Genomic DNA, 576,716 nt, shown 5'->3' with positions numbered 1-576,716 from the left:
GATTAACATGTATAATACATTTATATAAGACTAGAAAGCTAGTCTTAAATTTTGGTATTGATTTCTAGTAAATTAATATTTACTGTATTTTAATAAAACTAGGAAGCCATTAATTGCAAGCATGCTATTATTTTAAGTATCATTAAGAAAAGCATCACCAATTGATCTATGACACAATGCTAAGATGCCATCTATTGTAAAGTGAATTCCAATTTCAGTGATGTTAAAATGTGAGGAAAAAAAGTGTGCATCTTTGATCCAATAAAGTGCAACTTAAATGACCTTGGAATTTTCCTGGTCTCAGAATACTTTTATGTTTCTAATACCTGAAGCAGACATTAATAAAGGAAGCGACTCCAACTCCTGAGTTGTTTCTGTGTGACATGTGACTATTCTCAATTAAATAGGTAAATATTTAAGTTGTTAATAACCAAATATTGGATAATAAGTGATTTTTTAAAAGCTTCAAGCTTAATAGGCATATAAAAGTGGGTTTACATTATGAATGTGGTATATAATAGAATATTTAACATTTAATGCAACAGGGTTTTTTTTTTTTAATTCAGAAATCTGAACATTAATTAAATCCCCCTTCTGACACATAAGGTATACTTTTTCTAATATTGAAACTGGAGTAGAATTAAGATATCATTGAATCTAGTCCCTTCTGTTTTCTGAAAATCACCATGAAGCCCAGGGGCTCTCTTACAGATGGTTAACGACACAACAGAAGCAGAGCCTTCTGCCCAGGGCTCTCTCCACCACCTCACCAAGCCAGACCTCAGACTGTCGCACTAGTGCTGGACAAGCCCTCCTAAGGCTACTCAGAGAGAGAGAATCTTCCTCCTTTTGCACAGAGAAGAGATGGTCTCTTCATTGCCTTAAATAACGTAGAAGTGAACAAATCCAGTAGGCCCAGATCTTCAAAAACGAAAAAGAATTCCTTCTTCTTTTTTCTTTTTCTTCTTAAACCATGACCCTCATAGGAGATTACTGGGATCTACCAGTTCTGGGAGGGAGACGGGACTGTTAGAGATGGTAAATTTGTGGATTGACTTTATGTGGTAGCCTTCCCTCTTCCTCAGCACATTCCCAGGAGGACAACTTGACAGAGCCATTGTGAAGTAGGAAAGATGATGAAGAGCCAGGGAACCAGCTGCAGCTCCCACCTTCTATCCCCAGAGCCTAGGGTTCATGAGCACTTGCAAACCGAAATTTTGGTCGTTCCACAGGAATATCAAAGAAACTAAAAAAGTTTTGGTGAAACTTGTTTCATCTTCCAGACAGAAAGAAAAATTTGAGGTTGTCTTGAAACATTTCTGCCTCTGGTTTTGTGCCTCAAACTCAGTTTTGACTAGTCTGACAACATAAGCCAAGCCTCCTTCCAGCCTTCCCACCCTGTCGCCTCTGCCCAGGGTCAGTTTGGATGTCACCAAGAGACCTACCTGGCAGCAGACTTCTGAATTTCTCTCTTTCTTAAGGCAATATCAACAATTTTTAAAGGAAATCCCATCTATTAGAAACATCAAGAACTAGCTCTTACGGGATCAAAATGTCATGGGTTGAATTAAAAATGAGAAGATACATTTAGAGAATAGACAGAAGGGAAAAATATGAGGTCGCCAGTAAGAGAATGATTTCTCATTCTCTCTTTTTAAATGGTTCTATCTTGGACAGCAAAATGGTGGGTCCCTGAGTTCACTGACTCATAAAGAATAGTTTTTTATGACACCAATATTTAATAAACACACTACAGGTGTTTATTAAATATTTATCGAATGCCTATGATGGGCCAGGTACTAAACTGTTTCTCATATACATTTTTTTCATTTAATTTAATCCTCTCCACAATTTTGTGAATTACTATCATCCCTATATCACAGATAAGGAAACAGGCAGAGAAAATTTTAAGGAACGGATTGAAGTACCTGCACCTGGTAATTTCAGGTTACTGCTCACAATGCTCTCTTTAAGAATCAGGTCAGGGACTTCCTAGGTGGCGCAGTGGTAAAGAATCCGCCTGCCAATGCAGGGGACACGGGTTCGAGCCCTGCCCTGGGAAGATTCCACATGCCACGGAGCAACTAAGCCCGTGCGCCACAAAAAAAAAAAAAAAAAAATAAGAATCAGGTCAGTACGGCTTTTCTCATGTTTGTGGGAGCAAGAAAAAACAAGGATGTCCAGTCATATCTAAATTATTAACCTTGCACCTAAAATCAGAATTTCAAATTCACAGGCTTCTCACCAAATACAGTCCACTCTCAACAGGTTTTACTCTGAGCTTCTCCAAAACAAGCAGCTAAATAATGTCATCCAAATTTGTAATGACTAAAAAGGAGCCTATTTTGTTGGGTGTATGAGAAGGTGAGTAAATTATGCTGTTTTTCCTCTCCCAGTTTCTATAACTGAAATAGGCAGAAGAGTACAGCAATTCAGAGATAAAAAAAATATCACCCTTATGATGGATGTGGAATGGATGTATGGCAACCATAGTCTTCCTAACGCTCAGCCTCAGAAGAGCATCGTCTCTCTGAGCTTCGGCCCCGCCCCCCCTCAACCCCTGAGCTGGGCAGGGAGAGGGGAGGGGAGCAGAGTCAGCCCCTGTCACCTGGTGATACAGAGGGCAGAATGAAGAGCTCTCCGCTGGCAGGCAAGTCCCAAGACAAAGAAAAGGAGGAAAGAGATGAGGTATGCATTCCCAGTTCCTAATCCCAAACTCAGCATTAAACAAAGGCACTCCTCCTCTGAGGGGATGGAGGGAGGGCAGGAGTGACATGCTATTTCTTGTCCCTACTTGTGGAACCACCAAGTCTGAGAAGGGGGTAACACCACCACCACGCTCACATGTTTGGGCATGCACCCATGCCCACACACGTGTACACACACACACACACACAGATACATGCCATGTGGCTGGACTGTGATCTAGTCCACTGTCTTCATTATGGACATGTTGGACCTCAGGCACTTCAGTTCACGATCATCTTCTTCATAACAGTCAGGAAGGAATATGAAGTGAAAAGACACAGTGGTGTTGCAGGTAAAGTTAAGGATTTAAAAAGGGGAAATTTCATTGGCGCTGTATTATATGTGTAAGGTAGACTAATGTGAAATAAAATTCATATTTTATGGCAAGACAAGAAAAATTTAAGCATAAAAAACTTTTTCTCCCCTTTGGCCTCCTCTCCTCCTCCTACTGTTCACTTGCATCTGCAGTAAGCATCAACCAAACCTCCCCCATGGGCAGAAATACCTGCTCAACCATACAGAGCAACGTTCTCCTAGCATCAACACGACAACTCTTAAAAGATAACACTCCTTCCAGATCTTGTACGGGGCCACTGTGACGCTTAGATCTGGATTGTGTAAATCAATAATATGCCATTTATTGTACAGCCTTCTGTCTCAAAAAACTTATGTAACTGTGTCTTGACATCTAATGGGAGGAACAGTTCTTGGAGCATTCTGAGATGCTGTTTCCAGGTTACAATCCTCAATCTGGCTCGAATAACATTTTCCATTTTTTCTTAAATCAACTGATTAATTTTTTTGACATTAATATATGTATAGATATGGAAATTACACAGAAAGGAAAACAAAAATGCCCATCGGTCACTTGGGATGAAATTAAATAACAGCGAATGGTTAATTTACTTCTTGGAATAAAGGAAAGTCACAAACGGACTCACCACCCTGCGGCAATGACTCAGCAGGTAGGGAGCCCACATGTGTACAGGTGGGAAGAGCAGGCCAGAAAAGGGCTCTGGGTGGGAATGAAGTAGGTTCTGGGTTTGATGATAACACCTCCTTTTAAAATGGTACTGAAAGAGGAGGGAAAGTCAAAATGAAAAACGACTCAGTTGTCCCACAAAGCCTTCCCTTCTTTCCTCCTGTCTGCGAAATGAGGTGCAGTGCTCAGGTGAAAACTGCAAGCTGGAGAAACCACAATAAACACAGAAACTCCTCCACTGCTACGGGGGATCTAGGTCTAGGAGTTAGTTCTCAGATTTGGAATCACCACTACAAGTTCTAGTCCTAAGGGCTATCAGAATTTCATAGTAAAATATTGGATATATCACATCTGCTGATTCTTAGTTCCATAGCAATAAAATGAAGACATTTAATTCTGCAGCTTTGACCTCCCAAGAACTGTTACAAAACAATTCCATGCTTCCAGCTGATCACCAGAGATGTCTAGACCAGACAACAACATTTATCTCAGTCACTCTGCACCAGAGGCACAGACAGAACTTTTACCAGCAAAGACCATTAACAATTCCCAGGGAATAAAAATAGAATCTGGGTGATAAACTCTAACCATTTTTTTTTCCTTTGTGCTTATTCTGGTTTCACCTGTTCATAGAGTGCCACATTCAGAGGCCTTACACCCAAAACTCCAGATCAGAATTCCCAGTGTGAAATGGCTGCACCCAACACTTCAGCTTAGCGGGCGGTGTGCAGAGATGCTGCACCCAGCACTGCTGTCTGTAGAGCCCGGAGCAGCACAGCTGCACTTGACCTGCAAGAACTCTGCCTCTCCTCCCTGCTGACAAGTTCCTGTAAAGTAGCCCCACCTATGGCCCTTCAGGGAGAATGTATACTCTAGAGCACAAGCTCCCACCTCTCCATTCTCTGATCAAAGAATAAAGCTTTCCTTTGCTTCTGAACAAAACTCAGTCTTGTTCTATTGGGTCAAATGACACCGGGCAGGAGGACCTTTGTCGTGGCCCAATTTGAAAGGGTCAGTAACAAAATTTTGGCAACCACAAAGGGACAGACCATGGCCTTTTTGCCTGCATCTATCCACTAGGCTCTGGGCTCATCCTGGCTCCAGTGGGAAGACAGCAGAGGCTTTGGGAGGTTTGTGTGAGGATGACTGACTCTGATTTCTGAGTAACTCTGACAGGATAGAACGGTGGCAGCATTCAGCCAAATTCAGAGCAACGCTGCCCAGCAACCCAATACCCAGGTGTGGTGCCCACAGAGCCTGGACCCTAGAGACATCTGGACTGTGCCCCCTTGAGGGAATCATACTGTTGGCATTGTTGGGGATCTGAGACTGAAATTCACTGCCATTGTCTCTGGCTGGCCTTCCTGCGGTACCAGATGCCTGGGAACAGTGGGGACCTGTGGACCAGAGGGAGGGACGGCAGACTTGCCCTCTGTCTCACCAGTAGTACTGCCTCTACAAGGCAGTAGCAGCTGCACCAAGGCTTTATGCTCTCCTTGGCAACCTCCAGGGGTCAACAGTAGCATTCTCCATAGTCACTTTTGATTTGGTGAAAGGAAGTGGCCAGCCCCATGAGCCTATAGGTGAGATTGGGAAAAGGCCCAGGTAATAAGGACCATCTGACAAAATGGAAGAAGGACACTTGATCCAAGTGCAGGGAAAGTCACCAGGGATGCCTGAGTGTGAAAGGGTCTCAAGGTAGGTATGCAACTGGTGACTTAACCTCTTCCATTTTTTTTTTTTTTTTAATTTTTTAGGCCATGCCTCGCAGTATGTGGGATCTTAGTTCCCTGACCAGGGATGGAACCCATGTCCCCTGCATTGAGATCACAGAGTCTTAACCACTGGACCACCAGGGACGTCCCCTGACCTCTTCCAGTCAGCACTAGTTTCTCCGAAGTGGGCAGGGGAGCCCTGTGAGCCACTCACAAGACCAGGAACCCCGTTACCAGGAGGCCCTGTGAGCTGCTGGCAAGCACAGGAAACACCCACTTCCGGACCTCTCCTCCACACTGCTTGTCAGATGAGCCTTGGGTGACTCTCTAACAACAGAGCTTCCACAGGCTCTCCTCTCCAGCAATCTGGGGAGTATCCCATGGAAATCCCTCGTGTTTTTAGCTCTCCTCTGGAGGGAAGTTTGAAAACTCCTCCTCTTTAGCTGAAAGAAGAGAAGAACCCCTCGTCAGACAGCTGTGCCACTCCCTAATGGACCACACTGATCAGGAACTAACGTGGTGAAGCTGCTCCAGCCCAGAGGCAGTCCCACCTAACCTGCTGTGGGATATTCTGACTGAAGAGGGACTAACTATCCCAAGCACAGGCAGTTACAAATTCAAGGGAGACCCCTAGTTATATCAGAGTCCATGACGTTTCAATGCCTCCTATTTTGGTCTTTTAAGAAATCCATTAAGAACTTCCCTGGTGGTGCAGTGGTTAAGAATCCACCTGTCAATGCAGGGGACACGGGTTCGAGCCCTGGTCCAGGAAGATCCCACATGCCGCGGAGCAACTAAGCCTGTGTGCCACAACTACTGAGTCTGCACTTTTGAGCCCATGTGCCACAACTACTGAAGCCTAAGCACCTAGAGCCTGTGCCCCACAACAAGAGAAGCCACTGCAATGAGAAGCCTGTGCACCTGCACTAGAGAAAGCCCACACGCAGCAACGAACACCCAACACAGCCAATAAATAAATAAATAAATACATTTATTTAAAAAAAAAAAGAAATCCATTAATATTTTGGTGGTGGTTCCAAATTTCCTGAACCAGAAATCTTATTAGGAACAAATCTTGTGGCATTTGCATGTCAACAAATCACTCCAACTACCCTCTTCGGTGGTTGAACAGCCCGGCCCCAATCTGGCTAGGAGATGGGGAAAGTTGTCCCATTGATGGGTCTCTAAATTACAACACCATTTTACAATTGGACCTGCTATGCCAGAGACAAAATAAGTCAGATAAAATTCCCTGTATCCAGTTTTTTATAGTCTTCTACTAGAACAAAGGCCTTCAAAAGGGATGTGGACTTTCCTCCACTGAGGTAAAATACTTGATTGGGGCCACAGGCCCAAAGAGCCCTCTACACTAAGCAGGACTAATTGCCAGCCAGGGTCTGACAACACATCAGGAAAAGTACTCCCTTTGAGGCAGGTCCCTGAAGGAGAAGGAGTGCTCAGCCAGGTATACAACCTTTTACTGTTCTGATCTGTATAACTGGAAGACTCATAGTAAGGGGTTGAGGGAAGATCCAGAGGCGTTCCTGAATCTGATTAGGGGAATCTTTCAAACCCATGAGCCCACCTGGAATGACACCCAGGACCTCCTCAAAGCACCCCCTAATGGGGGAAGAAAAGACCAGACAAAGTAGAAACAATGCAGGTCATGCTATTTTCAGACCAGGGAAAGTAGTCCCAGATAATGAACCCTACTGGGACTACCCAGACAATGGAGAACAAGGTGGAAGACAGAGGCTGACCCATTATAAAAATAACATCCTAAAGGGAGCCCAGGCAGCAGGACAGAAACCTGACAACTGGAATAAGATAAAGGAAATTAATCAGGAGCCCACAGAAAACCCTCCAGGATTCCTAAAGCACCTCAGGGAATGCCTCCGAATCTACTGCCACTGGCCATGAGTCACTGGAAGTCACTCGCAATCCTGAGGTCATATCTCATTTCCTAAAGTGCCCCCAACAACATTTAGGTGTAAACTTCAGGAGCTGAAATTAGAACCAGAAACCCCGACCTCTCGCCTGGTCGAGGTTGCCTGCTGGGTGTTTAATAACCAAGATAGAGAGGAGGAAAAGTCAGAGGATAAAAAAGCCTGGAGACAAGCACACCTACTGGCTGTTGCCCTCCACTGTCAACCAGTCAGCGTGGGAATCTGGACTAACCACCCACAGAGACTCTCAGCTCTGATGAGTTAGCCCCAGCCCCCACTGAGGGACAGCAAACCAAGCAAACTAGGACCCAATCATTGCACCACATGTAAACGAGAGGGACACTGAAAAGGAGAATGCCCTCGCCCCCCCCAAAGGAGGATGGAAATGGCAGATCCTGGCCACTACCCTCAAAGGCAGATGGTTCAAATAGATGAACAATGATGGCGCCGTGGGGCTCCTAAGCCAGCACTCCAAATGACCCCCAAGAGCCCCAGCCAACATTGAACATAGGTGGAAAGCCTGTTGAATTCTGAGTCGACACCAGTGCCACTTATTCAGTTCTGAACACCAGATCCAGGCAAACTCTGCCACGAGAGTTGCAAAATTATGGGGGTATCAGGGAAGCTCAAGAACAGGCATTCACAGGGCCATCAGAATGCAAGCTGGATGAACAACTCTTACCCATTCCTTCCCATGTGTCCCCAGATGCCTTATACCCCGGTGAGGAGGAGATGTCTAACATAAACTGGGGACCACCTAACGGGAGACAAACTGGAGACTGGTGTCCCCTTAGACAAGGGCACAAAATGATAATGTTAAAGGCTGAGGACAAACCTCCCGGGACAGAGCAAGTCCACCTCCTGGGAGTAAATCCTGAAGTCTGGGCCCAGGGACAGGTGGGAATAGCTGCAGGAGCCAGTCCTGTGATAGTCCATCTAAAACCTGGACATACCTGGTCCAATAGAAAATAGTCACCTCTCTGTCAGGGGGCCTTGTTGGGCACTGCGCCTGTTATACAGAGCCTAACTGACCCAGGCCTTATTAGTCCATGCCAATCAGCCTATCATACCCCTTGCTCCCTGTAAAGAAACCCAGTGGAGAATGCTGGAGAGTGCAGGACCTCAGGGCAGTCAGTGAAGCCACCTGGGATACTCCCAGTTGTCCCTAACCTCAAACCCTGCTGGCTACTCTGCTATCCACTAGGACCTGGTATTCTGTATTAGATTTAAAAGATGACTTCTTCTGTATTCCGTCAGTCCCGGAGTCACAAGAAATCTTTGCTTTTGAGTGGCAGGACCCACACAACAAAAACAATTCTGCTGGTCAGTTCTGTCCCACATGTTCAAAAATTTCTCCACCAGCTTTGAGGAAACTCTAGCTAAAGACCTTAAAGATCTATATCTGGAGGAGGGAACCTTCCTCCAGGATGTAGACGCCATTCTGAATCTTTCTCTGACCTGAAGCTTTCTTTTCTGAAAAACAACAAAAGTGTGACCCAGGATATATTCAGGCCACAGCTGGGCACACTTCTGCCTACAAGCAAAAGACCTAGAGACCTGCATTTTTAGGAAAAATTTGTCATGTGACCATTATTCTCTTGCTAATATTTGAGGCGTGTATCTTAAATTGTCTGGTGTTCTTTGTCTCCAAAAGGTTAGACAAATGGTGGCACTCAGGGGTATGAACAGTTGGGCTAAGGCCTGGTGACAATCAAACATTTCTAAAGGCAGCTGGGGAAAAGTTCTTCTACTCTAACCAGGGTTATGACCACTGACACCCAAAAGTAGCAGGACACAGTTACAGAAGACAGACATTCTCCCCTCAGCGCCCCTCAAGAATTAGGAGCAGGACAAAAGACAGAGGAGAGATGGGTCACTGGCAAAGCCCACTAACAATTCCTGGGGTGGACTTCTCTGGTGGTGCAGTGGTTGAGAATCCACCTGCCAATGCAGGGGACACAGGTTCCATCCCTGGTATGGGAAGGTCCCACAAGCCGTGGAGCAACTAAGCCTGTGTGCCACAACTACTAAGCCCATGTGCTGCAACTACTAAAGCCAGCATGCCTAGAGCCCATGCTCCACAGCAAGAGAAGCCCGAGCACCACAAAGAAGAGTAGCCCCTGCTCTCCACAGCTAAAGAAAGGCTGCGTGCAGCAACGAAGACCCAACACAGCCAAAAAATTAATAAAATAATAAAGTTTCCTTTAAAAAAATAAAATAAGATAAAATATTTCTGGGGAATAAAAATAGAATCTGGGTAGTACAATAAAGTCGAACCTTTTTCTTTTCCTTTGTGCTTCGTCTTGTTTCACTTGCTCACAGGCTGCAGCGTGCAGAGGCCTTGCACCCGGAGCTTCAGATCAAAGTTCCTCACGCAAAAGGCCTGCGCCCGACATGTCAGCTCAGCACGCTGTGTGCAGAAACGCTGCACAGGACACTGCAATTCAAGATGGCGGCGGCGGGCCGCGTGCAGACACACTGCACAGCCCCGTGCGTGATCTGGGGCGAGAGCGCCACAGCTCCGCGAGAACTCTGTTCCCGCCCCTCTCCCGCTCCCGCTGACAAGATCCCTGCAAAGCATCCCTGCCCACGGCCTTTCCTCTGGTGGGGGGGCAGGGCGTGTACTCTAGAGCGCTAGCTCGCACCTCTCCATTCTCTGATGAAAGGATAAAGCTTTCTTTTGCTTCTGAACCAAACTTGGTCTCACTCTATTGGCTTGAAGGACACCAGGCAGGAGGACATTTATGGGGGACCATCTCGGGAGGGTTGGTAACAGAACTCCAGCCCTGAGTTGATACCATTTCCCCTGACTCACGCTCCTCAGTAGAAGTGAGGCACAGAGCACTAGGTGAATATTTATTGAAAGCCTAGGGGCATATAGGAGGCACCAGGTGAGGCACAGTGAAGAACAAACCAGAGACCCTGACTTCATGGTACATACAGCCTGGAAGACTCTTCTAACTTCCATCTACCCAGATCTCACGCGTTCTTAAAGGTTCACGCTGGAACCGCTCCCAAGTCACTGCATTCCACGGGCCTCTCCCTCCTTTGATCCCCAATAATCAACGGCCTTCACTCTTAGCACTTCACGTGGTTCACGTTCTGGAAACAAACTGCCTTAAAGCTCCCAGACCCCTTAGAAACAAAACACCCACAAACAGGTATTGGAGCCAGGAGAATCCTTCTTCTCTTACAATCAGGAATTTTAACCTGGGGTACCATTTATGCTGCCGGTAAATGCCTATGGGGGCAGCGGAGAGGACGGAGGTCTGTGAATCACTTAAAATTACACGCAAAATTGTATGTATATGCTGTTTCCCAAGGAAGTAAGCAAAGCTTTCACAGCATTATTAAAGGAATCCTGGAGCCAAAAGAGTTAAGATCTTTTGTTTTACTAGGTTTTAAGCAGTTATGTCACTTTCTCAATCATTACAGTGAGCCTGGGCATCCGTTTTACTTTCCTCTACTTTCTAATAACAAAGAATGTGATTTCCAGAAATATCTTTTTGCTTTTGAAGTGCCATTGAAAAATTTAAATGTAAAGTCCAATGGAGGTTATGATAAAGATTTTTACCTATTTAAATTTTTACCCAAGGGCTTAAACCAGCTTGCTATCATTTTATACTACATCATGGAGGAGCAACTTGGGCACATAAATAGAATCAGTGGTAATTAATTCTCACAAGTTACAGTGAGAATCACAGCCATTAGTGCCAAAAGCTGAAGTCGAAAATTACTGAAATATGTCTAATAGAATTGCCTTATCACTCTCCATTTCTGTCATCTGATACTTACATTACATTCAGACCGCCAGAAAGAGACCTCAAATTTCCAGAAAGAAATGGCCTAAAAAAAAAAAACAAACCCAAAACAAATGTTCAATCTTATAGTTAAGCATTCCTAAATACTTTTATAATCTAGCTGGCTTTTGGCATACAGACACAGCTGCAGCAGCAATACATACTTCTTGGGGTGGGGTGGGGTGGGCAAGGGAGGGAACCTCCAATAAATATTGAAAACAATGACTACATACTTTTCCCCTTAGATCAGAGTTGTAAAAGCCTAGGTAGAAAAGGAAGAGAAAAAACCTGCAGTTCTATGATTGCCTTCTGGTAGCTCTAAACAGAAAGAGGAAATGATTCTACACATCGAACTCCTGAAGAAAAAAACACTGCAGAAACGGTGCGTAATAATAATAGTTTACAGTTCTTAAATAAGAGATAACATATAAGGTTAAACATTAGATTAATAAAAATGTTCCTGTTGACCCTTACGACACTCCTTTAGTATCAGCACACGGCATTATGCTGTTCTTAGTGCACAGATGAAACACAATGGAACGTAATAGGCCCAAGATAGGCAGAGAACAGACTAATAACAGAAGGAAAACTAGAGCCAAGGGATAAATACACATTTACTTCACAGATAGTGTTGCAAATTCCCTCAGAGACATCAAATGCCATAATAACAGATGTCTTTCAAGGTGAGTACTATTAAGGAAAGCCAGTACAATCTTTCACAATTACAATCTTTAAAACTTTAAAGAAGATAGCTCCTTGGATCTGGTAGTAAAAAGAACTATAAAGCATCATTACAACTGAAAACCCAAACATTAAAACAGAGGTTTTCTTAAATAAGGCTCTACTAATATGTAAAGAGACCTAAATAAGACAAGGCTGCAAACTATAGAGTATTCATAATTAGCAGCGAGAAGATTAACATTCTTCAATTTTTACACTTTATGATTTCTGGATTTCTTTACATTTTAAATCCTTGTTTCCTATGTGATCACTATGTATTGCATACCTTTTAATTCTCAGGGTGGACAAGATAGAAAGTTAACACTGGGCAGCACTCATCACATAATGATTTTCAAAATGATCTGCTAAAGGATATAAATGCAGTGCAACAGAGGTGTTTAAAGACTTAACTCACTGGATTTATTCACTGGTTCCATTAAAGGAAGGTGAATGATTAAGCAAAAACACTTCTCTTTCGCTTTCTCTTCCTTTTCAAGCCATTTATTTTAATGGCTACATCAGTTGTGCACATCAGGGCTTATAAAGCACTATAAAAAGAGTGTCAGTCATAAGCTAAAGGGAGCAGAGGTTTAAAGGTAATATCAGAGAAGGGAAACCAAGAGGTGACGTTAAGAATTACAGAAACCAAGCAACCTTATATAATATATTACCAGGGAGAGCCAAGCATAACAGGAAGAACTGGAGGAAGATGACAGGGAGGAGAGATTACATAAAATACTAATGTGCCCCCAGGGTTCTGGAACTAAATGGTGAAGAGCACATCTAGATAAGCTGGAAAGAGTTCACTGTAAATATGGAGTTCAGAGTATAAGATGACATGAATAAAGAGATAAGTGCTGTGTACCCAACTTGATGACGAATGCATTCATAGGCATTCCTGCAGAGGCTTGAAGAATACACTGATTACCTTTGGTTCCCTGGAGGCCTAAAAAACTTCATATGTTGCAGAGCGGAAGTATGCTGGGTACCTTAGTCACCTCTAGGATCAGTGCCATTACTACCAGTGCTGTTACCATCATTTACTGGGCTCTCTCTTTTATCCACGCCATAGCTGTTTCCAGGTTCATAATTACCTCCACCTACCTGATCTCAGTTTACATCTCCTGCCACTTAACTGCTTCAGGTCTTCAGGGAAGCAATTATTAAATCCCTGTCCCAAAATGCTAAATGATCCCTCAGGAACTGAAAAAAGTTATCATAGATTCCCTTTATGAAGCAAGCAATATGTTCCCTAGCCGCCCATAGAAATAGGCACAGGAGAGACCCAATGTCGACCCTGACAATCATTCACAAGTGCATGCATTCACTCATTCATTCATTCATTGAATAAAGATGTACTGAGCACCAACTATATGCCAGGCTTTGTGACACTGGAGATAAAGAGTTGAAAAGCAAGTCTCCCCCCTCAAGGAGCTCCTGGTCTAGAGCGGAGATAGGCACACCAACAATAACAATACACTATGTTGATGGCTGCTGGGTGGAAACCAGAACAGGTCGGCCGCACTGGTGAGATTACAGGGAGAATCAGGACAGCACAGGACAGGGAAAGTATCACCGTGATGTCTCCTAAAGAATGGGTAGAAGTTTGACTGGAGAATAAATATAGGGAGGGCATTCCAGAAAGAGACCACACAATTTTAGTTATAGTGAAAAATTAAATTATCATCAATTATCAAAATTATTATTCCATCTTTTCTTCAGAGGTGTTCATCATATTCTTTTGGCATTGGTTTCATATGATTTTAAAGTGTTATCATAAACATTTATTGACACCACAGAGTGGAAGTGGCCCCTTCACCCCATGTGTCACTCTAACCAGTTTGCTTTATCAGTGTCACTTGGCTTTATCACTTCATGCAGGTGACCGTGTGGCATCACTGTGTGGGGCTCTGCCTATCTCATAAACAATACGTCTTTGCTTTCCCCTCCATCCCTGTCGTGATCTAGCACAACAGCTGATTTCAATCTCATTCTCTTCTACGCCTCATGGCTAAAAAGAAAGGAAAGTAGAAGAAAATACCTTTGTTACTTTGTGTAACATTGGATTAGAGCTCTCTCATTAATACATTCTAATCCCCTTGGGTCAGCCACCCTGATCAAATCTGAAAGACCTTCAAGCAATCTTTTATCTCACTCTGCCCATAACAAGTGATATTCAGGTGGGGGGGGGAGGCAGGGTCTGGTAAATGTGGTCCTCAAATTTTGTGGACCTTCAAAAGACCTTCAATAATTTTTCACAAGCACTAAGGGTACATGAGTAATAGTAGATGACTGTAGCTGTAACATAAAGGGTACAAATAATGCCCAGTTGCTAGCAGGATAACTATAATTCTATCCCATTCTCTCCTAACTTGAAAAAGCATATTAAAAAAGAAGTAAATTGGGGTGATTTTATATAGATAATTATGACTCTACCATAATTAATTTATAGTTAACTTAAAATCACCAGCATTTTAAACATTAATAGTATTATCTATGGTTGCAGCCATCTCTCCAGCGGTTATCACACGCCAGGCTGTCTGACACCGTAGTTGGCTGTGCTAGCTGTACTAGCTGTGTTGGGAGACAGAGTGCCAGTTGTTTGTCCTTGTTTGCTGCATTCTGGTGTCCTTCTGATTCAAATGCTTTATCTGCATTTGTAAATTTTGAACAGTGAGGAGCACATGTTTTATGTCTTGGTCATATGATGGTAGAGTGGCCCCTTTACTGAAGGAGAGGAACAGAACACAGAGTAAAAGACAGGGAGAGCGGAGCTAAAGTTTAAAACTCTTCACCATTTCCTCTTTCACTCAAAAGGAGACTAAGAAGAAGATGGTCAGAGAGGAGCAGGAAAAGAGTTTACAAAGATTGAGCACTTTAATCCTCAAAACCACTCTATGAAATAGGTGGTGTTGTTACCCGTTTCACAGTCTCCTGAGAAGTTAGTAACCTAAGAGCACAGAGTTAATAAATGGAGAGCCTTGAACTTCTGGCTCCATGTACCACTCCTTTAAAAGCAAAGCCTGCCTCCTGGAGGACATTTTTCCCTGGTAAGCATCAGTAACTTGGCTCCAGTTGGCCATGCTGTTTTACTCCTAAATGGCTTCCCATCCCTGGCAGGAACCTGAAGAGAGGGAGTCAGCTCATTCCCCGTTATTCATTCACAAGTTGACCATTCTTCTCAGCTTGACCCTAATCAATAGGCTCGTATTTTCCCACTACAGCTTTTCGCTGTTCAACCAGCCCCTGAGGCTCCTTTCATTCACATTAATAGGTAAGTAATTAGAAACCCAGACAGGCTTATGTTTTTATCAAACCTACTAGATAAATTTTTGTTTTATAAAAATAATCAGTATACATGAATATTTTTAGTTAAAAATTTTTGTCTACTGTTTTTTATTACAGTTGTTATACTTTTACTACAATAAGGCAAGAATAGCCTATAAATGTTCATGTTTACTTACTTGAATTAGAGATGGTTCAGTTTCTAAAGTTTTTACTAAGTTCTGCCTCAAATAGCTTTGATAAATAAGCAAAAGCTAGTTTTTCATATTTATAAAAATGTAATCAAAATGAGTTTTTTATAAAAATATATAGTGTATTTTTTCTAAAAAGTGAAATGTCTATCTTTTTCTGAGTTGACAAATACATACTTTTATCCTATTTGTTCATGTGGCAGTAGAGGAAAAACACACAAACCCTGGAGTCAGAATGTAAAGATTCGAAATTCGACTCTGCCCATTTTTTAGCAGAAAGGAAAACTGACTTCTCTGAATTTCAGTTAAAGAAGCTAATATATACAACAATCTCAGGTATGCACCCAATAAGACTTAACTTCTATTAACCCAAAGGGAGTAATTGCTACAAGCAATCCCTCTAATTTAATTGAGAATTCCTGTAAAGCAAGAATACCCAATCTACAAATTGCCTCCAAAGGTAATGAAATTTTAAGACTAATTTAACAATTAATGAAGATGATAAAATAGTACACTTTGGAGATATTTAATTAAACATTTATTGTTTCAATCTTGCAGCTTTTAGTATTCTGAGCCCAGTTTTTGTTTGTTTGTTTTTTCCTTTCTGGCTCTCAAATATTTATTTTTATTGGCCCTTGAAATTTCATAGGTCTTAAGCACTGTGTCTATAGTTCTTGACGGATAAAATAGCCTTGGCCAAGGTAAATGGGACAGCTTTGAACACTACCTTTTCTGGCTCCAAATATCTTTCTGTGATAATCTGCCTCCCGGAGAACATTTTTTCTCAGCAAGAGTTTGGAAAGGTTTCTAGAAGTTTTGGAAAGGTTACTAAGCAGGGATTCAAAGATAGGACAGTAAAGCAAAATCCCAGATATCACTGATGACCCAAAATTCTTAAATTACTTTTGCCTAAATTCAGAGTTTATTCCAAAACCTAGACTGAAGCTGGCCCTGCATTTAATCATAAGTAGGAGAAAGAGTGATTTAGTAGAGGGTTGGAATGGGCACTGATCCAAGAAGGAATACCTTCTTTAATAAAGTGGGACTACACCTTGACAGACATGATTATGGTGGGTAAAACTGATACCTTAGCACAAGCCAATGCAATGACACTAAACTACCAACAGGGATTGTATTTTTCACCTCCACTCAATCAGAGGAAAAAAAAAGAGAATACACACAATTTAGCTCTAGAATGTCCTTAATGAAGCAGTAAAAATTTTATATTTTGCTAAATCTCAAACTTCAGTATGTCTTTTTAACATTAAGTGTGATGTAATGAGAAGTACACATAAAGCACCTCTGCTGCTTGCAGAAATACAATGGTTGTCTCCAGGAAAAGTACTTATTTGAGTTACAAACTGAAGTAGCTGCTTTTTTCATGGAACATCATTTTGAAACAAAAACTGACAGCAAACTATGGTATTCATATTTGGGTATTTGGCAAGGATTTTTGCAAAAAAAAAAAAAAAGAAGGAAAAGAAAATGGATGTAGAAAGCCTGTCATGTCAAGAAAAACAGCTAACAAGCTTAATAAACTTCAAGCTTTTCAAGCTAAAACGAGAATTTTGGAAAATTTTATCTGCCACCACAAGCTCAGCCTCTTGCCAATACTCAAAGACTTTTCTGGTGAGATTGGTGGTGATATTAGTGAATGTGATATTTTGCTTTTATATAATAAAATGAGTTACCATTTGAAAGATCTGCAAAATCAGTTAATCTTTACTTTCTGAATGACCAATGCATGATATTACACACCTATTAAAAATGGAACATAGACCTGTGAATTTTAATGTAACAGTATTATTCTCGCCTAAGATTACACATTGCACTTAACTTCTAATCAATTATCATTCGTTAAATTTTGGTGGAGTAGCAAAGAATAAAAGCCTCGATTATCTGAAAAGGCCATTAAAATACCTTCTCGATTTATATATCTCTGTGAGGCAATATTTTCTTCATATACTTCAACCAAAACAACATATCACAACAGATATAATGCAGAAACAGATATGAGAATCGAGGTGTCTTCTATTAATCCAGGCATTTAAAACATTTGCAAATATATAAACAACGCCACCTTTTTCACTATTTTTTTCTTTTGGAAGATATAGTTATTCTTTCATAAAAATGTCATTATGTTAACATGTAATGGGTTGATTTTTTAAATAAATTAATATCTTATTTTCTTAGTTTTAATCTCTAATATGGAATATCAATTGATATAACTCACATAAACAAAAGTTCTACAGTGCTCAAATTTTATGAGTGAAGAAAGAGTCCTGTGACCAGAAATTTTGAGAATTGCTGCCCTAGGTTAAATACATTCTAAGCCAGCAGCCATTGTGACACCAGCATCAGGTCAGCCTATGAAGGACTCCATGCAATCGCCCATTATTTCACAGAGCTCTCCAGCTGGACTGCCCTATAAGAAGCTAACCATCAAAGAGTGCCTACTATTGCGTTTGATGTTCTCCATAAGGTGTTGTAGGATGTTACCAGAAAAGACACCCAACAAATAGTAAGAGAAAGACCATTTCATTCTAACATTGCTTCTTTCTTTGATTTTGATCAGGTTTCCCAACACCTTGCCTCTTGTTTCATCATGAAAGATGTACAAACTTCAAACCAAAAGGGTAAAAGCTGCTTCTGGGCAGATGTGGAATTCAAACTTCTCCAGGATCAGACAATCTCTTAAAAATGCTTACCATAAATGTAAGAAGTGGCACCCAAATTCAACTAGATACCCAACTATGACTTCCTATGACTGTGACCAAGATGACACGAATGCTGATGAAGAAATGAATCTTATAGTAATGCTCCAAGACATTAAAACCGCCCAGATTGAACTCCTCAGCCAAAAGACCGACATTGTTGGTACAGTATCAAAAGTCCAGGAAAGGACTGACTTTTATCAGAAACAGATGGAGGTACTGGAAACCAGAATGAATGTTAATGAAGACAGACAGTGCGCCATAACTAAAGATATCTTCTCTATGAAAGAAGATATTGATACTTTAAAGAAGAAGGTGACAGAACTGGAAAACCAGAATTCTTGCTCCAATATACACTGTTTAGAGGTTCTGGATGGAGAAAAGGGTAAAGAGCTCATAGAACTTCTTCATAAACTCATACAACCAGAAACGTTGAAGAACACATTGGCCTGTACAGATTCTGAAATCTCTTCCGCAGAACCAGAGAAAGTGCCCAGTTGTTCCAAGCCCACAGATCACCTTGAGGAAAAAGCAATTTCTCCCCAAATGAAAGCTCTGAAGAAAAGCTGCCATCAAAATGCATTAAGAGGCTTTCGAAAAGCAAAGTCAAATATTTGTATTTACCCAGACTTTAACACATGGATCAAGCTAACTTTTGTCCATGGAGGAAAGTGGAGATTTTTCCTCAGTGCAACCAAGTTAGAGGAATTCATCCAGTGGCTTCTTTCCAGGCCAACGATCCCTCCTGAGGAACCACAAGTCATAACCCAGAGATACTGTCCATTCTCTGGGCCTATTGCAAGCTTGACCGCAACCTGTCTTTCTGTTTTCAACTATATTTACTGTCTTTTTGGTTCCTCAAAAGAGGAAGTAACTCGACTATAGAGTAATTTCCTGCTTTGCTTGGTACAGAATAAATGTAACCTGGCCATTCCAAACATTCACACGTCTTTGTGGTTGCTGTGAACTCCTTGGTAGTTGGCTCACTGTGGGTTGGCTGTCTGCAGAGTTTCTTTTTGTCTACAAGTTGAGGCATATCACCCTACTGGACAATTGTGATGCCTCTTCTGTTAAGTTTCTTGTCTTCTCAAAGCAATTCGTGAGGACTTGGAAGCAAAGGATAAAGGGATCAGAGGAATGAGAAACACATTTAGTAGCCCCCATGTCAGTTTCCTATACACTCTTGTTTTAGTGGCCTTTGCAGATAAGATTTGTGATACCAGAGACAGATCTACTAACAAAATTTTAAACAGCATAAAATTAAAAAGATGCCCACTGTCAAGGCTACTAAAGTTAGAGCTATAAAAATGAAAGGCACTGAAAGGACAAGTTATTGCTAGGAAAATATTTATTCCAAAAATGGGATTTTTCATTCAACTTCATCTCCATCAAACAACTGGAGAAGAGGGAAAAGCTGAATATAATATTAGGTTTTTTGGGTTTTTTTTTTACATTTTCATGAAATGAGACAAATACCATATCTTATAGGTTTGATACAGAGGGAAAGGGGACATCTGAGCCGGGATTTGTGAACTAAGTGAAATCTCAACACTATACCACCAGAGATTCTTATACGACAAAGTCTTTTTTTTTTTTCTGGATGAACGACATACTACGTATCCAAGGTGGGCTTCATTTTTGGACATAATAGGTGGTTGCCATTATAATGTAATTTTCCTAAATATCATTCAAATTAACTGCAAAAAAAAAGTTTTCTTCACCACTAACTTGGTAAATGAATTCTCCCAACAGAGAGTCATATGCTGTTAAACTACAAATATTCTTGACAAATGTGCTATTTTAAACTGTTCTCAGTTAATCATTTGAAAGAGGGCTTTGGCAGTTAGCTAACAACAATGCAGTTTTCAAATGAAAAAGGAGCTAAGGTGAGTATAGAGGAAACTAAGAGAGAAGACACATCATCTGGTGCCAGTCTCGTAATAATTATACATTACAACTTTTTCATTTACAGATGCATTTTAGTTAATTCCCCTTTATAAATTTACACATAAGATGTGTACAGAAATAACTTTTTAAATATGTCAATATGTGATGGAGGTAGCATGGATGATGCTATCATATACCTACTTAAAGCAAGGCTATCTATTAAATGGGTCTGTTTTCAATGGGTTAACAGTGCTAACAAAGTATAGTATGGTTCTGGTAAAGGCACGAGCAATCTCCATGTATATACTGACCATCAGAGATATCTGTAAAGAACAGCCAAGCTCTAGCTCGGCACATTGGCTGTGACCCTCAGATCAGAGTGACTAGGGAAGGTTGGCCATGACACAGGCAAATGACATCACAAGTGGCTACTGGGAGAGTAAAACGTGACCCACTGGTACTTGCCGGGGTCATCTGAGCCCCTATATGAATGCATGCTTTCAGTTTTTCTCCCCTATATGCCCCCTTAGCTCTCACTTACTGTTTCTAGAGAGGCAAAGCATTTAGGAAAAGAGCCTGGAATCAGAAGACCTTAGTTCTGAACAGTCTTAAATTCTACACTTACAAGCTTTATTATTTCATCTCATCTACCTTTGTTCTGTCATCTATAAAAAGGGAATCATTATATTCATTTAGTAAATATTTCTTCAGTGTTTGCTAATAGCAAGAAATAGTGGGGGGTAAAAGAAAAAGTAGAAGACACTCCCTGTACTGTAGATACAGAACATCAGATGGGACAAGCGAAACGTGTGCACTCAACTCTGAGGTAAGATAGATGGGGATGGGCAGCAAAGACAATACAAAAAGTGCTCCGGGCATCAGAGGAGAAAGGGCTGGATGAGCCCTGTAGAGGTAAAGGGAGGAGCAGGTGGGGAGAGCCATGTACCAGGCAGAAGGAAAAACAAACAAGAGCACAGAAGTGGGGCCGGTAGGGCACGTGGGAAATAGAAGCACCGAGCACTTGACAAGTGTACAGTACTGGCAGGCTAGCATTTCAACTCTTTTATGCATCTCGTTTTTCTCTTCAGGGATCCCCACCATGTTCATTTGAACCTGTTTTTACCTACATAAGAACGTTAGAAAAGGAGAAAGTGAGAGGGACACCACGATTTTCTCAAGATCTCAAACTTTCCCTAAAAATGACTGTTTGTCCTATTAACTCACGTAAGTTCCCTGTGAGGAAGGAGGATTTCGATCTTGAGTCCATGATTATAATCACCTAGATGAGATCTCACATGACTCGTTAAAATCATAACTCAGTTTGAAACTGCATGTGAGCAAATAATTTTTCCCCAGTGCTTGCTTTCCAAGTCACCTGCCTCCCAGCCTCCTCACCTCCATCCCACCTGGCTCAGAGGAAGTGACGCTTCTCTTGTCTACCCGCCTCCTCCAGTGGTTCACAGGGTCTTCACCAGTGAGTCCTGTTCTTTCTCCCTGTCAGTCACCACCTCCCAGTTCTTTGCGTTCAGCTTTCACAAGTACGTGTTTGCCTTGTCCCTGCGTTCCCCTCATCTTCTGCTGACCTCTCATCATCCTCTCTGAATGAGAGGCCCACCCTCCTGCCTCCACTCTTTCCACAGCTCTTAGAATTATGTCTTCCCTGCTCTCCCTTCTGATCCTCTTCCCATCACTCTGGAAGATACTTCTCAGTTTCTTAGATGATTCCTCCGCCACTAATCACTCCCTTAAGATACTGATGCTTCACTTTAATCACTCCCAAATCCAAGGACTGCTAACCCAGCCTCTCCTGGGACCTCTTGAGCTTTAGTTCCAGGTGACTACTTATCTTCTCCACTTGGATGAGTCTTAAACTCTTTACTTCCTAAAATTAACCTTAAGAGCTCCTCCTTCTTCTGACTCAAACTCATTTCTCTTCCAGTATCCTTTGTGTTAATGGCATCACAATGCAAGCTATCCACATCAGCAAATTGGAAATTACTCTCATCTTCTCCCTTACTTGATGTATTAATCATCAAATCTTTCCCTGTTTTATCTTCCAACAATTCATGAAATCCATCCTCTATCTCTGTCCCCACTTCTCTTTTGGTTCAAGCCATAATATTTCTCTGTGAATGAAAAGTTTTCCTGCTTGGTATCCCAGCCTCCACAATGTCCACAGTCCAATCCTAATAGAGTAATTTTTTATGAAACAAGGATAATTTTTTTTTCTTTTTGGCTGCATTGGGTCTTCAATGCTGTGCACTAGCTTTCTCTAGTTGTGGCCAGCGGGGGCTGCTCTTCACTGCAGTGAGCAGGCTTCTCCGTGTGGTGGCTTCGCTCATTGTGGAGCTCTGGGATCTAGGTGAGCAGGCTCAGTAGTTGTGGTGCACAGGCTTAGTTGCTCTGTGGCATGTGGCATCTTCCTGGACCAGAGATAAAACTCGTGTCCCCTGCATTGGCAGGTGGGTTCTTAACCACTGCATCACCAGGGAAGTCCCTAGTTTATTTTTTATTGAGGTAACACTGATTTATGACATTATGTAAGTTTCATGTGTACAACATTATACTTCTACTTCTGCATACCCTACAGCATGCCCACCACCAAAAATTTAGTCTCCATCCATCACCATACAGTTGATCCCCTTTACCCATCCTGCCCACTCTCCTACCCATTCCCCTCTGGTAACCACTACTCTGTTCTCATATCTGTGTGTTTATTTTTGTTTGGTTTGGTTTGTTCATTTATTCTGTTTGTTTGTGATTCCACAGGAAAACGCCAACTAGAAAGTTTTATTTTTTTCCTTCCAGTTCTACTGACATAGAGCATTGTTTAAGGTGTGCAACATACATCACGAAATGATTACTATAAATTTAGTGAACATCCATCATCTCGTACAGGTCAAAATTAAAGAAAAAGAAAAAATATCTTTTTGCTGTGATGAGAACTCTTAGGCTTTACTCACTTAACAACTTTCATATATAATATACAGCAGTGTCAGTTATATTAATCATGTTATACCACATCCCTAGTACTTTTTTTTAATCTTATATAACTGGAATTTTATACCTTTTGACCACCTTCATCCAATTCCCCCTCCTCCTATCCCCTGCCTCTGGTAACCATAAATCTTTTTCTATAAGTTTGCTCGTTTGTTGAAGTACAATTGACCTACAACACTATGTTAGTTCCTGGTGTAAAACATAGTGATTCGATATTTCTATACATTACAAAATGATCACCATGATAAGTCTAGTTGCCACCTGTTCACCATAAAAAGATATTACATTGTCACTGACTATATATTGAACCATACTCCCCATTCTGTACATTTCACACCCATGACTCATTTATTTTGTAACTGAAAGTTTGCACCTCTTAATTTCCCTCACCTATTTCACTCATCCTTCATGCTCCTTTTTTCTCTGTATCTATGACTCTGTTTCTACTTAGTTATGTTTGTCCATTTGTTGTGTGTTTTAGATTCCATGTAAAAGTGAATTTCTCTGTATGACTTATTTGACTTAGCATAATGGACCTTCTAGGTCCATCCATGCTGTCACAAACGGCAAGGTCTCATCTTTTTACGGCTGAGTAGTACTCCATGTGTATATGTATACCACATCTTCTTTACCCATTCATCCACTGATGGGCACTCTGATCACTTCCACATATTGGCTATTGTAAATAATGCTGCAATGAACATAAAGGATGCATATATCTTTTCAAATTAATGTTTTCATATTCTTCGGATAAATATCCAGAATTGGGATAGCTGGATCATATGGTAGATCTATTCTTAATTTTTTGGGGAATCTCCATACTGGTTTCCACAGAGGCTGCACCAGTTTATATTACCATCAACAGTGATGAGAGTTCCCTTTCCTCTGCATCTTTGCTAACATTTGTTATTTCTTGCCTTTTTGATAATAGTCATTATAATAGGTGTGAAGCAATATCTCATTGTAGTTTTGATTTGCGTTTCCCTAATAATTGGTGATGTTGACCTTTTCATATGACTGTTGCGCATCTGTGTGTTTTCTTTGGAAAAATGTCTATTCAGGTTCTCTGCCCATTTTTTAATCAGGTTTGTGGCGGGTGATTGTTATTGAGTTGCATGAGTTCTTTATATATTTTGGATATTAACCCTTTATCAGATATACGATTTACATATATCTTTTCCCATTCAGCAGGTTGTCTTTTCATTTTATTGATGGTTTCCTTTGCTGTGCAGAAGCTTTTTAGTTTGATATAGCCCCATTTGTTCATATTTGCTTTTCCCTTGCCTAAGAAAGTACATCCAGAAATATACTGCCAAGACTACTGTCAAAGAGAGGATTTCTTTTTAAACAGTTCTAAAATATTTTTATTGTTTCTCATAGTGAGGAGAATAAAATCCAACTTTCTTAGCAGAGCCTATGCTCTTTCCATTCTGAATTTATACCTTCGGAAGGCAGTGTTCCATAGCGATAAAGCACAACAGCTTTGGGGGTCAGACTCACCTGGTTCAAGAGCTGGCTCTGTCACTCACTAGCTGTGTGACTTTGGAATTAAGTCAAAGCTTAAATTCCCTAAGCTTTAGTATCCTTATTTCTAAAATAAGAATAATAATCATAGATTGTTGCTAGGAATAATGGTGATTATTATATGAAGCTTTTAGCAAACTAATGGACATACAGTTAGTATGAAATAAATGGTATTTATTAATAAATTACTTCTTCATCCTCATCCTCCCGTGATAACTTTACATGCAAACCACCATCCATCCACATGAAATGTCTCGCAGATTTTTTCAAATCTTGTATCTTTGTACTTGCTGCCCCTACTGCCTTGGATGCCTTTTTTTTACCTAGCTGATGAGCAATAACTCATCATCTGAGTCTCAACTCAAATATTTTTTTCTCTAAGACACCTTCCCTGACTCTTATCTTCTACCTCAGTCTCTCTGTGGCAGAAATTGGGTCTCTAACAAAATCCCTGCCAGTGTTGCCATTGATTTTATACACATATGATATACACTGTCCTTTTGTGTTCACATGTGCCTCCATCATAAAACTGAGCTTTTTTGAAATTTCATTTTAATTTTATTATTATTATTATTTTAAATTTTGGGCTGCATTGGGTCTTTGTTGCTGTGCGTGGGCTTTCTCTAGCTGTGGCAAGCGGGGGCTACTCTTCATTGTGGTGCGCAGGCTTCTCAATGCAGTGGCTTCTCTTGTTGCAGAGCATGGGCTCCAGGCACATGGGCTTCAGTAGTTGCAGCATGTGGGCTCAGTAGTTGTGGCACACGGGCTTAGCTGCTCCGTGGCATGTAGGATCTTCCCGGACCAGGGATGGAACCTGGGTCCCTACATTGGCAGGTGGATTCTTAACCACTGCACCACCAGAGAAGTCCCAAACTTTGAGCTTTTTATGTTAGAGATAGAAACTTAACTGTTTATCTTGACCACCATAATCAGTTTTACTGATAGGTTCTCAGTAAATATTTTTTAATTAAAAAAAGACAAAGCATCACTCTTCTCTACAAAAATAGTGGGTATGAGTATAACTAGATGAATGGTTATAATGTACATGTCAAACATGAAAACCATTGCACATTCACCAAAATGTCTCAAGCCATTCTTGTGGCTATCAAATGAAGCACAATTATTGGATAGACAGCACTTGACAGTGAAAAGAGCAAGAACATTCCACCCAGAACAATCTTTATTTACTCAACATTTACTATGTATCAGGCACTGTGCTAGGAGTTGAGTACACAATGGTGAATTTCATAACTGTGATTTTGGCAAATTCTTTAAGCCTTGTATTCTTCAGCTTTCTCAACTCTAAATTTGAATCAGAAGACTGTTGTGTTAATTAAATGAGACCATGTGTATAACCTGCCCAGAGCAGTGCCCGACTCAGTAGGTACTTAATAAATGGTAGTCACTTCCTTCCTAAGCTAGATGTTAAAAGGGGGCATGAAGGTGAGCAGGCGTGGACCCTGCCTCAGTGAGCTCCCATTCAGAACTCTGCCTCCCTTCCTCAGCCATAAAGGACTCCAGACGAGCAATGAGCCAAGTGACAGGCTGAATACAAAAGCTCCAAACCAACTCTTCACTCCCTCATCCAAAGATAGTGGGATAAGAATAAGATAGGGTGTGACGCTCTCCTCCTGGTCTGGGCATTGAACCAATATGCCATCATCTGTAACAGCCATTCACCAACATTTAATTGCGCACTATAAAAATAAACATCAGAGAAAAGTATTGGGGCGGCAGTGGGGGGTGGGGGAAGAGACTCCGTTTAAGATAAATAATTTAGTTCAGTTTGAAATACTTGCTAGCAGCGACCCAGACACTGAGCATCCTATTCATTCAAAAACAACATTCACCAACATTTACTGAAATGTGACTCTATGCCAGGAACTAGCTGAGCTAGATGTGAAGCAATAGAGATGAAAATGACACATACTTTCTTTTCCTTTCATGAAAAAGGAACATACTTTCCAATAGTTTTCTCTCCAGTTGCCAATTACTTTGGCCCATTGCTTCTATTTGGAGTAGATAATCACATACTTCATTTAAAACTTAATTTAGTTTTGTCACAGGACATAATTCAAGTCTCATTTAGAAAAAAACATTGCTGTTCCTAAAAGTAATGTTTTAAGGTTAATTCTTCAAGCCACAAAAATGCAACTTTTTCTATATGCATCCAAATGTAGACCGTCCCTAACATATCAATAGATTATACTTCAAAACTTCATTTGTAAATCCACTGAATACAATTCAAAATGCGTATTACAAAGAAACAGTATTAGAGCTGGATTCGGCGCCAACCTGTAAAAGCCAACTGAACTACAATACACCTGACATATTGGTACGCATTAAACTATAGAGCCAAGCTTGTGTGTGTTCTCATGCCAACGTGTATTCAGGAAAATAACAACAAGAGCAGTATCCTGACAGCTGGATCAGGGTCCCCACTTCTGATAGTAGAGTGAAAATTTCACAGATTTATGGTACTAGGAGGACACCTTGGGGAACTGGGAGACAAAGGGCAGGATCCAAATGGGGACCAAGGCAGGAACTCTAAGGATGAAAAGCTAAGATGGGGAGTGCTTGGACAGGGGAGACAAGGGCTCCATGTGGTTTCTGAAAATCTAATCCAGGGAATAAGGGTTGAAATGGGGCCAGGGTCATCTTTTACAGTGATGATGGACTGAAAGCTGAGATAGAAGGAGGAAGGTTTTTACATGTAAAGCACTTGGCATGATTCTTGGTACATAGTGGTGTTTGATAAATGGTGATGGAGATATTGGAGATGCTGAGGTAGAGGCAAAGCTTGCAGGCTTTGCTCCCTCATTTGTCTTTGGAATACAATCTACTTGGAAAACAACTGTATTTGTGAGAAACATGGAACTCCAAGCCCTCTGAACTATGAAATATTAGTGGCCAATAGAGTTAGTGTAACAGGGCAGTGGCTGGACCAGTGGAGGTAGGAATGTTGCTCTTGTGACAAAGATAGGATACGTTTGCACAGCCCCTCATCTTTCCCCTTCCCCAGACCATGCTTTTCACCAAAAATTTTGGTGGAAGAGTGTCGGGTGTGGGGACATGCACCCCAGATAGAGGCAGAGTCAAGAAGGAGGGGAAGGACAAGTAAAGAAATCTCCCAATAGGAGTGGGAAACAGCTGAGGTTCTGGTGCAGCCCTTCATACAATAAGGATATTCCTACTGGGCAGAAGTAAGGCAGTACACCATGTGTTCTGAAAATACTTAAAAAAAAAAAAATGCAGTGCCTCCACAGGCAGTTAAATCAAATGTGATGGTCATCCTTCTTCTACTTTGGGTTACATTTTAGCTTTAAAGAATCTGCAAAAGCTGCCAGGAACAGCTCTCCACAGGACTCTTCCAATCTTTTCCCTTAGTCAAGGATCCTACCTATTTTTAGACATTTCTCCTCTCCCCAACTCTTATCGCGGATAGGAAAAGAAAGGCATGAAAATGTGCCCAGGTGGCAGTCTGATTCTGACGACATATTCTTTCTACCAGTCCTTTCAGAAGGGGTGCTCTCATGAGATAATCCTGATGGAAGGTGTGACACATCTTTTAGATATCAGCAAATTGAAATGTGGGTGCCACTCTCATTTATACTGCCCCTTAGTCAACTTATCTTTGCCAACGATAAAGATAATAATTGCTCGATGTACAGGTTGTAATTGGATCACAGCCATCAGTGACATGGTTATTTTTTGTTATAGCAATATTAACAAAATTATGCCGAAGGCAGTCTAATTAGAAGAGCACCATAGGTGACCCAACTGGCATTTTCAATATGTTATCTAAGAATTATGATCAGAAGACAAGTCAGAGCTGACGTAATGAAGTTTCTGATCAGAGGCTCCTCCGAAGACAGTGAGTTACTGAAGGAGAAAAAGAGGAACTGATTCATGCAGGCTATTTGAGGACAGCACAAAGCAATGGAATTTACTAGATTCAATCTTGTTGCAAAGGATAACAATAAAAGTTCCCTTCCTTCCCAGCATCAGGATCACAAGTCATAAAAAGTTATCTATGAAAACAAGCCTAAAGATTATCTAGTGCAGTGATATTCAAGTGGGTTTTAAAAAATCTCCTGGCAGACCAATATCATGATATATGCGTGGGTTGGGGGGCATAAACGTATCGCTACCACATTTGAAAGTCATGACTGTAAAAAGCAGTATAATATAGGCGCCAAGAACAAACACCTAGATATTAGATAGGCCTGAATTAATAAGGGATATGTTACTCACTAGCTGTGTGACCTTGCTAGTTTCTTAGATTTTCTGAGCCAATGTCTTTGTCTCTAAATTGGGGATAATAATAAAATATAAGGCAAAATCATGCTAAGAACAAAATGAGGAAAAGTGCTTAACTCAGCATCTGACACATAGTAAGAACTCAATAAATATAACTTGTGATGGTCAATTTTGTGTGTCACCTTGACTAGGCTAAGGGATGTCCAGATAGCTGGTAAAAACATTTCTGGGTGTGTCCGTGAAGATATTTCCAGAGGAGCTTAGCATTTGAATCTGTAGACGAGGTGAAAAAGATTTCCCTCCCCAACGCAGTGGGCATCATCCAACCTGGTGACAGCCTAAGTAAAACAGAAAGGTGGAAGAAGGGTGAATGTGCTCTCTGCTGGAGCTAGGGCATTCATCTTTTCCTGGTTTTGGGGCCTTTAGCCTTGGACCAGGACTTACACCATCAGTCCTCCAGTTCTTGGGCCTTCGGACTCAGACTGGGACTTATTCCACTGGCTCCCCTGGGTTCTCAGGTCTTCAGGTTTGGACTCTGAAGTACACCATCGGCTTTCCTGGGCCTCTAGCTTGAAGGTGGCAGATCATGGGACTTCTCGGCCTCCATAATTGCATGAGCCAATTCCTTACAATAAATCTCTTCCTATGTATCTATCCTACTCATTCTGATTCTCTGCAGAACCCACATACATACTTTACTACTATTACTATTGAATTTGCTGGGCTGCAACTATCCAGTGTGTTGAGGCAGAAAAAGACTGAGGACCAAAACGTTAGTCCAACTCACTTGAGAGGAACCTGAGATCCAGAGGTGGAGGTGACTTGCCTAAAGTTACCCAGCTTAGAAGGGTATGGACCAGATTCCAGATGGTGGGTCTGGTGCTCTCTAGGCCACAGTGAATTCTTGCATTCTGACAGATAAAAGAATAGCAAGATGTAGGGGGAAATGCATTGGGTTAGTGGTCAAAGACACATTTAACTATGTCTTTCACCATCTGTGTGGGCTTCCCGATGTTCTCTAAGTGGGGCAGCTCATTGATCAAGGATAAGAAATCTACCATTATTGCCACCCAACCAAAGCCTCTTTCCCCAGATCATTAGTCCTTGTTCCATTACCTTTAAACCTTTAATCTTTCTCACACTAGAATTTGCCACATGGGTCTTCTATTATCTGAGCATTTCATCAGGGATCAGGCACTACTATCATATGGCAGTGTGCTTGTGTATACATACATACACACATAAACATACATACATGTATTTGGTATCAAATATATATTCATACATATATATCTATATCAAATATATATGTAAACCTTTTGATTAATTTCTTTGCCTATTGTCAGTGATATTGTTCTAGTTACTATAGTCATAACTTGTTTAAAAGTAATAGTAATAGGGACCTCCCTGGTGGTGCAGTGGTTAAGAATCTGCCTGCCAACGCAGGAGACACAGGTTCGAGCCCTGGTCCGGGAAGATCCCACATGCCACGGAGCAACTAAGCCCATGTGCCACAACTACTGAGCTCGCATGCTACAACTACTGAAACCCATGCACCTAGAGCCCATGCTGCACAACAAGGGAAGCCACCGCAACGAGAAGCCCAAGCACTGCAACAAAGAGTAGCTCCCACTCATCGCAACTAGAGAAAGCCCGTGCACAGCAACGAAGACCCAACGTAGCCAATAAATAAATAAATAAATAAATAAATTTTAAAAAATAAATAAATAAAAGTAATAATAATAAACACACACTCATACTTCTGGTAGGACCCTCAGATGTACTTCTAAATGTTAAAGTATTTTTTAAAAAGTTGAAGAACTGTGAACAGTGTTTAAGGAGCTTATATGAGTTTTAAAGGACAGTGATAACTTACTGTAAAATCTGTCCTTCAAAGGAACAGCAGAGTTTGATGGAAACACGTATTAATGTACTTAATGTGAAACCTAGTGAACCACACTCTTAGCCTGTCTTCCTTCTCATCATCTTTAAAACATAGTTTTTCCTCTTTCCCTCTTTTCCTGTGTTTTGGTTTTTTTAAATTTTATTTTTGGCTGCGTTGGGTCTTATTGCTGTGCGGGAGCTTTCTCTAGTTGCAGCAAGCGGGGGCTACTCTTCATTGCAGTGCGTGGGCTTCTCATTGCAGTGGCTTCTCTTGTTGCAGAGCATGGGCTTCTAGGAGCACAAGCTTCAGTAGTTGCAGCACATGGGCTCAGTAGTTGCAGCTTGCAGGCTCTAGAGTACAGGCTCAGTAGTTGTGGTGCTTGGGCTTAGTAGCTCCATGGCATGTGGGATCTTCCCAGACCAGGGCTTGAACCTGTGTCCCTGCATTGGAGGCGGATTCTTAACCACTGTGCCACCAGGGAAGTCCCTGTTCCTGTGTTTTTTTTGTTTGTTTGTTTCTTTGTTTTTTTTAATTTATTTTATTGGCTGTTGGGTTTTTTTTTTTTTGCTGTACGCAGGCTTTCTTTAGTTGTGGTGAGTGGGGGCTCCTCTTTGTTGTGGTGCGCGGGCTCCACGTTGCCGTGGCTTCTCTTGCTGCAGAGCACGGGCTCTAGGCACGTGGGCTTCAGTAGTTGCAGCACAGGGGCTCAACAGTTGTGGCTCACGGCTCGAGAGCACAGGCTCAGTAGTTGTGGTGCACAGGCTTAGTTGCCCCACGGCATGTGGGATCTTCCTGGAGCAGGGATTGAACCCATGTCCCCTGCATTGGCAGGCGGATTCGCAACCACTGCACCACCTAGGAAGCCCCCCTTTTCCTGTGTTTTTGATAATGTGTTACTATTTCCATCCATGGGTTTCCTCCCTCCTCTTTGCCTCTCTCTTCTATCCATGTGTCTGTGTTCCTTCCTCTTTCCTCCCTCTATCTCAGTTTTTCTCAGACATATATTCACTTGCCAGCCAAGGTCATGTGCACTCACTTGTCCTTCCTCTTCTCCCCTGCTAGTGTCAGCCTGTGAACCTTTATGTTGACCTTTTCCTCGTCTTCCTGATTCTGCTTCCAGGCATCCCTGGTATATTAGTCAGGATTCTCCAGAAACAGAACAAATGAATTCATTCATTAATTAAAATAAACAAACAGATAAATAAATAAAATTTAAATACATAAATATATAAAAAGAGATTTATTATAAAGTGCTGGCTCATGGAGGCTAAGAAGTCTCTCAATCCGCCACCAACACTCGGAGGCCCCGGAGAGCCAATCATGTGGTTCAAAAGCCAGAGAGCCAGAAAGTCGATGGTGCATATCTCAGTCCAAGTCTGAAGGCCTGAGAACGAGGAACACCAAGGGCAGGAGAGGATCCATGTTCCAGCCCCTTCAGTCAGGAAGAGAGTGAATTCAACCTTCCTGCACCTTTTTGTTCTCTTCAGGCCCTCAGCTTAGATGCACTCAGGTACACTGGAGGAGGCCATCTGCTTTACTCAGGTCACCCACTCTTCCAGAAACATTATCACAAACACACCCAGAAATAATATTTAACCAGTTATCTGGGCACATGGCCATATACGTCTATTCCCCAAACGTTCCTACCCAGGTCCTGACTGCTGTATCCAATTCGCGCCAGCAACCACACTTCACCCTCTGGTTGCCCCTTTGGATGCCTGCTTCAATTTACATAACGCATCCTGGACTGTATCTCCACTGTGATGATTGTTTTAAGGGAACCTCCTAAGATGCTTCCCCCCAAAGTTACTACTTCCTGCATTTTGGGTCAGTCTCCCTCTCTTACTCTCCTCACATGCAACTTTCTTTTTCCCCTCCAACCCTCATTTCCCACCCCCCACCCCAAACTAATCATAATACAGGATAAAGTTTTACCGTAGAACTTACTATATACGAGGAAGACAATTGAATGTTCCTTATTCTGAATTTCAAACACAGGTGTGTGAAGCAAGTTATAATTTAACTAGGGAAATAACATTAATTGTAGTTTTTACTTACTTAGTATTTTCCTATAGTCTCTCAATTGAGAAAAGAAGTCTCTACCCTGAGAAAATATATAAAAAAGATCTTAATCTAGTTTTCTTCTCTTTACTTCCTCTAATATTCTGGTCTCTTTATAGCTTCCAACAAATTTTTTTTTTTTTAATTTCTAAGGAGGGGTAGGTGGTATTTTGGGTGTTCTTTTTTTTTCAGTTCACTGAAAATGACTTTCAGAATAAGCATGTTTTGCAGAACTCTGATCATAACTGTCATCTAAAATAATGAAAAGAAGGTCCAGAATAAAATGGGCAGGGAATTCCCTGGTGGTCCAGTGGTTAGGATTCCACACTTCCACTGCAGGGGGCATGGGGTTCCATCTCTGGTTGGGGAACTAAGATCCCGCATGCCTCGAGACATGGCCAAAAAGTAAATAAATAAATAAGAATAAAAATGCTTTTAAAAAAAAGAATAAAATGGGCAAAATAATTACATTAAAGTGTTAGATTTTTGGAAATTACTGAATCTGAGACAAGATAGCTTTCACAGCTCCCCCTTTTCTCTATTTTAAAAAGAAAAATCATAGATTTTGAACTTTTACAATTATAAAATCAATTTCAATGTATTTATAACTTTGGGAACACTGTATGACTGAGCAGCCTAAAGAAGACTGAAAAAATTGGAAAGATTCAATTCACTATGACTCATTTAAATGGGACAAAGAACTAGCGGCCTCAGATTCATTTCTCTGTCACTTTATTAAAACAAGCTCAGCTAACAGGCAAATGGAATTTTTAATCAGGAGTGAAATTTCCCCAGCCAACTCTCCTGGTCTCTTATTAATTGAATGCACAGAATATGCTTTAAGGACAAGAAAGACTTGCGTGGACATGATGGGGCTCAGCTACACCAGATCCCTCTTCCCCAGGATATTCTCCTGCAGTCCCTACAGTGGGTAAGAAGGCCTGAACCTTATCTCAATCCCTAACTCCTCAATTCTGTGTGATTTTTTAAACAGTCCCCTTTCCAGGACATACACTGGAAAGGAAAATGAAGAGGATATGTCCTCCTCCAAGTCTGTGAAAATTAATGATTTCAATCTTCCAAATCAGCCCCAACTCCATTGAAATAAGTCCCGAATTGAGTGAGGCAGCACCAGGTTCCTCCTACTCTTGTCTTGGGTTTATCTCACCATGGTCATAGATGATTCACTCATGCAGTAATTGACTTAACAATCACTGAGAGCCTACTATATACCAGACACCATGCTAAGTACTTGGTAATGTGGTGGTGAGTTAAACAGATACAGTACTATCCTGAAGCTCCCAGGGAATGGTCTATCAAATGATAGACACTATTGATTGGGCTACCCAAGAGCCATTTCCCACCCTCTTCTACCATGATGCCTCCACCAAAGAGGCTACATCGTCAAGAATATGCTTTTTCAGCTTCCTTTATCCTCTGCCTCCAGATGTAAGCAGAGATCTGCTGGAGGGAATTTTGGGGAATTGTTCTTCCACGATAAAGAGGGACACATGCAACTGGTAAGCACTTCCAAGTTTCTACTTCTTTCTGCTTTGAAAGCAGAAATAATGGCTGAAACGTCAGCACTTATATTGTGCACATGAGGAAAGATCAAGGAATACAAAGATGCCAGCCGCGATGTTGTTGAGCCCCTGAAACAACACCCGCAACCTGTATTGAAGGACTGATTCTTATATGAGAAATAAACCCATATTACTTAAGCCAATGTAGTTGGATTTTTTTGTCACTTGCAGTCAAATGCAATTCTTACTGACACACTGACATTGCCACTATCACAGCCAAAAATGCCCCTGCCTTTTAGGAGTTTAGCAAATCTTTCTATTCCTATGCTGTCCAGAACAAGGGTGAAAAATGAACCCCAAAGTGTTATTCAATCCTGATGAAGTCTACAAGCACACCAGGATTCTCATGGTTGTTTGGTGCCCATCAACTTTTATTTTGGTTGCTTGCCTGGGGGTACTTATCAAATCATCTTGTGGGACTGGGTGTGAGAAGTGAGACCTGCGCTGTGTGTATGAACGTAACGTCCATGCCAGTGGAGTGACGTAGCTATCAGCTCACTTCAAATGAGAGTATGGCACCTTACCTCTTAAATACCCTCCAGGTAGAAAGGCATCACAAATGCACTCCTACATCTTAATCTCCCAGTAATTTGGTTACTAATTTCAAGCTCTGGAGATATATATGCAAATAACCTCAGATCACTAAGAGGATTTAACTCATATTTCAGTCTAAAGGAGAGTCATATTTAAGTATTTTAAACTTCACATTCATTATCTCTCTCCTCCTGCTACTAAATAGAAAGTATTTTCTATCATAGGAAAATCTCTTGATCTGTGCTACGAATCCCATCTCCTCCCACTTTCTCAGGAACTCACCCCTCTGGATTATACCCACTGTCTCTTACATAACTTCAAACTTTCTTTACTGGACTCTCTTCACTGTCATTTAAACCCATGGTTGTCTCTCCTGTCTTAAAAAACAAAACAAAAACAAAGTTTTACCAGACTACAAATTTCCAACTAAAAACTTATCTATTCTCCTAGTTACAAAATACATAGCTACAGCGTCAATGTCTACTTTTTCTTACTAGAATGGGTTGATTTCTCAATGGATTGATTTCTCAGTCCATTCTAGTCTGGCTTCTGTTCTTCCCATCCAAGTACTAACCAGGTTCGACCCTGCTTAGTTTTCCAGATCAAACGACATCGGGCGTGTTCAAGGTGGTATGGCCATATACCCGGCTTCCGTTCTTACCTCTTAAATTCTAGCACTAAGCCACCCATGACCTACATGTTGCCAAGTCAATGAAAATGGTCACGTCTTTCCTATTTAAACTCCCAGCTTCCTCTGTAGTACACAGGTTTCCACTCCGCTCTCTAGTAACAGTCTCTCTACTTGCCTTTCATCCTTCCATGTCCCTGTAGTTCCTTTGTTTTTCTTCTCACTTATTATCAGCCTGCTTTGCTGACATCTCCTCCTCTACCCACCTTTTTGTGTAGAACTTCCTCAGGGCTCAGTCTTGGGTCCTCTTCAATTCTCTCCCAAAGTGATCTCATCTATTTCCGTATCTTCAAACACCACCTATAGGCAATGGTTTTAAAATCATACCTCTAGCCCAGACTGCTCTTCTGAGTTACAGACTCATTGGTCCAAATGTTTATATTATCTCCAGTTGAGACACTTGAACATGTTATAAGAATCTCAAATACAACATGCCCCCAAATAAATTTATCATCTCTAACTAGGTTATTCCCAAACTGCTTCTCCTCTAGCGTTACCTATCATGGTAAATGGTACCCACATCCTCCCAGACTCTCCAGTCAGAAGTCTGTGAGCCATATTAACACTTCCCTCTCCTTCAGTGATTCTCCCCCAACCTCTCTACACCCTCCTCCTCCCCCAAGAAATCAATCACAAATTCAGTTGACTCTGCCTCCTAAATCCATCTGCTTTCCAATTTGAGTCACCATCACCTCCCACCTGGGCTACTCAAATGACCCGCCCACAAATTTCTGCTAACCCACTTTTCCTTGCCCCAAGCCCATTTTTTACATAGCAGTGAGAGCAATCATTTCAAATGTAAATCTGATTAAATCATTCCTCTACTAAAACCATTTCATAGGTTCTAAGAATTAAATCCAAAATCCTTCTTTGTGTTTCCTGAACAAACTCTTTTTTGCCTCGAGACATTATATAAGCCTCGCCAGGAATGCTGTTTCTTCCAGACTGTGCATAGCTAACCCTTACTCATCTTCCAGGTATGAGCTTAATCACTCTTTTCTTAAGGAACTCTCTCTCGATTAAGTTAGTGTCAGATTCCCTATTTACTTTCATACCACCTGGTGATTTTTAATTATAGGACCGTCACCATAGCAATTAAATCCTACTTGCGTGATTATCTAGTAGAGAAGCCCTAACTAAAAGGTAAGCTCCATGAGGGCAGGGACTGGATATAATATGCTCACTAATGTGTTCTCAATGGCAAGCAGAGGGGACTAGAAAGTGCTCAATAAGAGCTGGGTGCATACGCTGAGTCACGTGTAAGTCTGGCTTTAAGACCTACATTGATTTCCTCTTCTGCTCACAGACATATATGACTTTAATTATGACCAAATACTTATGTTTTAATTATAAGATTTAATTACACTAATTATCTAATTGTGATATATTTACACTTTTAGAAGTATTTAATTATGAAAAGGGATATATTTCTATAAACTAAGAGTACTGAATTTTTCTAGGAGCAAAATTTCATTGTTCTTAAAGACTACTGGACAGATAATTGTAAAAAGAGGAAAGAAAAAAAGTAAAAAATCAGCTAATTCAGGGGACTTCCCTGGTGGCAAAGTGGTTAAGAATCTGCCTGCCATTGCAGGGGACACGGGTTCGAGCCCTGGTCTGGGAAGATCCCACATGCTGCGGAGCACCTAAGCCCGTGTGCCACAACTACTGAGCCTGTGCTCTAGAGCTCTCGAGCCACAACTATTGAGCGCCTGTGCCACAACTACTGAGCCCCTGTGCCACAACTACTGAAGCCCATGCACCTAGAGCCTGTGCTGTGCAACAAGAGAAGCCACGGCAATGAGAAGCCCATGTACCGAAAAGAAGAGTAGCCCCTGCTCACCACAACTAGAGGGAGAGAAAGCCTGTGCGCGGCAATGAAGACCCAACACAGCCAAAAATAAATAAATAAATAAATAATAAAATAAATCTTTTAAAAAATCAACTAACTCAATAAAATTGGTATATTGATCATCAAGTTTCTAAATATGTTAGGATAAAATCTCCCACTTTTTAAAGACATTTTCTAAGTTGAGTGAAATTTTAATTCCAAATCTAGAGCTGTGAGATTAAGAAGTTGAAGAGTGACACTCCAAAAATTTCCTCTATTAACATTCTAATATAAGAGCTTAGAGACCAGTCTGTGTTTCTAAAGTCCATTAAGTAATACATGTGGGGACAGAAAGATTAACATCAGATGAGAGATGACGGGGGAAACCCCTGCCAAAGAGGAAAAAGACAGATGAAGATTTGAGTTCTGAGAAAGTCCAAATTCTCAAGGGCTCTGATCTATTGACATAAGAATATCATGGCAGACAGAGTGAGAAAAAGTAATGAGAGCAGATTTTTCAACCTTGGCACTACTGACATTTTGTACTGAATAATCCTTTGTTTCAGGGGTCTGTCCTATTCATTATAAGATATTTAGCAGCCAGCCTGCTCTCTACTCAATAGCACACTCCCTCCTGAAAACAGTCACACTCAAAAATGTCTCTAGGCATCTCCAAATGTCCCCTGGGGAGGCAAAATTGCCCCTGATTGAGAACCACTGAATTAGAAAAAGTCAAAGGATTAGCTGAAATAAAAAAGGACAAAGGGACACAGGGTTTGTTTTTTGTTTTTGTTTTTTATCATTCACCAATTTATTGATTCATACATTCCTTCATTCATTTGACAAGTCACAGTGCTAGAGAGTGCATTCCAAAGATGAGTAGAGCACAGTCTCTATTCAGAGCTGAAAGAGACCACTGTCTTAGAATAGATCATGGATTTGCAGTTATGTGAGATGTTGGTTTTAACGCATAAACAAAGTTACCCAAGAAAGGTCTCAACCTTGCTCAAGATGCCCAGCACACTTGGTCATGGTGGATGCGGGGAATTAGCATTCAGCATTCAATTCAGCTTCCTAGAGCATCCTCCTGGCCTGCACCAGTTGGAGAGATAAAACTACTTGGTTCCGAATCTCTTGCCACCAGGTTTCCCAGTGCAGACTAGACTCAGTCCTTCAATTCTTTGCATGAGATTGAATCCGCAAGTGAAGACCAGCTTATCTTCCTTCTGCTGGCTGCTCAGAGGCATAGTCCTGAAGTAGCTGGGTTTTCCACAGCCATGTTCCAGTGTCCACATCAAGCTCTGTGGGGCTCCAGAGGTAGGTGCAGTGGGGACAATGCTGGCTTCCTGACCCCGAACAGCAGCTCTAGCACTGTGTTCTTGAACTCAACAGGTCAGCAGTGCACTCCTAATTCCACATGCCTGCTCTGAGAGAAGCAGCAGCACTCAGGTAGCAACATTATTCTGGAATTTTTTTCTGAAAGATTCAACCATAGTCTGTAGCACTCTGATGAATATGTATGAGTCTGATTCTTTGAATTATAGTTTATCCTGCTTAAAATATGTAGAATGAGTTCTGCTTTTTGCAAATTGAGCCCAGCAACTCTATACAACAAACTGCAATAACTCAGTAAACCCATCACACTGTGTGATCACACACCCCCAGTACGAAAACAGATCAGAGATTCTTTAGCTAAGCACCAGATGAAGAATTTGGCTTCCATTTAGGGGCCATGCTGCATGAAAAATATGTTTGCTTTTGTTTGTGTGTTGTTAAATTGATATGAGTAAAAATATAAGATTTGCACTGTAAGTGCAGTGCCAGAGATAAGCGCAGGGTGCATTCTGCAGGCGGTTATAGTCAGGGAAAAGTTTTCAGAGAAGTGACGCTGGAGCTGAGTCTTAAAGTACAAGTAGTAATGTGCCAGGAAAATTGCGTTCAAGGCTGGAAGAAAGGACAAAGCACGCCAAGCAGAGGATGTGCCACAGGTATAAAGAGTTGAGAAAGCATGGTGTATTTACACAGCCGGAAACTGTACAGGGTAGCTGGATTTTATAATGAGAGGTAGGGAGTGTTCAGAGATCAGCTGGACAGCAGAGACAAGATCATGAAAGAGTGGGAGCGAGATAACTTCCTCATTTTCTTGAGTCTAAGTGGCCACTGATTATAAGACATTGTCTGTAAGAGGTTTCAAGTTAAAAATGTAAACACTACACTAAATGTACTCATTTGTTTTAAAACTAAAAATACCATTCACTTATCAATCTGAACTCTCTCTCTTTTCGATACCTAAACCAGAATTCCACCTAAACCTTCTTGATGATAGTTGCCTATAAGAGTCTAGAGGATCTGGAGTTCCTTCTAAATCACCTTCAGTCCTTTTGAGGTTAAAGTTAGCTTTTCACCGGTGCCTGTGGTCTTGCCTTTTTTTTAAGATTGTCAGTAAATTTCAAGCCATATCAAATTATATTAGGACTTCCTCTTCTGCCTTTCCTATTCAGTTAAACTCGGCATTTTGTTTTTACCGTTATTACCTTACATGTTACTATAGGTCAAATAGCTTCTCTTAAAAGCCAGAAACTTTTCACAGATTGATATTCCAATAATGAACAATAGTCCTGTGTGAAAAAGAAATTAGCCACACAAACTTCTCCCTGTTTTGGAAAGCCTGTGATCTGTTGTAAGAGATCTAGCAAGTTCAATACCCTTTAATTCCATCTCCTGGAGTACATGACAGGCAACCTTCTATGTACAGAATTTATTTTTATTTCAGAGCTGCTTCATAAAGATATACTTTTGCAGACATTCTAAGCAAAGAATTAGGGATCCAAATTTAGGTTAAATTCAACCACTTATTATCAATGCAGAAAAACTCAACTGGGAGAGAGAATAAAATGAAGAGGTAGCACAATACATTGCTTGGTTCACAGATGCTCAAGAAATGACTACTGTCAAAACTCTCCTCTGCCTGGAAACTTGTAAGACATTTTGACTGTAAGAGTTTTTCTGTCTTCAGAAATGGCAAAAGGTAAAGAAAAAAACATATCTCAGGCAAATTGGGGTCTGGAAAAAAGTCTAGTGTGGACCCTGCGTATAACAGAAAAACTTCTTTCTCCTTCAGACCAGGAGATATGGGGTGCGGGCCAGACCAAGAAAGAAAGATAATTTTGGATGAGAAGTGAGTGGAGCAAGAGGACAAGTAAATAGAAAGAAAACCTTTGCTTTGGGGTAAGAAATGATTTTATTAAAACAAAACAAAACAAAACAATAGCGGGCAGACGACACTATCACACCTGAGGGACACTCACACATGCAAATAACACTTGGTACCTTTAATCTCTGAAACATGCCTAATCTTCCTTTTGAAGTCTTGCTAAGTAGTGGCAGAGGTTTAAAATTATTGATTTATAATACTCTAATTTTTTTTTGTTTTACACTATCTCCATTCATTTTAAACATTCAGTCTATCAGAATTTCATTTCCCTATCCAACTGTTTTTTTAAAAATCTCCTTTGGATAATTCCTTCTCATGTCTTTCAGATGTCTGCTCTTCCCCTTCTTATCCCTCAAGCGATATCTAGAACACAGAATATGGGGAGGTGTGTGGCTCATGTAATCTCCAGACAGCTGGGGCAGAAAGGGCTTCTGATCCTCGCTCTGTCTCCACAGCAGAATCCTTTATCCACCACTGACTGAGTACCCTCTTGACATTTAAGGATGACACTGGGACATTAATGTAACCTCTGGGCTGGTCTGTATGGTGGGAAGGGTTCAATATCCCTCCTTGACTGATTCAGTTCCATCTCTGCTCTCTCTAGTGCTACAGACCACACACACACACACACACACACACACACACACACACACACACACAGGTCTACCTCTGTCTGTAGCCCTTTTCTCAAGCCACTTCACCCCCTCCTCCATAGCGAAACCCCTCCAACACACTGGCCTGCTTTCCAGGCAGAGGAATTCTGGGTTCTTCTTCAAGGGGATGAGAGAATATCTGGATCCCAGTCACAATTTAGGAATGGTGAGTGGCTTAGGAAAGTTAAATTCTGGAATTTCTTCAGCCCACCCAACTGTGTTGAGCTTTTGAGTGCATTTTGATGCAGTTGCTCCCAGCTGGCTGTGGGATGGTCTGTGAGGCATCCTTTTCCTGAGTTCCCCATGTTAAGAAAACAAAAGCCCTTAGGTAGCTGGGGTTTCCTCAGCTTCTCTAGCACATCACGCCTCTATGTCTAAGCCAAAGCCTGGAGAGAGATGAGGGGAACTCACTGCCTGCCAGTTTCACGCTGTATCTACTTCTTTGTCCTCCCTCTCTTCCTCCTTTTCACAGCTTCTTGGACCCAGTAAGAGTTTTTCCTGTCTTCTGAATCATATATTTGTAGTAGCTAGGAGAACACTAGCTACTGTAACAATATGCCTTGTAATATTTATGACTTATAACGAAAAGTTTACATCTCCCTTATATTGTCACAGTTGAATGCATATGTTTCTGGTAAGATGCCTTTCCATGTGGTCATACAAGGACAAAATTTCTTCCACCCCATCAGGTGGTTTTTTGGTTTTTTGGTGTTTTTGTGTGTGTGTGTGTGTGTGTGTGTGTGTTTTGTTTTGTTTTTGGCTGCATTGGGTCTTCATTGCTGCGCACCGGCTTTCTTCAGTTGCGGCAAACAGGGATTACTCTTTGTTGCGGTGCGGCAGCTTCTCATTGCTGTGACTTCTCTTGTTGCAGAGCACGGGCTCTAGGTGCGCAGGCTCAATAGTTGCGACATAGGGGCTCAGTTGCTCCATGGCATGTGGGATCTGAGATCTTCCAGGACCAGGGATTGAACCCATGTCCCCTGCATTGACAGGCAGATTCTCAACCACTGCGCCACCAGGGAAGTCCCCATCATGTAGTTCTGATTTTCCCTTAGCCCTTAAAGAATCCTACCTATAAAGATTGCTAGGAAACACATAAGGTTGTGGCAATGACACAAATCACTTCCAGTCACGTTCCATTGACCAAAACTCAGTAGCACAGCTATGCCTAAACGCCAGGGAGGCTGAGAACTGTAATCTAGGTTGCGTCTTGGAGGAAAACTAAACTCTGAGGGATCAAGTTTCATGATATAAGTCATAGGCAAAGGGAAATATTTTTTACACTATGGAAGAAACACTAAATTCTGAGTTCCTAGGCTCAGTTTTTAATATTCTGAGGTATTTTTTTTTCCTCTGAGGTATTTTTATAATCCTTTTCTACAAAGCCTGATCTACTATATTGTCTTGCTTAAGGTCTTATTTTGAATTTTAGAAGCTGATAGTAAGCCTTTTTTTTTGCACTTTTGATGCATATAATCCAACACAATAAGCATCCCTTGAAGCAAAAGAATATTTCCAAGTACACCAAATTATAAAAGATTAAAGCATATTAATGCTTTGAAAATAGTATCTTTTACATAAAATTATTGTAGCACTGAATGCTGTTTCTGATATTTCCAAGGATGCCCAAGGAAGCTGAAGAATTGAACCTATGCCTAAATGAAGCCAGCAATCTACTCTCATATACCACACACTGAGGTCCAGAGATTGAAATCCTGAGCTCCTAGGCTAACTCATTGCTGAACAAATCTATCCTCCTTGTCTCAGCAAGACCATCCTAACCTCTGACCTCAAAGTGGTCCTTGCAGGACTTGTTAGATTTCATATTTTATCCCAAAGACTTTATGGACAGGTAGCATAAACAGATTTGCATTTTTGAGAATCTAGGAGAATAGAGGCAGAGAGTCCTTTACAGAGCTTATGGCAGTGATCCGTACATGAAAATGAGGGTCAGAATTCTATACATTCAGGAGGATCTGAATTGCAAGGTCAGTTGGATGGGGAGAAGACCACACAGATGACTGCCAGATTTCTAACCTGTAAGAGAGGAGAATGGTGGTGATACTCTTTAAGATATAGGAGGAGAAAGTTGGGAGTGGGGAGCTATAATGAGTTCAATTGTAGATATTCTGAGTTTGAAATGTCTGTGGTACATCAAATAGGATGTTCATTGGGCACCTTGATATGTAAATCTGAAGCTCAGAAAGGAGTCTAAGTTGGTGGAACAGATTTGAGAATCTCTGCAATGTTAATGGCAGTTAGGGGACTTCCCTGGCAGTCCAGTGGCTGGGACTTCGCCTTCCAATGCAGGGGATGCGGGTTCGATCCCTGGTCAGGGAGCTAAGATCTCACATGCCTCCTGGCCAAAAAACCAAAACAGAAAACAGGAGCAATATTGTAACAATATTTCAATAACAACTTTAAAAAAAATGGTCCAATCAAAAAAAAAAAGGTAGTTAATGTCATGAGAGTGGATGAGCTCAGCCTTTAAACGTTGTGTAGGGACTTCCCTGGCGGTCCAGTGGTTAAGACTTTGTGCTTGGGACTTCCCTGGTGGTGCAGTGGTTAAGAATCCGCCTGCCAATGCAGGGCACACAGGTTCGATCTCTGGTCCAGGAAGATCCCACATGCCTCGGAGCAACTAAGCCTGTGCACCAAGACTACTGAGCCTGCGCTCTAGAGCCACAACTACAGAGCTCTTGTGCCACAACTACTGAGCCCACGTGCTGCAACTACTGAAGCCCGCACGCCTAGAACCTGTGTCCTGCAACAAGAGAAGCCACTGCACTGAGAAGCCCATACACCACAATGCAGAGTAGCCCGTGCTCACCACAACTAGAGAAAAGCGTACACACAGCAACAAAAAACAACTCTGTGCTTCCACTGCAGAGGGCACGAGTTTGATCACTGGTCAGGGAACTAAGATCCTGCATGCCGTGTGGCAGAGCCAAAAATAAATAAATGAATAAATGAACAAAAGAACCATTAATTAGAAGGGGAAAAAAAAAAAGCTTTAAAAAAAAGTCGTGTTAATAAATAAATAAATAAATAAATAGCTGTGTAAAATGAAAAGAGAAGAGGAATGACCTAAAAATACCAACACTTTAAAATGTGTAGAGAAAAGGGAGGACAAAAAGATTGAAAAAAAAAAAAACATCCAAAGTGAGGGAATAGAGGGGAGAGAAGGATAAAGGGTAATCAAATGTCACAGAATTTTCAAGTATGCTACCTACCTTAATTTAAAAAGTGAATAAGAGTAGAGGCTTTACATGGTCCCTGCTTATGGGATGTAGGGGACCTTGAACTAGTGGCAGTCAGGGTTTCCACTCCCCTACCTGATTTAAGTCTTCAAGGACCCACTCTTCTCCTATGGATGAAAACTGGGTGAAAGAGAGAATTATTTACACCATGTAGCTGGACACAGGCTGGCTTTGAACAAAGGCTTGCACGAGGATGGGCAGTAACACTCCTGCTAGACATCACCAGGCAAAATCCAGGCCTGGACCAGGAAAATCCCCAGTAGGTTCCAGTGGGAAAGGCATCTAGGAGAGTCCCTGGATGACAAGGACACAAACTCCAAGCTCAGTGAGCCCTTGGACATTTGACAATACCTCCCACAGGGGTTCTGCTCTGAGACAGCCCTCATTCTTGGCTGCATGAGCTGTTTCAGGTCCAGTCATCTTCTCTGCTCCTTTCCCTGGTCTCTCTCTATCTTCAACACAGGTTTGGGGAGGGATGTCTTTCCTTTGGGGAGTCATAGGAAGGAAGTCTTGCTTTCACTTATGATGTTTCCCCAAGGTACCACAGGGTGTTTTAGATCAAAAACAGGAAGACACTTCTGGTTTCTCTTTCCCACCTTATGACATTCTTCCAATGAGGCAATGAGCTCAAAGAAACTAGCTGCTTGAATTGGGGTGGGAGGAGGTGTCAAAGGAGAAGGAAGAGAAGGAAAATATTCTATCAGTGAGAAAACATCATTTACTAGTAATATACAATATTAGACTGACACATACACACACACCCACACACAAAGGTGGTGCTATGGTCTGAATGTTTGTATTTCCCCAAAACTCACATGTTGAAATCCTAACACCCAATATAGCGGTGAGGCCTTTGGAAGGAGCTGAGGTCACGCAGTGGAACTTTTACAAATGAGGTGAACACTTGTGTAAAAAAGATCCCACAGAGTTCCCTAGCCCTTTCCACCACGTGAGGATATAAGGAAAAGTCTGCCCCTGGAGGAGGGCCCTCGCCCAGCCATGCAGGCAACCCTACATGGACATTCTGGCCCCCAGAACTGTGAGCAATACATGCCTGTTGTTTATAAGCCACCCAGTCTATGGTATTTTGTTACAGCCAAACGGACCAAGACAACTGGATAGTGATAAAAAAAAATGACTTTTAGACATACTGGACAAGAACACCATTTATCTAAAAAGATAAAACTGCAATGGCCAATAGACACTAGTGTAAAACAGGCCCCTCTTCCTTCGTAGGAGCAGTCACGAGAAATAGGCAGGAGTGGTAAGTATTACGTTCTTACTGAGGTCAATTTTTCCAGGGCCTAAATCCCCCTTGCATCCCAAGAAAAACTGTGAATGGATAAAGAAGATGCAGTACATATGTACAGTGGAATATTACTCAGTCATAAAAAAGAATGAAATAATGCCACCTGCAGCAACATGGATGAACCTAGAGATTATCTAAGTGAAGTCAGCCAGACAAAGACAAATATGTGATACTACTCATATGTGGGATCTAATTTTTAAAATGATACAAACTTATTTACAAAACAGAAACAGACGCACAGATTTCAAAAATGAACTTACGGTTACCAAAGGGGAAACGTCGAGGTGGGGGGGGAGCGATAAATTAGGAGTTTGGGATTAACATAGACACACTACTCGATATTCTGTAATAACCTATATGGATAAAGAATCTGAAAAAGAATGAATATATGTATACATATAACTGAATCACTTGACTGTACACCTGAAACTAACACAACACCATAAATCAACTATACTCCAATAAAATAAAAAATAAAAAAAAATAAATTTGTTACTTTGGGCTGGACAATGACGCTGAGCTTCATGATACCACTAAGAATGCAAAAGATTTATAAGATAATCGAGTTAGTTCATAGATGTAAATATTTTATCAGCCAGTATCGACCTGTTTCATATTAGTTCCAAAAAATGTGGCTGTCAGTTAGGCCACTGCACCTTTTCCAACCTCAGGTTCAGGTAGAACCATTAGCCAAGCCATAGGCCTCAAAATTTAAAAAGTGAAGTGGCATCTAAGACCAACATCTTTTGCTCTGACATCATCCCTCACCATATCCAAACATGTTAGACTTCTTCTTATGAGCACAGACTGGGAGGTGATCTAATTCCTCCTCCTTATATATCACTAACTACATATCTTTAAAATCTTGCCTTTCTACCTTAATCATAGGTTTTTGGCTAATGTGCCTTTTTCCATTGCATTCCTTGATATTTCAAGAAAAAAATCAGAAGTAATAATTTATATCACAGTGAAAATATTAAAAAATACAGAAATGGGGGGAGCAAATATAATCTTTCTAATATAAATCTCTTAATTAGAAGTAACAGTGGTGTAATGGCTAAGAACATTTACTCCAGAACCAGGCTGTCTGGACTAAAATCACGTCTTTGGGCATATCTTGTCTTTGCCTGGATTTCATTTGAAAAATTCAGAGATAATCCCTGCCTCATACTATTGTTAAAATACTAAAGCTCTTAGGACATTGCCTGCCACATATTAAGTGCTCAGTAAATGTTATCTATTGACCGCTATTTTACACACTTCATTTGCAAGCTCATTTTCAGCTGTTACTTTATCTTATCATTTTCTTTATGGCCCATCATTATGCCAGAGATGATAATTAGTCATTGATAATGAAGATACAGCAAGTGGTAAGAATGAAGTCACAAGATGTCAAAAGAGAGAACTCAGGTTTTTGGTCCATAGTGGCTTGGATGCCTTGTGAAAATATTATTGAAGAATCTGACCCCTACCCTGAGAAGTTACCAGAGAAAAAACCTCAATGTTTGTGAAGAAAAACACCAGCTCTCAATAACCATCTTGCCTCACATCACAATCAGTTCAAACATTATTGTATAATATAGTTTGCCCCCAAAACGTCCATTTCAACTGACTGAAGTAAGATAATTTGTCATAATATAGGATGTATTATGTTAATGTGTTTCATACCAAGATATGACATTTAACCAATTAATCCAATTAATTTGGTAACAAATTCACTCCAATAACAAAAAAGGAATTAGTATTAGTCTGGTATCATCAAAAAATCTTTAAAAAAGTTTTTTGACAGTGTCAGCTAGGAGTAAAAATGGACTAAACAATTCGAGTCCAAAGTTAGTGATTATGATCAGGGTGCTACTGTAATGGAATTTCTTATTATAAATTAAAATAGCATTTTTAACACAGAGGAATAACCACTCTGATTTAGGCCCAAAAGGCTAAAGAGAAATCTCCTTAATATTAACCTGACATGGTGACCTCATTACGCCTTTCTCAGTGTAATCCTCAGCCATTAGCTGAGATAGAGATTTTTGTACATGAGGGTGTTGTTCTCTCAGTGAAAGAAATGCCTTCAGAAACATTTCAAATAATTTATTATAAAAGCTTTCTGATGAAGCTCTGGGGCAGCGGTGAGAATGCAGAGATGGGGAGAAAGCTATTTTTAGACTCTAAAATGACTTTTTGATACTGAGTAAAAGCTAACCTGATTTGAACTTGTAATTTGCAGAAGGACTTCTTGTTGAAACAGGACTAACTTCTCTCTTGTGAAATTCTGTATTTAAATAAAAAGATCAAGGTAGTTGTCGGGTGAGGTCAAGAAACTATGATAAGCAGCACTAGAGCTGTATGTGTATACGTATGTGTGTGTACATGTATACTTGTGTATATATGTATATGTGTGTATGCACGTGTATATGCGTATTGTACATGTGTATAGTGGTATAAATGTTATGTATATGTATGTACACACTATGGGGGGCCCTCCACATCCACCCTTCAGAAATCAAGCCCACATTTTGTCAGCTGTGAGGGAGATTGGTTTTGGCCTGCTCACAACTCCGCTCAGGTCTCTCTAGCAACTGCCCTCAGGGGAAGAGATGACTCATTGTCAAGTTCACCCCCGATGCCCCGGGGGGGGGGCAGTCCACACACAGTGACTCATCAGAGTGGGTGTACAAAGGCTAGGCCTCTTTGTCTCAATTCAGAACAAGTATAAAAGACCATCCCAGCTCCAGAGATGCCTGTGGTATTATACTAGCTGAAGCCTTTGTTCTATCTGCATTGCTCCCCTCACTCCCTCAGAGGGGTTGTTCTGGAGCACGTGCCCCAATAAACTTCCTGAACACAAATCTACATCTCAAAGTGTGTTTCCCAGAGAACCCACACTAAGAAAATAAGCATTTATTATTTAGTATCACTTTTAGGAAAAGGTTAGTTTGCTGATTTATAAATATTGAAGGAAGATGAAAGTAGGATGAATTCCTGAATTTAGCCAGATAAAGAACCAGTAAAGAACGAAGATGGTGGTTTATTATTCTGCTACTCTGGGTACCCTTGCGTGTTTTCTCTCATGCAGACTCTCAGACAATTGTCTAAATCATTTTTAAAAATGGGGGCAGGAGGACTTTGAATCCAGCTCTCCCATCACGCCCCCAACCACCTCTACTACAACCACCTCTGCCTTTCAAAGACAGCAGTGTCGGTGTTGGGTGGCCCTTTGACATTAGAAGAGTTTAAATCAAGACCAAGCAAATAACATTGCAAGGAAGGACAGTGGAGATAGCAAATTAGTGTATCTTTCCAGTATAGTAATGGATAATATGTGGTACTTTAGATAAACAGTGGGTAACAGAGAACTTAGCAAGAGATTGCAACAAAAAAAGATTTAGAAGCAACACGGTCGGGGAACTGAGGTTCAAAGCCAAGTTCCAGTGGTGCATGTGGGGAGGGCCTGGGCCCATATTTAGTGAGAGAATACAGATCTAAAAAGGAGGCACCAGGCTTCCCTGGCAGTCCAGTGGTTAAGACTCCGAGCTTCCAACGCAGGGGGCGCAGGTTCAATCCCTGGTCAGAGAACTAAGATCCCACAGGCTACACAGCCGAAAAAATTTAAAAATTAACAATTAAAAGGAGCCACCATTGGACTCTCTGCCACATTCCTCAGTAGTTTGGTTTCCCACTACTTCCTCAACATGTCTGCATCATAGTAATAATCGACGTTTTCAAAACTTATTTGGCATTCTTTAATTGTTGGAGAATACTCTTCTGGGTTGAAACTTGCTCCCATTGCTGCAGATCCAGTTTCTCAGAGGCAAGAACTGGGGCACAAGCTGGCAGCCAGGACTCCAGCAAGGCAGAGCCTGGCTGCCAAAACTCAGACACAAATATAAATCGAAAGATTGAATAGATCCTTGGTCAAATTCTTTTGTCTAAGAACAGGGTCAATTGGTTGATTTCAGAGCCTTGGGTGAAGTTCTTCTAAGAACAGGATTGATTGGTTGATTTCAGAGCCTTGGCTGGGGCTAAACCTACAGGTGGGGATCAGGAAATTCCAGCTATGGACAGAGGAAGCCTGGGAGGAGAGCGTGCCAGGAAAATTATTGCAATAGGACAGGGGCAAGACCTGGGATAGTCAAGCAGTTGTCAAATACTAAGGGGAAAGTAGTATTTGGAGAAAATCACTATTGCAGAAAAAACTTGAAAAACCTTTTGGGAAGAAAGAAACTGTAGGTACAGGAGGAAATAATGTATACATTCCACTTATTGCTTGTGAAAAATAACTTTGCCCACAAGCATACAAAGTAGGCACACCTTCTCTCATATGAGAACCTCTGAAGGCTTTCCCTAAAGGGCTACGGTATGTTATAAACACTTACTCTCCAGCCCAAGCAGAATTAAGCTCATTAGTTTTTTTTCCCCCAGTGGTCTGAGAAAACCAAAATTCTACTGAACCTAATAAACATTGGCCTAAAAATATCTAAAGAGATTAACTTAGAAGATAATGATGATGGTATCTCATATGTGTTTTATGGTTGATGAAACTTGATCACACATAATCTCACTTGAAGAATGTTATATTCTATTATATACTATAATCATTATTTTATAGATGGGAAAGTTGTAAGAGGCGTCTTGCCAGGAGGCATCAGAGCCAGGACAGAAACTAAGGTATCTGGGCTCCTAGCTCAGTTCACATCACATCATTCCATAGAACCTCTCTAAACCTATAACACTTAGAATCAGATATGCTGTGAATACTCAATAAATGCTAATTAAACAAACATTCTGTGATTAGCACTGTTTACCTGTGACATGACATTTTCTGCCACCTAGTGGTTTTCTAGACCTAATAAGGATGCAAAGATACCTTTTTGGCACTCAGGTTCCAATTGTAAAATAAAGACTTTGAAATAGATATTTTAAAAGATACCTTCCAGGACTTCCCTGGTGGCGCAGTGGTTAAGAATCCACCTGCCAATTCAGCGGACATGGGTTCAATCCCTGCTCCAGCAAGATTCCACATACCAAAGAGCAACTAAGCCCATGTGCCACAACTACTGAAGCCCTCAGGCCTAGAGCCTGTGCTCTGCAGCAACAGAAACCACCGCAATGAGAAGCCCGCACACCACAATGAAGAGTACCCCCCACTTGCCACAACTAGAGAAAGCCCGCGCACAGCAGTGAAGACCCAATGCAGCTGAAAATTATAAATAAATAAATAAATATTCCTTCCAGATATAAAAATCTAACAGATTTCTTCTCCAGTAAATGATGCACAAATCTTCACTATCTGGTAACCTGTAGAGGGGTGTGTGTGTGTGTGTGTGTCTGTGTGTATATGTGTTTGTGTGTGTGTGTATACGTGTGCATATCTGCATTGGCACAAAAGATTTTCCTATTCACTACACCCAAAGGGTTGCAACTGATGTTCATTAGGGGATATTCGATGGTTCAAACTTGCCTATATTTCTTATATTCATAGAGTTTGTTCCTTCCTTTGAATCTTCTCATGTATGTTTATGGGTATACCTACTTAAGTGATAGCTTTCTAGTCCTAGTTAATTGAAGTTTAACTTACATGACTCTATTAGTAATCAATCATTGACTAATACTGATGTAAACTGTGAGACAGAGCTTAAGGAAACTTATTAAAGTATACCTAGATTAGCATTTATAAGTCAGTTGTGTCATAAATATAACTGGTCTTCATAATTATAATTTATATACTTATAAATATACACAAATATTTTAAATATAAAAATTTATAAATATATATAAATATTTAAAATATAAAACACTTGGTTCGTGTGGCTTTACCATTTACAGCCTTCCTTCACATACACCCACAGAGTTTTTTGTGCAATATTTATGTGACCTTTGAGTCACCCCACTTATTTCTTTGCCTAGGCTATTGAGTGACTCTGACTCTCCTAAATTCTTCCCTCTGGTATGTTACAAATACAGCCCACAAACTTTAGAAATATGCCTACTACCCAAAAGATCCAGCTTGATGTTTTACAAAAGCTATAAATGGAGACTAATAAGTGACCTCAGTAATGTGAAGTATCTAACGTTCCAAAATAATTCAGCACTATACACAGATTGGAACATTTGTCTTCATTAAGAAGCAGATGTACACTGGGAATCACTGACTGGATCTCCTTATCTGTGATAGAGTATCCTGTGTAGCAACCATGAAGCCTTAGTTTTGGAAGAGATTTCAGAATATTGCTGAAAACATGGATTAGGACATCCTGTGTTATTTTGGTTTAATTTGTTGCTCTTTGTTTCTTTTGATGAACTGTTTGTTCATTTTAACAACTTATTTCAGACAGTCAAGGATGAAAATGTTTAACAAAAGGAGATGGTTCTGTGAGACTGAGTTCCTATTTGCCCAGGAATTAGGACTTTTTCAGTCTACTAATTACTGCATATGTGAGGCTGTACTACTCAAACTGATTTTTATATGTCATTGCATTTGCATGTGCTTTATTAGCCTTGATGTACACATACTTGTTTTCACCATCATGTTTTTTCTGCTTTTGATGTGCTCTTTTCCAGCTGTCACCTAGCATTATTTTACCTTATTACTTTCACAGACTCTTAGATATAATATTTTTATTTCTAAATTCTTGGATATTTAAAAGGAAAAATTTATAAGAATAATACATTAATCCACGATATGAATTTTTCTTTTATAAATTATACTTCTTTTATTGTTTACTTTACCTGAGTTTGCTCACAAATTGCTATAGTGCTAACTAGATTTCTACTTTAATTTATGCTAATTGTTATTTCGTAAGCTAATTTTTACTTTGCTTCTATATAGCTGTCTTTGTTTTTTCTGTTGACTTTTTCCTAGTTTCTTTAATTAATAAAGAATGTCTAAAATTTAGAATAGAATAAACTAAGTAAAAGCAAGTTAAATAATCACATAGCCTTCCGTAGAATAATTAGAAAGTAATATTCTGTCAATACAATGGATAAAAATAGTCAATGTATAAGTCCAAGTGATAATTTTCCTAGGACTTATAAGGTCTTAAAATATAAAAATAAATCTTTTAATATCTTTCAGAAAACTAAAATTAGTATATAATTTAATCACTCATTTATATAGGCATTTGAACAAATCTAAAAGCTCAAGTAATAATGAGACAGAAATAGATTGCTTTTAGAATGTCACAAAGAGAGAAGTATTTTGCTGCTTTACTCAGTACTACTGAAATGAACTTCTCTATTATACCATAAACTGGGCCAAGACACCATATGGCACACATATGAATGAGTGGCCATCTTAAATTAATTCGCCTACAAAGAACGCCTCAGACATGTGTGGGAAATACTTGAAGAATCAAAACATTTTACAAATAAAAAACAATTGACTAAAGATTTAATCCCTCAAGCCATGTAGACGTTACAGAAATTGGCATAGGAGGGGTTTTCTCTGACTAAAACATTTCGAGACTTCTTAATTGAAGAAACCATGGTATTAGAAGTTACTGCATTTATTTTAAAATAGATAATAGATATGACTAAGACATTTACCTAGAAGAAAATACCGTTTCCATATAGTTCTGGGAAATGAACTGAGATGCTGCTGGGCCAATGAACTTCTTAAGAGTTTATATGAATCTAAAAGGCAAATAATACTCCCAACTGTTCTGGAAATATGGTTCTGAAAATGTTGCACCATAATTTTTATTTCCTGTCTATGTCAGAGTCCAGCAAACAGAACACGAAGACATGATCGAAGCCAAGCTAAGCCTCTGATTAAGATCCCAGGGAAATCTGAACATACAAGGTTGTTGAAGCAAAGGAGTCAGAATGACATCCCATCTCCCCGTTTGCTCCCTCTGGATTCTCACCTCATTTAATCTGGTTGCTTGGTAATCTAACCCCCCTCAGCCCCCACCCTCTGGGAGATGATCCTCTTTCAGACCTCCAAGGTCTAATCCCTGATAATCAGAGTAGATGGACCTAAATTTTACTTCCAAAAGTTACTTTCAACAGAACCAAGGATTTATAAACTTCTGCGGCCTAGGCAGAGAATAAGGATATAATTTACCACCAAACCAGGTTATTTGTGAAGGAATAAAAGGAGTCAATATAGTTACTATATTAGCTTCCTATCGCTCCTGTGACAAATCATTACAAACTTAGTGACTTAAAACAACAAATGTATTTTCTTACAGTTCTAGAGGTCAGAAGTTTAAAACTGGTCTCACTGGTTAAATTCAAGAGGTTGGCTTTTGGTAGATGCTCTGAGGACGGGATCTGTTTCCTTGCCTTTTTCAGTTTCTGGAAGCTGCCTGCACTCCTTGGCTCATGACCCCTTCTAGCATCACTCCAACCTCATGCTTCATTACCACATCTCCTACTGCTAGCTCTGATCCTCCTGCCTCCCTTCCAAAAGTACTCTTGTGGTTACGTTGGGCCCATCCAGCTAATTCAAAATATCTCCATCTCAAAATCCCTAATGTAATCATATCTTTAAAGTCCCTCTTACCATGTAAGGTAACAAATTCATGGGTCCTGAAAATTAGGACACAGACATCTATGGAAAATATTATTCAGTTTACCGAAGTTACCATAGGTCAGAAGGTATGAAATGGGACTATACCGACAAAACTGAGGCACTGGTCACCTTTTCCTAATAGAAAAGACAGGACTGCACACGTACTGCCATCTTTTCTCTTGTAATTGCCATTGCCAAGTCCTGGAACGCTCTCCATTTCCCACCCACAATTCTTTCCATCTCTGCTGTTTGAAATAATTCCTCTTGTTCAAGGAAAACCACCTCCACCATGAAAAGCACCCAGCTCAGAGTAATCTCACCTATCCCTACTCCCTTTTTAGTGTGGATCTGTCATCTCCTATCGCACTTGCCACCATCTACCCAATTTAACATAAATATATTTTTAAATGTGTCTTTTCTCCCCTACTCGAAGTAAGTTCTTGATGGTATGGCCCAAAGATAGCCATAAGCATTCAGCACATGAAATGAAACCAAGTCCTCAACCACTTCCAGACCCAGGTCTGTTAGTGCAGCCTCTCCAAGCCTAATTCCCATCAGCTTACATAGGCAACCAACCAAGTGTACAAGTCACCTGACACTCAAGTGCTTTCTACACATGACGGAGATGAACATTTCACCAGAAACTTCCTTCAGACTGGGTTAAAGCCAACATTTTGATGGAACTATGTCTACTAGTCAATGGGAATTTTTATCAAGAAGAGTCTACCACCCATACCTGCTTATCCTGGTTACTCACTGCAGAAACAAAAATCACTTTGATAGTGTTTAATTATAAACTAAGTGCCTTCAGATGTTCACTGACAATCAAAACTCATTAGCACTGGGGGTTTTTTATTCATATTTTATTTTACTTTATTTTATTTTATTTTGGGGGGTTTGTTTTTTCATTTTAAATGGTAGAAGATGATAATATTGAAATCTTTTTTACCAAGGGAAAAGAAACAAGCTGCTAGAATTCCATTTAGTCATTATGGCTCTGGACACTATGTGCAATAGTAGAGGTATATAAGTGGAAGCCACAAGAAGTCATGTTTATCTGGTGGACCCCAATTCAGGAAATTTAAATACTAAACCAAAAATAGCCTTTCGTATATTCGCTTCACCGGGTGCCTCCAGAGCATAAACTCCCAATATTTTAACCAGATTTTAGTGTATCAGAAACTGAGAGAGAAATAAACATTGCAGAATGACTTGTTAGGAAAAGATGTTGGAAGTCATTCAGCCACTTTTTTCCTCTCCACTATTAGTCATTCCCAGGTTCATTCACAACCCTGAGAAAGGAAAGCCAAAAATAGCCACCACACCAAGCCTATTATGAAGCAGCTGTCTCTGGTGCACGAAGGCAAGCAGACAGTTGGAAGTCCAAGCACAGAGAGTAAACAGAGGCTATATCGAAACAGCAATCATGCTAATCACCAATTTGTTAGCAAATGTGCTGCACTTTGTATTTTCAAAGCATTGTATCATCATTAATTAATTAACAAGTGATAATTACTATTGCCACAGCATACAAAATTGTGTACAAGATTTGGAAAGAAATTGTTTTATATGGAGTAGCACTGAAAAAAAGAGGATTTTTTTCCTTTCTGTTCTTGTTTTTCAGTTTATCTGTTTTCCAGCAAACAGGCTGTGTCATGTTCTCTCTCACTATTCTGTTTTAGCTTATGCTGTCCCTGCTACCAGGAGCATTCCTCCCCAGATAACCCCTGTGCATTTATTAGACAGATATCAGCTTAAACATCACTTTCTCCCAGAGACAGCTCCCCAGCCCTGCTAAGCTATTTCAGGGACTCCTTCATAGAACTTTTCACCCTCTATTAAATTTCCTATTTAATTGTCTGAAACCCTTGCTAGACTGCTGGCTCTGTGAGGGCAGAGGCCTCGTGTGTCTGTTCACCTAGCACAGTGACCCATACGTGGCAATCACCCAATAAGTGTTTCCTAACTGAATAAAAGAATCCCCCATGAGGGAGAACCAAAAAGAGGCTATTATTGCTAGCATGAGTTTCTACTCTATAAGAACGAAACTGCTAGCATTCTAGATGCTTTATCTCATTGAATGCTCACCATGTTCCTCGGAGGTAGGTCCTAGGTAAGAAACTGAAGTGACAGAGAATAAGTCACTTGCCCTTGATCACACTGCTGGCAAGTGGTGAAACGGGTTGAAGCACAGGTTTCCTGATTCCAAACCTATGTATTTCCAAAAGTGGCAGAGAAGAAAAGAGTGGTTCCTGAATTCCAGGAACTGGTCTAACACTCCCAGCCAGGTCTCAGTGTTATCACAATCTGAAGACTGACCTCAAAGGCTGGACCGTGATTTCCTCCTGTTGACAAAAACAATCTCACAGAACATCAACATCAGACAAGGCCACTCTGAGACCATGACAAAGTGAGACAATACACTCCACTTTACAAATTTGTCTAACCACAGACCAAAATATGGTCACTGTGAAAAACTCATAAAACACCGAACACCCGCCTCCCCTAAGAGGAATTTCTGCTGCTTCTCTACCAGGTATATAGCTTTATCCTTACCTCTGTATAGATAAGATGTATTGAAATACCCAGTCATAGAATTGCCCTCACTTCCTAACAGCTCCCACCTAGTGTGAGTCTGTCTCCTTAGACCTTCCTCAAAATCACCCAAATCCCACAATAAGCCTTTTTAGACATCCTCTTACTGAAACGCACCACTGTTCTCACGGTGTGTGTTTTCTCTTGCTCAACAACCAATAAACCCAACCTATTCAATCACAGGTATGTTCCCAGTGGTCTTTGGCTGGAGGTCACTGATAGTGAGTTATACAAGACTATCTTTGGGGCTGGAGAAAGAAAATGTTAGAACTTTCACTTATAATAAGAAAATAACCCAACCAATATGAACATAGTATGGAAACATGGCTCTCTTCTTTGATCCCTCCCTTTGTGAGATGGTCACATAACAAATAAGGTACACAAGGGAGTAACATCAGGTAAATAGAGGACCACAAAGAGGCAAATACTGAGTGATTCCACTTGTATAAGATACCTAAAGTAGTCAAAATCATGGAAACAGAAAATTGAATGGTGGTTGCCGGAGGCTGGGGGAAGGGGAAAATGTGGAGTTGTTCGATGGGTATGAAGTTTCGGTTTTGCAAGTCAGAAAAGTTTTAGATACTTGTTGAACAATAGTGTAAATCTAGTCAAAACCACTGAACTGTATACTTTAAAATGATTAAGACAGTAAATTTTATATTATGTGCTTTAAATTTTTTAATTAAAACTGTTTAATTAAATTTTTTAATTTAAACAAATAAATTTTAAATTTTAATTGAAAAAAAACAAAGCTAGAGGGAAGGGTGAGAGTTTTATCAAACAGAGGATTTGACATAGTAATCACAGCCTTTCTTCTCCTGGATACTGGGACATACTGTTCTTGACCTGTGCCCAGTTAAGTGAATTTATGGGTTATACATAGAATATATACAGTACATATAATATACTGTATATATTATACATAGAGAATATTCTATTTATATATACATAGAATAGCTTAAATAGAATATATATAGTACTTTGTAATATACTGTATATATCATATATATACATATTATATACTATATTCTATACAGCACAGTATAGAGAGTATCCAAGGAAATCTTTACTACACATACCAATGGTTCTTAATCTTCACTGCATGTGAGAATGACCTGGGATGTTTTTCAAAAATACCACTAACTGATCCCACTCCATAGCAATTAAATAAGGATCTCCAGCGGTGAAGCCTGAGAACTGTTTCTTGTTTTTTCTTTTTTGTTTTTTTTTTTATGTCCCAAGTGATTCTAATAGGTAGCCAACAGTTGAATACCATTGAAAATGGATGTTCACTAGTTATCTCCTGACAAAATACTTGAGTTCTTAAAGTTAAGGACATGTTACACATTGTTCTTTTACAACTGAAAAGTATTTCTAATTTGTTGACCTTTTCTATAATGAAAAATTGTTATGAATAGTGGGCTACCTAGCAGATTTTTTAAAAATACATAAACTGTATCCTTCCTTTTGAGGATAAAGCAGTACTTTGATAATGAGTGAAACAATAATTGCTTTTCAAAAGAAAATTGTACTATAGAGAAAGGAGTTTGAAAATGTGTCTTTGGAGATGTTTCCATCATTTCACTGCTGAAAAGTGATGTCATCATAGTTGTACAATCAAAACCTTGAAAACAAGTTTTCTATCGGTTTAAAAAGAGTTTGCTTGGGACTTCCCTGGTGGTCCAGTGGGTAAGACTCTTCGCTCCCAAGACAGGGGGCTCGGGTTCAATTCCTGGTCAGGGAACTAGACCCCACATGCATGATACAACTAAGAGCCCGCATACCACAACTAAAAAAAGAGCTTGCACACCACAACTAAGACCCGGTGCTGCCAAAGTGTAATAAATAAATTAATTTAAAAATTTGAAAAAGTTCTTTTTTAAAAAAAGAGTGAATTTGGGTCCCAGTATTAAGAATATAAAAACTTCATGTTAATTTGGAAGAAGTATTGGTTGTCATGAAAGAAGATGGTAACTTACTATACAAATTTCAACTGAAACTTTGCATAACTAGTGGGTAGAGTTGAAAAATTATTGTCACAATTAAAATTTATTTAGCCAATAATACATTTCTTTCCTTTTAATCTACATATCTTTGTGAGATTTCTTTTCCAGGAATATAGGATTAAAATTAAATATAGAACCAGAATTTTGAATTGCTGCATAAGAAAGTACCCAAATTTTTTTCAAAACTAACAAAGCATATTTAATAATAGTGCTCTTATTAAATATATTGATAACTATCAAAAGTAAAATAAAATAAAACAAATTATATTTAAATATTATTTAATGTGTTTTGAGTCTATTTTTGAATGTTCTTTATAACACACAATACGCTTATTGAAGTAATTTATAAATACATAAAAGGACATATATTGAAACCACACTCAAAAATGTTGGTATAGGAAGTATGTGGTCAAAAACAGTTTGGAAAACGCAGCACTGTGCTACACTTCCTCCTCCCCAAAAGTTTAGTGCCCCCAAACTATTATACTTTCACAACATTAGCTATTTATTCCTAGCAAATATGGTTAAATATTATTTACACTGATTAAGGCTCCAAGAGTATTGGAAGCAGAAGGGAGTATTTGTTTTGTTACATGATAAAATTCAAAGCTGGCGCTTGAGAAAAATCTCAGTCTTTATTGGATATCAGTAGAGTCGATTGGTCTAAAACAGCATTGCTAGTAAGATAACAAAAAGACAACAGCAAAGGATTTAAAATTTAAAAGTCTAGGAGACTACTCAATGAAGTGCATTTTGTTATTTTAATCATAGGTAAAATTCAAAAAATATCCATCCTTTTCCTGGAGTTCCAAAACTGCTCTCCTGAAAGACTCTTCTATACAAATTGTTACTTAATTCTCTTTTTTTGTCCTTGTGATATATATTTTCTTAAACACAAGGTACAAAGGCTACATTTATACGATTTTGTAGTAGAACTGGGTTTCTATTGAGATTCTTCTATTAGGTGAATTTATTGTGAACAGAAGAATCTTAGAAAACAGAACAAAAAAAACCCAAAATGGCAGTTTATTAAAGTAAACACCATCTACAGTGCAGCTCACAGGAAAGTAACTATTGTTAGTGTGTGTTTGAAAGTCTCATGACACATGAAACACCAGATGTGACTATTTAAAAAACATATCACTGTCATTCATCCCCAGGTATACTGCCTAAATTTCAGTCTTGCAACTACTGAAACACGGGTTTCTGACTAGCCTTATAATATCCCCAGCTTTGCTTCTCTTGTCACTGATTTTGAAGAAACCCACACTGACTGTGTCCTGTCCTCTGTATCTGCCAGACCACGTAGGTGGAAATCAGAGACAGTAAACTTTCCGCCTCCATGTGGTAAAATCTGAGTTTAAAAAACACTTTTGAGTGTGCTTTATTAAGGTTAGGTTCAAAGAAGAAAAGACAGGCCTTTAAAGGGAATCTTAAAATGATAGGAAACCTTGAGTAGACAGGTGAAGAGTAATTGGCAAGTTGAGCCAGAGATGTTGCGACTGTGCTCTGAGAGCTGAGGTTTGCAGGCAGAGGACCCAGAGGTCCCTCTTGAAACCAAATCAGATGGGTCTCCAGGCTCCTCCACTGAGCTTTTCATCTGACTCTTACATTCAGCTTCCATTTAAGAATTCTTTTGAAAAACACATTCCACTAACTTTAAAAAAATAAGTATAAACATGACGACGTAAGGCAATATTATGATATTGTCTAATCCTGATTATCAGTGGATGAGAAACTGAACTGTAAAAGGAGTTAAATGAAGGTAAAGGACCTATTTCTTGATAGACCCACTGAGTAAGAAAATCAAGGAGCAGCCAAGAGTGGGCCCCACAGAAGAATTCCAATTTCTGTTCTTTTCTAAGAGATGGAAAGAGGCTCAGACGTTCAGGAATGTCGAGCACAGGCCACAAAGACAGTAGATTAGAGGAGGAAGGTGAAGCAATGATGTGGGTTTTTCACCTGACTATGAGAGCAAATGCTATGTATACAGTTAAAGTTTTCTGTTTTCTGAAGTAAAGAATGAAATTTTACTTTGAATATTTTCCATCTTAGCTTCTTATCCTTTCTATTTTATTAACTTTTAACTACAAAAGTATTATATTTTCATAACCAAAGAGATGGGGGGTAATTTTTTTTAATTATATAATTATTATGGGACTATTAGCATGCTTATGTTGCTTATTTTTTTTAACTCAGTGTAATCTTAGTGAGCACCTTATATAGTTTACTTTATACTCTTACCATTATATGCAGAATAATGCAAGTTATTTAACCTAATTTTGGTGACAGAATCAAAATTAGCATAAACACTGTTAAAAGTTAAAAGCCTGGTGAGAGCTGCATTTCCTATTTTTATTAAAATATTAAAAACTCTTATTGTCAGTTATAATCACATAGAGAAATGAAAAAAGAGTTAAGCTAGTATTTACTTAAGGCACAATAATTTGAAACACTATAATAATTTGAAAAGTAAAGTGCCTTATTTCTTTGTGAAAAAACTTACCAAGAATGGATAAAGAAGATGTGGTACATATACACAATGGAATATTACTCAGCTGTAAAAAGGAGTGAAATTGGGACATTTGTAGAGACATGGATGGACCTAGAGATGGTCATACAAAGTGAAATGAGTCAGAAAGAGAAAAACAAATATCTTATATTAACACATATATGCGGAATATAGAAAAATGGTACAAATCAACTGGTTTGCAAGGCAGAAATAGAGACACAGATGTGGAGAACAAACATATGGACACCAAGTGGGAAAAGCGGGGAGGGTTGGGGGGGAATGAACTGGGAGATTGGGATTGCCATATATACATTACTAATAAGAAGAAAAATACCAAATTGTACACTCTAAATATATGCAGTTTATTGTATGTCAACTGTATCTCAATAAAAGTTCTTAAAAAAACAGATAGTTTTGAAGTAGAAGAGCAATAGCAATACGACTAAAGAAAAATACAAATCTAAAAAAACAAACAAAACAACAACAACAAAAAACTTATCAAGATAAATTTGAACAGTGCTTGTCTTCTCGTCCCATTAACTTACAATAAGAAGCAAATAGTGTTTTTACACTTTGGTGAACCTCAGTGCTCCTAAGTTTGGATCAGCTTCCAACATTTTATCCTTCACACTTTTTTCTTCCATTGGTGATTAACTCCCTGGAGGTAGGTGGCAGGGAGAAGTAGGATTGGAGGTTTTTTTTTTTTCTTTGGCTACGTCAGGTCTTAGTTGCAGCACACAGGATCTTCATTGTGGCATGCAGGATCTTTCTTTGTGACATGTGGACTCTTCATTGCAGCACATGGGCTTCTATCTAGTTGTGGCATGCAGGTTTTCTCTCTCTAGTTGAGGCACCCAGGCTCAGTAGTTGCAGCACGCGGGCTTAGCTGCTCCTCGGCATGTGGGATCTTAGTTCCCCAACCAGGGATCAAACCCACGTCCTCTGCATTGGAAGGCAGATTCTTTACCACTGGACCACCAAGGAAGTCCCCCTTTGTACTTTTAACATCATGAAATATTTCCAAAAGTTCCTTTAATGTGAAGTTTTTTTGCCAGTGTCACTTCCTTTGAGACATCTTCTTCCTTTTCCTCATAACCAAGTGCCTTACAGACGTCCACAAGTTCATTTTTCCTATTTTCCTCTGGCTGCACACCTAGACTCTCTTGAACAGCACTCGTGTCCACATTCCCACAGTCAGCTCTTTCTTCAATGACTCTATTCACATTTGATTCAAAGTTCCCTTTCTAGTGTTACCACTTTTGTTGTTTTGCCTCACATTCATTTTTATTAGCCAATTTCCTTTCAATTATCCTTTTGTAAAAATGTCATGTGGGTTTATCATTGGTAGACAAAGAAGCAACATAACTACATGCTTTGCTGTTTGTGCATAAACTGAATAACAGATGTCCAATGACCAATCACCAACTGTTTTTGTTTTTGTTTATTTATTTATTTACTTTATTGGCTGTGTTGGGTCGTTTTTTGCGGTGCATGGGCTTTCTTTAGTTGCGGTGAGTGGGGGCTACTCTTTGTTGTGGTGTGGGGGCTCCTCATTGCCATGGCTTCTCTTGTTGCGGAGCACGGGCTCTAGGCGTGTGGGTTTCAGTAGTTGCAGTACATGGGCTCTATAGTTGTGGCTCATGGGCTCTAAAGCGCAGGCTCAATAGTTGTGGTGCACGGGCTTAGCTGTTACGCAGCATGTGGGATTTTCCTGGAGCAGGGATTGAACCCGTGTCCTCTGCATTGGCAGGCAGATTCTTAACCACTGAGCCATCTAGGAAGCCCCCCCACCAACTATCTTTGAAAGCAGTGATGTGACTTGGCCACTAATCACGATATGCCTCTACTAGGAAGTGATCTAGGAAGCGAGTTATAGACTGAAGAGCGAGCAGCAACATTTGTACTTTCTGTAATTAGTCACTATTACCATATCATATTAACTGCAATTTGAATCATGTTTTAGTGGGGGGGGGGTTATTTAATTAAATCATGGTAATTGAAATTCCTTTGAGGGACTTAGTCTTTTTTTAATCTGTATTTTTCTTAAAAATCTAGTAACATGTACCATGTTCAAGAAAAACACAAATGAGAAAGGCCAAGTCCCTCACTTCAACAAGTTTACAGTTTAACGGACAGCAGTAAGATAACTACATACTTTCTGTAACCTGATGAATGTGACGTGCAAAATGATGTAAAAAGTAGATGAGTGGAATTACCCCTGGTCAAGGGACTGAAAAAGAGATAAAGATAATGGCATGGATGACAAACATTTTCAAAGTTATGCCAATGGCTGCTTGGATTTCCATCAAAAGGATAAAAAAAATTATCTTTGGTTTTTCCTCTTCCCCTAATGTTAGTTGTCTTGCTATTATAAATGATGTTATGATGAATAACTTTGTAACTGGAATCACTTTAAAGTGGAATAACTAGACAAAACGGCATGAACATCTCTAAGGCTGCTGGTACACACTGCTGGCCTGAAACACTGAAAGGGTTTGTCTTTGATGCCATTAGCTTGTGAGCTCTGTTTTGATCTCTCAAACAAAGGTAATTTCACTCAGCTATGAATTCTTATATCATTTTTGAATCTTAGGTTCATCAGGTTATATTATTCTATGCAGAAATATATAAAAACAATACCTACAAAGTATTAGGGACCCATTTTTCTGGACAGCCAAAGTTGGGAAAATAGCATGGATTCCTTATTGAATATCAAGCATAATAGTTGTCAACAGAGGACAAGAATCTCCAAAAAACTTATTTTATGAGCTTTCCAGGATAATAATCCATGTGGAAAAATTAACCACACTGGTGAAATATTTAAGAGCTCAGGAACATTTTGTATTTTGAGAGCTTAAAAAAATTATTTGTGACACTTCAAAGAAAGAACATAAAAAAAGGAATGCAGTCAACTTGTGCTTCTCGTGTCCCTTCTAAGTGAGTTCCACTGCTTATAGTGAGAAGTCAGGGTACAGAAGGGGCAAGGGTGCATTTTCTTTACGTTTGAGGTTGCATCTACATTAACATCTCATAATGCCAAAACAGTGATTTAAAAAATGAAATTTTACATACCTCAGGTTTTACTTACCAATGTGAATACAGAATGATTCTGTGCTTCTTTTGCTCTTATTCTGCTACATCGCAGGAGAATATAAAGATTATACCATGTTAATCTTTTTCTCCAAAAGCTTTCCAAAGCATTAGGTACAAAAATTAAGTGAATATATGGCTATGACTTCAATTTCCCTGCATCATGGACTCACATTTGTGATTACAAAGTAAAGAACTGGAGACTTCCAGTCCATCAAGAAAGGAGTTCAGAAGTGGTCACTGCATCTTAACAAGTTAAAAGCTGAGCAAACTGAAAAATCAACAACTCTTCCTAGATCCAAAAGAGAAGAGAGGTCACAGAGCACAATGCTGCACCCTAAATTGGAAAGACAGACAGGCAATACAGAGAATCACAATTTACAGAAAAGAAACCCCACAGCAGAAACCTCCATAGGAATTGCTGTCAGGGTATAAAAACTTAAATTGCAATTGATGAACTGCTGGAGGCTCAGTGTGGACAAGTCTGAGAGTTTAATACTCCAGAGAGATCCAGTCTTGGCAGAGGTGGGTGGAGTAGGAGGCGGGGCAAGCTGCTGTGAGTCTCACCTCCAGGAGTTCTACCAGGCCCTCAGTGAAGATCAGAGAAAATTCCCCTTACGCTTCTGGCAGGCAGAGAGGAAAATAACCATTTTGAAATATGGCAGCGATTTCTGTTCTTCTTAATAAGGCCTGCTCTCAGGAGAAACTATTTTACCAAAGCCTAACCTGCTGGGGTTTTACCAGGGCCTATCCCACCTGGGGAAGGTAAACACTGAATTTTAGCTTCCTCTAGCTTTCCACATGCACAAAGGGAAATACACAATTCCAGCCCCCTCTGGCTATGCTGTCCCATAAAAGAGAGGGAAAATTAAGAAGCACTGGTGAGGACTTCCCCAGCGGTCCACTGGTTAAGACTCTAGGCTTCCACTGCAGCGGGAGCATATTCAATCCCTGGTCAGAGAACTGAGATCCCGCATGCCTCACGGTGAAGTCAAAAAAAAAAAAGAGTTTAAAAAGAAGCACTGGGGGGACTTCCCTGGTGGTGCAGTGGTTAAGAATACGCCTGCCAATGCAGGGTATGTGGGTTCGACCCCTGGTCCGGGAAGATCCCACATGCTGCAGAGCAACTAAGCCAGTGACCACAACTACTGGGCCTATGCTCTAGAGCCCAGAGATCACAACTACTGAGCCGTATGCCACAACTACTGAAGCCCGCGCACCTAGAGTTCATGCTCCATGACAAGAGAAGCCACAGTAAGGAGAAGCCTCTGCACTGCAACAGAGAGTATCCTCCGCTTGCCGCAACCAGAGAAAGCCCACGTGCATCTACGAAGACTCAATGCAGCCAATTAATTAATTAATTAATTAAAAATGAAAATTAATTAATTAAAAGAAGCACTGGGGACTTCCCTAGTGGCGCAGTAGTTAAGAATCCATCTGCCAGGACTTCCTAGGTGGCACAGTGGTTAAGAATACACCTACCAATGCAGGGGACACGGGTTCAAGCCCTGCTCTGGGAAGATCCCACATGCCACAGAGCAACTAAGCCAGTGTGCTAGAACTACTGACCCCTAGCATGACTCATCAAGAAAAAGAGGGAGAGGACTCAAATCAATAAAATTAGAAATGAAACAGGAGAAGTTACAACGGACACCGCAGAAATAAGAAGCACCATAAGAGATTACTATAAGCAACTATATGCCAATAAAATGGGCAACTTGGAGGAAATGGACAGATTCTTAGAAAGGTATAATCTTCCAAGACTGAATCAGGAAGAAATAGAGAATATGAACAGACCAATCACAAGTAATGAAATTGAAACTGTGATTAAAAATCTCCCAACAAACAAAAGTCCAGGACCAGATGGATTCACATGTGAATTTTATCAAACATTTAGAGAAGAGCTAACACCCATCCTTCTCAAACTCTTCCAAAACATTGCAGAGGAAGGAACACTCCCAAACTCATTTTATGAGGCCGCCATCACCCTGATACCAAAACCAGACAAAGATACTACAAAAAAAAGAAAACTACAGACCAATATCACTGATGAATTTAGATGCAAAAATCCTCAACAAAATACTAGCCAACAGAATCCAACAACACATTAAAAGGATCATACACCATGATCAAGTGGGGTTTATCCCTGGAATGCAAGGATTCTTCAATATATGCAAATCAATCAATGTGATACACCATATTAATAAATTGAAGGATACAAGCCACATGATCATCTCAATAGATGCAGAAAAAGCTTTTGACAAAATTCAACACCCATTTATGATAAAACCTCTCCAGAAGGTGGGCATAGAGGGAACCTACCTCAACATAATAAAGGCCATATACAACAAACCCACAGCAAACATCATTCTCAATGGTGAAAAACTGGAAGCATTCCTTCTAAGATCAGGAACAAGACAAAGATGTCCACTCTCGCCACTACTATTCAACATAGTTTTGGAAGTCGCTGCCACAGCAATCAGAGAAGAAAAAGAAATAAAAGAATTCCAAACTGGAAAAGAACTAAAACTGTCACTGTTTGCAGATGACATGATATTATACATAGAAAATCCTAAAGAGGCCACCAGAAAACTACTTGAGCTAATCAATGAATTTGGTAAAGTTGCAGCATACAAAATTAACACACAGAAATCTCTTGCATTTCTATACACTAACAATGAAAGATCAGAAAGAGAAATTAAGGAAACAATCCCATTCACCACTGCAAGAAAAAGAATAAAATACCTAGGAATAAACCTAACCAAGGAGGTAAAAGACCTGTACGCAGAAAACTATAAGACACTAATGAAAGAAATCAAAGACAACACAAACAGATGGAGGGACATACCATGTTCTTGTATTGGAAGAATCAACATTGTGAAATTGACTATACTACCCAAAGCAATTTACAGATTCAATGCAATCCCCAACAAATTACCAATGGCATTTTTCACAGAACTAGAACAAAAAATTTTACGATTTGTATGGAAACTCAAAAGATCCCGAATAGCCAAAACAATCTTGAGAAAGAAAGACAGAGTTGGTGGAATCAGGCTTCCTGACTTCAGACTTCAGGCTATACTACAAGGCTACAGTGATCAAGACAGTATGGTACTGGCACAAAAACAGAAATATAGATCAATGGAACAGAATAGAAAACCCAGAGATAAACTATGGTCAACTAATCTATGACAAAGGAGGCAAGGATATACAATGGACAAAAGGCAGCCTCTTCAGTAAGTGGTGCTGGGAAAATTGGACAGCTACATGTAAAAGAATGAGATTAGAACACTCCCTAATGCCATACACAAAAATAAACTCCAAATGGATTAAAGACCTAAATGTAAGGCCAGACACTATAAAACTGCTAGAGGAAAACATAGGAAGAACACTCTTTGACGTAAATAACAGCAAGATCTTTTTTGATCCACCCCCTAGAGTCATGGAAATAAAAACAAAAATAAGTGGGACCTAATGAAACTTCAAAGCTTCTGCACAGCAAAGGAAACTATAAGCAAGACGAAAAGACAACCCTCAGAATGGGAGAAAATATTTGCAAACGAATCAACAGACAAAGGATTAATCTCCAAAATATATAAACAGTTCATCCAGCTCAATATCAAAAAAACAAGCAACCCAATCAAAAATTGGGCAGAAAACCTAAATAGGCGTTTCTCCAAAGAAGACATACGGATGGCCAAGAGGCACATGAAAAGCTGCTCAGCATCACTAATTATTAAAGAAATGCAAATCAAAATGACAATGCGGTATCACCTCACACCAGTCAGAATGGGCATCATCAGACAATCTACAAACAGTAAATGCTGGAGACGGTGTGGAGAAAAGGGAATGCTCTTACACTGTTGGTTGGAATGTATATTGATACAGCCACTGTGGAGAACAGTATGGAGGTTCCTTGCAAAACTAAAAATAGAGTTACCATATGACCCAGCAATCCCACTACTGGGCATATACCCAGAGAACACCATAATTCAAAAAGACACATGCACTCCAGTGTTCATTGCAGCAGTATTTACAATAGCCAGGACATGGAAGCAACCTAAATGTCCATCAACAGATGAATGGATAAAAAAGATGTGATACATATATACAATGAAATATTACTCAGCTGTAAAAAGCAAGGAAACTGGGACATTTCTAGAGACATGAATGGACTTGGAGACTGTTATACAGAGTGAATTGAGTCAGAAAGAGAAAAACAAATATCGTATATTAACACATATATGCAGACTACAGAAAAATGGTACAAATCAACCAGCTTGCAAGGCAGAAATAGAGACACAGATGTAGAGAACAAACATATGGACACCAAGTGGGGAAAGTGGGGAGGGTTGGGGGGGAATGAACTGGGAGATTGGGATACCAAATAGTACACTCTAAATATATGAAGTTTATTGTATGTTAACTGTATCTCAATTAAAAAAAAACCAATATACATTAAAAAATGTTTTAAAATTTTGTAAAAAAAAAAGAATCCGCCTGCCGGGACTTCCTAGGTGGCGCAGTGGTTAAGAATCCGCCTGCCAATGCAGGGGACATGGGTTCAAGCCCTGCTCTGGGAAGATCCCACATGCCACGGAGCAACTAAGCCAGTGTGCTACAACTACTGAGCCTATGCTCTAGAGCCCGTGAGCCACAACTATTGAGCCCATGTGCCGCAACTATTGAAGCTCACACGTCTAGAGCCTGTGCTCCACAACAAGAGAAGCCACTACTATGAGGAGCCCATGCACCACAATGAAGAGTAACCCCCACTTGCATCAACTAGAGAAAGCCCATGTGCAGCAACGAAGACCCAAAGCAGCCAATAAATAAAATTAATTAATTAATTAATTAAAAAAAAAGAATCCACCTGCCATGTCATACAGAGTGAAGTAAGTGAGAAAGAGAAGAACAAATACTGTATACTAACATATATATATGGAATCTAAAAAAATGGTATTGATGAACTCAGTGGCAGAGGAAGAATAAAGACGCAGAAGTAGAGAACAGACTTGAGGACATGGGAAGGTGGGGGAGGAGAAGCTGGGACAAAGTGAAAGAGTAGTGTTGACATTTATACACTACCAAATGTAAAATAGATAGCTAGTGGGAAGCAACTGCCTAACACAGGGAGATGATTGCTGATGACCTAGAGGGGTGGGATAGGGAGGGTGTGAGTGATGCTTTCGAGGGAGACTCAAGAGGGACAGGATATGGGGATATATGTATAAATACAGCTGATTCGCTTTGTTGTACAGCGGAAACTGGCACAACAGTGTAAAGCTATTATATTCCAATAAAGATATAAAAAAAAAAAGAGAGAATCCACCTGCCAAGGCAGGGGACACAGATTCAAGCTCTGGTCTGGGAAGATTCCACGTGCCGCGGAGCAACTAAGCCTGTACACCACAACTACTGAACCTGCACTCTAGAGCCCACGAGCCACAACTACTGTGCCCATATGCCACAACTACTGAAGCCAGTGCGCCTAGAGCCCGTGGTCCACAACAAGAGAAGCCACCAAAATGAGAAGCCCGCACACTGCAGTGAAGAGTAGCCCCCAATTGCTACAACAAGAGAAAGCCTGCGTGCAGCAACGAGGACCCAACACAGCCAATAAATAAATTAAAAAATAAAAATTAAAAAAAAATTTTAAAAAAGAAGCATTGGTGGGATTTGCCTGAAGGTCCAGTGGTTAAGACTGCCCATTCCAATGCAGGGGGTGTGGGTTTGAGCCCTGGTCGGGGAGCTACAATCCCCCATGACTCCTGGCCAAAAAAACAAAACATAAAACAGAAGTAATTGGGCTCCCCTGGTGGCGCAGTGATTAAGAGTCTGCCTGCCAATGTAGGGGACACGGGTTCGATCCCTGCTCCAGGAGGATCCCACATGCCACGGAGCAACTAAACCCATGCACCACAACTATTGAGCCTGTGCTCTAGAGCCCGTGAGCCATGGCTGTTGAGCCCATGTGCTGAAGCTATTGAAGCCCATGCACCTAGAGCCCATGCTCTGCAACAAGAGAAGCCACGGCAGTGAGAAGCCTGCGCACTGCAACAAAGAGTAGCCCCCGCTCACCACAACTAAAGCAACTAAAGAAACCCCGCGCACAGCAGCAAAGACCCAACACAGCCAACAAAAAAATAAATAAATAAATAAATTTATATTAAAAAAGTAATATTGTAACAAATGCAATAAAGACTTTTACAAAAATGGTCCACATGGAAAAAAAATCTTTAAAAAAAAGTAAGAAAAGAAGCAGCACAGGTGAGGGTCACTATCAAGGAGCACATGCTCATCAAAAGACTGAGCCCTAATCATAGGACTACAGAAGCCTTCCCCTCCCCTGATACCTTACCACCGTACCACTAAAGGCCTATTTACTGCAGTTCCTTTCAGTCAGTATACCATGTTCAGATTGCAGCAAACAACTACCAGGCAAAAATTATAGTTTGAAGAGACTGAATAAATATCAGAACCAGAGTCAGATATGGCAGATATGTTGGAATTATCACATGAAGAATGTAAAACTATGATTAATATGCTAAGAGCTCTAATGGTAAAAGTAGACAACATGCAAGAAAAGATGGATAATGGAAGCAGAGATGGAAATTCTATGAACTAAAAAGAAATACTAGAGATCAAAAACAGTGCCAATGAATAACAAAGGTCTCTGATGGGCTCCTAAGTAGACTGGATATTGTAGAGAAGAGAATCTCCGAGCTTGGGGACATGCAATAGAAACTTCCAACATTTAAAAGCAAAGAGAAAAAAGACAGAAAAAAAAAAAAGAACTGAATATCCAAGGACTGTGGGACAACTATAGAAGGTCTAACATACATGTAATGGGAATACCAGAAGGAGAAGAAAGAGACAAAAAGAACTGAAGCAATATTTGAAGAAATAATGACGAACAATTTCCCCCAAAATAATGTCAGACACCAGATCACAAATCCAGGAAGCTCAGAAAACACCAAGCAAGATACTTGCCCTGCAAAACCACACCTGGGCATATCATTTTCAAACTATAGAAAATCAAAAATAAAGAAAAATCTTGAAAGAATCCAGAGGGAAAAAAACACCTTACCTATAGAAAAGCAAAGATAAGAATTACATCCTATTTCTCCTCAGGAACCACACAAGCAAGAAGTGAGTACAGTCAAGTAATTAAAGCGCTGAGAGAAAATTCAATCACCAATCTAAAATTCTGTAGCCTATAAAATTATCCTTCAGTAGTGAAGGAGAAATACTTTCTCAGACAAACAAAAATCGAGAGAATTTGTTGCCATAGACCTGCCTTGCAAGAAACATTCAAAAGAAGTTTTTCATAGAGAAGGAAAATAATAGAGATCATAAACTTGGATCTGCACAAAGAAAGGAAGGACATCAAAAAATGAATAAGGTCAAAAAAAACCTTTTATTTTTCTTATTCTTAATCTAACAGATTAATTGGTTCAAAATAATAAGAGCAACAATGTTGCTATTGTGATTGTGTATGCTTATGTATGTGTGTATATATGTATATATATGCATAAACATACACATATATATGCTTATGTGTAAGTGAAATGAACAACGGCAATGATACAAGGAACAGGAAGGGAGGAATTACACATTCCTCCAAACCCCAGACTGTACAACACCAAGAGGGAGCCCTAGTGTAAATAACAGACTGGTGATAAGGATGTGTCAGTGTGTGTTCATTCACTGTAACAAATCTACCCCTCTGGTGCAGGAGTTGATGGTGGGGGAGGCTGTAGGTGTATCTGGGCAGAGGAAATATGGGGACCTGTACTTTCTACTCAATTTTGCTATGAACCTAAACTGCTCTTAAAAAACAAAAAAGCAAATAATTGAATAAGATATTTTCTGATTTGAAAAGTAGGCATCATTCTAGTAGAAATTGGTTGTATAGAGTAGAAAAGAAGAGAGAAAAAATAAAGAGGCCAGTAAACATCTATGATTCAAGAAAAGAGAGTATTAATTCACTAGAGATTGGGATGTTTGAGAAAATATGCCTAAAGTGTCTATAAATGTAGAAACTGAGATATTCAAAAACTAGCAAAAATTTTGTGGAACTATACCCATAAATGGAATATCAACATAAATTGGCACAGCTTATATGGTTAGGACAGAAAGAAGAGGAAAGTTAAAATTAGTATAATTATACATATACATTTACAGTTCTACAGAGGTATATTTTGACACCGAATTGATGAAAAATATAAAGGAGAAATATTTTATCCTCAAAGAATTTTTTTTAAATATCATAAACTGAATAAAATATCATTCTGCTGCTACTCCAGAATCAGTTTCTATTCCTGATGACAACCTTCAGAGGACTACAATTCCCAGTATCCCTTGGGGCTTTGTTATTTCAAATTCCTTTGTAAGAACTATGATCAAGATATTTTAAGTATCAGACAATACTACAAATCAGCCACTCCATTTTAAGTTTAATGTGACCTTGACCAATCAAAATAAATGATGAATTAACCCCTAAACATCAATCAATACTGTTAATGTTTATTGATTATTTAAAATATCATAATGAAATATCACAGTAAAATTAATACTACCAGTTTGACACACTTTTTAGATCAACTTGCTCATCAGTTTTTACTTTCATTGCTTATGTATATTCACCTCTCCATATGTTAGTTAATTAATACATATAACATATATATATACATGTTCTCAGAATTTGCTGCTCGAAATGTATAAAATTCATTTTTTCTGATTGTTAGTGTATTTATTCCAAAATCTGTTAATGCTCTTAATACTTTTGGCAATGTGATAATTACTGACAAAAATAAAGCTGTGTTTATATAGTCATTATATCCACCAAACACTTGGAAAATGTTGTTTCTTAGGAAAATAACAGTATGAATTAAATTGCCACTTACCCATTAAAGATGGTAGCTGACAATCATAAAACATATCATTCTGTTTCTTGTCTCTCTACATTTTCTACTTGGCACTAAATTCTAAATTTAACAACATATTTCTATTCTCTCTCTCTCTCTCTCCCTCTCAAATGCCAACAAAAAAATTTCCCTAGTATCTGAGCAACTAAAATGCTACCCTACCCTCCTGAGTCCTCATTCTAAGGAGTCATTGGTTAGCAGACAAGCAGCATGTGTCCCTACAGGCATATGATTCAAACCAAGAAACAGAAAAGTCTTGCTGAAGGGACTTTCTAGTCACAGAATGACACCTCCATAGATCTCTGAGAGTTCCTGGTTTGTTGTCAGTTTTTAGTCACTGAAATACTGCCACCTTCAGGAAGAAATGTGGGAATCTGAGATTGCATTCTCATTGGTTTCCCTTTAAATCCAAACTTTATACTTCCCTTTCTTTAAACACAGCTGTAAATTATCCTGCTATTTTTCCCATATATCTAAATGTTAGTAATCTGTTTCTGTATACCTTTTTAACTTACTAGTTTTTTTTTCCAAAACGAAATATTACACTAAAAAGCTGCCCATAAATAATAAATGAAGAGAATTCACAATTATCCATCAAATAAAAACTACTTTAATAAAACCAAGGCTTTCCAGGTATTAAATTATGCAGCATGAAGAACAGGCTGTCAAATATTTTCTGTGCTCAAATAATAAAATATATATATAAAAACATGTAGGTACATGATTTTAAAATATAATTCCAAAACAATTTGTACATATTATTAAAAAAATTTCCGTAAACATATATACTGAGGCTTCTAAAACAGAAGCGTTTTTTTTCCCTTTAAATTTTAGTTCCTCTTTCATTTACGGGTTAACATAAAAATTATAAGCAGTTTCGTACCAACTTTTCTCTCCCTCTCTCCCTCTCCCTCTCTCTCTCTCTGCTCTTATTTTCTTTTACAAATTCAGCTTTCTTTTTCATAATCTACTCGATCTAATTTTTATTACTATTATTATTAAAATTACTTTTCCTTTTGCTTATACTTTTCCCTCTCTTTTTTCCCATCTTCCTCCTTTCCTCATTGGTTTACTTTTTCTTCACTTAGTCCATTATGGGACTTCCCTGGTGGTCCAGTGGGTAAGAGTCTGTGCTCCCAATGCAAGGGGCCTGGGTTCAATCCCTGGTCAAGGAACTAGATCCCGAATGCATGCCACAACAAAGATCCTGTGTGCCACAACTAAGACTGGCACAGCCAAAATAAATAAATATTTTTAAAATAAATAAATAAATAAATAAATAAATAAATAAATCTCCCTTTAAAAAAAAGTCCATTGTAAAAAAGCCAAAAAAAAAAAAAAAGGCAATTACTTTTATGTTCTATTAGCAATATCTACAGTGTCCCCTTTCAACTTTCTCTTTATTCAAAATCCATTCCCTATTATCAATGTCATCAAGTACTTTTCCAAAACAAGGTTGTTTTTTAAGTATAATTACTGTGAAATGTCACAAATAGTCTACAAAACATGAATTACATAGACCAATTGGAAAGGACACATACACAAAACCTGTTATTTTTTATCTTCTCAAGTAATTTGACAGTTACAAAGATGTCATTTCCCCAGATTAATTTAAAATTGTATAAATCAAAATCTTAATGTGAAAAGAAGACTAGATGAATGCAGCAGAAATGGATGGTAGGATAGATGAGAATTTAGCATGTGTTAAAGTTTTTTTTAAGTGGAGAAAATTGCTTATTTAATAAATGATGATAGAACAATTGGTTAACTATTTGAAAAAACAATAAAATTGTATCTCCTACCTCATAATACACAAAAATAAAACCCAAATAGAGTGAACTATTTTTTTAAATAAAGGTCTATTTAAGAAATAAGTGAATACTTATTGAATTATAATGTAGATAAGGAAGAAACAATGAAGAAAAAAGATTGATATGTGGGTGAACAAAAATGTAAAGCATCTCTGTTAAAAATATCATGGGGCGGGGGGGTGAAGGGGAAGCTGGGATGAAGAGAGAGAGTAACATTGACATAAATACACTCCCAAATGTAAAATAGATGGCAAGTGGGAAGCTGCTGCATAACACAGGGAGATCAACTCAATGATGGGTGACGACTTAGAGGGGTGGGATAGGGAATGTGGGAAGGAGTCTCGGGAGGGAGGGGATATGGGGATATATGTATAAATACAGCTGATTCACTTTGGTGTACAGCAGAAACTGGCACGACAGTGTAAAACAATTATACTCCAATAAAGAGCTAAGAAAAAAAATCATAAATACAATTAAAAAGCAAACAGCAAACTTGGAAAAATAATTTTCAACATTAATAGCAAGTAAAGGTTTAATATCTTTATATCTAAAGATACCTTTCAAATAGGATTAATATCTATACAGCAAAAAATTAGCAAAGGTCATGAATAGACAATTCAAAAGAAATATTCTTGTTCAATATAGAATTTGAAATGTTCAATCTCATTAGGAATCAAAAACACTGATTAAAACAGCACGTTTTTTGCCTCTAAAATCAATGTCTATTTTAAAAACTGTAATACCTGACTTCATAAAGGGTGTTGCAAAATGGGCACTCTCATATATAACCGTTTTTGGATGACAGTTTGACAATATATATCCAAAGTCTTAAGGCTCTTGCCCTTTGACCCAGTTAATTCCTTAGGCCATAGTCCTGTATGTCCAAAAAAAAAATAATCAATATACAAAAGAAATTTATATATAAGAATAATCATGGTAGGGATTGGTAAAATAAATAATTAATACTATTCAGTTATTTTTTTAGTTTCAAAAATTATTACATTGGAAAATGCTCAAGTATTTACCAAAAGATTAAAGAGAGTTATTAAGCTATAGTACAGAATAATCATAAGGTATACTTATATACAGAGAGTAAAGAGACTGACAACATAGTGTTAACTGATTTTTTTTTTTTTTGAGGAGTAAGACCATGGTTAATTTCCTTTTTTTTTTTTAAATACCTGTTTGTATTTTCAAATTTTCTATAACAATATGACATTTTAAAAAGAGTTGTGGGACTTCCCTGGTGGTGCAGTGCTTAAGAATCCACCTGCCAATGCAAGGCATATGAGATCGATCCCTGGTCTGGGAAGATCCCACATGCCACAGAGCAACTAAGCCAGTGCACCACAACTATTGAGCCTGCACTCTAGAGCCCATGAGCCACAACTACTGTGCCCATGTGCTGCAACTACTGAAGCCTGCATGCCTAGAACCTGTGCTCTGCAACAAGAGAAACCACCGCAATGAGAAGCCCACACACCACAATGAAGACCCAACACAGCCAAAATAAATAAACTTAAAAAAAAAGAGCTGTTTTTAAACCATCAAAATCCCTTATTTCAATTCCATGTTTAAATCATGTATACTAGTGGGAAAATAGTAACATACATTTCAAAAAAATGATTCCTTAATTGAAGATGAGTCAAAGAAATGGAAAGATATCCCATGCTCTTGGATTGGAAGAATTAATATTGTTAAAATGGCCATAACATCCAAAGCAATCTACAGATTTAATGCAATCTCTATCAAGTTACCCATGACATTTTTCACAGAATTAGACAAAATAATCCTAAAATTTATATGGAATCATAAAAGTCTCAGAATTGCCAAAGCAATCCTGAAGAAAAAGAACAAAGCAGGAGGCATAACCCTTCCAGACTTCAGACAATACTACAAAACTACAGTAAACAAAACAGCATGGTATTGGCACAAAAACTGACATATGGCTCAGTGGAACGGAATAGAGAGCCCAGAAATAAACCCAAACACCTTTGACAAAGGAGGCAAGAATATACAATAGGCACAGACAGTCTGTTCAGCAAGTGGTACTGGGAAAGTTGGACAGCCACATGTAAATCATGAAGTTAGAACACTTCCTCATACCATACACAAAAATAAATTCAAAATGGCTTAAAGACTTAAATATAAGACATGACACCATAAAACTCCTAAAAGAGAACACAGGCAAACATTCTCTGATATAAATCATACCATTGTCTTCTTAGGTCAGTCTCCCAAGGCAAAAGAAATAAAAGCAAAAATAAATAAATGGGACCTAATCAAACTCATAAGCTTATGCACAGCAAAGGAAACCATCAACAAAACAAAAAGACACCCTATGGACTGGGAGAAAATATTTGCAAATGATGGGACTGACAAGGCCTTAATTTCCAAAATATACAAACAACTCATACAACCCAATAACAAAAAATCAAACAACTCAATCAAAAAATGGGTAAAAGACCTAAATAGACATTTCTCCAAAGAAGACATACAGGTGGCCAACACGCACATGAAAAGACACTCATCAGCGCTAATTATTAGTGAAATGCAAATCAAAACTACAATGAGGTACCACCATATTAACTCACTGAAATCTGATGTGAATTTTACATTTGCAGCATACCTTAATTTAGTTGATAAATTTTCATTGGAAATACTCAACTTGTGTTTAAATTTCATGTACTTACTGTTGAAAGAGTAGTTTAACATACATCAATTTTTCCAAACATAATTAAATTTTCCTATAACTGAACTGAGAATTTGTTTTCAAATTTGAATTTAAGTGAATTAAAAGAAAATAAAATTGAAAATCAGGTTCCTCAGTTGCACTAGCCACATTTCATGTGTGGCTAGAGGCCACTTTTTTGGATATTTCTCCTGGAAGGGATTAATAGTGAAGTGTTGACAATGGATATACTACTTTATGGGGAACTTTGTGTGAATACGCCTACTACTCAGCAAGTTCAAATCTAAATCTTAATCACGTTAAAAGAAATGTAAATTGTGGATCCTTACCTACTTTCTTGGCCTCTCTTTAATATTATTGAATCACACATGTGATGAGTTATTCTCAGCAAATTTAACTACAAAAACAGAAGTAATATGAAAATGAGGTATTGGTTCCCGTAATAAATCCCCTACACAATTTCACTTCCCTTCGCTGGATTAGGGAAGACTCTGACACTGTACAATTTCTAATAGTAAAGACAGAGGGTGTGAAGAGTGTGAAATACAGGCATTGTGCTATTTACAGTAGATGGATTTATGATCACCGAGGCAACATAACTTCCCCACATGTTTAAGAAGTCTTGCATGACCCAAAGGAATGGAACTAGTGAACTGTCCAAAGCTCAGCTGTGTTTTTCAGCTTGTTCATACAAATTGTACACGCTCTTTACTGTCAGAAGCCATTCCTCTGGTGGTGCTAGTGATTGCAATATTCTGAATACACCACAAACTGGACTTGAATTCTTACACACTGGTTATGAGAGGTCATGTCCTAAGTACTAGCAATGCAATAGCTAAAATACAACGCATACATGAACATGGCTGCCAACTGATGTTAATTGTTTGGAAAAATGATAATATATCACGACATAAGCTTCTTTCCTTTCTCTGAATACATGTATTCCCCCAAATCATCATCCTCAGTTAGTAAAATAAGTAAAAAGCAAAACCAACTAGACTGTGGTATGTAATAACATGAGAATGTACATGAACCACTAATTACAGTGTGTCAGTCAATCAAACATGAACAAACTTTAATTGTACTGAGTTCCAGGCACCTCAACAGTCATCAAGATACAACTACATAAAGGATACAGTTCCTAATCAGGGAGATTAGGTTTATAGATGATAGAAGATCATTAATAACATAAGGCAGCATACAGTAAAACTGCAAGTGAGCGATCCAAATAAAAACTGATCTAAGACTAGAGCGGTCGTTCTCAAAGTGGGGTCCACAGAACCCTGGAGGTCCCCAAGACTCTTTCAGGGGTTCTATGAGGTTACAACCTGTTTCATAATAATATTAAGATGGTATTTACCTTTTTCACAGGGTAAAAGCAAGGCCGTGACATCAAGCTATAGTGATAGTCAATATTCTTCACCACCACACATTTGCAGTTAAAAAAAAAGGAGAAGGAAAAGGAGAAGTCATCTTCACTTACAAATGTCTTTGAGAAAGCAGTGAAAACTATTAATTTAATTAAATCTGGACCCTTCAGGGCATGTCTTTTCACACTGTGGGACAAAATGGGAGGGACACAAAAAGTGCTTCTGTCACATACAGAAGAGCAATGGTTGTCTTGAGGAAAAGCACTGGCACAATTGAGTTTCAAGCTGAACTAGCCACTTTTTTCACAGAGTAGCATTTTTATTTGAAAGAGCAACTGACAAACTATGGTTTTTCAGACAAGTGTCTGATAGATATTTTCTCAGAAATAAACAAAGGGAGCCTGTCCTTCAAGGAAAGTAACCAACAGTATTTCTTGCCAATGATAAAATTTGAATTTTCAAACAAAAATTAGAATTTTGGAAAACTTGCATCCTAATATGTAAAATGTTTCCTGATGAAACAGTGATAAGACTAAGGAATATGACATTTTTGATACTGTATGATGAAATGAGTCAGCATTTGGAAGACCTGCGTAATTCAGTGAACCAACAGTCTCCAAATGACCAGTGTATAATACTACAAATCATGCATGAGTAAAAAGTCCATCTGAAAGACCGACAGGTGTTAAGGCCACAGAGTACGAAAAGTCTATTGAGAGACTTCCCTGGTGGCACAGTGGTTAAGAATCCGCCTACCAATGCAGGGGACAGGGGTTCAATCCTTAGTCTGGGAATATCCTACATGCCGCAAAGCAACTAAGCCCGTGTGCCACAACTACTGAACCTGTGCTCTAGAGCCTGCAAATCACAGCTACTGAGTCCATGTGCCACAACTACTGAAGCCTGCACACCTAGAGCCCGTGCTCTGCAACAAGAGAAGCTACCACAATGAGAAGCCCACGCACCGCAACAAAGGGTAGCCCCTGCTCTCTGCAACTAGAGAAAGCCCTCACGCAGCAACGAAGACCCAATACAGCCAAGAAATAGATAAATAAATAAATTTATTTATTTTAAAAAAGTCAATGACAAAGATAAAAAACGTTTTTAAAGTCTATTGACATGGATTTTTATTCTACATTGCAACTAACTTTTAAAAAATTACCACTTGAAGAATTTTGGAGCAGTATTAAAGAATATCCATAATTATCCCAAAAGTTATTTAAATACATTTCCCTTTTCCAATTATATATCTCTTTGAAGCCACATTTTCTTCATATACTTCAAACTATACATTGTATCACAATAGATGGACTACAGAAGCAAATGTGAGAATCCAGTTGCTTAGATTCAGCTAAATATTAATTCCATGTAGATATTAAAGAGCTTTACAAAATGTAAAACATTTTTCTCAATTATTTTTTGCTTTGGGAAATCTTGCTATTTTTCATTAAAAATATGTCATTTATGTCAACATGTAATGGGCAGATTATTATTATAACTTAAGTAATAAATAAATATTTTAAACATTTTTCCAATTTTAATTTCTAATACGATGAATATCAACAGATGCAACCCACGTAAGCAAAAGTTTTGAGGGTTCCTGAGACTAAATTATTTGAGAATTGTTGGACTGGAGGAAAGGGAGCAATCAGAAGGAGTTAGGGAAACTGTTCTGTGTGACTAGTTATGACATCATATCCAAACATATTCCTTCCCAGAAATCTTTTAAGGCCCCAAATGAATGGTGTTGATTATTTACATATAACCAATTTACACTAGTGTTCTTTACATACCAATGCATTGTACTTGTGGAAATGCAATATACAATCCCCAATGCAGCAAAACTCCTTCATAATCAGAGAAGTGGCAGAACTATTAACTAACACAGAATAAGTAACTGTATTATATGAGATTTTACCATGTATTAGCGGTTCCTTTTTACGTCCAAAGTCTCCTTTTCAATATTTATTATCATTTACAACCCTCTATGAATCTAATGTAATTAAAGATATTGTCTAGCAAATAAACTACATTTATTGAGTAACAATTCATTTTCCTCTTTTAGAATGAAAAATAAATAAAAAATTTATTTGGATACAGCCATGGAAATTTACATATATACAGCTCTGTATCCAAGTAATAATGTCAGGCAAAACAAAAACAATGGAATTTTAGTTATTCTATCTATAGTAATCATGAAATTTGTTTAGATTTTTGAAATTTTAAAATAGGTTGTGGATTCCTCCCTATACATTATTACCTCCATAAATGATTTGGAGGCTGAGATCTTCTGTGGCATGTAGGGTGTTTTTGTTTTTAACTTAGTTTTGGGGTTTTGGTCACTCAAATTGTGATGGTAATGAGTTTGGCCATGTTTGCTCAGTCACTGGACATCTGGGAGCCCAAAAGTTTGTCCCTTACAGGGATATGCTGTAGTCATAGGGTTTGTAGCAAAATAGTGTTAAAAAGCCTAAGCTCTAGAATCAGAAAGTAGCCTTCTAGTTTATAGCTTTGTGAATTTAGGCAAATAGTGTAGGCTCTTTGAACCTCAGTTTCCTTATATGTGAAATGGAACTAATGACATCTGCCTCGTAAAGCTGTGTGGCACACTAAATGATAGCCATCATTATAAAGCAAATAAGCCAAGTTGTGTTACACACCAATACACTGTTTTAAAAGTTCATATTATCAATATTTCATAGTATTGATAATTTATGATCAAAAAAATTTTTTAAAGAAACCTTTTGTGGTCAGCTGGCCTTGGGTGAAATTTTTGCCACCTTTAAAACATGGAATAAAACATGTTTTCATGCTTAGTGTGCAACTGTTTAATGCATACATTTGAAGGTAAATAGTGTTGCTCCTTGGCAAATTTAAAATTGTTCAGGTTTATCTTCAGACACAAAGACCCTATCTGCATTCTCAGACCCCACAGTGAGCCAGATCCCCTGGTTCAATAGCTATAAGACTGACTATCCACAGGAGCAGTGGGGCCTCTGATTTGTGTTAGGATTTTTGAACCCACTTTGGAAATTTCCTACCCGAATTTACTTTCTCTTCCTCACCTGGACAAAGTTAGTCCTTTCCTTCTCTTCTTAATTCTCTCTCATCCTTCTCAAATACAAATTTAATATTTTCCTACAAATATTATAGTACCTTAATTAATATTCATCATTATTTGGGGAAGATTCTATAGTCTTACAACATGATATGGACTTTCCACATTAATGAAATTTCTGACAATTAAGTGTGCTGTTGAAATTCTTCCCTTCTTTAGCAGTTATGGCTGCATTTCTAGAATCTATTACAGTATTGGTAAAATATTTAAACTCCATACGACCAATATGTTTTGTTCATAATTAAAATTAACATTTTAGCCCCGTGTTGTGATAAAGTCTACAATTAAACACTGTAATTCTTCCCTACCTTCCAAAAGTATTTGAGGGATTAATTCGAGTTTTTAATTGCGGATGAGATTTATAGAGTAAGGGCACAACCTTGCTACCATTACATACTTTGTCACTTGGAAAACCTAGAAGCTATCACTTGCCGAAAGTTATTTAGGGATGACTGTACTAGCCAGTCTTTAATTTTTTTTTAACTTTTATTGGATTTTCCTTTTCTTCGAAAACAAATTACTGCTCCACTAATGCATTTTTTAATTTAGAAAAAAAAAAAAGGTGCTCATTTCTGAGGGAGCACGGCTTTGAAGAAGATACATAACGCCTCCTCTGACAATTCTGAAAACTCCAGGGCTGGAGTTACCAAGCGAGGCAGGTTTTCAGGAAAATCCGGCCGCCAGCGAAGCCCTCTGGGTGCGGACCAATCGGCGCCGCCGCAGCTCCGCGCCCTCGGAGCAGGGCTCCGCCGCAGCCGCCTCGCCGCGCCCGCGGACACACACCCCGGCCGAGCCCGCCGAGTGCACCCAGTTTCCCTTCCGAGATGCCTCCGAACCTTCACCACACTCATGTGACGACCCCACGGCTAAACAGCAGTTCCCAACGTCCGAGAGAAACCCTTTTAAAATTCAAAGTAATTGAACAGCCTCTCCCACCACCACCATCCAGACTGTGGTAGCCGTACTTTCCAATTCTCTGCTTAGTGAGAGAACCGAAAATAACGATCAAGAGCTTCAATCGATTCTGGAACGCTTTCGAACATAGCGTATTAACCATGACGTCTGCATACATCCCGATGTATTTATTTATGCTGTCTGCTAAGTTTACAGGCACAGCTTGGGACACAGATGGCGTCGCCCACTCCTCACACAGGGAAGCCCCAAGGGCCCCCAGGAGGCGCCCAGGGTCGCACACCCGAGACCCGGGAGCTGCGGCGACGGACGTAGAGGCGGTAGGTCCCACCTTCCACCCCGTACGTTCCCTGAAGCTGGATTCCCAGAGACCACACAACGCTCTTCCTGCGAGTCGCCGAGGCATCGCAGGACATCTGCCGCCCCCTGTCGGTGGTGACGGGCAACAGTAACCCGGGCCCGGTTAGAATCAACTAGAAGGGCCTCTTGAATAAAAGAATATTCCATGACTACGCAGGAGGGAGAGGACTCTTAGTGAGCCTGCCTTTCACAGACACTCCCCTCCGACTGCGGCGTTTTAATGCAGGTGTTAGCAAGTGAGGGAGAAGTGTCGGGTTGTGAAGAGGATCTGTCGCTGCTTCAGTGAAGGCTGGGGAGGAGCGGGAGTGGGGCCGGAGGGAGGGCGTCCAAGACACAACCCCAGGTTCAGTTTATGGTTTCCACCCTCCACCCATCCACCTCACCCTCGTGAAAAGCATTTGCCCTCGGTCAGGATGGGGTTAGGGTTCGGGTCAGAGCACAGTGTGGTCTTCCCAAGCACCTGTCCCCTCATGTAACACCTTGAGCAGAGCCCAGTGACCTCTGCTGCAGAGGTGACAAAGGCCACCCTCCCTGAGAAGCTGCCTCAATGGTGTCCAGGAGTAGCCTCCCAATAGCGTGCCACTTCTCTGCTGGAGATGCTACTTATTTGGTAGGAATATGAATACGCTTCAGAAAAATAAATACTGAGAAGCAAGCTCTCGGATACCCCCAGCTAATCTTCTCCTGTGTCTGAATGTATAAAATTTGCCTCCACTTGGCTGGGGACGTGTTATTGCTGCATACTCAGATCTTTCTAATTTTATTTTCATTATTTTCTCCCACCCCATTACCACTTCCCTACACCACACACACACACACACACACACACACACACACACACTTTGCAGTATCCTAACTTGTTCACTCTATGGCCATATTTGCCTTGGCCCTTTTGGGAAGAAGGCAAGAGACAGATGAACGAAGGTAAGTGGGGGAAGGGAGGGTGGGAGGAGGGGGGAGAACCGTCTTCCACACCAGACTTTGTTTAAGCGGGAAGACACTCCCGGCGGAGGGTCTAGAGGACGACAACGGAAAAGTCCCACTACACGTTCACAGCGCTAGGACTGGCGCCCCCGACCTGCCGGTGGCAGCAGGAGATCCGGGATCCAGTTGGTCCCCTCCGAGGTCCCCACCCGTCCGCGCTGGGAGTCGGGCCCTCCAGTGTCGCTGCGAGTCTGGGAGAGGAAGGAAGCTCCGCTGGCTCCGTTCTCCCTCCCATCTCGCCGCGGCGGCACCCGCCCATCACTGCCACACCAAGTCCCCGCTCCCGAGAGGCCGCAGGTGCCGAGTGGCCCATCCCCGGCAGGAGCGAAACGGGGAGCTACCCGAGCCCTCCCAGCGTCCGGTTCCGAGCGAGTCCCCGGCGCGTGGCGGTGGCCCCTGAGCCCGGACGCTCTCCCTTCCCGCTGCCTGTGGGCGCGGCGCGCAGGGGCGCGGGAGGGCGGCAGCAGCTCCCAGGCGCAGGCGGAAGGCGCGGCACGGCCACGGTCACGGCCGCCGCCGGGTCTCGGGCGGAAGCGCGGGCTTGGGAGGGGAGGGGAGGGGCTGCCGAGCGACGCGAGGCCCGGGGCTCGCGGCCCCCAGCGGCGCCCGACGGGGCAGGAGTAGGTCCCAGGCTGCCGTTGCGCCCGCCAGGCGAGAATGGCCCCTGGTCGGTTGCAGCCCCGTGCCCGCGCGTGGTGGGATGAGGCCGGAGCTCACGCGTGTCCGTCCGGCTGTGCGTCTTTCACTCGCACACATCGTGCCCCCTCCAGCCGCGCAGGCCACAGCGCCGAGGTTGGCGGCTACCGCATGTGCCACCACCAGGACCCAAAGCCGCCAACCCCAGCCTCCCGGCGCGCCGTGACTTCCCGGATGGGGCCATGCTTTTCTTCCAGGACCATCAGGACTCCTCCCCTCCCGGCGATCTTTCTAGGAGGCCACCTCCAGAGACTCGAGGCGGTTTCCTCTCTGCTAGTACTAAACTGGTAACTCCTCTCACTAAAAACACCAGGGAGACTCACAAGCTAAGTATTAAGCGAGGGGCCACTACCACTGAAAGAGCACACAGTTCAACGTACGTGGAATGTTTTGATCAGTAGGTTAACAGGGGATAGAAGTTCGCGCTCTATTTTTGATAGCCCTGATTTTCAAGCTTTTTTTAAAGTTACGTTGCCCTGTTTTCTGCTCGGTCAACAACACAGAACATGGAATCTTGCCTTTTTTTTTTAAATAATTGAGTCAGTTGTAATAACAGTGACTTTAAGAATTTCACGGCATCTTGTGAGGTAAAATGGAGATGCACACCTAGGTGAGAGTCATTATATTATGCAGTGGCAGCCTGGATCCAGCCGACAAAGTCCTTGAGACTCATTCTCTGCCTCTCTCAGCCTACCCACTTTAGTGGGACTTTTATCATTTAATTATGTTTTTAATTATCATGAGGCTCTCATGAGTCTCATAAGACAAAGATTAAACACAATACTTAGACTTCCCTCAAACCACCTTTCTTGGGGAGGTAATTCCTGGGGCTAATGAAGAATTTCAGATCTGAGGTCAAAAACTGTTGCTGAAAAAAAAAAAACCCTTCAGTTATACTTCCCTTATTTATTCAACAGATGTTTATGGAGCACCTACCTGGCATCACACACACACACACACACACAGATACCCCCACACATAATACTGTGGGCTATACAAATGATAACATCTGTTGAATGCTTAGTATGAGCAGGCAACATAATTGATGTTTTCAAAGCATTATATCATTTTACCCTTCCAGAGACAATATGGAGTAGATACTGTTATTATTATCCCTGCTTTACAGATGAGAAAAATGAGATACTGCAGGCTTTAAATAACTTGCTCAAGGTCACCTAGTTAGTAAGTGGCACCGCAGGGGGTTAAGCCCAGCCCCATGCAGAGTCCACAGGCTCAACCACTACACTACATCCTCCAGTGAGATCTGGGAATCTTTATATTTTGGAACCACCTCAGGTGAATCTGATGGAAAGTACTTGAGAACTTGAACTTGAGAACAGTTGATATAATCACACTCCCTTTTTCTCCTGATCAGAAAACAGACCCAAAGAAATGATTTATCCGAAGACACAGTCAATTGCAGAATGAGATCCAGAGAACCCCCTCCTGGTTCCTTGCCCAATGTCCTTTCTACCATCCAAACCACATCAGTTCAGTCCGAGTCAAAGAACGTAAATAATTCAACGATTACAATGAATGTACAGTCAAATCTTGATTATCCTTAGCTTCCTCTTCTAATTGCTTCCCTTCTGGATATTTTACTGTTGTAGTTTCTCTCCCAGAGGGAGTGAGAAACCGGGTGAAACTCAATTATTTCCTTTCTGCTAATGTTAACTGGTAAGAACTCTTAATATTAAAAAGGAAAAAGAAAAGCCAGAGAGGTTTGATAGCAGAAAAGGCTAGAACAAGTTCCTAAAACAAGACTTGCAGATGATGCCTAGATTTAGGTTTTCCACGCTACCCATAACTCCTATTGCTGTAGTGAGGTGGGGAAAGAAGCAATATGGAGGCCCCACCCAACACAGCCATTCCTCCACTCTTCCTCTTCCTGTGGCCCCAGGCCTACCCAATGGTGATATTTGAGAAGTTGGAAAAAGGAAAGGAAATTATAAAGGGAGTGTGATGAATTATTGGAGAAAAAAAGTTTACTTTTGTTTTGGTGAGTAGAAGAGTTACAGTGCAAAAAAGAAATAACTAGGCCACTGTTCCTCCATCTTCAGTCTCAAGCCCTGAGCACAGACAGTCATACAATGTCATTAAACAAATAGATTTAGCCAGCTTATAACATCCCAATTTCTATTTTTTTGCTTTTAATCTCTTTCATTTTTTAATTAATGTATTTATTTATTTATTGGCTGCGTCGGATCTTCGTTGCTGCACCTGGGCTGTCTCTAGTTGCGGTGAGTGGGGGCTACACTTGATTGTGGTGCGCGGGCTTATTGCAGTGCTTCTCTTGTTGCGGAGCACAGGCTCTAGGCGCACAGGCTTCAGTACTTGTGTCACTCGGGCCTAGTTGCTCCGCGGCATGTGGGATCTTCCTGGACCAGGGCTCGAATCCATGTCCCCTGCGTTGGCAGGCAGACTCTTAACCACTGTGCCACCAGGGAAGTCCCTTAATCTCTTTCTTTTTAACTGACTCTCAGGTCATAGGGATGTTGAGAGGCTGTGCAAGAACCATGGGGACTGCTGCCTTTTCTCAACAATTCTGACCAAATTATTTACTTACTTAAAATCATTTGCTGATTCCCCGTGAGCTCTATGGAATAAAATTTGACTCATTAACATGGCAAGCAATATGTTACATGACTAGCCCCTAACTACTTCTCACCACCCTCACCTCTGCCTCTCATTGAAACTTTGAGCAATAATAAACTAGCTGTGGTCTTCTGAAAACATAATGCTGTCTCCTCCCTTTGTGTTCTTGCATTGTGCCCGTCCTCTCCCTGGAATTCCTTCCCGGCGTTGTCCTCTTGGTAAATGCCTACTTATTGCCCCAAACTCTGCTCAGACAGTGCCACACCTGTGAATTCTTTCCTGACTCTCTGCTACATCTCCCCAAAGCAATAGTCTCTTGTTCATGTGGGAAGCCACTTCTGTTCTTTTTATATTCTCTGTGATGGCTCTTAGTCTGTGTAATGATTTTTTTCCCATGTCCTTCTCTTCTATTAGACCAGAGCTTCTTGAAAATCTGTCTATATAACCTTTGTTCAGTGTATCAGAAAAATTAGGAAACATAGGATTAATTCATTTTTAAGTAGAATATTATTTATGTTTTAAAATAATATGCTCAGTATGTTTAAAGCAATAGGCCCATTTGTTATCTACAGAATGTCCCAAAAAAGTCTGGAAATAGAGGAAAACATAGTGTATGTATTATACTTTTTACGGATGAACCCATCACTTTACATTTAGAGAAACTTAACTAAAAAGATTTCTGGAGATTGAAGAAAAAATACTGAGCATATTACTTGAAACTGTAACTAAAATACTGTTTAAATATAAGAATATCCTGTTTCCTGAAGTTCAGACTCCTGGTGGTCCCAGTGCCTAACACTGTATCTAGTGCCTGATACATAATTTGTGTCTGCTGTACCATTCTAAACTGAACAGAGCAACCAGCTGAAATATCCATTGGCCCAGGGGCTTCCGGTTCTAGCTCATCACAACTTCTGTCTCTCCTTTTGGTGAGCTCATCAGCTTCAGTCACTTTGTCAGTCACACTCCTCCATTTGTTCTCTCTTTCAGCTAGAATTAATGCTTTGGGCTAAATTGCAATTTTTTACAAGCTTTGGACACTTGTTATGGAAAGGAGTCCCCAAATTCTTCCCCACTGATGACAGTACAAGTTGATGGAGCAGTAGAGCAGATAAGGCCTCCAAATCAGCCACTAGATGATTCATTAATGTATTCAACAAATATTTTTCCAGCATGTGCTGTCTGCTAGGCTATGGGCCAGGCAATGGCCCCCCAAACCTGTAGAGGAGCTCTGTTCTATCCAACATCACCAGTTGCAGAATTTCCTATGGCCGGAAGCTTCCCAGTGGGCAAGAACTTTCTATACCTTCCAAGACCACGAGGGCGTGACAAAACCCAAGCACTTAAAGTAAGGGCTTTGTATGGATAAATTTTCCATGTCAGGTTAACTCTTTAGTAACTAAAGAATTTTGTGAATATTGATGCAGAATTTAAGAAATAATTGATAGATATTTAATAGCACCTCTGGAGCACAAATAAATATGTACCTATAGTCCACATCCCTGAAAAATGGTTTCACATTAACAAACTGATCTCATATGATAAGAGATCTGAACCTCTAGAAGGTTCACGTCACATTTAATAATACCAACTACCTTATATGTTTGTCTATTTAGGTATATTAGTAATGTTCATATTTTCACCTCAGATAACTAATGAGGAAGAAAACCTGTGATATAGTAGGTATGGTTGAATATAATTTTTAATATTACTAAAATACACCTTGTATATCACTAAGAAGCAGAATCTAGAACTTTAGATTCTTTAGTCCTGAGGAAAATAATGTGAAATATACCAAGATATGAAGAATTAATGAGGCCTCTATATTCGAGGACTGATTATATTCCCTAACAAAAATCATTTTGGGAACTCTTGGCTCAAGAAACATTCCTTAGATTACAGATTTGAGAAATGGGGTGAGTGTTGGTACCCCCAATAAGGGGCATTTTTAGAAATACAACTTTTTATGTTTTTTTTCTAACACTCAGGTTATGTCTCAATTTGCAAAGCAACCAAAAATATCCAGTCAGTTACCTGAGTAATTTAGGCCCCCAGATAAACTATCTTTGTTTCAATTACCTCAGCAGTATCACCATTGTAATCATATTAGCTTAAAGTAGGAGAGGCAACATAATGTATTGGACATATTTGGAGCCAAATGATTTGTATTCAAATCCTGATTCCCCCATTTATCAGCTCTGTGACCTTGGCCTTTCTTAGCTTCTTTCCTCTTTTGGTTAACTCTTTTGTGAAACAGGTATATTTCACTTGCCCTGTCTACCGTTAGGGAGGTATTGTGAGAGTCAAATAAGGTACCGGATATGAAAACTGCACTTTGAACTGCAGAACAATTAAATATATGTTTCTGATATAATCTTATCATTTTTAATTAAGAGAAATATTCCTTAAAATGAACTAAGGAAATATCCACGTTGATTCTTAAAATTACTCACATAATAGAATTCTCTGAATTAGGTACCAAGAAACCACGTTCTCAGACATTTGTCCATTTTTTTGTTTTGTTTTGTATTTGATCAGTAAAACGAGTCCTGATACTACTGAAGCTACCAACCAATTTCGACCCTAAACCAGTGAAGAAAGCATCAATGCAGTGACAAAAAGTATCATTGACTTCTCTTGTCATTTTACATAATTTGTTTTACTATGAGTTCATTGGATTCATTATCTGTGCCAATAGCCTTAAACAAAACATTTATAAATTCTGTAGCCACTGATTAAGATATTTGTGAGTTTATATGCAAGGTAGTTGAGAAAACTGAAAGACACAAAACATTCTTTTCTATTGTAGATCCTCACATTTGATTATGAAACCATTTTTTTTTCCTAAGCAAAATAATGCTACGAATTCATAATTCTAAACTAGTGCTGTTCAAACTGGAAGTAAGAGGAAAATGCACTAATAAAAACAGCTGTATAAGAAGCAACAAGGGGCATCATATCTCAAAACAACACCCATTTCTTCCAGGCAGGTTTTCTTAAATAAGACATGTCTGCTTCACTTCTCACCTCTATCTTCCCTAGTAGTTGGCAATTAATGACCAAAATGTACATCCTTTTCATAACAATTGTATTAACATACCCCCACTTTCAGCCTAAATCCCAACTACTAGAAAAAAAAAAGAAAGAAAGAAAAATTATTGCAAAATGAAAATACAAAAAAAAAAAAGCCTCACTCAAAACACTTTATTTTGCAGAAGGAAAGGCAAAATTTTAGCACCACTGTCCTTCATAAATTACATAAAAATTGTACGTAGAATTAAGTTCCTTACAGTGTTAAATCCTATAAGGTTATAACCATCCTGAGTGACTTAACTGAATTGAGCTCCTTTCTAGCAGGTAAAATAACCAGATTTGAGATGATTCTGGATGTCTCTGCAGTGGGGAGGGCAGTGGTTGGCAACTCCCATCTCTATGCAAATGAGAACTGATGTTCTGTGGAGATTCCCCTGGAAAGGCCAAGAAGTGAGTAACGTTCAGATGCAGGGTTGCAAAGGTGTTCAGGGGGTTATGATATGAGTATCTGTATGTGTGGCCATGTTAAAGAGATTCCTCAGAGGCTAATGTTCAAAAACACTAGAAAACACCTACTAGAATTATCAATGACTTCAGTTTTATGATTGCATTTTCCTGATTACCTTGGTAAATGAAACTGTTCTTAAGCAGACAGAATAAGATAGGTCCATGTCTACATAAGAGTATCATAGATGACAAAAGAAGGGGTTTCATGATACACTGTGCCAATTAGTGGATTTTATGAGGACCATTAGTCTAAGTATCACGTAAAACAAAAGTTGGAAAACCCTCACAGCATATCCATGGCTCTAGGTCATTTTTAACTTTCTTCTGTTTCCAATCTTCCTTGAAGAATAGAGGGTCTGATTTCTTGCTTTTCCTTAGTTCGGTTTTCAATGTTATTTGAGCGGGCTGGCTTTGCCAGCAAGAGTTCTCTAGCCACTGTGTGATACTGAATTCAGCAGTGTGACCAGAGACTGGTGTAGATGGACTTGACTGCATGACTGGCTTGGAACACTGAGTCCCTGGCCTCTGCGCTTTGGCTTCTCTCTGACTCTAGGTGTGTAAGTCTGCACAATGTATCTTTTAGTATATAAACTTCCAAAGAATATACAAAAATTTATATTTTACTACCTCTATATAAAAGTTCTAGAACAATCAAAACTACAATGAGGTATCACCTCACACCGGTCAGAATGGGCATCATCAGACAATCTACAAACAGTAAATGCTGGAGACGGTGTGGAGAAAAGGGAACGCTCTTGCACTGCTGATGGGAATGTAAATTGATACAGCCACTATGGAGAACAGTATGGAGGTTCCTTGCAAAACTAAAAATAGAGTTACCATATGACCCAGCAATCCCACTACTGGGCATATACCCAGAGAACACCGTAATTCAAAAAGACACATGCACTCCAATCTTCATTGCAGCACTATTTACAATACCCAGGACATGGAAGCAACCTAAATGTCCATCAATAGATGAATGGATAAAGAAGATGTGGTACATACATACAATGGAATATTACTCAGCTGTGAAAAGCAATGAAACTGGGACATTTTTAGAGACATGGATGGACCTAGAGACTGTCATACAGAGTGAAGTGAGTCAGAAAGAGAAAAATAAATATTGTATATTAACACATATACGTGGACTATAGAAAAATGGTACAAATCAACCTGTTTGCAAGGCAGAAATAGAGACACAGATGTAGAGAACAAACATATGGACACCAAGTGGGGAAAGTGGGGAGGGTTGGGAGGGGGAATGATTTGGGAGATTGGGATATCAAATTGCACACTCTAAATATACGTAGTTTATTGTAAAAAATAAAAAAAAAAAATTTTTTTTAAAAGTTCTAGAACAGGGCTGTGAAAAACCAGCTACTCTGTTTTTGGAGACTTTCCCTATAGCATATTAATTAATAGTGAGTAAAATTTAATAGTAATAAAACTTTCTGAGGAATTAAAAAATTAGTAAGTAATATTCAACATTATTTTCTTTTTTCCTGATACTATTTTCTAATTATGAATTCATGTAACAATTAATTCCCAAGTACCCACTATGTACCAGGCACTCTTCTAGGCCCTGAGGTTACATCAAATGTTAATGACAGAATTGTGCCCCCCCCAAAATTCAAATGTTGAAGCCCTAACCCCAGTGTGATGGTACTTGGAGATGGGGCCTTTGGAAAATAATTAGGATTAGATAAGGACATGAAGGGGAACCCTCTGATGGGATTAGTGTCCTTACAAAAGGAGACACCAGAGAGCTTGTTCCTCCCCTCCCTTGGGCACCTGCACAGAAAGTCATTTGAGCACACAGCAAGATGTGGCCTCCTGCAAGTCAAGAGAAGAGGCCTCAGAATGAAAATTATTTGCCAGCACCTTGATCTCAGACTTCCAGCCTCCAGAAGACTGAAAAATAAATGTGTGTTGCTTAAGCCACTCAGGCTATAGTATTTTGTTATGGCAGCCCAAGTTGACTAAGACAGCATGGAACAAAACTGACAACATAGAAGTAAACTCTACAATGGGTCATGTGGTTATACGTATTATGGACAAAAATAAAGCAGGAAAGGGCAATGGGTAGGGGTTATAATTTGTTAAAGGAAGACTTCACTGAGAAGGTGGCCTTTGATTAATAACCTGAAGGAGGTGAAAAGCCAGCTGTGTGCAGCATGGGGAAAGAACAGGCCAGGCAGGTGGGGATAGCAAGTGCCAAGGCGCTGATGCAAGGATATGTCCAGCGGGGAAGTGCCTGCAGGCTAGTGTGGCTGGTGTGGTTGGAGGATGGGGAGAGGAGTAAGAGTTGGGGTCAGAGGTAATAAGTGGGTGGTGTGGAGCAGGCACATAGGACCTTTAGGCCATTATAAGGGTTTGGCCTTTAAATAAGTGAGATGGGAGGATTCTGACATGAGCTGTCTTCTGTTTTATAAGGAGCATTCTGTCTGTTGAGGTGAAAATAACTAGAAATGGCATTGGTGGAAACAGAGAGACAGGAGATACTGTAGTGGTCAAGGTGAGAGACAGTGGTGGAAAGTAGCGGCTGTGGAGGTAGTGGAAAATGGGATATGTAGTTGAAGGTCGAGCGAACAGCATTTGCTGATAGCTTGGATGTGGGGTGTGAAAGAGAGGAGTTAAACAAACAAACCAGGACTTGGGACCAGAGCAAATGAAAGGATAAAGTTGCCATTGCCTGGACTGGGGAAGACTGTATGAGCAGATTTGGAGGGAAAAATTGGGATATTTTAAGTTCAAAATACCGCTTATGTATTCAAGTTGAGATACTGGCTTAGGCAACTGGATATACAAGTCTTGGGGTTCAGGTGAAATGTTTCAGTCTGAGCTGGAGGTATAAATGTAGGCGTTCATTTAAAACCCGGTAAATGAGTGCTAGGATGGTATTCAAAATATTTAACAACCAGTATGGTAATCATGCTAACCAATCAGAAGGTGCTGGGGCACAGTTCTAAAGGGTCAGGTGTTAACATTTTAGAAACTAGATCATGGGTAGGTGTGAGGCTCCCAGAGTGAGGCTGGAATGGTGGGGCGGGGAAGTTTGAGAGCAGCTCTTTACTAATTTGAAAGGAAATATTTCGGCATTTCATCAAGCAGCATAGCATACCAGTGTGCAACAGCTGGAAAATAGCCCCAAAGCAGTGTAGAGAGGGAAGAGAACAAGCGAAGAAGAACAAGAAGTCCAAAGATGCCCTGGGCAGTCCAATATTTAGAGGTTGGAGAGAAGAGGAAGACAGCAAAGGAGACTGAGTAGGAAGAGCCAGGCATGTGTGGTGTCCTAGAAGAAAAGTGACTCTGTGATCCAGTTTGTTTGAGATGGTCCCAGTTGGCATCTGTATTAGTGTAATCAGTATTATACCCAACTTTCACTCTCAAAAATGGCTTTATTCTGATCAAAAACTATGTGGTCTCCCTACAAAGAAGCCAAGTGGAGAAAATAGTCTAAGTGGAAGGAAGATCAACTATTTAAAATGCTGCTGCCAAGTGAAGCAAGAGGACGGCTGAGAACTGGCACTGGATTTAGTCTCATGAAGGCCACTGGGACCTTGTCAGGAAAGCAGTTTCAGTGGTGCAGTGGGCATGAAAACCAGAAGTCATAGGAGAATGGGAGGAGAGTGACAGATGACAGTAAATGCAGGCAAATCTCTGAAGAAGTTTTGTTGTTAAAAAAAGATGCAGAGGGACTTCTTAGGTGGTGCAGTGGCTAAGAATTTGCCTGGCACAGGTTCGATCCCTGCTCCAGGAAGATCCCACATGCCGCAGAGCAACTAAGCCCTTGTGCCACAACTATTGAGCCTATGCTCTAGAACCCGTGAGCCACAACTATTGAGCCCATGTGCTGCAACTACTGAAGCCCACATGCCTAGAGCCCATGCTCCACAACAAGAGAAGCCATTGCAGTGAGGAGCCCATGCACCACAATAAAGAGTAGCCCCTCCCCTCCACTTGCCGCAACTAGAGAAAGCCCATGTGCAACAACGAAGACCCAACACAGCCAATAAATAAATAAATAAATAAATAATTTTTTCTTAAAGATGCAGAAAATTGATGGGGAGGGAGTGGCTGGAAAGGAAGGTGAGTCAAGGCAGGGTTTAGATAATGCTATGGACTGAACATTTGTGTCCCTCCAGATTCACATGTGAAAGCCTAATCCCCAGGGTGATGGTATTTGGATATGGGGCCTTTCTGAGTGATTAGGTCATGAGGATGGAGCCCTCATGAATGGGATTATTAGCGCCCTTATAAAGACACCCCAGAGAGTCCGATTTAGCTCTACATGGTAACATGATGAGGGATTGAACCTACAGCTCGTGCATGGGAAGGCGAAGTCTTAACCGCTGGACGGCCAGGGAAGTCCCAGGAATCACGCACTTTTGAGGAAGAATCAAGATGGTGGAGTAGGAGGATGTGCGCTCACTCCCTCTTGCAAGAGCACTGGAATTACAACTAACTGCTGAACAACCATCAACAGAAAGACACTGGAACTCACCAAAAAAAAACCACCCCACATCCAGAGACAAAGAAGAAGCTGCAATGAGATGGCAGGAGGGGCGCAATCGCGTTAAAATCAAATCCCATAAATGCTGGGTGGGTGACTCACAAGCTGGAGAACAGTTATACCACAGAAGTCCTGAGGGTTCTGAGCCCCACGTCAGTCTTCCTAACCTGGCGGTCCAGCAACGGGAGGAGGAATCCCCAGAGAATCAGACTTTGAAAGCCAGCAGGATTTGATTGCAGGACCTCCACAGGACTGGGGGAAATGGAGACTCCACTCTTGGAGGGCACACAAAAAAGTGTGCTCACCAGGACCCAGGGAGAAGGAGCAGTGACCTCATAGGAGACTGAACCAGACCTACCTGCTGGTGTTGGAGGGTTGCCCACAGAGGTGGGGGGCAGGTGTGGCTCACTGAGGAGACAGGGGCACTGGCAGCAGGGGTTCTGGGAAGTGCTCATTGGCATGAGCCCTTCCAGAGTCCATCATTAGCTCCACCAAAGAGCCTGTAAGCTCTAGGCCTGGGTCGCCTCAGGCCAAACGACCACCAGGGTGGGAACACAGCTCCACCCACTGGCAGACAAGCAGATTAAAGTGTCACTGAGCTCCACCCACCAAATCGGATTAAAGTTTTACTGAGCTCCACCCACCCAGCCCAACCCACCATCAGTCCCTCCCATCAGGAAGCACCCACCAGCCTCCTAGACAGCTTCCTCCACAAGAGGGCAAACAGCAGAATCAAGCAGTATCAGCACTATTTCATCTTGTGGAACTGAAAATCACAGCCACAGAAAGACAGAGAAAAAGAAAAGGCAAAAGACTTTGTACCAGATGAAGGGATAAGATAAAACACCAGAAAAACAACTAAATGAAGAGGAGATAGGCACTCTTCCAGAAAAAGAATTCAGAATAATGATGGTGAAGATGATCCAGGACTTTGAAAAAAGATTGGATGCAAAGATCGAAAAGTTGCAAGAAAAGTTTACCAAAGACCCAGAAGAATTAAAGAACAAACAAACAGAGATATGCAACACAATAACTGAAATGAAAAATACACTGGAAGGAACCAATAGCAGATTAACTGAGGCAGAAGGACGAATAAGTGACCTGGAAGACAGAATGGTGATCATCACGGATGCGGAAAAGAATAAAGAAAAAAGAATGAAAAGAACTGAAGACAGCCTAAGAGACCTCTGGGACAATGTTAAATGCACCAACATTCGCATTATATGGGTCCCAGGAGGAGAAGAGAGGGAGAAAGGACCTGAGAAAATACTGGAAGAGATTATAGTTGAAAACTTCCCTAACATGGGAAAGGAAATAGCTACCCAAGTCCAGGAAGTGCAGAGAGTCCCAGGCAGGATAAACCCAAGGAGAAACATGCCAAGACATATAGTAGTCAAACTGACAAAAATTAAACACAGAGAAAAGTTATTAAAAGCAACAAGGGAAAAATGACAAATAACATACAAGGGAACTCCCATCAGGTTAACAGCTGACTTCTCAGCAGAAACTCTACAAGCCAGAAGGGAGTGGCATGATATATTTAAAGTGATGACCGAGAAGAACCTCCAACCAAGAATACTCTACCCAGCAAGGATCGCATTCAGATTCGATGGAGAAATCAAAAGCTTTACAGACAAGCAACAGCTAAGAGAATTCAGCACCACCAAACCAGCCTTACAACAAATGCTAAAGGAACTTCTCTAAGTGGGAAACATAAGAGAAGAAAAGGACCTACAAAAACAAACCCAAAACAATTAAGAAAATGGTAATAGGAACATACATATCGATAATCACCTTGAAAGTAAATGGACTAAATGCACCAACCAAAAGACACAGACTGGCTGAATGGATACAAAAACAAGACCCATATATATGCTGTCTACAAGAGACCCACTTCAGACCTAGGGACACACACAGACTGAAAGTGAGGGGATGGAAAAAGATATTCCATGCAAATGGAAATCAAAAGAAAGCTGGAGTAGCGATACTCACATCAGATGAAATAGACTTTAAAATAAAAAATATTACAAGAGACAAGAAAGGATATTACATAAAGATTGAGGGATCAATCCATGAAGAAGAGATAACAATTATAAATATATATGCACACAATATAGGAGCACCTCAATACATAAGGCAAATGCTAACAACTATGAAGGAGGAAATCGACAGTAACACAATCATAGTGGGGGACTTTAACACCCCACTTACACCAATGGACAGATCATCCACACAGAAAATGAATAAGGAAACACAAGCTTTAAATGACACAATAAATCAGCTGGATTTAATAGATATCTATAGGACATTACATCCAAAAACAGCAGATTACACATTCTTCTCAAGTGCACATGGGACATTCTCCAGGATAGATCACATTTTGGGTCATAAATCAAGCCTTGGTAAATTCAAGAAAATTGAAATTGTATCAAGCATCTTTTCTGACCACAATGCTATGAGATTAGAAATCAATTACAGGAAAAAAACTGTAAAAAACACAAACATATGGAGGCTAAACAATACACTACTAAATAACCAACAGATCACTGAAGAAATCAAAGAGGAAATCAAAAAATGGCTAGAGACAAATGACAATGAAAACACAACGATCCAAAACCTATGGGATGCAGCAAAGGCAGTTCTAAGAGGGAAGTTTATAGCGATACAATCCTACCTCAAGAAACAAGAGAAATCCCAAATAAACAATCTAACCTTACACCTAAAGAAACTAGAGAAAGAAGAGCAAACAAAACCCCAAGTTAGCAGATGGAGAGAAATCATAAAGATCAGAGCAGAAATAAATGAAATAGAGACAAAGAAAACAATAGCAAAAATCAATAAAACTAAAAGCTGGTTCTTTGAGAAGATAAATAAAATCGATAAACCTCTAGCAAGACTCATCAAGAAAAAGAGGGAAAGGACTCAAATCAATAAAATTAGAAATGAAACAGGAGACGTTACAACGGACACCGCAGAAATAAGAAGCACCATAAGAGATTACTACAAGCAACTATATGCCAATAAAATGGACAACCTGGATGAAATGGACAGATTCTTAGAAAGGTATAACCTTCCAAGACTGAATCAGGAAGAAATAGAAAATATGAACAGACCAATCAAGAGTAATGAAATTGAAACTGTGATTAAAAATCTCCCAACAAACAAAAGTCCAGGACCACATGGATTCACAGGTGAATTTTATCAAACATTTAGAGAAGAGCTAACACCCATCCTTCTCAAACTCTTCCAAAACATTGCAGAGGAAGGAACAATCCCAAACTCATTTTATGAAGCCACCATCACGCTGATACCAAAACCAGACAAAGATACTACAAAAAAAGAAAACTACAGACCAATATCACTGATGAATTTAGATGCAAAAATCCTCAACAAAATACTAGCCAACAGAATCCAACAACACATTAAAAGGATCATACACCATGATCAAGTGGGGTTTATCCCTGGAACGCAAGGATTCTTCAATATATGCAAATCAATCAATGTGATATACCACATTAAGACACCCCAGAGATCAAGAGCTGCACTGTATAAGAATGAATATATTAACACTACACATTAAAACATTTTTTGACCTAAAAGTTCTTATTTTTTCTTCTGATTTTGAAAGGAATTAAACATTTTCATGGCCTCCTAAAAGTAAGGTGTGCCCTACGCACTGTGCCTACTGTACCTGTAGGTCCACGGCCCTGGATGTTGTTAAATACATGAGAAAGGGATGGGGTTAGTGCACAATAGAGGGCTGGACTGAGAAGAAAGCCCGAGTTTTTCATCCACACGAACAGGAAAGACGGCAGACAATAGAGGCTAGATACAGTGCTGGGAGTTTGTGCAGGGTAGGTATTTGGTATTTTTTCCCTGTTTCATTTTCTCAATGAAACATGGTAAGCATGGTCATAAGCTAAGAGTGAGGATGGTGGAGGAGGTATGGAGGTTTGAGGAGAGAGGAAACGAGGAGTGTGGGAGTGTGAATGGACCAGGGAAAATGTAGTAGGATTCCAGGGCAGCACTAAAAGCTCCCCTGAGGTTAGGTTAGGAATGGAAAATGAGACCAGGCGGCATGAGTTGTGTGGTTTTTCTCCAGCCACATTCAGCTGCCAAGATGCAGGGGCAGAGTAGGAGAGTTGGATTCAAGCAGGGATGGAGTTTACCAAGTATGACAAAGTGAGAGGTAGCAGGGCAGTAAAGATGTATGCAAATGAGTGATTATAATAATGGACCACAAAATTTAAGCTGGATAAGGATGAAAGTGGGGATATGAAGGGACTGAGGAGGCTGGATGATAGGAAGCCTGATTAGAGACCCTGGTGGGTCAAAGATAGATAGAGACTCTAGAGGAAGTGAACTGGAAAAGTAGCCAATGATGGTGTGAGAATGGGATGCTTGAAAGAGATTATGGAAGGATGTGCAGTTATTATTGAGGAGGCCTACATGTAACACATGAATATCTGTTCTGCAAAATTTGAATAACAGCCCACAACCCCATACACTCTCCCAAAGTAACCACTGTTAAGGATCTGATACATAGGAAATGTATAGCACATATACATATATACATGCAATATACACATTGCTTCAGTGTTGGTTTATTTGGGGTTTTTTTTTTTTTTTACATAAATGGAATTATGCTATGTTATTCCATTCCTTATTTTTTCATTTAACAATATAGTCTGGAACCTTCATGATTGCTTACATAGATCTTTCTCCTTTTTTCAATGGCTTCATTTTTTTCTTTTCAGTTAGATGAACTTCCAATCGAACTATCTATTGGACTAGACTACATATGTTTCATGTTTATAATGGTTGATAATATGTGAAACTAATAACGCCTAGGCTTCTGGGTTCCTCACTCTCACAGACCCTTTCTGGGACCGGGGTGGGGGTTAGCAACATGTTCACATGGCCATAAAAATTTATAACATTTGCAAGAGTAAGATATCTGAAACATGATTGGTTAAGATGGACGCTTCTGTCCAGACTTCCTCCATGGCACTTTCTATTTTGGATGGTAGTGGAGAGGCTATGGGTATTCAAATAAATATTCACTTCCAAGTGAATTCACTGCTGAATAAATATACATTTTCATACTTAATTCTGAATTCTTTCTCTTAAGGGAGGCCTTTAAGATTGAAGAAACTGTAGGCTCTACAAAGCCTGGATCTGCCCCTCCAGGTTTAGCAATTCTCCCTTAACAGCCTATTTCCTCAGTGATGTCTAGATTCCTGGCAACCTCCTGCTGCCCCAAACATGTGTTGCAGAACCACAAAGCAAAAGTTCTCTCCCCCTCCCTCTCTTTCTCCTTTTCCCTCTTCCTCTTCTGTCTCCCTCTCAGAAAGTCAATACTGAGGTAGCCAGAGGATTTTCACTTTTCCTGTATCAAGTTATTGACCCTCAAACTGATTTTAGGAAATTAAGAAAATATCCAAATAAGTCAGATTATCTCAAATGCTCTAATTTGGGGTATTTGCTTCTGTCGTTTTTGCCTTAATCTCTGTATCAAAGCAGATAATCGTTAACTGAGAATTTTAGATATACAAGATAATTTAGAGATCCTCTAATCCTATGCTCTCATTCCATAGCTTTGAGAGCTGAGGCACAGAATAGAAGGATCTATGACTGTTTATAATTCTACAATGAAGGCTAATCATTTCTTAAGTCAGGCCCGGTCCTGTGCTAAGTGTGAGGTGAGAAGATCAAGTGAGTCAGGTCCCAGCTCAGAGACAGAAAACTGCTAACCACATACCCTTGTAAAATTCAAGCACAGTCTTCCTTGCTAACAGACACTAATGACTATAATAAATTAAGGAAGGTTTAGTTAGGCAATAAACAATTACTGCTGACAACAGGGTGTAAACTTGATGACTTAATTAATGTATTGACCAATAGCTCTTTCTAGGTTAAGAGCCCTGGTCCTAATTCAACCATAATATCTATGTCTGCTCTTCTTTTTATGTACTAGAACTAAACCATATTTAATATTCAAGTAATAGTTACACAGAGCAAAGTATTGGAAAAATAGAGGGACTCAAAATAAACCCAAGTTTGGCCACACATGCCTCTAAGAGTGATGATACTTTGACTTACCTCACAGTATTATGAAGATTAAACAAGATTATGCCTATAAGTATTCTAAGCTCTTTGGATTTAAAAACTGCAATTGGCTGGCAGCAACATTTTCTTTATGTCTAGTCTGTGTGGTTTATTTGGTAATGGGATACGACTTTCAAGCACAGAGACTAATCTTGGACAAGCATATCCCACCAAGATTCATGCATCCAACCCTGCTTTGTCCTGCCATGTGGTCACCATAGGAAACTCGGTAGTTATTTTGTTGAGGCTGCCTTTGCTTAAAACATTTTCTGAACTGCTCTTTAGGAACTGCTTTGGAGCCAGCTTAGGAGACATAGGAGAAAAGCAGTCTCTTTATGGTTTAGGGAAATTGTGGGAATACAGAAAGATCTTTAAAAACAACAACAACGATTCATGTGGCAGACAACTAGCACCTTGCAGAGACAAAGTTCTATATGTATAGCAAAGAAGCAGTTGCATAAGAAGACAAATGTCAGGTTAAAATTCCCATGGAGCTGTTACAAGGCCTGTTAAAAGCATTTTTAAGTACATGTACGCATGTGACAGTCTCCTGGAAGATAGGAAGAGGAGCTTTTTAATATGAAAAGTAAGACATCTAGTGTTCAGTGACTTGACAGGCCATATGCTGGCCACTGATTTTAGTAAGAGTGAACATCTGAGTAGTACGTTATAATTATTTAAGCATTTTTATGTACATTGGTTCATTTTACCTTCACAACAAACCTGAGACTGTAAAGATTAATAGTATTATCTTCATTTTACTTATGTAAAAATTAAAGCTCAAAAAGTTCAGAGATAAGCCCAAGTTATCTCAATAACCAAGCTATTGGTTAATAAGACACACTTAACCAGTGAGGTGGAATTCAGACTCGCCTCTTGTAACTTCTCACCCTGAGTTCTCTCAACATTATAACTAAAGTTTTCTAAAGTGTGTTATGAAGAATTCTGAACCCCCCAAATAGTCCTTACAGTGATTTAAAATATGCCTGCAAATTCTTTGACATTGCTCCCTTCAAAGATTGAAGCTAAAAAAGGGTTGGAACTTAATTCACCTTCTCTTGAATGTGGGGTGGATTTACTGACTCATTGGTAGATGTGATGGTGTGTGACTTCTGAGAGTAGATCATAAAAGACATTACAGCTTTCTCCTTGCTCTCTTGTAGATAGTTCACTCTGGGGGAAGCCAGATGCAGGGCATGAGGATATTCATACAGCCCTATGAAGAGGTCCACGGGGTGAGGAACTGAGGCCTCCTGCTAACAGCCATGTGGATGAGCCACCTTGAAAGCAGACCATTCAGGCCCAGTCAAGCTTTCCCATGACTGCAGCCCTAGCTATCATCTTTACTACAACCTGAGGAAAGACTCTGACCCAGAACCACATAGAAAAACCACTTCCTGATTCCTGATTCTCAGAAACTGTTTATGACAATAAATGCTTACTGCTTTAAGTCTGTAAGTTTGGGGCCATTTGTTATTCAGCAATGGATAACTAATACAGCCCTCAAACAAAGTGTTCAATGATCAATTAAGTTTGGGAAACTCTCTTAAAGATTCATAAAGTCTATTAGTATATAAAGGTTCTAGAAAAGTCCAGCAAAGGAACTTGTTTTTACTTTTTTTTATAATGCAGTTCCAAGTGCCCCTTAACAAAATCTCTTTTCACATGCCACAGAACTGGTGTGGGATACTGTGAACTGCAATTGCGTGGGTTGCTAGTCATTTCAGTTAGTCTTAAATTTCTAAATGAGCATTTAGAGCAAATACGAAAAACTGCTACAAATCTAGTATATGTTTGGGCCTCTACTGGACACTCTACAAAGCAATGGCTTGGATACTTTAAAAATGTCAAGGCATAAAAGACAAAATAGTCTGGTCAACTATTCTAGATTAAAGGATACTAAAAAGACATGTCAACTAAACGCAATCCTTGATTCTTCATTAGATTTTGGATCAGAAAAAAAGAAAATAGTCATAAAAGATGTTATTGAGACAATCAGAAGAATTTAAATTATGGACTCTGTATTAGATAATAGTACAGTAGGGGAAGAGTAAGGAGGGGCACAGGCAAATGTGAGGAGAAAAATATCAAGGCCTCTATCTGGAAGTACAACTACATATTAAGCTGTGGGATAGGATATGAAGGCCCTCATCTAGATTGCCAAGTTTTGGGATCTCTGCTCATAGGCAGCCTTGAAAAATTGATGAAAGAAGTGAAACACCTACTCTTGAATCCTCCTCAACTTTCCAGTTACAGCATAAATGTTTCTTCCTAACCATACTATCTGAAGAGGTTCTTCTCGGTTATTCTCTATCACAAAGCACTCAGTAAATCTCACAATGCTTCTTAGTTTTTAAATTTAAAATGCATTTATTCTATATGTCTCTACTGCTTATCTTGTCCTCCTAGACGACATGAATAATGTCCTTCCATTTACCACTCTCCTTCTAGGGCCTTACCCAAAGTCCATAATATGTACTCACAATATTTTTTTAAATTGATTAATTAATTAATTTATTTATTTATTTTGGCCACGTGGCATGCAGGATCTTAGTTCCCTGACCTGGGATCAAACCCGTGCCCCCTGCAGTGGAAGCTCAGAGTATTAACCACTGGACTGCCAGGGAAGTCCCTGTACTAACAATATGGTTTAGAGTAACTTACCGCCCTTTTCACTCTTTCTCTCCTACTGCATGGCAATCCCACGTGACCTCTCACATTCAATAGGTGCTAAGTGCCTTTATATTTGGAAACAATGGAAACACACACACACACACACACACACACACACACACACACACACACGAGTCAGTGCCCCATATCATATCATGATTATTTGTCTCTACAGCCAAATTTGCTCCAGGTTAGCTGAGTGTCTAGACTTAATAAACAGCTGGTTGAAGAGTGTCCCCCAGAAATTCATGTCTACCCAGACCTCAGAATGCAACCTTATTTGCAAACAGGGTATTTGCAGATATAATTAGTTAAGTTAAAAGGAGGTCATACTGGATTAGGGTGTGCCCTAATTCAATGACCAGTGTCCTTGTAAGAAGAGAAAACGGATGCACACAGACACATAGACACAGAGGGAAGAATGCCATGTGAAGATGAGGGTAGAGATTGGAGTGCTACATCTAGAAGACAAGGAACACCAAGGATTCCTGACGACCACCACTGGCTAGGAAGAGGCAATGAAGGATTCTCCCCTAGAGCCTTCAGTGGCCGCATAGCCCTGCTGACACCTTAATTTCAGACTTCCAACCTCCAGAACTGTGAGCCAATAAATTTCTGTTATTCTAAGGCACCTGGTTTGTAGTATATAATTTGCTATGGCAGCCTAGGAAATGAAAACAGATGGTTTGTATGGACAGTTGTAAAACTGAACTAATGTGCTCAGATATTCCCTTGCCAGGTAAGCCTCCACTCTAGGCCTATAAACCAACCCCAATAACTGGCCCTGTGAGTCAATTGCACAGAGACTGACCGTAGTGGGAAGCGTTTTGATAACAAATCTCAAGCCCACCACCTTGTTAAATAGGGGTTGACAATTTATTTGTCATCCCTCTCAGAGTATTTGCATTTTAATAGGATACTTAGTCATTCAATATTACATATGGAATAAATGCATCCATTTACTCAAGAGGGTTTACAGAGCTCACAGGATGTCAGGCACTGCTCCGGGTCAGCCAGAGAACTATTTCAGGAGACAGGAGCAGCTTTCCCTGAATGCTACAAATCACACCCTAGAGATCCCCACCTACTCATTCAATGCACTCAAAGAACTTACTGGATATTCCACATGGAGAATACAACAACGCGTATATCTCCTATGGAAGAAGAATCTGTCTGGAAAAGATTCTCTCTGAGCACAGTTTGGGGAGATATAAACAATGAGTGAAGAGGAAGAAAAGTCAGCAGTCATATAACCAGTCAAGCAGGGTCAGTCGAATCAATGCTTGAGAATCTCACAACACGTTCTCTCCGGGCTTTGCTCCTAGCTCGTCGGCCTCCTGTTTTCCACCTTTTTTAAATGCCCATCTTCCTCCGTCGATTCTGCAAGTGTTTATGTTCTTCCCCATTTTGTCCTGGGCCCTCTTCTCTTCTCATTCTACATACTCTCCCTGGATTTTTGCCTCCAGTTCCATTGGTCTCAATTACCACGCAATATATGCTGATTTCTCCCCAATCTTTAACTCTAAACCAGAACTTCCTCCTAAGCCACACACCATTAAATTCAACAGCTTACTAGATAGCTCCCCTTGGATATTCTACAAAGATCTCAAATTAAACATCAAAACCCAACCAATTGCTTTCACCACCAAATCTGCTCTTCTATCACTATCCACCATGTTGCTTAAGTGAGAAACCTCAGTGCCATGAGCGCAATAATGTTTAGCATTGTACTTCCTTTATTTGTCCTAAATTTAGTTCTTTTGACATTAAAGTGCAACCCAAATTCTAGTTCTCTATGATTTTGTGAATACATTTTTATTTACCCTTTCATCGATCCATCATTTTTCCGTTCAGACAACAATCTTATTTCCCAAAGCTCACCTCCTTTTTTTTTTGGAGGGCTTTCATAAGCACGTTGGTCTTCTCCAACTCTTTTGTAAAAGACTAACAACGACCTAAATTTCTAACAATAGAGTCTGGTTATCTAAATTATGACACATCAATATAATGTATGAAAAAATCATGTTCTAGATGAATGTTTAATACTCTAAGAAGGGTTTGTGATTTAACATTATAAAAAGCAGGTTTTAAATCCACGCAGAGCACAGCGATAACTTTTGTTCCCCAAAAGGGTATGACTACAATAGCCAGGTAAATATTGCAGACTGAACAACACTTACCTTTACTCCTTCCTGAAAGCACATTAAAATGACAGTTCCATGTAGGAAATAAAGAGGATAATAAGAGAATAACTGCAGGTGGCAACCTAAGAGATGAGGTTGGGGAAGACAGCAATATGAGATCTGTTATTGAAAGGATGAGAATGAGATATCTGTGTGAAGAACTGGAAAGAAGCATGTCAGAACTAGGGAACAAGTGCAAAGGCCCAGAGTTGGGCCTTTTTGTTTCTGAAAAATAAAAACTAGAGGAAGCCTTTGAAGGATTTTAATTTGGGGAGTGACATGATCTGATTTCTGTTTTTATCTCTTGCTGTGGCAAGGACATCTACTGGGGTATGGCAAGAATGGCAACAGGTGAATGTAAGGAAGTCATTCATGTTGTCCAAGATGAAGTAGTTTGCACTAAGGGGTGACTGTTGAGATGGAGAAATTTGTGATATATTTGGATGGTATATTTTGATGATATATTAAAATATTTGATGCTATCTTTATTTTTTTTCTTTAATCTTTATTTATTTATTTTATTTTTGGCTGTGTTGGGTCTTCTCTAGTTGCGGCAAACAGGATGCACCCGCCTCTTTTTGAATGACTAGGTTGGCAAATGGTTTAATTCTGTTGCTGGGTTTGTGGGGGTATTTTCCCAAAAGAACCAACTGTTTTCCATTCTTCTTATATGCTTTTAATATAATTCTCTTGTCCTGGAAAAGTTTGTAATTCTAAAGATTCTGTGTTTTTATACTTCTAAGATCCCAAATATGTTTTGTACATTGCTACTACAATATAGAAATAATTTGTTCTTATATTGGTCTCATATCCAGCAAAATTACTCATTGATGCTATCTTTAGATACATTTTGGTGGGGGGTAGTTCCCGGCCAGTTCAGTGTTTAGGACTCGGTGCTTCACTGCCATGGACCTGGGCTTAACCCCTGGTTGGGGAACTAAGATCCCATAAGTCACAGAGCATAGCCAAAAAAAAAACCCAAAAAGCTATATTTTGGTGGTATATCCTATTTAGTCAATAAGACTTGGATTTGGATGTTGAAGTAAGAGCATGTCTTTAGCTTAAACCAGGTGGTAAAAGCTGTGCCATTTACTGGGATGATATTTGTATATTCAGGATATCTATTATGATTGAGCATAAATAGGGCGCCCCTTGGAGGGGAAAAAGAAGTACTTAAAAATTACATCACTCACTCTTACATTTAGATGTAGAGACTACAAATTACCCGTCAAAAATCTCAGAGAAGAGTTATTCTAAAGAAAATTCTTAGTTATTTAAATAACTAAGTATCCATGATTTTAAAAGCAGGGTGTAATAATATCTTTTTAAAAGTTTTTGTGTTTTTTTTTTTTAACACAGCATACCTCATTACTTCATAAAGAGGACTTGTCCTTGGAAGGTGATGGTTCATTTTGCAAAAGGAGCCTATGCCTTCTGAGGCAAAGGGTCCAAATCACTGACTTCTTCTCCTTGAGACTCAAAGTAAGACAGACTTGGAAGGGTGGACAGGGTGGTCCTGCCCAGGGCTTAGGAGTTGGAGCTGTTAAGGATGCCCCTGAAATAATGTTGAGGGAAGGGCAAGTCTAGGGTGGTATCCCCAGTCTACACTTGCAGAGTGGTCTCCATGGTGTGTGACGAAGGCTACCTGTGATGATATAGTGACACACAGAAGGTTTTGTTATGATGAACAATGTCAGAATATCTGAGTATGCACTAAGAGAGCTATAAGTTCAAAGCCCAATTTCAGAGGTCCACTGTGAAGCTGGCAGGAATCCAGACCAGAAAGGGCATCACACAGAGTAGGTAGGCATCTGTTGGACTTTGGGCACAGACCTCACAGTAACAGTAGGAACCAGCCAGAAGCAATGACAATTCTGAGCTGATTAGTCATTCCAGAATTCTTTATACCCAGTCCTGGGAGCAAGTATGGCCTTGCTCATCAAACCATCTTCTGCACTGAATAACTTTACTCCTGGATTTCTTGGGAATCTGGCCAGAAGAAAGAAGAGGAATGTTGGCCAGGTAGGTGGAGAAGACTTCAAAAGGCTTAGATTCACTCTCAAATGCAATGTGCTATCCAGATAAACTCATGTCGAACTGATTCCAACCCTACATAAACCACAGACCAGCCTCTTTTCACTTGGGTACATGACTCTGAGTCAGCATTTCTAGAAGAATCATTGGAAATCATCATAATATCAGTGCTCATATTCCACCAAAATAGAAGTCTTTGGTTTCTAAGATCTTAGTTGTGTCTTAGTGACAAGCTTTTAATTCACTTTTTAAATGTTAATAACCATTTATTATTATTAGCAAAATCTCTTCCTCAAAAGTTTCCAAATGTCTAACATTTTTCATAAGAAAAACAGGCCTTTTTTTTCCAGGAGAGAGGGAAAATTTTACTTTGCCATAATACATGGCATGAGTCATGAAAAGGGCTTGAATAATTTGTAGACACGTTGCTATTGAGTCATCACGAATGATACAAGACCACTTGAATATTGATGAAGTTAAACTCTTTACAACCTGTAAGAAATAAGAATACTATTACTTTTTTTTTTTTTTTTTTTTTTAATTTCACAAAACTCAATTTTGGTTTTACCCTAGAAGATACACTGGGGCTAGACAGCAGCAATTCCCATTCACAGATGAGGCCACGTGTTCCCTAAGAAGCCAAGCAAGATCTTCAGCAAAGTGAAAGAATCAAAGGTATAACATGGGGTTTAATACAAGTGATATCTCTCCTTGTCCAAGAGATTCCTTTTTTTTTACAACAATAGATAAAATAATGTATTAAAAAGCAAACTAGTCCATTTGTGACTAAAATACTCAAGGATCTTGTGATTCTAAAGGTTTTAAGCAATGTGACTGATGAGGCTTGATGGGTATGTTGGAATGCTGGTGATTTATTATATAATTTAAGGGCCCATCTGTGCAGCTGGGCAAAGACATAGCTGATGAAAATATCAGCTGTCCAGCTGTTTTCTCGGCTCAATAGAGGTCATGCAGATTGCTTCCCTGGCTGCCACCACCACTCCAACAACCTCATCTCTGTCAGAAGAACTCTTCATTTCCATACTCTCCTGAAAAAGCAAGGGCAGCAACAGTGGTCCTTAATCCTGAAGAAGATCCCAGCTATTTTCTAAGCTAGCTGCAACTTAATGAGCCTTGACATTGATTAAAGAAGTCATTCTCTCAAGCTTTGTGTCACTTTGCCTTACCTCCCACCTAGCTAGCTTGGGATATGGAGCGACTGTGATCTGGCCTTGTCTCCTGGGTTGAATTTCTGGCTCTTTGCATTTACCTTTCAACCCTTAAAAGAAGATTAATTATGTAAAAACAGGCCATATAGCATTACCTCCCACCTTTCAAGTGTTACTTGTCTACTTTATTCATTCTCCACAGCTCTGGACCATTGACAAATTTGGTGACTGTTTAAGAAGTGGAGCAGAAAACTTAGAGATGGGTCCTGAGCAAACCTCCAATGTGTCCTGCTTTGTTTTTAACATGATTTACTTGAGTCATATGGGTTTTAGCAATCCTCCTTACTCTCTTTTCCATTGAGATTGTTACTCACTAAGGGACAGGTATCATATTGTAGTAGATACTCAGTTTATAGGTATGAGTAAGAGAGAGGTGGGACTTCCCTCATGGCTCAGAGGTTAAGAATCCACCACCAATGAGGATTCAATCCCTGGTCCGAGAAGATTCCCCACGCTGTGGAGCAACTAAGCCTGTGCACTACAACTAGGGAGCCTGCACTCTAGAGCCCGGGAGTCACAACTACTGAAGCCCACGCATAGAGCCTGCGCTCCGCAACAAGAGAAGCCCCCGCTATCCGCAACTAGAGAAAGCCTGCTGGCAGCAACGAAGACCCAACACAGCCAATAAATTAATTAATTAATTTTTTAAAAAAAGAGGGAAAGGTTAAGAAGATGGTAAGTTGCTGTTGACTAGTAGCAGGACCAGAAGAAAGGATCAAATCTATTTACAATGTTATAGATCCAGTAGGTATTCAAACGTCTCACTACATTTACTGCCTTTAACCATGAGGAGCTATGATCAGGCAGGCATTTATTTCGAAGCTGTTGACACTTTTACATGTCTTTAAGAGCCATAAGCAGCAATTCTGACCCAAGGTGCAAAGTACAACAGTACTCTTACATCAGTAGTGTGGGGAAGAAAAGAGATAAGGGGGAGAGATCTGAAGGCACAAATAGGCTCCCTAACTTTGATCTTTGGCTTCCTACTCCATCACCTCAGCTGGTGTCAAGGGAGCTGGTCCAGGGCCCAAGGCTAATTTGCCACCTTGACTAGAGATTCAGGGGAGGCCAAGTAGGGAGTGGCTTAAAAATCTGTACAACCTTTAAAAAGCATCATTTAAAAATACAGGAGTCCTTGCAATGTCAGGGACTTGCGAAAAGGCCTTGTTATCCTACTCTAGTTTTGGGTTCTGACTTTTTCTGTAGTAACAACAGATAACATGAGATCTACCTTCTTACCTAATTTGTTAAGTGTACAATCAAGTATTGCTAACTATAATCACAGTGTTGTACCGCACATCTCTAGAACTGATTCATCTTACATGACCGAAACTTTATAGCCACTGAACAGCAACTCCACACTTCCCCCTCCCCTCAGCCCCTGGCATCCATTGCTCTACTCTCTGTTTCTGAGTTTGACTAAAGATGCCTCATCTAAATGGAAGCACAAAGTATTTGCCCTTCTCTAACTGGCTTATTTCACTTAGCTTAATGTCTGGCATTTATCCATGTTTCATACATGGTTGGTGGATTCTGCTGGGGAGAATTTAGTCAAGAAAAGCAACAGAAGACAGCTAGCTTTTATTTGGAGCAATTTACTCGCAGTTCCTCTGAGCTGCTGTTAACTACTTATTTGGTGGGGAATGATATCATTTTAGGGACTTCTCTCTAAATTTCTTCCTGGGCCATCACAATATGTTGAGTAACATTTGAATGATGTTTCACAACTTGCAAAGGATTTTAACATTCAGAAATAAACCAGAGATAAAGCAGCTAACATCCCATTCATAGATGAGACAAAGGCTCAGAAAAGTAGTGATTTACCCAAGGTCAACCTACAAATCCCAGCCTCTTTCAACTATATCCTAAAGCCTTCTATGTTCTTTAATTTTAACTTCAGGTATGCCTATTGCTTGAAAAGTAAACTCTTGTGTGGGCAATTATGAGTGAAGACTTTATAAAATCAATAAAATTAAAATTAAGTTCATAATTGCTTATCTTTTCTTACCTTCAGAGTCTTATGCATAGAATTGTCATTCAGTACAAAATTATTAGCATGATCACAAAACACAGGTGCAGTTCTAACTAGGTATCTCTTTGCTTGTTTGTTTTCAGTGTGCTAAGATTTACATACATCCTGACCTATAATATGTGTCAGTAATGTAGCAAGATAGCTGCTGTGGGCTGAATTATGTCCCACCAAATTTCATATGTTGAAGTCCTAACTCCCCAGCACCTTGGAATGTGACTATTTGGACATAGGGTCTTTAAAGAGGTAATTAAGTTAAATAAGGTCATTGGAGTGAGTCATAATCCAACATGACTTGTGTCCTTATAAGAGGAGGAAATGTGGACACTGACACCTTCAGAAGGAGGACCATGTGAAGACAGAGAGAAGACAGCCATCTACCAGCCAAAGAGCGAGGCCTCAGAAGAAAGCAAACCTAAGGACACCTTGATCTCAGACTTCCGGTCTACAGAACCATAAGAAAATATGTTCCTGTTGAGAAGCCCCCCAGTCTATGGTATTTTGTTATGGCAGCCCTGACGAACTAATACAGTAGCTAAGACTTACTTGCTTGTACAGGTTAGTAACATAACTATTAATACAATATATAGGTATTGAAATGCGATTGCCCTCAATTTTCAAAAAAATTCAAGTACATATGTTAATCATGTATACATGTTTATTACATTTGAACAGAAACATTACTCATCAGGCAATCATAATCCCATGCAAGTTAAAGGGACACCACAGTGACAATGTTATAGACTGGATGGGCCTTCAGATTTTCACGAGATCAATTCTAGAGGAGATGTAAGAGAAGTTTTCCCGAAAGTGGTGTGATTTATGCAGCGAATTAAGAATGGATATGGTTTTGATGTAAGTAGCTAAGGAACAGGATAACAAAGAGGCTGTGAAAGAGAAAAATCATAAAGAACACCAGATAGGCCAGTTCGGCTAGAGGAGAAGAAGCGAGGAAACTAAGTAAATTTGGTTTCTGGAAAGAAAGAACTGAAAACGAGTGAGGGATAGTCTCGTGGTGAGGGAGGGTGTGAGGATGAGCTCGGCATACCCACGGCAGGACTCAGAAGCTGGTCTGTTACCGTGTCTACGGGAACAACCTGTTGTTGACCTAATGCTCCATCCTGTGGCTGCCTTATACATTTATTGAGTCCTTTTCCAGAACTACCCAGGGAAACAGATGCTTCTATCTATGGCAATGACTCCCAGAATCACATGCGAGGCTTTATTCTTTGTCCCCATCCTAGATATGTATAGCTGAACAGAACCTCTAGGGAAGAACCTCATGAAAAACATTTGATCCTTAGCACTGAGGCAACTATTTTCTATTCCTTAGTCAGCTTTCTCTAATCTCCTAAGAACAAACAAACAAACCTCTTTTCTCTCCTCTCTTTTTTTTTAACCAAGAATCTCATCCTTATTTAGCGAACCTTACTTTCCAATTTGCAAAATAAAAAGGAGGTATTACACACAGAACATACAACACAGGGATGGGGTTCCATATTTCACTTGACATTAAGGCCCCTTGGTAGCTATATTGTGAAGCAGTGAGTTTAAGAAACAGTTTTGAAAAATAAGATAGATATGGACCAGATTGAAGAGGTACCATTTTTTCAGCTACAAGGCCAATGGCCTTGAAAAAAAATAATTCAGCAGGAGACTGACAAGATCAATACTAGATTTTAAGGAAATTATAAAGAAGAGAGCAATGAAACAGAAAAATATGAAAGACAGTGTAAAGGTGGAACAATTGAACTTGACTGATAGATTAGGTATGTGAGAAGTTGGGAACTGAAGATGTAATTCTCAGGTTGTAAGCCTGGGTAACAGAAAGAAATTACAGCAATGGGGAAATGAAGAGAAGAGGTTAAATTTTCTTGGGGGAAAAGCAGAGAAGGGAAGAGGATTGAATTGGGTTTTAGACTTTTCTGAGATAATGTGACGTTTAGAAAGTGAGGCCAGTCTAGAGACAGATTTGGAATCTTCTACCAAGAAATCTCAGTTGCAGCCAAAAGAGAATATTGGGAAAGATGAGATGAGAACCAAAGACAGAAACTTGGAAAATATCATTGTGGAGATAATAAAACCCAAACGGTAGCACCTCTTAGATAGGCAGGAGGAGAACCTGAATAGGGCCATGAAAAAAGAAAGGGGAATTAAGAAGTCCTCACTGGTATTAAATGGTCAAAGAGGAGGCCTGAGATAACAGATCCCATACCTGCTCATTTCACGGTAGCACCTAAAAGCCATCATTGGCTTTCTATTACCTATAGAATAATATTAGCCTGCCCCCCCCACCAAAAAAAGCCTTTATAAATTGGCTCTAATATATAATCCATCCCAAACTGAACTACATACTGTTCTCCATGAAAATATGCTCCTTTAAGCTTCTTTATGTTTACATATGCTACTTTCTTTGCCTGACAAAATTCTACTCAAAATTCCAGCTCATTATGTCAGTTCTTCTGTGAATCCTTGTATATCCCTAGTTCCTAGGCAAATACTGCACAGTCAGTGCTTCCTCAATGCTACCACTTCAGTTTGTACACACCTCAATGACAGTATTTACCACATGCATCACAATCTTTTTTCACCCATCTGTTTCAGTTATCTATTGCTATGCAATCATCGACTCCAAAACAGTGGTTTAAACAAAAACTAATTTATTATCCCTGTAAAGGCTATAGATTGCCTAGAATCAGCTGTGTGATTCTTCTGCTCCATGTGATATCAGCTGGGGCTACAGTCAACTGCCGGGCTCAAAGAGGCTGAAATTTCCAAGATGGAAATTGGAGTTCACTTATCTATCTGGTACCTTGAATGAGAAAGCTGGAAGACTGGGCTCAGGCTCGGGTGCTGGGAAAAGTGGGCTCCTTTCTCTCGGTGAGTTCTTTACACATGGTCTTTCCACCAAGGTAGCCCAACTTCTTACACAGCAGTTCAGAGCTCCCAAAGAAGAGCATTCTAAAAAGAAGAAATCAAAAGCTGCAGGTCCTCTTAAATGCTACTCCCACACTGTGTCACTTCCCCTGCTTTCAACACAAGTCATGGGGCTTAGGGCTTGAGGCTATTCAAAGGCATGAATACCAGAAGGCATGGTTCCTTGGGGACTATCTTTGGGGCTATCTTCCTCATTAGTCTTCCATTTGCCTGAGGGGAAAAGAAAGATTGCCCTTTTCATCTTGGTGATCTCAGTACCTAGCATGGAACTTAACACTTAGCGGACATTCATTAAATGATGGCTGAATGAGTGTAGAAGTAGATCTGGAGGACTGAGAAACAGGCCAGGTTAAGAAAAGTCAGAGCCAGTGGAAAATCGGGGGTGGGAGTAAAGTGCCTCAGAGTTAACTCCTGATGTGATGTCAAAAGGAGGCCACACAGGCTGCCATCAACTTTGTATCTGAGTTAAAAGTGTTAGCCTGATATGTGTAAACCTTTAAAATATATCATAATTTGTGCAATCCTGTTTAGCATTTCCATATTTTTTTAATATGGAAGTGGCCTGAGCCTCTCTTGACATTTGAGAGTTCCCAGGAATAACCGTTGTTAAGTGTAGGTGTTAGGAAGTAGCTTTTAAATTGTTTTGCTGAGAGATGCCCTAAGAGTTCAGTGGAGCTCCCTTAGGGACCACTTTAGAAGGGATGGGAGAGAAGGGCTGAGCTGAGTCCACTGGCCTATGGGCCCATAACCCCATTCCTACTCCAACCAGAGAAGCTTTGATTGGTTTCATTTACTGGCACAAGTAAGGCTTTATTTGGAGAAATAAATAAAGGCAGAGTTTTTTTTCTCTCCCTCTACTAAATAAATTGTGAAACTTACATACTAAGAAAAAACGAGAAAATGAATAACAAGATTAACCATGAACACTTAGCTGAAGCCAGACAACCTGAAGTGGCAGCAGGCCACATAAGCATGGTCCTACTGGCAGAGCAAGTATAAGGGAGATTAAGGTGACCAGGGAGTCTGGAGAGACCTTATGGAGGAGGGAGAGTGATATACCTTGAGTGTGGAGTCCAGATTTTTCTATCTTTGTCACTAACTGGCCCTAGAGCTTGGGTGGGACACTTAACCTCTTTGGGCCTCAGTTCCCTTATTTGCAAAATAAGGTCACTGGTCTAAATGACTTTGGAAGTCTGGGGTTCCTGCTCTTAGACTCTGTGATTCCAGGGAGTTAACGAAGCACCGTGGGTGACTGACAGTGATTTCCAGACTACACATACTGTTCATAATGACCAGAGAAAGCTCATTATTTGCAGGGGTGAAAGGTTTAGGAGTTTGATATTGGTGTATAGAGTACTTAGCTCAAATAATGCCTGTTAAATTAAATAAAGAGGCTATTAGACTGAGGTAGTTCTAATGCAGTGGTGCCCACATAAGCAAACCAAACTCTAGGCCTGTAAATGCCTCAGGGTCACAAAATTAAAACCTAAGGACAACCAATCACAGCCAACTAGGCTTTAAACTATAGCCAATCAATAATGTCCTTGCTTTGCTTGTGCCTTTTCTCTACAAAAGTCTCTCCCTGGGCTCTTGTTGGAGGAGTGCTCCTAAACATTGCTCGTCTGGTGCTGCTGATTGGAATCAATTTTTGGTCAAATTCTTAAAATGTTTAACATGTCTCAGTTTCTCTTTTAACAAAAGCTAATATTGTCAGTGCATTAAGTACTGATATTATACTAAGGACTTTACCCATAATACAGCACTTCATCCTCACATCTCTATCAGGTATGTACAATTGTCACCCCCATTTTAAAGATGAAGAAATTGAAGTGTAAGAGATGGTCCTTTGCTTAAAGTCACACAACTAATAAGGGATATAGCAGGGATTCAAATGAAGGCATTTAGGTGCATATCTTTATTTTTCCCTATTCATATAAAGTCTGTCTGTATTACATTATAAAGCCCTAAAGAGCTGGAATTGTTACCAGATTAACTCACTTTGTATAACCACAGCACATGCCTTCAGGCAGACAGACACCTAGTGAGTGTCCTTTTATAATGAAGATACTAGTATACAGACAGTGTTGTTTAAAGAGCATTTATCTTTGAAATGCAAGTTAGCAAACCAAAGCTAGTATTTCAATATCAGTTCTTCCACACTGTTCTTATATAACTCTATCAGAAGCTCTACAGTTAAAAAGAAACTGTGAAAGAATGTAGCATTTTCAGAAAAAGCTCAAAAACTTCGAATTCTGTTCTATCAATTAAGTAGATGTGTAGGTGGCAGAAATGTCCAAAATATTTCACATTTTCTCTTCTTGATGGCAACTTGTAAAATAGGTAAGTATCAAAAGTATAATAATAATATCTTTATAAAACATTTAAAACAGAGTGCCTTCCTTCATAGATGTTATAGTAGTTAATTCTTACTACCCCATTTTAGAGATCTTAATACTGAGGTTTATAAAAGCTAAACTTTTTGCCCCACGTGATATAACTAGCAAGTAAAACCAAATTTTAATCTTCAGACTCCAAGTCCAGTGCACTTTCCATTATACTACAATCTACTTTATTAAAATATACATTTTATATCATATAAAATATAGTAGGTACCTACTATAGTAGGATTGGCTAGCTCCACCCCCTAGAGGAAGAAATTATATCCTTTCCAAAGATCTGTTTGCTGGAGGCAACAACTTGCAATCACAATATTAATATTGTGATAAATATTGATTAAACTATGTAGCTAACACTTTAAAAGAGGCAAATGAAAATAAACTCAAATGTAAGATTTTTTTTAAAACTTAAGACTGTGAGTACAGTTAGATGTATTTCTTAATGTACATAGGATTGGGGCATCTATTGATATTTTAATGTTTTGGGGATCGTAAACTTATTATAAATCAGCCCAAGAGAATCAATAGTTATGTTTAAGCTGCTGGTAGTTATGATATTTAAAGAGCTTAATTTTCTCAGAGTTTGGGATTAAAAGATATAAACTAGTATATATAAAATAAACAATAGGGTCCTCCTATATAGCACAGGGAACTATATTCAATATCCTGTAATAAAACATAATGGAAAATAATATGAAAAAAAAGTATATATATATATGTATAACTGAGTCACTGCTGTAGACCAGACACACAACATTGTAAATCAACTATACTTCAATTTTAAAAATAAAATAAAATAAGAGCTTAATTTTCTTGATCTCAGGGAGAAAGCCTACATACAGCATGTCCTTTAAACCCATACAAATCTGGGATTTCCTCTAGTTCTGCTAACTACCTGTGTGACCTTGAGGAAATGCATTAACCTGCAAGTTTCTTCAATTATAAATGGGGTAATCATCCCTATATCATTGAATTGGCTTGAAAATTAAATATGAAAATGTAAACGAAGCATATAGCGAAGCATCTGGTACTTAAAAAATATTAGTTCTCTTCCTTGAGAGACTTGCAAGCGTTGGTGTATTGGGCTTCACATGTCAAAAAACCCTGAAAACCTCTTTATCTCTACCTATATCTGACCTTAAAGGCAGCAAGATTTTGGAATCTCTCCTGTACCTTGTTCACAATCAGGAACTTGGTAAGTGCCCAATAAATGCTAGGAGAATTAAATTGAAATCAAATGACCACTCTTCCTGGGTCTCAAGAGTTTAACTAGAAGCCCATCGTAGCCCGAATCTCAAGGGCCAGTATCCAGCCGATCAGGCGACACATAAAAGGACGTTGTCCTTACAGCACCCCTCCCCCATCTCCAGGCCCTGCTTTTTGTCATGGTTCATTTCAGCTGAACTAAAATTTCCCCAAACATGACTGGAGCGATGGGCCGAATCTAACAAGATTAAGTTTAATAGGGATAAATGTAAAGACTTATACTTCAGTCCAAAAAGAATCCTGTACAAGTACTAGATGGGGAATACGGGGATTAGCAGCAACATGTGTGAAAAAGACTTAGGGGTTTTACTTGATATTAAGCTTAATTAGTCAACAGTGTGCTTTTGCTAACAAGAAAGTCGATATGAACTGAGCCTCCATTAACTCCTGCCCAAGCCTGGTGATTACCCTACTGCTCTAGTTCTTTAGCTTTAGCAGAATCCCTGGGAAGTCTTGTTAAAACACCCACCCCCAAAGTTTCTGATTAGTCTAGCATGGAGCTTGAGAATTTGCACTTCTAACAAGTTCCCAGCTTGATGCTAAAGTTACTCTCCCTACATCATACTTTGGGAACCACTGCCCTCCTCTGTTCTACCTGGTCAGGTAACAATGAGATTACTAGTAACTAGGACAGTGGAGAGACTGAAAACATAAGAGGGATGAGGAAAGAAAGCGAATGAATAGTTGTTTGGAAAATTACTAATAATAGCTAACATCTGTCGAGGGTTTATTGTAGGCTAGAAGTTCCACCAAATGTCATATGGAATTTATAGTAACAATAACAATAGTAATAATAATAACCATCACTCAAATAGCACTTAATGTGTCAACTTTTGTTCTATGTGCTTTACATGGGTTATACATGTGTTCATATACAACCCTTATGACAATCCTACATATTACTATGTTTATTTTTCAGACAAGGAAACTACAACTCTGAAAAGAAACCCACGCAGGTCACATTCACCCAGCTCACTAGAGATGTGGCTGGGATTTAGATCTAGATGTGCTAACAACAAAACTCCTGTGGTACTGTGAGGCCTCCCCGGAGGCATCTCTGAAGCAAAGTTTAGTCTAAAGAAGAGATTACAGTGAGGAAGATAAGACATTTAATGGTGAATGAATAAATAGAATATGGTATCTAAGTATGTTAAAATTTATCAAACTGTATACTTTAAATATGCCCAGTTTCTTATATGCTGATTATAGTGCAATAAAGCTCTAAAAAACAGGGAATTCCCTGGCAGTTCAAGTGGTTAGGACTCCGTGCTTCTACTGCAGGGCGCATGGGTTCAATCCTTGGTCACAGAACTAAGATCCCGCATGCCTCGAGGCGAGGCCAAAAAAAATCCAAAACTAAACAAACAATAAAACACACTTGTGTTTAAATAAGTAAAATCCACAAATCCTGTGAAGTAGCCAGTATCATTAGTCTACTAGTAACTGATTGAAAATTGTGTTTAGTATAGACTCATACCTATAGAACTGGTAATTTTGATAAACCAACCCCTTCAGCACGTCTAATCTATACTCAATATGTCTTACCAATTTCCAAGTAGAAATATCAATTAAACAATAACTTAGGGCTTCCCTGGTGGCGCAGTGGTTAAGAATCTGCTTGCCGATGCAGGGGACATGGGTTCGAGCCCTGGTCCAGGAAGATCCCACATGCCGCAGAGCAATTAAGCCCAAGTGCCACAACTACTGACCCAGCGCTCTAGAGCCCATGAGCCACAACTATTGAGCCCACGTGCTGCAACTACTGAAGCCCACGTGCCTAGAGCCCGTGCTCCGGGAAAGAGAAGCCACTGCAGTAAGACGCCTGCGCACTGCAATGAAGAGTAGCCCCTGCTCTCAGCTACTACAGAACGCCTGTGCACAGCAATGAAGACCCAATGCAGCCAATAAATAAAAAATAAAATAAATAAATTTATAAAACAAAACAAAACAATAACTTAGGTTCTATGAAAATCTAACAATAGAAACTTCTAGTTCATTAAAAAACAATGAGGTAGGGACTTCCCTGGTGGTCCAGTGGTTAAGACTCCAAGCTCCCAATGCATGGGGCCTGGGTTCCATCCCTGGTCAGGGAACTAGATCCCGCATGCGGCAACTAAAATCCCACACTCAGTAATGAAGATCCCGTGTGCTATATCTAACACCTGGCGCAGCCAAATAAATAAATATTTTAAAAATAATAATAATAAAATAAAAAACAATGAGATATATGTGAATCTAAACAAATGATACAAATGAACTTATTTGTAAAACCGAAATAAACACACAGACATAGAAAAAAAAGTATGGTTAGCAAAGAGGAAAGGTGGTGGTGGTGGGGATAAATTAGGGGCTTGGGATTAAAACACATGCCCTACTATATAGAAAAAAATAACCAGCAAGGGCCTACCGTATAGCACAGGGAACTATATTCAATATCTTCTAATAACCTAAAGTGGAAAAGAATCTGAAAAGAATATGTATACATATATACAAAACTGAATCACTTTGCTGTACACCTGCAGCAAAATCAACACAACATTTTAAATCAATTATATTTCAATAAAAATTTACAAATAAACAAAAACAATGGGTCTTAAGAGGTCATGAATTTTAAAAACCAGAATAATATTTAAGTAGAATTACAATAGTTGTAATAATATCAGTTGAAGTAATATAATTTTCTTATTAAATTCCACATTTAAAAAATTTTTTTAAATTCTCATTTTCCTCTTTAAATAAATAAGAGGATAGGATTCTTCCCATTTAACAAATAATAAAATTTAAGTTGACCCCAAAATGCCATTTTTATAACTTTTTCCTTAACTGCTTTTGATAACATGAATCACAATATTTTTGGAAGTTTGCTTTGCTCAGAGTCACAAATTGGTTTAAAGTTCAGCTGAAGGTGCTGGTTTGTCACAGGAGTTCACCAATAAGCATAAAAGCCAATGCTTTTTAAAGACATTAATTAGAACAATTACAATAATGTTAACTCACCTGGCACGTGTGTTTTTAGGACTTGGAAGAAATGTGATGTCAGTGAGCAACGAACTCCAATCAATTTGGAGACACTCCTGTAGAACTATTCTTGGAATTTTTCAGGATTACTAATACGTGTTGTTCCCAGATTATTTCTGGCTTAGCAGATATATGAAATCCACTGGTTTAGGAACGCAAAACTGAATATACTAGAGGTGGGTCATGCACCCACTATATCTTTATTCTAACTTCAAAGGAAAACATAAGTTGTTCTATTCTACTACTCTGTTCCCAGGGAGAACAATGCATACAAGTCAAAAACACAATGATACACGTGGCCTCCAAGATAAGGAGAGGAGTAGAGTTTGGGGCAGAAGGAGTGAAGAATACCAAGTTCCCCAACTCACTGCCTAGGGAGTGAGATGGGGAAGGGAGAGAAGGCCTAGAGGAAACTGCTCAGACCTGCCTGGCGGGGTGGTCCTGAAACAAACAGATGTACGGACTCAGTTCCAGCAAGGGAGATCTGGGAGGGATTTGTTGGCAAGAACTTAGTGAAACAATAACATGGGTGCATTTACCATTTCTCTCATATTCCCAAGCACCCTGGTGGTAGACGGTTGCATAAAATCTCAGGATTCCAAGATTGAGGTCTTGGCTTTTAACAGCTGAAGAAGGAATGAGAGAATATCCTTCTAGGATTAATTAGTAAAGTTCCATTAAGAGCCAGCCCTACCCAACAAATCTCTGATGTTTCCTACTGTGGTGTGCATAGGTATTCTAGTATATTAAGAAATTACAGGGACTTCCCTGGTGGCCCAGTGGTTAAGAATCCACCTGTATCCAAAAAAAAAAAAAAGAATCCACCTGCCAATGCAGGAGACACAGGTCCAGGAAGATCCCACATGCTGCGGAGCAACTAAGCCCATGCACCACAACTACTGAGCCTGTGCTCTAGAGCCTGCGAGCCACAACTACTGAGCCCGCGTGCTGCAACTACTGAAGCCTGCTCTCCTAGAGCCCATGCTCTGCAACAAGACAAGCCACCGCAATGAGAAGCCCACACACCATAATGAAGAGTAGCCTCCACTCGTCACAAGGCTGTGCACAGCAACGAAGACCCAACAGAGACAAAAATGTAAATAAACAGATTAATTAATTAATTAATTAATTAAAAAATCTTTAAAAATACTAGCTAACAGAATCCAACAGCACATTAAAAAAATCATACACCATGATCAAGTGGGGTTTATCCCTGGGATGCAAGGATTCTTCAATATATGCAAATCAATCAACGTGATACATCATATCAACAAATTGAAGGATAAAAACCATATGATAATCTCAATAGATGCAGAAAAAGCTTTTGACAAAGTTCAACATCCATTTATGATAAAAGCTCTCCAGAAAATGGGCATAGAAGGAAATTACCTCAACATAATCAAAGCCCTATATGAGAAACCAAAAGCCAACATCGTTCTAAATGGGGAAAAACTGAAAGAATTCCCTCTAAGAACAGGAACAAGACAAGGGTGTCCACTCTCACCATTATTTTTTTTTTAATTTATTATTTTTTGGGGGGTACACCAAGTTCAATCATCTGTTTTTATACACATATCCCCGTATTCCCTCCCTCCCTCGACTCCCCCCCACCCTCCCCGTCCCAGTCCTCTAAGGCATCTTCCATCCTTGAGTTGAACTCCCTTTGTTATACAACAGCTTCCCACTGGCTATCTATTTTACACTTGGTAGTATATATATGTCTGTGCTACTCTCTCACTTTGTCTCAGCTTCCCCTTCACCCCCCGCCCCCCCCAAACCTCGAGTTCTCCAGTCCATTCTCTGCATCTGCGTCCTTGTTCTTGTCTTGTCACTGAGTTCATCAGTCCCATTTTTAGATTCCGTATATGTGAGTTAGCATACAATATTTGTCTTTCTCTTTCTGACTTACTTCACTCTGTATGACAGACTCTAGGTCTATCCACCTCATGACATATAGCTCCATCTCATCCCTTTTTATAGCTGAGTAATATTCCATTGTATATATATGCCACATCTTCTTTATCCATTCATTTGTTGATGGGCATTTAGGTTGCTTCCATGTCCTGGCTATTGTAAATAGTGCTGCAATAAACATTATGGTACATGTTTCTTTTCACTCTCACCATTATTATTCAACATAGTTTTGGAAGTTTTAGCCACAGCAATCAGAGAAGAAAAAGAAATAAAAGGAATCCAAATTGGAAAAGAAGAAGGAAAATTGTCACTCTTTGCAGATGGCATGATATTATATATAGAAAACCCTAAAGACTCTACCAGAAAACTGCTAGCACTCATTGATGAGTTTAGTAAAGTAGCAGGATACAAAATTAATGCACAGAAATCTCTTGCATTCCTATACACTAACAACGGAAGAGCAGAAAGAGAAATGAAGGAAACTCTCCCATTCACCATTGCAACAAAAAGAATAAAATACCTAGGAATAAACCCGCCTAAGGAGGCAAAAGATCTGTATGCAGAAAACTTTAAGACATTGATGAAAGAAATCAAAGACGACACAAACAGATGGAGGGACATACCGTGTTCCTGGATTGGAAGAATCAACATAGTGAAAATGACTGTACTACCCAAAGCAATTTACAGATTCAATGCAATCCCCATCAAATTACCAATGGCATTTTTCATAGAACTAGAGCAAGAAATCTTACGATTTGTATGGAAACGCAAAAGACCCCGAATAGCCAAAGCAATCTTGTGAAGGAAAAATGGAGTTGGTGGAATCAGGCTTCCTGACTTCAAACTATACTACAAGGCCATAGTGATCAAGACAGTATGGTACTGGCACAAAAATAGAAAGGAAGACCAATGGAACAGAATAGAGAACTCAGAAGTAAGCCCAAACACATATGGGCACCTTATCTTTGACAAAGGAGGCACAAATATACAATGGAGAAAAGGCAGCCTCTTCAGTAAGTGGTGCTGGGAAAATTGGACAGCAACATGTAGAAGAATGAAATTAGAACACTTCCTAACACCATACACAAAAATAAACTCAAAATGGATTAAAGACCTACATGGAAGGCCAGACACTATAAAACTCCTAGAGGAAAACATAGGCAGAACACTATGACATACATCAAAGCAAGATCCTTTTTGACCCACCTCCTAGAATCATGGAAACAAAATCAAGAATAAACAAATGGGACCTCATGAAACTTAAAAGCTTTTGCACAGCAAAAGAAACCATAAACAAGACTAGAAGGCAACCCTCAGAATGGGAAAAAATAGTTCCCTACGAAACAACGGACAAAGGATTAACCTCCAAAATATACAAGCAGCTCATGCAGCTTAATACCAAAAAAGCAAAGAACCCAATCCACAAATGGGCGGAAGACCTCAATAGACATTTTTCCAAAGAAGACATACAGATGGCCAACAAACACATGAAAAGATGCTCAACATCACTAATCATCAGAGAAATGCAAGTCAAAGCTACAATGAGGTATCACCTCACACCAATCAGAATGGCCATCATCACAAAATCTGGAAACAACAAATGTTGGAGAGGGTGTGGAGAAACGGGAACTCTCCTGCACTGTTGGTGGGAATGTAAGTTGGTACAGCCACTATGGAAAACAGTTTGGAGGTTCTTTAAAAAACTAAAATTAGAACTACCATATGATCCAGTAATCCCACTCCTGGGCATATACCCAAAGAAAACCATAATCCCAAAAGAAACATGTACCATAATGTTTATTGCAGCACTATTTACAATAGCCAGGACACGGAAGCAACCTAAATGCCCATCAACAAATGAATGGATAAAGAAGATGTGGCATATATATACAATGGAATATTACTCAGCTATAAAAAGGGATGAGATGGAGCTAAATGTCATGAGGTGGATAGACCTAGAGTCTGTCATACAGAGTGAAGTAAGTCAGAAAGAGAAAGACAAATATTGTATGCTAACTCACATATACGGAATCTAAAAATGGGACTGATGAACTCAGTGACAAGACAAGAACAAGGACGCAGATGCAGAGAATGGACTAGAGAACTCGAGGTTTGGGGGGAGCGGGGGGTGAAGGGGAAGCTGAGACAAAGTGAGAGAGTAGCACAGACATATATATACTACCAAGTGTAAAATAGATAGCCAGTGGGAAGCTGTTGTATAACAAAGGGAGTTCAACTCAAGGATGGAAGATGCCTTAGAGGACTGGGACGGGGAGGGTGGGGGGGACTCGAGGGAGGGTGGGGAGGGAGTCAAGGGAGGGAGGGAATACGGGGAAGTGTATATAAAAACAGATGATTGAACTTGGTGTACCCCCCAAAAAATAAAAATAAAAATAAAATAAAATCTGAAAAAAATAAAATAAATAAAATAAAATAAAATAAATGACAAACATCATGCTGTTTTACCTATAAATACCTCAATATGCATCTGGAAAAATAAAGACATTGTCCTTATTAAAAAAAAAAAAATCTTTAAAAAGTAAATAAAAATAAAATAAAAACCAAGGAAACTAACAGGTTGTTAATAAAAAGAAAGAAAGAAAGAGAGAAAGAAAGAAAGAGAGAAAAAGAAAGAAAGAGAGAAAGAAAGAAAGAGTGAAAGAAAGAAAGAAAGAGAGAGAATGAAAGAAAGAAAGAAAAAGAGAAAGAAAGGAAGAAAAAGAAAGAAAGAAAGAAAGAAGGAAGGAAAGAAAGAAAGAAAAAGAAAGAAAGAAGAAAGAAAGAAAAAGAAAGAAAGAAAGAAGGAAAGAAAGAAAGAAAGAAAGAAAGAGAAAGAAAGAAAGAAAGAAAGAAAGAAAGAAAGAAAGAAAGAAAGAAAGAAAGAAAAAGAAAAAGAAAGAAAGAAAGAAAAAGAAAAAGAAAGAAAGAAAGAAAAAGAAAAAGAAAGAAAGAAAAAGAAATTACAGAACCATGTTTACATAGCCCCTATTTAGGCTCAGTCGTGCTTTAGATTTCTAAGTGTGCCCAGGGACACTTTCATTTGGTCAAGAACCATTAAGAACGAGGCCTTACAGAATCTCAGTAAATGGAGGGTAACCAGGACCAGGTTCATGGGCATGGCACCTGTGCAATCACACAGGCCCTCCTCCCCCAACTTGGTTTAAAGTTCTTCAGTCTCTGTCTTGAAATTTTTAATAAATTTTGAACAAAGGGTTCTGAATTTTCAGTTGGCATCAGGCTTCAGATTTCCTAGGCAGTCTTGAGTGTAATAATGTCATATGTGGATGGCAGTTCCCTCCCTATTGGCACATCTCTTCTGCCTGGGCACCCTACTCCTGCTCACAATACTTTTCCAAAAGAGATGGTCATTCAAAGCAACTGCTACAGCCTGAAAAACTATATTTTCTATTGTTCCTTAACAAGAATTTTTAAATCTTGCAAAGTGCAAATTTATTTAATCCAAAATTTATTTTACATTAAAAAAGAATTCCAGAACGGTAATCTTATGAGTAGGGTTTCATGCAGAATGTTTTTCCTTTATATACATCTGCATTGTATCTGCATTCCTTTTCACAGAGTAACTGCTTCTGAAGGACAACTACATCCACAAGCCTTCCACCCACATCCATAAGAACAATCTATTCAAAAGTGTTTGACTTTTATCTTCATATGTAAAATCATGCAGATTTGTGGATCATCCAAGGAAGTGAAGTGAGTACTGACTGATCCCTAATTTGTCCCTTCTTGGCTACGAATGCCACTGGCAGAGAAATGTCTAACACTATTTTCTAAGGGACGAGGCCCAAGTGAAATTATGACCTACTAGGACTTGCTAACGATTAAAATAAAGCTGAAATACCAGAGTCACTTTATAAGAAAGATATGACTAGGTCCAGGCCATACAACGCTGAATATCCCCCTATTGTTTTGTGTTATATTATTTTCTTTAACCAAGCTAACTTTTCAAGGGTTATGTCTACAGCAGCCTAGGGAACACACACAGCTGTGTCTGTTATGGTGAATTAGATTTTCTGGCTGCAGGAAAAATTACAGGAAAAGAGAGAGCTAAATGTGAATAAATGCTGCATTAGAGGTGATGGCAAAAAGAGAAACTGGTGGGTGAAGCCCACAAAATTTGTATCACAACATTCTATCTACATTTGTATCACAACATTCTATCTACAAGATTCTGATTTCAATAATTGTTCAAGTAATTTCACATAGAGTAAAACCTCATTAATTTGGATGCTTTCAACTTAAAATTTGTGTAAGTAATATGATAGAACATTGCTAGTTTCCTTTTTTATATAGTAGGCATAAAAATAGCTAGTATAAATGAAATTACACAACTTAGATGGGACTTGAACCCAGGGGCTGAGACTTGAACCCAGCCAGAACCCAGGTTGGGACTTGAACCCCCATCTTTTCATTGAGATCACACACCTGGTCTCAGGACTTAAGCTCAGGTTCTTGATGTCTCATCACAGAAAGAATTCAGTGAGAGACAAAGCTATAGGTAAGAAGTGGATTTATTTAGAGAGATACATATTCCTAGACAGAATGTCTCAAAAGGCAAGAGCAGCCCCAGGGCATGGGCTTGTCTTGAACAGTGAGAACAGCCATGCGAGAAACATACTCCATAGACAGAATGTGGACCATCTCAGAAGGTGAGAGGCCTGGAAATATGGGGTGGTTAGTTTTTATGGGCTAGGTAATTTCATAGGCTAATGAGTGGGAGGATTATTCCAAGTATTTTGGGGAAGAGGTGGAGATTTCCAGGAATTTGGCCACTGCCTACTTTTTGGTCTTTTATGGTTGGCCTCAGAACTGTCATGTGGGTGGGTCACTTATCATATGCCAATGTATTACAATGAGCATATAATGAGGCTCAAGGTCTACTGGAGGTTGAATTTTCCGCCATCTTGGACCTAGTTGGTTCTAACCAGTTTATGTTGTATCTTCGAGGGCTATGTCATTGTTTTAGAGATTATGCCCTGCCCCCTTCCCTCCTGTTTCATAGAGATTATTATTAAAAAGTAAACTATGTTAAACAACAAACCATTTTAAAGCACCCTTAGGTGCTTTATAATTTATAGCCTTATTTACCTATTTATTTATAAATTTATTTATTTAATTTATTTATTGGCTGCGTTGGGTCTTGGTTGCTGCACACGGGCTTTCTCTAGTTGCTGACAGTGGGGGCTACTCTTCATTGTGGTGTGTGGGCTCCTCATTGTAGTGGCTTCTCTTGTTATGGAGCATGGGCTTTAGGTGTGTGGGCTTCAATAGTTACGGCACACGGGCTCAACAGTCATGGCTCATGGGCTATAGAGCACAGGCTCAACAGTTGTGGCACACAGGCTTAGTTGCTCTGTGGCATGTGGAATCTTCCTGGAGCAGGGATTGGACCTGTGTCCCCTGCATTGGCAGGCAAATTCTTTACCACTGTGCCACCTAGGAAGTCTCAAAAACACTTTTAAATAAGGCTATAGGACTTCCTAGGTGGCACAGTGGTTAAGAATCCCTGCTCTGGGAAGATTCCACATGCCATGGAGCAACTAAGCCTGTGTGCCACAACTATTGAACCTGTGCTCTAGAGCCTGTGAGCCACGACTATTGAGCCCGTGTGCCACAACTATTGAAGCCCACGTGCCTAAAGCCCACGCTCCACAACAAGAGAAACCACTACAATGAGGAGCCCGCATACTACAATGGAGAGTAGCCCCCACTGTCAGCAACTAGAGAAAGCCCGTGTGCAGCAACCAAGACCCAACGCAGCCAATAAATAAATACATAAAATAAAATTTTTTAAAAAGTTTTTGGAGTTGAGTACATACTAAGGATGTCAAGAGGGTATGGCTGGTACTATAAAAAAGCATAAATCAAAGGCCTGTCTTCACAAAGTTTAGAGGCCAGAGGGTGAAACAGGACAGATACAAGGAAACATGATTCTCAGTACCCGATAACTTGAACAGTATAGAATGAGGACTACAAATAATTTGTTCTGTTTTTTAGGGCAAAGCTCCTAAAGCATGAAGTGGTCGTGGCTCTGCTATATAAAGTTACTGTTAAGTACTTGAAATTTTAACTTCTTCTTTCTTTTAAGTTCTGTAATGCAGATTTAATGCTTTCACTCAACCTTTAGTTGTTGAGTGCCTACTTCAAGTAAGAAATGGTGCCAGGTGTTAAAAGGAACACAGGAAGGAAATTCTGTTCCTGACCTCAAGGATTGGGATAGATTCCTGAATGAATATTTCGCAAGCTAAGCGAAGTTATAATAGGAGCTGCCTAAACAGTCTGCTATGAGAGCATAGACACAGAGTATCACACTGGGTTCCACCAAAAGCCAGCCCTGAGACTAGAATGTGCACTCAAAGGGTTTAGCTGGGAGGTCACAAAAAGCACCAGCAGGGCAGCAGGGAAGTTAGGCAAGGAAGCAAGGCAGCCAGCAATAAAAGGTGCATTACCGAGCAGATTCCTGCTGTGAGCAACTGAGATTCAATCCTGCTGGGGAACTCTGTGAGACATCCTGAGGGCCGAAGATACCTGGGTTTTTATCCTCCAGCTTGCTTCAATTCATTGGTTGAGAGCTACTTTTGGGAAATGGAAACTCCTGGCTCGCTCAGCCTGCCCTGGTTTCAGGTGCAAAAAGAAGGTCCTCGGGCACTGCTCACAGCTGGAAGTCCATTTGGTTGGGGTGCATAGGAGTGATGTTCCTGGAGGCGGATGGGCAGGGTACTCATAGTAGCTGCTCCACAAGGGGAAAATATAATTCTAGATATGGTTATGAAAGAAGGCTGCTGGAAGTGTGGTATTTTAGTAAGGCACACAAGAGGAAGATGGTGATGGAGTAAAAGCCACACCAGCAGCAGTAACTTTAAGACTATACACACAGAGATGGAGAGAGGCATGTAGTAGTCACTCAAGACAAGCAGCCCTGGGTAAACAAGGTTTAGGGGTCACAAGGAAGTCGGGATGGAGGGAAATATGGCTGAAAGACAAACAGTAATCAGAATGAGAAGGCCTCTTTATTTTATTTTATTTTTGCCACACCATGCAGCTTGTGGGATCTTAGTTCCCCAACCAGGGATGGAACCCTGGGCCCCAGCTGTGAAAGCGCTCAGTCTTAACCACTGGACCACCAGGGGATTCCCAAGAAGCCCTCTTTAAATGTCCCATCTAGCAACTCTAAACTCTCTCCTATAGGTCTTGAGGACACTGAACATGTTTGTTTACTGGAATGACATGATTAAATTTTTATTTTAGCAAGATTACTCTGAACATTTTGTCATTATGTTCGGGATGGCGTGGAGGAGTCAGACAGGAGGCCGTTGTTATAGCCAGGGTGAGGCATAAGCAGTGGTGGTACCAGGAGATTGACAGTAAGAACAGAGAAGGAGTATAGGGAGAAAGCACTTTGAGAGAAGCTCTCAGGGCTGGGTACCAGAAAGGAAGATTGATGAGCAGATACGGATCCCACAAATGAAGCCTGGTAACTCATGGGATTGATGTTTTTAACTGAGGTAACAAATCATAGCAGGAAGAGGAGGTTTTGTGGTTGGAATTTGGATCTGTTGAATTCAAGGTAGGCTGTTAACCTGGAGAGGTCCAGCAAGCATTTAGAAAGATGTGTGTCCAGAGCCTCAACAGAGAGCTGGAGCCAGAGGTATACATTTAAGATGCGTCCAAAAGAACTTACCAAGGAAGAGGATAAGTAAGATAATTCCAGGTTGGTCTCCCTCCAAATACTCAGAATTAGTGATATTTTCCTATATATATAATTTGGAACAATCATTTCAGGATACTCACTAATTAGGATATAGAATTTCCCTTTCTAATTTGTCTTTTAAATATGAGAGTAAAAGGCTTATGAGCCATAAATTATGAAACATTTCCTTCTCTTACTGAATATAATTTATTCCTATGAATTAGAATATAGGAATTAGAAGTGTAAATTGAGGATAAACTACAAATGCATTATTCAGATCTTTGGGTAACGGCTAAAAGTACCTGAACCACTATATCCTGACAGCAGTGATTGACTGATTCCAGAAATACTCCAATTGTGTTCCAGGAGGGGAGCTACTAATTTTAAAGTATAAAATAAAGCAGTCACTCAATTCACATTTGCTAAGCTGTTCTAATATTCTAAACTGGCCACTTGATTTCCTTTTCCAAAGGATGTGTACCTGGTAATCTACATCTCCAAAGGCTCTGCAAAACATTTCTTGAGCAACTTTAGGCCACCTCTCTATTGTTTTCCTTACTAAAGTTCATCAGACAATTAGTGATGAAGACACAGGTTGAAGTTTGTGAAGGTCCAATAAATAACATATTGTTTTCCTTATTTGAATTTTGAATCAAAAGACATCAGGTCAATGAAGAACAACATGTCACCTTTATCACTATCACAATCAACACCATCACCATCACTACTGTCATGACCATCACCACTGATAAAGACTAGGTTAGAAGCTGTGGCCTAGATGAGGAACAAGGGACTTCCTAATGATGAGCCCCTGAATTAGACAGGTTTACTGAAGAAATCATGTGCAAAAGTGGAGAACCACAGGACTCCCTCTGTGGGAACCTACCTTGTAAAACAAACTTCAGGCATGGAAAAGCAATAAGAAATGATGCTCCCAGCATCAAAAGTAAAAGAGATGAAAAGGGGTAGAACCATGCATGCCCAGTTCCTTATCCCACATCACCAACACGTGAAGTCGTTTATTTTTCAGTCACTTATTTACTTGGATGACCTATAACCTGAAAACATGAAGCCATCTGAAAAAGACTCCTCTCTTCTTTGTTCCCTCCCTTCCTTCTCCATCACTCACAAACTCATAGTCCAAGGACTTAATAAGAGATGGAAAACAGAATCCAGAGTTAGAAAAATCCTCTGAGATCACTTAGCCTGCCCTGTCAGTGCAGGGAAGTGAAGTGACTTGCCCAAAGTCTCACAGTTCATTAGCAGAAGATATTAGGCTAGTTATCTCTTAAGTTTAAAGAAGAGATCTGAAAAAACACACTGTTACTTGATTGCACAATTTTGTGTACCACTCAAAGGTGCCTTTGAGCAGAAACATCAGCCAGATGGTGATTACTTTTTCAAAGGATCTCTAAGCCAGAGAGGGAACTTAATGAAGCAGCAGACTTTCACATGGTCCTTATTTATCCTGATCTGGACAATATTTTCTGAGGCCATCAGCTGTGTTCCTTCTTCTACTCTGAAAAGATTCAATCTTTTCTACCCAGGAAATGACAAAAGACTTATTCCATCCATTTGTTTCTATGGTAGCACTTCTCAACTAGCACCAAGCATAGCAGATAGCAAGTACTCGATAAATGAGAAATGATGAATGAATGACTAAATGAACATGTGACTGAAGTTTCCCTCTTATTCAAAAAGAGTACAAGATGAAAAAAAAATTGATGCCATTTCAGTTAAGGCAATAAAAAACTCAATTTTTATTGAGAAATGCATCAATTTACTTTCTCAAAGTTTTTGTGTGAAATATTAACAAATATTAATAATTATTATTCAAATCAACTTAAGTAGAGAGAATGGAAAGGAAGACTAAGAGTAAAGAAACAGCCAGAGAAACATCAAACTGATAAAAAAAAGGTAGTTAGGAGAGCCTCAATATTTATGAGCGACAGCCTTGACAACTCCAATGACTCCCCAGATCAACAAGGAAACAGTAAATACTAAGCCAACTTTACTCCTGAGCAAAATGCTTCCCTTCTGAATATAGGCCCTATAGCATCTGAAGTTTATGTGTATGCCAGGAACTCTACATATGCTATTCTATTTCAACCTTTACTACCACTCTGTGAGGTAGACATTATAAACTCTGTCATAAACCACACATGACACGGACCTTCACAAATGTTAAACTGAAATATTAAGCTTATGCTGTATAAATCTATCTTTAACCTCACATCTTTCTCTTTCCTTTGGCTAAAAATTTTCTCTTGCTCATTCATGTCAATCCATTAATTTAAAAAGTATTTATGAAGCAATAGGTGGGATAATACATTTGTACATATGGAAATTAACCACTCAGTAATGAAACTAAGAAAATAATTCTAATCAAAATAGCATCAAAAGGAAAAAGTACTTGGGAATGAATTTAACAAAAGAAATGTAAGATTTGTACACCAAAAATTTTGAAACTTTGCTGAAGAAAATCAAAATAAATGGAGAGCTAGTCCATGTTCATGGAAAGAAAGACTCAAAATTGCTAAGATGATTATTTTCCTCAAATTGATCTATAGAGTCAATGCAATTCTTATGAAAGTTCCAGCAGACTTTTTTTTTTTGAAGAAATTGATAAGCAGATCCAGAAATTTACATGAAAATACAAAACATCTAGAATAACCAAAATTATTTTGAAAAAAATAATCTGTAAGATTTTCACTTCCCAATTTAAAAACTTACCATAGGCATCAAGACAGTGTGATATTGGCCTAAAGATAGACATAGATCAGTGGAACAGAACTGAAAGTCCAGAAATAAATCCTTATATTTATAGTCAACTGAGTTTTGACAAAAGCACCAAGGCAATTCACTGGGAAAAGGATTCTGTTCAACAAGTGTTGCTGGGACAAATGAATATCCACATGCAAAAAATTAACTTAGATCCTCACATCACACCATATACAAAAAGTAACTTAAAATGGGTCAGAGATTTAAATGTGAAAGCGAAAACAATAATGCTTTTAGAAGAAAGTACAGAAGAAAATCTTCAAGATCTCAGGTTAGGCAATGACTTTTTAGATATGACACCAAAAGCATAATGCATACAAGAAAAAATAATAATAAATTATACCTCATCAAATTTTAAACTTTTGTACTTCAAAGTACATCATTAAGAAAGTGGAAAGACAAGCAATAGACTAGAAGAAAATATTTGCAAACCTTATATCAGATTAAGGACTTGAGATATATAGAGAGCTTTCACATCTCAATAAGAAGACAAAAAACTCAATCAACAAATGGGCAAAGACAGTTCACCAAAGAAGATATATGAACAGCTAATAGGTACATGAAAAGATGCTCAACATAATTACTCATTAGGGAAATGCAAATTAAAGCCACAATGAATACCATTTTATACCCACTGGAATGGCTAGAAGACAGACAATAAAAAATGTTGACCAGGATGTGGAGAAATGGGAACCCTCACCTAATGCTGATAGGAATGTAAATGGGAACTTCCCTGGGGGTGCAGTGGTTAAGAATCTGCCTTCCAATGCAGAGGACAAGGATTCGATGCCTCGTCCAGGAAGATCCCACAGACCGCAGAACTACTGAGCCGCTTGCCACAACTACTGAAGCCCATATGCCTACAGCTCATGCTCTGCAACAAGAGAAGCCACCACACTGAGAAGCCAGAGCACCACAACGAAGACCCAATGCAGCCAAAAATAAAAAAAAATTAAAAAAAGATTATGACAAAAATAATGTAAATGGTACAGCCACTTTGGAAAACAACTTGTCAGTTTCTTAAAAAGTTAAACATAAAATTCCCACCAACCCAACAATTCTACTCCTAGGTATCTACTCAGGAGAAATAAACACATGTCCACACAAAGACTTGCACCAGAATGTTCATACCAGCACGTACTGGAAACAGCCCAAATGTCTATCAACTGGTGAATGGATACACAAAACATAGTCTATCCATACAATGGAATGCTATTCAGCAATAAAAAGAAACCATGTGATTCAACTTCAAAAATGTTACATGAAATGAAATAAGCCAGATAGGCCACATATTGTGGAATTCCATTTTTATAAAATTTCCAAAAAAGGGCAAATTTGTAGAGAATGAAAGTAGAATAAGGGGTTGCCTGTCGCTAGAGGTACTAGCTAGGATTAACTGTAAATGAGTATGAGGGATCTTATTAGGGGGATGAAAATGTTCTAAAACTGATTTATGGTGATAGTTGCATCACTTGGTGAAGTTACTAAAAATCACTGAATTGTATATTTGAAATAGGTAAAGTTTGTATGTAAAATATACCTCAATGAAGTTGTTAAATAAAAAAAATTTTTTTTAATAAATTAGTAAAAGCCAATGTATCGTTTGATTCTAGATGGTATATACATCATTAACTCAAACTCAAATACTGGGACTTCCCTGGTGGGGCAGCGGTTAGGAATCTGCCTGCCAATTCAGGGGTCATGGGTTCAATCCCTGGTCCAGGAAGATCCGACATGCCACAGAGCAACCAAGCCCATGAGCCACAACTGTTGAGCCTGTGCTCTAGAGTCTATGAGCCAACAACTACTGAGCCCACGTGCCACAACCACTGAAGCCCACAAGCCTAGAGCCTGTGCTCCGCAACAAGAGAAACCACCGCAATGAGAAGCCCACGCACCACAACGAAGAGTAGCCCCCACTTGTAGCAACGAAGACCCAATGTAGCCACATAAATAAATAAATATTAAACAAACAAATTAAAAAACCCTCAAATCTTAAAGTCATTTTTGAAACATTCCTCTACATGGTCATACAGACCAGATATTAAAGCCATGTTTGTTCTTCCTGTGAACTTTACTGCATGAAGCATTTCTTTATTTTTCTTTCTGCAGCCATTTTACTAATCCAGTTCTTTATTTCCTTACTTCCTTACTTAATGTTGTTATAATTGTAAGTGTTTTCCCTAACTCTATTTACTCCCTGTAGGTTAAACTGCACTAATTACTAGATTAATTCTCTAGTAACATTGGTTTTATCAGGTTGCTTTTTCTATCTCCAGACCTCTAATTGTTCTCATTGCAGGCAGTATACTGTGCAAACAATGGCTTTCCTGTTTGGACCCACCCTATATTTCCAATTTTATTTTCCACTCTTATTACAATTCCTTTACTCTATCAGATTGGTTTCCTCATTGTCCCCTGTATTAGTTTCCTAGGGCTGCCATGACAAACTGCTGCAAACTAGGTGGCTGAAAACAACAGAAATTTGTTCTCTTGCAATTCTAGAGGACAGAAGTCTCAAATCAAAGTTTCAGCAGGGCTGTGTTTCCTACTAAAGAGTTTACTGGAGAAACCTTCATTGCTTCTTCCAGCTTGCAGTGTTGCCAGCAATCCCTTGTGTTCTTTGGCTTGTATACATATCCCTTTCCAACTTCTGCCTTCTCTGGTTGCTCTCCTCTTCTAAGAACACTTGCCATTAGGCCCACCCTAGTCCAGGATGATCTCATTTTGAGATCCTAAACTCAGTTACATCTGCAAAGACTCCTTATGCAAATAAGATCACGTTCAAAGATTCCAGGTGAATATCTTTTGGGACACCACCATTAAATCCACTACATCACCTGAACACCCTACGTCCTTTTTATACCTTTGGCCATGTTATTTCCACATTTGAAATTTCTCTTCCATTCCTTTTTCCAGATCCTGCTCAGATTCCAAATTTAGCTCACAAAAGCTTCTCCTAATCAGAACAGCCTGTATTAGTTTCTCCTTTTCCTGAACTCCTATAGCACTCATTGGTCCCTTCGTTTTTGCGTTGTTTATGTTCATGTTTGTAGCTCCTGTTTGCCGACCAGATTTTAACCTCCTGTAAGGAGACCTCAAACTCTAAAGCAGTGGATCTCAGCTTTGGCTGCATATTGGAATTACCTGGGGGTCTTTAAAAAGACATTCTTACTTGGACTGGAGAACTCGAGGTTTGGGAGGGGGCAGTGGGTGAAGGGGAAGCTGAGACGAAGCGAAAGAGTAGCACAGACATATATATACTACCAACTGTAAAATAGTCAGTGGGAAGTTGTATAACAAAGGGAGTCCAACTCGAGGATGGAAGATGCCTTAGAGGACTGGGGCGGGGAGGGTGGGGGGGACTTGAGGGAGGGTGGGGGGGAGTCGAGGGAGGGAGGGAATACGGGGATATGTGTATAAAAACATGATTGAACTTGGTATACCCCCCCAAAAAATAATAAATAAATAAATAAAATTAAAAAAAAAAAAAAAAAGACATTCTTACTTGTGCCCCACCCACAGAGGTTCTAATTTAACTGGTCTGGGGGTGTGTCCTAGGCATAGGTATTTTTTATAAGCTTCCTAATTTCATTATAACATGCAGCCAAGATTGAGAAATCACAGTTTTAAAGCTCATGTTCTCAACAGGGAGGGCTAATATTGGTGCTTGGAGTTGGGTTGGGGTAGAAAAATCTGAGATATTACAATGGTTTGTCATCCTTCAAAAGGCCCAAGTATATAAGCAGGTATATAGTACACATATCTATGGTACTAAAATTTCATGGAGGGGGGAGCAATTAGGGAAAAAATGTCTAAAACGGTTTCTTAGAGGGGCAATAAGGAAAAATGCGTTGAGAAACTCTGCTCTATATCAAGATTACCTGTAGAGCTTGGTAAACTCCAAGCCCCCAGAGATTCTGATTCAGGAGTTTGGGCTGTGGCCCAAAATTCTGTGTATTGTATAACGACTAACATTCGCATGCTTACTGTATACACAGTATTCTCCTGAATTCACTATCTTCACTTGACAGATGAAGAAACAGAGGCACACAGAACAACTTGCCCAAAGTCACTCAGCTAGTAAAAGAAGGAAAATATTTGAACCCAGGCATTTGTGCTCACATACTTAACCCCTAATTATATAGCCTCAAGTACCAGAGCTTGTGCTGGAGGGTAGGAAACGTGGCTCACAGTTCTCCTCTATTCCTTCCGCACGGAGCAGAATGCTTCATATATAGAAGAGGCCAAAGAGCACTTGTTGAATTAATGACCATGATGCAAAGACAGAACCAAAGAAGAGCCGGCCAGACAACAGTAGGACTATGGGGCACCCTGTATCAAGATCATCAGTCAGGACCACAAGGGGTTAGATTCCATTGGCTGATGGGGTTAGTTATGAAGCTGGTTAAATGGGCGAGGATAAGACTTTGTGCTTAGTCTGAAAGATGTAGGTAGTAATTGGGAAATCTCCAGTATATTATGACTATTAATCCTAGATGAAGCCTACAAAAATCTTGAAATGTTCATTCTTTATTGTTCCAAAGCTGTTTGATGGTTTGGGGTTCCTTGAGATCAGGGGTTCTTAAGTTCCAGGGACTCCTTTGGCAATCATATGTGAAGTCACATAGCATATATTTAGAAAATTACTTTGAGAAAGGTTGAAGCCTATAGACCACTTCTCAGAATAATGTTTCTAATGTGTAAAACAAAGGTATGAAATGACCAAGGCAACCAACTATATTGAATTATATTTATCAAAATATTTTTTTAATGTGTGATAGGGTAATATCTGTGTTTCCTCATTAACATCTTTAAAAAGATCCAGTGACAAATCTAAAAACAACTGTAATTTGATGTTGTGATGAGTGTAAGTAATATTTCAAGCTATCTGTAACAACTAAAATGTGATACAGGAATATCTGTGATTTCTAGGGGTGACAAGGAGTCACCGGTGCTGCTAACATTAATGTGGTTTGTTGCCAAATTCATAGAAGAAATGCTCATTTTCAGTTAAAGGTTAGTGAAAATAAAGATGTAAATGTTTTCCCATCCATGGACCCCTTGGAGGGACCTGCGGATCTGCTGTTAAAACCCCTTCTATTTAACCCTAATAGTCTAGCCCTATCTGCTTCATCCTGCCCAACTTGGCCTGTCTTGATTTAGAGAAACTCCATAGACCACTTCCATCACTGTCAAAATTTTTGGCCAGCAAAGTTTCTCAAGAAGGACAGGATACAGTCTCTTAACACAGCAGCACCTTTGGACACAGTGACTCTTATAATGACAAGAATTGAGAAGTGTTGTGGGGAAGGATTAGTTAGAAAAGCATTTCTGGGGAATTCCCTGGCGGTCCACAGTGGTTAGGGCTTCGCACGTTCACTCCTGAAGGCCTGGAATTCAATCTCTGGTCAGGGAACTAAGATCTTAGAAGCTGGGGAAAAAAAAAAACAGGAAAGAGAAAAACATTTCTGAAGCCTTTATCTTCACTTTGCTTAACAATCAACCGGGGAGTCTAGAAAACGTGCAGAATCTTGGACACTCCCACAAGCCCCCCACCCCCAACACACCTTCCCCTCCACATATACACACTCCTCAGAGTTTCTAACTCAGTGAGTTTGCGGTGGGGCCCAGGAATCTGCATTTTAAATGATCCTACCAGGTAATTAAGCTGCTGCTGACCAGATGCATGAGCCTAGAGTCTAACGTGCCGGAGACGTCTTTTAAGAGCAAAGTGTGTTTCCAAATGGAAGAGAAAGAAGCAAGCATCAAAGCCTTTCAGAGCATTTCCCAACAGCCGCCTGGCCAGCCCTCAGGTGACCGGTTTAAGGCAGACAGCAGCCTAACTCTAAAGGTTCACCATCAGGGCAGAGCGGTTTACAGTTCCCATCAGAAATGAAATCTGTGACTAAATTTTCCTCTTTTGCGAAATGGAAATATTCTCCCTCTTTTTCTCTCTCATCTCCCCTGTTTTCCCCTCAGGGTTCTGCAGAGACTAAAAGGAATACATGATTCATGGAGAGGCTTGAACTCTTAACAAAGGTGCCAAATAAACACACTGATGTTTCAAGAACCCCAGAACTTCGGAGCACAAAGGGGAAGGATTTCTTAGATTCTGGAGGCTTGTTGTTCCACACTGCCTGGGATAACTCCTTTATCTTATCTGCAATAACTTTATCTGTCATCTGGAAGATAACTTCAGTCTGTGTTAAGAGAACAAGGATATAGCCTCTCTCTGTCATTCGACCCTTGACCTTTATTTTCAAGAAACACGGGAGGGAAGCTTCCAGCTTCCTGATCCTTTTATATCTGTAGTCTTACCAGTCAAGACTTTATTAGAAACTTAACTGAAGCCACCTAGACTCTATCTAGCACACAGGTAGTAAAATTCTTTATTCTGGACAGAATGAATCTAAATCGACAGGTTGGAATTATAGTTTTTTATTTTAACAAAGAAGCAAAAAACACATTTTACTAACATATTAAACACATCTTTTATATATAACATGATGCTAAATTGTATTTATTAGCAATTAGAGTGTGATTTACTTTTTTCTCCTCTTGTTATAGGGCTATTTATAGCTCCTGGCAGTTAATTTATCAGTTTTAAATTTTTAAAAACTTCCTATTTAATAGGTGATTGGTCAGTGAAATGTATAGAGTTTATGAACTTCTCTCCAGTGTTCCATCCACCTCCCAATAATGATACCACTTATTACTACTTTTCCCCCGTGGTACCTCTCCAGTGCTTACAACAAAGTCTGACACAGACAATATTTGTTGAATAAATCTTGAGCCAGGCACTGTATTTACTACTTTATTATAGTTAATCTCATTTGATCTGATTAATTAAATATTCTTCATTAAATTCTATGAGGCCAATTAGAATTATTATCACAACCTCATTTTATGAACTAAAAACCATGAGAAACACTGAATGAATTTATAAGACCAGAGAATCACTGGAAAAACTAACACTAAAACTTGAAGTTGGTTAGGCCCAAGGGTTTATAATTGTTTAATCCAGGGGTCAGCAAATTACGGGCAGAGGTCAAATCTGGCCTACTGCCTGTTTTATTAAAATACAACTCACTGATTTATGACTCTGAAAGATGATCTAAAATAAGGAATATTACAAACTCCAAATCCTTATTTCCTAAACTTCAATAAAGAATAAACATACTGAAAATATTTGCCTATCTTATGTTAATACCATTTTAATAGATAAATTGTGTTTATATTTGTCAGATTAATCAGATCTTAAAATATCGAAATGTATGGACATTTACTAATTTATTTTTTAACTATATGTCCTGATGTTCAAGGATCATTTGATTATAAGAAACAGGCACACTGGAGAAAGCTTAAGTGAAGACCGAATGCAAGGAAACTGCAGAATCCAAAGGCAGGAGAAATCATGAGTTTCATAGCTGCGATGGACTAAGAACTAGGAAACTCTCAGAGCCCATGGCCACTTATTTCTCCAGCTCTCCCTCTTTCTAAAACCGCATGATCTCTCTCTCAGTGCTCCCTGCACGTTTATCAAACACACATGACCTACAACGAATGCCCCAAGTGGTGACATCAGTGGCTATATGACCTTATACATCTAGCTCCTGTGGCCATTAACAACCTCTGGGTCAATTTCCTTGTTCAAGCACCTAATGCACAATTGCTGGGGGATATATGTGATGTAAAGTTCTGTCCCTTCCCATGTTACGGAGGGTCAAATCTCCAAGAAGCCTGTATGGAGGAGAATAAATGATTGTCATCACTAACATGCCCTATTAAAATGATTTTCATTGTGCTAGAGGTGGGTGTCTATTCCTCAGATTTGCACTATAACGCTGCAATGAACCACTATTATTTATAGGAATATACCAGGTCCTTTAAATTTACTTGTCTGGATAAAAGGTAAACCATGCTCTAGTGTGATTTCTAATAATGGACTATGTTAAGGGGAAAAGGCTTTGTTATTTGCAGAAAAATTTTATTTGAAACTAATGCAAACATACGATAAATGCAGTTCTTTAAAATACCTAACTCGGTATATGTTCTTAAACAACTGATAATTAAATGGAGTCACTGAGATGATGATTTCATTACTTGAATGTGCTGTCTATGTCTCTTTTCTTTTGGTTTCTTAATCTAACTTACATATTTGCTTCCCTTCTGTGTGTTTCTTGTAATATTTATGCTTTGCGAAATGGGAATACCAATAAGCACTACAATTTTATAGGCCTATCAAACAGCAGAATGTCTAGTCTATTGGTAGACTTCAATGATATTACCATGTCTCTGTCCCTGTACACCTCGTAGCAATTTTCCAACACATTTGTAGGGTTACATTTATAATGCTGTATTAATCCATTTGCAAACTCACATCTGAGGTCATAACATTGACCTGCAAAATTAACAGGATACTATAATAACCTTCAATTATTTTATAATTGTTTTGATGAGTGTAGTTTCTTTTGTACATGAAAATGATAATTCTTTCCCAACTGAACTTATACTTGGATTTTTCTTCCTCGTGAAAAAAAGACTCACATTTGTAAATTAGTTGATTCAGACTGGAAGTGTTTTCCCAGACCAAAGTACAGTGCCTTCCTCTGTAAATTCTAGTTGATACTATGAGTGAGGCTGTGATTTTGGACTATGGAATTATCGTGTGTTTGTGCATCACATAACATTTGCTGAGTGCCTACAATACTCAAAGCATTGCTAGAAATGTGGAGTGCAAAAATGAGTAAGATAATCACTGTCCTCAAAGAGCTTCTATCTGTGAGGGAGCAGCCACTAAACCATCCAAACCTGATTAACTGTGACACGTTATAATAGACTAGAGGGATGGACAAATGCCATGGGAGAACAGAAAAAGACTCTATATATTATTCTGGGAGTGAGACAAGAAAAAATGCATGTGACATAACCTTTGAGTTTGGCCTTGAAGAATGAAAAATTCAGGTAAAAGAGAACAACATGAGTACATGACCTGAGGCAAAATAATTAAATTAGTAAAAGGAATGTATCTAGGATAGATGCAACATATTGGAGAAAGAGGTAAGAAGTAAGGCTGAATAAATAAGATGTGAGCATGGTATAAAAAGCCTTGCATGCCACTGTATGGCAGTCAAATGGATCATAAGGACAATGGAAAACCACTGTAAGTTTTTAACTTAGGAATTTACAAAAGCATATTTGTGTTTTAGAAAAATAATACATGTGGCAATGTGGAGGACTGATCAAACTGCAGTGAATTCCATGAATATTCATCTAGTATTAATCTAATTTTCCTCATTCTGTAATAAAGATATTTATCCATTTATTAATTTAACAGCTATCATGGGCCAAGAATCCTATATTATCATGCCCAAGTGTATATTACTACCATTGATTAACTAAAGTTTGATTCCTTTCAACTTCAAGAAACCCCAATATTCTTAGATTACATTGATATTATATCTATAAGTGTGACTTTCAGTAGTAGTTAAGCCTCATTACATCGTTTGCTTTTTGCCATTTATAATTACGCAATATGGAGGTATATGTCTATTCAAATTATTTTTTAAACTCTCAAAAAGAGAAAAAAACACAAATTATCAACATCGAAAATGAAAGAGGAATATCACTACAGACCAATTAAGATATAAGGAAAAATTATCAACAACTTTATATGCTAATAATTCCAACGACTTATATAAAATGAACAAATTCCTTGAGAGGTAAAAATGACCAAAACTAACAAAAGAAGAAATAGAAAATCTGAATCATCCTATATCCATACAACTATTATATAATTCCATAATTTAAAAGTATTCGCACAGGGACTTCCCTGGCAGTCCGGTGGTTAAGTAAGACCCTGAGCTTCCACTGCGCAGGGCATGGGTCTGATCTCTTGTCAGAGAACTAAGATCCCACACAGTATGCGCAGCGCAGCAAAAAAACAAAAGTGTTCTCACAAACAAAACTCCAGGTCCAGATGGCTTCACTGAATTCTACTGAATATTTTAAACAATAATAGCAAATTTACACAAACTTTTAATAAAATAAAGGAAGAGGAGGGGGTACTTACCAACTCATTTTACAAGAACAGCATTTACTATGATACCAAAACCAGACAGAAGCATTACAAGGAAACTATAAATCAATTTCCCTACAGATTCAAAACTTCTCAACAAAATATTAGCAAACTGAATCCAGCCGTGAACAAAAAGGATATTACATCATGACAAAGTGGGACTTACCCAGAAACGCGAGCCTGGTTTTTTTAATTTTTTTTTTAAGCTCTTTATTGGAATATAATTGCTTTACACTGTTGTGCCAGTTTTTGCTGTACAACAAAGTGAATCAGCTGTATTTATACATTTATCCCCATGTCCCCTCCCTCCCGCGACTCCCCCCCCCACCCTCCCCGTCCCGGCCCTCTAAGGCATCATCCATCATTGAGTTGATCTCCCTTTGTTATACAACAACTTCCCACTATCTATCTATTTTACAGTTGGTAGTGTAAATATGTCAATGCTACTCTCTCACTTCATCCCAGCTTTCCCTTCACCCCCGCCCTCCTAACCCCATGTCCTCCAGTCCATTCTCTGCATCTGCATCCTTATTCTTGCCCTGTCACTGGGTTCATCAGTACCATTTTTTTTTTTTTTTTAGATTCCATATATATGAGTTAGCATAAAATATTTGTCTCTTTCTGGCTTACTTCACTCTGTACAACAGAGCGAGTCTGGTTTAATATTAAAATTATTTTAAGAGTTTAAAACCTGAGATTTAGAACTAATAATACAGAACTTCAATAAGCATACATGGGGTAAATAATTGACAGAGGAATGCTAATCCTCAAAACCGTTGTCTTATTTTCTTTTAGCTTAATGGGCTGGAACCCAGTCAGATGTGTAGAGAGGACTGTGCAACTCAAGCCTAAGAGAGTCTGTGCATGACATTCCCACCCCCACCGCCCCATCACAATGATTGGTTTATGTGTGGGTCCTGTCACAGTAAAGTTGAGCAAAGAGAATTTTCTCTTAATCTGGAGTCTGACTCATACATATGTTATCTCTAGAACTGTTGCAACTGTTTTGTTATGAGTGAAGCTGACATACTAAAAAGGCCAGTGAGAGAATTATAAGAAGAAAATAAAGAGATGAAGCCCCTATCAAACCGTCACAAAGCCCTTTATACATCTGAACTTTTTTATAAAGTCAATTAATTCCAGTCTTGGATAGATTATTTTTTATTAACTAAGTAATAAATAACCATGGAAGAAAAATCTGAAAATACAGATAAGCCCAATCTATTTCCAATGCTTTTGTATTTACCACAGAAATTTGTCCATAATATTTAACTCACAAAATACAAAATTAATCAATATTTGTATCATCCTTCTGAACAACATAAGGTCTCTAGTACACTTTTTTTCTTTTTAAAACGTTTTATTGAGATATAATTGACATACAATAAACTGCATATATTTAAAGTATATTTTGATATTTTTTCTTAGTCATCTATTTTATACATATTCTAGTACACTTTAACTCTGATAATTCCTTATAATTTGTAGTTGTATATTTTAGGTATATCTTTTTTTAAGCACCTCAACATTATTTTTTTTTTTACATTTACACAGATATATCTATATTTTACATTTTGTTTTATGACCTCTTCTTGAGTCACAGACCATTAATTTGGGATCACTTTCTTCCATATAAAGCACATATTTTAGAGTTTCCTTAGGTTCAGGATTGTTAATTGCAAACTCTCAGTTTTTGTTTGTCTGAAATGTCTTCATTTTGCCCTGGTTTTGAAATATATTTTTGATAGTCATACAATTTCATGGTGAGAGTTATTTTCTTTTAGCACATTAAGATTATTCTATTTTCTTTTGCCTTCCATGGTAGTTCTCAGTCTAATTATCTTTTCTTGGTAATCTTTTTCTTTTAAGTTTCCTTGTAACTGGTGTTCTACACTAATCTACAACGTGGCTGGGTGTATTTTTTCTCTTTATCCTGTTTGAGAATTGATGTGCTTTTTGAATATTTGGATATATGTTTTTCATTTGTTCTGGAAAGTTCTCTACCACTAACTCTTCTAATGTTCCCCCTACCCCATTCTATCTCTCATCTCTTTCTAGAATTCCAATTTGATGTATGTGAAATCCTCTCTATCATTTGTGTCTCAATGTCTCTTCATATTTTCTGCCTCTTTATATCTCTGTACTACATTCTGTAATTTTCAGTACTATCTTCCAGTTCATTAATTCTGACTTCAGCAGTGTCTAATCTGCTTCTAAAGCAACCTATTGAATTTTTTTTTCAAGTATTACATTTTTCATCTCCAGAGGTTATATGTGATTCCTTTTCAAGTTAGCTTGATCATCTTTTAGTCTACTATTTCTTTAAATATAGTAAACATACCAATTGTATTAATAATTCAAATAGTTAAAGCTTTTGTGGGTTATTGATTCTGCTGATTTTTTTTCATTGTGGCTATGCTTCCTTGGTTATTTTGTGATTTTTGATGGTGACCTAGTCATTCTTGGAATTTATCTGTAGGACTTTTTTGATGCCTGGATTGAAGGCAAGACCCTTCTGAGAGGATTTGTGTTTACTTTTTCCAAACCCTAGGACACTACTAATTTGGCATCACTTTAAACTTAATATTTACCTTGAAGTTTCTCAAACCATGTGAGTAGTGTAAATCCAGGCTGTAATCCCTAAGGTTGACTTGTGGTTATGAATTCTGAGGAAAGAATTTTCCTCCTTCAACCAGTGCCAACGTTTAAACACTACAATTTACCTCGAAATTCCCTTACAAAATGGGGAGTAGGGTGGGTTTATTTCACCAGCACACTGATTAAATGTACAGATTCACCATCAGTTTTCTGTTTGCTTTCATACTATTCTGCATCTTAGTGAGATATGAGTCTCAAAATTAGACTCCCCAATTTGAGAGAAACTTGGAATTAATCTTTTGTCCCTTGTACTCCTCAAGACCTGAAAAGTAAAGTTCAAATTGAAAAGATTTGGCAATTGCCCCCAAAGTGAAAGACATCTTCAGTGTTCAAGTTCATGCCTTCTCTTAGTTTTGACATCTATGTATTCCATACTTTCTTGTCGTCTCACTGGTATATTTAAACACAAATTTCTTACTTTTTAAATCCAGGATATTAGGGAGGTTTTTGTTTGTTTTTGTTTTATAGTGAGAGTGTCAGTCTGGGTATCTAGTCTTTCATGATGCCAGATACGGAAATCCTTTTTTACATGTTTTCTTTCATGCTGTTCCATCATCTGGAAAACACTCTTTCCACACCATGCCAGTTACAAATATATCACCTCAGTTCCAAACTCACTCTTCATTGCCTGCTGTGCAAAAATGCAGCTGGACCTTTAAAAATAGTTTTCATTTGCCAGCTGACGTAATGCTAAACTTGGTCAATAGAGGGTGGTGGAGAGCCACTGCAGGATGAAGGGATTTTCCTTCTGGCTCCCAGTCTGCTCCTTTGGCAGGCATGTGAAGCTTCTCCAGTGTCAGGCTCCGGCAGTGCTCACAATTTCCTGAGGGTCTGTCTCCTATAGTGTACATGGCTTCCCAGGCATCCATCTCCTGCAGCGCTGGTGACTTCAGCTTTGCCAACACCAGGCACCTGCAGCTTAGGCAACCTCTTCAGTGCAGGTCACTCAGCAGCAAGGAACAGCAGCAGCTTTCCCAAGCACCCATTGAGCTGTTTCCTAGCAGAGTGCCTTCAGCGAGATACCTCCTTGGGAACAACTTCCACCTGCACGCTTGAGACTTCTGTCACAGAAACTTCTCTGCCATCTCTGGCTCTCAGACCTGGAGTAGAGAGAAGATCTTCCTTGGGTATATTGCCAGGGTTGGGTAGTGGTTGGTCCTTACATCAGCTCTATTCTTTAGAGTTCTCTTTACGTCTTTCTAGCCAACCCCTCCTTAATCATATCCACTGCTTTTATTTATTTATTTATTTATTTATTTATTTATTTATTTAGGCTGTGCTGGGTCTTCACCGTGGCGGGGGGGCTCTTCATTGTGGTACACAGGCTTCTCTAGTTGCAGCAGGCTCTCTAGTTGAGGCATGTGGGATCTTAGTTCCCTGATCTTTATATAAAACTTTCCTTGTTCAGTTCACTGGTTTTTGTCTTCTGATTCAATCCTGACTGATGAACACACCTTCATCCAGTAATTTCCTCTTTCTGCCTCAAGATTCAGGTTAGCCATCATCATCATTGTGGTTCAGGTATATTAGAATGAATTATATGAAACTGCTATTTTTGTAGGTCAAAAATAGTTGAATATTGGCAATTTCAGTGGTTCAAACTAATATTTTCTCTGTAGTTCCCACTGCATACCTCTGCCAGCACTTATCCCACTAATTGAAAATATTTTTTCAATATAATGTCACCTACTATGAGAACATACACTCTTGGGAACAATTTTTAATCTTTTATTCTTAATGCCTAAATGCCTAATCCAATTCACAGTAATTACTATATGCTCAAAAAAAAAAAAAAATGCTGTTGAGCTAACTGAATAGTTGCAAATCATTTAGTCTCTCTAATCTTCAATTTCTTCCTCTCCTAACTGGTATCATTAACACCTGCTCTATTTAATTCAAAAGTTCTTAAGATGGACTAAATGAATATTTGTTTCTACTTCCTTAACACAACTAAAGGCAGATCATGCTACTAAATGTGTTATTTCATGTGTGAAAAAAACGAAGAATTTCTCTTTTAGTAGGATTTTATTTTTCAATTATTATAATTAATTATAGAATTATTTAAAGAACACAAAAAGTATAAAGAAAATAAAAATTATTCAACATATTACTAACCAGAGGTAAAACTGTTAACATTTTCATGTAGTTATTTCTAGGACTTTTTACATGAATATTTTGAAAACCAAAATTAAGAAAAAACTATATGTATAGTTTTTTACCCTGCTTTTTCCATTCAATGTGAGAATATTGCTATGTCATTAAACACTCTTTTAAAAACATGTTTTTATTGGCTATTATTTCATCATATGAATAAACCATCAAACATTTATCAAGTTATTTGGACACTTGATGTTTTAATTTTTTTGCAATTAAAATAGTATTAAGATAAACATTCTTACAAATACTTATGCACATCTCTCATTGTTTCCTTAAAAGAAATTAGTGGGAGGATATATCAAATCAAAGCATACAAATATTTCTATGATTTTTTTGAAACTATTGCCAAATTTCCTTCTAAAAACTATGCATTAATTTGCACTCCAGCTTGAGAATAGCATTTCAATGCATATTCAGCAAACAAAATGGTTTGAAAAAAAATTGCTAATTTAGTTGTTGAAGATACTATTTACTTTCACTGGTATTTCTCTTATTTTTAATAATGTGCATGTTTTCCTTTTGATGTTAAGTATCTATTCATAGGCACCCTGTTTTTAAAAAATTGTGATCAACATATTTTTACTTTTAATTTTTAAAAGTTCTTTATATAGTATGGCTATTAACCAATTTTTCATATGTTTTGAAAATATTTTCACACCATTTTCATTTTAGTTATGATAGGTTTGTGAAATTAAAAATTTTTATAGTCAGTATCTTATGTTTTGAATATGTGATCAATCTCTTTCCTAGTATTTCCTGCATTGATTTATGTTAAGAGAGTTCCTCCCCATCCTGACATCAGTCACCTCTATTCTACCCTTTCCTATGCAGTACTAGCTATCTTATTATTTCAGTTTTCAGTATCACATGAGGTAGAATATGACACTTTTTCTAAAAACATAATAATATACTCATAACCTGATAATCTGAAAGTTAACTCTAATATATGTGCAAAATCTGTAGACAATACCAAGCACTTGGTGTGGGGAGTGGCTGGGGTTTGAAGGAACTGAGCTGCTATGTGCTTTAAAAAAACCTAATAATAAATATGGATTTTCTTTATTTGTTTTACGATTGCCTGATAAAGTGTACAGTGTCCATAATGGCCTAGCCTTTTATTATTTGCAGGTTTTTTATTATTTATTATTTTCATTAAAGACATCATTGTTCTCAACATGTGAGTGGATCCTACCTGCTAACATGAATATTCCTAGCTTATAGATGGTTATGTTAATAGTTAGTTGTCTTTTGAATGTGAAATACATTTGACCCTTGAACAAAGCAAGGTTTAGGGGCACCGACCCTCCTCACTGTCAATAATCTGCATATAACTTATAGTTGGCCTTCTATATCTGCAGTTCCTCTGTATCTGTGTTTCCTCTGTATCTGGTTCTGCACCCACAGATTCAACTAACAGGGGATTATGCAGTATTGTAGTACTTCCTATTGAAAAAACTGGCATATAAGTGGACTCACGCAGTTCAAACTCATATTGTTCAAGGGTCAGCTGTACTGTCTTCGCTCAAAGGGTGTGTGTGTGTGTGTGTGTGTGTGTGTGTTATGTTTGTGAAATATCTGACAGCAATTCCAGTGGACCTGACAGAAATAAATGGTTCTCCCTACACCATTCTCCCATTCTTCTGGCTTCCAATACATTCTACTTTTCTTGCTTGCCACAAGTTGGGTTGGGTTGTATGAGGACTAAGGATGTTTCTGGGGCATTCTACCTAGGTATGACATATATTTTTATGGACTATATTAAAATTCCCCAGGAGATTTTAGAAACAACCCCTCTTTGGAGTTTGCTATTTGTTTCCCACCAGCAACCCAAAATATCCTCAAGGCTTCTTGGAAGCACAGAATAGATCGAAGGTCTCATTGAAAACAACAAACTGCCACGCTGGGTAATTTACTCAGAAAAAAGAACTTAAATTAAAAAATATTCAACAGCTCTTGGAATCTCTAAGAGGCCTGGAGAACCAGGATTAGAGGCTATCCTGACAGGCAAAGTGCTCTAAAACATGCCAAAGAACTGGCTTCATGATGTGGCTGCCACTGCAACTGCCACTACCCCACAACCAGGATGGATTCTGATTAGTCCCTGCTTCTTCACATCCTGACTTTGACTCAGAGTCCAGAGTGGATGAATCTGATTGGTTGAATTTATGACATAGCTGCAAGGAAGGCTTGGAAAGTGATTTACTAGTATCTTCAGTGCCTAAGATAAGCGTTGCCCTTCTTCTGAGGAAGCAGTACGGATGCTTGGTAGACATAAAGAATGTCAAATGTCCATCCCCTAGACTGATGCAAATGAACACCCAGTGTTTTTACAAGAACCAACCCTGGGTGACCAGAAGCTCTCAAAGGGATTGACAATATCTCCATATACCACCTTGAATTTCTCATTTAACAAAGATTTACTAACAGAATATTACCACATACAAGGGATGATACAATGTGTAAGAAATTCTTGCTGTCCTCAGGAGACTACAAAATCTAGCTGTGGAAGCAAGACTTATAGCAATAAGATCTGTAAAGACTGATGCAATTAAAACACAAGAGCAATGCAAAGTAGTACATAACTGTTGTTCAAAGCAGAACCTGAAGGAGGACTTGGGTCAGGCAGTCTATTTTGGAGGTGATCCCAGGAAGCAAAAGTGGGGAGGTAGAAAAAGAGGAAAGTCAATATAATAGTACCATTTAGAGGTCATTGGTGTAGACAATGGTGGCTCATTTCTGCCAAGATCTCTAAGAAGCATACAGAATAGAAATGTCCACAGCAGGTGAAAGTATTTATCCACTGGTTCCCACATCCTATTGATGAAAGCTTTTCCTCAAGAATGATAACTCTCCCATACTTCTAGGCTGGGCTTGTCCACAGTACCAGTTCCCTTGTATTGGAGAAAGCTTCATGAGCAAGGTAACTTGAAGCAGATGAGTTGGGATGAGGTGAGTCTGAGCTTGCACGGGCCCTTATACCACAGCTGTAGCTGAAATCAGAGGCAAATCAAAGGGAGGTGATATGGGCAGTAGAGATGCCTGTTAACAATTGTCAACCTACAGAAATACTTGATAGAGGTGATGCATTCAAGTGAGCACAAGGTCACTGCAGGCCTGAGTATTTGGGGAGGCTTCCTTAAGGAGGTTGGGCTCCAACTGAGCCTGGAAAGAACTGATGGAATTTCTCATGCTAGAAATTTTGCAACACATCAAGACTGGAGTTTTCTAAAGTCTGGCTGTGCTAAAGGCAGTACTTAAATATTCCAGTGCATTGTATCTCCATGATTCAGCCTATATACTATTTCCTGCAATAATATTACCCTGAGGGGATGGCATTTAGGCATCTTTCATACCTGCCTGGGCTTTGACACCAAAAAATATTCCTTCAATTCAAGTGATTTTAGAATGCTAGAAATTCCAATAAAGTTAATAGTGATTATTTAAAAGTCCTTGTGAACAAAAAACACAACCCACGATAATTTAACTTTATGATAATTCTGATAAAATAAGCTATTGCTACTGAGTAAAACAGGTGACACGTTTCCCTCTGAATTGTCATAGCCTTGCTTATACGGAATCTGTAAAATAAAGAAATTTCTTATATTTAGTTTAGCCATTACTTCAAAGTATGTATATCAAAAACAGTGTTTATAATCTTAATGTAAAATACTGTAATGTAAGATGACAAGTCTTTCAAGAAATATTTTTTCATTCACCTCATCTTTGTTACTGCTGTCAATATAGTCTACTCATATTGGAATAAAACTCTTTCTCTTAAAATGTATATGATATAGACTTTATCTAAACCTGTCTTGCATACTCCCCAATGTGTTTTCAGACTTACAAACAATGGATTTACAAATGCTACTGGCGTAAGGTTATTTGATTATCTCCTTCCTTCTCTTACACTTACTCACTGGCACTGAAGTGGGATTCCTTTCTCTTTGCTCCTCTTTTCCCCCTGTGGACAATCTCTTTAAGAACAACTGCTAACGTGACCTAAGTTGATGATACTACAGAAAGGCATAGAAATATGTATAAGAATCCCATGCCCCCAGATCCCATTCATTCCCCTTTTCCCTCGGGTCAGTGATGGCCCCGTGTAATTGCTCTGTGCTCTTCCCACCCCCATCCCCCTTCCTCTTCCTTCATCTCAGATGACAGTGATTCCCACCAGAGACAACTGGTTACACTTAGAAGTTCTTTAAAAATGTTCTCCTTCTTTCCTTGGCTTCCCCAACTTTTGACAGTTTCCTCAGGAAAATGCCCATCTCTTCACTCAGTGAAATGAGATAATATTCTCAAATGATATTTGTAAATTATAAAGCAATAAACAAAGGCAGTTTATTGTTATAATTTACAATTTCCCCAAATAACCGAAGTCAGATTCAGGCCTGATGAGTAGTGTCCATGATAATGTGTTTCAAAAAAAAAAAACCATAATTCCAAAGTTTCATAAATAAAGTTTCCTTTCTCATTCCAAAAGTAAACATACTAATTGAGGGATGTAATAATCAAAAAAAATGGAAAATAAAATATGTGCCCTAAATCTGACCACCCAAAATTAGCTCATTTTTTTGCTCCTATTTTTTTATTTATGTATATTTTCCTATAGGTATGTTCATATTTATAATTTTGTAGCCTGCCCTTTCAGTTAACATCATAGTATGAAAACTTTTAATGTTATTATATACCCATTATATCCAGTAGTAATATTTTATTGAAATTTTACACAATAAAAATGCCAGCACAATTAACCTCAAGCATTTTAAGGTATTCAGAAATTCCCTTCAAAAATATCCATAAATTTTTCCAGCTATCCCCTCTAATTAAACATGCCTTCACTCAAACTCACTATTAAAAATAAATACATGCACATTAAATAGGTTAATTGTATGGTATATAATTATATCTCAATAAAGCAGTTACTAAAAAAATTACAATAAAAAGAAATACAAATCCATTTCCCCCTTAATGTGATTACATTTTAATTACTTGATAGGGTGACAGGATGATTTATTGAAATATTAATTTGTGTTTTGGGCTATGCATTCTTCTCTGCCCTCAACCCCAGATGTTAGTCTGAAGATTTTGAATTTCCTTTCTTGAAAGGTATTTGCATGATCAAGTAGAAGCTGCATGAACCAAATTCTCCTTCCAACTTGGATAAAATTCTAAACTCACTGAAAAGCTTATGCAAGATTTCTTAGAGATGGACAGGAGAAAGGGAGGATCTTTTGAAAGTAACAAGAGGGAAAAAGGAGGGCTGTTCTCAACCCTGGAAGAAGTCAAGGGTAGAGAGGGACCAGAACTCTGGGGCAGGTGGCCCTTGGATTGGGGTACCTGGCAGGGCCATGTTCCAGGCCCAGACATAACCTGTCACATCCAAACTTGCCTTGCCTTGGCAGTGTCATCAAATTATCCATCTGAACATCTGAACCCCCAAGACAAAAGGTCCTCATGGGCTAGCACAGGTTCCAGTGGAAAACAGGGTTGACTGTAGGGTCAATAGAACAGCTTCCTAGGAACTTTGTGATTTCAAGAGAACCCGGCAACTTTGCATGAACCCTTGCAGGCATAGGGAGTCCCAGTAAGCACAGACTACAGCTATCACCAGCCTGGAGGCCAGTGATGCAGGCGTGGGTTTAAACTGGTTTACAGGACAAAAAGAAATGCAATCGTTTTTATTACGAGCATTCATGTTCACTATACTAGTACTGCAACCATATAGACTGCAATTGTTTTCTAAGTATCAACTCATATATGATGTTACTAACCAATTTTTTAAAGTCTTTTTTTTCTCCCACAATGGAGAAGTATTGCTCCGTTTTAAACCTGGACGGGACCTTGTGGATCTAGCCCATCCCCGTCATTTTACAGATTAAAAACTTAAACCTGCAGAAGGTTAGGTGAATCCCTCAGAGTCACAGGTTTGAGCTTGAGCTAGAATCAAGGATCCTCACTCTTAGGCAGTTCTCCTGCACCTTCTCAGAGTAGGATTTGCAGTCACTACATTAAAGTGCTAGTAGATGGATGAGTTACTGAGTCCTGCCAGGCAGCCTTGTAGTTGTCTACTCTATACACAGAGATGTTGAGCTGGATAATCATCACAGGTTTACTTGTGATAAAGCTTGGCTTTAGTGAAACTCACTTGAGCACAGTGGGCTTTCAAGTTTGTACAGATCACCAAAACAGTCATTGCAACCCAAGTCACACATTTACCGTGGTCCTTCTCCCAAGAACAGCTGTGATCAACTGTCATCATTATTAGATATTATATAAGAAAAACACACGCTTCCCTCATTTGTTTCTTTTAATGTTCCTACAGTGATTTTCAAAAGACACACTTTGACCTACATTTCTACTACTTTTATAACATAGCGATGATGTAATTCAGAAGTGAAGGACCAGCAGAAAAAAACAACAAAAGATGCAAAAGTCAGAAACATTGTGAAATTTAAAAAAATGATATCTTGTGAAGGGTTAGTGGTACTTAAGGATATGTAATAATGTGAAAGATTATAATGAAGTAGATGCTTTCACTAGTTGTACGTGAGTTAAAAAAATTAGTATGGGGTGACGTAAGTGTGCATGGTTTATCTTGACACGTGCAGAACTGTGCTTCTTTTCATTGTCATCCTTTGCATGCTGGTTAAACATTTGCTACGCATTTTATCACCACTGAAGCACTTTTCCTACTCACTAACTTAGAAGCAATTTAAGCAATTTTAAATTCCCACTCTGGGAAAATAAAGCTGCCATTAGAAGAAAACACATTGACTTTGATTTATTTCTATCAATACATTTTAATTCAAAATATATTTTTCTGATTACCTTTGTTCAATAATTGCAACTACACAGTATGGTTTTGTTGAAGGAATCAAATGTAATGTTTATCTTGTAACCTCAGTAAATTTTATATCTGTTTGGGCTTTATGAGAGTGTTTTTTTCTCATGATAAAAATGTAAATATGTTAACAGTTCCCTCTAACAAGCAGATTATTTTGTGATATTACCAGGTCACAAATGTTGAAGTTAAAGTTCAGAAACAGGGGTTTCAGGGACAAATTAGGGGTATGATATTAATAGATTAAAAAATACTATATGTAAAATAAAAAAATCAAATTGTACATTTTAAATACATGTAGTTTATTGCATGGCAATTATATCTCAATAAAATTTCTTAAAAAATAAAAATACTATATGTAAAATAGATAAGCAGCAGGATTTACTGTATAGCACAAGGAATTATACCCATTATCTTATAATAGCTTATAATGGAACATAATCTGCAAAAATACTGAATCACTGTGCTGTACACCTGAAACTAACACAATATCGTAAATCAACAATACTTCAACTAAAATAATAAAATAAATGACTTTTTACCTTAAATAAAAAAAAAAAAAAGAATAGAGGCCAGTGGCCAACCAGCAGCCCTGGCAAGACCTCATAGGGTCGAGGACCTTTGAGGAGTTTTCTCAGCTCAGTATCAGGTCCTGGGTGTTGTGGGACCAGAAACTTGATATTGTCAAAGTACCCAGACTTGATCAACTCAAGTAATCCATATTTAATAAATTCTTAAGGGACTGATCTATAAACCCAGATGCAGATTTATTCCTTTATAATGGTAGGAAGAATTTGGGCTATGAAATCAGCAGAACTGACTGGGTTCTGATCCAGGCTCACCACTACTAACAGTGAGGGCAAGTTACTGAATTTCTCCGAGACTCAGTATTTGCATCTGTAAAATGCAACTGTCAGGAGGATTAGAAGAAATGTATAAGGTACCTAACACAATGCCCAGTACACAGTGAACGGTAGTTGTTATCATTAACAGGACAGTGGTGATGACACAAAGGAGGAGGAGGAGGAGGGAGAGGAGGGGGAGGGAGAAGAGGAGAGGAGGCTGCAGGAACCACAGGGATTAGAAGACTTGTGCTGGTCAAAGACAGTCAAGAGAGAACCAGAAGGTACTTGCTTGGTATAAAATCAGAGGAAAGTGTATTGAGTTGAATATTATAAAAGCTTGGGCCTTCAAGCCATGAGGATCTGGCTCTAGGTATACACCTGTCTGGGAGACAGGATAAGCTGCTTCTATTCCAGCACCTAGAACAGTGCCTCACAAATGGTACTTAATGAATAGCTAAGGGATAAACAGGTGGAGTACCCTAACCCAGGAGACAGTGATAATTTCTTTACCTTTGGTTCATCTATTTCTGAATTCAATAGAGGTATTACTGCCTCGCATTTCTTCCCAATCCCCACACTATATGACCACAGAATTTCTTCAGTAATATAATCAAATGATTCACAGATTTCTCTGTTACATCAATCACATTTAGACATTGTCTAATTAATCTCAAATCTCTTTGTCATTCACTGCAATCATTTCAAAATTTTGTGAGTTCTTCTTTATAACCTAACAAGTGCTTATGGTAGAGACTGGCTAAATGCTCCTAAAACTCATGTCTTCTTTTTCCTGGGCACCCTGCTAGATTACTGAGCTTTAACCATTGGAACATGTGACAAGTGATGTACATTTCTTCCTTGCCTAGCCCATAAAATCTTCCTATTTGCAATTCAGTTCTCTGTCTTCCTTTGTCCAGATGCTATAGAGAATCCAGTGGTCCTAGGAGAGGGCAGAATCAATGAAAGGAAAAGCCTGGGTCTCTAAATAATCACATGGGTCAGAGTCTGCCTCTCTCCTCACCATCATATGCACACATATCAACCTTCCTTGGATTGTGATATGAATGAGAAACATATCTTTATTGTGTCAAGTCACTGAGATTTGGGGGTTATTTTTATAGCAGTTCGCTTGTCCTGACTAATTTAGAACAGAAATCATGTCACTTAACTGATGTTTATTTTAAATATACATATTTCTTGAGAGAGAGTGTGTGTGTGTGTGTAAGACCCAAACTAACTTTTTGGCCAACCCAATATATGTCTTTAGAACTTGGAACAATTCATTTTTTCCCCGTGTTTCATATTTACATGGCTACCCAAGCATAGCCTCTTTCTCTGTCCTCTTAGTCACCCATATTACAGCAAATCAATCAATCAGCAATCAATATCCATTGGATAGCCACTAAATATCCATTTCTCTTCATCCCCACTATCTATACCTTGTTTATTAGAGCCCTGATTTTCCCACCTGGATCACTGAAATAGGCGCCTATATTTTCTACTTGCCCTCAGCCTCTCATTCCTTCGATTCATCAGCCAGCCTTTGCCAGATTGGTCTTTCTGACATAAAAATCTGATTTTGTCAGTCCTTTGCTCAAAATTCAGTAACTCCCCATCACCTCCAGGTTAATATCTAAAGAAATTAGCTTTCTTTTAGAGCCTCTTTGCTTATGTCTTCCTTATAACACACCCTAAACTCAATGGTTCCTGGGACTTCCCTGGTGGTTCAGTGGTAAAGAATCCGCCTTCTAATGTAGGGGATGCAGGTTTGATCCCTGGTCAGGGAACTAAGATCCCACATGCCAGAGGGCAACTAAGCCCGCACGCCACAACTACTGAGCTCAAGCGCCTCAACAAGAGAGCCTGTGTGACACAAACTACAGTATCCAAGTCCCCTGGAGCCCGCGCGCCACAACTAGAAAGAGAAAATCTGCACACCACACAAGAGAGAAGCCCGTGCTGCAATGAAGAGACTGTGAGCCACAACGAAAGATCCCACATGCCTCAGTGAAGATCCTGCATGCCACAACTAAGACCTGACGCAGACAAAAAAATAATAAAGAAAATAAATAATAACAATAATAAAAATCTCAATGGTTCCCAAGTATGAGTCTAAAATATCTGTTTTACCAGGCATTATTGAAAAGAGTTCTGGAATTCAGAAGAGGTCCAGAGGCTTCCCTGGTGCTGCAGTGGTTAAGAATCTGCCTGCCAATGCAAGGGACACGGGTTCGAGCCTTGGTCCAGGAAGATCCCACATGCCGTGGAGCAGCTAAGCCTGGGTGCCACAACTACTGAGCCCGTGTGCCTCAACTACTGAAGCCCGCATTCCTAGAGCCCGTGTTCTGCAACAAGAGAAGCCACCCCAATGAGAAGCCTGCACACTGCAATGAGTAGCCCCCACTCACCAAAACTAGAGAAAGCCCACATGCAGCAAGAAGGGCCCAACACAGCCAAAATAATAATAATAATAATAATAAAGTTCTTTTAAAAAAAAAAGTGTTCCAGGCATTATTTGCTGACTAAGCAAATGATATAGCTTAAATATATATGCATTGCTACTGAGTTAACATATACAATGCTTCTATATATGTGAGCTACTTTTATCACCATTATTTTCCAAGTGTATTTATTTGTTATTGTGATTAATAAAATAAAATTCCTTTTGAGTGAAACTATTCATAATATATTTCTCAGCTGTAGGATATTAAATAAAACTACTGTCATATGCACTGGAGGCTCAATTTTTTGATGTTAGAAAGGGATCCACTCTTCTCTATTTTTGAACTACTGCTGTAGCCAATCCAAACTATTTGCAATTCCTTGAATGGACCATGACATTGATTCTGTACATGTGGTGATTCTGTGGTTTGGCTTGATCAACCTCCATCCCACCTTACTTCTAGGGTGTCTTCCTGTGCTGCACAGACTAGAAGGCTAATGGCTTTCTTTCTCAAATTCTTTTGCAGCAAGAATTCTGAATGCACAAAATACATGCACTCCTGTGAGATTTAGAAATTTAAAACAGAGCTGAGGCCATCTTCCTGCTCCCCTGACTGTTTTTCTACTGGCCAGCAATCTTGCAGAGATCCTTTTCTCTAGCAGAATCCAGTGGCAGCAGCATCAGGGCTGCCTTCCTGATTCCTCATCAGAGGATGGCAACATGTTCTTGGTCTGAATGATTCCAGTGACGGCCTCAGTGGGACAGTACTATAGCCTTTTGGGAATCATTCCTGGTAGGCCAGCCTACACCCCATTCTTCTGGCCCTTCCATGATTTTGCCCTAATCACCCATGGCTTTTTACCTTCTTAAAATGACTATATTGGTTTCTGTTTCCTGCACTGAACCCTGACTAACACAAGTCTTGGAAAACACTGCTCTAACATGAAATGCATGTCCCCTCTCAACCCCTCACCCTCTTGTTCTCAGTTCAAGTGTCTTTTTTTCTAGGAAGCATTCAACAACCTCCACAGCTGAGTCAAATACCTTCTTTTCTGTCCCAGGCATAACCCTAGGATGGCACTTCTCACTATTGTATAATAATGGTCTACACTTGTTCACTACTTGTCTATAAAAATTGACCAGTAAAGCTACTTCTTGTTAGTCACTTGTTCCCATGTAGGTGCGCTATAAGGGCTCATGAAGTGAAAGACCGAATGAGTGAATGAAGAAATAGGAATTTCCATGAATAACAATTAACAACACATAAAGAAGGAAATGCAGTAGCATGGGAGGAGACGTGTAGTTTTTCTTGCAAAATGGTACCATGTGCAAGGATTTGTAAAATAAAGCAGGCCTGAAGCGCTATAAGTCTAGGTATGTTCTACTCAGACCCCTAACAAAGACACCCATATGGGCTAGATCAGAGATTGGCCATTTTTCTCTGTAAAGGCTCAGACAATAAACATTTTAGGCTTTGGGGGCTGCAGGATCTTTGACACAACTACTCAACTCTGCCGTTTTCAAGAGAAAACACCCAGGTTTCTGGCTCGAAATCTGACCCGAGACACGGAGGGCGGGGAGAGACTGAAGAAAGAAGCAGGCCGCTCCAGACGGGTCCCCGGCAGGTTGACTAAGCAACGGACCTCAACACGCGAGGCTTCGCGGCGGCGGCGGCGGCGGGGGCGGTGACTAGCCCCTAGGGCTCCACACCCGCCCGCCAGCATCGTAAAAGTTTATACAGGGGCCTCACCTGGGTTCAGTCACGTGCTCAGTCGAGATGGTCTCAACAGCACCTCGCTCCCTCAAGGCTGCGTCCCGGGAACGGCTCTCACTGAGGGAACGGTGGGCGGAGGCACCTTCCAAGACACAGGAAGCCTGAGAGGCGCCTCCGCGCGAGCGGGAGAGCTTGCGGGTCAACCCGCGGTCACGCCCTCCAGCACACACACACACACACACACACACACACACACACACACACACACACACACACACACACACACACACACACACGTGTATATGTGTAAAACAGATCATATATAAATGATGGGAATGGTTGTGGTCCAATAAATCTTTATTTATAAACACTGAAGTGTGACCTTCATATAATTTTCACGTCACAACGTACTATTCTTTTGATATTTTTTCAATCATTAAAAAAATATAAAAACCATACAAAAATAGGTCGGGGGTGGGGGATATTAGGGAAAGCATATTTGGCCTGTGGGCAGTAGTTTGCCAGGCCCTGGTTTGGAGATTAAGGAAAGGTCTGGCTTTACAGTTTGGAGTGACTTTATTATTATTATTTTTAATGGACCTTTGTATGCATTTCAATTTCTTCCCATGTAAAATGAAAATTGTAGTATTTATGTAATAACATAGTACCAACATCATTAACTCTGATATTAAAATAATAATGACTAAAATGTTTTGAGACCTCAAGGACAGGACTTTGTCACTGCTAAGTCTTTTTAAGTTCCTAAGTACCGGATTAATTTAAGTGTTTGCGAGATCACATCTAATAGTAAGGCCTTGGTGTTCTATTATGTGGCAAAACTGCTGGTGAGCGGTATGTGGTAAGAATATTCTCCCCTTCATTTATTGCACGAATGGTAAAGAGGCACAAATAATATGTAGAAGAGTACCACCCCACTTTTGTTGCCATCCAAAAATGGACAAATCACCTTAATTGCAGTTTTCAAGAAAGCAGATGTCAAGAGATTATAAGCCCACACATTATACCTGCTTTAGTTCCTAGGAGAAAATTTTTCTTGGAGTTTTTCAAAGACTCGTGTAATTAGAGAGGTGGAAGGGACAGCTCCCTCTACCCCCCATTCACAGGTGAGAATGTCTGGACATAGACTGTTAAATGGTAGTTAGTGGCACAGCAGGGCAGACACTGATTTCTGATTCCCTCTGCAATTCTCTTTCTACTTTATCAGGCTCTAAAAAAAATTATGCTGCTTTGTTTTAAAAAAATTGTCTAAGGTTAAGTCGAAGCATGAGTTTATAACTAAATCACGTTTCCCTGAATTGCAAAGGATTTCTGTTATATAAAACACAGAGATATAGTATAAGAAGCCCTAATTGCTTATTTTTTATTGATGACACTAACCATCACCCAATGTCCTGAGACGTGAAACCAAGGACAGTGAGGGATGAAGATTCAATGACCTTAGAGACTAGAGGTGAATGAGGTAAAAAAGACATATGCAGAAAAACAGTTCTTGCCACCTAATGGGCAGGCATCCCTAAGCTGCCTTCTGCTGCTTTCCTGTTGCATTTGAGAAATTAAGGAATCACATCCTACTTCTTTCAGCTATTCCAGCCTCTCATTTTTGCCCAAGTATAGTGAGCTCTACACAACTTCACAAAAAAAAAAAAAAAAAAAAAAAAAAAAAAGCGGTTCCCACCCCATCTGTGTTTAAACAACTCAGGGAGACCTATCTTGATCATCTTCTTTAAAATTGGAACACCTCTACCTCTACACCCAGTCTCCATTCCTTTGATCTCTCTTTTTCCATAACACTCATCTCACTTAGTGTACAACGTAATTAACTCATTACGTTTATTGGCTATTACATTTCTCCCCCTCAACTAGAATATAAGATCCCTGATGGCAAGGATTTCTGTTTAGTTCTCTGATTGTTTACCTCGAATAGTGCCTTGCACATAATAGGCGCTCAAGAAATATTTGTTGAATTAATAAATGAAATTGAGAAAATGAAGAATATGGAATTAATGTACATCTTGACATATAACATGGTTATATTTGAAAAAGACTTGGACAAGATGCAAAGAAAAGATGGGGACAATAGAAATATAAAAAGACAAAGGAAAAGAACACATTGAGTACTATGACATGCCAGGGACAACACAAAGAGTTTTATGTCCATTACCTTGTTATCACAGCTACTGTTATTCTCTTCTTACACTTGGTGAAACTGAAGCTGGATAACTAGTTCAGGTTCATACAACTGGTGAGGTGTGGAGCCAGGACTCAATAACCACACCTGACTGCAAAGCCCGTGTGTGTCACCATTACTTTGGAACAGACTGTCATGCCACCCCTGTGAACCAGAGTGCTTGCGGAGCCAGCTCAGCACATGGGCCTGATTTTATTAAAGTGGCTAAATGGGCAGGTTTCTTTTGTGGGACACTAGCAGATTCATGCCGAAGAGGTTTTGCTTTCCAAATCTACCACATTAACGAATGTCTATTTCCAGTAAAGGTAGACGCATCTCCGAAAAACATTTTTAATCAAAAGTAAATTGGGATTGGGACTTCCCTGATGGCCCAGTAATTAAAAATCCGCCTGCCATTGTAGGGGTCATGGATTTGATCCCTGGTCCAGAAAGATTCCACATGCCGCGGAGCAGCTAAACCCATGAGCCACAACTACTGAGCCTGTGCTCTAGAGCCCGTGAGCCACAACTGCTGAGGCCCGCGAGCCACAACTGCTGAGGCCCACGCGCCTGGAGCCCATGTTCTGCAACAGGAGAGGCCACTGCAGTGAAAAGTCTGCACACTTCAGCGAAGAGTAGACCCCACTCGCAGCAACTAGAGAAAGCCCGCATGCAGCAACGAAGACTCAAGGCAGCCAAAAATAAATAAAATTAAAAAAATAAAAAGTAAAATGGGATTGTTTCATCCATGAATCTATTCTCCAAACCATGGAACTCAAATATCAAAACTTGTCATGTTCCCTGGGCAGTAGAAAATGGCTTAGTGAGTTAAATACTCACAGATTTAACATACTGGGGCAGCCAGCATCAGGCCCACCTCCATGGCTTACCTGCCTCTTTGCCTGCAATCACTTAGGCTATATAAAGGTAGAGATTTCTTCCCTGACTTCACAGGCATCTTTCTTTTTCTTCTCTTCACCCCACAACCAAATGCAGGATCAGAGAGTAATCACAGGTATCTAGCTGATGTGATCAACATGGATCTGGAGTAGTGATCAAGATGGAAGGGACAGGGATACATAGGTTGTGGAAGTCATGGGGATATATGCCAGGGATATCTGAGACTTTAAGGACAGAGGGAAGAGGAGACAGACAGGCCAGCTTTAACCAGTTCAACCATGGAGAGGTTTGCATAAACCGCGGGGTCTCTTTGGACCCTAATCTCACATTTATTCACATTTGCTCCATCCCCAGCCCTTCTCTTCAGTAATAGGTATAAGGTAACAGTTTAGCTGTAACTACAACAAACAAGGCAAGACAATTGTTTCAGAAGACTAGAAGAGAAAATAAATCATTTTTAATCAAGTGATTTGGAATGGTTGTCAAGGCGTAAAGAACAAATAGTTTAATGTCCTGTGAGGGTTTTAGGGTGTGTCCCATAAACGTTTCATACAAGCTACCCTTTAAATAATAGACACAACCTGATCGAGCTTGGGGAGTACAGCTGATTTGTGAAGCACCATTATTTATGCGGTCTAGTCATTCTTCAGCTTAGGTGTTGATAAAAATAAGCTGGGTTGTGATATTTGTTTAAAATTCAGAGACTTCTTCACACATCAGGGCCAGGAATCTGAATTTGTAACAAGTCACCTGGGTGATTCTGATGAACCACACTTTTTTTTAAGCTCTTTATTAGAAAATAATTGCTTTACACTCTTGTACCAGCTTTTGAGGTACACCAAAGTGAATCAGCTGTATTTATACATATATCCCCATACCCCCTCCCTCCCGTGACTCGCTCCTGCTCTCCCTGTCCTGGCCATCACCCATCATCGAGTTGATCTCCCTTTGTTATACAGCAAATTCCTACGACCTATCTATTTTACAGTTGGTAGTGTATATATGTCTATGCTACTCTCTCACTTCATCCCAGCTTCCCCTTCGCCCCCCGCCCCCCCAACCCCATGTCCTCCAGTCCATTCTCTGCATCTGCATCCTTATTCTTGCCCTGTCACTGGGTTTATCAGTATCATTTTTTTTTTTTTTTTAGATTCCGTATATATGAGTTAGCATACAGTATTTGTTTTTCTCTTTCTGGCTTACTTCACTCTGTATGACAGACTCTAGGTCTATCCACCTCATTACATAGAGCTCCATTTCATTCCTTTTTATGGCTGAGTAATATTCCATTGTATATATATGCCACATCTTCTTTATCCATTCATTTGTTGATGGGCATTTAGGTTGCTTCCATGTCCTGGCTATTGTAAATAGTGCTGCAATAAATATTATGGTACATGTTTCTTTTTGGATTATGGTTTTCTCTGGGTATATGCCCAGTAGTGGGATTACTGGATCATATGGTAGTTCTAGTTTTAGTTTTTGAAGGAACCTCCAAACTGTCTTCCATAGTAGCTGTACCAACTTACATTCCCACCAACAGTGTAGGAGGGTTCCCTTTTCTCCACATCCTCTCCAACATTTGTTGTTTCCAGATTTTGTGATGATGGCCATTCTGATTGGTGTGAGGTGATACCTCATTGTGGCTTTGACTTGCATTTCTCTGATGATTAGTGATGTTGAGTCTCTTTTCATGTGTTTGTTGGCCATCTGTATGTCTTCTTTGGAGAAATGTCTATTGAGGTCTTCCGCCCATTTGTGGATTGGGTTATTTGCTTTTTTGGTATTAAGCTGCATGAACTGCTTGTATATTTTGGAGATTAATCCTTTGTCTGTTGCTTTGTTGGCAAGTATTTTCTTCCACTTTGAGGATTGTCTTCTTGTCTTGTTTATGGTTTCTTTTGCTGTGCAAAAGTCTTTTAAGTTTCATGAGGTCCCATTTGTTTTTTCTTGATTTTATTTCCATGATTCTAGGAGGTGGGTCAAAAAGGATCTTGCTTTGATGTATGTCACAGAGTGTTCTGCCTATGTTTTCCTTTAGGAGTTTTATAGTGTCTGGCCTTACATTTAGGTCTTTAAAAGATGCTATCATAAGACTGCAGAGTGCTAAGGATGCAATGGTGATTTGGAGCTGAAAATGAGTTCATATTTGACTCACTTTAGGACTACAGACATATTAAGAAAGCTAAACAAGGGAATTCCCTGGTGGTCCAGTGGTAGGACTTGTTACTTTCACCACCAGGGCCCAGGTTCGATTCCTGGTCAGGGAACTAAGATCCCTTAAGCCGTGAGGAAAGGTAAATGAGTCAAGTCAGAAGAGCATAAATACTCTTAAATTCTCCAGTGTTACCAAAATAACTGTGAACATCACTATATTTTGTAAAGAAAACAGAAAGAAATATTTAGCTCATTCCATCCATTGTAATCACTGTGCCACCATATTAAATTTTAGCAATCTTCCAAGAATGGCCCTCCCAGATCTCTCAAGCATTTTAACTACCATCCTCAGAAGATAAAATTTCTATTTGTATTCCAGGGCTCCATATTACTGGACACAAAACATTACCCTACATGACAAGCCACACTTAAAATAAGAGCTACTATTTATTGAGTGTCAGAGACTATTTTTATATTCAGCATCTTGTTTAATTCTTAAAATAAGCCTGACAGGTAGGAACCATTATAACCCTCATCTTACAGTTTATGAAACTGAGGACTAAGGCTTAGCAGGTTTAACAAGTTTGTCCAATGGATGGAAACCAAACTTTGGTAGTGAGCATGCTGTAGTGTATACAGAAGTATAAATATAATATTGTACACATGAAATTTATGTAATGTTATAAACAACATTACCTCAAAAAAGAAAAAAGAAGTTTATCCAAAGTCACATAACTAGTGAATAGCAGAGCCATTGTTTAAATTCAGATCTTTCTGACTCTAGAAGCACCGGATCTTAAGCTCTAAGCAATTCTGTCTCCACTGGGAGTCTTCCTTCATACACACCCTATGAACATGCACAGATAAAGCAAATATCAGTACAAATTGCGTAGCTTACCAAAGATACACAATCCCAGCAGAGTAACAGGTCTATTTCATAAAAAATGATATAAAATCAAAATTTAATTATGCCTCTCCAAAATATAAATAAAAAGTAAAATCTACAGCAATATCCAGTACTTGCCATTCTTATCAGACATGCTTTACCTATGAAAATGGTGATTCTTGTTGCTAGCACATAAACTTTTTCTGTTCAGTGTGGCTGCCTCCTGAAACCTCCAATGCATCATATTTCCTGACATATCTTCTTATAACCACTAATACTTAAACTTTCTTTTTGCTGAATACTCTTAATACATTTAGCCTCCTAATGAAATTTCTGAAGCAAAAAAATAATCTTTCACAACCACTCACTACTACACGCAAGCCCTAGAGTTTTAAAAGAACGGTAAAAAATCATAAAAAGGGCATGTCCCAAAGTGGTATTTTCTTTTATACAGAATACAAAGCCCATCCAAGAATCTAAAGATCCCATAATCCAGCCATTTTCCTTAGCTAAGGAAAACCTCTTTACTCTTTAGAACAGGTAAACTTTTAGTACCCTCAGATCCTGCATTTGCTCCTCTACTTTTAGATTCCTCCAGCATTGTAAACTGGCTCTGCCTCCATCCGTGATTCCAAGGAACATTTTGTATTATGCTGTACATTGCACCATCTCTGCTGCTAGACCATAGGCTCCATTAGCACGGGACCACATCTATTTGGTATCTCTTACAATAACCACAGTACCTGGCACAGAGAAGGCACTTAATAAATGCTGTTGAACGAATTAATGGGTGCATGACCCATGAAACAGTGGCCCCTAGAGCTTGGTTCTTTCTTTCAACCTCACCAGAAGAATAGTGTGAACTTTACTGGATGCGTCTTTCTTCTTTACTTCACTTAGGATGGAAAAGCGACTGGTTTTGCAGACCACCACCAAGAATTTGGACCAGCTCCTCTCTACGCATCACTTTGCGATACCTCTCAAGTCGCTGGCTCTTCCTCTTTTGGAGTGCTAGAGACAACGCCAGTTGGTGAAGGCAGGCCTCCAAATTGGGAAGGGAAGACTGGATAGAGTGGTGAGGGATGCAAAGTGAGAGTTTTCTGCTGTCTGCTTTTCTCTTGTGAACAGAACAGGTAAGACTGGAGAGGAGCAATGGGACTCCACTGAGCAATTAAGGTTTGGTACAAAGATACCAATCATCTAAGGCAGGATGGCCAAAGGAGGCCTCCTCTTGCTGCAGCCACTGACTTTGTTATGTATGTCTGGAGCAGTTGGGGACTTAGAGGGTAGAGAGACTCTTATCCCTTAGTCTGATGTTGGGGACCCAGACATTGCTGAAAAGGCCCCCTTCTAATTCAGAATTATCTACTTAGGGAAAAGTTTCTTTTATATTTGTTTCTCCCACCTCTCCAACCCCTATTCAGATCACATCTAAATGCAAAATCAGAGCCAAGGGTGGGTGACTTCTGAAGTCATCCCAGCATAACTTCTCTTAGAATATGTCTTTCTTCCTTCCCTTCCTGTTTCTTTCCTTCTTTCCTTTCTTCCCTCCCTCTCTCTTTCTATATTGTGACAAGCAGAGTTACTCATTTCATTTTTCCATCTCTCAAATAGCACTGGCCAAAGGTCAGCACTTTAGTAGACTTGTAAATCAATCTGATATTTGGAAAGAGCACTTTAGTAATCCAACAGATTAGAAAGTTTTGTTTTTGAATGAAGAAGATGGTATTGCAAGAAAAAATGTCAAATGATGGAAAAGGAGAACATTCCTTTCCAAATAGCTAAATCCTCCCAAGACCTGGAGTCGATTCTTCCACTGTAAAGAGACTTCAGTCTGATTTCAGGTAACATTTAATGCCTCCATTTTAAGCACAGTCACATTGTTCTTTTAAAGCTGTCCTTTCTGGTCAGCCATCCTCAATAGATTTGTTTTTTGTCAGTAACACCACGTGGTGAGGGTGAGTCTAGAAGTGAATTCATAGAAAAACCAACATTTAACACAACCTGCCCTGCCTTAGTTTTATCTCCATTACCTCAAAACATCATTGTTTTAGTTAACTTCTCAGTTGTATGCCTCTCCTGTCTGTCCCATCCCTCTTCAGGTAAAAGCAACTTTTCTCATGAGCTGTACTTGATGCACTGCAACTGCACCTTCAGAAAATGTCCCTGGCCTATTGCCTATCTCTGAGCCCTGAGAATCTTGCTTCATTTGGGGTTTAAATTATAGCTTTCTGTTGGTTGTTCCTTGCTGTAACTTTACCTGTGCAGTGATTCTAATAAATCCCCCCTTTCTTTAGCAAGTTTGAGAAGATCGCTGTAGAATGTAATAGGAAGTAAAAATAAGTTAAAAAAAAAATTAAGAGACCACCTAAGCACTCTAAATGTGTTCAGATTTCTGAGCTCTATTGAATAATACCTGAGAGTCTTGAGGAAATATGCAGCTAAGTTTGCACTGCTGAAGAACCAACGGAAATCCCTCCTGGAATGAGTCAAGGGATATAACAAACAAACATATAAAGAAAGAATTTATTTCTAAACATATGTGGGTATAAAATCAGGCCATAAACACTTCTAGTTAAATTTCTTGGGATTAGGGGAAGAAAGGTGGATTCTGCAAATGATAGGGTAGTAAATGAGACACCGAGCCTAGATAATAGTCTAAAAAGTGCTAGGTAGCGGAATGCCCATTGTATCCTCCCATCCCTGTCCTCACTTTAGAGGACGATTTCTGCCTGCAAACTCCAAAAGAGCAGCCCACCATTATAGGTGAGTTCTTGGCCCTCATCTGGTGGCACTGACAGCAATGGAGGCCATGTGCTTTTGTTTCCACATCTGATTATCCTTACTGCCCTTGAGTTCTGGGAGAGACCCCAATATTTGTACAATTAAGTTCCCTTTATTCTTAAGCTTATCTGAGTGGCTTTATGGTCCTTGGAACAAAATGAAATCTGACTAAGATAGGCAAATGAAGGAAAGATCAGTGTGTACTTAGAAAAAGGACCAAGTAATCTAGAAGCCAGCATGGAGTCCCTAAAAGTAGCCTTAACCCATTTTTCTTTTGTAACAAGGTTCATAAACTGAAAGCTCAGTTGCACTGTGACCCTTGCAGATGTTATAGATCTCTTGTTTTCCTCTGCCTAGTATCTATTTGCCTTCTTCTCTTGGTAGCACTCCAGTTTTACTTTGGAAAGCTAATAGCCTTCTTTATATGCAACCTTTTTTTTTTTTTCTATTGTTTTCTTTAAGTTTACTTTTATTTTCAAAATATATTTGAAACACACAAAAGAATAATGTAACATCTATGTAAGTTATAAAATGAGCACCTGTGACTCCACCAAGAAACAGAATGTTACCAACTCATTGCATCCGTTTAAATAATTCTGCCCTAACTCAGCTCCCTGCTGCCTCCAAACTCAGCTCCCTGCTGCCTCCACCACCGCCCCCTCCTTCCTATACCAAGTAACCATGCAACTTTGCTGGAAGAGTCAAGCAAAGTGTCCTCCTCTACTTTGGCCAAAGAGTAAGCATAAAACTTCGATAAAGGCAAGAGGACTCTTCCATTCCACTTTCTATAGTGGCATAAAGAAAAGATGGAAAAGAGTTTTAGCAAATTCATCATAATGAAGATATTCTCACCAAAAGTGATCTCAATCCCTGGAGTTGACAGTGTCCCTGGGCTTTCTGAGATCTGGTTCTGCAGCTTTTCTTTTATCTCTAAGAGCCTTCTCATATCATTCCATAATTTCCTCTTTTTGTTTTAGTTAACCAGAATGAGTATATCCCACCCATCAAAGAACTCCTCTCTGATACCATTAGTGAATGAAAATTTCAAAGAGCCGTTGGACAAAGTCACACCAGATATTTTCATGAGTGGGCTGCAAAAAATATGGATAGGATGAGAGTGAAATTACAGAATAATGGTCACCTCTGGGGAGAACTGGAGAGGAACTGGGCCAGCAAAGGAGGCTTTACTTGCATATTCGATGTTTTATTTTGTATAAAGAAATGTGAAGCTAGATAATAATATGTTAAGTTGTAATAAAGCTCCTACATGATTGCTATTTTATTTATTCTTTATAAATTTCTTTAGGTTTAAATTTTTTGGGGGGGGCTGTGAGGGATCTCATTTCCCCTACCAGTTGAAGCCTGGCCACAGCAGTAAAAGCGCCGAATCTTAAGCACTAGACCACCAGGGAATTCCCAGGTTTAAATTTTTAAAATTTAGATGAAATTCAGTGGCTCTATCACAGGTTCAACAACTGTGGCCATGGGAGTGCTGATTAATGATCAACGTTTACCTATTGGGGGTAGGTACTCTGCCTTAGACAATGCTTTTAAAAATGACTTGGAAAAACATAATGAAGCCATCAAATTTGTGAAGGAACCTTGGATAGTGAAATCAATAGCAAATACGTTGAATGAAATAATCAGCATACAAAAAGATGTTGGCAAAATGGAATTCCGGGCTGCATTTCATCAGCTAAAGAAAAAAGAAAACTACCATTTATTGAATACTTATTATATGAAAGCACTGTTTTAAGTATTTTACATACATTATTTTTATCAAATCCTTTCAATAACCTTATGCGTTACATATTACTCACCCCTTTACACATGAGGAACTGAAGCAACGACAGGTTATAAAATTTGTCCACACAAATCAGTAATGGCTGGAGCCAAGGTCTCAACTCATGTTGTTTTAACTCCAAAGCCTTGAATCTTAACAACAACAACAGGGTTAAAAAGGTTTATGCCTCAGTTTCCCCCAAATAAATTATATAACAGAATGAGGGAGACATGGCTCAAGAGCCCACATTTCAAACAAAAGCGTTTCTTTTGGAGAATAAGCACAATAACAGCAGAGTGACGTGACTGCCAAAAAAGCAAGTTCCATCTCAGGCTGCAGTAACAGAAATTTTGTATCAAAGAGAAGGGAGCCACAGGTCATGCTGTACTGTACAGTGCCTCAGCCCCCACCTGCTCTGGATCTCCCCCTTGCAGGACAACAGGCAGGGTTTGAGAGAAGACCAAGAATCAGGAATAGGAAGAATGATTTAAGGAACTGGGACTGCTAGCGGGGAAAAGGCGCAATTCAAGGCAGGAGGTGGTCATGAGACCTGTCTCCACATGATTCAAGTGGCACGTGGAAAAGGGGGTAGATTGTCCTCTGTGGTAACAAGGGAATAGGAAAAAGGAACAATGGATAAAACTTAGGAGGAGACAAGGTATGTTCAAGATCTGGAAGAACTCTGTAGTGGTCAAAACTGTCAGAAAATGAAATAGATGGTCTTGGGAAGGAAGGAGTTCCCCAGAGCGGGATGTGTCATAGCACACCTTCCCTTTTTGGTATGTTGTTGAAGTTTCTAATGAGACGGTGACTGGAAGGGCTGTCTAATGCTAATGCGAGTGCTCACTGACTTTATTATCAAAACCATTAGTGTAAAATCATCGTCCACTTAGAGACCTATTTTTATAGTATGATCCTTAAGTGACTCCCTGGCGACTCCCCTTTCCCTTCCCCCTACCTAAGGCAGAAAGCTTGCAGAACTAGGTGTCTAGGACCTTTATACTACCCCGGGCCTGCTACTAGTTGTATAATATTGAGAGAATCGTTTAACCTTTCCCTGCTTCGATTTTTTCATCTTTAAAAAGGAGTTCCCTCTATCTGTCTCACCTACCTCACGTGGATTTTAGTGAGCATGACATGCTATCTCAAATGTAAAGGTGCTTTAGACAATTTAAACAAAATGCAGTAGAATCTATGATGACTATAATGCACCCAACGTTCTCTGGCACCTGTCTCATCCCTAGGTTCTCGCTGATCCTTCTTAGCATTTATAGTCTTTTTACTTGTGTGTGTTTTTTTTGTTGTTTGTTTTGTGTTTTTGCTTGTTTTGTTCATCTGTTTTACAAATCTTGGTTGAGTTGCTGTTACATGTTAGGCAATGTACAGGCTATTGTGCTAAGCCACTGCTGGAAAACAAAACGATGAATGAGACATCATCATTTTCTTCAAGGTGTTTGCCATCAAATAGAGATCTCTATCAATATACAAATAATGTAATTCAAGGTAAGGTATTTGAATGCCTTAAGAGTAATATAGATGAAATGCTACAGAAGATCACAGGAGAGATGGAATTCCAGGATGCTTTGGCTAGCCCTGCTCCAGGAAAGCAGGGTGTTTTCTTCTGTCTTTCTACCCTCAACTCTGCTGGGATCCAGTAGAAGCTGGTTCTCTTCCAGATTATGAATTTTTGCATTGGTGCTGAGAAGTGGCCTAGCTGTCCAAGTTCTAATTTGTAGCCTCTTTGCATTGGCCTTGGGGAAAGAGGTGTGATTTTCTCTGTTTTTCTCTTATAAGAGAAAAAAAAAGTGAAGCTCAGCAAGGTCAAGTACAAGTCAAAAATTGTTGTGTAAGGCAGACCCTCATCTTTGCAACTATCTAGAGTTTCAATGCACAAAACAAGGCTTGTTTCAAGGAATGATTTATTACAAGTTTGCCTTTTTAGGTGCTTAATAGTGCACCTAAATTTCATGTTTGCTTTATGCTGGGATCAGGCTGACATCCCTTTTATGTGCAGAGATGCTAGAGTTAGTAGAATGCAGGCTAAAAGGAAATTGCAAACAATAGGCAAGTAACCCACAACAGGTTTTAAAAACGCCATTTGATGTGAAGGTTAAGTCTTAGAAAACTTTCTGTAAAGCAGCTGCAATTGGCTTGTATGTGTAAAAGAGAAATAAAAGTAGTATTTATTGAGTTTTCAGTGTGCCCCAGGTTTAAGCATTTTATATGCATTGCCTCATTTATGGTTACTCTTTATTTTCCTACAAACTAGGCAGCTGAGTCTTGGAGAGATCGAGGAATTTGTCCAAGGTTACACAGTTAGGAAGTGGTGAAATCAGGATTTGAATTAAGACTGAATAAAGAAATAATGTGAGATAAGGAAGTAAAGGTTTGTTTATAGAGATATATATACACATATACACATAAACACTTGTACGTGTACATTTACACGCATATTTAAATTTACTCTTCCCAAATTATTTTGAAATTATTTTATTTCAAAATGAAATTAAGAAAATGGACAATCAAGGCCATGAGAAGGAGGAATATGCTAACTATGAGTTCAACCTGTGATTGATCATGAAATGTGAAAACAGGAAAGGAAAAACCCCTTCTTGGACACCCTTTTTAATGCCATTTTACTCAGGAAACCAACCGTTGTTTTTATTTTCATAACCCTGCATTATAAAAATTAAATAAACTCCCTGAAAGCTATGCTTTTTTATATTTTTAATTTTGGGGCACTACTGGCATTTAAAATTTCTTGATATTTATTTTTAAATAAGATAATTAAAATTCTAAAAAGTTTTTCCTAAATGGTAAATGGTGAAATGCTACATCACATTTAGTCCTAAGCCTCTTCTCCTTACTTTGTGACAAGGCTTTACCTATCACATAAGAGACTGGAATTGTATTCCATCGCTTCTGGGCATTGGCAATTTTCCTTTCCCAAAATTCTGTTATGCACAGTACCTACCTAGCATATTGATCCTTCTCAATAAACAATCTGCAAAAGAACACTGAGCGATGCCTTACACTACCGCATGATGCCCAATACACCACCAATATATAATTTGTGTTTTAAAAAATGTGCCATTATCCAAATCTAAAGGCTCTGTAGACCCACCAGTTCTCCATCAGCAGTAATGACTTGCAACTAGTCATTTTTATGCACTTCTTTATGCTCCCTTGCCTCAGTTCTGGTCAGTTAGCACCTTGTACTGTCAGAGGTCTCTAAACTTGAATACAAAAATCCTGGGGCATGTGATAAGACAGTATCATAGGAGTGTGGGGAGAAAATATTAAAACGCTTATTTAACTTCTATTTTATTTTATTTTTGGCCGCGCTGCGTGGCTTGCTGGGTCTTAGTTCCCCAACCAGGGATCAAATGTCGCCCGGCAAGTTGTAACCACTGGACCACCAGGGAATTCCCTTAACTTTTATTTTTCTCTCATGCTTTTTCGCTTAGTTTTTGTGAGTGTATGCTTTGTAATAATAAATAATCTATCCATGCCGTGCTACATTTTAAAAACGTATACAGAAATATACACATATTGACGATACTTGCTCATTTTATTGATAGCAATGTGTGATCTAAAAGTTTGAAAATGTAACCCTAAATAATTCTGCTAAGCTAAGCATACTTCAACCAAAAAAAAAAAAAAATCTTTGTGACCATAAAGAAATAAAGAATGTTTTGCTATGGTTGGGGTTGGGGGTAGGGTGGGGAATGGGAAGGTCTTTCATATTTTTCATAACATGAATATACTAGCAAATAATTCACAACACTGCTCTCAGCAATTAAATATAGCAACTTGTGTTGATTCTTTTTTTCCTCTTCGAAAAAGAGGACAGTCAAATCCTGAGAAAGTTTTTCTGGCTTTTCCTCTATCTGCCTCTTGTCCCTGAAGTTTGTCATTTGGAAGAAAGGGCTGTCAAGTTACTCAAAACCTGTGCTGGGTATTAAGAGTCCTGGGTTTAAGTTCCTTCTTCACTGGTATTCTATGTAATCTTGAGCAGTCTCATTTCTCTGATGGATAAAATGGAGATAATAATACTTAGCACCAATCTCAAAGTAGCATGTAGTATGGATAAAGAACACTTTGCGCCTTCTGTCAACTAAATGTAGAGCATCATTAATATAATCTTTAATATTATCAGTTTAAAATGCTGTGATCTTATATACTTTTCCCTTTTAAAAATTATTTTCCTTTAAAAAATAAACAAAATATCACATTTCTAAATACCACTGTTTGTTTTCTAAACTTCATAAACTTAAATTTTCTCTGTATCTGTTTCTGGTTCCCAGTCTTTCATACACACGCACGTACACAGTCATTCGATAATTTTATGGATGTGAGAGAAAAATCTCAAGATAACAACAAGGAAATAAAGGGGGATTTGAAATAAGTTCTCTTATCCAGCTTTCCTTTAAGTTTTAAAGCTATACATCTAGGCCATAAAATCGTGATATTTATTTAATCTTCAAAATGTTTGTGTTTAAGAATAATTCACAGACTCTTAAATCAGAAAGAACTTTAAGAAAACATTTAGGGCCTATGATAATGCCTGGTATACAGTAGATGCTGAATCAACATTTAGTGAAGGAAAACTGGGAGAAGCTTTTTATTTTAACCTTAAAAGAAAAAATGAAAACAAAACCCAAAAGCAAAATCGAGCATTAGAGAGGCTAAATTAGGTTCTCAGGATTGTGTAGCAAGTTTAAGAGTTGGGTCTAGAATTTATTCCTCTTAGTTTCCAGCTATGGTTTTTTCCCCAGCAACCTGTTGACTTGTTTATATAGGACTGTCAAATATAATCTGTTAAAGTTGCATCACAGAAAAAAAAAATTAGAAGAGCCCTTGGATTCACTGTCTTCCAAAGTCACCCAACATACGATGTTCACATATGATGTGAAATATGTAAAGTAAATATATACATGTATAATATGCAAAATATAAATCTTGCATATATTGATTCAAAAGGCCTATTTTTTAGGAAAAGTTTCAATAGCCAATCTTCCATGACTTACTCTACTTTACAGCACTGTGTGCATGCCTATACAGGTGATTTGCAGTCCTCTGACCAGCTAAAAGTAGAGTGGCTATTTCAGTAAAATGTCTATCTTTGTTTCCGTGCATTGTTGTGCTGATTTTGTCTCAATTTACCTACGAATGAAGCATTAACAACCTCAATGCATTACAGTCCTAATAAACTTATCTTGCACTATTTTGGCCTATGTGATAGCTAACCCATTGACAAAAGAAATCCAAGCTGATAAAAGCCTTTCCTGGCCACTTGTTAGCCAGGTCAGGCTGTGAAATCATAACACAATGCACGTCTCTTCCATGGGGCACCACAAGGCAACGATTAAAAAAAAAAAAAAAAAAAAAAAAAAAAACCCTCACTTCCATATCCAGTGGAGTTGTAGTTTATTACTATAACCCTCCCAAGTCAAAAGGACACCAGTTTCAAGCCTTGCAACTTGGCGCAGACAGGGTTTCTCCCTCCCAGCCCACTCTGCTGGGCCTCTCTACCTGTCCTCTCCTACTGTCTACAGGTCCCGAACATTAGAAAATAGAAAATGTGATGATCTTTGTGTGTCTCTGTAAAATGTGTGTATGTGTGCGTGTGTTTGGGTGTAACGGGCCTTCTGTTTGGCCGCGCGGCCTGTCCGTCACGGAGCGGGCCAATGGCGGGCTGCCTTATATAAAATGAGTGTTTTCAGTCTCTCCGGGTTGCATGTACTGTATGTGGAGCAGTGTACAGTGAAGCGGAGGCAGAGCGGCTCCGCGAGCTCCTCTCCACTTTCCCATACAGAACCCCTGACTGGCCGCTGAGGGCGAGCCACACACACGCCCTCGCGCCCGGCGAGCCCGCGAGGTAAGCGCCCCCCATCCCCAGCCCTTCCCGGGCGCTCTCCCCGCACTTTCTGTTTTCCTACTCACTTGCGAGCCGCCGGGCTGCAGCCCCAAGGACTCCGCGGCAGGAGCGGCGGCGGCGGCGGCGGCAGCCGGTAGGCTGGACTTGAGGAAGACGGAGGGAACCCCGCGCGTCCGGAGCCGCCGCCAGCCGGCCCGCTCCCCGGGCACTTTCCCCCTCCGCCAAAACTTTGGGTCGGGAGAGGTCGGGGGGCGAGGGTCGCGGCGGCCGCGCCGGCGGCGGGCGGGGGGCGCGGAGGCAGTGCCCCGCGGGCGGGAGGCTGGGGGCCGGGCTGGGGAGTAGTAGGCCAGCCGGTGCCAGGCTGCGTTTGCAACCAGCACCTCTCGGCGCACAGGCAGCGCCGCCCGAGAGGGGCACGCGAGCCGGGGCGCGGGCAGGAGCAGCCCGAGGAAAACAACAACAGAGCCCTCACGCCGGCGGGCGGCTCGTGGCCGCCCGGGGAGCCCCAAACTTCATCTCGGCGAAAGTACGTGGAGCCCAGCCTGGGCTCGGCTGCCGGGGGAGGTGGGGCCTGGGGAGCCGGGGCAGGGGAGGAAGGTACGGGGAGCCAGCCCTCGGTGGATTTATCGAACGTTTCGTGTGCGTCGGTGACCGGGAGCAGCAGCCCAGTTGCTCGTTCATCTGGAGAGTTGGGATTTGGGTGTTCCGGCCCCGGAGATCGGTGCCCTCTCACCCCCCACCTCTAACCAAATGCGCGGCGAGTAGAGAAAGTGCTGTTTTAGTGCCAGAGTGGCTAGGAGGAAGAATAGGGGGAGAGGGGGAAGAGGGCGAGGGAGAAGGGGAGAGAGAAGAGGGAGGGAAAGCCGGCGGGGGGGGGGGGAGGGGGAGGGCAAGAGAGAGAGAGAACCGGAGAGAACGAGAGAGAGAGAGAGGGAGAGAGAGAACGGCAGGGAAGAGAGGAGGGGGAAGAGGAGGAGGGAGGCTGTGTCAGGATTTTGCTTGAATGTGGGATTATGTTGTGTCAATAAGTTTAAGGTGGAGGGAGCGAAGCTGGGGGTGGTGGTGGAGGGGAGCAGGAGGAAGGCCTTGGCTGTTTAAAGTCTTAATTCTGAAGGTAAGTTACGGCATTGCATGGTCGCGATGACAGAAAACTTGCAGATCCTTTATCCGGGGATGGGGTCGATGCCTCTAGAAAGAGCTCCCCAGCCCTCTTCAGCCACGCTCGTGTTACACTGTTATTTGCTGCGACCCGGGTCGCTAGTAAATTACAGAAATCAGACTCGAGGTTTCTTTTCCTCCTCCACCTCGTCTCGCTCGCTCACCCTCAGAAATTTATTATTATTATTATTTTATTTTTTGGTATTGTATGAAACTTAACGTAACTGAGACCAAACCCAGGTCCTGTAATTGACAAGGACCCCTGAATCCAAGAATCTGGAACACGTTTATGTGTGAAATATCCGCGATCATTTCAGCTAAATGAGGAAGGTAAAACGAAACGATGCAAAAAGCTAAGACACAACATGTACGACAGAGGAGGGGGGGGGAGAGGGAGAGACGGAGAGACAAGCTATTTTTTGCTTTCCTTTCTGTAGAAAGGAAAATAAAGCGTGCATTCCCCTTCTCTCCTGGTGTGTAGGGGCTAGTCAATATTTTAACTGTGTGAGGACAAATTAGTCCAGGTGGATCTCGTTGAAAAGTTTCGCGAGGTGGGGTGGAGGTGGGGGGGGGTACGAAGGGGAAGGTGGGTGGAGGTGGTGGGGGATGGGGACGGAGCGAGCTCTGCCTCTGCTAATGGTCATTGGCCTGGGGCTTTGAAACCATTGCCTGTCCTGCTAATGACACGTCCAGTTCTCGTCTCCCGGCCGCGGACGCCGGGCTGCCGGGGACTGGGGTACTTTCCCCGCGCGGGGAGGGGCGTTCTTCGCCATCCCCTGGGGTTGCCCACTCGCGACGTGGGGCCCCCACGCGCGCCTCCTCTTCCGCGCGCCGCCGCCACCTCTGCTCGCGCGACTTTTGTAGCCAGCCCCGCGGCGAGGGGGTGCAGGGGGTCCCCGGCGCGGAAGTCCCCGCGCGGCCACCCAGCTCCCGGCCCCACGCTCGCCTCGCGGTGCAAGCCCGGAATGGCAGCTCCGGGCCGGGCGGCGGTGCCTCCCCGGGGGGCAGCGGCGGTGGCGGCGGGATCTTCGCCGGGGCCCGCGGGAGGAGGAGGAGAGGGAGGAGGAGGAGGAGGAGGGGAAGGAGAAGGAGGAGGAAGAGGAGGAGAAGGAGGTGTTTTCTGCCCAGACCGCCGCCAGTTCGAGCGGGCACGGGGACACCCCACTCGTTGCTCCTCCGTTATGGAAAGGTGTTTAGCAGACTTTTACGCCCAGAGTGTGGGATTTGCACTTCATTTTTTTTTCTCCCCCCTCTTCCCCAAAGCAAGATGGACTCTATTCCCTTTCTCTTTCTCCCTCTGCCTCTGTCTTGTCAGCCTTTAAGATCGACATTTTGTACTAAGATGCAAACTTGATGGTGACCAGCAACAAAGCCGGGGTGGGATCCCTCGCTCCCTTCCTCCCTCTCCGTTTCCCAGCTCCCCCTTCCCGACCTCTAGGACCTGGTGGCCCTGCACTTGACGCCGGGGGCTCTGGCGAATGTGTTTCCCCTCTCGTTTCCGATCTCCAATCTTGGGGTTGTGACCGGGGCCGGGCGTTTGGGCGACAGCTGTGGCCGCCCAGGTCTGCAGAGCTGAGGGCTGCGCTACCTGGACCCGCTGCCGTCGCCCTGCTACCTCCTGCTGGCTCCTGGGCACTGCGAGGCTTGGATTGCCATGATTTGGTTCCTGGTGCATTTGTCCTGGGGGCGGCGATCACTTGCGCAAGTTGATGAATGATCACAGTGTGGGTTTTGGGTTTGCAGAATGGATCAACTTTCTGCCTCGTACATGCCGGGAGTAGGGAGCAAGTGTGCTGGAGATACCCTAGAATGCCAGCTGGGCTACCCTAAGTGTCTGCCCTTTGAATACCGGGAGCTTCTTTGCCTTTATTGCCCCACAGCTCGCGTGTGGGGGTGGGGGTGGAGAGGAGGGATTGGTGGGGAGCTGGACTCCTGGGTTTCCCGGTCCTTCCCTCATAGATGTTGCAGGAGTTGGGACTGAATTGTAAAGCTCTACGGTCCTGATGATGTACCTTTATTTGATACTTTATAGGTCACTATCATATGACAGAGGCTTTGCCGCAGTTCTTCCCTGTGTACTTTCATTTGCCTTCCTAGGTAAGTATGCAACCTCTTCATACAGGGAAGCTGGGTGGTATTGCTAATGACATAAGGGTCTTTACTGTACACATAAGAAGATGCCTTATTAGGACTGCAGCATCCCAGAAACTTGTCTCACTGACTTTCCCATTGCAGAAGTCAATTTATGATTTTGTAGTATTTAGAATTCAGCTGTGGTTATTATTATTTTAAGATAGTTTAAATGTGCATTTCACATTTTTCTGCAAGTGTCATTTGAAAACTTATTTTATCTTTTTATGCTTCCTAGATAATATTGTAGAAAGATTGTAGCTTGTGAGTGGAGAGAATTATTAAAAACCCAAGGAAGCATTACCCAGAAGACCTCTCTGAATTACAGTGACTGACATTTGCTTACTCTTTCCTGGGCGCTCTTTTCTTGGGGAACTTGTGCTCTTTGTGACAGTTACCTTTGTAGTGGGGGAGGGTGGACTGGGCAGTGTAGTAAATCTAGCATTTTGTGTACCAGCTTGATTCAAAAGGCAAATAACTGTCCTAATTGATAGTAATTTTCTTCAGAATTTATATATTTGGAGAAATGGGGTACGTTTTTAACAATCTGTATGTATAATAAATAGCATCTTTGAAATCTGTTGCTAAGTGCCTTTTTCAGATATATGCCTCCCAAATGGAAACGTTGGTGAAATAACATGTTGGACAGTAAGTGCCTAAAAAGTTTGTTTGTGAGAAGTAACCCTCTGGGTGAAAACTCAGGGTTTAACATTTGAAAGCAGCATGGTGAGCCCAAACTGCAGAAAACCAAAGTGTAATTTTGCCCCTCCATTGTGAGAAACACCTCAGGTACTCTAAGTTGCTGATACGTTAAGAACACTGATTGTGCTAAAATTGTGTACATCAGGTTTGGTGCTTTGTAATATCACAATAGTGAAGACAGACTGTATTTTGTGAATGAAAATGGACTTGAATTCAGTTTTCCATAAAAGAAAAAGAAAAGGGACCTTGTTTTGTTTCCTGGCTTGCTGGGATATTGTGTATGTTACTAAAGGATTGTCCTAGTATTGAGAGGAATTGAGTTTGAGGACCAGGCCTTTCTGGTAGTTTCTGTATGATAGCAAAATATACTTTGACATTGCTGAGAACCTTAGATGATATATAATAGAAGCTCAGTATCCAGCATTTTTTATTGGAATGTAAAATATCATGTTGTTTCAGATATGAGAGCCTCCTAATACATCACATGTGTAACAGGCCAGTTGGAGTGGTCAGAATGAGACGGGTCTATAAGATGAATTTAGTGCGCACCAAAATATGTGGATTTCAGTGTCTTTGATTTTTTTTTTTTAAAGCTTGTTTTCAAGAGAAGTTTTTCATTTTTGAACATATGGCAAGAGTATTCAAAATGCATTCCTGATTACTAAAGAACACCACATTTATACACGTGAGGCACATTATTTTGTTCATTGGAGCAAACTTTTAATGCTGGTTCTTTCCCCATGGAAATATGTTTGACCAATTCCAAATTTAAAATGGGAATCAGTAATTTCTAATGAAAGCGATCTGATGAGCTCTTGCATTTCTTTGAGATATCAAATAACTGCTTCATTAAAACAATATTCTCAAGAAAAGTCTTGGTCTTTGAAGTCAGAGTAATTTTTATAGTGCAAAACTTGAAGTAGTGATTTTAAAAAGTCACGCAAACAATGAATTACAAGTTATTTGCATCTAAAATGTATTTATTAGATTTGAGGCTTAATTTTCAAAATAAGATTTTTAGATAAAGGTTTTGCTTCTACATTGCCAAGAGTTTTCAAACTTCCCATTTTATTATTCTGCATATCTCTATTAAGTTCTGAAACTGAAGTCTTAATTTGCATTTCACATTTAAAGCCAGCTATTGAAAAGGGAGTTCATGTATGTTGTTCCTTAGTGGTACATCTTTGGAGGTACTGTGGTGGTTTTAGGGAGAATATTCCCTTAGGGACTTTGATACTAACAAAGTTTGCAATTTTGACACCTTTCTATTTTATATCCACCTTGATCTTTATATCCAGTTTTAAAAAAAGTTCAGGTTTAAGAGTATGTGAGGTAGCTCCGCTTTTAACGTATATATAGCTCTGCTATACAACTTGAAAAGTATATACCGCCTTTGACCTTATAGGCCTGATCTTTATACTTCATTCCATGAAACACATTTGTTTAGATGTTGAATTTAGAACATAGCTTTGAGTGAAAGCTAGGATGAACATATAATTATGGTTTGCTTGTGCTGTGAGTAACTGTGTAATTGATAATGTTTTTTGTATAAAGTTAAAGAAGGAACAACAGCCTTAAGTAATGTGATACAACTCATGAAAATCTAATTCAGCAGCTGAAGTATTTATAAAACCATATTTTTCAGTAAAATTACAAACATAATTTCAAATTATTAATCATCAGCCAATATACTTAAAGTTTACGTTTTCCTACATTTCATAAAGAGCATGGGAAAGCAAGGGCCGTATTTTTAATGGGCTCTTACCATGAATATCAATTACTTTAATATTAGAAATCTTTAATAGAAGTAATAAAGACTTCGTAGTTCAACCCTGTTAAAAGAACTTTTTGAAAATAGCCTCATTATAGATGTGCCTGCTTTTGCTGTACTAAAGGAAATCCCTGCAATTATTAGTCGCTTGCAAGAGTGCAGAAATGTTTGATTGTGTTTTGTTTTGTTTTTATTATTTATTTTTTTTTATTTTTTTATTGGCTGCACTGGGTCTTCGTTGCTGCATGTAGGCTTTCTCTAGTTGTGGTGAGCAGGGGCTACTCTTGGTTGTGGTACGCGAGCTTCTCAGTGCGGTGGCTTCTCTTGTTGCAGAGCATGGGCTATAGGTGCGCAAGCCTCAGTACTTGTGGCATGTGGGCTCAATAGCTGTGGCTCATGGGCTCTAGAGCGCAGGCTCAGCAGTTGTGGCACACAGGCCTACTTGCTCCTCGGGCATGTGGGATCTTCCCAGACCAGGGCTCAAACCCATATACCCTGCATTGGCAGGCAGATTCCCAACCACTGTGCCACCAGGGAAGTCCTAAGATTGTGTTCTGAATTACTAAATATAGGCAATTAATTTTGGCATATTGTATCACCACCAGTGCGGCATACCTATATTTTAATATTTAAACTTAAGCAGGTGTTTATCTTAAGAAGAAGGCACTTTTCTTGAACTTGTAGAAGTCCACCTCATTTTTTAAAATTTCATCACCAAGGGCACCTTTTAAAATAGGTCTGGATGGTATCTCTCCTGTATTTTTAGTCAGCTTCCTTCCTCTCACTATGAAATGAAAACAAACCCAAATTATAAAAACATTGTAATTTCACTGCTTCATTTTTATCATGTGCCCCAAGTAAATTGGATGCAGGCGGTCCTCAGGCTACACTTTGAAAAACACTGCTCTAGTAGGACTAAGGACTGCATGGACGTTCTTCCAGTTTGAAGATTCTGTGACTGTAATTCCATCAGTGGGTTTGTACTACTCAAGGGCAGTCATCACATACTGTGTCGAATTGTAGAGATTTCTATTTTTTAAGTCATACCTGAGGAAAGCACTTTTTGAGTTCAGCTTCACTCAACATTCATATGTGTTCATATTATCCCTTAGAAGGCAATTACAGTTTCTTGAAATGCCAGGACATCATTTTATAACTGTAAAGATATACCCAGAAAATCCTCGTGTATTAATGGGGATTGTTTTCTTTTTTTTTTCTTTCAAAGAAAAAGATAAAGTAAGAATTGAAATAAGTACCAATTACACAATGGAAATTCAAAAGAAGACACGCCAGTAAAGAATTCTATCTAAAAGTACATATAAATAGAAAATGAAAGACTAAGGGACTTAAAGGATTAAATATAGACCATGAAGCATTGACACACCTTCCAAAATATAAACTTAATAAGTTAAAATATGTGAGTCAGTTCAAGGATCTAGATAGTAAAATAACTTCAGATAGTGAAGAGGTTGTATAAAGTACAAAGTAAAAATTAATAAGAATGAATTGGATTTTATGAAATCTTAGAAAAAATGAAAAAAATTGTAAAATATTGATTAAATAATTAAACCGGTAGTTAAATATAGCCCTTGGGTGAAAAGAACAGGGAATAAAACAGAAACTCCTGAGTTGGAATAACAGAGATCCTGAAAAGGACATAGACCTTTGGATATTTTGTAAAGGGAATAATTAAATAAAAGATTGATAACTTATTTCAAGGGACAAATAAGAATGAGAATAAAAGTTGTTTAAAGCAGCTGTATTTCTCAAATGTTTTTTAGATATATGGTAAGAAGTACTTTTTATATTCCAATCTATGTATAAAACCTGAAACAAAAGTTCCCTCAAACAGTACTAAGAGCAGTGCTGTGATATTTTCTGTTCCTATCTAATCTTTATAAATCCAATCAGTTCCAAACTATTTTATTAAACAAAATATACAGGTGTCATTCACTGAATTTATTTTATGACTTACAATTTAAAAAAACACCAGCATTGCTTGCAAAATATGGAAGTCCCCAGGCCCCGTCCTCATATTCTGATTCAGTGTGTGTGTGATAAGGCCTAGGAATCTGCATTTTTAACTTACTAGTTAAATCACTAGGTGATTCTGAAGCAGGTGCAAGGTCCTCTGACACACTTTGAGGAACTCTGGTATAAGGGACTAATGGCTAAAGATTGTATGGAGTCACATACTTGGATATGGGGTTAGAGTTCATTGATTGCTGAGGTCTCTTCCAGAGCTTCAAGATTCTATGGCTGTATTTCAGTCATCATGTTTATGGTACTCAGAGGGCCCTTATTGCTCTCTGTAGATGTCCCACAGTAGCAGGTATAGTACAGGGAGCAGCCAAAGAGCCCTGGGTTTCACCCATGCTGCCTCTCTAGCTTATACGCTGAGGGACTTTGGGCATGTCATTTCAGAATAAAGTTCCATTATTATATGTGCAAAAGGGCATCTTAATATTTACCATGCAGCAGAATGAGAATTACATAAGACAATAATATCTGTAATGACTCTTATCTATAGTCAGCACTCAATAGTATATGTTTTTATAGTTGTTCAGTATACCTCATCTCACCCCAACTCCCACTAAGTTTGAAATTTCACAAGGCTGTGCCTTTTACTTTTTATTTCCTCCAAAGTAATTTTCAGCTCTGGTATCATGAAACACTGATGTGTTTTTAGCTTGATGTGAGGTGCTGGACAAGCAAGTTGTTACTGAAAGAAATAATAAGAATAACCAGAAGGAAAAAAAGAAAAAAACAACTGAGGCATGCCACATTTAAGTATGGTGCTCATTCAGGTTTGGACAATGATTCTCCCGCCTCTTTAAAAAGACGTATCACAGGACAATATACAATTCAAAGTGGTTAGTTGACAGCACTGGACGTTTTCTCTGGTGACTTTGATACACCTTGGAATGTCTTAGAGCATCAATTCTCAAACTTTTCTACCAAGACACATGCGACTGATGTTTACACATGGGACACTATGATTTCCCTGGTTATAAACATAGATAAATTATGCAGTGGGTTTTATAAGTAGTTCACAGTGTGATAAAGCCACTTCTTTCCATATCAAGTATATCAGAATACAAGCAAGAGTGATGCTATGATGATGAAAACCTTGAATACACCCATATATACACAGGTAAAATACTTTATAAACTGGTACATTAAGTTTTCATAACTAAGTACTTGGAGGCACTCCTCACAACCAGTTAAAACTTACTTTTGTGTCAAGGCGTGAAGATTGAGAAGCATTATATCCGAAGTGCATAACAAATTACATCACACAAAATGGCACTTAAGTAAAAATGAGGGACAAACTAAGGAGAAGGTGAATTGGAAATACCCCAAATCCCTGAAATCTTGAAAAATGTGAAAATAAAAAACCAGGGGAAATGCAACATATGGTTAAAAGCAAAGGAAGTGCAAAAGACTGTAAGTACCAGGGTTTTCAAACTTGAATACTCATTGCCTCCAACATAGACATTTATTTTTAAGTAGTCTCAATGTTCACTTTGAGTAAATTAAAATTAAATGTTTGTATTTTCTGACTTAATTAGTTCCCTGACCAGGGATTGAGCCTGGGCCCTTGGCAGCGAGAGCTCGGAGTCCTAACCACTGGATAGCCAGGGAGTTTCTTGTATTTCCTAACTTTTAAGGATTTATTTGCTAGGAACGTCTTCGTACTTTGCTAAATTTTAATTTGCCATTCATTTTCATCGCTAAACTGTCTTTGTATCTTGATATGTAGTGGTATTAGGTATATATTCACAATCCTATATCTAAAAATGTCTCTGAAATACTAAAAAGTTTTCGTTCCTCCACAAGTTTGACATCAAAACTCACTTGGTGGCAAAACCTGACCCAGACTGTCATGGGCCTGTTTAAAATAATTTTTAAAGCCCACTTAGAATATTCACATATTTTGTGTATAAGTAGTATAGTTGATTATGAGGCCCTATCTTAGATCAAGCTAGGAATGTTATATAAAATATGCTGTATGCTCCATCTGACCTTTTTAAAGCCCACAAAAATCTGAAGCATACTTGGACCTAAGGGTTTCATATAAGGGAGTATGATCTTATTGTATTAACTTCCTCAGTCCACAGAGTGAAATTATCTGATAGTTCTACGCATTTAACTCAGTGAAAATCCTTTTGCTAATTTTGATAAGGAAAGCTTAAACACACACACACACACACACACTTAGTTGAACCTCATCTGTCAATTCTGACACTGTGATTCTTTTTTGGTTGTTGTAATTTTTAGTTTTATTAAACAAATGCAAACACACTGATAGCTGTGTTGTTTGAAATTTCTACCATATTGAACATTGCTCATAATGGTGAACAAAATTTAGGCTACTTTCATTATGTTTCACTCTTAGAAGTTTCATGAAGGGGTTATATTTCCTTTGTTACTTTGCTACTTGTATGTTTCTTTCCTTCTATCAGAAAAGTAAAAATAGAAAGTGTTTTCTGCAAATTTGGTCTCTTCTCAGGTGAGAATGTTTCTGGATTGTATTCTTTTATAGAGGTTCTAGGTATCTTTATTTTCAATAATTAACTGTGAAATGCTGAGTTAAGATCTTTTTATCTGTACTTCTAATTTCCTATAAAAACCACTATAAAAATTGAAAAGTATAATGTGAGGAAGAGTCTGTATGACACTCTGGGAACAAAGTAATAGCTGTGTCTGAACTATTGTTATGGTAAGACAAATCAGTCTTCATTTGGCAGATTTAAACTGTTAATGGCTAAGGAAAGTTTTTTGTCTTTTAGTATTTGTTGATTCGACCACATCCTTTGGTGTAGGAAAGCTACATATTAATTCAGAGGGAGTTTTATTAGCAGTGCTGATTCTTTTAATATTAAAAAATGCTGAGTTGTTTTTCAGCTTTTGGTGCACCTCTCAAAAATCAGCCAAGTGTAGAGTTCTCATTGACTGCAAAGGGAATGTGGTAGAGCATGGAACAAAATGAGAAAATAATTCTCTACATCCAGCTGTCAAACTTTGATTGTATTTTGAGTTACTGAAGTTATCATTTTTTTTCTTTCCCTTCCATTCTTCCTTTCCTCTCCTCCCTCCCCTCCCCTTTATCTCTCTGTCCTATTTCTCCCAATTATTATATTCACTAACGTGCATATGTGATACTGCCTAGAGATGTCTGAGAATGGGAATGTGGGGTTGAACTTTTTTTTTAATTTACCACTATGTGATTTTAAAGATTTGTTTGTAGTTTTTGAGTCCTTTTAGTATTCATCACTATGCATATAATGAAGTTGTTGATATATGAATTGAAGACTTACGCAGTCCCTGTATATGTGTCATTTAGGAAGAGATTATGAGGAGACTTTAGCAGGGCTATGTGAGATAAAGGCACCTGTTTTTATGAAGTAAATTTCTCATCCAGTCATTTTTGTTTTTTTAAGGTGATCTTGTGATGACGTGGTTTCATTTATATTTAACGAAAAATTGAAACCAGTTTTTAGAAGAGTTGTCCAAATAGTATTTCACTTTGGGAGGAAGGGAGAAAGATAATTTGCAGTCAGATGCTCTACCACTGAGCTGTACCTGTCAGGAGAAAGATAGTTGGACTGAGGGCCTCCTTATGAAGTACAAATGTTATTTTTACTACTTTGTTTATTTTTCACAACAACTTTCTGATGAGAGGTAACCCTGTTTTAATGACGAGGAAATTAAGTCTCAGGTTAAGTAATTTGTCTAAGGTCACACAGCAAGCAAGTGACTGTGCCAGGCTTAGAATGCCTGTCTACAGTGCCACCCTCTTCTGGCCTTGTTCTGTATTTACCTGCCTTTAGGACCACATTCCAAAAGGTTTGAAATAGAAGTTTTGTCGCAGCTTCTAGCCAAGAATTCCCTCCAATTTTTCTTTCTCCCCAAAGAGAAATCGTCTTCATTTTGAAGTGATAGGGTTTGGAACACTGTTCTCTATCAATCTTAAGAAAGGTAGACGAGAAAGTCTCTGAGATGGGGCCAGTTGTCAGTTTTCATCTGTGAGGTCACAGTCAAAGACAAAACCGGCTTCAAACTTAGTTTATAAAGTGATATTTAGTGAACTTTCTTTCTGTTTGGTATATCTAGTATAGAAATGTCTAATAACAACAGTTACTGGTTTCACTATTTATTAATTCCTCTGGTATGTCTAGCAATCATCATTGGCTCTTCGTGAGAAGCTGTTTTTCTTGCTAAATATTCTGTATGTTTTTACTCTGGTACTTTTAAATACTTAATCAGTAAATATATTTTACAAAAGGAATTTAACAGTTTAACATGGATAGTGTTATAAAATACTTTTCTGGCGTTTGCTTTGAAAAGAAATTCAATATTCGTGGAAAAAATTTATAAGCAGATTCATAGACTTCATTTCAGAGTGTCTAATGAGCGAACATGAATTAGATAGTCAAAAGCTACCAGTTTTCAAAGTGTTTATGGGTACTTTTGATTTATTTTACCTAAGAAGCTTATTTCTGCTCTGATAAGTAGAAGAGATTTTATAAATTACACATTTATATACAAGTAGCAAATCATTTAAAAAATGCAAAGTTAATATGTTACTTTTTTGGTACTAAGAACTCTATTTATCTGAAATTAAATTCTTTTATCTTTGCAAATTCAGCAAAGTCAGAGCCTAATTCAGATACAGAAGATAAAAAGTTTGTTGTTCTTTTTAAATGGCTTTTCTTTTTCTCTGATCCATGAAACATAGAAATAGGGTATTTTTCTATTTTGGGAAAGTAGCTTTTGTGGATGATAATCTTAGGAAGAGTGCTCTTGCATGGTTCTAGCTGAGTGATGCTTTGCCAAGGATGTGTCAGGCTTCCATTTCTTGTCTTTCATCCCCCCACAATAAACCACTTCCATACTCTTCTCATTCAGGTAGGCTGGTAAACTGAGTAAGTTTTATGGTATCCGACATCTTTCTTTCAACTTGTTTTCTTGTGTCATGTTCAAAGACTGATTTGCATGTTAAATAATTTGGTCAAGTGTAGGTGAGATTCAAGTAGCAAAAACTATTAACCAGCTTAATTCATGGGTCATGGATTGGGTGCTTCAGTGTGTTGATGCCGAGTTAAACTTTGAGAATATAAAGATAAGTATAGAACAGCCCTTATCCTAAAGCAAGTGTCTTCTACTGGCTGGAAAAGTCCAGTAGATGTAAACATATATAAGTTATTCTGTGCTTATTATTTTAACAGATATGGCATAAAATAATACTGAGTAAAAACCACTAAAAAATTGGCTAATTCCAACATCGAAGCTGACATTGACATATGGGAGGGGTTTCTTCCTGTGGCACTGTATTTGTCCTAATTGTCATTAGGGTCATAAACTAATTTGGCCCAAGCAATGGAGTAGATTTTAAAAATTAGACTTTTAACCGTGATTTGTCTTTTATTTAATTATTAGTGCATTCTTTTGGCTTTTAGTCTATTTAAAAGGCCAGTGACTTTTTTTTTTGGATGACGTTTTCAATATATATTATGTTTCAGTCAAGTGTTTTGGACTTTTTAAAATTTATTTTTACTTTTTTGTTTATTGCTATTAATGTCTGAATCTGTAATGACAACACTATTGAAGTAAAGGGAAGAGTTTGAGGATTCCACATACTGTATACCGAGTCATGTTAAAAGTGTAGTGAATAGCGTAAGTTTGAACTGTGTTCAAACACATTCCAATAAAAATATTATAAACTACTATAACTAACACTTCTTACTTAGATGAATTGTACTAGTTAGAAGTGTGTGTATATATATATATTTTAAAAAATATTTATTTTATTTATTTGGCTGCACCGGGTCTTAGTTGTGGCATGTGGGATCTAGTTCCCTGACCAGGGATCAAACCCGGGCCCCTTGCATTGGAAGCATGTGGAGTCTTAGCCACTGGACCACCAGGGAAGTCCCAGAAGTATATATATATTAATAAGATCTCAAGCACAGATATTAAATACAACATGAAACTCTAAAGGGATGTAAATGTACTTTTCTATCCATGAGAGATTATAGGTTAAAAATTATGCCCAATGCTTCCATCAGGCAGTTTTCAGGTTTTCCAGGATATTTTCAACCTGTATTTACAACTGTGGTTTCTCTCGTGGTTTAGTAAGCCATGGCCTGGAGGGCACCCATGAGTTTGGTCCTTTTTCCCTTTTATGCTTAGTAATCTGGGTTCTGGTCTTTGGAGTTCCCTATGACTTGATCAAATCTTCAGTATTGCTTTTTAAAATCATGACTTTTGTGTTTATTACACCTCAGAATGTATGCATTTTCACCCAGTTTTATTTGTGGCCCCCTTTTGACTGGTCATTTCTGGACATCAACACAGTTTAGATTAAAACTGTGTTTCTAAAATACTGTGCTCAGTGTTCCAGATGTCAACCCTGGGTGCTTTAATAACAAACGAATACATTCATAAGCGAAATCACAAGGAAGAAACTGATCTGGGAAAATATTTCTTCATAAGCTCCCAACATTGATAATGACCCTGATGTTTACATTAAAGAAGCAAAGAGGAATGGAGACACACAGAAGAATGACTTGTGAGTCTTTTTTCCGTTGTCTGTTATGGGGCCATTTGGCATCATGGAAGTGCAGTTATTCGGATCTCATTTACCAGTCCTCATGGTAATAATGAGTTTCTTTATAAGTTTTGTATATGGACATGCATTCTTATCTCTTTTGGTGATATACATTCTTAGTCGTATGAAGACAATATGTTCAGATTTGTTGTAAGGCCCAGGGTTTTAAAAAGTTTTAATAATTTTCTATATACAGCCTCTGCATAAATTTAAATCCATGTAAAAGTCTTCTGCAGCTTGAAAGACCTTGGGAGTGGGTCTTGAGGAATGGGCGTAGAGTTATACATCTGAGGATCTGGTCTCACACACATAGTGGTGAGTTTACTACATAAGAAACTGTAATCATGAATCAGTGGTGGATTTTTATTTCTTTAATATTTTTTTAAGGTAATCATATGTATCATTCCTGACATATATTTCAAATACATCTAGGTGACCATAAAGTCTAATATATAGGTCTTAAGGATGAGGGTGATTGGTACTTTTCGTCATTAAAGGTGTTTTCCTGAGAAACTTTGACTTATTTAGTTTTTCAAAACTAACTATGTATTCTTATTGACAAATTATAATTTAAGAATGTTTTATATGTATTTCTAATTCATCTTCAATTAACAGTGGGTTCTTGAAGTTTTACCATTCTCAGGTCCTAATAGTGATCAGTGATCTGCAAAGTTACACAGGGGGAGCTGCATAAAGGAATACGGTGCTGATCATTATAAAGAGCCGTCTTTGGTAAAGCAGATGATTGGCCTCTATCATATCTGTTTGGTAATTCTGGGTTCTGTATATTGAATTGTCTTTATTTTATACAGCATGTATTTATTGAGTACTCATGGTGTGTAAAGCTGGGTTGGGAATTCTGGGGCTTGCAGAATAAAATGGTAATAGCTCTGGCTTCAGGATGTGTCTAGTATAGTAATGACACATATGTACCAAATGTAGAATAGAAAATAAAGATGCTGTAATATTCATGGGACACAGGGATTAAGAGTATATCATTGTTAGGAGACAGTTGGGAGGGAAATTGGGATGGACGTGAACTTTAGTTGTTTAGCATAATGTTTAGGCATCCTTGCCAAAATGCTTACTTGAGTCTATCAGAGAAAAATGAACCAGTGGAAAGCCTAAGGTAACCCCATCTTAGCCAAACAGTTCCCTCCAGTTGTGTCATCATCCAAGCCAGTGGTCTCTGGACTTTCTAAGTGCTCCCCTTCAGTAAAAGAATTTGAGCATGTGTCCTCGATATCTGTACATTGATTTATAACTTTCACATACTAGGCTATTAATATAGTATTTAATGTAATAAATTATAAATGCTTATACATAAAAAATAAATTGAATGTAAAGAGAAATTATATTATTTCCTTCTTACCTACTCCAGTGGGCTAAGACTTATTCATGTTTGGGGCTCAAGAACGCCATTTTGGAGACTATAGGTCAAAATTGGGCAGTGTCACACCAAGTTTCAGTAAGTTCCATGAGATCAAGGGCTTTGTTTTACTTACTGCTGTATCCTCAGCATCTAGAACATGGTAGGAGTGCAGTGGATACTGTTGAATGAATAGGCAGAATTAGGCTAGTTGGTAGGGATGAGGACAGAGTCTGGCTCAGCATAAGGGATCTGATAAGAAGAGAGACAATTTTTGTTTGTTGCTGTATCTCCCATACCTGTGAAAGTGTAGGGACTCAAAAAATATTAGTTGTCTGAGTTAAGGGTGTGGACAGTGTGTAGCTCAGCATGAGGGATCTGCCAGGCACCATAGATGGGCATGAAAAGGTAAATTGCAAGCAGTCCCCTAGAGTAGGACAGTATAAGGAGATAGACTGGCCATCCGTAGGCAGAAAAATACAGCCAATGTGGGGAGGGGGTGGGTCACAGTGTTAGTAAGAACATTTCAGAGGAATGGCTTTGGTAGCCTCAGATCTTGAAAACTGTGATCCTCTTAAGCAGTAAGATATGGATTTTACTTATCTTTGTACCCACAGTTTGTAGAACAGTATAGTAGGTGTCTGGTTCATTTATGTTGAATTGCTCTATTTTATGCTATGTACTAGGTATAGGAGATTTCTGCATGTACAGGAATGGATCAGTGTAAAGATCAGAGGCCTGTAAATGAATCCTGCCCTGATTGAAGCAAAGCCAACAATTCTGGGATTACCTCATACACAGACCTGGTTTTAAGCCTTGGCAGTATTGCCTGCACAGAGGTGCTCTGCTGACCACAGCTGCCAAATCATATTCAGTTGTTTATTTAAATGTCATTATTAACATACTTCTATCGACACATTATCAATGAAGAAAATGGGGTTTGTGATAGAGTTATTTCTCATATGCTATCATCCTATACCTTCTTCCCTCATCACTAACACTAGTGTGTGTCATGGATCACCCTCATGTATACTGTTGAATTAGGACTGAATTTATTTACAAAGAAGTAAAACAAAGTAGTTTGTATTTTTTCTTCTCTTTTTGGAATTTTCTTATTTAAACTTCCTCTTTAAAAGGTGGTAGAAGTTCTAGTTTTGTGGTCATAAAATAAACCTGTCATGCTTTTTATTGAGCATCGTCAGAGTTGGGGAGAACAAACATTTCCCCTGAGACACGGCTATAGCATTAGCTCTGTCCTTTAGAAGCTGGCCAGGTGTAGGCGTCCTTCTTTGGCCCTGACACACCAGTCAGCGCAGGTACCCCTTTACTCCCTCTGCAGTTCAGTCTCATTTAGGGCCTGTTTATTTAAAGCAGTTTCACATCTGCACAATTAATAAATTACTGTCCTCCAATTTGCATTTCTCATGTCTTGTAGTAAGCACAGCAAGTTCCCCTTTGCCCTTACAGAAGCAGTTTAGTCTGCCCAAGCTTCCTAGAGCTGAATAAAAATTTCCTGCGAGAGCCCTCCTGCATCTTTAGCATAGTCTCCAAATAAAGACTTAAACTGTTAAAACTTCTTTGCTCCCATCCTTTTGGTCATGAAGTCATCAAATCTTTCTTTAAGTTTGACACCCTTAAATGCACAATAGTAATATATGTCTTACACTTGTTATTGCAGTCTAGAGTTTACACTGTGATTTCACTGACATCTTATTTGCTCTTTATGTCATGAAGTAGATAGTGGGATATCATCATTCCCATTTTTGCAGATGAGGAAACAGGTTCAGCGTTGTCAAGTGGCTAGACCCAAGTCACTGAGTTTTCAGTGGCCCCCCTGAGACAAAAAAACCCTGTGTTCTGGCCATTCCTCTAGAGAACTGCCCACTGTGAAGAACAGAATTTATCTTACTTAAACTAAATTTTTTTTTTCTTTTTCTTACTTTCAACCTGATAAGTTAGTGTAAATATCTGGAACAGCAGTGGCAAAGACAATATGGTTGTTTAATTGTTAATGCCCTGTGGGCTATAAAATATCAGTGGAATGGGGCTTACATTTCTGGTGTATTTAAATCTATTTGTGTATTTAAATAAGTGTTCTCAGATCATGTGGAACGACTGTCCATTTGACTTAACTTTTTTACAGCTTGTGATGGAAAATTAAATGCATAGGGACCACACACTGACAAAGAATGTGCTTTGAAGTGTATATTAGGATTCTTAAGTGAGATTTGGATTATGTATTGGGGCCATTTTTTTTCCTGCGAGACATATTTCTGAAATTATAGTGAAAATTAATTGGAAAATATAAATTGATATCTAAATATCTAAGCTACACCCATTTCTGGAACACATTCATATTATAATGTGATATCAACTGGTGTTTTCAAAGAAGTGATGGCAAGTGCTAAAGTTTTTTTCTCTTTAAATTTAAAAGGCATTTTAACTTGGCACTCTTTAGGAAAGGAACGTTTCACAGGCCAGTTAGAGAATTCAGTATAGCAGTGCTGCCAACTATACAAGAGAAGATATTTGCATCCAAAAATTATGACAGGATCAATTATTCAATTAATATTTTACATAGTAGAAAAGTTCTGTTTGTTAGGATCTTATCTGAAAGTTCCCCAAGAGTAAAGTGGCCTACTAATTATGGTACTGTGGGAGAATGATAAAAGATTGATTGTATTAAATCTCCCAAACCTTTTTTTATTTAACAGATTTAAGGTCTAACACAAAAGAAATTTATTTAGAATATTTATTTCTATAGGTTCCTTTTGTTTCAATTTATTTTCGTAATTTGATTTTGAATGTTTATACCAACTCAGGGACATGGTGCAGTATTAGTGGATAAAGAAGTTTGTTGAAGAATCGCAGTTTGAAGAAAAGCCAGAGCGTGGAAGGGGTTAGAAACTGTGAACTTTCCTGTACTTTGGCTTTTCATTTAAAATGAGGTATGAAAATAAAAATGATGAGGATAATTAGGTAGAGTTCCTCCCCACCTTCAGTTTTTAAGCAGTTGAACCCAGTGGTCCTTCTCTTTCCATCTTGAAACAGCCTGTGAGGGAGGAATTATCCTCTCCATTTTAGATGAGGGAATTGAGTCTCAGAGGCTCGGCAGCTTGCCCAAGGTCATTCTTCCGGTAAGTGGTGGAGCTGGCATTCCATTCCAGCTCATTCTAAGGAGGCCATGCTCCTACTCACTCTCTCCCTTACACTGCCTCTTGTGCTGTCTGCGCGGCCTTTGTACCACTGCGTAGTGCCCTGTACCCCTCTTGACTCCTATTGAATTGTAATGTTGAGGTTCCGGCCCAGGATAAAAGCATCTCTTCTTTCTTTGTTGAGCACATTGCCATATTCACATTTGCTTATTAATTATTTCTGAAATCATTCTAAGCATATGGTAAACTTCTAAAGTTAAAAAAGTATTCTAAGAGGTGAAATATCTTTTTTTTTTAATAAATGTGCTGCAAACATAAAATAGTTTTGGAAATCAGATAATTTTTTATTATGTTATAATCTTTTTTTTTTTTTTTTTGGTGCACCATACGGCATGCGGTATCTTAGTTCTCCACCAGGGATCGAACCATGCCCCTGCAGTGGAAGAGTGAATTCTTAACCTCTGGACCACCAGGGAAGTCCCCGAATTCAGATAATTTACATTCAAAGAGAATAATAGAATTGAGCTCTAGAAGGAACATTGAAGATGATCTTGGAGTCCTATAATCCGTCATTTTAAATTTGAAGAAAGCAAGGCCCAGAATAAGGAACTGGGACCCAGGCCATGTGAGTGGCAGAGTTGGAACCAAGACGTAAGACTTCTGGTTCGGTGTTGTGCTAGAGAAATCTGCTTAGCTCCAAAATGGTGTAGAAAATATTTTTAGTCCATTGTTGGCACCATTTTCATAGCAGGAATATATGACTTTTTGTGTGTGTGCCATTGCTTATACATGGTTAAAAACAGTAAAGAACGAAAATATTACATATTGTTATAATAGAGCTATATGTAATACATTATACATATTAACTTTGAAAGCATTTTATTATCATACTAATTGACTTCTAATTTATTGAGTAGTATAACATAACTTTGGTAGCTAACAGATACATGGCTTTGGTGTAGTTCCCTGTGTCCTGTGAAAACAGAGGAAGAATTTGCAAAACAATAACACATTGTTAAATGGCATGCCAGTTTATCAAATGCCATAAGTTTATTACAGTCTCTCTTAGGAAAAAGTATACCAACCTTACAGCAGCTCATCCTAATCTTAAGCAAAAGAGCTGTTGAAGTTATTCTAGGGCTGTTAGATTTTGGTCTGTCCGTGAAAGTATAAAGCTGTTGATCAAGTTTTTAAACCCTAACAGATTTAGTTGTGAAAGAGTGATTTAACTGATTTCTGTACTGCGACGCCTCATGGTGGCCTTATTAAGAAACTACTGTAGTGAAACATGGTGACCACATATCTTGTAACTCTGACTGAATCCCCTCATATGTATGTGCAGTAAACATTGGTGAGTTAAGACCTCTATAATCTTTTCAAGGTTTGTATTTGTATGTTTCGTTTGGGAGAAATTAACCACTTCTCTGCAATTCAGAGAGGAAGCCTGATATGCCTTATCAGAGCATTGCTTCTGGGAATTCACCTGCCATCCTCCAGCCCGGAATTTCCAGAGAATAAGAGCCAGGTTGTCCCAGCAGCTGCTGGCCTCTTCTGCTTCTTTGTGTAAATCAGAAAAAGACACCCTTTTCTTGAGATATTCTAGTTTCAAATGTTGGAAAATTGTCATAATAGATTGATTTTGTTAGGACAAGACACTTTACTGCCTTTTGGCAGGAAATTGTCATAATAAATATATAGATCTATGCTCTCTGACTTGAATAGCGCCCCCTAGGGTTGTGCACAGCACAACTTGCACAGCTGTACATGGAGACCCTGCAGGCAATTATATCCGAGGAGATTATGCCTTCAGATATCAGATGTTAAAACATCACATCTAAAAAACTATAAACATAGTTCTCAAATATAAAATGCTAGTTATTTATGAAATCATTTTTTTTTAAAGTTATAAACGTAATAGAAATTGTTTCTATTGGAATGGAGTAGAGACATTTCTTTACCTCTGCGCTGTACTGACAAAAGGCTCTATATTCTATTACACATCTCCTGGCCCAAGCAATTTAATATATTTTCAAAGTTAGTCTGTCTTTTTAGAGTTCTGATTAAAGAAGAAAATTTTTGACCTTTATGAAGGAGCTTTCCTTTATTAGATGGGTACAGTAATGGAATGCAGAATGACTTTAAGTATCCATCCCTTTTATCCATCATTAAAAGTTAATTGTCACATCATATAAGTGCAACTTGATGGGATTTTTAACGTACCAAAAATTGGCAACCTGTGATGAGGAAGATATGCTCTGTGAGGGCTTGAGTTAAGAGAACGAAAGGAAAAACAAACTTTTTATAAATCTTCAGTGGCAGCTAAATGGAAATAAAAGCTTTTAATTTTTGTGGGAGGATGGTGATAGCAGATCAGTACCTTATGTTTGGTTGGAAGCAGGAGATTTCAGAATGCAGCTTGTCTGATGTGAGGGTGGTCGTTTGGGCGACTTGGGATTGAGGAGGTTTAATCCCCTCACATTTGGAAAGACGATAACGCATTCACTATCTTTGTGCCAGTCCATGAAATTATTTTCTTAACAGGAGCGATAATTACCTTTCTCATTCTTATTTTAGGAGTGGCAGTTGGTGGGATATTCGGCAGGAAATCCATTACCGTGTTTGTCATCTGTGGTACTTTCCTGGTTGAGTTTGAGTCTTGCCCAGTAGGTTGTGATGCTGCGTTAAGTAGCTGAAACCACAGTTGTGCTGGGTCTTTCATTCAGGTCAGTGACATGATTGTAAATTACTAGGCTCCAACCAAAATTTTGAAATGTGCTCTTCTACCAGTCCTCCTCAGAGTTTGGGAGAAAGGACAGTAAAGTGTTGCTGGTTTGTAAAATGGAGAGTGCTTGTTTGCAGTAGCTCGAACATACTATTTGTTTCTAGTAGGAATATTACCCATGAAACCTCCAGGTCATCCTTAACCTTTCACTTTTATTTAGGTACTGCTGGCCAGTGAGCAGTTTTTCCACACTGTAATACCTAACCTGTCCAGAGCTTTCCTGCCGGCTTCCTAGCTTACAGTAGACCGTGAAGTTTATTTGAATCAGCGCCCTTTTCTTTGCCCTCTGAAGGTCAGCTCTAAGACCTGGGAGCCACTGACTGTCCATATTTTGATTCCTCAGCTCTTTGGACTTTGTGGAGATGACATTCGTTCTCTAGTCATTCCTGGCCATAAATTATTGGTTTTTAAATTTTATTTTTACTGTTGCCATAATTTTAGGAAATGTTAGTGTGAATAACTTAGGGACCATGGTTTTTAAAGCCCTTTGTCAGAACACTGGTTATTTGCTTATTGGTTATTGGCTAAATAAAACCCAGACTTTTCTAGATTTCATGATACACAGGGCTACATGAATAAACCATTATCAAGTGGTCTTAGTGACAAATCATTTTAGGAAATGTGTGATAAACTTATCTCACATGAGAATTTTTGCAAGAAACTTGTATCTTCTTAGATTTCTTTTACTTTCTTTTTAGGTTATGTTGTGAGAAGAATTTGGCCTTCTGAGTTGAATACCAAAAAAAATTTTACCTTCATAAAAATTGTAGTAATAATAATAATGCAAGAATTTTTTTGTTAAATGTCTTATTAATTTAAAATGTGTGAATTAGATAATTGATCATGTTTGGAAAACTGGTTGTCTTGTTGGGTCTTTCATTAAGCATACCTGTAAAACGATCTTATTTCATTACACATGTGATATAGTTATTGTACCTGAAAATAATGTATGGTTCCTTAATTCCCCCAACCCCTGCTATATATTCAGGAGGAAAAAGTAATTATATTGATTTGTTGAGTAACTTTACCCAACCGGTTTCTGTTATGGTCTATTAACATAACTGCTCTGCTAGTTTATTTGTTCTGACTTGTGAGTAATGAGTATTTTAGGTAAACTTCATAATGTTCAAGATAGTTTGAAAGATTAATCAATACTTATTTCCTTGCTTTAAAATGTATAAGTGCTATTCAAGTAACAGTTGCTTAAACAAGCTGTTTTATATTATAATGAGATAGTGCTAGAAAAGTATTTGCTCTGACAACTTGAAATAAAACTCATTCTCAAAAATTTTAAAGATTTATACTATAAATAAATATGCTATAAATAAATATATAAATTTTCTTAGCTAAACTTAGGATGATGGCATGAATTATAGTTTTTCTCAGAAACTTAAGAGTTTGAAAGAATTTACGACAGTTCTAAAACTTAGTAAATTAATGGTATTGGTGACCATTCACTAAATATCTGTAAATTAATGGTATTGGTGACCATTCACTAAATATCTGTTCAGTGAATGAAATTATTGAACTTTGTCTTATTTGTTGGTGATAATTATGCCTTAAGTGATGCAACAGTACCTCCTTGTCAAGTAAAGAGACATTTGGGAGTTACTTAATGGGTGAATGAAATGTAAGGCTAAATTCAGAGTTTTTTATTTATTTATTTATTTATTTATTTATTTATTTATTTATTTATTTTTTGGCACACGGGCTTAGTTGCTCCGTGGCATGTGGGATCTTCCTGGAGCAGGGATCGAACCCATGTCCTCTGCATTGGCAGGCGGATTCTTAACCACTGCGCCACCTAGGAAGCCCCAGAGTTTTTTAAACTTGTCCGACATATCATTGTAAGATCTGATGAGATTTTTCCCAGATGCTCATGAAGCCTATCCCAGTTCGTTTTTTTTGTTTTCCTTTTTTAGTTTTTGTTTTATATTTGTCCTACCCTTCGAGAAATGAGTAAAATCTGACATTAAATGTAACATAAATTTACTTCCTGTTGTATATCAGGCACTCTCATATGCACTTTCAAATATTTCACATCATAACAGGTTTTTGCTGGTAGATATAATTTATCCAACTGCCCCCTTCTCTTCTCCCCTCCCCTCCCTTCCCCTTCTCTCACAAATTTTGAAGCTGAGGCTCCAAGAGGATGAGTACCTTGCTAAGATCACACAAGAGGGACCAGCACCTAAGTCCAAAGCCAGTTCCTTTTCCAGGGTCCTGACTTAGCCAGGGACTCTTAAGCCTGGACTCTCTCACTTCTGATTCTTGGAATGATTACTTCCCCCCGCCCCACTCGCCCCCCCATCCCCACCCCCATTTGCCTGGCTTCTTTTTCATGATTTAAAATGGTATTCTGGATCCAGCCACACTCTCAGAAACCTAATGAAGTTGGTCTTTTAATATCTACCTAGGAGGCAGCATGGTTTGAAAGTATCATTGTTTCTCAGACAAACCTTGTTTGAATGTCATCTCTGCCACCTCTTACTTGTGTGAGTTTGGGCTAGGCACTTAACCCCTTGGTATTTTGGTTTTCTCATCTATAAAAAAGAAAAATAATAGTTACTTTTAAAAGTTATTTTGAAAATTAAAAGATATAACGTATGTAAAGCAGTTCGTTGCTTTGCATATATCAATAGATGGTTAGCGGCTATAAATTCTACTCCTCTGTAAAAAAGACACTCCTGCCTCTGTTAGATGTATTCACTACATCTGTGTTTATGTGTGTTCATTTGTCTATTCATACGCGTAACATATGATCTTGTATTTACAGTCATTTCTATATGAAAACAAAACCCAGAAGACAAGTGGCTTTCTTGGGGGTGGGGGAGGAATCCTAAAATGGGCAGTATTATACATTTAAAGATAAATAATAAGAGAATTGTAGCATTCATTCAACAAACATTTATTGAGCTGCTACTATGGGCTAGGCTCTGTTCTAGTCTCTGGGACTATGGTAATAATAAGATGGTTAAAAAATGCTGCCTGGGTGGAAGGTACCATCTCATGAGGGACAACAGACAATAAAATAAAACAGGTAAGCTGTATGATATGTTAGATGGTAATATGTTACAGGAAACAAAGCACAGGAAGGAGGAGTGAGGGGTTGCAGTTTTATCTGGGTGGTTTGTGATTAGACAGGGGTCAGGAACTTTGCAAGTCCAGGAGGGGTTCATACAGAGATGGAGAGCAGAGCATGGCACTGACTTCAGGAATGCCCTGTCTTCTTCCAAGAGCCGACTGTCTTTTTCTGCACCGTTTTAAAAGTGCCTCTGGCACTCTTGGATACATTCCTGCTCAGCATGAAAGGTGGTACAGAAGTTTGTACCTGGTGGCAGGCTTTGGGGAATATACTATTATGCTTGGAAGAGCATGCCTGGTACTCTGGATGGCTTTCTCTGTAGTTGGCAGAATTAGGGGCTAACTGTGTGCATTCCTTGCAGCTAAAGTACTCACTCATACTTCTCAAGACTTTTCTTTGAAATTCCCTGATGCAGTCAAGTGAGCTAGTAGGGAGACCTTTCAAACTGCGAAGAGTGTCTTAAACAAGTGTACTGTTCTTAATTGCCTTTTTTTTTTCAATACTGAATGAGAGAATGGGTACGTTTAAATTTTAAAATAATCTACGAAGAATTAAGACAGGGAGAAGAGGAAGTGTTGAGTTAATACTCCCCGCCCCACCCCCCCTCCCTGACCATTTATAGATCTGTTAATTCTTTCAGCTTATATTTATTGAGCAACTGCTACATTCTATGAATGTTACCAAGAAGATAAGGGTAGGTAAGGTGATATCCTTGCTCACAAGGTGTGTATGCAATAGGAAGGGAGAAGAAGTACAGAAATAACCTCCTTGTAAGATATTAATGTGATAACAGAAGGGGACTTGAGTATAGTGGATGCTCAGCATCTGTGTGTTGACCCTTGGATAAAGTGATTTGTAACTCGAGAGGTAAAGACAATAGTATGCTGGGAATTTCCTGGCAGTTCAGGGGTTAGGACTCTGCGATTTCATTGCTGTGGGCCCGGGTTCAATCCCTGGTTGGGGAACTAATATCCCATAAGCTGTGCGGCGTGGCAAAAAAAAAAAAAAAAAAATGCTAAAAGGAGGTTAGATGAGGGAGCAGTAATATCTGACTCATTATTAGGGATATCTTCATGGAAACTGGAAATGGGCTTTGGAGATTGGGATTTGAGCATAGCCCCTGAGTGTGGGGAGATTATTTGGTTTTGTGTTTGTAGTAGGTGGTAGAGAGCAGGCGGTCAATAAATATTTGTCATATGAATAAATAAAGGGAAAGGATAATCCTGGTGAAGGGAAGACCTGGAGCAAGGGCATGGGAGAGATTGGGAAACCCAAGGACCTTTAGGAAAGGGAAATATGCTTCAAGGTAATAACGGGTCAGGTCTTAGGAGGTTGTAATTGCCAAACCAGGCAGTGGAGGATCACTGAAGCAGGCTCCTTAGAATGCACCCTGCACTGGTAACGTTGGAGGAGTGGATGGGTGGCAGGAGCATCAGGTGAGGAAACTATTACAGCATAGAGGCTGGAAGTAACTGGGAACTCATCTAGGGTGGCTGCAGGGATTGAAGAGGCACAAATGGAGCCAGGTAATATTTTAAAGGCTGAATTGACAGCACACTAAAGTACTTCAACTGTAGCTCAGTGGAGTGATTTTGAATGCCTCCTTTTGCTATAGGAACTCTTTTTGAGAAAATGAAAGCATCAAATCAAATTTACTGGAACAAGTTTTCTAAGAGTTTAGCACTATCTAAAGTCATGCTCACCGGAACCTTTATAAACACTATGAAAGCAAAAAAAAAAAAGTTAAGTTATTGTATCAACGTTTAGGTAATTTACAACAGAGTTCAATTTTTATATACTATAAATATAGTTTTATAGCTCTTTTGAGCCCTATTCTAAATACACACACACACACACACACACCAGGAAAGAAGAGCAGAAATCCAGAAATAACTGCGTATCACTCATTTGATGCTGCATCTTGAATCAGTAATGTAGCCCGATGATAACACTGTTGATTTTTTTTTAATGTAAAAATTCTCTACAATCATCATTTTTATAAAGTGGTTTCCAAGAAAGCATTTCAGGAGGTTTTGTGTTTTGTTTTGTTTTCCATTTAAAGAAAATGTTTTTGGAATAGTAACTTTTTGAATAGTAATGCTGTTTAGGTTTTATTTAGTACAATACATTTTTGTTAGGAAAAGCATTTTCAGAAAAATCAGTTGATTTTTCCTTCACATCTAGCGTAAGTGTATCAGACTGTAAGGAGAGACAGTATAAAAATGTGGTGTGTATGATCCTTTCCCTCCAGTGTCCCAGACCTCATCAATACACTTGTGTGGAAGAGTGGAAGTCCTGAAAATTGAGAAACCCAGAATCCAGCCCTGGCTTCTGCGGCACTAAGTGTGTAACCTGTACCAGACACTGTATTTCAACAGGCCTCGGTTTTCTCTTTCATTCAATAAGGGTTTAGTCTGGTTTGGGATGATCAGAAAGGCCCTTCCCAGGGTAACTCCTTGTGACTCTATGACCCTTTAGAGCCACAAGCGGAAGAATCTCCCAGAAACATTGACAAATTGTAATATTTCAAAATTCAAATTATTTAGTATTCTTCCCAAGTTTTCCTGACTTGTATCTTTTTCCCTGTAGGAGGCTGAAAGGCCCATATTTACTTTCATTGCAGAACATTGCCCTTTTCTGAGCAGAGTGCAAGGCACATGGAAGATGCCCCCGATAAATAATTGCTGGGTTTGTTTCAGCTGTGAGAGACATTAGTGTGTTAAGGGATTACCCTGGGACTTGGTCTGATCCTTTGCTGATGCCAGAGATGCCGCTGAAACAACTTTTGCTATATCAGAAGTAAATTCTTGAATGGACGACCACAGAAACCATTATATTCACTTAGGGAACATTTATTGAGGTCCCGACATTTGCTTGGCAGGCATGGTATTAAGCCCTGAGAATATAAAGTAAGTAAAAATAGGTATTCCCCAATACCAGCTTCCACAGTAGTAGAGAAAATGGGCATTACGACTTAGTACAGATAGGTATTACTCCAATATTACAGATCTGTCCTCTAAATCATTGTTAAAAGTAAAATGGTGCTTTAAAAAAAAAGTCCAAATCAGTAAAAGCACCTAAAAAAAAGTGGAAAGACAATAGGAATTACCCCAGCTTACCCTCCCCCAAACTTAAGATTCTTTCTTTTCAAGTAAGATGACAAATTCTCCTCTGGTTTCTTCGTATTTCCCTTGTTCAGGTTCGAAGAACAGGGACATTTCAGCTAGTCTCAACAACCATGACAGGAGGCAGGGACATATGCAATCTCTAAGGACACTGCAGCTCCAATTATTTAGGGATTTATAGATCAAAGCCATTTTTAGTCATTTTTGCTGAGGTAGCAAAGACCTCATTTCACCCCCCCTTTCAATGCTGTATTTGGCTTCGTAAGGAGAAAATTCCATTTCAAAAGTTTTATTTTGGAGTAACAGTGACCCTCAGGTTGGTAAGGATCTGCTCAAGCAGAGTTTGAATGGTTAGTAGTGAAAAGTTTGACTTATTTGGTATTTAGACATCCCATTAAAATGAATGATAACAATTCTCACTGCATTCTACTGATGGATTTAACCGTTGTTATAAATTCTTCTCTGTAATAATAATTGCTACTGTTTATTGAGCATAATGTTCCAGACAGTGCCACAGGTATTTAAAATCATCTTATTTAACCTTTACAGTAATACTAGGAGAGAGAGGTTATTACTCCCCATTTTACCTGCAGAGAACCTAAGACTGCAGGTGGTTAAACATCTTATCCATATATGCTCTCTGTGCTTCAGGATTTGAATTCTGGTCATTCTGACTCTAGAATCTAAGTCCAGTTCACCACTTCCCCCCCTGCTCTCAAGTACTTATAGCTAACGTGAGGTCTGTGCTTTTTTATTTATTTATTTATTTATTTATTTATTTATTTATTTTTTGGGGGGGTACACCAGGTTCAATCATCCGTTTTTATACACATATCCCCATCTTCCCTCCCTTCCTTGACGCCCCCCCCAAGCCCCCCCACCCTCCCCACCCCAGTCCTCAAAGGCATCTTCCATCCTCGAGTTGGACTCCCTTTGTTATACAACAACTTCCCACTGACTATTTTACAGTTGGTAGTATATATATGTCTGTGCTACTCTCTCGCTTCGTCTCAGTTTCCCCTTCACCCCCCGCCCCCTCCCATACCTCAAGTTCTCCAGTCCATTCTCTGTATCTGCATCCTTGTTCTGGTCACTGAGTCCAACAGTACCATTTTTAGATTCCGTATATGTGAGTTAGCATACAATATTTGTCCTTCTCTTTCTGACTTACTTTCTGACAGACTGTAGTTCTATCCACCTGATTACATATAGCTCCATCTCATCCCTTTTTATAGCTGAGTAATATTCCATTGTATATATATGCCACATCTTCTGTATCCATTCATTTGTTGATGGGCATTTACTAAAAGGCAACCCTCAGAGTGGGAAAAAATAATTGTCTATGAAACAACGGACAAAGGATTAACCTCCAAAATATACAAGCAGCTCATGAAGCTTAATACCAAAAAAGCAAATAACCCAATCCACAAATGGGCAGAAGACCTAAATAGACATTTCTCCAAAGAAGACATACAGATGGCCAACACACACATGAAAAGATGCTCCACATCACTAATCATCAGAGAAATGCAAGTCAAAGCCACAATGAGGTATCACCTCACACCAGTCAGAATGGCCATCATCACAAAGTCTGGAAACAACAAATGTTGGAGAGGGTGTGGAGAAAAAGGAACTCTCCTGCACTGTTGGTGGGACTGTAAATTGGTACAGCCACTATGGAAAACAATTTGGAGGTTCCTTAAAAAACTACAAATAGAACTACCATATGATCCAGTAATCCCACTCCTGGGCATATACCCAAAGAAAACCATAATCCCAAAAGAAACTTGTACCATAATGTTTATTGCAGCACTATTTACAATAGCCAGGACATGGAAGGTCTGTGCTTTTTAATGTGTGGGCTACAGGACAGATTGGGTCGATGAGGGCTGTGCTTGTGAGGGCACATGAGGGAGGAGAGACTTTGGAGCTTAAACAGGAGAGAGGTGCATGTTAGAAGTTGAGATGAGGACAAGGAAACAGTAGCCATCAGGAGAACTCAAGACAGTAACTGAAAGGTACCACATCTGACACTATAAAGTGAAAGGGCAGTTGGAGAGGTAAATAAATCAGGCCTTGAGATGTAGCTACTACTGCTACCCCAACTGCTGCCTCCCTGGTCTCCTCCAGCTACGTGGAGAGAGTAAAGTGGATGAAGCGGGATTTGGAATCTAAACCCAGGGGTGCTGAGTATGTAAAGAGCTGTTCCTTTTCTGAAGAACAGAGCTGAACATCAGTGAACAAAACAGACAGTGGTGAGGGACTAGTGATTACAGATTTGGAGTGTTATTCGTTCTTAATTTTTAAACGCTTTTCTGGCTATTTGTGGAAAATAAATTGACCTTTTTCTCTCACATTTTCTGTATATAAAGTGGGCTTAGCTTAAATGACCTGGTACCCAAAGAAGTTTTCTTTAAATAGACTGATATAATTTCCCTTATTTTTTGAGCACTATTAATTTTAAGCAAAAGACATGGTTACTCACACAGCTTAACTTTTATATCTTATTCTTTAAATTATTTATTCTATCGTTTCGTTAAATCTTTAATACCACAACACTTATTTTCTAGACTTCTCTAACAATGGTGGAATGTGTTATTTCTGGAGGATGGTAGTATTTTAGGTTTGCTTTGTGTGTGTTTTTTTAAAAAATACTCCAGATAAGCAGTTACCATGAGTGACTCTAGAGGTGTGGTTATATCTTATGGTTCGTAAATACTTTAAACCTGCTGGCGGTAATTTTTTTCTCTCTAAAGCTTTGAGAAATAAGAAAAGAAGGTGATATGGAAGTGAATCTGTGGGAAGAAAGTCCAGAAATAATACTGAGTCTGGTGATGGGGCTATCCTGAGGTCTTTTTATCTACAGCATTTACTATATCATCATTTTTTGCCTTTTCCATATTGTCTGTCTCTCTACTACATAAAAAATATTTTTGGCAGGACATAAATCCATGCACATGACTGAGAATGGCTTTATCTTAGCATGACAATTCACTCTTAAAAAAAAAATCTTTATTTCTGGTTTTTTTCCAGAGTATTTGTCTCTGCTCGACCAGAGCCTCCTGTTTGAGGTTTAGTTGCTCAATTTCCCACCCTATTTTACCCTCTCTATTTGCATGTAGACTAACAGTTTTGAGTAGGAGGGGGTGAGAACAGGATGATTTGACCAAACAAAACAGCACAGTCCTGGTAATTTTTCTTTTGCTTGCCTCTTGGTTTAAGGTTTTAGATACACCCAGCTTGCAAGGGAGTTTGTAGATTTCCAAGGGTAGTGTAGAAAGAAAAACTGATGTGAAAATAACTCATACAAGTTGGGTTCTTCATTAAAGACCCTGGAAAAAACTTGACTGCCTGTAAACTTTTCCAAGACATTGACTAAGATCACATCACTACTCTGATCGTGGAAATCCAACAACAACAAAAATTATTCATCAGAAAGCAGAAACAGAACCAAAAATTTTATCCCACTCATGATTAAGAACACAGTGCTCATCTTTCAGAAATACAGTATGCATCTCAGGTTAGAAAGATGTGAGTTAGGGAAGCCCCAAGGAAGGGCATCTGAAACACCACTGGGATGGAGTGCTCTCACTGAAGGAGGCTCTTCTTCTGAATGCTGAAGGATCTCTAGTTTAAACCTGTGAAATCATGGGTAAAGCCAGCAAAGGATTATTCACCCAAATTCTTGTGAATTTCAATGAGTGGTAATGCCTTGTAGTCCTAAAAATATCTGGACAAATAACAGCGCCCCCCCCCCCCCCCCCCCGCCCCCGCCCCCGGCCTGGTTATAACAAGTGGGAGGTTGTGGAGTTTATCCATACTCTTGTGAGGTTGATGTCAGGGGAGGAAGCCATATCCTTCCACAACAAGCCCTTGTCTCTACTGGCAAATTGAGTGTCGGCCCGGATGGCCTGTTGTTCAGCGCTCTGATATTATATCACTCTTTGTTGCTATCCTGCCAGGTTCTTCCAAGATATAGGACTTTGCTTTCCATTTTAGAAAATTATTGGTTAATGGTATCCACTGCCTGTTCAACTCTGTGATTCAACAGATGTTTATTGAACAGGTTTATATGCTTATTATTGTATATAAAAGGCCTCACGTTAGATTCATGAGTTTTAAAAGTGTTGTGTGTATTGTATTTATTCTGTTTTTTGGATTATATGCTGATTTAGATGCTGGCCTTGAGCCAGATCATTTTGCTGAGCAAAACCTTCAGAGCCCTTCTCCCTGTAGGGGAGTATTACATGTAAGTTCTCTGTGTTAAACAGCTTTACAGGTATCTGGTAACTTTCTGTAGTTATTCCTTTAATGAACAGAACCAGTGGGGCTGCCCCTCTGGGGCTACTGTGGTTGTGGTGATTTTTCTGTTATTTCTTTTGAAGGGGTTGCCTTAGGAAATGTGTTTTAAGACACAGACCAGTCTTAGGTGGTAATCCTACCAGGTCATCCATTTAAATTTCCAGAAAGGCTCAATTTATGTAAAATAACCAACGAAAAATCAATAATTGGTTTCCTTAGTGTTCTGCTTCTCAAATTTTTACTAAAGTACCTGAATAACAGAAGAAGGTAAACTCATTTTCTTGTTTAGTCATGTATCATAGGCCAAATTGTGCTTCCCGAAATCTCAGATTTGCTGAAGTTTCTAGAATGCTTAATCTTAAAAATTTATTTGAATATTATATTCTATTCCATAATATATGCCTCTTTTTTAAAAATCGAGGTTAAAAATGACATACCATGAAATGCATAGATCCTAAGTATAGAGTTCGGTGAGTAATGACACAAGCATACAGTGGTGTACTCTACAGACTTGTCAAGAATATACCTATATGTTTTAACATAGAAGTGGCATTGGAAGTTATTTTCCAACAAGGAAATTCATCCCCCCTTCCAAAAAAAAAAAAAAAGAAAACTCCCTAAGACTATCTGCCTTTTTAATTTTGTGTCTTCTTTGTTACACCACTCTGTTTTCTCTCAGGATGATGGCAGTAGACATAGCATGCTTACTCTGTTTTGAGAAGTGTGGACTTCATCAAGATAGCTCTGCAGAATGGCTAGGCATCTTAATGGATTTTCTTTAGTTAAAGTCTAGCTGGAGAAGTTGGTTGATGTCCATTGTTTACCTAAACGCCAAAAAATTCTGACTGCTCTAATTGCAAATAGTTTACCAAGTCAAGCAGTAGATCTGTGATCAGGAAATTAAAGATTTGTTCACTTTCATTTTTTCTGGTAATCTATTTTATAATAGGACCTTAATTAATGTATATATAGTATGTGATCTACCATTTAGTTCCTTTAACATTCTTTCCAGATAACATTTGACACTCTTTCCTTTGCAGTAGTCACCTTGTAGGAATCCAACTGATGATCCACTCCCAGCTTTTAATTCTCATTTCTTAAATTCTTTCTTGAACATTGCCTGCAACTGTAACTGAGTGCTTGTACTTTGTTTTCCTCCAGATTCTTTCAGAGAGCAGATATTAAATCTCTTTCAGTAGAGACCAAGTTGTAATTATTTTAGCTGATGCAAGGAATAATACATTAAGCCCACTGGATTGATTTCAATCGTAGGTATTGGTTGTAGGTAATATAGGAAATACAAAGTTGGGTAAGGGATAGACCCTATGCTCAAATAACATTTAGTAATATTAGGGGAGCTGGTGATGGTAACTAGTACTTACTAAGAGTTTTTTTATGTGCTACGTACTCTTCTAAGCATAGCACATATATTTCCTGATTTTATCTCTGTGATCATCATTTAGTCTAATTAATACTGTACCTGTTTTATACATTAAGAAGTTTGGGGTTGGGGGGCGGGCAAAGGGGAAGCTGGGATGAAGTGAGAGAGTAGCATAGACACATGTACACTACCAACTGTAAAATAGATAGCCAGTGGGAAGTTGCTGTATAACAAAGGGAGATCAATTCGATGATGGGTGATGCCTTAGAGGGCCAGGACAGGAAGGGTGGGAGGGAGTCGCAGGAGGGAGGGGATATGGGGATATATGTATAAATACAGCTGATTCACTTTGGTGTACCTCAAAAGCTGGTACAAAAGTGTAAAGCAATTATATTCCAAAAAAGAGCTTTAAAAAAAAAGAAGAAGAAGTTATGTGTCTTAGGTCCAGTTTCTTAGAAGCAGAGCCTGAGATGCAGAGTCTTGTGCAGGTGATTTATTGAGGGAGGTCTCAGGAGGAACCTGAGCAAGGGAGGGAAGCAGGATGGGGAGGTCAGTGGTCGCAGTGCTGCCTGAAAATGCATATTCTCAGGTCTCACTCAGGAACCCTGAGTCAGGAACTCAGGGGAGTTGGGTAGCAACCTGTGGTTTAACTAATCTTCCAGGTGATTCTGATTGGTACTAACATTTGAGAACCACTTGGGTAGAGGAAAAAACCAGGTAAAGATGTGGGTTTTACTAAAAATGTAGCCTCAGCAGGATCCTTCGAGGAGTTTTGGAGTGGGAATGGCACCATAGGGTTGCCAATGAGAAGAGGGCCACTCAGTCAGGCATTGGCTGTGGGGGACTGCTCCGGGGGCAGACAGTGAGGGAGGGGTATAATCTCCCAGGATGCCTGGAAAGCATGGCTCTTGTGCATCTCTGAGCCCTTAGCATTCCACACTCCCAGCAGCTGGGCAGTGGGTTTGCTGGCCTAAAGGAGGTCGAGGTGGGGCATCCCAGTGTCCACTGCACTGAGGGACAGGGGAGTTAAATAACTAGGTCAAAGTCCCACAGCTAGTAATGGGATTTGAATTCAAGCGGTCTGGATCTAGAGTCCATTTTCTTAACCATTAGCTATACTGTCTCCTGTGGTCAGAACAATAATAGAAATAACAACATGGACATAAATGAACAGGGATGGTTTAGAGGAGGGAGTTGCTTCTGACTGAGGAAAACAGAAGCCCTCATGAAAGGGCAGTTACTTGATTTTGCCTTGAAGTAGGAAAGATCTGGAGATGTATGTACAAATTTTTGTGAGAGGTTTCTAGGTAGAAGGAATGGCCAGAGAAAAGGCATAATGGCATGCAAATATGGGTTTGTGTCTAGAAACCTAGTTATTCTGTTGGGCTGCGATCTGGCTTATTAAAGAGTTCTGGGAAAAAGGTTATTCCATATTGGTTTGAGTCCAGGTCTTGGATATCCTTTGATGCCAGGCAAGTGGCATCGAAGGTTTTTACTCTGGGAAGTAACATAGAACTATATTTTAGAAAGGTGAACAACCTAATAAAAATGGGTGAAAGATTCAATAGACATTTCATCAAAGAATATAGGTGATAGCTACTAGTCACATGAAAAATACTCAGCATTGTTAGTCATTAGGGAAATGCACATTTAAACCACAATGAAGGGACTTCCCTGGTGGCGAAGTGGTTAAGAATCTACCAGCCAATGCATGGGACACAGGTTTGATCCCTGGTCGGGGAAGATGCCACATAACATGGAGCAACTAAGCCCATGCGCAACAAGTGCTGAGCCTGTGCTCTAGAGCCTGCGAGGCACAACTACTGAGCCCATGAGCCACAGCTACTAAAGCCCACATGCCTAGAGCCCGTGCTCTGCAACAAGAGAAGCCACCACACTGAGAAGCCCGTGCACTGCAACGAAAGTAGCCCCTACTGTCCACAACTAGAGAAAGCCTACGCACAGCAATGAAGACCCGACACAGCCAATAATTAAAACAAGTAAAAGCATAAACAAATGATAGTCCATGAATACAGTGAACTGTTATTCAGCAGTAAAAAAGAACTATTGATCACCCATCAACATTGGTGACTCTCAAAATAATTAATGCTGATTGAAAAACTCAGACAAAAAAGAGTACATATTCTTTGATTCCGATTACATGAAATTCTAAAAAATACGAACTAATCTGTAGTCATAAAAAGCAGGTAAGTGATTGCTTCACAATGGAGAGAGGAGTAGATGTAGAGGAGGGGATTACAAAGGTACAAGAAAAAACTGGGGGGATGATGGATATGTTCGTTATTGTGAATGTGATGGTTTCATAAGAGTATCAAAGTTATAAAATTGTACACTTCAAATATGTGCAATTGATTGTGTGTCAATCACACCTCAATAAAAAAAGAACAAACAAGGGACTTCCCTCCCAATGCAGGGGGCCAGGATTTGATCCCTGGTCAGGGAACCAGATCCCACATGCCACAACTAAGAGTTCGCATGCTGCAGCTAAGAGATTCCGCATACCTGGCACAGCCAAATAAATAAATAAACCTGCAAATATTGAAAATATTTTCAAAAACAAACAACACCACCAAAAAAGAAAGGTTAATATGACCACATATGTGTAGGGTGAATTTCAGGAGGAGAAACTGGGAATAAGCAGAAGTGAGACAAGTCTGGAAGTAATGAGTGTACATGATAAACTAGGACCTGCTCTTGGCTGTGGCAGTTAAACTGGAAAAGAAGAAATGGATAGAAAAGATGCTATAGAAGAAGCAATACAGGGGTTAGGGGAATAAAGGAGTAGCAGCCATTGAAGAAGCTGGCCAAGAGCATGCTGGTTTTTTTCCACAAATGGATGGAGCTTCTGTGATGGAGGGTGTTTGAGAGCAAGCAGAGAAATTGAAGTTCAGATTCAGGAGCAGAGGTTCAGGAGCATGGAATATGGTAGGGGGCAACCATTGTGGAGAAGCAAGTAGTTGGAAATGCTGAACTAAAACTCAGGGATGGATCTGTACATTTAGACGACTTCATTGTAGAGGCAATTACTGAGAGCCACAAGGTCTGATAATAAAATTGCCAAGGATGACAATAATAAAAGAGGGTCAGTGTCAGTTAGGATTAAAATTCTTGGTGTCTTAACTTCTTGTTCTGGTTTTTTTTTTTTAATCCATCGACTCACATGGCCTCCAAATGAATAATGAAGTTACATTTTGCATATTAAATTGAGAGAAAGTTAAGCCCTCTACTACTTTCTAACTTAGGGTAGGGAATAAATGGGGGAAAAGAGGAAAAAAAAAAACCCTCTCAGACAGGCAAAAGCAAACGTATATCTTTTCAGCTCTTCTTAGCTAGTATTTTGACCTTTCATCACCTGTCTTTTTTTCCAAAAGAGGTAATTAAATAGTTTAGCTTAAAATCTTTCTTTCATACTCTTTCTATGGCTTAGATATGTAAATCAAAGAAAAGGCAAAAATGTCAGCCAAGATAGTGAGTAAAGTCAACTAAGAAGTGAGAGTAAGATTTCATTCTGATAAACCATGAGACTCAGATTTAGTTGTACTCCCAGTTGTTTCAGTTTAGATATGTGTAGTCAGTTACTTCAGAAAGAGATGTTGTAAAAAGTCTGATTAATGGGGCTATAGAATGGCATTGTGTGCTGTAGCTTGTTCTTATTCTGAGTTCAACTGTTTGTGATGTCAGAAAGCACTTCCACTTAAGGTCACTGCTTATTATTATCTAAAGAATGATTTCGTAGGCCAAAAGTTTTTGGAATTTATACTTGGCCTAGGAGTAAGATTGAATTTATACCAGAACAAGCCAGTTGGACACTCTGTTTTTCAAAAGGTAAAACTGGGGAGAGTGAGACCATCCCTGATCTCCAGCCACTAGATGCTGGTAGTACCACTCACCTAGTCATGACTATCAAAATGTCTCCTACTGGCACAGTCACCTCTGGTTGAGAACCGCTGTGCTAACCTAAGCAGAGCAAGCAAGAACGTGAAAGTCTGTACATCTGTATCTTAGGTGTTGTAAGGTATGGAATAAGTTGGATTTTGCCATTTAAGAAACCAATTTCTGGAACACTGTGCTTGGGACAGATTGTCCTGATTATATAGAATCCTTTCCAAATCAGTGTACACTTTGATAAAACCACTTAGGGGAACAATTTGTCAGTATCTAGCAAAATTTGAGAAATATAGCAATTCTGTATCTAGTTATACCCTAGAGAAAGTCTCAAACATCTGCACAAGGATGTGTACAAGGCTATTCATGGCAGAATTGTTTTGTAATAGAGAAAACTGGAAATAGCATCATTGGATCAATCTCAAAAACAAAGTTGAGAAACAAAAAATAAAACAGTAATTTTTACTTTATATCTTCTGTGTATATTTTAGAAAACAGCAAAACAATGCTGTATATATTGTTTAGCTCAAATTCATGACAGTGTTCACTTCTGAGGAGGAAGGGATAAAGATGAATGGGACCAGGAAGAGAAAAATGGAGGATGTCAGTTTTATTTACATTGTTTTTTTTTTTTTTTAAAGGTCTGAGGTTATACTACAGAATGTTAAGTTTCAGTGGGTAGGTTCATGCGTATTTATTATTTATCATTCTTTGCATTTTCTTTATTTTTTTCAAATGAAACATAAAAGAGACACTTTAATACTCCACAGTGTAAGTTGATATCTTGAGTTCATTGTGGGATACATTGAATTGTACCTTTTCCTGAAATATCTTTTCGGTATAGATTTAATTTTCAGTGACATGTTTGAAGAAGGTGATTGTGCTATGTGCTATTTCCTAGACACATTTTCATGCACTAAGCCATGGTTTCATGATTTATTCTTGCACAAACATGTGTAGATCTCTATTCTCACACATTGAAATAAACGCAGCTGTGTTTATTTCAATGAGATTACATTCAAATAAACACACATGTGATCCCTTACGAGCATGAACCCATAAAACACTTGTTGATTTGGTTCTGAAATTGTGTGTTCAAATAAACACACTTGTTTTAAGAGAAGTTTCGCTTTACTCAAATGTTCATGCTTTGAACATGTGTTTTGTAGTAGGCAGATGTGGACATGAGTGTCTAAAAAGAATAATAGTTCCTTAGAGTCTGTCATTGCTTTAGACAAATGCAGGGTTTATTTAATGCGCAATTTTTTAATATATTGGTAGTTGTCCTAGGTAAGTAGTTAATTAAAAGTAATCTTTGAATATCACATTTTATGTAGTTCATTTATTTTATTTTTATTTATTTGGCTGTGCCATGCGGCTTGCAGGATCTTAGTTCCCTGACCAGGTAGGTATTGAACCCGGGCCCACAGCAGAGAAAGCGCAGAGTCCTAACCACTGGACTGCCAGGGAACTCCTGTAATTCATTTATTCTTGACAGATTAACTGAATATAATAGAATTTTAAATAAATTATATAATATGTTAAATATATTTGTGAGTATATTTTTAAGAAATATTAATGACTGATTAAAAAGTAAAGGAGCTTTTTATATTTTGGAAACTGCTTTTTGCTTAATCAGACTTGTAAATTTGTGTTTTTACATTTTAAGTTTTAGAATGAAAATAGAGAAAAGTTCCAAACTGGGAAGAGCACTATGCACATTTATGTTTCTGCTAAAATGACTGTAGGTAACCTGCAAAGAAATGAGTTAACATGCTTCAGCCTTCTATAAAATATTTTAATGAAATAGACAGTAACTTATAAAGTACCAATATTTGAGGTTTTTTTCCTTAACAAATGAACCTAGAATTACAGCAGCTAGAGGTCTTTTTTTTGCCTCCAAAATGGGGAGGCGGGGTACTGGTGGATTTTTATGTGTGCTATTGTACAGATATTTAGGAAGTAGACAAACTGACATCTGCTTTTGACCTGAAAGCTTGTAGGTTATTTTACTGTCTACGTAAGGTTTGTTGGTTTAGAAGTCTTATCAGCCCCACAGCTTTGGGCTCTACAGCCTCTCCTCCTTGATGTATGGCGAGGGTGTGTATGTATGGGGGGGGAGTGTGAGTGTGGGGGGGTGTGTGTGTGTGTGTGAGAGAGAGAGAGAGAGAGAAGGAGAAAGTGGCAGGTTGTTAATGGAGTGTCTGGACATCTTTGATCCATCCCCTTTGCCCAGTAAGGGCCTGAGTGTTTGTGACCTTAGGGGCCCTTCCCTGCCTTCTCAAGACCCATGAAACTTGCTCACCATCTCTGTTGAAGCTCAGTGTAGCTTTTAGCTCCATCTCTTAGGACACAATGTGGCATCCATTTGGTGCCACAATGAATACATAAATATCTCTTCACAAAACCTTTAATTCTTTCATTAAACCCCCATTTTCTGGTCAGTCATTGCTGGATTTGGCCTTTTAGGAATTTCTATCCAGGTATTTCAGAAAGTTAAGTATCTTTATGTGCATAAATTCCTTAAATATAAACTCCTATAGAGAAAATAAAATTTTATAAAGTTTCAAAGGTTAATGTTTCCATTTCAGAGGTAATGCATGAATACATTTTTCTTTGCCAAAACCCAGTACCTTTTAGAATAAATATAATTGTGTTTTATTTTTCCTACTATTTACTTGTTTATGAGGTTATTTTATTTTAAAATAAAAAGTGTTTTAGTTACTTGCTGGCTTCCATGTTTAGGCCCCCCCCCACCGTCTCTCTTGTGAAAGGAAGCTTCTTGAGAACAGGGCCCTTTGTTTTCTTTGCTACATGTACCTAGTGCTCATAACAGGGTCTGGCACATATTAAACACTTGATAAATGTTTGTAAGTGAATGCTGAATGAATAAAAGATAAGAATAAATTTCCTTTTGACTTTCATTCCTAGTCTTAATGTTTTGGCGTCAGCCCCACCAACTCTCCAAGCTAGCTACTTATCAGTTAGGTGTGTTTTCTTTTAACTTTATTTATAATGTTATTTCCCAGGGGACATTGACAGTTTTTATGTAGTCAATTTTATCAGTCTTTTCCTTCTTGTCTTTTCTTTTTGTGCTGTAAGAAGGTCTTTCTTACTCCAGTGTCATTGATATACTCCCTTGTATCTTCTCTTATACATGTATCTGTTTGCTTCTCATGTTTAAGCCTTTAAAAAAAAATCTAATATATTGCTAATGTTGTGAGGTAGAGATGAATCTTTTTAGCCCTCTTCTCCCCTCACCCCCCACCCCCAAACACACACACACACACACACACACACACACACACACACACACACACACGTTGTCCCAGCCCCATCTGTAGAATAGTGTGTGCTTTCTCTAGTTAATTTGAAATGTTTTTATCACGTACTAATATTTTGGAACTTAAATATTGTGTTCTACTGATATATTTTTCTATTTCTGTGGAAATGATAGATTGAATTATATAGCTTTATAATATCTCTCTTACTAGTTTTATTAGTTTGTCAGTTTATTCTTTTGGAGATTTTCTTACATAAAGTCAAATCGTAAGTTATTGATGAATGATAGTTGTGTCGCCATGTCTAGTGTTTTCCTTTTTCCATTTTTCTTTTTCTTTTTGCTTTTGGTTAATGCTGATTACTCCTGGTGGTAGTGTACATCCTTTCTTGTGTATATTTACATATTTTATTTATTTATTTATGTTTGGTGACACCACGTGGCATGTTGGATCTTAGTTCCCAGACCAGGGTTCAAATCCATGTCCCCTGCATTATAAGCTCGAAGTCCTAACCACTGGACTGCCAGAGAAGTCCCTAATGCATCTAATATTTGACTACTATGACTGGTGTTGTCTATGTCCTTCTCTTAGATCTTTTTTTTTTTTTTTAATCAGATTAAGGAAATTCTCCGCTGTTCTTAGCTAAGAAATTTTATCATGAATGTGTGGTAAAATAGTTTGTTTACCTGATCATGTCATTTTCTTTTACCCTCTTAATATAGTGAATTACAGTGATACATTTTCAGATGACAGTCATCCTTACATTTCTGGGCTAAATTCTATTTAATGTTATTCTTCTCATACCCTGTTTTATTCTGTTTTAAAATTTTACCTAAGGCTTCCTAGGTGGCGCAGTGGTTAAGAATCCGCCTGCCAATGCAGAGGTCACGGGTTCGATCCCAGCTCCAGGAAGATCCCACATGCCGCGGAGCAACTAAGCCCGTGTGCCACAAAAAAAAAAAAAAAAAAATTTTACCTAAGAATTTTACATCTACTTTGAAGTGTGATGGAACAATAATTTTTCTGTTGTTTGCTCTTCTTACCTGGTTCTTGAATGGGATTAAATGAGCCTCACTTATGGAACGGTTTCTTTCAGGTGAAAATTATTTATTCCGAAGGCTTACTAGAGCTCCCATAAAACTTCCTTCAGCTAGTGCCTTCTTTGAAGATGTAGACCTTTGGCCAATTGCTTTAATTTTTTTATTTTGGCTAGTGTGTTGTTGGTTTTTCTACTTGTTATTCATTTTCATAATTTATATTTTATTAGGAAGCCATCCATTTCATATAGACTTTAAAGTTTTTGTTGTTCTTAGTGTTTTCTTACAATTCTTAATTTTTTTCTGTCTCTAGTTTTTCCTGTTTATTAACTTTTATTTTAATTAATTCTTTTTCTTGTTTTCTAGTGCTTGTTTTGAAATAATTCATTTATTTTCAAACTTTGTTCTCTAAAATGTCATTTGTTGCACTATTTTCAATGAGTACCATTTTGGTGACATCTCACAGGTTTTCTTATAGTGGGGTCATTGTCAGTTTGAAATATAAAAAAATTGCAGTTTGGTTTGCTCTTTAACCAACTACTTTTAGAAATACAGTTTAAAATTCCTAATTAAATTTTTTTTGCTGTCATTTTATTATTGCTTTCTTTTTTTTTTCTTTTTGCATATTCTTTTTTTCAGCCTTTTTTTAAAACTGAACTATAGTTTATTTACAATGTGTTAGTTTCAGGTGTATAGCAAAATGATTCAGTTATGCACATGCATGCAAACATATTCTTTTTCTAATTCTCTTCCATTATAGGTTATTAGAAGATTTTTTTTTTTAGATCTTTACAGGAATGTAATTGCTTTTACACTGTTGTGCCAGTTTCTGCTGTACAACAAAGTGAATCAGCTGTATTTATTCGTATATCCCCCATATCCCCTCCCTCTTGAGCCTCCCTTATACCCTCCCCAGAAAGATATTGAATATAGTTCCTGTGCTATACAGTAGGTACTTGTTATTTATTTTATATATAGTAGTGTGTATATGTTAACCTCAAACTCCTAATTATTTTATTTGTTAATTGATTTCATACCTTACTGTATTTAGATTAGAGAATGTGGCCTGCAGGGTAAAAGTATTTAGAAATTGCTGATTTAGCCTTTGCTGTCTGCTATGTGATCAATCTCTGAATATTTCATGTCTTCAAAAAGAATGTCATTTCTTTTTATATGGAGTCCAGAATGTTACATATAAAATGTCTTTTAGGTTACTATTATATCTGTTAGGTTAAGTTGAATGTGTTATTCCTATCCTTCATAACATTATTTATTTTTCTTTTGCTTTGTTATTTTCTGAGAGGTTTTTTTTTTTTTTTTTTTGGCCAGGGAATTCCCTCATGTTCTTTTTTTTTTTTTTTTCTCTTTAAGAACTTTTATTGAGATACAATTCACATGCAATAAACTGCATATATTTAAAGTGTACAATTTGATTTTTTTTTATTACTTATGTATATATGGTAATCCCAATCTTCCAATTCATTGCACCGCAACCCCCCGCCCGCCCCCCGCTTTCCCCACTTGGTGTCCATATGTTGTTTTGTTTTGTTTTTTTAAATATTTACTTATTTATTGGCTGCGTTGGATCTTTGTTGCTTCACACGGGTTTACTCTAGTTGCTGCGAGCAGGGGCTACTCTTCATTGTGGTGCACAGGCTTCTCATTGTGGTGGCTTCTCTTGTTGTGGAGCACGGGCACTAGGCGCGTGGGCTTCAATAGTGTGGCACATGGGCTCAATAGTTGTGGCGCATGGGCTTAGTTGCTCCGTGGCATGTGGAATCTTCTCAAAGCAGAGCTCGAACCCATGTCCCCTGCATTGGCAGGCGGATTCTTAACCACTGCGCCACCTAAGAAGTCTGGTGTCCATGTAATGTTTGTTCTGAGGAGGGTATTTTAAAGTCTCTCAGTGTGATAGATCGTGATTTGTTAATTTCTGCTATGTGAAATTTTTTTCTTTTTATGTTTCAAAAACTATATTATTAAATGTATAAGAACCAGTGACTTATTCACTCTTGGAAGAGTATTCTTTTTGGCAATATAAATATTTTTTTCCCTTTTAATGATTTTTCTCCTTAATTTTTTTTTGTCTAGTGTCACTGTTGCTATATGTACTTTCTCTTTCCATTTGCCCTCCATATAGTTTCATATCCCTGAATTTTAAAACTTTATGTGTTACTTTGTTTTAGGTGTGTCTTTTATGGACGTGGACATAGATTTTTATTTTTTAATTTAGTCTAAGCATATCTCTGACAGTGTGTTTATTGTGACTTATACCTGCTAATTTTTTTATATTACCCTTTGTTTACATTTTCCAGACTATCATTGGAATGATCACATTCCTTTGTTTTATTCTTTATTTGCTCTGCTGGTTTGAATAGCATACATTTCTTTCCTACTTCGTGATCACTTTTGTTTTTTTGCTTGTTTATTTATTTATGTTCTTTCAATTTTATTTAGATATAGTTGGCATACATCTCTGTGCAAGTTCAAGGTATATAGCATTAATGATTTGACTTACATATATTGTGAAATATTTACTACAGTAAGTTTAGTTGACTTAATATCCATCACCTCACATAGATTCCCCCCCCCCCCCCCAAAAGAAGAAAAAATAAACGTTCTTTTCCTTGTGATAACTTTTAGGAGTTACTCTCTTTGCATCTTTCAAATATACCGTATACCAGTGTTAACTAGTCGTCAGGCTGTACATTACATCCCCAGTACTTACAATAAGTATCTTTTGACCCCCCTTCCTCCAGTAACCCCACATTCACAATATATTTTTAACGTGTATTTAAACATGTTTTTCTTATAATGTCTGGAGTTACAGGTATCTAGCTTTTCTCAAAATGAGAGAAGAACTTAAGCATGCTCTTATTTTCCCTCATTCTCTGTTTTCAGCCTTTTAGGTTGATAGAGACAAGTTTCCCCCTGAATTATTATCAAAAGTGGAAGTTTATTGTCTCTTTTGTGTGTAAGTCTTTTCTTTTTTATGATAATTTTAAAGATTTTTGCTTTATCCATGTTACTTGAAATTTCTCTTTGATGTGTGTGTCTTTGTTTTTAATTTACCCCAGTTGGCACTCAGTGAGTGACTCCTTTCAGTGTGAAGCTTTATGCTTTTGGAGTCGTGTTCTTCAATTATGTCAAATTCTCAAATACTCTATTTTCAGATACTGCCTCTCCTTCACTCTAGTCTCGCCTCTTGAAATTGCTAATAGATAATGAAAAATAGATCTGTCCTCTGAATCTGTGTCTGAAAACTTTTCTTTTTTTCAAACTTTTATTTCTTTATCCTTTTCTTTTGCATTCTAAAGAAATCTTTGGCCCAGGTTCGAGCTCACTAACTCATTCTTCAGTGGTATTCTTTTAGTGGTGTCCTACTATTCATATTCCAGTCTTTTAGTTCAATAAATACATTTTTCATTTGAAGTTGTCCAGAGTTTCATTTCCAGAATTCAAGGTTCTTTTTATATACATCCGGAAGATTTTTTTTTACACTATTTATTTATTTATTTGGTTTTACTGGGACTTAGGTGTGCCTCACGGGCTCCTTAGTTGTGGCTCCAGGGCTCCTTAGTTTCGTCATGCAGGCTCCTTAGTTGTGGCTTGCGAACTCTTAGTTGCAGCATGCATGTGGGATCTAGTTCCTTGACCAGGGATCAGACCTGGGCCCCATGCATTGGGAGCGTGGAGTCTTATCCACTGCGCCACCAAGGAAGTTCCTATCCAGATGATTTTGAAGCACCGGTAAAGTATATGTCTGATACAAGCATATAGCTTCCAACAGTCACGCAGATCTGTGTTCAGATCTTGTTTCACCACCACTTAACTGTGTTATGGCTGGTTACTTGATGCCTCTGTTTAAGCTTCAATTTTCTGGCAAAACTGTGATAAAATATCACTGTGCTGTCTTGGTATGGGGATGAAATTCTGTAATTGTTATATTATTAGCTAACTTGTTAGACACTACATGCCAGGAACTGTACTAGGTTATTTTACTCACAATTGTTATCTCATTTAAGTCAGCAATTCCTTTCAAACAAACCTAAGAAAATATCCTAAATATTATATCCTATTCCCCTAAAAGCCGCTGATCATGTTGTTCTAGTTGTTGAAATTCATTGCCTTAAGCAAATCTTTGATCACTGGTTCTACTGGCTTCTCAGACTTACTAAGTAAACAGTATTTTTATGAGAGGTATGTTTGGCCTACCTTTGACTGTGTTTCTTGTTTAGAGTAATTTTTTTCCCCCCTGTTCAGTGTTTGGTCCCTGTGTGTATGCCCGTCACTTAATCCGCTTGTTGGGATTTGTTAGTTGAGCTACACAGGTTTCTCTCCTGTTTGCCATTGACTGTGCAGGGCATTTGCTCTTTCTGAAAGGATAATGTACTTATTTTGTGAAGAAATCATTTAGCAACATAATATGAAAGGGTAAATAAAGGTTATGGGAAATTATATCATGCTAGACTTAAGAGACCTTCTTTAAGGTACTTATGATGGTACAGTTATTCCTGAATAGAACCACTGTGTGCTGGTGACTACTTCCGAAACTCTGTGTTGCCTTAACTTTTTGGATTTGCAATATTCAGCTGGTCCTTTTGTTATTTCTCAACAATTCCTAGTGAAAGGATTTGTGACAGTCATTTAATTTTTTTAAAATAAGAGCAAATAATTTAAAACTCATTTAATACGTTGTCTTGAGACAATTGGTGCCCATCAAAGAGCTAGTTTACTACTAGTTTACTAGGGGGATTGTAACTCTTCACTGAAGCCAAAAATGCCTGAAATGAATTTGGGATTTTCATGTGTTTAAAGTAATTGCATGCTAGTCTTTTATATCTAACTGCTTTATAATTACAAGTAAACTCTCAACATGTTACCTCCTTTCTTTGTAATCTTCTGATTGTTAGTATGTTTACAAATTCTTTTTTTAAAAAAAAGGTTAAGAAGACCATCAGTATGGAATAATTAATATACAGATATGTGAACAGGCTGATCTTTTTAAAGTAACATTTAAATTATGAACCATTGAAATAAATGATTATATTTATTGAAGTATGACCAGGAAAGCTAATCTTTTTGGGAAATATGATTTACTTCTGTTATAGTAAGAGGCCCATTTTACAGAATATAAAGCCACAGAAATTCCTTAATTGATGTTATTAAATGGGTCACACTCTTTGTTAATTCTGAACTCAAAAGAAGTCAGTGCCTTAATTTACTACCAGTATACCAATTCATTTGTTTTTTGGCTTATTTAAAAATTTTGAGTAAATATGCAACTCATATACTAATTTTTAATGTTATCCCAATTTAGTTATTAAAAGATTAACCAAGTAAAAACAATGGAAAGATTCTATTCAATCTTATACCCTTATTATAGGAATAAGATTATATTCACAATAATAAGCCTTCATTATTGCAACTTTTTGTGTTTCACAATTTTGTTCCTTTAATAATGTTCATAGATTAAATCTAAACAACAACAAAAAGAATCAAATATGTTATGTCTTATGGAGATTAAGAAGTATTCTTGAAGATTTATTAGTCAGATCATTTGGTATCTTTGTATAAACCCAGAATTTCTTGAGATATAAATAATAAATACATTTGTGAAAATATTATGTAGGCCTTTAAAAATGAAACTATAGATTAAACATAGCTACAGTTTTATTGACTATTTTCAGTAGGTTTAAGAGGAAATACAGAGTTTTGGTTTTTTGGGACAGTCCTAATTTAAAATCTCTCTCATTGTCTTCATAAATACACTTTTTTTCAGCTTTTGGGTCTCCATTTTTGGTTTGGAAAATATATGTTGGTATTAAAAATAATTTAGTAGCTATCATTTATTGAACACTCATTATGATAAGGCAATATGGTTTCAAGGGTATATCACTTATTCTTGCTAAAAACTGGTGGTAAGAATTACAAACATCCCCATTTTATAAATGAGGAAATTGAGATCCAGAAAGTAACTTACCCATGATCACAGAGCTAATAGAGGACTCCAGATTCAAACCCAGAATTCTTTTACTCCAAAATAACATTATATTGTTATAATTGGGTATAGGTTATTTTACCCTTCTTTGTAATATAGCAGCCTTAGATTGATCTTTCAAGAGATGTCATTTCAAATACACATATATCTTTATTATTATCTATTAAACCTTAGGCTGCTCGTTGCAAATTATGAAGAATAAAGGATCACATCATATATATTTTGGTACTTCTAACACTTAACACAGTGTCATGCATAATAATAAGCACTCAGTAATTATTTGTTGAAATAAGAAAAATTCCTCATTGGGAGCTTAATGAATAAAAATGGGTAAAAAGATACAGCGGTATTTTAAAATTCACCTTTCAAGTCACCATTAGTAGTGTGATTCAGAGATGAAGACTGAATGCTTAAGAATATCTCTTGATCCCTTGTTCTGTGTTGTCCTTCCACATTGCAAAAATAAAGATTTATTTTTCAGAAGGAATGACTCGGCTGTAGAGGGCAGTGTAAACCAACTCAAGTGGACTTTCTGGGTTAGAGAGGTACTATAATAGTTGCTGTGGTCCAAATATCCAAATAGGTTTTAACACCCCAAGTATCTGACCACTGACTATTAGAATTGTCTTGTCTCAGACTTAAAGATAGAGAAAGATAAATGAAAGGTGTATTAGAACCAAAGAATTGTATAAACCCACAAAGAAGCTGGCAATTAGACACACACTATTTGTATCCTTATAAGCTCTAGTGGAAAAAACAGGATCATTACCTGGCTAACCTAGGCCTAAGAACATTTTTGTCTCAGTGAACTTGATAAAGTTTCTTGTAAAGAATTTTCTTTCCTCTTTAGTTGTCTAAGTAAACAACTTGAATTAAAAATAGTAACACCCTCAGTTGTCCTCCCCTTTTCCTCCTCCCCCACCACTTTATGAAGACATAGACTAGTTGTGTATCAAATTATGCACTGTACTGTTTTAAAAATATTTAAAAATAACAGTTCAGATTTATTTGGCATACTCTGATTCTGTTGCCAGTATTCATGGACAGTTTGATTATCCAAGGTTTGCTTGATTTTATCACTCTCATGGTGAACAAGATGTTTTTGGACTATATTTTGCAGTGAGTGGCATAGGTTTTCATTTAGGAAAAGAAAAACCCCAAACCTGTCAGCTTACAAATATTTCAGCTTCGGGCAAAATTGCCTACACTGACCGTTTGATGAGGATAGATATCTATAGTCTGAACAAATACCATAGGGATTATGTTAGTTATAATACTAATTTTTATTGAAATACTGTTTCATCTGCCCATTTCTCTTAGCTTTTTGGTTTTAGCTTTAGATAAATACAGTTTCCATGGGTGAAAATTTCATAAGTAACAATCATATCTTGAGTAACTTCAGATACAGCACTGGTCATTGTACTGATATCACTGGGTAATTATGTCTAATTTAAATAATTTTAATAGGCATGTAGCTTTTGAGTAATGTAGTATCTCCAAAATTAATAAAAATGATGAAGCAAGTTTTCTAAATGTAGGTAAATGAAGCATGTATTCCAGAAATTAGAGAAGTGCTGACTTCAGATCTTTCTGTTATATATTTGACAATTTAAAATGTGATGAGAATCAAGGAATATATAGTTCAGAAAAAATAACTTTATATTTTTAGATCCCACCCATATTCTCATATGATTTTCAGAACAACCTGTAGTAAAGTCAGGGTTGTCATTGTTATCTTTGTAGATGTGGGGAAACTGAGGTTTAGGCAATCTGAGAGATGTGCTGAAGTTGAGGTGGCCCGTAAATCACAGTGCTACAACTGGAACCCAGTCTCACCAGTGGTGTTTGCTTAGAATTAGATGGTTATTTTATGATTTTGTTGGCATATACATAAATCATTTCTTCAATACATTTAAGAATCAAAACACTGTCTATATTTTGTTGAATAAATAACTGACTTTTTTAAATCCAAAAAATATGTTATCTGGACATCCTCAATAACAGTTTATAGCTTCAACTTACTGGCCTTACCGGTTCACTGATTTGGAGGCAGTTTTTAGTTTTCAGTTTTGCTTTAGGTACAAGTCAACATTATGAGCTTTGATCAGTCGATCAGTCAGTTGATCTATCTGTCTGTCTGTGTATCTATCTGGTTAGTTATTTTTACCCTGCGAATTTTGTTTTATTATTAGCGTCTTGGGTCCTTGGCTACCAGGGACTGACCAAAATGTTTTTTATGACTTTTTTTATTCTCCCAAAGCTCTTTATAAACATTAAATTACAAGAACAAATTTATTTTTTTTTTACTGCATCTCTGAAAGGCACATAAAATTTGTTGCCATAAATCCCATTGATTAAAATACTAAAAAGGGTCTCTAACACACCTATTCCTCTCTAAAGGGAAGGGGTGGACAATTGTGTGGTACTCTTGGTTTGAGCGTGAAGCACAATGTGATTCACCTAGCAAGGAAGTAAATGAACATTTAAAAAATTTTAAATTTATCAAAACAATTTTCTCCCAACAAAAATTAGTAGGAACAGAAGGAAAATTTGAAAGATAAAGATGTTCTACTTCTGTCTTCCTAGGAGGGGAATTTGAGGCTCACCTTAAGTGTGCATGACTCTGGGCAAGTTACTTAAACTCTCTAAATCTCAATTTTCTCATTTTTTTTTTAATCTATTTATTTATTTATTGGCTGTGTTGTGTCTTCATTGCTGCACACGGGTTTTCTCTAATTGTGGCGAGCGGGGGCTACTCTTCATTGTGGTGTTCGGGCTCCTCACTGCTGTGTCTTCCCTTGTGGAGCACGGGCTCTAGGAGCGCAGGCTTTAGTAGTTGTGGCACATGGGCTTAGTTGCTCTGTGGCGTGTGGGATCTTCCTAGAGCAGGGATCGAACCCGTGTCCCCTGCATTGACAGGCGGATTCTTAACAACTGTGCCACCTAGGAAGTCCCTCCTCATCTTTAAAGTGGGGTAATAATAGTACCTGCCTCATTGACTTTTGAGAGAAATAGTGAGATAAAACATGCAAATGGCTTCTTGGCATGTGGTATTCTCTAAGTAATTGATAATAATAGCAGTAGCTCTTGTTGCTGCAGTAATCTTCAGTGAAAATCAATTCATAGCTAAAGTTCAGTGGTAGCAAAAGGAGTGGAAAGATCAAATGAGTGAAGAATAGATAACGACTCCACGAGGGGTTATTTGGCAACTGGTGTGATGTGGGTGTTGAAGTTTAGGGGGCGCCCAGGGGACTGATCGTTTCAGCCTAGGGGACTGTGTAAGAGATGGTGTTCTCCCTTACCCCAGGAACACAGGATTTCAAAGAAATGAGGCAAAAGAGTGGGTAAAAAAACTCAGGGTAACTTTTGTTTTTATTTGACCCACTTGTTTTAATAAATTTGTATTTAACATTTACCATTTTTAAATGCTTTTAAGTAAAGTGCCTTTTGTTGTTCTCTTGTCTAAGTAATTCAAGTGTTTGGCTGCTGATTTGTTTGGCTAGTGAATGGCAACATTTCTGCCATTGCTCTATTTAAAAGATTCAGCTCTTCTTGAAGATGAACAGTATCTAGAAGCATGGCCAGGTACATTCACTGCACTATAAGGGGGGGGGGGGGGGGCGGTAGTCAGGAAGCATGTAGGTGGGAAGGATTTCCTGTTTCCAGGCAACAGCGCGGAGCTACAGGGGGAGAGCAACTTGAATATAAATTCATTCTGGAGAGGACATTTTGCCACACTGCCTTCTCGCCGGTGGGGACACGGACTTCATTCTGGAAGAGAGGGTGGAGTTTAAACTTCATCTGTCAATGGGTAAAGTTACAGGAAACCGATTTCTCTTCAGGTTTTGTGTGTGCAAAAACATACCACGTACTAGCGGCCAGGTTAGAATTTTACAGTATTTTGAAAAACAGTAGCACCTGCGTGTTCGCCTCCTTTCTCCTCTTCCAGAAGCACGGGGCGTTCCGTGGCTTGGTTGCCCCGTCTGTGTGCTGTGAGAGCAGAGGGGCTCCTGGCTTCAGAGCCGGCACCTTCCCCGCCTGCCTCCATCTGCAGGAGGGAGGGGGAAGCACAGCACCCTCGCTCACGGGGAGCTGCTTCCTCCCCCCGGCGAGGCCAGCCCGAGGCTCGCCTAGAGCAGAGCGGGAAGAGCCCCTCATGCGCCCCGGGCCCTGGGGAGTGCGGGCTGGGCACCTGCTTGTGGCGTCGTCCCCGTGCCCTGAAATGCAGGGGGAGCAGTGGATTTGCAAGAGAGGAAGACGCCGTCTGCAGGAGGCAGCTACCTGATTGGGGGGGGGGGTAATCTTGAGGCTTTGGAGGTATTAAAAAGGGTGGTTGGTTAAATACTGCCCCCCCTCCCCCGAAGCTCTTGTAACTGATAGAATAACTCTCTGGGCCCTGAAGGACCCTCTGGTTTTATTCCCGGGCCCTGGAGGGCGTGGGTGGGCGTCGAGTTTAGGGCCCGGTGAGAAACCCGAGGAGGGTTCCACCCGCGGAAAAGAGTTGCCAGTGTAGAATGCACTGTTCCTCTTTCACGTTGGGTCCCGTCTAGAGTGTTGAGGCGAGCTACTTTTCTTTCAAAATCTGCTCTTCATTGCTTCATTAGACTACTTATGCTTAAGAGTTTTCTTCAAAATCTCAGGCAGACGATAGGTCTTGTGAAGGGGTGAGTGAGTAAGCACCCTGAAGATCTTGCTCTGGGAGTTACCCTCTGCTCAGGCTGGAGGAGAAGAGCAGGTGCGGTTGGTCTGGGGTCAGCCGGGAAGAGCCCTGCATTTTACCGCTCAGTCTGGAGCCTCCCTGCGTGCCTCCAGGGACTTGTAGGTGCTTTACACCCACTAGTTAGTTTCGGGGCTACAGAAAGAGCTGCCCAGACGCTTAAGCAAACATGCAGGATCCAAGCTTTACATTGGATCCCCTCTCACCATGTGTCCGAGGATGAATCACCCCTTGAAGGGTCTAATCTGTCTCCTTATTGTCCTGTCTAGAAAGGTCACATTATTTAAGTGTAACTCCCAAGAGTCTGGCAGGTCTTTTCAAACAAATGTTGATGGATGCCTTGCAGTCCCTCCCATCCCGACAGATTTCTTTATGCTTCTTTTTAGATAGACACTTAACTTGTGTTGAGGGTGCCTCTTTTACGATCAGAGAGAAGAAATTAAAGGAGTTTAATCCTCACGGTTTATAGTTTGTTCTTCCTCAGTTTGCACAGCGGCTTTTAGTCGGATGTCAAGCTGTATCCCTCTTTTCTGTACTTGTTTTCTCAGTATCCTGTGGGGACATTCAGAAACGACCTGTAGTAAATTGAGTATCTTTTAGTTTTACTGTCATTTTCTATAGAATTAAATTTTTAGATCTCATTTTAAGAACATGATTTGGCAAGTTCTGGGGTATTTTTGTTAATTATATAATTGTATATTTATGGCAGTATTTTTTAACCCCAAGTAACTTTGGATTGTACTCGAAGCTCATTTTAAATCAGTGCTGCAGATTTCAAAAAGTCAATAATCTTTTATGTAAAATTTGAGTTACTTATGGCATTATATAGGCAGTTAATTGGGTCTAGTTCATTTTAACCACTTGACATTAGTTATGGAGTTTAATTTCAGATAGAGGAAATTTTGAACGATTAATGTAATAAAAATAGATTCTATACATCATCGTTTTTTAAAAATGAAAGAATAGTTTTAGTGTACCAGGAATTTATGTTGGCTGTTTATCTGATTTTTAAAGACATTGCTTCTGTTTTGCTAGCATTTTGGGTGGAAGATAAGTCTTAAATCCAGGGGTTTTTTATTATTGTTAATTTTTTCCTTATTATTATTCTCGCTGTCTCCTTCAACATTGTCATCCTTACTATTTCTTTAAATGTTCAATATTATCTTATACCAGCATATTCATATGATAATACATATTAACAATCAGTTTTATTTTACTAAAGAGTCAAAAGTAAGATTTTCACATGGGATTTAATTATTAAAGGAACATTATCTTTTGATGTCAGTCACTGTAAACTTTAGTTGAACTTTTAATAGTTAAGTATTTACCAAAAATATGACTGATAAATATATATACAATCAGGAAGAAAAATATCCTGTAGTTTAGAAATATTAAACAGTCAATATTTTTAATAAGAGATACTAAATTTTATGATTTTAGTCTTCTGTAATTATGCAAATAAATGTTTAAATATGGAAGACCTAAAGTCTACCTGATATCTAGTCTGTTGCTAACCTTTTAAGTTGTTATTCATAAGTGAATTCTTGAATGAGTTTTGCTTAAAGAACAATCTATATTTAACAAGGAGCAAATTTAAACCGAGCTTCTAATTTTTTATAGAAGCTGCTAGTTTTGCCTTAAAATACCTTTAATCATATTTTCACTTATTGAGCTTTTAGAGAGTAATCACACTTAAGTTCTGAAGTGTTGGATGGATAAAAGAAAAACTTAAGACCTTTCCCTCACATTTAGGAAAGGAATAGTTGTTTCCCTGTTAATGCTTACTGGATTTTGGTGATACAGGCCAGTCTCAGGATTCTTAAACTTGGGAATTCCCCTTCTGTGAACTTGTATTTGTCCCCTGCTCCTACCAAGTCTGAAGTGAAGGGACCATGTTTTTTTCATTCTTCTATCTTTCATGGGTTAACAGTGCTTTGTACATACCAGACAGGTAATAATTGTGGAATTAAGCAGAGATTTTTAAAAAGTAGATTTGAGAATGGAATGATAGGCCAAATTATAATTAGTGGTTTGCTAATTAGTCTGCTATGGGCATGAGCTGATGTTGTTCAGTTTTTGTACATTGCATACATCCTCAGTACTTAATATCCTCATGAGCTGGCTGTTTCTTTTACTTTGCAAACAGGAATTTAAGATAAGAAAGCTTGAATTTGAGTTTTATGTAAAGAATACAGTTTATCAGCCACAGAGCAGGATTTATAGAACTTATTAAATCTAATTCTTAATCATGTACTGTTTCCTCTAAGGAGCAGTCTGATATTTTTAAAAAATAATGCTTTATAATTACAGTTACTATTATTAAAATGTTTTTTAAATAGAATTTAGATTCTGTTTACTTTTATACAATATTACTACATCTATTTTTATATTTATTTTATATATTTATATAAAATATATTTATATATTTATATTATATTTATAAAACATGTTCGTTTTATAATGTTCCTTTTAGTACAATATGCATATATATGAGTCAGAATATTTATTTAGAAAGAAAGAATCTCTAACTGAAAAATTCTTTCAAAGATTTTGGCAGAAGCAATAACTTCTTAGCTTCTTAGTGCATCAGATATTTTGGCAAACTTTCTGTTTAATAAAATATTCATATTAACTTGGTAGAAGTATTTTTTTAAAGTACTTTCCATACGTAGTAAATATTTAGTAAGATTGTATACTTTTGAAAACATTTGGAAAAAATATGTGCAGTATTTACCTTACGAAGTTTCAATACACATATTAAATATGTGGAAACTTTTTTTATATGACATTTTTCTGTTTTTATTTTTTTTCTGTAAGTTTGTACCATTCGACCACCTTCACCCATCAGTTTTGTTTTTAGGTCATATTGTATTTAGTTTTATCCCAGTATCCAGACAGTGTTTACAAAACAAGGATTTTTTTTAAGGTATTGATTTTTTTTTACAGAAGTATTGAAATTATGTCTTTGTGGTTGAAAGATGGTCTTAGTATGCCAGTTAAATAGCCATCTTTGAAAACCCAGGGTCACCCAAATGCCAAATAGTTAATGCTAGTTTTAGGGGTGCTTCCAGACATAAATTTCAACAAAGGTGAGTCTTCTCCCTGTTTTTTGTTTCCCTTGTTTGTTTTAAATCATGAGTGGAAAACAGTTCTTTACTTTCTAGTATCTTACTAGTATAAGTATTATTGTCTTAACTAGTATTTTCCTACCTTAAAGCTATTGGCATATAAATAAGAGAATACCTCTTGTGTTAATCTTTTGCCTCTGGCACTACAGTGTAGCAGTTAAAGTCTGATGTTTGGTAGTTTAAGTTATGGGACCTGTTGTTCTTAACAATTTTTAACTTTTAAAAAAATGTAAGTTTAAATTTCAGTGGTAATATATTTTCCTGCCTTTCTAAATAGAATATAACAAACGTAATTTTACTTTTTTTGATAATTCAAAATCATCATTATTGCTGTTTGTACTAATATTGATAGAATGGTGTAGTATAAGCTATGGAGGTATGTTGTGCTCTTTGCTTCACTAAAAACACTCTACGTTGCTGATCTTTAGAGAATGATCTGTGCTTTAATATTTTTTCCTATTCCAGTTTTCTTATCTCATTCCCTTTTTGACTCTTCTCAAGGCTATTAGTAGCCGAGTTATATGATTTGTTTAGTAGATAATGAAGCATATTGCAACAATGATCAAAATAAAAATCAAGGTATTGTGAAGTTTAAAGGGCTGCCTTAAATATATGTGACTTGTTGGGTATATAAAAACAAATCTTGGCTATTCAGAGGGCTTTTAATGTTTTTTTAAAGCTTTTAAATGCTTTGTATTTTGAATAAAGGAGACTCAGGAGCAGACTTTCAGATTAATTGTGATGTTGTTGTGTTAGGTTTCTTGGTATAACTCTTAACTTTCAAAAAGTTTGGAAACTTACAGATCAGCTACTCAACTGCTTATTTTATGAATGAGCATGAATGATTTACACCTTATTATGAATAGCACAGTATACCAGATATATGTAGTAATTAATGCTTCCTTTATCATTTTAAAAACAAATTGAGTTATTGAGAGTAGTTTTAAAATGTTAATTCAAGTTTGAGAAATATTTATTCCAGGGACTTCCCTGGCGGTCCAGTGGTTAAGACTCTGGGCTTCCACTGCAAGGGGCATGGGTTCCATCCCTGGTGGGGAGCTAAGATCCCACATGCTGCCCTGCATGGCCAAAAAAAACGAATGAACAAACAAAACAAACCCACAAAAAACAAACAAAAAAAGAAATACTTATTCCAGTGTGTTTATGGTTTTCTTCATTTATAGCTCAATTTCTCCTGAGCCTGAGAAGATTAATGATTCTGCAAAACAGTCTTCAGTTTTGATCTCTGGAACTTTTTTTTTTATTGGGTTGTTTTAAGTGCGAATTATTTTAATTTTCAGGATAAATGGTACTTTAAATTATACATAGTATTGCTAATATTATTTGTCTGAACATCAACTAATTTCGCAGTTTGTTTCTTTAGTTTACTGTTTAGAATCAAAGTTAATAGTTAATCAGTTTAGTTTGTGAAACTCATTCCTCCCTTCCTTCCTTCAAATGTTTGCATGTAGAAGGCTGTGTGCTGGGCATTAGAGATCACAGTCCCTACCCTTACATTCCAGTGAGGGCTGTTGGCATCAAATAATTACTTATACAATTATTTTAATTCAAAGAATGGGGTAGTAAGAAAATTATCTTTGGGTAACTGACCAAAGCTGCAGAAGCAGGTCAGGCTTCTTTGAGGAAGTGGTTTCAGTTGAAATCTTAAGGATTGTTAGGTTTTTGGGAGATAGAAATGCAGGGGAAAATACAAGGCCTCGAAGAGGGCAGATGGATGGCATAAACCAGTTTGAGGGTGAGGACTGGCCAGGGAAGCAGGAGGGAAACCAGGAGAATGTCAAGTCAGTAACTCAAGCAGAGGAAACAATAAGGTGAGGATGTAAATCCACCCCTGCATTCAGCATGTTCAGGCCCATTGATGATCTTATGGAGACTCAGTTTTGAGAATTGGAGGGGATGAGAGCCATGTAGTAGTGGGTTGAGGAGCAAGTAGGAATGGAGAAAAAGGTGATAGTTGCAGTTGACAAGTGTTTAGATATTACTTGGAAAGGAGGAGGAGAGAGAGAATAGTACCTGGAGATGGAACTGGGAGCTGATTGGTTATTCATGCTAAGATAAAAAGGAAATATCTTTATTTCCAAGTAGGAGAGAATAGCTTCTTGAAAGGCTCATTCTATATATATGAAAGCAAGTACAATTTGTCTTTAATTTATTTAGTTTTTATAATTATGATGTTTATAAGAAGCCTTGCTTTTCCAATTATGTGGCTTTTAGCTAACTCAGTACCACAAAAATACAATCCTATTTATTTTTCTATGGTTCTTTAGTTTCTTTGGAAAATGTTTTATCAGAATTTATAATTTTTAGTGACGCACTTGAAATAATAAGAGAAATATTTCCTGAATAGGAAACCTGTGTTTTATATATTTAAGACTCTCTGGATAATTAAAAAGTGGACTTATTTTAATTGTTATTAAAACAGTAGGGAGATGCAAGAAAACAAGATATTTGGTTGTACCTTGTTTATTTCACAAAAGAGGTCGGTAACCCTAAACTGAGAGGTTCCAGAATCTTCAGATTTCAATCTGCATTAACTACTGTTGGTTAGGGTTACACTTTATGTATAATTTTTGGACATTTTTATTAGTGAACAATAAAAGATCAACTTTTGAATATATTTCTGATGCTCTTTCATATAACTTTAATAATAAATAAATGTTCTCATTTTAAGAAACCCCAATGCAAAATCAGAAGTTAATATCAAATAGAGGATAATTATTTGGCCTAGATAATTCATCCACATGGTTCTCTTAAATAGCAGTAATCACTCAGGTGCTGTTTTAAAGAGTTTATTTATGTATACTAACTATTTGTTCATCGGAGAACTGTGGCTGATGGGCAGAGAAATGTAAAATTTTAACGTTTTAAGAATCACTAGCATTTGAATATTAATCAGGAATGAACTTTGATTCAAGTATTTAGTCTGTTGTACATATATGTGCCCGTACCACAAATAAACATGAATTCATTTTTGGAGAGATACCCTTAAGTGTATTTTTTTTTAGATCTGGGTTTCTTAAACTTAAGTCAAGTAATGGGCACAGCCTTAGGAGTTAGCTAATTCTTTTTTTTTTTTTTTTAGGTATTTATTTATTTATTTAGCTATGTCGGGTCTTAGTTGAGTGAGGGATCTTTTTAGTTGTGGCACGCGGGATCTTAGTTGCAGCATGTGGGGTCTAGTAATCTGACCAGGGAAAGAATCCTGGCCCCTTGCATTGGGAGCGTGGAGTCCTAACCACTGGACCACCAGGGAAGTCCCAGTTAGCTAGTTCTTTTTTTTTTTTTAAGAACTTTTATTGAGATACAGTTAACATACAATAAACTGCGTATGTTTAGAGTGTACAATTTGGTATCCCAATCTCCCAATTCATTCCCCCCGAACCCTCCCTGTTTCCCCTACTTGGTGTCCATGTGTTTGTTCTCCACATCTGTGTCTCTGTTTCCGCCGTGCAACCCATTAGCTAGTTCTTTATGAGAAAAAAAATTTTTTTCTTAGTGTTTCTTATTGATAAATACAGAAGAAATAATGTATTTTCTGGGTGCCATGGTTAGTTACCTTGTTTATAACTGAACATTGCAGTTGGATTTTTTAAACAGCGTTTGCATTTATGGTGCTTGCTTCGGCAGCACGTGTACAAAGTTTGCATTTATGTTTATAATATTGTTGACAATTAAATGTGCACCTAAAGTGAATGTTGAAGTACAAAGACCATGTTCATTAGACTGGGGTCCGCAGAGTTATCTGTGGATTTATTTTTGTTGTCAAGGCTAAGTAGTTTGAGAAACAGTGTCCTTGAATGTTGTCTGTGATATTGTGTCCAGTGGTGTAAGCAAGTGATTCCACACTGTTGAGGGCTTTGCCATTTTGTCTTGTTTTAATATAAAAATATATTCTACCACGTCTTTGGAATGTTTTGAAAACTTAAATTTGCATTTTTAAAGAGAGATGAAATTAGTTTTGGTAAGCTTTTGAGAATTTAGTCCCCTATTAGCATGATGTAGAACTTCTTGTAGTTCTAGATCATCTGAGCTGGAAATTGCCATTCTCACAATTCCTAAAGAATTAGTTAAGATTATGTTACGGAGTTTTTCAATTTTCTATCTACTGTTATTAAAATCTGAGACCTTGTCCTAAAGGAAAACCTGCATGGGGGCAGATGCTTGCAGGAGCCAGGTAGGGAGCATGGGTAAGAGGATAGGAAATAGTGGGAATCATGCCTTGACTGGAGGTGCCTGCCCTATGTTGATTCATTTTCACCTTCACTGGGCAGGCCAGACCTATACAGATTTGCAGACTCTAGGCTCTTGACTCTCAGTCTAGGTGGGGGAACAATCTAGTTGGGGGAAGCAGAACTTAGAATGGTTTAGTCACAGTTTGAGGCAGTTGCTTGTCCTTCATTCATCCCTCTGACCACCCATCATTCCACCCAGTCATCCATTCTCTTAATTTGTACATGTATTAAGTCACTGATCACTTAAGTACCTATTGTATGCCAAGCTTTAGACAAAAGGTAGAATCTTTGCCTTCAGTGATTCACAGTTTTACAGTAAGTTGGCAGAAAGCCAAGCAGAAATAATACCGCAATCACCTTGTTTTCATAATATATTATCACTGACAAATTATTTTTTTCATTGTTTGTTTATCTTCTGTTCTTCCTCTGAGTGTAGAAGCCTCGTCTGTTTCATTCCCCTTTCTATCCCAGTGCTCAGAGCTGTACCCGATATACAGTAGATGTTAAATAAAAAATTATTGAATGATTTGAATGAATGAATGAATGAATCAATGGATGAGTGAAGGTTTTAATTGTCCAGTAAGACCTTAAGGAAGGGAGGGGACGTGAGCCAGGTATTAAAAGGTGGTTAGTTAGGCTTTGAGGAGGTGGGAAAGGAGGAAGTGACTGACAGAGGGAACTGCGTGAACAGCGTGGTCCCAAAGTAAGAATAGGGGCCTGGAGCATAGGGATGGAGGACAGAAAGGTAGAGAGTGGGGGGATCATTCAAGAAGCCAGCCTGGATTGAGTAACCCTTTTGTGTTGAAGAGAAGCTGGAAGCTATGGTAGTTGAATGAGATGTAGGTGGGACGAGGGGAGGGTTGTGGCAAACACACATCGCAGAAACAGAAGCAGCAATTTGGTTACTAGCATGGGCTCTGGAATCACACATCGTAGGTTCAAATCCCAGTTTGTTACCTATAAACTGGGTAACTTTGTTCAAGATGCTTAACTTCTCTGTTCCTGAGTTTCCCAATTGCAGTAAAAAAAAAAAATCAGTCATTAAGATTATGTTTATTTATATTTTTAATAACATGAGGAAATACTTATGTTATTTTTCCTAAAACTAACATAAGTGAGTAAAAAAGAATGGGGTAAAAAAAAGGTTTTTTTGCATATCATTCATTTAATAGATCAATTAATTTTGGTATACTCATTCAACATCTGGCCATATAATTGAAAGAGTTAAACACAAGCACCCAGATGAATATCAGATGTATAATACTGAGAGAAGGAAGCCAGTCACAGAAGAATATTCCCCTTATATAAAGTTCAGAAGCTGGCAAATTTAAACTATTGTTTAGGAATACATGCATAAAGGCAGCCACTATAAAGAAATTATCACTGGTCATTTAAAAAAATACTCCCCAGGAATGATTTATGGTAAAACTTCCCTTTCCCTATCTTTGCATCTGCTACCCTGATAGGTTTAATCATCAAGTCTAGTTGATTTCACTTTAATCATCAAGTCTAGTTGATTCCACTTCCTGTGCATCTCTGGAATTGATCCAAGGCTCCTCCTCATTACTGGCCCTATCCTGATATAGACTGCCACAGTACTTGCCTGTGTAATTTAAATAAGTTCTTAGCACATGTCCCTGCCTCTGTCTAGTTTGCCCCTTTTCTGTCCACTGTCCTCCCATTGCTGCCAGAGGGGTCCTTCCAAAATGCAGGTCTAATCTTATTACTCCTATACTGAATTCTCATCATTCTTAGCGTAAATACACACTCCTTACCATGACTAAACCCACTTACCTTTTCCCCTCAACTCTTGCCTTTCTCATGTCCTGTCCTCTGATTGAAATGTTCAAGAATGGGGTAAAAATTGAACATATAGCATGATGTAAAGGCAGAGTACCTGTTTATGTGGCAGCCTTTGGGGTTACAGAGAAAAAAGACTGGGAGTCAAAAATCATTATTGAGTGATGTGATTATAGGCTATATTTATTTCAACTTAAAATCATGTACTGTATATAGTCTACTAGTGAACATTCATGAATATGAGGAATTAAATCTCCTAAATCAGGTAAAAAAATAACATAAATGATGTTTACCAGGAACATCTGTGATGTCAAAATTAGGGCTGATGTGTTACACACATTTATTTCTATTTTTGCCATTTACTGCACTCTGCCCCATGAAACGTCCCTTTAGCCTTTTTGATGCATCGTATTTGAACCTTTAGATATCATTTTATGCTGTTTCTCCTATTTTTAATGCAAATTTGATTTTGGTGGGGGAAAAAAAATAAGGCAACATTTTATTATTTGAGCTTATTAATTACACTCAGAGTAAATATCTTTTGGACATCTGCTATTTGACCATTATCTTGTTGTGTTCTTAAGAAGATAGATAAAGAAGTGTACTTTAGTTCCTTACTCTCCAGAATCTTGTAAGAGGACTGAGAAAACAAAGCTATTAGAAGAAAATAGAGAACAGTTGAAATCAAAGTAGTTTAATCCTAATTCAGAACTATTCTCTAGGTTTTCTGCCTCCTAATTTTGTTTCCAGAGTGCCTTTTTGGTCAAGTTACTTGGTTCTCCAGATAATTATTTGAGAACAAAAATGTAACAGAGAAATGACCACTTATTCATATACTCCATCTGCTTCTAACTCATCAGCACTGGTTTAAGTGATCAAATGATTCTTGGCACTGTTTCAAGAAGTTCCACCAGAGGAGGCATGAAAGCCTAAGTGTTGGCTTGGTTTTTGAGCAATGCCACATAACAGTTCTTTTTCAAAGTTTCGGAAGTGGAATTGAGCTCTACATTTTCTCTGGGAAGGTATTGAAGAGGACAGTTAACCTGACTGTTGCTCAAGTACAGAAATATCTCAGAATTTATTCCTGTGATGAGAATTTTGGCCTTCTTAATCACAAAAAAGGCACATAGAAGGGGCAAGATCTAGCAAAACAAAATTTGTTTCAAAAGTGTGATCTTCACAGTTGGCTAGAAATTTTGCATTGTGCTCCATGAATTTTGATTAGTTCCTTTATGCCTTTGTTTTAGTGCTTTCCAGCATTTTAGGGTGTAATTTGGTCTCTTCATCCTTTCTACAGATCTTAATCCTTTCATTTTTTTCCCCTGGAATATATGACTTCACATATACAATATGAGTTTTATAGTTTCAAATAGGAAGTATTTCTTGTAAACACCTCTGAAAATATTTTCATAAATAACCATTCCGTGAGACCAGTAAGGTTGTATCAGCCTTAAGCATGAAGATTTTATGAATCAAATCATTAGATATGTTTTATATTATAGTTAAGCAGAAAATTATTTATGTATTTTCGTATACATACATCTATTTTATTTGTTTTCTAAATCTTCATCTCTTATTTTACCAGTCCCTCTTTTGTTTCTTTAAATCATTTCAGTTTAACCTTCATCCAGAGCACTTCCTACCTGTATAGATGAATCCCCCTTGCAGTGACCCTGTTGGGCTCTTTTTCACATCTGAGAGCTTATTTACCTATTACTTAGTCGTCATCAAAAGCCGTGCCAGTGGGCCTACAACCAGCACTTGGAGTTTGGGATAGATAGTAGGAATTAAGCTGCTTGGAAGTGCGAGGTCAGGGGTCCCACTCATCAGTAAAAGCATAGGTTGTGTGTGGTCCCAGCAGAAGTCACAGCTTTGCGTTCCCCAGTATTGCCGGAAACTTAGTTACTGACCTTTTGCGACCTTGCCTCCTTAACACAACCCGTAATACCTTCAGCTTCCAGGCATTATCCACTCTTGGGAATCAGCCAGTTTCCTAAAGGTTAATGCCATTGCAGATGGATTTTTTTCCCATAGTCTTAAGGACAGAATCATAGGTTAAGTATAGAATCACATCATTAGCTTTCAAGGTATATTTCCTTCTGCTTTGGTGCTTGTAAGTTCTAGAAGAAGTTTTTTTTTTTTCTTTTTAAAACTATAATGTTGATTTAAAAAAAAGAACCAAACTTAGATAACATTCTTCATTTTTCATAGGACAGTGAAAAAAGTTATAAAAATAATGAAAGAGATTAAAACAACAGCTAGAGAATTCAGGGGAGCAGTGCGAGTCCAATAAAAGAGGCTTACAAAGACTTGGTTTCCGATGCAGAAACAGCTGCTTAAAAGGGCAGGGGGTGGGGGTGGGGGCAAAGCAGGAAGCATTTGAGAAGCATGTGGAATTCCCTGCTCCCCCAATTCTTATTCTGCATTGATGAACAGATATATTTTTAAGCTTTCCAGGATATGCTAAAAGCATTTGATTTCAAGAAAGAAAACCTAGTTCAAATCTTTCCTTTCTTAAGCTTACTTAGTAGGTGAGATGCTCGGCCTCTACGGAGCTTAGTGTCTTTCTCTGTAAAATGGAAATAATGTTTACCTCAGTGGTTTTGCTCTTAAGTAAAAATATACTGTAAAATATGCTTGCTAAATTTCCATCAGTAAAACTTTGTGTATTGTAGACCAGTCTTAGATATCTGTGAAACTAGAAGGGGCTTGCTTAAACATTGACAAAGTATGACTTTCAAATCTCAGAACCTCTTAGAGCTAGAGAGATGCTAGAGGATAATAAAAATATACCTTTTCTCTGAAAAAGTTATCAGATTAAAAAGAACATGCAAATAAATGATATGTAATTTGATTTGAGAGAATATATTTCTACTAAATATGATTTATTTATTTAATAAAGAACTATAAAAATCAATGAATGTTCTCCAAAATATACAAACAGCTCATACAACTCAACAACAGAAAAACAAACAACCCAATCAAAAAATGGGCAAAAGACCTTAATAGACATTTCTCCAAAGAAGACATATAGATAGCCAGTAGACACATGAAAAGACGCTCAACATCACTAATTATTAGAGAAATACAAATCAAAACTACAATGAGGTACCACCTCACACTGTTCAGAATGGCCATCATTAAAAAGTCTACATATAACAAATGCTGGCGAGGGTGTAGAGAAAAGGGAACCCTCCTACACTGTTGGTGGGGATGTAAGTTGCTGCAGCCACTATGGAAAACAATGTGGAGGTCCCTCAGAAAACTAAAAATAGAATTACCATATAATCCAGCAATCTGACTTCTGAGCATATACCCAGACAAAACTATAATTCAGAAAGATATATGCACCCCTATGTTCATAGCAGCACTATACACAATAGCCAAAACATGGAAACAAACCTAAATGTCCATCGACAGATTAATGGATAAGTGGTACATGTGTACAATGGAATACTACTCAACCATAAAAAAGAATGAAATAATGCCATTTGCAGTAACATGGATGCAACTAGAGATTATAATACTAAGTGAAGGAGAAAGACAAATACCATATAATATCACTTATATGTGTAACCTAAAACAGCATAGAAATGAACCTGTCTACAAAACAGAAATAGACTCACAGACAGAGAGAACAGACTTGTGGTTGCCAAGGTGGAGGAGTGGCAGAGGGAAGAACTGGGAGTTTGGGATTAGCAGATGTAAACTATTACATATAGGTTGGATGAACAACAAGGCAAGGTCCTACTGTATAGCATGGGGAACTGTATTTAATATTCTGTGATAAACCATAATAGAAAAGAACATAAAAAAAGAATGTATGTGTATAACTGAGTCATTTTGCTGTACAGCAGAGGTTAGCACAACATCATAAATCAACTATACCTAAATAAAAAAATAATAAAATTTAAAAAATGTTTTAAAAAATAAGAAAAAAAAATCAATGTGTTATGCCTGTTAGTAATGGTACACAGTTAAAAGGAGGACACAAATCCCATATCTAGTAACATTCTGTTCCTTTAAAGGGTCTTAATACTAATAGAAATGTTTCCTTGAGGCAGAGTACTATAGGTAATTGAAATGTTCTTAAGATTTCATGAAGGTAAAAAGAGAATATTTGAATGTATGTGGTGAGGAGAATCTGTAACTTGCCAGTGAATGTATACCATTTAGGCTTTATAATCATGACACAAAAAAATGTTACTTTGAATTTTTTTGGCATTGTATATATAACTTAATTTTGATTATATGGTAGCTGTGACTGTGTCTTTATATTAAAGAGATTAACTCCATCACGAAGTTAATCTCTCGGTATAGTATGAGTTTGATATTTGGGAAAATTGACAAGCCTATGGACCTGCAAAATGTAATCTACTTACTGTACTTTTTTTTTCTTTCTTAATGTTTTAGGTTAAAAAAAGTTTATCAAGATCACCAGGTGTTCTCTAAGAGATTGCTGATTTTTAAAAATGTCTTAAGATGATTTTTAGTATAATAGCTGCCTTAACATTGAACAGAATGCTCAACCTTAATGTCTCTTGAAGCCTAATAATGCAAGGAAATGTTAGGGGAATTTGACACATTTAAAGATAGATCTTTGCATACAACCTAAAGTTTTGCTTAGAAGTCTGTTTATTTTGCTGCATTTACCAGTATGCACAAGCTCAGGTTTTATTAACAAAAGGAGCGTGTGCAGTTTTCAGGAGGCACCCCCCCCCCCCCCCGTGACTTCTTCAGATAGGTATGTTTAGATTTATCAAAATAGTAATCAGATTTGGGGAACTGCAGGAGTATTATTTGATCATTGATCCTGAGTCTCCTTCCTATGCACATATCTTAAAAGACCAACAATTTCTGTTAATTTGTGCCATATAGTTTATGAGACAGTGGTTTTTTCCCGTTAAGGTTAGGAAGTTCTCTTAAGCACTGTACTTTTCAAAGACCTCTATATGCAAAAAATAGAAGTGTGATATTTTTGAGAATTTTTATTGTCTGACTATATTTAATGATAGTTTCACATTTCTAAAAAGTTAATGAAATTAGAGACTAACTGTTGTTTTGCTAAATCTTTTAACACCCTTGTTGGTACTTCAAGGATCTTTTGCATTTGGCCTGTGGCAGTTCTAATAGCAGTAGTCAATTAATCAGCCAATATGAAAGGTGTTTATCTGACAGTGGCCTTGTGCTAGGCACTTTGCTGGATGTTATGGGATAAACAAAGCCCCTTGAGCTAGTCAATAAATTTTAAGTGATCATGACCCTAAGGCATATCTTTTGTCTGAAAACTGAATGCTGGGCATATTCAGAAAAGTGGGCACCAACCCAGGATTGTTTCCTTTTTATTTCCCCAGGCAATTGCCAGAGAAGTAATCACTGATCAACTAAATCCTAATCACTTTCGGTGACCCAAGATTATCACTACCGAAAGAGATAGGTTTCTAAGAGTGAGCTCAGTAGCAAAGGAAACCTTGACGGAAACAAAGATAGGCTTGAAAACTTTCAGCTAATCTTTTAACATTTATTGAGTACAGTGCAGTGTACTAGATGCTGGGGTTGTAAAGATGCGCAAAACATGGATTCTCTTCTGTGGGACCTTACAGGGTGATGAGATCTGTAGTCACAAATGAGGGTCATCAGTGCTCTAACACTGGCACGTGCAGAGCTTTTGGGAACACATGGAATGCAACCTAACTCTGCCTGAGGGGAATAGGTAAACTGAGCTATCCAGCAATCCCTTTAAGTGAAAAAAGAAAGCAGGTTTTAGATTTAGACAGAAGGCGTAGAGGAAAATAATGTAGATTAAAAGCCCAAAACACAGTTATCCAAAGGAACTCGGAAATAACATGGCACGAGCATGAGATTTAAGATTTGCCAAAGGAAGAGAATTGCATTTCAGTAGTTGAAAGGGACATTTAGCTGGTCTCTGATACTTTCGGAGGTAAATGCTTTTCGTTGTGCCTGTATCAGGTCATCAGTGAGAGTAGATTAAAGTGATCACATTTTCCTCCAGGGTCAGATAGCAGTTATTAAATAGATAGGGAGTAAACCCCAAATTATATCTCAGGCCAGGTTTTTGCAGTTTCTCTTTTTAGTATTCCTTTAGGCACCTGATTAAATTTTAAAAATAGAAGTTTGTTTTTCTTGGGCTAAGTCATGCCCCTCCCCGCCCTCCCCCCTCCCCCCCCCCCCACAATTTAGTAGCTTAGCGTATTTTCTCATGTTCCCAATTTCAGGCCTCCATTTAGTTTCCCCATTCTGTTGCACATTATTCTCTTCCCGGGACCAGCTTCCTTCTTGACTTCTTCCCTGAAGCCCTTCCTTCTGTCTGTCTTGTTTAGTCAAATTCACAGCTCTTCATGTCTCATCACTGAGTGCTTCATAGACCTAAGGCCCTCCAGACTACACACTAACTATAGAGAAGGTGGATGATGGAGATGGGGTTGATGATGATTACGGTGAGACTAAAGGTGCTATCATTATACTCATTTCTAAAGAGGCAGCAGTAGTATACGATAGTTGAGAGTGTGAGCCCTGGACTCAAGCTCCTGAGCCTCAGTGCCAGGCCTTTCGCTTCTTAGTTCTGTGACCCTAGGCAGAATGCCTTACCTCTCTAGGAGTAATAATAATATAATCTACTGTGCCACAGAGTTATTAGGAAAATTAGGTGAATTAAGACACATCACATAATGGAGCTTAAAAATGTTAGTTATTATTTAGTAAACTCAAGTTTGTTACTGGTGTGGTGCTAAGAACACTATCCTTTTTTAATCCCCGCAACAACCTTATAGGTGCTGTTAACACTTTTTACAGATGAGGAAATTGAGCCTTAGAAAAGTTAAATAACTTGCCCAAGGTCACATGGTCTGGATTCAAACTCTGATCTTTGCTATTCCAGAATGCCTGCTCTTTGGACTAAAACCAGGATGCCCCGTGGGAAACACAGAAAAGAGCAGGAATGCTGCCACAGCTTCTCACTGCAGTTTTTGTTGTTTATACCAGCAGTTTCCGTGGGGCAAGTACATGTACCAGGGAACTTTGCTGGACCATCCATCTGCAGGATGGAGTTCTAGTTCTGGCTTTCATTTGTGATCTTGCACAAATCACTTATACTTTTGAGACTCCGTTTCGTAATCAGTAGCCTGGGAATAACAGGAGAATTGCTTCAAGGGTCAAGTGGGACTGTAATAATAGTAACCACATAATAATTCATGGAATAGAATAGGCTCACTATGTGAACATTTTACATAGAACAGGTAATAACAGTTAACTTTTTAAAACCTTGTCTCCCCTTTGATGCTATTTGAATTTCATTTGCTACTTTTGAAAGTGAAAGGTTTATTTTGTGCCTCTAGGAATGAACCTAAGATTCTAGGGCACTTGATGGACCAGTAGCTTGGAAACTGAAGTTTTGGACTACCAAGCACCATAATAATAATTAAAAAAAACATTTAGTGAGCAGATAATTAGTAAAAGCAACATGTGTCTGTGTATTGGTGTTGGCGGGGGGGTGATGGGGTTGGTACTAAAGTGAATGAGGATCACATCTTAAAAATATGTTAGGCCTCTCCTTTTCATGAATCTTTCATTTTTCAGCAGATTGAAATTTTGGATGGAATGTATAGAGAGTTATGTCTTTCTATATGTTCCTTAGCCATCCAGCAGTATCAGTGATCCAGAACCCCTATGACCTCTGGAAATAAACATCACTAACTTGATGTATGTATTTTATAGAAGACACACCCATCCCTTACTTAAACCATTTTTATCAGAATTAAACACATTTAGTTAGCTTTTTGGCTGATTGCCACAATTAGAATGGAGAGAGGGGCTTCATGCATGCACTCAGTAGTAAGAATGTAAGTTTTCTTAATACGAAAATTCTAGGTAAAGCATGTTCACTTCTGTGAACTCTTCTCAGCTTTGTGAGATAGTTTAAGAAAGTGAAATTATCTTATTTTTATAGGGAAGAAGGTTGTATCTCAGGGTGTTTCAGTACCTTGGCTTAGGGGCTGGCAGCTTGTGACTGGTGGACCAGAGCTGAACCCACATCCCCCACTTGCTAGCAGAAATGCCAAATGCCAAATGGGAGGAGTAGCAGAAGCCTTGGAGGCATTGTATGAATGCTTTGCAAGATTGGTGTTAGTAATAATGGTCTAGGAAACACTAATAAAACGGTTAAGTCATGTTGGTGTGGTCTAAGAAGAAATTCTGCATTTTGAGAAGATTTTCACTTATAATAGCTTAAAATTAGGAGACAAAACTGTTGTGGTACTCAAAGAATATAACCACAGATAACTGGAAAGCCTAGTTGCTGCAAGTGGCTCATTTCTTGAGGTTCTAGATTGCTGTTCTTTTTGTTTTATTATTTACTTATTTTAAATTCTTTAGTAACAGTTGAAAGGTGCTCTGGAATGGAAGAAGAGTGTACCAGTCTTTAAACGTTTGTGCTGTAGTAAAAGAGTTTTGATAACTGTTGGATTCCCTCATATATTTCTTCAATGACATTTAAAATTTTTGTCATAGGTTTATTCATATACTAATGATATAATTGTCGTTCATTGTAAACACTGACATTTCTTAATAAAATTGTTACAGCCTTTAAAAATATACTTACTCGAATCAAATACCATAGCTGTTTAATACCTACTACTATCCATTTACAAACTACTCTTTAACAGTCAAATTTTAGTGTTGATTTTTCTTCTTGAAGTCTTTATTACTATACTTTTGCCATTAAATTTTATCCCATTAAATTTTATCCTTATGTATTATTACATTTAAAAATTATTTTTGATCACTCTATTGTACTTCTAGTGACAGAATCTAATTTATTGTGATAATAAGATGAAGTGATTTTTTTTTAAGTTACCACAATGATTATTAGTACACAGTTGATCAAAACAACATGTGAGTTACAAATTTTGATAAATAATATTGGAGAAAAATATTTTACTGGAAATTTATCTCAATTCATTATTGGTGCTTTTCTTCTGGTTAGTTCACATATCAGCACGTGAATGTTATTCACTGCAGAAAGAGTTCAGCATACTTTTCATTCTTTTTAATATATACACTGTGAAATTTTGTTTACATAAATATGTTGAAGAGGATGAGAGTATTAATATAGCAGTGTCATTCAGTTCTTTGAACTCCTCCTCAGTTATATTCAAAATCACAGTGCTCTATCATTTAAAATTATTTTTAATGCTTTATCCGCTGACAACCAAATTAGGTCCTCCTCCAATTTTATTCCAATCAAAATGTTGGCAAAACCCACCTGAGTTGCAAGAGAAGCGTGATTAGGGCCACACTTTTTCACTACCAGTGTTTCTAATTTTCCCCTTATGTCCTGCTCAGAGGTTTTTTTTTTGCTACCACAAGCAATGCCCCAGAGTGACATTTGTGATGATTTTGTAAAGTGGGAGAAGGGGGATAGAAAAAGAAGGGGTGGGACAGGTGAACCCGCCCTCTGGGGGCATTCTCAGGCAGATCAAGTGTACTTAGAAAGGTTAATCTGGAAATTGATTTACCATCTATGTGTCTTCACACCCTTTGGAAAGTCTTTTGCATTTCTAGGAGTTTGCCTATCCTAATTTGAAGACTGCTCTCCTAGTAACCAGTACATTACGGCTCTTAATTAAAAAAACTTTTTCCTCCTGGTGTGTGTGTGCGCGCGCACACGCACGTGTGCTCCTGTGCACGTGTCCTTTAAACTTAGAACACTGCTGACCAAGGTAAATAGTTTATGTTATTTAGGGTAATGTCAAAGGTCTTAATTGCTTCTGAGCATATGTTTATAAATTGTCCTTCCCTGGGCATGAATCTTCGCAATCCTAATTCTCTGTAAATTCTCCAGGTTAGGATTAACCCTCAAATTGCCTGTAACTTTTTTCCTATGCATCTTTTGCTAGTCCTACTCACATTTACTAGCACCTTGGCAAAGCATATTTTAAATAGCTCAATATAAGGAATTATGTGCAATTTTGAGTAAACAATGAACAATTAGCCACAATCAGATTATTTTTTACCCCTGATTTTTTTCTTTTGCCTATCAGTTCATAAAATTGCTGCAGGAGACCTCAGATGTAATTTGTAATTGTAACTCTTTCCCTTCACAGAAAATGAAACCAGAGAGATTAAGCCAGTTGTTCAAGGTCATCGAGGTGGTATTAGAATAGGAAAACTGGTGTCTCCTAACTCCCATTATTACACCCTTTGCTACATCACACCTTCTGCTGGCTTTTGCTAAATTGCATTCCTTACCTCCATCCTATTTAATATTATTTCTCCTGGGGACTGACTAGCTTTTGTCGACTCAGCATTATTTTTTAAATAGAGAGGCATTTACTTTTTCATTGAAGACTTCTCAAAACAAAAATGCTCCTTATCCCCTGGCGAGTACTTTCTGCCGCACAGTAGGACACAGCTAGGCGAGCCTGGGGCCCCAGGGCAGTAGCACTGGGGGAGGGAGGGGATGTTAACAGGTCAGAGTAGAGGTGGATTGGCAGAGCGGGGGCTGGTGGGAGGTGGGAAGCTTACATCATTTCCCTGCAACTGGGCTCTGGCGAGGCTGTAAGGCCTCACTTTCCCCTGTGTAATAGTTTACCAGACTGACGAGATTCGTAAAAGAAAGAAAAGGTACGGCAGGACCGATGCTCACCCTGTTCATAAATCTGTGCTTTAAGATGAAACTGTCAATAAGTAACTAGAAGCAGCCAGGACTGTCTGTGCTTCGCTCTCCCCCAGCTCAGTTCCTTTCTGCTCCGCCCCATCCCTGCTCTCTCTGCTGCTCAGATCAGCTTCCTGCTTCTCATGAAAGCTGTTCTCCTATAAAGCTGGTCTGCTTTCACTGAAAGCATTATATTCATAAGTCTGAGTCAGGTTTTGTGGAAGTATTGTTGGTTTGGTTTTCTTTGGAGGATGGAGGGGGAGGGAAGAATTTAAAAAAAAAGGAAGGGGCAGGCTGAAAAAGCAAAATCATCATGAATTTTGTTGTCACATCGTGCCGGTGTTATAACCAGCTCTGTAGACTGCCGCACTGAAAACATTTCTGTGAGAGGTATGTGCTTGAAAAATGGAAAGGTGACTGTTGGCTGTGGAGCAGACTGTCCACCCAGCAGCTGCTCAGATGGCTGTAAGATTGTAATTCTTCCTAGTGTTTTGATATGGAAAGGGCAGTCGTTACTTGAAACGTGGTACAGTTAGCCAGCTATTGGTAAAATGTTAACTGTATGCTTGGTCCCCACATCAGGACTCCTGAAATGCTCATTCAGCTTGAATCCGTCTAGTCAAATCCACGATGTTATTCCAGGCTCTTTTGGTGGTGGTTGTCTGTAAACAAGATGATGGTCTTTAATGCCTCATTATTTAGAACAACATGACAAAGATTAATGAGAGAGTCTTCGAGTAGCCTAGAAGCTTCAGATTCATTTGGAGCGTTTTGCATTGACAGATGGCAAAAGTAAAAGGAAATGGTTGATGAATTACCTAAAGTGAAAGTTTTAAAGTTTAGAGGGTGTGTTAATATCTAAGTAGAAAAATCTGGAGGGGTCACTAAAATTTAGACGCATAACCCCGCCTACTACAGTGGTTGCCTGACCTATATTAAGACCAGAAGGCTCTCTGGATGTATCTGTTTCAAAGGAGATTAGGAAATATGTATAAATGCCTCTATTCAGTGGTCAGAAGAATAGAATTAAGAATAAGATTATAACCAACACTGAAGGAAATGTGGAGGACTGTATATTGGTTACAAAAAATCCAGGCTGTTATGTTATAAAACATTTTAGAAAATATTTAAAGTAGGAAAATATAACATTTTATCATGTATGTCGGATAAGCTAGTGGCAGAGACCATTCAAACTGCAGAGGAGCTTCTGCTTGATTTTAAGAATTATTTTATCATGGAAGAAACTTGAGAACCCCTGAATGTTAGCATGTTTCAAATTTATTTTACAAAACTTTGGAATTAAATTGTTTAAATTTATCAACATATAAACATGCCAGTACTGTTGTCCTTTTCCACAAAGATGGTAATGCTTAAATCACTGAAAGCAGTTATTCATGAATAGAATAGGCTAGCTATTATAACTCAGCCTAAATTCTTCCCTTTAGGAGTCTGTGCCATATAAACTTGATTTCTTCTCAGATGTTTGCAGAGAGAGCTGATCTTGATCGTAGAGGATAATGTTAACAAGTTAAACCTAATGCAGGCTTCTGGGAAGGAATCCCATCTACACTATACCACACACAGACAGGTGGCCACCCTGACTGTATTTACCTTGGTCATTCTCAAGTGTAGCTGCACGCTAGAAGCCCCTGGAGAGTTTTTAATACCTACCATTGCCCAGGCCCAACCCCAGGGATTCTAATTTAATTGGTCGGGGGTGGGGCCTGGGCATTGATAGATTTAAAACTGTTCCCAGGTGTTTTCTAATGTGTAGCCAGAGTTGACAACAGTTGCATTGCCTGAATGTCCCTAATGCTGAAGCAGTGCATTCTGTTTTGGGTACTGTTTGTATGACACCATATCTGCTTTGCTATGTGTCCTGTTATGTCTGAACTTTGTCACTAGCAGCTCATCAGATATTTAATATCTTCCCCCCAAGACTTAGCTTTTCCAGGAGAAGGAGTCTTAGTTTTTTCAATCTCGAAGGTTTATTTTCTAGATCCTTTCCCATTCTGGTCACTCCCTGTCATGGAATTGTGCTTGTTTTGTCAGTATCACTCTTAAATAGGGTGTCCTTGAGACAGAGCCTATCAGTCTAGAAGTATGGTGCCCAGCACAGGATGCAGAGACTATAGTAAAGCTGTAACTCTCTTGTTCTGGACACTGTACTTCTGTTGTTGGTGGCTAAGCTTATGTTAGCTTTTTTGGCAGTCATATCACACTGTTGACTCATGTGGAGCTCGAGGTCAACTCAAGCTTAGTTCTTTTTCACATGAACTGTTCTTAAGTCAGGCCTCTTCTACTCCATGTTTAGTGGTACCAGCGTTTACATTTATACTTGGGAAACATAAGAAGAAAACCCAATAAATCAGTTATTCCGCACAGGGAGAATGATGTATCCAAACTGAATACCAGAAGTTTATTATATGCATATAGTAACGATTTTAAAGGGTGATCTAGACCATTCATTTGAATCTACAGTTAAATTTAATCTTGTTAATGCAGTCCATCTTTCCGGCATTTCTTCTTCTTTTCTAAAAGAAATTTTAAATAATACTAATACTTTATGTAATATTAATAATATTTTATACAATGTTTTTAAATAATATTTTAAATAATTAAAAAATAAAATTTTAACTTATTTATTTTTTATTTTTGGCTGCATTGGATCTTCATTGCTGTGCCCGGGCTTTCTCTAGTTGTGGCAAGCAGGGGCTGCTCTTCTTTGCGGTGCTCCGGCTGCTTTTCTTGTTGCGGAGCACAGGCCCTAGTCGAGCAGACTTGAGTAGTTGCAGCACGCGGGGTCAGTAGTTGTGGGTCGTGGGATCTAGAGCTCAGGCTCAGTAGTTGTAGCACATGGGCTTAGTTGCTCTGTGGCATGTGGGATCTTCCTGGATCAGGGCTCAAACCCGTGTCCCCTGCATTGGCAGGCAGATTTTTAACCACTGAGCCACCAGGGAAGTCCCTCCAGCATTTCTTCCGATTCATTACTCAAGGCTTGCTGTTCAAAGTTAGGAACCCATTTAACTGTGCAGTCTGTCTTACTGTTTGTATTCAGTACTTGATCAAGGGCTTCCCTGGTGGCTCAGTGGTTAAGAATCCACCTGCCAATGCAAGGGACACGGGTTTGATCCCTGGTCTGGGAAGATCCCACATGCCGTGGAGCAGTTAAGCCCCTGCGCCACAACTGCTGAGCCTGTGCCCCAGAGCCCGTGCTCCGCAACAAGAGAAGCCACCGCAATGAGAAGCCCGCGTACTGCAACAAAGAGTAGCCCCCACTCTCCGCAACTAGAGAAAGCCTGTGTGCAGCAATGAAGACCCAACACAGCCAATAAATAAAATAAAAATAAATAAATTTATTAAAAAAAAAAAAAAACTTAGTCAAATGCCTTTCCAAAATCAAAATACTTCCAGGGCATTCTCCTGAACTGTTTGTGTAATATCTTGATTTTAAAAGGAAATGTGTTGAATTTGTCATGGGTTTCTTGTTTAATGACAGAAATAGAAGAAAATATTTTGCAGATGAGCAGGTGACTTGTTCAAGATCACACAGTCTGCTGCTGTCAAGGCTAGAACTCAAATCCAGCTCTGCTGTTGTTCACTCCAGTGCTCTATGAATCAAACCACAAGTGCTGATGCCATTTGTCATTTAGGATAAGACTTCAAAGAAAACTGAAAGGAAATAAAGCCTCCATGGATGCTTCACTGTCTCTTTTGAGATATTTAATATTTAATCCCATAACATATAGCCCAGTCAACTCTTGATTTGTTATTCATTTAGTGTTCTGCCCAAAGCAGTAAAAGAGGCCAGCATTCCTAAATTAACTGTAGAGAATAGTATTCTTAGCAGTTTGGGCATCCTAGCTCCCCTTGGAAAGTTATTTTACCACCCCTTGCCCCCATTAATACACACAGTGGATCACGATAGAGTAATATCACTTTGTTCATAATGAATCCCAGCATGGGAAGCTTTTGTATATTAAACGAGAGGCATATATAGCTTGACTTTTAATTTTGCAGATGAAGAAACTGAGACCCAGGCACGAAAGGCTTCCTGTAGCCATAGTGCTTAGCAGAGTACTTAGTACATAAGCATACTTAGCATGTAGTAAATACTTAGTAAATACCCAGATATTGTACAGCTTTCTTCAATATTGTTTTCTTCTCCACACAGGAATTGGATTTTTACCTTTCTTTCCCCCCAGCTTTGTCCTTGAGCATTTATTTCCTTAGAAGTGTTGAAATGGAACAGATTTTTCAAGAATACCTATTACTTTAGAAAAGCTCCAGTGATATAGTAAAAGCTCAGATAACCAGGTTTATTTTTCCTGGTTTTTGACTTATAGGAAAATAAGGTCCTTTCCTCCCCTTTGAAAAATTGATTTTAAATAATTTAGTTTAAAAAAAAAAAAGAGGCGCTCCCGAAGAATGAATAGCCGAGGGCCATTTAGCCCAAATGTGCACATCTTCATTAGGGTCCAATGAAAACTGATGCTCACAACAAGTCTGAACCTAATGTATGATAAGACCTGCAGTCACCGGTGATTTAATTATGTTCACTATACTGTACTTACTAAAGCAAGAAGGTATTCCTTAATACATTTCAGAAAGGTTTTCAATAGCAGTAGTTGAAACAAAAAGGCCTTATAAGTAAATTTAGTCAATCAGACCAAGCTACTCCTCCAGCCTTTTGGTTAATATAGGTTTGAGTGTATGTCCTCCTTCACAGTTTGGAAACAGCCAGTTTTATTAACCTGAGGCTGGCAAAATATGAACAGTAATATCCTGTGAAGCTGCACTGAGTATCCCTTGCTTCTTCTGCAAAACCCAATAGTCCCAAGTTCTGTTCCCTATTTTGTAAGCATAATTCACATCAGTTAATAGTGGTGGTGTTTTTACATGGCTATTCTTATCTCATATTCTGAAATCCATTCTCATGACCCATTTATTATTTTTATGCTTCATAATAATGCTTTTAACTAGATGTTTTTAACAGGAAATGAAGATACAAATATATACATAACTATGATCCATGTATACATGAACTATACAGAAGCACAGTTGAAAACTGTAATATAAGTAGATGAAGTTATGATTACTAGTAGAATTAGTTAATTCTTGAGTAGTACTCAGTACAAAGTGTCCATATGTAATTTTAAATCAACATGGGATATTGGAAGAAAAACCTATGAATTGGGAAATACAGATTCAATACTTCTTGTAGAATTTTAAAATGTAAAGATCTAAAACCGTAATAACCTCTTTAAGGTACTATTCAGAAAGTGCTTATAGACCTATTTCCTAAAGCTTCAAACAAATTTCTTTTTACATGGCACATTCTAATGGTCATATTCCTATATTCTTTTCTTTGTTATTGTTTTTATCATTATTAAGAGACTAAGTTGAGCTTATTAAACTTTAGAAAGAGTACTTCAGAAAGAAACCTAAATTTTAGGTTCAATTTTTAGTATTTATATAAAAAGCATGTGTGGCTTCTTACACGGTGAACTTAACAACCCCTAACTGTGTGTGTGTGTGTGCGCATGCGTGCATGTGAGTGAAGTTGCCCTTAAAGCCTATAAAATAGCAAAGAAGAATTGCAAGAAAATAGTGCACTGATTGCTAAATTGTTCATAGTGAGTAAGTCTGTCTTAGTCTGTTCAGGTTGCTGTAACAAACTACCACAGACTGGGTGGCTTATAAATGAAAAATGTTTATTTCTCATAGTTCTGGAGGTTGGAAGTCCAAGATCAGGGTGCCAGCATGGCCAGGTGATGGCCCTCTTCTGGATCACAGACTTCTTGTATCCTCACATGGCAGAATCGTCAATTAAAGGGCACTAATCCCATTCATGAGGACTCTATCCTCATGACCTAAGCAGCTTCCAGAGGCACCACCTCCTAATACTATCACTTTGGGTGTTAGGATTTCAGTACATGTATTTGGGGTAGGGGGGGACACAAACATTTAGACCACAGCATTCTGCTGCTGGCCTCCCAAAATTCGTAAACTCCTTACATGCAAAATGCATTCACACCATCCCAATAGCCCCAACATCTTAACTGGTTCTAGCATTGACTCAGAAGTCTAAAGTCCAAAGTCTCATCTAAATATCTATATCAGGTATGGGCGAGACTCAAGGTATGATTCATCCTGATGCAAATTCCCCTTTAGCTGTGAACCTGTGAAATCAAACAAATTATGTGCTTCCAAATTGTAGTGGTAGGACAGGCCTAGAGTCAAACACTCCCATTCTAAGAAGGAGAAATAGGAAAGAAAGGGATAATAGTTCCCAAGCAAGTCAGAACCCAACAGGGCAAACAGCATCAAATATTAAGGCTCGGGAATAATCTTTAACTTGATGTTCTCCACTGAGGCAGGAGCCCCACTTTCTGGACACATTAGTGCGTCCCTGCCCCCATGGCTTTGCTGGGCACAGCCCTGAGGCATTCCTCCCAAGCAGGAATGGTACACCTGTGGCTCTACTGGTTTGGAGTTGCAAGGACCTGCAGCCCCACCCCCACAGCTGTGCTGGGCATTGCCCTAGTCGGGGTCTCTGTGGTGGTCTTGCTCTTGGTGTGCCTTCTGCTTGGGTCTTGTACCTGTAGCTCCAAGTGGCTCCATTCTTTGAAATCTAGATGAAGATAGCCACTTCCTAACATCTCTGCTGGGGAGGGATCTGGCTCCCATGGCTTTGGGCAGGAGTCTTCTGGCCTGTGAAACTGAGGTGATGCCTTCCCTACTTTTGAAACTGAGCAGGAAGTCTTGATGATCTCTGAATCACCTTGTGTTGAATATCGCACATTTGCAGAATAGCTCTATGGTTCCCTCCTATGAATTTCAAGAAGTCTGACAATCAGCCTTCATTTGTTCTGGTCTCCTTCCCCTTGGGTTCAAATTGAAGTTTTCTTGCTGGGGTGGCTATTTAAAATCCCTTGTTCATACACATACTCATTTTCTCATCAAAAGGTCTCTTGGCCACACTCTTAGTGGTCTCTCCCAAACATGCTTGCTCATTTTTTGTAATATGTGTAAGCTGAGAGTTTTCCAAATTTTAAATGGCTGCTTCCCTTTTGATTACAAATTCTGTCTTTAAGTCATTTCTTTCTTCTTCATGTTTTACTATAACATTTGAGGGAAGCCAAATGGGACCTTCAACACTTTGCTTAGAAAAACATTCAGCCAAAGAGCCAGTTTTGTTGGATATTTTCATCTTCCACAAGATAGAACCATAAGTTCTATCTTCCACAAATTACTAGGACATGAGCACAATTTAGCCACATTCTTTGCTACTTGTTAACAAGGATTGCCTTTCCTTCAGTTTCCAAATAACATGTTCCTCATTTCCATCCGAGACCTCATTAGAATGGCCTTTACTGTCCATCTTTCCACCAACATTCTGTTGAAGGCCACTTAGATGTTCTCTAGGAAGACTGAGGCTTTCTCTGCAGCTCTTCTTCTGAGCCCTCACCAGAATAGCTTTTAATGGTCTGTTCACTGTAATGTAGGCTTTTTCTAGCATGCACTTCAAAACTCTTCCAGCCTCTACCCATTACTCTCAGTTCCAAAGCCACTCACATTTTTAGGTATTCGTTATAGCAGCACCACACTTTCAGGACCAGTTTTCTGTCTTAGTCAATTCAAGGTGCTATGACAAAATAGACTGAGTGGCTTATAAACAACAAATACTTATTTCTCACAGTTCTGCAGGCTAGAAATCTGAGATCACATTCATGTTTGACTATGAATGACAAAGCTTCTTACCAGGAGAATTATTATTGTATTTCATATTTAGAAAGTTCCAAAGAAAATGGATGTCAAGTGTCTTTATCAAGTAGGTCTAAATTAACCTAAGTAAGCCACCAAAGCAAATATGTATGACTCTTGTATTGAAATATTTATACCTGAAATATATTATTTATATCTTTGCATGAATCTTAGAATTATTTGATTCTTTTTATTAAAACATTTTAATTAGATTTATTTGAAGTTGTACACTACTGTATATGTATCTTTTTCATTATTCAGTAAGGGACCTACCCTCTTCTGAGGGTTCGGGAAAACCCATCTTGGAGGAAGTGATGGATAAGATAAGATCTGATGAGTAGTTAATTAGGTAGATTGGGCTGAGAGTGGTAGGAGGAAATGCAGAGGCCCTGAGGGGAGAAAGAGCAGGATGTCTAGGAGAACTTAGAAGAATATTATGACTGGATTTTAAAAAAGAGCAAGAAGGGTGGAATTATTCAGGTGGAAACCAGAATATTTTGTGTGCTTTGATGAGATCATTGCAAGCACAGAGGATAGAGAACATTGAAAGGTTTTCGGCTAGAGAGTGAAGTATTTGTATTTACATTTTGTAAAGATCAGTTTGGTTGCTACAGGAGGGATGCTTTTAAGTGAGGCACAAATGAGAATGCAGAAGTCAGTCAAGAGAAGAGATTGTTATAGTGGTAGCTTAGACCAGGTGGTGGCAGTGAAGATGAGAAGAAATGGACTGGTTTACTTTAGGAACTTGAATTAACGGTGTTTTATGATTGACTTGATGTGTGAGAGTGAGACAGAGGAAACCACACATTAACAGCAACATCCGGTGCATTGATGATATAGTGACAACTACCGAAACAGGGACAGCCCCAAGAGAAGCAGATCTGTTGGCTGGACTTCAGAAGAGAGGGATTGCCTTAAAATACAAATTTGGCAGTCATTGGCATAAGGTAATTGAAACCTCCAGAATGAATGATGTTAGCTAAGGAGGAGTGTAGAGTGAGAGTACATTTGACTTGGTAACCCTAGTCCAAGGCCTTGCAAGGAGACTTGTCACCCAAGGAATCAGAACATGAAGAAATACACACCACTCACCTGCTTTTTGTTTGTTGTTGTGGTTTAATCAGTATTGCTTTATAATTTTTTAACTTAACTTTTTATTTCAAGATAATTGTCAATTCATGTGCAGTTACCGAAAGTTATACAGAGAGATCCCATGTACATTTTATTCCTGTTTCCCCGGTGATAACTTTTTGCAAAACTATGGTAAAATATCACAGAGTCTCAACATACGTACGACAACATGTAGAACATTTCCATCACCTCAGGGTCCCTCATGTTGCTTTTTTTATTGTCACATCCACTTCCCTCTTGCCCTCTCCCCCTTTATAATTGCTTGCAACTGCTAATCTGTTTCTCATTTCTATGATTTTGTCACTTTAGGAATGTTATAGAAATAAGGTCGTATAGTATGTAATCTTTTGAGATTGACTTTTTTTCATTCAGCATAATTCTGTGGAGATGGATGTAAGTTGTGTGTATTAGTATAGTTGACTCTTAACAATATGGATTTGAATTGTGCAGGTCCACTGAAATGGACTTTTTTTTTTTTCAGTAAATACATAACACAGTACTACACGACCTATATGGTTGGTTGAAACCACGAGTGTCAACAGTAAAGTTACACACAATTTTTAATTGTGCGGCAGGGGAGAGGGGGTCGGCACCCCTAACCCCTGCATTGTTTAAGGGTCAACTGTGTACTCTCTGGTAAAATGTCTTTTCATGCATTTTGTTCATTTTCTAATTGGATTGTTTTTTTACTGTTGTGTTTTGAGAGTTCTTTGTATATTCTAGATAACAGTTGTCAGATACATGGTTGACATGTATTTTCTCCCAATCTGTATCTTATATTTTCATCCTCTGTATAGGTTTTTTTGGCAGAGCAAAAGTTTTGAATTTTGTTGGAGTTTAGTTTATCAATTTTTCCTTTTATGGATATGCTTTTGGTGTTAAGTCCAAGTCCCAGATTTACGTAGCCCAACATTCTGAAGACTTTTTTTCTCAAGAGCTTTATAATTTTGTATTTTACATTTAAGGTCATGATTCATTGTGAGCTAATTTTTTTATGAGGTGTGTTTCTTAGGTTGAGGTCCTTTGAATGGACCTGTAGATGTCTAGTTGCTCCAGCACCATTGGTTTGAAAAGGCTAACCTCCTCCATTGAGTTGCCTTGGTCAAAAATAAGACAGGCATATCTATATGGGTCTGTTTCTGGTTTTCTATTCTGTTTCTATTGTGTCTGCTTCTTTAGCAATATCACACATTCTTGATTATTATTGTAGCTATATATTAAGTCTTGAAATCAGCTGGACTGATTTCTCACACTTCATTCTTCTTTTTCAAAATTGTTTTAGCTATTATATATGGTTCCTTGCCTTTCTATATAAAGTCTAGACTAATCTTTGTCTCTATCTACTGCATCTTCAGAAATCTTGCTGGGAATTTTTTTTTTAAAGGAATTGTGTTAAATCTGTATGTCAGTTTGGGGAGAATTTACATTTTTATTATGTTTAGCCTCTTCATTTATTTAAATCTTTGATGTTTTTTCATCAGCATTTTGTACTTTTCAGCATACATGTGTTGGACATGTTTTTATTAGTTTTACAATTAATTAGTTCATTTTTAAAACTACTATAAATGGTATTATATTTTTATTTTTATTTTTGGCCGTGGTGTGTGGCATGTGGGATCTTAGTTCCCTGACCAGGGATAGAACCCACGCCCCCTGCACTGGAAGTGCAGAGTCTTAACCACTGGATTGCCAGGGAAGTCCAATGGTATTGTATTTCTAATTTTGGTGTCTACATGTTTATATCTAGTATAAAAAAATGTTAATCTTGATGTCCATATGTTCATTGCTCATAAATAAAAATTATTGTGTATTTAACTTGTATCTTTTGACATTATAAATTCACGTATTCATTTTAGAAATTGTTTTTGTAGATTTGTTGGGATTTTCCATATAGGCAGCCATGTCATCTGCAAATAGGGATAGTTTTGTTTCTTCTTTGCAGAACTATATGCCTTTTATTTCTTTTCCTTGATTTACTTTGTTGGCAGAAGTTCCAGCACTATATAGTAAGAGTAATGAGAGTGGATGGATATTCTTCCTTTGTTCCTGATCTTAGAAAAAAGGCATTCAGTATTTTAGTGTTATAATGTTAGCTGTAGGTTATTTTTAGAAGCTCCTCATCAAATTGAAGAAATTCTCCTCGATTTCTCTCTTTTTTTTTCAACTATACTTTATTTTATTTATTTATTTTTTTATTATTTTTGGGGGGGTACGCCAAGTTCAATCATCTGTCCTCAATTTCTCTTAACTGAAAGTTTTTATTGTGAATGGAATTTTGAGTACTTTTTCTGAATCAGTTGATATGATCATATGAATTTTCTCTTTTTTACCTGTGGTGGATTGTATTAATTGATTTTTGAATATTGAACTATCCTTGCATTCCTAAAATAAATCTCTGGTTATGTTATATAATTCTTTTTATATATTGTTGAATTCTATTTGCTAATATTTTGTTAAGGATTCTTGGATCTGTTCTAATGAGGGATATTGATGTGTAGTTTTCCTTTTTGGTACTGTCTTTGTCTGGTTTTGGTACCAAAGTAATACCAAAGTCATTTTTCTATTTTTAATTTCATTGATTTCTTCTCTCTCTCTCTCTTTTTTTGTACACATTTAGTTTTATTGTAACAAAGCAACTTGTACACTTTTAAGGTTTAAAACTGAGCATCATCTTTCCTTTCCAGTGAAACAAAAAGAAAAATTTAAAAATAAACAGGAACAAAATTACAATAGAGAATGTCAATTGCAAATAAGATCCTACAGGTTCTGCTGATTCTCCCATCGAGTAGCAGGGCTCAAGTCATCATTAGGAGAGAATTCTATTTTAAAAGTGTCATCTTAAACTGCAAGAATGTCCATTAAACATCACAATTAAACATGCCAAAGGAGAAGCCATGTTGTCAAAATGCCCGCTTAACCCACCCAAACATCTCAAACCCACCCTTTGCTGACCTTCTATAACCCCATTTTTTAAAGTATTTTTTTCTTTTTTTTAAACAAGAGAAAGTAGACAGATACATGTTGGTAAATGCTAACTGTCCATATTCACATAGAGACGCAGTGTAATCTCTGACCCCAATATACAGAGAAAGGAGGAAAAAAGCTGGAATTCTATGCACTACTACACAGGGGCCTAGCACCCTGCAGCTTCCAGCAGAGCTAAGGGAGCAGAAGGTTTTTCTTTTTTCCCACAGAGCATGGTGGTGTTGATTCCATAAAGTTTTTGTTGAGACAGGAAGGGATAAAAATGAATTTGGAACAGAAAGGGGTAGAGATTCTTTTCCCACTGAATTCTGCTCAAGATATTTCCCCCAAAATTGGTTGTGAACCATGGTATAAAGAGAAAAGAGACCTCAAAAACAGGGTGACTGAGCACAAGAAGAGGAAAGAAAAAAAAAAAAAAAGACTGCAACTTGCTCCCAGGGACTGGAGAAAATTAAAAAAGGAAGGTTGGAATACATCAGTGTTCCATTAGTCATCTTCTCCTTCATCTTCCTCTCCTTCCTCCCCCTCATCATCATCTTCATCTTCTTCACCTTCATCCTCATCCCCTTCTTCATCAGTATCTTCCAGTCCTTCTTCCTCTTCATCATCATCATCATCATCATCATCATCATCTTTTCCTTCCCCTTCCTCATCATCCGTGTCCGGAACCAAGTAGTACTGTAATGGATTTGGCCAAATATCATCTTTGATGACCTCTCCTAACTCATTTGCACCTGCATCAGAATGATCAGTAAACCAGGTGAAGAAGCTTTCTGGTTCCTCATGCTGTCTCTTCCTGCTGGCTTTATTCTGTGTTTGACTTGAACATTTCGTCAAATCCTTTCTGGGTTTCCATTTGATTTCAGTGGACTTTGAAGATGGATCACCACTTTCATTCAGATTAAATTCTTTGGTGAGAACTTTATTTTCGAAGTAAGGGTTTTCATCAAAATAAAAATCTATTCTGTAACCTGATTTAATATCTTCAAATTCTGTCACTTCAACTCTTGTCAAATAATGCAGCGCCTCTTCATCCTCCTCCCCAAGCAGTGCAGACACTTGTGGATGGTTAACAAATGTTGTTACCCAAAAATTTGGGATTTTGGCGATCAATTCCGACCTCTTCTGAAAATATGGTTGGCGGAGTTTGTTATATTTCTGTTCTACTTTCAAAATCTCCTCACTGGCTTGTTCATTAAGTCTGTCTATTTCATTTTGTACTTCATCAGTATGTTCAATTGCTTCTTGCTGTTCTTTTTCTTCCTTCGGCAAATTCGGAGAAGCAGACGTTGCCTCTGACCGGAGGCAGGAGCCAGTCTTGGTTTCTTCGGTTTCTTCGGTTTCTTCGGTTTCTTCGCTTGGGGTGGAAGTGTAGACTGGTGTTTGGGGGCCATGCTCAGAGAAAAGCCAAAAATCCACCCAGGGGAAGAGGTTCGTACTTGGAGCTCTGAGAACTAAGGCTGCCCCAGGTGACAGAGGTTTAAATAACTCTCTCTCTCTTTTTTAAATAACATTTATTTATTTATTTAGGCTGCACTGGGTCTTAGTTGCAGCATGTGGGATCTTCGTAGCAGCATGCTGGATCTTTAGTTGTGGCATGTGGCATCTTTTAGTTGCGGCATGTGGACTTTTTAGCTGCGGCATGCATGTGGGATCTAGTTCCCCAACCAGGGATAGAAGCCAGGCCCCCTGCATTGGGAGCATGGAGTCTGACCCACTGGACCACCAGGGAAGTCCCTCTTTTCTTTATTATTTCTTTAATTTCTGCTTATTTGGCTTTATTTGGATCTTTTTCAAGGTTCTTGAGGTGGGAGATTGAATTACTGATTTGAAAGATTTTCTTTTCCAAAAGAAAGCATTTAGTGCTACAGATTCCCCTCTCAGCACTGCTTTTGCTAGTTTCCACAGATTTTGATAGGCTTCTTTTCATTTTCGTTCAGTTCAATGTGTTTTTTTAAAAAATTCCCTTGAGACTTCTGATTCATAGATTATTTATAAGTATATTGTTAGTTTTCAGGTGTTAAGGAGTTTTCCTGTTATGTTTTTGTTAATGATTTCTGATTTGATTCCATTGTGATCAGAGAACACATTCTTAAGATTTTAATTTCTTTAAATTTGTTGATGAACTTGTTTTATACCCTAGCATATAGTCTTTATTAGTATGTATTCCTTGGGCACTTGAAAAAGAATGTGTATTCTGCTGTTGTTGGGTCAAGTGTTCTATAAATGTTGATTAGATCCTATTGTTTGATGATGTTATTGAGATTTTTTTTTTAAGTTTTTTTGGTGTGGGCCATTTTTAAAGTCTTTATTGAATTTGTTACAGTATTGCTTCTGTTTTGTGTTTTTGGCTGTGAGGCATGTGAGATTTTAGCTCCATGGCCAGGGATCAAACCCACACCCACTGCATTGGAAGGCAAAGTCTTAACCACTGGACTGCCAGGGAAGTCCCTGTTGTTGAGATCTAGTATATTCTTTATTATTTTCTCTGTAGTTGCTGAGAGAGGTTTGTTGACACCTCACACTCTGTGAATCTATGTCATATCAGTTTACTAGGTTTTTATTTTACGTTTTATAGATCTGTTATTAATACATACATATTATAGGATTGCTCTATCTTCTTGGTGGTATGGCCCTTTTATCATGAGGCTCTTAATGTCCCTCTCTGTGTCTGGTGATTTTCTTTGCTCTGAGGTCTACTTTTCTGATTAATATATCAATAGCATTCTTGCTTTATTTTGATTAATGTTTGCATGATATACCATTTCCATTCCTTTACTTTCAACCTATCTATGTCATTATACTTGAAGTGAGTTTTTTGTAGCATATAGTTAGATCATTTTTTTTAACCCAGTGCCAATCCGGCTTTTTAATTACTGCATTTATTTCCGCTTTCTTTATGTCCCTTTACTTCCTGCATTTATAATACAGTTGTCTTACATGCATTTGGAACTGTATTAGCCACTGTTAAATAATTTGTTAAAACCATCAAAAATAATTTAGAAAAGTAAAGAGAAGAAGGAAAGCATGTTGTATTTACCCATGTTTTGGCTTATCATGTTCTTTTTTTTCCTTATATTCTGAGGCTCCTTCTTTTATTTTTTCCATTTTGTTTATTAAATTTCTTTAGCCGCTCTTTTTGGTTAAGTGTATTGATAAAAATTCTCTGAGTTTTCGTTCATCTGATAATGTCTTTATTTTCATTTCCTTCTTGAAGGATATTTTCACTGGGTATAGGATTCTAGGTTGACAGTTCTGTTCCTTTAGCACTTGAAAAATTGCCACTGCCTTCTCATCTCCATGGTTTCTAGTCTGATTATGATGTGTCTTGGTGCTTGCCAGATTTGGAAAGTTTTCAGCCATTATTTGAGTACTTTCTCAGCCTTGCCTTTTTTTCTCCTTCCTTCCTGCATTGCAATAACATTGATTTTAAACTTTTGTTATTGTTTCATAGATCCCTGAGGCTCTGTTTAGAATTTTCAGAAATTTTCCTTTCTTTTGTTCCAGTTGCATAGTATGTATTGTTTTGTTTTCCAATTCACTGATTCTTTCCTCTGTTCCCTCCACTCTGCCTTTGAGCCCACTCATTAAGTTTTAAATTTTGGTTATTGTGTTTCTCAGTTCCAAAATTTCCATTTGGTTCCATTTTTATCTTCTATTTATTTGCTCAGGCATTTTATGTTTTTATTTGTTTCAGGTATGTTTGCAGCTGTTCATTGAAACATTTCTTTAATAATGGCTGCTTTAAAATCTTTGTCAGATAATTTTAACATCTCATCTTTAATTTATCATCTGTTAATTGATTTTTTTTTTCATTCAAGTTGACATAGTCTTGGTTTTGGTATATGAAGTAACTTTCAGTCGAAACCTGGAAATTTGGGGCATTATGTTGTGAATCTTTGGATCTTACATAAACCTCCTGTTTTTGCTGACTTTGACACTGCTCTAGCAGGGGGGCCTCTGTTGATATCCAAGGTAGAGACAGACTCCTTGGTACTTCTGGGCAGAGTTGGGAGGTCCCATCCCTCACTAGGCCTCTGAGGATACCACTGCAGCTGGACTGGTCAGGAGTGTCTCATTACTGATTTACACATGGCCTTCACTGACACTGATGGTCAGGCTCAGTGGTGGCCTCTTTACTGCTGGGCAGTGGTCAAAGTCCTGTCTGTCTTCACTAGGCCTCTTCTGATACCACCCACGTAGTGGAAGAGAGGGAAACATTATAACTGCTCGGTGGGAGATGAAAGTTGTGTGGCTGCACATGATCTCCATTGACTCTGTATATGCAGGGGGAGAGGGAGGACTTGGACTTGTTACTGTGTGATGGGATGAAAATCCCAGCTCCCTACTTGTCCTTCTCTGATACCACTCCATTTTGGGGGTGAGGGGCCAGAGTTTTTTTTTTCTGTCATGTTTGTCTCAGGTAGTACAGTGATTGTCTAAAAATTTTCTGTCTTGCTAGGCTTGCCTGGTTCTTTGGCTAGAGAGAGCTGACCTTTGTTGGGACTTTTTTGTCTGTGCCTCATTGGCATTTCTGGGTTCCTGGCTTCTTCAGTTCCAAATGTAGGATGTAGGGGGTGAAAAGAAGATCCAGGGAACTCAACATTGTGGTGCTCCTTGGGTCGTGAAGTTCCTAGCTAGCTTGGTTTTTTTTCTTCCTTTCAGAGTCTTCTTATGATTGTTTTGTATATGATGTCCAGTGTTTTTAGTTGTATTTAGTGAGAATGTTAGGGATAAGTATGTTTGTACCACGTTTCTGGAAGTAAAATTTCCTCACCTGTTTTTTAATGTGGCCGAGAAGATGAAAACACTGCAAAGTTGGTATTATAGAGAATGTAGCTTGGAATTTCCAGGTGGAATTATTAACATTGGAATGGGTCTTCCAAAGACAGAGAGATTCTTACCTCAGATAATTTGCATATGCTTCAATTTGAAGACCTGAGTTTCTGCTTGGTAACTGACAATGACCCAGTGTTTTTGATTTTCTTTCCATATGGTATTTTGGTCTTGGCTTTTGTATATACAGTCAAACAGGAAGCATATTGGGTAAGGGTACACCTTTGTAAATCATTTTCAGTTCTGGTGCTGTTTAGTTGATTCCCCTGGGTTTTAGTCCTTTGGGCCAAATGTCCTTTCAATCAGTAGATTGATACTGTTCATCTCTTACAAATGCTTTTATTCATAAATACTCCAGCAATTAATTAATTAATTTACTTTTGAACGTTGGGCTTAAATTTCATTTTTATTTTTTACCTTTTAGATTAACTAGCAATAAAATAATTGGCTTTTGGTGTGTATAGTTCTATTTATTTTAAAACATGAATAGATTTTATGTGCAGTTCAATGTCACTTTTATCAAGTTCCACTCCCCCCCATCCCAGCTTTTCTTACGTTATTTGTAGTCATATTCTTCTCTCAACCCCAACTCCTGGCAACACTGGGTTTTTTTGTTGTTTCATTTTTTGTTTGTTTTATATTTAATTAATTAATTAATTAATTTGGCTGTGTCAGGTCTTCATTGCAGCACATGGGATCTTCCTTGTGGCACGTAGGCTCTTTTGTTGCAGTGCGTGGGTTCTTCGTTGTGGCATGCGGGCTCTAGAGCCACGGGCTTAGTTCCTCGCAGCATGTGGGATCTTAGTTCCCTGACCAGGGATCGAACCCTCATCCCCTGCGTTGGAAGGCAGATCTTAACCACCGGACCACCACTGTTTTTCTTCATTATAATAATTTTGTCTTTTGGAGCGTGTGATATAAATTGAATCATATGGCATGTAAGTTTTTTTTTTAAGATTTATTTACTATTTTATTTATTCATTTATTTTTTTGGCTGCTTGGGTCTTCGTTGCTGCATGTGTTTTCTTTAGTTGTGGTGAGCAGGGGCTACACTCTTCATTGTGGTACACTGGCTTCTCATTGCGGTAACTCCTCTTGTTGTGGAGCAAGGGCTTTCTGCGTGTGGGCTTCAGTAGTTGTGGCTCACGGGCTCAGTAGTTGTGGCTCGTGGGCTCCAGAGCGCAGGCTCAGTAGCTGTGGCGCACAGGCTTAGTTGCTCCGTGGCATGTGGGATCTTCCTAGACCAGGGCTTGGACTGTGTCTCCTACATTGGCAGGCAGGTTCTTAACCACTGTGCCACCAAGGAAGTCCAGTATGTAATCTTTTCAGACTGGCTTTTTTCACTTACTGTAATGCCTGAGGTTCACCCAAGTTGTTGCATCAATAGCCATTCTTTTTTTCTGCTGAGTGGTATTCCATTATATATGTATTAGAGTTTATCTATTTACCCATGAGGTTCTTTCCAATTTATGGCAATTATGAATAAAACCACTGTAAACATTCATGTAGAGATTTTTGTGTGAACATATGCATTGATTTCTCCTGGGTTAATACCTGAGTAGGATTGCATGTTTATGTTGTAAGCACATATTTATATGAGGAATATCCAAACTTTTCCAGAGCACTGTACCACCTTTAAGTCCTTTTTTTTTTTGGTCAACTTCCAAAGTGTTTGCTTTTACTTCTTGGAGCATTTTAGAAATTTTTGTCAAGTAATTTTGACATCTGCATTGTTTCAGAGTTGGAGTCTGTTGATTATCTTTTGCTATGCAAGTTGAGATTTTTCTTATTTCCTCACATGCCATCTACTTTTGGGTTTTATCCTGGACATTTTGCTTATCATGAGACTCTGGGTCTTTTATAAAGTTTATGGAAAATAGTGATTATTTTAGTTTTAGTAGGAAACTGATTCAGTTAAGTTCAGGATTCAAGTTCCAACCAGACATCTATGAACTGTTTCCTAGGTCAGCTGTGTTTTTAAAGCCTTTTCAGTGTTATTTGGATTCGTCCCCTTATTTGCCACCCCGTGGCCAATCGGAGAATTGAGCAGTACTCTGTCCAGTAGTTCAGTTTTCAGTATCCATGTATGCTGTTTAGGATCAGATCCATGCAAGTGTAGCTTGGGATGAGACCGAGAGTTTGTAAAGAACTCCTTTTCACCATCTCTCACTTTCATTTTGATTCTCTGGTTGGAAAGCTGGTGCTTTAGTAACCATGCTCTGCTGTGCACGTCCCATGATTGTACCTGTGTCTGGGAATAAGTGGTGGGAGGAGAAAGAAGTGGGTTTGCCCCACCCTCTTGGAACCAGTGTCCCTCCAATTATAGATGAAGGCTCCCCTAACTCACATTTTTTGTTCCCATGGGTTCCTGTTTTTGCTGCCTTCTCTGCTACCACAGAAATGCTTGAAGTCCAGCACATGAGAGAATGGAGGAAATGGTACTTCAAAATTTGTTGTTCTTCCTTTGTTTTCCTGCTACTTAAATAGTTGGGACATGTATTCTGTCCAGGTTTTATAGCTACATTTAGTGGGACAGACAGGGTGGAGTATATTTATTCCCTTTTACCCAGACTGGAACCCATTGGGCTTGCTTTAGTGTTGAAATAATTAGTGGAAAGAGCAGAGACAGTAGATCCAGATTCTGTTGGCATCTGAGGGTCATACAATTTGGAGGCCCTCTTTAAGAAAAGGAAGACAAGTTATGAATATGAAAGTAGGTACATTGTTCTTAGGTGGGGCTGTGAAAGTAAAGGACTCTGAAGCTTAAAGTTTCATTGGCTTTAATAAAAAAACCTGCCTATGGAGGAAAGATAAAACATGAATAAATATTGACTATGGGTAGGGCATTATACAGGTTGTTTTTTTTTCATGTTTTTATTTAATATTCATAAAAATAAAAATGCAACTTATTTTATCCCCATTATACACATGAGAAAAACAGATTTAGAATGGTTAAATCATACAGATATAAGGGGCTTAATGACTGTAATTCCAAAGCACTTGGTCTTTCTCCTACCCACAGAACTCTGTGAAAGAAATAGAAGTTAGGAGAACCAGTACAGGCCCATGATTAGGAGCATAGGATGAGAAGCCAGACTGCTGCCAGGGTTCATTCATGGCTCTGCCATTGATTTTGTATGATTTTTGAGAAAGTTCTTTAACCTTTCCTTACCTCTGTATGTCTGTAAAATGGGGATAATTGTACCTACCTCATAGGTTGATGTGTGAATTAAATGGTTGATATTTAGTTGCATTTAGAATAGCTTCTGGCATATAATAAGTGCTTTTTATCCACCATTTACAACTGTGCATTTAGATGAATTAAGTCAAATTGTATGTGCTGTGTTTGCAGCCTTACTTCTTGTGCTACAAAGGCAAATTATAAGAAAAGGGGATTTTTACTTATATGTAAGTCATATTACCAATTTGGAATATGACTTACATATAAGTAAAAAAGCTGAGACATAATCATTAGTAAAATAGGCTGCGTATTATATAATCAATACTTTTATTTTCTGTAATGAATTAAAAAAACTTTTTTAAGTTTAGGGATGCTAATCTATGTAACACCCAGACCTGGAAGAATCGTTCTATATGGGTGATTTGAAAATCCAGACTATCACAGGTTAAATGTTTTGGTGAAATGGCCAATAATAACACAGAGGTAGAAAAATTCTACGGAAAGAAACATATTCCTCTTCCTAGTGTTAAACTTTTAAACACTCCCAGGCTCTTCTGTAAAACAGAGACAGTAGAAGCATCAGTCTGTGTTATGTAACTATTGAAGTGTAACAAATTGACATGAACCTTAAAGCTCTATACATTTATTATCTCACAGCTTCTGTGGGTCAGGAATTTGGGAGTGGCTTAGCTGGGTGACTCTGGGCTGCATTCCTGTGAAGCCTTGCCTGGGGCTGGTGGATCACTTTAAGGTGGTTCATTCACATGCCTGGCTAGCTTGTGCCTGGCTGGCAGGAGGGTTCATGAGCTTCGCATTACATGGACCTTTCCTTAGGACTTCTTGAGTGTCTTCCATGATTTTGCATCCTGCAGAGCAAGGAGTTGAAGAGCGATCAAGGCAGAAGTCACAGTGTCTTCTGTGTGACCCAGCCTCAGAATTCTCTTTGATTTCTGCAGTACCCTGTTGGTTACACAGGTAGTCCCTATTGAGTGTGGAAGGGACTTCTAGGAGGGGGGGCCATCTCAGTGACCGGTTAACACTGTATCTTATGGGGTTATTTTAAGTATTAAATGAGATTTTTCCATTGAAGCTCCTGGAAACTAGTAGGTGCCTCATGCAATACCCGTTTGATTAGTGTGTTTTTCATTGACAAGCCTTGATCAGTAGAAATCAGTTTCTAGTTGTTTCCCAAATGCAGAGGAAGCTTTATGTGTCTTTATGGAAGAGAGAATACTGATGAGAGTCTTCAAATTGTTCTTGTAATTGTGAATTTGTTTAGAAGCTAGGGTGGTTAGTTTGTGGCAAGAATATTGATAAATGCTATAAGCAAGAATTTTGACTCACAGTGCAACTCATTTAATTTTATTACCACCTAGCACATGATCACTGAGGAATAGTCTATTTTAAATCTAATGCATGCATTTTTGTATGTGATTGAATATTATTTTAGTTCCTGTACTTTCTCTAAGGTTAAACAGGTTCAAAAGATTTTTTCTTTTCTAAATACACAGTATCTTACTGTCGATAATGGTGTAAGAATGGCTTATTTTGAGGAGGACACTTACTGAATTATTTAGAAAATGATAAATAACAAGAATGGACATTACTTCTATTTGTTGTGAAAAAGAAAGCACTAAGAGAGCTCTTATTTCATGGTTTTCTTTCAATGGTAACACAAATATTTGGCCACTGGAGGGCTCCATATTTTAAAAAATTATGTTAAAGATAAAATGCTCACTGTAACAATTTTAAACAGTACAGAAAGTTTTAAAGGGCTTCTTATTTTTTAGTAAACATATTGAATTAAATACTTGATGGTTATAAATGAAAATTGTGTGCATATGTGCAAATAAAGTGTATTTAATAGATGTTTGCTTCCTTTTTCTTATATTGGAATGAAAATAAAACACATACACGATTTCTTCATAAATAAAATATCTCCCAACTCTAATATCAAAATATAAAACTAGTCACTTGAAAGCCCCTCAGTAAACAAAGAGGCTAAGATAGATTAAATTATTTTTCCTCATCTTTCTCTCTTATATGTACTATTTTTATATGCGGAAACATTTTAGGGTTCATTGAGGTTATTTTCATTTAGTTTAATGAACTCGCAGTTATCTCAGTAAATGCTGTGACATAATTAATAAAATGCAACAGAACGTTAGGAGACATTTCAAAATTGAACCAAAAACAAAAGTAGATGTGGCACCAAATAATTGGCAGTCACCGATTTTTAGTCTTTTTATATTTAATATTAATATTTCTTTGATCCAGATGTGTAGTTTACATTGTTATACGCTGAAATCTGAGCTTCAGGATTTATTTTCCAGTGTTAAAGTAAAATGGGAACTTAAAAAATCAAGAAATTAGGAACTCTTATAACAGGTATCAGTACCTGAGGGAAGAATCTTTTTGTCTAGAAAAAATTCTAGATAGGAAACTACTGTGTTCCTCAAAAACAGCATTTTTACTTCCTTGATCTCTCCAACTTGAAAGGAGTGTTTTGATTTCTTTATAATTGTGAAGTTTACTTTTTAAATGTTTGATCTACACGCGGGGAAGCCTGCAATTTCTAGGGTAGTTAAGCATATTTTCCCCTGGTAAGATGTGGGTCTCTTTGTAGTGAGCTTGCAGAGCTGAGGCTGTGTGTTTTGGGTGATCTGAGAACGCTGAGCTCCGGGTTCCTCAGTAGCTTTGTCCCTTGGCCCCTCCTCTTCATAACGGAAGGTGTAATGCAAATGAATTGCTAATGAGGGGGAAACAAACCAAAACCAAAATGAAACAAAGTAAAAAACAAACACCTTCTAAACCTGTTCATTTGAAAACTAGCCAGGGTATATGAATATATAAATCCCTACTTGTTTTAACCTATAAGGACTGATTATTAACAGAGGGATAAAGATACCAAAAAATCATGCGAGGTGGTTGTCCCTAAGTTAGTACTAATCAAGCACATGGTGTTGAGGCGCCGTATGGAATGATTCGCAGGAATCCTCACTGGTTATTCTCATTTTAAGTGGTTTTATTCTCATTTTAGTGGTTTCAGGATAGGAAGTGCCTGGGCCTCTGCATTTTTAAAAGTGTCTCATGTGATGGTGTTTTGTCATCTGGGTTGAGAGTTGATTGACTCAAAAGGAAGCTGCATCGTGGAAACTTTGAGGCCCCTCCAAGTTCTGATTAAACAAGTGTCTCCAAGTAAATACAGCTACTCTTTATATTTGAATATGTTCTCTCCTCACCCTCAACTTAGCCCCGAGGAAAAAAAACCAATCTTTGTATTATTCTGCTTGCTGATGTTGCCTCCATTAATTTGAATTGAACCTCTCAAATTTCTGGGGTGAGAAATGGGGAAAGTGATTCTAGATTTTCAGATAGGGTTTGCCCCGTCTTGAATAATTTGTCATTTCTGTTACCCACTAAAGCAGCTGGTTTATCTTTTCACTTTTAAACCAGTTCTAACAGAAAATAGGGTATGGTCTGGCCAAGGGAAGAGGTTATTCTGTGAGTGAAGTATGCTTTGGCATGTGGAGATCTTTTGCAGTGTTTAGGGATTGTAAACACAAGGAAAAGTCGTAGGAGAACGATATATGCTACAGGCAGGCTGTAGGGTGCTGTCGGGAGAGGGAACTTCAGGGTCAGCAGACCCCCAACAACAGGTCACACCAACTTTTGAAAATACTAAGCAGTGTCAGTCATGGGTAATGAGCCCTCAAGCTTCTTTCCTGACTCTTCTCAAAACGATGAGGGAACGGTCAAAAGGCAGGCTGTGAAGGTTCCCTGAGATTTCAGTCCTGGAGCCCCTGTTCTCCCCCATTCTTCTTAGGTGAGGCCCCTGGATGACCCCTCTCAACCATAGGTTTAACCTGTGGTGTTGTGATGACTCACAAATCCTGCTGTGTCCTCAGCTTTTTTTCTGGTTCATTCCATGTGACACTCCATATAAAAGAGATCACAAGCTAGATCTCTGCCAACTAGAGCAAACTGTTTTGCTGCCTCCTCAGCCCTAACCACCAGGACACTCTGCTTTTCCATCACAGTAGGGCAGGATCACCTTATTACTCTGCCCAGGCCTCTAAGCCCTTGGGCTTATTTTGGGCTCTTCCCCCATTTCATCTCAGCACATCTGACTGTTGCCTAATCACATCTACCTCATAAAGGGCCCCAGGCAGGCAGTCATGCATGAAAACAGTGAAGATATTTAGGTTAAAAGGAAGAAGAAAGTTACCATGGAATATCTGTGCAGTGGGAGAAAGTAAAGGGTTAGGAAAAAGATCAAAATTTCAAATAAGTCTTCTGGTTTAGGGTATCTAGAAGATTTTAACTAATCATTGTGTTTGATACATAGTATAAGTTTTATTCTTGCGTGTTTGGGCTGGAAGCATTCTTTTTTTTTTTTTTTTCCATAATAGTACATTTTTATAATCCACACAATTTTCTTTTTTCTTTTTTCTTTCTTTCTTTTTTTTACATTTTATTTATGTATGTATGTATGTATGTATGTATGTATGTATGTATTGGCTGCATTGGGTCTTTGTTGCTGCACATGGGCTTTCTCTAGTTGCAGAGAGCAGGGGCTGCTCTTCGTTGCCGTACATGAGCTTTTCAGTATGGTAGCTTCTCTTGTTGCGGAGCATGGGCTCTAGGTGCACAGGCTTCAGTAGTTGTGGCTCATGAACTCAGCAGTTGTGGCTTGCAGGCTCTAGAGCACAGGCTCAGTAGTTGTGGTGCAGGGGCTTAGTTGCTCCCTGTCATGCGGGATCTTCCCGGACCAGGGATTGAACACGTGCCCCCTGCATCGGCAGGCGGATTCTTAACCACTGCTCCACCAGGGAAGTCCCTGGAACCATTCTTTTTGCTTATAATTAGCTTAAAAAAAGGAAAAGCTAATAATTTAAGGCAAGTTTCGGGGTTCTGGTTTGCTTTTAAAGACGTTGCCTTTTTTAGTAGGAGGTCTCTTGCATATAAATATTACGCATGCATGCATTCTTCTTACTATTTGTTAATTATCCATAGCAACCTGGTGACATCTCAGTCAGATCAGTTTTCCTTAGTGACCAAAGACTCCTTAACTTCTCTCCAGTTGCTATCTTTCTGACCTCTAAGAAATGTAAAATTGATTTTACTTTTAGTCATGAGAAATAGCAATAGTAGTTATTTCAAATTTTATATATTTGAAAACTTTCCAAATTATTTTTGCATATATTTTATCACTTTAAGAAAATTCATTTATGGGAAGACAGAGTATTCCACAGTGAATTGAAAATGGTTTTCAGAATACTTAATGTAGTTGCCTTCTGTAAGCATTGGCAATCAAGAGCTGGCTAACCAGGTCCCAGTTACAGATCCTAGTGGGAATCTTCTGTGGTGTCTTAGAAGTGCTTGTTTCTACTTGTTTGTCAGTGCTTTTCAGTTTTTGGAAGTGTCTACGTGTATCTACTTGTAATTTAAAGTTCATTTTTATTGAGGAAATATGATTTCTAAAGTTAAGGTTGTGGGAGTTTGTTTTTTGCTTTTATGTCAGATGTTTGGGATAACCTTCAGAGAAGGGTTCACACAATAAAAATGTAGGATTTCAAAAAGAACTCATCGGGCGGGTATCAAAGTAGTTATCAGTACAGTGGAATTTTAACTGAAAGGGAATGTCCTCTGGCAGGGGAACAATGGCACAATCCCTTAGGAAGTCAATTATAAGGTGTGTTAATCCTACCAAGATATTAACCTCATGATCTTCAATTCCAGGGAGTATTCTCCACCCTGCAACTTCAGCTGAAAATATGCTGAAAGGCAAGTTTCATAAGATAATGAAATAAAAATGTGGACCTAAGTCTGTAAGATACAAATTAAAAAATAAAATCCCTAGCCAAATGTGTCTGACAAATCCTTTGCTCTCTTACAATTAGTTGCCTAATCTTTTGGGATGTTCATAAAATAATAATTAAGAAAAGTACACATTGAGAAGGCAAGTGGTTCAATGATTTACCAATCTGATAATTTTTACTCTGAAAATTTTTTTCGTATTTGTGATGTTGATGAGTATAACTGTACTATGGGGGGCTATGTCTTCTTAATATATAAAATGGAAAAAAAAACATATCAATTACTGTAATATTTTTTGTAATAGACTTGACTGTCTAAAAAGTGTTTTGGATATCAAAGAACAGTTTGATGAAAATAATAGTACTTCGTATTTATTTTTAATTTCTTATATTAAACCAGTTTGAATTCAGTGTAACAGTATGAACATAAGCTTCATAGATGATACCTGAGTTGTATTAATATTAAATCTTTTGATTATATGAAAAGATCTATATAGACTTTTAATTAGAAACTAGCATCAGATCAATTCCCAGTTCCTTAAACAGTTTGACTGATAACTAATGTTGGTTGTGATTTGAAGTGCATATAGCCTAAACTTTCCTTTGATATGTTACTGCACTAGCACATTGGGCATTTGGACCAAGGGTGTAGAGCTGTGGTGGCTGGGCACCATGACTGCTGGGCATGGTGGATTCCAAGCCTCATGGCTTCCAGCTTTTATTTGCTTTGGTTTCAGAAAGCTAGAGAATCTTGGAATGTTTGGATCTCAGACTCTCAGGCTTAGTGACCCGTCCCCAGTGCCCATACAGTAACTCCTACTAAAGTTTCTGTTTGAACATCTCCAATGTTGGATAAATATCCAAGAGAGACTCACTTTGTTTTCGAGCAGATCCGATGGTTAGAAAATGTCCCCTCATACTGAACACCTCAGACTGCCTCCTAGAAACGTCTGTTAATTGATTCCAGTTTTAAACTCCAAAACCACTATATAAAATTATGTCTTTGATACCTTTTCTTTATAAGACCCCAAAAAGATATGAAAACAGCACTTCTTTTCCAGAGTAACGTTTTCATTGCCTTCAACCATTTTGCCCCAACAGGGTTGCTTAGCTCCTATCCCTAATCTCTCAATGATCTGATCTAGAGGCGCTGTAGTTCTTTCTGTTCTCACTTGATAGAGACAGACAGCACTAGGTAGAGTGGGCTCTCATTCCCGCTTGCTGGACGGCGTAGTTCTACTAAATTCTATTTCCTTTTGAGTACTTTACGCTGCTGACTCGTCGTCCTAAGTCATTTTACATACTTTTCAGTTAAGGTAGGGATCCCCTATTTGCTACTCTCCAACTTTTTTTATTCATCCCATTGATGCTACTCCGTTTAGACTGTAAGTGTTACATTTCAGTGATATAAAAGCAGATAAAGAGAAGATCACGATGGTTACTTATAAGTTTGTGTGTGTGCTTTCATGTTACCTACTCTTATTACTCCACAGTTGGCTATTTTTTACTTGGACGTAATGCTTGTTACCACGCAAATTTTCCTACTTGGTAAACATTCTCAATCACTGATGTAAAAGTAGGTTTTGATGTGGAGGATGATGGAGTGTAACCTGCTAGTACCTGTGATGGCCTGAGGAATCTTTGGGGAAGGGGAGAAGACTTGTGAAGAAAGTTTGAGGACACCAAACCTCAGCTTTTTTTTTAAATTTATTTTGGCTGTGCTGAGTCTTTGTTGCAGCATGCAGGCTCAGTAGTTGCAGTATGTGGGATCTTAGTTCCTTGACCAGGGATCAAACCCGGGCCCCCTTCATTGGGAGCGGGGAGTCTTAGTCACTGGACCACCAGGGAAGTCCCCTCAGCTTTAATTTTGCTTAGGACCAATTCTATAATACTTTTCTTTTTCTGATTTTAAATCTTTATGTCACACATAAGCAAATAGTTCTGTGTGTTTGTTGAGACTCTTTGCTGTGTAGTTGAGTGTTCATGGGACAGAAACTATGTTTTTTTTGGGAACCTTATACATTGAAATTTAGATGGCTTGCAGCTGTTTTGTAGTCTCTGAAAGATATATCATGTGGTACGTTGGGTATTGTCAGGTTTACACATTAGCCTTAGCAACTCCTTCTCTCTTCCTGCCCCAGTTCCCACCATCCTCTTTACCAGATGTTGGGTGACCCAAGTTTAAGGTGGTGTTGAGGGTGAGGTGGGCAGAGAGGTGAAACTTCAACTTTATTTTGCTCTGAGGGGAAAAAAAACACACCAAATATAGCTCAGGAAATAAATAGAAGAAAATAATTATTTGAGTTCTCATATTAGAAATTCAAAAGAGATTTTCCTCTTAATAGCATCTTTCCTCTCCTCTACCTCTGTTTATCTGAGGTACCATTCTCAGTTCTGTGTAAAATTATACTCAAAATACTCAGTAAGTGCATTAAAATGATTGCTTTGAGGGAGTGGCATCCTCCAAATAAGATAGAGCCTGGCAACCAACCAAAGCAGGGGCCAGCCACACCTACCAGACTGCCCACAGTAGTCAGCCAGCTACAAGAGAAGGACCCATGCAGCCCCCACAGGGGGCACCCCAGAGCATATAGCTCTGATGACCAGGGGGGAGTGTTCTGCTGAAACACAAAGGATGTCTCCTACAAAAGGCCACTTCTGCTAGGTCAGGAAACATAAGCCAGCTTAACCAAATACACAGAAATAAAAATAGCATAGTAGGCCAAAATGAGGTGACAGAGGAATATGTTCAAAACAAAGGAGAATGCTAAAGCCCTAGAAGAAGGACTGAGTGAAGCAGAGATAGGCAGTCTACTTGAGAAAGAGTTCAGGGTAGTGATCATAAAGATGGTCAAAGAACGAGGGAGAAAAATGGATGCACAGAGCGAGAAGTTAGACTTTATTACCAAAAGGAATATATAAAGAGCCACCAAACAGAGATGAAGAATACAATAGATGAATGAAAAATACACTAGAAGGAATCAACAGTAGACTAAATGATACAGAGAAACAGATCAGCGAGCTGGAAGACAGTAATGGAAATCTGAACTGAAGCTGAACAGAAGAAGTATGAAAAGAAATGAGGACAGTTTAAAAGAGACCATTGGGACAATGAGCCTACTAACATTCACATTATAGGGGTCCCTGAAGGAGAAGAGAGAGAGAAAGGGGCAGAGAGCATATTTGGAAGCATAATAGATGAAAATTTCCCTAACCTGGGAAAGGCAACACATCTAGGTCCAGGAAGCACAGACCCCCAAGCAGGTTTAAAGATAAAGAGTGACTATTAAAAGCTGCAAGGGAAAAGCAACAAGTTGGGTACAAGGGAACTCCCATAAGACTGTCAGCTGACTTTTCAGTAGAAACTCTGCAGACCATAAGGGAGTGAAACAATATATTTAGAGTAATGAAAGGGGAAAAATCTACAACCAAGAATACCTGGCAAGACTTTTTATTTAGATTTGATAGAGAGATAAAAAGTTTTACAGACAAGCAAAAGCCAACGGAGTTCAGCGCCAAACCAGCTTTACAAGAAATGTTAAAGGGACTTCTCTTATCGAAAAAGAAAGGCTACAACTAGAAACATGAAAATTACGAAAGAGAAAGCTCATTGGTAAAGGCAAATATATGGTAAAGATCATAAATCAGCCACATAGAAAGCTAGTAAGAAGGTTACAGGACAAAAGAAGTAAAATCATTTATATCTACAAGAATTAGTCAAGTCATACAGAAACAAAAAATGTGAAATATGTAAAAAAAAGAATCAAACATAGTGCTGAAGTTAGTTATATCACAAGGAAGAGAGCAAAAGAAGAAAGGAACAGAGAACTTTAAAAACAACCCCAAAGCAATGAACAAAATGGCAGTAAGTACATACCTATTAATAGTTACATTAAACACAAATGGACTATATGCTCCAGTGTAAAGACAGAGAGGGGCTGAATGGAATATTAGCCATAAAAAAGAATGAAATCTTGACATTTGCAATAACATAGATGGACCTAGAGGGTATTATGCTGAGTAAAATAAGTGAGACAAAGACAAACAGTGTATGATTTCACTAATATGTGGAATCTAAAAAACGAAACAAATGAACATAACAAAACAGAAGCAGTTATAGGTACAGAGAACAAGAAGGTGGTTGCCAGAGGGGAGGGGCTTGGGGAGAGGAAGGAAATAGGTGAGGGAGATGGAGGTACAAACTTCCAGTTGCAAAATAAATGTCATGGGTATGAAATGTATACAATGGGGAATATAGTCAGTAACTGTATAATATCCTTGTATGGGGGACATATAGTAGCTTAATTTACCATGGAGATCATTTTGAAATGTACAGAAATAATGTATCACTAGGAATATAGTATATAACATGCCAAATACAGTTAACACTGTTCTATGTTCTATGTGAAAGTTGTTAAGAGAATAAATACTGAGTTCTCATCACAAGGAAAAAAATTTTTTTCCATTTCTTTAATTTCATGTCTGTATGAGATGATGGATGTTGCTTAAACTTACTGTGATAATCATTTCATGATGTATATAAGGCAAACCATTATGCTGTACCTTACACTTATACAGTGCTGCATGTTAATTATATCTCAATAAAACTGGAAGGAGAAAAGTCAATAAAATGGAGGGAGGAGGGGGAATGGGAGTGGAGTACGGGATAAAAGGAAGCTAATTAGTGTATTAAGACCATCTTGTTAGCTACAGTGTTGAACTGTGTTGCACATTTTATTATAAATAAATAGACTTCTATTCAAGTCTGTATCTTAGACTATATCTTGAGGGTTCCCTGAGATTCATTATGTGAAACTTTTGATGTTTTGAAGACTGTGAACCACATTCCAAAATCAGAATCTGAGACATATTACTCTTCTTTTGTTACTGTTCACCCCCAAGTAGAGTAATTGAAGTTTTAACTGTGTTGTCGAAGCAGGGTTTGACATTTACAGAACACTGTAAAAGCCTCCTTGGTATAACTAATGTTTGGAAATATATCCTAGGTCTGAATTTACATTTAAATGGTACTTCTTTCTTTGTATCTATCTTACCTCCAAAGTAAGAAACAAGTGCTTGTGTTGTTGCTTTTAAATTATAGCAAGGACTCTCTGCAATGATAGAATTCAGCACTTTGGAGTTGAGGTTGTGTGCGTTTGTTCATATATGAACATATCATGTGTATTATTGTCAACTTGTGTGAAAGTCCTGGGTCAAGTAAACTGGTATGAGAGATTTATGAAGAAAATGATTTCTGATACATTGTATGATACTCAACTCTTTGGTTCTTTGTGACTGTTCCTACCTATAAAAGTGACTTAGGTTGCAAAGAAGATTCCCTTTAAAATTCATATTCAGGCTGTTCTCAAAAAGACAAGAAATAATAAATATTGAAGAGAATATGGAGAAAAGGGGGGAACCCTTATATGCTGTTGGTAGGAATGTAAATTGGTGCAACAGTATATGCAGAACAGTATAGAGAGTCCTCAGAAAATTAAGAACAGAACTACCATATGATCCAGTTATTCTACTTCTGGATATTTATCTGGATAGAGAAACATTAATTCAAAGAGATATATGCACCCCTGCATTCATTGCAGCATTGTTTACTATAGCCAAGGTGTGGAAACAGCTTAAGTATCCACCAATGAATGAATGAATAAAGAACATCTCACACACAGGTGCACACACACACACACACACACAGAGACACACACACACTGGAATACTATGCAGCCATAACAAAAAACAATGTGAAATTCATTCATTGAATTTGCCACTCATTACAACGTGGTTACCTATAGGGTATTATGGTAAGTGAAGTAAGTCAGACAAAGACAAGTAATGTATGATTTTTCTTACATGTGGAATCTAAAAAATAAAATAAATGATAAGCAAAACAAAAACAAAATCACAGACACAGAGAACAGATTCGTGGATACCAGAGGGGAAAGTTGTTGGGTGTATGATGAAATGGGTAGAGGAGATCAACTGTGTGGGGATGGATGGCTAACTAGACTTACTGTAGTGACTACTTTGTAAATGTTGATTTATAATTTTATACACCTGAAGTTTATTTAATATTATATACCAGTTTTACCTCAATTAAAAAATTATATTCAGAGTAGCTTTCATGTCATTATATTTTACTTTAGTTCTTTAAAAATTGGTTATTTTTCCAGAAATTTGTATGGTAACTCTCACTAAAGCAAAGCACGTATTCCCAACTATTCCATGTTTTTTTCCCCTTCTCCTAAATATAAGAAAAAAATATATAATTTCAGGCATGGAGAATGAATTATGTGCACTGTTCACTTAAGTATAATGGCATATATCACAAATTCTAAGGCATTTGAAATGCCCTTAGCACTGGTTTTAGAAGTCACATTAACATTATCCAGTTTTTCAGAGTTTTGGTTGAAACCTGAAACTTCTCTTAATAGGAAATATAAATTGAAAGAAAATTGGTGCTACAAGAGTACAGATTGAAAATTTAAACATCTTGACTTACTGAATGTCATGATGTGCCAAAATGTGTGAATAAATTTATTGAAATTAGAATTTGAAATAAAGTAAAATAAATCAGCATTCCCTTTCATTTCTTTTCAGGTGTTTATATGTGGTCCACGACTTTTTATGTTTTTTTCCTCTCTTATTACAACAAAACTGCAAACCATTCTACTTTCTTTTCTCCTCTCACTTCAAACACTAGTAATAATGTAGCTTAACATACCTGTTATTTATTTTGTGTGCGGTGCCCCGATCCAGGTTTCACACTCATTTCTCATTCAGGAAGATAGAATAAGCGATGGGCCAAGCCTGGGTTACATTTCTATCTCTGAGGCTTGACTAGAATTAGGTCAGTCCCACTCAAGGCACATAGACCTTGAGAAGGTAGAGTATTTTCTGAAGAATCAAAGTGCTTTTACCAGAAAATGGGAAATACACATATACCTTGCAGGCAGAAGCATACATGTCTATAATGTCTGCTTAAGAAAAGCCAGTATAGAAAAACATACTTTTGTGGCTGATTATTCTCCCATTTAAATAAGGCATCTACAGTGAATTTCCTTTTTAACTTGAAAAGTGACAAAATCTGATTTTCTTAAGTATAAAAAAAGTTAAAATTTCAAAATACTTATTAGTGGTATCAAGAACCATGGCTGTTACAGATCTTTGTGGGGCATACACCTGTCACCATTCACCTTGAGTCGTGTAATTGGTGGCCTCTGAGGGTATATAACACGGAGCTCTGAGGGTCACTATGCTGGAATTAGCCACAAAGGATAAACCCTTTGTCTATCAGTGGGACTAATATTTCCTTTGTTTTTTGTTTTGTTTTGGTTTTGAATTGGCTTAATTTGAGCCAAATATTGTATATTGCTTTAAATGACTGCCATAGGAGCAGAGGCATTTATTGAGGATTAGTGATCAGTGGAGCATGTATACTGTACAGAGGTTGTTGCAGGGCATGGGCTTAGTTTTAATGGAGGACATAAATTTAATTGTTACTAGGTGTTTCTGGTGGGAGTGAGCATTTAAGGGAGAATTACCGTTTGTAAATTCTCAACTGGCATTGGCCTGTCATTCACTAGTGAGTATATAATTTTAATATTGTTAGGATGAAGTAAATTGACATTAGCTTTTTTTTTTTTTTTTTTGGGGGGTACATCAGGTTCAATCATCTGTTTTTATACACATATCCCCGTATTCCCTCCCTTCCTTGACTCCCCCGCCTCGAGTCCCCCCCAGACATTAGCTTTTTAAAAAATTAATAAACTTTACTTTTTAGAGCAGTTTTAGGTTCACAGCAAAACTGGGTGGAAAGTACAGTTTCCATATACTCACTACCCCTCCACCCATGTAAACGAACATAGCTTTTTGTTTTTGTTTTTTTTTAAGCACTTTGAACATTAACTTTTTATTCCAAGGTATTTATAAGAGTATTTAGAAACACAAAGAAATATTTTGTGTGCTTACTTCTGCAACAAGAAGATGTCTTTCTCTGCATTCAGACTAGAAAGGGAAAAGTGTTTTAGAGCCAAGAAGCACTCTCTGACAACCCTGAGAGTGAAGTTAGGCCCTTTTTTATGCCAAATGTTTATCTTTTTCCAGCTGAATGTTGCTGTTTACAATGGAAAGGCAGAGGAAGAATAGGGATCTAATGTAACCTGTTCTGGAGCCACCTGCTGTCAGATCAGACTGATTGATGACAGTCCAGAAGAGCAGTGTGCAATAGGGGCAGTGCACTTGACCCACAGTGGGAGCTCTGGGTTCTGGCCTAGCTCTGCCTCTAGTTTGCTGTGTGGTTGAAGGGTTGAATTGCGTGACCTGAGACTGCCTCCAGCATTCTGTGATTCCACGACTGACTGGAATGTCTAGTAGGGGCTAACATCACATCCTTACAGGGGCAGCAGTGTGGAGTCATGGGGTGTTGTCCAGCTTGACCACACACCAGCTAAATGCCTTTTGTCCAATCACTGAACCTTTTTGGATCTGTCTTGGTTTCTGCTATGGACATGTTGTGATTGGACTCCTCTGTTTCCCTCAAAGGAAGGTTTCTTGGGTCTTTCTGGTTTAAAGTAGCTAATTACTATATAGTAATATTTGTCCTAGGAATAACTGCTTTGTGAATAAATAACTTCAAAAGGGAGCATGTTAACACTTTACCGTGGATCATTTTTGAGCAGACTCCTTTGTGTCTTCACATGAGGAATGTTCTTGCAATGAACATAGCTGGACCAAGAGTCTTTCTGCTGCAGAGCTATTTGCTGGATATCGATTAGGCACACGTGAAAGGGACAGGGTCTCTTTCTGGATAGTATAGTTTTTTGTTTTTTGATAACAGTATAAATTTTAATAGAGATGTGCTTTTTAGTACCACAAAATTTAAAATTATGTTTATATTTCTTAAAATTGTCTGTGCAATTTAAGTAATAAAGGAAAAAAGGGAAAGACTAGTGTCCTTTACTTCTCAGGACAGAACATTTTCCATTTAGAATTATGTAAATTGCTGACAACCGACTTCCTTTTTTTAATCAAATGACTGGACTAAAGTAAGTAAGTCTGTGATTTTCTGTATATTGTGAATTATTGCTGATTAAAGGAACTTACCTCAGAGGACAAGGCGGTCCTGAGATTCCTCCAGTGGCTTTCACTCACAGAGCCCCTCCCTAAAGATACAGGCTAATTCCTCAAGTGTGTTGGCCAAGGTTTGTTTGGGCTAACCCACAGCAATGCATAGGCGTGACATCCCACAGGGCTGGGATTATCTTAACCTTATATTTTCCAGCTCAGTGGCTTGATAGAGCTAATGAGTCTTCCCAAAGTACCTGGGGGTTCCCTGTCAGTGTTCCTCATATAGCTGTTGGCAAGCGTGTTTTTATACTCTTCCTGGAAGTGAAACTCTTTCTGCCTTAAATGTGCAATTTCCCCTGCCTGAGAAGGTCAAAGGCACATTTATATAGTTCACGAGAGTATAAAAGAGTCATTCAGGGCCTCCCTGCCAAGCCATCTGACTGGACTAATGCCTACTCATTTTCCATCTCTACTTATGGAAACTGCAGAAATTCATGGTTCCACCATGGTCCCTGAAACAACAGTCTTGTGGCATATCAGCATTATAATAAAATATCCATATTATCAAATCAGCTAATGTAGCTCGAAATTGGTAGGAGTAAAAAGTGGTTGTTCAGACTGTCAGAATTAAACATATGTTAAAACTACCTAAATTAAAACAAAATCTGCCTTTTGAAAAGCTAGCAATTTACTTAGTATCCAAATGCTGAGAATATTCAAAGCAAACTTCAGCATGTTCACAATGTTATTGTATTAAATGCTTTGCTACCACATAGTTTTAACCCTGGTGAGCTTACTAACTTTTGCTGAACACTTCTGTATGCCAAGCCCTTTGTGTTTATAATATCTTCTAATAATTTAAGGTAACCTTTAGAGGTGTAGGAATTGTTACCCTGATTTTGCAGATGAGGAATGGAGGCTTAGAGAGCCTGAGGAACTGGCCCACAGTTGCAGGGGAGTAAGTAAAGGAGAGATCCAAGCTTGGCCTTAAGTTCAGCATGCTTTATAGAGCACCATGCTGCTAGCTGTGCTCTGCTGTCTAGGAGACTATGGTGAGAAAAAAATAGCAAGTTGCATTACTTTCTCATTTGCCCGCATTTCATGTTCCACTTTCTGATGTGAGCCCTGCACTTTGACCAGATTTGCCTCCTGTCCCTTCCGGCATGCTTCTTTGCAGTATTGAGCTGAGGCCCAGTCTGTGCCTGTGCCGGTGCCATCCTTCTCCATCCTCTTTCTCCACATCGCAATTTGTAGCTGGTGCCTTAGGTTGCAGCTTTATTCATTTCCTGCATGAAGATTCTTTTGTGCAGTCTAACTTTTGGGGAATTCTTTGCTTACCATTTTGATATTATACATTTCTATTATTGTGTAACTGTGTTTGTGTGTGTATGCGATTACCCAACTAGATCATCAGCTTCCAGAAGACAAAAATTCTTATAATACATTTTACAGTGTTAATACATAATAGGTCATTATTAATTTTTCAAACTGTAAAAGATTATACCTTTTGTATCGCTGTGCTCTTGGCATGTAGATAGGTGGAAGGAAGTTTTTAAAGCATAGTTTTATAATTGGTCAATATTGAGTACTGAAGGGGAGAGAATTTCCAAATCTTTCATCTTATTTTAAGAGGTCTGTGTCTAACAGTGAATGCTAGAGTTTTCTATCTCTGCCTGCTGGTGTTTCCCAACACCTTTTTGGAAATTCCAAATAGATGAACAGATCTGTAATAACTTGTAGTTACTTTGCTTTGCTGTTAGTATCTAGTGAACTCTTAAGACTTGTTTTGCCTTTATTATGTTTAAGGTTTCTTAACTGAAAGAGTCTGGGTCATGAGGAAATGCAAGCGTGGGGGTGGGGAAGGTGATAAAAAGATACTTCAGATTTGCATTTTCTTTTAAGAAATTTCCATTCTCAGTATAGCTGACACTTGTAATTTCTGTTAAAGATTGGTGCCTGGCCAGAAATGCCTGTGAAATAGTTGTGGTTTAAGCTTCAACTATAAAGATAGGCAGGGTGAGTGATTTTAAGAAAAGAGCTGTCTTTATTCACACTTTATATTGTCACTGTCATAAAATACAGTGACAATATAAAGTGTGAATAAAGACAGCTCTTTTGTTAAAAAGCATATGTGTTATGTATTTCCCTGCATTATCTTTGTGTACATAAATATAATTTATTCCAGCAAATGATTTAACCTGAGCTTATCATTTTTAGAAAAAAACATCCTTTGGCCTCTTATATACCACAGTAACCGGAGGTATGGAATTCATTGGCCAAAATTGCAAAACAGCCAATATGCATTTTTGTACTATATTATTTTGTAATATGCCTGGTGCTACTATTGAGGAGATGAAAAGAATATTAAGTGTCGTAGGGTGAGTAGGAGGCCTTATGCATACACAGGACAGGGAAGACTACAAATATATATTTACATGGAAGAGCTCAGCATTTGTATTTAAGCTTATTTATAAACAACTTTTACATTTTATTTGTAAATATGTAGTGTATAAAAGAGTGAATTGAGGAAAATATGAGTTGTATTTATTTAAAGGAGTAGTTTTAAGACAGGAAAAATCTTTTAAGAACACCTACTCTGTAAAGTGGTGATTGGAATACATATGGTTGGGGAAATGGAGGAAGCTAGTGGAAGGTTTAGCATAAGACTGGGTGGTAAGACTGTTATTTGTGATCTGGACTTGTTTTGGCTTTCAGAGGTCATGCTTACTCTTAGATTAGAAATGCAGCCTCTTTCAAAGCATAAGCATAATTGAAAATAATAATTTTAAAATTTGCTTTCTTGAGGTCTCCACTTTGTTTTCTTCAGGTGTAAAATCATGAGTATTCTGTTAATATCTTCAGGAAGATGAGGAAGAGAATCTATTTCCTTTTCTAGCAGTTTAGCTCTTTTTGTTATGGTTTCTGGCTCCATAGATGGAGGGGCATCTGTAGTGTGCATTGTATGATGCCCAGCAAGTTTTTTTTTCATTTGAGTGTAATTGTTCCTTAGCAAATAATTGCAGTCCAGAATGACTTTTATTGAGCTTGATTGAATTAGGGTTATGTATGAAAATGAGTTAGTTAAAGCTTAATCTATTACCCAGAGAATTGATGAAAACATCAGAAAAGCAGTCATTCATGGGGATTAAGTATTCTTCCATGTAAGTGGGCAACATAGTTGCCTGGATTCCCTTCTGCACTGACTAGGTTGTAGTGACATCAGGGTGCAAAACATACAGTGTTGGCATAGAAGGGGATTTTGCCATCATGTGCCTTTGAATGTTAAGCTGGACATTAACACTGCTGAGAGAGCCTGCCTCATTGTAAGAAGTGGCACCTCACCTTTTTTAGTATAATAAGCTTTAAAACATAGTAGTACCCCAAGCAGCAATGTGTAAACTGCCAGAAAGCCAGTTGCTTCGGGATATTTCAGTGGTTGCTTAGGCCAGATCTTTAAGATGAGTTTTTCAGATGTCAAGTCAGATGCCCTGTTTGGGGTTAAGAGGTAAATAATAGATAATTAAAAGCTAGCTCTCCCACCTGCCATGACGAAGTTTCTCAGAGGGAATCCTGAGCTGTGCTAGGTCAGTCCTGGCTAGGTGTGCCTCGTGTGGGAGGCAGTGTTATGGGTGGAAAACGGGCCTTGGAAAGGGAAAAGGATTGGGTTAAGGAGCAGGTTCTTAATGAGACAGTAGGAGCTAAGTCATGGAGAGTCAGGAGTCCAGGGCCCTGTGTGGATGGGAAGTGAAGGTTGAGAGGAAGCCACAGGGTGACCCAGAGAACACAGGCAGGCGCAGGGCGGCTCAGCTGAGAGTCGGCTTCGCTCTAAGAGCACATGCAAGTCACCATTCTGCGGGGTCGTATTCACCCTTCAGACGTTTCCCCTCCTTGCCCACCACACAGCCAGCCATTTCCATCAAATCGAAGCACTTCGTAAAGTGCTCGTAACTTAAATGCAGCACAGCTTATGCTGAAACTACTTTTCTGAAGCTACTTAATGTGGGCATTTGTAATAGGCAGATAGAATCTGGAGTCTCTGAGTTTGGCTGTCAGAACTCAAAAGGAGTCTGTCTCAAGCAGGAGCTTCAGCCTTGAAAGTGACCTCTGTTCTGTGGCTGATTCCCTGGCTCCCCCCTCCTAGTCAGGGAAGTCCAACGTGATTTCTTTGTTACAGTTTTAAAACTCACCAACACAGTTAACCTTCCTCTTACTCCTCACTTTATCCATAGATACTTGTATCTCAGGAGATAAATTATTGAACAGTAATCAGAGTATAGATATGGTCCATTTGGGGGGGTATATATTTGATTATAGAAATAACAAATCTGTAAGGGTACCTTAAGATTAGTGAGAGTTTATTTTTGAGCTCCTAAAAGCTCCTATGTATATAGGATATATTAGCATATTCTATTTCTCAGATAGCATGCGCTCACTTCTTAAACTAAAACATAAGCAAATCTCTAAACCAAAATAAGAGTTAAACCCACACTATCAAAATTAATGTTGGACCCTCCTCTCCCAATTTTGGCAGTACTAATTATATTTGTTTTTTTAGTTTATGCCAGTTTATTTACTTGACAGTTATTTATAGATATTCATGATTTTTGCCTATTTCATAATTTTTATTTTAATGGTTCTTCTCTATACTGGCTTTTATGGATTTATATGAAGAAGAAGTTTGGAAATAAATATAAGAGATGGTGTATGTGATTTTCTTAAAGCAGCAGTTTTAGTAATGTTAGTTTCCTAGTTTATGATAATTAAGAATAGACTTTTATACCATTTATTTAATCACTTTTTGGAGTTGTACACTTCCTTGGTAAAAACATAGGCATTTAATTTGAAAGTATTCATATGTGTCCTTTGTAGTTTTCTTCAAAGATCTGGATTTATTCTTTCATCCATACCCTTGTTTTAAAAAATGTGGATGAATGAGTAGTATCTTGTGTGAGACCACGTGAGATTGTTTAATATTTTATTTATTCTTTCCAGCTATTGTTTTCTCTCATAACACTGGGTGACAGCTGAATCATCTAAGTCTAGTTAGGATTACTCATTACACATTTTTGATGTTTAATGTGTAACAGCCAGTTATTCCATATTGTAGTGGCTGATTAGGGAAAAAAAACTTTAGCCACGCTGTCAAGTGACTAATAGTATTGATTAAGTCATAAGCCAGTAAGTGATATCTGATTTCTAGAGAGTGTTATAACCTACTGATTGTAAGGAAATATATTGTCATAATCTGCAGGGGGGTGGGAAATTGTCTCTCTTAGTTGAGTGTGAATTTAATATTACCACGAAGCCCTTGAGAAACTAAATGAATGTGTCAGAAACTGAAATAATTTTTAAAAAATGATGCACTTTGTCTATATTTGCAGTATTATGTAAAATGTTCATTTAATTTGTACACTCTTGTTGATTTTTTAAAATAAATTTATTTATTTATTTATTTATTTTATTGGTTGTGTTGGGTCTTTTTTGCTGTGCGCCGGCTTTCTTTTTAGTTGCGGGTGAGTGGGGGCTAACTCTTTGTTGTGGTGCGTGGGCTCCTCATTGCTGTGGCTTCTCCTGTTGCAGAGCACAGGCTCTAGGCGCGTGGGCTTCAGTAGTTGCAGCACATGGGCTCAATAGTTGTGGCTCACGGGCTCTAAAGCGCATGCTCAATAGTTGTGGCGCACAGGCTTAGTTGCTCCGTGGCATGTGGGATCTTCCTGGACCAGGGATCGAACCTGTGTCCCCTGCATTGGCAGGGGTATTCTCAACCACTGTGCCACCTAGGAAGCCCACTCTTGTTGATTTTGATCCTCTTTCTTATACTTATTTCATCATATGTAGCTAGAAAGTAATTTTTTAGTAATAGCTTTTCTCTATTTGTATGTGTTCCCCCCACTCCCCACATTAAAAAGAAACAAAACTATCTTGGTTCTTTCCTTATCCTTAAAACATTTAAAAGATAAAATATAAGATATTAACATCTGAACCACAGCTTAACTGGTTGGGTTGGGCCAGTTATTTCAGATAACTTGAGTTTAGTCAGGATGTCAGTTTAATTCCATGTTTTTCCAGAGAATTCTCCTGTATCTCTCTACACCTGATTTTAGTCAAAAAGCTAAGAAGTGATTGCTTATAATTCTTTGTCTCTGTGACTTTAGTTGCAGAATTCCTATTGAGTAATTTTAGTGACTATCTTTTTGTAAAATTAAAGTTGACATTAAACACTTTAGGTCTTTTTTCCCTAAATAATGTTAGCAGAGGGATGTTCTATAATTTTCCTGATTTTTATTGCTTGGCTGTTAATTCATCTTATTTAGGGATTATTTTGCTAAAGGAGAATAAGTGTCAATTTTGTTTGAAAGGGCTTTGTGGCTCACCATTTTAATCACTTTGCTATGGGTCCTTCACAGAATCCTGCTGCATCACAGAAGCTGGAAGTTCTGATGTTCCATTGAAATCACAATGGAAAGTCTTGACTTGACCGGTAAGAGCAGCATTACAGGTGCATCTTACTTACTTACCTGGAAGCAGTGAAGCAGTCAAGAGCTATATGGTATCAGAGCTGGTCTCAACTTTTTCCCATCTGATGGATTCACCTTCCGTATTGATCAGGGAAGTGTGATAATTGTGTATTTTTTCTTGTCAACTTTATTAGTATTTTTAAAGTGACATTTTAATCTCTGTCATCAAGTAAGTTGTTTTCCTTTAAAATCATGAATTTTTAAAAATTATTTCAAAATCTCTGGTTTGTTTCTCCACAGTAATGGGCTGTTGGTGAAAAGTCAATTTATTGAAATTCTAACTATCTAGAGAATACATACCTAACTAGATACTACATTGGTCCTTTCCCTCAAAGCCTTTTTTATATTGCCTGAAAAAGTTGAGATTTTAAATTATATACACGTGGCAAATTGTATCAAACTTTGAAACTTGCAGATACTATAATTCTGCCTCTTATACATAAATTATATTCAAAACTGCTACTCTAGGAATATTTTAGGATTAATTTTGATATGACTAAATGTATAGAGTTTTGTCAGTTTGGGAATAAAAATGTGTGATTGCTTAACTGATTGAATACTTTATGGTGAACTGATGATTTATAAGGCCAAGGAATTTGATATAATTTAAAATTAACATAAGTAGTAAATATTGTTTAGTTGCAATTTCAGGATATGAACTGATTCTTCAGTTTCTGTTCATTGAAATCTTAAATGTTTTCTGTTCTTAAGTATTTTCGATAGCTTATTGGGTCTGTCTAGAATACCTGTATCTACCTTTTTGTTTTAGTAAGTATATGACTGAAAGTTGCTTTTATGGTATGAGTATAAATATAAGGCCTGTGAACCATTCTTCTGAATGTTACGGTCTAGGATTCTACACATTGTAAAAATAAATGACATTTAGTTTGTAAGTGTGTTTACTAGGATATTGAAACACCAATGAAATCTTATTGCCAGTGAGAAGATTGGGATTTAGTTATTTTTCCTCCTTTCTGTGCTATCCTTTAAGGCACAGTAAAGTTAGAAATATAAATTTTGGATTTACAAATGCCAGTTAGGATACGACTGATTTTGGTAAACTGGGTCAGCAGAGTAGACTATAGAATATTTGGATATCTATACTGAAATCTCAAATATTTTCAAATTTCTCAATTACTAATCCTAAAGGGAGTTGAGTATAGTGAGATATAAAGAAAATTAAATTTGTGGCAATATTCTGAATTTTCTGAATATGAATACATATATAGAAAGTAAAGCAAGGCCTTTTATATTACCGGTTCAGAAAACTACACGTATATCATTAATCAGCAGTTGTATGGCAGTGGCAGTCTTGACTTAAGTAGCCATTTGATCTATGATCCCTAAATGTTAATCAGATTATTTCAGTAAAATATTTTTATTGACTGTAAGCAGAAATTGACAGAAAATGCTGATAAAATTTAAGGAGACTGAGACTTTATACTTGCAGCATACATGTATGTTCATCTGAAATACAATATTAACTAATAGAAAATAATGCCATACAAAATCAGGGGTGATTTAGGAAACAGATCTTGGATAATGTCACCTAGCAAAATGATGCCAGGTTCAGTAAGTATGGGAAACACACTATTTTAGTCCGTTTTAGTCAACTAAACAAGTCAGCTTGTTTAATTATCCAGAGAGTCCCCAGATCTTAGTGGTTTATAGCAGTAAAAGTTTCTTTCTCACTCATGTTCATGTTCCTGATGAATCTGCTACCACTCTGTTACATATCCTCTTCATTCCTGGACCAAAGCTGAAGGACAACTTCTCTGGGATGCATAAATCTTGTGGCAGAAGGAGAAAGGAATGATGGTGGAATCTGGGCTCTTTAAATTGCTGCTTAGGGGTGGTATATGTCACTACCTCTTATATTTCATTGGCTAAAGCATGTCACATGGCCAACTCATGTCATAGGGTAGGAGTGGCCTTTAAGGAGGGGTGGGGGTAGGGGAAGGTTGATAGGGAGGCACAGTGCATAGTTTAAGAGTAATATCTGCGTAATCCTATCTAGGGCTCTTGTAGACAGACAGAATGCACTTAGTATGTTAAGCTTCCAGAAGGCCTTCCAGTAAGTGAATCTGTTTAACATGGAAAATTATTTGACTGTGAATCCTCTTGTTGTTATGTGGGACACACTGAACTTTGAAACCCTATCTGTGACAAATTGTAAGGAATGAGGAGTTCATACAACTGTATGAACTTTAAGTTTTGAACATTAACACTTTTCCACTATGCAATAAGTGGAAATATAGTCAGTCTATATTAAACTTACATTATTGTTTTATAAATTGTTTTAAAATGAATGAAAATTAGTGCAGACTGGACCCTCTGCGGTTTGCATACAGAATTAGAGAAGGAAATAATGATCCTCATAATAACTTATTACTATGTTTACTAGGTTACAGAACTTTTGACAGATATTACCTAATTTGATATAGAGGAAGAGCATGAGAAAATGGGTACTTTGCTTTTTCCAGTAGTAATATAGTAATTTTACCGTGTAATGGTAACCAAATGCTTCTAGTTAAGATCAATTTCGGGAAGAGAGAGAGAAAGAATGCAGATACTATAGGGTGGTTAACAATCGCATCCCATGAGTTTTCTGATGTACTTCACCTGAGGTCATATTCACTATACAGTGATTGCGTTATTCTCTCCTAAGCTTTCTAGAAAATTGCTAGGCATTATGAACTCAACCAGTGTTGATTTGATTAATCCCACAGATTTTATAAAACACTGCTACCAGTGTGGAGTAAGATGATTTAGATATCAGGGAGCATATAAGCAATGCTTTGTTTGATGGTTTATAGTTTAAGATTGGGAAAAATGAACATTCTTAGACATCTGTGTATTCAGAGAAACTTAGGCATAAATCGTAGTTCCGGAACTTTTAAATTGAAAGAATTTGGGTGATTATTTAACTGCTCTGAGATTTTCTCATCTTAATATTGGGTAATGGTCTCTGCCTCGTGGAATTCTGATAACTAAATGAGAGAATTATGTTGTGTACCTGATACATTGCCTGGCACATGGGACACGCAGTCAAGAAATGGTAAAGAAAAATGTGATCACGATTCAGTAATCTTGAATACACTATAATATACTTTATTACAGTATCTGTGTGTCCAAACTGTTTTGCATATTTATATTTACACACACACTTATATAAGAGTTTTAAAAAATTGTCAGAAGTGCATGAGCCTGTGTATTCTACAGTTCTATTGAAAATTAATAGTGGCTTTATTCTTATCACTGAAAGGGTGAATCCTGTAGAAGTACTAGTCACCCTACGATCTAATAAATCACTTCTTGCCATTGAGAACATGGAAGTCCTAACGACATAGTGATTGCCAAATGTGGATATGTGGCCTTGACTCTGGATATCAATGAGATCAGCATGAAAGAAATCAAATTTTATATAATCTCAACGTACAAGGTACAAGAACAAGAGACAGTGCCACAGAAATTTTCTTCACTATGTAGAGCAAATGCTGTTTGGTTTTCAAAAAAAATCAACATTTCTGCTTCAAGATTTTGATGCTGCTGTTTTCCAATGAGGGTGAGATTATTTAGATTCCTTCGAGGACTTCTCTGTTGGCATTGTCCCCTCACACTCAGAATCAGGACAACAGAGGGTATCTCTTAGGGGCTCAAAGCTTTATGCTATTTCTAAATGACAGTTTAATTTAGAATAATGCACACATATAAATAATTTCGGGGTGAATTATTCTTCACATTATTCCAAGTGCTTTTCTTTATAAATGAATGATTGTTGCAACAGCTATCAGTTACATATTTAGCTGGATTATTGATAGAGTAAAACTATTTCAAAAATAGAATCTTTTAATTGTTAGGGATTAGATAGTCTGCTTGGGCTGCCATAACAAAATACCACAGACTGGGTGACTTAAACAACAGATATATTTTTTTACAGTTCTGGAGGCTAAAAGTCTGTGATCAAGGTGCTGACAAATTCTGTTTCTGGTGCAGTTTCTCTTCCTGGCTTATGTACCGTTGCCTTCTTGCTGTGTCCTCACGTGACCCTTTCTCTGTGTGAGTGACCTTTTCTCTGAAAGAGTGCTCTGGTCTCTTCCCCTTCTTATAAGGACACCAGTTCTATCAGATAATGGCCCCACCCTAATGACCTCACTCAGCTTTTACCTACTTTGAGGGTGTATCTCCAAATACAATCACATTGGGCTTTGAGGTTTCATCATATGAATTTGAGGGCAACCAGTTCATTTCATACCAGTGGTAATTGTTTTTCTGTGCCAGAGTGAAGTGAAAGTTTAAAAAAAAAATACTTTCCCTGTTATTTAATCTATAAACAAGAAAATCTGGTTTATTATAGTCATCTAAGATTCTAAAAATATCTTTGGATCTTTTGAGGTGGGAGACATTTGAAATTGCTGAATTCGTACTTCTTCCACTTTTAAGTCACTGTGCTTGAAAAAGTATCTTTCAAGTGAAGGAATCAAATGTAAGAACTTGAAAAGTGTTTGGTATGATGGAGGAATTACATCATTGTAAAAATTGATTTCCATGTGTATTCACTGTTATCTAGGAAAGGAATGTATTTGAAAATTAGGTTAAGGAATAAGACAATTACTCTTCTGAGTTATATCTGTTTCTGCTTACTATAATCAAGCCAATTCACATTTTTCAAAGCTATATTCTTTTACTGTGTGAATCAGTTGTGAATTCAACAGGGAAACGGCATACGTGTAAAGATTCAGGAAAACAGGAAGAAAAGATTGTGTATTTGAAATAAAGCCAACAGAAGCCACAGAGTTCTAAATCTGCTATTCTACCTGTTTATTTTCCTGCCTCTCTTTCTTTCTCTCCCTCTTTCTTTCTTTCTTTTTCTTTCTTTCTTTCTTTCTTTCTTCCTTCCTTCCTTCCTTCCTTTCTTTTTCTTTCTTTCTTTCTTTCTTTCTTTCTTTCTTTCTTTCTTTCTTTCTTTCTTTCTTTCTTTCTTTCTCTCTCTCTCTCTCTCTCTCTCTCTCTCTCTCTCTTTCTTTCTTTCTTTTTCTTTCTTTCTCCCCTTTTTTCTTCTTCCTCCTTTCCCATCTTTCCTCTGATATCAACTCTTAAGTTAGGTAATCCTTGTATTCCTCAAATAATAATCTAAATGCAATTCTTTGAACATCTGTACAGTACTTCTTTCTACTACACAGTAGGAACTTTTTCTATTAGATAAATCAGTTGTTGGGTGTTTAGGATCAGTGATGGGTAATAGTATTGATGTTGGCTCAACTTAACTCTTAGTTTTTATCTTTGAACTTTTTAAAAAATTGTGTGTTCTGTGTCGATAGAATAATTTCAGTTTCTGGTGATTTGATGCCTATCTAAAACAGAAAATATACTTGAAAGGAAACAAACCTTTTGGACTTACATACCTTTGTATAAAAATAATTTTAAATTCATTTGTAATTTTTTTTTCTCACCTTGTGTGTTTATAGACTAAAGATCAGCCCTTGAGCACTGATCTAATTTTGTGGAAGGCAGTTTAATTGGTTGAAAGTTATTTTAACTCTTTATCTACTTTTGATTTCAATTTCCCTCTAAAGCTATTTACAGAATGACTCAAACTCAAGCCTTATATATAATAAATTTTAGCAAAAGTATTTCTTCTGAACAGTAGGATCAGTCTACTGGTTATTGAATTTACTAGTTAAGGACAGTACAAATAAATTCAGACATAGCCACTTCATCCATCATTACTACTCTGAAAGGTGACGGATAAATTATCCCTCTGATCTCTATTACAGAGAATCGTGTCTCTCCAGGAAAATAAATGGATCTAATGGGGTGAAATTTCTCATAACATTTTTCCAGAATTTCCATGCATTTTAATGAAAATATGTACTGCATTTACTGGGTATTCTGTACATACACAGATAAGTATAAATATACATGAGCGTATACATGTAATTTTTTCAGATAACCTCTTCAGGAAGCCAGGAGATTAAATTTACACTAGAGTCGATTTTGTCGATGGCTGTATCCCCCAAACCTAGAAACGGTGTCTGGCATGTGGAACTTGCTTACTGAACATTTGGTGAATTAGTAATGCAGGAGTTCACGTTTTATTAACCATGTATTGCACTGACGTTGTTAATAAGTATTCCCAGGTCTACCTGGAGATAGTTATTCTTCCCAGTCTGAGTTCAGGGAGAGGAGTGTTCGTCAAAAATAAGTCTTTCTGTGCATTTACGTTGCGGTTAGTCCTATAATCAATAAATGTTAGTGAGCTTAAGAACTTAAAATGCGCAGAGAAAAACTTCTGGGTACCTGTTGGCTTGTTTATAGTGTACATTGAGTCAGCAAGGGTTTATTAAGACTTGTAAACCTTCTGCCAAGTATTTCCCTAGCACCCATCAGTGGCCCTATGAGTGGAGTGAATGTGAAGGTTCTGAGATTTAAGGAAGGCAAATTGGTTCAGGCTTAGCCTAAAGAGATGCTATGTGGTACCTGGATTCAGTTAATATGTAACATAAAGGTTGACTGAAGTCCACATTTAGATGTTTTATTCTTGTGGGGGAGAGTACTATTTTTAGGATATTTCTATATTCAAATTGATGTATAAAGATGTTAGAGAAGAACATTGTGTTTTGGTTTTATATAGACTTTTTTATTAATTTTTTTAATTTATTTATTGGCTGTGTTGGGTCTTCGTTGCTGCACATGGGCTTTATCTAGTTGCTGTGAGCGGGGGCTACTCTTCATTGTGGTATGCAGGCCCCTCATTGTAGTGGCTTCTCTTGTTGTGGAGCACGGGCCCTAGGCGCATGGGCTTCAGTAGTTGCAGCACAGGCTCAATAGTTGTGGTGCATGGGCTTAGTTGCTCCGTGGCACATGGAATCTTCCCAGGGCAGGGCTCGAACTCATGTTCCCTGCATTGGCAGGTGAATTCTTTACCACTGTGCCACCTAGGAAGTCCCTTATATAGACTTTTATAATTTACTTAAGTTAGTTGTTCTGCCTCTGCCATGGTTATATTACTGTTCTAAAAGCAGATGAGTTACATAATTATTTCAGTGTTTCCTTAACATTTACTGTAAGGCCATTTATTACTAAGCGTCCCTTCAAGACAGAAGTATTCCACTTCAGGAATGTGATGTTTTAAGGTGTTGAGTTACCATAGGCACATACAGTGTACAGGTTTCTTGGAAAGGTCAGCTAGATGGGGAGGAACTGGCTTCTGAACAAGGCTTAAATAATAAGAAGATACCATTTATGTGGTGAACACTGGGAAATCAGATAAACTTGTTTCAAACTCAGGACTTAGGCATTATATAAAATGATGTTGTCTTTTTTTTTTAAGCTCTTTATCGGAATGATGTTGGCTTTCACGTGTGTGACGTATTTTCACATATCTGTGTGATTTGGAGGGAGGTTACGTACCACAATCACACCCAGGCTTAGTGTGTCTCTTTGGTAGGCCCGTGGAGAACTCCGTTCCAAAAGCCACAGCCGCAGGTTTCCTGACAGTGCCCTCCCGACCAGGAGCTGTTCTAATCTTGTCATGCAAAATAAAAATAGGAGCAGAAGTCGTCCTAATAAATTTTAGCCTAAGTCATAATTTCTGTGATGAAGAAAGACCTGCTGTCATTCCCTTCCCATGGCTCTATGAGTTCTTCCTCAGCCAGAAGGATTCATTTCTCCCCACATGTAGCCAAGGACCACAGGTTTGCCTGTTTAGTCATGTGAGTGGGGGCAATAGAGGGTTCCTGGGTCCAGACCTGAGAGGGCTGACCAGGCTGGCCAGCCATTTGATAGAAAATGAGAAAGGAAAAATGCATTCCTCAGGGCAGGCTGCCTGAGAGAGAGGAAGGGCAACAAAGCAACAAGAACAGCAAAGTGTTTCTTCATTTGACATTTTGGATGGGGCTGTTTTACTTTGAGTTTTGCTGTGTTTGCTCAGTTGTGTCTCTCTTTTTTTTTTTTTTCCAGTTGTGTCTCTTTTTATGAATTTTTACCTAATCATCAAAGTCGTAGAATTTTTTTTACTGATTATTTCTATTATAAAATATTCCATAGAGTTTATAATGTGCCTGTGAAAAAATATTTTAGAACTTATACTTCCTAATGCTTACAAACATTCTTATTCTTGTCTCTAGACTGTCAGCTGCATAATGCTCACTGTTGTTTCCTGGCGGTTCATGTGGATAGGTGGAAACGTAAAGATTTCCTTATAGAAGACAGCTTTAAATGGATCACTTTTTTCAGCTGTCATTCGATCTCAGACGCATAGGCTCCAGAGTCAGATGGCCCCTACAGAAGACGAAATCTAACTCAGTTGTTTACTGATTGGGCTGTGGGAACGTTACTTAATGTCATCTGTAAAATGGGGTGGATACCGACCATGTAAGGTTCTTATGAGGATTAAAAGTGCTGGAGGGTACCCTGCCAACCCAGCACACAGCAGGGTTGCTAAGAAAATGTGTTTGTTCTCACAATGGACAGTGGGCATTTGACTTTTTTACTACTTTAACTATTCCTTGAAATAGAATTTCAAGCATGTTATTGTCTCTGTTCACCACAAGGGAAATGTCTTCGTTATATTGCACATCTTTGTCATAAATCTTTATTGAATACAGGATTGGCTTGCTTTAAGTCATGAGGAAAGAATAACATTTACTCTTTATATTGTTGGATATCTTAAAATATTTTCTACACAATCATAATAATAGATGTTTGAGTTTAATTATACTTTGCCCAGTTTAACTTTGCAATTTCATTAAAGTGTAATCAAAGCTCAAATATATGAAAGTATTAGGAAGTAAGTCATCTACCCTTCAGTGGATTATAGTTATTTCAGGTGTATTATCGCTTCATACTGTTGGTATTAACAAAATTATCACCTCAAACAACAAGTACATTATTTAAACATAATAGTACGTTTTTATAATCCACACAATTTTTTAAAAAAATTATTTATTTATTGGCTGCGTTTGGAGTTGCATTAGGTCTTCGTTGCTGTGCATGGGCTTTCTCTAGTTACGGCGAACAGGGGCTACTCTTCATTGCAGTGCGTGAGCTTCTCATTGCAGTGGCTTCTCTTGTTGTAGAGCACGGGCTCTAGGCACGTGGGACTCAGTAGTTATGGCACACAGGCTCGGTAACTGTGGCTCACGGGCTCTAGAGCGCAGGCTTAGTAGTTCTGGCTCATGGGCTTAGTTGCTCCACGGCATATGGGATCTTCCTGGACCAGGGATTGAACCCAAACCCGTGTCCCCTGCGTTGGCAGGTGGATTCTTAACCACTGCGCCACCAGAGAAGTCCCAATCCACACAGTTTTCTTCAAAGAAACAATTATTTTAACAAAACAAGGAGCTGTATTATGAATTCTTAGTGAATTTTAAAGTGAGAGCTATTTTTGTAAATTGATTATCTCAACCTGATAACTATAAAAAATTTAAAAAATTTTAAACAGCTGTGAACTCATGACCTTACTCTGTTAGTTTATCCATAAACTAGAAAAGCAAAATTTCCCTTCATTTTAGGTCATTGGCTTAGCATTTCACAATTAATTGATCCAAGAGAAGAAAGTATTTTTATTTCTAATAATTTTCATGCACATGAATATGAAGCAATACAACTTTGTCTTTTGTCCCTAGTAATTTTTATTAATTTTGAATATCTCTATAATTAGTGTATCTAAACTAGTTTGGAAGATAATTTAGGACCACCTATGGAAATACCTTGGTTCCTTCAAAAAGCTGCTCTGTAGGTTAGCATGTATGTATTAGGTGTTTGTGGGGTTTTTTTATAGCAATTTTGCCTTTTCCTAGTCAAATATGTGAACTTTCTAACCATAACAACTATGGGTTTTATAGACTTTAGTTATATACTTTTTCTGTTATTAGTGTACTATATATTGAAATGCCAAACCTTTCTGGCCCACCTATAAGAGTGAAGAGTGTTTGCACTCTTTCTCCAGCTTTTGTATTCCTTTTTAGAACCTAAACTGCCTATAGTAATCTCACTGGAAAAATGTTTTATTTAAAGATAGAGTAATATACTTTCTGCTCCTCTATTTGTTTACCTGATAAATGTTTATTTGAACTACTATGTGCAAAGTGTTAGATACTGTCAAGATCACAATATGATAATAGAAGGCAAACTAATTAGGTAGAAAAAAGGTAGATAAACAAACCTCCTTAAGAGTTCTGAGGAAGATCTAAAATCCCTGATAGGAATTATCAGGAAAGACTACACAGAGGAGTAAATACAGAAGTCTGGAGAAGGTGAATACAGGTGTACTTCATTTTATTGTGCTTTGCAGATATTGCATTTTTTTTCTTTTTTTTAGATACTGCATTTTTTACAAATTGAAGGTGAGACAACCCTGGGTTGAGCAAGTTTATCAGCATCATTTTTTTTCCAACAGCATTTGCTCACTTTGTGTCTCTTTGTCACATTTTGGTAGTTCTCACAATATTTCAAACTTTTCCTTTATTATATTCATCATAGTGATATGTGATCAGTGATCTTTGATGTTATTATTACAAAAAGATTACGACTTGCTGAAGACTCAGATGATGGTTAGCATTTTTAGCAATGAAGTATTTTTTTATCAAGGCATGTACATTTTTTTAGACATAATGCTATTGCATACTTAGAAGACTACAGTATAGTGTAAACATACTTTTATATGCGCTGGGAAACCAAAACATTTGTGCAACTTGCTGTATTATCGGGATATTTGCTATATTCAGGTGAACTGAATCCAAACCCACAATATCTTCAAGGTATGACTGTAGACCCCTTTTGCCGTTTGGATGGGATGTTTGTAAGGGTAAAATGGGAAATTTTGGTTGAGAGCTAGATGTAAAGGGTCTTGAATGTCAGAGTGAGTTTAATTTTTTTTTCTTAAAAGCACATACACCACGGAAAATTTTTGAGCAGACAGTATAAATGGGATGGATTGGAAGGGAAAAGAGGTAGGCCTTGGAAAGTTTGCTTTGCGGGGCTTTAGCATATCCTAGGTAAAAAGAAATTTGTTTTTCTAATAGGGTTTGAGAGTTGTAAATAGGACCATCGTGGGAGACATTATGAAGATTATACCCTGGCTGGATATGTGTCTTAAAATATTTTGGATTGAGGTATCCAACTCACCAAATCAAATAAATCTTTTCCCAGTTTGCAAGGCAAAAATTAGTGGGTACTCACTTTTAAGGATTCTTTCAGTGAACATTTTCTCAAATGTCTGATGCCTACTACTGTTTATCCTGTATGTGTCTGTTTCTGTTTTTTAGTGATTGTAAATTTAGCTTTCATTCTGTTTCTCAAAGAATACCAATCCTGTTTTGTTACTTGAGCCACACTCATGTAGAATTTAGCAACAGATTGAACTTGTGTTTGGGGGTGTAGAAGGAATCATAAGAGGGAAGGAAGCAGTAGGGGGTGTTGAAAAGGAAGTCAGAGATAGGTATTTAGATAATTCTACTACTAGAAGTAAGACAGAGTAGTAGAAACTGATTTGTGGGAGGGGACGGTGAAGTTTGGGATGGATTGGATTTGAAATGTGGAGAGACTATCCATGTGATTATGTATATGATGTGTTTATGAATTTGATATGCATTTGGAAGAGATTCTAGCTGAAGATAGGTGTAGCTTAAGAGCTGAAAAACAGCTGAAACTTTGAAAATTGGTGAAGGTAGAAAATATGGTTAAGACAGAACCTTTGAAAACACCTACCTACTTGTTAAGAGAAGTGTAAAGGAAAGAAAAACCATCAGGTCTGTGGTGGGAAAAGCAAGAGAGTATAGTGCTAAGGAAGATGGGAAAGATTTTTCAAGAAAAATAGAGATATTTAATGCTTAAAAAAGGTGTTTGGGTTAGGTGATTCATGGGTCCTTTGAAGAAAGCAGTTTTAAAAATAATTTTATTGAAGTATAGTTGATTTACATATTCTTGTACAACATAGATTCAATATTTTATAGATTGTACTCCATTTGAATTTACCTTAAAATATTGGCTATATTCCCTGTACTGTACAATATAATCTTGTAGCTTATTTATTTTATACATAATATTTGTACCTTGTAGTCCCCTATGCTTATCTTGCCCCTCCCCCTTTCTCTCTCCCCAGTGGTAACCACTAGTTTGTTCTCTGTATCTATAAATATGTTTCTGTTTGGTCATATTCATTTCTTTTATTTTTTAGATTCCACATATAAATGATAACATACAATATTTATCTTTCTCTGTCTGACTTATTTCACTAAGGGTAATACCCTCTAGTTCCATCCATGTTGTTACAAATGGCAGAATTCCATTCTTTTTTTTTTTTATGGCTAAATAATATTCTATTGTGTATTTGTATGTATGTGTGTGTATATACCTATACACACACTGTATATACCACATCTTCTTTATTCATTCATCTGTTGATGAACCATTAGGTTGCTTTCATATCTTGGCTGTTATAAATAATGCTGCTATAAACATTGGGGTGTAGGTATCTGTTCGAATTAGTGTTTTTATTTTCTTGGAATGTATACTCAGGAGTGGAGTTGCTGGATCACATGGTAGCTCTATTTTTAGTTTTTTGAGGAACGTTCTTACTGTTTTCTGTAGTGGCTGTACCAATTTACGCTTCCACTAACAGTGTACTAGGGTTCCCTTTTGTCCATATCCTCGCCAACATTTGTTATTTGTAGACTTTTTGGTGATAGCCATTCTGATTTTGTGGTTTTGATTTACATTTGGAGAGCAGTTTTTGTAGTCAAGGCAGAAGCCAAGTTGTATATGTGTTTTCAATATTCCCCATTTTATTTCCACTTGCTCGATTCTATTTTTAGCTGAAACTGTAGGTTGAGCCACTGTCTTCCTGGAGTAATCTATAATGACTCATAAAGGCATACCCTGGGGGCATAGAATTCATCTTCTATAAAGATAATTTTAATATTCTTTAAATGTGTTACCTAAGACTGTTTCAAATCAGATCTTATCCAGATGCTAATATAATATCCTCAGATACACTGTGTGACTTACTTTAAAATATCATCAGCAAACAGACTTCCTAAATGCCTCACCTTTAGGACTTATATTTATTATAATTGGCATTACAGAGGGATGATAAATGAATTCCCTTCATTGCCAGTTCTTCTTTTACACTAAGTTCAGTGATACTTTTCAAAAGGCCTACTGTTTTAATAAAGATCCTATAGAAAGGTCTTTGGATTAGTAGGACCACCTGCATATGAAATTTCTAGATTAGAATCAGATACATAGCGACTTTTGTTTCCATCTGCAGAGACTAGCTATAAGGGTATAAAAGACTCACCCTAAGTAGTGATAATGACTATAGTTTTAAAGAACTGCAATAGTTATTTGCATTTTGTGCTAATTTCTCTGTGTGTATTATGGTGTGTGTATTTTTTTTTTAATCTTCACAATGACCCTTAGATGTAGGCATCATTACTCTCATTTCATGTATAAGAGAACTGAGGCTCAGAAGATTTAAATAAATTGTCTGAGCTTCTTGAGTAACTGAAAACAGAGCCAGGATTCAAATCAGCTCTTTCTGACATTCAAAGACCATGTTCTCTACATGGGCCATGCAGTTTAATGATGTAAATATTTGAAATTTGAGCTTTAATACCCTTTATGGCAACTACTGGCTCCAGTAGAACCCAATTGGAACCCAATGCTTTATTACTTTCTTACCTTTTCCCTCCAACTAGGGATGAATAGTTTCTTTTGCTTAAACGTGTTGCCATTCTCTACTGTTGATTTTCAGGCACTCTTCTCTATATTTAATTCCCTTATTTATTTCTTTAATCTTCACATCAACTATATATGAAAGGTAGATGCATTTCCCCCTCAACATTTTTTTTAAAGTGTAGATATATATTTTTAATGTAGTTTAGTCCAAAAATATTCATGTTACTATCTTCCCTTTCTCCATCCCATTACTATTTTATACATTATACATCATTTTTTAAAACTAATTAATTTATTGGCTGTATTGGGTGTTTGTTGCTGTGTGCAGACTCTTTAATTGTGGCGAGTGGGGTCTACTCTTCATTGTGGTGCGTGGGCTTCTCATCGTGGTGGCTTCTCTTGTTGCAGAGCACAGGCTCTAAGCATGCGGGCTCAGTAGTTGTGACCCACAGGCTTAGTTACTCCGCGGCCTGTGGGATCTTCCCGGACCAGAAATCGAACCAGACACGGGTTCAATTGGTTGAGAATCCACCTGCACTGCGCCACCAGGGAAGTCCCCAACATTTTATTTTGAAACTTCAAACATATAGCATATGTTTATACTCACCACCTAGATTCAGCCAATAACATTTTGCTATACTTATTGTATTACATATTTATAATCCGTGCATCCATCATCAATTCATTGTTAATACATTTAAAAGTAAAAGACATCACTACAAATCCCCTAAGAACTTCAGCACGCATATTATTGACTCTAGCTCAGTATTTATATACAGGTCTTTTCTTTTGATGTAAAATGTACACTCAATGAAATACACGTCTTAAATATACATTTTCTGAATTTTGGTAAACTCATATGTGTACCTGTATAATCCAAATACCTTGAAGATATAAAATATTACTACTGGTGGGTGTCTCTATTCCCATTTTGTACCTGAGGAAACTGAAACACAGAGAAATTAAATAATCTTCCCTAGGTCACACTGCTGATACGGACAGAACTGGAATTCAAGCTCTGTCAGTCTGGCTGCAGGCTTTGTGTTCTTAACCACACCACCATACTGCCTGTGGATTATCCTCACCATGTTCAGGTATCCTTTTGCATTCATGCATACAAATGTAATATTTGTTTTTAACCTATGTGTGTTGGCACAGAAGTAGTATGCTTGGAATTAGTGAGTGTAGAAATGTTCTAGAAATGCATTGGTTCCTTACCAGAGGTTTATGGCAAGAGAAACTAAGAGGGAAAGAATTATCCTTCATCAAAATACTATTGTGAATCTCTGTGTAATAATTGTGTCTTAACTGGCATCCTTGATTAATGTTTCCACATACAAAGTGACAGTCAATTTGTTCTTTTTTTTTAGATTTCTTTTTTATTTTATTATTATTACTATTGGCTGCATTGGGTCTTTGTTGCTATGCACGGGCAATCTAGTTGCTGAGAGTGGGCACTGCTCTTCATTGCAGTGCTTGGGCCCCTCATTGCGGTGGCTTCTCTTGTTGTGGAGCACGAGCTCTAGGCTCGCGGGCTTCAGTAGTTGTGGCTTGCAGGCTCTAGAGCACAGGCTTAGTAGTTGTGGCCCATGGGCTTAGTTGCTCTGAGGCATGTGGGATCTTCCTGGACCAGGGATCAAACCTGTGTCCCCTGCACATCACTATGCCACCAGGGAAGTGTCCTGATAGTCAGTTTCTTAATGATGACACTGAGGTTCAGAAAAATCCTAAAGTGCCACTTGAAACAATTCTAGGTAATATAGTACAGTTTTGTATTAAACATGTTTTTTCTCTGTTATAATTATTAGAAAATTTTTCATCTGTGTGTGATATATGCATTGTAGTACCACTTGCCTTGATACCTCAGACTCAAAAATAATAGAAGTAACCAGTTTGGGATTTACAGTTGTGAAATTTGTGAAGTTTTTAGCAAAGAAACTGAATGGAATTCTTTGGCCTTCGCAAATAAATTGCATAAAAATATGAATAAAGATTGGCATAAGTGATACTGATTTTTTTGTTTGTGATACTTAGGTGTACCACCGTTATGAGAAGAAATTGTGTTATCTTTCCTGCATTGTGTTTGTGTCACAAGCCGTGTCTTAAATTTGACCAGTTCCCTTTGTTCACTACTCAGTTATTAAAAAAGCACTGTTATATGTATTTAAAAGAAAAAAATCCTAAGTATTGCTCAAAAAAGCAATTAAAAAACACATGTACTTAACAAAACCTAGCCAGTCACTAGAGGGCAGAACAGTACTATACTTTAGGCCTGATTTGACAATTTAAGAAATTGCTGAACATAGGAAAATATTGATGCACAACTGAATAGAAATTTCTTTGTATTCTCATTGTCTTGCTGTGAAATCCAATAACATGCTTATTACATTTGTATCAAAGGAGCTTTTCTGACAATTACAGAAAATCAGTTACAATTGATTGCTTCCAAAAGTGCATGATTATTTAGGAGAGCATCCGTATTCCTCAAGAGAAAATACTTATGCTTACAAGGAGTGGTGCATTAAATCATTTCTATTATATGTAGTACCCTAAAATAGAATTGCAGTATAGACTTTAGGGAGAGAACACGTTTGAGACAGGTTTACTAGTGTTTAGATGTAAGAACTCATTGAAATGTGGAGCTTTTGATCTCTCAGCTGACATTTGTTGAATCATTAAGACTTTGAAATTACAGATGTAAAAGCAATGAACTTATTCTAGCTCCTTTTCTAAAACGTCAAAATTTTGCCTGTTCACATAATTTCATTTCTGTTTGAAATTTTCTATCATTCTGATATAGTTTCGTTCTGCTTTATTTTTTTCTGGTAGATTTTTTAAAATAAATGAAGCTCCAAAGTAAAACATCCTAGTGAGCAACCCCAGCAGTTCGTTGTCTGAACAGATGTAAAGTTTAATCTTCAATGTGTAGTTTGAATTTTATTTTATAGAAACAATTTGGATTAATACATCATTCATTTCTAATGGAGAACATAGAACATCAGAAAAAGCACTGGAGTTTGGCATCAGAAGAGTTGGGGCCCCAATTATCATGTTCTGGATTATAACCTTGGGCAAGTCACATTACCTCTCTGAAGCAACCGATTTCTAAATTGAAGAATTAGAAAAATATTTCCTTATTTACAGCTGGGTTAATATGAGAATTGTGTATCTGTGTGTGTCTCCAAAGATGCTACTGTGTAAAGATAAATTTTAATAGATAAAGATACTTGCTCAAAAAACCCTTAGAATTAACGTTGAAGTGGTCAAGTATATCATAAATTTAGTAACACGAAGGTACCTATTACAGGAGTAAATAATACCAAAAATGTGATTTCCAACCTAAAATCCAAGTTTTGGATTGCTGACCTCCGCCCTGTCTCTGACTGTCTCTGGTTGCTTAATCTCTCTATAACTCCTGCCTCTTTGGCTCCTCTCACTCTGTCCTGTCCTGTTTATTTCCATGTTCCCTCTCTCTGTGTTTCTCCTGACTGTCTTTGGTCTCTCTCTGTGTTTTTCTTGTCCCAGGCACCCTCAGGAAGACCCCAAGCCTCTAATGGTACCTGGTATCATCTCCAGCATGTTTGTAGATGTGGAGGATTCACTGGGATATTGAGAAATACCAAAGGCGAATTGTTCCACTGTAGTAAGTCAATCAGCATTTATTAAGTGACTCCTGTTTACAGAGCACAGTTGCTAGTGCTTTGGGCAAAGAAGAATGAGTTAGGGCATAGCTCAGAAGAAATAAACTTGTAAACACTTCTCAATGGCTTCTGCAGGCTGGACACACATGCAGATGAAAAGAACAACGAAGTACAAAGCTGACAGATAGAAGTGGTGCGTTGTATGTGTGCCATAGAGGCCCAACGTTAATGGAGTAGAGAACACCAGGTGGCATTAATCAGCTTTCCTGCATGAGTTTAAAATTAGATTTTGAAGTGTTATTTTAAGATGAGGAAAAAGAGGGTGGAAGTGAGTAATTTCTGTGGGGCTTGGCAAGCCTGTTTGCTTGCCTGTGAATGAGTCCCTGATGGGAGGGCAGTGAAATGAGAGTGCGAAGTTTCAGCCTACCAACAGCTAACTTGCCTTAAACTTCCAGTCTTAAGAGAAAGTCAAGTCATGAAAAGAAGTACAGCCAAATTGAGAATTTCCATAGCCATACTTGGTATCTGTTGCCAGGCTTAGAATTTATAGAGTTTAACAATACATTGTGATTATGAAGTAATAATGAGGTATTACGACATAAAGTTAATACAAACTATCAGTATCAGAATATCATCTAGGGATGCATTACTAATGCTAAGATGAATTAAAATAGTAAACTGCAGTATAACAAGTCAGTTTTGTGTTTGTGTTGGAAATTTATGTTTGCTGTTGTATTTTAGATAGTCCTATCTGCAGACACACCATGGTTTTCAGAGTTGGATATGGTTTGAATCCCACCTCTGCTGGCTGTGTATTGTTGGACAAATTTACCTAACAACAATCCCAGTTTCCTCCTATGTAAACTAAGGATGAAAATATTTACCTCGAAGAGTTGTGTGAATTAAAAGAGATAACTTTATAAAGTCCTGAGTGTGTGCTAGGTACTTGCACATATTTAAAAGTACCTTTAAAATAGTTTGCTAAATATAGTGTTACTGCTGAGAGCTTTTTAAAAATAGAAGTAACCCTATAGTATTTAGAAAATGCTATATATACAAGGAGTATCTATAATATTTGTGAATAAGATACAAAGAATAACATTAACATGAATAACTCAGTACCTACCACTAACTTAGGAGATAGAGCTATGCCTGGCCCAGATTCCATCACCTATTTTTAACCACCACCACAGTCCTGAATGTTGAGTTTATTACTTCCTTGTTTTTCTTTATAGTTTTTTCCCCACATGTTTTATGTATCCCCTACATTGTTTTGCTTGTTTTTGAATTCTATATAAATAATAATGCTATAGGTTTTCTTTTGCAGCACCTGTTTTGCCATTCAACATGTTTGAGTCATCCTTACTTATACCTGTAATTCATTTTATGATCGCAGTTGTATTTCATTGTATGAAAATACCACAATTTATTTATCCACTTTCCTTTTGAAGGCTATTTAGATTGTTTTCAGTTTCTGTTATGGGAGATAAAGCCACAAAGGAAAAAGTCTTGAGTCCTGTTCATACCTTTTTATGCACGTACTATTTCTCTAGGATATATGTTCTTGGGTAGAAATGCTGGGTCAACCCAGCCTCAAACTGTATAGGATCATGGCAGGTGGATTTCCATAGAACTTGTTACGTTTTATCCTCCCTCTAGATGAGTATGTGTCCTCATTCTGTATCTCTTATACAGTTCTTTAAAATCACTAGATTTTTGTTTAAATAATTTGGTAAATTGCCTATAACACCATTTTAACAGTAATCCTAATGACATTTTTAAAATTAGTTTCATTCTTTGCAGCAGCTGCTTTTATTCCTTAGTTTTCCAGTTGTCACTGACACCTTTTCTCAAACCCAGTTAAGTCCAGACATCCTGAAATAGCCGGGTATGTTTGCTAGCTAGGTTTTTTTTCTCCCAGGAAAACTACATCATAATAATGTAACGTTCTCCTATGTTAAATGAAAATGGTCAGCTATTCCTGACTTCTAAAGATAGTTTGGGCAGAGAAATGTACACATCTTTTACTGATTTCTTTTTTCTCTAATTTGAGTTGAGATGGAGAAAGAGTGAGCCACGGAGCACTGTTTGCAACCTGTGTTTTGTTCTGTGTGGCAAAAGTCCCAAAAGCTCGAGTAAATGACAAGTTACATTTGCCTCTCTTTCCCCTATTCTGTCCTTCACCTGCTTCTCTTTTTCTCAGCCATTGGTTCTTTTGGTATCTGATTATACTTGCACAGTCCATTCCAATTTTCATATCACAGTTCCTCCTAGCTTTGTACTTTGTACTTGGTGGTCTGAGATTTTAGTTGACTGACTTCAGTGTTTTGCCTATTGTCACACCACTATCTGCCACATTCATTTTCTGAGGTTTTCCAGGGGAGTCTGCCAGGTTCTAGTGTAGTGCTTAGTACTTATTATTCAATAGATGTTTATTGAATGAAGTAAGGAAAGATGTAAACTCAGTAAGGACTGAAATACCTTTTCCCTGCTGAGCAACAATAATTACCCTAAAAGCAATGGGCAAAAATCATGCATACTGTGAACAGTTCTGCCTGTGGGTAGCTCTGTGAACCATAAGCAGTCGTTTCTTCTTGAGCTTCACTCTGGTTTTTTGCAAAATGAGGGTGGTAGAACAGCGATCTATAAGAATCCTTTTGGCTCCAACCGTTTTGTATTCTATCTTGAGCTGAAATGAAATACAGTTTCTCACAGGATGTCTGGGCACTACTGCCAAAGCCTGAATCCATCTACCTTACCGGGCGTTATGCCCATAACTATGTCACAGCAACCTGCCAGTGATTATCTCTCATAACCTCAGCAAGTGGGGCATACATTGAATTTCTCTTCTTGTTATTTAGGTTTGATTTGCTCTAGAGAAAGAATACATTCATCTTTCTTTGAGAACATGTAATGAATTCCTTTGGCTTTCCTGTTTCTTTCACCAGGCAGCCCAGGCATTATTCAGTGCAAAACCGTGAGTCCTGGCCTCTTGCTCCTTCTCTTCTTCTCCCAGCCCCACACCTGTGACTGGGACAGTGTGTCCTACCTTTATTGCTTGCTGTACAACTTAACCCCATGTCTTTTCTCACATGGCAGCTATCATCTTTGAGTCAGTGTTGGTTTTAACTTTTGGTTTTAACCATCGTGGATCCTTGAAGTTGATGGATCTGTCTTTATCTGGTGCTAGAGACAAGAAGCCTGTTCCTTTCTCCTGTGGTTTCTCTGCTAGGAACTCCTCAACCCAAGGTAAATGGGGAGTGAGACCTGAACTGCTTCCCTTGCTACCTTAGCTCTGTGTTCCCATACCGTTGCAGGGACTCTCACTCTAAGATGGATTTGTGCTATAGCCCCTTTCAAGGAGTTACTTGACTGTTTGGATTTGCACTTGACTGGTGTTTCCTGAACCTGTTACTTGTCCAGAATTCATTTTGTGAGTACTGCTGAACACCATGGGTCAAAGGCAAGGGAAGCCAGAGAGCAGACCACATGGGGCAAGGGATACAAACTGTCTTAACTTTCTGTAAATTGTAAACACTGCCCAGTCACTCCTGAGGGTCCTGGCCAGAGAGATGTCTGTTTGACCATTACCCAAGATTAAGGAGGCTCTTTCATTAAGGGACACAAAATAACCTAAGCTAATGACTAAAATATCTAGTCGTAATGTTACGGATCTGTTTTGTGAAAAATCCCATGTAAGTTAGGTAAATTTTAGACTAAGAAGAGAGTAAGACAAGAGAGAAGTTTTGTAACTAAAAAAATGAAAAAGGGAGAAAACTTTTAAAATGAGGATTTATTTTTAATAAATTAACTTAATTTTAAATGGAATTTAAAAAATCTTCTTAGATTTTGTTTTTGTTTCTTGTTTTTTTATTTTTTTTAAATCTTAAATACTCATTGAAAGACCAGCTGTTAACCTCCAGCCTTACCTCCAGCCTCAGTACACATAAAACACCGGAGATTTACTGGGCTTTATCCTGCCTGCGGAACCAGAAGCCAGGCTACCTGTGGTAACTCATCCCTCATAACTGCTTACTTGACAAAATTCTACAAAAACATATTATGCCAAGTGTTTCATTCTGGAAAGAAGCAGTTAATACCATCCTATCTCTAGAAGAACAGATTACTTTTTGTTCCTCAGGAATACAAGGAGAGAAACATCCTTTTATGCTTATAAGGGAAAAAAGGGAGAAATTACCTGACATGAAAACTTTCCTGATAGGAGAATGCTGACTCTAACTGCTTTTATATTGTGTCTTTGATTAATGTAAAAAGCTTGACCTATTAAGTATTCGCATTAATATTTTACCTTATCAGTGATAAGCTTCTTCTGTAATACCAATTCACTTAGTATTTTATTAATTTAGACAGGCTTGAAAGTGCTTTTGAAAACCTACAGCACTCATTTAGTATTAGTTTCATGTCTTTTGAAAAACATCCATATATTCTCTAATGATTAAGTTGCAGCAAATATTAAAAATACATCATTGTGTTAATAAGTTGGGTCATGTTTAAATACAGTAGAAAGTTTATGAATGTTTATAAATATATAAACAAGTGATACAGAATTTTCCTTTGGTAGAAACTAGGAAATGCATTTATTACAGATTTTTCACTGAATGGTCTTAACTTGGATGAGGAATTTTTTTGTTTGTTTTTGTTGTTTTTGTTTTTTTTGTGTTTAATTTTTTTTAATTTTTTAAAAAATTTTTTACAATAAACTGCATATATTTAGAGTGTACAGTTTGGTATCCCAATCTTCCAATTCATTTCCCCCTAACCCTTCCCGCTTTCCCCACTTGGTGTCCATATGTTCGTTCTCTACATCTGTGTCTCTTTTTCTGCCTTGCAAACTGGTTGATTTGTACCATTTTTCTATAGTCCACATATATGTGTTAATATACGATATTTGTTTTTCTCTTTCTGACTCACTTCACTCTGTATGACAGTCTCTGGGTCCATCCATGTCTCTACAAATGTCCCAGTTTCCTTGCTTTTTACAGCTGAGTAATATTCCATTGTATATGTGTACCACATCTTCTTTATCCATTCATCTGTTGATGGACATTTAGGTTGCTTGGACAAGGAATTTTTAAAATGCGAAATTAATAAATTTTGAATTGCCTATTTAATTTTTACCCCCTTGTTTTATATTTGTTATACAGCAAAGTTAATAATACATATAACAGGAAGCTCAAAGTTGAGCTTTATGTAATTAATCATGTATATACAAAATGCAGATTTATTTATATTACTAAAAAGCATCTTTTAAAAATAGTTTTGAATAACTTCATTCAAATTTAGGTGTTGCTAGAATAGCAATATTAATTTTGTGTTGGAGTTTATATCTGGATAAGAAAACAGTGAAATGTTCATGTGGGTCTAATTTTGAGGAAAAAGAAGTGAGGAATGAACCTGTTTTCCTGAAGTTAATTTCCATTCATTATCGTAGTTGCAAAATCCACATTTCTAAAAGGATGACTAGGTTGTACTACATCTGAAAAATAAATCACTGAGGTTTTTGTTTTTGTTTTTGTTTTGATAAAAACAATGGAACAGAAAGTAGAGCAGCAGCACTTAGTACTGATAATTGTTTTGAGGGATTGGGACTCCTAGGAAGCTCACCTAGACATCATAATGTCACTAAAGATCACTAAGTATGGTATTCTTCCGTGTCTGTGCCAAACTGTTTCTCCCACAAAGTCTTCCTCAGATTGTGTACATTTCTTTTGTGCTTTGCTGGTGGACGCTTCACTCCCTTCGCTGTGCTAGCCAGGCATGGTGTCTTGTTTGAACGATGGCATCATTGCCCTTAGGTTAAGGTCTGTTTTGAGCTTAGGAGAATCTTGGCTGCTGTTTCATCCATTTGTAGTTATTTGCTGTTACTTAGCCCTTTCTGTGTGTTTCAAGCTGCCCTGTAAACACAGGATTTGTGTGTTTGTCAGTTAGTACCTTGTCAACTGTGAAGAACCGCTCTGGACTTAGGGAGGTTGGTGCTCTGGAACTCTTGAGTCAGAGAATATCTAAATCTCAGTGCCAGGGCAAGAGTGAGTGAGTCTGATTTTCACTGAATGGAATCGTCCAGTCAGCTGTTCACTCGCGATTAAAGTTCATCAAGACAGCCTTTCCTCTGCTGTTACTGGAGCTTACTCAGGGCTTGTTTCTTTAACTTTAAACTTTCAAAAATGTGCCAGAGATTTTTTTGGTGAATCTGTGTAAAATTATTTGCATTTAAATAATTTCAAAGACAGTTTTCACTGAGAGGTTCTGGCTCTTTTACTCTTTGTGCTTAGTAAGAATGGTGAAATCACAGTGGGGTTGTGTTCTACTGTTTCTTCCTTTACATTTTTCTGGGGACTTCAAAGACCCATAGGGATACCCACCTTTCCTCATCCCTTCTCCTCCATTTAGAGTTTACAGTTATGGGGAGAATGAACCTGGACAAGTTTAACTTATAGGTTTTAAGCCTGTCATTTTCAATGGGGGTCTATCTGTGTAAGACTCATTGTCTAAATCAAGACAGTATGGTACTGGCACAAAAACAGAAATATAGATCAATGGAACAGGATAGAAAGCCCAGAGATAAACCCACACACATACGGTCACTTTATCTTTGACAAAGAAGGCAAGAATATCCAATGGAGAAAAGACACCCTCTTCAATAAATCATGCTGGGAAAACTGGACAACTACACGTAAAAGAATGAGATTAGAACACTCCCTAACACCATACACCAAAATAAATTCAGAGTGGATTAAAGACCTAAATGTAAGGCTAGATAGTATAAAACTTGTAGAGGAAAACATAGGCAGAACACTGTATGACATAAATGACAGCAAGATCCTTTTTTGACCCACCTCCTAGAGTAATGGAAATAAAAACAGAAATAAACAGATGGGACCTAATGAAACTTAAAAGTTTTTGCACAGCAAAGGAAACCATAAAAAAGAGGAAAAGACAACCCTCAGAGTGGGAGAAAATATTTGCAAACGAAGCAGCCAGCAAAGGATTAATCTCCAAAATATACAAGCAACTCATGCAGCTCAATATCAAAAAAATAAACAACCCCATCCAAAATGGGCAGAAGACCTTAAATGACATTTCTCCAAAGAAGGCATACAGATGGCCAACAAACACATGAAAAGATGCTCAGCATCACTAATCATTAGAGAAATGCAAATCAAAACCACAATGAGGTATCACCTCACACTGGTCAGAATGGCCATCATCAAAAAATCTGCAAACAATAAATGCTGGTGAGGAGAAAAGGGAACCCTCCTGCACTGTTGGTAGGAGTGTAACTTGATACAGCCACTATGGAAAACAGTATGGAGATTCCTTAAAAAACTAAAACTAGAACTGCCATATGACCCAGAAAGCCCATTCCTGGGCATATACCCTGAGAAAACCATAGTTCAAAAAGATACATGTACCACAGTGTTCATTGCACTACTCTTTACAATAGCCAGGACATGGAAGCAATCTAAATGTCCCTCAACAGATGAATGGATAAAGAAGATGTGGCAACCATATATACAATGGAATATTACTCAGCCATAAAAAGGAACCAAACTGAGTTGTTTGTAGTGAGGTGGAGGGACCTAGAGTCTGTCATACAGAGTGAAGTAAGCCAGAGAGAGAAAAACAAATACCATACGCTAACTCATATATATGGAATCTACAAAAATGGTACTGAATGAACCCACTGGCAGGGCGGTAATAAAGATGCAGATGTAGAGAATGGACTTGAGGACACACGGGCGGGAGGGTGCGGGGGGAAGCTGGGACGAAGTGAGAAGAGTAGCATTGACATATATACACTAAAAAATGTAACATAAATGGCTAGTGGGAAGCTGCTGCATAGCACAGGGAGATCAACTCGATGATTGGTGGTGCTTTAGAGAGGTGGGATATGGAGGGTGGGAGGGAGGGAATATGGGAATATATGTATAAATACAGCTGATTCACTTTGTTGTACAGTAGAAACTGGCACAACAGTGTTAAAGCAATTATACTCCTGAATAAAGACCTGAAAAAAAAGACTCACTGTCTGTAGTTAAGAGGCTGCTGCTGCTGCTGTGGATATGTCTGTAGTGGAGGTAAAAACAGTAAGAGGCTAAGAGTCACAGATTTAAAATAATCATTCAAGCCAATAACAGAAGAGGGTCACAAGGAAGGTTATGGCTCATGCTGTAGGGAACTAAGAAATTTGGAGGAAGGGGGTGTTATTTTCACCTGCATGTAGAGGAAGAGGAAAAGGGGCATTTAAAATAAGGGAACCCTGGCAAATAAAAAGAGGCAAGGAAGTACTCAAATGCAAGCAGCTGGGCCTTGAATACATCTTCTGGGATACTGGATGTAGAGAATAGCAGTGGAAGTTTGGGGCCAGATTTTGTGTGTTTTGTGGGGGAGAGTGGAGGTGAGGCCGAGAGGGCACAAAAAAGATGTGGAATGCCCATCTGAGGAATTAAACTCTGGGACTAGACTGTGAAGTGCCACTGAAGAGTTTGGATTCAGAGAATGAAAGGCTTAAAGAATGACTCTAAATAAATCTACTGATAGAGATTAGTTTGGAAATGGAGATGATCACTTCGAAGTTACTGTAAGCATCTCTTGGGGTGAGGTGGTGCCAAAGGGCTTCAAGAAAAAAGAAAATACATTCATTTATGCTTTTTGACTTTAAAAGTAAATATTTAAGATAGCATATGTGAGGCATTTTAAAAGGGATTTTCCGTATTACCTGTTTCCATTCTTACCATCCTGTGAAGTAGGTTCTAGCCTACTGTTATAGATGAGTGAACGGAGGGGCCCTTAAATTAGACAGCTAGTAGTGGTGAAAAATCATAGCCAGGTCTATCTGGCTGCCAAGTCCAAGCCTTTCCTCCTCGCTTGCTTTGACTCATGAAGCATGAAATGGAGAACAGATGAACTTTTTCTTATTTGATTTGTCATAGACTCCTTTCTTAGGCATTATTAAATGGGTCCAAATTAGGATGATGTTCATGCGTATTCTCATGTACATAATTGTATGCATGTCAGTACACCAGAGTTTGAGTCTGATGTAGATTGTTATATATTAGACTTAGCCATTTCTCAATCACAGCATTTGAGAAATGCTTTTCTGATAATTTAGAGAAAAATGTCAATTGACAAAATTTGGGTCGTTGATATATTTTATATCAATTTAGAATAAATAGGAAGAGCTGTTTCCTACAAAATAGTAATCTTGGTGTATAGCAAATGAAATCAGTGACCCAGTTTCCTGGAATAAAATTTATAGGATAAACTGAAACAGTTGTTTAGAAAAGAATGTTTTGGTTAATTTTTCTTATTCATTGAAAGTTAGAAAAGTTTTGATATTTGTAAATCATTGTAGACATGTTAGTATACAACTGAATTTCTTGCTAATAGTAAGGAAAGCTTATTTTTTAATGGGAAGATGATCTTGGTGTCATCATTCTAATGGTTAACACTTATTTCACAGTTTTAAAAATGTGGTATATAGAAGAGGTGGGAAATTTGAAGAAGTAGGTGCAGATAGATGTCCAGTGACCTCCCCACTGCCAGCACCAACCTCTCACCTCCTGCCTAAGACATTCTGGGAGGTTTTGTTTGTTTTTTAAATTGACATTAGCTTGTTTTTATAATTCTTGACTTTTTCTGTAAGTTTTTTTCTAAAAGATCCTCCTCACCCCCGCCATGTGGTTAGTCTAATTTCGGTTAGTTGCTTTCTGGTTAAATGCTATTTACATGCATATTTCATTTGCTGTTTCATCCTCCACCTGTGCTAAGTGGAAGCTTGTTTGTTTGTTTGTTGATCCTAAATTTTTATTTCTCTTTGTATAACCTGCATATCCTTCAGCAAACATAGTTTTAGGTTCACAAACAAGAAGCAGCTCTCTGAAATGTGTTCATTGACTCAGCTGAGTGTCTGCAGGTGCCCAACAAAAGTTACTTGATTTGAGTAGTGTAAAGAAATAAAATTAAGAAATCAGATTAGGTTTTGGCTGCTGTAATAAGAACTTCTGTCCATAACTTGAAGTCTTGAAATTCATATGTAGTGTAATCTCATGTTGGAATTTGGACAGATTTGAGCCTAAACACCTATGAGACTGTTAATAAGAAATCTTAAGTGATAATATGCTTACTATTTTCCTCCTGAATTATTTCTTTGATTCTCAAAGAAAAACATTGAATCTTCATCTCAAGATGGACATGACAAGGGATATATCTCAATATTGTTCCCTAGCTGGAAAAAAATTGTAATTTAATGTGTGTGTTATTTGGTAAGAAGCAATGAATGCTTTAGTTCACTGAAGAAAATCAATCCAAAGAATGAAATGGACAAAGCCAGAAGCTTATTGAGAATGATGTCCCAGAAGACTTTTAGGAACTGTAAAATTGAATGCAATGGTATAAAACTGTTCACACATTTTAGTAGATCCATGTAGGATGGCAAACTGATTGTCTCCTCGAGAGACTATTGCTGTAAATATTTAGGGAGAAAGAGAGTGTTGGTAAGTCTCTGTCATAACTAAATATTCACAGTGGAAAAGTGTATTAAAAGAATAAATTGTATTTCCGTTAGAAATCCAGGTTGCTTTTATGATTCTGTTTTCTGAGATCCTTTTCTTTGAAAATCATATATCTTCAAAGTTTTCACGTGTGACTCTTCATCCCTGCTAGGCACAGGAAAATTAATATGGTTGGGAAAAGTCCTAAACACCAAATTATGACCATTGACAAAATTTGTTATTAAAACTTGGCGAATTGGAAATGCTGCTTCCTGCTTGATGACTTTTAGATGAAATGTAATCTTATGTCTGGAATGTTGAATTGAGAAGTAGATATCTTAGAGTCACTTATGTGGAACCTTAAAGATCTCTTCAATTTAGCTCTGCAAGTGTAAAATAAGTGCATTAATTATTTTTTGTATTCTTACATAATTCTTAGTTCAGGTTGTTTGAGGAAGATTGTCCTTATTCTGAAATTACAATTTGAAAAGTGAGTATTGGGAGGATTTGACCTCTTAGTAGAAAAGTCTTAGCTACTTTATAGAGACATGTGATGCAAAATGGTATTTTAAGTTAAAGAAGATCTAAGATAATATGATTTCAGTTTTCAGGCATAGTGGAATATGGCATTTCATGGAAACAGCCTGGGTTGAAAATGTTTTGTAGTCCAGGTGGAAACTTCATGGAATGTTTACAGTGTTTCTGAATCTGTGATGTGCTATACTGTCACTCGTTCCTGGAGATAGGATACACCCTCAGTGTAAGCTGTGAATTATTTAGAGGTTGAAGTAGGGGGTGGTATAAAAAAACAGTTGCAACAGTGTAAAAATAGAGACTATGGTGTTTCTTTTTTTCACTAAGTTCTGTAGTCTGTTGGAATATGGTATGGTTAGTTAATCAAACCTTTCCAGGATAATAATATGATCTTACGGTGAATTTTCTCATAGGTTTGAATTCCTTCTTAGTTCTCATATATTGTTTTGCCTTTTTTTCAAGGTGCTTGGCAAGGCAGTGGATGCTCAGAATATTTGTTCTGAATGTTGAATGACTCTCAGTTATTTTAATGAAACAAATTTAATGATGTGAATTTAATGAAATGAAGTTTTTATACTTTGTGAAAAGGGTTAATGATTTGCTTTCTTGTTTTAAAAAATATTAAATGAATAAACTTTAGTTATTATTAAATGTTACCTTTTAGACTTTCTCAATGATGAATGAGAATGAAAAATTAACCCCAGGGATGACTTTGTGACTAGTCCCAGCTCTTTCACCTTGAGCAAGTTCTGGGACCTTGAGCAGATTTCTTCATTTGGACCTGAATTTCCTCTTCTTTCAGTGAGACAGTTAAACTGGATAATCTTCAACAAACTCTAGAAATCTGTGATTTTGAATGAAGAATAAAGTAGGAGTTCTAAATAAGTATGAGTATTCCTAAATCAAGTTATTGAGGTTAATAAGAAAAGGAATTCCACATTCATTATGTTTTTAGCAGAATTTTGATGAGGAAGAAAAGAGAACAAGTTGGTAGAGAAAATATTCCTTATAGAAATGATGCAAGGAGTTATGTAGTAACACAACCTTGTGTGGGATGCAGTGACAGTGAGATTTGATTCAAGCAAAGGTTTTTCTTGGAGTAAGATAGGGAAGTTTTTATATCCTGTGTCAAAAAGCTCAGTTTCTGATAAAATAGCCATTTAAAATCTGTTTATAGTAAACTTTTATTCTACATTTCTTTTAAACCCCCAGCATTATTATTTCATTACGCATCCACTCCCCACCCCACCCCACCCCTCCAAACCATAAGAATTGTATTATTCATTTCCCCTTTAAATGAGTTGTATGGTCTCTTCCCCAAATTAAGAGCACAGCCAAAAGTTAAAAAATTGTCAGGCTGTTGGAGAAAGAAGATAAAGATCAAAGTGTTTCTCCTTTATAATAAGAGTTTCCTTTTTACAAATTATTCTTGATAAGAGAACAAATTATTAGTAAGACCCATTTCGACATATTTTCTTAGAATTATCTCTTACTCAGGATGTTGGTCTACTGTAAATTCTTTCAAAATTAGTGTAACGTATTACATGCAGAATTATTTTCAAAATTAAGAAACCTATTTGATAGAAATACATTTCCTAATATCTAAATGTACCTTTTTTCATTTGGTAGTTTCTTTTCATCTAAAAGACTCACAAAACAGTGTCTATAAAAGAGGAGCTGTCTTCAGTGACAGTCTTCAAGCATTTCATTTATGTTGGAGGCAGAAATGAACTGCTTTTTACAGAGGGGTGTGACCACAAAAGTAAAGTTAATTCTTCTCCCTTTCCAAGAACTAAAATGCATTCAATCTTACATGTAATGTATTTCGACTGAAACCATTAATAATACTTACGGAGATACATTTTTCAAGGGAAAAGAACCTGTAAGTAAATCATCTGTAATTGCCTTAAAAGTTGGAAACAAGTGTTACAGGAGCCTGAAAATGAGGCATTTACATGTAAATATCTTTGCAAATTCTCAGACTGTGTAAGTAGCATTAAAAATGGTTCCTGTTGATTCTATTTGATTCTTTTAATAACTGCCAGTAATGCCTTTGATCCAGAAAAGGTGTATGTGAATGTTCTTCCATATACATACATTGTGTAATTCCTGAGTCATGGTCTCACTACCCTTTTAATTTTTCACAAATTAGTCTAAGTTTATAATAATAACATAAAAAGATCTCCTTTTTAATGATTTAAAAGTTATATCGTCTTAAAAGTTTCAAACTGGAATCCTTTGCACCAGTAATGACTTTCTGACTCTTGACATTTAGCTGGATGACTGATCCCAGTGTATAGCTGCCAAGTAAAGGGAAGACCTTGAGGCCTGCGATGTGTAGAATTGCTTTGACTCACTCCAGTCCCCTGGCAGCTGTTGCAGCCTGGCGGCAGCAACACCAAAGCTATGCACTTGCACATTTGAAAGCTGCTTTTCTTAGGCTCCTACAGCAGTTTGTATAGAGGAGGAGCCAAAGTAAGATGTCGACAGAGACTTTCTCAAAAGCAATTCACTTATAAGCTACAAAGAACCCCTTTTAGACTTGGTCCTATCACTGCACTCCTCAGACTTCTGTTTAAAGCCTTTGCCGAAGACGTAATGTTAGAGACACCAGATAGGTTTTGTTGTGTTGAAGTCTATTGTAGAGTGTTTTCAAGAAATAGAGCCTTAGAATAATTTAGAGCTAGACGGGCCTCTCCAGAGTCAGATAGAGCAGCAAAGATTCAGAGGTTAGGTGATTTAGCCAAGGCATACTCCTACTTAGAGTCAGTTTTCAAATCCATGTTTTTTTTCAGACTTTCACTTAGTGTGCATTTACTGTGTCAGAAATAATGGCCCTGTGAGTAGTAAGAAATAAACAGTAAAGTAACAAAAAAGACATTTTTAACTGTAGCTTAAAAGTTAAAGAGAAGTGTCAGTTGCTCCAAATCTTACAGGAATACCATGGATAAAAGTTTCAGACCCTGGAAATTGCTACTGATTCAGAGCCAAAAGAATGTGTGGTGTGTATATACTTACTCTTCGAGATATGAGAGGTAAAAGATAGCAGTTTTGAGGGAAATCAGAACTTTTCTTAAGTAATAAGTTAGCCTGTGCACTTCTGTTTATCCTCTGGGCTTGTATCTCACCTATCACTTTTTGAGCACCTGTTGAGAAAATGGTGTCTCCCAAGCTAGCAAAAGCTTAAGGACCATGCTGGTGGGAAGCAGAAGCAGGTCCCTCTACCATCTTAGTAAACAGTGACATTACCACTTTAGTAGCTGCTGGGTCTGTTCCCTGGTGTCTTGGTCCCCTTGCCGAGATCACGGATGTAAATTTCTCCACAGAAGCTGCTTTGCATCCATCCCACTACATTTTCTTTGATAATGGTGAAGAAACTCACAGTTCTAACACTCCTATTTGCCCTTCATGCACATCTGGGCAGCAGTTACCACGTGGACCTTTCAGATTAAAAATGAAACTGTAGTACTTTAAGAAGAATTTAATGGAAACATTCCATTTCTGTTTGGAGAATAAAAAGGCAGTGTGATATAGTGGAAAGAGTTCTAATTTTGTGATTTAAGAGACCTGGATCTTAACTCTGCCACTAATTCGTTTGGTGAACTTGAACTAACCTTTGACCCCGTGGGTCTTGTTTTTCCTCATCTGTAAATTGGTGGACACAGTGACCTCCAAGGATTGGATTTTGGATTTTTCAGTCCCTATCAGTTCTATAAAATGAAGCATCTCATTTTTAGAAGAGTAGCTCCTTAAGCAGAAATTATCCCATAAATTAAATATGACACCCAGGAACAGTAGTAAAACATGCAAAATTTTCCTGAAGATGTCAGTTACAACTGGTTGTGAACAACTCTTTTCTGAGTCAAAACTTTTCATCAGTGAGTACGATGCTTTCCAAATAAGTTGATCATTTCTGTTTTACAATGTGGGAACCCGAAAATAGATAATTAAAAGCATTTAAAAATATTTATAGAGACTGCTTCTGAAGGCAAAATATTGAGTCTATAACTAGGAAAATTTTAGATAGATGTGGATTTCATCTGTTTAAGTCTAGCCCTAAACTTTTATCTGAATTATCACATACTAAAACTATGAACACTTAGATACCTCTGCCTTCTACTTTACCTCAATTGTGTATTTATTTCACTTTAATTATTTTCATTAATTTCATTTTAATTGGTCATAACTTGTGTTGCTGCCACCCCTAATGGTAAAGGAGGGCCTTCGCAGCTTGTACAAAGGCTTTGCTGGAAACCCTGCTGATTTCTAAATACCAGATACAGCGTATTTAGACCAAGTGAATTTGTTTTCATATAGTGTAGAAAAGAAATAATAGTAATTACTGTCCTGATATAATGATGCTAATATTTTATTGTTACCAACTGAAGTGAGTGATAAAAGCATGTTAAATTGGATCTCCTTTCTAGTTTATGTGTGCTGTCGTTATAGGTCCTGGAACACTTAGAAGATAATTGGGCTCTTTTTTATTCTCTGTGGTAGTGGCAGAGGTTCAACTTGAGATATAAAATCAATATTATCAGTCAGAGGTGTGTTTTTTTAAAAAAATGATATGTTATCCCCCAGCTCAGGTCAGTAATTGGTGAGGAAATGCTATTAAGGGATGGCTATTTCCTCTCATAGAGTCTGTTTTTATTGATATAATATTATGTTAGTTTCTGGTGTACAACATAATGATTCAATATGTGTGTATGTGTGTATACATTTTATATATATGTATATAGTAAAATGCTTACCACAGTAAGTCTAGTTAACATTCATTGCCATACATGGAAAGTTTTTCTTGTGATGAGAACTTTTAAGACCGTCTCTCATAGAAACTTTCAGGTATGTAATTTAGTATTATTAACTATAGTTACCATGCTGTACATTATATCCCCAGGACTTATTTATTTTATAACTGGAAGTTTGTACCTCTAGATCACCCAAAGTAGCTTTTCTAAAGGTTACTTCATAACACTTAAGTGTAAGCAGAGAAACTTTATAAAAACATCCACTAGATGGCACTTTATATTTGTGTTTAGAATCAGCCCTGTGGTGTTCCTAACTAAAGGGTATAACTGAAACAGAAAATGTCATTCTTTGAAGGTTGGGTGTTCGTGAATATCTGGACTCATATGAACTTTAAAATAATCCTACAGTGAAAAGTTTTTATCAGTGATTTTTGTCATATCACCCACTCATTCTGTTAGAATACCCATCAATTAGAAACTAATGTATGTTTTCTGCCAGATATATATAGAATGTGCTTATAACAGATATAGATTTTATATGTGGTGTGGTTCCAAAGTTCTTTTTAAGATAAGGTTCTGAGAGGCACTGGCTTGATTCTGTGGAAGATTTTTGCTATTTGAGCTCAGTTTTCAAATAGTGAATTATTAATATGCTAATAATCTTACTCTGTATAGTCCATACAAATTTATGAGTGATTTGGTTAATCTGTTTAGCCAATTAGTATTTTTAAAAGCTTACTCTTTATGAAAGCTTACAGTGTACCCCAACGTTTTCTTACTTTTGGTTTTTGAATTATTTTTATTTGCCAAAAACAACAAAAAGAAGAAAAACTCAATCCTGTTATAGAGATAATATGAACAATTTAGTATTCATTCTTCCAGGCTTCTTCTTTTTTTTTTTGTCTATGCATATATAAGCATATTTATTATGTCATATTTTTATAAAAGAGAAATTATAATCTTATTTTTTTATTTAACAGTTTATCTCAAATATCTCTTCATGTCAATAAAAGGGTTTTCATATTGTTCCTTTTAAACTAATCTCCCACTGTTTATATTTTGGTTTTCCCCCAGCTTTTTCTACCCATAGAATTTTTTTTTAATTAATTAATTAATTTCTTTTATTGGCTGTGTTGGGTCTTTTTTGCTGTGCGCAGGCTTTTTTAGTTGCAGTGAGTGGGGGTTACTCTTTGTTGTGGTTTGCGTCATTGCTGTGGCTTCTCTTGTTGTGGAGCATGGGCTCTAGGCGCGTGGGCTTCAGTATTTGCAACACATAGGCTCAATAGTTGTGACTCACGGGCTCTAAAGCGCAGGCTCAATAGTTGTGGTGCACAGGCTTAGTTACTCCGCGGCATGTGGGATCTTCCTGGAGCAGGGATCGAACCCGTGTCCCCTGCATTGGCAAGTGGATTCTTAACCACTGCGCCACCTAGGAAGCCCTACCCATGGAGTTTTGAAATGCCTTTACTTGTAATATTTACTGATAAAAGCACTAGATTAAAGCAGCATGGGTCAGCTTAGTACAGCATCTGTTTATAGTTGTTCTCAATTTTGAATGAATTTCTTACTTTTTGACTATATGAGGTTAATGATTAGTAGTTAATTGTAGTTTGTTTCAAGTTGATTTGAATGTTTATATTCCATGATTAATTATGACAATAATAATAATAGCAAACTCTCATATATACTTACTTTATGCAGGGTTCATACATACACACTATAAGCAAGGCAGTACTCTAAGCAGTGTATGTGTGTACACACACACACACACACATTGGTTTAATCCTTATAATGTGATAGGATTGTTATTCCTACCACTGGTGAGGCTGCCAAGGCACAGAGAGGTTAGGTTACTTGCCCCAGGTAACACAGTTAATTATTTGTTGATCCAGGTTTATGAATGCAGGAAAAAACAACAGAGTCTACACTGTTAACCTTTCTGCTGAACCACATGAAGCACTAGATATAGCCAAAGCAGAATTAGGCAGGATGGTCTGGGATTTCTTTCAAAGTTGTATTTCAGGGCTTCATTTTTAAAAAAACAAAACAAAACGAGAAATTTATGTGGTTCCTTTAAAATTGATGTCAATATCAAATTTTGTTACTGAATGCAATACTGGACATTGTAAAGTTCTCAATATAGAATAGAGTTATGCTACATAGCAAATACTTTGTGAAGATGATACAAAGATACATGATTTTTAACTCGTTTGGAATTTACTGGCCAAGGTAATAATGTATATTACCCAAAATTCAGACTCTTGGAATTTGATTCAGGGCAGGCATTTAAAGCAGAAAGTCTGGTAGCAGTGAACAGCACCAGTAAGAAAGTCAGATCTGAGTCCCAGGGATCAAGGAAGGCTGGGAAGGACAATGTAAAGCAGAGCATACTTTTAGGTTTCAGGTGCTTCCTGCTGAACCCATCACTGTTACTGTGCACAGAAGATGGTCAGTCACTGACAAGTGAGTCCTATTTTTGGATGATGGAGGGCCAAAGAGGCCAGACTTGCTCATTGGCCACATGGGACTGTTTGGTTCTGAGGAAGGTCTAGAAAATTTGTTTGCAGAGCAGCGTTGAAGGGTGGCATAAACAAACACATCTGGCTTACCTCTTTTGACTGCAGCTACCCCTGAGCCGACTCATTTACCATCTCAAGGAGTATCTCTTCCTAGGGCAAAATATCGTGAAATCCAAATAGGATTCCAGAAGCCAAGGAGTACAAGTGGTGGTAGACATGCAGAAAGCAAGGGTGAAGTGGTTTCCAAGTAAAATGAGAATGTTGATTGCCTTGACTCTGGCGACAGAGCCAAACTACAAAAACATCAGGACTTGCTGTACCTGCAGGAGGCTGGGTTTTCAGTCAGAAACCACTAAAACCACTGTTTATGTAATATTTATAGGAGACCATTTGTGGTTCTGTTGAATTACCAGGTCTTGCTATACCAGTTTTTAAAAGACCTCTAATCTGTGGATAGGTTCTATAGGACCTGCTGCACGTGTAAATAAGGGAGGCACTCATGTTTCAACTTCCACTCTAAGTGATGATTCAGTTCTGACAATGAAAAAAAAAGTAGAGATTTACAATTCTAGATAACCTTTTGTTAATTGAACAAGTTGGGTCTTTGTTGCTCTTCAAATAACTGACTAGAGGAAAGCATGACTATAGTGCAGATAAATAATGCTTTAGAAACCTGTTTTGACAAGGTTAAATCCATTTAGATAGCTCATATGTAGTCAACACAGATAGACATAGAAATATTAAGTGACATAGAAGTTTTATGACATAAGAGTAAATGATCAGAGGTTGTACAGAAAATATTCAAGCTGACCAAGGATGGCTTAAGAGTATAGTGTAGGTAAGCCTTGCATATTCCTGAAAATGGGAGAGATGGGGTTGGGGTGGTGGAGGTGTTAGTGAATGTAGTTATTGTGGGGAAAGCCCTGTGCAGCTTGTTTTTAAGGGAGTTTTAATTAAAGTAGCTTTAAAATATGCATTTGTATATACAGGGTTTATTTAGAGCAATGATTCTCAACTTGGGGGGCAGGTCATAGTACTCCCCCCACCCCCGCACCTTGGGAGTGTTTGGAAAGTTGTGGGACATTATTTATCTCAGTGATTGGGGATTGCTACCACCTGAGATTGAGGGTGGGGATGAAAGGATGGGAAAGGAGCTAAGATGTTATGTTGACTCAGCAGGAACTGAAACGGTCGTGCCTAGTAGAGAACTGTCCCATCCAAAATGCCAGAAATATCCTCACTAAGAAATGCTGATTTAGAGTAAAGGATATTCCTGTAAATTGTGCAGAACCAGGTAAGTAATTGGAAGTTTCTCCTCTTCGGACTCAGAGGATGCATGCCACATACATACAGAATAAGGTGGATGATACTATCATCCTGTAGAAATTCTGGAGGTTTCTACACTTACTATTTTATTAAGCTAAATTATCTTGTGGATAGTTTTACTCAGTTGCTTAACTGAGGGTAAACTTTATCTCCCAGTCGCAGAGTAAAACTAGCAGTGGGGGTTCTGTAGATATAAATTCCCCAAATCTAACATCTGTTGGCTATAAAAGTCAATCTAGATCATGGAGGAGGCTGCACCTATAGCTACACCTAAAGCATGTTCTCAGCAGCTACTGATAATGTAATCAAGTGCAGAATAAAATGACACATGTTCAACATTATTCATAGCAGGACAGTGTAAGGAAGTCCAAAAGATAATTTGTAGTTAGGAAAAAAATGAGGTTTTGTATGTGTACCACACATAAAACTAATTTTGTGTCTCTCTTTTTAAAAGTAGATGTTGAATAAATTCATGAAGATGTAAGGAACGTGGATGTGATGCGCAGGGGTTGAAGGAAGGAAAGAAGCCTTAAGTTGCTAGAAACCTTTCATAAGGAAGGAACATTTACTACCTTTCTTTCAGTGTTTTATGTTATTGAGATTACAGATGATTCACTGTGATTTCCTGAGCCATTTCTGACGTTTGTCTCCAAGTTGAGTTATATCTAGGAAAGTTCGTTCATTCGTTTATCATTTATTGGATGCATTCTTTGTAGTCAGTATGCTTTAATCAAGTGTGGAAGACATGAAAATTTCTGTCCAAGGTGATAATGTCACAGTAGCTGAGTGAATAAAATACTGCAGGGCTCAGGGAATGCATTCTAGCAAACCATCTCTGGCCTTTGATCACAGTATGGAAATCACTTACCTTACCTGGAAATGAGGCAGAACAATGTCTCTGCTCTCCCACTAGACCCAGGACAGTGGCTAATAAGTTCGGATGCCTGTGGGATAAATAGACAATGGAATTTTTAAATTCACTCTTAATTAGTATATGGTATGTTGAGAGTTTGCTTTATTTCTCTGAATGTAGTCAAATGTACGCTTCACTTCTTAATATTCAAACTATAAAACCTTTTACAGTAATTGAATTACAGACAAAAAGGCCCATTTGCTGTGGTTGCAGTCATTATGTAGTGAAGCAGTTAATTTTGAGCAAGTGTGAAAAGATGTCACATGGGCACAGGCAGGATCAGAAAGAGAAAATGACTTTCCACTGCAGCATATTGATTTGGAACCTCAGAAGCCTGCTACTTTATTCTCTATTAAATTACATTTAAAATATTTGATTTTAAAATACCTTATTGGCTTTCTTTTTGGCTTATAATACATGTCAAAAACACTGAAAAGCATGAAGACAAGAATGGAAATCACCCTCAGTGCATATGTTACTCCATATCCATCGTGAACCAAACATTTTGATGTTTATCCTCCCAGTGTGTTTTCTAGGTATAGATACACCTCTATAGTTTGTTTTCTTCTAAATTAGAGTCTTGGGGTATAAATGTTACTATAAATGCATTTAAGGAAAGGTGATTTTTTTTTTCATTTCTTGAATTTATTATCTAATTCCTATGCCCTTTCTTGTTAAGAATCTTCTTCCTATTTAGTGTTTTATTTGTATTTCACAAAAATGGTGGGATTCAGGGTTTGATATGCTGTGGAGTTGTACATTTTAGAAATGTATGCTTTTTTATGTATGTGTTCCCTGTGTATCTGTAAAATCACTGCCATTTGATAAGGATGGGATGCAGAGTTTTCTTTTTCAGGGAAAAGAAAATAGCTATTTTGCTAGGGTATTGTAAGGATTTATTAATGACAACATTTCCCTGATGCTGACAGATAGAGTGACACTTGATTATCGTTCCTTAATTCTGCTTCCCAGGACGTTACTGCAGATACTGTGAGTCACTGTGTTCACATGCTTAGGTGGTTAATGCTACTTTCAAAGCTCAGCTATCAGCCTGTCAGTCAACAATATACTGAGTGCTGACTTTATAGATGAATCTCAAAAGTTAGATTTGGCTTTTGGGGTCACATTAAAACAAAGTCATATTTTATGCAAGTATGGAATACTGTCCAAGTTCAGATAGCAGTTCTCTAATATCTATCAGTATATCAGCTCTGCACTTTGAAAGTGTGTGTATATGTGTATGCTTGTGTCTGTGTGTGTGTGCGTGCATGCACCCACACATGTGTGTGAACTTTAAAAGCATAATTCTTTTCCGTGGACAGTGTTCTTTTTTTCATTGCCTGGAAAAATCCTATTGTTGTAATGGAGGCTTTTAATTTAGGATTAGAAATCTTCCTTAGGGTTCAGTTAGATACCACTGTTTCTCTCTGCTAACTGAGCTTTAAGGGCTATTAATTACCAAAGATACGAGCTTAACCTCGTAATTTTACCATATTAATGTCTCTTGTTTCCTCCTTATATTAAAAGATCCACAACCAATAGCTGTTGAAGTTAAGAACATATTTTGAATAAATGATACAGTGCTATGGTATTTATCTCCCCTAATTGTTTAAAATGGACCATGGAGACACTAGGAATATTTTTACTGTTTTAAAATAGACTTGTTTCATTATTGAAGCCACATATTACCATTAGAGTTTTGCTGAAATAGAAAATGTATAAGGTCGAGAATAGATTTCATTTTAAACTATGAAACCTAAACTCTGTTTAGATTTAAGGTCTTCAAAGTTTTCCTCATAGTCACAACATATGTTTTACTGAGATAATAGCCTCTATCCAAGGAGATGCCGAGTGACTCTTCAGGACAATCCACCATCACACAGAGGGAATTGAGAGGGTCTGCCAGGTGGTCAGATGGATGCTGTTACGATGACAGGTTCTCCTGTCATCGGAGCAGGCAGAACTCTCCCAGGCAGCAGCGGTGGCAGAGCATAAGCAGCTTCTTCTGGGCTGACAACTAAAAGCTAATAACTCACATGATTGAATTTCAGGGAACATTTTTCCCATAGTTGGGAGTGGGGGTGCCTATCTGAACTATCAGTGTCAGCTATGAACAGTGAGAAAAATGCTTTTCCGAGATCAAAGGGAGATATTGTACTTGGAATTTGTGCAAGTGTAACTCTGCAATTACAAATATACTTTTAACTGTAATATTTTCTTGTCTGTCTTCAAAGGAGAACTGCTTGTTGATAGTTAGGCCACTTCCTGCCTTTCATCCTTTTTTCTACTGTGGACAAAGGGGGCCAAAAAGCTGCACCATAGTAGTGGCGATCCTTTTTTGAGTTGTTTTAGAACACGCGCAACTGATTTAGGTATTTTAGAAATTAAAATTGGCTCTTGTAGAAATGCAGTTCTAATTCTGTGGTAGGATCACTGCTAATTCTGTGGTAGGATCACTGCAAATGGCTTCCAGATAACTTCCTGCCAGATCAGTAGCAGAGGTCAACGGTGTAATCTGCAGAGAAATAGGAGAATGGAAAATAAGAATTTACAAGCTTTAGGAGCCAAGCCCTTATATAGATTGATAGAAGGCTGCCACAGTGGAGAAGCAAGTTTTAAGAGATAGGAAACCCTCCTGACAGGAGACAGTATCCGTCAGGGTAAGGATACTGATTTGTCAGCTTGACAGGTTCTTGTTCTTGGAATCGGCACAAAGCTACCTTGATCCGCTTAACCAGAGGGTATTTAATCAGGCAGTTGCTGCCAGGAATGTTGAAGGTGGTAATTTGGGACCACATTAGGCTAGTTGCAGAGTCACACTTGAACAACCTAACCAAGATGATCTTTCTAAATGAAAATGAAGGAAGGAGAGGAAGAAAAACTCATCCAGGATTGAAACTCATCAAAGTTTGCTGAAAATTGCATGTAAAAGAGACACCATCTCCTGTCTTTCTCAGCCTTCATTTTTCTTCATCAGTCCTTGCCAGTGGATGCATCTGTAAGAGGATAATGCAGGTTATCCTGCCATGAGTAATGGACCCTGATTTCCACTTTTCTGATTGCTTGCTATCTGCTGTGAGTGATACCTTACAGGAATACTCCCTCTGTCCTAGAGCATTTTGACTAATATTGTGTTGGGGCGAAAGTTCCCCAAACCATGGAATGCTTCATTCAACTTTCCTGATTTTTGTCTTTATTGATTGATTTTCAGTTAAAACTCTCAGTGCAGATTTTTGCCCTCCTACATTTTGTGGCCGCTGTTTTTTGTGGTATGTACTTTTTCTTTGAGATATTTTATTCTTTCAAATAGCAAGGAACCTGGAGGATTGTAAGTTGCACTCAAAACAGATCATTTCTTGGCTGCTTCATTCTGCAGCAAATTCTTTCATTAGGATAATAGAATAAAATTGCCCTTTAGAAGCTTTTCCTGTATTGATCCAATTCATTTCATAGGCTGAAAGTGGAGGAAGAGAAAGAAATCAAGAGTTCTTTCTGCTATTTTACTGTAAATAAACCTGGCAATTCTGAATTTTTTAAATGGCAGTTTACTCATTTATCTCACTAATAATACAACTTTAAAGCAGTCTCAGGTTTGTAATTCAGTTAAAAACAAACCAAAAAACCCTAATAATAATGATAATAATTTGCTCAAGCAGGACCAAACTTTATACCAGCTCAGAGAATAAGAAGATTTAATTTTAAACCTAACCTTTTGTGAACTTACTTTTTCAGATCTTTAAATTGATGGGGTTGGTCTGTGATTTCAAATTTATATCTCATAGATTCCAATATCTAGGAACAAACATGAGAAATCTTCTGGTTTGCCTCTCCATTTTAGCAATAGTAGGGTCCCATTTTTATATAAGAATAACCGTTCCTCCCTCCACCCCTGCTCCCTTTTTAATGTGTTTAGAAGAATTTCATCTTTTTTGGTGATAGGTGCCTGGCCAGTAATTTCTGACTGCAGTATGTTTAGGGAGCATTCCAGACAGGACTTGGAAATTATACTTCTAGAATTCCAGAGCTCAGTAATCGTTGTGGTTCAGATCCTGTTACGTTTATGAATGAAGTAGTTATAGCTCCTGCACCTGTTGCCCCCCCCCCCCCCCCCAACAGACGTTGCTTTATCCTACCCAGGATGTGAGATCTGTAGTAATAGAGAGAAATTAGGATTTAGGGTTGCATATAACTGTTTGATAGCAGGGATACCGCAGATGAATCTCAGAATTTTTGAAAGTTGGTATATCATATGGACTCGGATATTTGGGGAATACTAAGTAAAGCAAGTTTTAGTTATGAAATACTTAACTAACCAGCCAAAGAGTGGGGGAACAATCACCCAACAAAATACTTATCTGGATTCTGTCTGTTAATATTTACTACTTACATATAGAAATGAACACAAGGATATTTAATACTACAACCCTTATAAACTACCCAGGTAAGGCAATGATTTAATTGTAGTTCAGGCTCATAATACTAATTACAGTGAAGTTAAACTATACTAAGTCACTTTAGCAGTACATGGTGCATGTCACTTGAAAAAGAAAATCACAGGTTAAAGCTGACAAAGGTAATCATCACGTGTTTTACTCCTGAGCCCCTCTTGATCTTCATCTTCACAGGACTCAATAGGAACCTTTTTAGTTTAATCCCATTTTAAAAAAAATGTATTGCCAGCAACTGCAAAACTTATAATTTTCCCAAATGCTTCTAGAGCCATCTATGTATGGACACGAAGTATTGAACAACAGTGTAATGTGGCAGTTGGACCACTTGAGTCTGAATCCTAGTGTCCGTCGTACCAGTTTCCTAGCTGTTACCCTAGGCAGGTTTCCCTTCAAGCCTCAGTTGCTTTATCTGTATATAGAGTTGTTTTGGGGATTAAATGAACTAATGATTGTAGTTAAAATAGTGTCCCGATGTATGATGAAGTCCAGAAAGAAAACAATAAAAGGCATACTTTGTATACATGAAAATTCTATTTTCAGTTTTAAACTACAAGTCTTCCCTTATTTACAATTTAAATTTACTAAATTGAAAGTAAATTTCTGAAATGGAAATGTTTATTGTTTTTGTTACACAGCATTCTTTTTAACTTTTTAAATCCTAAATATTAGGTATAATGTACTTAAATGGATATATGATAACTGGATTTCTATTACTATAAACCTGTGGTAATTTTTAGGTAGAAAAGTAAGGGTTTTAAACTGTCTGGAAGTTAGATGTTGAAAGAATAGTGACAGTAGTTGCCTGGCTTGGCACAGTTAATAATTTAGCACTTTCAGTTCTCAAGGACAGCCCCCTTTGTCTACTGTTCATGTTTTAGGTATCTATAATTCCCCATTAATCTTTCCATCACCAGGGAGCTCTTTGGTGATCCAGCTAGTTCCCCTCTTGGCACAAAAAAGGTTTGGATTGATGTGAAGAGATCCAGGATTTAATGTCTCAGATTTAGCCACATTTATCACCTGTTTGAACTGCATATTGTGGTGTTCGGATATTCCATTGTCATAGGCAGAATTTTGCTCCAGATTCTCCAGGCTTATGTGATTCTTAATAAATGCAAAGGTAGGGCAAAGGTGGTTTAATTCTAACCAACCTGTTAGCAATCTAAAGCTCCTGGTCTCCAAGAGTTGAACATCTCCATAGCAAAGCATAACACTCAGTTATTCACAAAGTAAAAAAAAAATTACTCAGGGCCTCCATGGCCTTGATTTGAAGCTGTTAGAAATTGACTTCTTCTTTTAAGGAAAAAAAAATGCTTTCCTAAAAAGATGTTGGGAAGTCTTATTTAAGAGTTGCAAAAGCTATTTTTCCTTAATATGGAATTCTAACAAGTACATGGAAAGTGTTTAAAATGTCAGTAAAGACAACATAGGGAAGATATACAAAATTCAAAATTGTATTCAATTTTCAAATCATAGAATCTAGTGTTAATTAACGGTAGAAGGGGTTGGTATAGACTGTGAGAAAAGCAATGTGGGAAGAAATATACAAATAGCTGTTGCAGTTTTTTAAAGACCCGCCTATACAGATAAGAAATTGTCACCAGTGTAAATGCTGTGTGAGGGGCTGTGAAGTGATTTACTGTGTCTTTATCTTCCTGGTTGGAGGTGAGAGAGGGGAATGAAGGCCAATATATAAGGGGGGCGTGGGGGGGAACTCTACAGTACAGCCTGGTCTCAGCTGGAGACATAGAGGTAAAATCATAGCAGAGAGTAGTAATAATGGGTCTTCAAGGTCATCTGGACCAAGCTTTTGATGCTTGAAGACCTTCCACAGTTTTCCTGCTTAATCAATTGCTAATTTTGTCCTTGAACAGTTCTGGTATTGAATCTTTCTCTTTTTGTGAGGTGAAAACCAGGACTAGATGCTGGGCGTAATTACTCTTAATCTGGTACTATTATTGGTCCCATAGTTCCCATCTTCTCTCTAAGCAAGAGAAAAATGAGTATGAGAAGCATTAAAGTGTTACACCTGTCTCACATCATCATTGACCAGTTTCTGTGTGAATGCTAACAAAATTCCAGTTCTGTGTTCCCTTAAGCATTACTTTCCCATAAAGTACCACCCAGTTCTTCTTAAGTGAAGCCTGAGGTTTCAGGAATGGCCAGCCACCTGACTTCCTTCCAGCTACCTCATCCCGTGGAAAGTTGTAGACCCTACCCCAGTCTAAAATAACAACACAACCAGAATCTGAATAGTTCTTTTCAGGATCTTTTCAAAGGGCTATTTTTGCTGGTGCCCAGAGTAAGAGAAGCCAGGTGAAAGCTGGCAAAGTTTGCAGTGACAGGGAAATCCCAGAACCTGGAGTTCCCCCCTGGCAGCGCCCTCAGTGATTTGGGTAAGTTTACATTAGTTAAAGGGTTAACAGTGGGACGAATTGGGGTCATCAAAGTGAGTAAAGAAAATTGCCTGAATTCTCCAATGTATTTTATAATTGCCAAGTATCTGGGTGTGGAGAATGTCTTAATATTGCATACCATCTGTTTCCTAATTGTTTGGACCACTCTATTGCACTCTACTGTGTGCTGTCTAGTTCCCGAATTGTTCCTTTATTATATAGATCTTATCTCACCAACAAGTCATTTATTGGTTCAATTCACTTTTTGTAATCAGTGTCGTCTCTCTAAATCCTAGTCCATTAGTAGGTCCTTAAAAGGTTGATTTGGGATCAGGAGGTCTTCCTAGAGGAGCTACGTAAGAGCTGAGGAAGGATTTGCCCACCTCTCAAGGACAGATTTTGTAGTCACCGAATCCAGACAGCTGGGATAATGCTGCAGGCAGAATTCTTTGACTCCTCACTGAGATTTACCTTCCAGTTTGAGAAATGCTTTAATAGGATATAAATGATGTGTCTTTTATTTTCTCTTAGATTGTGATTTGGGTACACATCAGACAGTGACAGGTTTTACTTATTTTTTTCCTTAAAGTCAGGGTGATCAAGCATGTTTTATTTACTCCAGTTGGTTCCTTTTCAAATCCTCACCCAAACTTACTTTTATTCTAAAACTGTATATTACATATTTTAAAATCCAGTAAATACTTGGACATATGTAAAAACCTTTTTTTTTTGTATTAAATATGTTCTGAATTTTTGTGTATACTTAAAAATATTTGCAACAACCACAGGAACGTGTGTGCTGCTTTAGGAGTATATGGCAGACGTGTAGTGCGCTTCCCTTACATGTTGTGTTGCTCATGGGAATGACAAGCTTTCATGGTATGTGTTAAACTGTAACCTGCCTGTTGTGTTCAATGTAGAATGCTGAATTGAGTTGAGAAATCATGTTTGTTCCACCCTGTGTCTCAGAATAATTAGATGGAGATGGACGTGCTCTCCATCAGTAAAGCATATTTGTTTTGAAAGACACAGCACTCATGGGCTGTCAGTCATAACTACTTCTGAGAGCACTTTAGGAGCTGCAACATCAATATTTACAAAATGCAAAGTAAAGAAAAGTACACTGAGTCACAGATACATATGCTTTCCTGTTCCCTGATTCCCTCCCTTCCCCAGTGTATGTAGTATGTCTAAATCCATGTGAAGGACTATTTTGTAATATGAATGCAAATGTGGGAATTCTCTAGCTAAGGCCCTAAAAAAGTGCTAAAAAAGGTTTATAAAATGGAATTACTTTTCCTCTCAAAATAAATGTATTGGTTGAAAATTAAAATCAGTGATGCAGTTAGGTGGAAGAAAGTAGTTGTGCTTTGGGATTAAAGTCCAGAACCTTTAGGCTCTGTCCCTCTTTTGCCCCTCGAGACATTGGCAAGGTTATGTAAATCTCTCTGAGGCTCTTCTTACTCAGCTGTAAAATGGTCTTAATTATACCCACTTAATAAGATTGTGTAATATTAAATAAGTTAATATACGCAATAAATGCTTTGTAGGTTACAACGTCATTTATGATTGAGAAGTAGCAATTAACGTAGCCTAGAGGTTTTTAGAGCAGCACTGATTTTTCTTATTAGAAAATACATTTAGAATTTATTAGTGAAATGTACCCAAATTTTGTATTATAAAGAGCTTTATTATAATAATCAAAACAGAATTTCTTACATATGTCAGCAAAATAACTTCTATCTTTGAAAAAAGAAGGTGAAAGAAAAAAAATAGTGTGGGCATATGGGTAGCAGTGGCCCCTGTTGTTGACTGTATTCTGCCATTAACTCTTGCTGTGGTGACAAATCACTGTGTGTGTGAGTGAGACTGCTCTCTCCTGCTTGCCCTCTCTACGCAATGCCGTTTGTGTAAATATGGAAAGACTTGGTTAGATATTCATTGCAGAGTGCTGTGGAGATTCCAGCCTAAAAGGAACTACATTAATGTGAAATGGTCTTAGTAGAGTTAAGAATCCTACTTAGGGGGAAAATGATACTAAATTTGAAAATTCCTGGCTTTAATGCAATATTTGAAAGACTGTTCTCCCTAAAATCAGCTAATGCCATGCCTTAATGATGTAGAAGAGCTTCTTAAGTGATTTTCCCGATTTATTTGGTTTATAATTTTTTATAGAGGAGCTTTCGTTTTCTTTGTAATATAAAGCATTGCCTTTGTATTTAAATAGGATGCTATAGGATAAAAGTTCGGCCAGCAGAGGGAGCAGACTTATGTAAATTAGGTTATAAGAAAAATATTCCCAGATGCCTCAGTAAACATGTATCTTGTGGGTAATGCCCATTCTCATACTGTGCACTGAGAGAAAAATGGAAGGAAGAGTGAATTTAGGGTCATCCTAAAACATCTAGCTATTTATATTCTCACTTTGGTAGTTTTCAAAAGGGAAAAAAATGGTAAAAGCAAATGGTATGCAAATAGGAACTTATTAATTCTATGAAGTGAAGAACTTTTTAAAACAAATGTCATGAATTTAATACATTTAATGAATTAAAAAAAGCTTTTAGTACTTGGCACCGAAGTTAGAGCACATTCAGACCAAACACTTTAAAGGCCTATAACATATAACACCTGAAAGGAATATAAATGGAATGTATAATGCTCTGAACAGGGCACTGTTATGACTCTGAATCAACAAATAAGCACTTTTGTATCGTGTGTATTGTCAGAAAATTGGAATATGTTTAAGAAAAAAATTTCACCAAGTGTGAAGCAAGTATAAAAACATGGTTTTCTGCTTAACTCTAGTTAAACAGAAACTGTAAATGTATCATAGCTCCCTATGTATTCTAATTAATTTCTTTGGCAAATGTACTGTCTGATACAAAATCATTAAGTTAATGCTTTTTCAAGCATTTTTTATTAAATACATAATCTATTCAAGGCAGTAGTCCAAGCATTTGGAAATATAAAGATAAGCAACCTCCTACCTTCTTAAAATGTGTGATCTGGTAAATGACAAGTTAACTCAATTCTAGTGTGCCAAAGTGTGAAGCAGGTGGGCATTGCAGAAGCTAGGATAAGCTGCTTCAGTCAACACCATAACTACTGAAATAATAAATAGCAATTCTTTTTTACGTTGTGGAAAAATAGTTTTGTTTTTTTTTTTGTAACCATTAAGACTTAAGAAGTTTTGACTTATTAAGTGAACTAAATTTAACTGTAACTTAAAATTGTTTGCCATCTTTTTAGAGGAAACAGCAGTAGCTTAGGAAAAAGCGATTTCCACCTAGAGGTATCGTAGATTGTTGATTCTTAACTGGAACCATTATTTCTGGTTGTTTTTTATTACAATTAGAGATCAGGATGGTGAAAGACATCCAGACCTTTTTATTAGTTAAAAATTTTTTTAAGTAAGTATAAATGAAAAAATAATTTTTTAAACTGATCACTGAAGATGGAGTTTAATATACTTTTAAAAATAAGCACGCTCATTCTTACAATCTAAAGGGCTGTATGTAAACTAGTGCGCAGAAGATTGAATAGTGTTCAATGATGGGTACAGGAGAAAAGGGAATAGATAATTATTTCTCTTACGAGGTCAGAATTATTTATTGAGTCGTTTTGACATTTGCTGCCTAGAAATTGGTATTTCCAAAGAAGCAAAATTGCCAGGTGCTCTGGTTTGGTAGTTTTAGAATGCTATTTGAAGGTGGTGCAAGGAGTTTCTGAGATGGAGGGTCACAGGGCAGGAAGAAGGAGCAAGGCATGGTGAGGAAGGAGCAGAAAAGAAGCAGTAGCAAATGAGAAGCAATAAAGGTGACAGGAGGAGACTGCAGGGAGCAGACCTGGGCTCTTCACTGAAGAAGTAAGTGTTTACCCACAGTGGGCCTGGCTCTGTGTCAGGCCATGCAGATACCATGGTGAACATTATACAGCCTTCGTTCTCAGTCAAAACCTAGTGGGGTATGCAGAGGGAAACACATCGTTTCATTGGGGGATATTGAGTATAGGGTGCTTTGGGGACACCAAAGAAACACCTGTCTCTCGGACTAGGAAGGGCCAGTGGGGGCTTACATGAGATCCAAGCTCCACCCCGAAGCAGGGATGTGAGCTCCACTGCGAGGAGACAGTAGTGCAGATGCTAAGAGCTGAGAGTCCCTGGTGAGTTCCAGGTGATGGCATGTAGCACAGTGTAGGTAGAGCTTTAAGCGTGAGAATTGAGCAAAGAAACATGAGCCATAAAACTAAGTAGGGACGATGTCAGGAAGAGTCTTGTATGCTATATGAAGGAAGAGGTTTGGACATCTTCCTGAGTACGTTGAGGGAGTATTAAAGAGATTGATGCAGGAGAAGGACATGAGCAGGTATTTGTAGTGTGCAGAATTGAAGTCAGCGTGGGTATAGGAAAGATCAGAATGCTGAGCCAGTGTGGGGGATGGAGAGGAGCAGAACATGTAAGAGGTAGAAGGGACAGAACGTGGTGAGAGGTTAGGTATCGGGCCTAGAAGCCAGTTGCAATGATTTGAATTTATGGTGAGAAACTAGAAGAGATATGTATATGTTTTCCAGATGTTTCTGGGAAAGGAAGGAGTGTCCGGTTTCTGTGTACCATGCGGGCTCTGGCGTGTTCCCCATGGATATGGTGTAGACAGAAGCCTGGCCCAGGCAAGGTGTTCTCTCTGAGAGGCTAGAAATCAAAGATGTAAGCTTGACTCATAGTGAGATAGAGAAGCCAGAGCCTGTGGTGCAGTTAGAATGAGCTGTGAGTACTTTCTAGGAAATTAATCCTGGGGTTTAGAACCAAGAAGATTAGGAACCAAGTCAATAAGTGAAGTGTGAGGTGAGGTGGAGCCTGTGAACAATGTTAGTACCAGGCGGGCCAATTCTTGGCTGCTAGTTTTGTGGCTTGGTGTTATGCAGTCTCCTGGCCTGATGACTGGAGGCCAATTTGTACCAAGAAAGAGGACTAGCTAAAGGAGTAGGGGGATTCAGAGAGGGCTTTGGACTTGAGGTTGTGTACAGACCAAAAGAGAAGGTATTAACTAAAAGGAACTGTGGATAGTTCATCAATAGTTTATCAAAGAAACTGAAAGACTAATGGCTCAGGGTAGCAGGAAAGATGAGAAGCACAGACTGGGAGTGAGAGAAGGAGCTGACCTTGAAACTCTGCCTTTGAGATAAGATAGAAGGAAAGAAACAAGTATTGAAATTGGTAGGCAAGGTGGGACTTTGGGAGGGTCCACATATGAAGACCTTTCTGTTAACCAGGAGGCAAAGATATTTTCTTAGAATGACTAAGATTATGGTGGGAAGGACAGTATGGAGAAGCTTGGGCTCTGGGGAGAGAAGACCTAGGTTTGAATCCTGGCTCTACCACACACTGGCAGAATGGCCTTGGGGCATGTTGTTTAAGCTTTGTCACTCTCAGTTGCTTCCTGTATAAAACATGACCATTATACTTCTTTCTCCAAGAGGTATATGGAGGATTAAAGATAGTAATTCATATAAAGTGTTTAACAGGTAGCAAAGTTTTAATCAAGATTGTTATTATTAGGAGGCAATATTGTGTAATGGTCCAGAACCAAACTCTGAAGCCACGCTGCCTGAGTTTGGATACTGGCGCCACCAATTATGTGCTAGCGGTGTGACCTTGGACATTCTCTAATGTACAAGCATAATGCACAGTTAATCAGGTGGTCAGTAAATATGTATTCAGCTTCATTGACAATAAATGAGACGACTCCATGAGCTTGTCTTCTTGTGCTTCAGCTTCTTGCCGATGTGATAATTGTCTCACCATTTTAATACATAATATTATAAAAACCTTCCTTAACTTACAAACTAAACAAGGCCTCAGTTTTTCTCATCCATAAAAAGGAGATTATAATAGTACCTACCTCTTAGGCTTGTTGTGCTTTAAGAGAATTAATAAATATAACGCTCTTAGCTTCTGGCACATAGGAAGCAATATATACATAAGCATTATATATGTAGAAGCATTTTATACATACATATACATATATATATATAAAACTTATTATTGTCCTCACTCATTGTCATCAATAGGGGTTGAGTAGGAACCAATAAATTATAATGGCCACCATGGGATTGCGTGGGACTAAGACAAGTAAAGATTATGAACTAGCACTGAAGACCAACCTGAGATTGGAAACTTTTTATAGTAGTATGAGACCATGGGGGCAGCTGGCAACCTGGGGATAGACTGGGAAAGAAAAATGGTTAGATGAGTTCAGAGTTGAGGTTAATTAGACCAGTTATGAAAGGGAAAGAGAGCTAGTGAGCTGAAGGTACTATGATATTCTATTTTGAGAGAATAATGAGAGTCATTGGCAAATAACCAGAGAAGGGAATAAAGCTATGAAAACATGTTTTTGGACTAATACCGACAGCTGTTTGGAAGTGACTTAGATTTCATTGTATTTATTATGTTGCCTTGTCAATTCGCCTGTTTCTCTTCTCTCTCCCCTCCCCTCCTGAGCAACCCTTCTGGGTTCTTATTTTTCCTTCTCTGCGTATTGTCTTTTTAAACCTTTTATCTCTTCTGCCTTCTAGCAAAACAAGGTAAAGAAAAAGCATTATAAGAAAGCAGAAATGTATTGTTTCTGTGTTTACTTCCTCACATACTCCCTGTCTAGCACAGGGATGTTTTGCTCTGACAGATCCAGAAAAAAGCATGTGGCATTTTTTTGACCCTCAGGGGTCTCTGTGGGAGGAATTCATATGGAATCATTATGCATATATTGTATGGGAAGATGATCGTTATACAATCAAGTGTCAAAAAATATTGGCATAGCCATTAAATGTGGGTGATCAAAAAAGTGCTCAGGAAGGAAAGGGACAGGAGCTGGGGCAAATAAAGATAGTTCCTCAGAAATGGGAGTTCAGAGGGACTTGCGCAGAAAGTGAGAATGGGTGTGGGGGGGTACAGGGTGCAGGCCTGGGAGAGCTGAGGAAGCCCAGGGCAGATGAGGCAGACAAGACGACACCAGCCTGGCAGGAGAGCAGAGGCAGCAGGGGCGATGGTTGAATAGAGGTGAGGCTGGACACTTAACTCCCACAGTGCATAGCTCAACATGTGATCAATAAATACCACGTTCAGCTGCATCGAGGATAAATGAGGATGAGAATCCCATGAGCTTGTCTTGTTGTGCATCAGATTCTTGTCAGTGTGATAGTTATGTCCTAACCATGTAATACATGGATTTTTCTTAAAAAAGCACCTTTGTTAATTTAGAAACTAAAAGAGGCAAATGTGCTCTGGTAGCCTGTTGAAGAATAGGAATTTGGTGACTTTGTTATGAAGAATGTAAACGCCACCATAAAATTAAAAGAAAACAGAGAGTTGGGCTTTTGTGGGAGGGCGATGTGGTGGGGAACATGTTCCAGCGTGTTACTGAATTCTCTGTGTAAGTAGTTTTTCTTCCCTAAGCCACTTCTTTGGTGCCTTATCTCTTTCAAGGTAGCCGTTGTCTCTATCTCTAGCCTAGAGTAGCATGCATTTTGAGAGCCATGATAAGCTCTTCTAAGGCTAAATGTCATGGAGTGTAAGTATTAGAGATCTTTACATATTCCTTCATGAAGGAAGGGCACAGGGACCAGAACTGCCAGTCTAGCTAAGCCATTCTTTGAATAGTGGGTGTCTTATTAGTATTCATGAAGAGCATGTAGATAACATCTTGACAGAGCTAAAGTTTCAACTTGAAGAGCTACTGCTTTTCAGTAAGGAGTGTATTTAAAGACACTCTTTGCATGAATAGAGTGACGGAATTGCTTCTGAAATGAGAGTATTACTTTTTTGAATGAGATTTTTTCATTTAATCTGTCTACAGTTTAGAATTGTCATTAGAATTTATAGTAAATAATAAGGATTAGCACTTTAGGGCTTGAATCTTCAAAGAGTTTTAAAGTTAATATAATTTAATTGTTGCTTGGAGTCATCAGAGATGTACACTTAGTTTGCTGCTGTGAACCCTTGAAAGTGTTCACTTTCCAACCCTTCAGTGCTCCCTTCAGGTAGTTCCATGGCTCATAAGCTATCTGTTCTATGGGAAATGCCCAGAGCATCAGCAGATGGAAGGCTTTATATTAGAGCTTCTCGTCCTAGGTGAACATTTGGGCTCTTGCATTAGGCTTCCTGGTTCTAGTGCCAGTTCCTCTGCTGCTAACTGTGTGACCCCAGGCAGGTAGCTTAATCCTCAACTGGGATGCATAGTATAGTACCTGCCTCAAGGTTTCTTATAAGGATTAAATGAGATAATGTTAAATATGAAGCAAATAGTATTTAATAAAAATTTGCTGTGTATTAGTATTGTTTTTAAAATTATCCTTAGGAACAATTCATTCTAGGAAGTTGTTATATGTGGTTAAGTGTTAGGTGAGGAAATCAGAAGCCATAAATACCCTTTTCAGGGCCTGCTGTGTACCAGGCTCAGTTTGAGGTCCTGGGACAGAAAAGGAAGAAACCGTGATACCTCCCCTCTAGAAGTTCACAACCTATTGTGTGGGGGGTAGTGAGGACACTGAGAGCTGAAGAGCAAAGACTGATGGACTTTGACTTAAGGTTTTCACAGAAAGCTTTAGAAGGGAAGTGATATTATGATCTGGGCTTTGGAGGAGGATGTCCATTTTGGCAGAAAATGGGAGAATTTTAGGAAGTGTGCAAGGCAGTGGAAGCAAGGAGTGTCTTGAAAGCAGCAGCTCTCTTGAAAGATTTTTAAGCAGGTTTGGTCTAACTTGTGGGAAGCTCTAGAGCTACCAGATTTTCACTGTTTCTTTGCACTGGTTTTTTTCTCTTCTCTGTAGACCCGAGACAGCTCTGAAGCTTTGCAGTCTTAGTTGGACCCAGGAGAAGCCTTTCTTGAGGTTAGAATGTATGGCTGTCTAACAATGAGATTTCGTGGGCCTCCCTTATCGTCCCCTGTCTCATTTGGTCTGAATTTCCATTAATATGACTTGAATGGGGTTTTATTGGACATTTAGGAAACAGTTTAAACTCTAAAATACCCCTGTGACAGTTAAATTTACACAGTGTTTTAAAAGCTGAAGTGTACTGATTGCCTAAGTTGTGAGACAAGAGGGTAGAAAGACTAGAGGATCTTACTCACAGAATTTATGACTGTGCCAAGGCTGTATTTCTGACTGTATATCACTCAGACAAAAGAAAGGAAAAACTCTCCACCTTTCTTTTTCAGTTTCTGAGGCTGGAGGTTGTATCATCTGGGAAGCATGTGGACCACTGTTAAATGGGAGTCCTCTGTGCTCTGTCTTGAATAGCATGTTAGGCTGAGTTAAGCGAGCACGTGCTGCCTATTAATTTAAACCCATACTCCCTCTGGAAAACTTGTGGGTAAAGGGAGGATTTACTAACATGGAGTGAGAACCTTCTAGGTGCCAGGCTGTTCTGGGTGGTATATATAAAAAGTGTTCTCACAGTAGAGCTATTACTTAATTTTTTAAAAATAAATTTATTTATTTATTTATTTTATTGGCTGTGTTGGGTCTTTTTTTGCTGAACGCAGGCTTTCTCTTTAGTTGTGGTGAGTGGGGGCTGCTCTTCGTTGTGGTGCGCGGGCTCCTCATTGCCGTGGCTTCTCCTGTTGTGGAGTACGGGCTCTAGGTGCGTGGGCTTCAGTAGTTGCAGCACATGGGCTCAATAGTTGTGGCGCACAGGCTTAGCTGCTCCGCGGCATGTGGGATCTTCCTGGAGCAGGGATCGATCCCCTGTCCCATGCATTGGTGGGTGGATTCTCAACTACTGTGCCACCTAGGAAGCCCTATTACTTAGTTCTAATGTGAGGGAAGATCAGCAAGGTGAATAACTTTACAACAAGCAGTTAGTGGTAGAGGCAGGATTCTAAATGAGGCCCGTTGGCTTCAGTGTCCAATTTTTCTTTTGTTAAATGTGGTATTTATGTTGTCCTATTTCTTCTATGATATTTCTTCTTTAAATTTCTCATGAAGTTTGACCTAAGAAAAGGTCTTCATGAGTGGGCTCTCTGCATTTGAAGAATATAGGTAAATGAAGTTTTTCGTAATTTATCACCAAGTTGATTTACATTCACTTAAGTATTATGAGTATCTAATTAGGGTAACTCATCCTGGCAAAGAAAAGGGAACACATGGATTGGTGTGTTTTTATAAGTCAATATTCAGTACAGTTGACCCTTGAATGCACGGCTTATATAACTTTACAGTCACCTGCCTGTATCCCAGGCTCCCCCTTCTGTAGATTCAACTAATTGTGGATCATGCAGTAATTTAGTCTGTTTTTATTGAAAAAATTTGATGTATAGGTGGCCGCCCACAGTTCAGACCTGTGTTGTTCAAGGGTCGAATGTATTTTGGATAGGGACCTTCAGTCTCCATCATTTGATAATCTCAGCAACAAAATTTTATCATATTGAGTCTTTCAAGTACAGAGTCCACTGATAGTTAAATAACCTGATTTCAGTTACTCTCGAGTTGCAGTGCAGAAAGGAAGAAGGACCCGTTTTGAATAAAGTCCCCCAGTTGCTTCATTCATTATGTGTAGGTTGCTAGCTTAATTTGCTCTTGTTCCGGAACAAGAAGCCAAACTTTATAATGTGTGGCAAAGTAATTACAAAGGTAGGCCTCAGTTACTGTCAAAGAATTAACATTTTTTCCTCTTACTCATTGTTGACATAAGGGAAGTGATATGCTTATCTCAAAGTTCTGCCTTCTTTGGCCTTTGCTTTCATTCTTCTCTCTTGCTTTCTCATCACTTCTGAATGATAATCAGGAGCATCACACCACCCGGCCCCCCCCCCCCCACTCCTTTTGCCTTCTTTTAACAGTTTGAAAATAGATCCGTGGTGAATTAAAAAGTCATCAGATAACTAAGTTATTAAACTATCCAGTTTATAATTTGGGGTATTTCATGGTCATTCGATCTGATACACTTTTCTTGGCTATTTTGTCCCAGGTTTACTATCTTCAATTCACTTATTTTATTCATCTTTCATTCATGCTTAAAATACTTACTTCCCCCCTACTTTGTTCTAGACTCTGTGCTACACATTGTCAGTCTTATTTTTCCCACAGTCCAGGTGGCCGGCGGTTGTCCCACAGAACATGACACCTTGTTCTGCGTTCAGTGTTATATATAGTTTTCAGACCTCCTTTTTTCCCACTCAGGAAGGAATATCTGAATTCACAAGAATGAGAGAGATGGGGTTAATTTTGAAGCCATTCTAGTGTATAAAAATAGTGAATTATCACCGTAATTTAGCATGGAGTTTCCTATGGTTGTTTATAACAACCCTGACAACTAACTGATCTTGATGGTCTGGTAAGCCAGAAGCTTCTGAGCATATAAAGGTAACTGGTCTTGGATCATCAAGAAAAAAGCCTAGTGATGGAGGTAGGATGTACCCCAATAATTGTAATTCAAGGGAAAATGTGGTAAGTGTCGTTAGCAACACAGAACCCTTCTGTTGTATTTCTGGGGATGGAAAGATTAATTTTGGGAGTATCAGAGAAGACATACAGTATCGTAGGAGCTATGTGGAAAGAAACAGAACTGTGGGGTGGGAGGAGGTGAAATGTGATTATTTCGAATCTCAAAGCCACATATACCATCCACTCATTTGATTCTTGATATTCTCTTTTCTGTTTGAATATTGAAATTACACATAATTACATACAAAGGCACATACATTTAAACACATTCACACATAATTAAATGGCATAATCAAAATCCTTGAGGCTAAATGATATATTTTTCTCTAGGTGCTGGCATTCACTTTGACCTCTCCAGTTGATAACAGCTTGCCTGACTTACAGCTTCCCGCTGATTTCTTTTACTATTTAAAAAATGTGTTATATCATAAAATATTGGGTATTAAAACCCAGTATGGGTTTAATTACCACTCAAGCATCTCATCCTGAAGTGATTAATAAACCACAAAAATAACTGTTTCCTCTTCTCTCTGTATAGTATTGGTATTTTTGGAAGTTGAGTTGCCTATGCCAAGTTTCATTTGTGGATAGACTGGGAATTGTTAAATGATCTATCAATTCAAAGAAGTTGTTGTTCCTTTATTAGGAGCATACCAGATAACTAATTCCATTTAGAGTTTCCAATAACTTCTACTTTTGAGGCAGCCACATGAATCATGTAATTGCTTCAGATACTTAGTAGAAGTTTCTTGCTAAGAAAACCACCTGAACATGTTTTTCTCCCCTCCCTACCCCCTTTTTTGACTAGACACAGCTTTTAATAAAGAGGATTTTTATCAAGATGAAGATTAAAAAATTATTAAAGTGAAGATTTTATTGTAGTATAAGAAATAATATGAATGTCTATCAATCGTGGAATAATTGAGAAAATCGTGATACATTCTTATTTCAGAATAATATATAGTTATTACAGAATGAGGATGATCAAGGTGTATTGACTTAGAAGAGCATGATATTTTCAACTTAAAAGTTTTAAATGGCTGTTTACTAATATACTTGTATATAGAAAAAGGTACAGAATGATATTGTTTCTAAGGATATTAAAATTGGTCAAAGGGTAGGAAAACAGAGGGGATGATTATTAACAGAAAAGAATCCAGAAATAGACTTATACACATGTGGTAATGCAGTATAGGATGCAAGTAGCATTTCAGAGGAATGAAGAAAAGCTGGATGATTTAATAAATGATTTGGAACAGTTGGTTAGCTATTTGGGGAAAAAAAAGAATGTTAGATCCCTACCTCACTCCTTTGTCAGAATGAATTCCAGATTGATCAGTTATTTACATGTTTGTTTGTTTTTTAATAATGAAGTCATGTAAGTTCTAGAAGGAAATATTAGTGTATATTTTTCAATTTTGAAGTGAAGACCTGAATGTGACCCTAAACCTAGAAACAATTAAGGAAGGAAGATAAAAAATTGCCTATGCTGTATTGTTTTGAAGGCTGGAGAACTAGATGAATCTTGAAATTATATGTTCACGGATCCTAGTGTCAGCAACATGGCATTAAAAGTTTATTGGTAATACTTTGCAAACTGTTAGACCAATGCAGGTTGAAACTGACCAAAAAGGCCACCACCCTGTGGTTTTGGCAACCATGTTTACGTTTGTAAGCTCAGCATGAACTGTGTCAGCATGAAGTGTTTAAATTGATGGCATTTAATTGTGTTATTTCAATTTTCACATGAGTATGTATAAAGAGTAATTTGTGTACTACTGTTACTTCAGATGAATGAATGAGAAATATTAAATAATTACAAGAAGGCCTGTAAGAAACTGATTGTGTGTAATTTACCTTTGGGCTGTGGGGCTGGGCATGATGGAGAAGGTAAACCTCATTTTATGCTATTTTCACCTTTATAATATGAATATGTAGTGTTTCACTGAGGAAAACTTTTTTTAAAAGTCATTGAAAAATAATTTGGAATTTTGGGCTTCTGAAAGATATTGTCATATTCATAGCCTGACTGTAGTCTAGCTATTTCAGCCAGTCATCTTCTAGGGAGAGAAAGACTGGAGAGCTTAACTTTGTTGCTGGATTGCAGTGCATATGTAATAGGGACATGCAAAGATATTTGTAATTTGTTGTATCACAGGTGGGTACAGAAGGATGCTCATTCCACTAAGTGATTCACACATAGATGGGATCCTTGGAGGCTGCACATTTAGTTTTTGAAAAATGCATGTCATCTTATGAAATAGTTTTATTTTAAATCTAAGATATTTGATTCTTACAAAGCATTCATTTTAATAATACTTCAGGCTCAGATTTATCAAAGTATAGAATGTGAAATTCATGTAAATTACGATGGTAAAATAGGAACCATCAGAGAACATATGGAGGCCCACCTCTGTGAGCACCTCTGCTCCCCTGGGAGGCATCTTTCACATGCCCCTGGTGGAAAACTTTGAGAAACACTATTCTGAGTAAATATGAACAGGTGACAGTGACTTGTAATCATCCTAACACTTTATTTGGGTTTTGAGTTCTGAAGTTATGAAGTGGAAGGAAGCAGATTTCATAAAAGGCAAATTTTATTAGCAATTTAGCCTACTAAAATGAATGTTTGCATATGTACTTAGAGTTCTTACTGAATCCAGTAAATGCCTAAGCTGGTAGATATTTTAATCATTAAAGCTATAATCCAGTTAAAGTTAAGGAAGCTAAATAAAACTAATTTTAATCAAATTTACTTTGATTTCTTTGTTTCTCCTTTTTTTCATTACCACAGGTCACAGTAATGAAAGGCAGTAATAGAAATAAAGATCATTCAGCAGAAGGGGAAGAGCCTGGGAAACGACCAAGACGCAAGTGTCTTCAGTGGCATCCGTTGCTAGCAAAGAAACTGCTTGACTTTTCAGAAGAGGAAGAAGAGGAAGACGAAGAGGAGGATATTGATAAGGTAATTCCTCCTTTTATTATAGAAGTTTTAAGTTTATTTGACCATTCATTCTAGAAACTGCAGTGAACGTGTGTGTGGTGCAAAGGATGCATTTCCAGGAGCCTGTATAGCTTGAATCCTATGGAACTACTTAACCTGCATTTTTATTCCAAATGTTGATGACCCAAAGTGGTATCTGTACTTCCTAATAGTTTAGACTGAAACTGATCCTTCTTAAATAGTATTTCTGTCAGTTAAGTAATGATTTGCAAGCAATAGTCAAATGCAGTGAAGTTCATAAAATTTCATGTGCTTATCTGCACCCACCTGCTGCTCCTGGCCTCTCTTTCTTCTCTCCCAGCCTAGCCTTGCCATTGCCTGTAGGTTCAGAACTGTTCAGGTCCTCATCTCTGAGGCTTTTGGAGCATCTGGCTGCTGTCACCCCTCCATGCCTCTGTGCTCACTCAGTCCTTCAAGTCCCCTCCTCAGGGCTCACACTTGAACAGCCAGCTCTTGCTTAGAAAATCACACAGCCATGCAGGTGACTTTATAGAGAGCCCCACGTCCCTTCATATCTTGGCATGACTGGTTTCTCCTCTTCATCATTCAGGTCTCAGCACAAGGACTACCTCCCCGTCACCTCAGGTGTCCTGCCCACCCCAATGCATTCCATGTCCGAGGAATTACTCCCTTGCACTTCTTCCTGTTTGCCTTGTGTTTAGCTGTGTTTATGTCTGTCTTCCTAGACTAGACTACAAGCTCAGTAAGAGCAGGGGTCTTGCCCTTCCTGTCCTCTTCTCCTTCCTTAAAGCCTAGAATGATGGCTGGCACAGAGTAGATTTTGAATAGTTACATGCTCAATGGAAGAATGTATGAGTACATATTTTGTGTCACTACAAATTTTATGAACATGCTTTTACTGTTCTTCAGGCCTTCGACGGCTGTTCAGTCTTTTGTCCTAGGCTTGGGTCAGCTCCCCTCTTCCACTCATCTCAGCAGGAATTATAAATACTTTTCCTGTTTCACAGACATCTTCTCTGGAGACTGTTTATGGTCTCCTCACTGTTAAACTTTTCTTCTCTTTCGCAGAGAAAATAGAGGCCACCAGAAATGACTGCTTCAGCTTTATCCACTCATCTTACTCTTATCTCACTCCTTACCCATCTTTTCCTTTCCTTTTTCAGAGAGGTGGCAGTATTCTTCCTATTTGAAGAAATTGCCAAGTTTATGCTTGTGCTTAATTTGATTTCTGACACATTTGCACCTGTTGATCACTTGGTCCTTGAAGCTGTCACTTCCATGACAGCACTCACTCTTATTTCTATTCCTACCTTCCCAACTATACCTTCCTAAATAGTTTCTTCCAGTTGATGTCCCTCCATTATTCTACCCTCAGATGTTGATGTTTTCTGGGCCTCTTATCTTAATTCCTGTCTCCACCCTGGACCTTTCTCCTACTCTGGACTTCTATTTCTGACTATTTACTTGACATATCCACTTAGATATCAAATCAGAATCTCGGTTTGAATGTGTTCGAAGTGAAGCTTTCACGTTTCTCCTCCAAACCCCATCCTCCTACATCTTTCCTTTCTCAGTGAATGGCAACTACAACTGTCAAATTAGTCAGACCTAAAACCTTGACTTTTTTCTTCTGCTCAAGTCTCACATCTATTCATCCATCAGTAAGTTCTCAGCTATACCTTCAAAATAGTTCTCAAGTTGACCCCTTCTTAGCAATGTCACCAATACTACCTTGATCCAAGTCACCGTCAGTGCTAGTGCCAATTATTGTATTCTGCCTCTCTCTGCCTCTGCTCTTGCCCTTTTACAGTCTGTTCTCAACAAAGCAGCCAGAGAGATCCTGCCGGAGGGGAAAGCTGGTTGTGCTCCTCTTCAGATTCATGAGGATGGGGAATCTGTGTGCTCACTGCTCTATCTGCATCACCTAGAGCAGTGCCTGCTCCATATCAGGTGCCCAGTAAAGAGATATTAAATGAAAGAATGACATCATTGAATCCTCTTCTCTTTTCCGTCCACATTCAGTGATCTCACCCACACCCTTGGTCTTACCTCTTTATATTGGTACATCCGTTCATTATCCCACTGAGACTTCTCTGCCACTTCACATTCTGCCTACTCAGCACTGATCTTTCTGCTCCCCACCAGATCTAACTTCTCTCATTTGAGAAAAAGTGTTCTCTTTTGTGTATGAAGGAATCTTGCTGCCAAAGTTGGAAACACTCTTCCTTTTTCAACCTTTACATCCAGTTAGACATCAGTCACTCTTGGTTCTACCTCATTAGTGAATATTGTTTCTGTTCCCAGTTCTCCATTCTCATGATTACTGCCTTGATTCAGCCCTGTCCCCATTCTCGCATGGGCAGCTGGAATAAACTTTTAACTCTTCCCTCTAGTTTTGTTTGTCTCTAGTTTTGCTACTGCAATTCATGCTCTACACTGATGACAGGAGTTATCTTAAAATACAGATCTAACAATGTCTCTCCCCTGCTTAAAACCACACATGGCCCTCCATTGCATCCAGCTGTGGTTTCTATATCCTGGTCTGGTGCCGGTGTTGATTTGTTGTAGGGTGTTTCTTGGCCTCTGGTGAAAGAAAAGAAGGTCCAGATACTTTTTCATTTTATTTAGTTTATATTTGATGCATTTATTTGTTTACTTACTTCTTGGTTAGTTAATTTAATGAAATAATTATAGTATTAGATAGTTTAAAATTATTTTTTACATTCATACGTGGCAAAACAAAAAGTAGACATTCTATGCTGGTCCACTCCCATGGGTTTTTATTGATCCATACAGTCTGAAACCACTCATTTACAGGGTTAAATGCAGTTTTTATTTTTTAACATGACAGAACACATTCTTCATGAAGTGGTCCATACCTTCTTCTACAACCTTAGATCCCTGTTCTAATTTTTTATATACCAGTGCTATTGAACTGCATATAAGTGTCTGAATAAACCACTGAGCCTTAATCTCTGTTAGTTCCCCATGGTTCCCCATTGACTACCCTACACACACTGATTCATCTTGGAAAATTTAGCCCAGACAACACCTTTTCTAGGGAGACTTCCCTGTGCTCCAACCCATCCACTAGTGCTTCATTATCATACTGGTTCCTTGCTGCAGTCATCATCCTGCTTTTTAATTTATTTGCTTATCCATCTTTCTCCTTTCCCAAAACAGTGAGCTCCTTGGGTCAGGATCTTGTCTTATTTATCTCTTTTTCCAGCTCTTGGCTTGAGTTTTATAATTTAGTAACTGAATCAAAAGTTATTCTTTTCTAAAGGGAAAATATAATTACTTCCTTAACGTACATAATACATTTTTTTATGCTTGATTTTTCCGTAACTTCTTAGTCAGTTTTAGAATGCTGAATAAATATTCCTTGAAAACTCAAATCATTGTTAATGATTGTACACATAACGAGGAAGATAAATCTATAGCCTTTACCCTCAGTAATAATCCCTGCTGTATTTCCAAATCAGGTAGCCATGACTTCAAGATTGTTCTGTACGATTTGTGTTTGAAGATAATTGATGGTTAACTAAATGCATGTGTAATACTTAATTTAAACTTAAAAGACTTTTTAAAAACATCTGATTGGATGAAGCTAGTGACTTAATCCTAGAGTGTCTGTAACAGTTGCCCAATAAACGTGATATAAGAGAACCTGGCTGCCTCATAGTAGTGGTTCTCAAAGTGTGATCCTCAGACCAGCAGCATCAGCATAACCTGGCAACTTGTTAGAAATCATGTTCTCAAGGCCCATTCCAGACCTACAGAGTCAGAAGCTCTGGGAATGGGACTTAACCAATCTGTGTTTTAACAAGACCTCCAGGGATTCCAATGCCCACTCCTGTTTAAGAACTACTGCCCTACTGTATAATAATCTAACATCTACCTTGATCCTTCTTGATTTTAACTATGAAACAGCAAGTAAAGAAATGGTTCTAGTGAGCATTCTGAACTTCTGTTCTTGGTTGCACTGTTTCTAAGAAATATCATGGAATCATATTTTAGTCTAGGAAGATACTTAACAATCCTATTATATTCTGAGATTCTGTGATCAGAGATGTACTTTAAGAAATTTAACCTACAGCCATGTGCAGGAAGTATTGTAAGAGTTTAAAAGCAGGAAGACAAGGCCATAGGAGAGAGTGGTATTAGGACAGAGGCCATGAGAATTACACAGAAAGACAGGATCAGAGCTTTGCAGAAGTCCTTGAATTGAATGAAATGCTTAGGAAAAGGAAGGATTCAAAACCGATTTTGAAAGTTTAAGCCCTATCACCATTGAATTTCAGTGATCAAGAAAGTGTGATATCTACAAGCTTGAAAATTACTGTGTAATTCCACTTGTGATGTGCACAAAAACATTAAGTAGTCAGTATTAGATTTTCATTATCTACTTTCATGTTAAACATTTTCATATTATTGTACAAAAGTACTTTGCAAAAAGGAGAAAGACTAATATTCATGTATCTTATGTGAATATTGTTGTTAATCTTGAGACCCATATACCACAGAATGGGTTTAATCTTTCATTCAGTAGTTAGTTAAGTATTAATGTTATACCAGACATTAAGCTAGGCACTGTGTATAGGGAAATAAGAGGGCTTTTGTCCTCAAAGAGCTCACTGTTAGTGAGAGAAAAAAATGTAAGCAATTATGACAACAATGTAATATATGCTTTAATAGAGACATGCACAGGTTGCTATAGAAACTAAGCAAAAGAAAACATCATAAGTTGGTTACCAACCATAAGCAGTGGTTGATGATTTTTAAAAATCTTTTTCTTTCAGTTTTTAAGTTGTTTATATGGAGCTAAGGAAAAATACAATTTGAAAACCAAGACTAAATTGTTAAAGTTATACAGAATGTGTTAAACATTTGGTTTTTGTTTTGTTGGTAATAGGTTCAACTTCTTGGGGCCGATGGCATAGAGCAAGATGTTGGTGAAACTGAAGATGATGAATCACCAGAACAGCGAGCCCGGAGACCAATGAATGCATTTCTCTTATTTTGCAAACGTCATCGTTCCCTTGTACGTCAGGAACACCCCAGGCTTGATAACCGAGGTGCTACAAAAATACTAGCTGATTGGTGGGCTGTTCTGGATCCAAAGGAAAAGCAGAAATACACAGACATGGCCAAGGAGGTAGGTTCCAGTGGCAAGGTTTTATGGTGACTGTGAGCAGCCCATCCTGTAGCCCCCAGTCAGTAAATATGGAGTCCATGCTAAAGGTCTAGCAGCACGAAGGTGGATTCTGAATCAAGTGTTAAGTGAAGACATAAGAGTTTTGTTCCTGTTCCGGAATTCCAGGTCCACTTTGCAGATACTGGTGAGATGCCAAAAGCAACCTAGTGTGAAGAAGTTTTTTCTCAATGTATATATTCCACTGATTGATATGGGGAATTGATTTTTATGAATGGTGATGTATTTATTATGAGTGGTTTTTGTTTTTAGTTTTTCTAGGAACCCAGCTTCTACTGTCAGAGAATGGCCGTGGTAAAGATGACAATCTTGATCTAGTTCTGATGCTAATAGCTTTGTAACCATATCTAAGTCAATCTCTGGGTCTCAGCTTTTTTTTTTTTTTAAGAGAAGGCGACAGAACTTTTTTTTTAAATTTTTTAAATTTGTTAATTAATTAATTTATTGGCTGCATTGGGTCTTCGTTGCTGCACACAGGCTTTCTCTAGTTGCTGCAAGTGGGGGCTACTCTTCATTGTGTTGCGCAAGGCTCCTCGTTGTAGTGGCTTCTCTTGCCGTGGAGCACGGGCTCTAGGTGTGTGGGCTTCAGTAGTCGTGGCACATGGGCCCAATAGTTGTGGCTCACGGGCTCTAGAGCACAGGCTCAATAGTTGTGGCGCATGGGCCCGGTTGCTCCGTGGCATGTGGGATCCTCCTGGAGCAGGGCTCGAACCCGTGTCTCCTGCATTGGCAGGTGGATTCCCAACCACTGCACCACCTAGGAAGTCCCTCTCAGCTTTTTTAAAATTTTTTTATTTTTCTTTCCTTTTTAAAAAAATACGTTATGAGAATAGGGAAGTTGGAGCAAAATTTGTATCCCTTCCAGTGGTAGTATTTTTTGATTTTGTAATAAAGGCAATTATCAAGAGAGATACTTTGACTTGTTTCTGTAGGTAGTGCAGCATGAATATTTAAAACCAGTGAATGAATGAATGGCAGTGGAACAGGATGTACTGTGACCTGTGCATGCATGTTAACACTGTAGGCAGTAGTTAGTGAGAAGTATTTCTATGAAGGAAGGCTATTCAGAGAGGTGGGCCAAAATGTGACTAAATTTCTTCAAAAATTGTATACTGGTCTGTTTATAAAATAATCTTAAATTAATGTGAGTTCATTGTACATTTGAAATGTATTGTGTAATGGATTTAGCAAGTAAGGGGAAAGCAAAGCAATATCATTGTGGTTAAACTTGAAAGGAATAATTCTAACTATTTCTTCAGTGTTGTAACATGCAAATAATCTTCATGAAAGCCCCAGCCACCCAAACATTTGGTTAAGTTCTGTGGAAAGATGAACCAGCAGGGAACAAATATATAGTTTTGAGTGAGACATCATTAGACATCTCACGTATGTAGAAAAATACTTCTTTCAATTGCTGTGGTTTTATTGAGTTGTTTAACAAGCTAACATGGAACATAAAAATTTCTTATGCAATGTCCAGGGAAATTTGAATCCAGAGTAAATGATTAGCGTAATTGCTATGTAGCTAACAATCACAAAGTCTTCAGGAATTAACTATATGGTTAAAGACAGAATGTTAACTATGTAAAGCATCTAGAAAATTTAAAATCAATTCCAGTAACCTATGTGATTTTAAATGTTGCAGGTGATTTTCACTAGCCTAACAGGAATTAACAGTAAAATTTTCCCAGTAAATAGCTTTAGATCCTTTCATAGTCATGCTTATATGATAAAACAAACAATTATCTGAAACCTCATAGGGAACGGCATAAGCTTCCTATAATTAAACTCTTGCGTTTGTTTTTGGATTACTGTTTTTGGATAACATGCAGCCTATCCTAAGTATATTGTTTGCTTTTTCTTAAATACTGCTAATTTACAAACCCAGTAGGTGGCCACTTTTAAGAGGAGGAAGTATTATTTTCATACAGGAATTCCTTTACTAATTACTTAATTAGCTTCACAGTATTTGCCATAGTGGCTAGTAATGAAATCTAAATCTGATAAGGTGCCCCCCGCTGTAAACTATGTCAGGTGGAGATCATAACTGGATCCTCCACCTCACAACTTGCCTTGTTTTTAGTTGCTCTGATGAAGTGTTGTCTCACTTCTAGTACCAAATGTGGAAGGTTCAGCTACTTTCAAAATCCTTATACAGTTGGTTTCTAGTTAAAAGTGATACTTGTTTCAACTTATTTGCCACATGGTTTACGAAATTACGTTAAAGTACAGGTAACTGTGCTGGTGCTTTTTGTGTTAATATTGCAGCCTTAATTGAGATGTTGTTTTAATCAGCAAAAACTTATTGGGGTGGCTTCAGTGTACTGGGTCTTGTTATTGTTAGTGATACATATATGGTCTCAGTTCCTCAAGGTCCCCTCTCTCCAGGCAGTCATTTTTAAAACTACTTTTTATATGTGTAACCTTTTAATTTTAAACCCCAAATTGAAAATGTGTTCTCTATTAGGAACAAGACATAGTCTTTGAGCATAGTTTGCGGGTGGGCGTAAACGCTTACATGGTATTCACCAGTATCTATTCTGTTATTACCAACTGAGTGAGAAATAGCTTTTTCCTTTCTCTTCTTGTTTTTATTTATTTAATTTTTTAATAAATTTATTTATTTATTTATCTATTTATCTATTTTATTGGCTGTGTTGGGTCTTTTTTGCTGTGCGCAGGCTTTCTTTTTAGTTGTGGTAAGTGGGGGCTACTCTTTGTTGTGGTATGTGGCTCCTCATTGCCATGGCTTCTCTTGTTGCGGAGCATGGGCTCTAGGCATGTGGGCTTCAGTAGTTGCAGCACACGGGCTCAGTAGTTGTGGCGCACGGGCTTAGTTGCTCCACGGCATGTGGGATCTTCCTGGAGCAGGAATGGAACCCATGTCCCCTGCATTGGCAGGCGGATCCTTGACCACTGTGCCACCTAGGAAGCCCCCCTTTCAAATCTTCTTGTTTTTAAAATAACATATTCTTAAAGTGAATAACAATGAATACAACTTTGAAGAGATCATTTTTTTTACCTGTTAAAACTTTCTCTGACTCTTCCCTTGCTTTCTGATTGTTTTCTAATAGTGCATCTGGTGAGAAGAAGTACCCATTTGGGGATTTGTTTTCAGTTTCTTGAATTATTTCCCAGTACTGATTCACATTGTTGAAAAAAATGGTTGAAGGAGGGTTTCATATTCTCTGATGAATCTTATTAGAGCAATAATTGGTTATAAGTAATTTTAAAAATATTGTCCTAAGGATATAACCTCCCTTTCTTAAATTCAGCAATGTGCATGATGGTGCAGTGTTGTGGATAGTCACAGGCTCTAGCTTCTGCAACTGCCTGTGAGGAGACTCAGAAACAACACTATTTTTCCTTTTAACATCTTCTCTTACAAATACACAGTTATAAGTCTGCATTTTTGACTGGGATGTTGCTGGAAACTTCCACTTGTCACTTAAACTAATAGTCATAATTATGAGTAATTAATGGACAGTCAATATAGAGGATCATGTATGTTGTCCCTCAGGTAGAGCCGAGTCAGTGCAAAGAAGAGGGGAGGATCTGGAAGGTTAAGGCAGTTTTGAATGACCTTTATAAAACTCCCTGCTTTGGTTTTTGTAGGATCCAAGGCATGAGGCAGAATGCATGCATTTATTGATTAATTGGTTTGCTCCTGACTGGATGTTTTCCATAAGCATGAACATGCATTCAGTTCTGATTTTTCCCATTCTTCAGAGCAGGGATCTAAAGTTCTGTGGAGTTAGTGTCTTGACCACCTATACTTCGGTGGAGCCCGAGATACCCTTGCCTATTTGACTCTAGCATCCTTTTAGTGTATATGCTGCTCACTTTAGAAAGCTGAGAGACTAGAGATTTGAATAAGTGAAAAACGGTGACAACAACATGTCATGGGTCTTATGGGAAGAGTCTGCTTGTGCTGGGGTTGGGGGTATTTTAGGTATTTCAGAAAAAGCTTTATGAAGTTGATAGAATTTGGAGTGGGCTTTGTTACAGGATTCAGAAGAAAGGCAAGGATAAGAGCAGATGTGGAAAAGTAAGAACAATTTCAAGAACAAGAAAGTTTTACCCCGAGCCTGGGCTTTTTGTGGGAGAGTAACAGGAAATGATGATATAAAGGCAAAAATCTTGAGAGACTGGCCTGAAAAAATAGGAAGTTCAGTTGTATGTCAATAAGAGCTATGGAATTAAATGCAATAAAATACAGCTTGAAGGGAAACTGTAATAGCCTTTTGTAAATGTCGGTATCTGTTGTCATCAGTGGTCTAGGAAAGATTATCACCACAAATCTCCATTGGGTCTTTAGTGATCAGTTCTTCATCCACATTACTTCAAGATAAAATTAACCTATTCATTCCCTTGCTTTGGTTTCATCAGAAATGGATTCTTCTCCAAAGAAGATTTACTGTCATTTTCTCATGTCTTATTACTCTGGACAGTTTTTGTTAACTGTCACATGTCATGCTGAATAGAATTTGTATTTTTACAAGTGTGCTGTGGCATCCTGCATACTACTGAGCTAGAGCAGCACCTTATTTATCCCCACATTCTTGAGAAACAGGTGTTACACATAAGTGATTTCTAGGTAGATAAAACTTTGCTGTTTCTTTCTTTCTTTTTTTTAATAAATTTATTTATTTATTGGCTGCTTTGGGTTTTTGTTTCTGCACACAGGGTTTCTGTTTCTGCACACAGGGTTTCTCTTGTTCCGGTGAGCCGGGGTGTGTGGGCTCCTCATTGTGGTGGCTTCTCTTATTGTGGAGCACAGGCTCTAGGCACATGGGCTTCAGTAGTTGCGGCACACAGGCTCAATAGTTGTGTCTCACAGGCTCTAGAGCGCAGGCTTAATAGTTGTGGCACACAGGCTTAGTTGCTCCGAGGCATGTGGGATCTTCTTGGACCAGGGATCAAACCTGTGTCCCCTGCATTGGCAGGTGGATTCTTAACCACTGCGCCACTTAGGAAGTCCCTGCTGTTGGTTTAAACACTTTTTATTTTATATATTTATCCTGGAAATTTTATATAATATTTTGTTTAAATACTTCCTTACTTAAAGTATTCACAACACCTGTTGATTTTTTTCAAACTTTCAACCCATTATTTCCAAATAAGCATTATTTTATAATTTGTACCTTTGTTAACAATTGAGGTATAGCCTCATTTTTATCTGTATGTTAAATGATTCCTAACGCTTTTGTTCTTTCTTTGAATTTCCTCTTTGCGTTTCCGGAGTCTCTTTTTTGGGTCCCCCTCAGCTGTTGATTGACATTTCTTTCCTCTTTCGGCCACTTTTGTCTGCCTCTGATGAAATGATGACTCTGGGTGGGGTTTTCTGAGTATGACTTCATTAGGGCCCCGCCATTTTGGGGGAGAGGTGGGCAGTAAAACCAAAGATTTGGGCTTCGTGTTTCCCAGTATTTCTTGTTTCTGAGACCTTTCCCATGCCTGCGTTCCAGATGTCAGGACTTTCTTACTATAAAAAATATTTGTGTTTGTTTTTGAAATAATAATCAATTTTTGAATATTGCTTTATTCTGCCCAGGGTTCCATTATGAACATTTGACTCATTGAATCCAAAGAATAATCCCATGAGGTAGATAGTATTTTCCGAAAGCTAAGGATAAGGACACTATGGCCCAGAGGAGTTAAGTGACTTGTCTAAGGCAGCAAATTAGTAGTGGTAGAGCTTGGGTTCTCATACGTGGCCTTCTCCCCTCTCAGACCTGTCTGAGTTTGCACGTCTGTAAACTGGCAGTAAAGCTGCCTGCCCTCACAGGGTGAGATAAGCTGCAAATAAGGCATTGTGTGCACAGGCATGCTCTGAAGTTTAAAATGCTACACAAACGTTAGTTGTTCCTGATAAGCAAGCTTATGTTTATATTTAATACTACTTTACCTAGTAATTTTTTACTATTTTTATTAGGACCTGTTAACACACTGAAGTGCTAATGAAATACAAAATTAGTCTTTGAAACACAAGAATTAACAGAACTAAATGTATCATTTGCCCAACTTGGCAGATACTATTAATGTGATTAATAATCCCTAACAAAATAGATGTTCTATTAAGTGAGCTAACTACTTGATTTCAGAAATATCAGTCCATTTGCTAATTGTTAGTAAACACTAGCATTTAAATATTCAAGTCAAATCAAATTATAAGGACTTTATAAAGACCCCACAGCTAGTGATAAGAAATAGACGTCATAGTGAGTGGTATATTGAGAATTAATTAATTAATTTATTTATTTATTTTTGGCTGCTTTGGGTCTTTGTTGCTGTGTGAGGGCTTCCTCTAGTTGCCAGTAGCTGGGGCTACTCTTTGTTGTGGTACTTGGGCTTCTCATTGAGGTGATTCTTGTTGCAGAGCACAGCCTCTAGGCATGCAGGCTTCAGTAGTTGTGGCACAAGGGCTTCAGTAGTTGTGACTCGCAGGCTCTAGACTGCAGGCTCAGTAGTTGTGGTGCACGGGCTTAGTTGCTCCACGGCATGTGAGATCTTCCCAACCCAGGGATTGAACCTGTGTCCACTACACTGGTGGGTGGATTCTTTTTTTTTTTTTTTTCTTTAAGAACTTTTATTGAGATACAATTGACATACAGTAAACTGCATATATTTAAAGCGTACAATTTGGTATTTTTCTTCTCATTAGTTATGTATGGCAATCCCAATCTTCCAATTCATGCCACCCCTCACCCCCCCCCCCGCCCCGCTTTCCCCACTTGGTGTCCATGTGTTTGTTCTCTACATCTGTGTCTCTATTTCTGCCTTGCAAACCTGTTGATTTGTACCATTTTTCTAGATTCCACATATATGTGTTAATATACAATATTTGTTTTTCTCTTTCTGACTCACTTCACTCTGTATGACAGTCTCTAGGTCCATCCATGACTCTACAAATGTCCCAATTTCGTTCCTTTTTACAGCTGAGTAGTGTTCCATTGTATATATGCACCACATCTTCTTTATCCATTCATCTGTTGATGGACATTTAGGTTGCTTCCATGTCCTGGCTGTTGTAAATAGTGTGGCAGGCAGATTCTTACCATTGTGCCACCAGGGAAATCCCGAGAATTTAAACTGAATCTCTTAAAACTAATTTTTGGTATTGGTTTCAGATGTTAATATTTTAATTCATTGAGGAACCTACTACTCCAATATCCTGTAAGATGTTACTATAGTAAATCTTGATTACTTTGGAATTTGTTGTCGATCAAAGGGATATAGATAAAAATTAACTCTTGCGCTATTTTGAGAAATTGCAAATTCATTCCATAAACTATTTTTTAAAGAAAAGGTTTAAAGTGTTTAAGGAAATTACAATACCCAAACGAACACATCTTTTAGAGAGAACTTAAACATTCTACAATTCAAATTAGTTAATATGAATTATCTTATTAATACATTTTCAGAAATGTAATGTTTGCTTATCCAGATCTGTATCTACATTTTTTAAAGTACCAAAATTACATTTTGAAAGAAATTTTGAAATTTTTATTTTTTAAATTAGTGCTAACTGATTAAACTGACTTTCTCTTCCTTACCCAAATTAGGGACTAAAATTGTCCTTTAAAAAATTTTATGTGTGAAAATACACTGCTGTTGCTACAGTAATTCTTATAGGCAACGTAGGCAACAGTATCTGTAGCTGACTTAGTTTTTCCTTTATGACTTTCCTGCAAGAGACCCAAACAATTCCCTGGTCACTTATTCAAGTCACTTTTTGAAGTGTATAGATTTTACTCGAGTGGCTTGTCGTGAAAGTTTTGTAAGTTAATGTATAATTTAGAATATTTCTGTTCTGTCAGAACCATAAACTTAATTCAGTGTTCTGCCATATAAAAGTCTAATTAATTTTCTTATTAAAATATCTAGTAAGAATAATTCAGATCTAAGTGATAAGTTTTAAAGTTTTGTGAGGGAAAGTTCCTAGAACTAAGGAAGTACAAATTAGTGCCACTTCTCAACTATCTTCCTCTCCTCTTCCACTCTGTATAATGTGATTTCTGCCTGCCAATGTGAAGAGATACAGCTGTCTCAAAATTCATTAGCTGTCTCAAACTTTATTATGCTAGGGATTCTCTTAGCTCCCAGCGAAGTTATAGAATTTAAAAGTGTGTTATATCTCTTTTTTTGAAAACTGGATAATTCCTGTGTAATCTCTCCTTAATAATTCTAGTAGATTTTTTTAATCACGGTGATATTTCACATATTTATACCAGAATCAACTCTCTTTATTTGTGTAGAAATTCCCAGGGTCCCATATTACTGGACCTTACCAGGGTTATCGTCTTTCACTCTGTTGAGAAGATCTAGACTGTAATAATAGCTAGAAATACTACTGGACTTTTTAATACCCACCCCCCCCAAAAAAAAACCCCAAACAATTAGAGGACAGTTAGTAAGTACATCTGTCCTTAAGGTGCTTTTTAAGACCAGATTTCCCATTCTTATAAATGATCTGCAAAAGTATTTAATGTTGAGACCCAGTTTTTTTAAAGATTAACACAATAGAGTATTGTCTTTTGGTATATAATAATGCCATTGTCATATATGAAGTAGACAAAATACTGTGACATAGGGTGTATATTTAATACCATTACTGAATAACAGTGATGTATTATCATTGCTAATGAAATGTGGTTGTGGTTGAGGTTGGAGAGAAGGGAGCCGGCATTTACTGAGCACCTTGTGTAAGTCAGGAACTGTGCCTATAAAATAGATACATTTAGGCTATCTAATCAGTTAGAAATTTGCAAAAAAAAAAAAAAAAAGGAATTTAGTAGGGAAATTTTTATTTTAATGGGAGATTCTTGAAAAGCAGTATTTTAGCAAGAGGTTAGTTACCTAGGAGATAGGACCAGTAGCCTGTGACTGATTTTATTGGAGGATAAGTGAGCTTCCCCTCCCACCCCCAGCATGAAAGCCCCGCCTTGGGGATCTGGATGGGTGGGCCTGTCTTTGGTTCTTTCAATCCTGTGCTGATGAATTTTTAGCCCCGTGGTTGACCAGCTTGCTAATAGTTTCACTCAGCTATTTGCTTCAGACTATATATAGTCGTTTCTCATTTCTCCCTTACTCAGCTTTCTCTGTAATCCCTTTCCTAATAACCTCATCACAACAAATGATTAAGCCTTTCTGTTGTCTCTTATAGCTGAATCAGAGCAAGTGATTGATGATGTGCCCAGTTCCAAGGACAGACATCCTCACACCCTGAGGCTCTTCCTCCTCCACCCTCACTTGGTGTTCATACACTGCTTGTGTTGACCTGTATGTCTTTTCATGAGTTTATGGCACCTCCATCTAAGCTTTAAACTCCTTAAGGACGAGGGCTGTGTGTTATTCTTTTCTTCATCTCCTACATTCTGAACCCTTTTGCTCAGATATATACTTGATTGAGCTGATGAGTGTTGTTTTACATCAAGTTTAAGAATATGCAAGATTAATATTGTGATACATTTACAGAGTATTGACCCTCATAGTGAATTCTCAGTTGCCAGTTTCCATAAAACCCCCACATACTCCAGGCCTTTCTCTTGCCCTTTGTTCTTCAACACATAGGTAGCTTCCCCTTTTACAGACCCTCTGCAAAATCATCTTTCATGCCTGAGACAGGGGAAGGTTTGTGGACCGTGTATAAAAAGAAGTAATCCATTTGAATGGCTAATTGTGGATTGTAAATAATTTGAAGGCAGAGACTCTAATTTGTGCCCTTTTCACCCCCAGTGTCTAACCAGTGTCTGTTATCTAGTCGATCTTCACAAAGAATTGAGATGGAGGTGAGTAGGTGGGCAGAATAAGTGCAAGAGAAAGCGATGTTTATGGTCAGTGATGTCACTGCTTTATGTTGTCTTCAGCACAGCTCCACATCATAGGTTAGTTTAAGCTACCCTTTATTAATACCATCAGTGCTTCTAAAAATAGTTGATGCTGGTAACATTTCATTCATAAGAATGACAGTATTATCCTTTTCATTACACATTGTTGATTTTCATCAAAGCAAATTGCTGAGTGATTCTTAGAAAAGGATGTCTTATTTACTGGGAGAGAACTTACCTGGCAGATCAGCAACGCTGGAGGGGAGGAAGGGAACATCTAAGAAACAGAAGAAATCTGAAGGCTAGTGACATCCATCCATCTAGCATCTTTTACAGTTGGGTCCTTTTTCTTAAAAAACCACCAAAAGTACCAAAAACTTTGTAAAAAAATTTCTTATGACAGATATGTTAATTTCTTTGATACTCTTTTGTTACTTTATAGAGTGGTGACCTTTGTCTAAATGACTATTCATCCGACAGACCCAGCTCGTGTGCCTTTTGCTGGGACAGAATAATGGTGCATGTGCCTGCTAACTTTCGTCTTCATCTCACCCTGTCATCTGTCACTTTCCACCCCTAGACAGCAGGCAGTGCAATTTTTCTGCCTCAGCCTAACGTGTAAACCTCCCCATGCCCATGAATGTGCTGGGATAGAGTACCTCTTATATTACATTGATGCCTCCAGATTTATTGTTATGTGATGGCAAATTCTAGTTTGGATCTGGTCTTGTATCCTATTTTAATTATTTTTGTAAGAAACGTAGAACTGTATCTTACTGTATTTTACGCTTACCTTCCTTTCTTGTGTACCTGTGTATCAGTATGCAGATGTACAGCTTTTAGTTTAAAAAAAATTGATTATTCAGAAAATTTGAATTAAGGGTAATTCTTTGGGGGTAATTCTAAACCATTGACTACTAACATTGCATTATGTTATCTACAGTACAATTTTAATTTATATGATTTAAAGGAAGTGGTGCAAAAAGTTTGTTCGTTGGATTACATATACTTTTCTTACATTAAAGGAACCTTTTTTTTTTTTTAAGGAATCTTTTTTTTAAATGGGTTAGATAAAAAGGCTGTTTTGAGCTTAGATAAATTTTACACACAGAGTGACCATTTTAAAAAGCAGCTTTATGGGATTGAAAGAATTGTATTAATTAAATAAGGTATCTAGCAGTAATAACATAAAATCATTGAAGAATACATGAAACATACATTTTATCAGATGTATCTGATAAAATGAATTTTATCAGATCGTTTGCAGTATAACATGATAGCAATAAATATATTTTTGTTTAATTTTATTATCAGGAAAGGGAGGATAAATGGCAGAGTTGGGGGAAAGAGAGAAAACCGTAGAAAAACAAAGGAGAAAGGAAGATATTAACAGTGAAGGCTGAAACCTCCACGTAAAGACATACAGTTTGTGATGGATTAATTGCAACATCACAGCTCTCGGCACATTCACTTTTTTTATTATTATTATTATTTTTTTTTTTTGGGGGGTACACCAGGTTCAATCAACTGTTTTTATACACATATCCCCATATTCCCTCCCTTCCTTGACGCCCCCCCCCTCGAGTCCCCCCCCACCCTCCCTGCCCCAGTCCTCTAAGGCATCTTCCATCCTCGAGTTGGACTCCCTTTGTTATACAACAACTTCCCACTGACTATTTTACAGTTGGTAGTATATATATGTCTGTGCTACTCTCTCGCTTCTTCTCAGTTTCCCCTTCACCCCCCGCCCCCTCCCATACCTCGAGTTCTCCAGTCCATTCTCTGTATCTGCTTCCTTGTTCTTGTCACTGAGTTCATCATCGGCACATTCACTTTTGAGATCACATGTGCTCGTTGCAAAACCCTGGGATGTTATCTGGTCAGATACACTTTTTAGATGAAGGAATCAAGGCTGCGAAAGGTTGTACAACTTGCTTAATATCCACAGCTGGCTAATAGCAGAGGTGGGTTTTGACCCAGATCGTCAGACTCTGCATCCAGTACTCTTTCTTCTGTATGGCCCTGCATCTTCAAATAACTAAAAAGTTCTGCATCAGTTTGCCCTACCTTGTTCCCCGTCTCCCATTCTTGATCTTGGTTCATTTATCCTACAACTGATTCCTTTACCCTGTTAGGTTTGTCTGTACAGTAAAGCACAGATTTAATTTTTTTTTTTTTTTTGCTGTGCACGGGCTTTCTTTAGTTGCGGTGAGTGGGGGCTCCTCTTCGTTGTGGTGTGTGGGCTCCTCGTTGCCATGGCTTCTCTTGTTGTGGAGCATGGGCTCTGGGGGCGTGGGCTTCAGTAGTTGCAGCACACGGGCTCTTAAAGTGCAGGCTCAATAGTTGTGGTGCATAGGCTTTGTTGCTCCGCGGCATGTGGGATCTTCCTGGAACAGGGATCGAACCCGTGTCCCCTGCATTGGCAGGCGGATTCTTAACCACTGCACCACCTAGGAAGCCCCAGATTTAATTTTTGACATACTTACCAAATTAAGCAGTGAGCACAATCTAGTTACTGGCTCTAGTATCAACTCACATTTTGTAATGTGTACCTAACACCTACTTTGAAATAGGTGTTGCTTGATGCACCACGTTACAAATAACTCCTTTTCTCCACCAAGATCAGGTAACTTTTTGGATCCTTTAAAAAAAAAAACGAGGGTTAAAAGGTACAAACTTTGTTGCCTCTGAAACCTCATCCCACAAATGAACTTTCTAGTAGCTAAATTCATGTCATATCTCTAAAGCCCTGTACTGAGATTGTCATTCTATGACAAGGAAAGACACAAGTTACTGAAAGTGTTTTGTTGTTTGTTTTTTCTTCATTCATTGTCTAAATAGGGGATTAAGGTGAAGGCTGTTAGAACTTTTTCAATCTATGTGTTAATTAAAATATGTTGTCTATTCTTTATTTATAGTATAAAGATGCATTTATGAAAGCAAATCCTGGCTACAAATGGTGTCCTACCACAAACAAGCCTGTGAAGTCTCCAACACCCACTGTCAATCCACGAAAGAAACTATGGGCCTTCCCATCAGACTCTTCAAGAGACTTACCAAGCCCCAAGAAAGCAAAGACTGAAGAAATGCCTCAGCTTAACTTTGGAATGGCCGGTGAGTTTAGACATTGATTTTACCTGTTCTTTAAGAACAGGGCAATTCATTTAGGCAGTATTTTTAACAGATAATAGAGAAAAGCAAAATTTATGACCAATAGGAAGCAATGGCAAATATGTAGCATACCTTAAAGCTTTGGAGTATAACATACCTAGAACGTATATATATAGTTAAAGAAGGGAAGTATAGACCAAGTGATAGAGTCATTATAAATGTATGTGGATTCCTGACATTGATATTATAGAAAAGCAGACAACAATGTGGAGATTGTCAGGCACTCAGGGAATTTTGTAATATAACAAAATATCTTACATACTCATGCACGCTATTAATTTGTCCCAGTAAGCACCTTAGTTGTCTTAGATACCTAAAAAGCCACAATTATGTGGATCATCTGAGGATATGAAACATCGAGGCCAAGAGTATGAACAACTCCATCACAAATCTGAGATGGATCCGACAGCTGTTTCTTAGAAGGAATTTCCATCCTACCCTCTCTCCAACCCCCATTCCTGTTATGGGCCAGGCAGATTTAACATTCCAGGTGGTCCCATTTGTTATGAGACCTTAATACTCTTTGGGTGGTAAGGAATGCTACAGCATTTATTACCACGAAATAAAGTATTTATATTCACCCTGCAAATGATTCTATTTTCCATGGCTATAATAATACCATAATCAAGAGAGGAATTTTCTGGGAAGAAATAGGGAGATTGGGCAGGATGGAAGCATTGAAGTTGGTATTGAGCTATAGGGTTCCTATTTCATTATTACAAGCAAATTTTCTTCAAGATAAGAGCTCTGAACAGTTTGCAAAATGGAAAGCTTGGGAATGGAAGTTGAGCAGTACTGTGATGACACTTCATTTTTTAATAGTCAGTAGGCCTAGCGAGATTTAACAGTTCAGTGTGTGATTCATGGTAAAACAAAGTGTGTGGTGATGTCACATATAAATCTAAGAAATGCAGTCTAATGCAATGGCAGCATTCTGAGGGAACAAAGTCTTCAGGTGATTGTTATGTAAGTGTCTGTAGTATAATTCGAAGTGAGCTTCCAGAATAATGCTTTGCATATCCCAGAGGAATCAGAATAGAAATCTGTCCTTGTTTTAGCTGTTACTTTTTACAGTTTTAGCTTCAACTTACTTGCTAGTAGTCTTGGTGAGCTCTCTAGACGCTCCAGATTGTGTCAGCAAGAGTCTTTTATAAAACATTTTATCATCAGGACGAAATAAAAGGATAGATGACTGGCTTCAAAATGAATTCCTTCGATTAGCATTTATCTTCCATTACTTTTTCTCCCAGTTCTAAATCTAGATCGGTCTATGTAGGTTTTTTTTTTTGCATACAGCGGCTCTTCACAAACCAAAAATAATTGTAGATAAACTACAGAAAGCTGTGAAAGATGTCTGTCTGTAGCACCATTTCTGACAGTTTAATAATCTACTTGTTATACCTACAAATTCAAAGTGGGACCTAGACTTCAACCAAGATATTTACAGATCAGCTTTTTAAAAACAGCATTCTTTAAAGCAAAATACAGGAAAGAAGGAAAACAACTTTGTCACATTTATTGCATTATGTAAGGGCTTGTGATGGCTGTTGGAAGCCCATGTTCAGAGCCCTTGTTAAACTAGTGTACAGTGGATGACATTGGTCTGATGTTCCTTTTTAACACAATGAAAGCAAATTAATTTGCCTTTAATTGAAACATGGTGCTTAGCTGTTTAAATCTAGGGGATACTTGTAGGGCTTTTAGAGGCCAGTTTAAGCTTTTCCTCAACATGGAATCTTGTTTTGTTTTCCCAGTAGTCCTTGTCACATGACATTTTGCATTTTTGAATAACCCCAAAGCAGTCAAGTGTATGATTTCCAAGAAGGGAAAGCTATATAGAATTTAATTTTAGTACAGGCCCTCTTGGTGAAGGGAAAACATGCTATTTATATAAATATATTTTTGATATATCCAAATATTATGTAATATAAATTAATATAAAGGATGATGATAATTTCTTGTCTGTGTTTTAGTATTTATACAGCAAAGTCATATTGGTATATAACTTAAATTATCATGAAAGTATGTTCCTATTTTACTTTATAATTTGAACTAACACATTTTTATCTTTATTAGAATGCAATCATCCAATCCTCCTGATCTCTAAAATGGCAGCTGCAAAAGTATTTAGCTGCCCAAAAGAACCAAAGTACACCTATACTTTCTGCTACATTCATTTCTCTCTCCTGATTTTTATTTGCCAATAGATTTAATTGTCTATTTTAATTGCCACAGTAGTTCATAAAGTTAACATTTAATTAAGGATGGAATCTTAAAACAAAAACAAAGAGCCTTGTTTCAGCAAATCAGCTCATGTTCCTATGTGTATTCCTACGTGGCTGCCTTCCAAGTTGGAGCTGTTTTGTGACCACCTGATTATTTGGTAACATATTTTCCCTCTACTAAGTTCTTTCTTTCTTTTGTTCTTTCTTTTTTTAAACTGCCTCAGATTCTTTTTTCTCTCTTCTTCCTCTTTTTTTTTTTTTTTTTTTTTTTAATTTGACTGTAAGATGCGGTCAGAGTTGCTTCATGAGACAGATTGTATTCAAAGATGTACTTAAGGGCATATCTTTAAACAAAAAATCAAAAAAGAGAAAAGAAACACCTGAATGTCTTCAGGCAACACTATGCCTGATCCTCATTTTTAATTGTAGAGAGATTATTAAAATAAAAATTGTACTTATTGAGGACCACTATGCACTGGGAAAAGCACTGTCTTAGGCATTTTCACATAGGTTATTTCATTGAAGTTCTGAAATTTAATTCATTTAAGACAACCTTAAAGGCTATAGATTTCTTATTATCTGTACTTTCTTTGTTTAGATATAATCCTGGGTGATAGATCTCCCAGTTTTGTTTTCATTTTCTCTTTCTACTTCTGTTTAATATTGAAGGAATGAAAACAAAGATGCTTGGTAGTATAAAAAGCATTCATTTTGAATATTAAAGTTATTTCGAGGAAGGGCCTGATTATACCCCTAAGATTTAAGATGTCAGATTGTTAAATTTAAATTTGTGTTTGAAAGTTTTAGAGAAAGAATATTTGAACAAAGCCCACTAGATTCTTGGAGGCCCATTTGTAAAATGTCTCCCTGTTCTCTTGTTCCTCTGATGGCCTGGTTCTTTTTATCAGCCCTGATTTCATGTGGCAGAAATAACAATTTGAGAATAACAATCTCAAATTTCTTAAAAGACAAGCATAAGCATTCTTTTGTTTTTAAAAAAAATCCATCCAAACTCCCCATGCAGTAAGGAAAGAAGCATCACATTGGGAGATAATTCATGTTGTAAACAGCTGTGGTATTGAAGAAAGTATTTTGTGGGAATGGTAGACAACAGTGGTGTTTAAAAGGCTCACAGAAGTATGAGTACTAAGCACATATACACCAGGTTATTGCTTCATAAAGAGTTTCAAAAGTTTTCTGTAACAAGTTACATGTGGTTCTGTTGGATTTCTGATTGCTGGTCTTTGTGAGTATTCTTTTTTGACTCTGGATTATGTGTACTTCATGGTTGTGAATTGATGATTTACTTGTTTTTGACTTATTTAGATCCTACTCAAATGGGAGGCCTGAGCATGCTGCTTTTAGCTGGAGAACATGCTCTTGGCACACCAGAGGTAAGCGGTCCCTCATCCCTCTCCACTCTGCTCCTGCTGGGGATTGAGAACACAGACATTTGTGTTCTGTTCACACTGTTAGTCCTGCAGTTTCTCTGTTTGCAGCTCAGGAACAAACTCGGCTTTTAATTGTTTTCATTAAGACCTTTATGTGCATCATATTGTGCCTTGAGGGTAACGAGTGGGGTATGTAAACCCAAAATGACACAAACACAGGTCAGGTGCGAGTGTTGAGATTCCCTGAGCAGAGGAGTAAGACCGGCAGTGTACAGCTAATTAGCATTTGCCATGACTGTGTCACGGGGTCCATAGGGTGAATCCTCTGATTCATTCATTCTGTTCATAACATTCTCTGCTTTTGTGATGTTCTCATTAGACTTGCTAGTGAAAAGATGAGAGTTAAAAAAAGCATGAAACTGTCAGTCTCTCTGGTACCTGAATAAATTCAAACTCCTGTTTTTGAAAATCAGGAAACTTGGCATTCCAAGATTGCTTATTCTTTAAAAAGGAAAATGAAAAAGGACCCAGGCCCTTAATGACCTTGGTTTCATTTTTTTATTCCCTTGTATCGTTATTGGGCTGTTTTTGCTAAATATTTTTAGGTATTGTTTTGACGGACAAATAGTAGCCAGTAACTGTGCGTAGTTTGCATTTGTGGAATTCCTCTCTTTTCTAGATCCCTTTAACAAAGGCCAGATGCATTGACCTGCAGGTCACATTATTTTACCACACTCAGGGCCTTGAGATGGAAATTTTTGAATCCTCAACCAGAGTTGCTATTTGGAACAAAATAGCAATTTTATTGCATATATATATATGTCTCTTTCTTTCTTTTTCTTCCATCCTTCCTTCCTTTCTTTCTTTCTTTTTCTTTCTTTCTTTCTTTCAGTTGTGTGCTATATGGATTACAGTTGAAGTCTATACAAATAGTCATTTTAGAAGATACCACACAAGATAGTTACATCACAAAAGGCTTTTATTATTTATAGTTTATATTTGAAATCCAGAGTAGTTGACCAAATGTTCAATTTGATTTAACTTTTAATTCTGTTCAATTCAGTGTAGCAAAAAATGTGTAAATTTGGTAGACTGATAGTTATTTATATTGTGCTAATCTTTAGCTGAAAAAAGTTAACATGTCACTTTGTACCTTTAAATGCTCATTATTCAGCATGTTTGTACTTCCTCACGCGATAGCCTTCTCTGGCATCATTTTACTTTCTAACACATGGCTGCTCCTGAATAGCAATCATACTAACTCTCACGTGGGTGTAGAGTATCCCAGGCATGTTCCCAGGGGTGAGTGTTGGAGTAATAATGCGCATTTGACCTTTCAACACAGTCTGACTGAAGATCTCCAAGGATGCACTGTACTATGAAAGTCAGGATCATCTTTTCTGACAGATTAGATAATAATGAAGTTTTCTTCCCAATATCTATTAGCGTCCCTTTTAACTTTCAGGAACAAATGTAAACAAACATCTATGGAATTTACAAATGGATGAAAATGCTAGTCAAAGAAAGGAATACTTTTTTTCTTGGATTAAAATTTGTTTCTTGGGCTCTTTTCAGTGACTAGCTCTTCTCCCTACTTTTAAGGACAGCAGAGTTTGACACAAGCAGTTTAAACCATGCTTTGGTCAACCTTTCAATTCTGATAAAGGGGAACCATTTTGAAAATTCTCAAGCTAAAGAAACAAAGAAAGTTAAATGGCTTAAAGAAGTGACTCATATAGAAGAAGGGAATTTATGCTAAGGAAGAAGTTACCAGCACTTAGGTCTTTAAGAACCACTTCTCAGAGTACAGCTCTCTCTTCATAATCCCTGCTTCTCATCTCAGATATATTTAGGTCTTTATTGCAAATAATCTTGAGATACTGAAACAATAAAGCAGCAAAATTTGTATAAAATCATGCTGTCTCTAAATATATAGTTTGGGAATTTATGTCATAGGTATTAGTAGATGTCATTTAGCACCTAATTTCTATGCAGTCTTATTCCAGATATATAGACATGGTCATAGAACTTTAGGGGCTTTGTACATCGGCAGGTGACAAGTACAGTGAACATATACTTACGTACACACATGCTTTAAAAGAAAATTATAAAAATAATGAAATAAGGAGAGAAGTACAGAAATTTCATGCATCTGACATTTGGAACAATTACTGTGAAGTCTGTTTATACTATTAGGTAGGACCAGTCAAATAAAGTGACATTTTACAAAAATTCTGCCACGGAGGAGGTCTAATTGCAATGGCTTTTTTAAATGCCACAAGAAAATTCTTACTTTGAAATATTTTATTTAAAGGGAGGAGATTTTCCTTTGTTCATTAGCCTGAAACCTAATCACATAGAAAAAGTCCTCAAAAGTCTGTTTTTTTAATATGGAAAAATTTAATATAGGATTAGTTGTATTTTTGAAAACAATTCGAGAAGGTAGAGAGGCTTGCTGTTATGGGAACAATAAAATCCAGGTTAAAAGCTTCTTTAGCCTATGCAGTTTCCTGGATCTACATGTGATGTGCTCTTAGGGTTTTTAGAGAGAAATTGTAGGTTCTTGAGATAGCAGTAAGCAGATAATAACAAGCAAAATGTTGAGTTTCCTCTTTTTCCTCAGTCTTCTGATTAACTCTGAATCTGCCACAGTAGAATTTTGGCATTATTAGGTCAACATTTTTATATGCTACTGTTATTAAGCCAAGCTTGGTTCTGTGATCTGTGTCTCCAGTTAGTAAAAGGGGTAAAAGTGGCATTTATAGTTTGATTCTTTTTCACGTAGATGATCAGTCTTATATTTTCTTTATACCCAGAGTACATTGAAATGCATTACATATTTGGGATAAATTTTAAAAAGCAGTGTTTGTCATTAAAGAGTTTATGGATTAAAGAAGCAAAATAAATGTACAGGCATACCTCATTTTATTGTGCTTTGCAGATATTGCATTTTTAACAAATTGAAGGTTTATGGCAACCCTGTGTCCAGCAGGCCTGTTGGCATTATTTTTTCCAACCATGTTTACTCACTTTGTATCTCTGTGTCACATGTTGTTAATTCTTGCAGTGTGTCAGACTTTTTGTTACTATTATATTTGTTATGGCAGTCTGTTATCAGTGATCTTTATCGTTACTGCTTTGTAATTAGTAAGGTTGCGGGGGTACTACAAATCACACCCATGTAAGACAGTGAACTTAATTCATAAATGTTGTGTGTGTTCTGACTGCGCCACCGACCAGCAGTCCCCCCCTCCCACTCCCATCTCTCTCCCTCTCCTCAGGCCTCTCTATTCCCTGAGACAAAACAATATTGAAATTAAATCGGTTAATCAACCTACACTGGTCTCTTAAGTGTTCAAGTGAACTGAAGAGTCCTATGTCTCTCACTTTAAATCAAAAGCTAGAAATGAGCAAGCTTAGAGAGGAAGGCATGTCGAAAGCTGGAACAGGCTGAAAGTGAGGCCTTTTGTGCTAAACAGTTAGCCAGGTTGTGAATGCAAAGGAAAAGTTCTTGAAGGAAATTAAAATGCTACTCTGTTTAACACACGAATGATAAGAATGTGAAACTGTCTTACTGCTGATATGGAGAAAGTTTTAGTGGTCTGGATAGAAGATCAAGCCAGACACAACATTCCCTTAAGCCAAAGCCTAATCCAGAGCAAGGTCATAACTCTGTTCAATTCTGCGAAGGCTGAGAGAAGCTGCAGAAGAAACGTTTGAAGCCAGCAGAGGCTGGTTCATGAGCTTTAAGAAAAGACTTAATCTCTGTAATATCCAAGTGCAAAGTGAAGCAGCAAGTGTTGATGAAGAAGCTACAGCAAGTTATCCAGAAGATCTAGCTAAGATACTTCATGAAGGTGAACTGAACAACACTGAACAACAGATTTTCAATGCAGATGAAACAGCCTTCTGTTGGAAGAAGGTGCCATCTAGGACTTTCATAGCTAGCGAGGAGAAGTCAGTGTCTGACTTCCAGGCTTCAAAAGACAAACTCACTCTCTTCTTAGGGACTGATACACCTGGTGATTTAAATTGAAGTCAGTGCTCATTTACCATTCTGAAAATCGTAGAGCCCACAGGAGTTAGGCTAAATCAGCTCTGCCTGTGTTGTATAAGTGGAGCAACAAAACCTGGATGGCAGCATATTTGTTTATAACATAGATCACTGAGTATTTTAAACCCACTGTCGAGACCTACTGCTCAGAAAAGATTTCTTTTAAAATGTTACTGCTGCTTGACAACGCACCCGCTCATCTGAGAGCTCTGATGTAGATGCTCAATGAGACTAATGTTGTTTTCATGCCTGTTAACACATCCATTCTGCAGCCCATGGATCAAGGAGTCATTTTGACTTTCAAGTCTTATTATTTAAGAAATACATTTTGTAAGGCTGTAGTTGCCATGTATAGTGATTTCCTATGATGGGTCCTGGGTAAAGTCAGTTCGTTGAAAACCTCCGGAAAGAATTCACTGTCCTGGATGCCATTAAGAATGTTTGAGTTTCATGGGGAGAGATGTAAACATCAACATTAAGGGAATTCCCTGGCGGTCCAGTGGTTAGGACTTGGCGCTTTCACTGCCGTGGCCTGGGTTGGATCCCTGGTGGGGGAACTAAGATCCTGCAAGCCACACAGCATCGCCCTCCCTCCCCCCCTAAAAAAAAAATTCAGCATTAACAGGAGTTGGGAAAAAGTTGATTCCAATCCTCATGGATGACATTGAGGGGTTCAAGACTTCCATGGAGGAATTAACTGCAGACATGGTGGAAATAGCAAGAGAACTAGAATTAGGAGCTGAAGATGTGACTGAATTGCTTCAATCTCATGATAAAGCTTTAACAGATGAGGAGTTACTTCTAATGGAGCCAAGAAAGTGATTTCTTGAGATGGAATCTACTCCTGGTGAAGATGCTATGAAGATTGTTGAAATGACAAGAAAGGATTCATAGTGCGACATAAATTTAGTTGATAAAGCAGTGATTGGGTTTGAGAGGATTGACTCCAGTTGGGGGTTTTCTTTTTTAAGAGGTTTTTTTTTTTTAAGTGAATTTTTTAATTTGTTTTTTAGTGTTTTTAATTTTTTTTTGTTTTTGGCTGTGTTGGGTCTTAGCTGTGGTGTGCGGGCTTCTCTTTAGTTGTGGTGTGCAGGTTTTCTCTTCTCTAATTGTGGCACGTGGGCTCAGCAGTTGTGGCACACAGTCTTAGTTGCCCCACGGCATGTGGAATCTTAGTTCCCTGACCAGGGATTGAACCTGTGTCCCCTACATTGAAAGGTGGATTCTCTACCACTGGACTACCAGGAAAGTCCCCTGATTCTAGTTTTGAAAGACGTTCTGCTGTTTGTAAAATGGTATCAAACAACATTGCATGCTGCAGAGAAGTCATTCGTGAAAGGAAGAGTCAATTAATGTGACAAACTTCATTGTTGTCTTATTTTAAGAAACTGCCACAACCACCCTAACCTTCATCTATCACCAACCACCCTGACCAGTCAGCAGCCATCAACATCAAGGCAGGACCCTTCCTCAGAAAAAAGATGACTCACTGAAGGCTCAGATGATGATTAGCATTTTTTAGCAATGAGGCATTGTAAAATTAAAGTGTGTATTTTTTTAAAGTATAGTGTTATTGTACACTTAATAGACTACATTATAGTATAAACATAAGTTACATGCTCTGAGAAACCAAAAACTTTGTGTGACTAGCTTTATTGCAGTATTCAGTTTTTTTTTTTAAAGGTTTTTTTGATGTGGACCATTTTTTAAGTTGTTTTTTTTTTTAATAAATAAATTTATTTATTTATTGGCTGCGTTGGGTCTTTGTTGCTGCACACGGGCTTTTTCTAGTTGTGGAGAACAGGGGGTACTCTTCATTGTGGTGCTCAGGCTCCTCATTGCAGTGGCTTCTCTTGTTGCGGAGCACGGGCTCTAGGCCTGTGGACGGCACATGGACTCAGTAGTTGTGGCTCACGAGCTCTAGAGCGCAGGCTCAGTAGTTGTGGCGCACGGCTTAGTTGCTCCAAGGCATGTGGGATCTTCCTGGAGCAGGGATCGAACCCGTGTCTCCTGCATTGGCAGGCAGATTCTTAACCACTATGCCACCTAGGAAGTCCCTAAAGTCCCTATTGAATTTGTTACAATATTGCTTCTGTTTTATGTTTTGGTTTATTGGCCAAGAGGCATGTGGAATCTCAGCTCCCCGACCAGGGATAGAATCCTCACCCCCTGCACTGAAAGGTGAAATCCTAACCATTGAACCACCAGGGAAGTCCCACAGTATTCACTTTTGATTGTGGTGGTCTGGAACCAGACCTGTGACATGTCCAAGGTTTGCCTGTGTTGAACAAGGCAGTCATCAGGGAGTGACCCCCGCACTCAGAATGGCACACTAAGCTTGTCCCTACTGAGACTCAGTGAAATGTAACTTAGAAGTCTTATTAGGAAGTACATCACAGTGAAGGAAATGGAAAGGAGTGTTTCCAATGAAGAGATTTTAGCAAACTTATATAAGCTTTTTAATGAAGAAAATATGAAATAAGCTTAAAATACACTAACCAGGGGGCTGCAGAGAGCCAGTCCTTTCAACAGTGTCCAGCATTTACTTTAAAGAAAGAGGAAAGCAAAATAGAAGAAAAAAAAGTAAGAAATAAAAGTTCACATCAAACTTTGGGAAGAGCTAAAGAGAAGGCAGTTAGCTACATTAAGTTAAGCCTTTATATTTCATATCAGTGAGTTAATATCCAAAGATGAAAATGCAATAAATAAAGTATAAGTATTTGATCTAGAATTTCTAGAAGTAATCTCCAGGACTGAAAATTTCTGTAGTGTTATATTTTTAACTTATTTTAATAAAAATGTAAAGCTAAGTTAAATTTTAAAAATAAAGGCAGGCAGTGATACAGTTCAGAGATGAAAGGGGAGATTATTCAACACATAATATATAGAACAGCTTGGAATATATTGGAGAGATCAGCATTTCAGTATTGGACCTAAGTGAGCACCAGAAAGTCATCTTGGCGAAAACGGAAAAGATGGTTTGGGAAATAAAAGAAAATAAGAAAAGTTTGGCAAAGTAATCGTAGCTGATGAAAATGTTTGACAGTATCAGTATCTATTTGGTTGAATGAATGAACTGAAGGCAAACTTTTAAAGGTTCAGAAAGTATATTAGACGTGGGTCTGTGGTTTTAGAATGCCTAATTCTTTTGTTGGAATGAAGAGATATGACAGTGAAGTTACGATTAAGTCATATTTTTCTTTGCCTTCCATCCTGTAAAATGGAGCTAATGATGCCCACTTGCCTCTTACTCCCAAGACATCTATGAAGATTAATTAAGTAAAACCTGTAAGGCATTTTTACCTCTCCTGAAAAGCTTTCTTGTAGGTACCTAGTATTATTACCATAATTTATTCTAGGCATTTTCATACTTAACTTGAAAACTTAAATTATGTCAGGCTACTACTCCTACAGGCTATAGTATGTTTTACCAGCAGCATACTTACATTGAGCAAATAACCTGCTCAAGATTGTGTAGCTATGAAGTGACAGAACTGGGATTTGAACCCAGGGGGACCAGCTTCGGTCTTTGAGTAGCCTACAGGGACGTTTGTGATTCATTCTCCGCCCACCAGGCCTCAACTCGGGCCACTTCTCCAGTGGCATCCTGTGCTGCACCCTTACTCGGGCATTTCAGGAGTGCTTTCTGGGGACCAAGCACTGTACTGAGCACTTATAATGATTATCTCATTTCATCCTTCCATGAGCCTTAAGAGGTTGGGTTATTATTCCCCATTTCATAAATGAAGAAACTAGGCTAGAGAGATTAAATAGCCTCTCTAAGGTCATAGAGCAAGAAAGTCATTATACTAGTATTTAAACCCATATAGTTTCCATTAAGTAATAAGCTAGATGAAATCTGAATAGAGAAAAGATAGTAATACCAATATTTGTTAAATTAATGAATATGTCTTTATTTACAACACTGTGAATTTTAAATTAAAAAAAATACAGATTTTGATAAAATTGAAAGTTTTCCCCTTTCTTATAATTAATGATATCAGTGAAGTGGGGAAAATTATTTTACTACCTATTGGTACATTTGAGCTAGTTTGACATGTGCTTCTCTTAGACTACTATATCTGACTACTCCAGGATCTTCAATCCACTGAATTCCAATCCTACCCCCAACTCTTGCCCTCTTCTCACCAAAGCTTTTAATTTCCTTCTCACAATTTTATAGTTTTTAGACACGTTTTGTGAGGAAATACTGTATTTAAATTTTACATTAAACGGGCTCTTTGAGCTTTTTCTCTTCCGGGTAGAGACTTCCCCTTTTTATGTCACTGCTTGCTGCCCATTTGGGCTGGAACTGCCCATCCAGCCCAGCCTCTTCCATCTCTCAGCAGTGGGGCTCAGAGCGCAGAGAATCAGGTCCTTCTACCTAACCTGATGGACAGACAAGCATGAGTACCCAGGCCACATTGCTCAAGACAGTGATGAACTCACATGAGCTCCTCGGTCTCCCAGAAGGTGGTGGGAAGGGGTGGAGGGGAAAGTGGGCAGCAGGTGAGCGGGGAGAGAAAAGAGGAGAATGGGGAACAAGAGGATACACGAGAAGGGTGGTACTGTTGCTGCCACGTTGTTGTTGAGAGCTTGTGTATATACTTGACTGCGTTCTGTCCTCACAGTGTCCTGTGATGTCAGTAGTATTACTTGTTTTATCAACTGAGAAAGCTGAGGCAGGAAGATGCTGTGGTTTGTCTCAAATGCTATAGCGGTTTATGGCCTGGAGTCTGTCCTGGACTTCCATGCCAGCGCCCTGCCACACTGCTTAGAGTGATAGGAAACTTGACTCTGGTAGTGCTGGTGCCCGGAGAGAAACCAGGGACTTACCCTTCCTCTCAGCCAAGTGACTTGACTTACATTCTAGTTTTGAGGCGCTCGCACCTCTAGGCGGCGCTATTGGTTGTACTCCCCAGGAGCCCAGTTCTCTCTCGACTGTCGCCTCGTCCTGGCGTCGGCCAGTCAAGGGCACTGCTTTAGTCCTCATGTGCTCCTTAACCTCATTTAGGTGTAATTAAGAGTGGCTTCATTTTAGTCCTTAAGTAGGTTTTGAAGGACTAACTTGGATATAATATACTTACATTGAATTACCTGTGTTTAAAAGCGAAGTCCGTTTCAGAGCTTCATTTAACATCTCATATTAAATGCAAATTAAGTGATCACTCAGGTGCTTTGGAAGGATCCCCGGCTAAAGCTGCCAATTGTCGGAAAGCCCGGGCCAGGCTGAACGAGGCTGAGAATCAGATCACGGGCCCTTGGAGTCACAAGGGATGTTTACACTTGAACTCTGAAACAGAATCCTCTACCCCCAGCCCCTCTCCTCCCGAAGGAGACAACCCCACCTTCCACCGCTGCCTAAACATTCTTCCTTCTCTCATACTCACTCTTTCAGTGATAGGTTTTAACTTTCCTTAGAAATACTGGCACTGACTGACCCCTCTCCCTCAGCCCTGACACCCTTCCAGGCAATTAGAGGCCTGGCAAATGCCATCTGTGATTTAATTGGGGCCCTGCATCTCAGCTGATTAATTTCCTTAACCTTCTAGTTGGGCTCCTGCCTCCAGTCACTCGCCAGCCAAGGTCATCCTGCACTCCACCAACAGCATTATCTAACTACACATCTCATTGTGCCGCTCCTCTGACTGAAAACCTTGGCTGACTCCCCATTGCCTTCAGCCTGATTTTCAGACTTCTTAACGTAGCGTGCAAGTTCCACTCAGTCTGATTCATCTCCCACTGCACTCCAAGGCATCTCAGTCTTCAGCCACGCTGGGAAAGTCACTGCTTCTCATACACACAGGGCACTTCCTCCATACTTTGCCTCTTGCTGTGACCACATCATTTCTACAATTCTGGTGTTCCTTCTAGGGGTATCTCAGATGCTACTTATCTTACTTCTTCCATCTGTTCCCAGGAAGAATGAAGGCTGCTTCTCTGTCCTCCCATAGACCTTGTAATGTTCCACCAGGAGGCACGTCCGCTCTTAATGTGTAGTTGTCTCCTGCAGTGAAATGCAAGCAACTTAAGGGCCAGACACATCCCCTTAGTCTCACTTTGTTCCCCTGAATATACTGCACACAAATGGGATATAAGCTTTTTGAAAGAGAGCAGCAGTCTTTGTGACTGGCACATAATAGGTGTCTATTGAATGTCGTTGAAGGAATGAGTAATCAGTAAATATGTGGATTAGCAAGGGCAGGGATGTGGAGTTCAGATACAGCCAATGCACTTCATCCCTTTTGTTGACTATATGTTCATCACAATCCAACTCTGAGCTTGTGGTCTTGTGCCTTGCGAAGTAGGAATGGGCTCTTAATAAAATCTAGTGTTCCAAGCCACTTACAGTGCATCTAACTGTCTTGATCTTGTTTTATATCAAGGGACTGGATCATGTTTCCACATCTCTCATTATCATGATGTGCATTTTGCCATTTGGAAAAAAATGTTACCTCGTCGTAATCCTTAATTATACTAATCATTCCCCTTACTTGGTTATTGAGAATTATAGTTAATTTAAAGGGAAAATTGAATTTAAGGAAAGTTGAATACCTGTGTGGTTAACAAAACTGCTTTTAAAATTCCTTTAGCAGTTTTCTTTACTGGGCATATAGCAACACCTAGTGGCCTTATGGATTATTTCAGAGACTATTTCTAGAAACAGCTTCTGGAGTCCCCCCCCTTTATTGAATCTCTGCTTATTTAGTATTCTTTCTTTCCTCTTAATTGATGAACAGATATCTTTGAGCTCTGTATTTTGTTATATTTAGGAAGTAAACTGGCTTTAGGAGATGACTAGGTGTTGAAGAATTGATGTTTCTTCATAAAAAGCATACCCCACCTAAGAAGTAACTTAGAATACTGTAAATACAAACAGCAGGTGATATTGCAAGGTGACAAGGTCTAGGACCCTCTAATAACATCATTTAAATAGGAACGCTTTGTGGGAAATAAGCTCTTCCTTCCATGTGGATATGATGCCAGATTTCTTTACCAAACGTTTACAAGTATGCGCAAATATATACACTTGCACTGGATGCCTCATTTAGCAAACACTCAAGAATGAATTCTGCCTCGGTACATTTTCCGTGTCATTGAACCATTTTTACATTTTGAGATTTTAGATGGAAATATGTCTAGCATGTATCACATGCATTTATGCTTTTTAATAAAGGATATATTTTATAATTATCCTTGACAACTTAGAATCATAGTTATAAATATTAATTACTACCTTCAGGAGAAACTTTAGGACTACTTGCTTCTACTTTAATTTTTTTTTCTTTTCTAGCTTTTGTGATACTCCACTTTACTAAGTAACTGAGATTTTTAAATTTTTAATACAGTTTTGGAAGGTTCCATTTACAGTTATTACAAAATACTGGCTATATTCCCCATGTTATATAATACATCCTTAAGCCTATCTTACACCCAGTATTTTGGTTATTTGTTTTAAATAGACTACAGTGCTTTATAAAACATGTGCATTGTAAATTAATAAAGTTAAAAATATTGTGTCTGCAGTTTTCTGTGTCTTTCCCTCTGTGTCTTCTTGCTGGTGGCATTGTTTCTTTTTCAGTGCTTTTCCTTTCAGTGCTCTTATCCATACCCTTGGCCCCTCCTGATTTGCTGCTTCTGTTCTGTGGACTAGGAAGTCAGGTAAACACATAGCTTGATAGGAAGCCAGTTCTTCTGGCTGCCAATTTTGTGTTGTTTCCACTATACTACACTGAAGATAAAGGCTAAATCCACAGTGCTTTAAAGTAAGAGTCATTAGATTTTGAAAAAAGACATTATCCACTACAGTAAAATGCACAGCCTCAGTGACTGTGATTATTGTTCTCACCATTGGGCAGCCTTTGTTGTGTGATTCCTGGCCAGGTCATTGAGGTTCTTCATATTCATGAACACAGAGAAGCAAGTCAGTCAGCCGATACTCGTGTATCTACTACTCATCAGGGTGCGTGGGGAGCACAAACTCGCAGGCCTGGACGTCTCTGCTTACATAGTACAACTGACATAACGTAGAATTAGAGATGTCTTGGTAATTACTTACATTTGAATTCTCCATACAAATAGAAAGTTTTATTTATGATTTGCAGAGGTTCTCATTTAACTTTAAATCTTTATGACTGGGTGTATAGTCATGGCCAGATTATCTATAACGGCATTTAAAAGAAAGTTGATTTTTCTTCTTACAGTTAATATGAACTCTAATTGAGCCGTAGGGTATCTAATCTCATAAGTGATAACTCTTTCATGAATCATGGTATCAGAAACAAAAATATGTGTTATGTATTATATAGGCTTTATATAGGGTAACTACCCTATATGATAATATACTTAATTCTAAGTATCTCATAGATTTCTGTCACATGTACAGCCTACACTATTAAAGTTTTATAAAGTCACTCTATAAATTTTCATTTAGTCCTAGGCTCAGTTTATTTTATTTTGTTTTATTTTCTTGGTCACGTAGCTTGCGGGATCTTAGTTCCCTGACCAGAAATTGAACCTGGGCCACTGCAGTGAAAGTGCCAAGTCCTTAACCACTGGACCACTAGGGAATTCCCTAGGCTCAATTTTAAATAAAATTTTGATTGTTTACCAAGATAACTAGGGACTAAACACACAGGATTTCTTTGTATTTTTAGAAAGCAAATTAAAACTACTGGACTTTCTGGCACACTAGTTGTCAAAGGAATCAGGCTTTGGCAGCCAAACCACAGGTGGCAAATTAATTAAAGCTCCTGCACCTTTTCTGTGGAGCTTATCACTGGAAGAAGGTGGCCGTTACTCTTTCAAATCCAAAGGTGACAATTAAAATTTTAAATGCTTGCTCCTGCCCAGTGGTCTGTGACGTTGTTAGAGAAACACATCTTGAATGTCTGATGAAGAGGTTCAGTGAGAAACTCTGGTTTTAGGAACGTAACTTTGGGTGACTGCCAGCTCTTTACATAGATTCAGCCATCTAATATAATCACATGCAGCTATTAAAACTACATTGGGAAAAGTTTAATAACACAGGAAAATCAATGTATTGTTAAAAGCAAACATTTTGTAACTGTAGTACAACATCACATTTCTGTTGGAAACATTATCTATACACACAACTGCAAGAATATACATGGAATATTAACAGTGTTTATCTTTGGGAGATAACATTGTAGATGATTTTTCCTCTGTATTCTTTTTTCAGATTTTCAGCGGTGATCTTGGATTATTTTATTGTCAGAAACATGTTTATTAAAAAAATATTTTTAACTTTTACTTTTCCTCTAAAATGAAAGATAACTCGTTCCCTAAGACTCTCTAACTTCATCATTCAGGAAAGGAGAGAGAGGGGACACACTGATTTGGTGTTTAGGAGACACGTTGTTAACTTTGATTTAGTTAATTCAACAAATACTTGGGTATCCATATTGTGTCCAGGCAATGTTGAGGATTCTGCATTAAACAAAGTCCCTGGAAGAAGATGGCACATAAACACATATTTATGTCTTGTGATAGCGCTAAGTGCCATAATGATAGAGACTAAGGGGATTATTGATTGTTGGGGAGTAGAGATGTCATTTACCTGTCTAGTCCTACGTTCCTTTATCTATACAAAGGATTAGGTCAGAGGGATACTGAAATCCTTTCCCTCTAACATTTCATGACTCCTAGAATTACAAGTTACCACCTAAGTGATTATTTCACCCAAATGCAGAAATGCGTCAGTTTTTAATATTAAGATAAAGAAGAAATACGTATCCCGAGAATGGTACTTGATAAACAGCAAGAAGTTTTAAAAAAAACCAGTGGTGTTTCTGTAACTATTGTTAATAATGAAAATCACAAGTAAAGATTGTAGAGTGTTAAATGTTTACCCAACGTAGTAAATAATGTACAAGAATATATTATAAGAGAAATTTCTCTTAGGAAAATAGTACCGACTTTTCTTAGATTGGGGCTTGTCTATGAATACATGAAAATCCAGGAAAACAAAAATTTAACCTTGGTTTTGTTTTCCCGAAAGGTTTATAATGATCAAAACTCATTTGTGTTTTCATATAGTCAGGTGATATGAAATATTGGGGAAATACAGAACAGGGAAGAAATAGATATTCTTTGGATTTGGTTGCAGAAAGCCAAGAGATCAAATGGGCATCATTGAAGAAATTTCTCTTTGGTTAATAGTAATTTTTCTGAAATGCATTGTCCTGTCTGTCTCCTACTATTTATGGAATTATTTAGCAGTTGCATGAATATATAAAACTTTATAAAACCTTGTATAAGATTTTGCAGAATATAGTTACCTTTTTGTCACAGTACTGCCTCAGATTTGGAAAGTCAAAACCATTCCTTCCTCAAATAGGAATGTTTTAGGTGACATTTGTCTTGTCTTCCAGAGGCTATTCTTGTGATGCCTCATACCACCTTTCTTTGTTTCAGCTATCCTCTGGCACTTGCAGGCCTGATGTTTCAGAATCCTCTGAAATGCGTCAGAAGTCACCATTATTTCAGTTTGCCGAGGTAATATATTACAATTTATACTTAATGAAATTATAAAGTGAGCTTAAATTTGGGCTGATGACAGTAACTTAAAGCAAAGAAGAACTCTGTGTTCTTAGTCACTTATCAGGTGTTAACTTGTCAGGTATTAAATCAGAAAACAGAATTGACTAATGGTTATTGGCTGTGCGTTCCTTTTTATTTATTTTAAATACACACTTTTCTCTTAATTGAAACTTTAGCAGGCAGTTGGCAGTTTTCAAAGTCTTATGTCTTATGTCTTGTGTCAAACCTGTTCGGCTCAGTACGTCGCTAACGTATTCAGAGATGATGTAGAAAAGCACATTATCCTTGATATCAAGTCTAAAGGTTAAGACTGCTTCCCAAAATATCTGCATTTACCCTAGAACACAGTATGGAGCCATCATTGATTAATTTTTTCTGAACTTTAAACCACATGGTTTTCCCTTGATCATTTGAATTGTCTTTCACTAGACCTTCTCTCACACTGTCATCCTTCCTAATGTTTGCCTCTCGTGGTACAGTTTTGTACAAGGAGAGCATATTTTTAGTTTCAGGCTTCTTTCTCCTCTCGTGTCCTTTCCTGGTGGTTCTCAACATTTCATTGGTAGAATTACTTTTCACACTGGCATGTTAGGTCATTCCTTTTATGACATTGTTTATAATATGCCTAAATGTCCTGCTGATATCACCAGAATGTTTTAATATATATTTGCTCACATAATACTCCTTATCTGTCACTCTCCTTTCTGCTCTCTGTGAGATGTGCCATGAATTCCAATTGCTTTGTATATTGTTTCCTCGAGAATTTAATGTAATAGTGGATTCAGTCTGCATTCCCTTTTGGACAGTAGTCTTAGACATATTAAATAATGTTAGTCTCAACTTTTAAAGCAGTTACTTAACCAGATATCCCTGCTGAAGGATAAAGTGAAATCTCTCAGATTTCATGTGAAATTTTAGATGTATTGACACATGTGCATTTTTTGGTTACTACAGCAAACCAAATATTCCAAAGAGATCCCTGACCCTAATCTAATATTTCTTCAGAAGCTCCCTATTCATGTTGATATCTCCTTTGTCCCAATATTGATTTGTAGAAACATCCTTTTGTTTAAAAACTTGTGAAATGCTTTTCAAAAATCTAGATGGTTTATACCACTGGTTCTGTTTTGTTCACTGTCTGATTTAAGCCTCAAAGAAATATATTATAGGTCAGGCATTTCCCCTTAAACTATGTTCTTTAACTTTTACAGAGGGTTGGTAGGAGTGAAAAGTCATGTCTGAAGTAAAACCTACAGTTTATAATTCCCAGGATTTCAGGAACATCCTTTTGGATTCACATCTGCAGTCTGTCACAGCTTATATACATGGAGATCTTTTGAAATGAATTGGTTTCATGGTTTGACCAAGAAGAGTTCTACAACTTTACCCTCAAATGTCTTCAAAGTACTTAGTTAGATCTTAGCCATTTATGGCAATTTGTGTATATCTAGTTTGTTAAATAGGATCTTCCAAGATCTTTTTTCTTTTTACTGATATTTATTCCAAAAATGCTTATTTGTCTGATTCAAAAAATACAGTGGAATTAAAATTTTCTTAATGCCTTCAGCAGTGAAGAGAGTCAATAATTCCATCAGTCTCTCTTCTAATTCTTTCTTATCCCTAAAGATGACTTTGATATTGTCTCACCAACTGGCTCCATGTTTTTCTAACCAACTTAATTTAATTGTTATGAAAAAATGATTCCTGGGATTGAGAGCTATGATCAACATGCATGTGTTGCTTAGTAAGTTCACTTTGATGGAGTCAGTGAGCACGTTTACTTGAAGGAAAAGACTTTGGTGGAAATGGGAATGGGCTGAATGTACAGTGCCCACGCTTTCTCTTCTTATGACTCATTTTCACCTATTTTGTAGCTGGATAGAAGATTTGTTCACTTTGAAACCAAAATTAATAACTGACCTTGCTCTCAAAACATCCTAAAAAAGTATTTCCATGCGGGCCTCAGAGCAGACTTTTACTGAGGTTACCATAATCACCAAATAGAAGTATAAGTTCTCCTCGTTGAACCAAGGATGCTGTGACAGGATCCTCTATCCACTATCAGACACCTGAGGGTGTGTGTGTGTGTGTGTTGGATGGGAGGATGCATGGTGTTATAAAATGAAGAAATGCTCTTCATATTCAGTAAGCAGTTTATTGAGTTCTGGTGCCCTGTCAGGCAGTGTATTCCATGGCTTACTTTCTTCTCGCCATAATGCTGTAAGATGGGGAGCATCACGATCACCATCATCACTTTACAGCCGGGAAAAGTAGGTCTGAAGAGAGATTAGCGGACCTGCCCAAGGTCATGTAGGCATTGAGAAGCAGAGCTAAGATTCAGTCCGAATTCAGTTCTGACCCACGTTATTTGCTTCTCCAGTACCATTTCACAGCTGCCTCTGAGCAGAGAGCAGCCTGAGGGCAGTGCTGCAGGGAAGAGAGAGATTTACGTGCAGCTTCCAACTTTTAATAATATTTTAAAAAATTCACTGAAATAAGGAAGTTTATCTCTACAGGTCTCCTCAACGGCTGTTTGTTACATATCTGATACGCTTGCAAGAGACATGGCAAATGAGCCAAACTCAGCCTTTTTTGTTCTTTCCACATCTGTTTTTAGAAACATGGCCTTTGTCTTCATGTATCATTGATACTGTTTTTCTGAAAGGGATTGAGGGTGTTGACTCATGTCTTAATCTTTATCAGTGTCTACAGTAGAAATATATGGCAGAAGTTGTTAGTCTGTTATGGTAAAATGTCCTTGTGCTTTAAAAATTACTTGTTTCCTTTCAGATATCTTCAAGTACATCCCACTCTGATGCTCCTGCAAAACAATGCCAAGCATCCGCCTTGTTTCAGTTTGCAGAGGTATGCCCTTCTTTTTGTTTGTTTGTTTTTCTTTCATATATATTGGGTTCAGAAAACTTCCTGGGCTCTGGAAATATTGGAATGGAATTTTATAACTTATAAGAGAACTTCAGGCTTGCCTCTTGCCGTTGCTGACAATACACATGGCAGGCTGCTTACTGCTTTTTGTGGCCTTTGCTGTAATCGTAGCTCAGCTCCAGATTTTATACCCATTTTACAAGCATTCCTTAAAGAGTTCCTTCAGAATAGACACTTTCCAGTAATTCATTTATTTCATTTTGACTTCTTTTTAACTTATTCTAAAAGCTTGGAAAATTATCAACCTGAAGGCCATAGGATTCCAATTTATTAAATTGTTCCAATAGTGAAATTAGATGCTGTCGTTGATGAATAACTCTCACAGTGAATGCAGAGGTGAATACGACCTGTTAGATCATCAGTGCTTAGCTTTGGGTGTGATGTAGCTTCAGCCAGTAGTTTTATTAGCGTTTAATCCCAAGCTTAGGTCAGGTTAGCTCATGCAGGATCTCAGATTTCTTCGGATTGTCAGCCAGAGAGAGAGCACGCACTAGAGAGCATTTTCTTGGTTGTTATCATGAGAAGGCAAATCTGATATGCTTGATTTTGCCACAAAAGCCCTGGTCTCACCCATGTGCTCATTTCTAATGAGGACTGTATGACAAATAATAAAATATCCCTTTTGTAAAAATAAGATGCCATCTGCTTTAGGTCTTTCCCTATTTTCCTCTTTATTAATTTCAACCAAAAATGCATGTCATAAACTAAGCAATTTTTTTAAGCAATTTTTTATAGGATTGAGAGAAAATGACAAGCAGGACTGTTCTGTTTAATATTGATGTATTGAATCACTTTGATTCATTTGCATAAAGAGTGCTGCATAAACGAAATGTAAAATGATATCCTTTCGGCAGGAGAAAACCCAGCATCTTACTTTGAAAATGAGAAAAAATTACTTTTAGTGCTTACATTTAAAAAAAATGCTGCTTCCTCTTGGGACACTGTGTCAACCACCCTGACTTGATCCCACCTGTTGGCCTATTTCTCTGTTAGGTTTCTCTGCCACAGTATTTGCTTTAGTTGCTTTAGAGGGCTATTCTATAAAACTGATAACAAAAATATGTAATGATATCATTTCATGAAGAACAATTTGCTTGATGAATCTGAATAAATTAAGATTTTATCATAATTTTTCATTATGATAAACAGACTTTTATTTTCACTGTCTGGGGAGCAGTTTTGTTTAATATTTCCTTGCTTTCCTCTAGTCATTGACATCCATTTACTTGATACTAATAATTTTTTCAAAGGTTAAGGTTAAAAAAGAGTTTTGACATGATGACTATAAATTATTATTAATGTTGGTACCTGAGCAATCTCATCCAACTTTTTAGGAACAGTTCCTTCAAAACAGAATTTATTTGCCATATATTCTGTTTGATTAAATTCTACACTGTGTAGCATGAACATCAGAAAGGTAGTGGCGTTGAATCTGTAAATTGCTTTGGGTAGTACAGTCATTTTCACAGTGTTGATTCTTCCAATCCAAGAATATGGGTATGTCTCTCCATCTGTTTGTATTGTCTTTGATTTCTTTCATCAGTATCTTATAGTTTTCTGCATACAGGTCTTTTGCCTCCTTAGGCAGGTTTATTCCTAGGTATTTTATTCTTTTCGTTGCAGTGGTAAATGGGAGAGTTTCCTTAATTTCTCTTTCTGCTTTTTCGTTGTTGGTGTATAGGAATGTAAGAGATTTCTGCACATTAATTTTGTATCCTGCTACTTTACTAAATTCATCAATTAGTGCTAGCAGTTTTCTGGTAGAGTCTTGAGGGTTTTCTATATATAATATCATGTCATCTGCAAAGAGTGACAATTTTACTTCTTTTCCAATTTGGATTCCTTTTATTTCTTTTTCTTCTCTGATTGCTGTGGCTAACACTTCCAAAACTATGTTGAATAATAATGGTGAGAGTGGGCACCCTTGTCTTGTTCCCGCTGTTAGAGGGAATGCTTTCAGTTTTTCACCATTTAGAATGATGTTGGCTCTTGGTTTCTCATATATGGCTTTTATTATGTTGAGGTAGTTTCCTTCTATGCCCATTTTCTGGAGAGTTTATCATAAATGGATGTTGAATTTTGTCAAAAGCTTTTTCCGCATCTATTGAGAGATTCAATGCAATCCCTGTCAAATTACCAACGGCATTTTTCACAGAACTAGAACAAGAAATCTTACAACTTGTATGGAAACGCAAAAGACCCCGAATAGCCAAAGCAATCTTGAGAAGGAAAGATGGAGTTGGTGGAATCTGGCTTCCTGACTTCAAACTATACTACAAGGCCACAGTGATCAAGACAGTATGTTACTGGCACAAAAATAGAAAGAAAGATCAATAGAACAGAATAGAGAACTCAGAGGTAAACCCAAGCACATATGAGCACCTTATCTTTGACAAAAGAGGCAAGAACATACAGTGGAAAAAAGACAGCCTCTTCAATAAATGGTGCTGGGAAAATTGGGCAGCAACATGTAAAAGAATGAAATTAGAACACTTCCTAACACCATTCACAAAAATAAACTCAAAATGGTTTAAAGACCTACATGGAAGGCCAGGCACTATCAAACTCCTAGAGGAAAACATAGTCAGGACACTCTATGACATACATCAAAGCAAGATCCTTTTTGACCCACCTCCTAGAATCATGGAAATAAAATCAAGAATAAACAAATGGGACCTCATGAAACTTAGAAGCTTTTGCACAGCGAAAGAAACCATAAACAAGACTAGAAGGCAACCCTCAGAATGGGAAAAAATAGTTGCCTACGAAACAATGGACAAAGGATTAACCTCCAAAATATACAAGCAGCTCATGCAGCTTAATACCAAAAAAGCAAATAACCCAATCCACAAATGGGCGGAAGACCTCAATAGACATCTTTCCAAAGAAGACATACAGATGGTCAACAAACACGTGAAAAGATGCTCAACATCACTCATCATCAGAGAAATGCAAGTCAAAGCCACAAAGAGGTATCAGCTCATACCCGTCAGAATGGCCATCATCACAAAATCTGGAAACCACAAATGTTGGAGAGGGTGTGGAGAAAAGGGAACTCTCCTGCACTGTCGGTGGGAATGTAAGTTGGTACAGCCACTATGGAAAACAGTTTGGAGGTTCCCTAAAAAACTAAAACTAGAACTACCATATGATCCAGTAACCCCACTCCTGGGCACATACCCAGAGGAAACCATAATCCAAAAAGAAACATGTACCATAATGTTTATTGCAGCATTATTTACAATAGCCAGGACATGGAAGCAGCCTAAATGCCCATCAACAGATGAATGGATAAAGAAGATGTGGCATATATATATAATGCAATATTACCCAGCCATAAAAAGGAATGAAGTGGAGCTCTATGTAATGAGGTGGGTAGACCTAGAGTCTGTCATACAGAGTAAAGTAAGCCAGAAAGAGAAAAACAAATACTGTATGCTAACTCATATATACGGAATCTAAAAAAAAAAAAAAAAAATGGTACGATGAACCCAGTGACAGGGCAAGAATAAGGATGCAGATACAGAGAATGGACTGGAGGACATGGGCTTGGGCGGGGAGCGGGGGGGCAAAGGGGAAGCTGGGACGAAGTCAGAGAGTAACATAGACATATATGCACTACCAACTGTAAAACAGATAGCTAGTGGGAAGTGGCTGTATAACAAAGGGAGATCAACTCGATGATGGGTGATGCCTTAGAGGGCCAGGACAGGGAGGGTGGGAGGGAGTCGTGGGAGGGAGGGAATATGGGGATATATGTATAAATACAGCTGATTCACTTTGGTGTACCTCAAAAGCTGGTACAAGAGTGTAAAGCAATTATATTCCAATAAAGAGCTTAAAAAAAAAAAGGTAGTGGCTCATCTTTGACACATCTGATATTTACAAGTGCACTATTTACCAAGAGTTTTCAATTTAATTAAAAACGTTTGTATGGCATATCTCAGCTGATGCATTTCTAACAGGTATTGCTGCTCAGAGTGTGTTTCTTATTTAAGTGAGATCACTGTCAGATTTATTAGATGCCCTGAATCCCTGAGCAGCTCTGAGGAATCAGTTTGCTGGTGTAACGGCCACTGTTCTGTGATTCTGGAGAGTGAGATCCTGGCCTCTTAAAATTAATTTGTTCTTGCTGCTCAGTATACTCAGTTCTTAAATAGAAAGTTTTTTTCTGGGGAAGAACCTCTTCTTACTTAGGACTTGTGCAGGGAGATGTTTCGAGGTATCACTCCTCTACTTAGTGGCACTTGTCTTCTGAAGGCTTTTGACCATGCATTTATAAGATTTGAAGAAGCTTTAAAAAAACTAATTTGAAAACTTATTGTTTCAAGGCATCATTGACAGAGGAAGGCATGCATGATGGAAGAACCAAAATAAGATGTTCTGTCCTAGAATCAAATACGATTCTCCTTCTCAACTCCTATGTTATTTTTCCCAGTTATGTTTTGCATAAGTTGATAATTAAAAGCCCTTAGAATTTTTAAGCAAATTAAATTATTACATACTTAGTTGTTCAGTTGTAAATGTTATATGTGATTATTCAAGAGAAGTATAGTACATGGTTCTCTAAAGATATTTATAACCTCCAGTCACTTTCCTCAGCTGACCCAAGGGAATTTCCAATCTCTCATGTTATGATCTGACCATATTGTCAGCTCAGTACTGGGCTGGTTTATTCAAAGCTAAACAATAGCTAACTAGATGAACTAATAAAAGTATCTACTAAAATCTTCTATGAGCACATCTATTGCGGTAAAGCTAGAATAGCCTATAATTACTGTGATTGTATCCCTAAAACTCTTATAATTCTTTCATAAAACACCCATCACCTTTGAGAAAACACAAAGACTCTTGAAATTTTGTTCTAATTAGTCTATAGCAGAGGTTCTCAAACTTTAAAATATCCCAGAGTCACCTCAAAGGCTTCCTCACACACAGGTTGCTGAACCCCCACCCCTAAAGTTTCTTATGTATTAAGTCTGTAGTGGGGCCTGAGAATTTACACTTTCAGCAAGTTTCTGATTAGGGAACCACAGTTTGAGATCACTGCTCTATAGTTTGTGATTTTTAACACAAGTTATTGAATCAGCATTGTTAAGGCACTTTCTGTGTCTCTGGGACCTTTCAGGGAAAGAATTATATGAGGAGGGAATGGGCAGATAATAGAAATTCACCCAGTGGGCCACTTTATACTCCCCCCAAGCATTTTCAGAGGGATTCTCAGTCCTATTATGTACTTAAGAGAAAAGTAGATGTTTATATGAGTTAGGAAACAATTTAATGTTTAAAAACGTTTAGCTTTGTAATATCACTTTATCAGGCTTGCAAAATTCTTGGAGACCATTTGTGTTAATTTCATTTACAGGTGTTCATAACTCTAGGAAGAGAATAGGTCATTTTTCGTGTAATACAATTATCCTAGAAACACACTTTTTTTAAAAAACAGTAAGCCCTGGGCATTTCTTTAAATTGAAAATGTTTTTTCTTTTATGTCAAGTCTTGGTTCTCCGTCTCTGAGAAAAGGATATCTTTCCTTCTTAACCAAATCTGATAGTTTTAAAACCCATTGAAGTAACCTGCATGGAACCATGAAAATGAAAAAAGAACATTTTGTTTGTAGGTTCCTCATAAATGTTTACATTTAAAGGGAGAAAGATATATCTGCTTTACAAGATCTAGAAAGAAATACAGAGTGCAGAGCCTGTTTTCCTCGCATTTCAGCCTGTCTCCCATTCCATATTGATGCTCGTAATTCATCTAGATTCAACTTGGCCCATCTGAAGAGCCATCACTGTGTTTCCAGGCTCCGATCCATTAAGTTGGTCAAAATGAGTTTCCTATCTGCATTTTTTGTTGTTTACAGGTAGAGTGACACATACATCACTGTTTAGATCTCGTTTACTGAAGACTAATGACCAAATGTAATGCCAGAAGGGAGCTGTTGTCTTTCATTATTTAACAAGCCTGAAAGCCATGACTAGTCCACATAGCCTCTTCTCTGCTGTGTGGCTGACTCTTACACCTAGAGTATATCTTTGTGTTGAAAAATTGCATGTTACTTTGAAAGCAGGGAGCTAATCTGGACAGTTTAGACAGATTTGAACATTAAAACTCTCCTTAGAAGGTTTTTACTTTGCCAATATAAATACAACCAAGGTATCGTCACAACTGGATATAAGCAATAGGTGCAGATTTAAAGCATTCATTTTCATGATGGAATGCCCAGTTTGTTACGGAATGTTACACTCAACACAGACACTGCAGCTTATCGGTGTGAGAGTCTTACATGGTTTATTGGAAGTGTTAATCTCATATTGTTCCTCTGTTCTTTGATTAATTTATTCACTCAACAATTGTTGGTCATTTCCTCCCAGGCTACAGTGTTTACAATAGCCCTCATAATTGCCAAAGGCTGCCAGCTAATTTGCTTTTGATTTTTACCACCTCTTTCCTTGGTGTGCTCCCCTACCTCAGGCAGCTATAAGATTAGCAGTTTAACATCCAGGGTGATAATTTTTCTTGGCGCTTTTGCTGTACGTCACATGCTTTTAACACCCACCCTGTTTATGAGAACATTATATAATAGGCAGAGAAGAGACTACAGTGGAGTTAACAGATTGGCAAGCACCATCCAATTTGAGGAAAATAAAAAGCATAGCCTCGAACGCTATGCAGTATGGCCCACTGCTGCTGCCTGCCCAGGAGGGTGACCTAACACGTACTTCCCTCCACTAGCTGATCTGTCATTGAAAAACATATATTAGCTATATTATTCTTACTTGAAAGGATGTGTATGTCTCTTAAATGGAAAAAAAAAAACCCAAAAGACAGGGAAATGAACAGTGATATAACTAACCAGCATTATACAAGCTGTGCTTATGTTAGAAGACATCAGAGTAGATGATATTACTGAGAGAAAATGTGTAAAGAAAAATAGAGAGAGGGCCCTAAGACAGAACCCTGAGGGAAAACATTTAAGGGCTCAGTATAGAAAGGAGAACCAAAAAAGAACAACAACAAGGAGTGGCCTGAGAGGTAGGAGGAAAGCAAGGACGCTGCCGTATTGGAAATCCAGAGAAAGAAAGGTCAGCCATGCCCAATGCTGCAGACATTAACATATGCTGAACCCCCTGCCCCCAATTAAGAAGCCAAAAGACATTTTTAGAAAGTATATCTTACCACTAAATTGTTTTATGAAAATGTTATTGTTAGGTGATTCTAGAAACGTTGGACTGCTGAAACATGTTAATCCTCCCCCACAGCATGCTCCTTTGGAATCAGGCTTCCAGCAGCCTTGAGCATTTAAAATGCTGCCCTGGACCTACAAATAGGTGAAAATCCTCCCATAAGCGGTGAGGAAAATAGTTCTTACTGAACATTAGGTGATGGTTTCTTTTGCAAGGCAAGAAACCATCCTCAAGCCTCAACTCAAACAGCTGTGCATTAACTCTGCTGGCAGGTAATGCATCTGTGCAGTCAGAAGTTCTTCACTGAGCCTCTGGGTGTGCCTTGCAGGCATTCGACAGGCTTGGTGGTAGTGAACACACACACAGCGTCAGGGAGCCTAAACCTATAGCAACAAAAGCAACAGCAGAGGGAGCTGGTGAAAGAGCTAGAAAACAGTGTCAGGCTATGTAGTGCAGCATCACCCAGCTTGTTGTTCTCTTGAGGGTATCATATGATTATGTGACAGATTTCATATTCTATAAATTATTAAATTTAATAATTACCCTCTGACGTTGCAAGTTTTAATTCTATTCCGGTTTCAGTCTGTAACTAATTTTTTGAATTGTACTAAAAGAGTTTATTCGTGTTAATAATGATTAATCCTTATAATTATAACCTTATAATCCTTAGAATTATAACCATAATATGGGCTAAGCACTCTTCACTAATGTAATATTTAATCTTCACAAAAGTAACACCGGGCAGGCATTATTGTTTCTGTTTTGAAGATGAATATGAGGTCTTAATTATTTGCGTAAGTCCACACAACAAAAAGTAATGAAGGCATGAAGGCTTGTTTGTCTGACACAAAAGCCATGTCCTTTCTATTATACAACCTTGGTTCAAGGAACTGGCATTGATGTTCAGTACTTCTTCCCCTCAAGTCACTCAGAGTCAGTGATTATATTAAATGTGTTTGTTTCTCTTAGTGTAGTGATGAGGTTAGTAATTGAATTCACCTTGTCTAGAAAAAGTAGACATGGCATATATCAGAGAAAATTCAGCTAGAGGAAAATCTTCAGAAAGATTCAGCTGCTAAGTTGATCTTCTAAAGAAAAAGTAAGTGATTGGGATGAATAGGAAAGGACTCTTTCAAAAATAATAGGACCCAGGAAGAGAAATTCCTTAAAACTTAAACTAATCCCTTCTAAGTGGCCCTGGTAGCTTATTGAATATTTGCCTCTACTAAAGCTTCTTATTCAACAGGTGTTCTAGGGAGAATTTTCTAGCAGGAAGCCCCCAGTCTCTCTTGGAGTTGGCAGCTACATAGAATTCCCTGTAGGACTTGGGGTCACCTGTAAGGATACAGACACAGGCAGGTTTGCCTCCTCACCTGAACTGAAAAATACCTCTGTCTTATACTGAGAAAGAATCCAGAATCACAAAGAATATTAAAAGCTTAGACTATTGCTAGCTGATGTAATGATGACAGAACTTCTTTAGAAGAATACTTTATAAAGGTCCTTAGGAATGTATGCCCTTCTCAACTCTTCACTGAGTTAAGCTAGAAGTTGAAAATTTAGTTTTCATATAAAAATGAGAAAGGACAGTGCTGTTCATTGTCATCAATGTCTGGCTGCTGTTTAAACAAATTTGCAGAAGAGTATGCAGCCACGATGTGGTGTTGTATGTATGTTGGTGTGTACGCTGTACGGCTTACTGAGATTCCTGGTCTTGACTGTCAATCTTTGTGTGTACTTTCGAGCATACGCTCAGAGCCAGGGCCAGTGTTTTATATAAAACTTGCAGATTCACCAGTTCTTGTCATATTGTCTAACACGTTTATATTAGATTCTGAAAAAAATATTTGTTGAATGGCTTGTTGCTGTCTTTTCACAGTGATCCCAAATACATTCCAATAAAAAGTTAACTAATTTCTTTTGGTAAATATAAAATGACACTAAATCTCTAATCTGTGTGGCTAGTTGGTGAGTTGATATTTGTAAGGAAATGGAAATGCATAACTCGTTTTAAGGTTATAGAGTTAAATTTAGAGCCTGGAATACTCAAGATAATTATATTCTTGTCATCCAACAGCCACCCAAGCCACACCTGGCTTATTTTGTTGTTATTTTTGAGGCTGTTTACTAAAATTGGTTTTAAAATGATAATCCCAAGCATAACACATTTAAAGTTATTTGGTACTTGGGGGCAATGATATTCTCATAAACTAAGGAAAGTTCCTTGAAAGCGTGTGAATGGGGAGCAAAAATTCTGGTATCACAATTAATATTCTTTATGTGAATTGTTTTCAATACAGATTTCTTCAAACACTTCGCAGTTGGGTGGTGCTGAACCTGTAAAACGCTGTGGAAAGTCTGCACTCTTTCAACTGGCAGAGGCAAGTTTCTAAGGATACGTTGAGATAAGATATCCAGTGGTTGAAGTCACAAAAACGTTAATCGTAACAGTGCTCCCTAAACTGTACCATTTCACCTGTGACCATAAAGTGTGTTGTATCTAATTTTCAACAATGAGAGGGTTAACCTTTAATTTAAGGAAAGTGGACTTTTGCTACTAAAAGTCATTAAGCATTGAAAAAGGTTACCCAGGGAAACTGCAGGATCTTTTTCACAAGTAGTATTTTAAAATAAGGTCAGTTTTTCTCTCTCTCAGATTGGTTAAGTAAGTCTATCCTAAACCCACGAAAATGGCCCAAGCCATCTTCTTCTTCTCTGATTCCCTTATAATATCTGTAAGTCCCTAGAAGGCACTGCTTTTAAACCAGGTGGTTGATGTTTTCCTTTGGGGGTTGTTTTTAGTGAAGAACTCAAATAACGTGTTCTAAAGTCTGTTTTATAGCATGTTTGTTGTACATTTCATGTGACATAGGTATAAAATGCTACTATTCCTTTGGCAAAGTGAAAAGGTGCTTTTGTAAAGCCTGTGAAGGACAGAGCCCTCACTTGGTTGGGGACAGGTGGGGAGGAAGATGCTGGAAATGGTTGTTGTTGGGGTGGGCAGGAACAGGGCTTTCTCCAGCAAGCTGTGACCTGTGCCTTCAGGGAACAGGTGGGAGAAATGTCTTTAGCACCAGGACACTATTGTAGCATTATCTCTTTTGGTGAGACAAATTAGGAGGTGCAAAATGAGTGACCCAAAATGTCTGTATTAAACTTTCTCTTCTTTCTTTTTTCTGGCTTCCTTACAATGAATTCCTTCCGTGGATGTGTTTGTTCGTTTGTTTGTTTTTTGAGCGATATGGTTCTTTTATAAATTTTTGGAGTTTATCGAACTTAATGGGACAACCTGTCATTTTCTAAATTTTATGGTAGCTTGTATCATAAAAATTTAGGAGTTTAAAATATTTATTTATTTATTTATTATTTATTGGCTGCATTGGGTCTTCGTTGCTGCGCATGGGCTTTCTCTAGTTGCGAAGAGCAGGGGCTACTCTTTGTTGTGTTGCACGGGCTTCTTAATGTGGTGCCTTCTCTTGTTGTGGAGCACAGGCTCTAGGCATGTGGGCTTCAGTAGTTGCCGCTCGTGGGCTCAGTAGTTGTGGCACTGGGGTGTAGTTGCTCTGTGGCATGTGGGATCTTCCCTGAACCCATGTCCCCTGCATTGGTAGGCAGATTCTTAACCACTGCACCACCAGGGAAGCCCATTAAATATTTTTATTTTCTTTTTAAATATTTCATTTTATTTTTTTGGCTGCACCATGTGGTGTGCGGCTTGCAGGATCTTAGTTTCCTGACCAGGGATCGAACGCAGGCCCTGGCAGTGACAGCGCTGAGTCCTAACCACTGGACCGCCAGGGAATTCCCCCTAAATATCTTTAAATTAAGCTTTTAAAGTCCAGCCAGATCCAAATTAGAAATATAAAAATACAGAAAGGCCTGAAACAGTGAAGTGTATAAACAGTGGGATGAACTAACCCACTTTTGTCTGACATGAAGCTGACATGCTTCTTGTATAAGAGAAATTCAGACTCAAATAGAGGGCTACAAATGACTAGAAAACTTAGGAATACCACAGGGAATAGTTTTTGAAAGAACTGGATAAGTCAGTATCAAAGTGGTATTTCTGATTGAACTAAAGTGGTAAAGATCTGACAGTGAGTGTGCCTTTAGAGTTAGGGTTGTAAACATGTCTTAGTGAACAGGGAGACTGTGAGGTCATAACTTTGTCTAGTATCTTTAAGACTATAGATTTTCAATATAATTTACTTGAAAGAAGTGATTATTTTTCTTAAATAATACAAATATATGGCCCTTTCTGCCTTTTGGGGGGGGCGGGGGTGGGGAGGTATGTACACATGTACAAACTTACGGTCTTTTAAATATTAAACAGCACTAGTTTATAGAACAAACTAGCTTTCAATATGAATATGTATTCATTAAATAGCTTTGTATTAGAAATGGATGGACCTTAGAGGTGCATTGCTGTGGGGGGTGCTAGAGCAGTGAATTTGTCTTCTCATTTTCTTTCTTTGGCATAACAGTCATTAAAAAAAAGGATTCCCCATTAAATCAGAGCTCATTAAAAAGAGCACTCTTCTAATTTGTAGGGATGCAGCCCAAATATGAAACAGATGCTATGGTTTAACAGATGTTTCAATGCTGGTATCATAATTTAAAGGGGTAAAATGACTGCAGTAAGCCTATTCCAATTATAGCAAATCAGCTTATACTCAGACTTAGTTTCTTATAACATCCGAGTAAAAATATATGCTTTTGATGAAACAGGGTTGCTAAAAAGTAATTTACCAAGAACGTCTTCTCACATCATTATTTGCACCACTTGAATATGATGCCATAATGCTAATAGTGTGTGTTTTGCAGTAACATCCTAAAGCCTTCCCAGTTTATAATTAAACATCAATATGTGCACAATGGATTAATCAGCATCTCCAAAAATCACCAGTGGAAATATGCTTCCTCAGTTATTTTTTTATTCTTTGTGTATTTGGTGTTCATTTTTTCTTGAACAAAATGTAATATTTACTTATTTCGGGTACCTCTTTAAATAAGTATGACAGGATATTGAGGAGGATTTTTCCTGTGGCCCAGAATTGTTGCTGTTGTCTGAAATCCTTAGGAACAGATTTAAATTTATACATTCCTAAAGGAAAGCCACCAACAAGCCACCTTCAGTTTGGGCCGGTTTCTTCTCTTGGGATTATATAGAGACAGCCTAATCCAGCTACCATCCCTTCTGCTACTCCAAGGGTTTCCCCTCTTGTCCCCACCCTAACCTCATGGGTGGAGCTGTCATGGGCTTGGCAGTCATCTGGAATATTGTGGCTTTTCTCCTCGCCCTGTGGAGGAAAGTGGGAAGTGCTTTCCCTTCTTCACCCCTGGCCTCTATCAAGCAGAGTGAAGACAGTTCTGGGAGAACCCTTGTTGAAGACCGGGGATGGAACTGCAAGAAGTGGGTTCTCGTGCTTTGGTGAGAAGCAGGCAGTGTTTTAGACGTTGATTTATTGCTGTGCCCTTCACCTCTCTGACCAGGCAGAAAGAGAACTGGAGGAAGTCAGCAGCAGGGAGAGACTTAGAAGAGCCTGCTGCACAATCTGTCTTGGCATTGCAAAAAGATGCATAAGTTTTCCAGGGGCCAAGTAAACAAGTATCAAGTAGTTCAGCTTGATCAGGCAAGAGGCCACGGAATGGTCATGAGGAGGGAGCAGGCCTGGGACCATCCCACCTCTCCCTTGAGGACACTCTGAGGAACTCCCACAAGCAGGAGTGATGTTCAGCTGGTTTGCACCAGGGCAGCTGTCCCAGTACTAAAACAAAATACTTCCTATTTTGGTAAAAAGAAAAGGCACCCCCTGAGTACCTTTGCAGCAACTCTGTCAGCATCCCAGGGCTCCCCTATCCTTCTAGCAACTGGAGGGCACCGCTAGGGGCCTGTAACACCCTGTTCTAGCCCCGAGACCACATCCCTTCCGATTGCTTAGCACCCCAGCCTATTAAATATTTTGCATATCGTTTCTGTCCTTGGCATCTCTGTCAAGGTCGTTCAGTCTTATGTGGAGTTAGCAGGAACAGACGAAAACATAACCATGGGCAGTTGGCTTTACCTCCACCATTCCTTCTTCTGTCCTCTCAACCAGAGGCTTTATGTCTTGTGAAGGATGGGCCAGGAACCAGCACCAGGACTAACCACTCACCCTTCCCAGCTCCATTCCTCTGGGTGGACATGGGAGAAGGAGTGAATGAGGAGCCCTCTCAAAGACAGGTGTTGTTGCTTGCAAGAAACTCTTCTCTTGGAGAGAAGCAAGAAATATTTTATGCATATATTTACTGCTGTGCCCTACACCCACTTCAGCAGGCAAAAAGAAAATTGGAGGAGGCTGGCTGCACTCTCGATTTCGGCATTGTGAGGACCCCTCCCCATTTCCCAGCATCCCGGAGCCAGGAGATGCCCTAGTGGAAGGCTCTGCTTCAGGCATTTGATTGACATTTTAAATTGGGTAGATTTTTAATAGATGAAGGTGACCTGAAAATTCTGGGATCTATTCCAGGTATTTTTCAGGAATCTACTCCAGCTAGGAAGGGAGATTTGGCATTGTGCTGCTGAGGTCAGGGAATTGTGAAAAATACAGTCGTTTATGTTTGAACCTCCATGAGGTTCATACTGTTCAGTTAATCAGTTAATTGGTGCAGGTACTATAATGTATTGTGTTTCCTTTCCTTTTGAAATTAATTAGGTCAGATCACATAAAGAACAGCAAAGCATTCTGCTGGAGAGCATTGTGTATTATAGATGCTATAGTTGGAGGGCACACAGACATCTTTATCTGTACATTTTAGCAAAGGAAATTATACACTTAAAGCTCACTGTTACTAAAATTGCCTTGTACAACAAGTGGAGCAGTTTATTCATTTATTTTAACAAACAGTTTCTGAGAGGCTACTCTGTGCTGTTAACAGCAAGGTTGCTGAAGCTGCCTGCATGTGGAAGGACAGTGAGATAAGACTAAAAATAATACTATTTGTTTCGCTTCTAATTTTTTTATCTGCAAGTAAATTTTATTATCTAACGTAAGATAATAATGACCAATCTCTATTATCTACCGTGTGCTAGGCACTTTTCTGTGTACACATTGAATTCTCACACCTGTCCTTTGAGGTAGATACGATCATCATTCCTCTTTTACGCAGTAAGAAACAAAAGGACAGAGAGGTTTTGTGACTTCCCTAAGGTCACATGGACAGGGAATGTTGGAACCTCAGTAGAAACCCAGTCAGTCTCTCCCCAGCCTGGGCTCTTCAACTATGCTATTCTGTCATCTTGTTTTAGATGAATATAAAAGACTGTGCAAGTTACTTGTTATAGGAGTTTGCACATTATAGAAGGCTCTATGGAAGACAGCTTACTCCTACACATACGTGTGTGGCTGAATAAGATGACAGATTGTTCAAGACTGCTGTCAAAGAAATGGAGCTGATATTTCCTTTTTAAAAAGGATTCTACTTTTGAAACTGCCAAGATACATCTTCCACCCTGAAATAAGTGCCTGTTTGTGAATATATTCTAGAAGATACTGTGAGGACTATAGGAAATTGCAGTGTACGTCTCCTGTCCTCCAGGAACTTATTCTCCAGTTGCAAAGGGATAAAATATAAAAAGTTAAGGGATAAGAAATAATTTAATGGTGCAGGTAGTTTCACAAGAAAGTGTGCAGTGAAATGAGGAAGCTCAACTTGAGTGATACCCAAAGTGACTGTGTAAAACCAGGAAAGGAAGAAATTAATATTAGCTGTAGTGTTCTGGGCACCCAGCACAGGGCAGAGAGCCTGGAGAAAGATAGTTCTTGAAGAGGGGGTTGTTGAGGAACAGAGGTTGAAACTAGCAGCCTTTGGGCCACATCCAGCTTTAAGAGATGCTTTGTTTGGCCCACAGTTTGTTGACCTGCATTATATTTTACATTTGAATTAGTGGCTAATATTTTAAAATTACAGATTTCAAAGAAATGTGTACTTCTGACACCTCTTGAAAAAGTAGAGTGTCTGGAGACCCTGGACCAGGCTTTCTGCATGAGACCAGTTGGTCAGAGCTGCTACCCTCTTAGAGAGGTGTTTGCTGTACAGAATGTCACTGTCCTCTCCTTTCCCTACTGAGGCTCTTGAGTCCAGCAGTCATTGCCAGCATCCATTTACACTTGTCCACCGCCTCCCCCCTTATACCCAACCAGCCGTAACAGTGGAGATTGTGATTTATGTGTAATTAAGTGGAGAGATGGGGGAGATACAGCAAAGAGATGAAGGCAGGCAAACATGACATAGGTAGATGACAACAAGTAAATCAGCTGGACAGGAGGGGAGGGCTGTGGTAGGAGATTTATGGAAGGTGAAGATAGAGTGTAGCTACAAGTTAGAATTGGGAGGGTGTTGAGTGTGAAGCAGAGAAATTTGTACGTGAAAATAATGAAGGGCGGTTTAAGAACTGGAGCAGAGGTATGCAGTGGCGAGAGCAGTGCTTGGAGAGACGTACTTGGCAGCTGTGTAGCGCAGAGTGGAAAACCTCTGTGGACATCCAAGTGTGGGAAGACGGGAACCAGCATTTGGGGAGCTGGCAGTGGGCGTGGGAGGCTGCAGGGGTGCAGTTGGGTTTGACGATTGAGTAGCTATGAGAGGTAAAGCACAGGGGAGTCAGAGACGACTGCAGCCCTGAGCCTGAGTGTGTGGGAGAAGAAGGGCTTCCAGGAGTTTACCCTGATCTTGCACCCGACCGCAGGAAACCTGGGTGTTTGTAAACCGAGAGGGGACCCCACAAGTAGAAAAGCAGAGATGAAAGATGCTGAGGGGGAAGGGATAACGAAAGAAATCCAATACTGGAAGGGTCAGCACGAGGGATTGCCAGCTGGGTTGAGTTTGGAGTTGAGTTTGGAGAGCAGAGACCCAGGTTCCTCTGAGCACAGAGGAAAGAAAGGTAAAAAACGGTCACCACAGGGTTGCTGGATTTGTCTGTGTTGTACTTTTCTTCTTTATCTCAGTTTGTGAAACTGATAATCTGTTATGGTGAAGCTGAAGAAGGAGAATGCTGGGTCTCTCCAGATATACTCTTCATATGTATAAAAAGCAAGATTGTGGATATGGTGGGTCCAGGGGAATTGGAAAAGTTGTCATTAACCCAATTTATTAAAAGAGGATGGCGACATTTTCAGAGGTCTCAACACCCTAGTTTTTCTTGCATTCTAACTTGTAAAAACCACATACAATGAAAATCAAATGGATAGATAAAGATGAATTTATTCTAGTATCTATAAGAATTAAATCTTGTGGGAAATTGTGGCTCACTTTAAGAAAAGATGAGCTATGGACTTCCTAGGTGGTGCAGTGGTTAAGGATCCGCCTGCCAATGCAGGGGACATAGGTTTAAGCCCTGCTCTGGGAAGATTTCACATGCCGCGGAGCAACTAAGCCTGTGTGCCACAACTATTGAGCCTATGCTCTAGAGCCCGTGAGTCACAACTATTGAGCCCATGTGCCACAACTTTTGAAGCCCACGCACCTAGAGCCCATGCTCCATAACACTAGAAGCCACTACAATGAGGAGCCGCGCACCACAATGAAGAGTACCCCCACTCACATCAAGTAGAGAAAGCCCGTGTGCAGCAACGAAGACCCAACGCAGCCAATAAATTAAATAAATAAATAAATAAATAAATATATTTAAAAAGGCAATTAAAAAAAGATGTTATGTTAAAATTACAGAAATTATATACTATATTAAAAAAGTAGGAAATCCCCCGACCATTTCCAGTTATAGGTGGTATGTGATTGAGGTATGATTCCATTTGTGTTGTGTCCTCATCTCATTGATGTGCATTATCCCTTCATCCTATTATAACCCCCTGAAGCCCAGAACCTCAACGTGTAGTTCCCAAATTCTCAGCTCCACCTACACTCGCATTGTAAAACTGAATTCTAACACTTACATTTGAGGGGACCTTTTATTTGAAGTGGTGTGTTTCTTTCCTTTTTGTGCAGAGTTGCAAGTCATCTTCAGAAAACTCCTATTCTAAAACTTTTCGTTTTATTTCCAACTTATTTTTGTCGCAAGTGAAATAGAGGAATGAACCTCATGATAACACCTTTGGAGGAGACTTCAGTAAATGGCCTTTTGGAGCAAAGGCCACCCCTACCCCATCTAGTGTCTTCAGAAATAGTTTCTGAAGAAATAGTGAATAAACATTTAAACCACCATTTCACCTGGCCCAATTGTTTCAGCAAACTAAATAGTAAGCTACTTAATATGTACAGATTTTAGTGTTGAGAGATGCTTCAGCTTTTATAATAAAGAAAATTGAATTTTCTTAGTAGTGGTGCTATTCTTTATTGTCTGAAACCATCAGCCAGTATCTTTTTTTTTTTTTTTGGAGAAACAACTGAGTTTGATAAAGAGATCAACATAGCTGAACAGACACATTACAGCCTTATTTCCCAAGATTTCTCATACACACACAAAAGAAACCAAAAAACAAAACAAAACAGTTTTTCCAGAATGCGTTTAGTGGGAGAGTAGATCTTCTTTTGAAGCAATAAAAACATTATCTTTAGTGTCATCCCATTTTTGAAATAATTTTAAACCGGGTCACATTTTTAGCAGTCCATTAACTTTTTTTTTTCCATTTTATTTATTTATTATTTTTTTTGAGGTACACCAAGTTCAATCATCTGTTTTTATACACATATCCCCGTATTCCCTCCCTCCCTCGACTCCCCCCCACCCTCCCAGTCCCAGTCCTCTAAGGCATCTTCCATCCTCGAGTTGAACTCCCTTTGTTACACAGCAGCTTCCCACTGGCTATCTGTTTTACAGTTGGTAGTATATATATGTCTATGCTGCTCTCTCACTTCGTCTCAGCTTCCCCTTCACCCCCCGCCACCCCCAAACCTCGAGTTCTCCAGTCCATTCTCTGCATCTGCGTCCTTGTTCTTGTCTTGTCACTCAGTATCTTGTAATGGCAAAAACATTCTGGTTCTATTTAATCATGGGAGAAACGCACACCTTGGAAAAACATTGCTAAATGCCATCCTAGGGTTGTGTCTACACTGTTTTGGCATATCATAAGCCTGTACAAAATGATTGTAAACATACCTTGGCTGCAAAACATTTGTTTTGTACTAAAAAGCAGAAATTTTGGAATGGAAACTTCTTAATTAGTGTTAGTGAGTCTGTTTTCACACTGCCTTGTTTTTAATGTAGCTGGCTCCTTTATAACACACAATGAAAGACAAAATATTATTGAGTGAAATAATATGGTACATTTTGGAACTACTTACCCATTTCTTTGTACCAGTTGAAGGCATCTTCTTCTGTGGTATTATTTCTTATCTGGTACACATGATTAATTTTTCTTCACTGGTCATTTCCCTCAGTCTTTTAAAGCAGGACACATTAAAGAAATGAATCAGTACCTTAACATTTGTAGAAAGGAATACATTTTAAAGTGTCTTTGATTTTAAGGAGATAAAAGCTTGATGCAGCACAGATTGACTATGTCTTTAAAGCGACTTCCCAATAACAAACCCTGAACCTAAGGTGTGGTCTTACCTGAACTGAAAATGACAGCCTCCCTGAACTCTGGAACACGAAAAATATTCCCTCCATTTTATCTCACCCCTTCAGTATCTTTATCAGTTTTTTTCTTCGCAGTCATTTTGGAGAGGATAGCTTTTTTATATGTCTGTCCAACATATACATCCAAAAGATCTGGGTTTCAACATGATGATTTTTGTTTTCCTTTTGGGAGTGAGTTACATTTCTTCTAGCACATCACTATCAGGCCAGCCTGACTACACGAAACAGTAAGAAGCCTCAGTGTGGTTTCAGTTGTCAGAGGTAAAATTAAAATATTGGGGATTAATTTTCACTGGTGCTGCTGGGAAGCATAACTGACGACAGTGTGATCACTGGTCTAGGCCAAGCAGCAGCATGCTCATAATTAGCATTGTTTTTTACAGACTCATAACTCTTCCCTGGTATTAATCAGAATGCATTTTAGATTCATCATTTACCTCAGAACTAATGAACCATTCAATTCAACACAATTATCTGTTGAATGCTTTCATTTTGAAAGGTACTAAGATATTCTTGGAGGAGAACACAAAGGTGAACAGGGTACGTTTTGTGCCCCCTGCCCCCGCCCTGAGTGACAGTTATTAGAAACAGAGTAGTACCTGAGGGAATAGACAGTGGATATCAAATATTTATGCCCAACCTTTGATTTAAAACATTAACATTTTAACTTCTTTGAACACAGCCATGAGAATTCCATCCAGAAGGTGTCCTGCAGATGATTTTCCATTCTCACTTTTAAAGAAGGTTATTGTTCAATTTAAAATAGTAATAGAAGAATAAATTGTCATTTACTAAGGCATGTTCTGTTTCAAGGCCTGATTAATAACCAACCCTCTACTAAGGGCAAGTTGGCTAATTAATAACAGACATTCATTCTGTGCTTCCCACATGCAGTTTTATTCACTTGAGTTAACACTGATTTATGTTCTTTTGTGTCCACTGTGTGCTTATCTCTGTGCACATCCATGCGTGTGTCCATCCATACATATGTGTGTGCTTTCCTAAGTCCCACTAAAGTGTTGCTATATGCACCCAAAAGTAGATGTGAGTAGATAATGCTTGTACCCCAAAGTAGAACTGAGTTTGATTGTACCTTTAAAAAAAAAAAAAAAGAGTTGCTTCTTGAAAGATAATTGATTTAAGATCTTTCTGAATCTAATTTTGTTGTACATGGTTTTCCCCGCAGATATAGAATCATTCAACCCTAGAGTGAATTGGAGCAAAGCAGTTAGTCTGCCAGGGCCATGATGTGCTATTAATGATACCAGTATGAATATTACTACTACTAATAATAGCCAGCATTTATCCTACATGGCATTAGGCCCCAAAGGGATGGTTGTCAAAATGCATTATTCTTGCTCTGTGCTAGACACTATTTTAAGTACTACACATGTGCACTTTGCTGAACCTCACAGTATTCCTAAGGCAAGTACTATATTAAACATCCACATTCTGTAGATTGGGAAATGCAGGCACAGAAAGGTTTAGAGAAAAGGAGCTAATTGGTGGCAGAGCCAGTCTGTTGTTATAGACAATCTGGCTCTAGAATCCTTGCCTTTTGAAACTGCCTCTCAATATAAAATTTGCTCACATCTTGGCGTGATGGCATCTTCTAAGAGTTAGTAAATCCATAGCTGTTCCTGGACTCCGTTTTATGTCATGTGAAAATATAGACTATTAATTCCTAGAAACTTCTGAAAATTATTTCTAATCGTGTTTGAACTCATAGAAAGAAGATGAAAACTGGGAATTATTGAAGTCTCCCCCCGCACAAAGTTATTGTCTAATGCTCTTCCCCAGAATCTCTGTGTCCTGTATGCTGGCTCATATCCCCGGTGTCTGCAGACTGCCTTTCCTGGGTTCCTGTGTCCCCTGACTTCCAGCTGAGTTCAGCCAGTGGGAGACACTGGCGGAAGATTAGGGGATGAGAGGAAGAGCGAGGCTGGGATGTTTAGGGAAGGGGTGAGGCGGGGTGGGGGTGATGCAAAGGCAGCGTCTCTTCCATGTAGCCAGCTCCCTCCAGATCGGCCCACCGTGGGTCTGCCTTCCACCAGGGACCTAGGCCCTGGGCTTTGTGATATTTCCTCCCCCATTTGTCCCTTTTGTGGCTTCCTGCTGTTATTAACCCTGGGTCACCTGACCACCTCCTGTTTGGGTATCCCAGTTCTTCATGACCTGTGTAATCAATTTATTCCCTGCATTAAATTCCCTCGGCTAGATATGCTTTCAGTTGTTTCTGTTTGTGTAGTTAGACCCTGACTGGTGCACAGGCCATCCTCGTTTTGTATTCTGTATGCTTATAAAATAGGCTGAGAGAATGCTGTTGACATGCTGTATCCACATCTCAGCAAAACTTCTGGCAGATAATCTTATGACGTCTTTGTAAACAAAATGGGGGGAATTTAGACTGGATTATTAAACATGCTTTGATTGCTGAAGTTTATTAATGTTCAAATCCACCTGATGAAAGAGTTCTAGAGGTTTGCCAGAAGGCTCTTGTCCTTGGCCATGTCCTACTCTATTACCAAAGATTTGGACGAAGACATAAAAAGCAACTTTGTCAAATGTGTCTATAACACAAATCTGGAAGGCAATTTAATTCCGATTTTGAAAGAATATACTCTGTGAGGAAAAATGGAAAATCTTGCATCTAGATATAAAAAAAGAAAAAAATAAAGATATAGAATGGGAGAGATCAAGCTTCCTAGCATAGTCTGTAGGTAATCCAGGATTTTAACTGACCACAAGCCCAATACAAGCCAGAAGTTTGACCTGTTTTCTAAAAACCTTGGGATATCGTATTTTAACGCATATATGTGGAATCCAGAAAAATGATATAGATGATCTTATTTGCAAAGCAGAAATAGAGACAGACATAGAGAACAAACATATGGATGCCACAGGGGAAGGGTGGGGGTGGGATGAATTGGGAGATGGGATTGACATATATACACCTCTTTGTATAAAATAGATAACTAATGAGAACCTGCTGTATAGCACAGGGAACTCTACCCAGTGGTGACCTAAATGTGAAGGAGATCCAAAAAAGAGGGGATATATGTACACATACAACTGATTCACTTTGCTCTACAGTAGAAACTAACACAGCATTGTAAAGCAACTACAATAAAAATTAATTTAAAAAATTAAAAATAAATTAAAAATAAGAACAGTAGGGCAAGTTCATCTTTGGTTCCCGTTAGATGTGTCCCCACCAACTGACAAATACTTCCACTTTTCATCTAGAGTATTACAGGAAGGCTGGGAACTTAACCTGAAGAAGATATTGCTAAATTGAAATGTCATTGTTTTCCAGCCCTTATAAGCTTTATGTCATTTGCAAGTTTTATTTACACATGTTAACTTTTGCCTCACAACCACCTGGTGGAGGGTATACTGTTACATTTCTCAGCCTTTATATCCTCATTTGGGTTCAAGTGTAAACTACTAGCTCACTGTGTGGCCTTAGGCAAGCAAGTATGGTGCTTGTACAGGAACCCAGCTTATTTCAGTAGAGTCCATTCTCACTTTAGGACAACCATACTGCATCTGGGTAAGAGGGACCCAACTTCCGAAAGGTTGGGAAGCCTTTACATACGATAAGCAGTTATTCCAGGGGAAGAGACTCATGGGAACATGAAGTCTTATCCTCTAGGATTTGAAAGTTTGTCACATGAGAGAAGGAATGAATTAATATAAGTGGCTTCAGGGAACAACCAGGACTGATAAGGTTATAAATTTTTCCTCAATATTTTAAAAATTTCAAACAGAATTGCCCTCTGGTATGGTCGCTGTCTTTGTGCAAAAAGTTGGATAACTCACTCTCAGGAATTTTGTAGTAAAATAAATTTCTACATTAGGAAGAATGTTAAATTAGATAACATTAGATAAGATAATTAGGTAAATCTAGAGTGACACCCAGTGCTGAGAGTCTGATTTGTGTTTGCTTGGGGTTTTGGTTAGTGAGATTTGTGATTTGTAGTTATTTGTTTTATTTTTATAGTTTTAAGTTCCAGCTATATAATTGTTTTCCTTGTAATTTAGAATTAACATGCTCTATGAAAAAACTTTTAAGAGCCTGAAACAGGAAATAAAGCATGACTAGTGCTCAGTGTAATTACCTTCCCAAAAAATATTATGCTGTTTCCCAGAATACATCCCCAGAGTGAATGTCTGCATTTGTTCCATTTCATTCTTAGCTGTAGAATCCTATCAGGGGTGATGAGGAGAATCGTTTTAAAATATATTGAAGCTGAGAATAGTTTGCAAAGCATTATTGAGTTTGCTAAGATGAACCTGTGCAAATGTAAACCGTTGGCATACCACTGTAAAGATCAGTGCCTGGGTGGCAGAGGTCCCTGAAGTGACTTATTAAAGTCCACCAGAGTGATAGTGGTTGAAAACTATAAAATTTACCTTGAGGATGCCTTTCTAGCCTTCTTCTAGCATAGTCTCTCTCCCCACATGGGATAGTTAGATTCATGAAGGGCTAGGATAATTGAGATAGGAAAACAAAAATTATTTCAAAATTGATACAAAAACAGCAAATCTCCCCTGAGAATAAAGCATGCAGGGAAGGTGAAATGTATCAGTGTTTCAGAATTAATTTAACATTTTGCTTTGATCTTTTTTTCTGGTTAAGTTTAATAAAGGGAAATTCTCAGTCTTCATAGCTACTTGCTGAGGTCTAAAAGTTAACTTAGATGATTTCTGAAAAAGACAGCTCTGCTGTGAATTCATGATATTTCACATCTTCCCTGTGAATGATCCTGAAGGACTGGGTGCTCTTGTCATGTTCATTTTTTAAAAACCTTGCACTGTTTGCCTCCCCCCCGCCCCTTCTCCAGTTTTCCCCAGAGTTAGTAATCCTAATTCTCACGGAAGGACTTGAGATACACTGAAAGTACTAAGGGAAAAACTGAGGTAAAATAGCATCTGATGTTTAATTCAATGTATTATCCATTTGAAAAATGAATTTTATAGACGTTAAGTCTCTGACAACTTGCTGTTCCATAAAATGGTGATTTTTCTTTTAAAACAGATCCGTTTCTTAGTCATGTACTTGATTTGCGGGACTCAGCAAGCCCTAATAGTCTTTTGCCTCTAAACTGACAGTGCAAAGTAGATAAAGTGAGTAATGGTTAAGAATTCCTGTGCTGCCATTGGCTCCACCAGCCTTGTCACTCATGATGAATTCCTCAGAGGGCCTGGGGGGCTGAGGTGGAGGCTGTCAGGACCACGTGGGACGGACCTTACTGATCTTTGGACCTCTCGTGTCCTCCACTGGGCCTGGCACTTGGGAGTCTTACAGGGAGTGTTTATGAGTGAAAACCCAGGCATTAAAAATGAATTTTACAATGAGCTGTAATTTCCTCTTTTAGAAAATAGCTTTAGATGGCAGTTTCAAAGTACCTAGAGTTGCTGGAGAGGACGATGACAAGTTTCTCCTTTAATGTGTCCCATATGTGAAATTTGGGGAGTTTAAAAACTCAACTGAATTGCTGCCAGATGTGTTGTGGTACTCAGAATTTTTCAGATTTTAGGGAAAATGATAGTGTATGTATCTTACAGTATGCCATTAATTCCCCTAATATATATTCAGATTCGTGGAGATGTGATAGCAAAAACATAAAGAGTCGCTTTAAGGGAGATAAATTAACACATTAAGCAGTTTCATAATAGTTCTGGTCAGAATTTGCAGCCAGGTAAGTTTGGATCAGATCAAGTTTGCCATCAAATGAGTTTAAAAAAAAAACAGCCACCCACCACTTATTTTTCAGAACTTTTGCGATCCTCAATCTGTTGGCATTTGTGGACCTGTAATGTTTTGTTCATTAATCAAAACCTTCTGTAGTTCTTTAATGAATCATCACTTCTAATTTCAAGCGGGTAGGTAGAAACTGTTGCCATTTCTCTCATTTCCCCTAGAAAAAAGAAAACGTAAATATGTGAATAGAGTTTGGGGATGATTTACTAAATACCGCCATACGTGCGTCATCTCAGGCCTCACAGGATCCTCTGAGACAACTATTATCATTTTTATGTTACAAATGCAACAGAGGAGTGAGGACTGAAATGACTCATTCTAGGTACATAGTTTAGCAAGTAGCCAAATTAAGGCTCAAACTCAGGTCTTTCAGCTCTAGATCCCATCCTCCTTTTATCAAATCTTGTTTTCATAGGAAAAGCTTCATCAGAGCTGGAAAATGAGAATTTGAGTATATGCTCCTCTAGAGTTAAATGAATGTATTATAAAGCCTTTTATTAATTTGAATAACTTACTAGTTTGGCAGAAGTGGACTTGTTATTGTAAAGTTTGAAGTTTGTTTTGATTACTTTTTAATAGGGTGTAATAAAAAAGTTTAAGCTAATTTCAAGTATAGAATAATATATTTTGGTTGTTCTTTTATGTTTGACTGTTTAGATGTGCCTGGCATCAGAGGGGGTAAAAATGGAAGAATCAAAGCTAATAAAAGCAAAAGAATCAGATGGCGGACGAATTAAAGAATTGGAGAAGGGAAAGGAAGAAAAAGAAATAAAAATGGAGAATACAGATGAAGCCAGGTTACAGAAAGAAGCAGAATTTGAAAAATCAGCTAAGGAAAATGTAAGAGATCCTAAGGAACTAAGAAATTTTGAGGAGCTGCGAATGGATAATATAATGGGCATAAAAATGGAAGCTCCCAAAGAAATTAAATTAGAGGAAGATCAAAAATGTAGTCACTTCCCTGATTTTTCTTACTCTGCCAGTAGCAAGATAATAATAAGCGATGTTCCCAGTAGAAAGGATCACATGTGCCATCCTCATGGAATTATGATCATTGAAGATCCCACTGCATTAAGCAAACCAGAAAAGCTAAAAAAGAAAAAGAAGAAAAACAAAATGGATCGACACGGAAATGATAAATCCACACCCAAGAAGACTTGCAAAAAGAGGCAGTCCTCGGAATCTGATATCGAGAGTGTCATGTACACCATCGAAGCTGTTGCAAAGGGAGACTGGGGCATCGAGAAGCTTGGAGAAACCCCTCGCAAGAAGGTCCGCACATCCTCAAGTGGCAAGGGAAGTATTTTGGATGCCAAGCCACCAAAGAAAAAAGTGAAATCAAGAGAGAAGAAAATGTCAAAGGAGAAATCCTCAGACACCACCAAAGAGTCAAGACCTCCAGATTTTATCAGTATTTCTGCCAGCAAGAACATTTCTGGTGAGGTGCCAGAGGGTATAAAAGCAGAACCATTGACCCCCACGGAGGATGCATTACCACCCAGCCTATCGGGACAGACCAAGCCTGAGGACAGTGACTGTCACAGAAAAATAGAGACTTGTGGCTCCCGGAAATCCGAGAGGTCTTGCAAAGGTGCTCTTTATAAAACCCTGGTGTCTGAGGGCATGCTCACCTCTCTGCGAGCTAATGTTGACAGAGGTAAGTGACTTCTCAAAATCTGAAAAGAACATGGAAACCTAGCAGAATTTCTCCTTTAGACATATTGAAAAGAACCACAATAAAGAACAATATAGTATCAAAATAATATTTTACATTTGTATGATTCTTTACAGTTTTTAGATTATATACATGTCATTTTACCTATGTGTTTTTAATACCATTGAGGAGAGTTTCTATTCGCTTTTTACATAGTTCTCAGAATATAAGCATTCAAAGTTACTCCAACCTTTTTTATCACTGGTGTCGGATGGCTGTTTTGAAGGATCAGTATTGCATATGTAGAGCTCTTAGGTCTGGTTTTTAAAACTGATGAAAGTAATTTTCTTAAGCAGATATGTCTGGCAGAATCTTGACCTGTAGACTCTAGAAGCAAATAACTTATCTAGCCTTCCCCACTAGGTAATCAAAACTATAATCAAAGTGAAGAGCTCTTTAAAACATAATAGTATGCAGAAACCAGTTAACGTATATACCTTTATTCCATAGTGTTTCATATAAATTCATCTATTTTAAAATACAGTATCTGGCTAGGAACTACCTCTTGCCAAGCTAAATTCCAACTATAAAGATTTGTGAAAATAGGTCTAACAAGTCCTGAATAAAGATCCTTGAGAGTACATAGTTCTCCAGGGATGTTATTCCAGTAAGTCGGGGAAATTAGAATTAGTAGTGTGTACCAGCAAAGGGCTCCCGCACCTCAAGCTGATTCTCTAATGGAAAAGCTAATAGTAGGTAGTCTGCCTCATAAGCCATGTAGCACCTGTTATGATGAGACTGGGGATCTCAGAGTCTGTAAGTTACTTTTTTTCATGTTCTGTTATTAAAGGTGGTCCATCAGGAATCACTGTGAGGAATCTGAAATAGCTACAGATAGCATCATGCAAATGATACCTAAGGGGTAAAGAGGTCATTTGTGGAGCAACTAAGATGATTTCCCTTCCATCCCAATATACCAGACATGCTCTTTCTTTTGAATTTCCTTAGGGAAACGAAGCTCAGGAAAAGGAAACTCCTCTGATCACGAAGGGTGTTGGAATGAAGAAAGCTGGACATTTAACCAGAGTGGGACCAGTGGAAGCAAGAAGTTCAAGAAGACAAAGCCAAAGGAAGACTCTCTCCTTGGGTAAGTGCCCATGAGCCCAGTCAGCCACACTGCACAGACCCCAAGTGTGGTGTTATTTTCAAGGTAAACAGATCACTAGCTGCGTGTTCTTTGAGTATCCAGTCAACACTTACTGCCGTCTTGTAAACCCATGAAGGCATACAAATCAAGTGTATCACATGATGCCTGCTGTTAGCATGGTTGTGTGAGTGATAGTGTCATTCCCGTTTTAAGTATAGTACAAAATGTGTAGATTTTAGACTTAGGCTTGGGTTTGAGTTGAGGTCCACCTTGTATTAGTGGTGTGACGTTGTAAACCCTTTCATATCACCAGGATGCATGTTCTCATCTGAAGTTTACAATGGATATTATATAAGTATGTTTATACTTTGCTAATTTTACATACTGTATGTACTTCATTTAATATTTCTAAAGATAAATGTTTATAAAATAATGACAGCTGAAAACGTATATAAAATTATTGATATGTTTCTACCTCTAACCTTGTTTTGTTTAAACCATGTTCTAATGCTCTAAGGTAAAAATATTAGGTTGACTATTCTCTTGATACAGAGAATATTCAGCTATTAATTATGTATTGAAAGACAGAATCGAGAAGGAGCAGACATCAAGATAAGATCATTAAGAGTTATTTCATTTTTTTAATTATATAAAACAGACTCCTAATACCAATCTTAACGAAGCATTTTGTTGGGAGATTCAGTACTTTATATTGGTGAATTAAGCATCTGTACATTCAATTGTACTGTTTTGAAAATCCTTTCAGATTTCTCATTAGCCCAATTTGAAAAGAATATATTGAATAGAAATAAGTACATTTTAATATATTTTCCATATTTTTTTGTAAGTATATTAGAAGCATGCAAATTTTGTGCATTGGGAGTATTATATTTGGCTTATCTGTAAATATTTGCATTTCTCTTTGCGGGATGATGTACTTTTTCAACTGGACATTACAGTGCTTTAAAGTCTGGTTAATCTTAAGGCCCTCGTCACACGGTGGGAGGGTGGAAATTATTTCTCATGATGATGGTTCCTCAAAATGATTTGTGTCAAGATGATATATTTACAATTTTATGTATTTTATTTCTAATATTTTCAGAAATCCAAAGTAGTTCAAATTAGTTTTGCTGACATTATGCTTGAACAATGACATGAAAATCCTCACAATTTTCATTGTCAAATACAAAAGTATTTGCAGGATTTTCTTAAAAAGTAACAATGGAGCATCAAAACCAGTGCTCTGTATCTCCTGGAACTACCAGTGCCCTGTGGGTCTACAAGCTGAGAGCAGAGCAGGTATTATTGCAGACAGTATGAAGGCCCAGGGGAGTAAAGCAGGCATGAAGTCTCCCCAGCAGAAAGTTCTCTGATGCTTCCATTAGAAACTGCTGAAGCTATGAGAGAGGTGTTTTTACCAATCTTCTTTGATGAACAAGAAAGGTGAAACAGTCTTTTGAAAATCTGTTCCTGAAAAGAGACTGGGGTATGGGGTGTTTTTGTTTGTTTTAATCATTTCTAAGAAAGCCATATGTATTTAACTGGGGATGTGGTTTTCTACAGGCTAAATCAGTGGTAAAGCTCTAGTCTTTCCTCTTTTCCCTTCTTTAAATATTGGCCTGTCAGAATCAGACTGAGTTTGCTTTGTTTGGAACATGCCAGCATAGTTCACGAGCAGTGAAAAATGCCAGATCCTGTCAGTCTTCTCTGAGATTTCTAAATGAGCATTTTAAACCTTTTTATCCCATAAAATGTGCTACCTGTTTAGGTAACTGTAGCCAAGGAAAGGTCACTCTATATTGGCAGTTCTACTTTTACAGACTTCTTCAAGAAAAACATAGGTGATTATTCTAGTTGAAAAAAGGAAAAAATAGTCCCAAGGGACCTAAGGAGTTACAGCTTGCATTTTCAAATTTTTCTTTTGGTTATCCAGAGTACTGAAAAATCCAGTACTTATAGATAGCCTTCTGATAGCATCTGATTAGTATCAAATAGTATCCAGTTTTCCATTAGTATAAATATTTATGAACTGAAATGAGAAAAGACAATTTTACTAAAGGAGGAACATCACCCCCACCCACCACCCTTCACTGCTTTGTTAGAACTTAGTAGTGGCCTTTTTCTTTTGGCTATTCTGCTAGTCATCTGACTGTCTCATCTCTGCTCCCAATTCTTATGTATTCCTCCAAAACTGAGCATAATCTAAGGTGGACACCCCTCAAGTACATCCCTCAGGTAGCAGCCTAACGTGTTAACTTCTTAGAAGTCAGTACTCAAAGCTGCTCTCTTCCTAGTACGCCTTCCATTTTCCATCTACTGAGCACAGCAGTTCTCCTGCAGCTTCTCCCATCTGTTTGGGTTGCATCTTAGCTAATAAGTCTCCCTATAAATGAAAGCCAGCAGCCAGCCTAGGATCCAGCAGGCATGCTGCCATTGCTGTGGGGGGGGACTTAGAGACAGTCAAAAGCAGCCCAAGGATTTCCCAACTTTGCTGGTGGCATTTCTGAAGTCATTTGTGGTTTGCATTATAGTGATGTTGCCTCTGCCAGTCTGTACTTTGAAAACTGGCTTTACTTTTTCTCATTGAGTGTTTTGTCCTCATCCTGGTCAACTGTCCAGAATTTTTTTCTAATATTCAGAATATTTGTTTACATTTTCATTGTGTGTATGTTTTAATCAAGTGCTTAGTTGATAATTTTCTTAAATTAAGCTTATAAAATTTACCAATATACCATACTGTGAATAAGCTTGCCCGTACACACACACACACGCACACACACACTCACACACACACGAGAATATTTAGAATAAGAAACTTCTCTGGATGGAATATGCTTTGTATTGAACTTAATGAAAAATTCCCATGCCAATGGAAAGAACAGCAAATTCTCCACTTTAAAAATATTCTACTATTTTATATAATGTTTCTACTTTTCTAAGGTAATTATATAACCTGTCATGTGATTTTATGAAGAAAACTGTGTTGGTAAATCTTCTCAAGCATTTCTCAAAAGATATTTTTTGTCGTTGCACAGAATTTAACAATGCCCTAATTCGTAGAGACCCCATTTTCAAATGGAATATCTTAAAAAATATCTTACATCATTTTCTGTTTAAATATTTACATCACGTGCTGATTGATTCTGTCCCTTCCCCTCTTTTATTAGCTCAACAAAGCTGGATGAAGAATTTGAAAAGAAATTCAACAGCCTCCCTCAGTATAGTCCTGTTACATTTGACCGGAAATGTGTACCTGTCCCAAGAAAAAAGAAGAAGACTGGAAATATGTCCTCAGAACCGACTAAAACCAGCAAAGGTTAGATGTGTGCTCTTCTTTCCTGCAGCATAGTCAGCATCTAACTGAAGCCTCTTCTAAGCATCTGCAGATCCCTTTAGATATGTAATTGGATTTGCAATCGAAGCAGTAGCAAGTTGGAATTTCAGGTTGCTTTCCAAGACTATCTTGGTTCCTGCCTTACTTCTCTCTCTTTTCCTTCCTTCCTAAGTCTCTTTAGCCTTCATCCTTTGGCATCTCAAGCTGTACATTTGCCCTTAAGTGTGTACCTCTTTTGGCAGTGTTATACATGGTCTTCAACCTTCTACTGTCCAGAATTCAAATTGGGAATGATGAGCTTTTCTTGAGCAAACCTACTGGCTGAGCCCAGTTCTTCTGTTCCCTTTGTGTCTGCAACAGGTTGGACTCTGGGGCAGTGAAATCATTCTGTTCACCTAATAACTAGACTCTTTTCCTTACTGGCCGTGTGAAGTAAATGAAAATAAAACTCCCCTAATACTCTGGCAATATAATTTTTATTGGTTTTGTTAGATTTAGAAAAATGCTGTTTTCAAGAATATCAGATTCTCTTCTCTGTATATCAAGAAAGCTTTTCAAATTATCATTGTGACTTGGGTGGATCTCAGCACTCATTAGGGGTACTCATTATGAACGCTGTAGTTCATAAAAGGGCTTTAAGGAGTTGGGGGTGCATTTTCAGTGCTCTCAACACCTGGAACCACTGTTACATTTGTGGGGCAGGGGCTGGGGTTCTAGACCTCCTAACCTGCTCAGGACATTCAAGCACAGTGAAGAGCTGTCCTACCCAAAACGACAGTATTGCTCCCAGTGAAAAACTCATCTTCTGATTTTGCTTTAGGTCTAAAGGTCGGTGGGCAAATATACCTCTAGTTTTCTACACAGATGTGAAAGACTTCATTTGGTAGCTCTCCTCTAAGGATAGTGAATGGAGAGATGAAGAATTAGTGTGGCCAGGGTTTTGTTGTTTCCAGGATTGAATTCTGAGCAGGATTTGATGGAATATTTCTCGTAATTACCCTGTAAGAGGCTATCTGTTGCTTGCTTTATGGCAAATCAGATTAATTCCCTTTTTTGTGTGTATTTTGGTTGCATGGATGGATGGATGGATGGAGAGATAGATAATGATATATATCTTTACATAAATCTTGCCACAATCTAGCAATCGTGGATAATTATCAAAGATAAATATTAATAAGGATATATATTTCATGGATTTGGGAGAGTATATATCTAGGGAAAAATTATACCTCTGAAGAAACCTAAACCTTTCTCCCTCAAGACCTAAAACCCCCATTGTATACTGGAATTGAAACAACTGAGGCGATCTGTATCTCAGGATGGATCTGAAAGGCTGAAGAAAATTCCCCCTTCATGATTAAAGGCGGGGAGGAATGTAAAAGTGATTTTAGAATTAGTTCGGTTTTCTGCTGTGGTGAATAAAAACAAGTCTAGTGAATAAAGAACTGAAAAAGAAATGTTGCATCACCAAGTTTGCTCATCTGGGAAGATAAAATAGGGTTGTTCTGAGATCTTCCAAGATGAATAGGAAAGAAATAAAGCAGTTTGTTGACAGGTAGGTGTCCGAGCACTGTAGTAGATCACCAAGTGAAATGACAGTCCTTATGCCCTAGAGATATTTAGGAATAGGCAAAGCAGTCCACGAGCCCAAAGATGCCAGGTATCGTGAGCCTCTGTAATTCTTGGATTTAAAGTTGCTGATAAATACCTGACAAGCTAATAAAGTGAAACTTAATTGATTGATGTGCAGGATGTATTCTCTTCCTCTGCTCCTTGCAGTTGGAGACATTCATTTTAGAGCTCTGAAGTTGTCTGAATTATCTATCAGGGACTGTAACAATAGATTTATTTTTGTAAAACTATAAAACCCTGAAGTTAGGATCTGTTTTCATGAGACCTCCTCTTGGGTCTTGGTTGTCTATTATATGTTTTTTTCTCTCCCAGCTGAGATAAACAGTATTTCTTTTGATGTGAAATAGCTTTTTGGAGCTTTGGATTATACTTCATACAGTATCATCTTAACTCTTCTGTTATGCCTCTCAAACCACAAAGACCCTGGTTCTTATACAGTAAATCAGTAATTACATAGGTAGGAAGCCTTGTCAAGACCTTAGATTTTGCTCTGCATTTCTACTCATGGAGCAAAATGCAATTAAAATAAAGCTGAACTTAATATATTCTCTATTTAGCAAACTAAAGAAATAGTATTTGTGGCTGATTGTAATTTGGCATTAGCAGCACCAGTGTACTATCCTACAAGTTATTAATGAAATTATCATACCAGCTGTGCTGTAATTGCCTGATCTTTAGAGGATAGAGGAGATTGTTAGAGTCTAGACCCTTTGCATCTTTGCGTAATGAATCGTTCAAAGCAAACATTGTGAGATCATTAGTTCTTTAGTAAAGGAGTATGTGTTCCTTGGAAACCTCATTTTTTCTCCAACAATTTCCCATTTGTCTGTATTTTATTTTCTCCTATATTTGTTAGTTAACATTTATTATATTTTCCCCCTGCCTTATACTAGGTACTTTTTTAGCTACTCTCAGTTATATGAAATGTATAGAATTTTTCTGAAATGTAATTTCCAGAGGAAATGATTATGTGTACATTTATATAGTTACATATCTCAAAATCATAGCACCTGCTTGGGCTTACTGTTCTATTTTTCCAATGGTCTTCTTATTTATATCTGTATTTTCAGGGAATCTTCCCCTTTTCCATTGTCCCCTCCACTATCTCTGCCCTGTCTCTTATGTCCATGCACTAAGTCTTGTCAGAAACTTTACAGTAAAAAGGGATGAAAATAATTAACATCACCTTCCTCCAGCGAGGCTCAGGCTGTATTATTCTAGGCTTAGGATATAGATGATTTAGGAATAGCATTGCCCTTTGCTTCTGAGAACAGATTTTCCAGGAGATTGTAATCCATCTAACTCACAATGCAGGCCAGCTGAAGGAGCGCATTCCTAGAGTGTTTTCTGGTTTATCTCCCGTAGTTACTTGTATATATTCAAATGAAAGCTTTGAATTATAAATCTAAATTTAATTGTAACTTCTTAAGAGATTTGTTTTGACACATTGTTTTAAGTATACTGTTAATGTATGAAGCACTTTTTTACAAAAGTATCAGAAGTCAGAGTGCTCTGTAAAATAGTAATTTTCAGGCAAAGTAAGGTCATGGAGAAAAAGTTAATTGAGTTCAATTTAGAGTGTTTAAATTATGCCTGAGCTTGACCCTTGGCTTAATTTCTCCTCCCTTATCTCTTTATCTTTTCACATTATTTTTTAGCCCATTAGCAAACGTACTGCTGGTCTTGATCATTTTTTTCCAGTTCACATTTACATTGCAGCGTTGAAATTTCAAATGGTTAAAAATTTGAGATTTTTTAAATGTCACAGTGGGACTAAAAGAAGCAGGTTTACAAAGTTAAAGATTGAGGACAGATTTCCCTGTTTGGGATTGAGCCGACCTGAGGATACTTTCGATGTTCTAAGAGCTGAAATGTGATGAAAGCCAGGCCATCCGTTCCTATCAGGAAGTGATAGCTTCCAGGTTGGGCAGAACTCTTTTTTGCCCCATAACTGAGTCTTCGCTGCCACCAGACATTTTCTGGGACATGGTGACAGCACATTTGCAGGTATAAAAGGTATATACCTAATACAATTCTGAATTTCTTAACAAGACATGCATGTCTAGCCCAATAGGGTGGCTCCTTCCCCTCAATGAATCCTAACTTGATTGCGGCTGGTTTACTTGAACTTATTCCAGTCCACAGATTTGTATGTCCAGCACCTGGGAGCACTTTGCTATAAATTATTGCAAAGGAATTTGTTGTTTCTTGGTCATTTATTACTTATGTGTTCATTGCAGAAATGACAGCCTAGTCTTAGAATAAACCCTCTTCTCTTTTTACAGCTTAAAAACATGAAACTGTGGAATCTGGGCATTAAGCCACTACCATTCAAGTTATGCCTAACACTTGTTTCCTTTAATAGTTCTCCAGAGCAAGGTTCACTTAATTCACCTTACTTGCTGACCTTGAAAATTTTTCATACCATGCCAAGGCTGCGATGGCTCCTATGTCACTACACTTCTCAGCCAAAACATGTCCATTTTTCAGCAAACCATGAGTAACATTAATATTTTGGAAAAGTTATTGTTAATGTCTCTGTGGTACCCCTCTTACCCTCTCAGATTATGGTTTGTCTCTGCTATTTTCTACCCAGCTATATGAAGATGGGGTGCAAAAGAGATTGATACCTTCAAAATACAGGCCATCCTGTCCCAAAACATAAGTGGAACGTAAGCTAGTTTATGTGTCAGCAACAGGTGATTTTGTTGTAAGGAAGTGGAAGCTGATGCAAACAGTCTTCCAAGAAATTTGGTAGGAAGATGAGGGAATGAGATGGCATGGAAACATGAGATGGTGGTTTAGTGAAAGACAGTTGCCAGTTCTTTGCTTTCTGAATGATTCCTTCTAAAACTCTCTTCTCTGCTTTTGACTTCCTACTTTCTTTTCCCTCCCTGGACATTTCTACATTAATATAATAATTAGCTAAGGAAAAAATAGTAATATATGAGCTATTTCTTACGAAGTTTGACTTTATTTCCCTTGAACAAAATATCAAACATATGTACCATACTGGTGGGCAGGAATCAAATTTTTCACTTCTTGACTGTAAAATTACTGCTTTTCAGTGGACACCATCACATCTTTATCTGTTACTCCTTCAAGTTTGTCACTTTCTTTATTCTCTGAACTTGTCACTTGCTTAGATTTGTTTTATAGTTATACGAGGGTGAGTCAAAAAGTATCCACACTCCAGTTATATTAAAACTTCCATAAATTCTACAGCCAGAGTGCAGATGATTTTTGACTCAGCCTCATAGTTTGGGGATGGCTGGCAGCAAGGAGGTTTAAAAATACAGGTTTACAGGAGCTCTTTTGTGTACTAAAGCACACTGGATGTTCTTTTTTAATGTTAAAATTGACAAGCTCTATATTTAGTTTTGTCTTTAAATTATGCTTTTTAGCTTTGAGTATGGTTTGGTCTGAAAACATGTATTCTATTCTTCTTTCCTAACTCATTCCATACATCACATCAGTTTGCGTCTGTGAACCACGTCCTCATCCCATTGTCCTCATACACAGTGATGCACACAGAAATCATTCTCTCTGGGAGCCAATAGCTTATTATTAGTAAGTTATTTTCCTGTGGGTAAATCACTAGGATCCTTATGGTCCTGAGAAGTCTCAGAATTTTTTTCTGCTTTCTTCTACTTCTGTTTTTCATGAGTATCCATGTATCTGTCATTCATGTGCACTGGCCTGCAGTTTCCTGGATTGTATAACATACAGATTGCAGATGGACTCTAGAGAATACCTGCAATATTAGTGTAGATTTGTATACATGATATATTTTCTTTGTATTTGTTAAATTTATTTTCTTTCCCTTTTGCTCACTTTCCTCCCCCCCAAAAAAGCAAGTAAGGGTTTTCTGTTTCCATTTCAAACCACCACCACCCAATTCAGAAGTATTTGCTATTGGTTATTTAGAAGGATGGCTTGGTATAGTCATCAAAAAACACTTGTACACCTTTATGTTGTCAGTAATAATAGCAAAAACTGTCATTTCTTGAGCTCTTTATTGATGCCATTTAAGAGATTTATTTATTTGTTCATGCAACAGTATTGTTGAGAATCAGTCATGTGTTGAGCACCACTCCAGGCCTGTAGAATATATCTGTGAATGAAAACAAAGAAACCTGCTGCCATGGAGGTTACATTGTAGTGGGAGTACCAGGGAATAAGCAAGCCTAAACAATAAGAGAAGTATATAGTGTGTCAGAAGGTGAGCAATGATATGGAAAAAAGAATAGGTTTGATAGAACAGCTAGGCCAAGGATCAACAAAGAAGGAGAAGACTTGACCCACTATACAACAGCTAGACCTAACATATATATACAGTGCTCCACCCAACAATGGCAGCATCATATACATTCCTCTCAGGTGCACATGGAACAGTGTCCAGAATACACCGTATGCTGGGACATTTAACAAACCCACTAATTTAAAAGGGTTGAAATAATTCAAATTATGTTTTCTGACCACCGTGGAATGAAATTAAAAATGAACAGCAGGAAAAAATTTAGAAAACTAAAAAAATATGTGAAAATTAATAAACAACAATATGCAGATACCTTGGGATGAGTAAAATGAAAACACAGCATACTAAAATTTATAGGGTACATATAAAGCATTGCTTAGAGGGGAGTTTATAGGTGTAAGTGCATATGTTAAGAAAAAAGAGATCTCAAATCAATAACTTCACCTGTCTTGAGACACTATTAGAGGAACAAACTAAACCTAAAGAAAGTAGAAGAAAAGAAATAATAAAGATTAGAGAGGAGATTAATGAAATGAAATTAATTAAAGAATAGGAAAACAATAGAGAAAATCATTAAAACCAAAAGCTGATTCTTTGAAAAGAACAACAAATTTGAGAAATGTTTAGCTAGACTGACCAAGAAAAAAAGCAGATTCAAATTATTAGAATCAGACATGAAATAGGGGCCATTATTACCAACCTAACAAAAATGGAAAGGATTATAAAGGAATACTATGAACAATTATATGCCAGTAAGTTAGATAACGACATGAAATGGACAATTACTAGAAAGACAGCAGCTACTGAAACTGACTTAAGAAGAAATAGACAATCTGAATAGACCTGTAACTAGTATAATGATTGAATTTAGTAATCGAAAAAGTGCCAGACCCAGATGGCTTCCCCGCTGGGTTCTTCCAAACATTTAAAGAATTAATACCAGTTTTTCATAAGCTTGTCCAGTAACATTAGAAGAGGAGGGAACACTTCCCCCCTCATTCTGTGAGGCCAGTATTACACTAATGTCAAAACTAGACAGACACATCACAAAACAGGAAAACTGCAGACCACAGTCTCTAACAGATGTGGATACAGAAATCCTTAATAAGGTACTGACGACTGAAGCCATATAAGAAGAATTATATACCGTGACCAGCTGGTATTTTACCCCAGGAATGCAAGGTTGGTTTAATATCCAAAAGTTGGTTGATGTAATCTACCGTATCAATAAAACAACAGCAAAGAAAAATCCACGGGATCATCTCAATAGATGCAGAAAAAAGCATGTGACAAAATTCAACACCTTTTCATGATAACACCCAACAAACTCAGAAATAAAAGGGAACTTACTAAACCTGATAAAGGACCCCCCTCCCCTGCAAAAAAACACACCTCACAACTAGCATTATGCTTAACGACGAAAAATTGTGTGCTTTCCCCCGAGACAGGCAACAAGACAAGGATGTTCACTCTCACCATTTCTATCTAACATTGTAGCGGAGGTTCTAGCCAGGGCAGTCTGGGATAGGGAGAGTACAGATAAAGGGAGGGGCGGTAGCTAAAGGATATCGGATTTATTTTGGGGGTGGTGAACATGTTCTGAAATCGATGGTGGCTGCAGATATTTGTGACTATAAAAACCCTTTAATTGTATACTTTAGATAGGACACAGATAGTTTGCCTCTGGCAGGAAGACAGGGCATGTGGGTGCAGATGCTGGTAGGTGGGTAGATGCAGCAGGAGCAGCTTATAGAGCTTCTAATTTTTAAAATCCTCACTTCAGCCATGTGAGTTAGGCACTATTATTATCCCCGTTTACACATGAGGAAACGGAAGTTATGGAAAATGATTGTCAGTTTCACATAGGAATATCAGCCAAGTGTAGAAAGCAACCTGCTTTGGGGAGGTCAGTGCTGTTGTTGGCATTTCCGATGGGTGACTGAAAAATCCCAATTCTTTTTCCTTTATCTGAGAAAACTAGGAAACAGTCTGAGACCTCTTCTCACTCCCCTCCCCCCACCACCTTCCAGAAAGTTTTAGCAAATCTTTTTCTATTTTTAAATCACTTTCCTTTTTTTCCCTCCTAGAATATCCTCAGAGTAGGCTAGAAAGCTATCTAATGCTATCAGGCCAACCTGAAAGTTGTCCTCAAAGTGCTGTCCTTGTGAAAATCAGTTTCTTAGGAGAGATGAAATGCCCATGCCACACTTTCCTTCGTGATATTTAGGAATCTAAAGTAAAATCCTTTCTTTATTACAGACTATATCTACTCTGCTGTTACTGGCTGTGGTCTGTCTCTAGTCACTAAATCTGCAGTTTCTGCTGAGGGAGTCCCAGCCCTAATGGAGGCTCCTGTCCAATATATTTCTAAGGAAAATCTCACTGGTTTTTTCAGTAAGGCTAGGGAAGGGCACTAAACGTAAGTTAGATGAGAAAAGATGCAAGATGACATTTCTTGTGAATCAGTTTGCTTACTTCACAAGTTGGGGGAGGGTGTAACTGTTTAGAAACACACAGTATTTTTTTATGAAACATTGTGAATTTTAAATATATTTATATTAATATTGTCTGTAGGTCCTTTCCAGTCTCAGAAAAAGAACTTATTCCACAAAATTGTCAGCAAATATAAGCACAAAAAGGAGAAGCCTAATGTTCCGGAAAAAGGTATTGGTGCCTTCCATCCTCCATTAAGATTTCTTGGCCACCTCCATTGCAAACTCATCTTTGAGTGATGCTTCACTGCACCGCCTTTGCCTCTACCTCCCCTTTGCTTGCTTCAGTGTCATCAGCTCCTGACGCAGGCACATTCATTATTTCTAGGCTCTGCAGCTGATTGCAAAGAGAGATCTTCTTCACTTGGATTCCTACTCAAATCCCATGTTTGTCTCTATTTTTAGAGTTCCACATGAATCCTAAAATTGCTTTTTTTAATTTGTATTTGGTGCATTTTCTAATTTGGTCTTCTTGAGCTCTTCTCCACTTCTTTTCTTTGACTATTCTTGTTTTTCTCATGTTTGGCAGCCTTCATAGCAAGACCCCATTTTCCTGCCTCCTGAAATCTTACCAGTTTTGGATTCATGTGAAAGTCCTGCAGTTGCTATACCCCCTATAACACTTGAGGATGCTTGTCAAGGAGGGTTCCACTCCTACGTCGTAACCTCTCTCTCTCTTTTTTTTTTCTAACTATATACTTTGCTTGTCCGACTCTTCCCACCTCCTTCAGTCACAGAACCATTATAGAGGGCACTAGAGACATATGCGCTCTCCCCTGCCTTTACTCTAAGCATCTGTCTCGTTGCTATGATCTGGATGGGCCCTTGAACCTCTTCAGGGCTCGTCTGAAGACTTCTCTCTTCTCACAGCCAGGCTCCTTTTCTTCTTCCACACAGAAGATAAATCTGCCCGTCTGGTTCCATGCAGCTGCGTGTCCTGGAACTCGGGCTTTCTCTAGCATCTCCTGCATGTTAGTGTCGTGACTGCCCATGGGCCTGCTCATCCGATGCCCATTTGCATCCTACTTGCATGGCCAGACGTGGAGCCTCTCGTGTTTCTGGAATGAGGCTCTAAATGCAGCTGTCTTCCATATGTAGACATGTATGCCTGTGTTCCTGTGTGTAACCTTTTACTTGACTTGGGTCTCATTTTCACCTCCACTTCAGCCTTGTAGTTTTGATTTGTATGTTAATATTTAGTCTCTGCTTCCAGTGGAGAAATATCACTCTGTAGGTAAAATGTCAGCTTTTATCATTACCTTTTAACCAATTTTCAGGTTAATCTTGATTAAAGTCATAGAAATTATCCAACAACATATTTTATAAAAGGCAAATTTGTTTACTTTTAATGCATTTCCTATATGGCCTAATTATTTTAGTTGGCAAATGCAGTTTTGAGGATTAACTAATGGAAGTAAAATTCTGCTTCATTCGTGTGATAATGGTTTTTATTGAAGTGGTTTGTGTATTGTCTTAATTTTATAGTGTATGTAGCTATACTAGGGGTAGAGTTTCACTTTCCTTTCCTATCATTGTTTTTTAGGAAGTGGGGATAAATGGTCAAACAAGCAACTCTTCTTGGATGCCATTCACCCTACAGAAGGTAAAAGAAGCAACATTCATTGTATAATTTCAGATAGTCTCTGCTAGAAATGGCATAATTTTTGTAGGTTTAAAAAGGTGTAATTTATATAGGTTCAACCAACAGCATTAGACCTCAGTGTTCATAATTGGGTTATTTAAATTTTCAAATCAAAACAGATAGATTTTTGATTCTACTAAAGGTCAGGACGTGTGTCATGTGAAGGGGATTTGAACCCTTGAACCAGAATAACCAGAAATTAGAGGTTTTCATAACTGAAAATGTTCAGTATTGCAGTTCACGTTGTAGGTGGATGCTCATGGGAAGTCAGGTAGGGAAGCACGGGGCTCTCCTGGTTGACTGGACGTAGGTGCCCTGCAGAAATGGTTCCTGACCTGAACTTCCTCCCTAGCCCATCTCCCACTTCCTCTAACTGTGATCAGATGGAATGTCCCTGAGGCTTATGGTAGCCAAAGAAACAGTCCCATGTTGACTGGTATAATGTTATAGGTTCAGATTTTATTTCAAAATTTCCCACAGTCATATTTATTTGTGACTTCGTGTAATTCCTCTTAAATATTGAACCCTTAGGTGAATGCTGATTTCGTGGTAGGTAAGGAGCCATCCTTCCATTCTTTCCATTGACGCTCTTCTTTTCCATTTAGGTATTTTTAAAGAGCTGAACATTTTCGTAGTGCTTAATGAGGAGTTGCTTCATTTGAAAACTAGAAGGCATCTTCGTGGTCATACTTTGGTTTATCCCTTTGATTTGTTTATGGCCAGAAAGGGGAACTCAATGAGCAAGTCCATGTCTCTTGATTCCCAAATATACTCTCATTGCTTTGTTAAAAGGAGTAAAACTTAAAATGCACATGTGGCCTAAGTCATTTATAAAAACATGCCCATGTTTAAAAGGTATGTGTCAAAAATATTCAAATTTGAGTTCATTATAAACCTGAACTTTTGTTATTTGGTAGGCACAGTTCACATGAGCTGCATATCTGCTTTCATGTTGTTTTGCTTTTACTGAAAATGCCAGCACCACGTCTCTTTTCTGACTTGAGACTTCACATTCACAACCTCTGTGGAGCATCATTTCTGCCCTTTGCTGGCAAAACAAAATATGAATTGTTGTGCTGCTCTCAGCATTAAATCCTAACATCCCCAAGTTGACATAGATTCACACTTGTGTATTTTAAAACTATGTTCTGCACAGATTTGATACATGTGTGATGAACTATCAGGAATCTAAAAGAGGCATTTGAGACTACATTACTCTTTTCTTGAAATGATACTGCTCTAAATATTTTGGTTTTTAGACAATGAAAACCCTACTTCATATAAAAGGAGGTATCATGGCATGTGGAGGGTGGTAGGAAGAGTGAAGTAAGTAGGAATTAGGGGACCTGGGTGCTAGTCTCAGATCTGCCACTAATTAGCGTTTTTCAATAGGACAGACCATTTAACGTTGCTAGGATTCACTCTCCACCTTTGTACTCTATTGTAAGATATGTGTGTTTAGGAGTGGAGTGACTGAGAAGGCATAGTGATACATGAACTGTACATTTCATTTCCCCTGTAACGATGGTTTTATTACTATGGTATCTTGAGTGGGTGGTGTGATGCTGAAAATAGCATATTCTGAAGCCCTAATTTTCTGCCCTATGGAGGGCAGAAAAGCAAATCAATTTTCAGTCTTCTAGGCAGTCTGAAGGGTTTAATTGGAAATATTTATTATTGTTGATGTTTAATTATATGTATTATTAATGCATATGGAACAAAACTTTGGAGAACATGCACTGAAAATTGCATGTCCTTTAGTGTAGAATGCAAATTCATTTTACATGGCCAGAAATCAAGGAATCAGTTTGAGCATAGGAAATTAACGAGTAATTTAAAGTGACTTTTTTTGTTCTTTATTTTTATAACATCCCCTACATTTACTTGTTCAGGTGGAGACTATGTGCTTTGTGAATTATCTAGGCCCTTTACTCCGTCGTCTTTCTCATCTGTGTCCAAACCACTGCTTATTAAAACTTTACTTATAAATTATAAATATATAAAGACAGAAAAATGAAACCATAGTCAGGACAGTTAGCATGTGTAAGCTATCCTGGGCAAAGGTGAGACAGGAGTTGTTTGTAGCTGATGTCTGTAAATGAAATGTTGACTCAACTGAGACTGTGCAGGTGTTAGCTGCTCCTGACTTCTGTTGAAGTGGATGACTTAAAGATCACTATCCTTTCTTTATACCACCCTGAGTATGATTGGCTTTGAATTTTTTTTCCCCAAAATATCAGAAATTTTCAGGTGTTTAGTAATCACATCACATTAAATAAATGTTAAGCTTATAATCTATTTTAAGCATTTTCCCCATGTTTTTAAAATTCAAAATAGCTAAACCACTTCTTGAAACTTCTGCAGATCATAAAAAAAAAAAGATTGCCTATATAGGCTAAAATTAAAGGTAAAGTTTTCAGATAAACCAAGATGACCTCCCTCAGCCGCTGTGTTTATCTTTCCACCAAGTTATGGTGTCACATTCATTCTTAAGCTAGAGGTTTCTAACTGTAATAATATTGATGGTGATGATTACTACTTAGTATTGCTTTATGTTTCCAGAGGGCTTTCACGTATCCCTTTTTTTTTTTTAAGTTTTATTGGAGTGTAGTTGGTTTACAGTGTTGTATTAGTTTCTGCTGTACAGCAAAGTGAATCAACTACACGTATACACGTATCCCCTCTTTTTTTGCATTTCCTTCCCATTTAGGTCACCACAGAGCATTGAGTAGAGTTCCCTGTGTTATACAGTAGGTTCTCATTGGTTATCTATTTTATACATAGTATCAGTAGTGTATATATTCAATCCCAATCTTAACAGCAGCTCCAGTCAATTTAAGGAGACCTTATCAGCCCCAAATACATGATAAGGAATTGAAGCCTGAGCAACATAAGCAGGAAGGGAAGCAACCAACACTAAAGTACACTGGCTACTGCAGTTCTGATTTTTCAGGTGTTTCTGTGTAGCCCTCATTTGTTGAAATTATAAATGCTGTCTTACAAGAGGAACAAAAAACCCCTGAACCTCAGACTGGGTATTTCCATAACATTAGTTTCTCTGTGATCCATAAATCCAGTTACAGGGGAGAAAAATCTGGTTTTGTAGTTAGATTTTGAAATATGATCCACACACTCAAGCTTACTTGATCTCTTTTCCCAAGTTCAAAATGGTTACTTTATAACTTCAGCAAGGTCAGCCAGGATCTTAGATAAGGCTCATTCATTTGATCCCTGTGTTCCATTCAGCAGTTTAACTACATTCTCAGCTCATGGGAGACTACCATGGCAATGAGATTCCAGACTTGGCTGTAATAATTTCAATGCAAGTTTGACTCCTGTAGTTGGCATGTGAATTCATGACTCTGGAACACTCGTGGCCTCCTGGGTACAGTACAAGTGTGGTGCTGCTTTCCCAAAAAGCTTATTACTCTGCATTTTGGGAACAGAGTTTGGAAAACAAGACAGTCTCTTATTGCCACATTCCTCATGTTACTCCAGGAGTCAGCTCACGTTATCACTCTCACATGATATGCTCCACGTGTGTTATGATTATTGTGGAGTGTAAAAATCAGCCCTGTGGACTTGTTTTGTGGTGCTTGGGTAGGTTTGTGTGTTCAGTTACAAGTCCAAAGAGAAATGACTGATTTGTTTTTAGAGGACAAAACCTTTCTTTTCTCGCATTTCCATTAGTTTGGCAGGGAGGGGAAAAAGGAGCTGCCTTGCTGTCTTGGTACACAACTTTGGGCTGTTTCCTTCTCTGAGCTATTTTCGTTTCTTGTCCCTCACCACTGTTGACCTGAAACTAATAGACTGCCAGTTATTTCTCCAGCAAAGATGGGTTTATTCTGGATCAGGAGAAAATTTAAATTTGAGGTGTACAGCCATGGTGTGTAAGTCCTTACACGTCAAGGAAAGGAGAATTTTATAGGGGGGAGAGAAGTTGGAAAGGCTATGGTGAATCAAGTCCATGCTTTTCATTGGCTGAGGGAGTCTTTCTTCTTCTTGTTGGGCTCTGCTATCATCACAGGGCATGAGCGCTCCCCCTTCTGGTCCCCTGACTCTATTTAATTGAGGTTTCTGTTTATTAACTTTTTGCACCACTAAGTCTTTGTTTTGGATCTTGCAGGTTGGTGGGGAGGACAGCACATGCAAATCTGGATAAATTGTGTCAATAGACCACAATGTCTACATGTGGTTAGGGTCTCTGAGATCCTTTTGACCAGCTAGTCTGGAGAGGATGATAAAAGAAGTTTCTCTTTGCTAATGTTGCTGGACTCGGATCTACTGTTCTGTCCCAGACAACTATAGTTGACCCTTGAACAAAGTGAGGGTTAAGGGGACGCCCTTCCCCTTCACCTCCCTCGGTCAAAAATTCACATGTAACTTTACAGCTGGCCCTCCAGGCGCTCCGTATCAGCAGTTTTGCACCCACAGGTTTAACCAACTGTGGATTATGTAGTACTATGGTATGTATTTATTTTAAAAGACCCACTTATAAGTTGACCCACGGAGTTCAGACTTGTGTTGTTCAAGGGTCAGCTGTACTTCTTTGACTTTGCCTTACGCCTTACCTGCCTTCCCCAATTCTTCTGTCTTAGGAGAGGGTTCTCCCTGAGCACTGACCCTGAAGACTGTCATTGGTCTAGGCCTCCAGGCAGGACAGGATATTCTAGGGGTCACCCCTGGGTCAAAGCATGTGGCAGACTCGCTCTAACCTTTTCTTCCAAACTCCAGCAAGATCACATTACATGCCTTTTTCAAATGTGGATGATCTATAGGCCCTGTGATTACTTCTTGATCTGACAGTAGGTTTAGAGAAGACAACATCTGGAAAGGTGGTATTGCCTCCTTTCCAGTGATTTATGAGAACTTGCAATGCATTCTCCTTTTTTCCCTCTTTCACTTGGTCTGCAGCCTGATTCACTCATTTACTATCTGCCAGCCTCCCGACCTCTGGGACTCAATGATCACTGGTATTTATGGGCCGCCCTGCCTTTGAGCCCCTGGCTCCTTGTCTGCTGGTTTCTGAGCTTCCCCTAGTCTCAGTCTGCTTTTAGGCCTGATTTACCTCCCATTTGCAGTCCCTTTGTATCCATCTCCTTGATTATGTTTTTACCAATTCATCTGGAACACATAGGAAAATGAGTAACCACTGAAAAGAAAGGAAAACATCTGAAGGCTCACCAAAAACAAAAACCTAACAGTCCTAGTCAAGGGAGTACTCTTCCACAGCCTTGAGACTCAGGAGCTGGCTGGAGAAGACACTGGCCAGGACCCTGATTCTAGGCTGTGTGACAAAATGAGAAGAATTTTAGGGCTGGATGGATCCTTTAGAGCTAATCTAGTCCCGCTTCCATCTTTACATGAGGAAAGTGAGACCCCTGGTCTCACAGTTAGTAAATTAAGAAGTCAAGAGTAGAACCTAGGTCTCTACATGACTATGTTATTTCCATTATCCCCGGTCTTGTTGTAGAAACCAGGCCATCTTCCCCAACCCTCTTAGCCCTTTTCTGGTGTCCATGCCTTTTCTTTGACCTCCTTGGTTCTTTCTTTTCATAAGCAGTAATTTGGATGTAATACACCCTTCATCTTTGGAATCCTGCTATACCCTTATCTCTACAAGTTCTGGATTTTTCTGGGAAGAGGAAGGAAAAGAGGGAAGAGGTTGATGCTTTTTCTGGAAGATTCATCTATAATGCAGTGATCATAGTGGAGAGATCACAAGTATCCCCCTGTAATCAGAAGGGACAACTGATAGGCCTGGATAAGACACTAGAATTTTGAAGCTTGTGAATATCCAGTAGAGGTTGTTGTAAACTCAGATTTTGGCTTCTTTACATAGAAGACTTTGAATTTCAAGGCTAATGCAGAGTCATGAAACGCCTTTTGGAGGCTTTCTAACCAAATTATCTTTCTATCTTGCTGCCAGCTTGTATTGAAGTTTAAGCTTAAAAAAAAAAAGTTTAATTGCATCTGTACTACCACCGGTCTATGCTACGCTAACTGTCAAAGTATAAATACTCTAAGACTATTTGACCTGGGTATAGATCTACAATTTAAAAGGATCCTTTTCCCTAATTTTTGATTATTTGTTTAAAAATAATTTTGGGGGAATATTGCCAAATAGTTTGTTTGTTTTGTTTTTTTAAGTAACTATTATCATAAGCCTGTCCACACACAGCCATCTGTTATGCAATAATATGGTAAGGGCAAGCCACACATCATGGTATGATTTCTGCTTTACATCCTCCCTCTCTCTCTCTCTCTAACATCCTTTGGAATAGGAAGCCTGGAATCAAATGCTTGAGGGCAAAGATGTTGCTAGTTTATAGCCTCCTTTCTCAAGGATGTACCTAAACCCGTCAGGGAGCTCTGTTAAAATTTTAACTGAAACCTGTGTAAACACTCATACCAGTAAGTGCATTTTCGCACACCTTGAGTTATTCTTGCTCTGTTATTTTATTTTAGCTTTTCTTGTCTTTCTGTGTTAGGTATATTGTCTTATTTCCAATGTCTGCCTCTGATGAGCCACCTCCAGGTATCCTCCAGGTGGAGTTCGCACAGAGTTTGGCATGTCACACCTTGATTTCCCGAACCACACTCCCCTTGTCTTTGTCAAAAACAATGCCTATGCCTGTCTTAAGAGATTGGATAGTTAAAAAATGGAAAGATGCCTCCTTTTCCTGCCCCAAAGCCCTTAGGTCACTGGAATAAAAACAGAACCAGTCAGGAAACTTGACTACAAATATATACTCCTAAATGCTTATTGAACTCATGTCTGCAGTCTTGTCTTAATTTAAGTTAAGGGGGGAGGGGAGGGACGAACTGCTAAGGAAATAAGTAGGAAGAGACATAGCATTCCCAGCCCCTTTGAACCGGGGTCAAAGTCTTTGGTGGCAAGTGCGTTCCTTACTCTCCACACAGTGACTAGTAGGATACAAGCGTGTGCTATTAAATGAGTTGCTGGTGTTACAGTTAGAATTAGAGTACCTAAAACGAACCTTTCAGGGAGCCCTGCTGACATGTGGTACTTCATTAAATTATCCCCCTAAAGCACATTCACCTGATCCTAGAATTCAGCCAATGGGAGAGAGTTTCATTATGTGCTGGCTTCATCAGTGTTTGCCAAGCCCTTACTGAGCACTCGGTGTGCATGAAAGAAAGTTTCTTTTCTCATCAGTCCAGCCTGAAGGTTGAAAGCAAACGTCCCAATGATAACTGTAAATTTAAGAAGCATACTTAGTATCCTCAGAAGAAGAGAAACTTCTTTTATCATCCTCTCCAGGCTAGCTGGTCAGAAGGATCTCAGATAGGGACCCTGACCACATGTAGAAATTGTGGTCTGTTGGGACACAGTTTATTCAGATTTGCATACACTATCCACCCCACCAACCTGCAAAATCCAGACACGTAGAAAATGTTACTCCAGTGGCCTCTTAGTTCACTGTTCTGTTAAAAGATATAGAGGGCATCCTGTTCCTCTGTACTTAATTTATCAAAGCACATATTTAAAGAAATATTTGTTTAAAATTATAGTCAATATTTCTTTTCTCCATCAATACTTTGAAAACTCTAAACATATGTTCTCGTTTAGATAGGTCAGACATTTAGAAATGTTTCCCTCCAAGAGCAATGTTGGTGCCTTGTGTTTCTGTGTGTAACTATATATGGTTTGTCCTATTTCAGCCATATTTTCAGAAGACAAAAACACCACAGAGCCTGCTTATAAGGTTAAAAATGCCCCATCCATTCCCAACACTCCAGAGCCAACAACAACGCAAGAACCCTTGGTGGGCAGCCAAAAGAGAAAAGCAAGGAAAACCAAGATCACACACCTTGTCAGGACAGCAGACGGCCGGGTATCACCAGCAGGAGGCACTCTGGGTAAGGCAAGGACGCGTTAGACAGAGATGACCAGGGCAAGTAGGTCACCATCATGGCCACCGTGGCCAGAAAATGACTATAAGCCAGCTGTGGGTCCTCACTGAAAAACGGGTCTGTTCTGTCAGTTTGGTCACAATAACATTTTCTCTCTCTGGATCTCCTTGAGAACTGGTTTCCTTCAGAAAACATACGTGTTTTAGTCCATGTTTTAAAATCATAGCTCTTTTCCCAAGAGTATATCCAGAATTCCTGGGAAGGAAAGGCAGTTTTTAGGACTGTCAGCTACCTTCTCTTTCTCAGCGTGCACAGAAACAGTCATAAGTAAATTCCTAAAGATCCGAGACTTTTAAAAATACTGGATAAATCTGTCTTTGTCCCTGGTTCACTCTTTAAGTCATTACAAGCCAGATCATCAGGGATTTAAACCAATGAATTCGGAAACCTGAGAAAGAAAGCATCCAGCACTTCCTATACAGCTGATTCAGACCACTAAGGGAGCCTAAGAATGCTTCTGGATTTCTTGGTTCTCTGGGCTAATCCTTGACCAAATATTAACTTACAGTGAATTTCTCCATTTTCAGTCGTGGCCTGTGGTCTGTTTGCTATTCCTGGTGGCATCTGTGGAATTGCCTGAGGGGCCCGGTTTAAGAGAGTGACCCTGAGCCTCCTGCTTTACATCTAGGGGTGCTACACCAACTAAGCATTAGTGGGCTTAGCTGCTGCCTTTCTGCTTTTCAGTACCTCCAGCATCTCATTCTACCAGCCCTGAAAGGAGGTGTTCCCTCACCCTAACTCAGTTTCCAGAAAAAGGTCGAAGGTCCATAATGACTTCTATAAATAGGAAGAAAACGTTTAAATGAAAGTTTTTTGAGAGTAATATTTATAAATATCTGACTTAGGTTAATCTAGTTGGTAGACTCATTGTATGCTGATATAATTAGAAGTCATTTAGTGAATTTTGTGCACTTGGATTTTGCATATGTAGATTGTTAAACCTTAAAGCATACTAAAGGCCCCAAAGTTTACCATCATATAGGAAGTGAAGCTCAGAGAGGTGGAATTTTGTTTCATAACACATCGAACCACTAAGTGGGATGAGGACTAGAATCTAGTTTTCATGATATCCAGTCCAGCAGGCTCCTCTCTCCTTCCCTTTCCACTCTGGATTCTGTTCTGTGATCTTCATATTGTATAAATTGTTACAGCCTCTTTTTTGCTTGTCGGAAGAGTGAAAGATTTTAGAAAATATTCCCTTTTATGTAGAAAAGCATATAGCACTTCATGTTCTAATGTATGATATTTACAGCCTTTATCAATTACTTTCTATAGTTAAAATGTTTTATTATAAAAACCATGGTAAAGATTCCTCCTCTTCCTCTCTAATGGCTGCATAATAAAGTGTACTTATTTCCAGCAAATGTATTGGTATAGCATTTCAACCACCTCTTCATAAACACCAGAGGGCCCTTTGCTTCCTTTTAGTAGGTCTTCAGAACAAAATAACAGTTTAGGATCTCAGTGGAATTGATTAATCTCTTTGGGATTGGTTTAGGCCATCCTAAATGTTGGTAACACAGCGTACCAAATGCCCAAGGTGCATAGTAGGGCATTCTGTGGCTTCATTAGGAATGTTTGGTCAGTTGAGTTTTTGAGGGCCATTTTACAGCATCTACTGGCCCCTTTGCAGAAGTCCCTTGGGTTTTATTTTGGCCAAGGCCCACTTTTTCCTCTCTCTCCAAGACCAACCTGTTCTTTGACCTTGGATAAAACACAGCTCCTCTGCTCAGCTTCAGGGCATCGTGCTGCCCATGGTTGCAGTTGAGCCTAATAAAAGAGTTTTATTCCCGTGGAAAAAGAGATTCTGTAAAAGCCTTAATATTTGGGGGATGACAGAAGTGAACAGTAAAGCATATTAGCTCATTTCACATTGTCTGGCACTGAGTTTCCTCCGTGTCCCTTCTCTGGAGAGAACAGAGTGATCCTCTCGTGATGAATTTCCCTTTCGTTACAGATGACAAACCAAAGGAACAACTGCAAAGGCGTCTTGCGAAGGTGACTGAGACAGGCTGCAATGACGAATGCTCACACAACCGGGAGGCCGCGGAGACGCGGAGCAGCACCCCGGAGATGCCGGCAGTGTCTGCGTTCTTCAGCCTTGCCGCGCTGGCCGAAGTGGCCGCCATGGAAAATGTGCACAGGTTAGCGGTGGGAAACCTCACCGCCCAGGTTCTGGGGATCCTGTTCCGCTTCACCCCCTTTCACGGAACATGGGTGGAGACAGTGCCATGGAAACCCAAATCATCCTTTCTGATGTGATTTGTGATATTTTTCACAATGATTGGGGTTTGTGAGACTTTTGTTTACGAGGTGTTACAAAAGTATACATGCTGTTTAGCAGTGTGGGAAAATGTAAGGGAGTATAGCCCGCCAAGTATTTTACTTTGAATGTGGTATTATTCTGTGACTTAGCGTCATTTCTGAAAAAGCCTGAGAGAGCAGAGAAGCAATATTATCTAATCCTTAGAGCTTTAGAGTCAGCTCTCAGACCTGGGTTTGGGTCCTACCTCTGTCACCTCCAAACTGTAAGGCCTTGAGCAAGATCATCCACTTCTCTGTCCTCTGTTTTTTCTTCTGTACAACGGCTGTAAGTGGTTCTCATTTCATGGAGATGTTATATAGAATAAATCTAATGTCCCAGTATTGGCACATGGTAACACCCCCACGGAGGATGGCGTTGGTGGTACTAGCAGAAGAAAGCAGTGTGGTTCTGGGAAAAGGGCATCTCAGCATCTGATGCGTGGCAGGCGAAAGGCCTGGATTTTCCTTCAGCTCTCTGTTTGTTAAAAAGTAATTTATTTCTCTGGGCTTCAGTTTTCTCATCTTCCATTTAGCATAACGATATCCCTAAAGAATCATAAAGTTGTAAGGATCAGATGAGATCAGATATGAAAGCCTTTTGAACTCAGAAAAGGCTCACAGAAAATTTATGAAGTTCTAAGCATATAATTGGGTGTTCTGCTGCTTAATGGGTCCTTTGGGAAGGAAAAAAGCCTTTTGTAAATTCAGGTTTCATATTTGTATTCAAAGCGGATTACCCACAGATGAGCTCCTTTCTTAGGTCTTCGGTCTTCGATCCAAAAGAGCTTGAAATCGAACCCAGCTTGTCTACCCGCCTGTCAGGCTCCGTTCCCCTTCACGTCCAGGTGTAGGAGGCCCCGAGCGAAGCTTTGTTTGCCTCTTGCTCTTCACCTGTCCTATGACAGTTCTCATGCTTCCTCACAAATAGCCTCTAGGTATTTCCAAGAAGTCCAGGTCCTTTTCATGTGTACACTGCAGGTGCCTAATAGCAAGTGAGCGGTGACAGACATTGTTAAAATCTGCTAGGTCTCGGAGGGAGATCGTGCAGAGACTTCTCCACTCGTGGAGTTTCACAGTCAAGTGCAGAGGACAAACTCATGACGCCTGCACAAGGAGTTAAATACATGCCTGAGTGTTACTTAAGTGCCCCCGTAAATTGTGGGAATAAGAGGTCGTGTAAGAATTCGGGGGGGGGGGGGGGGTCGTAATCCAGAATTCGAGGGCTACCGCGCAGTCACCCTTGCTGCTGCCAGCCTCCCCTTCTGGATGACTGGTGACCCCTCTGCTCTGTTAACCCCCCCTCACCCCCCACCCCCGACCTGGCAGTTAAAGCAGCAGAAGGCTGCAGCGAGGCTCTCCACTCTGTCACCCCCGCCTTCCTCTCTGCCCTGCGGTCACGCGGAGTCGCTCCCTCCCATGCAGACAAGCCCGCCTCTTGCCTTTGTGTGTCCTCCTCTCGGGTGAACGGCTGCCCCTCCTTCCGTCTGTCTGTCTTTCGTCCTCTTCTCTCAGTCTTCCTGCTGAAGTCCTGCATGCTCTCTGTACACACCTCTCCTAGACCAGCTGCCACACGGGGTTGCAGTTATTTGTTGATGCGTCTGATTCCTTCCACTACGCTTTGAAAGCAAAGCACTGGTTTTATACGTCGTGTACCCAGCTTCCTTAGTTCCTGTTACATCGGTGGACGAGTGAGCAAATGAACGGGTGAACGAATAAATGAGGTGTTCTTGAGAATGACTGCCTACGATAGCAGTTAGCTGGCAGGCGTACAAAACATGGTGTGAGCAAAGGTTGGTTTTTGGTTTTTTGTTTTTTTTTACACCTCCCATTGTAAAGAATAACATCGCTTATTAGAATTTTACTATCAACCTAACAAATGGTTCTTACCATCTAAAAAAGCCCTGGAGAATCTTAGTTGTAACTTTAGCCCTTACCCATTAAAGCAGAGCTACCAGCTGTCCCTCCACCTGTAGGCTTAATGTAATGGTACCCGGGTTGCACATCAATTAATTATTGCTTAGGCATCACCTCGTTCATAATGTAGAGGATGGTCAACAGAGTTAGGGATAAACATGTATTACTTGCATTCTTGCCACAAGAAATCTTAACATTGGGTTCAGAAACCGAACATAGAAGAGCAGTTTTACAAAATGCAGGAAATAGGAAATTGGAATTAACCTTTATTGAGAGCCTGTTTATTTACTGGGAATTTTATAAGGACAGAAGCTCATTAAACTTAATTCTGCAAATCAGTTCTGCCAGGTGCAACTTTTTAGTTGCATTTTAATGATGGTACAGGCAGTTAATTAACTTGCCAAGAGCACACAGCTAAACTGAGTGAAGATCTGAATCCAACTCTTTGAACTCCAGTGTCTTTGCCTTCGCGCTAGCACGCTGCTTAGGCCAGCATCTGTCACGTCACAGAGAGTCACTGCCCTTTCCTTGGGAGCTGCAACCATTAGTCATATCATTGCTCCTACCTCCTTTTCTTTTTTCCACTGAGTAAGCTGGGCTTTCACCCCAATGTCTCTCTCCCTCTTGCTCGCTCTCTCTTTTTTTTTTGCGTTGTACTTTTCATCTTTCACTTTTTTTTTCTATGTATGTTTCCTTTTCCAATACTTACTAAAATTTTTTTTGCTTTTGGAATATTGTTACATATTCAATGTTAAAAGTAAAAAATAGCATTTTAATTTCATCTTTCTTGAACAGGGTTGAACATACTGAACAGTTGCTTTTTACAGCATCCCCATGTGAATAAACAGATTAATCCAGAGGTTTGATTATAACACGTTTGGTTTCCTAATATCTTAAGCTAAGTGATCATTGGATTCTGAAATCCCCAAATGTTGTAATTTATCTATATTAATTTTCTTTTTTATGCATCAAGAGAAAGAAACTTGAATACAGTTATGGAGCAAAACAATTTGAATTTTAAAATAGCTCCTTTTATTTCACGTACTCTGAAGAAGATGCTGTCTTGAAACGGTCCAACCAGTGAAAACATTGCTGCTCTATCCCTTATTTTCAGCACAGTGCTGTGCACTGCAGACCATTACAGGCCAGAGCAGTGAGTGTGCATTGTTGAGGCTTAGGAAACATATTAGGAAATGTCAAGGAGATGCCCAGTCCTATCTTTGTAGAATGAGAAGCTCTATAGAAATTAACCAAGAAATTTTCTCATAACCATGAAATAAATCGTGTTTGTCTTCCTACTCATTAAACAAAAAGCTGAATGAAAAATAGACTGTTTGATATAGATGCAATCCAAATGATAATTTCCATGAATTTCTTTTAGTCCTGTGTGGAGTTCTTTCTCCATGTGTGTTGATTTTGGCCCGGGTGGACTGGATTTTCTCACACACTGAGATTCAGAGCTGGTGCTTGCCTGCTTCCCTCTGTACTCTCCCTCTATATGCCTTTGAGACTGCTCTTTCGTTAGGAGGGTTTCACTGTTTCCTTTTCATTCATTTTTTTAGTCGCAGTTCATCTCTCTCTGCAGAGGCCATCCCTTTTATTGGCCTTAAGATTTGAAATGGGGATTATTATTATATATCTCAAGAAATGAGCCTGAAGGTTACCGGTTAGTATAGGAGAGTCTTCACCTTGGTCAAGTCAAGGAAAGGAATGTGTTGTTTTTTGTTGTCATTGTTGTCTAATATTTAAAGTCTACAATTTGATATTTTTTTTCTAATTAAATGTATACAGGGCAATCCCAATCTCCCAATTCATCCCACCCCACCCCCACCCCCACTTCCCACCTTGGTGTCCATATGTTTGTTCTCTACATCTGTGTCTCTATTTCTGCCTTGCAAACTGGTTGATCTGTACCATTTTTCTAGATTCTGCATATATGTGTTAACATATGATATTTGTTTTTCTCTTTTTGACTTGCTTCACTCTGTATGGCAGTCTCTAGGTCCATCCATGTCTCTATAAATGTCCCATTTTTGTTCCTTTTTATGGCTGAGTAATATTCCATTGTACCTATGTACCACATCTTCTTTATCCATTCATCTGTTGATGGACATTTAGGTTGCTTCCATAACCTGGCTATTGTAAATAGTGCTGCAGTGAACATTGGGGTGCATGTGTCTTTTTGAATTATGGTTTTCTCTGGGTATTCGTTTTTTAATATAGGTAGATCCAGAGGAAGATTGTCATCCTAGCACCATAGCCTTTGATTGAAAGTTTTCCACTCCTTAGGGAATTTCCCCAAATCTGTTGGTGCTTCAGCTTTTGTGTCTACATAATGGAGGTGGTTGTTTGGGGGCAGAGTATGTTGTTGAGTTGTGTGAGAGACATTGAGATAAGAAGTCCTTAAAAAAGAAAAATAAAGAAGCTTTATGAATAAAAAAATTTAATTAAACGGCATAAGTAGTAAGTCAGTAGTAGCTATTAAACAAGGTATATTGGAAAGCTTTTGTTGGTCATTCATCATCCTTTCCTGTTTCTGATAACGTACTCTCAATAAGAGATTTCTCTCTTTTTCTTCCTCTTGTTTTACAGAGGTCAGAGATCAACTCCACTCACCCACGATGGACAGCCAAAAGAAATGCCACAGACTCCTGTACTTATTTCCTGCGCTGACCAGTGAAACGCCCTTTAATTGTAAAACATTGTGCTTTACCTACTACCCTAGCCTTGTCTTTACCGAGGGATGCTAGTGAGTCCATGTGGTGGAAAATATAGACTGCAAACAAGTGCTTGTTGCCCTACACGGCCCAGATTCACTTGAAGCAGAAGTTGGCACCCTGGGCCAGTTTGTTCTTTTAGAACCCAGTCTTTGAGGGTGATGTTATCTGTCTGATAAGAAGAAATGGGATGATCCTAGAGCTTTGCTTTCTATTGAAGGCTTTTGATGGTAATAGGTGGTAACTTGGTAAAAGGCTGCCTTTACTGTAGCTCATCCAGCATCTCTTTTACCAACCAGAGAGTGTGAAACTAGTTTCGTATATTACCTAGTTATTCTTTCAAAACAAAAACAAAACAAAAAAACAAAAAAAACAAAAACTGACGCACTGCACTAGTTATTATTAGATATTCTTAGTCTTTTTTGTACATGGAGATTTAAGTTCTAAGATGGTTTATATAATAGGTTATACCTACATTTATATTGTAGAATAATATTAAAAAGCCTGTTCCAGAGACTCCCAAGCAGCACGGGCAGGCAGATGTACCATTGTTAGCGGTGTATGCTCGGCCTCGTGGTCCATATATTCTGCACTTTTATATTTGCCACCAGAGTGGTAGTTTGCTGGCAAAAAGTGAAAGAGAGAGGGAAAAAAATTACAATTCTTACAAGCTGAATTTTTTTCTTAGCCTTGAGTGACCAAGAGGAATTTGCTTGGGGCAAATTGTGGCAGATATTTTCCCAGACAGGGAAAGAGTCCTGCAGACTACAGATTACTGATGTTTTCATGCCTTGAGGATTCTTTTATTTTTACACAGGGGTCTGAGTGACCAATGGATCGTTCATAAAAACAAACAAAAAAAGAAAAATATTATTCAGAAGTGACCTTAGTATTACTTCACTATTCTGAACACATTGAAGACACTCACTTCGTGTGGACTTTGAGCTACAGACCTTGTACATCCATCCCAGACAGACTGGACGGGTAGCAATTGCTATGCACAGCCCAATTGGCACTGCAGGTTTCTAGAGCCATTTTGAGTTTTTGTGGTTTTGGAGGTATTGAGTAAATGTTGTGGGAGGTGTGCCTGACCAGAGTGGGACTCTCAGTCATAGATCCACCTGCAAGTTTCCTGTTTCCTTTTTGTGTTTTGTTGCTTTTGAACATAAAACCAACCATACATATGCCAGTGCCAAGTGGATTAACTGGCTTAGAACATTCAACATATTGACTCCACCACCTGACGTTCACAGTGTCTTGTTTCTTAGCAACAGATGCAAAGTGATAAATCAGAATTAGTCAGTGGCTGCAGATTTTACAGGGTATTTGTTCCACAGCACAAAGTATTTCCCCACTCTTGCATCACAGCACAAACTACCAAATTTTAATTATTGGATTCCAGCAATAATTTTTATTGGTTTTCAAACTGGCAGAATTTTGATAGTATTAGTTCGAGTTTGAAGCTTTTGAATTAGATCTCTAAATGGTGACAGTTTACAAGGTTTTATCTAGCTTTCTTATTTATACTTGACTGAATTGTAATGACGATTTTTTTTTCTAATCGTAATTTGACCTAATAGCCATACAAAAAAATGACTCTATTAGTACTGACTAGGTTTAGCTTTTCACAGTTGTAGATATTACTTCAGTTTCGGTGCTGGAAAATATGTACAACATACTAACAGAATTGAAAAAGCATAGAGAGATTTGGGGTTTTTTTCAAAGCAGGTAAAGAGGGCACAGGGCATTGGAATAGTGTCCTCAAAAATGCATGTTCCTTGTGGGCACGGAGGAGAAGGAATTAGTAAGCAAGGTTAATCAGAGGTAGACGCTTAGCCCCATTCACATAGAAATAAATCAGGTGAGCAGCCCCAGGTTCTAGCATAATATTTTTACTACGATGCTGTTTTACTAGTATTTTCTAAATTTCAAAACACAAAGTGAATGTTTGAGAATTGCTGGGTCCCAGTGTTGGTGGCTGTTGGAGTTTTTGGACCACTTGCTAGCAGTGATTTAAAAGTTATAATTAGCTAAAATCCAAAAAACTTAAAAATCAACAACAAAATTTGTTTGGTGCAGAACATGCACCTTGACAATGGTACTAACTTGTTATTCTCTAGAACACGTTAGAATAGGTCTATTTTTGCCAGAGCCCCCTCCTCCAGTCCTCTGATTACATTTCACTAGAGTTCCTTAAGAGAGTGCTGTATATTCATGGGACCTTTTTTAAAAAGAAGCAAAACAAAAGATTACTTTTTTCTATGTGATTAATATATCTTACTTGGTCTGCTTTTCCTAAACCTCAGTGGCTTTTCCCTTAGGCAGGGGTGGGGGTGGAGGGCAACCTACTGGATTATGACTGTTTTCAGATACTTTAAAAAAAAAAACAAAAAAACAAACAAAAAAAAAAACCTTTTTGTAGAAATGCTTAATTTTTAAGCGGTTAGGCACTGAGAGTAGCAGAAATCCTGCAAAGCTTTATAGTCCTTTAGACACTCGCCTTGTCATTTCTCCAAGTAAAATCTTGATTTCAGTACTAGTGCTTTTTTCATGCCCTGAATCCACTGGAGAGGGGTGTTGGTATTTTCAGGTAACAACATTTGTTAGCACAAATATTTCAGACCAACATGTAGTTCCCTCCCCCATTTATCATTTTCATTTCACTTCTCATTCTTTTTTATTTTGGAAAATCATATTGCTATGGTGTGTACCTTAATCTGCCAGCAGACACCATCTACACTAACATTTGTCCCACAAGCATCCTCAAGAGAAAAAGTTGTTGCACCTTATGTATATCTCAAGCAAACCAAAATATGCTCTTCTGCTTTTTGTTTTATTCTAAATTGTTGTATCATATCTTTCTGAAACCATTCTGAATCTAGTTGAAATTATCAATATTTATGCTTTTAACCTTAATTTCTGGATTCAAACCTGTATATAAATCTTTTGAAAAAAATTGTCCTAGCCCTTCTCTGTGATGCTGAAAGTGGATGATTTAGTCTCAGATGGAGACACAGTACTGTTCCAGTTTTCTTTAGCCTTTTATTTATTTAGTTATTCTGGGTATTTTCCTGTGTAATTTTGAAGTATGTAGAGTATATTATAGTAACTGAAGCTGCAGCTCTAAGAAGCTGAGTGAAAGAAAGAAAATACTGTAAGACATCCTTTTTAAGTTTTTATTTGTTTGGATAACTGTAATGAGATCAGGAAAAGGAAAAATGTCCCACAGCCACATTGAAGATACAGGTTCTTAGCCCCAAATTAGGTTAGTTCCCAGATTTTAGATCAAAATTGCTAATTCATTAAAGCCCCCCTTTTAAAGGGTACATCATACTGTTGTAATTCTGAGAGTCTTTTCCGCACAAGTATAAAAAATTATTTAATTCCATCAGATGAGCTTTCTACCAGTGCCCTCTCAAAGCCATGCTGAACTCATTCCCACGTTATCGTTGTTATTCTAGTTCCTGCCATTAAAACTGCTGCAGAGAAAAAAAAGTGATGAAACACTATGAACAAAAAGGAGCATCTGAACTGGCCTGGTTATTTAGAATCCAACTTGCTTAATCCCCACCATTCTCTTATCAAGTCAGATGCTACTCTGCCTGAGTCACAGAAAATTTTGTTTGCACTCTGTAGTCCTTGGCCCATCATATGGAAATGTTTGCACCTATGTAAAATCTCAAGCAAATTCTAAATCGATACAGCACTAGGAGTAAGCTGAAAACTGAATGACATGTTTTGTTTATACAGTGCACGGGGAGGGATGGGGAATATCAAGTAACTCTGTCCCAAGTTTGGCATTTGGCATTACTGTGAAGCAGTGGGACCATGCTGCCTGCTAAACTACTGTATGAATCCTAAGTGTTCTGGAGACCAGCAGCTGGAGGCCAGAGGCCGGCGTCCACACAACAAAGGGGAAGCATCGCTGCTTCACAGGGGGAAAAGGAAGGAAGTTGTGCAAGGCCTGGAGTCCGCATTTGTAAAGGGAAAGTCGGGGTGTACATGATGCTGTGAGGAGGTTCACCTCTGATTGCACTGCTCCACAGAGCCCTCAGAGAAGGCCAACCCTAATGGGCTACCTCGGCTTTAATGGTTACTTTCAGTAAGTCCTGTTTCAAAGGTTTGTCTTTTTTTGCTTCTACCTTCAGTGCCACTATTTTCCACTGCAGTATTTTGACTTCACAAACTGCCTTCTCCAGAGAGAACAAGGTATTGCTGAAAACGGGCAGTAGAAGCAAATGCTCTTATTACATTTGACCTATAAAGTATTCAGACTGACTGCTAGGTGGGAATTAAAATGTAGCCTTCCCCATATAGGACCTTGTTTTTTGCACCTTATAAAGAGTGTACTAATTGTTAATTAGGTGTTGCTTTTATTTATACATGCATTCCCAAAGAAGTAGATTTGGATTCTGTTTTTATTTGAGTTTGGGGATTTTTTAAAAAATATCTCATTTAGATTGACTAACATCATACTTATAAATAAAAAAAGAAACAGTTGTTTAGTTCATCTTACCAGATATGTCTGGTGAAGTATTCAGGGTTTGATGGACTGCTTTGCTTTTATAGAGTTTGGAAGTGATAGTGAAGTTTATTATACCCCATATTAAATGACCTTGTCCTTCTCACTGGGGACATCATCTTCCTTACATATTAGAAAAAGAAGCAACAAGAGAGTGAACAAGACAAATACATTTGATTTCCCTCATACACCTGCATCTGTTTGTGCTACGCTTTCCTTGAAAAATATAAATATCCGTTTTCTTCACACATACAAAAAAGCTTCCTCTCCTGGCCAAATTTTATTTGTGGTGGTATGATTTACATTAATAATTGAAAGGAGGAAACCTTGTACTTAGAAGTTCGATGACCACTGTTTTCTTGTTGCAGTCAGTGGTCAGAACTGATCCTGCCCTTAAATTAATTTTTGTGCACAAAACTAGTCATTGTGAACATTGCTACTCTTTCCAAAGATTTTCTAATAACTTGGACCAGAACTGGTTACCGAGTAACAAGTACCTAATTCAATGCCTCCACACCCTCCCACCACACCGCAGATCTTACCTCACAAACGCTAACCTAAATCACAGAGGCGTGCATGTTTCGTGGACGAACAGAGACCTCCCTCTGTGGCCCCAGAGGCGTGGTCTTGTCCCCTGACGCCTCACATTAGTGCCTCGGCTGGTAGCGGCAGAACTGGGCTGGGGGAGGTTTGTGATCTGGAGCTCAGCACACGCTCGGCAACATGTCTCTCATTTCATTAGCACTAAAAGTCTTGCTCTCAGGAATTTGTCGAAAACCACCTGAGATTCCACATACCAGATTATGAACTTTACTCATAGGTTTGAATTGCTTACTTACCTGTCAGATTAACCACAGCTTCATTTGACCACCAGGTCTTAAGTCTGTTGACAGTTTTCAGCATGACCGAAGCGCTCATTTTTTTGCTTTCAGAAATTGGCTTGGTTCTCTTTAGAGTTGGTGTAAACATGCCATGTAATAAATGATTTCCACTTAATGGTACAACAGAATTATTGCTTTCTTAGATGTATGTGTAGTAAAAGTCAATATACACATTTATATAATTTCTTTCTTCAAAATCTTATACTTAATTTGATATTTCTAAAAATTGCACATGTAAGTCATGTGTATAACATGCTAAAGTACTTTAACTGTGATCTTAAAACTGAATAAAAATATTTAATAAAAATTTGAAATATTTTAAAGATATTATTCAAATATATATATTTTGGGGTTCACATTACTGGCCATAGTGTTCGTGCCTTCAAAATTCCATATCCACTAAAAGCAGTAGGCATAATACTTTAATACAAGTAAGAGCTTTCAACTGTTTTAGAATGTCAAATGATGGTCTCCCCTAAACTTCACTTGAGATTCACCATTGTCTGAGCAGCCTTGGTTGTTTTTCCCTAATGTGTAGAGCAGAAACCAGCCCTACAGAAGAAGGAAGACACGCTTCAGTCCTCTGCACAGGAGAGCCACCTGGGGAAAGTGTGACCTGAGCATACCATCTTTCCCCAAACTATAGTAAAGGATGGAAATAGTATCATTAAGCCTATAGTATAAACTCAGACCTCAAGTTGGCTGAATATGATGTTCCTGAACCATAGACCCTTAGATACGCTTTTTTTTTTTCATCTTTTGGAATGGCGCACGAGTGGGCGTGCGCACACACACTGTATAAACACATATATAGTATAATTATATTGCAGCCTTTTCATTCAGACAGACTTGGCTCCAAAGTGTGGCTCCACACATTTGCTGCTGGGTTTCTCAACCCCCTTGAATCACACTTCACTTACCTAAATGATGGTGGTAATAATACCTTCTTAGCACCACTACTGGGATGAAAAGGGAATATATATGAAAATGTTGGCATGGGGTCTGTAATGGAAATGCTCATTGAGTGGTAATTCTTGGCTGTTATTTTTATTCCAACTTGAAGGTTGATATGTTAGTATCATATCTTTTGTATTCAAAAGAGATGCTGAGTATAACTTTGTCTTCAGGATGAACTTCTAGGATCTTGATGCCTTAGGGGTAAGCTGTTTCAGGAGATTTGATGGTGTGGAAAACTCATGGTAAGTTAAGTGCACGTAGCTAACTCTTACTTGTATATGTAGCACTATAAGATTTTTCGATAAAATCAGTCTGCCTAATGAATTAACATTTTCTAATACTCCAGCACACTTCCTTTGAATTATTGAGAATAGAATGTATTGGGGGGAGCGCCATGCCAGGGAATATAAATTCTGTTAGGAAAAAGGGTGATAATATGCATATGTGTGTGGTTTGATGGTCCTACACATACAGTTACATCTGTCCTTTTGGGGAGAACATGAAATCTCTTGCAAGGAACAATAAAATGGTTCTTATCAATAAGTGAGCTAAAACTAATACTACCAACTCCATTCCACGCACACTGAACAAAGGTAAAGTTGTTAATCATAAAGTGTCAGAAGACTTGTTACCTTTCTGAAATACGGAAATTTTCAAACATATGCAGAGGTAGCGAGGCTAGCATGTTGAACTCCACATGCTCATCAGCCAGCCTCAAGTACCTGCCTTTCCTTGGTTCCCGTTTCATCTGTATTTCACCCATTTTCCTCCATCTCATCCCCAACCCCAGATATGCATATCCCAGAAGTGTGATTTCATGTGTAAGTACTTCAGATACAGTCTTTAAAAACAGATATTTTGACGTGCACAATCATCTTATGTATCACCTCTTCACAATCCCCAAAGTACGTTTCTTGTCCAAAGCAAAAGGAATCCATGAGCCACAGCAGTGCTAGAGTGAAGATCGTTTGGGATTAGAAAACGCTGTTCAAATTGAGTATCTCTGTAGTTGACATTTTTAATTTACAGTTTCTAAACAGATTTTAATAATCAAAGACAGCTCTTTCTTAGCATGTTTATTTAGGTCCTGCTTTCTATGATTTTTTTTCTAGTTAATGTCTAAAAAGGCCCAAGGGCTAAAACTTATAACTATATAAAACTTTTATAAACTTGCTATGTCCTTTACACTTTTCCCTCCAACCCTTTTCCCGCATTTTCTCTCTCAAGAGTTTTAAGATTGGAGTCTGTTCTTGTAGGCGAGAGGTAGCGACAAAATTTTAGATGAACTTTGGAAGGCATGTTGCCAAAGACTTTAAAAATCTGCAGTCCTGGGTCAACAGGCCAGAAATTAAAGCGTAAAGCGAAATCCCTTGCTGGAAGAGATAAAATGATAATTCCTACTTTAAGGCTCACCTTCTTGGAGATCCCTTACCCTAGAGAATTTCACAAAAGGTCAATTTTGTCTCAGGATTGTGTACTGCAAAGTTAGAAGAAAACATGGGGATTGAAAGTTTCTTGAGAGTGATGGAGGATAAAAGGGGGAAGGGGAAGTTCATACAAACAGGTCTCTAAAGTTCAATGTCTAAAAGTCAAAGTAGTTTTAAAGCCATCATGGAAATATTTCCAAGAAATATGCTCGAGTATAATTTCTTGATCTTTTTCTACTATTGGGCATCATATCTGTGGTGCTCATGAAAGACATTAAACAGAACAATTCATATCTTCCAGAAATAAACATGAAAGCACCAAAAAATACACTAAAAACAAAATATACTCAGTAGACATAAAAATAGGTAATAATTTGCCATCTAATATGAAGCATTTATTTGAAATATGTATAATAGAAGAGCAATATTGATATAATTAGAAATTTTTTTTTGAGATATAATCTTTGAGATAAATACTGGAGAAATTTAGAGGACATTTTATAAAATAACTTTAAATTTTCACTTCTCACATACTGTGTCTTTGCTTAGGTATTTATAGCAATACATTAAAAAGAGTGAGGGGGCTTCCCTGGTGGGGCAGTGGTTAAGAATCCACCTGCCAATGCAGGGGACATGGGTTCGAGCCCTGGTCTGGGAGGTTCCCACATGCCACAGAGCAACTAAGCCTGTGCGCCACAACTGCTGAGCTTGCACTCTAGAGCCCACAAGCCACAACTACTGAGCCTACACGCTGCATCTACTGAAACCCACGCACCTAGAGCCCGTCTTCCGCAACAAGATAAGCCACCGCAATAAGAAGCCTGTGCACTGCAATGAAGAGTAACCCCTGCTCTCCGCAACTACAGGAAGCCATGTGCAGCCACAAAGACCCAATGCAGCCAATAAAAAATAAATAAATACATTTAAAAATAAGAGTGATACTGACAAGTCTTCAAATATCTAAACCCTTCTTGTAAATAGAGTATGAAGTATTTAACACACTGATGCTAGCCTCACCTGTATTAAACCTGTGTTGTGTCTCAGTCAAAATCAAAACAGTGTTGTCAGAATAAAAACAGTGCTTCATCCACTTCTCTGTTTCAAAGCCCATGAAAATTAGTTCACCTCCCTTGCTTTGGCTCCAGCAGAGTTCTTTACCCATATGGCACGTCCATTAAATTGCTGTCATGCTCTTAAAACAATCCAATCATTCCGCAGATGTGCGGTGGATGCCTGCTATTGGATCTGCCCAGCACCAACAAGACAGTCTTCTGAGGGTATATGATCTAGTGGGTGTTAGAACTGGTCCATTGAAATGCAATACAGATGAGGTAGGGCATGGAAATCAAAGACTGTCAGGAAGAAGTTACATATAAATGCATGTGAAACTTGATAATCTGCATTTTGAAGACTAAGAAAAAAAATGGGGGTGTGTTATTGTCCTACTTTAAAAGAATAAAATTCTTTTAATTTCTCAGGTGTCTGAGGATGACAAAAATGTGATAAAAAGCCTTTGGGGAAGATCCATGATGCAGCGTATCTTTCTTTCACGTGTGTCCTGGGGTATGGAACCTATGCTAATGCCAGGATGGACATGCAGTTAGATAGAATGTTGGCTACAGCAGGGGCCCCCAACTCCCTGGCCTTGGACCAGTGCCTGTCCCTGGCCTCTTAGCAACCAGGGCTGCAACTGTTTGAGATCGCAAATGACGGTGGCCTTAATGAGACAACTTCACATCTCCATATGCTCTGGATTAAAGCGAAATATCCTGAGATTGCCACAAAAGCACTGAAAAGCCTCCTTCCATTTCCAACATCCTATCTTTGTGAAGCAGGGTTTTCTACAGTAACAAAACCCAAAACGATATTACAGAGTAGAACGGACTTAAGCAATACACTTCGGGTGTCACTGTCTCCCATCACCTCCAGATGAGCCCATCTAATTGCAGGAAAACAAGCTCAGGGCTCCCACTGATTCTGCTTTATGGTGAGTTGTATCATTGTTTCTTTATATATTACAATGTAATAATAATAGAAATAAAGAGCACAATAAAAGTAATGTGCTTGCATCATCCCAAAGACATCCCTTCACCACCCCCGCCCTGCCCCAGGTCCGTGGAAAAATTGTCTCCCAGGAAACCAGTCCCTGGTGCCAAAAAGACTGGGGACTGCTGGGCTACAGCCTTGGCATGATGGCCTAAGAGTATCCGAAATCGTAAGGTCAAGCAGCACAGTTTAAGCATCTGGCCTTAGGGTTAGAGAGGTAATCCTGGAGCCAGGTGGTGTGATGCCCTGATTTTCTTTTCCTTCTCCCTGGGCTGTGCATCTTTTCCTTACCTTAGTCCCAGCTCTGGCATGTTGCTGAGACAACACACCTTCCCACTTCCACACCCTCCACACACAAAAGATGTTTTCTCTTTTTCCTTTCTTTTTTACTTTCTTCTCCATTGAGAACATCTGTAAGGTTTTGACGGCTGGGTGAATGACTCAGGAAATGCCTTGCTCCAGGGAACTATTGGGAAAGATTCTCGCTTTTGATGTGTGCTGCCACCATTCCAATCTGGGTCTCAATTGGGTGAGTCTTTTGCTAATCCTCAGCCTTTATTTTTATTTATTTATTTATTTTTGGTGGGGTGGGGGGAGCTATTTGAAGACCTAAAGTTTTCCAATTTATTCTTTTTTTAAAAAATAAATTATTTATTTATTTATTGGCTGTGTTGGGTCTTCGTTGCTGTGCATAGGCTTTCTCTAGTTGTGGTGAGCAGGGGCTACTCTTCGTTGTGGTACACAGGCTTCTCATTGCGGTAGCTTCTCGTTGTGGAGCACAGGCTCTAGGTGCGCATGGGCTTCAGTAGTTGTGGCACACAGGCTCAGTAGTTGTGGCACATGGACTTAGTTGCTCTGAGGCATGCAGGATCTTCCCAGACCAGGGCTTGAACCTGTATCCCCTGCATTGGCAGGCGGATTCTTAACCACTGCGCCACCAGGGAAGTCCCTCCTCAGCCTTTAGAAAAGACTTTACTGCAGGAAGAACCTGTTCTTATCTAGGACTCTTCAGCATTACTTCCTGTGTATGGAAGGCCATGACTCTAATCTTTAAACTAAACATTTGCCTCAGTACAGCCAAATCAAAATCCCCATTTTAGGGATTGATAGTTAAAGGAATTCTTTAACTCCAAAATCATCTGCTTTAGGTATTGATTGTCTCTTAGATATGGAAACTGCCTTGTAATTTATGTCTGAATTGAGAAAAGTTTTAGAACTTAAAAGAGTTTAATTCGAAGTTCTTCAGGCATCTGTCTGTGGCCCCCAAAGACTCAAGTCAATGGTATCTGTGTTGCCAATAGTCTCTACTGGTCTTGCTCTCCCCACATCCCAAAGGTCTGACTTCAAACGAGTGGGTCACATACGGAACATTTCCTGAGTGGCTAGTGTGTGCTCAGGACCTGAATCAACACTGAAGACGAGGGTCTTCAGACACCTGCACCAGCCCACCTGATGTGGCACCTGAAATTCAAAAGGGAGTGCAGAGGGATTGTCTCTCTCAAGCAGGCCACGGTCCTCCCTGGGGACACCATTCAAACTGGAATCAGACCAAGATCTTTTTCTTCTGTGTATGGGCATTTATCCATGTGAATTACTATTTTGGGGTTCCTTTTTCACTCCTACCCACACATCCAATATTCCATATGCCTTCTTTTAAAAAACAAATGGTTGTCTGGTCCGGGTGCGCACTCTTCTCTTCCGAGGTGCCTCTGCATGACATTTTTGCCTGCCATCATCACCGCCACCTGCTCCTCAGCCAAAGATCTATTTTAGAATCTGTCCCAGCTTTTGAGCCTACTGCAGAGAACAGCGTCAGGAATTGGTGGTGGCAAGATGAACGGAGTCATAAATTAGCTGATGAATAATATTTCCTGGGGAAGAGCAGGCCTTCGCCCGCAGTCAAAGACACGGCAGAGCCAACCAAGTGGCAAGATTGCCCGGCAGGCGGGGCCCTGGAAGATGCCCGAGTCGCGGAGCAGGGAGCCGATGTTCCCCGCCGGCTCACCTTTCCCTGCTGAGGAGCGCTGGCTGCCCATCACAGGCCTCCAGGTCTTGGAACAGAGCCAAGGCTGCTGAGATTAAACTGCTGTAGGCGAGCAGCGCAATTTGCACTTCTTGGTTTTCCACTTCTTGGTCCCCCTTCTTTGCTTCCTAGTCAATTATATATTAAGGTTAAAACTTTTTAACCTGGATGTTAACCTCATATTAGCTTCAACCATTTACAGGCGTACCTCAGAGATGTTGCGGATTTGGTTCCAGACCCCTGCAATGAAATGAGTCCACGTGAGTTTTCTGGTTTACGCGATACTGTAGTCTGTTACATGCGCAATGGCATTATGTCTAAAAAAGGTGCACACCTCCTTCATTTAGAAACGCTGTATCGCTGAAGAATGTCAATCATGAGCGGGACTGTCGGTGAGCCCCTGTGGTGAAGTCAAAGATCACTGACCGCTGAGCACCACACCAAGTGCAGTCGTGGTGAAATGTGCGGGCCATTTCCAGAACTTCCAAAACTTGACACAGGGACGCGAAGTGAGCAGATGCTGTTGGGGAAAAAAATGGTGCCAGCGGACTGGTTCAACCTAGGGTTGCCACCAACCTTCAATCTGTAAAGAATGCGTTCTCTGTGAAGCGCAATACAATGATGTACGTCTGTACTTTCACAGCTTACAACATACACACGCAGTTCTCAGTCTGAAAATCAGGCCGAAGCATGATCCGTGTTCACGGAAATTTGTACCTCTGTTTTTTTAAATAAAGCTAGCCTATTATAGCACTTATATTACAGTTATTACACACTATGTTTGAATAGAATTATATGTGCTTCAAATCCATTCCGTAGCCTGATCCATGTTTTTTTTGTTTTTGTTTTTTAGCTTTAAAAGAATACATTTTTTTCCCCAACTGCCCCATGAGCTGTCAGTTTAACTGAGCAATCTCTGCTACCAGGTTGTATAAACCTAATTGTGTTCATTTCTACAGAGCCCTCTTTTTCTTTGTCATCCATACCGGGTAAGTGTGACTCAGTTTATAAATCATTTGCGGTGTCTCCTCTCGATCTTTGCACTTCTTATACCTGAGTTGGGGGCCTATTCCTCAGATAACATCAGCGTTCTGAACGTTGGGCTCCTTCCCACGTCAACAGGCCAACGCCATGCGGCCGGGCCTCCAGGGAACCAGAGAGGGAAAGGAGCGACCAGACAGCCTGAGTTCATTTGTCCTTTCCACTTGGCTATGATGATCAGCCAGAGAATATTCTCCTGAGAGATGGCTGAGACTGAGTCTATTTCAAATGACTTCGAAAGGACAATGCTGTCATTGCATACTTGAGGAAATTGCTGGCTATACAGAGGAAGAGAAGCCACTTTCTGAAATGTGATAGCAAAGCATAACTGTAAAGTGAAAAGCAATTTAAATGTATTACTGGACAAAAACCATTAGCCCAATGAACATAAATAACCTTACTGAGGAAGGGCGCTGTTTCTAGGTAACTGCTCTGGAGGAAGTTTCTATCTTGCTGGAAGGCCTCTGAGTGTCATTAAAGGGGTTGCAACTGCAACATGTTATCAAGGAGTTAGATTTTTTCCACTTGTGTAAACAACCCCTTTGGAGTAACTGTGACATTTGTGCAGGCAGGGAAGCCAGTAACAACTGGTATAACCAGAACCGGGCAATTTTGCTTTCTGAAAGAAGGGTTGTCAACTGTCGATTATGTCTCTCAGATTGTGTTCACAGATGCTGCCAAATTCCTATTGACATCACCCACACCATTAACCACTCCATTAAATTCCTTTTATTGCTAATGCTGTCTTTATTTAATCCAATTCAGCAGGAACAAGAAGAAAGAGAACTTCACATCTCTAGGCTCAGGAAAGAGGCAGAGCTTGGAGACCCTGATACTGCCTTAGGCTGGCCCCAAGCCTCCGGGTGGGGAGAAGTTGGCATGTGGGTCCCTGTGCGTGGGTGATGCCATCAGGATTATCTATAGTGCAGAGTGACCATCACAGTTCCTTTACTACCAGTGATACAGCTTCCTAATGTGCCACAAGTCTCAAAGTGTGGTACCCACCTCCAGAGATGCTGAGACTAGAGTAAGATGGAGACCAGCAATCCCTAGTAGATGTGTTTGCTCACAAGTAAGCCAAAAGGCAGTGTGTCAGCTCATAAAGAGAGAGGGGTTTCACTTTTTTATTTTGGTATTGTTTGTTGTGGTTTGTTTGTTTGTTTGTTTGTTTTGCCAAAGGAGGAGAAGGAGTTTCCAGGAAAATCACCTTGGACTCGGAGAAAAAAATTTTTTTGAAATCTCTTGTCTCAAAGTATCAATAGCTGTACCCCAGTGAGATCCAGACCACAGGCACCCCAGGACGGAGGCTGAGCGCTGGTGGAGTCACCCCGTAGAGGGGAGGAAAACTCCCCTCTTTCCCTCTAGGTTCTTTGGATAACCTAATGATTAAATTGACATAGAACAGATTAACAGGAGAAAACCAAATTTAATCTGGTACATAGGAGAGCTCATTAAAAACATGAAACTCAAAGAAGTGACCAAAGCAGGCAGCTTTTATACCTTTTAGACAAAGAAACAATACATGTGTGAAGAATTGGCAAGATAAAGAAGTTTGGGGGGGCTTCCTAGGTGGTGCAGTGGTTAAGAATGCGCCTGCTAGTGCAGGGGACACGGGTTCGATCCCTGCTCCAGGAAGATCCCACGTGCCTCGGAGCAACTAAGCCCGTGCGCCACAACTATTGAGACTGCGCTTTAGAGCCTGTGAGTGACAACTATTGAGCCCATGTACTGCAACTACTGAAACCCACGCACCTAGAGCCTGTGCTCTGTAACAAGAGAAGCCACTGCAATGAGAAGCCCAAGCACTGCAACAAAGAGTAGCCCCCACTTGCCACAACTAAAAGAAAGCCCACTCATAGCAAAAAAGACACAACACAGCCAAAAAAATAAAGAAATTAATTAAAAAAAAAAAAAGAAAGATGTTTGGGAGACTTCCCTGGTGGCATGGTGGTTGGGAATCCGCCTGCCAATACAGGGGACACGGGTTCAAGCCCTGGTCCGGGAAGTTCCCACATGCTGCGGAGCAACTAAGCCCGTGTGCCGCAACTACTGAGCCTGTGCTCTAGAGTCTGTGAGCCACAACTACTGAGCCTGAGTGCTGCAACTACTGAAACCCGCGTGCCTAGAGCCCATGCTCTGCAGCAAGAGAAGCCACCGCAATGAGAAGCCCAAGCACTGCAACAAAGAGTAGCCCCCACTTGCTGCAACTAGAGAAAGCCAGCGTGCAGCAACAAAGACCCAACACAGCCATAATTAAATAAATAAATTTATTTTTAAAAAAAAGAAAAAGAAGAAGTTTGGACTTGGGGTAGTAAATTAGTGAAGAAGTAACAAGGTTTGTTTATATAGCCTTCTCAACCCCGAATTCCCTATCTCTAGTGGCAAGGATGTCTCTTCCTCCTGGTATAGAGAGGGTACCTTTCACTTGGGAGATGTATTTCCTGCTTTCCAGGGAACAAAGGAAGGTCAGAGTGTCCTTCTTGTACTGGCTGTCTTAACTTTAATTCAAAACAGTCAATATGCCAAAGATGCATGTTTTGGGGTGGCCTGCCCTGAACCCCATCACACTTTGAGGGATGTGGGATGGAGATGTGAGATGTGGGATCTCTGAAAACCAGGATCCTCTTTAGTATATATCTTTAGCTCACCGCAAGAGAAAACAGACATCCCCAGGAGTCAGACAGCCAAGTTGGGAGAAAGGGGGGATATTTTGTACAGCCCTGTAGCGCCTAGCAACATACCACAGGCAGCCCCCAAATCCAATTAATCAGGGTAAAACTTTCCTCCCTCTCTACCCTGAACCCCTATGTAACCAGAATCAAATCACCTCACCTCTTTGTTTCCATATCTCTAATGTGGGTATTATAACACCTACTTCCAGGGATCATTTTGTGGATACAATGAGATACATTTGAACAAGTTTTGTAAATTCTAAAATTCTATAACTTTAAGAGAATAAAAAGACTAGCCAGAGAGTGTGAGAAAATATTTGCAAACCCATATCTGATAAAAGACTTGTATTCAAACTATACGAAGAACTCTTAAAACTCAACAATTAGAAAACGACCCAGTTAAAAAGTGGGCAAGAGATTTGAACAGACAGCACATAAGAGGTGAGAGAGAATACACAGATGTCAAATAAGCATATGAAAAGATGCTCAACATCTTATGTCGTTAGGGACTTGCAATTTAACACAACAGTATACCACTACATTCCTATTGGAATAACCAAAATCCAAAAGACAACACCAAATGCTGACAAGGGTGTGGCGTAACTAGAACCTTCATTCATTGCTGGTGGGAATGCAAAATGGTACAGCCACTTTGGAACAGTTGAGCAGTTTCTTACAAAACTAAGCATAGGCTTACCGCATGATCCAAAAATTGTCCCCCTCGGTATTTACCCAAATGAGCTGAAAACTTATATTCATGCAAAAACCTGCATGTGAATGTTTATAGACACTAAACAAACAAACAAATTATTGTCAAAAATTGGGAGCAATCAAGTTGTCCTTTGATTGGAAATGAATAAACCAATTGTGGCAAATCCATACAGTGGAATATTATTCAAGGATAAGAAAGGAGTTATTAAGGCACAAAAAGATATGGAGGAATTTAAATGCATACTGGTAAGTGCAAGAAGCCAATCTGAAGAGGCTACACACTGTATAATTCTAACTATGTGACACTATAGAAAAGGCAAAACAAAAATAGGTAGTGAAACTCTTCTATATGATACTCTAATGATGGATTCATGATGTTATGAATTTGTTAAAATCCATAGAATGTGCATGACAAAAAGTGAACTCGTAAAATGGTGAATGTTAGTGAATATGTCAATATTGGTTCACCGATTGTAACAAAGACACCACCCTACTGCAAGATGTTAGTGACGGGGAAACTGCAGGAGGCGAGTGCAGAGGGGCAGGAAGAGTGAGGGGGTTACTGGTATTCTCTGCACTTTCTGCTCCATTTTTCTGTAAACCTAAAACCAGTGCAAATAATAAAATCTATTAATTAAATAAAAATTAGAACATGTCCTCTGTGTATCTACTCCTCAAATATCACCAAAAAGCAACAATTTAGTGGCTAAAAAGCTGAATTAATTTTTTCATTGGCATTTTCCTGTTTAATAAAATAAGTGGGTAAGTGGGAAAAAACCTACTTTTCCTCCTTTTGGGACTCAACAAGGCTCATTTTTTTTTTTCCCTATTTTGAATGGAAAAAGTAAATCATTTGTACATTTTTCCTTTTCCTGAATGGGCCCATATACAAAAAAGATTAGTAAACACTGCATGTAAATGAAAATAAAAAGAAATTTCTCTTCTGAAGGGGATAGCTACCTCATTTTACCTGGGTGGTCCTGCTTGCTTCCACATATAGAAGAGTGTTTTAAAAAGTATACTCATCGGAAAGTCCTGATTCCCCTCAAAGCAGGAGTAGCTGTACCTTGTCCTGTTTGACTAAACCACTTCAGTATTTTAGATTTGGAAAAAAATGACTTCCAAACTTCACCACTATTTTGTATCGGGTTTGGTAATGTGATATTTATTAGCACCTGGAAAAAAAAATCTGAGATTGAATCTGCCTTGCGAGGCGATAGACCTTCCCTTTCTCACCAATTCATTTATCCATCCTCTCAACAAACAACTGAGGAGGGGGGCTTGAGGTATATGTGGGAGATACTGTAACAGGAGGAAAGGCCTCATTTCTGCTGTCCGCCAAATCACAATCTGTAGGGAGGCTGGGAAGACAGAAATCTGAGAATTACGATGTAAAATACTAATCCTTTTAATGCCTGACGAACACGGTGGAAGGAGCCAGGAAGGCTTCCCAGAGGAGAGGACTAAATTAAGCCTGGAGTCAGGATGAGTCATCAGAACTCTGTCCCTGACCCAGGAAATCGAAAGACGTACTGCAGACGCGCACATCCTTCGCCGTGGAGTGGGGACCAGCTTCTGCTTCGTTTCTGCAGGAAGCAGACCGTGGCACAAGGAGAGAAGGCACGAATGGGTTTCCCAGTGAGCACAGATGTTACAAAATTTAATAATTTACTCCTATTTTCTTTACAATGTCTTAGGCTCTTTTCAGTGTTTCAGCTGACCATACTGAAGTCAAAATCATTTTATTTAAGTAGATTTTTGTAATAAAATCATTTCTGATCTTCAGCAATACTAAATTAGGAACCGTAATCACTCTTTGAATTTTTGTGAGAAAGGGACCGATTCTTTTGCCTTTGAACATCCCATCCTGTTCTTCAACATTGGTCGCCCACGTCTGTCTGCACTTCGGCGCATCAGCCCTGGTGTGTGGTGTAACGGTTTAGGGGAGGACTCAACACAGCAGCCACCTGTTTGTACTACAAACTGGCCCTCACTTGAGGCGCCGGGTTACCCAAGAAAAAAACCCAGGATATTCTTCAGGCATTAACAAAGCTGGGGCACCAGAGGAAACATTTCTGAAATAATTTGACATTTGATACTATATTAGTTAAGTCCCAGCAGGAAATAAATGGCACAATTGAATTGGGCAAATTTGAGTTTAATAAGAGAATTATTTAACAAGGAATAGGGAAACCACAAACGATGGTGCAGAGTCCTTGGGCTAGTTAACAGTGGCCCTGTAACCCCTGTCTCTCCCAGGCCTGAAGGGTCTAGGTCCTGGAAGGGTGACCTGTACCTGGTGACATGCGGAGCTGGGGGAGAGGGCAGGTGATAGAGCCACAGTCAGCCCACAGCGACACCGCTTCACTCTCCTCCCACCCTCTCATCTCCTGCTCTGCTTCCCTTTGGGCAAACGCAACTGGAAGCCAAGAGCAAGAGAACTTGTCAGAACAATTGGTTCACGTAGCCTCCCAGGACGCAGAGCTGGACGCAGAGAGGTGGAGAGTGGAACGGGGCGGCGAAGGGAAGAAGCCTGGCGTGGCACATTTATGAGATCACTGATGGCACCCGAAATGTCTGGATTTCTTTTATATCTTAGTATACGATTTGGAAATAATATGCTAAAGGAGCAACCACACGTCTTTTTCATGCTCTAGGCCTCTCCAAGTCTCAGTTGGTCCTCCCCCTTCACAGCACCTGACCTGAAAAGTAAGGGTGTTATATATTGATAGTTTTCAGTGAGCTCCAGCCAAGAATATCACAGGCTCCCGAGGAGGGACCATATGTTTCGCTCAGCTGAGTTCACTGGGCTCTGACCTTGAGAGGCGCTGGGCTGTCAGCCTGAAGGGCAGGGAAGAGCCACAACCTGCTCACCGCGCCAGCCACGCACGTGCCCCGCCACCAGCCCCTGTGTCTGTCTGGTGGGCACACTCCAGGCCCCGTAGGAGCAGAGAGACACAGAACTCAGGGGGCAAGCTGCCCCACACAGCCAACTGAGAAAGAGAATCAGGGTCAGTACACAGCACCCAGCGGATTTTTCCAGGGGGTGTTTGTGGTTATTTAATAGCATTGATATCTCTCACTGAATCTCAGCAGGTAAACACAGCAGCGCATCTTCATCGGTACTCGGTACCAAAACAGAGCATTTGTATTTAAATATTTGAGTTAAACATATCTTTTGTTTGTAGAGCGTTAATGCTGTTGACATTGTCCTGTAGCTGCACTCCTTAGGGAGCTGGAATCTGTCTGCAATACTAGTCAACAAACCTTCGAAAACATTTGAATAGGAATCAGGACTGCGTCAGCTCCTCGAAGAGGCCCTTGAATTGGAGAACAGGGAAGGTGAGCTCCAGTGGTGGGGACGGCAAGGAAGGCATGGACCTCAGGGATGTACTGCCTGCTATTCTCATGACTGTTAATTTCACCGTCGAGGGCCCTCACTGTCCCTGGACAGAGGCTGCACCTCCATCTAGTCAAGTATTTCCCTTGAATTCCTAGAAAATGTGTTTCTAGCCTGCTGGCACTGGCCTTACACACTTGACTCCACTTCCCTCTCTTAATCTGACCTCTAAATTCAGACACCACATCCTCATGTCTTGAATGGGAGGGTAATTCACTAATGGGAGCTGAGCCAGTGAGCTGGCGCGGGAGGTGGCAGAGGTGTCCAGGTTGGTACCATCCTCTGCATCTGTAGTGTCCCCACTTCCTCCCCCTCGTTTAAACCACAGGGACCCTGTGTGCCGGCAGAGGTACGAGGGCGAGAGGGCTCCAGTCCCCAGAACCAGGAAAGGGGCTGGACGAACACCCCACCATCTTTCCTATGCGGACCACGTAGCCCTCTGAGCCGTTTCTGTTTTAAGAGCCTGGGTGTCAAGGGTGCGTAATCGAATGGGCCTCGTGCAGGTTAAGAGGAAATTAGAGCGCCAACCAACCGGGACTGTATGTTTTCATCGGTGACGTGGGCCTGGCCTGGGGCAGCTGGCTTGAGGGAGGGGACTGGGAAGATGGGAGGTGTGTTATCCAGAGGCTTAGAGTGACTGACACAGCTTGATGGAAACGAAGGCAGTGAGGGTATGTGGTAGGGACCAGAGACGGGAGATGAGAAATAGTAAACACCCCCCTCTGCCTCTTCCTGCACTCCCGAATGGTCTCCCCCACCACCGCCCCTCACCCATCAGGGCCTCCTCCGGTACCTGGGGACGGGCCACACTCTTCTGTGCAAGGGAGGGGAGAGGAGAGGGAAGAATCTACCTGTCACTGCAGTTTGAGACCTGGGACCAGCGAGAATGTCAGTGTCCCTTCAAGACTGTGTGTGTGGGAGCAGTAGCGCTAGTGTCCAGCCCAAACGGGGAGGGCAAATGCCATTGTGATGGCCTTGGGGGTTATTGGGGAGATGCTGTATCACTGTCACTCACTAGGGCCCAGAGACATGACCTGGGCTGTCCTTGTCTAATTCTACTCCCCAAAGAGGGAGAAGCAGGCTGGAGAAACAGCCCTCCCCCGCTAGCCCCCTTTCCTTAACGCTCCTTGAAGGCCCCTGGCCTCGCCTTCCCAGCCTTGAGAGCCCCCAGGGACCAAGTAGCCAGTCCACACCTCCCTTGAGAAGGACATCCGCCTCCACAAACCTGCTGCTGCTCCCAAAGCCATTAATAAACTGACCCCCCGAATCTGGAGGAGTGACCTCAGGGCTCATCGTGCGTGACCCTCAGCAGCGCTCCATCGGCTGAGCCCTCTGCCTTCACCGCCTTCTCTCCTTGGACATCGGTGACCCCCAGCCGCCCTCCCCTCCTGCCTGCCTGGCTGAGCCCTCACCTTCACTGGTGCCCCTAGGGTAATTCAGGCCTTTTGGCCACGCATGCCTGCCGCCAAATCAGCACCCGAGGCTGCTGCATAACCATCTCCTTCCTTGATTAGAGCATCTTAATTATGCTCTAGGAATTTGCTTAAACATATTAATCATTCTTGAGGACAAATTTAGAAGCTGTGCTTGCTGGGGGATCAGCTCTGAATATCCCCTGGGAAATTCCGATGACACCTGGCTGCTGGGCCTTCACCAGGGCCTTGGGTGCAGCAGGGACTCGGACCCTTGCTGAAAGCTATACACCACCCCGTGTGCTTCTCTTCCCTCCTCTGGGCCAGCAAAGTGGGTTCCAAAGTGGAATTAACCCCTGGTTGTGAAATGTGCCTGGAGATTGAGAACAGGGGTCCCAGTGGCCTCTCCCTTCTGGAATACTGTCTGCACGATGAGGAGTGAATCTGGGCTCCTCTTCAATGAAATTAAAGTCTTAGTCCATTTATTTGCAGGAAACTAGACTGACATTGGTTCTCATTAGAATCTCTAGCCTTTAAAAACTACAGACATTAAATTGATACAGCCACTATGGAGAACAGTATGGAGGTTCCTTGAAAAACTAAAAATAGAACTACCATATGACCCAGCAATCCCATTACTGGGCACATACCCAGAGGAAACCATAATTCAAAAAGACACATGCACCCCAATGTTCATTGCAGCACTATTTACAATAGCCAGGACATGGAAGCAACCTAAATGCCCATCAACAGATGAATGGATAAAGAAGACATGGTCCATATACACAATGGAACATTACTCAGCCACAAAAAGGAGTGAAATTGGGACATTTGTAGAGACATGGATGGACCTAGAGACTGTTGTACAGAGTGAAGCAAGTCAGAAAGAGAAAAACAAATATCGTATATTAACACATATATTCAGAATATAGAAAAATGGTACAAATCAACTGGTTTGCAAGACAGAAATAGAGACACAGATGTAGAGAACAAGCATATGGACACCAAGGGGGAAAGTGGGGATGGGGTGACGTGGGATGAATTGGGAGATTGGGATTGCCATATATATATTACTGAGAAAAAAATATCAATTGTACACTTTATATGCAGTTCATTTTATGTCAATTATATTTCAATAGAAGTTCTTAAAACAAAACCAAAACTTGTTTCAAGGCCCAGAATATTATCTATCTTGATACATATTACACGTGTACTCGAAAAGAATGTATATTCTCCTGTTGTTGAGTAAAGTTTTCTACAAGAGTCGATCAGGTCACAGTGGTGGGTAATGTTCTCCAAGTCATCTATATCCTTGATATGTTTCAGCATACTTGTTTTGTAAATGAATGAAAGAGAAGTGCTGAAACCTAAAAAAAAAAAAAAAAAAAAGAACCATGGACATTGGTGCCTCATCCCAGACCAATGTAGAATCTCTGGGATTGGGCATCTGTAGTCTGAAAGGACCCACGAGGCTGTTCCAGTGGACAGCCAGGTGAGAACCAAGCGACGTCTGAGCACCAGCAGATGCTTTACTTCTGTGCACACAAATGTGGGGAGTCAGTCCCAGAAGCCTCTGGACCTGAGGACAGATCTGATACTCACGGAAAATAAAGTATGATCCCGTCTACCCAACGTGGGTGTTCACACACCCTTGAAGCTGGGAAGGCAGTGTTTCATGGTGGTTACAAGCCAGAGCTTTGCAGCAGACTACGTGGATTTAAGTGCAGTTCTGTCATTTCCTGGCTCGATGACCCTGGGTAAGCTACCTCACTTCTCCGAGCCTCAGTCTTGTCGTAAAGCCTGTATCAACTTCATAGGCTGTAGAGGGATATGGAGGTGTATATATATGTTTACATGACAGAAACTGGCTTATGTGATTATGGAGACCGAGAGGTCCCACGATCCGCTGTCTGTGAGCTGGAGACCCGGGAAAGCTGGAGGTGTAATTCAGTCTGAGTCTGAAGGCCCAAGAACCGGAGCACTGATGTCCAAGGACCAGAGAAGATGGATGTCCCAGCTCAAGAGAAGACAGCACGTTTTCTCTTCCTCCACCGTTTTGTTCTATTCAGGCCCTCAAGGTGTTCCTGAGGGCGATCTGCTTTCCTCAGTCTACTGAGTCAAACGCCGATGTATTCCAGCATCACCCTCACAGACACATCTAGAAAAATGTTTTACCAGCTCTCCGGACATCCCTTAGCCCAGTCAAGTTGACACATAAGATTAACCACCACACCCAGCCAGCAAGGCTTAGCCTGAAACAAGTCAGCGACACTTCCTTTGCCGGCACTCTCCCTGTGAAGGAATAACAAGAAATTGAAAGACGTTCTTTTCAGCGTTGACAGTCATATAGTCATATGAAGGGCCAGATTAATCTATTGTTTGAAGGCTGTCTTTTGGAAATGTTTTTAGTAGTTTGGAAGAGAACAAAAAGTAAACAAGCTACTGATATTCCACAGTTTTACAACGGCAAGTGCAGGAGAATCTGGCCTGGGCCTGGAGAAGGGCACGCAGTTGTGTGTGGCTGTGGGCTCATGGTCTCTGCGAGCAGAGCAAAGTGAGATAAGTGAGCAGGACCGAGTGGCCCTGAACCATGCCAAGGAGGTGCAATTGATGCTGGAGGCCAGGAGACATTTTACTACGGACGAAGAGTGGCATGGAAGGAATTTATAGACAGACCCGGAGGAAAGAAAGACTGGAAGCCGAGAAACGTGCTTAGATCAGCAACGTGTTTAATGAAAGAAATGAAAAAATGCAAAATATTTAGGCATTAGTTAGTGTTGTACTTGAGCATTCATATCTTTAGGAGAAAAAATATACCAAGTTTTAAACTAAGACATATTTTTGGCACCAGTAACTATATGTAATATAAGACCACACTAAAACAAACAAACAAACAAACAAAAACCAGTAAAACCCCCAGGGACTTCCATGATGGTCCAGTGGTAAAGAATCCACCCTGCAATGCAGGGGATGTGGGTTCAATCCCTGGTCAGGAACTAAGATCCCACATGTCACAGGGCAACCAAACAGTGCGCCACAACTACTGAGCCCACGCACCCTGGAGTCCGAGCCACAACTAGAGAAGAGAAAATCCGCACACCACAACTAGAGAGAAGCCCACGTGCCACAGCAAAGAGCCTGCACGCTGCAATGAAAGATCCTGCATGCTGCAACTAAGACTCGACACAGCCAATAAATTAATTAATTAAATAAAACCCAATAAATAAATTAATTAATTAAATAAAATTAATTAAATAAAATTAAATAAAATCAAAATGGATTTATATTTGTAGATTGGGATAATTTTCTTTTTCCTTATGTTGCTTCTGCAGAGAGTAAATTGTCAAAATAAAGACAACTTTTCATTGCACATCAATAAATAATCTTTGCACATGTCAATGTGGGTGATACTATGGGAAATATTAGACTAAATTAAAGACATGATCTCTGCCATTTAAAAAAACATCATATTCTAACAGAGGAGGCTTAGGAAGCCAAGTAAACAATTTACCATATAGAGAGTGCTGGTGTAGGAAAATAATAAACTGCGTTAAACTGGAAGTTCAAAAAGATTGTAAAAGAGTAGAGTGTGGGATCATGGAGAGATAGAAAGAGGACAGAAGTTCACTTAAGGCCATCTGGGCTCGTGCCTCAGTCCCGCCAGCGACCGGCACTGTGCGCTGCAAGCTCACTCACGGATTTTAGCCTCAACTTTCTCTTCTGTACACTGGAGCTAAAATACATGGGAGATTGACTCACGCTGTTCCATTCTCGTATTTATACAGCTTATTTCTTAGGTTCCCCACAGAAACCTTTACTTTTATCTCAGTAAAATCTTTCTAGGTAGCAATTTTCCAATATGTGAAGGGTTAGTATATCTGTGGAGGGATGAAACAGGGTCTGTGAGACCAGGGACCAGAGGCAGTACAGATGTGGGCAAGAAAAAGACAGATAAAGGGTCAGCATGGAAAACTAATTTTCTAGCTTTCAAAACAAAAATAGGATGCTTCCTCTGTATCAGGAGGGGGTGGGTTTCATGTCACTAGAGGTGTTTAGAGAGGGACATAGTAGAGATGATTCAGGCATCAGATGATATCTTTTCCAGACACAAAGTGGAATTTAAAATGGCCCTAAATAAAATCTCATCAACATGCAACGAGAGTACGAAGGAGGAGGCAGCCTTCTGGTTGAAGGCTAATGAGAAGGTTTCAATTTAGGAGGCTTTTACTGCAGTGAGCTGACTTTGAATCTAATACCTTTTTTTCTTACTCTTTTCTAAGGTAATTCTATTTTAAATAATTCTTAAAATATATTTTACTGAGTCTAAATACAAGGCTTCTTTTCTTTCTGAAGGAAGAGATTTCAATGAAAAGTTACTTAACCCTAAAGTGCCTGCCAAAGGTAAGCTTAAAAATCCCAAGTAACTTAAAAAGAAATTTGTTGACATCTAGGAAATATGTATGCACTATAAGGAAAATTAGATAAATCTTTTATTTTTTAATACATTTCACTATCAAGAATTTAGTAAGGGGAATTAATTACAGACAACTTAAGCTACAAATTGATTCCATCAGTATTTTTCATTATTATCAATCTCTTAAAGAGTTACTCCTAAGAAAAGTTTTGAAAGAATTGTTGAAAATGATTTATTGTATTCAACCTGAATGTTTGATCAAGTGGAAGCATTTACTGGATTTGTCATAATCATGTATTTATCTGAATGTTCTTTGAGACAATCACTTGGGATATTTATTTCAATGAAATTTACTAGGTACAAGTTCAAATAAAATATTATATACCTGAAATCCCCAATTCAACCATCTGGTCTGAAATACTTTATCCAGGCAGGGCTGTAATAAGTCTGACCCTGCAGGTGAGTCCCGAGTCTCCCGGCCAGTCATTCTTATCACCATCTCTGCATCCTGACCAGCAGGGGCTGGTCTGGGTGGCAGGGCCGTGGGTAATGTCCCATCTAGGGACATGGCCCATCTATTCCAGTCACTGAGTGTGGCCTCAGCAAGCTACACGGACTGCTTTTCTCTACAGAGCTGCATTTGGGGTGTAGGAGGAAGCTCCCCTATAAATAGAAGTTTGATGTCTTTTTCTGTTCCAGCGATTTCTTCCTTTTTTTAATGCCTCCAAAGTCCTACAGCACAACTATCCCAGTGACTCTCAATCCTGGGTACATATTCTAATCTCTGGAAACTTTTTAAAAAATGCAAATCTTGGTACCTAAAGTAGCGGGTAGGGACTTCAGGTACCTAAGGTACCTACTCTTCAGCATCCGAGGCACCTGCAGAGCTTGTGAAGCACAGGTGGCTGGGTCCCAGGCCTACCGTCAGCCCCAGAGTAAGGACTCGGTAGGTCTGAGGTGGGCCTGAAAACTTGCATTCCTCACGCGTTCCCGGATGCTGCTGAAATTCCTGCCCAGGGACCACACTTTGAGAACCAAGACCCAGAGATCTGGAGTTAACGGGTCTTAGGTGGGGGCTGGGCAGATATAATTTCAAAAGCTCCCCAGGGGATTCTAATGTGCAATTAGGGTTAGGAATTACTTATTAAATCTGAGGGACGTCTATCTTAGAAATATGTACTTTTAAAGTTTTATGTTAAGTTAAATGTGATGTGAAAATGCTATACAAAATACAAAGGTAGCATAACACCAGCTGCTGAAAGTTGAGGGTGACCTACTTTAAATGCCCTTATTGACTTAACTATTACACCAACAATAGCTCTAGCTGTTAGCATATATAGTACTTGCAAGGCTATGAATATCTTCTTAAAATAATTCTTACTGCATACTTAAAAAACAACAACAGGCTCATCAAATTGCACTCCCAAACATTTTTCAATGTGTTCTACTCAGACCTCACTAAGGCCCTGTAAGGAGCTAACAGAGTGTTGAACACACATGGAGAATCTAAACAAATAACTGTGTTATTGACTATGACATGGGAGCAATAGAAAACATTTTAGATGAAATAGGCTCATTTCAATTAATGCCGCCACTAAAGAGCCTATGAAACCTTGTTTCAGAATTAAATCTTCTGCTGTTACCGTGTATCATACTGGATCAATAAAGACGGGATAAGTGATTTGGGAAAATTTTTTAAATTTTTTATTGATAAATCATTGAAACGACTATTGAGCAGATCTCTTAAAAGGCCTGTGGGTGTGTTTCTTTACATACATGTCCTGGGAATCTTACATCAGAGCTTGCTTTGGGTATAAAAAAGATTCCGGTGGAAATTATCCCAGGGAGGCTTTTACCAGAGGCCGAAACATTCTATTTGGCCTATAGCCTGCCGGTCTGGGATCGTCAGGACTCCAGGGTGACTAATTTGTAATTTCATGCAATAGGCATGTACGCTGAATGGAATTCCTTAAGATCAAGATGGTTAAAAATATGGATAAAGGAAACTTTCAAGTGTTAAATGGTGTTTGAAATTTGAAGAATGTTTAGAAAACTAAAACAAAAACCTAAAGTGAGTAGATATGTCTCTTGTGAAGGCTTTATTTCTACTTGCCATTACAGAAGGGTTCTTTCAAATGAAACATAATAGCTAATGTTTGCACAGCACTTTACAGTTTTCAAAGCACCTCTGCATGCATTACTCCTAGGACCTGGGCTTAATAAAAAAATATTATTTTTTGGGAAAACTATCCCCGGAAGGAGAAGTAGAAAATAATTTGCCTGTTCTTGTTCAATGATGTTTATCCATGAACTATGTATATTTGGTACCAGCTGAACTGGAGGTGGAAGGGAAAGCCACAGCTTGGCAGGAACTCATGGCAGGGAGGGAGGGTGTGGTGTAAGAGATGGCACTGTTTGGAGACAAGGTACAGGTGGGAGTCTCCTGCCCTGGGTAAGGCTGTCCAAGGATGCTCAGCTCCAGACCTGGGTGGATCTGGAGGTTGCAAGTGACCTGGTCCAAGTGTCATCCACCAGAAAGGAGTCGAAAGCCAGACAATTGAAAGTGGACACTTGAGAGAGTTTCAAGATCAAGGACAATATAGCCAGAAATGGGTCAAGATAAAGAAAACAAAATCAAAACAAAGCAAAATAAAACAGAAGGATTGAGAGACGGGGAGAACATAGAGCAAGGGCATGGAGGGCACGTGGGCCCAGGAAGCTCTCAGGCACCTGCGGCCAGACCAGTGCGGCTGCTTCCTCCTCTTCGTGCTCCCTTTTCCACCACGATCCTGCGGTGCCCAGCATCTTCCTCAGCTTGGAGGAGTCAATGCCACGGTTTCAAGTTTGCACTTTTCCACAGGGCTTTGTCTCAATTTTGGGAGTGAAACCATGCCTTGGATAAGTTCCTTTTCAGCAGGAATCAATTGCAGGCTTTAATATTTTTTACCAAAATAATAGGCCATCATCTCAGATTATCTGAATATGTTTAAGTCATATCAACACATAAAATTAAGACACCTTTTTTTTCATAGTTTTTATGTGGGTGGGAAGGTAGAACCAGGTTAATCTATATGATTTCCTACGGCTACAGAACATAAAAAAGAGCCCACACAGTTCTGAAAGCACAGTTTTAATCCTCTTTATTACTAAACTAGAAAGGGTATCCGTTTCCTTCTTCCTAGACGTACAATAGCGAGTTCCAGGCAGGAGCCCTTATCATCCTCCTTCCTGTGCACTAAAGAAGCTTACCCAGCCTGATCGTCTCCACGTGACTCAGCTCCAAGTTCCCTGCTTGGGGTGGTGGGGGGGGGGGGGGGGAAGGATACTGCTGCTTCCTATTTGTAAGACCTGTTCCTTTCACTTTCTGACACATTTGTTATCTCTCCTGTCACAGAAGCTGATTCAACAAACATACTCAGTTATACCTTCCCCTTCATCTCACCAGTAGCAGGAGCAGAGACGGGATGAACATGACATTGAAACCTGGGTGCTGAAATGCCTTTGCATGTGGTTTAAAGAGCCCAGTCAGTATTTCTGCACCAGCATATTCACAACAGTGCTTCTTGAGCGAAAAGCCTGGCTAGTTCCTTGCAGCCAATGTGCTCCATGTGGGTGAGCCTCTGAGCTCTCTCCTTCAGTGGTGCTGGGAGGCATGTGCCCGGAGGTCCTGAAAGCAAAGCCAAATACTAACATCAGTGGCTTCCATTGACTTAATCCTGTTCCCAGTTGCGAGACTGAAAAGCAGCACACGAGAACGGAGTGGGGAGTAGAAGTGTGGGAAGTGAGAGGAGCCTGGGGGAGTGAGGAAGGAGAACCTGAAATAACCGGGCAACGGACCAGCTTCTACTGCAGAACACGTGCTGAGGGGCGGGCCTGGTGGCCAGGTGAGGTTCTCGGAGGCTGGGGTGGGGGCCGCAGGGCAGCGGGGGTGCAGGATCTGGGTTCAAGGGGCTTGGCAAGCCCCAGCCACACTGAGGCAAGCAGGCAATGCCTCGGGTTGCAGTAGAAGCAGAAGGGCATCCTGATGGCTTGAGCTGAGCCCACCAACAGGAAAGGGGTGGGTCCCTACGAGGCGTGGAGGTGTGGCAGCAGGTGAGCTTGGTTTAATTCTCTGTTCTCTCAGTCTTGAAACTCTTAATACTTTTTTAACAAGAGGCTGGCATTTTCGTTTTCCCCAGGGCCAGTCCTGAGCTATGGTATGGGGCCCTGGCAAGAGAGGGGAGGATGATGCTTCTTCTCAGGTGACAGGGCCCCAGGCAGCAGTGTAGGGCTTGGGGCAAAACTGCAACCCACTCCGCAGCCTGCAACACTCCGACCTGCTCACCCTGCTTGACATTTCACCCGAGCAGTCTTCATGTCCTGAAATTCGAGTGTTTATTGTTTGTTTATTGCCCATCTTCCTTTGGCCCCTAAGAGGCAAGGACTTAGTCCGTATCGTTCCTGGCACCATCCCCAGTCCCTCTAGCATATTGATCCGGGCTACAGGCGTGGTGAAACCCGGGCCTTGGTAATGGTAAGGGTCTTAGGGCCCCAGAGGAATCGCTGGACGCCCGGGATCCAGGCAGAGCTGGGAAGGAGCTCCGTCTTATACGTGAGGATCAGGAGTCTGGCTCAGAAGAAGAGCAGGGAAGGAAGAAGCTGGTGTCAAGCGAGAGATTTGTGGTGAGGCAAGATCAGAGTTTGTGCAACTCATCTTCATCTATTACCTGCCTCCGGCTGCCTGGGAACTGGGAGACTGGACGGAACTTGTCGGTGCGAGAATCACTTGTGAACCTGAGGCCGGCGAAGGCAGCTTCAGTAAGATTGGTGGTCGCTGATTCAAATATTTTTGACTTCTTAAGAGCAATGTCCAAATTGGCAAGTGATATGCCAGTTTATATTGGCTTGTGTTCTAAAGATGAAACAGAAATAAAAACAAATTTTTCTCAATTGTTCCCACCCCAGCAGATTGGTGGCAGCTTCCAAAGTTTCCAGAAAAAGCAACCACTGATTGGAATTTCCTATGGGGCCCGACTGAAGACCCTATCAATGATGTCATCTAGTAATGTTTTAGAATTGTCATAAAACTGTAAATGCTCTGTGTTCGTGAGACCCTGTACCCACAACCACAGATGCTTGCAGGGGCTGCCAGACCCTGGCGTGTGCCTTAGACTCACGGTGACAGCTCTGGTTATTTGGAACGAGTGCAAAATGTTCCAAAATGAAATAGCCTTCCCCTTCCTATCTGAGTGCCTCCAAAATCTTTCCTCTCTCTGATAATTTTCCTCCACCCCAACTTCCCGCGACTTGCACAAGGACAAACGAAGGTGCCGTAGCTGAAATCACAATAAATGATGAGCTCGTGTCCCGGTGAGCAAACCATGATAAATGTGGAGGCACTGGGCATAAAATAATAGTGTTGATTTCCAATTAGCCTGAATGACATGTTTGGGAAACTAGTTAAACCAAGAAAGCCCTTCAATACTGGCAAACTTGCTGCTGTGCCCAGTACTCTCACCCCTCCTGGGCTCACATTAGACAGACAAACTTTCTCCTTGCAGGTCACAGCCCCACTCAGAGGAGGTGAAGATCCCTCAGGGGGCATGTGGCCATTGGGTTTATCATTTCGGCAGAACATGAGTTTCACTTAATTAGGAGGAAATTATTTTTTAAGTGTTCGATCTCTGCCTTCACTCTGAAGGCAGCATGCCTGGGTTCAGATTCCAGCTCTCACACCTGTTAGCTCTGTAACCTTTCACAAATGGTTTAATTTCTCTGTGCCTCAGTTTTCTCAGCTAAAATAATTAATTTCTGCCTTATGGGTGAGGATTAAATGAACTGGTGATCTGAGTTAGCTTGGTCTGCTAGAACAAACTGCCTTAGACTGGGTGGCTTGACTAGCATTTCTTTCTCACAGTTCTGAAGACTGGGAGGTTCAAGATCAAGGTGCTGGTAGATTCAGCATATGATGGGGACCTTCTTTCTGCTTCATAGACATCCGTCTTCTGTAACCTCACATGGTGGAAGGGGCAAGGGAGCTCTCCGGGGCCTCTTTTATGAGGGCACTCATCTCAACCACCTCCCAAAGTCCCCACCTCCTGATGCTATTACATTGGGCATTAGGTTTCTACACATGAATTTGGGAGGGACACAAACGTTGAGTCCATAGCCCTGATGCACGTAAAATGCTTGGCGTGCCTTCATAATTCAGTGCGTGTTGGCTATTATTCCGTTTTGTTGTTCTTAGCGCCACCTTTGTCAGCCCAGCTCTTCTGATGGGGAAATCAATTCCTATCTTCACTTATCCCCTTCCTGTTTGGACTTACTGCTCCCGAGGAGAGGGTGTGGGCTGAGTTGTATGGCTCCTCTCAATTATTAATCCATTATTTAATCAATCAGTAAAGATCTCACAGTTCACACAAAGGCAGAGCGTAAACGTTTTTCACGCAGGGAATGCACTGGCTTGACTGACCTCTGGAGGCTGAGTGTCCTGCCTGTAGGGCACAACTTTCCAACGTGTGACAAGCAAAGAGAGATGGAGTGCATTTATGGTGTTCATTTAGGGTTCCCCAGAGTCACATCAAGTCTCAGGCTCCCTAAAAAGAATGGGAACCAAATAAATCCCCTATCAGAGTGGAACATCTCTTTCCAAGGCACCTTGTAACCAGGCATAACTCCAAGTCATATAATCTGCAAAACAGAGATAATTACACCTGCCTGCTCTGTGTTGCACAGAGACAGGGCAAAGATTAATTAAATAATGACTGCCAAGAACACCAAGCTCCTTGGAGATAAAGGTTCTACAAATGTAATCTTAGATTATTATTCAGAACTTCATTCTGTAAAAATCAGGACAGACCTTCAGCTTATGAGACCAGACCACATCTGCACAGCTAGAATTCCCCCAGAGGACAGAAAGCCTGTCTGGAAAATTCCTGACCACCAAACTAACACATTATTAAGAAACTTTGCTTTGTATGGTCACACACAACTCAACAGGTGCTTTCTTAACTGTTATCAGAGTCTCACACCAGGCACTTACATTTGGAGTTACAGCTTCAGTGGAAATGTTGCTCCCTTCCAGAGAAACTCTCTCCAATGGTTAGGACCCTGTTCAGCTGGTCCCACTCCATGTGACTTTATCCTCATCACAGAAGAGTGACCAAACATCCTGCTTTGCCCAGAATGCAGGGCTTTTAATGATAAAACTGAGATAGTCCTAGGAAAGCTGGGCCGGTGGCCACCCTAACATGCTACTGATAGTAGTGGTACAAAATTGCTTTGTGACCTCAGGGATTTATTTCCAAGTGCTGTTAACCTGTTCTGTAAAATACCAGGTTGGCAATAAGAATAAGAATGAATTTCGTCCGAGGTGTAGTTTTGAATACTTCGTGCTTAATACTCACTCTAACTCCTGAAGGAAGCATTATTATCATATCCATGTAACAGATGAGGCATGTGGAGATGAAGGAATTTGCTGCATGTCACACAGCTAGTAAGTTGGCAGGGCTGGGGTTCCAACCACGGTGACATGGTGCCAGGCCCATGCTCTGAAGCACCGTGCAGTACTGCCTCTCTAAGAGAGCTTCGAGTCCACAGTTGAAGATTTTCCTGCAAAAAAGCCATTTTTCTTTATTTCTATCTACTATTATGATAGCTCAATAAACTAAGAGTACAAATACAGATATATATATATAGATAGATAGATATACATACACGTACACACACATCATCTCTATTTCTCCAATTAAAATACAAACCAGCTTAGGACTCCCTATGCCAGATGGTCAACAAATCTGTTTCCTCCCTTTTGAGCGTTCTTCTTCCACTGCACTGTCTCTCAGGCTGCAGGCTACACAGGACACGTGAGGAGTCAGGTACATCGAATTGTGGAGAGCTCTGAAGTCCTCTGCCACCATTCCTGCTACTGTTTTCTGCTACTGCCCATTGGCTCTCCTGCAAACTGGCCCCACAGGCTGAGCCATCACAGCAGGCTGAGCCAGCACTGGCCTGGCCTCTGCTTTCTGGGGTGGCCCAGACACTCTCTCCGTGCCAGAGATGCTCAGAGATGACACTCCTTGCTTGTTTGCTGGAGTTTCAGCTCTCTACGTCAGAATTGCGTCCGAATCGTGCCAGGCATCTGCCCCTGGTGGGTGCAGACCTTTCTTCCCTCTCCTCCCCAAAGACTCATGTATCTTGGGGTCAGGTTGCTTTACCTTTTTCAAACCTCAGTCAAAAAGTGCTGACTTCTTCTTTCCACGGCAATTGCGTTATTGCCTCACAGTTCTAAGGACAGCAGTCTTAGTCAGCTTTGCTGCCAATACAAAATACCATAGGCTGGGTGGCTTAAACAATGGAGATTTGTTTTCTCATAGTTCTGGAGGTCTGAGATCAGGATGCCAGATGGCTGGGTTGTGGTGACAGCTCTCTTCCTGGCTTGCAGAAAGCCACCTTCTTGCTGTGTCCTCACGTACTGGAGAGAGAGCTCTGATGTCTTGTCTTCTTCTTGTAAGGGCTCAAATCCCCCCACATGGGCCCCACCCTCATGACCTCATCTAAACCTCATTCCTTCCCAAAGTCTCTATCTCCAAATACTATCACATGGGGGATTAGCTCCAATACACGATTTTGGGGTGAAAGGGACACAATTCAGTCCATAACAACAGCTAACTGACTATCTTCTAGGGACCCTAGACCCCACCTGGGGCATCTCACTCTACGTGTGAAAAATAGCATCAAAATGATGGTTTAGCTTTTCTGGCAAGTGGCCTGAGGTAACTTCTAAAAATCGTTCACTATTCACTTGACCCAGAAAATCCCACAAAATCATGCAAGTCAAGAGGTTCAAATCTTCATGTTCACTTTAAGAACACGCATGAAATTGCCCAGGCCATTAAGTGTATGCATACCTGAAAAGCCACCAAGTCTCTGAAGGACATCACTTTAAAGAAGCAATGTGTGCCACTCCGTCGTTACAGCGGTGGAGCTGGTAGGTGTGCCCAGGCCAAACAGTGGGGCTGGATGCAGGGTCAGTGGCCCAAAAAGAGTGCTGAATTTTTACTGCATGTGCTCAAAAATGCAGAGAGTAATGCTGAACTTAAGGGCTTAGATGTAAATTCTCTTGTCATTGTGCACATCCAAGTGAACAAAGCCCCCAAGATGTGGCAAAGGACTTACAGTGCTCATGGTTGGATCAACCCATACATGAGCTTTCCCTGCCACATGGAGATGATCCTTGCTGAGAAAGAACAGGTTTTCCTAAACCAGAAGAGGAGGTTGCACAGAAGAAAAAGATATCCCAGAAGAAACTAAAGAAACAAAAACTTATGGTCTGGGAATAAATACCACAAAAAATAAATGCAAAGGTAAAATAAATAAATAAATAAATGATGACTTAACTCACCTAGTTTAGAACTCAGTGACTTAAGGATTGGTTTGTAGTTCCAAGTGGCTTTGGCATATACCCACATTCCTACTCCTGATTTTGAATTTAGAATTAAAGTGGCTTGATCAAAAGAAAATTATTTTTTTCCATTGCATAATTGGCCATCACCATGAGATGGATGCCAATTCTGTTCACATCTTGCTTAGTGCTTCAGCATATGTAGAAGTGCTCACATGGATCAAGGAGCTGAAAGCAGACACCACGTGGAGCAGAGATTTGGATTGTTGAGCTAGAAAGATCAAGCCTTCTGAACACATGGTCTCTGATTATTGAAAACTGACTTATTGGAGGGGTTCCCTACATCAAAAAATTCCACTAATTCTTATAACAGCCACCTTTTTGTTTGTTTCTTTTATCAGTATGTCCTACCCAGCCTACTGCTTAAGCTTTGGTTTCATAAAAAGCAATACATTTAAAAGTTTAAAGTTTTTCTCTGGTGCCATGCCAACTTCCTAGAAACACCATTGATAGTTTGTTTTCTTAGGAGGATTAAAAAAAACCAGGTCAGTTATGGGATCCTATACCAGAGGTGACCTGGTGCTAATCCCAGGGTATTGCAAGAATTAAATAAAATAAGGTACATAATGCACTTAGCATGGTGTCATGTACAATGAGTATTAGTTGATTTTATTATTTTCCTTCTCCTGTGGGACAACGTTATTATTTTTCCTTTGTATGACGTAAGAACAGGCAGATGAATGAACATTTGTTGAATGAAAATTATCTAGTCCAGTGGTTAGCAGGATTTTGGATTTCAAGGCCCATTAAAACTTTAAGAAAGAAATTGGGATTGATATAGGGCTGCTTAGTTTTTATTTTTCTAAGCTAAGACATGGCAAAATTAATTTCCAGCTACCAGCAACAATGTGGCGTTACAAACAGAGTTCTATTACTGATATAATCTATAATTAAAAAGGAACACATTTAACTTACGATATTCATTTTTCTCTTCTTGCTGAGGAATGATGTTCTCACGGTGGTATGGCATGGAGATATGGACCAGCATTTAGAAATCACTAATCCAGCCCAAACCTTTGCCTTCATGAACCATCTGAGCCAAGGGATTGTCGCTCCTAATTTTAGGAATGAAGATTTCGCAGTCCTCCTGGCATCTTGTTCTAAAGTTTAATCATGCTTAAGTTACATCTGAGCCTCCAGAGGATTGAATCAACCCGGTGAAGAAAATACAGCCTGACCTGCCTACCCTCTGGGCAGGCTGTGCCTTCTGGGGTGTTTAAATTTGTAATCAAACCTCCTCATGGTCATTCAGATTTGAAGATGAGCCCTACACAGAGCAAGCACTCCTCAAATTAAAAAGATAAGTGAGAAAAAAAAAAAGTGAGCACCACATGACTCTCTCTGAAGGCTTGTTTTTTCCCTCCTCTTCTCTCTAGGGACGTATAAATATTCTGGAAGCGTTGGAATCAATATAATACATCCCTCTTTTAACTCATGTGATCTTCACTCAAAGCAAATACGAAATGAAAGCCGCTCACTACCTTGGCCTGGTGACCCAAGCAGCCATTGGAGTCACCAGATATGTTCTAGTTTTCATTCAAATTTCTGAGCCTCATCAACAGCCTTTTTGTAGTTAGAGTAGGTCTAAGAAAAATGCAATCAGAATCTCTCTACCTGACATTTGTAACAATTAATGCAAGAATCTGAGGTCTGTTGCTATTCAGAAAATGCTCAGTAATCTTGCTGGGGGGGTCTTTATTCTGTTTGGGGCAGGGTCAAGTAAGGTGGGAAGATTGATTTTACTTGTTAAGAAGAGTAATTCATGCTATAAATAAGCTCCATAATGGAACTGGCTTTCCTTTCAAAGTAAAACTACAATACTGAAAATCTACCATTTTTGTTTCTTTTCAGTTGGGTCTGCACACGACAGCTAGTTGCCAATATGCTTCACTATTTGCATGCATTTGGGGTCTACAGATAGCTGCAAAATGGCTGGAAGTTTAAGCAGAACACAAATTTAATTTGAAACAAATTTAGGAGACAATCAAAAGATTCATTTTCTTTAAAGCTCTTCCAAGTAGAACAAATACATGTTTTGAAATGAAGGTTGGGATAAGACTTTCTTACAGCCTGTGTATTTTTATCATGTTTTACAACTGTCTTGTCTTCAGTTCTTACGTAAGGCGGCATCTTTTCTATACCTTCAAATCAGGACAAATGATCTAACAACAGAACAGAATACTGGGAATTTTGATTATCCTTGGAAACTTCAAGATGTAAGGCCACCATATCTGAAGGTGAGCAGAAAACGACACCGTAAAATATCCAACTGTAGTCTCGATTATCAGCATGCTAATTCATATATTTCTTTTTTTAAAAAACTTAAAGATGAATCAAAGGAGTTTTTATACACACAGACTCATACACATTCTTGCCACGAACTAGAGAATTGCCAAAACATACTTCCTTTGTTAATAAATGTTACCACTGCATTAAACATTTTTCTAGTTCTGAATCAATAGAGAAAGATTTATGTTAAAAAAATATGCCTCCAAGAATCAGGTAGACAGCTGAAACGGGGAATGCGTCAGCTTTATTCAGTACACACCATTGTAAATGGGAGCATCACTCCTCGGAGAGGAGTATGCTTCGGGGAAGGTGGAAACAGGTTCCACAGGCGAGGTCTCTTTACCCAGGTGACCCTTCGCAAGAATTCTGAAAACTGAAATTGCGTAGTAAGTGCAGATTCCCTCTGTGACACGTGGGTATTTTGAATACGGTCCAGTTGTACGCTTTGCCCTCCTCCCGCAAACAAAACAAAACAAAACACACAAAACAAAACAAAACAAAACACACCCACAACAGAGAAGGGTCCAGCGCTACAAGAATTCACTCAATGAACCTCTTGCCAAAAGGAAGATATATCGCTGTGAAAACAGAAATAGAATTGGCTCTAGTGGGCTTTCACAATCCAGTGCCCCTGCTTTTAGTGAAGGCAAGAAACCAGGACATTACTAGGTCCATATACTATCGAGGGATTACCTTTTGAATACAAAACACAGCCCAGACGGTGTGAAGGACATTCGAGAAGGCCACAGAGACACCGAGCAGCGAGCAGGGTAGTAATGTTTCAACAAAGCCTTTCTTGGAGCAACTGGAAAGAGCGGCCATGTGGGGATAACACGTTCTGGGAAATATTTAAATGACCATCCTCAAAGGTCCGACTAGCCATGGGCATGCGGACCACGTCTGCGTGATGCTGCCAGTCTTCGCTGATGTATTACAGCATTAGTGCTATTTATAATCAACAGAATTACTAATGCTGTTATCATGTAAGTTTGGTGATAGTAATTATGACAGAATAAATAGCAGTCAAAATGCCTTGCTGCAGTTACTGATACTGATGGCAAACACAGCCAAGGAAGGCTTTTTTTTTTTCCCTTTTTCTTTTTAGGGAAACCATTCAAGAGGGCAGAACCTGCAAATGTTTGCCAAGAGAAAGATTTTACATCCCATTTTAAAATAGACTTCATGAATTGCTGAGATTTCGCCATGCAGATGGAGAAATGAAGGCGGGGAGTATACATTAGAATCTGGTATGCTGAGTACTACTTGCCTTCAAAAGTCAAATAAACTTTTCTCTGTCTAGAAAATAAATAAATAAGTAAATAAATCAAACAGACTTCCTGAAAGGGGTCAGAAAGGTATATTGCCTCTTTAAATGACATGAATAGTTCACAAATTTTAAAAAATAATCACATATGTGATTATAGAAGCATATGTGTTTATATAAATTATACATGCAAACATATGCTCACCAGTTCCGCTCGTGGAAAGGCTGTGGCTTACCCAGTTTGGCTCTGACACTGTCTTTCCACGGTCCTCTCTCTAGTGAGAGGATTCTGCTGTCTCCGCAAAGTGCCTGCATATAGAGTTCCTCCTGTACAAAGCCAAGCAGTTACTTATACATTTCTTACCACCGATGCTGGGTAAAAAATAAAATCCAGAGACTTTACTACCTATAATTAAGAGTTTTTCTGCTACTATGATATAGAGATTGAGTTGAGAAACAGATATTTTATCTTGTGGTTGGTTTTATTTCCTTGAGGCTTAAATTATGAGTGAATGTTTTTCTTATTTCTTACTTTCCCCATAAGTAGTCTTTTCAGCAGCAAAATTACTACTCATTCTTAATAACTACCAAGCAGTAAAGTGAGATGTCTATTTGGGAGACAGCAGGCGTGCATTCCAATTATTCCATTCATCATGATTTTAGGGTAGCATAAGGCAGAGACTTCCAGAGTCTCTGGGGAGGGTGGCTTAAAAGACTACAGGAAGTTAGTATCAATGCTTCATTTCTTGATGGAAGAGTCGGCTTCATGATAGCTCTGGGATTGACTAGGCACAAGCAAATAAAATAAAATCAATCGCCTTACAGTTAGGAAGTCGGTTACACAGAGCACTTGTTTGAGCCTGGTTTTAAAAGTTCTTGCCATGTGATTGCACAATGTACATTTCTAGGAATTTATCCTAAGGATAAATCAATGGCCGAGATGTACATTTAAGGACATCTTATGCATCATTGTTTGTCATAGCGTATTTTGACTCAGGGCCTGAGAGCAGGACTTGCCTGGATACAGGTAGTTTGTTTCCAGGATGATGCTGAGAAGCAGGAGGGAGAGAGTAGGAAAGACAGAAAAACAAATTTAATGAGGTGGATGCTTTGGGGTCCTGGGGCTGGACTTTGCTGCACCATCGTGGATATCACTCAAAAAGCCTCTGGAGTTTTCTTCTGGAAGGACAGACAGCTGGAGCATTTATTCAGCAGCTCTGTTTCCCATTGGCTGAAGGTTGCCTGGGGGCAGAGGGGCAACGCTCTCTCTGCTCCTTTGGCACTGGGAGGCCTGCGTGCCTTGGGCTGGGTTGTCAGCACCAGGCGAGTCTGAGCTCTTGTGACACTCTGCTATTGCAGTCATAGCTGCAGAGGTAGATGCACCAAGGAACGTGACCCTGGGAACCAGAGGCATCACTACAGTCCAGAGTGCAAACACCCCAAGTGGCCACTAATTAGAGACTTTAAATAAACTGTTATAGATTCATGCAACAGAATATTTTTTAGGACACCTGTGCTTATTTCTGGATGTAAAGAGACATTTGCCAACAAAAAAAAAAGTGAGTTATAAAGTGGCATATACACTATGAGTTTATTTACATTTTTTAAAGAAATTATAAGTATACAGATATTCCCCAGGTTGTGGCACACAGAATGGACATGAAGTTGTTTCATGCAAATTGCTCCATAAAAGACATGATTTAATTTTAGAGACTGGACGTTTTCACCCCCAGCGTGCAACACAAAGTAGCGCCCGTGCGCAGGCAAGCCATGGGGACTGCAAGTCAGCCCACAGCAGCCTCCCCAGCCTGGTCCTGCTGCCCCCACCTGCTGCCCGTGGGATCTCAGGGGTCAGCCGCGCCTCTCCTGTTGTTTGTGGCATTCTCCTTTACTGCATTCTAACTGCAACTGCACAGTGGTGATAAGGCAGAGACTAGCAGTCTATTTGAAGGCATAAAAGGAAAAATACAGCGTCCTTAGTACAAAAGTTTGTGGCTAGTCACAGGTGGTTCAATAGTTTTAAAGATCTTGTCTTTTTCTTTTAAAAAAAAAATCATTTTAAAAGGGAATGGTAACACCGCTAGTGCTGATACAAAAGCAGTGGAAGCAAATCTAAAGCATTTCAATGTTTATGAAATGTGATTTACTCGAGACCTTTGAAAACTAGATGATTGCATAAATTGGAAGAGGTCTGTATTCCCTAGGAAAAGCGGTTTTCTCTGTACGGTGGAATTTCAAATTATTTTCCTTTGTTGGTTTTTTTTCTAATACTATCTCCAAAAACTGTGTTAGTTGATAACAAAGCATGATGATGAAGGGGACAGGGAAGAAAGATAGCACCTTCTTAATCACTTGCAGTTTTGGTGGGAAATGGCCATTAAGAAACACACAGAAGGCATTTCCAGAACATCTTTATAGGCATCTGCTGCGAGGAGCAGGCTGAAGCTGTGTCAGGGCACTCTAGATAAGATAGAGACGATATCAGTTCCAGCTATCTATGTGTAGAAAATGTGGAGAGTGATTATAGAGATGATGGTCAAAGTCTCCCCTCCCCCACTTCCCCCAATCCTCGATGCCACCTCTGGCCACCTGAAGAGGTGATCCTCCTAGAGTCTGGGCTGGGATCTCACCTATTTCCATGAGACGTGCTTTCTGACTTCACAGAAGAGCAAAACCAGATAGCCTGAAACAACTGGAGAGACTTTCTCTGCTCCCTCTGGCAACCAGTCAGTTAAATTGGTCCAGCTAGCGATTCCCCAAGTGCAAACAACTCTGGTTTGTCTATGTGGAATGATACTGACGGTATCCAGTTGATGCAATGAAGGCAAACCTCTTGACTGTGGGCCCTCAGGCAAGAACCACTTTTTTCCTCTATTTTATTAAGCTAAGAAATATCTTGTATCTTTAAAATAAAAATACTTATTTCCTAATTACTTATAAATGATGCTATTTTTAAAGTGCCGTCTATTTTTTAAAATGCTTGTATGCCCTGGCTGAATGCAGCTATAATAAATTCTGTAAATTGAAGTTAATAAATATTTAGACTTCTCAGTGCATAAAAAAGGGAAGGTTGATAGGTGACCAGAAGAACAAGGACATTATTTAAATGTCATGCATTTTAATGGAAAAAATGGCTCAGTTGTTGTCCCTTCCTTCAAAGCAATGATTTTCAGGCTTATAGTTTGAACACCCCATGGTATCACCAATTATCCCAAGGGAGGCCACGGAATTGCCATTGACTTGTGTTCAGCTCATCACATTCATTGATTTAGTGGGTCCACCTGGACATTTTTCAAAGACAGTAATTGAAAATGCAGCCTGACAGGATAGCAGGAGAGGCGGGGCTGGAGAGGGCCTGGGAGGTACGGGTGGAGCGGAGGAGGGCGAGGCTTGCTCATCAGCCCCTCCAGCGGGAGGACGCAGACCCAGGGGCCACCTGAACATCGAAGGCACAAGACAGGTGTTTCCTTCCGGCTACAGACTGGCCTCAGAAAAGGGCTCAGACGTAGGAGAGAGGCAGGAGAGTCACGTGAAAAAATGATGCTACTCGCCGTGAATCTAATAAGTTCGAAAGCAACTGCGTTACAGAGACCGAGTGTTATTTTCTCCTTTCCTCACCTGAAATCTTTTTTTTTTTTTTCTCTTGGCTGGCTGGACCGTCTCAAACTCAACTGGCCTGGTTCTGTTTACACACATCCATTACTGATGTTGGTAGCAGTAGTGGGATATTAACTTTTATAAAATATTTTAAGTTTTGTAAAACATTAACCGAGCTTTCCATCTCTGTGTCAGTATTTTCCACTACCGTCTCCATCCCTTCAGGTCGCTAGGCAATTCTGTGCTCATTTTCTCAAGGGAGGATGGCAGGAAAGGGAGCACGGGTGAGACAAACTCAAGGCCTCGGGGAATGATGCAGGCTTTGGGGAAAAAAACAAATCTATGGGAAGGAGACTGTCAGAGGGATTATAAGGGAAGAAGGCTCCTCTGGAACCTGGGAGGCATTCTCCCAGAACCAGAAAAGAGACCAGAACGTATCGACAGAGGTTTCCTTCCTGTTAGGACAATCTTAGAACCGGGTGACAGATGGGAGCTGATGGGCTCTCAGGGACAGGAAGACCCCAGAGAGGGACTTTGATAAATAGAGGAAGAGTTCTTACATGATAGCCTCACAGACACATTCTCACATCTCCAAGGATGTGCAGACACAGCAGGGAAGGGCATGGGGTCCAAGGTGCCAGCTGGACAGAAAGAAAGGCTGCGTCACTGGCAAGCTGGGGCTCAACAGTTGAGGATGCACGGAGGCCCCAGCAGGCATCTATGCAGAGACTCGAAGTCAGGTACCCCACCCCTGCCACACCCACGCTTTGTGCTCCGAGAACCCCCCGAACTTACACTCCACTCTGAGTGTAAGAGTGACAGAGATTGTGTTTCTAGGCTTGAAACACACGTTAAGTGTGGTGGTAGAAAAGAAACTATGTTTTTGTACATCTGAATCATCAACCAGGTTCACATCATGTCGTGTTATTTATCCTTACCCTTCTTTGTAGATGTTAGAATGATTAAACTATAGTTGTAGGTTTTACCATTTCAAAGCATTTCCATGAACTTGTTAAAAGTGGGATCTTCCCCAGAAGCGTGGGAAGTAGAAAGGAAGGATATTATGCGCATGTCATAGATGAGGATGCTGGGAAACAGGGTGAGAGAGACCAAGGAATAGATCCAATATCTCACAGCTGATACCCACATCCCATTTCGCTGGTATCAGTCCTTTCAGTCTATCCCACCGTCATCTTCTCCCACCACCTACCACTTCTTGTGTCCGTTCCCTACGATAACCACAAAAAGTTTCATGACTTTTATACATGATTTTTAAAAACAATCCTTTAAAACAAAATAATTTGTGTATTAAAAGAAAATCAAAGCAATGGAACAAAGAATTGCTTTACTTTCAACGTCTGTCCCACTTGCCCCATTGTTCTTTAATATTAATGAATTGGTAAGTTTTCTGAGGGTAAAATCCACCTCTTTTTCACTCTTTTTATGTTTTGCATGGAGTCGGATGAGGGAGTCAACCCATGATTGTTTCATCTGTTATAGAGTTGTTAGGACCACATCAGCTGAAGATACCCAGAAGAATAGGGCCAGGAAGACTTTGGAGACCACCTGCTCAACCTGCCTGCATGTGCAGTGAGAAATACAGTGATTGTTCAGGGTCACACAGCCAGATAGGGGCACACTGAGTCGCCTGGTCTAGAGTAGATAAAGCCTGGTCTCCTTATTCTCCAATACTCTATTGCCAACTAGCTTGAGCAAAAATAAATACAAACTTTGATGAATTTAACAGTCTCCCAAACTTCATTGATAAAAAATATCCCTCAAACAAAAAAAAAATTTTTTTATTATGTGATGCTCTCCTTACTTGACATGCTTAAAAACTTTCTTCTACCGAAAACAGGGAGTCACAATATATTTCTCATATTGAAAACATCAAGTTCCTGTTTGCTAAATGATGCTGTCAGTGACTACAAAATATGAATATCTGGTTAAGGGTATACACTCTACAGAGACTTGGATTCTAATATCTGTAGAGATACAAGTGATAACTAGGAAGCTGCTTTGCCTGAGTTGTTTTGAAACACTTGTTATGGCTGTCATTGTGACCAGCAGGGCTGTATATGTGCACATCTGAAAGAGAGATGGCAATTGCTAATATCTGTACTCATATTAGTCACGGTCACCACACTCCATGCGGATATTGCCAAAGGGTTTCGTTCTTATGAAAGAGATTGTGACTGACAACATGAAGGATCAGGCATCGACATTTGTTGAGCGGCTAACACGCCTAGGGACCATGCTAGAAGGAAACTGGCTAGCCTGCGGTGGCTTGAACACACGGTGACTAACTCACATGTCATTCATTGATATGTCCATTCAGCAAATAGTCTATAATTATGCACTGGGCTCCTGGATATTGTTCTAGGTGCTGGAAATACAGCAGTGAACAAACCAGGTAAGTTCCTTGTGGTCCTGAAGCTTACATTCCGGAGGGGAAGGAAAAAACAATAAAAAGTAAGCAAATAAATGAACAAGCTAACGACTCTCTTTCTACACTGTGCTAAGCACTTAATTACACCGTATCATTTAATTATCAGAACAACCCATGTGGGTACCACTATTCATTTAATGTTACAAATGAGTAAAACGAAGGACAGAGAAGGTAAATCACTGTACCCAACCTTACAAACCCCAAGTGGCAGAGATGAAATACAAACTCAGGAAATTTTATTCCAGGGCTCGTTACACTATAAAACTTTATGGAAACCACCTGCTGGATGTAGGACTGATCTCCCAGGTGGCGGGGGAGACAGAAAATGAGGATATAGCATGACAGATGGCATACTTGGTCTAAGCAGAGTTTCAGTAGGTACACATAGGAAGGGCAACACATCCAGAATAAGGGTGTCTGGAAAGGTTTTCTGGAGAAGTTGAGGCCGGATCTGGGTCTTGAAAAATAAATGGGAATTAACTGGAAAAGGTCGTAGAAGAGCATTGCAAGCCAAGAGGGCACCTTGAACTTTACGCTTGGCTGGAGAGGTGTGGGAGCCATGAGACAGGAGGCCCGAAAGAAATCAAGGGCCTTGGGTGCTACAACTGAGATCAGTATGGACTGTTCACCTAAAGGTGATGGGAGCCATTGACTAATTTTAAGACAAAGAGTGATATGATACCATCTGCATTTTATTTTTTTCAACAAGGAAGAAGTTAAATGTTTATTTTTTTAAATTTATTGAAATATAGTTGATTTACAATGTCGTGTTAGTTTCAAGTGTACAGAAAAATGAGATATATATATATATACACACACATATATACACCTGAAACTAATGCAACATTGTAAAAAAAAATATATATTCTTTTTTTCACATTCTCCTTCCATTATAGGTTATTACAAGATCTCGAGTATATTTCCCTGTGCTATGCAGTAGGTCCTTGTTGGTTATTTATTTTATATATACTAGTGTGTATATTTTAATCCCAAACTCCTAATTTCTTCTTCTTCCCCTCTCCCCTTTGGTAAGCATAAGTTTGTTTTCTATGTCTGTGAGTTTGTTTCTTGTTTTGTCAATAAGTCACTTGTCCCATTTTTTTTTTTAGATTCCACTTACAAACGATATCATATGATATTTGTCTTTCTCTGTCTGGCTTACTTCACTTAGTATGATAATCTCTGGGTCCATCCATGTTGCTGCAAACATTTGCATTTTAAGTGATTCCTTTTGGGCTCCTTGTTCACTGGGAATTTAGTAAGAGTTGAATTCCCTTTCTCTCCTACTCCCTAACCCCAGCTCCCAGAAGCAACTTGAGCCAGGTCTGTAATACTCACCGCAGACATCCTACCACCTGTAAAACATGCTACTTTTGATATAAAAAGACAGATCTTGAATTGGAATACAAGTTGGCTAGAAGGTATCATGGTCAGGAAATATTCTGGATCACAAATCTTTTCTTTTTCTTCTCCTGTTTTCACCATACCTGACACAAACCTTGAAACCAGCAAGTGAAAAGTTTCACTGATTTCATATGATCCTCTCAGCACTCCTCAGCTCATTGTCAACCCTAGAGCCTTGAAGACTTCACATAGCTGGGGCAGGGAGACTGGCTGGGCAGGAATACGAACCAAGATCCAAGATGTTTTTGCCAGCATCTCTGTAGTTAAGAAAGCAGTTTTGCAGTGTAGATAAACCTTGAGCTTTGAAGTCTGCGAGAACTGGGTTAAAATTTCTCCTATGAAGGCGCAGACTATATGGAAGCATGCCAACTTATTTTTTAAGTTTTTAAATTTTTTTAGTGAAGTATAGTTGATTTACAAAAGTCGTTTTATTACAATGGCTCACTATTCTTTTTTGTTTTTTTTTTTGTTTTTGGCTGAGTTGGGTCTTTGCTGTGGTGTGCGGGCTTCTCATTGTGCGGGCTTCTCTTGTTGCAGAGGACGGGCTCTAGGCACGTGGGCTTTATTATTTGCATCACGCAGGCTCAGTAGTTGTGACACATGGGCTTAGTTGCTCCACGGCATGTGGGATCTTCCCAGACCAGGGCTTGAACCCGTGTCCCAGGTATTGGCAGGCAGATTCTTAAACACTGAGCCACCAGGGAAGCCCCTAACTTATTTTATTTTTAATAAGCAAGGGGGATAAGGCTATATATTCACTATTGACTTTTTATGCTTCAGTAAACTCTGGAAGGATTCACAGAAACCAACAACAAGTGGCGTGGGGCTGGGAGAATGAGAATTGAGTAGGTGGGAGAGAGAGAAGCAAAATTTTTCACCTTCATGTATACATATTTTAAAATCTTTGATTCCAGACACTACATCTCTCATTCAGAAGATATCTCATCTCTAAAAGGAATATAAACATGCCTACCAGTGAGACTGTGGTGAGAACTGAGATAAAGCACTTGAAATAATAGGGCCATGAAACACCAAGGGGAAAGAGATATCGTCCTTGCCCTTGAGAAGGTGTGTTTGGGGTTTAATGATGGTGGTAAACCTGAGGTACCAAGAAGGTACTTCTTCTTGGTCACAGTACAGAAGGCTAAAGATGGTACCAGGAGGTCATTGATTTGCAGGAGACTGCCACTAAATACAAAACAGAAAAATGGCAGTTTTCTCTTCCAGGATGATCAGGCAGCAGGCACCCATTTTACTTTGTACAGTCACAAGTGGATTTGTGAGCGGGAGAGTATTTCATTGTTTTCGAATGGGAAAAATTTGGACATTTTCATTGAAAAAAAAACCTGCTGCTGAACTGGCCTGGAAGTATAGTATCTGATTTCCTGCTATGCCCAGACTTTTGGGTCTGGGTAAAAATGGTTAGGCAGACTCAAACGGTATTTGAGAAATATGTGGTTGAATGGCAAGGGCAAAAGTCAGAAAAATGATATCTCAGTGATTTAAGGCAATAGCTGAGAAATTATTCAAATTCTTCCTAAAAGATGATCAATAGCCACAGTGATTCATGAGCTTGACTTAGCATTTGTTTCTAGTTTCATTTTAGCAAATATTTATGGAGGGCCCTCTATGTACCAAACACTGTTTTAGATGCTGAGTGGGCTTCTAAAGAAATACTGCGTATAATTCAGTTCCTGTCCTCAACAATTTTTTTTTTCCTTTTGGCAAAAATATACCAAGTAGCACATAAAGGAATCTTCACTTACATGTAATAAAACACCAGGGTAGGAAGAAAGCCGTGTTGGATGGGTTGTCATGGAGAAGAGGAACCTTAGAAGGATTAGGCAACCAGGATGTGAGAAGACACCAAAATGAATTATTTTCAGTAAAAACAGTAATCGCTATTTCTTCATGGTTAGGCAGACTCAAATGTTAATTGCGCTTTGCACCGGAAAATTTAAACAGTGAATTTAAAACTGTGCAAACATGAGGACAACTAAATCTTCCTGCTTAACCACTTGTTCCTTAAGTCAGCTTTTTATAATGAATTGTTATGAGAAAACTGGGGGCAGGAGCCGGCTTCTGAAAATAAACGTTGGCAGGAAAAATAAACTCTCTGAGGTGTGAAAATAAAATCTCCTTCTACTGGTAGCCCTGGAATTGTGGCGGACGGGATACAACAGGAGCACTCCCCCGGGGGTGGGCGGAAGCTTGTCGTGAGCACCCTGAAAAGGACTTGAAAAATTAGTTAAAAAGGGCTTGGGGGAGAGAATAGTTTGAATATTCACCATGCTGTAGATTATAAATGTGGTAAAAGTTCTTAAGCAATTGTGACCTTTTATGGGAGTAACGTCTTTTAATTAAAAAAAAGTGTACATATGTAAACACAGACACATATATGTACAATATATCATTATATATACATAATACATATATTCAAACTGTAATTTTAAAATGTGTACACATAATTTAACAATAATTCATTGATAAAGCTGTCACCCAATACCCGGAAGCCACAAATCACAGCACAGTGGAACCCGAGTCCCCTCCCGCTCCGGTGGGCGGTTGTGGGTACCTCCCCCTCCTTGACAACAGTTCCCAGGCAGGGCCTCAGCAGGCCCGAGACGGAAGGAAATGAGAAATGCCAAGCAGAGATAGCAGGGCTGGGCAGTGGACAGTTATGTTTTTTTGTCAAGTCATCCCCTCCCTCTACACTACAAGGGCTTATCTTTATGCCTAGAAGCCAAGGGCCATTCCTTCGAATTAGGCCAGTGGTCACCATCGTGGCTCCAATGAAATTAATGAAATGACTAATTAGATGCAGGATATCATGCTATCGTTACACTCTACTAAGGAGTGAAAACGTGAAAGTCTCAGCTTAGGAAACTTACGGCCTAAGGGAAATACAAACAGACCTCAATTTCCTTTTTTCTCACTTGAGTGAGTGTATCTTACACCGTTCTGTCAAATCAGAAAGGCTCTGTCAGGGAGAATAAGCTCCTTTTAATATGTATGCAGAAAAACCTGAAGCGTTCGTGCACTGAACACAACGGAGTCACCTTTTCCAAAGGCTTGGTGTGGGCCCATGACAAGAAACAGCCTCGGGATAGAGAGTGCTCAGTCCTCTCAACCCCCGTGCTGAATCCAAGGCCTGTACCATCCACCTAAAATGCTGAGGACGGTCATCTTCAAGAGACAGAAAATGAACAGGTGTAAGCGCTCTAAAAAGGTGTTTTATTGTACTTAGCCAAATTACTGTTATTTTCATTGGGAAATCATGGTACTTCACATCTGCCAACTTAAAGCTGTAATGCTTGTGTCCCTGAAGGGAGAGGCACCAGGTCGCTGAAGAGCTGTATCTAATGGACAGAAATATAAACTGCCCTGCTTTTCCCAGAGGGCAACCCTCTAATATCAATGAGAATTGAGCCACACGGTGCTATTATGCGAATAACCGTGAGTAAACGTGTATCGATCGTGAATAAAGAATTAAAACAATTCTGAGAATAAACACTGACAAGGATGGTTTTCCCTGATTTGTTTCTGAGTGAAAATTTGGAGGTGTTTGTTGCAAGAATTTTGTTCCGTTGTTTTCTGTGGGTTCCTGCCTTTCTTTCCCTGCCGTCTAGGGAAAACTCCTGTGTTTTCCTTTATTCTTATACTTCTGCCACCAGGTGTGAGGGTTTTTGCCTACATTGACCAATACTCTGACACCAGCAGGATGTCCTACAATTCATTTCTGACATTGTCTGCTTAGAGTTATTGTGGATCTCACAGTTTAAAGGCTTACACTCATAAGACTGCCCCCACTTCAGACAACAGTTGTAAATCTCAGGTTGTCACCTGTACTTCTGACCAACTGGCTATAACCTGGGGTTCCCGTGACCCCCTTCTTGGATTTGATAATTTGCTGGAAGGGCTCACAGAACTCAAGGAAACACTTACTTACGTATACTGGTTTATTATGAAGGATATAATAGAGGATACAGATGAATAGCCAGATACCTAAGAGATACCTAAGGCCGGGCCTGGAAGGGTCTCGAGTGCAGGAGCCCTGTCCCTGAGGACTCAGGGTGCACCGCCCTCCCGGCACGTGGATTTGTTCAGCAGCACATTCTCTACGTGGGGTACTTCCGGGATTTTCATGGAGGCCGCATCACGTAGGCATGGTGCGTTAGTGCCTCAATCTCAGCCCCTCTAGCCTTTCTGGAGGATGGGGGGATGCAGCTGAAAGGTCCAAGCTTCTAACCATGACTTGATGTTTCTGGTGACCGGCCCGCATCCAGAAGCCCACCCAGAGGCACCTCATTTGAACAAAAGACACTCCTGTCATCCAGGAAATGCCAAGGGATTTACGAGCTCTGTGTCAGGAATGGGGGTCAAAGACCAAATGCTAGCAGGAACCAGGAGCAAAGACCTGTATATATTTCTTATTATTTCACATCTAGCATGTCAGTTTCCTGACGTTAAAGGCCAACAGGATACAGCCCATCTAGGGATCTGCACTGAATTTGTGTGCATGAAAGAAACGCTGCATTAAGGCAAGGCAAGTCCTCACATAACCTCCTGTCAGGCTGCCAGGGGACCATCTGGGTGTCCCGTGGAAAACCTTCCAGAAAGCAAAGGCACTCTCAGACCAATGGGCCTTCAGAATCAGCTTCCAGAACTTGATTTTAAGTTTTCTAGGCTCCTTTGAGCCTGTTCCCTCTCAGCTGGGACATGATTTGGAGTTGTCTTGATTGGTCCTTGGATTTCAGCTTCTGCTTTGATCCCTGCTCCACCTTCCTCCAGCCTTGGGCATCTTTTTCTTTTCCCAAAGCCCCTTGATTGGATGAGGTCAGCTCCTACTATCTGCTTTTGTGTTTCAGCTACACACTGCTCCTCCTCAATTTTGTACTCTGAAAGCCTTCAATTTTGTAATGCTGGGGAAAAAAATATGGTATCTCTGAGATGGAGAGCCACTTGTAGCCTCCTTAGCATCCCCCAGACACCCGCTACAGGTGTGGTACAGGTTAGCACTGTTTCCTTTAGATGCCGGCAGCAGTATTTTTCATGAAACTGGGTACTCTGGTTGGTGTTATGTTTCTGGGTTCCAAAATAGAAAGAAATCAGAAAATAGAATAAAATGTACACTGGGAAAACTGCTTTGAAAAATGTTTGAAAACATCCACATTCTGTATTGAGATATGAGATACAAACTGCTTGATTATCGTGAAGGGTGAATGTGACAAAAAATATTATGAGGCACCAGCATCTGGCTGTTCACATGATGGAATTAATGAGATTCAAAGGTCCCACTGATAAAAAAAATATCTCCCCTGGTGTCTTGTCATGGTGTCTGAAAATTCCCATTTTCATGTCCAGAAGGTCTCTGTTCAAAGGCAACGTTTTTTTTTCTGGGAGATACACATACAAATGAATTCTCATCATTGTACTAGATGCAGTGATACTGTGTCCTAGCTGAACAGGCTTTGGAAAATCAAATATGGGAAAATATTCTAATCACAAAGTGAGCTGAGAATGTTTTAGAGTTGTGTTGTCCAACGCGATGGACACTAGCCACGTGTGGCTTCTTAAACTTAAATTCAAATTTAAATTAATTACAACGAAATAAATAATTCTGTCCTTCACTCACACTAGCTACATTTCAAGTGCTAAGTAGCCACATATAGCTAGTGGCTACCATATTGGATGGTGCAGATCTAGAACATTTCTATTACTGCTGAAAGTTTTATTGGGCAGCTCTGGTCTAGAGTCGAGGGGACTTAATGGAGAGAGTATATCTAAATGGACTGTTTCTATGTTGTGCTTGGAATCCAAAGAACAACAAAGAAAGTACTGGAAAAGAGATGGGGGAGGGATCCAATAGAGAAATGAGATCACAAAAAATGGAGGTGGCAGGGAGACCAAGCATTGCCTACTTCAAAATTTTGCCTGGAGTTTCTTGATTATATATTCTACTAGGAAAAGAGAGTTTTCCAGCAAGTCATCCCTGGGTTCAAATTCTGGCTCTACCAATACTAGCTGGGTAAGTCATTTAACTCTTTATCTTTCATCATCTGCAAAAGAGAGACTATAATTCCTATCCTGCACCATTGTCATGAAGATTAAAAATAATATACATGAATCTGGTGCATGATAGGTACTCCATAAACTGAAGCTGTTATATCATAGAGCCCATAAGCCTGCCTTGGACCACAGACCCTAACTCACCCATCTTTGTATGTCTCAGAGTCCAGCATATAGTGGGCATTCCATAAATAGCTGTTGAATTTAATTGAGTATTCCCTATCTCTTTTTTTTACACTCTTGCTATCAATATGAATAAAGATCCTGTGAAAGAAAGATACTGTGCAAACTCTGATGTTATTGGTATTGCAAGAGTAATTAACATGAAATAGGATCAGAAGACAACAATATCTTGGAAGCTAATCCTTTTAACTTAATGGAATTGAAATATTATAATTCATGGAATAGCACTTAAATGATACTGCTTGGACAGTTACTGCTTGTTATTTATATTTGTTGAATTTTTAAACTTGCGTCCTGCACAGAATTGCTTGAGGGTACAAGTACAAAGAATTAATACATTAATTATCATAAATGAATCATTAAACAGCAACAGTAATTAACAGCTTAAGCTAATATATTAAGACAAAAATTTTTTTTCAACAGTAGCCTTCGTGCTCCTTTTTTGGAAAAAGTTGGTCAAAAGAGGAGCTGATTGGTAGAACAGCGGATGTGAAAATGGAACCATGTGAGTTCATCTCATCTATTCCACTGCCTTTGTATTTAAACCAATGACAGATGACCCCTTATTATAAAGCTCTTTACAAGACATTCTGTAATCATTTTCAGGCCTGCAGTCGTGATTTTTTTTCTTTCTCGACATCTAAAAAGATTATCAGCCTACCCCTGGGCACTAATGAGCGGCATCTGGGTCTTCACTTCTGAATCTGCCAAATAAAACATTTGAAACTTTCAGATGAGAAGTTTTTAAACTTGGCTCCAAGGAGCTCAGAACCACTTGGGGTCTGGGAGGGCAGAGGGAAGTATAGGATGTGTGAGCGCGCATGGGTCTGGACACCCTTCCCAGCCCCAACATTGCCCTCCCAGCCTTGATTAAGCCAGCACAGCCCACATTTTATATACTTAGTTTGCTTTAACTGGACTTGAAAAAAGACACCAACAACTTAAAAATAATTATTTTTAAAATTACCAAATTAGGTAATTCTAAATTTTCTGTTCACGTAAGTCCTGTAGCTCTCCACCCTTGATGTCAGATTCCACCCCTAAGAATTCTGATTCAATGATTTTGCCAGGTACATTAACATTTAAAAAAATTTCCCCAGAGGATTCCAACTTGCAGCCAGGGCCAAAACTAATTTGTTGCTGGTCAATAAGAAGAAAATCAATTTTAGTGGGTTGACTTTGTGTCCAACAACTTTGCCAAATTTTCTTATTAACTCTAAGTGATTTTGTGTACAGTCTTTTAGATTTAATTTGATATTACTTGTAAATAGTGACTTTTTTTTTCTTTCTGATCTTCTTAAACTTTGTAAATTTCTTTTATCTTACTACATTGTTTAGGACCTCTAGTATAATGTTTAATAAAATCTAGGGTAATGGAAATCCTTCACTTCCTTCTTACTATAAAAGGGAATGATTCTAATATAAGAATTATGCCAACTATTGATTTTTTGAGAGTTCCTGTCATAGATGCTCTCTATCGTGTCTAGAAAGTTTTCTTCTTATTTTGCTAAGCTTCTATAATAAAAGTACAGTAAATTTTATCATGGGATTTTATTTGCACCTACTGGCAGAGTTTATGGTTTTCCTTTTTAATCTGCAAAGAGGATAAATTATGTGAATATACTTTATTTTAAATATTATTGTATGAAAATTTATTATTGTATGATTCTTAATTTTAAGTTAGTTCTTGCATGTTGTCTACACTTTCCATTAGAGCCCTTAATTATTAGCCATAGTTTTTTTTTTTTTTCTTTTTCTTTTTTTTTTTTTGGTGGCCACACTGCATGCAGCACGTGGGATCTTAGTTCCCTGACCAGGGATAGAACCCTTCCCCGCTGCAGTGGAAGCTCGCAGTCTTAACCACTGGACCTCCAGGAAAGTCCCAGCCACAGTTATTTAAAATTCCCTGTTTTATAATTCCAACATTGTTGTCATATTTAAGTCTGGTATGATGATTACGTTGTCTCTTCCAATTGTGTTTTTCTGACTTTCGACATTCCTTATAATCTTTTGTTGAAAGCTTGACATGTTATATTGGATGATAGAAATTAAGGTAAATAAATCTGTATGAGGATTTGTGTTAATCTGGCTAGGAGTTGTGTTGTGATTAATCTTTTTTGTAGCTACGGGTGCCAGAGACTCCAGATTCGTTGTTTTTTGTCTTCTCTCTTCGTCAAAATTACCATTTAAGTACTCCTACTGGGTTATGGCTCCAACAGCTTCTGTTCCACCAGATCTCAGCTGTGACTCTATAGATGTACCTCCCTTTCCACATTTCAAGGTGGTGGTTTACCTTGCAAATTTGGATCTATAATGGGTCCAAGAAAATCATTGATTTTTAGTTTATCCAGATTTATCTTGTTGTAAAAACAGGAGTGACAACTTTTACGCTCTTTACATGTCTGAGCAGAAACGAAGTCTTGACCCTAGACATTTTACAGAATCCTTTTCAAGTAGCACTTTCAAAGATCCTGGATTCATGTTGTGGACAAGTGCTAACCACCCCCATGTATTATGCAGGCCCCAGCCCTCATTCCTGTCCTATCTAGGGTTAGCACCTGAGGGAGAGCGGACTATGCCACCCCAAAATGTGCACGTTGGCATCGTGATTACTTTGAGCTGCAGGCTCTTGAAAAACAGCTCATGCCCGGAGAGCCATGCTTTGAACTTATCGGCTGAAAGGCTGATCCTCCAAAAGGAACTTGGTTGTCATAGATCCCTTTCCCAGGAGTTCAGTTAACGGAAGAGATTCCCTCTTATTACAGAAAAGGAGACCAGAAGTTGACACCACACCCAAACAAACTTTGTCACAAACTATTACACCTCTCATTTGTTCTTCTAAGAGTCCATTTTTCCTAAAGATCATTTACTCTCCCCTGAAAGGCCTACATTCCTTCTTTCCTTTCCTTATGAAGATGGTATTTAAGCCTGCATTCTAACCCATCTCTTCGGGTTACTTGTTTTCCTGAGCTGTCTATCCCATGTATACATGATGTATACCTAGTAACAAACTTTTGTTTGTTTTTTTTTCTCTTGTTAATCTGTCTTTTATAACAGGGATCTCAGCTAAGAACTCAGAAGAATAGAGGAAAAAATATTTTTCTTTTCGTGTATGCTGTACCCAAACCCCCAGGCAATGTGAACAGGTACCCTACCATCTCCACAGCTGCCACAGCATCAACGCATACACTTACTCCTCTGTTTTTTAGTTTCCTGCTTGTTTTTTGGCCACTGGGAATTTCCTTTACTTTCTAGTATTCTCAGATGAAAATTTACAAGGACATTTATTTATGTTTATCTAGCATCTCCAGGTATTTTTCGGGTTATTCAGTCTATAATATTGCCGAAACTAGCATCTAAAGTTTTTCTATTCAAGTATTTGGTGGGCTGGGGGGACCCTATGACTTCTGAGGCCTCACCAGCCCTACTCAGGGAGCAAGGACTCCCAGACGCTGCTCGCGGCTCTCTGCCCTTGACCACGTCACAATGAACCTGAGAGGCCCCACAGCACAAGCTGAGGCTCGGGCCCAGGGGAAAGACAATGATGGTAGAGTATTTCCGACGGGTGTGCCTGAGTTCCGTGGATACTGTCTACCCCAGCTTCTCCTGTTTGGATCTGATATGCTTTTGTTCTTGAGCACCGTGACTCTTCCCTTCTAGGTTTCTTTTAAGCTCATCTCAGTTGCGTGACATCCTAAGCACTACTGAACTAGAACTTGTCTCCTGACTCAGATATGCTTTTTTCATCTCTCGCTCCTCCCTCTGCCTTATCTCAAGATTCCGTCTTATTGTTAGAGGAACCACGGACCGAAACTGCCCACCCTGGCCAGGCACCACAGTAACCATTTGCATGAGTTGTTTCACGACAGGAGGTCCTGGTAAGGAATTCAGAACTAAAAGCCACCACCAACCAGAAGAATTCAGGAAAGGTCAAAAGGAGACGCCAGTCTGCATGTCCTACCAACCTCCCAGAATCCTCCTCGCTGGAATCCATCTTGACTGAGCGATGCGTGTGCCACCAGCAAGGACCCTGAGTCAGGATGACTGGCCAGAGACAACCTGGAAACTAATCCCCTCACCGTAAAACCCAAGATTGTGAGCCACGTGGCAGAGCAGTCCTCCTGGGTTCCCTCACCCTCCTGCTCTCCATCCAGTGCTCCTTCCCAATAAAGTCGCCTGCTTTGTCAGCACATGTGTCTCCTTGGACAATTCATTTGTGAGTGTTAGACAAGAGCTCACTCTCGGGCCCTGGAAGGGCTCCCCCTTCTCGCAACATGATGACCTTTCCTTTAGAGAAAGGGTTTTGCGAATGTTGTCTCCTTCTTGGCTATATAGCTTGTTCCTTTTAATATATGGCTTCAACCCAGAAACATATTGCTATTAAATCTGTACAGCTACTTTGGAGAACTATGGGATACCCAAGTGATCAAAGTGATCAATCCATGGGACTTCACTTGCCTCGGTGCCCCCAGGCCTTATGGTGGAAGGAGGTGCATGTGAAGAAAAATTAAGAGATTTTGTCAAATGTTCTAGTTGCTAGAGTTCATTCACTGAAAGAAGAAGTTGAAAGCCATGACTCTACAACTCGCAAAAAGGAAGCATTATGTTGGAGTATAGAAGCTTAGTGTCTGAGTATTTTAAAAGAGCACTTTACTTTTAAGTATCTCCTTTTTTTGAGATAAGAATGTTAAAACCTTAATTTCTGGGTTTCTGGTGAAACTCCCTTAACAAGCACAGTGGGTGGGGGTGGTTCCTGGTCCCTCAAAAAGAGCTGATCATGAAACAATCTTCTGAAACTGAACCAGCGGGTAGAGGCCCTGGAGAACAAGCTAGGGTCACCCATACAAGAGGTTGGTTAATTCAAGTATAAATCAAACAGCAAAGAGAGAAATTTGCTGCAAGTGCCTGAGATGCCCGTAATGAAGAATGCCTTTTCCTTTAGAAGGGCTTAAGCTAGTAGGTTTTAAACAAATCCTCCAAATCTCAAGTCCTTAGGTGCATATTTCCATGTAAACATGGTGGAATGTTTACTGATAAGAAGACTGGAGGGATTTCCCTGGTGGTCCAGTGTTTAAGACTCTGCGCTTCCAATGCAGGGTACGCGGGTTCCATCCCTGGCTGGTGAACTAAGATCCCACATGCTGGTCTGCAGGGCCAAAAAGGAAAAAAAAAACAGGCAATCTTTTAGTCTCACTAAAAGAACATTTTTCACAGAACATTTTCCAACTTTCTGATCTAGTAGGCTTTTATTCAGTGATCACAAATGGGGCAGCATCTAACCTGGCCAATAGAGAGGAGTTCGGAAATACTAGACAAGGTCAGAGGATTTTTGTAGACCACTGTGATCAGGAACGAGGAAGTCGTACTGGGCATTTGTTGATTGGTTGAAGCAGGGTTAATTTCCTTGTATGGAGCAAATAAATGTGTTGTGTATTGATTTAATCTGATTTCAAATCCAAGTTTTTTTTGATCTAAGAATGAAGTTGTTCTGTTCTAAGCGTGAAGTTTTTTACATTGAGGAAGCTGCATCGACATCTGAGGTTGTCGATCAGCACTCCAGTAGTTCAGCTATTGATGAGCACTGCCGGGGGCTGATCGATAAGAACATGTGGAAGAGACTATAGCTAGGGGATGTTTAAGATTTAATTAGGTCAAGAGATTTGACCTGCCACTCAGGAGTGTTGGGTCTGGGCAGCACTCTCCTTTGCTGATGTAAATAGCTCTCGAAGACCTTGGCACACTGGCTCCTGCTTGGGCAAAGCCACTCTTTGTTGACAGTGGTGAAAACTGCATAGTGGCCGAGAGAAAGAGATGATCTTGCCCTTCAACACCAGCATCTTCATTCCCTAGCAACGAGTTCTAGCAACAAAAGGGTTTCCTTTTGTGCTGGCAGCTGGACTTCGGCTCTTGGTTGACTAAAGAGACTCTCCCCAGAACGAACTTGTAAAAACTTACACTTCAACTAAATTAGGGCTTTATTCCTTTCATCTCCCCTTGGGCTGGAACAATAATATGATTAATCCATTATTGGTTTGGATTAATTTATTTCTTTATTGGCTAAGAGACATTATTCTGTATGCTATTGGCTTGTGAAATTATTATAATTCCCGCAGTGAATCTGTGTTAAATAAAATTTTGGAGAAGACAGTCTCAGTCTGAGTATAATTTGCAGCCTCAACCAAAACTGAACAAGAAGTCTTGCAGTTGGGTCAGGTGACGTGCTGAGAGGCATGTGCTGACTTGTTGACCTTGGCCTTCCTTTTCTGGGAGAGTCAAGCACAGACACTTGGTTAAGCTCTGGTTTGCTGATGGAGGGCCTAAGCATGGGTGACTCCATCTTGGGCCTAATCTGGTTCCTTTAACAGTAGAGAAAGGAGAAGAACTTTTAAATATGGTGTCATATCCCATATAGGCCTGAAGTGTTGCAGAATATACCACCCCAAAATATGCCTCTTTGGCTTAAGGATTAGTTTGAGAAACAGCAGACACAGAGAAGCTCTGAAAATAGAGAAGTTACCCTTTTGTAAAGGAAATTTACATTTATTAAGGAAATCTCCATTTGTAAGGGTGCCTCCCCCTCTGTCCCAGGAAAGAAGGATGATTCTAAATCACCAGAAACTGTTATCAGTGGAGCAGGCACAGACTCAAATCCACATAACAAATTCTTGTTGACCTTAAATCCTTGTTTATCATGCTTTTCCTGGTAATTTCCCATAAATGGCCTCCCCATCCCCCTCTTTGGCCTTTAGCTGAAAATAGTATTTGATGTGATAGCTTGCACCACCTCGAGAAGTAACTCTTAACATATACACGAAGTATATATATTAATAAACTTTCTTTTTCCTGTTGTGAATTTGTCTTTTATTACAAGGGGTCTCAGTCAAGAACTCAGAAGGGTAGAGGGAAAATTATTTTTCCTCCCATACAGAAGATTCTTCCAAGTATTTTTGTGTGTATAGCTTTAGTTAATTTTCCTAGCTTGATAGTATTCCATTGTGTGAGTATACCATAATTTATTTATTTGGTCCACTCTTGGGCATTTAAGTCTCCCGTCTGGGGCTACTATAAATAGTACTGCTGTGAACATTCTCCTATGTGTGTTTTAGTGCATGTGTATTTGCATTTCTAGGGGGAAAATGGATGGATCATAGGTTTTGCGTATGTTCACCTTTCTTGGTGTTGACCTGAAACAAATACACCACCAGATAATCCTCGAGCAAAGATGTGTTTATTCAGGATCACAGAGAATTTGCAGTTGGGGGTCTCCAACCATGGTGAGCCCCACGCAAGTCCCCTCACGCAAGGGGAAGAGAACACTTTTACAGAAGGAAAAGGAAGTTGGGAGGGCTGTAGTAAACCAAGAGTCCAAGGCTTTTCATTGGCTGAGTCCTTGCCTGGAAAGAAGAGAGGTCTTTCTTCTTCCTGTTGGGCTCTGCTATCATCACAGGGCATGAGAGCTCCCCCTTCTCACCTCCTGACTCTATTTAACTGATTTTTTTACAGTAAAAATCATCAGTTTTCCAAAGTGGTTGTACCAATTTTCGCTCTCAGGAGCAGTGTATGAGAGTTCAACAAATGTGTTTTGAATTAATTAATACGTGAGTAAAAACGAAGAGCATTTTCTCCCTAAATTTGGCTCCTAGAAAGGACACAGTCTCGCTACCTGCCCTGAAAAAAATAAGTCTTCTGTTTCTTCATTTTTAATTTTCTTCTTAGATATTTAATGAGTCTTAAACTAGGGCTAAACGAGAATGCATATAAATGCTACCTGTGAGAAAATTCCCAAGTCATCGAAATGAAGCTGTAATGTGGGTGTTTCCTCTTCTGTCTCCATATTATAACTGCTGATCACCACTCTGGGAACCATGAGCTTTGCTGGTTGTGAAGAATTCTGAGCGTATATTTAATTTTTCAGATGCGTATGAATAATATATATCTTCCTTCGTGGAATGGCTTAGATGCTCCTCTTGCTGTAAACGTATCCTAATCAAAAGGAATTGGGGAGTTAGACAATGGAGACTAATTAAAGTGCAGTTACTCTTTGCTGTATGAGTTCACCAGTGCACTCCGCTCTCTGTGATGAGACTCTGATCAAGGTGGCCACATTACATTATGTGCTCTGGGCGACCCTGGTTCACAGCAGGTGAGAAAAAGTGAGTGAAGAGGGAAAAACTAAGTGTTGCTAAGAGGTGAAGTCATTTATTCAGGAACCAGCCCTGTTCTTGTAGAATTGCTATTTAATAGGCATCCCTGCCTGCAAGTCTGTGTAATTTGCTTGAGGGCAGCTTATATTTTAGCATAGAGTCAACAGAAGATGGACCTTGTCCGTTTTTCAAATTTTCACTTACTCCTTGGGTCTCCTCTGTGATGGATAATCAGGGGATCTCATTGCACATCCCACGCAGGCTCTGTGTTGGGACTTAACAAGCAGCTGTTGTTGCTACAGCCCTACTAATAGCAATCTTAGACACTTAGGCATGGAGACATAGTTACATCAGGAGGGGGAGAAGGTGGGTTAGGTCAGGACAAGTCTGCAGCTCAGATCTGCAGCCTTGTGTGAAAACCTAGCGAAACTGACAAATGCTCAGAGGCTTAGTTTCAAAGATGGAAGGAAATTCAGCCACCATATGTAAAGAGTTGAAATCTTTTGGCTTTCTGCCAAGGCTCAAATGTAAGCCTGGAGTGGGGGGGAGGGAGGGCAAATGATGTGCTTTTGCCCACTGACATCAATGTGGTAAAATACTCCATTTTTGAACTGTGGTCTCTAGCACAAATAGTTCCTGTAAATGATAAGATATAGATTGAATCAAGCAGGCTGGAGAGTTTCCCTGTCTTTAAATTGGATCTTTGTGGATTAATGGAACTGTAGGGGAGCAAAACTTGTCACCCCCAAATGTGTCTCTTTGGCAGGGGGATTATTTCAAGCTAAAAACAATCAAGGCTCAAAAGACTCAGAAGAACCTTTGTCCTTGCCCCTAACTGTCTAAAAGAATTCAGATAGATGACCTGTTCCAAGAAGGGAGCTATTATCATAGATAACTGCAGTATACTGTGAACTAGAACATGAATTTGGTCCGGTAGACAGGGAGGAACCCGGCAAAGTCTGTTTGTTAAAATTCCTCTCTGTGTCCCACGGTTTTACTATGTGACCCAGCAAACATTTGTTTACCAAACATTTGCTTGTTTTTCATCTTTTTTTGTGAATGGCCTTCCTTTCCTTTGAAGCCCCCAATCCCTACCCCTTTCTCCTTCTCTCAGATGACGTATAAACCTCGATCATCTAACTTCTCCTTGGACCTCCTATGCTTATGGAGCCCTTATATATATGTAAAATTAAATTTTATTTTCTCCTATTAATCTCTCAGGTCCATTTAATTCTCAGACCAGCCAGAAGAACCTAGTAGGGTAGATGGATGGTCAGGCCATTCAAGATGGCAGTCCTCTTGCTCTCTGTACATCCCCTGCTCGACCAGTCCCTGCTTCACCTACAGCCCGCTCACACGGCTGATCTTCCGTCTCAATCACTGAGCCTTATCAGTAAATGCTTACACACTTGTCCTCAGTCCCAGCTAGTGATGGTTCTGTCTCCACTGTGACAGCTGATCGAAGGGGCAGTGAGGGGCGTGCTCCTCTGCCGGTTTTCCTGGTAAACGAGCCAACCTGATGTCAATTCCCCCTATAACTGGTAACGCGCTGCCCCACCCTCATGTCCCGTCCGTTGTCTGCGGACACGGGGGGGTGTCACTCCAGGACCTTGCTTCAGACTTGTAAGATCCCCCATCTGTTAAACCACTGATGTCTCTATGGCTGACTCCAGGCTCTTTCTTGGGTCTTGAGGCTGGGAAATTACAGGGCTGGTAGGCATGTGGTATGGACCCAATTGTAGGGTAAACTTTTTTTCCCTCCCCAACAGAATTCAATTCAAAAATGCTTATTGAAAAGTCACTATGGAAGAGACAAAAGCAAAATTTATGTCTCCATCAAACGTTTAGTATCATAGTGTATTGACATGAAAGATGTACGCATGATCCCTATTGCATTTGTACCTGTCTTAGCACTTCTCTACCCCATGGGAGGACTAGTGAAGAGGACTTTGGGACCCATAGTCATGAATTCGTGGATTAAGACTTCCAGGGTGATGAGATCCAGGACACACCACTTTGGGATACTGGATGCCTTAAGTTGAAGAAGTTTGAGAAGACAGCAGAAGCAGGATGATCACTCTGACTCCCACCCACCCTTCTTCCCTGAAAGCAGGAGATGAAGCTCTCGTGTGAAAGGTACCATGCCTGTACCGGGAGGAAGGAAGACATTCCCATCACCAGAGAGAGGACAATGGGGGCCAATAAGTCTGTACAAATAAACCTTGTTAAAAGAATCCTTATCTTCCCATTACTTCTTTACCACTTACCTCAGCCCAAACCCCACTGTCTTGTCAATTCTTTGTTTTTGTTTTTTTTTATTGTTTCTTTGTCTAAAAGGTATAAAAGCTTCCTGCTCTGGCCACTTGTTTAGGTCTTTATTCTCTTATGAATTCTCCCATGCTCATGCAGAAATTCAATAACACGAGTGTGCTTTTCTCCTATGACTCTGTCTTACTGCAATTTAATTCTCAGGCCCAAAGAGGGTAGAAGAGATCTTTCCTCTCCTACAGTTCACTCAGAAAAACCCACTGAATTCTAACTCCCTCTGTGACCAAAACCAATGCAACAGTAAGCATAGTCACAAGAAAAAGAGAATTAAGCAATAATGTACCTAAATAGGTATACTGAAGTATATTTTGTACTCTTTTCACATTGATAGGTTTTTAATTTCTATATTCGTAGAAACATGGGCCGTCTGGCATCAAGACAGATGGTCATCACCAACTCACAGCAATAATCTCATCGGTGCTCTGTCTCAGTTCTTCTCCTTGGAGAGCTGTGATGAGGGCAGAGCATCATCCTACACATTCCAGGGTCTGCACAGTAGGGAGGGACCCCCCAAACATATGAATGTGGGAGTTTATATAAATTTTCCCCTTCTGAGGGTGGGAAATAAACTTAATCTCCCTAATGAAAGCAAAGCCCCTTTGAGTAGAGGAGGAGAGGATCCTGAGTTGCTACTCTTTGAAATATAAATAAATGTCTCTGGGGGAAGAGAAGGCAATCATCTCTGAGTTACACTCTCTGGGAAGTCTCCAAGGCTTGGGTCTCATCCCCTCCTTGAAATGCAAACACATACCTCCAGGGAGATGAATCTCTTACTATCTATCCAGTTATCATTTAACTTCTATGCCCTACCTTGTAACCGGTTCCCGGTAAATTTGCCAAGAAGGCCCTGGCTACGCAGACACGTGAGTAGTCACTTTCTGACACACAGCTGAAACCAACTCAAGTAGTTGTTTAAAAAAGATAGTTATGTGTATTCTTCTCCTCGAATTGTCAATTTCATTTTGAAAAGCATTTGACAATCTAGGTCAGAGTCCGAGATCCCAAAATATTTCCACATTGTTTTGGGGGAAGTTTATCAATTTTTCAATCATCTTAATGTCCTCATCTATTCATTTGGAATCCCTATACCTTTCTCTCCCCACCTCACAGGACTGTGGAGAGGAGCAGGACAGTAAGGGCCATGTGTTTAGTATTACTGGATATAGGCATTTGGTGGTATTTAATAAAACACCCTCAGTCCTCCAATAACTAAAAATAATGTTACCTTTTGTGGTGGATTGTATTTTGCAAAACTGTCTGCAATAATATGTCCAGTCCCACGTGCACCTCCAGAACCTTGCTACATCTGCATCAAAAGCCAGAATCTACGTCCCCTCCTCTTGAACCTGGGGTAACAGGGTCTTTGACTAATAGCAGGTGGTGGAACTTCTTGCTCTGTCTCACTTGAGACATGAGCCTTTGGACCTAAAGCCTCCCTGTGAGTTGTTTTTTAAATTAATTAATTAATTAATTAATTAATTTTTGGCTGCATTGGGTTTTCATTGGGTCTTTCTCTAGTTGTGGCAAGCAGGGACTACACTTCATTGGGTTGCATGGGCTTCTCATTGCGGTGGCTTCTCTTGTGGATCACGGGCTCTAGGTGTGCGAGCTTCAGTAGTTGTGGCACATGGGCTCAGTAGTTGTGTCTCGCAGGCTTAGTTGCTCCAAGGCATGTGGGATCTTCCTGGCCAAGGAATCAAACCTGCATCCCCTGCATTGGCAGGCAGATTTTTAACCACTGTGCCACCAGGGAAGCCCTGTGAGTTGTTCAGCTACGCTGAGGCAGTTCTGCTGGAAAGACCATGCAGAGAGACACACAGAGGTGAAGAAATGTGCCTAGAGGCCTCTAGAAGTTCCAAACTCCAGCTGTCTGAGTTTTCCCAGCTTACATGCCAGACATGTGAGGATCAAGCATTCAGAACATTCCAGCACTGGACACAGTCTGACTGTAACTGCAGGAGACACACTGAGGGAAACCACCTAACTGAGTCCAGTCAACACCCCAAACCAGGAGAGTTAATCATAAGCTGATCGCCACTGTTTTACACCACTAATCTTCGGGTTGGTTTGTTGTGGGGCAATAGATAACCAAAGCTTTAATTTTCCTTTAATTGTTAAACTAGAAAAAGCAATCCATGAAAGGATGAGATTAACTACCTGATGAAGACATAGTAGATATTCTTGGGACCACCAAGGTGACTTGGGAACACCATATCCAATAAAGGCAACATCTCAGGGGGAAGGCCCAGGCATGATTGTAACCATGAAAGCTGCTTCTGTCAAGGGCAATGTACCAGGTCCAAAGAAAGACTGCAGAGCGGGAGCATGGAGTCTACAGAAAAGAGAGTTGCCAACAAGATTTCATGGGTGTTTATCCCACACTGTTCAACAAACTAAGACATGGATTCTGGTGAATTATGAAATCAGGAATGATTGACAGGGCTCTTCTTATGACCTGGATCATATGTCCTTTTGGACTAACTGGTGTCCCTTGTGCAGATGTCCTGCCCACCCAGGAAGCTGATGTGTATCAGACGTCCTAGAGATCTGCCCACGAGGAGACTCTGTGATGACGGGACCAGAGCACAGGATGGTGCTGACCCACGTGGCAGTTTTAATTCTGTTGGTAAGTGCTGTCGCGTTTATGCTTCAGTGGTTACAAGATCAGTTAATGTACATCAGTCTCCTATAACCTTGTCATCTCATAGTGAACTGATACACATTGAGTTCCTAGATTTGCAGTTCTGACGAGTGGAAAAGGACCCTAATATCTTCTCAAAGGCCTTGTCACTCTGGTTTCCCTCAGAGCTGGCATTACAGCATAACACTTTAAGTATCCAGTTCATACCTGATCAACAACGTCACTGTTTGTGATGGTTGTGTATAGGTTTTTGAGTGGTGTCTGTCTGTATTTCTTTTGAGTAAACATCTAGGGATTACTGGGTGGTACGACAAAGAGCTTTCAATACAGCATGTCATTTAATTCTCACCAGCAGCCATTTGTGACAAGTATTATGGTCCTCTTTAGAGATGAAAGCTAAGACTTACAGAGATTATGTAGTTGCCTAAAAGTACGTGGTCAGTGGGGGAGAGACCCAGGTTTGACCGCAGAGACTGAGGTCTCAACTGTTCTTTCTTCTGTAGCTACTACTAACGTATTCCTAGCTGATGTCTAATTAGTTTGGAAGTTAAATTAAAAAGTGTGGCCTCATCAGCCCTGTGATCAAGTGTGATAAAGACTTGATTTCAGATGGAGAAATGAAAAGATTAGAGTGTGTAACGAGGAAAGCCTTTATGGAATTGATTTGGGGATCAATTGAAATTGATCTTCAAATATATGAAGATGGCAATGAGAGTGAATTCAAAACTCAATTCAAAGATGAGTCATGACCTTTACCTTTTTATTCAGTGCCAACAGTATAGGATTGTGCCAACCTCCAGCATTGAAACAGAGCTCTGATCAATGTTTTCTCATAAGGCTCCTCTGTGGTTAATGCCTACGAAATGTCACGTTAGCACAAAAGCAAGCATGAACAGTACAACCCCTCAAACACATACTCACATTTGTGAATTTCCAACGCTCTTTTTGCACAATAATGAGAGTAATAACTTTAGCACAGGAATAATTAACGTCTTTATCAATTGCATTTTATATACAAATATATACTGCTTGGATTTCAAAATGGTATTCACAATATGAACAAAAGAGAAACTGTAGTGAAGAAACTGTAGATTTAACCTCTGAAAATGTATTGTGGAGATTCTGGAGCTCCTCTGTAGAACTGGAAATAATAGAAAATTGACAGTGAAATATAAAAGTAGATTATGAATAGTTAATACCCAATTTTTCTTTGGTGAAGGAATTAAAATAACAACTAAGTAGTCACCACAGTGACAATTTAAGGCAAATTTGTCATCCTCCAGTCCCTAGCACAAGGTCTTGCATTTATTATGGGCTGAATAAACTTCTGCTGAGTTGAATTTAATCTTTCCAAGATGAGTGTTTATAGGAATGGTGTGATAATAGTGACAGGTACTCTGTAGAAAGTCTGTGGGTTTAGCATTAATAAAGGCAATACACTCTTGTCTTACTAACAAAAACAAGCATGGAATACAAATGTGTTATTAATATGGGAACCAGCTCCCTCAAAGAAGTCCAAACTGAAAGGGATTCTTAACAATTATGACTGACACTTGGCTCGCCTAAGACGTTTGAGCACTAGGTATTCTTTTCTCATAGGCTTGAGGTACTGCGGAAAACTCCGGTAAAGTCCTTCTGAGGATTACACACTGGAGAGGCTAGCAGAACAGAGGTAGATGCAAAGAATCCAGCCTCTGGGATCTTCCACCTTGTGAAGCAGAGCTCACCTCCCATTGTAGAAGTTGAAATGGATAAAAACTCTCCAGCCACCGTTCCCTTGCAGTCAGGGCTCAGGATGTGAGCTCTGCTAAGCAGATGCTCTGGCCCCTTTCTTTTCTTTTCTTTTTTTTTTTCTCCCCGCAGAGGGTGCACCGTTCCTGGAAGTACTGCGATACCAAGTCGATGCGTGGAGTGCACGGAGCAAGCTCCATGATTCCAACTCCCGGTTCCAAAAATCCGTTTAATACGTTGTCCTCGGATAGAGGACGTATCAGATATTAAACTGATAAGAACAGATACTACACTTGATCTTAGCCAAAAGGCCGAGAAGCGATTCTGGCCCCTTTCTGAATGGGAACCCAGTGCCTTGGAGAAGGAAGAATGCTACAGAATTCACTCTGGCAAGTCTGTGGGAAGAGCCAACGGGACATCCAGCTTCCAGAAGCTGCAGTGGTCAGGGTTCCCATGGCAGTTCCTGACTTGTGTGCCCGCATTGTTAGCAGTTTATACGCTAGAGTTTATGCCTATTGTCAGTAGCAGCAGTGCCCTCATGGCACTAATTCTGTGATGTGATGTTGGATAGTGTTCAAGGATGCTTACCCTTTTAATCTGGAACTAAAAACCTAACTGATATGTCACCATTTTATAAAAACAAGCTGCAAATAGCTAAAGCATACGAGGGTGAGTCAAATATTATCCGCACTCTGGCTGTAGAATTTACAGACGTTTTAATATAACAGGAGTGCGGATAATTTTTGACTCACCCTCGTGTAAAGAACTCACGTGGAATAAAGATAAGTTGGGGCATACTGTTTCCTCCAGAGGAAAACAGGGTAACTATGGTGATCTGAGGCTCAAAGTATGTGAACCAAAAACAGAGTTTGTTAAGAGTGCAAGAGTAATAGTAAAATAAAGGTTCTGTATAAGACCTGCGGAACACCTGCACAGGTGTTCACAGAAGTAAGTATTTTGTGCAGCGAACCTGGATTGTGGTCTCACATTAGGTCAATTGCAATGGATCTGTGGAACCATCGCAGTAAGAATCAATTTCAAAATTTTACTGTCCTGGGTAATATGAATTGTTTCTTCTTCTTACAATAAGCACCTCAGGGAAATGCGGTTGTTGCCTCCCTAGCATTCATTCTCTCTGTCTCCTTTCTAATGGGAGCCAGAGCTTCCTAGCTTCGCAGATTGGTTGGGATGGATCTCACAGGAGCTCTAGGGATGGGCCATGGTCTTGTTGGTTGGTTAGGGTGACGATTCAAGCTGTGTCAAAGGGACAGAAAGGAGATGTTTGATGAGGAGCTTCTGGAGGAGAAAATTATTCTCTCTCTCATGAATGCTACCAAAAGATGCTCCCTTCTTCCACTGGTTGTGAATGGGAAGCAGTTACCTCCAGTTGGTGCTTGCGACATGGTGCTGTCATGAAGAGTGACAGCTTTAGGGAGATTCTGCCACTCAGGAAGGCAGAGCAGAGAGTTAGATATAAAGTGGGCCCTGTGGCTTCATTACACTACCAGGCCAAGCTTTGCCTAAGAGGCCATTCAGGCCCTTTGGTATAAACTGCTAATAATGCAGGCAGCATGGAGATGGAGTTGCCAGTGACCAAGATTTATTGGGAGTAAAGCCAGTGAAAGACAAAGGTGGAGGAAGCATATTGGACAGTGACACCTGTGAAAGCAAAGGGGGAGAACTCAGAATTGGGCACGACTGGACATCACTGTCTGCATCACCAGACTGTGATGCAGATTTTATAATGTATTGGCCAACCCAACAGGGAAATTTAGAGCAAAACTTGCTTATTGGAATAGTCTCATGTTGGGCAGAAATGTCCAGGTCCTGCTAATCCTGCTGCGCTTACCGGCCAGGGCTGTCCAGAAAGAGTGTGGTCCCAGCTCAAGACGGTGGGAACCGCAATGCCCAGCAGCTGGTGGCTGTCAGTTACCTGCAGTCCTCACAGCTGATGGTTCATTCCTTTTGGGAGGAAGATTCATGTGGTATAATTCCTCTATCTCTGGACTTCTTAAGTTACCTGAACCACTAAATCACTTTCTTCTTATTGTTATCATTATTATTAAACAATTTGACTTCAGTTCTTTTTTATTCCTTGTGACCAAAGGAATTCCAACTGGTATATGAAGTAACACTTTTGAATTTTAAAGGATTGTCAGTTCGCTTCAACACACACTTAAGGAACAATGTACTTTATATCATCTCTTATCTTTAAAAACAAACAAATGAATGAATAAACTCAGTATATATCACAGAGCTGAGATAATGCACAGTGACTGCTGTGATTGATATCCATTTCAGTTATGTTGCTTGTCAGTGTTTATTAATGCTAATTGAGTTTTTAGTGCCCAAAGCTGCTTTTTTTGGTGTAGAAGATCAAATGTATAGTTCTTTATGTTTGTGCTAATATTCAATTTATAAAAGGTATAAGTTTTATAACCTAGTACTAGGTTATAAAAACTCATAAATCTTGCTACTATATTTACAAATGATATTGTTACAATTTTAAACACAAATTTATTTGTTGTTTAATTAATGCTCAATTATTTTATAAATTTGGGTGGATTGAATCCCTTCAACGTTAACACTACTTAAAAATTTTGTTCACTAGATTTGCTTAGACATTTCACACTATCATTGCCAACTTGATAAACTGATTCTCTCAAATACTTCAAACACCTGATAAGGCAAACTTACAAATCTAACATGCAAGATACATGTAATCTGTATAAAACTCTTGTAAATTTAGTAAATCAGATTTACAAGTTTAATAATAAATCAGATTCTCTTATCCATTTCAAACATCTTAAAACAGATAAGGCATATACAGAGAACATTATAACTATAGACAGCTTACAAGAAAAGATGAACTCAATTTGAATTTATACTTTCCTGGAGTTGAGCACTCAGTCACCCAACAAAAGGAATCACCCACAAGAGCTTGCAGTATGTGACACACAAAGATAAATACTGTATGATCTCACATATAAGTGGAATCTTAAAACAAACAAAAAAACAAACTTATACAATAGAAGGGTGGTTGCCAGGGGCCGGGGCGGGGGTGGGTGGGAGAAATAGGGAAAGGTACTGGTCAATAGGTAGAAGCCTTCAGTTGTAATATGAATAAGTTCTGGGATCTAATGTACAGTATGGTGACTATGATTAATGTGCTGTATTGTATATTTGAAGTTGGCTGAGAGAGCAGATCTTGAGCGTACCCACACACACACACGTCACTGTATGAGGTTATGTGTGTGTTAGTTAATCTGACTGTGGTAATCATTCCACAAAGTTTATGCATACCACATCATCACATTGTACCCTCCAAATATATATTTATATTTTATATTTTTTATAAATATAAATATTTATATTTTATTTGCCAATTGTAAAGAGGGAAAAGAGAGAGAGAGAGCGCCAGTTGTGCTTGCTGGTTAAAAACTTAGGCCCAGGAGAAGGGTACTGGTCCAGATCCAGGTAGGGAATGTGGCCTGGAACCAGCACCCAGGGACCACTTCAAGAATGGTGCTACCTGAGCCACATCTTCTGAGTCCCTTCTTACAATCTGGTTTTAGCAGCTTTATCCTTGGCAGACTCTAAGCTTGCAATTTTCAACTGGGATAAAATTTAACTCCATAGTCCAATGTATCATGTATGTCTTTTGTGTGCCTTTCGAGTTTCATCCTGACCCCAATTCTCAAATTTTTATTATTTGATTTCCACAGACAGAATTCTGAATCCCTCTCCTAAATCACAACTTATCTCTTTGTTGTCTGATTAGACATAACAAATTCATCACCCTCTTTATATTTCACTTTTTCTTTTGCCTCAGCTATCTCTCTTCCAAAATAGTTTATTGAGAATCAAAACATCTCTGTTCTAAAGAGTTATCTTTCTGTTAGAGATGGCTAAGTCATCTACATAAATCACCCTTAAAAAGGGCAAAAATAAAGACTGCTCTAAAAGCATCATAAGCAAATGTCTATGAGATCCTTGTGGCTGACAGAATTCTAAAACGGCCCCCATGAACATTGCCCTCAGTGTTACTCCTGTTATTATGTTACCTTACATGATAAAAAAAGATTTTCCAGATGTAACTAAGGTTACCAATCAGTTGACCACAGATAGGGAGGGTATCCAGATAGACCAAGCCGTTAAAACGCAGGGAGTTTCCTCTGGCTGGTGGCAGAAGGGGAGTCAGGGAGATCGGAAGCCTGAGAACGAGTGAACATGAAGGTAGCTGTTTCTGGGATGGAGGGAGCCTCAGAGCAAGGACCTGAGAGTGGCCTCTAGGAGCTGAGCATTGTCCCTAGGTGAGAGCCACCAAGGAAGTGGGGACCTCAGCCCTACAACCACAAGGAATTGAATTCTGCCAACAGTCTGAATGTCTGAAAAGAGGCTCCAGGTGAGAGCTCAGCTGGACTGACACCTGGATTTCAGCCTTGTGAGAACCTAAGCGGAGCACTCCGTTGTGCCTGCCCAGGCTCTCACCCATGGAGCTGGGAGCTAATAAGCAGATGGTGCTTCACATCACTTTCTTCCTGGTAATTTGTTACGCGGCCACAGAAACTAGTACAATCAAGTAGATAAAAGTTCTACTCACGCCCAAAGACTAGATTTATTAAACTTTTAATATATGTATGTGTATCTGGAGGCATCTTTAATATAAGGAGGTCTTAGGATTGAAGATCGGGTTTTTTGAGGGCTTTTCTGGTAGAAGTAGGCAGTGAGCCTGGAAGGCTCCATCTTGGTTGACTTAGGGAGGTTTTAGGAATGTGGTGAAATGGTTTATTTGGAGAAATTTTAAAGGCCCACAGGGTTTTCCTCTATTGGCCTTGCCAGAAATGTCTATGCTATTTTCTTTTTGGCATAAGGCATTAAAATGAAATGTCTTCCACGTTGGGTAACACACTTTGCCGTTTATTAGCAAGAAACATTTTAGCTTACAGTGCTTATCCAGTTGGCAAGACCTAGCACGGCTCTGGAGAATGGCGTTCAGGGCAGACAACCGCTGGTCCAGGTGGGGTCCGCAGAGAGCAGCTGTGAAGCGGCCCTGAACCACGCAGAGGGAGGGGGCACCCAGCGGACGGATGGAAGAAGGGCAGGAACGTGATGGAGGCGGTGGAGCACGAGCGCGGGTGACTGCGCCAGTACTTTGTCCAGAGCGTCTCTGCCCGGGAATAAACATGACAGCAAACCCTGTCTGCCTTTTATTTCCCCCACATACAAAGACATGGAAAGAAAGTTCTAAAACAACCACTTCTATTCCGTGTGTACTTTCTCCCCCTTATACTTTCTGGGAACTAGTGATGACCTGGTCCTACAATGTCTTTAACTCACAGAGCACTTTCACTTTTTCAGTGCACAGCCTGTACAAAGATCTTTTATTTCCTGACTGGACATAAGGATGAAGTTTATAGTCTTTTTATTGCTACTATTTTGACATTTTTATATATGTTTCCCTGCATAGCGTAGAACATGTCACCCCTCATAATTGCTTTTATATACTGCTTGACTTAAAGATTGTTTCAAACCTTCTTGCTCCTAAATCATTTTTACTTTTAGGCAGTTAGAACAACGGGGAGGTGTTTTTTCTCATAAAGTACCAGAGTGTTCAAGCTGAAGATATTATTTTTTTACACTTTTCTTGTGTTCATCCACCTAAAATGATACCAATGGTTTCTAAAGAAATGAGGTAAAAGATATTTTGAGGTTTTATTTTTTAAGCCCGATTGTTGTTATATGCGTAAGTACATTTAAATACATATATATTTAAATATATATTAAGCCTTCTAGGTTAGCTTAGCAGAGGATATAATTTTGACGTACTTTCCTGATATCTTTTTACATTAGTTGAGTTTTTTTTAAACTAGGATTTAGATCGGAGAGTACGTCTAGTGACCTCATCACTGGTATTTTTGTAAATGATAATAACAATTAACATCTGTGAAATGTCCTTAGTGCACCAAGAGTTTTATAGAATCTATAACATGGCAAATTTCTACTCACGCTTTTATTCAAGAATGTATTATTCTATAGCCTATCATTTTTAATGGTGAGAGAATACCTCAATTTTGCAAAATATCTTATTCTCAACTTTTTACTTTAGTCATCCATTAAGGTTTTATTTCATAATTTTTAAAATGAAAGTTTCCATAGATTTTTATTTTAACGTAGTTTTTGTTATAAAAAGCCTAACTCAGATAATGATTATAAACTTGAGCTTTTCATAACAGGAATCAAGCACTGGATATTCAAAGTGCTGGTACCTATGTATAGAGACATAGTTTCTCAGGTCCATATTTCCCGGCCTCGAGGGCTCGACTTGTGAAAAGATGAAAGGTATGTAAAAAATAATATTTTGACCACGTATTTATTATACTGTCAATGATTTTATATATATACTTTTCTTACAAATGCCTGTATTGAAAAACAATATATAAAAAGTTTCAGGGATGGAAGAAACCAAGCTCTCTTAGAATATAGGAGAAAGAGGATTTGGATGAAGAGGAAACAGCAGAATCGTTGCCATAAGACAAGACATGGGGCTTATCCTGACTCAGATTCTTATTAAAGAAATCTTGGACATATTACTACCTAACATTTCTATACTTCAGTTTCCTTATCTGTAATAATAATATTAATATAATATTAATAACCATTATCATTATTACTCATGAGGACGTTAAGACTTAAAGCTCCCGATGTATACAAATTGATCAACAAATGTTTTATTTTTTCTTAATTTGTTGTCTGTAATGTCTCCAAAATAAAAACTAATACTTGGGAATTCCCTAGTGGTCCAGTGGTTAGGACTCTGTGCTCTCACCGCTGAAGGCCTGGGTTCCATTCCTGGTTGGGGAACTAACATCCCACAGGTGGCGTGGTGCAGCAAAAACAAACAAAAAGAAACAAACAGAAAACCAAATTCTCTAATAAAAAGATTCTTAGGCCAAAACATGTGTATTGCTCTGCTTGGGCTGCCATAACACATCGTAGACCGGGTGGCTTAAACAAAAATTTATTTCTTACAGTTCTGGGGGCTGGAAGTCTGAGATCAGGGTGCCAGCATGGTTGGTTTCTGGTGAGGGCTCTCTTCCTGGCTTATATAGGCTGTCTTCTCCCTGTGTCCTCACATGGCGAAGAGAGAGAAACCAAGTTTCCTGGTGTCTCTTCTTATAAGGGTTCCAATCCCTTGGGACCAAGGCTCCCTCGTGACCTCACCTAACGCTGATTACCTCCCGAAGGCCCCATCTTCAGATCCTATCGTGTCGGGGGTTGGGGCCTAAGCACACACATTTGGGGTGGAGGGACACAGACATTCAGTCCCTAACAACAGGTGTCCATCCACATGTCAGGCAAGGTGACAACATGACCGGAGAGAAAGTAACACATGAGAAGGCTTTCCCAAATGAAACTTTGATGTAACTCATTGATTAGCCGTGGTACGTTGATATTTTATAAGCCAAGAATTAAAAGACATATACTTCAGTTAAGAATGACTTGGGCTGCAAACAATAGATAACCCATCTGATGATATTTTAATCAACAAAGACATTTGATTATTTTCTGTATCAGTGAGTTTGAGGTAGGCAATTCCAGGTTTGGTCTAGTGACTTAGTGACACCACCAGACACTGTTTCTTTCCATCCTTTCACATCACTGTCCTCTGCAGAATCACTCTTCTCCTCAAGTTGTCCCCTCAAGGCCACGTGATTGCCAACACATTCTGCGCATAATGTTCTAACAGCAGCATTTGAAGCAAGAAGGACTGGGCAGAAGCAAAAACCTTTTGCATATGTTATGCTGCCGGGAATAAAAGCTTTTCCAGAAACCCGTCTTTGGCTCATTAGCTAGACCCGGATCACGTGCTTACTTACCCTTCACTGAAAGAGAATCTGGGAAAGCAAATAATTTCACTTTTTCAGGCTTTATCATGGAAGATAGGTGAGGGAAAATGGGCCTGAGAATAACTGTTGCATTAATGAAATAATAATGTTACCCACTAAAAGGTTCTGGTCACCAGATGTGTAGAGGTTTTCCCCTACACTAAGCAATTCTCTGTGATACCAGCTGGGCGTCCTAAAATACAGCTCAAGTCTCACACGATCTCCCTAGAGATAGCATCAGATCCCACAGGTTAAAGATGCAGTCCTACAAGACTGTCTTCACCTTACTTCAGAGACAATTGCATGTAGTAAGTCACCAGTCAGACCTCTGTCTGACTTTGGCTGCAAAGACGGGTCCTACCACCCTTTCCTTGGGTTTGATTAATTTGCTAGAATAGCTGACAGAACTCAGGGAAGCACTTACTTACGCTTACCAGTTTATTGAATGATGCAATAAAAGATACAGATGAACAGCCAGAAGAGAAGATACACAGGGCGAGGTACCTGCGGAGGGGCACAGAGCCTCCAGGCCCTGTCTGGGCATGCCACTCTCCTGGAATTTCCCCCTGTTTACCAGCCTGGAAGCTCACCGAAGCCCTTACTTTTGGAATTTTATGGAAGCTTCATCACATAGGCACGACCAATCATAAACTCTGTTTTCAGCCCTTCTCCCTTCTCAAGAGAGTGAGGGGCGGGGCTGAAGATTCCAAGCTTCTAATCATGGCTTGGTCTTTCCAGCGACCCGTCCACATCTACGAGCCCACCTAGAGTTGTCTCATTAGAGTTAAAGCCACTCCTACCGCCCAGGTAATTACAAGGCTTTCAGGAGCTCTGTGCCAGGAACCAGGGGCAGAGACCAACATGTATATTTTCTATGATCTCATGCCCACTACAGGAGAACAGGACAGAAATTGAGATGCTTTTGGAAACTACTGGACATATGATCTACCACTTCAGACATGGGGGCTAAAGTGGAGGCTTTATCAATATCTAAAGTTTGGGGCATTACGGTGGCAGCATTTACAGAAATCATAATGTTGCTGGGAGAGTTGGACCAGAATTTTAAATACTGTTTTGTCTTCCAGGCCTGTTCTAGGGATAGTGAGATGGTGATATCTTTCATGTGGTCAAGAACCAGGGCTGGAGAGTGTCCCTGGGAGCTTATTCTCGTCTGCAGTCCTCTCCTACTTCCTCACCTTTACAGAGCTGCTCAACAGATATCCCTATATGTTCATAATTACCCCCTGCAAGAAGTTCTGGAATCTTCTCTTGGAAAAACAACCCAGTGAGGAACAAGATGCCAGTTACATGGCCTCTCAAAAGACGTCCGAACAGCATTTTTATGCATTTTCTGACTACCATTGCACAAGAAACATGATTGTAGAAATCTCTTTCACTAAACATTAGCAGAAAAAAAACCTCACTCTGGGAGCTATAATACTGGATGGTTATGATTAAGGAAATTACAGGTCAGCTTCCTGGGACTAATGACACCTGTGGAACAGAGGCAGCCTGTCAAGGAGAACAGTGAGACATTAGACCTGTGGTCCTTGTGCGCCCTGACACTGTTGCTTCCTGTTGCTGACAGTCACACGCTACGCACAGCTATTTAGCTTTTTACACTGGTAAGTCCAGAAGCACTGTGCTAACATTAGCTTAATAGCTATGAGAGCCTTGAATTGAGAGGCTATTTTATTTAAGTGGAAGTCATGGGTCCTCCTCCTTTTTAATTCTGCAGGAGGCTCACGTTTGCTAAGTGGTTTGAGTGACAGGAAAGAATGATGGCATGATAACTCGGTTCTCTGCCCAACCCTGCCCTGAATCTAGTGCGATTCTGTGATGCTTGGCAGGCGTTGTTCGTTGCTGGACAAAATTTTTCTCTGTGTGGGCCTTTCTGTACTTTCACAGCCCAAACACGGTTACCTAATGTGAACACATGCACCATCGTCTGATTTTCTAGCAAAGCATCACTCCAATATGAAATGGGATAAACTCAACTCAGTTATAACGCAAATTGAGAAAGTGTAAGATGAGCTGATGCAGGCCTCCCAAACACCACGGCAGCAATGAGCTTAAGAAGTGGGGGAGGTATCCTCAGATTCTCACCGTAGCTCCTGAGACGAGTTAGGGAAGACACGAAGCTGGAAATTCTCACCTGAAAGTGCAGAGACAGAACTGCTTTATGACCTTTGGACGCAACCCAGTAGATTCTCCTCTACCATGTGTATGATTCTATAAACAGCTGCAGAATGGGATCGTGACTTATCCCTCGGAGGCAGCGGTTCTCAAACGTTCATGCACCCGAGATCACTGGAAGGCATGTCAATGCACAGACGGTTGGGCTCCCTTCCTGGAGTTTCGCTTCAGGCTGGGGCCTGAGAATGTTCATTTCTAACCAGTTCCAGATGATGGCCAGGCTACTAGTCCAGGGACCACACGTGAGAACTATTTCCTAAAGAAAGGATATAACATCCTGGTTCTACCTGGTTCTACCCATGCCACACTTTTTTGATTGAGTCTCATTTACTGAAGTCAAACACGGCCTGGACTGCTTTTTCAGACGACAGTGGGTCTAAATTATTCAAACACTTTACCTGTGAGTCGGCCCAGAGAAAAGAGAATGGGCAGTGGCGTTGGCTTTGCTAAAATGTCAGGGTTCCATTTGTGCCCTTTAAGGAATCCAGCTGAGCAGAGGCATGACGGCTTGATTCCAGAGAGGCTGCAGGTGAAGTACGTGTGTGTACCTGGTTGGGAGATGGCAGGACTGCCTCACAAATGCCCTGCCTGGCTCTGGAGGAGAAAACATGTCCCCTCCATCCCCACCTCCGTCCCCGCTCCCCAGCGACAGGGTTTTCCATGCATCTTTGTATGAGGTTTGTAGGAGAAGTGGCAGGCTCCTCGGGAGGTGTTGCTGTCTTCCAGCTCTCAGTGGTACAGCAAATTATATCTTCCCACATGTTAGATTGACTCGACTCGAGGGGGCTGCATTTCCACGAGAAGCGCTGTGCCTTCCTGGGGCACAGAAACTGCTCCGCACACCTACCACTGTTCTTTTATGAGAGGGGATTGATTTTTCTGTGAGTGTATGTGTGCGTGCGTGTTTAAGAAAAACCTCCAACACCTTAATTGCAGGTTTCTTAATAGCACTGTATGAAAACACTCATAGCTTATAAGCATTTATATAATCTGGGGCCTTAGAGTATCTCTTACACAGCTTTTTGATCTTTGAGTTTTTTTTTTCTCCTCTCTCATTTACTCTGCTTAACTTGGATGAAATTCATATTCCATCTGTGCCACAAGTTTCCTGTTAAAGTGTCTAAAAATTTCTGGCTGGGAAAAGCATGATGACTGTAGGTTTGGGACTCTGCTGATGTTCTGTGCTGGGCAGGCTTTCCTTTTCATGTCTGCAGCTCTGTGTGGAAAGGGTGTGCTCAGGCTCTGAGAGCGAAAAGAATTTCCCTGATGCTGCAGAGATAAAAACCATAGGTTTGTCACGTAGAAGTCAGTGACGGATCAGCTCGGAAACCTTAACTACGAGGGCATAATTAATCCTCTCCTTGGTCTGTACTTCACCGCTCACGTCCTCTTCCCCAGGACCACTCTGGTGCGGTTTGAAGGAGGGCTTGGATGACTGCCTTTTCCTCAGACTCAGAGAGCTACAGGTGCCTCCCCCCAACCTAAGTCATTTTCCTTAATAACCAAGTAGCATCCTACCATCACCAGGCACAGTGACTAACACAGAATAGGCGATTTTAAGTGACTTTGAATGAATGAATGAATGAGTAAATGAATATCATTTGTAAGCGTAGCTAAGCCCTTCTGGAACCTAGGAATACATCCAAGCTATGACAACTCATGGGTTAATGAGTGCCATAAATTTACTTTCAGCCTTGGCAAATATTATTTCCTTTCTTTTTTTTTTTTTATTTAAAGTTACCTTTTCCAAAGGATTGCAGAGAGGAAGGAGAGCCTATTTCTAATATTCTGGGATTTGTTCAAAACAAAGATACTCAATGCATGTATTAGTTAACTTTGGCTGTCTAATAAATTACCCCGCAGTTTAAAACAACAAACATTCATTACTGCACAAGGTTTCTGAGGTGTGATTGACTCAGGGGCTCTCAAGTTGCAGTCAAGATATTCCAGGGTTGGGAGAAGGAAAAGATGGCGGCGAAGTAGAGAGACGTGGAGTGCATCCCTCCCCACAGATGAATTGGGAATGCACGGAAGGACGCAGTCATTCTCACAGAGAACCAGCTGAACACCAGCAGACGGCCTCGGACACCGGATGGGACTGCGGGGAGCCCGACATAGCCGGTAGGGAGGCATCTACGAGGGCTCAAAGAGGGTGAAGCGGCAGAGCTGTGGCAGACGGGGGGGAGTGAGAAACATACGGAGGGTCTGCAGCGCAGCTCAGCATTCCCAGACCGAGACATCGATCCGCGGCTGAACGGAGGGTCCAAGAGCAGGAGTGTGGGAGCAGGAGAGCTGGTTCAGTGTGGGAAACATTGTTGCCGGTAGGGTGACGGACCGAGAGGACAGGAGGGAGGAGGCCCGCGGAGAGGAGTGCCCGTTCCTGAGAGCTGCCCGGCCATGATGGTGGCTGGAGGCTGCAGGCTCACTGGCGGCTGGGAGGAGCCACGCGCATAGCCTCTCTCTCTCTTTCGGCGCCTCTGCAACAGGCAGTGGAGAGACCCCCTGCGGGCCACCTAAGGCGCTCAGGGATAACAAGTACCCTCAGGCACTCGGGTGGGGCTAGATTAAAACCCTTGCAACGCCAGCAGCAGGGAGGCTGCCTAGAGGAAAAAAAAAAAAAAAAGAAAAGAAAAAAACCCCCGAGAGAGGCCCAACTCTAAGACTTTCTGTTTACGCCTGAGCCACCGGCGCCCTCTGCAACAGGCACCTCCAAGCCTGACTGAGACATCAGTGCGCCACTGCTCACTCCCTCCCAGGAGGAGCCACTATTGTACCCTCTCCCTCCCCACACACCGACGCTTACAGACGAACAATAAAGGAACCTCTGCTGGTCACAGAATAATGCAAAAAAACCCAAGGACAAGCAACCCCAAAAGTTTGGACAACCATGAGGAAACAAAGAAACACCATGCAGGCAAAGGAGCAGGAAAAAAACCCACAAGATCAAATAAATGAGGAGGAAATAGGAAAAATGCCTGAAAAGGAATTTAGAGTAATGATAGTAAAAATGATACAAAATCTCGATAACAAAATAGAGAAAGTACAAGAAACAGTTCATAAGAACTCAGAAAAACAAACAGCAATGGATAACAAAATAACTGAAATTAAAAATACTCTAGATGCTATAACCAGCAGAATGACTGAGGCAGAAGAACGAATAAGTGAGTTGGAAGATAGAATGGGGGAAATAACTGCCACAGAGCAGGAAAAAGAAAAAATAATAAAAAGATTAGAAGACAGTCTCAGAGACCTCACTGATAACATTAAGCGTACCAACATTCGAATTATAGGCATCCCAGAAGAAGAAGAAAACAAGAAAGGGTCTGAGAAAATATTTGAAGAGGTTATAGAGGAAAACTTCCCCACCATGGGAAAGGAAATAATTAACCAAGTCCAAGAAGCACAGAGAGTCCCATACAGAATAAACCCAAGGAGAAATACACCAAGACACATATTAATCAAACTAACGACAACTAAACACAAAGAAAAAATATTAAAAGCAGCAAGAGAAAAGCAACAAACAACATATAAGGGAAAACCCATCAGGATAACAGCTGACCTTTCCACAGAAACTCTGCAGGCCAGAAGGCAATGGCAGGATATCCTGAAAGTCCTGAAAGAGAGAAACCTACAGCCAAGAATACTCTACCCAGCAAGAATCTCATTCAGATTGGAGGGAGAAATCAAAAGCTTTCCAGACAAGCAAAAGTTAAGAGAATTCAGCACCACCAAACCAGCCTTACAACAAGTGCTAAAGGAACTTCTCTAAGTAGGAAACACAAGAAAAGGAAAACACCTACAAATACAAACTCAAAACAATTAAGAAAATGGTCATTGGAACACACATGTCAATAATCACCTTAAATGTAAATGGATTAAATGCTCCAACCAAAAGACACAGACTGGCTGAATGGATACAAAAACAAGACCCTTCTATATGCTGCCTACAAGAAACCCACTTCAGACCAAGGGATACATATAGACTGAAAGGAAAGGGATGGAAAAAGATATTCCATGCAAATGGAAGTCAAAAGAAAGCTGGAGTGGCAATACTCATATCAGACAAATTAGACTTGAAAGTAAAGACTATTACAAGAGACAAGGAAGGACACTACATAATGATCAAGGGATCCATCCAAGAAGAACATATCACAGTGGTAAATATCTATGCCCCCAATATAGGAGCACCTCAATACATAAGGCAAATGCTAACACCTATAAAAGGGGACATCGACAGGAACACAATAATAGTGGGAGACTTGAACACCCCACTTACATCAATGGACAGATCATCCAAACAGAAAATAAATAAAGACACACAAGCTTTAAATGACACATTAGACCATCTCGACTTAATTGATATTTATAGGACATTCCATCCAAAAATGACAGAATACACGTTCTTCTCAAGTGCACACGGAACATTTTCCAGGATAGATCACATCTTGGGTCACAAATCAAACCTCAGCAAATTCAAGAAAATTGAAATCATATCAAGCATCTTCTCAGACCACAACGCCATGAGACTAGATATCAATTACAGGAAAAAAACTGCAAAAAAGACAAACACATGGAGGCTAAACAATTCACTCTTAAACAACCAAGGAATCACTAAAGAAATCAAAGAGGAAATCAAAAAATATCTAGAAACAAATGACAACGAAAACACAACAACCCAAAACCTATGGGACGCAGCAAAAGCAGTTCTAAGGGGGAAGTTTATAGCAATACAGTCCTACCTTAAGAAACAAGAAAATTATCAAATAAACAACCTAACCTTACACCTAAAACAACTAGAGAAAGAAGAACAAAGAAACCCTAAAGTGAGCAGAAGGAAAGAAATCATAAAGATCAGAGCAGAAATAAATGAAAAAGAAAGGAAAGAAACCATAAGAAAAATAAATAAAACTAAAAGCTGGTTCTTTGAGAAGATTAACAAAATTGATAAACCATTAGCCAGACTCATCAAGAAAAAAAGGGAGAAGATGCAAATCAACAGAATTAGAAATGAAAAAGGAGAAGTAACAACGGACACCTCAGAAATACAAAACATCATGAGAGACTACTACAAGCAACTATATGCCAATCAATTGGATAACCTGGAAGAAATGGATACATTCTTAGAAAAATACAATCTTCCAAGACTGAACCAGGAAGAAATAGAAACCATGAACAGACCAATCACAAGTACGGAAATTGAGGCAGTGATTAAAAATCTCCCAACACACAAAAGCCCAGGACCAGATGGGTTCACAGGCGAATTCTATCAAACATTTCGAGAAGAGTTAACACCTATCCTTCTCAAACTCTTCCAAAATATTGCAGAAGGCGGAGCACTCCCAAACTCATTCTACGAGGCTACCATCACCCTGATACCAAAACCAGGCAAAGATGTCACAAAAAAAGAAAACTATAGACCAATATCACTGATGAATATAGATGCAAAAATCCTCAACAAAATACTAGCTAACAGACTGCAACAGCACATTAAAAAAATCATACACCACGATCAAGTGGGGTTTATCCCTGGGATGCAAGGATTCTTCAATATACGCAAATCAATCAATGTGATACATCATATCAACAAATTGAAGGATAAAAACCATATGATCATTTCAATAGATGCAGAAAAAGCTTTTGACAAAGTTCAACATCCATTTATGATAAAAGCTCTCCAGAAAATGGGCATAGAAGGAAATTACCTCAACATAATAAAAGCCATATATGAAAAACCAAAAGCCAACATTGTTCTCAATGGAGAAAAACTGGAAGAATTCCCTCTAAAAACAGGAACAAGACAAGGGTGTCCACTCTCACCACTATTATTCAACATAGTTTTGGAAGTTTTAGCCACAGCAATCAGAGAAGAAAAAGAAATAAAAGGAATCCAAATTGGAAAAGAAGAAGTAAAATTGTCCCTCTTTGCAGATGACATGATATTATATATAGAAAACCCTAAAGACTCTACCAGAAAACTGCTAGCACTCATTGATGAGTTTAGTAAAGTAGCAGGATACAAAATTAATGCCCAGAAATCTCTTGCATTCCTATACACTAACAACGGAAGAGCAGAAAGAGAAATGAAGGAAACTCTCCCATTCACCATTGCAACAAAAAGAATAAAATACCTAGGAATAAACCTGCCTAAGGAGGCAAAAGATCTGTATGCAGAAAACTTTAAGACATTGATGAAAGAAATCAAAGACGACACAAACAGATGGAGGGACATACCATGTTCCTGGATTGGAAGAATCAACATCGTGAAAATGTCTGTACTACCCAAAGCAATTTACAGATTCAATGCAATCCCGATCAAATTACCAATGGCATTTTTCACAGAACGAGAGCAAGAAATCTTACGATTTGTATGGAAACGCAAAAGACCCCGAATAGCCAAAGCAATCTTGAGAAGGAAAAATGGAGTTGGTGGAATCAGGCTTCCTGACTTCAAACTATACTACAAGGCCATAGTGATCAAGACAGTATGGTACTGGCACAAAAATAGAAAGGAAGATCAATGGAATAGAATAGAGAACTCAGAAGTAAGCCCAAACACATATGGACACCTTATCTTTGACAAAGGAGGCAAGAATATACAATGGAAAAAAGACAGCCTCTTCCATAAGTGGTGCTGGGAGAACTGGGCAGCAACATGCAAAAGAATGAAATTAGAACACTTCCTAACACCATACACAAAAGTAAACTCCAAATGGGTTAAAGACCTACATGTAAGGCCAGACACTATCAAACTCCTAGAGGAAAACATAGGCAGAACACTATATGACATCCATCAAAGCGCCATCCTTTTTGACCCACCTCCTAGAATCATGGAAATAAAATCAAGAATAAATGAATGGGACCTCATGAAACTTAAAAGCTTTTGCACAGGGAAAGAAACCATAAACAAGACTAAAAGGCAACCCTCAGAGTGGGAAAAAATAATTGCCTATGAAACAACGGACAAAGGATTAACCTCCAAAATATACAAGCAGCTCATGAAGCTTAATACCAAAAAAGCAAATAACCCAATCCACAAATGGGCAGAAGACCTAAATAGACATTTTTCCAAAGAAGACATACAGATGGCCAACAAACACATGAAAAGATGCTCCACATCACTCATCATCAGAGAAATGCAAGTCAAAGCCACAATGAGGTATCACCTCACACCAGTCAGAATGGCCATCATCACAAAGTCTGGAAACAACAAATGTTGGAGAGGGTGTGGAGAAAAAGGAACTCTCCTGCACTGTTGGTGGGACTGTAAATTGGTACAGCCACTATGGAAAACAATTTGGAGGTTCCTTCAAAAACTACAAATAGAACTACCATATGATCCAGTAATCCCACTACTGGGCATATACCCAAAGAAAACCATAATCCCAAAAGAAACTTGTACCATAATGTTTATTGCAGCACTATTTACAATAGCCAGGACATGGAAGCAACCTAAATGCCCATCAACAAATGAATGGATACAGAAGATGTGGCATATATATACAATGGAATATTACTCAGCTATAAAAAGGGATGAGGTGGAGCTATATGTAATCAGGTGGATAGAACTACAGTCTGTCATACAGAGTGAAGTGAGTCAGAAAGAGAAGGACAAATATTGTATGCTAACTCACATATACGGAATCTAAAAATGGTACTGTTGGACTCAGTGACCAGAACAAGGATGCAGATACAGAGAATGGACTGGAGAACTCGAAGTATGGGAGGGGGCGGGGGGTGAAGGGGAAACTGAGACGAAGCGAGAGAGTAGCACAGACATATATATACTACCAACTGTAAAATAGTCAGTGGGAAGTTGTTGTATAACAAAGGGAGTCCAACTCGAGGATGGAAGATGCCTTTGAGGACTGGGGCGGGGAGGGTGGGGGGGGGCTTGGAGGGGGAGTCAAGGAAGGGAGGGAAGATGGGGATATGTGTATAAAAATGGATGATTGAACCTGGTGTACCCCCCAAAAAAAAAAAATAAATAAATAAATAAATAATAAATAAATAAATTCACAACATATTTAAATCATAAAAAAAAAAAAAAAAAAAAGATGTTCCAGGGTTGCGGTCAGCTGAGGGCTTGACTGTGGCTAGAGGGTCTGCTTCCAAGATGACAAATCACCTGGCGGGTGGCAGGATTCCGGGGCTCTACACCGTATGGGCTTCTCTGTCGGGAGCCTGAATGTCCTCACGTGGCTGCTGGCCTCTGCCAGAGCAAGCAGTCCAAGAGTGTGCAAGCAGGTGAGGAGAAAGCTGAAGTGCCTTTTGTGATCTAAAATTCTGGACTCCAACATCTCACACTACCACCTTCACTTGATTTTATTTCTTAGAAGGGGGTCTGAAAGTCCAGCCCATGTTCAAGGAAAGGGGAATTCAGCTCCACCTCTTAAAGAAAAGAGTAGCAAAAAATTGGTGTACATATTGTAAAACCACTACAATGAACAATAGAATTAGGAGATAGAAGTGTTTTTAGCACATTTAGTGCCTGGTGAAATTAATTAGCAGCCACATAGGACCTCAGTTCTTTCTGCAGACACTGAAGGTGTCCTACTGGGCTGGGGGAGAAGGGGAGTGACATGACATTTTGAAGTCGGAAGGGGCTTGCTCTCACACACAAGTTGTTTATGTGTGTTAAAGCATATCTAGACTACATACCTAGTCAATATTTGAATTCTTTCTATCAGCCTCTGCTTGGACATAGGAAAAGGGAACTTTAATTCAAAATATTCATCCATTTTGTTTATTCAGTCATTCAGCCTTCACAAAGCACCTGCAATATGTCAAACAATCCTAAGCCTTTGGTATACAAAATGAATAAGACATGATTTCTATTTCAGAGGGAGTAAAATCTAATGGAGGAGAAAGTCGTGTAAATAAATAACTAACCAACTGGCACGAGAGGGTTGTAGTACATATAGAGGGCTGTAGTACCTGTAGATGGTGTAGAAGGAGCTATAGCATCACAGCAGGGGGAGGTGACAACTCTTTCCTGGGTGGTAACTGGAGTGCGAGAAGGTAGAAGAAGGATTGGAGGACGTTTGATGGAAAAAGTAACCTTTGAGTTAAACCTTGAAGGATGAGGAAGAGCACGTTAGGGAAAGGAGAGGTAAAGAGATTCCAGAAAGAACCAGGGAACGTACAAACGTACAGAGGCAGGAAGCAATGCAGGTTCCTTCAAGAAACGCCAAGTACTGTGCTCTGGGTGGAGCAAGTGTGCAGGAATAAAACATGGGGATGAAAAGGCATTTTGCAGCCAGTTGTTCAAGGTCTTGTGCATTATGCTGTGAAGTTTAGCCTTTGCTACCTGTAGTCTACAAAGTGGGGTACGTCTACCCTAGTGAGTGATCTGCTGCACCGAGGAGAGAAAAATGTTACAGACTGAGTGTCTGTGTTCCTTCCAGATTCATATGTCAAAACCCTCCCCCCAACAGGATGATATTAGGAGGTGGGGTTTTGGGGAGGTAATTAGGATTGGAAGAGGACTTGAGGGTGGAGTCCTTAATGAATGGGATTAGTGCCCTTATAAGAGTCCTGAGAAAGCTTGCTTCTGCTCTCTTCCTGCCATGTGAGGATACAATGAGAAACTGGCAATTAGCAAACCAGAGAGGGCCCTGACCACAAACCTGACCATGCTGGCACCCTGATCTCAGACTTTCAGCCTCCAGAGCTGTAAGAAATAAATGTTTGTTATTTAAGCCACCCAGTGTATAGTATGTTGTTATAGCAGCCTGGACAGACTAAAACAAAAACGTTAGAATTTCTACTGATGCTTATTTTAACAAATAAGAAAGACTTGCTAATATACACTGTACAGATTGAGAGATGGTGTGTTAGGCAAAAACATTTCTCATACAGCACATGTATTCCTTAAAATAGGCAGAATTTAATGCCCGAGTAGTTACAGAGATGTTAACTCTGAAATTCTAACTTCGAGTGACAGGAAAATGGCAGGTTAAGGGGTTCATGGCAGGCTGCCCCCAAATATACCACTTTGGCATATCAATTATTTTGAATTAAAGTTACTTAGGAAATAGCCAGTATAAGAAGGACACTCTGACCCTCATTTGTCCCCCTGAAAGCAGGAAATAAATCTCCCATGTGAAAGGTAGCCTCCCCGCACCAGGAGAGAGAGGCATCCCTCCCACTAGAGATAGGGAATTAGGGCTGAGAAGGGTGTGTAAACACACCTCGTTACTTCTTCACTAATTTACTACTCCAAGCCAAAACTTCTTTTTCAGTTCTTCACAAATTTATTATTTCTTGTCTAAAAGGTATAAAATCTGCTTGCTTTGGTCACTTCTTTGACCCTATATTTATAAGACCTCCATATCTATAAAATCAAAAAATTTTTTTCCTCCTGTTACTCTGCCTTGTGTCAACTTAGTTATTAGACCAGGCAAAAGAACCAAGATGGGTAGGGGGAAATTTTCCTCTCTCCAACATAGAACTACCTCCTTCAAACCGTTGTGTAGTCTGTACTTTCCACAAAGACATTCAGCAGAAGGGGTGTAAGGGCTAAAGTCTTCCCTGAGTGCCACAGTTCACTCTGGTATAGAGCTGAACTAGCTGAGGGAAGAATGCCTTTTGTAATTCACCCAAGATTCAGTGTGTGTCAGTAAGGGCTCTGACAGTGGGACCGAGATTGAGGAGGAGTGGGTTAGGGGGTTCAGGGAGAACTCTGAGTTTGATTTTAGGCATGCTGTTTTTGTATTTGTGAGGGGCATTCAACTGGGATATCCAAAGGACAACTGCAAATGTGGACCTAGAGTTCAGGGGAGAGATGATGCGGAGAGAGGAGGATTTTGGAAATAACTAGAGAATAGGTTGTAATTGAAGTCTGGGTATTGTTAAGATCATGGGTGGGCATGCAGCTTGAGAAGAGGCAAGGATAAGCTTATTGAAGGCACAGGTAGAGAGAGAGGAGCCAGTAGAGTGACAAGAAATAATCGGAGAGGCAGAAAGAAAACCAGGGAGAAGGCATCATAGGAGTTGTGGAAGGAGAGAATTTCAATGAAGGAATGGCCAGGGGAGAAAGATCAAGTAAATGAGAAGAAGAAATTCTCTATTAAAATTGGAATTAAGAATGTTTTAATTCCTTTAGGATGAGTTGTTTAACTGGAGTGATGGGTGCAGATACTTGATTAAATGATTGAAGACTAAAACGAAAGTGAGAAAATAAAAATTAGAAACGTAAAATATATATATTATTAAGAAGTTTGAACCAGAAAGGAAGCATAGGGATTAAGACCATGTGGACCATTTCAGTACCCCTTGGAATTTCATTGAATGAGTACCCAGTTTCCCTTAGCCTAATGTTCAAGATTTTCCCCTTAAGTGTGAATCGGGCCTCCTGCCCCACCCTACCCCCAACCCGAGGATTTTTCCCTAGTCAGTTGCTTCACTGCATTTCTTGATGTCCAGTATTGAAGCAATTTTCCAGATGTGTGCACAACAGGACTTGGGCAAAGGTGAAGAATATTTTTCATTTTGTTTCTAATTCTCTTCTAATGATACCTAGAGCTTATTTTCCAGCCACACCTTGGTGCCACATCTTTGGAATACTTTATAACGCAACCTCTTTCCTCTTCAGAATTTGCATACATGTACTTTGTACATAAAAGATGCTGAGTATTCGTTATTGGGACAGATCATGTCAGAGTTCATGATTTTATAGGTAATTTTTGTTCTCTGTTTTCTTACAGATATTTCCTCTTGACTTACCCATCCTGAGGCTCAAATGTCACATTACATCTCATACAGAGCCAGTCGTTTCCTTTGGTATACCATTAAACTACCTAAAAAACGTTTAATGTCTTTGTGTCCCTGAAAGTATTTGCTTTTGTATTCCCACTCCCTGGGCATTTATAAAATAGGTTAAATGGCACTTTTTCCTGTAGACTCTGCTACTTATGCTTTTTTATCCAGAGAAGCACTTGTTTGCCTCTAAACTTTGATTTCTGTCTCAAAATCTGTATTTCTTAACAAACACTCCTCTTAATGGATCCCCACCCCACTGCAGAGTGTGCTGTTTTAAATTATCTTTGAAATAAAACCTTGCTGAAGGCTTTTAATATATGGAAATAAAGTGAGTTCCCTAACATCTCATATTTTCATGCCCAATACCTCAAAACAGTCTGGTGGCTCTATCAGGAATAATTTCCTCTGATAGAAACTGTACTGCTTTACTTGTGATACGTGCTGAAATGTTCAGTGATTCTACAGTTTATAGTATTATAATTTTGCTCGGTTTTCCGAGGTCTGTCTGCCAAGGTCCTTATCAACAATGGCAAGATGCCCGTTTTGATCAACACATACACACTCCAGCTATAAATTCGCTCAAAACGCTTGGGTGGGTGCCTGTGACTTATTTATTTCTGTTTGCCAATTAGGTCTAGAGAGTCATACTAATAGACTCACTGGAGAAAGACAGAAAGAAATCTTGAAAGAAAAGAGCCGAACCAAAAAAGAGAAACCTTTCTGTTTTCTAAATTTAGAATAAATCCATCACTATTTTTGTTTTACCTCAATTAACTTTATCCTTCTGAATTCATGTCATCTCCAAAGAAATTTTTATAGCCTGGGGAATTCCTCCCTTCGTCTGGACTTTAAAAGTTCTTGAGAGATGTCTAGTCCATGTGATCTGAGATCTGAGGGTGTTGGTAGTTCATTACCGTGATGGCGCAGGTGCCGGTCAGGAGCGATAATGTCTGTATTTAATGGTATTTGTGGCTGGCCCCCTGCTTGCAATTACCTGCAAAGTGTGGTGGCTGGATTGAAAGTGTGATTGCAGCAGCACATTTGAAGAGGTATCCTATTGGCTTCTTGATGATAATTTAACCTAAAGCATGTGTGTGTGTGTGTGTGTGTGTGTGTGTGTGTGTGTGTGTGTGTGAGGCACTGCCATTTCCTCATTTCTCCTGAACAGTAAGAGGAAAAATTCCCGGGGAGTTGAACAATTCAAGTAATACATTTCTTCAATACTGCCCTTGCTCAGCCAGCTGAATATTTTCAATAAAACAGCAATTGGCTGTCCTGAACCCATCCCTCAGGCAAGAGACGCCCAGTATGGGGAGAACGTGCGGAGTTTGTGTGACCATGACAACAGAAGGCTGTGACCAAGGTGTCTGGTCTCAGGAGAGTTTTGTGGTCCACGGGGCTCCGAGTCTGCCAGGAGTTGCTGGTGAGTCGAGCATTTTGTACTTATTTGTCTACGGTGAGTGAGGCAGCAGCTGCTACCTTTTTTGTACCCTTAAAAAAAAAAAAAAGAGCCCCGCACAGCTTAGACAGCTAAGCAAGGTCACCCCAGCCACTGCCTGTTGAAATACTGATGCTGCATCTACACGGAGTTGGCTGTGAAAAAAAGCAGCACACAGCACAGGACTTGAGATGCCCACTGCTGTGCAAAGGGTAACAGCAGTGAAAACTCATGCAAATATATAAACCTCGCTCCTAAGAGGCTTTATTCTCTTGAATGGAGCAGTAGAAAGCTTATGCCCACGGTTCTCTGTTTGATATATCACTTTAACAGTTTTCATCATTTTAGTTCCATTTAGAATAGAAATTAATTAAAATGTCTGCCAGTAGCACTTCATATGTTACAAAGAAATTTTCTTTTAGGTTTTATACATTTTTTCATATTGTAAAACCAGTATTTAATCACTGTAGAAAAACTAGACAGCAGGACTATGCCAAATAAAACAATATAAATATCTTTAACAGTTTTATTGCCTTTAAGACATGCTAGGCACTGTCCTAGATGATTTCATATGTTAGGTCATTTAATTCTCAAAGCAACCTTTTGAGGTAGGTTTTTATCTAGCCCCATTCTAGAGATAAGGAAACGGAGGCACAGAGAGGTTAAATAACTTTCCCCGAGTCCCAGAACAGTCTGGCTCCGAAGTCAATGCTCTTTGCCACCCGTTGTGCTTCTCTCTGTGACTACCCCAAATGCCCCTCATCCAGCATCACTTACTGTTAGCCTTAGAGGACAGCATTCCTGACTTTTTTCTATTAATATAAAAAAGAATATGTGATTCACTAGTATATCATACATAAATGTATATTCTATGCATACAATATTTTTTTTTCTACTAGGCCTCAAAATAGGCCTTTTAATTTTTCTCAACCTTATGAATGAAGAAACAAGCTTGGAAGAGCTGAGGGATTTGCCCCAAATCTCACAACTTTGGTGGAAAGCAAACCTTGGTCCAGGTATGCTATCTCCATCAAAGAGATTCTTTTCTCTGCGCTAAGCTGCCTCACTGTCTTTCAGTTTTGATTTTGATGAAAGCACAGTATTTGTTGCTGTCTGAGGTGTCTCTGGGTGGAAGGTGGTTAGGTGGTGTCGTGGGTGGTCTCAATGTCCCACCCAGATCTGCCCTCCCAGCGGAACACCTATCCCCCAGCCGCTGCAGTGCTGGCTGGTGACCATGGCTGGCTGTCCTTTTCTCTAGAGACTTGCCTTCTTATATGGCTCATCTCAGGATCTGCATCTAGGAAACCTGACTTGGGACAGGGAGGAACCTCTGGTGCTGACCACGTGAACACACTCCATGGAACAAAAATCAGCACCCGCCCTGAGGTAAGAGCTGCCCTTTTGGAACTCGGCAACAATTTTCATAATTTTTAACCACATAATTTGCCTTGAGTCAGTAGGGACATTTTCTCCCCAAAAGTCCAGTGACTACTTTTTCAAAGTGTTTTATTAAAATATTTTCTTAAGGTGACTTATATGGACCAAAGAAAGCCCTAAAAGCCATGTTAAACACATTTAATTCGGGGTCATTTCTCGTGTTTCCATATTTCCAAGCTTTAATGCTTTTCTATTTCAAATCAATTACTTTCTATTCATTCTTTAAGCACACATGTTTTGGAGGTATAACAGAAGAATAGCTATGAATAACTACCCTGCCTCCTCCTTTAATTTCATAGTACCCGCATCTGCCTTCCATCTCCTTTGTTGAAAATTTCCTTTTCCCCATCACCATAATTTCATGATAAGCTTTCTCTTACTAAATTGTATATCCAGCTGGTAAGGCATTCTCTGTTGCAGCCATCTCACGGGGTCCTCTCTCCTGATACAATGCTTTCACTTCTGCCCAACTTTCCTCCTTGAAGCCATACGTAGGTACAAAATTCAGAATTTTAAAATTGATTCTTGAATATAGTTACTGTCATCATTTCATGACCCAGGAATATTTGAGCAATAACCGTAATTTCTCAGAAGTGGAGATTCCATCAGCATGTGATGTAATGTTTGAATTTTGTTTGAATTTTCTCATATTTCTCTTTCCGTCCCCATTCCGGCTGACTAATTACTTTTTGTTTGTATTACTGCAGGAGCCTCTGAACTGAGCTGCCTGCCTCCCTTCCCACCCCCAACAATCTCTCCTCTTTAGGGCTATCTCCCTAAGCCTCGTCCTCATCGTGGCATGACCGTGCTCAAGAATTCTCCCTTGGCTCCCATTGCTTGTGGAAGACCATCTGAACATTCTTTAGACCAATCCAGCAACCCCCTAATATTTGTAGGGCTGGAATAAGAGTACAAATAAGATCGCTGGTTCAATAGCCTTCTCTTCTCACCTTATCCCATCACAGGGGGCCAAGGAGGTACGGGCTACAACAAAATTTATCCATAGCTCTCCAGCCTCCACCTGCAGTTGGTTACTTCTTGGCCACTCTTGGATCTAGGGGTGTCCATTAAAGGATATTGATTAAATTAAAATTATAGAATGCATGCAATTGGCTGAATGTCTTTCAAGTCTCATTTATAATTTCTTCCTCTATCTCCTTTTTATTCCTTGCAATTCTTTTTTGTAAAGGCAACTAGAGTCTTTGTCTCACAGGATTCTCAGTCTGAGGTTAACTGCGTAAATCCCTGTGACTTCATTTAACATGTGGCTCTGTCCCCTGTATGTCCTGTCATTGCTGAGGACGGAACTTGCTCAGAGTCAAGTTTGATGTTTCTGGCAAACGACTCTACTAGCAAACTCCTCACATCTCAGTGGCTTACTAGGGCTGATGCTATTTCTTGCTCACAGGGTTTGCAGGTCAGCTCTTCTCTTCTCCAACCTGTGGGTTGTATTCAGGTCTTCTTTGCATGTCTTCTCATTCTGGCACTCGGGGTGAGGTAGCAGCTGCCACCTGGTGCTTGCCCTTTCCATGGCTGAGGACAGAAGCTCAAGGAAAGAAGAGCCAAACCACTCAGATGCATTTGCTTCTGTTTGGAGGTAGCATATGTCAGGTTTGCTCACATTCCATTATTCAAAGGCAGTCTCATGACCAGGTTCAAAGTCACTGTGTCATGCCAGGAGATCAGGACAAGCTTGGAGAGGAGATGAATGATTACGAACAAATAGATATTAAGTAGTTTGTTGTTTGTTTGCTTATTGGAGATGTTAGAGTCCTTAAATATAAAGCCTACAGAATGGTGCTATTCTAATCCTCCTGTTTTTGTATCTGGAGTTGGAATTTAATATAAAAAGGAAACTTCTCCTCATTAACTATTTACCTTAAGGTACCATTCGTAAAGGAAAGGCAAAGTGAATACTTGATGTTTTCTCTTTAATTTGCTTATTATCAAAATACGGTTTGTTTCCTACTGTCTGTCAAAGTGACCTGTGAGTACTCTGAAGTTGGAGGGGTAACGTGAACTCATGGATTGACACATCGTTGACACATTTCAGTCTACTGAAGTTATCCTTATTGATGTCAGCCTTATTAAATGATCACATCGTTGACTCATGGGAGCCTATTCCAGTTCCTGAGTCCTTTAGAGGTGACCCTGGGGCGTGTGCACACTTTCTTTGCTTTCTGGTGTGAGCTCTTGCTCATTTTCTGCCCCAGACTTGGAATCTGACATTTCTCCAAGAAACTCTAGTTTTTCTCAGTGGAAAATGGTATTTAGAGCCTATAATCTTGGCACTAGAAGTGTTCTTTGCTGCTGGGTTAGTCATTGTTTCTAGGCCTTTTCAGTGTATAGAATTTTAAAAAAAAATGTGTTTTGGTTTTAGATAAAAATACATTGTGAGTTCATATGAACACTTCCAATTTAAACTCAAGGTTCTTGCAGTCTCTCAATACCCAAATCTGATCCTGATTCAAACAGTTAAAATATGACATCCAGGAAAAAGTAAACACTGAATTCAATTTGATGATATTAAGGAATTACTACTATTTTTTAGGTGTGATAATGTTATTGTTATTATATTTCTAAAAGAATGACTATGTCTTCTAGAGAGACATGCATACTGAAATATTTGTAAATGAAATTCCATGTTACAGGGAATTTGCTTCAGGAAAATCCAAGAGTTGGGTAGGAGAAATGGACAGTGTATGAATGAAAGAAAATTGGTCATGAGTTGTTAATTGTTGTTTCAGGGTAATGAGTATAAGGAGGTTGGTTATTCTGGACTCTATATTTTTACATGTTAAATTTTTTTCTTTGCTTGGTAAATTGGTATCCCTGGGTGCCAGTAAATATGTTATGCTTGTTCTGTTTGTTGGACAGTTTAGATTTCCGATATCTAACATACATAAATTTGCTTTTGTGCTTTTTTTTTGTAAAAAAAAAAAAAACCTATAAAATATGTTTAAAATTTTTAGTAATATATTTTTAAAAAGAATATTTAATGACATGGGAAAATATTCACATTATATAAAGTGAAAAGGTAGATATGCTACTTTTACAAAATAATTCTGAGTTCGTAGAAGGAAAAAAGTGTGTTTGTGTATATATATATGTGTATATGTATATATACATATACACATACTATATAGTAAAGACTGCAAGGACTGACCCTAAGTGATGGATGGTCCTCTCTCTGTTACAGACTTTTCATTTTCATCTTTGTGTTCTCCTGCATATTCTATTTTTCAACAAACATATATTATTTTCATAGTCAGACAAAAAGATAAATGTTATTGACTAAGTGACTTTAAAACAATGACTATTTCTCCACTTCCTTGCTTGTATGCTTTTATGATAATGGCATCTCCCATTTCCAAGCTATTACCAAATGCTATGAGATTGCAGCTGCTTGAATGCCCATGTGCTCCCCTCTCCTCTTGTCATCTTCCTTTGAGCTGCATCTTCCCTGCCTTCAGTGGCCCTCATCTTTCTTCCCCTGCTGGATGTCCAGAGCCATAAAAGTCAGGACCTTAACTCAAGGTGAGAAACAACGCAACTTTACTTCTCACTGCTCAGTGTTTCGTCTCTGTTCCTTGCCTGGCTAAATTTTTTAGACTTTATTTTTTAGAGCAATTTTAGAGAAATTCACAGCAAAATTGAGAGGGAGATACAGAGATTTCCCATATACCTCCTGTGCGCACACACACACAGGCTCCCTATTCTCAGCATCTTCCATCAGAGAGTGATGCATTGGTTACAACTGATGAAGCTACATTGACTTACAGTCTTGGCATTGTACATTCTATGGGCTTGAATAAAAGTATAGTGACACGTATCCATCATTAGGGTATCGTACAGAGTATTTTCACTGCCTTAAAAATCCTTTGTGCTTTTCCTATTCTTCCCCCCGCCCCCTATCCCAGACCCCCAGTAACCATTGATCTTTTTACTGTCTCCATAGTTTGGCCGTTTCCAGAATGTTATGCAGTTGGAATCATACGGAATATAGCCTTTTCACTTCTTTCACTTAGTAATTTGCATTTAATGTTCCTCCATGTCTCTTCATGGCTTGATAAACGTATTTCTTTTAGCACTGAATAATATTCCTTTGTCTGGCTTGATTTTTTTCATCTCTAGTTTTCTTATGTATATCATAATTTAACAATAATTTAATAAGAGTGCATGGCATTTATAGAGCTTTTGCTAAGTGCCAGGCATTTTGTTAGTTACTTGACATGCATTAACTTATTTAGCCCTCCAAACAGCCTTAGGATTTAAGAATTACTTCTAGTCCTTACAACTCTGCAACATAGCAATTTCTATCTGTGCTGAATGGGCACAGCTCAGAGAGAGTTTACAAAACTTGTCCAGCCACACTTCACAAGAGGCCGAGTTGGTTCAGATTCATGTCTATCTAGGTCCAAAGTTCATGGTTTTCCCACTCTTCCCTGTTGCCTTCTTTTACAAGGAAAAGAAGGAAAGAAACTCCTCAAATTACCCTAAAGCAGAGATGTGCAAAAACTTAGAGAGGATTTAAAAAGGGATTTTATTGTATCTGTTTAATTATTCTGTGTTCTATGTACCTTTCATATTAGCCCTATAAACTTGCTCTTGTGTCATTGGCTTCATTCTTAAAAAAAAGTAGAATTCAAAATGCATAATAATAACATTTCAGGTTAAACATTTAGGAAGGACATAGAGAACCAGCTGTCTAGCGGTGCTCTGTGCAGAGGCAGAAGAGCCCCAGAGCAAGAGGGGCATCAATGGGGAGGAAACAATCAGAAATAAAAGAATCACACCCCAGCAAGAAAGGAAACCTGAGAGCCCCGGCGGTGCCCGTCTCAGGGCTTCAAAAAGTAAGCAAAGGAACTGAAGTGCATCCTTTTCAAGGCGATGTCTTCACATCAGCTTTAACAACCTGAGCAATGTCATCTTTGGCATCGTGTGGCTTAACGAAAACATGTTCTTCCATGTTGTAAAAAATTGGAAAGTCCATAAAACATAGTGTACTTTTAGAAATGAAAACCAAAACTAAAGGGTATTTCTCCTGGAGGGCCGTCTGCCAATAAACAGAGTGTATCTTTGGTGTTTCTCAAGCCACCGATTGGGATGGTGCATCCCCTGCCCCCGTCTGACGGCCAGTACTGCCAGGGTTCCAGCACTGTAGTTACGCCCATGGCCAGCCTGGCTGGATGGAGCCTGCTGGGGAGAAGGACATGTCTCCTTATCACCTCGTGCCTCTCCCTCATTTACAGACTAATTCGGTGCTCCTGGGACCCTGCTGCTGAGCTGTGTCAAGTGGAAAGCTGACAACCCATGGGGGTGCAGCCAATGACTTACTTGTCCTGGGAAGATGCTTGCATTTTTACAGGCGTCTTGGGCAGAGAATGTCTTAAGCCGGAGGAAGAGGTTTAATCACAGAGATTTCAGACTTCAGGAGAAGCTAAAACAAGTGATGTTTGGGGGTAAAGAGAGCCTCATGCTCCCAGCAAATCACCCTGTACATGAAGCACAGATGGACACGAACTCTTTAAAACAGTAACAGTCTGAGGCAGTGCTATCTGTGGACGTTTTTTATTACATTGAAGGAGCACTTCCAATTGAAGAAATCCCACCACCATGGGCTGGCTTGGAGACAAAGGCAGTCCAGTTTCATAACTCCTTTTGTTCAAGTTCAACTCATATTCCAAATATCAATTTGTTAACTGTGGAAAACAGAACCATATCCCAGTGTTCCAGGCCCAAAACATTGAAATATAAAGTTGTTTCTCCAGCTCCTTAAAAGTCTCCTTCTCTGATGGACACAGACATCTTTATCCCTAGCCCAACCCCTCCTGTGAGTTGTCATGGAATTCCCTTCCTTTTCCCATTTCCTTTGTTCATTTGCATGGAACTTGACTATTACTGTTCCTCCTAGGAATGCAAAATCTACCCGGTCCTTTTATTATCTCTTCCTGGGACATCTTCCCTTCTCTACTTTGCTCAAGACCAATGATTCATTTCTTGAATACATTCCTATACATTTCTCCTCTAGACTAGAGTCTCTAACCTTCCAGGAAGCTAAATTCTTAAGCAATACTGAAAAGAGGCTGAAGAAGAGGGACCTAGGCTTTTCTTCAAGTATTTGGGAGGTCGGGACCTTTCTACTAGGAAGCATCAGAGGTACACCAAGGATATAACTCTGGGTTACTTACAGCTTATTGTGCATTTAGTGAATGGCTAATAATTCATTTCATTGTCCTGGTTCAATAACTCTCAGTTTTCCTCTTTTATTGTTTTCATCAAATTCTAGGGAAAATAGCATCTTCAAATATTACAAAGGAGAGGTATTGAGCTGGCTTGACCACTCTTTTCCCGCACCAACTGTTGTTTGCAATAAAAATTCTGGTGCCCAGAGAGTGCAGAGGGCAGAAGCTGCAGCACCTCTTCCCCTGGAATGGAGCCCAAATAAGGCTGATTCCTAGTTAGATGCCCTGAGCGTCTATTGCGTACTCTGTTTGTTAAAACGTAGGGCGGGACAGGTCCTGTTACTCACGCTAAATCATGTACACATTTACACATTAGCAAGAAATAGGCAGGGTCTGCTCAGGTGGTGGTGTTCTGGCTGGGGACCAGTTTGTGCCCTGTGAGTCTGGGAGGAATGGGGAACCTGGGCCCTGCAGGACTGACCACCCCAACTTGCCAGCAGGTGTGGGGATAGAGGCAACACTGCAGACTGATTGAGATTGCACAGCCGAATGATGCTTCTCTTGGTTTTCACATGTAAAGGCTGGTGTCTGGGGCCAATTGTTGGCAAAACAGAGCAGAGAGAATTTTGTTTTCCCTCCTAACATACCCAGCATTCTTCTTCTAATCTTCTTTTCTCTTTATCCCACACCAAATCCCTCAAACCTTCCTTTTTTCCTTTACTTTATCCATATCTTAACTCCCAAAGAATCTGAGATCTATTCACCATATAGTGAAATTGGCTGGTAATAGAGCAAACCTCTTTGGTTCTTTTTTTTTTTTCTTCTGTCTGTCTCTCTCTCTCTCTTTTTTTTTTTTTTTTTTTTTTTTTGACTGAAGGCTGTGATTCTCAGGTTGCCTAAAAAATGTCAGTTCTGAGGTTGCAGATCTTCTGACCACATATCACTACCCCTATACTGTGAACAAGAGCCTATAGGGCATTGCAGTGCTGTTTGTCACAGTTGGAAAAAACGGGCTGAAGGTCAACGGTGTGAAGAACTAAGGGTCTTCCTGTGGGAAGGAGTGAGTGGTTGGAAGGAATTGATATTCTGCCTCCCCCTCACTCCCCTTGTTGTAGGTTAAACTGTGTTCCCCAAAAAGATAAGTTGAAGTCCTAACCCCCTGAACCTGTGAATGTGACCCTATTTGGGAATTGGATCTTTGCAGATGTTATCAAGTTAAGGTGAGGTCTTGGTGGGGTAGGGTGAGCCCTGGTGCAATAGGACTTATCCTTAAGATAAGAAAATGCAGAGCCAGGTACAGAGGGAAGGATGCTTAAACGTGGGCTCTGTGCACTGGTGCCAAATTGAATCGGAGAGTTTTGGGTGAAGTAGAAAAGTATAGCTTTATTGTTTTGCCAAGCAAAGGGGGACACAGTGGCTCATGCCCTCAAATCCCCCCAACCTGGGGGGATTTATTGAGGAGTTTTATAGCCATGGTTCGAGGGTGGGGTTGCTGATAAAGATCAGGGTGTGTGCATCCCCTCCCTTCTCTGATTAGCAAGGCTTTGAACCTGCCCTTTGGAACTCAGGGAAGATCATGGAGGCTGAAGCCTATTCCCCACAAATAAGAAATAGAGGACACAAAAAGGCTTCCATGCCCGGGAGCTCAGCAGATTCTTTCTTGGTTTCAGGAAGACGATGATGACACACAGGGAGAGCGCCAGGTGGCCATGCAGGTGGGGAATGTAGTGATGTGTCTACAATCCAAGGCATGCCAAGGATTGCTGACAAATGCCGGAAGCTGGAAGAAGTGAGGAAGGATTCTCTTGTACGGGTCGCAGAGGGAGCAGGACCCTGACAACGCCTTGATTTGGGACTTCTAGTCTCCAGAACCGTAGACAATAGGTGTCTGTTGTTTGAAGCCACCCAGTTTGTGGTACTTTGTTATGGCAGCCCTAGCAAATGAATACATTCTCCCCGACCACCTCCTGCCCGCATCCCAAGGTGCAGGCAGTCACCTCTCCCACTCCTGCCTGACACCAGCCCCGCTGGTGACTCAGAACTGCAGCCCATGTTTATTGCCCCCTCATTCCCTGGTCTGGCCCCTTGCAGAGCATTGAGTCCGTGACTTTGGGTTGCCTCCTGATCTTTCAGAGGAAGATAAACACAATGTGGACCTAACTGTGCACCTTCAGGATGAAACCAAGGGCCCATCAGCTGTGAAGAGAATCAGAAGAGAAACCAAATAAAGTCCTGACTTTGATCCTAAATTGTTTCTCTAGAGCTAGAGAAAATGGACTTTTTGATAAGAGGAAGGGCCCAGTCAGGGTGTCACATGTGTGCAGATTCCCTGTGGTCTGAGTCTTCATTACATTGGAGTCTGCATTTCCTCCAAGGATGCCTTTAATTTGTCATAGAGGTCCCTGACTTTCTGTGCGGGCAGGGGGAGAAGTGAAAAGGGAGTAGGATAGAGATTACAGCAAGGCTCTCCTTAACCTTCTCCAGGTCCAAGCAAACTGTAAACATTAAAGGGGTTCTTGGAGGCGAGATGGTCACACAGTGATTATTCCAGAATGCCTGTGGTCTGTCTCATCTCACTTCACTCTCTGACACCCTTACTCTTGGTGTATGTAGATGTACAGTGTCCTGGAAATAATAAGTCTTGAAAACTATCATTTATCAAGTGCTGTACACCATACATCTATTATTTCATATCCTTACAGTAACTCTGCAAGCACACACAATCCCTGTTTTACAGATTAGGCTCAGAGAGACTACAGAATTTGCTCAAGCCACAGAGCCAAGGGTGGCTGAACCAGCAACCAAGGCCAGACAGGATGTCTTCCCACTAGACAGTACAACCTGTCCACAAAGACAAACACACCTTCCGCTAACCTCGGGCAGCAGGATTCTCTGGCAGTCAGTTTTCCTTGAGTTAGGAAAACCACCTGGCTAACCCTTTCTTTATAGCTCTCGTAACCATTCTCAGTAGCCTCTGCATTTTTTTTTTTAAAGAAATGTGTACCTAGAAGAAAATAAAGTAAATTAAATATAACTCTCCCAGGTCAAGCAGGTAGATCAAAAAGTTCCCTGATCGCTTCATGGTTTTGCGATAGTTGCACTTCGTTAAAACCCAATTTGCATTTTACACTGAAAGCCTTTGTTACACCTGTGTTACCCTGTGTTCTACCTCTCCACACCCATTGCCCAAAGCCTTTCTGTAGATCAATAAATACAATGTCCTGAATTTAGAAAAGCGGAAAAGTGGAACAGATCCAAGTCCCACAGGTATCTAGGTGTCCTTCACTTCTTTAAATGCATGACGGCCTCTGGTTAAGGAGAAAGTTTGTTTCACTCCTAAATTTCTGAAAGGTATTGATCCACCTTTTAGGCTTCTGCATATCTATTCCCAGCCCGGGGAACTATTTAGCAATTAAGCATAGTTGTGAATTTTGGTTTTAGATAAGATGGAGAAGGTCAAAGCAAGGGGATTAGATAAACAGGGTTATTTCATTTTACAAGTGGGTGCTTAAGACCTCTCATACGAACGTTACTTGGGGAGACGGCACCAGTGGGTGGTTCTCTGTGCCCCTGGAGGCTGTCACTCACAAAAATGACCCTGTTAAGATTTAGACTAGTCATGACGTAGAGCAGTGGTCAGGAAGCTTTCTCTGTAAAGGGCCAGAGAGATATTTCTTTAGGCTTTGCAACGACTCAGCTCTGCCCTCTGCGTGTGAGAGGTGGCATCAGCGATGCACAAGTGAGTGAGTGGCTGTGTGTCAGTAACACTTTATTTACGAAAGCAGTCGGTGGCTTGGGTCTGGCCGGTGGGTTATAGTTTTCTGAGCACTGAGGCAGAGCAACCAGAGGGAAAAGTTACTTCATCATTGGAGCGGTTGGCTGAGGTGCTCCATGGCAGGCTTTTAAAAACAGAACGGGCCTTCCGTTGTTTGTGTTGGCCCACATGCACTGATTCCTCCACTTGGTACCTTCAAACTTTGCTTTAGAGGGTGCTCCACATCACACACACCGTCTAGTTCCCACAGGACACACTGTGCCTGGACACGCAGACTCTCATAGGGTCGTCACAGGGTTACCAAGTACTGTAATCTCTTCGCTGCGAACACCATTCAAGCACCATTCAAACATGTGGAGAAATATTTCTCTACACGTCTTGCCCTGTGTCCTCTAAGCAGAAGATGGCATTTGTGGGGAGTGGGGGACACGTGTAAGGGATCTAGCAGTGACAGAGTGTGGGAAGATCTGAGTCTTGCAAGCACTTGAGTAGGAGAAAAGGCACATTAATGAACGCATCAAATCTTTTCTCCCAGATGTATCTTGTCATTCCAGAAAAGAAGTGCTTGAAAAAGCACAAAGATGGGGGTGTATCAGATGGACACAAGAGCTAGGTGAAAGACTACTGATAAAATAATTTGAGCATTGACATGATAATGTAGTGTTGGAATGTAATCCAAAGTTGAAAATAAAGGCTAATGAGTTTATACTGATATAAATAAATGCTTGAGTAAATAAATGGGGCCAGTAGGCAAATCTCTCATACAGAAGTCTTCCAAATAATTTATTCAGATAATTTACCTCAGGGTGTTGGAGTACTACTCCCCATCCCTTAAGTGTGGGCTATGCATAGTGACTTCCTTCCACAAAATATATTATGCGAGGCAGAAAAAAGAGTAACTGTACAAAGGAGGAGCCTGACAGTCATAACCTTGGCCGTGTGATCAAGGTTAACATCAATAGTGATCAGTCATGTTGGTAGCATGTACCCTTGATATGACTGATGTGCTGAGTGATATTTATCTTTCTGTGGTCTTTTCCCAAAAAACTCACAATCCCATTCTAACCGTGAAAGATACCAGATAAACTCCAGTTAAGGGACATTCTATAAAATCGCTAACCAGCATTCCCCCAAACTGTCAAGATCACCAAAAGCAAGGAAAGCCTGAGAAATGAACAGTCTAGAGGAGCCTAAGGAAACATGATAACTATGTTTGATGTAGTATCCCAGGTGGGATCCCAGGGGGATAAAGGGCATGAGGTGAAAAGAAAGGAAATCAGAATACAGCATGAACTTTAGTTACTAATGATATATCGATACTGGCTTATTAGTTGTAACAAATAAGTCATACTAACGTTAAGATGTCAGCAGTAGAGGAAACTGGGTGTGGTATATAGGAACTCTTTTGTTCTATCTTTGCAACTTTTCTGTACCTCAAAAAACTATTATAAAATAAAAAGTCTATTTTAAAAAATGGGCAGCAGATTTGAACAGATACTTTACCAAAGAAGACACACAAATGGCTAATAAGCACATGAAAAGATGCTCACCATCACTAGTCATCAGGAAATGCAGATTAAAACCACAATGGGATACCACTCTACATCTGCTCGAAAGGCTGAGATTATAAAGACAGACAAAAAGAAGTGTTGGCAACGATGTGGAGGAACTGGAATGTTTATACACTTTCAACAAGAATGAGAAAATGGTACAACTACTTTGGAAAACAGTTTGGCAGTTTCATAAATTTATATGTACAGTATCATATGACCAAATCATTCTACTCCTAGGTATTCACCCAAGAGAGATGAGCACCTATATCCACATGAAGACACATACACGAATGTTTATAGCTGCTTTATTTGTAATAACCCCAAACTGAGAACAACCCAAATATCTATTAACAAAAGTGAAATGATGAACAAATTGTGATGTAGCCACATAATGGACTCTCACCAATGAAAAGAAACTACAGCAACACGATGGATGAATCTCAGAAACATTGTGCTTAGCCAGACACAGAAAATACATGCTGTATCACAGCACTCACATGAAGTTCTAGCAAATCTCAAGGGATAGAAGGCAGATCAGCAGTTGCCTAAGACAGGGGTGCGGGAATTGACTTTGAAGAGGCAAGAGGGGACTTTTTGGACAGAGGAAATGTTCTGCATCTTCATGGTGGTGATTACATGGGTGTTTGCATTTGTTAATACTCATCCAACTGTATTTTACAATGGGGCATTTTATCTTATGTAACTATACTTAAAACTTTTTTTTTTAAATTGAGAAAGTCCTGGCTGGCTCTCTGAGATCCTTCAGGGATGACAAATTGTCCTCCTGGCTCCATGGCCCTTCCACCATCCCATCCCATCCCATCCCATCCCATCCCATCGCATCCCATCCCATCTCCAGGGAGTAAGGCAGCTGTTTGACATGTGACCCTTAAAGATGGAGGGGTCCTACTCAGGAAATCAGGTGATTTCAGAAGGCAGAAAGATCAATGGGGTAATCAATGCTAGTAAGACTCATAGAGATCTTGGAGTGTGCCTGGAAGAGAGGAGGAAGGAGACACACCTTTTCCACTTCTCCATGACTCTCAGAGGCCACAGAAGAAGATCCCAAGGTCTAATGGGAGCACAGAAGTTAGCAGACAGGTGGGAGGTGTAGAGCTTCCTGAGTGCGGGCTAAAAGGACACACAGCTGTCCCTACACAATGAGGGAGTGCTCTGTGAGGGGGCTAGTGTAGAACAAAATATGGTCTTAGGAAGCCATGCATCTGGCTTACACCAAGACTCCGCAGCAGCAGTGCCACGGAAATAAGGTGGCCCCAGGTCAAGACCAGGTCTTCCTCCCACTACTGATGCTCTCAGGCATGCATGAGAAAAGGATTTCTCTTCGTGGCTCGGCTTGGAGTTGGTTAAGTTGGAGTAGACAATGTCAATTCAGAGAGAGAAAGCTTGGAACTATGGATAGTGACAGCTAATAATATTGAATTTTGACAGAATAGTAAACAGAGAGCCTAAGACTCTAATAACCAAGTTGGATTATAAATATCAGGGGACTAGCCTAAGATTTAAACAAGAATAGGCCAAAAAATATGAGAGTTAGTCAAAAATTATCCGCACTCTGGCTGTGTGCAGATTTATTTTAATTAACTTTTAGAAAAGACAATTACATCATTTTTCAACATAATCGCCTTGCCTTTCAATACACTTTGTCCATCTGTCAACAAGCTTTCATATTCCCTCATTAAAAAATGTTTTAGGCTGAGCTGCAAGCCATAAATGCACCAGTCTTCACTTCTTCATCAGAAGTGAATCTTCATCTTCTCAAGGGATCAAACAGGTGAAAGTCCAATGGAGCAAGATCAGGACTGTAGGGAGGATGCTTTAACACCTCAAAACGAAGTTTTTGCAGACTGTCGACAGTGTGGGCAGAAGTGTGCGTGCCTTGTCATGTGCTGTCATGCAAGATCACAACGCCCTTGGATAGCATCCTCTGCATTTAATCAGAAGTTTAGGCTTCAGCTCTTCAATAAGCATCTCACTGTAATAAGCACTGTTGATTGTTGAACTTTTTCCTGATAATGTTTCAATACTGGCTCTTGAGAATCTCAGAAAACCGTAAGCACCAATTTTCTAGCTGATGGTTGACTTTTGCACTTTTTCTTGGTCAGTGATTGAGGATGTTTCCATTCCATACTCTGCCATTTACTCTCAGGCTCGTAGTGAGGGATCGTGTCTTGTCATCAGTAATGATTCTCTTTAAGAAACTTTCACCTTCCTTAGAATATCAGTTGGTCCAAATTTTGTTTGCAGGTATCCAAACACTCCTGTTTATGATTTTCCATGAGTTGTTTCAGTACGCATCTCGCACAAACTTATTGAAACCTAAATCTGTCATGGATTACTTTGTTTTGAGGTGTTAAAGCATCCTCCTCATAGTCCTGATCTTGCTCCATCGGACTTTCACCTGTTTGGTCCCCTGATAGCAGCCCTACAAGGAAGAAGATTCACTTCTGTTGAAGAAGTGAAGACAGCGGTGCATTCGTGGCTTGCAGCTCAGCCTTGAACATTTTTCTTAAGCTCTTTATTGGAATATAATTGCCTTACACTGTTGTGCCAGTTTTTGCTGTACAACAAAGTGAATCAGCTGCATCCATACATATATCCCTATATCCCCTCCCTCCCACAACTCCTCGAACATTTTTTAATGAGGGGATATGAAATCTTGTTGACAGATGGACAAAATGTATTAAAAAGCAAGGAGGTTATGTTGAAAAATGATGTATTTGTCTTTTCTAAAAGTTAATTAAAATAAATCTGCAAACAGCCAGACTGAGGATAATTTTTGACTCACCCTTGTATGCATGCTCTGTGTAGATTGGAAACTTAAAGTTTTGAGAATATAGCCACAAGCTTCATTTAAAAAAATATTTGCATTGGTACACCTCAGTCTGTTACATTTATATAGGAATAGTACTTTTATAATATACTGTTATGTAACTTGCTATTTTCACTGGGCTACATATCAGGAACATTTGTCCATGTCAATATATAGTCTTCTATGACATAATTTTTAATGTCTATGCAGGTTTCCATCATTTAAACGTACATATTTTACTTAACTAGTAACTTATTTTTGGACATTAAGGCTCTTCCAGTTTTCCAGTGTTACAAATAAATTTGATAAAGCATCTTAGGCATATATCTTTTCACACATCTCTAATTCTTTCCATAAGATAAATTCACAGTTAAGGGATGACTGAAACATAGGGTAATGCAAATTTTAAGGTTCTTAACACTCTTTATAAGGTTTGTACCAATTTATGCTTCCACTAGAAATGAACAATTTTTAAAGGTTAATTTTCTATTGAACTATACCTCTCTTCTGGCTCAACAATTCTTTGAATTGGCTGAAAGGGTGGCCATACACTCACCTCCTTTTCAGTATTCTGCCAGTTAGGGTGAATTTAGTTCTGGTAAAATTAACAATACTAGCAGTGCTGGAGTTTATCCTCAGTTTAACTTCAAAAATGCCTGTGTTCATGTCATGATAGTAATAGTGATGGAGTTAATCTTTACTGAGAGATTATTACACGACAGGCAGCATTTGCACTGCTTCACAGGTATTAACAGTCCTATGGGGCAAAAACTATTACTGTCTTCATTGTAAAGAAGAGGAGACCAAGTCATAAAAATGATAAGAGCCTGGACCAGTGCAGTTTCTCCGTGTGAATATGTATCCTCGTAACCTGGATTGTTTCAGTATTGCTGCACATTGTATTGCTTTGCATTTGCATCAGATCAGAGTTAATTTTCTCTCCTACAGACTGAACACTAACTCACAGAGAAACCTCTACTCTGAATAGGAGATATTGTGCTTGGTGGGTCTCCGGGCCTCTATGGCAAAATCCTATAGACTCTGTCCCTCACTTCATCTTAAAGATGGGAATATATTACTGCTCTAACTCCCAAGCTCAGTGTTGTGACATACTGTCCAGTCAGTTGTGGAGTTTGCCTCAGGCAATCTGTTATAAGTAATAAAGTTCTGAAGTTTGCAAATGGTTACTTTTCATGAAAATTGCAGTGGATGCAGGGTTATCCTTGTGCTAAGGTCGCTCTCGTTCCCACAAGTTCCCACGTGCTTTCAGAGCGGGGACAGAGCCGGTGAGGGGGAGGAAGGCAAACGACCTGCAGCCCATCTTATTCTCACACCTGGGGAGGTGGTGTCACACGCCTACGTGGGTTTCTGCAGGAAAAGCATTGGGAACCACGGCTCCAAGCTGAAGGAATAAAGGGTGGAGGGAGGATAGTTAAAACCACTGAAGAGTGGGAAAAGTTATTTTTGCCTGAACACAACAGCAAAGAATTTGAAAACGTTTTCATTTCCAGTCTTCTTTCCTTAATTAGCATCAAGAAGTCAAATTCAATACCCTATCTATCAAAAAAAAAAAAAAGAAAGAAAGAGAAAGAAAGAAAAGAAAGAAAAGGACAAGATACGTGTTCACAGCAGGCAGAGATGGTTAAAGCACTGTTTGTGCTCGAGCATATCAAAGGCTAGCAAGACAGCCATGAAAAGAACGGGACCTCCCCAAAATCTTTACTGTTAAAAAAATGTTTTCTCATCAATGAATAGCTAGCCAAGGCCAGATAAGCAGCATGAAAAGCAGAGGGAAAAAAAAAAACTTTTATTTGTTTATTCAGAGCGTTGTTCTTAATAATTCATTTGCTTATAACGTCCGGAAGGAGACTGCCATCCCTCACCCACTGACTGGTTGGGAAAGGTCTGCTCCCACAGAGAAGTGGGTCCCTTTCTTTCATTACTTTGTGCAGTTTAGGTTATCAATGCTTTCGCTTGTTGCTAAGCAGTTAGTGTCACTCTCTGCTAACGAGGTCAAGGGCATGGACTATAAACCTAATCAGGACAGTTAACTTGTTGTATTGCATAGTTACAAACTATAGACCTAATCCCAGGTACACATCTTCTGTTTACTGTCTATGTTCAGGGCCAGTGCAAGTCCCAGCCTCCACCAGAGAAAGAATTCAAAACAGTGCCATTTCGGTGTGCATCTTCTATGAATCACAAATCACTGTAATTATTCTCTGGTATCAAAGAATAAACATTTTCCTATTTAAGGGCAGCCTAACCAACAGTATTTTCAACTCTCAAGCCCTTCCTATTGCTTATATGGCCTCTCTGCCTTTTTTTTTTTTTTTTTTAAGCTCTTTATTGGGGTATAATTGCTTTACACTGTTGTGCCAGTTTTTGCTGTACAACAAAGAGAATCAGCTGTATTTACACATATATCCCCATATTCCCTCCCTCGACTCCCTTCCACCCTCCCTATCCCAGCCCTCTAAGTCATCACCCATCATGGAGTTGATCTCCCTGTGTCATGCAAGAGCTTCCCACTAGCTCTCTATTTTACAGTTGGTAGTGTATGTATGTCAATGCTACTCTCTCACTTCGTGCCAGCTTCCCCTTTGCACCCCCCCACCCTGTGTCCTCAAGTCTGTTCTCTACATCTGCATCTTTATTCTTGCCCTGTCGCTGGGTTCATCAGCACCATTTTTTGGATTCCATATATATGGGTTAGCATACAGTATTTGTTTTTCTCTTTCTGGCTTACTTCGCTCTGTATGACAGTCTCTATGTCCATCCACCTCACTACAAATAACTCAATTTCATTCCTTTTTATGGCTGAGTAATATTCCATTGTATATATGTGCCACATCTTCTTTATCCATTCATCTGTTGATGGGCATGTAGGTTGCTTCCATGTCCTGGCTATTGTAAATAGTGCTGCAGTGAACTTTGTGGTACATGTTTCTTTTTGCATTATGGTTTTCTCTGGGTATATGCCCAGGAGTGGGATTGCTTTGACAGGCATTTTCCCCCAAATGACTTTTGTTGGAGATTAATATCAAAGGAGCATCCTCCCATTATGCAACAGTCCTCTGATTTTGAAAGTTTTTTTTACATGGGATAAATTTTCTTTAATGTTTTTGCTTTTTTTCTCTCAGTAAAAGTCACACATATGCATTGTAGAAATAATAAAATGCAGAAAAGCATAAATTAAAAAATCTCCTTTAGTCAATGTGGGAAGAATTTTTTTAAAAGAAACTAAGCCTAAATGATGAAGCAGCCTTTAGCATTTAAGTGATTTGATTAAATTCCTCTAATAAAATTCTATGCTATAGGAATGATTCATAACTATGTTCTCATGCCATTGTTTTTACAATGTTGTTTATTATTATTTATTATTTAAATAAACAATAGTTTATTTAAAATGTCATTATGGTTTTTTTCTGTTGCATAAAATGTCCATCTCTGCTGAGAGATGCCATTAGTTGCTTTCCTATAAAGCATACTTTCGAATGTATCTTTTTAAGGAAATTACTGGCTTTAAATATTACTGTCCTTATAATAGCATAGACTGTGATAATCCTGGAGACTAAATATTTCAGAAGAAACTTGTGTAAATAAGGACAATAATACTTACCACTTGAAATCATTATGTTGAACACAAACTTATGCAGTGCTATATATCAATTATATCTCAATAAAACTGGAAAAAAGATTTACATACACAAATATTTACCACTTGAAGAGATTAAAAGGTATTAGTGCATTTGAGCAGATAAGACTGTTTATACCTAACACCTAAGATTCACAGTTATTAAATACCACCACTAATCATAGTTGTGAAAAACTTTATTTCAAAATGATGTGATAGATCAATGGATTTAAACCACTTTCGCCTTTCTTGCTTTACCTTGATAGCAGCATATTTTGACCATGTATTTCTACTCGTAACATATCAAATTGGTTGGATAATTGATTGCATCTCATTTTTATATACATCAGGAAAAAGAAAGAGACATTTCCATGACTTTAAAGCAGAATAGGATAGGAGAGCATAGGATAATGATTTTCAGTTTCAGTCTAATTCTAAAATTTCCGAAGAAAAAAAAGGCAGGGAAATAGAATGCGGAGGAAGCAGCTAGGAAGAGGAGCAGCTAGTGTTTACTTCATTAACTGAGAAGAGTGCTATAGGCAAAGGGTCTGTTGCATAGCAGGTGACCAACTCTTCCTCTATAACTGGGAGCCTCCCGCAAGGGCAAGAGTGCATCCTACAGTCCCCGAGGGAAGGAAATAATCCATCCACCCCTTCTGACTCAGGAGAAACTGATCTGTTGCCCGGAGCTGGGTACCTCGGGCAGCTCTGCCTGGCCAAGCGCCGAGAAACGCTAAGAAGAGTCGGGATTCTTGTCCTGAAGAATCGCAGAATGGCTGGCAGACTCCAGAGACTTGCATTTCTCACGAAGTCTGGATGAAAGTGTATTACCAGTATCACAGCAGTCCAGCAATCTCCCCTAGGATGCAGAAGACTTGTGTGCCCAAGAGAAAAAGCCTTGACCCCTGAGAGGCAGAGTGACATGGGAAAGAACCAGAACACCTGTTTTCTTTCTTTCCCTGCTAACTTACAGATTTGCTGCATGATCTTGGACAAATCACTTCATCTCTGTAGGTATTTAGTTTCCTGATGGGTGTCATGTGATCCTTTCCAGCCTTGACACTGGTGAGTCTGCTCCCATGTCGGGCCGTAAAGCACAGTGCTGCTGCCTGGCCTTGCGAATACTATACAAATTGAGAGCTACTGCTGGTGGGTTTCTTCAGGTTCCTTTGGAGTTCACAGACTCCAAATTTCATAATAAAAACAAAAACATATACCACTGTCTCATTGCTTCCTTATACCATCTTACTCACCACAATATTAATGCTTACCTTTCACCCGCAGAGGCAATGACAACAAGGTCATTTCCATAAAGAAATGACAAGTCACTCAAAGCTTTCCCTTGAAGTCTCCTTTCTCTCTGCTGGTCAGAAGCCTTTGCTCTTCAAATAAGAGAGGCCCAGGGACTTCCCTGGTGGTGCAGTGGTTAAGAATCCACCTGCCAATGTAGGGGTTCAGTCCCTGGTCTGGGAAGATCCCACATGCCTTGGAGCAACTAAGCCCATGCACCACAACTACTGAGCCTGCACTCTAGAGCCCTTGAGCCACAACTACTGAAGTCCGCATGCTGCAACTACTGAAGCCCGCACACCTAGAGCCCTGCTCCGCAAAAAGAGAAGCCACCATACTGAGAAGCCTGCACACCACAACAAAGAGTAGCCCGCACTCGCCACAACAAGAGAAAGCCTGAGTGCAGCAACAAAGACCCAATGCAGCAAAAGTAAAATAATAAAAAAAAAAAGGCCAAAACCAATTGTTGTGCCAGCTTGCTCCTCTTTTCATGTCCACTGGATTTATAAATATAAATATAAATGATGTCTCATTCAATCTTGTGCCTCAAGCCAGATACTGGGAGAGATCCATGACCCTTCTCTCTTCCGTCTAATCCATCACCAAACCCCCAAGTAGTTCATCCACTTCCCTCCTCCTCCAGTATGCCAGGCCTTGTCCAAGTTCCCATCATCTCTCACCTGAGCTGTTGCACCGACTTCCTAATCGTTACCCCATGCTCACTCCCTTATCTCATCTCCCACCCCTTCTCCCCATCACAAACTAATTGTTCTAAACTATAAACTAAATCACTTCACTCTCATGCTTAAAACTCTTCAAGGGGGATTCCCACTGCAGTGAAGATGATATTCAAAATCCTCACTCTAGTTTATAAGACCTTATGCTCGCTCTCCATTCTCCTCTCACACCTCTCCCCACTTTGATTGCTCCATTCCCAGCACCGTTTCCTCCTCAAAGCTTTCCCACGTCTGTCCATGATACGCTCATTCCCGTCTTTCACTTGACTAATTCCTACTCATGTTGTGGCTGGAATGTCATTTCCTCAGACAGGCCTGCCTGGTCTCCCTCTTCCCAAATAACTCATGTTCTTTTTACAGTCATTACCAATTATAATTACGTTTCATTGTTCACCTATTTATAACCCCTCCCTCATGAGATTCCAGGAAAGGATGGACCATGTCTGTCCATGTCTTCATCACAGTATCCCAGTGCTCACCGCAATGGCCAGTTCACTGTGAGCAAATATGTGTTGAATGATTGGCCAAGTGAGGATCCTTTAGTGAACATTTCCTTCTTCTGGTGACTTTATTTCCATCTTATAAGCTATTGCTAGGGGCAATGCTGCAGATGAGAATGTCCTTGTACATTTTTCACTTTTTCAAGAGCTCTCCCTGTGAAGGACCTTTTGGTTTTGGCCTTGGTAGGCCTTGCCTGAAAGTTGCCACCGTCTCTTCACACGTACCTTCCTTTGCTTAGAGATGCAGAACGTTTATGAGTTTGCCAAGGGTAGGTATGTTTTCAAGATATATAACGTGGTGATCAAAAGCGTGACCTCTGGGGTCGCTCACTACTTAGCCTTGAACCTGGGCTCTGCCCCCTTTCTAGCTAACCTGACTTTGGGCAAGTAACTTAGCCTCACTTTCTTCAACCTTAAAATGGGGATAAGGATAGAACTTAACTGATAGGTTGCTTCATAGATTTAAAGAGGCAGCAGATGTGAAATGGTTGGTACTGTGCAAGGCACACAGCAAGTGCTTGATAAACATTAGTTTCTATTAATATGTTTCACTCAACCCAGGAAGGAAAGTCCAAATACTGAGTTCTAGGGCTGGGGAATTTCTGAGGAGGCTTTTTTCTTTGTCTGCTGCCTCCCTTCCCATCACATGATACTCTACCCTATACTTTGTGGTCCCAAAAGGTGGCAACCAAAATATGATAGGCTTTAATTACCCTCCCTGTTCATTAGAAGGCATAAGCCGATCTGAAATTTACAAGCTGGCAGTATAAAATTGCTGACGACCATTACTTAAACTGTGGCAAGATGAATCATGTTTAGGAATAACTAATAATATTTTAAAGCCAAGTCACTCTTTCCTAGAGAGTGTTGGTGCACTGGCATTTGGCGACAGCTCCATAGAGAACTCTTGTAGGCAGAGAGTAGGTGATACTAACCTTCTAAACAGAACATACAGTGCCCGGGTACCAAAAAGAAGTTCACATTCCACTCCTACCGCCCTCCCCCACTTCCCGGCTTCAGCAACGTGATTTTTAAATGAGAAGCACATCGCGATTGCTCTGCGTAGGTGGCGGAGTGGGAGGAGGTGAAACGCAAGCCTTATTTTCCCGACCGCCTGTCATCCAAGTCCCGTCTTTCCTCTGACTTTCATGAGTGATGAGGTCATCCCGGCGCAGGAAAATCAAACTCCTATTTTTCAAACCCAATAAAGGCCGGCATTGTATGCCTGCGTAAACAGAGGCCAGACGGGAAGGGCGGCGGGAGCACGAGCGGCCCGCCCTCTGGCGGTTGCCTGAGACGCTGCTGCCCCGCGCTCCGCCGAACAGCGACAGGGAGGCGGAGAGGCTGCGTGCTAAGATGTAAGTTAAAATTAGATCAATAGTCAGCTTGGCTCTCTCAATCAATGCTTCGCGGGGCGAGCGTACAACCATCTATTTATAAGCTAAATCCGGCATTATCTTCCTGTTTTAGGACGCAAAGATCCATTACAGCCGCGGCAGGGGAGAGGATGCTGCCGGGAGCTGATGCGCGCCACGGTACAGCCTCCCTGGCTTATCCCGGCTTCCTCCGGCCCCCCGTCCGCGGTGGGAGGATACACTCCTGCCGTCGGTGGCCCTACTGCTCTCTACGGGACTCTGTCCCCTCGCGGACCCCTGGGAACTCACTCCCGTCCATTCCTTACCTTCATTGGAATCCTTAGTCTTTAAACAGAGAGGACCAAAAAGGAGTAAAAATCATCAGGGGCCCTCCTGTAGATGCACTGGCCGCTTCTAACCATCCAGCGCTTGACTGCCTGCGGACAAAAATTTCTAAACTAGCTTCCCCGAAGGACTGTGTTACTCAGGCCTTGCTCAGACAGCTGTTGCTGTAAATAGCTGCAGTCTCCCTCCTCCCCAGTCAAAGCAGGGGTGGGAATGGATTTAGAGCGATCTGTCTGATTGCATTATATTTAAGGCCCTGGTGCGATGCCTGCGTGCCCCATCCAGCCCCTGACATACTGGGACACTAGGCGTTCCCGTTTTCCCCGGAGGGTGGAAGTCACCTCTGGTATATAAAGAAGTGCCCACCCCTGGCATTTGTGTTAAAGTTATCAAACTGTTTTCAGTTTTTGAAAGATGCTGCAGACCAAGAGGCAAAATCGGATACAGCACCACCTCCTCAGAAACATAAGATCAAATCATAGTTCTGGGGGAAGAATGAAACTTTCTTGTCTTAGATATGTATATATCATATTTTATTCATAATTTTTGTATATTTGTAATTTTCCTTAATTTTTACTGTTCTCTTTTTTACAACTTTTCTTGACTAACCATATTTACCATAGATAAACAAGACCCAAAGTATTTTAATATTAGCTTACATATACATTAGACATATTTATTGTTTGACATTAAAGGATTTTGAAGTAAAGATAGAAACTGAAGCGTTCTTCATTTAGAAACAACCTTTTTCCTCCTCTGCAAATTCTTGTTGGTGCACCTCCAAAATATATCCTGCATCTGTCCCTTTCTCCCCATCTAGACCGCTTCTAGCTTAGCTACAAGTCACCATTCATTATCCTTCACCTGGATTTACAAAAATAGCATCTTGTCTGGGCTTCCTGGATTCGCTTTCTCCCCACTGCAGTCGACCTGCTCCACACAGCAGCCAGAGTGCTCTTTTAAAATGTAAATCAGATCATACCTCTGATCTTTCTAAAACCTTCCGGGGCTTCCCAGGGTACCTCAGTTAGACCCCACATTCTTCGCCACAGCCAGAATGTGGTGTGTGAGCAGGCCCTGTCCACCCCTGCTCGCCTCTTCTCATCTCACTGCACTTTCTCATGTCCTGTCCAAGCCTCAAACCTCGCACTTACTGTTCTCTCTGTGCAGAACTCTCTTTTAGAAGAACTTCTCAAAGCTGCCCTGTTGAGACTCCAGTCTCAGCTTAGAAATCAGAGGCCTCAGCTGACTACCTTTTGCTCCTCCAGAACTCATGATCACATCGCCCTGTTTTCTTTTCGACACAGCAGGTAACTGAAACTGGACTGTTTATCCCTTTTCATGTATTAGAAGTAAGCCCCATGAAAACAGGCTCCCTATCTTTCTTGTTCACGCCTGTCTCTTTGGGTTCTAGAACCGCGCCTGGTCCACAGTTGGTATCCAATATATAGTTATTGTATAAATTATTCGGTGTGATTTCCTAGTATCTGTAGCGTTATGCATATTCTGCCTTGAATTTTATAGTTATTTTTATACCCATATGCTTCCTCCTCTCAAGTGTGAACTCCTTGAGGCGGGATCGTGTTTAGTTCATTTTATTCTCCATGGCCTTATGGAGTCTGGCATATAACAGGTATTTAATATATTTATTGGATTTAATTGCAATAAATGAATAGGTAATAAGCTGATTAATAGGATTTTACCCCAGATCTAGCTTTCATCAGGGAAAATGCAAAAACATTATGCTATCCAAAGGGATAGGTTGTTTGTTGCTTTGATCCTTGTAACAAAGTACTCCCCCCTGCCCCCAAACACTTGTTTTCAATATTTTCAAAGAGCATTCATATTCATTATTTTATTTGATCTTAATACGAGCACTGTGAGATGGGCCTTATGATCCGTATTTTACAAATGTAGGAACTGAAGCTCAGGGGCACTCATTGACTTGCTTAAGCTTGCACAGCAGATGTGAAGCAGAGACAGGGCTAGAGCCTGCTCATTTCAAACATCCACAAATATGTTCACATAAAGGCACACACAGGCATGTCCACATTTGCCAATATCTTCCCTCCTCAACCACATTTATGATTTGGATCAAATGAGGTCATAAATGCAAAGTATCTTGAGCGGTGTCTGACATATGACAGGCTCCCAGTAAATGACCATTCCTTCCTCTTACCTATACTACCGTTGCCATAATTCCTCCACCCCAGTAAAGAAGAATGCGTCTGTCTTCACGTATTCTTTTTATTACTAGACTGATTTCCAAGATCCTCCTTACTGTGAAATATTAATGCATAATATTAATTGGATACCTTCACAGATCTGAGCAGTAGCAAATGGATTTTTGCTAGCTGGCAACCTACTGCTCTTTCATCTTCTACTCCGCATACAAACCAATGAAAACCATTTGTGAATACCTACCAGAACACAGCTTAGCTTCAGTTATACAGTTCAGTGTCAATGTGGAAATGGCACATAAAATGCCAAAGCTTATCAATCATGAACAAACACTAAACATAGCACAGCCAGAGTGGTCCAGTTATGTGCAGAATTACTTTTACAATAGGCAAAATAAATCAAGAGCCTATTCCAACCATTCATTCATTATTTATTGAGTGTATTTTGTGTGCTAAGCTCTGTACTCAGTGTTGGAAATACAGAGGCAAGCAAAAATTGATGAGGTCTCTAGTGATATGAGTCCAGTAGAAAAGATAGACTTAAAATGAAGGATCACACAACAGAGATCAATGTTGTGAGAGGGCAAAACAGGAGGAAATGACATAGGGAATACAGGGGAGAATTCCTTGAGGAAGTGATGACAAGCTGAGCTATGTCTTGAGTACAGGTAAGGCTCAGTGCCTTCAATAGTTACTAAAGAAGGAAGAGAAGAAAGGAATGATCGAATAAGTAAATAATAATAATAATGGTGACTAACTTTTAAATTGTCTCCTTTAATAAATATTTCTTGAGTACCTACCCTGTGCCAGGTGGTTGTCTAGGTGCTGGGGGTTACAGCAATGGTCAGAGACAAAATTTCCTGCCCTCATGGGATTACGCTGTAATGGGGGAAGGCGATAAACTAATAGAGAATTATAATAGAAAAAACATGTAAAATGGTGACTTCTGCAAAGGAGAAAAGTAAACCAAGGAAGTAAGATAGGGAAATGCAGTGGAGTGGGTAATAAGGTACGATTTTACATAGTGTAGTCCCATCTGCCTTCACTGACCAATACATTTGAACAAGACCCAACCGTGGTAAAGCAGCAAGCAGTGTGGATCTGAGATGTTGGTGGGTGACCACGGAAGGAAGACCTCTCCAGGAGGAAGGCTCTACGAGCACAAGGACCCTGAGACAACAGCACACCTGACTTGTTTGAGGAAGTATAAGGAGGCCAGTGTGTCTAAAGTAAGCAGAGTAAAGAAGGAGGTAGCTGGTAGATGAGTTCAGAGGGGTAATGGATCTTTTTTTTTTTTTTTTAAGATTTCTTTTATTATTTATTTAATTTTATTTTTAGCTGCGCTGGTTATTCATTGCTGCACATGGGCTTTCTCTAGTTGTGGTGAGCAGGGGCTACTCTTCGTTGTGGTGCACGGGTTTCTCATTGCAGTGGCTTCTCTTGCTGCGGAGCACAGGCTCTAGGACTGCGGGCTTCAGTAGTTGTAGCTCATGGACTTAGTTGCTCTGCGACATGTTGGATCTTCCCAAACCAGGGATTGAACCCGTGTTCCCCGCATTGGCAGGCGGATTCTTAACACTGCACCACCAGGGAAGCCCCAGAGGCATAGTGGATCTTAAGGGACCGTGTAGGTGATTGTAAAGATTTTGGCTTTTATTCCAAGTGCAATGGGAACACAATATAAGCTTTTGAGCAAATGACTGACGTTATCTGACATGTTTTAATAGTCACTCTGGCTGCTGCCTAGAAGGCACTTATGTTCCAGGCAATGTGTTAAGTGTCTTAACAGGTGACTTCATTTTATCTTCACAGTTCTGAGAGATACCCACTTTACAGGTGAGCAAACTAAGGTGTATGGAGTTTAAGTACTTACTCCAGGTCACATGGTTTATAACCGACAGAGCTGGAATTAAAGCCAAGCACGGTAACTCCAGCACCCAAGCCATTAACTGCAATGTTAGAGACTGGGATGGTGGGTGGTGGTGATGAGAAAAAAACAATACCAACCATTCACTGAGGATCTTCTGCCCTAGCTTTTATTGTTAATTTTATTTCATTCTCACACAAATTCTAGCAGATAGGTACTATTGCCCTTTTATTGTAGATAAGTAAAGCGAGATTCAGTGAAGTTATATAACTAACCTATGTTCAGACAGTATATAATTAGAAGTGAGAATTCAAACCTAGGACACTTCATCTCTCAGGCCCATGGCTTGCTGACTGCCAGAGAAGTATGTCAAAGTTTAAAATGTACTTATTATAAAAGGCCTATAATTGAATCAGGTATTTAAAGAAATCAATTTTTTTTTGAATTGGAGTGTTTATTCCATTTATTTATATAATTACTGAAATAGTTGATTTAATTCTTTCTACTTGCTATTTTTTTTCTATTTATCCCATCTATTCTCTGTTCCTTTATTCCTCCTTTCCTACCTGCTTTTGAATCAAGTATGTATATTCCTTTTTCTCCTTTATTAGCTTTTTATCATACATTCTTGGTTTTCTTTTAGCTTTCCCCTTAGAGAATCAATATACCTTTCTAACTTCTCAATATATATCCTAAGTTAGTATTTTTGCCACTTCATGAGTAATTTAAGAACCTCATAACAGTTTAACCTCATTTAGACCCTCTAGTTCTCTGTGATATTATTTACAATTTAATTTCTGTATTGTTATATTGTCACAAATATTTACCTATTTTTGTTTTATAAAGTCAGTATTTTCAAATATTTACACATATATTTATCTGCTATAATGTTCTTTATTTCTTCCCAAAATTTAACATTTCCATCTGGGATTATTTTCCTTTGGCCTGAAAATTTTCCTTTAGTAAATCTTATACTGCCATTCTCTGGAGACAAAGTCTGTCCAGTTTTGTTTATTGGAAAGTATCTTTATTTTGGCTTAACTTTTGAAATATCTTTTCACTTGGTATAACATTTTACTTTCAGAGCTTTAAAGATGTTAACACATTATCTTCTGGCTTCCATAGTTTCTGCTGAAAAGTCAGTTCTCAGTGTACTTAGAAAACAGTACACTTTGTTTTGTTTCCCCCTTTGGCTGTTTTTGTTTGTTTGTTTTTTCTGTGTCTTTAACTTGCAGCACTTTGAATATAATGCCCCTAGATGTGGTTTTCATTGTTTTTATTCTTCTTAGTGTTCCCTGTTCTTGGATCTGTGGGTTGATATCTTTGATCAATCTTGGGAAATTCTCAATTTTATCTCTACAACAATTTCTTTTTTCTAGACCCTTTCTCTTCTCCCTCTGGGACTTCAGTTATACATGCATTAGGTCTTTTGACTATGTACCACGTGTCTTCTATGTTTTAGTCTGTTCTTCTCCCTCTTTCACCCAACTTTTGTGTTTCAGTTTGGGTTTTCTCTATTTTCTTTTTTTAAAAAAACTAATCTTGTATTTGAATTAAATATACTGTGTTCCACATGCTGCTAAACTCACCCAATGAATTCTACAGTTTAGATATTGTATTTTTCAATTCTAAAATTGAAAATCAACCCATTTGATTTTTTTTTTTGCAATGCCAATTCTGTTGAAATTTTTCATCTTTTAATCAATTTCTCATCCATTTTCTTTAATATAATAATCTTAATTATTTAAAACCCTTTTCTGCTAATTACAGATATATTTGAATTGTCTGTCGATATGCTTCTATTGTTTTATTTTTTCCTCTTGATCATCAATCACACCTTCCATTCTCTTCTTGTGTTAGTAATTTTGACTTGTAGTATAGACATTGGGTGTTAAAAACAACACAAAACTAAACACAAAACTCCAAAGAATGTCCAGCTGAAATTTTCTAACAGCAGGGGTTCCTCCTTTTCTCTGATAGGCAGGTAGGTAAAAACAGCTGAGTGTGAGGTGGGGTTGTAGTTTTTAGTAAATGTCAGTTCACCTCTGGTTTGTCCCTGTTCTTTGCAGAGAGTTCTTTTGGGCTTTTGATGGGGAGCCTAACAGCTCCCTGCCTCTTCATCTCTAAAAGTTCTGCTCTTCAGAGATCTTGAGCTTACAGCTTAGACTTCCACTTCACACAGGTTCAAAGCCTGGCAAATGGTTTAAGGGGAAGAACTGTTGTGCATTCATTGCAAACCCAGATTTCCAGTGGGACTGTGTCTCCTAGGCTCTGCAGACTGTAAGAGATCTTACTTTCTCTTTCTGATTCAGCCCACATAAGTCTTCCCTACCACCCTAGAACATAAGGGAATGAGTCTTGCATTTCTCTATTTTCTAATCCATTATTTCAGTCTCACACATTCACTAAAAGTTCTGCTGTATTCTCTCTTTCCCAGTAGAGTCCTTCTGCTTGGCCTAAACCCAGTCTTCAGCTTGTACCCACAGTGGGCAAATTCTCCTTGGGAAGCAAATAGCTGGTGATTGTAAGCTCACTTAGATTTTTAGTTTAATTCTCTTCATTGTTTTCAATGATTTTTGAAATGTACCTTTTCCCCCCTTTTTGCTACAGTGTGGATGTTAGCCTGCTGTGACTGTCTACATCCTATCCAGAGGTGAAAGTCCCTCTCAGATGCATAAAGGGTTAGAAATTTTGGAGCTGAAAAGGACTTTGGCATTTACCTAATACAGATACCTCATTGGACAAATAGAAAAACAGAAAGTCAGAATGGTAAAGTGATTTATTCTAGATTCCAAACTAATCATGCTAGAAATTAGACCTGAGATAAGCCTTGAGGTGGGTGTCCTGATCCCAAGTTCAGTATTTAGGAGGACAAGAAGGAGAAAAAGAGACGGAAATAAAAAGAATATGCCATGGAAAGGACTCCACCTGAAACAGAGAGAATGGTGGACTCTGCTGTAGTCATCCAAGTGATTAGCCCTCAAAAATTCATGTTGGAAAACTTAGCGAAGGTCTTTTGAGTCAATCATAAAGTCTAACATTTGCTTATTTCTTTTTTCCTACCTTGTTTGAAAACAGGATTTGAAATGGAGTGCCAATAATAAGAGCTCCTCCAGGGAAGGTTACAGATGGGGCAAATAGGATGGATATGTGAAGAGTAGGAAAAGCTATTATCAGAAAGCTGAGAATATTATCCTTGGCAGGGGGATATTGGTAGCCAATGAAATTTTGGGGTGTTGGAGGTGTTGGAGGCTCATGAATTACTCTGCTCAACAGAGTAACTGAGACAAAGACTGGATTCATGTCCTCAAAACATAATAAGTAAAAGTTTCTATCTTTTTCTGTAGGGAGAGTTTATCACTGTCACCTTTCTCCCCCTCTATCATTGTTGAACTAGCCAAGGTTTGAAAGGCAGGATAGAGAGACTGCAGGATTAATGAGATGGGATTCTGAAATGGGGAGCCGAGAGGCTCATTTCTTCCCAAGATGCACACCCACACACCCCAGCTCCAAGACTCGGGGGAGACAGATTCCCTCACACCCAATTCTGACTAAAGAGCCTCTGGGAAGACTTCTTGGGCAGAGCATCCAGCAAAATTGGACTTGTAAGCCATTTTGGCCTTTCATTTTCTTTCTTTTTCCTGGAGCAATGGCTACAGGTGCCAGGGACACAAAAGCTTCACGATAAGGGTGGCAGAGCTGGAAGACAAGTTTAGCTGCGTTCCAGCCCTGGACTGACCTCCCCAGGCTTCTTAACTTGTTGTATGAGACAATTAAATCCCTTACTTGCTTAAAAAAAAGGAGCAAACCCCATCCCTTCCCAGGATGCCCTTCCACTTCCACCAACACACCAAGCCCTCACCTCACACGTGGCGTAGGAAGAACTATTTGAATTTACAGAAAGTCAAAAGCCTGGGAAGATACTTTAAAAGAAATGTGATTTTTATGTTTATCTTTAATATGGTAGTTGTATATTTATTTAACATTTGTGGTATTTTGTCCTATTCTTGATCGAAATTTTCTATCTCCACTCAAGCCTAGAAAAGGCGTTGCTAAGCAATTTAACAATGTAAATAAGTAACACGGTGGGGTTCAGGATCAGTGGGAAGTAGTATGTTCAGACTTGTTAGAGAAATACACTGTATTTAAGGATATTATCTCATTATTGTCTACATGCAAATGAGTGCTATTTGTAAATGATTCACGTCTTCATTAAGGAAGGACTTCTTATTTATCATTCTTGTAGCAATTTCTGTGACAAAGAAATCCCCATTTCTTTAAAATTATCCACTATTGATAACAATGTTTCTTGAGTATTTGCTATGCACCAGGCATCTTCCTAAGCAAGGAACACTTTCTGCAAGCTATTGCATTTCATCTTTACCGTAGTTCTATGAGGTAGGTACATCTATTATTCTCCTTTTAAACTAAGGAATCTGAGACTTAGCAAGGTTAAGTAACTTGCCCAAGGACATCTAGTAAAGTGGAGAGCCCAGGTCAGTCTGACCTAAAAGCCCATGTGCTAATAATTTTGTACTTATCAGAATGATCTTTCAACAGCTCCAAAACAGTGGTGCAAATCTTTCCTTATGAGTGATGGTCAAACGTGATTGGTTTCTAAACAGCAATTCCATTCCTTCTTCCTGCTCTGAGCGGGTCATGTTGGGGACCAGTCTTCTCTGTCAGTTAGTGGTGGTCAAGCTGAGTTGCCCGAAGCATGAATGAGCAATTTTGGGAAGCAAGACTGACCTGGTATCTTGTCTGCAGCAGCCCCCTTGCTGGGCTTCAGTTCATCCCTTACGAATTGCATAATCTGAGGGCATTAACTTTGGTATTCCTTGTCTGCAAAACTGGAACATTACCAACGTTGCAAGTTGGGGGGTGGCAGGAATGAAGTATTATAAGTGTCTAGGTCAATGCAGATACATGACAGTATTTGTTAAATAGGAATTCCCTTCCCCTTCCTGGTCCTATCATTAATGCTTCCTTGTGGAATAACTCTTCAAAATTAGCACCTTATCTGGGAGGTTCTTGGAGTACATTGTTGATATTGACTTTGCAAACAACCGGGGGAGGATTGTGAGATGACTAATGTGAGGTCGTCTTTAGGCAAGCAATTCTTCACTTATTTTATTTGTCCTCATAATTCTAATACAGTTGACTGCTGAACAACATGGGGGTTAGGGGCACTGACCCCCCACACAACGGAGAATCCAGGCATAACTTTTGACTCCCCCCAAACTTGACTACTAACAGCCTACTGTTGACCACAAACCTTACGGACCATGTAGTTGATTAATCTATATTTTGTATGTTATATGTGTGTCTCTATTTTATTCATTCATGTCATACCTAACTTTTTCTAAAGTTTTTTCGATATTTCTAAGGCTATGTGGTTTGTCTGTGAGTTTGTTCAAATTGCTGCAAATCTCCAAACATTTTTCCAATATATTTATTGAAAAAAAATTGTATGTAAGCAGACCTGCACAGTTCAAACGCATGCTGTTCAAGGGTCGACTGGACTGGCTTTGGGAATAGTCCTCCACTTTAAATGTTACCCAAATTTCCCTATTTGGCATAAAGATTTCCTGCTCTCCCTCCTCTTTTACCTTAACAAAGAAATTCCATGGTAACATACCCAGGAAGTAGAATTCAGGGTTCCTTTTGCTCATCTGGAGTCATCTGAAGTTGAACAGCCCTCCTTGAATGGGGGGCATTTTTCTCCTGTGATAAATTTGTCTTCTTGACAAACTCAAGCCATTGGCCTCCAGGTGGAGCTGCATGAAAGACAGAAAGAAGGCAAAAGAGAAAAAACCAGGTGGATACCCCAAAATGCAGATGACCTGAGAAAAACACAATGAAACACAACAATGGTGCATGGTCCATAGGAGATTTGTGGGGAAGAGTGATGTGAACTGATTCAGCCAGTTTAATTCCACAAGAATTTGAAGAGACCGCCAATATGCTCAGCCAGCCCAGGGCAGGATGCAAGAAAAATGAGACACACTCTCCATGGAGCTGGAAGTCTGGGAGCAGCAACACATAGACTTGGAGGAAGACCAGCAAAAGACCCATCACAATCAGTGGTAAACTGTGGTCCAGCTTAGGACATGGTTTCCTAGGTGACCGAAAGGCTAGTATCATTTTTTTGCCTGCTATTCTATTTCAGGCACTAAATTATATGGGTTAAATCGATTATCTCATTTAATTTAATCCTAAAAATAAACCTTTGACATGAGCCCATTTTGATGGTGAGGAAATTGAAACACAAAGAGATTAAATAACCTGTCCAGGATCCAACAGCAAGCAGATAATGGGATTTCCACTTAGATCTGTCTGAATACAACACCCAAGCCCTCAGAAACCCTAGAGCCTCTTGCCAGCTACGCGACTAAGCCCTGCTAACTTTTTTGTGCCTCAGTTTCCTTTTCTGATGGATGGAGATAATAGTGCTGTAGTAGGGTTGTTTGGGGGTAATGCTTTGCTTGTACCCTCCTGTCTGACAATCTGTCTCTCAACTGAGCCCCTGGTAATTGGGCATTGTTACCCTCTAAACACATGATCTCGCCTTCAAAAGAAGGCTGCCCAGACCAGGTAGGCACTTGACTCAAGGGGTGGAAGTAGAGAGCGACAGATCCCAGAGCCACCTCAGTTTTGTGTGTCCTGAGGCCTGATTGTTCAGTTTTTCCTACATTCTGGTGAGACTCTCCAACAATCTTACAATAATTCCCCCAACTTCCATTCTTTCCTGTTTTCTTGGGCTGAATTGAGCTTTTGTTACCTGTGACCAATAGATCCCTGACTAAAACAAATGCTTTCCTCATAGAGTTATTGTGAAGTATCCATTAGATAAGGTAAATTACAAAGGGAAAGATTGATGAGACCATAGCTATTTATCTTAGTGAGTCAAATAGCAATTTGGCCCTTATAATTGAGTCCTGAGATGTTCCGTTTATGGAATTGCTTCATTATGTCGAAAGGAGGATATGCACAAATTTCACCACTGTTTTTCCTGCCAGGAGGAATCAAAGTGCCTGATAGTCCTGTCAGACTAAAGACGCGCGGCCCCCAGCTCCTCTGTATTCAGGACAGGATGGCTCCAGGCTGGTCATCTGGGAACCACTTTAAATTAGTTTCCACTGGAGCCAGACTGTACCCTGCGGAATCTTCCAGGGGGTTTCATAGATTGCCTGAGTGAATAGGCTGACAGGCTGGCTGGCCTCACGCTGTCTCTACCTGTGTGAGGGTTTTGAGAGACGTGCGCACCTCAACTCCAACGAGTGGTTTCACCAAGGAGACTTATTTGATCTGGTTCATTTGCATCAACCGGTCATGTCACTGGCTGCAGCCAAAGCAACTGTATAGATCTAAACATGACCTAAGAATACAAAGCTGGTTCTTTTAAAAATAAAATAAACTCTACACTGGACGTTTTAAGTCTGGGTTACTTAATATCAAAAGTGTTTTTTGCCTTTGGGCCGACGATTCAGTAGGTTTGAAGAGCTGGTCAGAAAAGCACACTTGGTGCTGCTTCGTCTTCACAGGGCTGTATATTGCTTTATTCACCATGGACCTCAGGGTGCCAAGCCTTCCGCTGTTTCTTGATGCTTTCAAGACCTCTTGGATTAAGGTGAAGCCATTTTCACCTGATTTTCCTCCCTGACTCCCTCCACCTGCACCCCACATTCTCCTACTTTCTCTGGGGATCACATTACTTCGCTCTCCAGACCGCAGTCAGGCAGCAGAGGAAGCAATATTTTTTTCAATGAGTTTTCCCATGGCTGCTTTATTATCTAACTCAGACCATGTAAATCACCAGTCGGAGGGTGGCCTTTGGGTGAACCTCGTTCTGAATCTCAATTGACCGATGCAAAGCCACTCAGTATATTTCCCTGCTACTTTTACGAGTCTCACTTTTCTCAGCTTTTGCCCGTTAGGATCAGTCGTGATCCTGTAAAATAAAGTGCGTTTTGTTGGTATTTTGGAGGGTTTCCCTCTGTCTCCAATAAAGCAGCAGGTCGGTGCTTATTCTCTTTGGGAGAATTTTGGAAGAGGTTTCTGGAAGAAGATCTGTGATAGCTTTTAATCCAGATGATTCCTCAGAAGAGAGTACTGAAGGCTGCTTTGTGGTTGGTGCCCTTTAATTACCAACATCGCGAGAAAGAGAACCCACCCCTTAATCTCCCATCAGTGGATTACATTGCAGGCATCAGACAGAAATCTCCATTCAGAACATCCCTCTCCATGGTGGGTGGCAGGGGGGCCGTGGTACTTGCCCAGTGGCCTTCTCTGTGTACTAGGACCTTGGTGATAGGGTCTGCCTAGGCCAGATATCTATCTACAACTATACCAAATGGGACTTTATAAATTCAACAGTAAATGTTCACCGTGCCTGTGGATGATAAATGTATACAAATAAAAAATAAAAGTGAACATTGATTATTTACTGTATGCCAGGCATGAATCCTGCCTCATCCTCTGAGCAACACCGTGAGGTAAAAATAACAACTAAGATTTACGGAGCTCTCACTATGGGCCAGGAATTATTCCAAGTGCCATCTGTGTCCTAACTTATTTATTTAATCCTCCTAGTGTGGAGGGTGTGTGTACAGTTTTTGGACCCATTTTATAAAGGAGGTTGCTGAGGGACACAGAGAGCTTAGGTAACTTGCCCGAGGGCGTTCAGCTGGCAAGTGGTGACGTTGGGATTCAAACCCAGCAGTCTGATTTCAGATCCCACGCACAGACTACAACTGTCTCTGCAAAAGATACACGATGGACCAGTGCAAATTTCCAGTCCCTTCTGTGACCGAGGCAGTAGTGGCTGCTTACGTACCGTCAGGACGTCTCTGCTCTTAGATTCCGCGGGTCCTTGTTGCAGCCCTGGCACTGTTTTAGCCATGGGCAGCCTGTGCGGGAATGGTGCTGGCCCCTTGCGGGGCCCTTGCTACTACCTGGAGATCTTTCTCCATCTCTGCTAATGTAATTTCTCATCTTTCCCTTTAAGTACAGTCTTTGTCTGTTGATTTCTATGGAGATTGGCTCCCTCAATACTTTCTGCAATATACCTGCCTCTAATTGCCAAGAAATTCCTCTCTCCAGGTTTGTTTACAAGGCACTGTGGCTCTGTCTGCTCCAGCCGTGCCCTCCATGCCCTGTCTGTGTTCCTCTCCTCTATTAGCATTCTCTGCCACATTAGGGCTGTGAAAACAGCTGTATTTCTCTGCCTTGGCTTGGAAGAAACATTTTAATATTGGGATGTTCAGCTGAAAACTGAATGTCCCATTGAGCACCTCTAGGATACAATTAAATCACCCCCTTAAGTCTTCTAATAGCTCAGGAGTGTTCTGATTTGTTTTAAGCACTTTATATCCAGTGTCAGGTAGGTTACCAAAAAAGTAGGAGTCCTGCTTTCTACATTGAGACAGAGTCAGGAGGAATGGACACAGACTTTGGAGTCAAGCAAACCCAGGTTTGCATCCCAGTTCTAGCACACACTCTCTGTGTGGCCTTTGGCCACTTACTGAACCTCTCTGAGCTTTCTTCTTCGATGAAACAGATGAAACAATACTTCATAGCACTTTTTGGGGATCAAAAATGATCGTAGATGTGATGTTCCCAGTATAGATTAGGTATGCAATTTTTTTTTTTTTCCTTCTGTTGACCTTGATCTCTTTGGAACTCATTTTCCTCATTTTTAAAATGAGGTGTTAGGATAAGTTGACTGCCAAGGTCACTTCCAGCTCTAAATGTCTCTTATATGAGTCTCGGTAAAGGTGAATGCTTTCCTTATGTTATCTCACGTGATTCTCTTCACAACCCTTTGAGTCAGGTGCCATTATAATTCACATTTTACGGACAAGAAACTGAGACCCAGGAAGAATGAGTAATTAACTAGCAATTGGCTAGGAAAAGAGGATTTGAACCCAGAGCCTATACGTTAAATCAGGGCCCTAAACTGCAGGGCTCAGAGCTACACGCAATAGATCCTTGCACAATTGCTGCTCAGCAGTTACTCTCAATGCCCTTGACCAGGCACCACCCATGCTGTGATGGGTGGGATGTGTCTTGCCTGGTAGGTTTACTAATAGCACAAATCCAGAAAGCGAGGCATTTCACTGGAATGGCAGGACAGTGCCTCACCCAGGAGATGAGTCGATGGCAAGGAATTGCTGACTGATTGGGTAGATGGCTCCCCAGCCACCTGACCAACATGACCAACCTGGGCAGATAGTGTATACAGGTGAACATCCTATAGCCTAAAATGACTGCTGGATGGAATACCTGGCAAGCATGTCTGGGTCCCTATTTGGTGATATCAGGGCATCCTTCTTAGCAGCCCTACCCCCTTATCTATTCCTTGCCTCTAACATGCCATGGGTTCAGAAACCAGCTAACCAAACGTGTTAGAACTGTGCTGCGACTGAGAGTAAGTATACTCTGCGGAAGTGGCTGAGCCGCACTCGAAGAAGTGTTAGCGCTTGGAGATGGTGACATTTTAGTGTCATCAGAGAGAAGGAAAAGCAGCTGAAAATCATTTGAAGCCTATCAAATGTTTATGCTAATTTGCATACATAAATACATAGATGTTTATGTCTGCTGTACCCACATTTGGCTCTGCTTAAACGTTCTGCTCCTCGCTGAGCTCAAATGCGGACTCAAATAGTAGCCATACTCAACTTTCCCACATAAATGGCCTAAAACACCAGGTACTGACTTCTGGTAATTTTATTGGCATTTCTTTCAGGAACCCACATTGGCATTACAATTATCTCTTGGTAGGAAGCTGATACCTACTTTTCTGGGCTTTGTTACCTTTTTTTTCTTCTTCTGCAGATATATATTGGGTTATAGCTTAGCAACCTTACAGAGAAACTCATGTGCTTAGGTGATCATAATGCTCTGTTTTCTTTACTTATTAAATAAAAACTCACCCATCAGCAGTGTTTCAGATACAATTGAATTTTCATTTCACTTTAAAACCTTAACAACCAGCAGGAAAATTGTGCTGTAAGACCCTGAGTGGCAGCCAACATCTTTCATCAAAGAAACTCTGAATACTTCCCAAACATTAATTAAACCCCATTACATTGTAGCCTAGTTGTATGCTGCATTTTTTTCCCTTTCTTTTTCTTTCTTCTTTCTTTCTTCTTTCTTTTTCTTTCTTTCTTTCTTTTTCTTTCTCTTTCTATTTCTTTCTTTCTTTTTATTTCTTCTTCCTTTTTCTTTCTTTCTTTCTTTCTTCTTTCTTTCTTTCCCTTTCTTTCTTTCTTTCTTTCTTTCTTTCTTTCTTTCTTTCTTTCTTTCTTCTTTCTTTCTCTTTCTTTCCCCTTCCTTCCTTCCTTCCTTCCTTCCTTCCTTCCTTCCTTCCTTCCTTCCTTCCTTCTTTTTTAAATGAATGCAAGCAATGTACATAGCAGAGGAAAATGAAAACTTCTTGAGGAAACAAATCTGAGTTTTCAAGTACCAAGGCATCTACTTCCTCTTAATAAAATGATATTCTAGTCCCTCATCACACTCACCTGCTCTTCTTACATATAGAGCTGTTGATCCAATTTTCCTTTCTACAAGCATTATTCTCTTGGCACAGGTGGAAACATTTGCTTCTTGGTTTTATTGCCCTCAGATATAGTAAGGCTGTGGCCCACAGGGAAACCTGAACAGTTTCTAAAGTAACAAGGAAGTTGTACACTTTCCTAGCATCATGCCCTGTGCACATGGTCCACTGGGAGTGGAAGGAGTCTAAACCAGGTTGAGTCCCTAAGTAGCAGGACCTGTAAAATGAGAGTTAGAGCCTAGGCCTGGCTTGGAGCTTTGAATTGCACCTTGAGGTCATGCAAGGAACCTAGAGGGATGTGCGCAGGGAGGGGCAGGAATGCAGACAAGCCTGTGCCCTGCTCGCTCTCCACTCCCACCGCTACTCACCCCTCCAACCCCCACAAAAGAGAACACTGAATTGTTAGCTTGAAACTGCTGAGTCCCTTTCCCAGAAATCCTCTGACTCATCCAAGCAGCAGTACCACCCTTAAAGCAGGAGTTGGCTGCCAGTTTGCTAGAATTGTTGGCTGGCCTTGAGTCTGGCTTAACTGCTCCAATCCTCATCTCCCTCGACGCATCAGATCGCGCCTCTTGGCATCTTACAGTTTCCATGCCTACCGGATTCAATATCTGGGATATGTATTTTTCACCAATTATGATTATTTTTTGCATCTAGTCCAATATTATCGCCATGAGTATTAGTTGTTGCTGTTGTTATTATTATTATAATCATCTGAGTTCTTGAGACTCTAGTAGTTTAATCAACAATTTTACAGAACTAGGTACCATATACGACAGTAAGAAAACTACCTTTCGTTTTTAAAATGCTTTCACAACCAGCAACTTATGTCTTGGATTCATTTCTTTATTTGCTCGTTTATTCACTCATTTAACCAAGAGACTTCTATGGTCTCACTGGGGACAAAATGATTATTAAAATATGGTTCCTGCTTCCACGGAGCTGACAGTGCAGAGAGGAGACACGTACACAGAACTGAGAAAAGAAGTGCTGTGCTTGAGCTGAGCCTCAGATTGTCGTATTTGCCAATGAGAAAAAGAGCTGCAGAGAGCACAGAGAACTATTCAAGGTCACACAGCTAGTTCCTTGAGGAATAAAAGCTAACACCCAGACCTTCTGGTTATTAAGCCACTGAATTTTTGCCAATTCTGCCACTTAGTTTCCTTTAGAGCAGTGGTTCTCAAAAGTGTGGTCCAAAGACCAGCAGTATCAGCATTATCTGAGAACTTGTTAGGAAAGCATATTCTCAGCTTCCACCCCAGACCTACTGAATCTGAAATGCTAGAAGTGGGGCCCAGAAATCTGTATTTTAATAAGCCCCCCAGGTAATTCTGATGCACACTAAAATTGGCAAACTGTTGCTTTAGATCAGTGCTTCTCAAACATCAATGTGCATAGGAATTACCTCAGAATCTTGTTAAAGATGTAGACTTTGATTCTGTAGGTCTGGGAGGGGTTTTTGATCCTGCTTTTCAAACAAGCTCGCTGGCTATGCCTATTGCTGCTGGTCTTTGCTTAAGTATCAAGAATATATAGAAAAGTAATACCAGCAGGAGCAATGGTTAATCCCAGCTGATGAGTGGTGCTGGGGTGTCAAGAGAATTCAATAAAATGATTTCCTGTCATCTAGGAGCTTAAACAATAGCACAAACAATGTTCAGATAGACAGATTTTTCAGGACACACAAGCCATCAAATAACTAGTGAATGTGTGTGTGTGTGTATGCGCATGTGTGTG

The 576,716-nt window shown here is 39.2% G+C and overlaps 2 protein-coding genes, 1 non-coding gene and 1 pseudogene across 14 annotated transcripts; 2 read left to right on the top strand and 2 right to left on the bottom strand.

Annotated features, from left to right (window-relative positions):
* Positions 1-17,820: 17,820 nt before the first annotated feature.
* Positions 17,821-19,038, top strand: CCDC54 (coiled-coil domain containing 54). Its single transcript, XM_057697997.1, has one exon. The coding sequence runs from the start codon at positions 18,000-18,002 to the stop codon at positions 18,984-18,986; it is 987 nt and encodes a 328-aa protein (XP_057553980.1). The 5' UTR covers positions 17,821-17,999; the 3' UTR covers positions 18,987-19,038.
* Positions 19,039-177,496: 158,458 nt separating this feature from the next.
* Positions 177,497-446,269, top strand: BBX (BBX high mobility group box domain containing). Of its 12 annotated transcripts, XM_057696542.1 has the most exons (20): positions 177,497-177,632; positions 180,823-180,887; positions 199,106-199,254; positions 291,206-291,279; positions 344,868-344,927; positions 350,278-350,448; positions 355,364-355,606; positions 368,412-368,607; positions 372,216-372,283; positions 386,772-386,852; positions 389,688-389,762; positions 399,328-399,408; positions 415,027-416,026; positions 417,032-417,170; positions 420,338-420,486; positions 428,969-429,058; positions 430,430-430,489; positions 438,215-438,412; positions 440,424-440,610; positions 445,277-446,269. In XM_057696542.1, the coding sequence occupies exons 6-20, from the start codon at positions 350,287-350,289 to the stop codon at positions 445,362-445,364; spliced, it is 2,817 nt and encodes a 938-aa protein (XP_057552525.1). In that variant the 5' UTR covers positions 177,497-177,632; positions 180,823-180,887; positions 199,106-199,254; positions 291,206-291,279; positions 344,868-344,927; positions 350,278-350,286; the 3' UTR covers positions 445,365-446,269. The 12 variants fall into 12 exon arrangements, with proteins under 12 accessions (XP_057552525.1, XP_057552524.1, XP_057552523.1 ...); XM_057696541.1 differs by lacking the exons at positions 199,106-199,254; positions 344,868-344,927 and adding an exon at positions 305,980-306,093; XM_057696540.1 differs by lacking the exon at positions 344,868-344,927.
* On the bottom strand, positions 261,564-263,278 carry LOC130829933 (protein SET-like; annotated as a pseudogene).
* A 66,309-nt stretch (positions 446,270-512,578) lies between the features above and the next one.
* LOC130830675 (U2 spliceosomal RNA) lies at positions 512,579-512,771 on the bottom strand. Its single transcript, XR_009047844.1, has one exon. It is a non-coding gene; the product is annotated as a U2 spliceosomal RNA (small nuclear RNA).
* Between the last annotated feature and the right edge of the window lie 63,945 nt (positions 512,772-576,716).

The sequence above is a fragment of the Hippopotamus amphibius genome, chromosome 10 (assembly GCF_030028045.1).
Source record: "Hippopotamus amphibius kiboko isolate mHipAmp2 chromosome 10, mHipAmp2.hap2, whole genome shotgun sequence".
NCBI classification, from domain to species: domain Eukaryota; kingdom Metazoa; phylum Chordata; class Mammalia; order Artiodactyla; family Hippopotamidae; genus Hippopotamus; species Hippopotamus amphibius.
The sequence above is the reverse complement of the archived record's forward strand: the minus strand, read 5'-3'. Positions and strand labels throughout refer to the sequence as shown.

What these genes read in the sequence shown, in the direction of transcription:
- BBX (XM_057696544.1), top strand. Translation starts at nt 350,287, where the DNA reads ATGAAAGGCAGTAATAGAAATAAAGATCATTCAGCAGAAGGGGAAGAG. An exon ending in AAGAGGAGGATATTGATAAG is followed by an intron (nt 350,449 to 355,363) that starts GTAATTCCTCCT and finishes TGTTGGTAATAG; the next exon opens with GTTCAACTTCTTGGGGCCGA. An exon ending in ACCGACTAAAACCAGCAAAG is followed by an intron (nt 420,487 to 428,968) that starts GTTAGATGTGTG and finishes TATTGTCTGTAG; the next exon opens with GTCCTTTCCAGTCTCAGAAA.
- CCDC54 (XM_057697997.1), top strand. Translation starts at nt 18,000, where the DNA reads ATGTACAAACTTCAAACCAAAAGGGTAAAAGCTGCTTCTGGGCAGATG.